The sequence below is a fragment of the Haliotis asinina genome, chromosome 3 (genome assembly GCF_037392515.1).
Source record: "Haliotis asinina isolate JCU_RB_2024 chromosome 3, JCU_Hal_asi_v2, whole genome shotgun sequence".
Lineage (NCBI taxonomy): Eukaryota > Metazoa > Mollusca > Gastropoda > Lepetellida > Haliotidae > Haliotis > Haliotis asinina.
Genome location: NC_090282.1, coordinates 31950979 through 32401422, shown reverse-complemented (window position 1 = coordinate 32401422; position 450444 = coordinate 31950979). Strand labels below are relative to the sequence as shown.

The 450444-nt window shown below is 38.9% G+C and overlaps 13 protein-coding genes and 1 long non-coding RNA gene across 33 annotated transcripts; 7 read left to right on the top strand and 7 right to left on the bottom strand.

Annotated features, from left to right (window-relative positions):
- Nucleotides 1-7315: 7315 nt before the first annotated feature.
- On the top strand, nt 7316-109271 carry LOC137277832 (uncharacterized). Its single transcript, XM_067809795.1, has 4 exons — nt 7316-7870; nt 55537-55651; nt 95524-95674; nt 104202-109271. Exons 1-4 carry the CDS (start codon nt 7765-7767, stop codon nt 104349-104351), a joined length of 522 nt encoding a protein of 173 aa, XP_067665896.1. The 5' UTR covers nt 7316-7764; the 3' UTR covers nt 104352-109271.
- A 9976-nt stretch (nt 109272-119247) lies between these two features.
- On the bottom strand, nt 119248-257448 carry LOC137277821 (potassium voltage-gated channel protein Shaw-like). Of its 11 annotated transcripts, XM_067809776.1 has the most exons (10): nt 257104-257448; nt 220464-220641; nt 190733-190801; nt 149550-150546; nt 137253-138177; nt 133067-133105; nt 129781-129822; nt 125627-125779; nt 124371-124394; nt 119248-122902 (listed from the first exon to the last, which is right to left on the bottom strand). In XM_067809776.1, exons 4-9 carry the CDS (start codon nt 150057-150059, stop codon nt 124375-124377), a joined length of 1689 nt encoding a protein of 562 aa, XP_067665877.1. In that variant the 5' UTR covers nt 150060-150546; nt 190733-190801; nt 220464-220641; nt 257104-257448; the 3' UTR covers nt 119248-122902; nt 124371-124374. The 11 variants fall into 11 exon arrangements, 10 of the variants coding, with proteins under 10 accessions (XP_067665877.1, XP_067665876.1, XP_067665872.1 ...); XM_067809775.1 differs by lacking the exons at nt 124371-124394; nt 129781-129822; nt 133067-133105 and having other exon boundaries at nt 257104-257328; XR_010956631.1 differs by lacking the exons at nt 124371-124394; nt 129781-129822; nt 190733-190801; nt 220464-220641; nt 257104-257448 and adding an exon at nt 127544-127701 and having other exon boundaries at nt 149538-150147.
- A 30926-nt stretch (nt 257449-288374) lies between these two features.
- Nucleotides 288375-291602, bottom strand: LOC137276738 (RBPJ-interacting and tubulin-associated protein 1-like). The gene is made up of 2 exons (XM_067808374.1): nt 291559-291602; nt 288375-290732 (listed from the first exon to the last, which is right to left on the bottom strand). The coding sequence occupies exon 2, from the start codon at nt 290687-290689 to the stop codon at nt 290063-290065; it is 627 nt and encodes a 208-aa protein (XP_067664475.1). The 5' UTR covers nt 290690-290732; nt 291559-291602; the 3' UTR covers nt 288375-290062.
- Nucleotides 291603-292073: 471 nt separating this feature from the next.
- Nucleotides 292074-308874, top strand: LOC137277820 (mucin-17-like). Of its 3 annotated transcripts, XM_067809766.1 has the most exons (6): nt 292095-292163; nt 293205-293240; nt 295283-295384; nt 297169-301682; nt 302046-302206; nt 302643-308874. In XM_067809766.1, the coding sequence occupies exons 2-6, from the start codon at nt 293238-293240 to the stop codon at nt 307739-307741; spliced, it is 9879 nt and encodes a 3292-aa protein (XP_067665867.1). In that variant the 5' UTR covers nt 292095-292163; nt 293205-293237; the 3' UTR covers nt 307742-308874. The 3 variants fall into 3 exon arrangements, with proteins under 3 accessions (XP_067665868.1, XP_067665867.1, XP_067665866.1); XM_067809767.1 differs by lacking the exon at nt 293205-293240 and having other exon boundaries at nt 292074-292163; XM_067809765.1 differs by lacking the exon at nt 292095-292163 and having other exon boundaries at nt 293130-293240.
- Nucleotides 308875-310384: 1510 nt separating this feature from the next.
- On the bottom strand, nt 310385-329462 carry LOC137277819 (X-ray repair cross-complementing protein 5-like). Its single transcript, XM_067809763.1, has 21 exons — nt 329416-329462; nt 327967-328080; nt 327095-327278; nt 326173-326221; nt 325714-325839; nt 324888-325052; nt 323655-323769; nt 322618-322753; nt 320790-320899; nt 320543-320605; nt 320136-320273; nt 319667-319775; nt 319406-319466; nt 318761-318839; nt 317962-318158; nt 317553-317646; nt 317273-317345; nt 317009-317121; nt 316489-316585; nt 315279-315412; nt 310385-312968 (listed from the first exon to the last, which is right to left on the bottom strand). Exons 1-21 carry the CDS (start codon nt 329428-329430, stop codon nt 312951-312953), a joined length of 2190 nt encoding a protein of 729 aa, XP_067665864.1. The 5' UTR covers nt 329431-329462; the 3' UTR covers nt 310385-312950.
- Nucleotides 329463-334063: 4601 nt separating this feature from the next.
- Nucleotides 334064-360292, bottom strand: LOC137277817 (serrate RNA effector molecule homolog). Of its 8 annotated transcripts, none has more exons than XM_067809756.1 (23): nt 360197-360292; nt 359711-359837; nt 358926-359090; nt 358353-358574; nt 356928-357101; nt 354833-355002; nt 354169-354286; nt 353646-353742; nt 349499-349594; nt 348036-348255; nt 346935-347089; nt 346613-346753; nt 345697-345888; nt 342040-342127; nt 341345-341418; nt 340367-340520; nt 339780-339888; nt 338678-338831; nt 338241-338427; nt 337776-337854; nt 336572-336625; nt 336058-336108; nt 334064-334792 (listed from the first exon to the last, which is right to left on the bottom strand). In XM_067809756.1, exons 2-23 carry the CDS (start codon nt 359827-359829, stop codon nt 334726-334728), a joined length of 2886 nt encoding a protein of 961 aa, XP_067665857.1. In that variant the 5' UTR covers nt 359830-359837; nt 360197-360292; the 3' UTR covers nt 334064-334725. The 8 variants fall into 8 exon arrangements, with proteins under 8 accessions (XP_067665857.1, XP_067665860.1, XP_067665862.1 ...); XM_067809759.1 differs by having other exon boundaries at nt 349499-349582; XM_067809758.1 differs by having other exon boundaries at nt 334527-334792; nt 338678-338821; nt 339770-339888; nt 349499-349582.
- A 1847-nt stretch (nt 360293-362139) lies between these two features.
- On the top strand, nt 362140-379706 carry LOC137276737 (U5 small nuclear ribonucleoprotein 40 kDa protein-like). Its single transcript, XM_067808373.1, has 9 exons — nt 362140-362614; nt 363037-363166; nt 363503-363596; nt 368565-368730; nt 374428-374550; nt 376061-376181; nt 376875-376957; nt 378455-378620; nt 378891-379706. Exons 1-9 carry the CDS (start codon nt 362498-362500, stop codon nt 378938-378940), a joined length of 1050 nt encoding a protein of 349 aa, XP_067664474.1. The 5' UTR covers nt 362140-362497; the 3' UTR covers nt 378941-379706.
- Nucleotides 379707-380243: 537 nt separating this feature from the next.
- On the bottom strand, nt 380244-387658 carry LOC137277816 (tetratricopeptide repeat protein 32-like). The gene is made up of 3 exons (XM_067809754.1): nt 387450-387658; nt 384651-384808; nt 380244-383757 (listed from the first exon to the last, which is right to left on the bottom strand). The coding sequence occupies exons 1-3, from the start codon at nt 387593-387595 to the stop codon at nt 383627-383629; spliced, it is 435 nt and encodes a 144-aa protein (XP_067665855.1). The 5' UTR covers nt 387596-387658; the 3' UTR covers nt 380244-383626.
- An 8279-nt stretch (nt 387659-395937) lies between these two features.
- Nucleotides 395938-399852, top strand: LOC137277831 (F-box only protein 43-like). The gene is made up of 5 exons (XM_067809794.1): nt 395938-396227; nt 397124-397803; nt 398074-398188; nt 398345-398473; nt 398674-399852. Exons 2-5 carry the CDS (start codon nt 397124-397126, stop codon nt 398908-398910), a joined length of 1161 nt encoding a protein of 386 aa, XP_067665895.1. The 5' UTR covers nt 395938-396227; the 3' UTR covers nt 398911-399852.
- Nucleotides 399853-402552: 2700 nt separating this feature from the next.
- LOC137276736 (tRNA-splicing endonuclease subunit Sen34-like) lies at nt 402553-406695 on the bottom strand. The gene is made up of 6 exons (XM_067808372.1): nt 406519-406695; nt 406100-406237; nt 405596-405693; nt 404177-404393; nt 403443-403604; nt 402553-403103 (listed from the first exon to the last, which is right to left on the bottom strand). The coding sequence occupies exons 1-6, from the start codon at nt 406577-406579 to the stop codon at nt 402916-402918; spliced, it is 864 nt and encodes a 287-aa protein (XP_067664473.1). The 5' UTR covers nt 406580-406695; the 3' UTR covers nt 402553-402915.
- A 1575-nt stretch (nt 406696-408270) lies between these two features.
- Nucleotides 408271-424346, top strand: LOC137277815 (zygotic DNA replication licensing factor mcm3-like). Its single transcript, XM_067809753.1, has 21 exons — nt 408271-408469; nt 408858-408970; nt 409471-409593; nt 409950-410035; nt 411085-411215; nt 413486-413560; nt 413888-413971; nt 414303-414491; nt 414851-414981; nt 415384-415440; nt 417026-417123; nt 417706-417914; nt 418751-418840; nt 419204-419288; nt 420509-420638; nt 421248-421401; nt 421758-421898; nt 422162-422268; nt 422440-422537; nt 422782-422890; nt 423399-424346. Exons 1-21 carry the CDS (start codon nt 408398-408400, stop codon nt 423598-423600), a joined length of 2484 nt encoding a protein of 827 aa, XP_067665854.1. The 5' UTR covers nt 408271-408397; the 3' UTR covers nt 423601-424346.
- A 1046-nt stretch (nt 424347-425392) lies between these two features.
- LOC137276734 (uncharacterized) lies at nt 425393-431748 on the top strand. Its single transcript, XM_067808371.1, has 4 exons — nt 425393-425532; nt 428790-428925; nt 429864-430103; nt 430372-431748. The coding sequence occupies exons 1-4, from the start codon at nt 425503-425505 to the stop codon at nt 430521-430523; spliced, it is 558 nt and encodes a 185-aa protein (XP_067664472.1). The 5' UTR covers nt 425393-425502; the 3' UTR covers nt 430524-431748.
- Nucleotides 431749-432773: 1025 nt separating this feature from the next.
- LOC137276735 (uncharacterized) lies at nt 432774-435218 on the bottom strand. The gene is made up of 2 exons (XR_010956581.1): nt 435078-435218; nt 432774-433110 (listed from the first exon to the last, which is right to left on the bottom strand). It is a non-coding gene; the product is annotated as an uncharacterized lncRNA (long non-coding RNA).
- A 3164-nt stretch (nt 435219-438382) lies between these two features.
- On the top strand, nt 438383-443803 carry LOC137278148 (uncharacterized). The gene is made up of 3 exons (XM_067810318.1): nt 438383-438976; nt 439270-439462; nt 443265-443803. The coding sequence occupies exons 1-3, from the start codon at nt 438383-438385 to the stop codon at nt 443801-443803; spliced, it is 1326 nt and encodes a 441-aa protein (XP_067666419.1).
- The last annotated feature ends 6641 nt before the right edge of the window (nt 443804-450444 follow it).

Genomic DNA, 450444 nt, shown 5'->3' with positions numbered 1-450444 from the left:
CCAAACTCACCCTCGGATTGGTCAATCAAAGGGTTCAGATCATCACTCTGAACGTGCTGTCGAACTGAAGTGGACCATATGTTTCAATCCATATTCAGTTAGCCCGATAACAAGTGCATTTAGTTTGGGTATTCTTTCGTTGTTTAATGTCATACACCAATGTCCCAGCTATATGACGGCGGTCTGTAAATAATCGAGCCTTGGCCAGACAATACAATGGTCAACAGTATGAGTATCAATCTAGGCAACTGGGTTACAATGTCATCTATCAGAGAACCTGACCACCTGATCCCGTTAGTCACCTCTTACGACAAACACTGCTGAAGACCAATTCTAAGCCGGTTCTCCATGGGTTTATTACACACACATGTAACATTTATTGGGTTTTTTTTTACGATTACATTCCCCACTGCAGTGGAATCGCTAGCTAGCTGTGAATGTTCAACTCTTCATGTACATGGTCGAATAGATTTGAAACCCATCCCACCAACCAACTACTGATGGAAAGTGCTAGTGCTGTATTGATTATCGTTACTGTGATTCAGTCCTTTCCGTTAGGTTGTAAGCTGTAAACAGTCAGGGAAGGAAAGGAACATTAGGTTGTGGAAACACGTTGCATGCTGACAGGACATGCTGTCCGATGTATAATGAAAGCGCCTAGTTTCTCATGCACCCTATAGATTAATTTTGAAGGCTTGTAAATCACGTTCTAAAAAATATCTATATCTGGGTTTCCGTGTGAAAATATCTATAACGTCACTGTAACCTTGGTTACTCAGTCACAAATGCCAGGCTTGCATGCTATGAAACTGCTAGAAATAATCTTTGTTAATTATATCATGTAGAGTTTGTTTTTGTCCAGTCACGAATTCGATCTTATCGAAAAGAACTTTGGTCGACAGTCCTGGGACACAAAATACCATGTTGAGGTGACCATGGATGCTAACCTGAGATAAGAATCTATACTGGACACAATACGTTAGGGACATTGGTATTTTTGTAACCGATAATTTCTCAGCATGTCAATGAATAAATATGTCATTATTCATAATTTCAAAGTTTACAAATATCCCTAAATATCTTTTACCAGTATATGTGTATTTTGAAAAGCTGACAAATGAAAAGTTGGAAAGTTAAGTACTGGAAAGTTGACTATTGGAAAGTTAAGTACTGGAAAGTTGACAATTGAAAAGTTGACTATGATTGTAGTAAAGTTGTCTTGGAATATTGACTATTGGAAAGTGGACTATAGAAATGTTAAGTACTGGAAAGTTGACTATTGGAAGGTTAAGTACTGGACAGTTGACTACTGGAAGGTTAATTACTGGAAAGTTGATTATTGGAAAGTTAAGTACTGGACAGTTGACTACTGGAAAGTTAAGTACTGGACAGTTGACTACTGGAAGGTTAAGTACTGGACAGTTGACTATTGGAAGGTTAAGTACTAGAAAGTTGACTATTGGAAGGTTAAGTACTGGACAGTTGACTATTGGAAAGTTAAGTACTGGAAAGTTGACAATTGAAAAGTTGACTATGATTGTAGTAAAGTTGTCTTGGAATATTGACTATTGGAAAGTGGACTATAGAAATGTTAAGTACTGGAAAGTTGACTATTGGAAGGTTAAGTACTGGACAGTTGACTACTGGAAGGTTAATTACTGGAAAGTTGATTATTGGAAAGTTAAGTACTGGACAGTTGACTACTGGAAAGTTAAGTACTGGACAGTTGACTACTGGAAGGTTAAGTACTGGACAGTTGACTATTGGAAGGTTAAGTACTAGAAAGTTGACTATTGGAAGGTTAAGTACTGGACAGTTGACTATTGGAAAGTTAAGTACTGGACAGTTGACTACGGGAAGGTTAAGTACTGGACAGTTGACTATTGGAAGGTTAAGTACTGGACAGTTGACTATTGGAAAGTTAAGTACTGGACAGTTGACTATTGGAAGGTTAAGTACTGGACAGTTGACTACTGGAAGGTTAAGTACTGGACAGTTGACTACTGGAAGGTTAAGTACTGGAAAGTTGACTGTAGGAAGGTGAAATGGACGAGGAGGTTTAATCTTAGTCCAGATCGGCAAATCGTTGAAATGTAATTGCTATTTGTCTCTTAAGAATGATACCAGATAATCGATATGCCTGAACCTGAAAATAAACTTCTTGTTTATCAGATTTCCTTGTTTTAACTTTGTAACTCCGAGCTGAAGCTCTGACTAAAGCTCTGACTAACATGCATAAAGAAACAGATCAAGAAACAAGGAGGGCTACTCAAATTGTGCCCATAGGAATCTCAGCTTCCTGCCTGCATATATAAACTGATGATCAAGATGACATCTGAAGAATAAGATCAGAGGCATCGTTTGGTCTGAGCTCCTTCCACGGTCTGTGCGTCTTAATACTTCATTCTTTGACATGTTCACGAGTCAGTGATTAAACCATATATTGCCCTTGATGTTAACACGTTTTAGAGTTGCCATGGAAACGGGATCTTCCAGACGATAAACTGGCCTATTTTGAAAAACGTTTGTTCGAGACCAATCTGTATCATAGAGAGGTCAGCTTGACATTGATCGGCCTGCGTTATGTACAATGCCATAGTCTTTGCTGACAGTGCAAAATCATATATACCGTATTTATTCCATTAATTCGGGCTAGCCGTTGAACTGGTCTCTGTTAGAATCCTATAGTCTATTCCTTGGAAAGTCACTGCTACCTTGACGGTCCTCAGATTATTCTTTGGTCATCCAAGGTCATTGTAAGAGACGGTCATTATCACCAATATCTTCCAGTGTTGGAGAGGGCGGCTTATGGATTCTGGTGAGCAGTTCTCGAAACGTTCGAAGCCATTCTTCTTGAGTCCATTCTTATCACATAGGCTATGATGAAAGTTTAGAACTCTTAGGGCTATGAACGTTTCGAGAAGAAGAGCCCAGATGTCTATATTTTGACAGAGAACCCCGATTTCTGTATTCTGACAGAGAGTAAGACCCGGCGTCCGTTAGAGACCGGTCTGTATTAAACACCTCTCTAACAGAAGAAATACTGTCGATATTCAGAACAATGTATAATGTGCCTTTATGCCAAAATCTGCCTTGTGTGTGTGTCTATCATTACCCAAAACATAAATGGCTGAGTCAAATACATGGTATTATTTAAGTTAAATGCATATTCGAGTTATAAGAGGATGTTAAGTGTATGAAAGCATGTTGAAGATCTCAAGAGCATATTAAATTATAGCACTGGATTTTTACAGCCAAAGTGTATAAAGAGCATGCTGGGGTTACCACATTATGGTAGAGGCATTTGAAGGGGTTGACGGTGATGTAAACCTCAAGGTTATACAGCTAAGAGTACATTGAATCTATAAAATTATGTATACCATTTAGAAACAATTAGTCTGCCTCATAGACAATGAACCACACTAATACAAGATACTTGTTATGGATGTGCAACTTCTTTCTTATTTACACATGACGTTCCTGGGCTAATACTTGCCCCTTCATCAGGTGAGTGACACTTTCCTATGATCACAGGATGATGTCTCTCGGGGCTAATCTGTGTTGTCTGCTGTGTGTTGTTACAGTATGTTCGTGACGAAGTGATGGTAGGCTTGTGACATGATGTATGGGTATGACGCTGTGTACCTGGGTGAGTGAGTGTGTGTGTGTTTATACACTGAGGTGAAATGTTAGGTTGCATAAAAGAAATAAATGTTTCTCGGGGACGTTTTTTTCAAAAGTCTAGTGGGCGGTTGAACTTTATTTTCTAATTTTGTTCAGAAATACAGCTTGGGAAGTTTAGCACGTGTTAATGAGTTGCAGGTGTAGTCACATCCGTTCTTACAGACACTCATTCTTATAGTGGACAAATGGATGATCGGGACGCAGCAAAGTCAAGATTATGTTTTTAAATGGCAATAAAAAATTGTTACGCGCACTAAAAAAAGTGACACGCAGATGACATTTCACGTTTTTTATTTAGCCTTAGACTTGCGAAAGTCTCTAAAGCAAAACATAGTAATGAAAGATAATTTCTAAAAAATATAAATGAAAAAACACATTGTTCCTCAAAAAGACTGGCGCCCTTGAAACTGTTCCCTCGCGTGAGCTTGGTTCTTGAAAGGATCGAAATTGCTATATAATCATGGCATTAGAAATCAGTACAGCCTTTGAGCAAGGCTAGTCGAATGTATTCCGTAAGCATGTGATAGATTCGTGAGATGTGTGCGATAATGTAACTAGTGTGTGTTACATTTTTAACATTGGTATATATATATATATATATATATATATATGTGTGTGTGTGTGTGTGTGTGTGTGTGTGTATGCATGCATGCATGTGTGTGTATATATATATGTGTATATATATATATACACACACACACACACATACACACATATATATATTTATATATATATATATATATGTATGTATGTATGTATGTATGTATGTATGTATGTATGTATGTATGTATGTATGTATGTATGTATGTATATATATATATATATATATATATATATATATATATATATATATATATATATATATATATATATATATATATGTATAACGAATGTGAGTTACCGTGTTTTTATTTTGTATCCAGGAAACAAGTATATTTAGTTGAAATGCGTGTAAAGGACGGTGGTAATAACGAACTAAAACCCGGGGTTCCAAAGTCTCCACAACGTTAGTACCTGTTGTAGCTATATGGTTTCTGATAGCCTAAAAAACACCGTAGTGCTACGAACGCTCAGTGAATCCGGTCCTGGTGGCTCTGGCCCCGTAGAGTCAGTCATAACTGTGTATAGATATGTTGTTCACCACAGTCTGGATCGATGCTCATGCTGCCGATCACTGGATTGCCTGGTCCAGACTCGATTACTACTCATCAAAAGTTTAGACTCGCTAGTGTAAATCATCCACTTACGTCAGTCAGGTGTTCTATACTAGATTTCCAGTTATGTGGCAGCGGTCTGTCAATACTGGAGTCTGGACCAGAAAATCTTTTTACTATAGGCATAAACATTGATGTACGCAAATTGGATTCGATGGCATGTGCCAACCAATTCGGCGAGTCTGCCCATCCGATCCCGCTTGTCGGATCTTCACGGGTCCATTCGGTCTGAAGAACACCTCGGTATTTAGTGGTCCGTTTGAAGGTTGTCATGAGGTAAACGGATGGTTTTAAAATGATCTTGTCTTCTATGTTAGATGTAAGGACGATTGGGCTGTCGAAATATGATTTACTTGCTGTTAGGACATTTGGCCAAAAACATCTCGTGCGATAAACGCACGAGTCAAGCAGAGTATGGTCATATTTAGTTCACAAATCCAAATACATTTATTTTGTTTTGCTATGTTTTGCCTTTGAATATTACAATGCAAACATTTGGAAAATAGAGGTCGAGTGTTCTTTAAAGACATTCCACATACATCCTGTTATTTTACAGTTTGTTGAATTAATAAACACGTATAGAATCACGTTGTTGGCAGATCAAGACAAGAAATGTATAAATCCCCAGTCCCTAATACAGCAACATAAGTAATGCTTTTGATAGGTTAATCTCGCTGTTAACGTGTATGTAGTGACGTTTCCGTGCATTGATTGTCACACAGCAAAACGTTGATGTAAGAGCAGATACGCACGTCATGCATTCGAGGTTTGTTTGTTGTTAAAAGTCGCACTCAGCAATGCCCTTGCAATATGGCCTGTAAATAACATTTTGGACCAAAAAGTCCAGTGATCAATAGCATGACCACTGATCGATGAAACTGGAATACGACATGTGTCAACCAAGTCAGTGGGCCTGACAACCCAATCCCATTAGTCGCCTCTTACGACACGCATGGGTTCCTGCAGACAAATTCTATTCCGGATCTTCACGGGTCAGCATTTATGTAAACATTTACTAAAGTATTGCAACATACAATCCTTAAAAGCCAAACGTATCGCTTGCATATACGAAACTGTACTTCAGCACTGTATTTTTACTTTGACTTCATCTTCACAAGGGGCGGTGGGGTAGCCCAGTGGTTAAAGCGTCCGCTCGTCACGCTGAAGGCCCGGTTCGATTCTCCATATGGACACAATGTGTGAAGCCAATTTCTGGTGTCCCCTGTCGTGATGTTTCTGGAGTATTTCTGAAAGCGGCGTAAAACAATACTTACCTACACGACATGATGCCGCACTAAAATGATCCAGCAATATCACTCTGACGGAAGAGCTCAATGACAATTTTCCGCTTTTAGTTGATTAAACCAATATTATGACCGTTTCATTCGTTGAAGTCCTCATATTTCGATGTTTGGGCTACAGAGTTAAGGAGGTGCATTTTTACCAGAGCGTATCGTTGTTGGTAATTCACTGAAGCGGCCATAAACTACTCCGATCAATAGCCCCGCGTGGTCCATCAGTTCACGCGGAATATGTCTCCGTGGTACGTCCAGGTATTGACTTGCAGCTTTTCAGTTGATAATCGTTTAAAAAGACGAACACAACACCAGAGCATGAATAATTGCTATTTAACGACAAAATGTCATTTCCATATGGAAATATACTTTGTTGATACTTAACCATTTCACGTGCTTTCTTTTTTGCATGATTAATGAACCATTTGTATTTCATATGTCACAGATCACGTTTACGACATCTCACAGACTGAAACATTGACAGTTTAAGTGCACCTAGTAAAATATACTGATATGTCGGGTGATTGAATGTCTAGGAGTGTTACGTGGTCAACCTAATAACCCCTGATTTGTTTACGCTGAGCATATTGTAAAGGCAGATAGTTCATAGAATTTTTACAAATCCTCCAGATATTATTTTTACCAGCGAAGATCCGGGTTAGAATTGATCTTCAATAATACATACTTGTAAGATCGGATGGTCAGGCTTTCTGACTCGGTTAACACAACTGCGTAGATCGATGGTCATGCTGTCGACCATTGGATTGTCTGGTCCAGATTCGATCATTTACAGACCGCTGCCATATATAAAACATATCAAAAGTTTAGACTCACTAGTGTAAATGTAGTCACTTACTTCAGTCAGCTGTTCTCAACACAATTACATTTTGCAAAATATACCACAGTATTTATAAAAGCACTGATTACACATGAACTGGTACACTATAAAACACATTCGTAACGCTGAAAGGATTATTGTCGTCAGTTCAATGAATGATGAAACTCGGCGAAATGTGAGCAAAACATTACACCCAAACGCAGCTGTTCATATGCACGATATTTGCACATGCTATTCAGCAATTTGATGCATGATCCTCATGCAATTAATCTGCATAAGGTTTGCTGTTTGTTCCCTCATGCTAGTGGAGAAAGTCATCTTCGGTGTAACAACATACGTACTAGTATACATTACAAAGAGTGAACGTTGTGTATGCCGTGTTGGATTCAGAAGACCTCGGCATGTTCTGAAGTCCAACAATGACTGTTGTCTAGGCTTACTCTGCGATATTCGCGGCAGGCTGTCTCGGAACAGTTTATCACCAAACCGATTAATCTTCGAAACAAACGACACTCAGTCGAGGCCCGCCTGCTATTCTGAAATACGCTATATCACATCGTAAACTCCGTCTCCATCTGACCAATGGGAGAGGGTTGTGTTAAATATAACTCACCTCATTGGATAGTCGGAAAGGTGAAAGGTCAAGGCTTGATTCTCAGTTCACGAGTTTTAGTGAACAACATTGTCAATGTGGAGCTTTCAAACTTAGTCGGGGTACTTTCCAAGAAGAACCATGTATAATGCCGCGCACTGTACGGTTATAGGATTACTTGTGTTTGGACTCTCGCTGATGGTTATGGGCGAAGATGTATCCAAACCAAAGCCAAAGCGCTACAACGGTAAGTCGGTAGAATCTCACTGAATGAGTGAGACGAGGCATGCGATCTTTGTTGTGGGAAGAGGTGTGTGAACGCAGCCAGTCCTCTATAGGCTATTGCAGTGTCATATATTTCTTGGAATGTAGGGATAGTCTGTACTGTTATCCGACCAGTGCGGTTTTTTGTGGGGGAGAAAGAGTTCCTTCCGTCCCCCAATATTCTTTCTTCCTCAGATTAACAGAGCTAACCCTAAGTGATTCAACCCTATTTATTGTACTTGATTTTTTTTACTTTTAGTTGTTTTTGTGAGTCCTTTAGTAATTGTTGTGTTAGGTTTTGTTAATAAGTCTAGTACATATCAATTAATGAATATTATTTGGGACTAGGGGAACAGTAGGAACTCTTACCCTTATGTCTACACAGTATAGTCGTCGACTTGATCTAATCAGGGCCGTCAGTCGGTTTTGTTTACATACAGCTGTATTCTGTACGTGACGTCAGACTAGATCGTGAGTATACTTGTACACGCGACGATGTGAAGATGTATTTCGTTACGCTCATAAGGACAGGTCAATTGCTTTGTATTTCGAAAGCACAGCAATTCAAAAACAGGCGACGTGCGTTCTTCCTCAACACGGCATCTCAGAGACACATCTGTACAGTAATGCACGTACTGTATTGCTCACCAATTAAAGAACTGCACCTGTCTTCAACAATAACTGTGTCAAGAATTGTATAGTTTCTTACACTGGAACTAAGTGTGGGGATGATACACAGGGGAAATATAAATCTCACAATTTTCTTGGGAACGTCCTCGGACCACTGTTGAGATGTGCAGGTTAAAGGGAATAATACAAAGCATGCTTACAGACTTTTATGCCCTGCAGAGATGATCGTTCAGTGGAGTCACTTGAAAAGAATGGACCAAATGTGAATATAGCATCCCAATCTCAAGGGATTACAATTTTGTTCTTTGTGCCAAACTCTTCACAAGAAATATACAGGTCACATAATAAACATAATGATAACATTCTCAAGTGCAATACACAAGCAACACATTATCATTATCTAATGGGTATGTCCATATATTCTGTAAGGACCCTTGGAAGAAGTGATTTGGTGTCCAATGCACCCTCAGTTTTGTAGTGCAAGGTAAAACCTTTTTCTTTTTTAGCATAGGTCTTCATCTGAATTTGAAAGATTTCTTGAACAGCATGTGTAAGTGATGCACATAAAAGGAGACTCTTGTAATATGAGGAGCATGTAATGCAGAATTGGAATAACTAAAACATCGTATTACTAATGTAACAAAGGTTGACATCCATAAAATTTTCCCATGTATTAGCTATTCAAAACATTCTCATTGCATGTGTTCTGTCCCAATGCAATTGATAATGTCAGTTCATTTTGAAAGTGATTATTGTACAAAATTAGTATGTGTCTTAGTTTGAAACACCATGCATTTTCAAATTTGAAAACAAATTGAATGATGAAAAATATTTTAGCAATATATACAAACAGTCCTCTCAAATCATTTAGTCTGTGAACATGTCTTATAAACATCATGTTCCAGTATACTTTTATTCTGTCATTTGTCAATACATGTATGTTCATGCAGCCGTTCAGTATATGTCGCTAAAGGGTATAAATTAACCAAAAATGTCACTAGCCAAAACTGTGATGACGTAACAATACCCTACAAAATCTGAAAGGATGCCTTTTCAGTGACATCATGTTCCATTGCAAAGAATTCGTACGTGTATGTCATGCCACTATTCACCTCTTTAACTCTGTACAGATAATAGTACAAGAAGTTGACTATCCATAGAACTTGGTTTTCCTTCATCTTTACAACTTCTAAAATGCTTCTCAAAGAAGTTAGATGAAAGTACAACCACTATGTACATTTGCAAAGAGGGAGTGTAGAGAGGTGTATGTGTAAAGACGGAATTTACTAACAGAGTTTAACCTCAACATATTATCAATACATTGTTTCAGCACAGATAGACTATGGGGTTAGTTTATTTCTTAATTATTGCCTTGGCGGTTATATGGTCCATTTGCCCCCCAAATTTCCATTTTTCAGCCCTGGGCAGCTTTCTGGAAAATACTGGTACCATTAATTGAGCAACTATCTGTCTCCTGACAACAGAATTACTGTTGTTTTCATAGTAACCGAAGCATGTAAAACAATGGCCAGACATTGAACAATCTTGAGGAACAGTGATGATAACCAAGGGCTGTGGAGTCTAGTCAGTATGTAGTACCTGTTGTGTATTCGTGGATCTATCCAAGCTTCCTAACTGGTTGATACGATGAAAACACATGGAAGTCAGTTGAGATTTCCATGTTTGAATTACAAAATTCCCAGTTTTTATTATTTATGTAATGGCTTTGCACTGGTGACATGTAATAATTTCATTGTTAATGGGGTCAGTGAAGAGCAAGGACCTTGTAGGTTTAGCTTCCTTCTCAGAATTTATTGTTTAAACACCTGAATTTTGGAAAATATGAAAACAAATCCCAATTTGGAAAAATTATAACTTTGTCTCTGGTCTTCCCCCTAGGGGCACTTGACTTGGAATTTAAGATAAATCCATGATAAATATTGCTTTTATACTTGAGTGGATAAATTCTCAAATATTTCTTCACATGACTGTAGTCTTTTTGACTAAATATTATAATTTCAGGAACAAAGAAACTACAGCATTTAATCTAGTTTGCCCCATGTTGCTTTAATTTGTTAATCCTGTGTAGTCTGTATCGCTGATGCTATCTTATTAAAAGAGTGTTTGTAGGAGAGTGTGATGCCATTGATTGTCGTGAGGTGTAAAATGTTCGCACGATGATATTACATCTTTTTTCTTCCTTTGTTTGAAGGTGTTATTGATAACCTGCTGCATAGTATTAACATACAAATGTTCCAGAGCTTGAGCTGAACTTCAACTGTGACAATGAAAATACTGATTAATTTTTTTAAAGAAGATTAGACAGCTGGTAACAATTTCATTTTACCTTCAGGTTTTAGTTTAATTAAAGCTTGCTGTTAGCCACGCATCGTACAACACCACATGACACGACAACAATTTGTGAAGTTGCCTTTGTAATTTGATACACGCAGCTAATGTTGTGATGTGTAGAATATATTGTATATCATTTATATGTAGACTTATTTATTGTGTGTTAATTAATGTTTCACATTCAAAGCCCTATTGATCAAGTGATATCTTATATAGTGTCTGAAATTAAAGTTTATTTAGGTGTCTACAGTGTAAGAGATGAATTATTCACGTCACCATGGTAACAACACAGTATACTTTTATTCTGTCATTTGTCAATACATGTATGTTCATGCAGCCGTTCAGTATATGTCGCTAAAGGGTATAAATTAACCAAAAATGTCACTAGCCAAAACTGTGATGACGTAACAATACCCTACAAAATCTGAAAGGATGCCTTTTCAGTGACAAAACTAGTCCTTGGGTAATGGGTTAGAGATGATTTCCATTCTTGCACCATCTGCACCCAATAATCAATATTGCATTATTGTATTTTAAACAGCCGCGATTTTCTCTGATGTATGATTTGCACCTGAACATTTCTTATTGAACTGACTTCTGAATGTGTCATGCGGCAATTTTTGCACGATTGCTTCATATATACCTGATGTCAACTGTGTGAAACGTCATTTTGATCCCGATATTGCACAGCTGTTAGTTTTCTTCATGTCAATACATATGCAAGCTGTATTGTAATGCCGAGAGATTCAACAGGTTGATATATTCTATGTAAGTTTGGTTTGGGTTGGTTGGTTGGTTTTTTAATGCTGCACTCAGCAATATTCTGGCTTTGTGATGGGTGTTCCTAAATAATGGAGTCTGGACCAAACAATCCAGTGATCAACAGGGCATGATGTTACCAACTAATATTTTAGATGATTTAAACTTCACTTATATCTAGCTTTTGATAAATATTCTTATTAGTTTAGTTTTTGTTCTTTGCTTTATGTTGAAAATACCTTTGTAGTTACAGCTTTCTGAACATCATGTCAAACAGTGTGTTATTAGCTGTAATATTGCCCAAAGGCTATAAATCCGAAACACTCACTCTGTTGTGTAGCATATATACTGATGATAAGTCACCAGAATAAAATGCCATTTTCATGTTTAAAATTAATCCCGAGCTCTTTGAAGTTTGGTCTTATGGTGTTTTAACCCAGAGACCCTGTCAATCTTAAATATTCAACGATAGGGTTATTGCAGGGAAGTGCTGACCTCCAGACAAGTATTTAAAACCCTACAACTGTGATATGGCTGTAGATACTTGCATGTAGCACTCTAAATAGGAAAGACCACGTGATTCTCTCTGATGATCTCAGTTCATCTGACATGCCATACTTTGTATACCCTGAACCAATTTTCTTTACATTATTTTTCAAGAATCTAAGAATGCAGCACTTACAGAGAGATTTGGGTGAATTTTTCAGTCCATTGTCGTAAGGTACAATGTTATGTATTAATTGGGAGAATAGTTTACAATGTTGTACATTAATTGGAAGGATAGTTTACACTGTAATACATCAAGTGGAAGAATACAATATAATACATTATTTGGAAGAAGGATAGTTTACAGTGTGATACATTTTTTAGAAGAATGGTTTATAATGTAATAAATAGGAAGCTAGTATTGCAATAAAAATGATAGAACTTATAATGAATACTTTTCATTCTTATTTTATTTTATACGTTTTTATGCATAGAAAGTGTCCAAGTAAGTGATTACATGACTGATGACAATGCTTAGCTGTACTTGTTGAGGAACATTGATTAAATTTTCTGTATTATCAGATTAAAGTTACTGTATGGAAAAAGTTGTGTGAACAAAATACTGTAAAACTTTATAAGCTAAGGCTAGAAATTATACATGACTGTTTCTGTTGATTTTCAGGGTGAGGGTGTTGTCTATTGGTTAAAGCTCCAGCTGATTAGGCTCAAGACCTAAGTTAGATTCCCCACATGAGTACACTGTGTGAAACCAGTTTTGGAGTCTGATTTGTCGTTGTGACATTGCTGGAATATTGCTGAAAGTGGTGTAAAACCCAACTCTCACCAACTCCCTCTGTGATAATGTTTCATGTTTCACGTAGCTGAGGTATTGCAACTTGCTTAAGTACTTGAACATACCAAAGGGTTATAACTTTCCCGAGGAGTACTGTAACTTGCCAAATTATTGTAAATCGCCAAAGTATTGTAAGTATTGTGAATGTTGACACTAATCCCTGAGTATTAAGACCCTGCTATTGTACACTACAAATATTCTGAGGGAGGACCTGCAGAACAGACTACATAATATACTCATGATAAATGCTCTTCAATATGTGAACATACATCATGATAATACCTGCTGAAACAGTGATCAAGTTAATGTCTCCGACTAAATGTCTACATATCCAAAACAAGTAACTCATTAAACCTAGCACTTTTTTTTCAGAACCATCTTGTTTATCAGAAATGCAGATCTGGTTCTATGCTTAATTAACTTGTTATTGATTTGTTTGAAAGTAGTGGAGATTTATATGATTTGCCACATCATATAATTGTTCACATCAAAGGATCTGCTCAGCATATGGATGGATTATGGGAGCATGTTGCTGCCATGATTAATGGAAGCATTATTACAACTGTAAATAGGTATTGATTTATTTTACAGACAAGAACCTGTATTGGTTTGATATACAAAACTGTTCTCTCAAAGAGAGTTATCACTGTCTGATAACATCACTCCATACAGATCAATATTGTCAATGTTTGATATATGCATTATTATCTCTTATAGAAGAGATTTTGTTTATGCATTGAATATGAAAGTCTTGGGGTCCTATTAAGGAATAATTCTCGGCAGTATGTTATAAAATCTAAATGATATTGATGCTGTTGAAATCTTATGCTTTTGGAGGAAAATGTGCTTGAAATATGCTTTGTTATTCTCTGGATGATTGTTTAGAAAATTAATATAGACTGACTTTGTATTTCAAGAAATTTGTTACTTTACTCTCCGATTTGTTTTTTTTCTCCTGTATTTGTTATTTTAAGTCACATTCAGCAGTACTCAGCTATGTGAAGTCAGCATGTGTGTGGACCAGACAAACAAGTGACTGATGTCACGAACAACAATACTGAAAGTCTTGTAATGGACCAGTGCAGATCCCTATTAGAATTGATTATCAGCAACCCATGCTTGCCGAAAGCATGATCACTGATTTGATAGACATATGTCATCATATGCCAATTGTGTAGGTCAGTGCTTCTGCTGGTGATCAGTAGAATGTCTGGTCCAGATTTGATTGTTTACAGACAATTGCCATATAGTAGGAATATATCTGAGAGCAGCGTAAAACTCCTCTGTCACTCTTCTGATGGACCCCAGAAATTGCTCGTTTCAGTCTGAGCATCATATTCATGACAATCTTTATAGGCTTAAATTGGAATTCCTTTTTCAAATTGTTTCACAGGTCTGGTGACAGGCGATAGCTCTATGAAAAAGAATGTATCCCTGCTGAAGACAGGCCAACAGATAAGGATCTAAATGTGACATTCTCCCCACAACTAGCTATAGGTCTGTCAGATGTTGGACAGAGTGGGTTTTTGAAGTCATTGAAACAGTCCGTAGTGATAAACAATTTTGAGACAATTTCTAAAATCTGACAGTGTGAAAATACCCTCAGTGTAAAATGATAAGAACATTAGGCCTCAAAGACAACCATTTGAGTGTTCAAAATTAAGATTGGACTAGTACCCTTGACATTTGTTCCCACATTTTGACTATGTGGTCCCCTAATCTGTATCACAGTTCCTGAGCCATACTATTTTCCATTCTGCTTGGCCCTTTCTTCATTGTAAAGGCCCTTAATGAATGAAGTCTAGTTTTTTGTCAGGATATGATTTACAGTATCACACATCTCACTGGGGCTCCTTTTCAGTGTTAATAACATTGTCTCTCCCTAAATCGTCTCAGTTACCATTAGAGCTAAGGCAAGGCCCTGCTGACTTCCATGTATAAATAGGGCCACGTTTTACACTTATTCTGTTGTAATTTGTAAAGCTTATAGAAGTCACCTCAGTGATGGAGAGTCAGAGAGTTTTAAGTTTTATTCCGCTTTTAGCGATATTACAGTAACATCATAGTGGAGGACACCAGAAATGGATTTTACACGTTGTACCCTTTTGGAAATCGAACCCAGGTTGATGAGCAAATGCTTTAACAGCTAGAATACCCCACAGCCTTAAGAATTTCCAGGACAGCAATATTTCCTCTCGTAATTACCTGTAACGACTCTCTGGCATCTGCAGAAAAGGTGAAGTCGAGGTTATGTTTACAGAATTTATCTTGTGTTTATTGATTAGCGTGTGATGTATGTTCTGTTGGTCATTGATTGATTGATTTGTATGACAAACATATACATTGTATCTTTTGTTAAGTGATAGGGGAAATGAACAGTTGCATCAATAAGCCAGTTGAAAGACATTTAATTGTTTTTATCTTGCCTGAATGACTACGGAGTAGATGGTCATTTACCAAAGTATTGATTCTTTTCAGTTTTTAAAACTAGAGAAATATTAAGTACAATGAAAATATATTTTGTAAGATAAGAAAAGATTATAAGAGATTTGTTTGTGAAATTTGTGATTAGTGGTAGAGATGTGATAAATAAATCAGAAAAACTTGTTATCATAATTTGATAAATATGCGAATAAGGTTCTCCAGACAGTACTACTTGTCTAAGCACCAGTGTGCAGTCTGACACAGTGGTAACTGAACATTATATCACTGCCACAGACTAATTTGCATATCATGTGACTGGCCTGTCTTGATTGTAAACAAACATGCATATTTTCAATTCAAAAGACACAGACCTAATGCAAGGTTTTTGGTGTGCTCGTAATACATTGTTCAGAGAAACTATGCTGTGTGTTGACAGTATGTGACAATATATGTTTATGCATCAAAGTTACTGTATCACTTATACATGGTTATAGTCTCAGGAGGACTTTGTTGACAGCACTTGGAGCTACATAATTAATGAGGAGACAGGATAGCTATGCAGATCGAAATACTATTAAAGGTTTGAGGATGTTTTGTAAGTGAACCATTGTTTCAGATGTTTAATTAGATGTGTAGACATCAGAAATCAACCTGTTGAAAAATGTAATACACAATTTTGAATTGACGGTGAAAGATGTGACAAATCGTCACTTTATGACTGCCTGTGACAGAGGTACTATGCATGTTGCATGACACTCAGTGTAGGAAAATGATAGATGTGACTTGCTATGCACCATCATATAATGTTTCCAAAATGATTAGATAGTGATTTCCCAGAGCTGCTTGCGTATCTAAACAAACATGGCTGCCGTCTCAATTGGCAGCATATACGTGTAATGTAGTAGGGTAGTATTCAGAATTTATATTCCTGTCTGAAATTCAAAACCTATTGTCATGAATTGCAATATGTCTTTGATTATTTTAAGAATGACATATGATACTTATCCTAGTGTGTTTCTGTACTGAAAATATCATTATGATGAATAAATACATGGGTTACTTTTTCTATAGGCTCACAAAATGGAGCGTGTATTTCTAAAGTATGACATATTGTATGAGAGCTGTCTTGCATAAAAATCTCATTTTTGTAATTTCAATTCAATTTTACACGGGGCAATCAAATCTTATTCTAGTCATCACTAAAAATGTGAAACTTTGGATTTTCTGGAACTAATCTGGATCTATGAATATAAACACTTTTGTTACAGTAGCATGTGATTGATGTAAGAATGGTTCTTCGTCACCAGCAATTTCAGTCACGTTTCCTTTTTTGGTTATTCCAGTGTGGTTAAGACATAATGCACACTCAACACAGACTTTTACTGGCAACATGGCCATTTACTGCCTCATGTGTCCGTAATTTAGTAATCTTTTAGTCAGAGCACAATTTCATTATCTGTGGTGGATACAGCTGGCACCATCAACATTACATCCTCAATGTATTATTTTTAGTCTCCATTATTTATTTTGAACTGACTTAATGGAAGTGAAATTGCTTTGAATATTTTGTTACATTAGAGCAGAAGATTGATTTGCCATGAATCAATCTGAATGTTTTATACCTGATGACAGGTGGTTGGAGGGATGACGTTATGAAATATCCTCAGGTCTTTTTGTTCAGTGCTGCTCTCAGCAATATTCAAGGAATATGATGGTGGGCTGTACAGAACCCTTTCTGGACCAGTTTCAACTGAGGCAGCTGGGATATGAGGCCAGTCATCCACATACAGTTATCAAGGGGATGTGACCCCTTTATGTAGTTTCGATTCGATTCTTTCAACAAGAATTAGTTGTTGCAGATCTCTACCATCCTGCTTCTCATAGGGTCACCTATTTATTGGTCAACCTAAATTAAATATGGCGGAGGTTTGTAAACCAACAATCCAGTGATCAACAGCATGAGCATCGATCCATGCAAATGGGATGCAATCATGTTTCAACCAAATCAGCAAGCCTGACCACTAAAGATCAATTCTAACCCAGATCTTTACAGGTCCTAGCCAACTAAATAGAGAAATGTTGCTTCATTTAGACCCTTTATACCTGAACTTTCTGGCATGTACTGGGATGTGTCAGGGAGTTTGACTGTATTTCTGTTCAAAACAAGGAAATACATGTCTTGTTCTAACTGTAGTATTGATCCAGGACAAGACCGACAAATAGTGACCATCTAAAGGAGTATGTGAATAAATGATATTATTTTCCAAAGATCAGTGGCAACCAACACTTTAAAAATGCCACAGGGCCACCAGTAGTTTTGGTATCTCTCCTGTCATTTTTGTGATGGCCATTTTGATGTCCATTGTCTGATGTAAATGTATTATGACATATTTACACTATGGCTGAATTACTGAGTTAGTTCTTTAGTGACCGTTTCAATCTAGTCAGATAATACTCCTTGAATCTGTTTGTTGTTAACAAACTACATATGATGTTCCTGCAGAGCAAGCAGACGTTTATTAATTTTGCAGCATCTCCATTGACAGGCTGTATTGTTATGTGTTACACAGCTGGCTGTTGAATGGCGGTCTCTGTAAATATGAATTCGCCATGCTAAATGAAACTGAGAGATACATACCTCAAGGTTTGAGTTATAAAATAGTGATATGACAAGTTATTAGAATCGACTTTCAGTTTGTGTGAGTCCACTGGTGCATGAACAGTTAGAGAGCAATGACCAATTATTTTATGAACATTCTCATACATTCATACCGTTTCACACTCTATAAATACTTACACATACAGTGAAAATCGCATAAAGTGAAAGTGCTTGAGGTTTCTTTCCCCGATAAATTCACAATGAAGTCTCACAGGATATATTCTGAGAGGCCTGTAATGTGGTAATAGAACAGTTTACCTAAATTGCTGGAATTCACCTTGTTCCAGCTTTGATGGTTTGTAAGAAGACTGGAGAATGAATGTTGTATAAGTTTCCGAAATACCAACTTAAGAGGATCAAGGCCAAGATAAACACCAGCCATCATCTGCCTTGGCCATCATGTTGTAAATGGCTGTTGTTACGTTACAGGTAGGTAGAAACAAAACGGTCCAAAATAGATACTGAACATGTTAATACCATTTGAAGATGTAACCAAGAGCTGTCAAGGTGGTTTTCTTAGAATGTAACTGAATGTGGCTACTCAGGATTATTGACATGAGTCTTTTTGTCCCACTTCCTCAGGTATAGATATTCTCAATTCATGGTCAGTTACACAGGACATGTCGCATCATGAACTGTGATATCTGTCTGCAAACACATATGAGTCTATTTAAGTCGGAATTTGTGTTTTGGGCAGTATTTTCTGTAGAGCTTACTACATGGATCATGCTGAACTTATTAGACAAGAGTACATTTGACGAAACCCAGGATTCAGACCAGTGGCTAAAATGGTACACTCTGATATTGTTTTTTGAAGTTACTTGAGACACAACTGTTTACCATCTGGGTGAGGACAGTTTGTATGAATGATTGTATTGTGGCCTTGACCTTATCTTGCAGCAGGTGCCCCAATTAGAGTTATCTGGTTTTATCAGTACCTGGTGTCTATACAATTGTGGAAATGTGACTTCCTAACTGAAAACCCTGACCATATTTGATAAAGGGATTTCTATGCCCCTGTAATATGATCATCATTATCATCAGAGACAGATCTGGTTTTCCAGTCTCAAAGTCCTTGTCTGATAGGGTGTAAAAGGTCAAACAGAGGTGTAGATTATTTTAATGGGTCACAAAAAATCCCCAGTGATGATCAGATGAATGTGTAAAGGGTAAACGTGCCTCATGCTGCTGGTAGCACCTGACACTACCACTAAGTAAGATTCCCTCATAAGCAATGTATCATTTTCATCAACAGTAACTTTCATGCACTATTATCATCATCAGCTATAGAAGCATTATCATGGATGTTATCACTATCAAGGTGTTGGAACACCTATGAAATCATTGACGATTAGTTGCTAGTTAAGTTCCAACCAAAAATCAGCTACTACTTATCTTTGTTGGTTGTCTTTGTGTTCAGGGGTAAAGAAGAATAAAAGAACTTTTCTACATGTTGAGGGTCAATTGACAAAATATCATCCCTTCTTATTGCCCATTACGTTCATAATCTTGCTGTCATTGTGCTTCTTTTTATTTTTATGTTTTTGACCTTTAAGTTCATATGAGAATTAAAATGAAAATGCAGCTGTTAATAGTGCCTGTAAATTCAGCCTTGAATTTGTGAAATGAAAGATTAATATATGCTTTTTTTCCATGAATACATTGAAATATAACTGATGCTGTTACCATGGTATCATCTTCTTGGCCATGTAAATGAATAATACTAGTTTCTGTAGTTTATTCAAGTTTATGTTTTTGCTATTGTTTGTTAGAGTGAAATATATGTTGATTTTACCTTCACAAATAAGTCATCAACTCCAGATTTGAGAAAGGTCAGTGTAATCATTTAATTGTCTATCTGTCATTTTTTAAGTTCAAAGAGAATTTGACAAGCTTTGTTTTAAGGTTAAGTGTTCCTTTGGGATAAAGTCTTTGAATGTACAGTGTAACAGTTAGGTTTTCAAATTCACTCTGAGGTGAACATATGAACCACAAGTACAGGGTATGGAATGAATACTAGTATCTGTTACAATATGGAGACAGATGTTGATGTATTATTCATTGTATTCAGTGAAACAACAAGAAAATGTGACTGTGACATGGTTTGGCTATGTTGATTTGTCATGATGTTGTCACAGCCTACTGTTTATATAGTCTACAGAATGATGGAGACACGTGTTCAAGTCCCCAAATGGGTGCAATATGTGAAACCCATTTCTGGTGTCCACTGCCATGATATCTCTGGAATATTGCTAAAAACTAAACTTACTCTCTATAGCCTGCAGTTTGGTTGACATGACTGTCACCATGAAAGGGCCGTTGCATAGGAATACAAATTAATCTGCTGGTTGGATTGTGGTATTTTTTCCATTTTATAAATCCCACTTTTATAACTAACAGGTGAACTGAGGTGTAAAAACTCCAACACTCATTGTGAATATTTGATTCTAATGATAATGAATAATGAATCATAGAACAAATATCTCAGTGAAAATTAGCTGGTAGGCAAGCAAAAATAACCTCACTGCTGTGCAGCTTTAATATGATAGTATATTAGTTATGTACAGAGATGTTGAAACTTAGTTAAAGTAGTATTTGCAAACATTCCACTTGTTTCAGAATTGCTTTCCAATGTTAGACAGGTTTGTTACGAATGGTTAATTTAAGTGTCACTCAAAGAATATTGTGTAGATAAAGAGACATTATATACCAATTCAGGATATTGAAGAATATGGTCACACTCCATGCTGTGGGTTATAAGTGAGGGAGGAAGGGAGCCTAGTTTTATCTTGCTGTCTGCAATATTCCAGCAATATCAAGGAACGGATTCCTGAAATGGAGACACTGTTAGCATGTGGGGAATCAAACCTGCATCTTCAGTGTGATGAGTGAACACTTTATGTCAACCACTAGGCCACCCCACTGTTCCGAGTGATAAATAAAAGTGACCGTAAACAAAAGCCCACAATGGATGTCTAAAACAGGGGAGGCAACTCCTGCCCCAGTTCATTATACGTGTGTCAGATGTATATAACTTACCACACCTTTAATGATTGTTACCAGTTCTCTTGCCTACATTGTGAGAGCATCTAGAATAACAATTAATCTGACTGTTTCTAAAGCCAGTTCTACTGTCATCATGCAACTTTTAGAAGAACTCAGCTCCATTGTAACAAATAAATCATGATCCAAGCTACCACAGACCTTACTAGCAAGCGTATGGACTGACAATTCCACCATATCACAAATCATATTTGCATTGCATCCACAGGGGCCGGTGTCATCTGGCTTTGTAAATGGCTTCGATCAGAGTGAAAGCTAGTGGTTAACGTTGTTCTGAGCCATTGGTTGTGTATGCAGTGAATGGGTTTAGAGTTGGAAAACAGTGCAGCTTGTTTTTGTCATTCCTTATTTCGGGTAGAATTCTTTTAACATCTAATGTAGTATCCTTGCCACATTATGTGCAAATTAAAATGCACCAAATGCATACCCTGATGCAATCTCAAGCTCTGCCATATTACCATAGTGAATGGATGAGTGTACACCCAATTTTCATTCTCTTAGGAGCATACAGACCGAACTGCCTGTAAGATGCTGAAATGTTAAAAATCAAGTTACCATCACACTGCAGATAAAATATAATGTGCAGCTCGTTTTAGTTAGTAGAGTACGCTAAATAGTTTTTAGTCTTTCTTTGAAATATCAACGATGTTTAAGCGTGGAGGTGAAAAATAGATGGATTAACAATAGTCGAAAGTTCAGCCAACATGTTAATCTTTTCTTCCAGTCCACTGGATACTTTTGATGTAATGTCTGACAATTAACCAGGTTATATAGTGCTCTTAGACAGGATCAAGGATCCTGGATCCCATACCATGCAGAAATAATAGCTGCTTTGAACAGTGACTCATAGGCATATTTGGTGTGGCCCCATTGTCAGTACAGACTTAGCAGTTGTAATTGGTGATCTGTACAGAACTGAGATATTGTCTTTGTGTAATAGTTAACTAATCATAATCATTATAATGATAAGCTGCCAGCCAGTCTTTGAACTACTCTTTGTATTTCAGTGGAAATTGCTTCAAATTATCACTGACTGTTTTAGTCTTAGAAGTGCTGTTGTACTGTTGAAGATCAGTCAATAGCTGGGACTTGGTGGAACAAGGAGGGTATATGATATGGCATTAAGAGTTAATCATCTGAGTGAGTTAGTCATGGTATATATCAAGTAAGCTTTGTCTCATCTCAGCTGAGTATGTATGGTATTGGAACAAAAGCCTGGCAACATTGCAGGGACAGAGATACACAAGTTTCAGTGTAACTATTGGCAATGTGTGCTATCTAGAAGAATACTTTTGATCCATCTGTAAACTTGGTTTAGATCAATTCAAAGAAGGTACGTTGGAAAACCTGCTCTCTTTTTCAGTAGGGCTGACAATAAACAGTGATATTTTGTGTATTATGTACTAGCCATTAAGACAGTTCATGTTCAAAATCCTGTGTTAGTTGTGTTAATGTACATTTGTCATTAGCCTAATGTACCGACTGTGTCTACATTATGTTTGAAAAAGTTCATAGAAAAGTGTGCCATCAGATACTGGGGAAACATGGTTGGCCTGTAAATGTAAAGTGCCACAGTCTACTTTGCAGAGTCCACATGGGTACAGTGTGTAAAGCCCATTTCTGGTGTCCCCCGCTGTAATATTTCTGGAAGATAGCTAAAATCAAGTAAAACTAAACACTCACTCACTCTCTCTCACTCCTTTGCATAAGGAACCTGTGAATCCTGGTTTGTCATGATTATGTTTCCATGTTTGTCAGCATTGTACCATTGCTCTTGAAATTTATCAAATAATTTGAACCCTGTGTCATTTTCCTCCAACTTTAACGTGGCACGTCATTGTTCATCTGGGATTCTGTTTAAAATTGGGGTAAACCCACTTGCTCTTAATTTTGTCTAGGTCAATATCTGATGATCATATCTTTACAATGTCAAGCCCTGTGTTGGCTACAGGTATTTGTGTAAGGCCTGGGGGCCATTGTACAAAGCAGCCTTAAGTCTATGTTGTGGTATGGCAGTTATGATCACCATAGTGCTAAGATCACCAGCACAGTTGTCCCAATAAAGCTTGGCTTGACCCACAAGGCATGTCCTGATATGGCGAAAGCACTCTAATGTCCTGATCAGATACATTTAGAAAAACTGGGTCATATGTTTTTCAAAATACCGGACTGAAGGAATTACTGAGACAGCAGAACCACTCAAAGCTCCATTATAGACTTGAACTTGCAGACGGCAGAACAAACTCAAGGAAAATGAAAAGCATCCAGCAAGCTGTTGGTTGTCTTTTCCTTTCATGACTCCGCTAATTACATATTTTAAGGGTCTCTAGATTCAAATATTGTGATAGGACAGACCTCATGGAAGTCAGTACTCTGTTTGGAATGTGGTGTTCTTTGGATAGCACAGCAATGTTTTGGATGTTTAGCCTTGTGCCTTCAGAAGACAACAACAATAGTGTATTGATTCGCACAGGGCTGTGTTTGAATGCTTAACATGCAGAAGATGGTGGCAAAATTATCTGCTGTCTATGGAATGTCGTAAATGCTGCTTCAGTTTCAGCATCCTTTCAGGATTTTACTATCTTCAGATCCCAAGAGTTTCACTTATAGTATTAAATTGTCTGGCAACTCTTGAAGGCGGTTACTTGAGTGCCTATGTTACACCAGGACATCCAAGATAGTACCAGAGTGTAGGGGCTACAGAGACAGAGGGGTAACAGTCATTGAGACTACAGCATACAGGGGCTGCAAAGTCCGAGTCAATATGCTTATGTTAGGTTACTACATTGTCCAGTGATGGCAAGAAGCCTTTGAGTGCTGAAATTCAGAGCCAGTTCATATTGTTTCAGTTTTACTTTAAATGGAACTGAAGAACACTTGCTTGGGTGGAGGAAAATATAAATATACATAGATATGTTAGTAGCTCAGTTTTTTTCATTCTTTTATTTGCCATGCTTGCCCTTGTCCTAATCATCCTTTTAAGCGGGACTGTCTACGAGTATGGAACTACCCAATGGTACTTTACTGATAAATGGTTCGCTGGCAGAATTACATTCCATTTTTGCTAGAACATGTTCTCACAACCTGATTCACATAGGCTTCATGCTGACAAGCATAGAGGCATACAATTCTGCTCAATGGGGTATGCACTGAATATTGTGATGGTAATATCAACAATATGGGGTCAAAAATCCCCTGAATCACCAATCATCCCTGTCTCCTTAATAGGTGAAGGCACCCTTGCACCACCCTACTTGTTATTCCCTAAACCGATGCCACGATGACTGACAATGCTTCACATGCAAGCAGATTTAACAATGCAGCCCAACCCTCCATCTTGGCCTCAGTAAACTCTATTCAAACGTGTTTTTTAGGGGAATGGTTCAGAATAATGACATGCCACACACATTTGTATGACATTTCTCCTTCACGTTCATCTATATTAAGCTACAGTTTATGGCTGACTTGTTCCAGTAACACTGGAATGCCTATAGATCAATGAGCATTTGTTACACTGGGCAGTATCTTCAACTGACATTGATTATGGCACCTGATATATTGCAGTTTACTAACCACAACAGTGTGACAAATTTTCAGGTGGTGTACAGAATTGATCCAGGCATTAACCAGGCTGAGTATTATGTTATTTTCTAAAAAGACACCTTGTTGTCAGGTTTCCAGTGACCTTTCCTGTGGAAATATTCAGTTGTCATTCATGGGACCATTTTTGTCTGAAAAATAATGGTCTAAAATTTAGACATTTCTGAGATTTGTATATGTTTTGTGATCTGTCATACAAGATGTGTTGATGAGTGAAGAGTATTCAGACTCTGACATTTTTATTGCTTGTCAAGTGCCAGGTGAGATATATTTCCAAGTTACTGATTAGTGTTCAAGGTTGAAGGCCTAAATCAGAGTGCCATTTAATGGAACCCTTTTTAGTTGTAGTTGATAAACTCATTTTTAGAACAGTCAGCATCATACAATGATCTTACTGAGCTTTTGCATGTGCTTGTATTCAGTATTGCAGTTTGGGCAGGATATGCTGAACGTACATCTGGTATAATCACTTTCAGTAGTGAATGAACTAAGATACATTGTCACTCAAAATTATTTCTTTGAAGAAAGTATGTTGCATTGTTAAGAAGCATTCTAGTGTATAGCTTTACTAACTTTATTGAAAAAAACCCATGAAAATATGATATTCACTAGACACATGGATGACCATTTTTGTTTTGTAAAGCAATGTGTGGATGAAGGTATGTGCGGAATGTTTTGTTTACTGTGTTCATGCACTTCCTGTTGGTCCAATTCCTGAGTGGATCCTGCTATCTATCAAACAGATGCGTGGAGCATCAAAACACTTCATCTTACCATGTGTATGCTGAAGCAGGTTAGAGTGTCTTTGAGCATCTCTGCATGCAGCCGCAGAGAGAGGGCGTTATGGTTCCTGGTCTTCAGATGTTAATACTTTTTGCAGATATCATGTTTGTTTGGCATCATGTAGAATGGTTCTTGTCATTTGTTGATGGGCTTCATTGGTGTATTATTTGTTGTTGAAATCATTACCTCAGACAGCATGGTTGCAGAATTATGGTCTGTAAACACTATGTAACCATTTGTTATCTTCTTTTCATATGTTTACCTTGATTTACTTATCAGACAGGTGTTTTAGTAAACATACATTTATGTTGGTTTCCAACGATGTTACCTGCAAAAGATATATTTCTCTTGTGAAATACAGGCTGTAAATCAGGTGACTTTGATTTGGCCTTTTCACAGCCAATTTTCTTTTCATAAACATGCATTATTAAGGTAATAATTATTCTGTATGTTACTTCATAATCATTATTACATTATCTGTGTGGGGTTGAATATGAATGATTCTATAAAGGACCCTATGAGCGGTGTCTCCTGGAGATTTGCCTGACCTTAGAATGGGATGATTGAATAGCTGCTGAAATGCTTAGACTAGAATTGAATATAGGCTGCAAAAAAACTGAGAATAGGTTGATTATAGACTGCTTTAAAGCTGAGAAAAGGATGAATATAGGCTGCTGAAACTCAGAGAATAGTGTGAATATATGCTGTTTAAAGCTAACAATAGTATGAATATAGACTGAAAGAGCTGGGAAGGGGATCAGTTTGGAGCTTTGTTATTGTTTTCGTCTGTAAATCTCTTTATTAAAATATATACCTGTCCATGAACATGTTCCTGTCCACTATCTCAACACAACCCTGGTTTTCGATGTCATTTATTTCACCCAGGCTTGAAGTGTGCTTACACTAATGGCCATGTCTCTATGGTAGTACTATGACCTCACCAGCACTCCATGTGACCTCAACGGACACCTCCTGATGCCTAACATCACCTTCTGATGATGGAGGCCTGTTGCTCCTAATGGATGATGACAGAAATAGAGTAGCGTCATTCTTGTCCTAGTAAGGAGATTGTCAACAACACATTCCCTTTGACCGTGACATGGGGCTGGAATGCTACAGATTGAACATTGAATATTTACACATTTATTCAGAAAAATAGATCAGGTAATACTTCATTGACTATTTTTGTTTTTTTCAAGATCGTTTTATTATTGCTCTTAACTCTAAAACCTATGGATGAAATTTTGAATGTTTTTTCACAGACATGGTATGAAGATATTTCAGAACCATGTGTCATTAAGACAAAAACGAAAAGTTGATTTGTTTTGAAAAATTTCATGTCTTTGCTGTCAATGTAACCCTATCAGACTGCTGTGTAATTTGTTGATAGAACATCTACCTGGAGGTCAGTGGTTCTGTCCCAGTGTGTATCCTAACTAAAGATGTGAAAAGGCAGTACTTGTTGTTGCCCTGGCTGAGCCACGTTCTTTAAACTTAATGATGCAAGGAGAGTTTGCTGTGCAGTCAGTGTCCTGTGTTATTGTATGTCCCTGGGTTAGCACTGTACAATTGGCATGACTCTGTGTAATACAGTGCCATTAACCTGTGCATGCAGGTCACTATTTAAGTGCACTTATCCTAAATGTGGCATTAATCTCTGTTTCCCCTCATGTCCTACATGCACATATATTACTGGTTTGGAGTAGGTCATCGGTAACAACTGCTTATTGTAAGAAGTGACCAACTTGGTTAACATGTGATCATATCTCATTTCTATAGATTGATGCTCATACTGTTGATCACTGGATGGTGTGGTTTGGGTGGTATTATTTATAAAGTCATATAGTTGATTGCGGTGTTTAACAACAAACTCACAGCCTTTCTGACCTGACATTATTGCGTGGGCAAATAAGCAATGTTGCGTTATGCAAGCACATAAATGTAAGTGGAAACAAAGAGATTATATTAATCAAACCTAGAACCTTGACTTTAGCACTGCATTACCCCACAGTCTCTTTAAATCTAAGCTTGTGAATAAGACCAGACATAATGGAGTGAAATCTGATGTTGGCTTGAGCTTGTCTGAGATTTTTTGTGCTACTGATGAGTCAGTGAGAAATCCTCACAGTGTCCTTTGTGTTGTCAAAGTTAAGGGTTGCTATAGAAACAGTAACTTCCAGACAGTAGAATATCCTGTGAAGGACCCCAGATTTGAAATGTTCAGAAGAATGAAATTTATCTCTGTGTTATCCTTGTTATTGAGTGGTTGGTTTGACAGTGGTCATCCTGTGTTGTGATCATGGCACAATAATCTTTATTAATGTAGGATAATCAACTAGCCAGAATAATGTGTAATTTTGTCATTTTATTTTGTGATTGCAGGTTAATATGGGACAGTACAGTCTGAGCCACAGACAGGTCATATACTGGAGGTGTACAATACTCCATCATTTAAAGTCCCATGTGAGATATCATGGAGCCCCATTGGTCAAATATTCTTGGAATATGATGTGGGTACATAGTGATGGAGTGTGATCACTCTTTATGCAGACACCTGTAATTATGGAGCAGCACAGAGGCCCTGAATGGCTTGTCCTCTGATGCTCCTTGAGCGACTCAGCTTGTCGTAAGAGGCGACTAACGGGATAGGGTGGTCAGGCTCGCTGACTTGGTTGACACATGTCATCGGTTCCCAATTGCGCAGATCGATGCTCATGTTGCTGATCACTGGATTGTCTGGTCCAGACTCGATTATTTACAGACCGCCGCCATATAGCTGGAATATTGCTGAGTGCGGCGTAAAACTAAACTCACTCACTCACTCACTCACTGATGCTCCTTGACAGCATTAAAGCATTTCAATTTCACATAAAGGATCTCAAGCATTTCAACACAGCTATACACATTCAGTATTGACATCTGTGAGATTGCCCTTATTCAGTTTTGTCTTTTCTGTATAAGAGCAAAATTTGTGTACACATCACAGCCTTTCAAATATTTAGGTCACAAGCATCAGTTTTAGAAATTTCATGTAAGAGTGCTGGAACATGATAGACAGTGCCATGTAGTAAGTGATCAACTGTAACTGTATCCATGGTAATTACATAAGACATTAGACTGTCCAAATTGGATGTTAGTGGTGGTCCAAGGCAAGGATTAATTGTGGCCTGTTCTTTTGATGCTGGTTGTGCACCGTCCCCTTTTCGTGTGGTATATGTATAACTTCTTCCAGTGTTCCTTTCCTGCATCCATCAACTTGCTTTGTGGGTGTCTGCAATAGCAGGTAAATGGCAACATGTGAGATTTTCATGCATAGTAAAGAAAGGGACATGTGCCTGTCTTGATCAATTGTTCTTTCTCTCGAGTAAACTAGCTCTGTGTTTCCAGTACACAAAGGCCCATTAATATTTCATTTGGCAAAATGGTACAATTTCTGTAGGTGCGAAGTCGTATTTACTTTAATCTTTCGGAGGTAACTGGGCTTATTGTCAGGAACTACAAAAGGACATACTCTGGACAGACAGATTTGACTTTCTGTTACTCTGGAATATCTGCAGTGTTTAGAGTGAAAATTAGATTTGTTATATAACAATATATAATAACAATCATCCAGTGGATCATTCTATCCCATTTTGTAGATGGATGCTCATGTTGTTGGTCACTGGATTTTCTGGTCCAGACTTGATTATTTACAGATCGCTGCCATATTGCTGGAATATTGAGGGATGTGGCTTAAAACTAAATTCACTCACTCATCCAGTGGTGATGACATCATCATACACAATAGCACAATCTTCGTTAGACAGTTTGTGATGCAAGGATGGCATCTGTCAGTGTGCCACAGCTTATATTCTCTGGCTATGATTGCTAGGATCATCGAAATCAGTTTTAGCCAATATGTTGAATTTACTGTTATCAACCAGGCCAAGATCCACATTGCTACTTGACTAAACTGATATTAGAGTGTATGTGCTTGCACAACTTAAGTGACATTTGTGGTGATGCATTGGATACAGCTGCTTATTTACTGTTGTCTTGTGACAGCAGTTAGTCATTGCATCTGTAAGACTGTAATTTGGTATATGTGCAACTCTGTTTAGTCTCCAGCTAATAGGTCATCCTTATTGTTATTCTCTTTTTTCTGAGAATCTTTTTTGCATGAGTGTATGCTTGAAGCAAAGATAAGCAATACCGGTCAGCATTAAGATTCCTTTACTGAATGCTGCTGAACAAGTTGAAGATTTTGTTCTTCTTTCAATACGCCTGGGCATGATAATCTTCATGGGTGAAATGTGCAGGTTGATTTAGGGTCTTGCAGCTCTGAATGGCAGGAAAAACAGAGTCTCTCTCTAAAACCCTGAAGAATAATTAAATGGGAGCCCAAATAAAGTCGAGCATGATTGGGCAAGTGTATATTGCCTTAGTCTGTCGTACAGACCCTGAAGTATAAATATCCAAGAAAGCCCACACAAGTCTAGAAAATGTGGCAAGTTTAGATTTCCATAGCATCAGGCTGAAATGAAGAAAGTCTCAGGGCTCCATTTCATTATATTATTATTTTTTCACTATGAACGTTTTTTCAATAAAATATGTTCATTTCAGAGACTAGCTGTTAGTCTAATATTGCCTCAGCTCCTGATGTTAAGAATTGTTATACCTTTTTTAAATAAAGGGGATCGTGGCATCAGACAATCACATGCTTTTTTTTTAGACAGATGTAATGTGATGGGACCTAGGGTACACAAACATGGCTGAACTTATTTTATGGACACATCTCATGTGAACAACACCAGCACCTGCCCAAGGAAGACAACTCTAATCTCTTCATGCCAGACTCTTGTGGTTGTTTGTTTGTTTTTAGGAAGTCAGCAAACCACAAGACCTAATCCTGTTACTCGCCTCCTGCAACAATCATGAGTTGCTGAAGACCAGTTCTAACCAGAGGCCCATTTCACAAAACTCTCGTAAGCCTAAGCTCTCGTACGTTTTCTCTTAACCATTGTGCCTCCTATACTTGAACACAGGAGCTACGGATGCTATGAGAAAAGTTACGAAATCTTAGACTTACGAGAGCTTTGTAAAACGGGACCCAGGACCTTTATAGGTTCCAAGATTCTCTTATGTGGCAGACACTAATTGCACACAGTAAATTTGAGTGCATTTTCCATTAATGAAAAAGGACCAGATGTTCAGTGTGATGTGTAATTAAACTGGGTACCCCAAACTAGAGTTTTTAATTAATTTTGTTCTGTCAATCAGAGCGCAAGAAGTAAACATTTCTCCTGTATCTGTACCAATGCTCTGCCATCATGCTAGTTGTCGATAGCCTCAAACAAATGTCTGGTAGTACTAACATGTAGAACTGTAGATTGTCAATAGTTTTCTTGGTGTATGTTGGGTCTTGTCTGTCACGTGATCAGTGTAGTTGCAGATCACATGTTTGCTTAGAACTTTCCATCATCGGGAGAGTAGATAGATCAGTGCTGTGTTGATTGAAGAAAGTGCAAGCGTTAATTAATCTAACATCTCTTTGTATAGTATTTCAGTCACATCATGGCTCCTCAGCATGATGCCGGAGGATGGAGGAAGTGAGCAGGACAAATGTTTGAAGTTCATCATTTTGGTAAAACTTGTAACTAACGTACAGGGAAGAGAAGGATACAGAGAATACTAAACTATGTCCTGTGTAATGCCATTTTTATGAAACAATTGAATGGTTTGGTATCTTAACAAACGAAAGCGAGTTACATACTGATATCATTTACGCGTTTCTTAAATATGGTGTTACATGGGACATAGTTTAGTTTTTGAATTTATTACTCAACCAACATTAGCAAAGTAATATCGAGCTAAGTACTTCTTTCCTAAGAATTCAGTGAGTGTGGTGACACTCAGATTTCTGCAATGTGTAATAACTTTGTAAAATTATTAACAGTGATATCTTAGACGGGTTAGTAATAAAATGGGTTTAGTACCTCAAACTCAAAACCAATGAACAAAATAGAATTGCTACACCCAACTCTACACAGAGAATTGAGGTGCTTTATGGCCCCTCTTTAAAGATAGGCTGTTTGACCTCATTTATGGCACTATGTTATTGGGAAGCAGTGTAATGACATGAGTGAGTCAGTGATCATGATTTAGGTAGGTAAGGTACAGATAAATGACGTATAATGGATTGAGAACCACAAGCTTAAACCTGTGACATTGATCATCAAGTTTTTAGACTCAACTCTACACAGGTACTTCATGGCCTCTCTTAAAGAAAGGGTGTGACTTCATTTTGAAAAGAGCAATTACAAGTAATGAACCAAATAGTATAGAAATAATCTGCTACCATTTGTTCAACTTTTAAAAATCTAGTTGATCTTGAGATTGTCCTAGGCCATTGTTATACACATTTGTATTATTATTTGATTTTATACAATGAAATGTTTGCGTAATAAATATCTATCTATCTATCTTAACTATGATAGTGGGACACAGTGGGATGATTAGACAGACACTTAATGTCTGAATATGAATAATTTTCATGCAAACAAACAATTCCCTTTAAATTGAAAAGGAACCCCTGTGAGTGGAGGATTACTGAGCAAATGTTGACTTGCTTCATTCAGGATGTGGTTCAAGGACTGGGACAGATTATGTCATGACCTGACCATTCATTTAAACGCTTTTGAACAAAGTATTTTACAGGGGACCCCAGTATCCTCTACAGATTATAGCTTAGTCTTGGAATATATATAATATTGATCTGAGCAAACAATTTATTTTGAATTGAAAAGGAGCCCCTTTGAGAAAGGTGATTCAGAACTCTATATTTGCTTCATGTAGGGCTTCAGCATTGCAGAAAGGGCAAGGCAGAAAGGAAAATACTGTGGTTGAGGACTGTGAGATAGACTGTACCCACAATGGGTGAATCGTTTCATGCTATCCGTATGTAGATAATGACTGTCAATACAACAGTGACCCACATTTTCTAAGATCCAGTAAATACACACAGCTGTCCAGTCAGTCAATAATTCTGATAACATTTTTTAGAACAACTGCACAGATGTTTTAATGTGTACATGTGGTCTTGAGTGATGGGGAAAATGAGCAAGACATAACCTGGATGTTTGCTGGTCTAGACTGGCCTTGTAATGGATGCCAGGTCTCTTTATATTGCTTGTCTGAGACAGGTCTCAGTTTCAGTAATCTTGCTCTTTGAATGGACAAGTTATAGATAAGGAGACATTAATGATTTAACACTGTTATCAATGTAACAACTTGGAGAGCTTGGGGTCAAATATCTAGACGTTATTGATAAATATGTGACATATCATTAGGTATATGTAGATCCATTATCTTTGTCACTTTGTGTCCTCAGGAAGTTAAATGAGTGGGGTTTCTTTAAAAAATGTTGCTGAAGTCATTGCTGGTGTTCCCATGCTTTAAATGTTCTACAAGTGGCATAAAATGAATCTCAGTCACAGTAACTTTGTTTTGTTACTTTGTAAAATTATGGAGGGATGTGTTTGAGGGCCTAGATTTTTCAAGCTTTCTTAGTGCTAAGATAGTCATTAGTGCTATGCATTAACATTTATCTAGGCCCTGGTGTTTAAAGGCAATATTAAAATGCACTCAAGCTGTTATACATGACACTGACACACATGATGGACATGTCATTATTTCAGTACTCGATGATACAATGTATATTTTTTTCCTTAGAAAGAATCTTTAGATCTAGATGTCATACATTTGAATTTGAAAGGTTGCTAGTGTTCTATGGATGATTTGGCAGGATGATTTGCTCCTTAAAGGTTCTTTTTTCACTTTATGCATGCCCAAACAGTGATTGGGGTGGAATACATGCTGATCACTGTTTGAGGTCTCATTCTTGTTGTCATGGCATTTGCAGGCATATGATGGTGTTCTGTGTCATAGAGTGGTGTTTCGATGTGTCAGAACTTGTAGTGTCAAGGAGCATATATTTCCGTGGTCTAACAGAATGACCCAAAGGTCCAAGACACAGTAGTGTGCTGTGCAGAGTTGTGTCTCTTTGGCACACCAGCATGCTGTGTCCATGGCTCCAAGTAATTTTTTACCCTGATAATGTTTCTAGCTTTGTCAGCATCACACTCATGATTGTGCTCAAAGTGGCAAAAGGGTGGTGGGGAGCTTGGTGGTTGAAGTGTTCGTTTGTCATGCGAAACATGTGGCATCAATTCCCCACATGGGTTCAATGTGTGAAGCCCATTTCTGATGCTCCCTGCCCATGCTATTACTGGAATATTGCATAAAGCATACTCTCACTCACTCACACACTCACAAATGGCAACAGAACAAACTCCATGTTAACTGACTCAGTGTGAAGGTCAGGATCACCCGGTCATGTATCTGAAGTTGGAGATGTGCTAATGTTATGATTATACAATATTTTTACACAATGTGGTTAACACTTCGCCATGCACCACTTAAAGTGAGCTACCATTAAGCTGATGTTACAGAAATCCTGTTCAGTTTTACTTCCACAAAGTTTTTTCTGTCTACTTCAAACTTGCTCATGTAGTGCCTTGGTTCCCCTGAATATTTGTCCCTTTTTTTTCAATGGCAGCATGTAAGATTTGCATTTTTCAAACAGTTTCAATTCTGGTAATGACAGGAATGCAAAAAGCCCCAAAATATATGTTCATGAAATAACAGGCTTGTCAGTGTATTTTTAAAGTCATCGTGGTTTGTTTCTCTTTCGTGTTACATAGGCCAGGCAGCAACTTGACAACATCAGATATAAAAATAACACTTGAAATGTAATTACTTTTACCATTGTTTTCAAACCATGTGAAACAAGGGTCAAGGTTTGCTGTGGATCAATAGAATTAATTATCCATATTGTTGATGTTGTTGTTGTTGTTGTTCCAGTTTCTCACAAGCAGCATCTGTTTCACATGTAACTGTTGTTTCATGTAGTGAAAACTGTCTCTGTTGAGAATGTACAGCATGAATCATCCAGATGAGCAATTAAATGTATTGGTATGTGGATTTCATGCCACTAATTACTGCGTGACCTTGGATGGATTATACTTCCATGTCAGGCCAGTCATAAACACCCATGACCACAGCCTGAGTGAGACACAATCATCGACTCATGGATAGCATGCTATGTAGAGTCCACTGTCCTTGCCACAGCTGTGCTTGACTCTAGCTTCATGTTGGCCCATGTCCAGACTGCCTGAGGAATTCACTAATAGACACATTGCAGACAGATACAGATAAGCTTCCTTATTTCAAAATGCCTCCAAGTCCAACATCTGAATGAAAATTTTTAATGAAATTTACAGTTGTTAAATGATATTGATAACATATTGTTAAAAGGGCCCTGAGTTTTTCTTCATATTCAAAAGCTGTAGTAATTCCCAGCTGCCCTGGAATAATATTTGTTTCTATAACTGTATGATATGAATTTAATATATCTATATCAGTAGATATATATTACTGAGTGAAAGAGCTGCATTCACTGGTTTTGCTTGTATTGATACTCTTATTTTTGGTAGGTATCTGTTTGAAGTTTAGATGAACAGTTTGGTAAAATATGTTTCTCATTTCTTATGACCAGTCTGACTAAAAATTGCAGTGTCCATCATCGTTTAGTTCCTTTTAAGCTCTGTTGAAATATTTCGTTTTCTACTCAAATTTTAGTTTTAGAACAGACATGTTTGAGAATTGCAACCAAATATTAGTTGCATGAGTGTACTTTTCCAGGATCTCGTAATCCCAGCTCTTAAGACTTCAGACATAATCATTTGAGAATTTTGACATAATCTGATATCCATCCATCCATCCATCCATCCATCCTTTTTATGACACAAAATCATATAAGGGGAGAGAGACAGACAGGAACCCATATGTTTCATGCCTGGAGGTAACAGGTGTTTCAACACAGTTTCATCCCAGTAAGACATGAGCCATCTCTGGCCACCACATCAACCTACCTGACGCTCCCTCAGCTTCCCTTCTGTTTACACTTCTTATTGTATTTCCTATGACCTTGACCCTTGAGGTGTGAATGGCCAGTGATTGCAATCAATGCCTAGAAGATCGCTAAGAATAAGAGCTCCAGAGATGAGAGCTGTCATCAGTGCTATTGAACATTGAGTAGGATGAGTAATGATGACTTTGATCAGTTCCAGAAGACATATATTGTTGAACTTAAGCCTTCAGTGTCATGTATGCCTGGGTAATTTACATGCAGATTTCCTGTTATTCTAAGCTGTAGGCTAGCCCACTGGTTAAAGCGTCCGCTCGTTAGGCTAAGACCTGTTTTTTTCCCCCCATATGGTTACAATGTGCAACCAGTTTTTGGTGTTCCCACTGTGATATCGCCAGAGTGTTGCTAAAAGTGGCATAAAACCATACTCACTCACTCATTCTTGTGTTATCCACAGTATGTTTATGTACTAGTGCAGGTTGAGCTACGTTTAAGTCATCATCGGCAGGAGTGCAGGTTGGCAGTATACTAGTAAACCTATACACCTGGGCAGGACATATCTTCCCTTTACACAACTTCTTGTTGTCATTACTGATTTGACCTTTGAAGATCGGAGTTAAAATTGGTCCTCAGCAACATATGCTCTTCTTATGAGGCGACTAATGGGATCTGTGGACAGACTTGCTGACTTGGTTGACATATCATCATCATATCCCAATTGCGTAGATCGATGCTCATGCTATTGGTCACTGGATTGTCTGGTCCTGTTTACAGGCAGCTGCCATATAGCTGGAATATTTCAGATTGTGGGAATAAACAACATGCAACCATTACTGATTTTTACTGATGCTTTTGGTTAGTTCTCACCGCTGTTGTGCCTCATATTTCATGTGATTTGGAAGATGGTTGGGACTGGTTTTCTCTGGAACTTACATTGTATTTTAACGGAAACAGGTCTCCGAGTGCTTGTGATTTTGCAGATGTGCAATGTTAAAGCTGATGTTAAAACTGTGCCTGCTTGCTGCTCTTTTGTAATTGTGATAGACTAGCACCTAGACTCTGAAATGAATATATTTTACAGAAAAAAACATTTCCTAAATTATAATCATAAAATACAATACAAAGAAGCTGAAAGACTTTCTTATTTTCAGAAGCTGTGCAAATCTAGATTTGCCACATAATTTAGACTTGCATGTGCTTTCTTGGATATATGTATTTCAGGGTCTGTATTACAGTCTATAATTCTATCTGTGTGCAGTTTATTATGTTTAGGAACTGCATATCTCAGGGTGACATACCATAATATAGCTGAAACACATCATCAAAGCCCCAAAGTCACTTATACACTTCAAAATGCTTGCTTTGACTCATATGTGGAGTGAGTGAGTGATTTATGCTTGTACTTGATGTTCAACATGTTGGTGAAATCCATGATCATTACTGTAACCATTATCATAGCATTTTAGCATGGCCAAAAGGATATAAATCTGCATTGTAAAGGAAAGGATATAAATGCCAGAAGTACCATTAAGGAAACCCTGGCATACAACAATCTTGGATTACAAAATCTAAATTGATTAGATACACAACACAACTTTCAGCAAAGCAAGAAAAACAATTTTCAAATTTGGACATAATGATAAAGGTACCGATGATTAATTTCTATTTTCAGAATGACTAATAATGATCGATTGTTAGCCTGTATAATAGTAGTAGCTTCTCATGCAATAAGTAATCACGATGTGTTCTATTACAGTCAGTGAAATAATGTATCATTATCTACAGGATGTGATGTATCCTAGCTAGGGTCGTCATGACATTTCATGCAAGACATTGATTACATGACATCATACCTGATAGAATTAATGCCCCAAACATTTCAGGAGCTTCTGTTGCACCTGAGTTACGACTAGGTGAATCATTTATAAGGGCCTGCTGACATTCTACTCATTTCTCCCAGATAGGCAGCTGTTGTTTTTAAACAAATGCAGAATAATGCTCAAAGGCATGATTTCTGTGTTAATGAAAGAAAATTAGTTTGAATCTTACGCATGTTTTGATGGTTAATGATTTCAATAATGAATAATCAGTCATATTGTGTATATTTCTGAAAAACAGTCATGCATTATCAGAGTGGTTTACAGATTTCATTTATAAGAGTTTTATGGAGTGGTTGGTGTTCATGACAAAGTTTATATGTGAGGTTGTGTTGGAAGCAGGTTTGATAGGTGAAGTTGTTTTGAAGGTTGGTTGTTGAGGTTGAAGGCTGGTATGTGAGGTTTTGCTGAAGATTGTTAAGTGAGGTTGTGATGAACATTGGTATATGAGGTGTCGAAGATTGGTAGATGAGGTTGTGTTGAAGATTGGTAGATGAGGTTGTGTTGAAGATTGGTAGATGAGGTTGTGTTGAAGATTGGTAGGTAAAGTTGTGCTGAAAATTTTTATGGAGGTTGTGTTGATAGAAGGACAGTAGCACACTTCATAAGCAAATTCACTGAGTTTGACCACCAGACAATTCATAAAACAAGCAAGGGATGATGACGATGATGATGAATGAGGGGTGACTATTCCTTGTTTATTGATATCATGTGCTTAGATTCTCTGAGTGCTGCTGTGATATTTTGCAAAATGGCTCCATGTCATGTGTTATTAGTCTATCTTTGTAAGAGTGCTTACAGACTCAATAACACATTTACGAGATGAACACGCTGCTAGGGCTGTCTGCTTGATGTCCTGATCGCCACCCACTTCATCAAAGGTAGAGTACTTCCGTGTTGCAGTCTCATCTGAGATTTCAACAACATCTCATTGCTATCACACACCTAGGTAAAGGAGGAAAGAGACATGCATCCCTTTTATGTTCTCAATTATTGATATTATTGAATATTTCTCTAAGCGTTTTATCGTAGTAATAATCATGCACGAGAAACACTGTTTTCATAAACAAAATTGTTTTGTTGTTTTTGTTTGAACTTGCCTTGTAAAGAATTTGTTTGTCCAATCAGGACAAAAAATGAATTCCTCTGTGGACTGTTAATGGTAATGTGAAATGTTCTATTTTATGTGTGCATTTAGTCAGAAATATCGCACATATGGAAAGGATTTTGATAACTCTATTGTTTGTTGTATGAATGATACATACATTGACCACAGTGGACTTAGCCTGTCTCATGGTCTTAGACCCAGTACTCTAATGTCAGTATCTCATCTCTCCCGACCTCCCTTTTTCGTTGGGTCACATGTTGGGTAGACTAGTGGTTAAAGTATTCGCTGGTTGGTTTGATTCCCACATGGGTACAATGTGTGCAGCCAATTTTTTGTGTCCTGTGATATTGCTGGAATTTTGTCGGAAAAATGGCTTAAAACAATACTCACTCCTTTTCACATTTCTGTCACAATTATATATTTTCAGAGTCTAAGTCTCTGTCTATTGCCAGCTCAGTGTGTTTCAAGACTGTTCCAACCATATTTCTTTTGGCCTTTATTCTCAATTATTGGCCCAAGTACACTCCGAGGTTGATATTATGAGCTATTAATTCTGTTCATGCTGTGTGACAGTAGTAAAAAGTTTTTAGAATCTGTGTCATGCTGCAGTATGTAGCAATCATCCTTACATTGATGCAAATCAATCCTGTTGTCTGTCCTATATATCTGTAATGAAATTAGAAGATCTGTTGCATGACAGGAAAACCTGCAACTGTAAGGGTTTGGTTGTATCTAAGCATGACTGAAGAGGCTGAAGGGATGGAGACTGACTGGAGATTGAAGGAACCTGGTTATGAACTTAAACCCAGACACAGAAAAAGTTGACTGTAAGATCTTGAAAAGTGATATTTGAATTAGATAACTGTGCTGGAGATTAGAAAAACATGACTGTTTTTAAATTTTAATGTAGAAGTGTTTTACTTGTTGATCTGGGCCCAATATATTGAATTTGAATGAGATACAACATGAGGCTTCAGTATTTGAACAATTCAAGTTCTTTCTCCTTACTGAAAACGTGGTTTGTTGCCATTCAACCTTTAAAATATTAAACTTTGATGTAAGATAATGAGTTTGGCCTGAAAACGTGGTTTGTTACCATTGAACCTTTAAAATATTAAACTTTGATGTTAGATGATGAGTTTGGCCTGAAAACATAGTTTGTTGCCATTCAACCTTTAAAAAATTAAACTTTGATGTAAGATAATGAGTCTGGCCTCATTGATCAAACACAAATGTTTTGTAATGGGTTGTCAGTCTTAATTGAGAAAACGCTAATAGAGGCCAAAGTAATGCTGATGTATATGTTTGAACAACATTTTTCATATTATTTTTCTTCCATCACACACATTGCTGGTATTTAAATGTGTATCATGAGAAATGTGTAAAATCCAAATTTGGAAGCCAGCATGAACACTAGCACCCACAAAGGTTCGCCAGACTCACACAGCTACAAGGTTCTTACTGCACTATCATAACACCACTCATTGAAGTGTTCAGGTATAACGTCAGAATCAAATGCAGAAAGACAGTCAGTTAGTCCTTGAAGTATTCTCCCTGAGTTGTTATCTATCATTTATTTTGTTCAAAATGTTTTGTGACATGTAGTTTGAATATTGTAGCAGCTGCTACTCGTGTTTTCCGATAATTTATGTAAACATATCTAAACATGTTTATCCTTCAGCTTAATGTATTAATCTGTTGTTGTGGGTGTTCTTGTTGTTTAATATTTCAATATTTTCTGACTGTTGTAACATTATGGCAGCCTGCAAATATTCAGACATGACAATCCAGTGATCATTATTGAAATGATCCATGTTGTACAGTAAACAAAATCACCTTGTATTTACCAACCTGTCCTCATGGTCACCTCTAACCCTGGTTGCTTGGGAATGTTTTCTAGCTCAGAAACATCAGGGTGTTCATCTGTAAAGCCTCTGTATTCAATAAGTGTTCGTGTGTTCCCCTCATGTAATCATAAAATGCCTGCAGAAAGATCACTGCATTCAGTTTCATTTCCATCTTACAACTGATCAGTATTTCATAAAGCTGAAGTTCCTATAATAAAAAGGTTTCAGGCATATGATCACAGGCATCGCAGAACTGCTGTAGGACACTGATAAAGATAGATAGATAGATAGATAGATAGATAGATAGATAGATAGATAGATAGATAGATAGATAGCGCACATATCCATGCACTAGTGCATGCTCAAGGCGCTGGTATTTTTTTCCTCCATCACTGGATGTCAATCTCAACAGCACATCGTATTTCAGTCTCAACTCCCTGGGGAGTATACAACTGTTGCTGCCACTAGGCGCACACCGAGTTTATCGTGGCTCTCTCATCCTAATGAGGTACCCAACTGACAGCTAAGTGGACTGGGACACATAGTCACAACACTTTGTCCAAGTTTACTGCACGTTACTGTACCTGCAAATATATGTATGCACATGTTCATGTGGCCACCATCTGGTCATACACCAACAGATTCGTGGGTTCTTTTAAGTGCACAGGGTTGTGTACTGTACACTAGGGGTTGTGACAACACTGAAAGAGTCTGCACACAAAGTTGACTCCAAGGTTTTTACACCCGGTCATAGGTGGGCTCGATCCCGAAACCTCAACCTTGCTGGATCACTAGCCTGGCGCCTTAGCCAGCTCGCCCACCATGAAATGCAAAGTTATGGTGCATTTATTATTTGTCACATAATGCAGTGCATATTGAGACCTTTGAAAGAATACCCATTGTCGGTATGCAGTAGTCACACATGACTGGAGTTGGTATAAAGGGCCACTCTAGGGGGGTAGAATACTTTTTTTTTGAGGATCCATATTATCCTTGTTGTACAACTGTTAGCAGGTTTACTTTGGTTATTCAATCAAGCGTTACATGTTGGTGACTATAACAGATTAATGTCATGGTCTTCAATGTGGAAAGGTTCCTTGGTTGTTCCAATGTGTAGTTTTGTACCGTAACAGTGGAGCATCTACATGCTACATTAAAGACATTATGTACGTGAAGTAAGTATTCCACAGCATAAAACAGCAACTGGTAGGTCAACCATGAGACTAACACTTAGCCTCTGGATATATATAAGTTTGATAGAAACTAATAATTCCTTTGAAAATTAAAGGAGCCCCAGAGAGATGGGAGATTTAGAACCAGAGGATATCTAGACTTGCTTCAATAATATTAAAGGTTTTTGCATTGCAGACAGGGCTGGGTGGAGGGGAAAATAATGTGGTACAGGAAGTTCAGGAGTAAGGAAACTGCCCATCTTGGTATTATGCAGTCTAGTGCTGTCTGATTGCTTCCATCATATTTCCTGTAACCAAATACATGTGCCAAGGAACCGAAAGCAGCATGAAGAATAATTGTAGAAGACAGAAACGTATCAATGCCATGATTATTTTAGTCTAGACAGTTGCCTGTCCTTGAAAGTGTGATTAAAATTCATTACACACCAATTTGCCCACCCAGATAAGATGATATGTAAGACTTGGAGTGATTTATTATCCTGTATTCCACTGTATATCAGATGCTGCTGTTGTCATGGTACATCTCACTGATATAGATTACTTCATTGCCAAGTGAATGAGTCTAGTTTTACGCTGCTTATGGCAATATTCCAGCAATTATACTCATGGCAGGTTACACCAGAAATGGGCTTCACTCCTTGTACCCATGTGGGGGTCATTATCCAGAATGATATTAGATGTTGTAATGAAAATGTCAAAGAATGGTTCAGAAATCTAAGTTCAGGGAACAAAGATTTTGATGCTACCACAGATATAGAAAGATATAGCCTGACTCACAGATATATAGAAAGGAATAACGTTGATTGATGAGTGACAATGTGTTGAATATGACTTTTAATCCTCACTTTAGAAGCTGCTAGCTTCAAGTAGCCTTGAGTGACTGCAAGAGATTTGTGGAAAAAGACTCTTTCCCTTGCAGTTCTACAAAAATAAGTAAGCATTTGATTATTGATGTGCGATCACTCACCACTATCTGCTGTCGTACCAAGCGACTATAGTATACTTGATGAAGCAGATATAGAGCAGATATAACAAAGGACTGACCTTATTTTTTCCTTCTTCCAGGAAATTAATGACCTTGAAGCTGACTCCTGCACTGACAGAGGCTTCATTTAGATGTTAATTGTGTATCTACAACAGTCTAGAGTTTCCAACACGCACCTTTCCCTCCTTCTTATGTGGCTTTGACTTCGTTATTTTAAAATGATATCCTTAAGATTGATATGTAAATGTAAAAAATAAACATTTTTTTCTTTGTCAAGGTTTTTGTATCCTTGTGTAGTTTATTGAAGTGACAGATTGTACTTTACAATGATGAAACTGAAAGTAAGCTGCTTGATGCTTTTTCATAACTATTTCAATTGGGTAGATCATAGGCCAGGCCTACTAAACTGGTAAAAGACAATGCTTCTAATTGTTTTGCGGCAGATACTTTTTTGTAAGGAGATGAAACATTAGGACTGGATGGTTGTAAGTCAGTATGCTGTTTCAAAGACGGGATGCATGTTATTTAATTGGTTAGCAGTAGCTATATAAAACTGGCATTGGTGAGGACTAGTATGTGTGCATGCAGCTGTATTTGTGCAGTAAACTTTATTGTCATGTTGAACCACTTTACTTTTCACCTGGATGAGGCTGTCTATATATTTTTGTGTTTTCCATCTCCCAAGATCTCAAAAAGCATTAGACACTGGAATATTGGAGTGGGTGAGTTTAGTTCGATGCCGCATTCAGCAATATTCCAGCTGTGTGGCAGGGGTCTGTGAATAATTGAGTCTGGATCAGACAGTCCAATGATCAACAGCATGAGCATTGATCTTCACAACTTTGATATGATGACAGTTGTCAAGCAAGTCAGCAATCCTGACCACTCAACGCTGTTAGTTGCTTCTTATGAAAAGCATGGGTTATGGAAAATCAATTTTAACCTAGATCTTCACATGTCCTGGGTTATTGAAAAGAAATATGTACATTCAAGTCATATTAAGCCAACAGTCGGCTTTATCCAACACTTTTGTTGGTAACAAATTGAATAAACATAATTTAGTCTCATTTATTTAGTCCGACATTCTCGTTGATCAGACAGTTTGTGCAACAGATGATGTCTAATTAAGGAGACTTGATTGTATAGAGTGTATTCTATGAAATTTTAGAATTTAGTCACTAAATTAGTTTGTGATGTAGATTGCATTGCTTTATGTTGGAAACGTTTTTTTTTTTTAAAATGTGTCCAAACACGATCTCTGCATTCTGTCCCTTGGTCACTAGGACTGTCACAGTTCAACAAAGGTCAAGGTTGGATAAGGATCACTTTGAGTTTGCATCACTGTGGGGTTTTCTCCCACATCAGGCTGACAGGCCATGATATCACTGAAATACATTTCAAACCTCACTCACTCATGCATAAGGTCATTTTTCCTTCCGTAACTAAGGGAGACAACTCAGTGCTGCATACATTGTCTCATGCATGTAGTCTTCAGATTCCTGAATCCTCTGCAATCTTAAGATTCCATCAGTGATTAGGACCTGTCTAGAAGTAACAACGTCAGCCTCAAAGTAAAGTGTTACATCAGATTGCCTTTTCTGAAATGTCTGCAATATTTCTTATCACAGTCAAGAAGACTCAAAACAATAAAAATCAGCAGTGATAATCATTTCTTTCATTGCCAGCAGATCAGCAATGGTCCACATTGTACAAAGTAATCCTTTTACTACTCATGCCATTCTCAATACTGTAGGTCAATAAAAATATGATTTAATGACATCCAACTTATATTTTGACAGCGTTCATGGTAATTGTAAGAAACCGTGAAAGTGTGACCTTTTTCATGAAACTGTATACATGAAACAAGAGCAGTATAACTGGTTTTGAAGTCTCCGGACACCCTTAACTAAATCAATAAGTGTCACTTCTGTCATAAACATGACTCTTCATCTTCTCGTAATGGAAATGAGTGCAGCTGAGAATGTGATGGGAATGGATGGGAGCTAGTTTCAGTGTATGGTAGGGCTGGCTATAATGATCGATAGTAGGAAATATCAACAATAGGAAAAATTATTAAGGATTTTCAGTGTGAAAATCTTGTTCTTGCTAAAATCATATCATATGTTGGTGATAGAAAAAAGGTTTTATTTTCTCTCACAATATACAAATTTCAGACTTTATTCACGGTCTACTTCTAAATTTTACTCAGGATGCTGTTATATTAATAATCTATGCAAAAGCATGTAAACACTCACCAGTGATGTGAAATTTCTTTCAGTAAGTTTTGGCATTTTGCTCAAAGTATCGTCTTCAGTATTTATCAATAATCAACTGATATTTGCTGCCGATTATTCATCCCGATGATCTATATCATTTGGTTCATCTTTATGAGGGCTGTTTATGTGGTGATTACCAATCATCTGTGTAATAGCATCATACTTAAAAAACTTCCTACGGCATGGCATACTTTCCAGGAAGACAGCTTCATTCTCAGAATCTGAACCAACACTCTGTGCCTAGTTTCAAACTGCAAACCTTTGGAAGGAAATCCTTGGCCTGTTCAGCCTCTCTACTCTGGAACTCTCTTCCAGCACTATTAAATCGGCAGCTGATTTTAATTTGTTTAAATGATTGCTTAAGACTCATCTGTTTCCACTACAGTTTTACAAGCTACCAGTCATGTGAATGTATACTATCCACCCGCTTTGTTAGCGCTTTGAGCATGGACCCTGTGCATGGGTGGAGGGCCTGGTTGTGGTACCACTTTCAGGTGTTTCATTGCCTGTTGTTGTAGGCGCATGACAAATAATGCTAGTAATCGGACACCATTGATTCAGTCTCTCTTATGGCTGGTGTGGCATGAAGAAATAACACACTTAAAGGGGGTTCAGTTGTTTTTCACATCAGGAGTAATTATTTGTTACAGGGAAGGGGACTGGTCCAAAAAATACATGCAGGGCTGGTGAGGAATCGGCTAAATGTGATAGTCAAAACACCAATCTCTTCCTGCCTTGCTGCCCCCACACTTCCGTTTAAAAAGTACCAGTTACGTAAAAAATACCAGTTACGTAAAAAATACCTGTTCCGTACTAATGACTTGACGTAAACATCTAAAATGGGAAATTGTAAAATGTTGACTTTTTACTCGAGGAAGTAATTCTTTTCATCTGGATTCCATATGTGTGACACTTACTTAGCACTGGGTAGTATATTATTACTTGTTTACAGAAACTACAGAAAACAGTTTTCCCCGTGGTCTGATGTACTGGTACCAGACGAGGAGTGCTTTAGCATATGGAAGATTAATGTAGATCCTGATCCTGTGAAAGATGATTTGTACTGTGCTTGTGGCTATACGAATTATATAAAGACCTAAGTCAGTTAGGGCTTTTCTCCCATGTCAAACTGACTTGGAGATTGTCCACAGCTTATATTTAAGCTCTAAGTCCAGCACCACTAATCTTACAGGATTAGCCTCATTGCATATCATAATACTCATGACATGGATAATTCTCATGACATAACACTGATTTGTTTATTCCGAATTTGCTTATTTATGGGTTATGATGATGCAGCTGGGATACTGTAGAGTGGCATTAAACCACAAACACTGATGCCCATTCTCTGTCACTATCAGCTGCATACTATATAACTATACTCTGTATTGCATGCTTGGTTGACATCTGCTGAAAAGGACTGAATGGCTGAAATATGATAGAAGCTGATGTGTAAATTTCTGTTCATACCGATCATTGTCTGTGCTGTACAACCCAGTAGTCAATCTTCCACTAATAGTCAATGGTAGGCAGTTCATCCACTAAAAATAGGGCCTGCTCCCCAGGCTTGAGACCAGTGTAAATACACCTTCAAACAGGAACCCAGAGTTGATGGATCTCTCCACCCTCAATTACCTTGGTGTGACGTCATCACTAATGATTTCTTTTTGCTGTTTTTAGTGGCGGTATTGATGTATGAACACTTAGCCTTCTCAGGAAGTATCATGTAAACAAATCTGCCTTTTTACTCATGTATAATGGAGGTATGAAGTAGCCCACACAACTATAGTCTGTTCTAGAGATATGGTAGCTTGTTTACTTCGGTTAAGTGCTCGGTAGTCGTGTGTGCTCATAAACCGTGTCCTTCAGCTGAATGGCTGACATAAATGGATCTGTTTATTTGGTAGTGAATAATGGTGGAATTATGTTTCTTGACTGTTGTTGATTTGTGTTTTCTGATACACTATTGTTTTATGTATTTAGTAGCTGTTTTTGAATCTTATGGAGTTCTTACTCATAAAAGCTATGTTGTCTGAAGACAGTCAGAGGAAAACAAACCCATTTATATGATGCTTTTGTTTTTTCATTTTAATTGGGACCAATTAGAATTGGTTTGTCATAGTTAAAGCTGAAAGAAGGAGTTTTCTATTCTTTTCGGTTCACTGTAGTACCTGTTTAATTAATGCATGTTGTAACTGACAACAATTATTTCTATTACATGTTCAATAATGAAAATCAGCTGAGAAGGTCTTGCAAGTGAGATTGAAGGGACACTCCTGTTTCTTGATGCGTAGGCCCTGAAAATATCACATTTTGACTGTAGCAAGTAAACCCATTTAAACTGAAAGTAGACCCAGTAAGTTCGGAGATTGAGGAACCTGAGGAATTCTGGACTTGCTTTATTTATTGCTTTAATAATATAGAGAGGGCTAGACTCTAGGGAAAATAATGTAGTGCAGGAACTGTGAGACAGGATAACACAGAGTTCGAGGTTTACAATACTCCGCCAAATCTAGATTTCTTAAAGCTAGATTCTCTGGGTCACATTCTACAAAGTGAACTTAGCACTGGCTGTTGTAACCATTTGTTAATGTATATCAGGGATTGTTATCATATTACGAAGATCGCCTGAAGGGACAGGCTATCAGACAATTTATTGAAGCAAAATCTTTAAAAAAAATACATTCAGAGACTTAATTGTAAGACAAAGCTTATCACAGATCAAACTGGCAGCCACAGCTCTTCAGTCTTGTGAAATACTGTTTTCCCTCCCATCAAGAACTGACTGAAATGTTGTACATCTGTCTCACAGTTGATAGACTGAAACATTTCCCCTTCTGCATTCTGCAATATTTATGAAATGAAGTAACCAGGTAAACCTACGTTCCTCAGGTTTAGAATATCTCATCTCAGTTTAGAAGGAACTGTTTGTCTCTATTCAAATTATATACATTCTGAGACTAAATGTTATTCTCCAGGTCTAGATTTCCTACAGATCTGAAACATCAGGCTCAGATGCTTCCTTCTGACTGGGGATGCTTTCAAGTTGAATGTGTCTGTTTGTTGTATCATTAAATGCTTTCAGAGACCACTGTAAATGTATTGGTGACCCCTAGCACTACACCCTGAAAACTGTCCGACTGCATGATGACAGGTATTATGCAAACTCGTGCCACTATGCCTGTTTATTTATGAAACACAGCCCAGGAATGCAGTACCTGGGCACTGTACATGTCAGCTGTCAGTCAAACAGTGTGATTGATGTAACAGGCTCCAGTTAATGACATCTACTGGTGGTGTATATCGAGCTTACAACATAGTCAATGAGCTTGGTGTGTGAATGCTGGTGATAGTGTGGTGTTGAAGGATGTGCTTGGGATACCAGATATAGTTGCAGACCGTGTAGTATTGATTCGCTTAGTCTGGCTAATACAGCAAATGTACAAATGAAAATACAGTGCAATCATGATACTGAGTAAGTTTAGTTCTGTGCTGTAGCCAAACAAATTTTGTTCACTCATTAATGGTACTTTATCTTAGATTATTCTTTAGGCCATTCTTTATTTCTTGTTGTACGGATCTGCCTGCTGTATTTTTTCAAGAATAAGAAAAAATATATAAATTCATTTTCCCCAATCAAAAAGTAAAGTCCTAATGTTTTCATTGTAAAAATGTAAACTCACAAGAAAACTCATTTCATAAATTGGCAAAAGTAAAATACTTTGAGTATTTAGAAGGAATATTACTTTGATTGGAAATTATATTTTTATTTTTTTCCCCACCTGCCTTCAGTTTTCAGAGGACAAAACTCCATAAAACGAAAAATAAAGTTGGTCTAGCCTTAGGCAAATCAGCAGTATGGAGTCCTCTTGTAGTGAGTAAGTGAACTATAGTTTATGCTGCTTTCAGCAATATTCCATCAATATAGGACATCAGAAATAGACTTCACACATTGTACTCGTGTGGGGAATGGAACCTGTGTCTTAGTCGTGATGCAAGAACTCTTGAACCACTAGGCTGCCCAGCCATCCCGCCAGGATAATAAATGTTTGAGGTTAGAAATTGAAATGCACTGCACAAAGCAGGCCCAAATTCTGCATTGTTGCTTGGATATGCTGCACTAGTTCTTCACTGACCAAAGTGTGTCATCATATCCCAACTGTGTAGATTAATGTTCTTGTTATTTATCACTGGATTTTCTGGTCCAGACTTAATAATTTACAGACAGCCACTGTATGGCTGGACTATTGCTGAGAGCAGCTTTACAAGCCAACCAACCAATGACCCAGGCAGTGCAATGTACCACGGAGGCCTGGAGTAGGCAAACAGACACGACAACCACCATATGTTTACTATAGAAATACCCAGGTATGAGTGGTTAGGATTTGTTTCTTAGCATTTTCATCAATACCATAGCAAAGTATATGTCATGGAAACAATAACCATTGTTTAATCTTTAGTGAAGAAAAATATTATTCAAGCAGTTTTGAGACATGATCACTAGTGAACCCTACAATATACTCGGGTAACCAATCTTGTCTAAATGTTACAGTCTAAATACTAAAGTTTATCTTTTCTTCCATCGCTAAAGCATGTGGGAAATATTGCGGTATGATTCATCCAAGGTTCCTTTTCTTAAAATATTCCTGTGTCTTGTATAACCACTGTTTTGTAAGGACATGTTGAGACAGTCATCATGTATTATGACTGAGGGTTTCATCTTGCTTTTCTACTTGAGGAAAGAACAATGCTTGAGATCAAAGAACAACATGCACACCTGAGAGTATACCAACATCCTTTTAGTGTCTCTGACCATTGGCTGATGAAGCTTTAAGCTGAATGTGGTAGATAGACTGATAATGTACAGGTGGGTTTCTTACTAAGGTGTGTTAATCACGCAGTATGTGTGATAGTTTATGATTTATCACTGCCAGTTCTGAAGTGATCATAAGACTTGCCAAGTTTGGGTTATATAACTTCAGGCCTACCATACAAACGGTGAACAAATCATCAAAACTGAAATCATATACTCCAAAACAGAACACAAATCGCCAAAATAGGAAAATAAGCTGCCCAAACAGCCACAGTATCCTCTAAAAAATTAAACAAATGCTCTGTAACAAAATGTAATTGTTTGGAATTGAAACAAAACTTGCGTATCAGCTACAAGAAGAACGGTTGCCAAAGCTTACAAAAAGGCAATCATAGCTTCTAAAAATGGCAGTCATTATGAGCATCCCAAAACGGCATAAATGTCATCAAAAAAGGCAGCTGGGGGTGACGAACAGTCTCTGTTCAATAATGTTTTTCATCACCATAAGTCTAATCTTATAAATTTGATATCAGGATGTAGCGCATCAACCCCAAAATGTATTAAGCTTCAAACCTCAGTATAGTGTCCATATTTCTCAGGGTCAGGCTTGGGATACTGCACAGTTTGGTCACTCGTTTGACTTTAATATTAGGATTTGTTCTGAAAATTTCAACATTTGAGTGAGTCAATATATGATTGTATGATGGTAACTCACTCATTCTCCAATTGGAAAACATTATGTGATATAGGTGGAGGGTGAGGTGCATGTGTGGACATGTGATCTAAGGCATAATTGTACAGAGTGAAGATGTGAAGATATCCCTTTGGACAAAAAAGAAACTTGTAATAGCAGTTCAAGTCCCAGTTTACCACATTAGGTGTTACCAAAATTGCACACATATGAGACTTGCATCACTGGATCGCATCCTTCTGCACTAAGCTGACATGATCTCTGACGAAGTGTGGTAAGCCCAGTTCTCTCGTGAAATGTGCCCTAAACACCTTGTATCAGTATCCACATGTACAGATAAGTTGTGTATCTAAGGAAATTATATATGCATATATCTATGTGAAAACTCCATTCCTATTTAAGTTTGTTGCATACAAGTATGCTTGAATTTTTGTAAATATTCAATAAATTTGATCTTATATGCACAAATAGATAAAATAACAGGTATATTGAGAGGTTCTGTTTCAAAGCATGAACGTGGCAACAGTCTTCATATTTGATGGTTTCTGGTTTCTCATGTTTGGAGGAGATTTCTGCTGAATAATTAGTAGACTAACACTTACGCCCTGAATATGTATAATATTGATAGTAAGAAAAAACCCATTCAAATTGAAAATGAGCTCCAGAAAGCATCTGAAAACATCTGAACCTGTGGAAATCTTGACTTGCTTCATCTGAGGCTTTAGTATTTGAAGGAAGACTGGGTACCAGGGGAAATAATGTTCAGGGATTGTGACAGACTAAATAGTTAGTAATACAATGTATATCAGTAGTACTGGGCAGTGTGAAAGAGTTAACAGCTCTGTTGACAGATGGACCATCAGATGAAGTTAATATGCCGAATGAGTTCTGAATGAGCTTTCTCCTATTTGAGTAAAATCTATATTTTCTTTTGCATTTCAGGCTGAATTTTTATATCATGTAAGTGTAACAGCATCTGTTATCAGGAATTCAGGTTTTGCACTTTTACAAAGAAACTGAAAAACATTCTGAGCAATGCAGAAATTCTTCGTGTGCAGCGAGGTTGAAAAGTTCATGTTGGATTGATTTTTGCATAATTCATTGCGTAAGGATTCGATCGTTACAGTGGTGGCTCAGTGCTGTGGTTGTGGAGGGAATGTAATCTTTGTTGTCATGGAAACCAATATTTGCAAGGTTGATCGGTAATGTTAGGGAAGTGAAACAGATTGGTGACTTTCTGTACTGAAGAGCTTTCAGCTTCTGTGCACACAGTTGTGATCAGTGCATCTTCAGGTGGACTCCTTGGTCAGTTTGGCTTGACAAGATTAGTTATTTGTTACAAAAGGTCCAGTGTAGTGTGTCATGTTTGCATGTGTGGATGTTGTGAAAGAATTTTTATGCTCAGAGTAAGTGTTATATAGAAATGATCAGTCATATTACTGGTAAACTGTGAAATATGATAGAAAGTAATAAATGGGATTAGGTTAGGGTATGGTGAGGCGTGCATTTTTGGTATGCACATGTTTATGTGTCTCAGTTATGCAGTTTGAGGCTCATGATGTTGATCACCTGATTGTCTGGTTCAGACTCTATTATTTACAGAGAGCCAACCTGAAATATTACTCAGTGCAACGTTCAACAACAAACAACTGTGTACATGTCTACATGTTTAGTGTTTGTGCCAGTTCTGAAAGCAGAGTCAGTGAAATAAAATGTAGTATGATTCTGACTAAATTGTGCCATGCTTGGTACAAAAGGTGACAATGCTTGTCATAAGAGGTGACTATGCTTGTCATAAGAGGCAACTTACAGGATTGGATGGTCAGACTTGCTGATTTGGTTGACACATCATGGGTTCCCAAATGCGCAGATTGTTGCTCATGCTGTTGATCATTGGATTGTCTGGTCCTGACTTGATTGTTTACAGATTGCCGCCATATGGCTGGACTATTGGCTGAGTGTGTCATAAACTCAGAGCAAGTGGATAATTAGTCAGGACAAGTTACTCTCTTGAAGTTACTTGCCCTGTGGCAAGTGGCTCTTAAACAAAATTTTGAACCTCTGCTTATAATGTCAGCCCAGTTGTACAGGAGAAATTTCTACCAGAAATGCTGCAGATGATCATGGAGATATAAATAAATATGTCAAAAACTTATGACAGACTGACAGATTTAATTTAATTTAATTTGATTAAAGTGTTTCAGTGTCACATTATACACAACAAAAATGGCATTTACATAAATAACTATTACATAATTGGATAAAATAATATATATATATGTAAGGCACTAGTGCTTAATTAGATGCTGTGATGTGGTGGAGATGGTGTTCAAATCAGGTGTCAGACTTCAACCCAAACAGCAAGGTATCTCCACAGCTTGATGTGTCTGTACCAGGCATTTTGGTGCATGCTGAAAAAACACAGCTGATTGTCTGTGAGATTGGCAGTGTTACGCAAAGAAGGTTGATAATGCTGTAGACAGTTCTGGTACATGTTAGTGCCATCAAGTACACATGTAGTAGAGAAATTCAACGACCTGATGTAACAGGTCTTCTGATAGAGATGTACCATTGGTGTGCGTTTGTAATATGGTGTATGCCATGCAGGAGGCAATGTGCACAGTGAACTGCAATAGCAATTGAGAAAGCGTTCATGCTAATTAGTGTGTTAGTATTTTGTGTCTTTTCTTTCCATGAATTGGGTTTAATGTTGCCAGAAACACTGTTGATCTTTACTCGCTTTATTGTTTCCAGTATGTGTGGGTTATGGGTGGCTGCCACATTTTGCTGTGCAGAGTTGTGTCCCTTGTCCCTTATTGTGAGTTCAACTCCTGGTCCATCCAAAGTAAAACTTTCATTCTCTCAGCTCAATACCTGTTTGTTTCATCAGAGTGGTAAAGGGACTGTACATCTTCCCACACAAAGCTCACATGCCTTGTTTTTCTGTAGTATCACAGTACCTTATATAATTTTGGTAGTTTTGTCAGTATCATACATGTCCTTGTGGGGTTAAAGGGGCACTGATGCGGAGCTATTTCCGTGGACTGGTGTAAACATTTGTTACTGTTTTTCTCCCGTGAGTACCCGGATGATATCACAGAATTCGTGACTGGTTCGTGACCTCTGCTGCGCATTCCGTAAGCGCAATTGATAGTTTAATTATAGACAGATCAACTTAGGTGAAGTCATTTTTACTTCATAACAAATGTATGATGAAAACAAACGAAACACTTTGAAGGTTAATCATCTGCCAGTGGTAGAAATGGTAAAAAACTAATAGGACGGAAAAATAACGAAGCCAATGTACGTCTCTATATTTTGTCTCATAACCCTAATTAGTTTATTGTCATATTTGTATGATTCTGAAAATTAATAAAAGAACACACGATCTGCTTATACTCATAGTAAATGTCTAACATAACAGCAACATTTATACATTGTGTAGATTGCCAATGTGGATCCTATTTCACACACATACGCGATCTAGTGTGTGTTTTCTGTCATACAGATTCTGCTGAATGCTACAACAAATAAATTAAAACAAAATGCAAATAATGAATGTAAAACAGACTAATTTTATAGCAACAATGTCAGGCTACTACCTTGTTCAGGAATGTATCCATCAATATCCACGTAAAAGAATTCGTATTCCATTCATCTGCAGCTGGTAAATAATCCTGCTCTATGTCGTGTGTCTTACAACTGTCTAGTTTGCGAAAAACACATCGTTTCACGTCTTTCGTTGGTGAAAACCAGATAAACCTCTCATTGGTCTCCCAAGATAGCACACCTGGCAAACTAATTGTATGATGTCCACTATTCTAAGTAATTTAGTTAACCAATAATGAGCAATCAATCAATCAACGCAAGGGTGGTTAATTCTTTGAAGGGAGGATGTTGTTTTTGCACTCACTCTTTACGACAGGGTGTAGTCATCTTCACACACTGCCTTTTGACAAATCCGCTAGAAGATAAAAGTAATTAATCAATCAGTGTGTTATCGGTTAATCCTTTGATCGATGTTTGTTTTTGTAACTCAGCTGATAAACCCTCTTGCATCACTTACATGCACATATTACATAACATACAATACATTTGCCATTACAGACCTTAATTTATAATGTTGAGTATTTACTCCAGACAGGAGAAATGCCAAATGGGAACCTTTGTTGAGTAACCAAAGTGGTGTTACTACTAATTATACCTGTTATAAATTCATTAATTGACCATCCAGAGAATGATGACAAATAACACGTGTAGGTTTACACCATCAAACGCGAGTTACAGCAAGGAAGATGTAATCTCTGTGTTGCATGCAGCCTGAAAACACTTATGGGCCGAAACTGTTTTGAGGATACCAACGGAATTTCGTTACATGAGGAATACACACAGGCATTTGCTGTGTACTTGGGTAAATAGGTGAAATAAGGGTTTGTTTACGTAAGAAAATTTTCAGATTTCTCTACCAAAGGCAAAGTCATCGTTTTTTGTTTACGAATTCAAATAAATCAACTGTGTGTTTTTATTATCATAAATAATAAACCATTGTAGTTACCATAGCTACGAAAATTTACGTATATTTGCTATCACAGCTGAACCAACTCTCAAAACTACCTATATATATAAAGCTTTGCAATCTTCCGTACTGAAACAAATGGCTTGCTACGTGCCTGTAGACATCATATTTTCATGTAACATGATTAAATATCGAGGTTAAAAACACAGAAATAGGATCAAATTGGATCAGAAACTATACCATCCAAGCATCCGAAAAGAACTACACTGCTGGGATATTTGGTTACGATCAGACTAGGGACACCATGGATATTTTTAAACAAATGGCATATGATGGGCATCCGGCCTCCTGACTGTTTAGGTGAAGAAATTCTGCTAATATGGACAGGAGCCCAGTTCCTTTGTCCGTCACGGTCGAAGGAGCGGGCGCTGACCAATTTGCGGTTTGGTTTCGTAATTCGACCGTTGGCGAGAAACATTATTCGCTCCGCATCAGTGCCCCTTTAAACACTTTATCCCCTTTAACTGTGTGGCAGTTCCATTTTAAAACAGCTCCATAGCTCTTCATTCTGGTAGTGAGAGGTATCACGCACACACTTATACATGATATCATTAAGAAAAGTGGTGTTACTTCAAAAGAACTCATAGCAGAACTGTCACAAGCCACTAGAGTAACCTTGACAACCACTATACTCAGGAGCACATGTGTATCAATTAAATGCCTCTATCCACTATGTACATGTCTGATAAACCTTTTTGTCCTTGCAGACAAGTCCTTTCCCAGGCACAGCTTAGTTCTGGATCGCAATGTGACGTGTGAAGACATTCCTGAGGAGAAAGTTGGCAAGTTTATCTCCCACACATGGACATGCCACAACATAAGGTCAGACATCTTAATACACCTCCTTGTTTGCTTTAAGAAGCCACCAAAATGGGGATCTGATGGTTAATTGAGGGTATTTGAATGATTTTATGCCACTGGCCTTCATTTTTATTCACTTTTCCTCCTAGTAGACTTTGTTGCTAAACATTCACTTATTGTGTTCAACAGTCAAAGAAAACTACTTCTATGTATGTCATCAATCTGTGCTGTATGAAATTGATTTGATTGGTCCATTGTTTTGACACTAGCAGGAACAATCAGCTGGTAATTATTGGAATATATACAGGTCTGGATATCAGTCAACAGTTTGTTTTAACATGTAGTAAAGGGTCAAAAGTAAAACCAACTTTTCATATATACTAAAGTTAAGGACCACCCCAATATTTAGTATTATAGTACTTGATAGTTCATAGTATTATGATACATATGATTCTTAAATATAGAATTTTCTGGTGTCCTTAACCTTTTTGTTGATTGTATATTTGTGGTTGTATATTGTGTAAGGAAAGTGACAACACTCTTGACAACTGGTCCGACTACTTAAGGTCTATGTTGTGTGCTGATTGCTCTCTGTTTGATTGGCATTTGAGATGTTGATGAACTTTAACAAAGGCACACTAGTTCATGGATAACAACTTCTTTATCATACATTATAAAGAAATTGATATACGCATTTCGTGTGAAGATGGGGATATAGTATTAGGCTCATACCTACAAATAGCAGTATTTTAAGAACCATTCTCTAGATTCTTTTCATATTTGGTACATAGGTTCATCATAGTAAAAGACCGGTCTCAGTCAGGTTTTGTGACCTTTACCTTCATTTCAAAGTCACAAAGGGACTTTGGCCTTTTACCCTTTTTTGTGAGATATCTCAAGAACCATTCCCAGAATTTTCTTCATATTCATCTCCAAGCTTATTCTAAAGAGTTAGGCACAGGGCCCACTTGATTTTGGTGACCTTGACGTAATTTTCACGGTCATGGCGACACTTTGAAGATTTCAGCATGTTAAGGTGCACGTTAAGCTTGTCAGCAAGATACCTCAAGAACCGTTCTCTGGATTTTCTTCACATTAGACGTCAAGCTTCATCTAGGGAAGAATTTGGTGACCTTCACTTAATGTTCAAGGTCTTGGAGACACTTTGATGATTTCAGCATGTTCACCTGCATTTTAAGCTTGTCAGCATGATATATCAAGAACTGGTCACTAGATTTTCTTACTCATCACCAAGCTTCATCTTGGGAAGGTGCATTAAACTACTACCTTCTTTTTCAGGACTTTGTAAGTTTGATGTGATAATTAGTGGCAGGGGATTATGTCACCTTAGTGACAATGCTTGGGATGACTGTTCTGTTGTCAGTGTGAAAATCTTTTAAGTAGTCTTAAACCGAAGAGGTGCATGCTGTAAAAAATCCCATCACCCAACACCCGGGACAAGTCAGTTTTCATTTCGGGCAGTCAAATAATGGTATCTTACTTATCCATGGACTCATAATGAAGAAATTAAACTTAGCAATCATAATAAAGTAGAGCTAGTAGAGTGTAAAACTATCACTCTTCGATAAATAGCCCAGTAAAACATTAACATCACGCATTGTGTCATAAAATCAGGGCAATTGGAAGATTAGTCAAGACAAGTTACTTTCTTTAAGTCACTTGCCCTGTGGCATTAGTGGCTTTTCAAAATATTTCTGAACCCCTGAGGTGGTGGGGTAGCCTTGTGGTTAATGGGTTCACTTGTCATGCCAAATTCTCAAGTTCGATTGCCCACATGGCCACAATCTGTGAAGCACTGGTGTCCCGTGATATTGCTGGAATATTGCTAAAAGCAGCGTAAAACCTGAATTGCTGACTCATTTAAACCCAGCACACTGTTTGTTGGAAAGGCAGGGTTTCTGTTAATTTGAATACCCACAGGATGAACACCCTGGGACAATGATATGCCATAAATAATAAGGGTTGGGTATAGCGAAAATATTTGTATTGTGATATATTGGGATATGTGTTGGCATATTACAGTGTGTATTTCATGATATTGTGGAAGTGTAATGTTGATCACATGTTTTTAGGTAATGAAATTACTGTTTCCTTTCTTTTGAAACAATGTCACTGGCTACTTTAAGGCTCAGAAGCATTTCCACAAGATATCAGTTGAAAATGAAGACATTGATTTGGAACTGGAAAAAAAGTGTCTACAGCGGCTTTTGGCTTGTCTATCCTTACAACAAGTGCGGTACTAACCTATGTTTTTTGTTTATAGGGTGCCATTTGAACATTCTCAAAAATATCAATGAATAATAATATAAAGAAAACAAAAATGTTAATTGTATTTTTTACTACTCCACAAATATTACTGATCACATTTAATAAATTATCAATTGCATTGGTTGAACCAGTTCATAAAAATTGTTCTGCAGTATGTCATATTGTGAAGTTCGAAGTGCAATATGGTGGTTAACCGGTATTTTCGCTCAGTTACCAGGAAAAGCAGAGTCAGTTTGACTCAAGCCCCTGCAATGGATATCCAGCTTTATCATCTTCCCATTTTCTTTAACCCACTGATGAAAAAACCATATTGGAACCTGATGGCACAGATAAAAAATTAAGAAAGTGTAAAAGTGAAAGTGAAAATGTAAATCCTGAAAAGTAAGACATCATTCGATAAATGCCTATTATATGCTTCACCATGTTCTCAATCTGGAGTAGAGCTGGAATTATGGTCCAGTGGTGTCATTCAATAATTTGAAAAAGGATTGATGCATATAAATCTATAATTCCACATCATGCCTGTCAGAGACCAGAAATAGCCATCTAATAGGGAGTCTGTGAGCAGCCTGTTCCAGCAAACATCATGACCTACTGCTGGAAACGGCGGCCATACTCTTTTTGCCCTCAAGAACAATGACGCAGTCTCAGAACCACATCACCTCCAACACTTACTTTTGCTGCCTGCTCATCATTTGGATCAGGCAGGATTTAATTGGATCAGATGGTGTTGTAGGTTAAGATATTCCTGGAAAGGCTTGTCCACTTGTTCCAACAGTACATATGATTGCATTGCCATTTTTCTGGTAGGTTCCTGTTGACTTTGCTGATTCCTATTGTTACTGCTGACAAGAGATGGGTGTGTGATAGTCTGTCGTACAGATGCTGAAGTATATATATCCAAGAAAGCCCATGTAAGTCTAGATTTCCATAGCTTCTGAAAATGAAGAAAGTCTTGGGACTCCATTTTATTATATTATTATTTTTCACTGTGAACATTTTTTCAGTAAAATATGTTCATTTCAGAGACTAGCTGCTAGTCTAGGTGTGTGCGGAAAGGGTAATTGCAGTGCTAATGTCTATGAATAATGCTATGTGACAGTTTCCAGATTGGCAAGATCGCATTTCAAATAAGGAAAGCTTAAAGTGTTTCATGGTGTTATTATAACATATTGCCCAGTGATCAATTTGATAGCAAGTTTATCTCATGGGGAATGGACAAAACTATATAGTTTCAGTACTGTTAGTTGTAATTTAGAAGGATGTTTGACCTGAATCCACAAATAATACCATTCATGTCACAATGTTGGGGAAATAGTTTGTTTTACAGTTTTTCCACTGAAGATAAATGACCAAGTTACATATTCTTGAAAAGTAAATTGAAGTGTTTTAGTTTCAAGCTAAGGCCAGACCAATTTTATTTCTTGTTTAACAGAGGGAGGAGAGAAAAAATGATCACAGTAATATTCCTACCAAATGCTGAAAATGTTTCACTTTGGGCAATTCACAGAGTGTACATGGGACAAGAAAGTTTTTGTAAGTTTACATTTTTTGCCAATAAGAACATTAGGATTTTAGTTTTTTGAGCAGGCAAAAATTTTTTTCTTATTATAGAAAAAATGACCAAAGGATCTGTAAAGCAAAAAATATAACTGGTCTGGCCTAAAGTCAGTATTCCCATAAAATAAGTCTAATTTGTTATTTTCCCAGTTTTTAATAAGTAAATGTTTTCTTCACAGTGGTGATAAACTGAATGTAAGGGTGATGAGAAGAGCAGTGAATTAGAAATGACTGAATTACTTCAGCTGAAGAACAATAAATGAAGGATGAATTCTGAGACATAAAGTCAGCTCAGAAAAATGACAGTGAAATTCTAATATTGATTGATGAGTAGTTGAACACTTGGTGCCCAAGAAAGTTTTATGTAATTTTATTCCACCTTCACACAACACACATGGCTGATTTGCAGGGTAATGACTATCATTTTAAGGAACAGTGTGGTTAAATGCCATTTTGAACATTATTAAGGTTATACAATGCATGTCAGTTTACTTATACTGAACAGCAAAAGAAACAACTCAAACATGTTTTTAAATAGACAACATAAACATGAACACTTTTGCGAGATTTCATTTTTTGGAACTTGGGTTTCTTTTGCTGTTGAGTATAGGTTTGAAGCCTGAGGGGATGCAGTTCACTGATGTTCACTTCTTTGTTAATGCGAAGACCTAGGTTCAATTCCCTCCATGGGTACAATGTGTGAAGCCCATTTCTGGCATTCCCTCAGCATGATATTGCTAGAATAATGCTTAATTATTGTAAAACCTCACTCACTCACTCACTCACTCACTCACTCACTCACTCACTCACTCACTCACTCACTCACTGTGCCCCAAAACAACTGTTCATAGTGAATTGTGGTGCCCAAAATGACTGAATGCTTCATTGAACAAATCAAGATAGCTTGATTCAAGCAGGGGAAACAGTGAGAACTCTCACCATTCAGATCACATCTCACTAAAACAGTCTCACACCAAAACAGTATAACTTGTGAAATGTGTCATAGCCCTATGCCAATCAGCCCCTTATATTATATTCAGTTTCTGGGACTTATTAGGTTCATTGAAAGAAGCTTATGTGACATGTTTGAGTTATAGATGGCCTCATTTCACCAGCTGACAGAAAATATGAGATATTCATCATGACCATGCTTCATAATGTTATTTGTGTTTGCCCTGATGGATGTGTGTACTTTATACAAACCCATGAAACATTCTTAAGATTACCAGTAGTTATCGTAACAAGGGTAACTATAAATGCAATGATATTCTTACATTTATACTGAGGCATATGTGTGTGTTTATATTCAGTCCTGCTGGCCCATTCCTTCAGGGCAGCAGACATTTTGTATTAGCATTATTACATAAATAAGCCAGAGGGTCAGTTTGATTAACTTTCCGATACTCGATAAATTTCTTTGATATTGGAGAGCTGACAGTGACTATTTATCATTTCTGTTCTTATTTGGTGCAGCTTTCATCTGACAGACTGACAGAGTCATTCAGGATGTTTATGTTGTTGGCTGGTTGTTTCTTATACCACATTTATTAGGGTTTGTTTACTTTATGATAAAGTTGGGACCAAGAAATCTGAGTGACCATATCTTGTGAAACTGATAAGAAGGTGTTAGGACTGAAAGGCGTCATAACAAATTCCATGAAATATAGTTACCCGATAATTTCTTTGCTAAATATTTGTGTGTTTCAAAAATCTCAAACATAAAATGATAATTTAGGAAGTGTTTCTGGATGGCTGAAATGAAGCTCTAAGACGTTTTTAATATTGGGGCTTCAGCTTTTTCAGTACCATTACATATCTGCATTTTCTAAATGTGTATATTGTTACGAGTGTGTATTTTCTGTATATTTTGTGATTAATTAGCCAATAATTATTATTGGGTCACAACCCTTAGTGTTTTGAATAGTAATTGACTTGTGACTGGGTATAACTAGCTCTCTTTGCCAAATAATACAAAATTTGAATGTTTTTGTTCTGTTTTGTTGGTTCACGGGGGATTTCTTACATCGTTTGTCACAGCAACTTCTTAGCCGTAACAATGTGTTAATAATTATCTCTGTATGAGGGATTGATTAGCTAAGACCACATATTATCCCTAAGTAGAAAAATGAATGCTACAAACTCTACCTAATTTTGTAGTCTCATTTGTTCCCAATTTTCTAATCTGTCTGAAGATGTGAGGTCAGTGAGTGCAACAGTGTGTAGATTGTTTCTATGGAAAAGCACATCAAACACAACAGTTACCTTACTTCTTAAAGTTAGTGCTTATTATTGTGTTGTGTATAGGATGCTGCAAAAATGGAACTGTCGGAATCATTGTTCGAGTTTAGTGTCAATTCGGTAGGTTGGTTTATCCAGTGTCATGTAGTTACATTCAACATGAAGAGTGTGTCATGACCACAAGCCTAAGGCAGGCATGCATCTTGTTACATTCAGTAAGAACACTGGTAGATCCAGTTTGAACTTCATTATAGTACTTTGGTTTGGATCAGTTTTAGTTTGTTTGGAAACATTGTTATTTTTGGCTGGATAGATATAAAAATAGGACATTTTGGTTTGAGAAATAGGAGCATCTGGAGTTTGAGTACAGTGGATTGTGAAAGCATTTTCCGAGCATTGTGATTTGCTGAATTTGACAGACCAAGGTCACATTTCAAATAGTATGTGTTTGCTCCTTACCTCCAGGCATGGAGAGTTTTTAAGATGTTTAAAGAATGAACAGAGCTCCTACTGCTTTTATCCCAACTAGTGTTTCTCGTTTTCTCATGAGTTGGTTGGGTTTTATACCACTTTTAACAATATTCCAGCAAGTGAAACAAGTTTCACACATTGTTAAATGATTGTTAAATACTGTCCTGCATTTTGATCTCTTTTACCTGTTTAGAGTGTTACAAATGCTCCCTGATTTCTCAGGTGATCAGTTGATGCCTTTGCATCTGTTTGTTATGAGTGCCACTGTTGGTTCATAGTTCATAATGTGCTCACATTGGTACAGAATGTAGATGTCACTAATTCATCATGAGGATGAGGATCATTAAACACGGACTTTGTCTTCAGTGGAGACTTTTCCTGGAAATGGAATACCTCTGTTAGTTATATTGTTAAGTTATAAATTAACCCAGTGTTTGAACTCTTTTCACTTTTGTATGTTTGATGAATTTCCTTTTTTGGTTACAAACATTTTGTCCTTCGTATGCACACTGTTGGTGCATAATGAGGAAGGAAAGTGGTGTATGTACAGTGATGCAGGACATGAAGTATTCGCAAAATTATATGATCTGGATAAACTGGAACTTTCGGCTATTTGTGAAAAATTTGAAGAGGGATTCTGACTGTCAAAGATTTTGAAACAGTTTAGATGATGCCGATCAGCGCGATGATGATCATGGGAAAACTAGGACAACCTCACATTTTCCTGCTCAAGCTTTGGCATTTCTAGCAGTTCAGGAATGCCTGAAAGGCAAGCAGAATTCTCGATCAGCTTCACAGACCAATTTGTAACAAGCACCGTCATGTATATAATTGACATTTTGTATGGATGAGTGTGTTTGCATTTGGAGGCAATAGGACATAGGTCTGCTAATGCTTCTTCGTCAGGAGTGTAGGATTTGAAGTGTCACTGGGATCTCTTGAGGCACTTTTCCGGTGGCAGATATTAAAATACAAATAGCCATGAGATGTTTGTCTTTAATTTGATTTTCTTTTTCTGTGGCTACTATAGCTTTTATGTATGGAGGATTCTTGTCATGTTGAATAATTAGCTTAACAATGGGTCTGTGTGAAATCTCTAAAATTTATGTGGGTAGAGAAGTTGTTTGTATATCATTTCTCATAGAAAACCTAAATATGTAGGTAAAGTATGAAACAGAGACGTAATTTTATGTACTGACAATTATGATTATGTAACTTTTATGATTTGACAATGTTATTTCCTAAGGCCATAATGTTTAAATGAGAAGTTGATAGTTTATATCCGTCAATAATTTAACAATCATTTCTGCCGAGGCATGATAATTAAAATAGTTACACTTCCCCTTTACGATACATGTTTGTATGTGAAGCTTCTGTAGGCCTCACTGTGACCATGCATACTGTATAATCAATGACAAACAGACACATTACATCTAATGCCTTGGGTGGAACACTGGTCGTCATTAGGTGTGTTAACCCTTCAGGTGCTATGTTGCTGTAGTTTCCCATAGACCACAAGACCAAATGATTACCACGGTGACAACCAGTAATGCTTTTGATGTTTTGACTTGAAACTTTTGCAATCTAGTCCTAGACTGTTTTTGTAAGTGATTTAGTGCGATTAACAGTATGAGATCATATCGGGTTCATACAGATGGGAACTGAAGTTAAAATGTACAACTTTAGTGGAGACAATCATGTTAGTTCGCCATTGACAAATGTGTGGAGTTAGTGCTCTTTTGTTTGTTATGTTGGTTCATTTTACTTTTCAGTGAGACTTACATTAATCTATACAGTAATTTGTGCCATTTGAAACAAAGGAAATGTGTTTTCATCATGGCCTTAGCTGAAAGCGGTTTTAGGATAATCCTCTTTGTTGTGAACTAGTAGTCAGTTGCCAGTCAATCAGCGTTGCTTCCATACTTGTGATGGAGGATGCAGATCAGGATTGGTCTAATGCAGGGGACTAACTGACATGCTATAATCAATACTTAAGCCTCATAATTGCAGCACAGACATGTTTGCTTTCCTTCAGCTGTAAATTACCAGTTATTAACCCTTCTACTTTCATATAGATGTTACAGTTCTCTCTGCAGTGTTGTGGCCTTCAGCTTTGGTGAATAATTTGTTGTTTGTTGGTAGTATACCCATTATTAATTGTTTTAGAGCGTTCTACGTAGCCTAGTGGTTAAGGTGTTCACTTACCACACAGAAACCCAGGTTCAATTCCCCACATGGGCACATTGTGTAAAGCACAATTCTGGTGTCCCCCGCCATAATATTGCTGGAATATTGCTGGAAGCAGTGTAAAACCGACCATGCTCACTCACTCACTCACTCAGAGAGTGTCAATCAATGATTTAGCAGGTCACTGCTAGGAGAAAGCGAACAATGTGAGTGAATATATTCATTGCTGACTTCATGCAAAAAGGAAGTTTGCCCAGAGGATAAGCTGTATGATCAATATTCATTGTTACTAAGTATGAAAATTTGATCTTGCAATAGGACTTTATCTGGATGTCAAAAAAGTATATTTGGACGAGGGAGAAATTTGGACAAGTTTTGGAGGGATTAATGGTTTTAACTTTTTCTAATTCGTCTGAAAAATTAGATAGATAAAAATTAACTTTTAATTATTTAACATGTTTTCATAAATTCTTAGCTTAATAGATACAAAAAATATGTGAAAGATAATGATTTAAACACCAGTTGTGTGTGTCGAGGCATCTCTGTCAAGAGATAGTGTTCAGGTTGTCTCTCAGTGACGACGTTGGCAGACATCATCTAGCACTGCCTGTTAAATTGCCAGAGGATGAGGGTGAAAAATGGGGGCATTAGAGTTTAAAGAAAAGCAAAGAAAGAATCTGTTTCATGTACAGTACAGAATGAGCTGTTTTTGTCCTTACTTCCATTAGTTCAACACAGTTAGCTCAAGGAAACTGAAATTCTAACAGAAAAACAAAAAACACTTTCATCAAGAGACACATATTTGTCGCAAATCTTATTATTTCAGTTTTGTCTGTTTTTAATTCTCAGAATTCAAGATAATTATTGGATACTGGAGCCCCTGCAAAAACTTGCAATAATTATACAACCCAGGACAAAAATATGTTACTCCTTTTTACATTATGCCAATCATGTCAGAAGAGTCGATGAGTCAATTACGTGGTCACTGTTTTTGGTTGCACAAGTGACAGTCTGTGGAGATTCTGATGTCATTGGCATCAATATGAATGACGTGGAATTCAGCTACATGTTTCAGAAAACTCTTGCAGGATGATTGATTAAGGGTTTTGTCAGTAGTTCAGTTTAATCTAAGACAATATTCTTTATCGGGTCTATCCCTAGAGGCACTGGTTCAGGGAATTCCATTGAATCATGTCTCCATTACTAGGTTGTTGTAGCATAAATGATACATTGCGTTAGCACTGTGAGTCACAAATGCATCTCATACAAAATGTAACATTTTACTGTGCTGTTTTACCTTGATGTGTTTACAATGATGTGTGTTTTATCCACTGTGACATGAAACCAAGACAGAACCAAGACAGACATGGAAACTACTGGGTTAGCTCATGTCAATGTTGCACTGGTAAATGTAATGTACCATTATTATGTCGATGTAGGTAGACAGAGTCCAGTTGTTGATTGGAATAAACATTTGAGTAGTTTTGCAGTCTCACTTTATGTCATTGAAACACAGCGACCACTGACAAGTTCCATATACCTGCCTCAAGCTGCTTCACTCAGTTGGGCTCACCTTATTTCATAGACTAATGCTTAGTCCCTGAATATATAATTTTGACTGTAACAAAAAGCCTATTTAAATTGAAAGGAAGCCCAAGGAAGACCAGATTCCTGAACCTGAGGAAATCTATGCTTGCTTCATTTAAGGCTTTAGCATTGCAGAGAGGGCTCGGCAGTACTGAAAAATAATGTGGTTCAAGGACTGGGAGACAGACTACTTATATGACTGCTTGCTTTGCAGAGAGGGCTCGGCAGTAGGGGAAATAATGTGGTTCAGGGACTGGGAGACAGACTACTTATATGACTGCTTGCTTTGCAGAGAGGGCTCGGCAGTAGGGGAAATAATGTGGTTCAGGGACTGGGAGACAGACTACTTATATGACTGCTTGCTTTGTAGAGAAGGCTAGACAGTAGGGGAAATAATGTGGTTCTGCTGGGACTGGGAGACAGACTACCTATATGACTGCTTGCTTTGCAGAGAGGGCTCGGCAGTAGGGGAAATAATGTGGTTCAGGGACTGGGAGACAGACTACTTATATGACTGCTTGCTTTGCAGAGAGGGCTAGGCAGTAGGGGAAATAATGTGGTTCAGGGACTGGGAGACAGACTACTTATATGACTGCTTGCTTTGTAGAGAAGGCTAGACAGTAGGGGAAATAATGTGGTTCAGGGACTGGGAGACAGACTACTTATATGACTGCTTGCATTGTAGAGAAGGCTAGGCAGTAGGGGAAATAATGTGGTTCAGGGACTGGGAGACAGACTACTTATATGACTGCTTGCATTGCAGAGAGGGCTAGGCAGTAGGGGAAATAATGTGGTTCTGCTGGGACTGGGAGACAGACTACCTATATGACTGCTTGCATTGCAGAGAGGGCTAGGCAGTAGGGGAAATAATGTGGTTCTGCTGGGACTGGGAGACAGACTACTTATATGACTGCTTGCTTTGCAGAGAGGGCTCGGCAGTAGGGGAAATAATGTGGTTCAGGGACTGGGAGACAGACTACTTATATGACTGCTTGCTTTGCAGAGAGGGCTAGGCAGTAGGGGAAATAATGTGGTTCAGGGACTGGGAGACAGACTACTTATATGACTGCTTGCTTTGCAGAGAGGGCTAGGCAGTAGGGGAAATAATGTGGTTCAGGGACTGGGAGACAGACTACTTATATGACTGCTTGCTTTGCAGAGAGGGCTAGGCAGTAGGGGAAATAATGTGGTTCAGGGACTGGGAGACAGACTACTTATATGACTGCTTGCCCATGGTTTACTGTGTTTGTGTTCAGAGTATGAAAGGGTATCACTGATCCAGCCCACATTACACGCCCTATCCTTCCCAGGATCAGCTGTTAGTTTCAACTACATAGTCAAGATTTGTCAGTATTTTTTTCATTAATTTGTCAGAACTATATGCTCGTTCATTGGGCACATCTTAAATGGATGTGATTGGACAGCATCACTTTGTCATGTATGCTTCATATGATGTCGTAAGGATTTTGTGTTGAATATGCACTCAACTTATCAGATGTTGAAACGAACAGGGATGAGTGGCTTTTTGTTTCTTTGGAAGTAATTCAGTCTTATCACAGAAAGTGAGACTGATAAATCTGGGGTGGACATCCCAAGGTAATATAGATCTGATTTTCCACTTCAGTGAAACCCTTGAGAATGGCCATGGTTTAGCAAACCTAGTAACATTAGCTTGTTGTATCTGTGATTCATGGTAGAAGCCTTTGCTTTATACAGTCAGGACCTGGATCTAATGACACTTGTATAAATATGCAGTCTTCATTGTTTGTCTTCATGGGAGCCGTGAAGATCCAGGTTAGAATTGATCTCCATCAGCCCATGCTTGTCATAAGAGGTGACTAACAGGATGAGGTGGTCAGACTTGCTGACTTTGTTGATAATGTCATCGGTTCCCAATTGTGTAGATCAATACCCGTGTTGTTGATCACTGGACTGTCTGGTCCAGACTCAATTATTTACAGACCACCACCATATGGTAGGAATATTGCTGAGTGCAGTGTAAAACTAAACTCACTCACTCACCATGTGACCCATACTATTGCCTGAAATCTGCTGGCATGTTAAAATGAACTTAGGCAGAGAGGAAATTTCTGAGAAGTCTGAGAAATGGACTCTATTGATTTTCTGGGTATAATGAGATTAGGTTGTGATTATTGAGCTGGTAAGAGATCTGGGGCTCCTTTCACAAAGCACTAAGGTGATCGTATGTCACTAAGCCTTAGTGCAATGTTAAAGAATGTGAGTTACGGTTAACCTTAGTAAAGACTGCTTGGTGAAAGGAGTCACTGTTGGCTCTAGTATGATACTGTCACATGAAGTTCTTGTGAATTTCAATACATACCACCTATTTGTTCAATGAAAGATTATTTTTTCAGTGGTGTTTTTGAAACAAATATTTTGTAAAAATGAAAGATGTTTTTCATTTTCATTATGTTTGTCTTTTTCTTAATGTCTGACTAAATGGAACTAGATCTAAGCTGAAACATCCAGAGACTATAATAGATCTTTGAAAATGTGAAAAGCAAAATCACCCATCATGGTAGGGTTTCAGCCAAATTTAGTTCATCAAGTTTGCCAATCAAACTTAATCAAGTAAGCTAAGATAATCAGGTTTGCTTTGATTGTAAGAAACAGCTAGAAACAAATTTGATAACATAATTTAGAAAAATTACTCAAGTAATGTGGTACTGTTGGGGTCAGTGGCTCTCCTTGATCAACAGCATGTCCAGTTGATGTGTCATCCAGCTGAATTCATCGATCAGGATCTATGAGTGGACCTGAAAGAGTGGACCTGAAAGAGTGGACCTCAGTAGGTTCATTTCCTAGAGAAGCAGTGTAAGTGAGTAACTGAATGAACCATCTTGTAAACAACCCCTGCAGATCATCTATGTTATGCTTGTGGACTGTTTGAGAGAGACTGAGACCAATGGCCTAGCATCAGCATGCAGTGTATGTTACAGCCTTTGAAATCCTTGCAGGTCAGCTAGCCTGAGACTACTACATTAGGGCTATAGTACTTGGGATTTGTTTCTTTTTTGCTTTAACTTTGAACTAAACGATCAAGAATGTGTTGTGTTATTATTTTTATAGGATATTTTTGAAGTGCACATATTGATGAAACTAGTACATGCTCAAGGTGCTGTTATTTTTTTGTTTGAACAGGGACTTGTGAAATGTGTTTTTTAAATTTGAAAAAAATGCTCAACATTTAAAGATTTAGATACAGAAGTTCAACATTTCCCCAAGTCTATATTGGAGGCCAAGAAGATTGTAATGTAGATGTTGTTCTTTAGAACCTGCTACCTGATTAAAAACATTCACCAATTTCTGGCCGGAACCTTAAAGGTCTTAAGCATTTAAATCATGGAACGGTGGAGTCATTATACAGTTGTGTTGATCTCATGACTTGACCTTGAAAGTGGTTGCCAATAGGATAAAGCTCCTTGACAGAGGCATCAGTAATCCTCAATAGGCTTGTAAACTACATCCTCTGGCTGTGAACTGTACGTTGTTGGACATAGGCCAAGAACAATGTGTTTGGATGTGGCAAGTGTGTCTGAATATTTATCCTGATAAAATAGTATTGAATTTCATTATGTGTAGATAGGATGTACTTGAAGTAGATATTTTACCTTGTAGATCCACACTTTCTGTAACACAGCAGTTCATCTGTTCATAATCAGTGAGTCAGGTTTTACACCGCTTTGAGCAATATTCCAGCAATATCATGGTGGGTCACCAGAAATGGGTTTTACACATTGTACCCATCTGGGGAATCGAACTCAAGTCTTCACCCTGATGAGCGAATACTTTAACCACCAGACTACCCCACTTAGTGGATAGAGCATTTGCCCTGGAGGGTGTAATGATGTTGGAAAAAGACATTAACAGGTGGTATGTGTTGTTATGCTGCTTGGTGATTTGATGGTGTGTTGAGAGTCAGTATACTGGATTATCCAACTGTGGTATCTCGATGGTCCACCATTTAAACCCAATATCAAATGCAACTCATGCAGGCAGGCAGACAGGCTCAAACATACTCAATCATCTCTACTCAAGTGAAATAATTATGATTGTAAACCAAAAGTCACAGTGTTCTGTAATCTGATTGGTCGAATGTTTCATTTGAAACCTCTGGCTGACGCCGTCGGTTTCAAATGCATTCCCGTGCTTCAAATACTCAAAAACACCCGGAAATTGGCCAACACATGATGTTTATCTCCTAAATGTTATGCAAAACCCCATGTGATCTTGTTTCACCTCCCAGAGTTAAAAACATACAGTTCCTTCTGAAAATCTTAAGATTAGTCTGTCATGGAAAGATAAGGTTAAATAGCCTAAACCACAATAATGCTTCAACCACTAAGGCAACCCCACTGCCCCTGTTCATGATCAGTTCAGGCAAGTCTGTAAGTGAGACATAGTGTAACATTTTTGACTTGCAATCCTGAAGTAGATCCTAAATGCTTTCTCATAATAACAGATGTAACAAAATTGATTTATTTTAATGTTATTTGGAATGCCATGTGGTTTTCCAAAGAAGATGGCCTAAAGTTTCTATTTATAATGTTTTTGTTACTTTATAAAGGACCTTTTTTAAAGTCAATGTCAGTCAAGCTTGGGTGGCTGCTAAGGTTGTCTAATGCAGATTATGTACATAGCTCAATCACCAAGCAGTGGTCGGACAGCCATTGCAGCTAATATCTTCAGTGACTATCGAAAAAAATATCAAAACCCCATCTCAGTATCAGCAACCATGGCACCAGCTGCTCCACAACAGCATTTGGAACCATTACAATATGTTGATAACACTAAACTTAAGCTACAAAGTGTCAGTGATTAACCTCTTTCTTTAAGCCTATCTTCCTGTTTTCATTACAGGAGTGTACTCAAGGAAGGTTAGTCTTGGGATCAACTGAAACTCAATATTGGAGATTGTAAAAGTGATTAGATTAAAGTACACTTTGTCTGCAAACCTTGGTCTGGCGGGAGATTGAATGTTCCTGATTCTGCCATTTCCAGGCCAGACGGAAGTATTTGCCATTAGTGAATAGACATCGTGCATCTCCTGATTCACAGGTTTAAAGGTGTTGTCTCTCTTGGGGAGACTTTCTGTTTTTCATGCTGTATTTGGCCTTTGTGTTTGGAACTTGCTCTTAGACTTGTTCACCCATGTGTTTTGTTTGTGTTTTATTTTCTCGGTTTTGGCTCTGCCAACTTTTCTGTAAGTGCCAGACTTGGGATGCTGTGCTGATGCTTGAACACATAAATATATTTTACATTTGGATTTTTGTATCACTGCTTTGTTCACAGTATGTCTGGAAAATATTTGAAAAGATATTCTGCCAGCAATATTTAAGTGTGTGTCTTTGGTGCCATTTGCCTCTCAGACATCACTGACTCAGATCTGTGTCCAGATGAGCTACCATGCGGTTACACTACCTTTTAACCTTTTATCATGTGAAGTAATAAGGTCTTTTGTGATGAAAATAACCTGGAATCAAGAAACGTATGCATCTCCACTCATCTGCTTTGATGACCAAGATGATAGCAATCAGTGTGTTGTTTCACGTAATTTCACGTAACTGCATCAACTCTGCATGGACAGATCTCTTAATGTCTGAAACACATGGAATTATTGAAGTCATGGAGACGTCAATCATTTGCTCCCTGCTGAATGAGCATGTAAGAAAGTTTCCAAAGGTTTATTGATGATGAAGGATCAAGAACAGAAGAGGCATGACAAGTACACGAGTTAGTTGTAACGGCTGGAGATGCAATGTTTCATTAGCTACTCTGCAGGAGGACTCGGAGCCATCAGGTAGTCTTGCGGTTAAAGCGGTTAAAGCGTGTCCTCTCATGATTTTTATTTCTGGTGGTCCCACTGTGATATAGCTGGAAGACTGCTAAAAACTCACTTCAGGAGGACTATTGCTGAATTGCGTAAAGAACAATTTGCAGTAAAGGTCAATTGAGAAGTGAACAAATATTCGTTAATGTTTGTGTCAGAATTTTAATTTAAGATATTGCTTCTTATGACTACATTTCAAAGACCAGATGTTGTTTAAATCCTGATTCACTCCCATAAGGGGTGGTGGGTAGCCTAGTGGTGAGAGCATTTGATCATCATGCTTAAGACGTAGGTTCGAATCCCTAAATGGCAACAATGTGTGAAGTCCACTTCTGGTGTCTCATGAGCTTTGATATTGCTTGAGTATTTCTAACAGCAATGTAAAAACATGCCAACTCAGTCCCATGACAGGTTCATCAACATCATGGTCATGCTCAATGGTTTTATTTCTGGGAACACCAAATTGGTTTCAATATCTGTTCTCCCCAGTCATGTTTTCAGGTGTCTGTTGGCTATACATATGGCTTTATCAAAAGGACTGAGACCTTTGCTTAGGGCTCTCTCCAAGCATTAGGTTGGCGTGTGATATCATTGGGATACTTTTCAAGGTAGCATTATACTCAACCCCCTCCCTCCCATCACATTTTTGTTATGTGTTTAGTGTTGATGCTTTAGATTTCCTAAAAGTCTAGAGAATAACCGATAAAAATGAATGTTTGTATCTATTTACCAACAGAAACTGTGACTTTACCACATAGAGCATCTTTCTTGGTGGAAATGTGACCGGAAGGTTCTCTCCTGAATTTGATCCTAAATTAGCCCAGACTAGCCCGAAAACCCCCATGGGGCAATCATTATCCACACTAATTTAAAGTTTCTTGTGCTTCAAGGAAATGGGTTTTCTATGAAAAAGAGAGAGTACTACCATGCAATGATACCAAAAAATTGAATCAGGATGTGTTCTGGAATCCATGTCAGAGGTTTGCTTTCCAGAGAGGGAAGTAATTGATAAGTTCAAGAACATGGTAGGATCACTACTTCTCTTCCTCAGAAACCTCGGATCAAAGATGCTGACGTACATGGTAAGAATCACAATTGTCGATGGCTAATGGATACAAAACAAAACACATCTTGTGAAGACCAGGAAGTAAAATAAGGTGCATGGCAGTGTCAATGTTGTTTGTGAAACACACTTGAGTCTAATATGAATCTTTTCCTTTGTCTCTGGTGTGAATAAAACTATCCATGTTTAATATTCTGGAAGTATGAGTGAGAGAATTATGTTTAAAGTCACTTTGAATGTGAGTGAGTGTAGTTTTACACTGCACTCAGGAGAATTCCAGCTCTATGATGGCGGTCTGTAAATAAACAGACAATCCAGTGGTCAACAACGTGAGCATCAGCCCCAGCAATTGTGATGACATGTCAATCAAGTCAGTGAGTCTGATCACCCGATCCCATTAGTCACCTCTTACAACAACCATGTGTTGCTGAAGACAACTCTGATATGGATCTTCATGCATAAACACCACTAAATTAAACAGAATTCCAGTAGTAACAATCCAGTGGTCAACAACGTGAGCATCAGCCCCAGCAATTGTGATGACATGTCAATCAAGTCAGTGAGTCTGATCACCCGATCCCATTAGTCACCTCTTACAACAACCATGTGTTGCTGAAGACAACTCTGATATGGATCTTCATGCATAAACACCACTAAATTAAACAGAATTCCAGTAGTAACGTGGCATGTGAGATTCATATGGGCACAAAGCCTGAAGAGATGTTAGTCTGGAACATTTGTTACCATAGTGAAACCAAGGAGCGGATTGTTTTGGTGAAAAATATAACTGTTACCCTGGAAACTGTTTTCCTCATATTGCCATTGCAAGATAATAAATGGCTTCATATTTGTCATGTTACTGAAAGAAAATTGATTTAACTTTCAGTGAGATCTGTTGTCATTGCCAGCTCATCTACTAAATCAAACTGTGTAAAACCAGAAGCTACTGATCATCTTAAGAAGAAACACTGAAATGGTTATGTTCATCTTTGCAGTCGGGAACAAATGTCACTTGATCTTTTAGAATATATGTCCAGAAAAAACAGCTGTTTATGTGTTGAAGCCTATAGTGTAATGATTGAAGAGTTGAATTATGCTAAATAAAAATGCTGTGATGCCTTATGATTTGAAACATAAACACGAACACAGTCTTAGCAGTATACGTTGTTTGTCCACTGTCTATCAATCGATCTTGCATGAACATTAAATTTTATTACCAAGAGATTCCCTGTTGAATGTCACAAGATCATTAACTCTTGGAGCTGTATACATTTGAAATTTGGATAATTATTTGTAAAAGTATCTTGTCCTGAAGAACAAAATGTTGCTTGATATTTGAACTCTATAGAACTTCAATAGTGATATTACAAAAAAACTTGGATTTGTTATTTCTTTCCTGAGAAAGGTTACCAGATTGGAGTTACCCGGACAAAAGGTTACTTGATTAATGTTGTGTGCAGCTAAAGCAATGGTGCAGTAGAGAATGGTTGATCTCAATGTCAATCCCTTGATAAGTATAGCATCAACAGAGCCCAAGAAACGGAGCAGTTGTAGTTTGTCAGTGTCGTTCACTTCCCAAGGGTACAACATGGTGGAGATGCATTGTGATTGATGATAACTTTTACACTGAAGAATTTTCTCACCATCCCATGGCATTTGACCCTGAAGACTCCCACTTCTGTGAAGTGTCACTGTTGTACCATATCTTCTCTCCAGTCTTTGTATTGGCATGGAAAATAGTCTATATGAGAGAAAAACACTTATATCAGCGTGGACATAAGTCTCATATAGTTTTTTATACATTTTTATATTGACTTTTGTAAAATATCATTTGAAGCCAACCATGTTTTATAAATATTTTGTCAGCGCAGGATGGTGGAATATATTTTGTTTGTGGATATCAGTTGGGGATGTGCCCGACTCTTTGCCTAGCACTTGGAGACATTGCAAGGTGATTGTGAAAAACATCATAAACTATGAATCTGACTCTAAGGGGGGCGGGTTCGAATCCCGGTTTGGACTCAACCCAAAAAGTAGAAGAATTTGTACATTACAAAGCAAGTGTAATCCCAAATATGACATATGTGACATCACAGACTGTGATCAGAGAAATATTCAGGGAGGTGGGGTAGCATTTGCTAGTCACACTGAAGACCAGGATTTGAATCTCCACTTGGGCACAATGTCTGAAGCTCACTATTGGGGTCCCTCAATGTGATATTATTGGAATATTGCCAAGAGTGGCACAAAAAAAACTCACTCAGAGAAACAGCTATTGGAAAAACAATAAATGATAATGCGAAGTGCCCCTCGCCTGATACCATCACCGAATAGAAGCGACAATAAACCCTGTCCACAGTGATGAGAAAGGGATAGTCGTTTGTAGAATTGTGGCTATATTATGAGGATGTATTTGTTTCAGAAGTATTGCAGTTATATTTTTGTCTGGAAACAAATTGAGTCAGGAACAGAATATCCAGTGATTCTTACCATGACGGAGCATGGGTTTTTAAGTCACTGGGAAAATGAAAACCTGGAATAAGTCAATACGGTTTTGTCTCTGTGTTATAAAGTTCTCATGAGGTGATTAAATTTACAGGAAGAGAGTTTAATCTAGTCTTATTTTTCTCATCTAAGTTTGAATAACTGGAAACCGCCAGAATTCATTCCTCTGCCATGTACAAGCTGAGACAGCATGGTCAGTATGTACTATAGATGTTCAGCAGTAGCAGATAGTGACAAATAAACATGTTGTTATTCTGCAAACAGCTGACATTGTGTCAGTTTATTCAATCATTGAGCTCTGACATACGTCAGCAATTTCCAAATTAAATTATGTGCAGCTGACCTTTTATGTTTACTCACATAAACTGACAAGAAATGTTGCAATTCTTGGACATTCTGACAGCTGTCAGAGTCAATTTAGTTCTTTGACATTATTCCTTGGAGATTCTTTGAGTATTTTAACATTAACGAAATTAATGAGGGTAAAATATATTCATCATGGAGTACTTATTGTGGCATCTCAGATATTTTTATTGGTGGTAAAATGATAAGCCAGATGGCATAAAACTGTTTGGGTGATATTGGATTCATGTCTGAATGAGGAATCAAGGCGTTGAAGATCCATGGTCAGTGTTATGCACATAGAAAAGGTGTTAGGTGGCAGTCCTCTCTGAAGTTCACTGTGTTCTAGAAATGTTTGTGTGAAACATTAATTTTATTTATTTAATTATTTTCTTTTTAAAAATGGGGTGGTGGAGGAGCCTAGCGGTTAAAGCTTTCACTTGTCATGCTCAGAACCCAGGTTTGATTCCCCACATTCCCCAATGTTCAAAACCCATTTCTAATGTCCCTTGCTATGATGTTGCTCCAGTATTGCTAAAAGTGGCATAAAACTAAACTCACTCACTTTAACTGTTTAAGATTATTTAGATACCAATTGTGGAATACATTTCTGAATGAGTCAGTTGCCAAAATTATGTTGCGATTCCCGGTGCAGATTTATGCTCTATGTTCCTGTGTTTGTTTTCATGAACAATTGACATGCTCTTGCATGTATGGCATAATATGACAAATCATATTTCTTATGTTAATGGAAAAGGTTTTTCAGTGGAAAATTAACAATTCATAATACATTCATTTTGATAAGATTTGCTTTTTTAACAAAGCACTTCAGTTTTAACAAATGTCATCAAAATACAATTGATAATAATATGCTAACATGTAATTGATGCTGCCTGATACATTGTTAACTTGGTCCATTGTCACACAAATTCAATCATACATACAGAATGAAGAAAGTCTTTAATTAAATACATTTTCCTTGTTGACCATATTGTATATAAAGAACCACAGACACTGCTCAGAACTGAGAGTAATCTGTGTTATTTTTTATCAAAACACAGTGAAAAATGGTATTTTGGAATGGGAAGTTTACAAGATTTTCTTTTCTAAAATGTATCCAGACAGCCGTATTTCAGCTCTGTCTTGATTCTTTTCCATGAAACAGTTGTAAATGGTTCAAGAACTCAGCTGTTGTGAAGATTTCCCCTGAGAAACTGTGGACTATCTGCAATCAAATCACATGATATTGTACTAATGCCCAAACCTTGCTTGATTTCTATGGGGAACTCTTGTCTGGTTTAATATGTAGGTGCCCAGTTATGTTCAAGCTGAATTTGTGTCAGAAGATTTTCTAAAATGAGTTATAGAGCAAGAATGACAATTTTACTGATGGGTTGTAAGCTAGCTGTATGTGTGCTTTACAGGTAGGTTTTTGTGTAAGGATTCTGAAGAAATTTGGTGTCACTAAGATTCTCTTTGGTGTCAGGGATCAATCAAGTTGTGGTGCTGTTTTGCAGAGTTTTTTTTCTAATTACATATTCATGTTTCATGTAGACTCATGCTGCATTGTGTTGTCTTGTAAGAAAACTGCAAGACTGAGCTAAACTGACAGAGATTCAATTGCACTTCTGGCTCAAACAGCAATAAACGTTCATTTGCCATTTTAGTATCTTTGACATTTCTTCTTGTTCACTATAATTCTACATGAGCTGAATTAGTGTTCGTAATGTAAACTTTTGTTTTCATAATGAACATAAGGCTTTACAGATAGCTTGAGAAAACAACCATGTGCTTATATGAACCACTCAAAATAGCCTGGTTTAATATAAAATGCCACTTATCTTTTTGTGAATGCTATAAATCTTCATGGGAACAAGTGCAATAAGAATTTGTAAGCCTTTCAGCAGTTTATATGTAGCTTGACAGATGAGGCAGTAATGTGCATGATGACCACCTTGTACCTTACAGGTGACTGGATTTGGTTGGTCACTACTCAGGAGAGAATTGACGATGGAGGGCAAAATGATCCATTGACCTGAATATTGGTGTTGGTCAATCTTTGAAGCAAGATCGTAGCACTAAGCACATTTTATATATCCATTAATTATTCTGAGCTGTTTTAAGCACATTCATTACAGATGTAAAATTGAAATTGTATAATTGTTTGAATTGCGGTAAAAAAAAAATAGAATTTATTATGGCTTATAAAAATAAAAACGCAATTTTGAATAATGTGTATTTAAGAAAAAGCACTTTGATAAATGTGATTTCTGTAGCGGCATTTCTTTTGTTTAGAGCATTGATGGTCACGTGTATTTGTGGAGTTACGCACCTTTGACAGGCTTGAGTGAGTGAGTGTTATTTATTGATCAATAGTAACATTTTGGTGATTTTCACTAATTTACATTACATATTTAGTCTTGAGAACATTGAAACATGAAAAATTGCCCTTGGACTAAAGGGCATCCATTACTCTGGTGGAAATATCAGTGAAAAATGTTGAAGAATGCAAACAAAAACTTGGAAAATGAATCCGTTTCAGATGTTTAGTATTGGTTGCCGTGTCAGAAGACAATCTTCAGGTTGTGTTCATCCAGGAGCTTATGGGCCTCAATGTCTGAAGGAGATACACTCCTACAGATTTTGAAAGAGCTTATGTTTATTACATTGTCTAAGGTACTCAGGTACTCTGATATAGTGCTCATTTGGATTTCTAGGGCCCCCAAGTTCAGGTTTGTTGCTGTCTACTAAAGCTGAATTAATTTCCTGGATTTTCACAGAAATCAATTGCCTCATGGCTATGCAACTTTGAGTCTATGTGAGAATGTTAAAAAATGTCTTCATTTCAATTTAGGATCAATAGGGAAGAGGTAGTCATTTCAAGTTGCGCATTTCCTATTTTCATCAGATGTGAATAATCTCCATCGACTGACGTCCTGTCAAGTAGCACTAATTGTGAATTCTGTACCAGATGAATATCATTCAATTCAGATCTGTGTGCTTACAAATACCACACAAAGGCCTGAGGATATCCGATTACTGAGATCACATAAGTGTGACTGTACTGAGTGTTGCCAATGAAAAGGCCTGAAGTGGTGATGTAGTCTGTTGTACAGACCCTGAAGTGTATATATATCCAAGAAAGCCCTCGAAAGTCTAGAAAAGTGTGGCAAGTCTAGATTTCCATAGCTTCAGAAAATGAAGAAAGTCTCAGGGCTCCATTTCATTATATTATTTTTTTCAGTAAAATAAGTTCATTTCAGAGACTAGCTGTTAGTCTAGTGGTGATGTAAATGTGCTTAATCTGATTATAAAACCTTCAGAAGTCTGAAAGTCAGATGCCAGCTGCAGCTTCACAATATACATGTGATATGAAAGTGACTTTCCTATGGGTAGTATTGACGTATAATCTTTTCCATCTTTGAAAACTGAACAATAACAGTTTCGGAGATGTTGCATCTAGGAATTTGTCGCAATAATTTTCAAGGTTTAATGCTGAGTGAAAGTCAAAACCAGTTTGCTCTAAGATGAAGAAAGGTGTTTTCTCTCTGGTTAATGGCCACTTTCTTCATAAGATCATGCCAATTTTAGTTCTTGTTTTACAGAGTTTTGTCCTCAGAAAATCCAAAGGCAGGAGGGGGTTCATAAAAATCATCAGTCAAAACAGAAACCAACATGAGTTTCCATGTTAACTCTTTTTGGTTTGTATATTTCAACTGGGAACAGGTTTAGTGAGTTTTGGTTTCACTTCTATCACATTAACATTGGGATTGTATTTTTTGAGAAGGGAAAATTAATTTTTTTTTCTAATTCTTGGAAAAATATGACTGTTGGATCCGTTGAGCATGAAATAAAATTGATCTGGCCTTATCAAGTGTAAATTTGCTTCAGGTCACACTGACATGACCAGTAAATTGACATCATGTCTGTGTGTCATATAGAAGTAGTGAGGACTAAGATCTGATTACAATGAGATGAGGAACAGATCGGTTGGTTTTTAAGTACGCCCCTTTGTTAGTGTTGCTACCTAACGAGTATTTGGTTGATGCAGCGCATGATTGAGCCAGCTGATCAATCCATTTGCCCGGCTAGAATACAGTTATGTATAGTCAGTCATCATATGGCTGCAGTATTCATAGAACCACAATGCTCTTTCACTCTATCACCACAAAAATTTCCAAACAGATAACTTGATGGAGCTATTTTACGAAGACAGATAATCCAATGTTATAGGTTACATCAGCTGTAGACATCATGTATAAAAGAACAATGGCTGCATAAACGTGTAACACCCTGAGTTAGCAGCAAGATAAATTCATTGCCGCAGTCTATGTTACCCCATAAAAGAACAGAAGAAAATGAAAATAGCTGTTGGACTGAGATGAAGTTATGTGTATGGTAAAACATGCCAGAGGGTTTTTGTGAAATTTAAAATTTGCAACCTATGGGATAAATAAGAGAGGCGAGAGCCCTCGGTGTTTATCCAGAGGGTTAGGGGTTTAAATCTCATAAAAACTGAGGTGTTAATGTTTTATCAAGCTTACAAATTGACTCATGATATTCTTTAGATATAATTTTAGTGTTTGGTATTTACTGTTGAACTCGACCCATGAAGGTCCCGGGGTAGAATAGGCCTTCAGCAACCCATGCTTGCCATAAAAGGCGACTCAGTTTGTCGTAAGAGGCGACTAGCGGGATCGGGTGGTCAGGCTTGCTGACTTGGTTGACGCATGTCATCGGTTCCCAATTGCGCAGATCGATGCTCATGTTGTTGATCACTGGATTGTCTGGTCCAGACTCGATTATTTACAGACCGCCGCCATATAGCTGGAATATTGCTGAGTGCGGCGTAAAACTAAACTCACTCACTCACTACTGTTGAACTCAACTAGGATGCAACTGGCAGCTGACACCTTGCCTTACGCTTGTTTTGTGAGGACACATGATTCATGTTGACAAAGAATCTCAGCAATTCTGCTTAGAATTATTTATTTTATTTAAAAGGGAAGTGTACACGGAAAAATCTCTTTTTTTCTTATGTGAACAACATGTATTTTTTAGTCACTTAATATTAATGTTATATGAATGTATAACCCGCTGAAATGTTATGCCATTATGAGGCCTCTGTTTGCTGAGCTAAATGAGGAATTCAAGGATTCATGTATGGAAGATGATTTTGAATTATAGCTGTGATGTAATGGGCAAAATATAACAGACATACATGTGACATGATTTTGTAAACATGCCGTGTAGTTAACTTAATGTTCTCAGCGATTCTCAGTTCATATACAATGAGTATGAGTATTAAGAACGATCACTGGTGATCTGGCCAAACAAAAGTACCGCTGTTTGTTGGTTTTTTTAGTGTGTGTTTTTTTTTTAAAATCAGTTCTCGCTGTGAAGTTTAACATTTCTATTAAAAGATACTTAAAATTACAAAAGATGCAGTGAATGGGGATTTAGTGTCATAACCGGCTGGGTTTATGAGCCATGTAATTTTCACTAAATTTGCCCTGCAGTGATCTGATATCTGATGATATCATAGGAAAACAAATTTCAAACAGAATTTAAAACTGAATTGTATCTTCGGAATGTATTTGGACATGATTTCGACATCAAAGTGAAGTTTGAAGAGGACAGACATATATTGTATGATCTATGTAGGAATGTACAAAACATAGAATGCCTTCACATTCACTGATGGCCAGCTAGATGTAGTGCATATATGTTTGAGTTTCAGTGAAAGAGGCCTTCAGCAACCCATGCTTGCCATAAAAAGGTGGCTATGCTTGTCGTAAGAGGCGACTAACGGGATGGGGTGGTCAGACTAGCTGACTTGGTTGACACATGTCATCGGTTCCCAATTGCACAGATCGATGCTCATGTTGTTGATCACTGGATTGTCTAGTCCAGACTCGATTATTTACAGACCGTCGCCATATAGCTGGAATATTGCTAAGTGCGACGTAAAACTAAACTCACTCACTCACTTCAGTGAAAGAAGTTACTGTTGGTTGGAAAGATGACCGATTCAGGTTGAATGTTGTACCATTTGGATACGTGGTAACACTTTTTGCATAATGTAACAGAGTGGAACTGACCACATACCCAGCTGATGACCATTCAGCAGTAGCCTTGACATTGAGACACAAAGACAACACCTATACCTGCACTACTTGAAATGGGTCTAATAAAATGTTAGGTCATTCATTTATTATTCGGACACCAATGACATCATTTCCAAGGGGCGAAAGACATGGTGTGTTCACTGTGGACATAAAACTCTCAGTTCATGTAGAAACTTATACTGACTTTAACACCAAAAATACATTTATTAGTAACTTCTGATATCTGTTTTTATTTTGGCTCTAAAACTACTTGATAAACATTTCTTATGGTGAAAAAGTGGAAGACAAAAAAGTTAATTTTCATGTAAACTTGCCCTTTAATGATTTATTTTCCCCCTCAGAAATATATTATCTAGATAATGAGAATCAATCAGATCTGGCATGCAGGTGAGAGAAATAGTACCTGTCTGTTGTCTCAACAAATATGGGGTTGTCGTTAAACCACTCATCGTGAAGGGTTTGACCAGGGTTTGATTCGCCACTTGGGTACAGTGTGTGAACGCACTCACCCTCCCCACGCACTTACTCACTCATTATCTCACTTAATCACTCAGCAAAAGTCTGTGACACATGGTAGGATGAAACATATATATATATATATATTTATATATATGTTGCCTACAGACAATATCCAATCAGTGCCCTCAGAAAATGTCCAATCAATGACAACACAGTATGTCCTATTATTCAAGGATACATCTTCATTCACTATTTCAGTCATATGCTTTATGTTGTAGGAGTTTATTAATCCTTGTTGACTTCAAAGGTGATCAGGCATGAATTAGAAACATAGGTTTATGGCTGTTGCTGCCATCAGTGGATTATCATTCACCAGTAGCTTCAGGGATTCTTGGTACACATCACACAGGGTTTGTAAGAGCTTCTATTTCAAGGTTATCCACTCCGAGGAAAGAAGCTTATACTTGTCCATTCAGGTACTGCTTGCGTGGTAAGTGCAGCGTGGATCTATTGTTAGAGTGCTATTTTAAATAAGCTGGTTTTCCTTTTCGTGGTCAGATGCTTAGAACAAGGCACAACATCTGTCATTATATCGGGCGGAATGGAATGTCTTAATCTTATTTGAAGATGTTGTTTTCGAATGTGAACTAAATATAAATACATATGATTTGGAATTAAAATGGGAGCAGAAAGGCTTTTCTGGGAAGAAGGTTTATTTGTAGTTAATTGTCGGTGGCTTATCTTGAATGTGTAAGACTTTCTTGGTGACAGAATATTAAAGGCATACTATCATGCCACACTTCTCTAAAAATCAGTATTGCATTTCTCTCATTAGTACTATCAGCCCGAAGCAAGGGTACCTTAAATGTTATTCTGAAAAGAATTAGTTAGAATTGAAATGAAATTAAATGAAATTAAAAAATTCGAATGAATCTAATGCAATGTTGCATTAAATTGACTCTTATGACCTCTACTGTCCAAACGTTATTTCAGGCACCCCCCATAGAGTTATGTCCTTTGGAATTCTCTTTACGAATATCCTATAATGCAACTTGTGATTGAGGTCAGTTCAGCAAACACCAGCAACAACACATGTGACAGTTTTTGATGCATGGAGCAATTGTTTGCATTCAGTACATGGCAAGTGTTGTCTGTTTGAAAGCTTTTTACCTCGAGCTTTCAGTCATCAATTTCAGGAAAAATTGTACATGGTAAAAGTCTTTTACTATATCAACAGGAAGATAAAGTGAGTGCATATGCCCCAATATATATAATCAAGCATAATATTGTCACAAAAACATGAAATGCCTTTAAGGTATATTTTTGACAAGGTGTAGGTGCTTGATAGATGTACAAGCCTTTAAATGTTTACAGTTCCTCTTGAATATGTTTGGTAAATTCCTTTACATCTTCTGTGTGTCTTTAAAATGTAGTCAGTAATTAAATCACATTATTCCTGCATTTAAATCATCCACAGGAGTCGTAAGTATGGTTTATGGTGTAGCCTAGACTATCTAATCAAATTGACCTTAATCCACTACTTACGTCTTTGTCAATTGAGTTGTAGCCATTGTCTGACAGTCCCGCCAAGTGGCTCTGGGCAAGTGACTGAGATCTGTAGGATGAGCCAGTAGAGCTAGACCAGCACTAGGCAGAGATTCTTCTTCACTGTTTCATCTGATACTTTCTTAGTGCCATGAGGACTTCACTTAGATGCATTAAGTGTTTCGAAATACTAATATCTTTTGAATTCTTGGTTAAATTTGTAGATTTTGAAATTGTTATCCCTCCGGCATGTAATGCGGGGGGATATAGTCGATGCCTCATCCGTCCGCCTGTCTGTCTGACTGACCATAAGGTTCCTATTATCTGTCAGCACAACTGAAACTTGGCAGATATTTGAGGCAGACCACAAAGTGGTGCCTTTTGCTATTTACAATGTTTGGCATTTTTCATGGAAACATTTCTGACTTAGTCTGAAAATTGAGGGATAGGCTTCATTTCCAGAACTCGAAAACCATTTCATATCTTTCAACAGATCTTGGCAGTTATTTGAGACAGATCTTGAAGTAGTACATTTTGCTGTTTACAGATATATGACATTTATATTTTCTATGGCTTCCATGGAACCGATTCAAACATAATCTAAGAAAACATCGCGTAACTGTCAGATGATTTGTCCTTTCAAATATGTGGGGGCCGGGGGGATATGTCATCTTCTGATGACTCTTGATTGATTTTCTGATTTAAAACAAGGAATGTATTAAAGTAGTGTATTTTCAAAGAAAAGTATGGTGATGTAGAATATGGTCTGAAAAACTTAATCATGAAATTTTGAAATTTTTTAAAATTTCTTTTTCAATCTGTTGAGATATTATGTTTTCGAAGAAAAATATGCCAGTTACAGTTAACTTAGGAAAAAATTGAATTTTTTTTTCATTTTGAAAGCCCCGAAGATGAGCAGGAAGAAGCTGATATTACATATACATTCCCGTTACCTTGTACATTATAGATATTGTAGTGCCTACTGGTTTTAAGAAGCTTCCAGCAATATCACGGTGGGGGACACCAGAAAATGGGCTTCAAACACTGTACCCATGTTAGGGAATCGAACATCGGGTCTTCGGTGTGACGAGCAAACGCTTTTACCACTAGGCTCATAATCCCACTGCCTGCCCATGTTCATAAATAGCTTTTGTTCAGAGAAGGATGACTACACGTGAGGAGTGTTCACCAATGATCATGATGTCAATCAAAGACTGCTGAGATAGAGCTGGAACAATGCTGCTGAGTACAACACTGCCAAGTGTGGTACAAAATCCAAAACAAAGTGTGGTTATAAGCTTATAAAGAGTTAGATGTGGTTTGAATTACATATTTGTGCTTGTTGTGTTTCTAATAGTCTGACTGGACTATATGTCTGATAATACTAATGTTCCATTCTATGTAATGCTGCTGGAAAATTGCGTTAAGTGGCATAAAATGCCACTCATTTATTCACTCACTGACTATGTATAAAGTTTACAATACTTTCCCTGTATCAGGTGCTGTAGCATAGATAGCACTACTGCAATAACTGAAATGGAGCCTCTGCTGGCCCTTATTAAAGTTATGGTGCTTACTGATGAACAGGTCATCAAAGCATGAGTAGTGTCTGCCACCTACAGGGCTCTGACAGGTAACTGATGTACCTACTGCAGGAACAAGTCAGACATTAAGTAATCTGTACTCGTTCAGGATGGACTCTCATGAAGGGGTTAGGGTTTGTTTTGATGTTCTGTATTAACTAGAATGTTAGGCGCTAGGAGATTATTATGTACTTACACATTTATCCTATTTTTTTTATGGATGAACAATCTCACTTGCCTAAGGTGAGACCACATGTATCACGTGCTTTGTTGTGGGGCAGGACTGAAAATCCTAGAAACTCTCAGGAGTCAAGCTACCAAACAGGGTCACCCGACCCTGGATTGTCCAAGGTTGATGTTGCTGAGCTTCAACTGATTCAACAAATGATTCTTGCTGTGTAATATTTAGCCATGGGTGTTAGGTTAGTGGACAAGATGATTCATGGGTGGTCAGGCTCAGAGACTTGGTTGATACCTTCTCCCTGTACTCCAGGGAATGTGGTTTGTAATATCTGTCTGGATTCTCAGATCCTGACCCACCAATTTACAGGCCACTATTTTATAGCCTGAATCTTTCTGAGTATGGATCAACACAACATCCAGACACAGGCATGGTCGGATATATTCCTGTAATGGTTTGCCCATTTTGTGAGAGTCCAGACATGGACCAATAGAGAGAAGATTGATGGGGATGCAATGAGTGAATGGTGTTAGTCGTAGTTCTGCAGATGGTTGCAGGCAGAGATTGAAACAGTCTTTTATGGCTCTATACATGGAGGGATCATGTTTGGACTGACCGAGAATACAGCAGGCGCTTGATCCTCTTAACAGGTCCAGCAGCTCTTGCATGTTTCACTACACTGTTGTTAGAGGCTTCAGATGCAGTTATGTTTGGCTCAAGGTTGCGCCAAGCCCAGGGATTTAGTCAAAGATTATTTTGTATTTAAGAAATATTGTACATAACTCAAGTGATAAACATGGGGCTTATTCAGAACTAACAGCTGTGTCATTAATTCATGAAAATAACATGGGGATTCTCTGGTTGAGTAGGTCCCTATAATCTATGTTCATCTTAAAGGTTGACTTGATGGATGGGAAGTCATCAATCTGGTCCCAACCCAATTAACCCTGCAGCGAGTGGAGTTGCCAACGCCACTGAGAGGCATGAGATTCGTCTAGTAAACAGTACTCTTATCAAAATACATTTGATGATTGGCACCTGCTATGCTTGATCTCTGTATGAATAATTTCTGAAAACTCTTGTAAAGCTGTATTGTAAACCAATATCAACAAAACAGAAAAGTGTATACGTATGTATACGAATAAATGTGTAGGAGAAGTGAAATTACTGTCATTGAAAAGTCATATGACAGCTTACTTCAGTGTTGAAACAACCTGCTCAGTGGATAGTGAGTGAGTTTCACTTGTAGCAATATTTCAGCAATATCATGGTTGGGAACACCAGTAATGGGCTTCACACACTGTACCCATGTGAGGAATTGAACCCAGGCCATCCTCATGATGAGCAAACGCTTTAACCACCAGGCTACCCCACCTCCCCGCTCAGTGGATAGAGCATTTGCACCACATAGAGCGGAATGTTGGTGGTTCCAGCTCCTGTAAATGTGAAACCAAAAGACAGATGGATTTTAGTTTTACGCCACACACAGAATTACTCCAGCTCAGAGAACCAACAGCATGAGCATCCATCTGTGCAGTTGGGAACTCAGCCTTACATGTGTCAACCATGTCAGTGAGTCTAACCACCCCATCCCATTAGTCACCTCTTACAACAAGCATGGTGGCTTTTTGTGGCAAACATGGGTTTCTGAAGGCCTATTCTACCCTGGATCTTCATGGGTCTGAAACCAAAAGGTGTTAACAGATGGTACGTGTTGGCATTCTGATTGGCTTTGTGAGATTAGACAAATGCTGATCTGTTCAGTCAGCATATTGGAATATTCAACAGTAGTATGGTATGTAAGTGACCCAGCATTAAAAAAAACAGCCCAAATGCAACTAGTACATACAAACATACTTACACGTCTCTACTCAAGTGAAATTATCATCAGGAATTTACCTTGAGTCCCTAGGACTCATACTCATAAGTTTCAAGGGTCCTGGACAACAAAATGGGGGTCTCAGACACTTAAAGATTAAATATTATTATTAATACAGTTATTGTATTGTGTTTACCATAGTAATATTGCAAATTCTACCAATACCCACTTTGTAGCAAACTCAGTGATAACTTATTGTTCCTTGACTGGAATTTTTACAAAAAGTATTTAGACTTTTTCTGTGTCCCTGTGGATGTGCTAATAAACGTTGTTGCATCCATTGTCAATTTTTACATGTATAGGAAGCAGGAATTCATGTCCAGTAAATCCCTGTATCGTGAATGTTATATAACATCCCATATGATCTCATTCAAACTCACAGATTTTACATTTCCATCTAAAAATCTTAAGATTAACTTTTATCTTTCCAGTGACTTGACTAACTAGTCCAGGTTGATATGGTAGAAATCAGGTAGCCACACATGCATTATCAGCTGAAGGTAAAATTGCCTGACTACATCTCATACAGATGTTGTTCGGAAAACTGAACAAAAAATGGAAATATAACATCCATATACTCATCGTTTTTGACACCCAGAAAAATAAATCTTTCGAAGGTATACTTGTATTGGCAGTAAGTACAGTTATCTAGGCAATCATGAACTTGACACATAATGAATGACCTATCTATTGTATATATTTCTGTAAACGTCTGGTTTTAGGCATCTTGTTCCAGACTAGATCTGTTTCTATCAATTCCCTCCTGTTGTCGAGGTAGGATAAATCGTCTCACTTACTTTGTCTGGGGCTTAATCAAAGGACTTGCTGAAACAAGTCCAAGTTATGCGTCTGGATTATTTCTGACACATCACAATCTTATGTGATTGATTATATGAACACCTTTCTCACTTCTGAGACCTGTTTATGGATCACTGGAACAATTTCATCTAACCATCATCCCTGATGTACAGTGTCTGATTGTCCACTCAGTTTGGGATATAATAATCTTGTGACAAGTTTTGAGTAAAAACAAGTTTTCATCTCATGCAGATCATAAAAGAGGTTAATAGATCCTGTAGAGATATTTAAAGGGCCCAACATACATTTTAAGCATGATGGATCATATGAATAGAGTTACTTCCCTTCAGTGCGCCATGATCCAATGGCCTCATGCTGATTATTGATTGATCCTTGGTTTGTCAGCAATATACCTGTGACTGTTGGTTTGGTGAATGTCCAGGACCAATTAATTCCTCAAGGTCTGGCTAGTAAATGTCAACTTTCTTAAACAATTCAGCTTGATTTCTCAACAGCCCAGTATCCAAATTAGTATTATGTCCAAAAAGAAGAAAATGCCACACAGAACACATGTGTCTTAATGCCATGCCACTTTGAAATGATAGAATATTGACAACATTTACAGTAGAATGTAGACTTATCCACAGTTGTTGATAGATTAGAAATCACAGTAAAATCTTATGTTTGGCTTCAGTTCATACACTGGTATTGATCACTTTAGAATAAAATGCATTTATGGTACAATTCACACCATAGTTGAACCAAAGACAAAGGCCTATTTCAGAACTTTCAACTTCCATCAGATTTTTTACAGTTTATCTTCATTCACCATATATGTTCAAGGAATCGATACACTTTTCTAATAAGGCCAGAGCAATTTTATTTCTTGTTTTATGAATCTACCTGCGGTATTTTTCCATGAATAAGAACAAAAATAAAAATTAATTTTCCGCATTCTAAAAGTAAAATACTTATGTTTTTACTTACTAAAAATGTAAACACAAGAAAATACTTTTTAGGTTGTTTTTTTTACCCATATTAACTTCATAAATTGCCAAAAGTAAAATACTTTGAGTATTTAGAAGGAATATTACTTCGATTGGAAAAATTATTTCTATTTTTGTCCTGCCTGCCTTAAGGTTTTCACAGGACAAAAATCTGTAAAACAGGAAATAAAGCTGGTCTGGCCTAATGTGAAATAATGTGTGTATGTATATGGCACTAACTTACTAACACAAGGTGTATGCTCAAAGTGCAAACATTATAATCCTGGTGACCCGTGAAGGTCCTGGGGTAGAATAGGCCTTCAGCAACCCATGCTTGCCATAAAAGGCAACTATGCTTGTCATAAGAGGCGACTAACGGGATCGGGTGGTCAAGTTCGCTGACTTGGTTTACACATGTCATCCATTCCCAATTGCTCAGCGTTAATTATTTACAGACCGCTGCCATTATAGCTGGAATATTGCTGAGTGCGGCATAAAACTAAACTCACTCACTCACACACTTATAATCCTGGTCAACTAATCAGCGTGCAACTGGTCTGAGAGGCACAAGAAGGTTACCGGGTACCCAGTCACTGCAAGCTGAACAGAGCTGTATTATGAAGTCACTTACCTGAGGTGTGACCACATGTGTCACGTGTGCTTCTTTGTGGGGCAGGACCAATGTCCTGGAAACTCACGGGAGCCAACCTGTCAAACATGGTTTAACCAACCTATGGACTTCCTGTGACCAAAGCTGGACTGCAACTGATTTGTGACCTGTGCCCATTGCACATGATCACTCATACCAGGCATGGACACCCAGTGCACTGAAACTACTGTGCATCTCTACAGCTGTTCAGCAACAAGTTCATCTGATCCTGACATTAGATCACCATGTCTGTCACATACAGTCAGCCTTCATATTAGCCTTGAAATTATCATCACGACCACACTCATTGTGGAATAGCAGACAAGTCATGGAAATTGCTTTTTTATCAATCGGTATTGTTCACTTGTTGGTACCCAAACATCTAATGTGATTCAAACATACAAAATCTTTTTTTGGGCAATGAAGCAGACTTTTAAATAAGTAACTCTCACTTCTCACCTTCCTGTGGAATTATAAGTAAATATAAGTTATGATTAGTCTATGCTGGATCATTTGCAATATTTTATGTCCAGTGATAACTGTAACTTTATATTTTATATTTGTACCATAAAATTTACTTCAGAATCTTTACCAACATTTTCTCTGCTGGATTTTGTGTAAGTTTATGTCCAGTGACAACTCCTTTGAGTGTCATGTTTAGATGTTAGTGAATCAGACAACTTCTTTATTTGGATGCCACATTGTATCGTTGTTAGCTTGACAAGATAAGAACAAGATGCAAGAATATTTTACAGTGATAACTTTTTTCATGACAGTTTGTGGAATTACTTCATTCAATTAATTTTCACTTCTTACTTTATATTTTTAACATAAAATTTTTCTCAGAATTTTGAACATTTCTGCTGCTGGGTTATAGCTATTTTCCTACAGAATATATCCATGTCTGATTAACAGAAATTCCCAACAACTAAAGGATGTTGATGGTTGTTACATATGAGCTGCCAGATAACAACAATAGAGAAGGTACAGGTCTGGGGATTTGTTCCAGAATGGGTCTTGAGGGAATACGGTTCACTATGATTAGTTGTGCTGTACTAAATGCAAAACTATCCACTCACTGCTACTCGTCTCAAGGGGCCAGCTGAACACAACTAAAGCAATCAGACATTGTGGCATTTTCATCGTGGCCATTTGTGCAGTCTAAACTACTGTCCTTTAGTATGTGACTGGTCCCTCAGGGGCAGCGAAACTATTATGGTAAATGTCTTTCGTAGACTTCCATGTGTACCAACAATAATCTCTAATATCCGTGAGGAAGTAGAAAACTTACTTCTCAGACAGATCTCACAGCTTATAATTTCATTAAAAGCATTCACTTCTAATCCACTGTCCTTAAATCCCAGCTCCAGCAGATGCACAATGCTCATCCCATTCTCTGCTCAAGACTGAAATTACAGAACATGAGTATTATAAATGTTTATACTAGCTATTAGTCTGTCGTACAGACTCTGAAGTATGTATATCCAAGAAAGCCCCCGCAAGTCGAGAAAATGTGGCAAGTCTAGATTTCCATAGCTTCAGGCTGAAATGAAGAAAGTCTCAGGACTCCATTTCATTATATTATTATTTTTTCACTATGAACGTTTTTTCAGTAAAATATGTTCATTTCAGAGACTGTTAGTCTAGCTAGCTATATATTAGTCCAGTATAATTACAGCATCAGCTCTTTGTAAAAAAAAGGGAAATGTTTCTAGGGCATCGATGTGTCACTTCTTATTGTGCGCATACCAAATTTTTATTGCCATTTATAAAAAATAATTTTTTACTTTTCTGTGTCCTGATCATCCATTTGTCCACTATAAGAATCTCAGTGTCCTTAAGAATGAGTGACTGAATCTAAAACTCATCATCATATGCTTGTAAACTTTCCAAGCTGTATTTCTGAGAAAAAAAATAAAATATGTATCTCCCTCATCATTGTTTTCTCAAACAAAAATTATAGATATTCCTACCACCCTCTTCACCTTAAATGTGCCCAAGAAACATTTAAATTTTTTTATGCAGCCTAATATATACCAGTATCATAACCAGTGTTGCTGGTACACAATTTGCTGGTTGTGAAAAGAATGAAGGACACAATATGTCAGTGAGCCTAACAGTAACAATAATCTGAGACAGTGTTATTTCCGGCCTGACATTGATGTCATTCTGACATAAGACAGACGTGTCTTCCTCTTTATAGCCATGGTAGATATTGTGCACTAATGGAATCACAATTTGTCAACGTAAGCTGTGGATCTCAATATCTTGGGTATTGCACATCTATGCATCTATGTTGAATTAGGTCAAAAGATGAGGTGAAGATGAAATCTGAATTGTTTGACCATTTTAAGAAATCAGATAAGGCAGGATTTTTATAGTATTTTAAAAGTTCAAAGATATCATGTCTTTATTATAAATATGGAACAGCTGTTTATTCGTCAGTTTCAAGAATTGCATAACCTCATTCGCTGTCAGATTAGTATTACATCCTTGAAACTATAAGTGATGAGAAATATTATAGATAATAAAAAAGTCCTGATTATGTGTACAAATGTAAATCTGTGTCTTGTGAGATTTTCTATTATAGAAAGATAGTCTTCCTTGTAGTTCATTGGGCCTCTGGAAGAAAGTAAGAAGTAAGACTTGCAGATGCCAAGGAAGAGAGATAGCAATACCAGACATCTCCTTCTTGGCAGCGTGCAAGACTACTACTTCAGCTCTATCTAAAGTCTAATTCATATCATAAATGTTTAGCTGCCAGGTTTGATGTCTGACCAATGACATATGTCATCAATCATATGCTTAAGACAACATTAAGAATGTCTACTACAGGAAATGAAGTTCTCTAGGGCATCAGGAACGACCTCAAATAGTCTTCTCTGAGGTGGATACTTCATCAGTTTGACAGCAGGTGCCTGTTAGATTGGGTCTGATCAACATTTTATTTCCATTTAAGCCAGGGCATACATTATGGACTTTGAATTATTTGTATTTAACTGCCTTTGGCAAGGTTTTGATTATATAGCATGGTTTAGTTGTGCCTGAATGGTACACTGAGAATACCTTATGGCAGTGTTAATCATATGAAGCCACACATAACTTGACATTAACTTGGAAAATGATGACATTTGAGTACTTGATTAGGGTTATTACAATCTCATTAAGAAGGAATAGATAGATTTTTTATATGAAAGTTTGCTTGTTGTGCCTGATATGTCACTTGGTTGAAATGATGTTCTTTTGTCTACTGAAAATCACTTTTTGGAACAGTTATTCTTTGAAAGTCACACAAACATTTTTTGGGGTTGCCTTTGGCATGCTTGAAAAAATGACTGTTGTATATTACTTATTGGTGCATAAAAGTATATTTGTCTGACCTATATTCCCAGCCCCCCCCCCCCCCCACATGAGTCCAGGTGATTTACAAACTACTTTCATACAGATGGAAAACTGTTGAATGCAGAACTCAAACCAACCAAGCCCTCATCATGATTAGCAACAGTTTAAAGACAATGTGTCTGATGTTATGACTGACCTTAATAAATTAATGTCATATCATAATTTTAACTGTGTAGTATTTAGTGTTGGAGAATATTTGAGGCAAAGCGTACTTGTTTTCAACAGAATCTGTTCTACGTTTTCATGTGTTCCCATGGCAACCTATGGTACCCTTTAAGAACCTTATTTGAATCTTCCTGTAGGACAAGACAGCACAAAGTAATTCTTGATTCCATGACAGTGTGCATTAAGATGGTAGATTGTTGGAAAGATTGTTCAACACTAGGGCACTATAACTAGGGTGAGGCAGGTATTCCTACTGTTCGGTTATTCAGGTGCTTTAGGTAAAAAGCTCTTTGATCACAGAGAGCAATATTTTGCAGGAGCTGCTGATGAATGGGTAATTTGGTTTATCCTGTTTCATCAAGTGGCGGACTAATGCCTAGTCAAGCAATTTGCGAAAGGTCAGCTGTCTTGGAGGCTTGTTTGTATCAAACTATGTTAGGAAAAATTATTCTTCAGAATAAAGGGGAGTCCACAGACATTAACACATTTCTGATCCAGCCATTCCTGTGTCTTTCAGTTATACCACTGCAGTCATGGTTTATTTGTCAACTTTCCAAGAGTTTACATGATTGTTAGTGGGTGACACATTGAACAAGGGAGGGAAATTCAATAGCCCAGCATGGTCAAGTCAGAATTGAATTTATGTTCTGTCATAGGGATCAGTAGACTGAGTTTGCTCCTGGAGCAGTCAAACCATTAGTGTTGCTGCTGCCATCCAGGAACCAGGTTACTTTCAATGGACAGCTTTGTAGGCAGAGTGAACAGATTGACATTTAGTTCTATTTTTTCATAATCAAATAGGTTGGGTAGACTGGAAACTCCTAGAGTGTTTGATCTTCATACTGAACAAGTACTGAAGGTCTGGTTATTTGTCCAGTGGGTGCACTATGAGTAGTCAGTTCTGATGATCTCTACACTTGATATTGTAGGACTAGTTCTTTAAGCAGTATATAACAATTGATTCACTCACTATCATTCAAAGTGTGTAACTAATTCAGTAATTTCAAACTGAGTTTGACAATTTGAAACAGCTGAATTGTTAACTCAGCTGTATTTTTATGATATGAAAGCCCAAACAACTTAATTATTGTATTCACCAAACTCAAGTTGTCTACTACGTGTGAGTTTGATTTCCGTTCTGAGAAATGCGTTTTCTCAAATTGAGTAAAAACTCAAACTTAAGTCAAAACTCAGACTTATGTTTGTTTTGAGAAATCGGGGCCAGATCTGAGTAGCTGTTGTAGCTCCCTTGGTGAGTACATTAGGAAACAGATTTAGTAATACTGGTCCTGTGGCTGTCATGTAACTGTTTACTTAAAACATATTTTGTGGCAGATGTGATTAGGCAACTCGCTACTTTGTAACACCTGGCAAAAGGTATCAGAGATTTTGGAGTACAATTAGACACAAGTAAAATATGTTTGGCATACACAGTGACTTCTTGAATAGTGTGGTCAGGTTTGGTGATATGCTTGGCCTCATCTCAAGGGTTTGTCCATATCTTGGGCCTTAGTTGTGTGACTGGATTACTACTGTGGTACAGACCCGTGGAGGTCCCGGGGTGGATTAGGTCTTCAGCCCATGCTTGCCATAAAAGGCGACTATGCTTGTCGTAAGAGGTGACTAATGGGATCTGGTGGTCAGGCTTGCTGACTTGGTTGACGTATGTATTTGGTTCCCAATTGAGCAGATCGATGCTCATGTTGTTGATCACTGGATTGTCTGGTCCAGACTTGATTATTTACAGAGTGCAGTGTAAAATTCACTCACTCTTGCGTCAGGACTTTCACTGAAGCATCAAAAACTTCATCACCTTTGGATGTCATTGATGTTGTGATACAGCTTGAATTAAACCTCCAATGATTCCATGTGTCCAGCAGACCCCCCAATTAAACTGTTTTGGTGAAGAAGTCACAAGACCAACATGTCTGCGATTGCTGTTGATATCCATAATGATTCCTTAAAGACTCTACAACCTCATGTTGCTGTATCGTTTCATTTGTTACTTTCCTTGTTTGGTTTCAGGGTGGACGGACACAGACTGGCGTATGGCTACTTTCCAGGCATTGGTATTGACATCAAGTGTAACGAAACAGGAGGAAAACATGAATTTGCACAACTCTGTCGTGAGCTGCTGAGAAAAGTTGCCACCGATAGACCCCTTCATGCATTATATGTAAGTAAATCTTGGACACATTTTCCTTTATGAGTTAGGAGAAAACGTGTTGGTCAATTTTCAGATGTCATGGAGTATGTGAAGCACGAAAATTCATTTGGAACCGATGATGGCATTGACATCAAGTAAATGTGGTTGTCGTAGTAGCAGACATATTGTACTGTTAAGAAACAGGCAAAAAGTCATGTGTTTTGTTGGTTGTGAAATATTTGGTGTGATCCAATATAGTCGTTCTCTTTATATTGAAAAAATTAGTAAAGGATGTTCAAAAGAAATCCTTTCATAAACTTTCGTTTGATTATCAGATGATGCCATCTTAGCCAAGCCAGAGTATTGTTACCATTACAATTATTGATCCAAATGAAGATACTCGGGATAAATCCAAATGTTGATCAAATAAACAGAACTCAACCCCAAATCTGACAGACTTTGATCATTATGTGGTGCCAGAAACACAACTAGAAGGAACTGTGAAAAAAAGTACCTGCAAATTGTCGTAATTGTAAGAGACAAATTGCCCTGGGCATGCTGATTATGAAACACATTGTTTGATATATTTGTCCATTATAATTGAAAGCAAGACCTTTTTCCAAAAGTATAAATTTCAAAAACGTTCTTGTTAACACTTGCCCAAATATGTAATTTTATGGTCTTAAGAAAGTCACTTCTTTTCAAAGTACAAAATAGATGCCTCCAAAGTTAAGTTGTAAACACATGTCTGAAAGTAACCATAGCAACTGTATAAAATGTCACGTTCCAGTTTGTAATACAATTACCAGTAAGTGAATGTGAGATTTTACCTGATAATTATTCTTGCAGATCGTGTTTCAGACAGTTTGTCCAAACAAGTCTGGTAGTTCTGTGCGTCACAACTGTAGTCCGGTATTCAATTAGCTTGGCAAATGGCAGACTAATAACACTCGGAAACTGAATAATAGATCTATTCATGAGTGCAGATCTTGATGATCTAACATTACAATATTATTTACCTACAATTCACTGAACAGGGAGTGAATGGAACAGGTTTAGGTCACCTAGTCTGAATGTCAAAATAATGTCATTGTTAAGCCGGGGCGGATGGGTAGCCCAGTGGCTAAGGTGTTTGCGTCATTCTGAATACCTGGGTTCTATTCCCCACATGGATACAATGAGTGAAGCCCATTTTTGGTGTCCGTCACTGTGGTATTGCTGGAGTATCGATGAAAGCAGCATAAACCAAACTCTCACTCATTCTCATTATTAAATCCTGAAGTCAGTGATTTTTGCCATTTTCAATGGGTGGGTGAGAGATACAAGGTATTGCTATTCAACACACACAGGGGTAGTTGGGGAGACTAGTGGTTACAGCTAAAGATCTGGGTTCATTTCCCACATGGGCACAATGTGTGAAAACCATTGCTCTTGTCCCCAGTTAATATTCTAAACATGGCCCCCCCAAACTGACTGAACTGATTGGAGTATGGTAGACCAAGAACAGCAACTTCTTCAGAGAACAGCTGGGTAGGTTAGTGGTTCAAGTGATTATTTCCTGTGCTGAAAATCTGGGTTTGATTGCACAGTGCTGCAGTAAGTGATATCACCAATTTTGGTACTGCTAAAGTGTATTTCTTCTGTCACAAGGTATGTGTTTCCTTTGTGAGGAATTAACATCAAGAATCTAATGTGTTACCATGTTAACCATTGTTAGAATGTTACAGCTTGTGTGTATGGTAATGATGATTGCATTATATGACCATCATCTACTGCTGGTTGTAAAATGTATGCCACATGGTGTTATTCAAAACAGCAGCGCTGTTGAATATTACAGCAAATGTTTTAATCAATAGGCTATCAGTACAGCATGAAAATTATATTGGAGTCGTATCAGTTTCCTCACATCCATATTTACAAATAGCAGTGAAAACAACTGTGGGGGTTGTATCATGTGGGTGTGACTGGGAGCAGGATAGGTAAGTGGGTGTGGCTGAGACAACACGGGTGTCAGATGTGGTTTGGGGTAGGGGAGGAGTGGGTTGATATGGTGGGGTTGGAGGGTCTGGTTGATATGAGGGTAGACAATAGTGTCAGGTGTGTGAGGCAAGGGATGTAGGAATGGGTCGATACGGTGGGGTGGGAGTGTTTGGTTGATATGAGGGTAGGCAGGGAGGGAGGTATGAGTGGGTTGATGTGGTTGGATAAGGTGTGTGGTTGATATGAAGATGTTTTGTGTGGATGAGGGATGTTAGTTGGCAGGTGATGAGTGAGTGAGTGAGTTTAGTTTTACGCCGCACTCAGCAATATTACAGCTATGTGGCGGCGGTCTGTAAATAATCGAGTCTGGACCAGACAATCCAGTGATCAACAACATGAGCATCGATCTGTGCAATTGGGAACCGATGACATGCGTCAACCAAGTCAGCGAGCCTGACCACCCGATCCCGTTAGTCGCCTCTTACGACAAGCTGAGTCGCCTTTTATGGCATGGCAGGTGATGACATACACAAACATTATCATTGTTCAGATGGTACATCAGCTTGCTTTGACTGCTTGGCTATTATTCTACCTCAGTCATTCATTTGACATAAAAACTGAGGTTTTGGATTTGCTCATTAGAGAGAAAACGACCCTAAAGGCATAAATACCAGTCTAGTTGGCATAAGTTCTTGTTTGTACCAATTACTATGGTGTTAAGAAAGCTGTGGTTTCATTGATTCAGGAAGGCTAGGTGGGATGTTTTCATCCTCCATGGCATATCAGAGTCTCTGTGTGGGAAATGTCCACTGGTCTGAGCAAATCAATATCCAATCTGTTTGGGCAGAAATCAGAACAAACAGTCGTAGATTTGACCGCCTGGGCGTTAGTTAGCCTGCTGGTGTTTGGTGTGTAGAGATCAAGAATGAAATATTGGTTGAGTATATTGTACTTGGGTCAGCTCTTGGCTTCTACTGACCAGTGAGGAATCAAGGAGTTAGGTTTTGTTGGTTGGTGCATTGTTTATTCAAATCGAACTAGTTAAGATCACAATTGAAATTTGACTTCCGCAACCCATGGGGCAATTAACGAGATCAGATGCTTGCTAGGGTGGTTGACACATGTCACCATATCCCAGTTGCGTACATTGGCGCACATGATATTGATCATTGGAATGTGTGGTCCAGACTTTATTTACAGAGCAGTGAGTGAGTTCAGTTTTACACCGCCTTCAGCTATATTCCAACTATAGTCAAGTGAAATTTATTGTATTCAAGGCCTCTGGCCCATATACAAGGAATTACGTACATATACATATTTATAATATATAATGCAGTGACAGTTATGAAGTTACATGGATAACACATTATTTCTCGTGACAACAGCGTGTTTCACAAACAAAGAAAGGTTACGGATGACAGTTTCATTTCTGGAAGTGAGAATGGAAACAAAGGATAATGTTGGGTGTTTTGATAGATAATTACTTGGTATATATTTTCTTTTAAGATTATCATAATATGGACATACAAATATAAAATGGATTTCATCTTCAATAGCCGAAATGCAAAGTGGGCAAATTCTCAAATTTCTTTCAATGGACAATCTTCTTCCTATATTAATGCTTAAATCTAATAGACCTAAGTCTGAGCTGAACAAATGTACGTCTGATATTTCTTGATGTCAAAACAGACAAATGTATTTCTGGTTGTATAAGGCTTTTGAAAGATTGATATAGATCATACCTTGAACTATTTTCTAAAGTCGAACGCCATTCTTGATGAAACATATTAATTGAGTGCTCTCGGAAATGTTTAAGAAAAAGAGTTGCATTACCTACTGTATGATTTAACCATACAAATCCAAAGCCATGAGAAAATAAAAGATTTCTAATATGTGACGCCCAAGTTGTCTTACCCATATTATCGAGGTGAACAAGCATATTATAAGCTATTTTAGGTATTCGCTGTTCGTGCATTTCCAAAATCTTAAGCCAATACTTTAAACATCTGATTTGTGAATTTATATAAATTGGGTATCTCCCACATTCCCCATAAACCATACAATTCGGTGTTGCTTGTCCAACATTTAGAAATCTTTTACAAGCTAAGAGATGAATCTTCTCAAGACAATCTTGACGCTGAAAACCCCACACTTCTGACCCATAAAGCATAATCGGTTGAATTTGCGAATTGAACAGTTTGAAAAATATCTTCGGAGTGAAGATACCTATCTTCTGAAAAACGGACATAATATTTATGAAAGCCTTTTTTGCGCGTGATTGCAAATCAAGGACACTTTTTCTAAAATTCATCGTGTGCGAAAACATAAGACCAAGGTAAGTATAATGGTTAGCGATAGTCAGTAATTTACCATTGAGAAACCATTTCTCCTTTGAAGCGACGGGACCGCCTCTTCTGAAGATTATTATATTGGTTTTCTCGAAATTAACCTAGAGCTTCCAATTGTTTGTGTAACATTCTAAGATATTGAGTTGATTTTGTAAGCCAGTAATTGTATCGGACACCAAGATCACATCATCAGCAAATAGGAGGATGAAAATTTCGAGCATATCAGGGAACATTTGAACACCGTGTTTACCAGAGAGTGTGATATCATAATACAGTTCACTTATAAAGAAAGAAAACAACATTGGACTTAGAATACAGCCTTGTCGTAACCCAATGGGGCAGTCAAAAAAGTCTGTTACATCATCACCACAACGTACACATGATTTTATGTTTGAATACATCGACTTTAAAATGTTATACATTTTTCCTTGTAAACCAGCTTTTTGTAAGCAATACCACAGTTTGGGACGATCTACAGAGTCAAAAGCTTTCTTGAAATCAACAAAAGCAACATATAATTTGCGTTTACTTCGTGAGAGACATTTTTGTATTATAGCATATAATGTGAAAATATGATCTGCAGTTAAATATTCTTTTCTAAAACCAGCTTGGCATTCAGGAATCAAGTTTCTCATACTTGACCAATTTGAAATTCTGTTGTTTAATATGGCTGTAAATATCTTGCCTAAAATACTCATTAACGATAACCCGGATAACTATAGAGGTATGTCTAAAGTTCCCTTTTTGTGTAACGGAACAATAATTGAGCGAGACCACTTGAAATACACCTCTGTCGAATATCAGATTGAAACATTTCTGTAGGAAGGGCATTAACTCAACCTGAGAGTATTTTATCATTTCTATCACAACGTTGTCAGGTCCAGCTGCCTTACCACACTTTAAATGATTAATCGCGTTTTTAATTTCATCATCAGAAATTTGTGTTTCTAAAATCAATTTATCGATACTTTCATATTCCATTTCAAGGTTGATATCACGAACGTCATCATCAAAAGCAAAAGTATCATTCTGAAAAATACAATCATTTGAAAATATTCTTTTAAAATGAATCAACCACTCAGATTTAGAAATATTTATTTTGAGATTACTTCGATTTTTAAAGGAACGGATTTGTTTCCAAAATTTAGCGGGATTATGCACACACTCATTAAGTCTTCTTAGATTTTGGTTGCGCAGCTTATTTTTATGCACTCTACATGAAGTCTTGTATTTATTTCTCATTTTGCAAAAATAACGTCTGTTGCTCTCAGTACGTCTATCCCGAAAACTTCTCAGTGCTTTGCGAGCATCTCTTTTAGCAGCTTTACAATCATTATTTAAAGTTAGCTGACTGCTCTCTTTGTTGAAATTAAATGTTTTCTTCATACATACTGCTGATTCTAGTACAACGTGAACAAAATCATCTAAGGCACCGTTCAGATCAAAATCAAGTTTTGACAAGAGATGTTCGTAACATGAAGTAATATTGTTCTGTAAATTATCCGAATATATCTTACTAAAAGACTCGTTCCAGATATATCTTTCTGTGGAACATACATCTTGGCAACCGTCACAAATACTTATCATATCTGGTAATTGACAGGTCAATTCTAACGGTGAATGGTCAGAGTCCACCCTTTCACCAACATTTAACATATGTATATATGGAAAAAAAGTCAGGTGAGCACACAAAATAATCATTAACACTGGATCCATGCTGGCCATTGTAAGTATATTCGCCTTGTTCATCTCCGTACACTCTACCATTCACTATGAACAGTTTGAAGGCATAACACAGGTCTAACAACACTCTACCAAAACCGTTAACAACATTGTCATGGGAATTATGATCTTCAATAGGGTAGTCATCATCATCCATATCATGGAGTACATTATTCACATTATCGTCATTTGACAAGATCGGATTATTTTCTTTACCTGTATGTGCGTTGAAGTCGCCACAGATAAGGGTATGACACTCAATCATGCTATGAAGATTATCTAGAAGATATTGTTCTAATTGTTCAATATTACAAGTATAAGATCTATGTTTGTAGTAAGTTGATCCTGTCGGAGGGATGTATGTACATATCAGGTTGACATCTTTATCTAGAGAAAGCAGTTCCTTAGCAAGTCTGAAACATAAAAAGTTATCGAGATCAGTTGTTATTAATTTGCATACGTTTCTAAGACCATGGTGGATGCAAATACAAACACCGCCGGAACGTCTGCCATAGTCTGATAGTTTGACTGCAGGGTTATAAAATACATCATAACCTTCAAGCCAGTTATAATTCATGCTTTCCACAAATGTTTCAAATAAACATATTATGGTGAAATTGCGCAGGTATTTCAAGAAATCGATATCATCAACCTTATCTCTCAGGCCATTTATATTCCAACTCAAATACTGAGTTTCCCAGTGACAGTTCGTGAGTGGCGAGCGCGTTCACTACCGGTGTCAGCCGAAGAGTGGCCCTGTGGTAAAAGTTCCGGGCCTCGGCTGGGCTCCTATGCAGTCGTGTTGTTTGACGGCGCTTCCCTGGCTTGCGTCAGTCTAGGCTGGGGGTGTAACGATGTATGGACATTAACATTAGGGTTCGTTACAAGTTTTCCGTTCTTGAAGTAGCCAAACTTGCCTGTTTCCTTAAGGGCTTGCAGCTGCTGACGTTGGCGTGTGGTTAGATCACTGGATATACCATATCCATATTCCTTTAAAACAGGCCTGGCTTTCAGTGCTCAGACCTTATCGTCAGACACTTGCATTTTGACAATGATGGGGCGTGGTTTGGCTGAGTCTGGACGCTTACGTCCAAGGCGGTGGGCACGGATAACGTCGGATGGTTGCCAAGTTTTTTACGAGAAGAATAGAGAGAGAATAGTTTCCTTACATGTCATTGACTTCTCTCCTTCTGCTTCCGGAACGCCGTGGATAAGAACGTTATCACGACGACTGAAGGATTCCAGCTTGTCCAACTCATCATTTACCATTGCCAGACGTTCATCAATAGCGTCAACTCTCTCCATGACGGCGTCAACATCATCGTGTATGATATCACAATTTTGATTTGTTCTGTCAATATCTGACTTAATCTTAGTCACAGATTCTTCTAGTTGGTCACATCTAGAACCGAATGTTCTCACTTCAGTTTTCAAGGCACTAATTTGAGCAGACAAATCCGATTTGACCTCGCGAATTTCAGCTAAAATAGCATCTCTCACTTGTTCAAGAGAAACAGGGCCTGGGTTGGTTTCAATATCATTTGCACACATTAGAATGTGAGTAACAACACCCACGGGCGGCATGTTACCACCGAGAAAACACATCCCACGTGCAAATGGAGCACATTGCATGTACATAGACAAAACTGGGTCACCAGTGACGTCACATGTTTGACACATGTAGGTGTTCTCTTTGGGCAAAAAACTTTGTATTTTCTATCCAATCGATCACGGCGTATGATGAGATCAGATGTATAGACATGAGAAATGTACATATAAGTAACCTGAAGTGGACATCTGAGCCTGACACGATCGGCGAGTACTCACTCTCTTTGTGTAGCGTCACTTGCCGTGTCCCTTTAGGCTGAGAAAAACTGCCGATCCTCGCTCGGTAAATATCAATCGACACCATTTTGTCCTCCCAGTTCGTTCCCTGTATCGCCAAGAACTTGCACAACCAAAGATAGCACAGACAACCGCTCTATTACTCCGCTCTATTACTCCTCAGCGATCTGGTCGCCCAGCTCCTGTCTGCACCGTCTGACCGCCATCTTGGGACCTCCATCTGGCAGTGGTCTGTAAATAATCGAGTCTGGACCAGACAGTCCAGTGATCAACAACATGAGCATCAATCAGCACAATTGGGAACTGATGACTAGTGTCAACCAGGTCAGCGAGCCTGACCACCTGATCCCGATAGTCACCTCTTACGACAAGCATTGTCACCTTTTATGGCAAGCATGGGTTGCTGAAAGCCTATTCTACCCTTGACCACTGCCACATAGCTGGAATATTGCATTAAACAAACCAACCTAAAGCATAAACTGCAGCAACCATGGCAGGATGTGGTCATAATGGTTTAACCTGGATTGGTGAAGCCCTAACTAATCAGGAAACACAAGGTACAGTTCTGCATCAACTCTCACATCAACAGGTTGTGATGAAATAATACCAAAGGTGGAGACAAAACAAACTCCCTCAATTGTCCATGTTTTTTTCTGTTTCAGATCCCCGAAGTATCATGTGACTACAACAGCGAGACACGTGTGTTGTTGAATCGGACGGGGGAGCAGACATACACATGGGCGGATCTTCAGCCAGGGAATGGCTGGGTGGGCACGATACAGTGCATGGTCGTACTTCCAGGGAAGTCATGAATGCAAACACTGCTTCCAAGATATGCAAGCCCAACCTGTGCCTAAAGAATGTGTGATTGTCCTCAACTTAAGGGGTGTATGCCCGTGTCAGTTGTTGCAACTGACGTGGATCATATTGTGGTCCAGGCAAGTTGTGTGTGATGTAATTGACTGATATGTGATGTAAAGAATGCATATGTGATCTGATTGGGTCATGCATGATTTATTTGTGTCATATATGATCTTAGTCATAAACTGAGTCAAAATTATCTAATTGGATCACATATGATCTAATTGCGTTATACATGATCAAAACTGGTCATATATGAACCAAATGAGATGATATAGCTGAATCATATCAACCGTGATATCCGAGTCATACATGCTCTTATAGAATCAGGATCATATCTGATCTCATTGGGTCATATTTGATATAAATGAGCCATGATCTCAGAGGGAGTAATGTACGTGTGTTCCCACTGAGTCCTGTATGAATGAAACATGTGAGCAAGGTGCATTATCCAACTGAAAAGTGTTTTGTATCAATCAAGCAGGTCAAGTGTCAGCCACACAAATTATGTGTCAAAATAGTGTTTATGAATGAAGAAATCAAATAAATAGTTTCATGCATTGTTCATTCAAGCACGTTGAGTGTCCATCATAACAGGGCTGGCAAGGGTAACCCAGATACTCAGGATGGGTGGGTAATGAGTTGGACCTGGATACCAGTCACAATACCCAGACCTGTTATGATCATGTGACTAATAAATTAAACAATGTAACATGTTATTCTTTCATGATTAAAAGACTGTTCAAAGACATTAGAGTTGGTTAATATATGAAAAACTTGAAATTTTAGCCTCCAAGCTAAAGAATATATTGCTATTTCTTTGAATTTGAAGTCAGGAATTAACATATTGGGTATCTGGATTGGTTTGGGTAATAGGGTGTGGGGTACCTCGATGGAAAATTTGGACCCACCCCAGCCTACATGATAAGTTATATCTTAACAAAATATTTACTGCTGGGGACTAGCAGTTGTGTAGTATTAAGTTGGAACTGTAGACGTACTTGTTTGTTGTTGAGATGCATCCCAGCGGTAAAGCTGCTACGGACTTGACCTGTAAACAGTTAAGTCTTGACCAGACAATCCAGCACCCTTGATAATCACGTTTCAGTAACTCTCCACTGTACTCTGGATGCATCTAAAGCTTGGCCTGATCATTTATTGCCTCCTTTGCTGGGCTTTTTATCCAGTCAGGTGTCAAAGTTGTGCATACCAATCACAGCTCACTTTCACTTCTCAATTTTTGTCTAACCGATTAACTTGGCAAAGCAACTGATACAGAGGTACTCAGAAAGAGATAAAAGGAGTTCTTGCATATATTTTTTTTAAACTTTCTAACCTGTCAATTTGTATGACATCCCTCAAAATCTGAGGCACACTGAACAAACCTACGTGGCTGCGACCCCTATTACCTGCAAAAGGCAGCAAAACAATTATCAGGACAAGCCATAAATGTATACCGGGTATAGTGGAGAGTTATCAGAATGTATACCCTGGAGGTTATCAAGGATGACAATCCAGGGACTCTATTGTTCATTTCCAGAGTGACTGTTCTTGGATTAAGCAGTGACTGGGATTACAGTTTGCTGACAACCTTTAACACATAGATGTTAACTGTGACATAGTCATTTCAGTCATATTAAACTATGTACAGCATTGTTGATAGAGTAAAATGTTTGTTTTGTACAAGTGTACAGATTTGTTTGCAAATGCAAGTAAAACTTCATTAGTGTTTGCTTCACTATTCACTGTATCAAGTGCCGTGCATAGGGTCTACTTTCTAAAGCAGTCGCTCAGTATTATATATGAACATCCCACATCCTACTAAGAGCAAACATTAGCAAAATTGACAACACCATCACTGATATTCAAACCATTTGCACTTATGACCCAAGATCAGTGTCTTTGTGAAACACTTGCATGTACCATGAGGCATATGCTTGATAACTCAAAATCTGTACGTGTTAGAGTTGTAATGAGCTGATGTTGCATACCAACTGTCATCAACACCCTGATATCCAGATTGTCTCTATGTTTTTGTGTGAATTTGTATTTGAAATCCAGATTGTTAGGACTAGGAAATGTTGTTTTCGTGACGTTCAAGCCATTACTTAGATGTTGTACTGTCCCATCTAGACATGAGGGTGTTGGGGAGGATGAAGGATGAGGGGCCCAGTTGTCGTAGGCATTGCAGTTTGATATGCAGAGTTCCTTGATACCTTCATCACTTTTGACTTTCCTGGCATTACAGTAATGCCGACATGTTGTGATTTAACTGGAATGAGTTTCAAAGCAGCTTCAAATCCAACTCACTCACCCTGACACATTATATGGTAAAGATATGGTATGAAGCATTCACCACCATAAAGAAAATTAACTTTCAGATGTTTACAATCAAACTGAATACCTACAGGTTGAGGACATGTGTTTTATATTATAAATTGTCTGATTGTATCCATGAATTAAAATTTGGTGTCAGTACATATATTGATAATATCTATACTGTGGTTGCAAGCATGTTAACAATTTATTTTGGACTTCCATATCAGTTCAGTTGTAAAATAGTTGTTATTAAAAATGTTTCTACAATGTGGTAGAAAACAGTATGTGACCGTTTTATTTGGGGGCTCAGCAATAAGCCACCAAGAGTAGTCTCCCTTCAACATGGCTTCTCTTTAAACAATGTTTTGCCACGACATGGTATTGTCCAATAAGAAAAATGTGACAATTACAATGGAGCAAGGGAGAAATATATGTTTCTTAGGAAATACTGTTTATGATGTAACTTGTCATTTGAGTAAACTGAAGGACTGAACTAGGTTTATCTGCATGAGCGGTTTGTCAAAGGGCTAATCCACCACCTCTAAGAACACTTCAGATTATTTCATCAGAATTGTTCATGTGTATATTCAGTAAAATGTAGGGCCTTCATGTACCATTGATATCATAGTTCCCATATGCTTGAATATGTCAGGTTTCAGAATGCATCATATATATATTTTGGATAATATATAAACAGTGGTGTAGTGTATTCTTCATTCAAAGTGTTAATGTGTGTCTGTTATTGACAGTTGAGGTAATTGTGTGAATGTTGAACATGAGTGTTTGAGTGGCGGAGGGGAACATCCATTTGATTTCTGTAGGAATGGAATACTGTAGTTTATCAGTAAAATATTCCAATAGTGAATAATTTGTTAGCAGTGGTGGAAAATTAGTAGTTTATTAGTTAAAAATCATTTGTATGTTGTTATTATTGAGCGTCAGTAGATCATTTGGTGCTCAAGTAAATATATAAATAGTTTGTTGGAGAATAGTAGATTTGTTCTAAATCAATCCCTTAGTACTAATTATATGAAGGCTTGCTTGAGAAAACTTTGATTTACTTATGATGATAACAGTTCACTTTCGTTTTCAGATTTAATTAAGATTAATCTGAACATTAACATTTTGTATAACTTAATTTAACCTTTTAGAAGAATTTCTTGTTTTGTCTTTAGTTGTGTTTAAGCTTATGTTATGGAACTTGTAAATGTAAGATTTCCACTTTCAAATACCAAAGATGGCTATTTCATTTTGCAGATGTATTCAGTCACAAGTCAGTCTGTTTGCTGGTGCCACATCAAATGTAATATCAGTAAATATAGTCGCTGTAATATTGGGTCTGGGTTTTTTTAACTGGACTAATATCAATGCCGGTATGTGGTCTGTAAGATCACATTTTTTAACATAGTAGTGTCTCTAATGAATGAAAGCCAACACATTTTAACATGAGGAAGGATCACAGAACAGGGATGAACAACCTCTGTGTTAAAGTGAGAGTGAAATTTTGGTGTAGGATCTAACAGTTACACTTATCACTTGTTTGATAATTGATCCAGCTTTTTAATGCCTGTCAAAGAAGTGACAGTTTAACATGGCCATTTTCAGGGGAAAAATGACAGGGTTTGTTTTGTTGGAATGAGGTTTTCTATACTTAGTTTAATATTACTCACTGTGTATAAGAACATTTGTGAAATATACTTCATCTTACTGTTGGTGAAACATATTTTGTGAAACATTGTGATATAATTTCTATTTCAGGGGATTTTGTCAATTGGTCTTGGAAGCCAATGATAGGCTCTCAGCATTGATGTACTAGATAGTTCTTGTCACATTGTTTGACATGTTATTAATGCCATGATTCATTGAATCAATACCAATGTTGTTAATGCCATGATTCATTGAACACCTGATGTGGACTTCACAGATCAAGATATACAAACTCGGGTTTCAGGACACATGGACAAAAATTGAAAGAAAATTTAAATTACATCTCAGTTGAAACAATGTGGCCTGTCTGGAATGAAAGCACTGAATATGCACACTGGGAAATAAATGAACATCAGGCATTCATTCAAGGATCTCAACATTTTTCATAATTATTATCAACTCTTGTTCTTCCAGGAATTGTTTTCTATTATTGGAACATATGTTGTATTAGTTAAGAACCAGTGTTTTCATTAAAATGGGATTGTCAATGACCATTGTTATGGGATGTTATAATCATTCTTTTGTCAGTCAGAATGGTTATGTTGAATCAGAAAAATATTTCAAAATCAGGAGAAATTCATGAATAGAAGATCAACTAGATGAAACGGATCTTCCTTTGTGTGTTCCAAAGGCAGCTGAAAATGCACAGGTGGTAAATACACAATGATTTAGTTTTTAACTGATTTGACAAAGTCATTTTATCAGTGGGAAGTGGGTAATTCATTCCCATATTTTCAACATCTGAAGCACTGTGTTTTGCTGTACATAAAATACAATGTTTATGAAACATGATGCACGTGAAATGCACTGTAAATATAATCAAAATAAATTGTACATAAATTTAATACCTTATTTGACTCCTGTTCTTTCTTTGATGTCTTTATGCTGAACAAAATACGTTGGTGATCGAGAATGACTATATTTACGGCAAGACAGCCAATGATCTGGTGCAAGTTTTAGATGTTGCGTACATCTGAGTGAATTCTTAGTGCCTGGTCTGCTTACATCCATTTGGGGCTGGTAACATTTTTGAGTTACCAGACCTGCTCTCTGGCTGGACGTTTGGCTTATTTCATATTGTGATCATGTATAATTTCAGGATATTATGATGAAATGATGTAATGTCTATCTGGGCGTTTGGCTTATGTCATACACTGATCATGTATATATTCAGGATATTATCATGTAATGATGTAATGTCTAGCTGGGCTTTTGGCTTATGTCATAATACACTGTGATCATCTACATATCCATCATGTTATAATGAAATAATTTGCTCAATCCTCAGAAAAAATTGTATATCTTATCTTCTACACAAAATGCCTGGATGACTGATAGTGTGGCAAAACCAGCATGGTTTTCAAACTGACAGACCCAGAAGCAGGTTAATTCAAACCTCATGACATTCAGCACCTGGCTCACCTAAGGTACGCAGCCGAGATGCTACCCAAAGGTGCCTAACTATGGGGTCATCTTTCCTCAATACCTTTTACTATGTAGTTCGAATGGTCGTGTAGACCTCATATTCCAGAAGAGAGAGTGAGTGAGTGAGTCTTGTTTTATGTCACTCTGGACAATGGACATTAACAAAATGTTAACTGACACTGTCACACTGCCCTCACAAAAGTATAAAACTCTCACAAAGCCTTCTAAAACACCTGTCCAGTTTTGTCAAATAATACGATCAACAAGAAAGAAAGAAGTTATGGAACTATGACCCTCAAGCATCAATGGCGAATCAGATCACATCGGCAATATGTCATTTTTCACGCACCTGAAATACACCCTAACATTCTTTTTTAGATTATGAAACTATCACTATTACTTGTAAACACATTTCCACTGATAGTATATTCCCCTCATATGAATTAAAGGTGTATGTGGATGATGTTTTTGAGGAAGTAACTAGGAATACTCAAACAACGGCGTATAGTATTTCAATGGCGAAATGTCATTTTTCACACACCTCAATTACACCCTAACAATTTTTTAAGTCATAAAACTGTACTGTCACTATCACTTGCAAATACCTTTCAACTAAAGGTATGTTCTCCTTCTAAAACTTAAACGAATGTGTGAAAGAAGTTTTTATCGGTACAGTTTTAGTCTATCTTCGCGGTGAATCGAGAACAGAAGCCAGTGAGCTATAACTTACCGACTTGAAACTTTACTACAAATCTACTGTCCTAATACGGACACTAAAACCAATTATTTCACTTAAACTGAAGGTGACATAATAGTTAACCTATCTTCTACATGTTGGATTTCAGTTGTTACAATACTCAGCGAACTTACTCAGCCGTTGAAAAAAACCCGGGCTCAATCTTAAATACTACGCTGCCACCATATTGGCTACACTGGTTACGTAACGACCCGAGACATACGTTCAGCGGCTTTTCGAGGAGTTTCTTCTCCCCCTCTATATAGAGTCCCTTCCAATACTAACCGGGAACTTCACCTTCCGACCTTCTTGAGTCTATTTCAGAACATAAGTCTAATGCTGCTGATAGCAATATTCAGTTAACACCACGGGGCATCAGACACAGTCATCATTGTAACCAATCTTGCACAAAGGTGTAGTTTACATGAGCGGCTGTTAAACTGAAGAATAAAATGGAGGCAACCCGATTTTATGTGCCATGCTAAGATACCCTATTCCAGTTGTCAGCAGGTGTTCAAACCTTTCCGCCCATGTCATCTATCTACACAAAGGACGTCTCTTGTTCTTACAGCGACGTAAGCATTTAGTAACTTGAAATGAGACATAAGGAGACAGACCATCTTACCGTTCCACAAAGAGATCCTTGGGCAATGACAGACGCAAGCCAATATAAGCATGACTCACCTTAGTTCTGCAAACAACTTTGTGAATATGACACTACTTGAACAGGTTCACGCATGATGGTAATATTAAAACATTCTGTCATGGGAACATATATTCAGAGTCTCCCTATTAGTTAAAATGGGTTTGTTTGTTACTATCAATTACATATGTTCAGAGACTAATCCTTAGTCCAGGTTTTTCCTTCCATAGTCGGGGCGGTAGGGTAATGTGTGAAGCTAATTTCCGGTGTCCTCCCGCCGTGATATTGCTGGGATATTGCTGGGATATTGCTGAAAGTGTCATAAAACTAAACTCACACACTTCTTCACATGCAACCTACACCCTATGATACAACCGAAACACCGTTTGAAATATACGTCTGTGGAGGGAATTAAATAACACGACAAAACAGTGTCTAGATAGACCGCATGACGGCGCCTCGCCACAAACAGAAGTTCAGAGTAGAGAGTGAATTTAGCTTTACGGCGATTTAGCAATATTCCAGCCATATCATATCACGTCCGGGCCACCATGAATGGACATCACGCATGCGTGACGAGCGAACGCTTTAACCATTTGGCTACCCAACCATCCCCGATCACACTGAACAAGTGTATCCCGCTCGTGCATTAATACATGGATGACGACCCCGCCTCATTGACGAAAGCAAACGTTGACAATGGATTTGGAAATGGAATTCCATGCAAATGGAAGGATAAGCCACAGTTTCTTTCAGGGTTGTTGAGGGGTATAGAAGACACAAAGCAAGAGCCTACAAGAACACATGGCCTGAAGCCAGTAGACACGAGTCAAACCATAGAAACCTGCTGGTTTGATGAAGTAAGAGGTGCAAGTCTGGTGCGGGAGCAGATGTAACCAGTTTGGCAGGACGTGCCGTGACAGGCCTTATGGATGTTGGTTCTGAACAGGCACGTACACGTACGCACACGTGCGCGCACACACATGCGTGTGCATTAAATTCGCCACACAATCCAATTATTTTGTTAGGCTTCAGTTCACCCTACACCACTTCTAATGTTTTGTTAAAATACTCTGCTGTCAAAAGGTAACGTCATGACGTAGTCACATTCGTAACTACTCGGGTCATTACGGAAAGAGGCGAGTAGTTACGAATGGACGTAGTCAGTGTGCATCGTGATGGCTGCATTCGTAGATTGCTACTGCACATTTTCAAGAAACAGCTCGTGATACACGATGACGTTTGCGAGCGACTATTATAACGCAATGCTGATCAACAACAGGAGCATTGTTCTAGGCAACTGGAATACAATGACACGAGTGAACCTAGTCGATTAACTCGTAGTAAATTTGTGTCTAAATCAGCTAGTCCACGAAGAAAACCAACAATACATAGAAAATAACGTGTGTAAAAAAACAGACATGTGTATTAACAATGTTTATTCATACTAAAACACCGACCAGCAGATATATGGATAACTTAAAAGACTTTGCTGATGTTCACGTTGACATTCGCACAAATGTGGCCAGATTCTGAGATTTTATGAATACTTCGTCTTGCGCAGTGCCAGTTGAGTGTGAAATGGGCACTTGAGCTAAGCAGCTACACCACGGAGATGTGTATCCGCTTGCACGTGTATGTAGGTCGCATGAGTTAACATCACCCATTTCTTCACACCGTCGCCGCAAGCGGGTCAGGTATAGGGTTTGAACACGCCCTACATGATCCAGGGGATCGAGTATGGTGCTGAATGTACCCTTATCGATCAAGGGGGTCAGGTATGTGGTTTGAATATACCCAAAACGATCCCTGGGGAATCAGGCATGGTGCTGAATATACCCTTAACGATCCACGGGGTCAGTTATGGGTTTTGAATATACTCTAAACAGTCCCCGGGGTCAAGTATGGTGTTGAACACATGTATACCCAAAACGATCTAGAGGGTCAGGTATGATGCCGAATATACCTTAAACGTCCCAGCTGATCAGGTATGGTGCTGAATGTACCCTTATCGATCAAGGGGGTCAAGTTTGGGGTTTGAATATACCCTTAACTATCCAGGGGATCAAGTATGGTGCTTAATATACCCTTAACGGTCCACGGGGGCAGGTAGGGTGTTGAATACACCCTTCTCGACCAACGCGGTCAGGCATGGGGTTTGAATATGCCTGAATCGATCCAGGGGGTCAGGTATAGTGCTGAATATAACCTACAAGTTCCACTGGTGAGGTTTGGAGTTCAACATACCATTAACATGCCGTAGGTCGTGTCTGTCGGTGAATATACTATTAACAATGATTCGTGCATGGGGTTGAATATACCTTTCACAGGCTAGGAGAGTGTCGTCATATGCTGATAAACGCTTATACTACGGCATTTTACTGCCTGCACGTTCAGTGAGTATATATACCGTTCAAACTTGAAATTATACATGTGTTAAGGGACATTAGGCAAATTATTGACATGGAAATCAGTCATGTTTTCGCGATGTCATGGACACGAGAGTTTTATGGATGACAAATTCTTCATGATGAAGGGTAACTACGTTTCAACGGATGGTCTTACTCCTTCCCCGGATCATCCAGTCGAAGCGGACGTAAAATCTCCAAGGAGGCGCAAAACGGAGTGGAGATTTTTTGTCTGCATCTTTTCAAGAAATCGCAATAGTTGCCTTGAAAGGGTTATACATTAACGTCATTGAGTGTTTTATCACTGAGGGTTATCTCTTTTTTATTTATTTTTTAGTTTCAAGACTTTCTACAGGCATGCATTACAGGACCATACAAGCAGGCGGGTAAACAGTGTATGTAGTGCGATTCATCCGCGTTACATAACATGTAAAACATGCACACTGAATTAGAGATTAATATACACCCTAACAAGTGTAACGTTGGACAGAAATAAAACAAAACAAAAACATTTGTTCAGTACCATTTGATAAATGGAGAAATTTGGTAGCATCACAATGCTTAATGATTCCCTTTTTAATAAAATTTATAACAGGCAAATGGTTTCCAGAAGCACATTTGAATATATTTTGTTTGACTAGAAGAATGATTACATTTATAGGCTTATCTTCACCTTTAATAAAATTGGTAAATTTTATGTTTGTGTGCATATGACCTTACTGCTGCTTTGATTCCTTCACAAGTTTCATTTGGTACATTTTGTGAAAACTTTCAAATGTTAATAACCTACCTTCCTCATGTAATGTATCATTAATAAAAACTACACCTTTAGTCTTCCAGTTTATATACATTGTAGGTTTGTCATCAATAGTTATGTGGGAGTTGCCCCAGATAGAAAACCAACTTAAAAGTCAAACTGACAACAGTTTTGATTCATATGTTGCAAAAAAGACTTCCCATACAGTAAAAATATTTCTCCAAAATGTGTTGGATAAATTAGGAATACATATTTCTTTAATTTGCTTTGAGTTACAGACCAGATGGAATACGGTTTAGGTATTTTGCGCAGAATAATGTAGTCCCATTTATTATTTCAAGTAATAAGTCTATTTATCCATTTAAGTTTTTGAGCATAAATTATGGTTTGTACATCTGGTACCCTGATCCCACCATATTCTGGGTTTAAAGTGGTTATGTTTAGTTTTTGGTAGTTTTTTGGTAGACGCCATGTGTATCTTTTGCATTCGAATTTACCTTCTCGCCAGGGATCATTGAGATTAAAGGTATTATTTTCATGCTTATAATTGTAAGTGCCTAATCGTTGGTTTATCACCAGATTCCAGTCACCACAAAGGTATATTTTATCGCTGTCAAAGACATTATCAATTTTTGTGATATTATCGAATTCCGGCGCATCGTTTTATATTATATCGTTTGTCCCGTATATATCAAATACTGCATATGTAATTTCATCTATTAAACTTTTTAAGGCCACATAGTTACCACCCTCATCCAGTTTTGAGATCAATACTCTCAAGCTGAAATTATTATTAAAAAGAATAGAAGTTCCTCGCGCATTGGAGGTGTATCGGTTGTTTTATTAGGTTGAGTTGCTAAGACATAAAGTGCACATCTTGTAAACATGCAGTATTTATTACATTGCCTTTCTTCTCTTTCAGAAAGTTAAATGCCTTTTTCCTTTTGCACCTATTACCTAAACCTCTGCAGTTAAATGATAATACTTTTAGCTTTTCCACTTCACAGTATCAGATCTACTAGTTATCCTTGTGACGTACATGGCAATTTGTCTGATAATTGCTAAATGTAGAAAGCAATGAAAATCATTTAAAATCTAGCACTATTACCTGTAGTTTGTTGTTGGATAGGTGGAGTAGTTGGAGGGATATGCCTGATTTTTACACGAGAATGATGTCGCTCCGATCGCGGTTGCCTGTCATTTATGTCTTTGTTCAAATAAAAGTAGAAACATAATCAAGTGAAATCATTTTAAATATCTCTACTGGGTCATCCCATCCTCTTCAACAGACATACAACCTTTATCGAGATTGCCGGGTTCTCGGCCCTCAGAAATTCAAGAACATTCAATCAGATAACAGTACAAATGGTGAAGAAAAGCTAACAAATAGACAGCAACATGGTTCAGATAAAGTTATCTTACATAAACCTTACTGACATAGGGTCTATTGGCTAGTTTACTGTGGACACGTAAGAGAGTTTCACATACGTATCACACAATTTTCACACTTTTAGTAACTGACAAACATTGATACTCACTTATGTCATCAGTCCATATGAATATGTGGATCATTTCTGAGTGGGTAGTGTAGTAAGCACACAAGCACGCCTACATATCCTCATTCGTAAGTAACAGATCATCACGCTCCACAAACCACGTGTAGTTCAGGGCACGAGCTTCTCGCGCGCGATGTGCACGTGTAAACTGGGTGGAAGTAGTGCGACTGTTTCACGGAGTGTAGCAAACAGATCGCAAATATTAGTAATTCAGTTTTACACATTAACACACGCACATAATTTCCGATTTATGGAGAAAACTTATGTTCAAACTAAATAGTACCTTCCAATTATAACAGGAATTCAATTTACAGAAATTCTCATAAGAGTCACATTTGCACCTTTGTTTACTTTTGTGGTAAGGAGTTACGAGTGTTCAGGTGCGTTTGGTCCATGTTGAATGCGTTGTTTTGGGGTCTTTTGTCTCCAAGATGATCTCCGTCCCGACCACTCTAATCCGTGTCTAAGATGCTCCTTCTCAAGGATCTCAGGTGCCTGTCAACTTAGAATGGCCCGGCGTTTTTTCAACATACCTGGCAGATCGATTTGGAAACGTTTTCCGGGATCCTCTTAGTAGTTTTCGGGCGTTGAACACATCCTCCCTGTCCGGCATGTATGGGAATGGGGCGACGATGTTCTTATGTGTGTCAGGTTGGTGTTCACGTTGATATTCGGAATAAGGCAATCTGAGTGCAACTTTGAACTCCGTCTGATTTACTCTCGATTCCTCAAAGTTAAGATCCTTTGAGAAAAAAGCCACGAGGCACTTGTTTAGTGTCTTCTTTTAGGGTTTCTGGGATCCCATCAAACAAAAAGGTTGCTTTTTCGGTCATGAATGTCCTTCAAAATGACCTGTTTCTCAAGGCAGTGGTAGGCGTCTTGACTCTCGGTCAGTTCTTGACGAAGTTCGTCACTGTGCACATGTACATCATGTTCAACCAAGCTCACTTTTAAATTAATGTCCGAAATGTCTGCCCTTACCACCTGAATGGAATACTGTAGCTCAATCTTTGTTACACTGATTAGCCCAGCTAATCAGTTTTCTGAACGACCTCTTCAAAAGATGTCTGCGACCTTGTGCCCGGCATGGTTGAAGTAGTGACGACACGTGTTTTGTTGTTTTTTTTTTACAAAAAGGCGATATGAAATATATGGAATATTTGATTTTGACTCTTTATGCTGTTCTCTTAGAACATTATTTCACAGTATTTGCTAAGTCACGTAGTCTAGTCTGGCTAAAAATCCATGGATTGGAGCGAGCGGTGTCTATCGTCTTGTCATGCGCAACTGGGTTTCCTCTTAACCCTCTTTCAGTTGTGCCATGGGACAGATGTGGTAGCAGTGTGTGTAAGAATCTGTGTCTGTCTGTTTGGTCAATGTATTTATGACTGGTTGGATGTCTGAAACAAACATTTTAGCCTTACTAATTTCTTAAATCAAGAAGCAATGGTGGCTTGCTGTTTGAAATATTAGTAGAAGACACTAACTTAATTGAAAGTTGAGTACAAAATGAGCTATCCCTCATGTCGTTCTGTCTTGTCGTCACTATACTGTCCTTAAGATATATCTATTCACGTCTGTCTCAGTCTGTTTCCCGCAGAACTAAATTATAAAACAAATGAGTCGTTTTAACTGGTGTCTATTATTTCCAATTCAGGTAGGTGAACAGAGAAAGTGTTGAATTTGTGTTAAAACTGCTATAAAGATATCAGATCGCCATGAAGTGTAAGTTATTCTTCATGACCAGATTGTCGTCTTTTTAGTTTCGCCAATCCACGAATTCCGATTTATATGCCAGCTACTTGTCTAAATGCCTCATGCTCATCCTTCACATATATGCCAACTACTTGTCTAAATGCCTCATGCTCATCCTTCACATATATGCCAGTCACTTGCCTCAATGTCTCATGCTCATCCTTCACACGGACGCCAATCACTTGTCTCAATGTCTCATGCTCATCCTTCACACAGACGCCAGTCACTTGCCTCAATGTCTCATGCCCATCCTTCACACAGATGCCAGTCACTTGCCTCAATGTCTCATGCCCATCCTTCACACAGACGCCAGTCACTTGCCTCAATGTCTCATGCCAATCCTTCACACAGATGCCAGTCACTTGCCTCAATGTCTCATGCCCATCCTTCACATGTATGCCAGCTACTTGTCTTAATGTCTCATGCTCATCCTTCACATATATGCCAGTCACTTGCCTCAATGTCTCATGCCCATCCTTCACATGTATGCCAGCTACTTGTCTTAATGTCTCATCCACAAATTCCACACAGATATCAGCTACTTGCCTAAATGTTCTATCCTGCCAACTGTTCACATCCATATCAACTACTTGCTAAAATGTCTTATTCTCATCGTCGTTATCCTCTGCAGGAGATAAGATGCGTGTTATATCAAAAAGACAGCATGAGTATGCACGTCGGGAGATAATTTACTGATAGAGAAATATGATGCTATGGTAGAGATGGCTTGTTACCAACCTTTCAAACCTCTTATTGTTCGTATCTTTACGCTATAGAATTGAGTAAAACGACGAATGTACTTATCATAGGCACTTTAAGTAAAATCAAAAGTTAATATAAGTGCTGGATGGTTCGAGTAAATGTCGTCCACAGTCAACTTACTGACCCCGTTTCGTAAATGTTTGACATGTCACTCATTCCAATCTTTTGATCAGAGAAGGGATCCTCACTTATAAGGCTATTATTATTTAAGGTCTTGTCATTGAGAATTGCAAACCTTTCATGTGGTCACACTTGGATAACATATGGCTGCGAGAGAATAGGGTTTATTAGCACATCTCTTTTCCCTCTCTTTATGATATGACATTTTCGGACAACGTACAGCAAGGAATGAAATCCACTCGGTAGCCATTTGACAGGTTCATCTTCTGTTTTGGCATACGTCGTGAATTTATATGTGTGCTTAATGCAGGGATCGGTTTAAAACTTATTGCGTGTGTTGTGTAGCTTAATGATACGTGTTTTCTTTAAGCTTCAAAGATCGAAAACTGACATGATCGACCTCAACCAGCTCGCTTACAACAACGAACCTGGTGTTCAGAGGACTTTCATGAAACAGATTCTCCTGAGCAGATTTTCAGTTTCATTAAGCTCAATCGTGATACAGCTTTCAGTGAGCGAGTGCAACGCTTCACGGCATTTCCTGCCGCAAAAAGTTTTGTTGTAGATATAGTCATTTGAAAGAAACAGTTTGTGACAAAGTAATGGTTGTGTTGTATTCGTCGTATCTCTGACTCCCTTAAAAAGAACAAAATCCCCAATTATACTCAATCGATTTTTTATTTTCCACAATGTCGAAACATGTAGTTTTCGATGAGCTAAAATTAGAAGGTGCAAATTCTGGTAACATTTTCAAATATGTTCTGCTCAAATCTTTATATACTCAACTCATTAAACAGAATATGTACAGGAAACGGAAGTGCGGCCATTGTCATTTCTCAGCAAGACTTCCCATCAATCGCGGCGACAATTCAACGTGAGTATGCACACTGACCCCTTTAAAGAATGCATCCCCAGCATGAATTATGCCCAGGTCTGTTGGAAAGAATTTACCATTCTTTTTTATCCAACAAATTACATGGAATGATAAGAATTTTACTCCGTATATCCAAATAGTGGAGAAACCATTATGCGCATGCTTTGTTACGCATGAAAAGCATGCAACACGGGGTGACGCCCCTCCTTTAAATTTTGAACACATGTACGTCCCTGAATCGCTGAGAAATGACTGGCCAAGCCCAAAACGAGGCAATCTAAACTCGTTGTATAAACGCCAGCATAATCTCTCGAGAGATTTGGCGCATGCGCAGAATATCAAGGCCTATATGTCTTTCAATACTATTATTACTGACATGGTAAAGGAATAGTGCTGAGGCAACGAGCCAGTGGAAACACTGACACACCAAAGTGAACAGGGAAATAGGACTAAAATTACGGAAACTGAGTTCGGCTCTCCTCGGAAATTTTCTGTTCTCTTCGCAACATTTCGTGACATCGGTAAGCAATGTCAGTAGTTCAATCCACTTTTACAGATACATTAAACATTTTAATGGATTTACTTTCAATAATTCACATTTTGTCTGATGCGACTATTATGTAACTAAGCTTGAGCCTCTTTTCCATAATACTTTCTCAGTTTCCATATTTCCGGAGAAATATTAATCATATCTATGTTTCCATACTTTAACATGGTATAACATGTATATATCATTCTCCATAGATAACCTGTATGATATAACTCTATAACGCACGCTAGGCATACCTCACATGCCAATCACGTCTGCGAGATTCTGTGCACGATCACTCAATGAATAATGATTAGGAATTGAAAACCAAAGTCACGTGTCTTCCTTATTCTAAGACAAAATGGCGGTGCTTCCGAGGCATTAGATATACAGAAATGCCTTAAATCTAACTGCCCGAGCAATCGGATCAAATCTACTTATCCCACTGTAACAAAACATTGTTACACCGGTTAATCGTTCAGTTGGTTACCACCTAATCATGGTTAACACAGACTAACGTCTTTAAACGGTGTAGACAGAACCAATGCCCTACGAGTTCCAGAACAGTATTTGAACAATGAGTATCACAATGTATTCAATAATTAATAAGTGAACAACATTTCGGTATGCAACATTTAAGGAGTGTTTCTTTCTACACCGCTTTGTACAACTTCAACAAATGATATATCCTTTAACCCTTACCGCACTACCCTGAATGAGTTTGTTAGCAGTGAGTATGCTGACACATACCTGGTTAATGATTAAACATTTTCACGTGAACTCGTGGGTGTGTCCATGCGGTCCCATCTCTATCGTTGGTGATGGTACACTCAGCCATATTGTCACACTGTGACAATGTCACTCTAATATCCAGAATGATGATAGACATCTATCTTGGTCACATGTTCAGATCATGTGGATGACAACGTGACCATATCACGTGACATTATCACGTATATTGTCAATAATGTACTAGAACCTTCCAACGAAGGTGTCAGTTTATCTAAAGCAGGTGCCAAATAGGCGAGCAGCCCCGCCCATTCTGAGCAACAACGCCTCTTGCGAGTCCTGGAAATACGCTCACTCGCTGCCAATGAACATTCATCGACAGCTTCAGATTTGTAGCCATGTTACTACTCAGCAACGTCACTTCTAGGAGCGTCAATCCTATCCAAGTTTACAATGAAATCACAACCGCAGTGTCAAACATATGTCGGATTTCTTCGTGCGTTTGATTGACAGCGCCAATCACAAATGCTACTTGTCACAAACTTCCCAATATCGATGTTATCGACCAGATGTTTAATACTACTTCCTCTGGCGCTGTTAATGTATCGATGTAATGGCTCATAATTATGTTTGATACGGTGAATACGTCATGAGTTGCCATGGTGATATGGGGATTCCCCGTGACGTCTTTGTCCAGGATTTGACCTCGGACATGTGCTGACAAACACGTGCATATATATAAAAATGGAGAAAGGCGTAAGAGGTACTGATTTTGGCAAATAAAGTGAAAACTTTATACTCCTTTAAATTTTGAAATTGAAACACAGAAATTACACGAAATCCAACAAAGAGCGTGAATATTTGGCGCTGAGCCACAACGGCAAACCACCGAGTAATATAATGGAATTTGTTTATGTCTGCTTCTCTATTACTTCTTTGCGCTACAACTCAGTAATACCAGGCCATACAGGGAAGGAACGCCACATAGGTGTAAAAATATATCTTGAATGACACTCATTTCTCTACACACAGGACCATGGGCTGAGCATGCGCGGTGTTAGCTGGTTCTACACGTGACTGGAAGCTGCGACAGATGGCCAAGCGACAGGGACAGATAGCGACAACACGGACCAATAGATAAAAATGGCATACATTGTTTGGTCACTTACAACCGGAGTCACATGTTTTCCTTCAGAACTGTGACTTCACTCAAACTGTACCTTGAACACTTTTGAAGACGCCATGTGAGAACGGTGCCCGACTCTCGCAATCAAAGTTGTCATGCATGGTTCACATTTCAGAAAATTACATCTCCCAAGAATTTCAAAAATATCAAAGCTTGATCATAGCACTCTTTGATACTAACTTTGTGGTCGTTTCCAGAAAAGAAAAATACACACATGGACTTAGCAACAAGCAACACAGCATGACACAAGACGTCAACTTGGATTAGCAGTACTTGCTGCTGACGCCATTCACACAAAGCGGAAGTTTGAAGGAACTCTCCTTGATGTGTAGCGACACATCAAACATCGCCATCCTTCCCTGGTTGAGCACTATCACAACCAGCCACAACATGTCACAAGTGCCCCTGGTGCCTCCATGTCTAGTACGATTAAAGCAGACGTGGAAGTTGAATCTTGAAAATAGCAATGCATTTGTATGACATCCAAAGAGTGACATCATCATTGACTGAGCTCAGCATACGCTGTGTGCGTTGTGATAGTAGCAAATGTTTGCACGACGCCGCCATCTTTGTAATATCGTGAAAAATGTAACTGCGGGTGCAAAATCCAAAACATTTAAAAGAAATCAAGGGACTTGACGTTGCTATGGTAACTTGAGTCCCACATAAACATCGGCAACATAAGTCATTTATTACCCACGTGGAGATTAGGCAATAAGATTTCGGCCAATCTAAATATATATCTTGCGTTGATGCAGTTTTCCTTCCAGACAGAATGTTGAAATAATGAAGTGTGAGTAATTGTTGATGGTAGCTATGTATTGACTGCAACGAGATTGTTTGTAGTTGGGGCTGATGGGGAAGTTGTTGTTGGGGAGGACGACCCCAGTGCTCGTTGTTCTTGGTTGGACGTCGGTGTTGTGCTTCCGTTCCCAGACGGAAGTGACGTCACTACCGGTTCTATCACAGCGCCATCTGACGTTGGAATGGGTAATCCTACAGAAAAGATCACAGTTACATGAAGAACAGATTTTGTTTAAAAGAGTAATGAGTAATTACATTACAAGATATAATGTTAGATCATAATTAAAATCTTGACAGTTCAAAACGGATTTCCAAACTCAAGACAATATTTAAAAGCAGTAAATCCGGAATACCACATTGATAAAAATAATATACAGTGCATCCCAGTGAGTTACCAAAGGCAAACAGCACACCTTTGTATTGACGGCTCCGTAGGCTTAGCTTAAATTATACGAAAATGTGCTTTATGTCCACATAACGGACACAAAACACGGTGATAACATACCTAAAGCACACATCGAAAACTGCTCTATCATGGAATAAGCAGAAAACAGAATAGACCAGTGCGACATAAAATTGACAAACTATGTTCTTATGAAGATTTCCGCTTTTATGTTGGTTTAAGTTGTTAAAAGCACAAAGCGACAGCAAGCATTATCTAGGCAAAGAAATAAGTCAAGAGACACTGTAGCTCACCTAAATGTTGCTGAATTATTTGGAAACAAAAATGGTCATGCAAAGGTCCTAAATCAAAATATAGAAAACAGTTAACGTTTTAAACACAACATAATCACTGTTTGCCAGTAACATATGCAGACATCAATATCACCTTCGTGATATATATCAACATTAAATTAAACAGCAAAGTCAGGATACAGCGCCATGAAAACCAATATATTTAGCATAACACACTGATAAAAGTTGGCCCTAATGTTATTCCAACACGCTGTGATCTGGACTGGACTCTTTGACATGTTACTATAGGCGGCTGCAGAAAGCAAATGGTTGCAGCGCATGGGGGCAGCATTGCTATATTTGTTTTAGCAAAGTATCCATTAAATCCACAACCGAAACACACAACAAATTCAACATATTGTGAATAAATGACTTCATACAAATATAAAATATTGAAGCAAAACGTAAAGATAGGTAACACATGTAACAATAATTCATGACCAAATAGTAAAAGAAGAAATTTCGAAAAGAGGGTAATTTAATGCCATGAAAGAATGCCTACATGGGCAAAGTCAAATATGGATGAAAACGAAAGTAGACTACGCATACCACCGCATATCAGCTGTTCCTTACATTTCCACGCTGTATTGTGTTACATATTCTGAAATGACTGTATAATGAATTCAAACAATATCATTGGTACAATGTTTTCCGTTTTCATCGAGATCCGATCGATGAATCCGTTTCTGGAGGTTTCGGTGGAGAGCTCGAAACCATAAACTCAGCAAGAGGAGGGACGGACAACTGACAGAGTCGTGACATAAGCTCACTTGAACCACTGGTTCAAATGAACGAGAAATGGTCTTTCAGTTTGACTGTGAAAAACCTATGCAACCAAATTCTATGTGATCGTGACAGTGATAGTGATACACAAAGGCCGCCACCAAAGTTCCTTCACCGTGTTATTATCGATAAATATGTTTACCTCATTACAAAATTAACAAGGGAACTGAAACGCAATAAGTGCTTCAGTAAGATAAGGAGGCCGTGTCCAACATTACGATATAAGAATGTAAATAAAGTCATGTAAAGTTTGTAAAAAATGAATTTCACATAAATATCCTGATATCCACTAGCATATAATTACACACATCAACGCACACCGGTCTAAGTAAACTTAGTCTCAGTGTATTTTGTTACACTCTACCACTGAGTCTAACAAAACCTAGCAGAAAGTCGCGTCAGGTAACCTTTGAGCGACCAATGACCGTCCAATCAAACGTGAGATGGTTAAATAGATTTAACCAATCAGACAACGGCTACTATTTAGGGATCGGCGGGACATTCAAAATATTCCGGTCACTGACACAGATCTCCCCACAAACTAAAATCCGCATATAACACAGTTATTTGACCTGCAGTATATATGCTTTGGGGTTTCTGTCGACATGGTACCATTAGCTAATATTTCCACAAGATAACATCCTTTAATACTGCCAAAACACTATTTTCAGCGACTGTTTACTCACCGTTGTTATGGTTGTACGTACGCCGTGTGCATCACCCGATAGCGAGCGTAAGCTACATAACATTCGGAATCATTCGGGTACGAACCTTTTCGAGATAAAAAGTTCAAAAGGTATGTGCGAATGTGCACTTTCGCTATTTGGTAAGTTGTGTTCTGGTTGGTCAATTCCAAAGGTTACCTGACGCGACCTCGCATAAGGTTTTGTTAGACTCAGTAGTGGAGTGTAACGAAAAGTACTAAGGATAAGTTTACTGGGACTGCAACGCACACATATTTTACTGAGTGAGGTAAATGAAGTGGGTTTTTTTTATTTTACGGCATTGTTTCAACCATGTCGCGACTCTAACTCTAAACAGAAAATATATTACTTCTATCGGTGAGTAAAAGGATCATCGGATAGCCAGTATGATTCAGTCCAAAACGATTTTGTTCATACTGCTTACATCTGACAGTGGGAATGGGTACATAGTTTTAGGTTGAAACACTGCTCAACCAATATCAAGGCAAATGGCACCTTGTAACCATCCGGGAACCGAACCATGGTTTCGGTATCACAGCTTCGCAGAGAAAGTAAAACTGAAATATTTACTAGTAACTGATGTAGAGAAACATGTTTGAATTTGTTACAACGACACAGTGAAGTGGGAACAAACATAACACTAACCTGTGTAACTTTCCCATCCAAAAGTGTAAAGGAGCATACTAAAAGGTACCTTTTTCTAAAATTTTGTCTTGCTCCCCACACTGCAGTTGCGCTGCTGGTGCAGGTGCTGAAGGTGGTGCTGGCCCTGCTGTGGAGTTCATGGCTAGCTGAGCATTGGGTGTGACAAGGAGACTGGAGAGAGCAGTTGGTCCCCCTTGCGCGTCTGAAAACAGTTAGCAGGAGAAGGTTACAACGTTTCAAAGAATATGACACATAGTGACGGTTTATGTGCCACCGTCCTGTGTTAAATCATATGTATGTAAATGTGCTCAAGGATACAATTCTTTATGCAAGCGCACAATGTCTTGGAGTACACTGCGGATGAATACAATTACAATCACTGACAGGAGGTCATTAAGTTCAGTTGTATTGACTCTTCTACGGTATAACGAAACTATGTCAAAACAAACACTTTAATAATAATACACGTATTCTGTGATTGTGGAAATATACTAAGATAAGAAAATCTACACGTGGGAATATTGAAACATTCTCTGGACATAGAGGTTCACCTTTTCACTTACAAATCAATCTTCGCTTTTACCTTAATTATGACCATTCGGGCGAAATGAACTATACGCCTGAAACGTGGATCAAAACATTACACACGTTACTAGTATGAAAACAATTCTATGAGGTTTCCGTTGATATAATGAATGAAACATCATATCCCTATGTATCGCCATTGAAGAACCATCTCTTGTTTGTTTCCTTTCAAGCAAATAAACAAAGGTGCATTCTTTAGTATATTTCATCGGTGAACCCCTATATCGAGAGCATATCTAATAACTTAAAGGGCAAAATTCATATGGTGTTCATGAACAATTACAAAATGAATCATCAAGGGTGATATAATTTATTCAAATGGTGCTACTTGTGAGGAGATTCTTTAGAAGCGTTTTCATCTTCATAAACACGTTGATAAATAGTTGATAATACAGCGATTTGGTTGCTTTCATGAGTTTCAATTTTGACAGAGATGTCAAAATCAAACGTGTCGACAAAAATGCAGTTTAGGTAATATTAAATCATACAATACGTATTCGGACGAAATCTGGGTTGGTGAAGGATAGTCATATTTTATGCCACTATTTCAAGCTGTAAAATATGAAGATCATGTTCAACCCAGTCAGCTAATTCAAGATGGAATAGTGAAAATGTATCATACAAAAATTCCACCAGAGAACATTTCTTAGTTTTCTAAGATGTGGAAAATTTTAATGGTTATGAAAATGATGGTTTTACATGCGAGGAAATGAATGAAAGTTTCCTTAACAGGTAAAGAGGTTTTCAGTTTGAAAACACGAATGTTTTGAATGTAAATATAAACGACAATATACATAAGGTAACAGTATCTGGGAGCTTAATTTATCATCAGTTTGTTTCGTCTCTGTATGGAAAATTTATCACATGTGTAATATATAAGAGATTGAGACAGTAAGCCCGGTCGCAAAGTATTCTTCAAATAGATTTTATCATCCTATACCCAAATTCTATTTTGGCGATGCATGCTCATAACACCGCATCTGCACCATAGTCTTTATTTGTTGAGCAACTTATCATGTGAAATCTGTCGAAATCTTCAAACAGAAAAGAAATGAACACAAAGCAACTGAAGACAAACACCTGCAAAACCACGGCAAATCAACAAGAAAAACAAGGGCAAAAATAAAGAGTCATGCGAGGATAAAAAGAACTACCACCGGTAGGGATTAGGCATCGTGCAAGCTCTGCTAAAAACAAGTCGTAAACAGACACCATCGAAGGTTTTCCACTGACAATAACCAATCACTATCATCCTGACTGACCACGTGACAAGGTCTAGAACAAGGGAGGTAATTTGCAACTGAATACATTGAAAAAGAATGGCTAAAGTTGAGAGTAAAGACAGTTGTATATAGTTACCAGAAGTTTTGATTTCAGTTACTTTGAGGGGTGAACCGGGATTGGAGCTTATTTCTACCATCCGTGGAGGTGACCTTTCAACGGTACTTTGCGATCGTGAACGGGCGCTCGTGTCCTGCCCTCCACTACTTTCAGTATGGTTTAGCATCAGCATTGGGATTGCCTCCTCCCCATTTCGGCCTTGTAGATAGTACAAAACAAGTAAGATTAGCTATTGCCAGCTACCACTAGATGACGTCACAAATAAGGAAGCTCCAATTAAATCACAGATTTATGCATATCAAAAGCTAGAATCTAGTAGTGAATTTGTTAGGCATAAGAAGCGACACTGAAGGCTAGTTTGGTTTGTATTCGTAAGGGTAAGTTTTGTTGAGGTTCGAGGACTGTGGATCCTCACAGTAACTGTTATGTAGAATTCAACAGAATCTTCCAGCCTCTAAGTATAAAGGGAAAATCGTGCTACCCAGCATACTGCTGATAGATATTTTCCATGTACTATCCTCTGTACAACTACATAATCTTTTTCAAAACAGTCCCGGCGGCCTGCATTTATAGGTTGTGAATGTCGTTGCATCCTTTCAGTGTATGTGTCACACACGTCTTGATGCATCATTTCTATTTGAAATAGAAGTAACGAACTGTGCAGTTGGACAAAGATTAACAAAACTTACATGCTGTTGTTAGTAAACAAAACATAGCAAACGGAATAATGGTATCGTTATTCTTTCATAGAAAACTCATATGCACTGCCAGCAATTCCCACACAGGACACAGAGATTTTTCATTCTTGTAGAAACAAAACCCGGATACAGTTTATTTGAAGATGCTGCTTTAACACGTGTTGCTTAACAACAGAAATAAACGACATTGGCTGAAATAAGTCCTGGTAGATTTTACAACCAATACAATATGTGGATATATGCGGAAAAAACATAAAGAAATTAAAACGCCATGGTAACATTCTTTCATAGGTTCAAGAACAATGAAAAACATAGATAAATTTCATATATTTTAGGCAAAGATAAATTTCATATATTTTAGGCAACACACTAGTAAGTCGATATAGCATATCACAAGGAAAGAAAATAAGTATACTTGTGCGCTGAAATGAAAGAGTTTTAGTCTAAAACTGAACATCAGATGAGCATTATACTAATGAAACGAAAGGGATGACGAGTGTGTTGTTACCACACTTAAATCATGCAGGATTGATGGCCTCATGCAGTCACATGCAGTAATCATAATATATATATATATATATATATATATGAGGAATAAAAGCGTATGATGCAGTCAACATGGCATTTAAGGAAGCATGGATCACCAGAGAACCGTGAGTAGAGGGGGAGTTTCAATTTAGTACGCATCGGCTGTCTTTAAAGAAATACCTCCAAAACCTTGTCCACAAAGAAACCACATGGAATTCATACGTCTGGATATGTCATCATTGGGATTACAATCAAAGTGGTTTTAAAATAAATTAGCTGTGATATTTCGATACAACTAAACTATCCTGAATGGGGTGGGGGGCGGCGGCTGACTGATCACGTGACGTTCTATTCCTTCACACGCTAGGTAACTCAACAACATAATTGACATATGGTGTATTACTGTCAAAATGCATTATGCAAGTAGAACATTTCAAGTTTCCCTTTCATATGGATGCAGATGTGGACAGGTATTCAAACTGGTGATGTGAATGGTGTTGACGATAGATGACGGTTGCAGTGACAGAGTAGATGGTTGTCTGATAGGATTTGTTTGTTCGTATCCTTTCCTACCGTGTGCATAGTTTCCGTTTGACAAAACCATAACATATCACATTTTCGTACTGTGAAACCATACCACGGGTTACACATGAAACGCGCCCGATATGATGATCATATTGAATGGTATGAACATGGATGACAAAGCATGTGTGGTTTCCCCTCACAGTAAATACCATCTAAACATAAGATCAAGTGCTTTGTTGGCACTAGGCAAAAAAGAAACGGTTGTTAAAACAGTTGAATAATTCAAGCCTGGGTTTGCTATCATAAAAAATACCATTCTGTGAAAATGGAAAATAATTCAGGGTGCTTCAATGAAATAAGAAGGAACTCTGTTAAAGACCGACATATTAGGAAATGAAGCTGAAACTAATTCAAATGGATTCTTGCAGTCAGAATGTGTGAGGATAAAATATATGATGTTTCGGCATAAGTGATAAGTCACACGTGATGGGAATGAGAGCGAATTGGGATGTGTGTTGTTTATTACCAATATTATTATAGAACGGACGATTGGCACCCATTCCGACGGCTGAAATATAAGGTTGAGTTAGCACCTGTTTACACAAACACAATAATCAGGTTATACAGTCATACATTCATTGCCAACACTTCCCTCAACATGCTTGAAACAAATACATTTCCAGCCATGTATATACAACTGTCATTATGCTAATCACTGGATTGTCTGGTCCAGATTTGATTATTTATGGATCGCCGCCACATGGTGAAATATTTCTGAGTGTGGCGTTAAACAACAAACCAACGAATTCTATAACTGGTTGCCGATACTGTGAGATTCCGCATGCGAAGCTTACACCAAGCACCGACAGTGTTCCAAGGAATGATCAAGTATTTAATGTATCATTGATACTTATGGATACTTGGGCTGATAGGTAGTCGATATGTTTGTGACTTTAGGGGAAGTGTTGACATCAACAAGACAAGAATTATATGCATAAACAACACACTTTAAATAGACACACCATGATTTAACAGATAGACACGCTTAAGCTGTTTATGACGTGCATTGCTTATAGTACTCCACACAATGAATTAGTCAAACAGCTTTATATCGGTTTACTTGTATCCAGATTTAACTATTAAGGGTATTCAGTGCAGTCTGGGAGATAATCTAGTCATGAACATCTTAATGGAAAGTGAACAAAATGCAATATGTTCACTAACTGTTGGTAGCATTAATATTAGTTACAAGATGAACCACACTTGAACGATATGTGTACATCAATACGCCTATTTCTTGCAATGTATGCAGCCGTCAGTCGCGCGTTTGTGCGGCAAATGTTTTAACGTCATAAATGGGTTACACTACACGCATAACAAACCTTTCACTAAAACAAGAGCATTTCAGTAAAACTGTGTTTAACCACACGTGCCGTTGTATAATGAAATATACATTCACAACATTTATATTTTAATATTATTTGGAAAATGAAATCCGAAAATAGAACTATGAGCATTGATTATCAGTAATGTGAATTAACTTTGACCTGTGCATCAACGGTGCGTTCAGTGTAATTTAATCTTCAACTGCTTGAAGAAATACTGGAAATACTTCTGTTATAAAAGTGACGATGAATCACAATATGCGGTTTCACATAAAAAAGACTCCATTACCAAAAAGTATCAGTATTAAAATATATTAAAAGCATAAACAGGTGAAATACATTTCCATGTTTTCGTAGTTTTCCTAAATAATGGTATATATGGCGGATGCAGATTGTAACCGTCAAAATGTGTGAGTTGTATTTCACACAATTTACTCATTTTCAGAGGTTATTTTTGGCGTTACACAGTTTACAAAGAGATGACTATAACAGGCCCTCCCAAACATTGCTGTTTGTTTCAGTGAAACCTGAATGGAATCTGTATCGCCGACACTTATTATTGACCGATGTTGTGGTTTTATATTGTGTTTTAACTGTTGAATATTCCCGAAAAATAAGTGTAATTGTTCACAAACCTCTGAAAATGAACGGTAATTGTGTGCTGCTGTTAAAGACATGCAATGTTGTGATGTGCCCCCAAACCATTGCAGATGTTTTAAGTATGGATGGTCGTTAAAATTTAAATACTTTAAGAAACGTAATATTTTATCTTCAACATAGAAGTGTTAGAACTCTATGAATAAATTAATTGAATTTATCGAAAGATAAATTCTACAGACATACAAATACAATGTTACATCTGCAACGGTCGAATGAACGATCGGGAATCCAGCAAAGAAAATAAATTTGCCAAAACTAAATTGATACTCTACCACCCATAAGAAGGCCCACATTGTAGGCACCTGGTAGGAAACATAAGGTTATATATATAAACATATAGGTTATGGGAATTCATATATTCAAATGCGTGTTTTCTCTTCTGCAGTGCATGGTCTTTCATACATCATGACTATTCATAAAATAAAATGGACAAAATCATAGTAGTTTAAAGTTTCAATTATTGTGCATGAAACATATATGATATGAGCAACTATTTGACATGCTCATTTCTGAGCCTCGCAGTCACGCAGTGTATATTTGGACACCTGTATGGCAATTCTGTTGCGAGGACTCTTTCCTCTGAGGCAGAGTCCGTTTTCAAAATATGACAAGGGAAGTGATTTTTATATACATTAACTCAGAGCTACTGTAAACTATTCTGGGTATGACTAGTCGCAGCAGCACATTCATGGGATATGTGAACAGGGCACTGCAGTCACTTCGCTCTTTGTGTCCACGTACACAACTTTTAGTTCTGCAAAGGGACAGGTAACCCTATTTACTGAAAACAAACGATTCAAGCGGTTAAACCTCACGCTGCATATTGTATTGGTTGGTTACAACTTCTAAAGTCTATGTATTTTGTGCACAACTGCCATTGTTTTGTCTGTATAAACCTGCAGTGTATACATACTGTCCTGGGTCTACATCTATATGCAAATCCACATCTCCATGGAAACAGAGAGCTCTGTATGGAGTCAATGTTGTTATGATTATGGCTACACAATCACCTTTCTAATTCTCTTGTTTATTGTCAAGAACAAAATCTGTTTTAATAGTCGTTTAAATCTGTTGGGTTTTCAGATTTCTCTCGTCACCTGCCGATTTATGTTTAGCAAGATGGCCGCTGGATATGTTTGACCAAACACGGATAACTATTGCATCGTGTTTAGGGGTATCCTTTGGCGACAAACTCGAACACGAATAAAACAACCAAACTAAACTTGTTGGATTTCATAACCTGAGTGCCACGCATCTCGTGGACACCTGGCTAAGACGTCTGTCAGCACATTACGGCGACAGAAGCGCGCGGACAGCCTGACATGCACACAGAGGAGTCACACCAGCATGCACCCATAGTTCCGGCATGCGCAAACACATGCGCAGCAAGACATGCCCACACCAGTCGCTTATAGCAAGAGGAATATTTCCACATGCGCATATGCATTATCTACCTAGAATTTGTTACGAAGAAAGCACTTCGAACTCAAAAATGCTTGTCGTAACCGACTACAGGAGATATGCCACTGACTATAACAAAACTAAGTGAAAAAACGCAAGTCGCAATTCTGAGTTTCATAAAATGACTCCCGGTCGACCCACTCACACATAGCACATTCATGTAAAGTTGTTCAGTTCATGCGAATAAATGTTTCAAAATGACACTTCAGTGTCGTCTATCCCATGTGTTCGACAGGGAGCCACGTGAAACAAAACGAACCCTGAAACCGGAAGCGTGCATACAAACCGGATGACGTTATGACTTACTACGGAAGGGCATCAGCTCCTGTAAAGCGCCCCCGTGGGCTAGAGAAGAGAAGGAGTAATCTAAATGTCTATGCGGGTGGACAATAATACAGGGTATTAGGTAAAGTAGCTCGAAATACCAGGTCTGGTCAGGTAGGGCACTTCCATGTAAGTCAGTTATACATCAAATCGAATTTTAGTAATGATCAATTTCTCCGTCCGAGACCATATACCGATACTTGGCGCTGTTTTATCATTGCAGAAATTAACATTTGTGATAGCATTAACCGCTAGGAAGGTAAGGGTTCATACTGCAGCACAGCCTATTTCGAATCCAACCTTTATAAAGTTAAAACATTGTATTACTGAGGGACCTCACATCGTCGAAGCAGTCTTTAAATTCTTTGCAATTACAAGTCGAATACAGATTATAACAACTCAACATACAATTGCATATATGAAACTATTTGTATTTCAAAACAATTCCGGTGAATTTCACGAAACTATCGCTGCGCCGTAAGTTCAAAACAACCTTACAACATGTTAATATTATCACATGATGGTATTTTTCTAGTTTCAGTGTGAAGGAATTTAGATCATGAACAACCTACACATCCACATCCAGTCTGACCTTTGACCCTCTGCTACTTAACCCAACACCCTGCGCACCAGGTTCACGACAGAAGCTGCTGATCACGTGACAATTCAATGAAAAAAATAATCAGATCACACAATAAATACCACCTGCAATGTCTAGATAGGGAATAAGACACATAAACATTCATGTGGAAAGTTGTATCTGAAAAGCTAGTGGGGAATTGAAATACAAAGTTCGAATAAAAGTTACAAAAAGGGATTACAGTGACATTCAAACGGTGAATGAAAAATGTAAATTTATTAACAGCAGCTGATGAAGAAGAAGACTTATTGGGCGGCCATTGTTAAACTGTTCTACCTAATTACTCTTTAACAGTAGCATAAATAGCACGGCACACACCTGAAAATGAAATATTAAGTACAAATAAACACTCAGGTTCACGTAGCGGACACGGGTAGACGTGTGGTAATTCCAGTCCAAACTAAAGAGTGGGGTCCGGCACGGAGACCCACTCAAAGTGTACGTACATCCCAGGTTGATCTAGAAAGCTATACATATATTCAATACATGGGCATATCCACTGGTCTGGCGACAGTAAAGGCAAGCTCTACCTACAAGCACTAAATTGCATTAAAGCAAATGCAAGTATATCTAAATACAGTTTTAAGTGTTGTAAAAATACAAAGTATGTCACAAAATGTGGTTAACAAACTGAGAAGCGGGGTAATAACTGTAGGTGGAAGCTTCCCCACAAGAAACGCTGGGAAAGGTAAGAGTAAATACACGTTCATAAAACTGAACAGGATGTAACCTATGTCCTTAGGGTCCTCTTCAAGAGAGAGACACGTGAAACATGTGTATCTCGGCTTCACATAACACGAGCCAGCTTCAACACCCAAGGCATATTTTTGGCACTATAAGCCCTGGCTTTGTTTCTCTACAATGTAGAGTATTAGAGCGACGGTAAGCGTGACGGTAAGCATTGAAGGTAAGAGCTAATGTTATTCTTCTAAAAACGAAAACCAAGTGCCAAATTTACGCACTCGCCTATCAGTGGTCACTGGATTGTCTGATCCAGAGTCATTTATTTACAAACGGCCACCATATAGCTAAAATACTGCTGAGTGCGGCGTCAAACAACAAACCAACCCACCAAACCTGTCAGTATTTTAATTCAGCATTTACACATTACATGGGAAAATGTTCACTGCTGTATTCTGTTCGAACTCACTGCGTCGTCATTTGTCTACGGTAGGTTATTATTCTCTATAACATCGGACATGCTGACGAATCAGCAGAGCTCAGCAACACGTGGTGTGCCACGTGGATTAATCAGTCGCCGCTACGTCCTTTGTTCTGCTTCCACGAGTAAGTGAGTGAGTTTACGTTTACGCCGCACTCAGCCATATTCCAGCTATATGGCGGCGGTCTGTAGATAATCGAGTCTGGACCAGACAATCCAGTGATCATGAGCATCACAGCATGAACATAGATCTGCGCAACTGGGAACCGATGACATGTGTCAAGCCAGCGAGCCTGACCACTCGATCCTGTTAGTGACTCTTGCGACAGGCATAGCCACCTTTTGTGGCCAGCATGGTTTCCTGAAGGCCTATTCTACCCCGGACCGTCACGGGTCTTCCAGGGGCTGAGGTAATAACTTTGTACCTGCACCGACAGAACGATTGCTTAACAGAGGGCCCTGATACATTAATTCCAATTCTTTCTATTTGTGAAATTCGCTTGCTGTCCATTTACATACTATTGATATTAGAATTAAACCCAGAATGATACTGATTCTGAAAGAAATCGCTTTATCTGAACACATCGGAATCCTTCACTAGGTGTTTAAAGTTTCTTAATATAATTTTTATACTTGTATCTTATTCTGATATGTACTTCCTTTTTACACTTCTGGAAGGTCCGTGCAAAATGTGAAAATGTCCAGTCCTTACATGTATACATCTTGATCTAGCGTAATGAAATTACCTGTAATATATCACAGCTGTGTTAAAAGTTCTCTCTACATGAGACGTGATTTCAGAGAGCACTTTTCTTGTTGCCCCTATCGAGGAGGCATCATTGCAGGCAATATCACGCCTGCTAAAATTGTGCACAAACAAGAGTTATCTCCCTTACACCGTGCATCAGAAACGGATATTTCTTTTCGCGCAATGATAGCGTTGTAGAATTTGACTACAGTTCATTTAACGTATCTAAAACACATTATTTGTTTGTGATTTATAAAACTGATATTTCACTACAATATACATTTCAAAGTGTACTATACTGAACATTTAACGATGTGTATGGTTAGATTTGGTTCGCTCACAAGCAACAAGAAGAGTACTCAACCGCGGTTTAAGGGAACGAAATGAAAAAAAACAGACGTTACCTTAGCTTCTGATGCATCAGCTGGTGAGTAAACGAACAGACAGATGCCCGTACCTCAAATGTCCATATCGACTGATGTCTACCGAACCACATTACCAATAAATCGCCAGATTTCACGTCTATTAAATATTCTCTTCGGCGAATATTGATATTTCCTCTCATAAACTTTGTAGCAAAACGTACATATCTGACATCAGTTCTGGCGCTGTCAATTTGCCAAGTCGGGCGGAAGTTTAAACCAAAACAAGTCCCGCAGAAACTGAATATGGCTTTTCCGGTCAGTTTAGACGCTTTAACCATATGAATGGACACTAATGACGATGATTGCAGACCAAGAGAATTTAAAACATTTATAACTCGAGTACCGCGACACCTTACATTATGACATATTAGAAATATAGTCAGGAATAAAGTGGCGTAAGTGAGCTAAATTATAACGCCTCAACAAATATGACGTCATTACAAATATTCTTGTATTACGTCAACAATGCCGGTTGCGGTATTGTTAAGGTGTGAAACATCCCCGTGATTCCCAATGATGAAAAATGCCTATGTTATAATGATGTTTAATGCTTTATACATTAGTATATATTCATCTTGTTAAAAACCTTATATTCATAAAGTGAAATGCGGTTTGGGAGTTCTTTCAGGGCGCCATCTGGAGGAAGTTGCTGTGGGTCAAGATGACGACAGAATCATATATGCATACCCCCTTACAGGACATAAATACATGTATTTTTCTGTCACGTCTGAATAGCATTGTATCACCACGTAGGCAAGACTACGGCGGGAAGCTTAGGTTTCGCTGCGACTGTAAGTGTAGAAGATGGAAAACATGTGCAAGACAAGTTTATGCACGTGAGGCATATGTTACACGTGCAGTGTGACGTATATAACAGAAGTTATATAAACAACAGTTCATGAGCAGCGTATTAGAAGAGAGACCATGCAAAATACTGATGGTTGGGTACTTCTAACACGGACGCAGTGTGAAAAACTTGATCTACGACTGGTTCTAATGAACGGTAGTGTGATGGGCAGTCCGAATACATGATGGGGTAGTGCGAGCGACTATTCTGGGAAACTATTGGAAGGGCATGATTGGACTTGAATCACCACTGGACCACCTTTACATCAACACGAAATATACCACAGGGAAACTTTAAGATCACAATAAAGATTAAACGACACCAACTATCAAATAATGTCATTTACCTATTCTGCCCATCTTCGCCTCTAATGCCCCAGGATGGTTGTGTTTGATGGCGTTCATCCTACGTGTGCCCCCTGGTCCGGGGCCTCCAGCACCCCCGGGCGCCCCTGGGGCTTTTGGTCCCTTCGGGCGGGGTGCCTCCACTGGTAGAACCCGTCTCCTCTTCTTGGGTAGTTTAGATCTGGCTTGAGTATGCGAGTAAAACAGAGCGAAGTTACTGACGATAACAGGTACTGGAAGGGCTATCGTAAGCACACCAGCCAATGCGCATAAGGCTCCAACAAACATCCCGACATAGGTTTTAGGGACCATGTCCCCGTATCCCACTGTTGTCATGGTGACTATGGCCCACCACAAGCCCACAGGGATGCTCTGGAAGTCATTTTCCGGGTTATACTGTATACGCTCAGCATAGTAGATGAGCGCTGCAAAGATGACGATACCGAGCACGAGGAAGAATATGAGGAGGATTAACTCCTTTGCACTGGCTTTGAAGGTATGAATGAGAATCTTCAGTCCCGCGGAATGCCGCGTTAGCTTACAAAGTCTCATGATACGGATAATGCTAAAAAACTCCAGCATGTCGCTTTCTTGTTGTAGTTTTGTGAGCAAGAAATCTAAATAGAAAGATAACGTGGCTACAATGTCAATTATATTCACGGGTGCTTTCAAAAAATCAAATTTATTAGGTGCTACGATGAAGCGAATAATGATTTCGAAGGTGAACCAAGCATTGCTCGCACATTCAATGTAGAAAAAAGCGTCGTGAGGTTCGGTCTCTGTTTTCTCTAGTCGCCATGTTTTATTCCCGTCAGCCATTGTGGAAGAGGTATTGCGCAATACCGGAACTCTCATCTCGGGATGCGTTTTGAGGCAGAAGGACAATATAGAGATTACTATGAAGAAGACAGATATAACCGCAATTATCTGAAAGTAAAAAAAATAACATTAACGTTAGTTATGTCTTTCGCATTTGAGGGTGTCAAACAACCAAATATATAACATCAAAATGTAGCAAGCACTAGCCAATACTGACATGTATAGACAAATGTCACAAACCTCAGTCAAGTGGAATAAAACAACGCTTTCATGCCAGGAAAACGGCATTTAATCCGTGGACCTCAGTTGTGACACTTGCCTGCTACAGTACATCATAAGGCATAAAGCATACCCATGTACTGCATTTCACCACAGTGTTTGAGCAAACAACAATAAAACAAAACAACATGCACAAATTTCACGTTTTCGAGTATCACTATGGAGTTTAAACTTATAATTAAAATCATACAATTGAATATAAAATAGAAACCACCAAGAGTTGATGGTTGTCAATTGCCCACCGTCAGTTGTCTGTTGCAATGTTACAGCACCCATTTAAAGCAAGTAACAGGCAAGATTTTTCAACCATTTTAAAAATTCATTTATCGGGTCTATACTTCACAAAGGCAAACTCACATTTGCTGTTCATATTCACTAAGCTGATGTTATTTAAGAATACAGAAGCAACGTAAGGCAATAGGTAATAGGGCATATAATTGGCCAAGATGGGCAAAATAATTGTATTTTCGCGAACACCCGGTGTCACGACTGACTTTCAGTGAACCATGCATGTAGTTCTCAACGTCCTCCTGACATTAGCACACTACCCGGGGTTAGAATTGGTCTCAAGTAACTCATGCCTGTCGTAAAAACGACTTAAAGACCGGGTGGTCAGATTCGGTGACTTGGTTGTCACATGCCGTCATATCCCAGTTGCCTAGATAGATGCTCATGCTGTTAATCGCTGGATTGTCTGGTCCACACTTGGCTGTTTACAGACCACCTGTAGGAGTACTGCTTAGTGCGGCGTAAAACAACAGACCAAACCAACCAAATCTTTAGCACCATCTGAAGTCAGATAATCGCGACTGATTCTTCTCTGGAGTTACACATTCATAATATAGTGGAAGCTGTTTAATCCGGCACTCATTGGGACTGAAAAAATATTCCGTTTTAGACAAAGTGCCAGACTGTAGAGCGGATGAAAATGTACAAGCCACGGAGGGATAGATTTTATGTCAGTGTTGACAACCTGCTGGATTAGACAGATGCCGGTTACGACAGCTTCCACTGTATAATCATTTATAATCTCGTACGACGCACCACACAGGTATTGTATGCATAAATCATGGGGCGAATGAGTCTTCTTTAATCAGCTTCAAATATTTCAGTATGATCAAGACGAGGTCAAAAGAAATAGGCTTCCCAAATTGTCCCCCTTTTCAGAATCAAACCAGGACCTTGATGAGCGAAGAGTCTAACTCAACTATCTGCGTAGAAAGGAGATACAATGGTCTATTGAAGCAATAGTTGTGAACGTGCAACCATGTTGTTGTGATTAACAGCACGCTGACGTGTAATCGAGTTCGCTGGATAGTTCATGGACTTCCATTATCAGCTGACATATGATAGACTGTTGTGTAATACAATTATTGATTTACCTGTATTTTGAAAAAACAACATTTGTTGTTACGAATATAACATTTATTGTAACCGTTACCTTTGGGAGTAATTTCATCTTAGATACATGTGCCTGTAACACAATTTCATGGGAAAGAATTATCAATGAATTCAATATCCAAGATTTGATCCTATTTCATCTTTTCATTGACTATTGGAATATTATAAAATCGATGTTTGTTAGATTAACGTGCAAAAAGTCTCTGACATATGTAATTTTAACGGGAATTTATTACTCTATTTAATTGGAAAGGGATCCCAAGTAACATTGGAAAACCTCAGGAGATTCTTAACTTGCTTCATTTTCGGCTCTTTGACGGATGGACAGTCTGTGCGGAATAGAATATCATATGGTTCATGAGGCAGACTACGTGTTAGCATGTAAGTTTCAGTTAAAACGCTTTATGTGAAAAACGACGACTCCACTGTTACGATTCTTACGCGACTTTCATAAGTTATTTTAACATTTTATTGGTTTGGTCTAGGTTCCATGTATCATGACGATCCCTGTTCAAACAAACGGCAGTCCCATCCACAACCATGCTCAAAGAAGCAGCAAGGGCTTTAGTAGGAGATAAGTGGGAGAGTTTGGCTCTGCGTCACTATTACCAATATAACATGAAAGCAGAGAACACCAGTAATGGTCTCTCTCACTGTAACCTTATCGAACCCAGCCTTTCGTTATGACGAGCGAACGCTTCAACCACTAGGCTACCCCACCGCCCCGGATGGCAAGAAACTACATGCGAGTGAGCGAGTCGATGTTTAGTGACATGTAATAAATATCACAACTAGGGATACTGGATATAGACGTCACATAAATTGCACACATGTGGAATTGAACCTTCGGTACGAACGGTTTAACCTGGTCAATCCCACCGCACTTCTAGCACTGAACAAAGTGACACCGGTAGCAATTAAAGGTTGTTTGTACGTAAGACAGTCTACATATCATCACTATGCATCCACTTGTACACTGTTCTCAATGTAGATTGTCTTTCGTTAACAGGAACGCATTGTGCAGCCAAGTTAGAACGTTTACCATATACAGTGGAAGCTGTCTAAACCGGCACTCATCGGGACTGAAGAAATAATTCACTTTAGACAACATGCCGGATTGTAGAGCTGAAGATAAATGTACAAGCCACGGACGGGACTGAGATTTTACGCCGGTGATGAGAAATTGCCGGATTTGACAGATGCCGGTTCTGACAGCTTCCACTGTACGTCATATTATTGGTATGCCTTTAATGCATTTAGTATTTACACAATTCACAGTGAACCTGATGAATTCATCCACACGCCTTTCACTGTGTACATTATGTAAAGATCTCTATGGTGGTATTAGGTACGTAATGTAAGTCAGGGAGTAGTTTAGACGTTTATCTCTAAACAGCTGATAGTGTATTTATGCAATGTAAGTAGTTCTGTGTACTGTTTACATTTTTCCTTGTTCACCCATGATAATGCTGTTCACAGTGTAAGTTAAAGTTTCACCTGCATACTTTTCACGGAGTACAGTTCACAGTCATCGTTATGTTATTATCTGTTTGTTGTCCACATTTCGCATTAAGCATTTAGCTGTACACTGTCAACAGTTTTCGTAAGGTACTCATCTGTATGTTGTTCAGTTATGAATGCATCTTTAAAACGTTCGCATAATACGCTGTGCATTCATCTGCATAACGTTTATTTGTGTTATACATTCATCAGCATACTGACCATGGAGTTCATTATAAATCCTTAATATGTATATCGTTTACGCCAGATGTTACACATTCATCTGTATAATGTTTTGTATATCTGTTTTGCACTCAACTGTTTGCCGTTATTATACGTTCATTTGTGTATTGTTTACAGTGTTCGTTATGCAGTCGTCTGTATAACGTTTACCGTTGTTATACGTTCATCTGTATATTGTTTACAGTGTTCGTTATGCAGTCGTCTGTATAACGTTTACCGTTGTTATACGTTCTTCTGTATATTGTTTACAGTGTTCGTTATGCAGTCGTCTGTATAACGTTCACCGTTGTTATACGTTCATCTGTATATTGTTTACAGTGTTCGTTATGCAGTCGTCTGTATAACGTTTACCGTTGTTATACGTTCATCTGTATATTGTTTACAGTGTTCGTTATGCAGTCGTCTGTATAACGTTCACCGCTGTTATACGTTCATTTGTGTATTGTTTACAGTGTTCGTTATGCAGTCGTATGTATAACGTTCACCGTTGTTATACGTTCATCTGTATATTGTTTACAGTGTTCGTTATGCAGTCGTCTGTATAACGTTCACCGTTATTATACGTTCATTTGTGTATTGTTCACAGTGTTCGTTATGCAGTCGTATGTATAACGTTCACCGTTGTTATACGTTCATTTGTGTATTGCCCACATTCATTTTGAATCGCTCTCCGTATTGTTCACAATGTTTGTTAATCATTCATCAGTATATTTTCGCACTAAACTATATGCATGCGTCTGTGCATTGTTTACAGTGTTCTTTATGATTTCATCTGTATATTGTACTGTTTTAGTACGGTATTCTTCTGTAAAATGTCCAAACTGTACACTATGCAGTCATTCGTATATTTTTCACAATGTTTCTTATGCTTGTTACATTTGACGCTAAATAAACGTTACCAGTTCATGCTATCCATGGTGTACATCAGGCATTCATTTCTCTACTATTGTTATGCATACATGCTATACATACTATACCCGCTTACATTAAGCATTCACGTTTATGCATTCACAGAGCGTATAATGCATTTATGCGCATTAAGTTCATTGTGTACGTCCCTGTGTGTTACGGTCACAGCGAACGCAATGCATTCACTCTGATCAAAACGTGGGATTAATTGTCAAAACCTGTATTGCACCTTTCGACAGAACCGTTCCTAGTTATTTCTAAAGTGTATTAACCCAAAGTGATAAATTTAATTTATTCACTTCATCCACAGAACATTAATAAGCTCAGTACACAAAGTAGTTTCGATTTTACCGTATCCGTAACTGCCCACAGTTATGGACAATTCAGTTTCAGCAGAACTGACTGGTGAAAACGAACGACGGAACCCAGCTATGTCCATACTGACGGTAGTGTCGTGAGCATCAGCGTTGGACGTTCATATTGACAAGATTCAATTCTATAAGCAACCCTGTTCACATCACGACTGAGCTTGTGGGTCGATGGGAGGTCTGGAGATTCTCTCGCTCCGAGGCCCAGTTGCCAGATAACGTAGCTTCATTTCAAAAGGAGAAGCTCTTCGCACAAAATCAATACCTAGTTATAGCCAGTTTCAATAATTCTTTGATTTTTTTCCTCAGAACCAACGTTTCAAAGAGGTTGTGATTTTAGTTGACTGGCTTGGTTGTCAGTGCAGTTTTGAGTGAGTGATAGTCATTCTGTTGATGAAAGACCTCTGTTGCTTCTCTTTTGTTTCACCGGGATACGTAATGATGTAAAATTATGTTTTGGTTTCTTGAGAAAATTCAATCATAAAGGAATTAGACGTGTTCTTTGTTGCTGAATGACACAAAATTATCATGCCGCGTCGTGAAGGAATTGGGTTTTTTTCAACGTTTTATTAATCTCCTGGTCTCTTGGATTCATTCCTGGATGTTAGAGTGGATTTTATCATACCCCGTCAAGCATGAATCAATAACGTAGTTTTTCACCCTTACATTTTCAACTTGTCGATTGGCCCGCAGAGAGTACAGAGTGGTTTCCACATGAAAAAAGCACGCAAAAATGCAGCTGATTAAGTTGATTAAAAGTTTAGCTGTAAAACAACTACATCTATTTAGCGCAAGTGATACACGCAAATTAAAAAAAAACATTCTTGGAAATTGTTGCAACACGAGATACATAGCAATATTAATAATAAAAATGTGGATACTTATAGTGCGCAATAGTCCATATATCAAGTATGCTCAATGAGCTACACATCATTACCCTTACGGCATTGTACCTTGAAGGCTGCTACTAAGGGCTAAGCGCAACCGTATTGGTCCGTGCGTCCGCATTTTCAGGCACCCATTTTAAACAGATGGGTGAACTGAGTGCAATGAGGACAAAGTGCCTTGGCCAGGGACACAACTAAGTATGAAACACAGTTAAGAAATTTTAGTGTCTCCAACGGGATTCGAACCCAGCCTTTGGTGTGAGAGGCCAGCGTGCTAACCACTACACAATTGTGCTCCACTGAAAATTAAAGGAGACCGTCCCCGCGGCCTTTAGCGTGAAGTGACATCGGTCAGTGACATACATTCGGACATTGAAATATGCTCTGAACCGCCATATTGTAAACGGAAGATACTAGTACATATCAATTTTCAAACCACGTCCCGCACGATTGCCACGTTGGCAAGTCAACTTTGTAAAGTTCCCTCACCTGAACCTTACGCTTTCGCGAACATCCGGTGTTTTTCCCGATATTCATCGATTAAGTCACTTGCTTTACCGCTGTTTTGTCATTTATATATAATAGGTTTCGTCGGAAAATATGCACTGTTTATTCTCTGGCGTTGCTGTTATATATTCATTGATCCATGTCGAGTGAGTGAGTGGTGTTTTCGCCGACGGGATGTCACAGAAATTATTGGTTGATGATGTGAACAAAGAGTCTCTTACAAGGTATGACGCACACAATCAACCAATCATACACAAAACCCATACTAAAGCATGAATGCACATCCGGTCATTTCTCCCTTTGTATATGTTTTGACATTGCTATTGTCGTTGATATCACATTTGAAGACCGCCGTATCGTGATGTCTTTCTGAATTCTGCATTTATTTAGGTAATCCTCAGTTAGTTGGAGAGGAACGCTGTGATCTGTCACATCGGTATTTGCGAAACAAATTATGACTTTAATTGTCATTTAGACGACAGTATATCTCAGTGGCCGCGAAACAATGAATTTGTTCCGTTAAAAGAAAAACGCAAACATACACAATCTAAACAAACGGCAGCTGACAATTGTATTGCGTTCCAGAAGACAGTATATCTCAGTGGCCGCGAAACAATGTATTTGTTCTGTTAAAAGAAAAACGCAAACATACACGATCCAAACAAACAGCAGCTGACAACTGTATTGCGTTCTAGAAGACCTCAAAGATGTTAGCCGCTTTACTCATGATTATGAGAGGTGGTGTTTTCAACAACCTAACACTGATGCATTAAAACTGTCAAGAGATACAACCATCCTGCTGTCTTTCACGAATTCCTAGTTATTCGCGTCCTTTACCAGTCGTAAAATATGGAAATAGACTTTAGCTGAAACAATTCCATTAGGATCTAGTACTATCCATCAAGTGGGATGATTGATTTTTTAAATCATTTGATCCGTGTGTGAAGACTCTGCCTAACCCGTCAAGAAACCGAGCAAGCAAAGGACAAAATTCAGAAACAGACCATATCCATTTGGCATATCGATCCGAACACACTGCCGCATTCCCCATCACTTTGATGAAGATGCGCGTTGGGGACTGAGAACGTTGACGACCACGTCCATCCACGTCATCGTTCACTAAGCAACACGGTGCCTACGTCATTGAATCTGCTCATGACATCATTGCGAGGAATAAATCGTCATAATGCCTAGATGATGCAGCCAAACAGACGTGATGGTGGCCAGCTTCTTCTCTGGCTTGCAGGCTGCGTTCCCGCCTTCTCCGTTTTCCGCCATGGAGATCAATAACCTTCTAGTTGCAGACCTGGCCTGATGTCGTTGTTGCTGCCTCTCAAATGGAGTAACCTTGTTTCCTAAACGTCCCCATATCCTTCCGCGGCCCCCAAACTAGGCACTGATCCCTGAGCTCTTGCCTTGTAGTGCACGTTAATGTTTTCCAATATTTACGGTAATGACATTTAACCTCATCTTGGAATAATATCCAACAACAACTGAAGTATTTGCTAAATCGTCTTTGTTGATTTCACAGTGAAGCCTGTATTACACTTCATCTTGTAATTGTATAGCTTGAAGTGGGTGCAAGTGACAACTGACGATAAACATGAGTACATAGATTCTGGTGGTAGAAGCATGTTTGGTTACATCATATCAATCAGTAGTCAACAAACAAATATATACTTAATGACCATCCTCTAAAAATTGAAAACATCTTAAAATTACGTTGTGAAAAACATTATCTACAGAGATGTATCAGAGGAATTGAGAATTAATCAGCATCTATTGATGTTATCATTACCAGTTAAATATGACACCACGAACAACAGCAGCGCAGCACAACACACAACATAAAGATTCACAACACTCGCATGTTGACGATGTAAAGGAAATCAACAGTTGTATTCGGGGTGTGTTTTGAAAGCTGAGAGATCTTTTCTCTTAATCCGAACACGTGTGGATCATTCGTGTTATGAGCATGTTCTTGGCGTGTTAGTGGTATGGGTGATAGTGACTGTATGCTATGTGAAACAGGGACATTTAATAATGGCATTGCATAACAAAACGAAAACGTGTAGGTGCCTGCATACGTGTGGACAATGCTCAAGGTGGCTTACAATAATGCAATAATGTCCTTGCACAGTGAAAGCATACACCCCAAGCTGCGTAAGCAGAACTACTTCGACGAGGCGGATGCAGATGCAGTGATTTGTTTGTATTCATACACGGTTTAAGAATCATTCCGATCTCATATATCTCATACATATCTTCTAAAGGCGCGTAATGCATTGCACACATTATTAATATGAACTAGAACATATCAGTACTCTTGTAACAATTTCCATATTTTAAGTGGTAGTGTTTTACGTAAAAGTGTTTAGGCACACAAAACCTGATTTGCGACTATATTAGTTGTTGTAAAGGACACACGACTTATTAGTTCGCCGAGGCCTGTGTTATCGACATACCTATAATATCAGACACGTTCTGGTTCCGAACACCCAAAGTTACAGCTGATTAAGCAGTTGAATGCCTTATGGTTAAGCCAGATTGAATTCCAAACTTTGCTACGGCGGGTTTTATTGTAGAGTAAGTAATGATTCGACATGATTTCATTGTGAATATTTAATGATTGGACAAATAAATATTGTAACCCCACTAGTTCGAAAAGGTCAAATGTTGGAACGCAAACCGAAAGAACAATTACGAAGTCTGAACACTAACCGACTGCACAAGAGTACGTGCTGGAGACCCTCAGATTCATTAATTACACAACGAGAAACCCATTTGAGAAAACCACAAGATCCAATGTTGTACACCAAGAAATTCAACAAACCAATTACTGTACACCAATTTGACAAAGGTCTTTGCTTAACGCTGAGGTCCAAGGAAAATAGCTGCTGAATTGATGTAAGATGAGATTCGACAAGATTAGATGCTGAACACAAAGCGATTCAACCAGATGATTCGACAGAGGTCTTTGCTGAGCAGTCAGAGATCTAAAGAAATTAATTGTTGAACTGATGTAAACTCAAGGCTGGATAAGATTATTTGCTGACCAAGGCCTACTACTGGAATGTCACAACAGTGTTTTTAACATTACAAGGCAACATCTTACTCGTTTCAAGTTTCTAGAAAGTTGTCGTTTCAATAAACTTTGCAAACTGAGTTTTAGTATGGAATAAATGTTTTGTGTCTTCACTGTGTACTTTTAGGAAGGAAGGTTTTCACTGGGCAGAGCCAGATTTTGTTATCGTACTTCCGAAAAATAATAAATAACTCAAGTAGACATAAGTGACTGATGCAGTTTGTAACATGTTAACCAAATAAATCTTGGATGAATGTACTGACGTTGTATCTTCATCCCACCAATTCACCTCATCAAAGGACACAAGGTGAACAACGATTTGCACGCCTAGTCCATATACACAGCGTCTAGGTGTAAACTATAACGAGGTATTGATGGCATTACACTCGCAAACTGAAAACTAAATACACGATTTGAACGCACACTGATAATACAGTGACATAAATAAGTACCTCTGTGTAGTTTCCATTCAACCCGCAGAAGACCCTACTGAGGAATGATTTAATAATTTCCCTTTAATAGCTCCCATCAGACAGTCTCAACGTTCAAACTCCCGGCACAGTTCACGCCATGCTTACAAATACCTACCTAACCGGAAAGATAAGCTGTGCTAGCGTGACAAAAAAAATTACAATATTTTTATGTAGGTTCATGTGGTAATTTCAGTAATAAACTTTGAAAATCTAGGATCAACATTGGTACTGCCTCAGTAATAAAGAGATATCTTTGTATAAATATCCCGCCTTCCCGATTAACACGCCATGACCGATATCACAGAACACTCCTGCCTACACAGCTATTAAGATGTACATGTGGTATCCTAATGCATGCAGATGATATCTGATGTCTCTTTAATTTAGCAGACATAATTTCAACTTGAAACTGAAATCACCATATCTATCCTTCAAAATCTTCTGACTTGACGATTTAAATTACAAAATCTGTTGACGTAATGACGACGTCAATGCATTGTTCGGTGACGTGCTCTTTAAAAGATGCTAAACTAGTACTCCCCAGAGTTTAAACACCTCTGTAATCCACTGTTTTAAATTATCAAGGCTTATAGGCTTACTATCATGTAATTGTAGATGAGCATATCTGATATTTCAGTAACACACATATCAGATGAAGCATACTTATCCTTGGCTTTCGTACAAGACCACAGTCATTCATAACCACAGTTTGGAATTGGTTTAAAACACCCCTACACAATGACAAGCAACGTATCACTTATGAAATACATAAACACTAACTTGACCGAAGTGCCTTATCAATCCACACCAACATACTCTTCAGAATAATCTCAATACCAATAGACCTAAATCAAGTTCTAGTTAAACAATGGTTCATACTCAACTTAACCTGAAGACAAAAAGAAACGTACCCAGTGGCTGTAAACATATACCCTTTAACCAAATGTTAAAAATTCCAATACACAGGTGAAGTGTTCATGCAGTGGCTGTTAATATGGCATAGCGCATAGCTGTTAATATTAATGGAAATTGCCACCTTTAGAATACCTCCGTTTGTCATCATCGATGGGACCGCCATTCATTTTCCATTAGGAAGCAAGCATCTTCGGCTACTCGGATAACATTTGATATTGCCGTGGCTAACACGCTGGGGTGTACCGGAGCGAGAAAAAGTGTGAGTTTGTTGTATATATATTGCTACATTGTGTAACTGAGTTCTAGCAGTCTAAGTTAAGAGAACAAAGAGATAGAGTCGATCACGATATAGATGTCCTCCCTTTAGCTTGACCTCCGCCGATAGATGGCTCTACGATCACAGTGAACAATAGGACAAACAACAGATCGAGCTGGACCTCTGTTGAAGGACTTCTTTCGTCCTCCGCGCAGAGAGTACAAATTTGTTATTTCTTTGTTTTTGAAAAATAAATATATGAAATCACATTACATAATATCGATGGATGTCGAAAGACCTACTTACGAATTACAAACTGGACTATATTTTAGGTATTGGGAAAAATAACTGATCGAGTAGCCGTTTTGTTGAAAAGAAACGCTCCAAAATTGGGATATGAAAAGGATTAGGGTTTTTTTTATTTAAAAAACGCGACTACTCAAACAGTTACTAGATGTCTGAAATATTTTTTTCTAATTGTACGTAATTGTAGAATTGCATTAGAATGATTTGAAAGTAACCCTCTCTTTTGTCTTCCCATGGTTCAGTGTATTGAGGCCTAGCCAAGGGGAGGTTGTCAATGTTGACATGACTAACACAACAAGGACTCTACACACTGAAAGGTGGCAATTTAAGTCAAAACACCTGGTGACTTGCCTTTGCGGCTGTAGACGAGTACGGTTCATCGAACAATGCCCAGATTTTTGGTTTAATCCGCTGCCAGCAGTTCAGCTCGCCCTGTTTGTACTCTTCCTCAAGTCCAAACCTCTTCATGATGTCCTCTTCTGTTGGTTTGTCTGTGTCCAGATCCAACCGATCTAAGATGGCGAGCACATCTTGTGTGTCCCTGTGCTGTGTGTACGTCATCCAGCAACAGGGTTCCACCTGGTTGGCATCGAGGGACCAAAACTCCAACTCCTCTTCAAACAACGGACCGCACACATCGGTCGGGTAATGGAGTTTGCCACTACGGTAGTAGTTGAGGATTTGAGCAAAGACCCCGGGATGGCGATCAAAAAAGTACTCATTGAGTACCGGATCATAGTTGGCCAAGGCCTCCGTCAAACGGGACAATCGAGTGGCCGGGATTTTCTTCAAGGTGGCTTTATACGTTTCATGACGTATGCCTCCTACATTGAGGATAACCCTGTTATCTGCATCAGTCATTGTGTTCCCTCGTCAATACACAGAGGGTCAACCGAATGCCCCCCCTTGTTGGTACACAAAGCAATATAAATGGTTGTTGTTGTATCCTCCTGCAATAGATCCTCTGTATGAATCACACAAACAGTCGGAACGAAGGAGAACTAAACCTTGATCCACAGTGAACACACCATCCGAGTCTGCGAATCACTACTATCCAGAACGAGACTCTACTAATATTTCTCTACCTCCGGAAGTGGAGAGCTTCTATCCACCTCTCCTTCCGGTGTAATGTCGCCTAGGAAACTACTACCACGTAAGGTCGCTCTGTGATGACATTAACCCTACGAGTGTGATGACAGTCAGTGTCCGGCTAGGTGGATTAACCCCTTATGTAACATGTGCATCCGCCGCTCTACCGCCACTGCTTTTATGCCTCATGGTGCGCGACGGCCTTCACCTTCTGATCAGCTGGTAGCGACGTTGAGGCATTCTCTCATAAGCTGGGGACCTGCAACATACATTGTACATGTATTCACGTGTTAACAGTTTATTTATTCTATATTAATTACATGTAATCAGGATTTATCAAGAAATTTCTGACCAAGTGTCAAGATCTCTTTAAAGGTATACCAACAGACACAACATACTATACTACATGTACATATATATACAAAATGGAGGCAGATATGCCAACACACCTTCGATAGGACGTCAGTGCGGAACTACAGTTGAAATTTTTATGAATGGACCAAGACTTACCAGAAATGGTCTAATAACAATTAGTTATTTTTGTAGACGCGACAGAAAAAGCTATCATGTCGATCTGATACTGTATATCATTATAGTACTGTAAAACTGCTAACCATTGTGTTCATACAAACACATATGAAACACCTGTTCGGTATCACAAGATTTTTGTACAGTGTATCGATTTCCCCGCACACCACAACTAGTATTCGTATTCGTTTAAGCTGCATACAACACTGTTTGGGATTAAAACACATTGACCTAAACATACATGTACATGCATCTATGGCAGTTTATACCTGTGTAGCGTTTATCGGAGGGACAAACACTCCGACCACACCCATTGCAATTACCGTTTTGTCAATAAGGAAGAGCATAAGGTAGTATCCTTAATATTGACAGGCAACAGTACATTATCAGGCATAGAGGGCTTGCGAGAAATGTGCAAGGTGTCATCATAATGAGCTGAACAAGACGAAACTTTGGACAGTATTTCAGCCAAGTCACTGACGCACTCAGTTTATATGAAACTGCGACGTAGAATGTGGAAATCTGCCGTTGTTGGAATATATGGCCGTGTATATATCAGAGCAAGTTTCAACCATACAATCCGGTGACAGTCATATGCCTGTTGGGTGCCTTGCATTCCATAATGCAGCTGATATAAGTCAAGAAGAAACCATTTTCTTTGTCCAGTCATATTCTCTGTGTTGTACCACACAATGCTATATCTGATAGAATGTAATGGATAATTGTGTCATTAAACTATATTTGTCGCATACAATTTTGAACGCTCCATTAGTTTCATCAAACCACTGCACAATTCCCTTTAATAATCCTTTGTCTTTGTTATTAAACCATGCTCCTCAAACTTTTGGCTTTTCAATTACTTTGCATAGTCAATGATGTTTATCATCCTCTTCAACTCACTGTATATTTTAAGTCAACAAAACAGAATGTTTCATGGATAATTGGTGTGTCTGTACATCAATACATAGCAATGTGCGCCCTCATTGTGGACGTGAACATTGAGAACGTATATCAGAGTACTTTCTGTTAACAGAATCTGGCCTGTGTGCTCGTGAACCGGTGAATGTAATGAATACGTGTGTTCTTTGTAAGAATGGGTTCGGATGACATCACGCCCTAATGCTCACTTAACTGCAAGTACAATTCTTTAGAAATATGAGACAACTCCCTATAAAACGTATTGAAACTATGACACTTATTACTTCATCATAAAACCTGGAAAGTTTTTCGAGAAACGACACAAAATCCAACAAGGTTGCACGTGCAAACCAAATTTCTGTAGTGTGCACATGACAACATTTGCACATAATTATGAATTCAGTCATGTGTGGTGAATACAATATCTAACCAATATAGGGCAATCCTAACCACGAACCACTGGAGTGACCACTGCTGAAATACATAAAGTAAACCGATACCACAAATTAGAAATGGCTGAAAATATTTTTGAGATCGAAAATAGAACGGCTGTCCGCTCTGTTCTGTTCTGAAATAGGTCGGACTTAAAAGTGTATTACAGTACGGTGACTGTCAACTAGGAAGCGGCAGGTCCGGTTCCTGGTGTCAGATCTGCAAGACAATAATGCCAAGTCGGTTAGCATTGTTTAACCAGCACTGGAAAATCGATAACTTCTCACAGCAGATGGTAGAGAAAATCCAAGATGGCGACCATGGATGGCAAACAGAGTACGGAAGCATCTCTGCGTTGAGCTGAGTCGAGTAAATCAATGCAAAACATGAAAAGCAACACTTTGTGGATCGTTGCCAGTATCCCATAAACTACGCGTATCGCACAGCGAGAGTGGTGGCACATTATACAATTAAAACAATCGATTTCTCACAAACCTGATTTGACATGAAGCGGTGAACACGTTGTGGAATAGATTTCATGTTTATCTCCCGTCAGATGGAGAATTATAAGATGTTCTTAGTTCAAGACGGAATACAATTGATGTTGACTCTGATGACAAATGCAGTATGATACAAAACAACCAATACCATGGACGTTAACAATAATATAGTCGCAAAGATACAATTGGGAGACTTTCTAAGATCTTTTGCCTTTTCCAGTACTATATCTTCGTTCAAATCATATTGAAAGTGGGGTCTTCACTCAAAGCATAAACCATTGGTCCTCACAGGGCATTGAGTAAAATGACTATGCTTGTGTCCTTATTACAACGGTCATAACAAGAGGCTATTTCTGGCCACAGTTCACCGAATGACCATCGGTCACTAATTACAACTAGAATTAATACTCCAGCGTATAAAATGATGACAAGGTGAATTATCCCAGGCATGGATACCGTTGAAGTGGACAGTGGTTATTATCGGTGGTCAAAGGAAGTAAATCATGTCTTCCAGACCTTTGTCAGTGGGGCTTGATGAAGTTTTGGGGATCTTCATCTACAGCCATTGTTCTGATTGTTTGCATGAGACCTCCAGTATTCGAATAGTTCAGGTAAGGCTAGTTTTCCTGTACCATGCGTTGCTTCCAAACCCCTTCTGCGTTTCTTTCATATACGTTGGACTGTATATACTTTGACTGTATATACCGTGGAGTAACAAATTTCTTGCAGCAGACAGTCGGATCCACCCTGTTGCTGTAGTCATCAACACTGTTGCTTTCATACGTCTCACCCTTGCATTCATATACCTCAGTGATTCTTTCATACACTAAGGCGATGCTTTCATAAACCAACCTGCCTTCAAACATCAAAACACTGCTTTCATACCTAGCACCGATTTATTCATATATTACGACGACTTTCATACATCTCGCTGCTTCTAAACTGCAGGTTTATTCTTCATACACTGGGGTGATGCGTTCATCATCCATATGGCAGCTTTCGTGCCTCTCACGGGTGCATTCATGCAATCTATAGCTACTTACATTCGCCCACTGTCTGTGTTTCTACACCATTCACGGCTCCTCAGTTCCACTCCTACTTTCATACAACACAGTGGTGCTTCCATATACAACAAAGTGGTGCTTTCATACCCTGCACCTTTGGAGTCACACAAACAAACTGTCACTTCCGCAGCCTTCCGCATCACACCATCTCCGTCAGTGCGTTGATCACAGAACATAGATCCGACTATCACTTCGTCACACGTTTGAAATCAAAACAAAAAATTCCGTCGGCTCTGGGATAGAGGAGTGGTCAAGTACACATGAAATGCCATACTGGTAATCAGGAAACCTAACCCTACCACACCACTACAAGGTGGATACAAAGGGCGTTCAACCCGAACTCCCTCGCAGCAGCCATTACAAACAGGAATCTTTTTCTCAAATAGTTAGACTGTTTAAACAAATCAACACATTATACAACATGGTCCTCCATAACGGATGGCTTTTCGACATGTTCCAACACGTCGTCTCTTATTCTAAGTCTGATTCCAAACATATGCAGCCCACGATGTCTCCTAATTGCTGAAGTGGTAGATTTTTATCTCGCATCTAGGTTCAGACGGAAGGTGCAAATTATCCTAACACGCAGTAAAGAACAAGCGTATGTTGTTTATTCGATATGACACAGAAGTCATACAAACCATTAGCATAATTTGAAGGCTCGGGGAACGTGCAAGTGAATTTATGCTTCGAAGAAAATTACTACAGCGAGTGCTTGACGTGTGTAAATACAAGAACTGTCTTCGAGAGTGAGATGTGCTGCGGAGTTAATGATGAGGGAGTAGGGAAGGAGAAGTGTATTAGCATTCAGCGATCTGGCCGATAGGATGGAGGTCACTGGTGTACTGTAGATCGAGGAAGATGCACCTGGTTGTTGTGCTATGGTTACAAGGTTTTATATACTGAAGACGTTCGCCCACAGCTCAACTGTATATCTGTATTATACAATATATATATATATAGTGTTCCTTAGCGCTTACCGACTTCATATTCTTCTGCTGTAAGAAAACACATATGACGATTCAACACTATATCTCCTTCAGAAGTATTTTGGCTTGAACAAATGGAAAATGGATTGTCCGTCCAGACTTCTGCAGTTCTTGGTCGGTTTTATCTGGATAAATAATCGGCTTTCATCAAAATAATATTGTAAGCATTTTGGATTTTTATTGAACCTGAAAAATATTCTCCAAAGAACATTTGTTATCTATATATAACTAAACTACTGTGAATTCGAATCTATATTACTGTGAATTTGAATCTAAATTACTGTGAATTTGAATCTAAATGAAGTTTGTGATATTCTTCTTTCTGTAGATACAACGAAAGACAGATCAAGATGATATTAACTCCGAACGAACAGCAAAAAGTTTAGCTCTTACATATTCTTACCAAGCCATTTAAGTTATCTCTAAAAATATATGTTTTCGAATTCATTAAAAGGGTGATGTACATGAATGCTCAAAGTATAGACCTGTAGCACTTAAGAGTTGCCTAGCCAATCGTTTTGAAAAGTGTATTTTTAGACATGTGTTCATTTTTTGCATGAAAATGCCGGATGACTCAACATCATATAAACTCACATACCTATATAACTTTATTACTTGTGCATTAGACGAAGGCAAAGAAGGGTTCTTTTTGCGATGTAAAAGCAAATCTTTTGATAGGGTATGGAATGAAAGTATCATCCGTAAAGTAAGGCTTTTGGTATCCAGGGTGATCTTCCAAAATGATTCAAAAGCTACTTAGGAAACAGAGTTCAAAATGTTGTTATTAATGGTTATAGGTCAAAGTCAAAATATGTACATGCTGGGGTCCCCACCGCCCCGATTGCGTTATGGAAAGGTTTTGCAACAGCTGTGAGGTCTGAACCGGTTACGGTGCCAATAACTTGGTGTCTACACGAGCTAACTAATCACAAAAGCATCAAAGGCCCCTTTACTAAGAAACGGGAGTACCACCATTTAGATCGTACATGAATATATACAAGATATACAAGGCATTGTCCTCCATTGTCAATTATGGGTTATACATATTCAAATAATATCAGAGCCATTGCCTCTCGAAGAATGTGGTGGCTTCGTAATGGAGACCAACATGGCACGGCAGCACCCACGCTGCATCAAATATAGAACTGTTATCCTACCATACTAAGCTTCATGTGTTACTGTGGCAAGCCACATTAGTAATACATCTGACTGCGGCATAAACATGTCGGGCTTAGCAATATGTCAACACTAAACAGGCTACGAACAATCGTTGTCGGTCGGGAGGACTTCTGTCAATAAGTGTGTGAGGTTTCGACCAAATCGCGTCTAGGCCGAGACGACAACGAGACTTGGTAGATCAATCGGATTTGATTCGCCGGAGCTAGATTGTGGTTAGATTATTCATGTATGCGGAACATAACGTATGCATTCACAGTTTTTGCTGGACCTCAGGTCAATCATACTTTAAACTCAGTAAACGCTGATGTTTTAAGGTCGACGTTAACAAAGGAACATGGATGTTTCATTGAGTGGGGATGTGGGTGGGATAGTGGGAAAGCTGTGGTTAGGAATGGACTTTCCGTTGAGGGGTATTTCAAAAGAAGCATACTTCTTCACAACGGCGATGACTGAAAGAACAGGCACCATGCAAACGTGTTGTACATGCTGTCAGTTCGGATGAAAGTAGTCTCATTAATGTAACATGCTGAATATATAACGGAACATGCCGTGCTACTGAGAACCACAAGAGAAAATATTGCATCACTCTCTTTAGGTCATCAATTACCTATCTAGTTTCCAAATTTCTAATCGAGTTGTCATTAAATGTGGACGTAAAACCATTTGTAATTGGTATGTCGTCACTAAGGACGTAAGCAGGCACGTGACGCAATTTGACTTGCCGATCACCTAGGAAACAGCAGTATCATGCAAATAGGTTTTCTCGTTGTTGTATCATATTCAGTGATGAGTAGATTAACGATAAACGCCATCGGTCGTTCCCAGTAATGAGTTTGTTGGCATGATCGAGTTGGATGTTGTAGGAATAATTAGGTGTTCATCATCTCATTATTTCCAAAAGATAGGTTGCAAGGAGAAATGCAGATATTCGGTGACAAACGTCTAGGTGAATAGATGGCACGGATGTCACTTTACTTACAAAAACAGTGATATGGCTTTGCTCACAATGGCAAGGTTTAGGCTTATTTTACAGTTGCAAAGATTTCACTAGGCTAAATAACGAGGATCTAACGTCAGTCACAATGGAAGGTCTAAAGGTGGCTTGCAATGACAAGGATTACACCTTATACATAAACTTACAACGGCAAGGCTTACACATAGCTGACGATATCACTTGGCTTACAATAGTAGTGATTCTTTTTGGCTTACACTGACAAGGATTTCACCTTGCTAACGAATAAAAATACATGTATGCTTCCCTTTTCTTTCTAGAACGATTCGTACTGATATGTGATGGTAATTGTCAGCTCTAGAAATAATGCTCCCAATCCAAATGTGATACTGGTACTGTCAGTTATACACCTATGTGATGACAATGGTCCGTGCACAAAATAATGCCCGTATGTCATGACAACGGTCGTTATCCCCAATAATGCCCTCTGTGACGACAATGGTCTGTGCACCCATTAATGCCCCTATGTCATGACAACAGTCGTTACCCACAATAATGACCCCTGTGAAGACAACGGTACGTACCCACAATAATGCCCCTATTTCATGACAACGGTCGTTATTCTCAATAATGCCCTCTGTACGCTCAGATCATACAATCATTGATTCATTCACTTTTTTAAACAAACCCCTACAAACAACTATAACAACCCACTAAAACACACGTCTACAACCAAAGCCGATATAGCAACATGTTGAAGTACTGTTGGTGTAATGAACGTGGAGGTCAATGCGCTATGGACACCAGCTGTTACTCTACCGATTACATTTCAGCATCTTTTCATACTCATTTTCCAATGTATGACTGGGCTTCGACATTTTATCACCTTCACTTTGATATACGATAGGAGAGGATCGACATGAATTGTCCGAACTGCAATCAATTCAGCGTTAAGGCATGCCACATTCACAGTGAATTTGAAGCTGTGACAACCGTACTATAATGACCAGAGCGTGACATGTTGATTCTGCATTCACGCCAAGTAGCAATGAATATTTCAAGCTAACAAAACAGAAAATGTGATGTCGGCAGTTGATTAGTTTAATGCTTATAACCGATTTGATACGACAGTATGATTTACAAGGCACAATTGTGCTGTACACAAGACCAGTATGGTGACAACATTTGGATGGCACGTAGAAAGGTATTATGTGGGAAAGGCATTGCTACATATGCAAGGACTGCAATAAGAAAGTATGATGTGAAGGGGATGATGACACATGAAATATCCACAAGATTGTTGTGGAGGGCATCACTACATATACCACGTCCAAAAGAGGTTATGTTGTGAAGGGCATTATCACAGATACCACGTTCAAATGAGGCTAAGTTGTGAAGGGCTATATCACATATACCACGTCCAAAAGAGGTAATGTTGTGAAGGGCTTTATCTCATATACCACGTCCAAAAGAGGTTATGTTGTGAAGGGCATTATTACAGATACCACGTTCAAATGAGGTTATGTTGTGAAGGGCATTATCACATATACCACGTCCAAATGAGGTAATGCTGTGAAGGGCATTATCACAGATACCACGTCCAAAAGAAGTTATGTTGTGAAGGGCATCACTACATATACCACGTCCACAAGAGATTATGTCGTGAAGGGCATTATCACATGTACCATGTCCACAAGAGGTTATGTTGTAAAGGGCATTATCATATATACCGCGTACATTAAATGTTATGTTGTGAAGGACATTACCACATATGCCACTTCCAAAGGAGGTTATGTTGTGAATGGCATCATTGCATACACCACGTCCACAAGAGGTTACTGTGTTGTGCACAACAGTGTGTTATGTTCAGAAGAGCAGGACCGCACACACAATAAGAGGTTACCATTATACATCAGAGGTTGCTACGTTGAAAAGAACAATACTTTATACACAAACAATTACTGTACTGTGAAGAACATGGCATTATACACCAGAGGTAACTAAGTTGTGAAGAACGTGACTTTATACACAAAAAGGTAACTAAGTTGTGAAGAACATGGCTATTGAAAACAAAAGGTTATTATGTTGTGAAGAACATTACTGCAGACTAGAGGTTACGGTGTTGTAAACAACGTCTTTATACACTAGCGGTTACTATGTTGTGAAGAACATGCCTTTATACACAACAAACGGTTATTGTTTGTGAAGAACATGACATTATACACCAGAAGTTACAATGTAGTAAAGAACATGACTTGATACACAATATGTTATTTTGTTCTAAACAGCATGGCTTGATGCACAAAAGGTTACGATGTTAGAAGAACATGACTTTATATACAAGAGGTTACTATATTGTGGAGGACATGACTTTATATACAAGAGGTTACTATACTGTGGAGGACATGACTTTATATACAAGAGGTTACTATACTGTGGAGGACATGACTTTATATACAAGAGGTTACTATATTGTGGAGGACATGACTTCGACGTTACTTACAATCATATAACCAAAAAAGATCAATATACGAGAATTCAAATAACGATGAGGCAATGGTAGCAGGGGGCTTACACAAAATAAACTTCAGAAACTATTGTTCTTCTTTTATAATAACAATAACGAAATTCATATGATCGGATAACATGTAAACAGTGCGACGACACCAGCAATACAATAAGCATCCAAATGTATGTGTTGAAGGAACAAGTAAACGCATCACTCGGAATTCACTCAAGCAAAGCTTACACACACAAAAAAAATACATACTGAAGCTGTCTTGTTAGTGCAGGAAACTCCATGGGCGGAAGGCAACACTAAACGAACAACCATTTGTCAACGCCGATGGTTTCAAATGATGAATGGTGACAGGCATTGCAGGGAAGGGTTCAGAACGAGGCTGTAATGGCCATAACGCCACCTAGCCTGAAGTCAAATACCAAAACATAATTGGTGACGAAAGGGAAGTACCATTAAGAAGAACACAGGTGTGTGTGATGATCATGACTAGAACAACGGATATGCCAGAGACAAATTCTAGCTAAACAAACACGACCACGTGTCTTGGATTTCAACACGCTGTTGTATCTTCATAAGTGGAGGGCTTCAGATTGCTACCACGGATTGAGCAGAAAAGTATGGCAAGCTGCCAGGGACATATGCCCCAACTTATCGCAGATCAATGTAACCCTTCAGAGCTTCGCCCGCTTCTCGGCCATCGTGCCGAGTCAAGAGAAATAATCCTAATCAATATACTTGGAGTGGGTAAATTAATGGAGGGGTGATCGCTGGAATGATATATCTTTTCAGGGTTTGACCACACACACAGGGCAGTGAGTGAGTGCTATTTGAACGTGTAACAAATACTTCAATAGTAAAAATAGAATTCTGTACAAAATCGAAAAACGAGTAACTTGAAAGGTGTTTTGTGTTTCCAGGTTACATAACATTTTTGAAAGATTTTAGTCGTGGTTTATTCTTGAAGATTTTAGGGTGACAAGTTTTACTAATTGATACTGTTTCTTGTCAAAATAGTTTACTAAACCGCTCGAGTGTCTGACAGCGATACTCACTCTACACTCATGTGTATGTTATCAGTATGTATGGCAGCATCACCAGCGCCAGTACACTCACAGTTCGGGGTTTGGGATTAAACACAAATAAATCCGCGCATTACGCGAATCTCCGAGAACAAGCTTGGCATGAAAATACTCTTACCATAAATACGTTGTCATTTACGACACCACTGTGAAAATACCAACAGAATATGTGAAGTAGGTGTTTGTATACTTAGCACATGGTGCTGTATACATTAAAATGAGATAATGACTACTGCAAAAATACCCGGAGAACGGGGAACTGGATGAGGAATACACAATGTGTGTAGTTTACAGGTTAATGACAAACGTGCGTTTTGCTGATAATGCGTTCCAGATTTGTCGGATTTATTTATCACAGATTCATAGCGAAAGAGCAAGAATATCATAAAGGGGAATTTCTATATTGATATGACACATGCATGTATTCACGTGAGTTTGTAGTGTAACGACAAGGTCAAAACTATTCCAACTATGCTGATGGTTGATTGGTTGGTTGAAGGGTTTAACGCCGCATTCAGCGCTGTTCCAGCCATATGGTGCCGGTCTGTTAATAATCCAGTCTGGATTAGACAGTCCGTGAGCAACAGCATGAACATCGATTTACGCAACTGGGATACGATGATATGTGTCAACCAAGTCTGCCTACCTGACCACCCGGTCCCATTAGTCGCTTTTTGCAACAACCATGGGCTACTGAAGATCAATTCTAGCAATGTAGGTAACTGCATCCTGAAATCAATCGAATCTGAACCAGACACACTCGTGTTTCATAATATCAACAATCTGCTAATACACCGTGAATACTCCGATCCATTTTAAACACATTACAAGCACAGGCTACTGAACGTACTGAAGATCAATCTAACCAAAGATTTACATTGGTTTATTAAAATCTGATGGATAATTAAATTCAATTCTTTGTAAAATACCATCTGTTACGATACTGATTGAAAGAATAAAAGGGCACAAACACTTGTACGCCAGGAGCATTACCACTTATATTCAGAACTTCAACGCAATAGAGCATGACATCTCCACTTTTGACGATAAAGTAAGTGAGTATGCTTTTACGCCGCTTTGGGTAGTGTTCCATCAACATCACGGCGGGGGACACCAGAAATGAGCTTCGCACAATGTGTCCATGTGGGGAATCGAACCCGGATCGTCGGCGTGACGAGCGAACGCCTTAGCCACTAGAATACACCACGGAAGGTTTGATGTTGAAGGCAAACCGTTAGTGACATGTATATGAACCGATCACCATCATTAAACAGGAGGTAATCCCGAAAAGAATACGCACGTCCTGCTCAACCGGTCTAGGCGACAATGCTTGTCGTAAGAGACGACAAGCGGGATCGGGTGGTCAGACTCGCTAACTTGGTTGACACATGTCATCGGTTCCTAATTGCGCAGATCGATGCTCATGTTGTTGGTCACTGGATTGTCTGGTCTAGACTCGATTACTTACAGACCGCCTCCATATAGCTGGAATATCGCTGAGTGCGGCGTGAAACTAAAATCACTCACTAATTTAACCCGTCTTGTTTAACTTGAAGCACCCTTCATTCACATATTTCCGTAAGAAAGGTCTGTTTGTTCGTGAACACTGAACCCTGCATTAGTCATGCCTTAGGAGTTATGGTATGTTACTATTTCCTATAAACAAAATAAATCACGCAGGTAGGTAAGGGTCTGAATATAGACGCGATGTCATATCTGTAGAACCTCAAGTGTAATACAAAATGATCAGACTGGTGATATATCAAAACTGAATACACCTGAATTAAGATTTGCGGTGTTCTGAACGAAACGACTGCAGGATTCCGGCTTCTCAACCCCTTCCGAGGGGCATGAAATTCAACCATTCCTATTTCCCAAACATTATTCCAGAAATAACGCCCCAAAACAACAGACCAGGCAATAACACCCCATAGCCTCTTTTCTCATTAAGAGGCCGTTGAAGTCGTCTTTGAAGTCGACAATAAACAAAAGCTGGAAGCTCTAGTGGCCAACGCTGTAAGGACTTACATCTATCGGGGGAACATACATACGAAACCAAAGAGGAGCTTGAGCGGTGTAATCACTGCCTACGTCATTCCAGAACATTAAGTCAAAATATGTGATCTTGCACAGCAGTAACCACAGCAAGAAATCTTCTACCGCGGTCAACGATACGAGTTCGACAACAATTTTCGTGCCCGAACTCTCAGGACTCTATGTGTGTATAACCGCTTACGTGTAACAGCATCATCCAAAACACCATTGAAAAATGTAAGATGGTTCTTAAATAGAGCCCTTTAAGTAATTAACACACGACGGTGAAGGGACTTTGTTAACAGGCCAGCATAAGCCTGTCTCCATCATGGGCGGCTAATGGCCGATTTATATCATCCGTGCATGATCAGCTTGGCTGAAATTTCATAACCTTGGATGTTTTTTATTCAAACCTTCGTTTGTTGACGATGACTTACCCGATATAAAATACTGTAATTCTGTTTTGATCCTTCTTTATCAAATGTGTGTGTGTGTGTGTGTGTGTGTGTGTGTGTGTGTGTGCGCGCGCGTGTGTGTGTGCTTACACAGAATATTACCTGTAGACAGTGTATGGTGTTAATTTTGCCATGCTTCATATTCAGCTTATGCAGGAACCAACAGCTGTTCAAATCAATTCCATCAGCATCTACTTAACTTTCTCATGAATGACAATTCCACTGTGGATAAAACCTGTAATGTAAAATTAATAATTCATCTTTGTAATAACTCAACACAAACATTTTGGAAGGTCATGCTATTGGATCGTTGCCAAAATAAAACAATATCTGACGAAGGGCCAAGTGTGCCTCACCAGTTCATGTTGCCGACTTGGCAAGATTTCATGTGAAACCAATAAAAACTGATTGCATATCCTGTCCGAAAGTTTATTCAAAAACATCAAATATGAGATTAACGTTCCTATACAATGATCATGAATTCGTACTTACATTGCGTTTGACTGATACTCTGCCTTTTAAACCCAATAGAATCTATAGAACACTACATTGTTCTATTTTATAACGTACTACATAGGGCATAGTATTCCTGAAATGCAAAAGCATTTACAGCATACAAGTTTTAATACTGTGTTATCCGTTATTTGTATATCCATACTATATTATATTCATTTACACTGGATACGGCCGACTAAATACATGTTCTTTCTATATATGTGTGTGTGTGTGTGCGCGCGCGCACGCACGCACACACACACACATATGGGTTAATGTGTTAATGTGTTATTGAAGTCTTTACTGGAGATCAATCAAAGGTTATAATGTATATGAAAATATGAAAATGTTGCGTAAATATAACCATTCCGCATAGCTGAAAATAATCAAAGAAAAATGTAGAACAGAAATGCTTATACAGGCTTACGTTGATTGCTATTGGCGTAACCGGCAATGACCTGAGAAGAGAGGAATTCAGATTAAATTGGAACAATTCTATTTTTATACATCCCTCTCGACACATCTGGAACACTGGTCTGTCTAAATCTATCGTTATTATGAAAGCGAATCTTGAGTGGAATGTTTACGCCAGGAATTTATACAGCCGCAGGCTTAAAACGTGTCAATCCAAAATAATCAAACGCTTTCTTCCAGGAATACTGCAAGAGTTTCCTACCAGGAATGGGGGCTTCCGTGTTTGGTTTCGGGATCTCATGACTCAGGGTGCTCGCGGAACATATCAATTTAAAATGTCTTTACAGCTTTTGATGCTCTCCCTCGAGGGAATTGGTCCCAGTGGAACTGCTTTCAACTTGTATCGTAAATATTTCACCAGTGGTTCCAAGCCGTAAACAACTGCACAGTTAGCTGATTAACACTTGCAGGACAGGGATTCCATACAAAGAAACATTTCTAAACATAGCCATCTGATACACTCTCTAATTATCTATACTGCAAATTTCTGAAGGCTCCCTCCCTGGCGTGTTACATGAGATTGTGATTGTGTAAGTGAAAAGAGTTTTAACGCCATGGGTGGTAATAATATCGATATTACACGGCGATTTACTGACTGTATTCGAGGGTTGGAAAAAACAGTTAAAACCACAGTTCAGGTGTAGTGGAATCTCAAATTAACTTCCAGATTCTCAAGTTGTTGCTGTTGTTTAACGTTGATGGAACTTCATATCATCTTCCATTTGATCAAATTGTTGTTGCTGTTGTTTAACGCTACAACTGTAGATAAAAGAATCTGGACCAGACAACCCGGTGATTGGCACCTATCTACGCAATAGGGATACGATGATATGAAACAACCAAATCATCGAGCCAGGCAAGCCGTTTAGTCGCCCGTGTTGCTAAAGACGAATTCTAAGCCAGATCCTCGCGTGTCCATGTGATCAAGACGATGTTAATCTGTCGTACCTCTAGTATAATGTAAGTCAACACTGTCAATGATAGAGACAGCTAGTTTCGATTACTCCACAAAACAGATTCCACTTTGTGAAAAATGGTGAAATATTGGCGATGGAAATTTTATGAAGGGATTACTAAATATCAGTGATAACACCAGGTGTTCATGTAAGGTCAGTCTTTGAACAGAACCAAGTCAGAGGTTTGAAATGATATGACCAAACTGTCTCCCAAAATTATTTCAGAAACCTAAAATCACCACTTTCCTGCTACACGATTGCAAACAAACACGAGTCCCGGATTATAAAATGATAAGTAACTCATGATCTTCTTCTAACGTTTCCTCGAAACTTGCAAATATCGGCAAAACATCAAATTTACAGCACCTTAAATCTTGTGCCATTATCACTGGGCTGAAACGTCCTCACAAATAAAATGAAAGAGTCGTCTCATGCTTTGACTGATCTGCCACGACTGGTTCCAGTACAAGGACAGGAGTTGTCGATAAATTACTTCCACGGCTTTGGCGATGCGGAACGTTGTGTTTGTGGCATTTACATTCCACATAGAAATAACGCAATTACTGAACACAAATCTGTTGTAAACATTTACCTGATGTCTTGTCATAAGAGTTCCAAATAAAACTAAGAATGTATGTTATGGAAGAAGCTGTTTCAGGATGGGTTTCTTAATGGAATACAGATATTGTACCTACAGTTAACGTCATGCTACAAACGGCTGAAAGAATCACCAAAGTCCACCGCTTCTTGGCTGCTAATTAAACAATCCTCGTTCTTGTATCGTGAATGGTTGTATGTCCCCCAAGTAGTTGAGATTGAAAATACGATGTGCCGTTGAGATTGACATCAATGATCAAGGGAAATACAAAGCGCTTTGAGTATGCATGTAGATGGTATGACTATGGTGCTATATAAATGCCCATGTAATAAAAATAATTTTATCACTACACCCCCGTCAGAGAATTTTACGAGAGTCTTCCTTTCACTTCGGCATAAGCTCAAAAATTAATATAACCCGTTGTGATAAGGTAACGTCAAAGTAACGTTACGCCCATCTCACTCACCCCTTCTGTTGCACCGTGATGAAGACTCCAGCGCTCAGACAGAGGCCGTGTTGAATGGGCCCCGGCAGCCACCATCCGTGACTGAGTTCTTGTAATGTATCTTTATGGCGATGCTATCTCGGTAGGTTGAAGCGCTACAGCCTAAAATTACGCGAAGATCTACATCACTGTTATCTACCGACGTTCTTTTTGACGGGGGTCGTAACTTCATTGTTCTTTTAAGATAGCAACGTCTACCAGACAGGTTTATTGCCCAACAGCATTTCCAACCCTGCATATATCAGATATATCCAGTGTAGCTCAGTTTGAATGACTTGCAAACATTTGATCTAGGTAAATACGATGAAGTTGATATGGAACGGCTGTATCAAAGCATAACCAGCCTTAAATATCCCTGAAGCTTATTTACACTGGGCGTGGACAATCGCTGTGAGAATTGTAGGAATGGGTCATTGAAAATCATTGAAAATTGAAAATGTAAGGACCTTAAGCAAAGGTGCTCGCGTCATGACTTCATTGTGGTGGTCGTATAATGACGTCACTGTGGTGTTAGTATTATGACGTCACTGAGGTGTTCGTCATGGCGTCATTGTGGTGTTCGCATCACGACGTCACTGTGGGGTTCGTGTCACGTCTCTGTGGTGTTCCCGTCATGACACTGTGGGTATTGGGTGGAAACTGTAGTCGATCCGGATGCTAGATACCAGTGAGTGGCACATTTCGGGACCTTCTCCAGGTTTTAGGCTGCCCTTGCTTACAGAGGAGTTTTACGGAGAAATGTTTACGGAGCCATCATCGAGCATCACAGAATCCCGTGGAACATATCGGAGACATAATAAATGTATTAAACCACATCTTCACATGATCTCCACCGTGAAGAACACACGTGAGGTTTCCTTCCATCACAGTATCACTGTGTGCAACAAACCACATCTTCACATGATCTCCACCGTGAAGAACACACGTGAGGTTTCCTTCCATCACAGTATCACTGTGTGCAACAACCGATATTTTCAAGTTGTCTATGACAAAAACATCACCTTGAATGAATAAAGATGTCTACATTCTAAACGTGATTCACACAGATTACAAATATCTTGTTCTGTTTGAGTAAACCGCAACTTTGTATATTTCCATAAATATTGATGTGTGTCTTAACTGTGTATAAACTATCCATGCAGTAATATTCTTTGTAAGGTTAAGACATCCTGGTGCAGGGAGGGAATCTAAACACTGACTTGTTATTGCCAATAAACAAGTAATTTCATACCGCAGTTCAGGTACGTGGTTATGCCTTCCCGAGATCAGTTGTCAAACTGAATGCCGAGGGTTTAAGTAACCGAAACTCTCACCTTCACAAAAGTTCATCCTAATCACTGTGCTAGTGTTATGGCGCAAGAAATGAATCAAGTAAAATTTATCTCAGATAAAACGTTGAGATTGCATTGTTCACAATTTTGGTTTCCGAGAAGATGACATTGGTTTCCAACAATGAAATAGTTCTGCAAAGTAAATTAGAATATATGAACTCGATGCCATTAACAAAGAAAACATATATTTCGGTTTGATTGTACGATTATGGGTCATTAGGTTTTTTATATTTCTGGGGACATGATCCTTCAAGAAAGTTAAGACATTCTACAGGTCACTGTTAATTAACTTATGGCCTACTTCGTGAGTAATATCTCACGATGTAAATTCTCTGATACCGTGAAATGGCTTCATGAACGACAGGTGTGTTAGGATACGCAGATACTTGAACTGGCATTTCTCGCCTAGGTTTTATGACTTCTTTTCTCTTGCAACTTAATTCAAGACCCGATTAACGGATGTTTATCGAATGAACTGACTCCTTGCTGGAAGAATAATTTATGACTATGATACACAAGCTATAGATACACATGTACCTTGATACAAAGAACACATCTAACAGAGACAGAGAAGTGAGTAAAAAGACCCAGCTACAGAAACATTCATATAGAATTGTGCAAGATCAAACACATTCAGCTATGTCCTCATTTGCATGTTAAACGAAATAGGCTATGTGTATGATATATGGCAGACGTGCGTGCTTTTTAAGCAAACAGTGCTTTGCTATTGATTAATGCTTGCTACAAGGAATGACACAGGAAGTGTGCCTTCTAAATCACCGGCAGTAAACACTTCCTGGGGAAATAAAAACCCTCATATCACATTGGCCACGTTGCAAAGTCGACCGCGTGTGGGATTCAGCTATGACTGTTAGGCTGGGGATAAAAAGAGAGGTAATCTGGTTTGGAAAGTGGTTGACCTCAGTGACGGACGCTACTACGTAGAGTTATTGATGCTAAATTTGTGAATAGATATGGAGCAGCCGGTATGAAAGGGTCCATTATGACATATACTTAAACACAAAAGTCCTTCGATTTATGTTCTTAATGAAAACAATCGTAGCGCGTCACTGGGGCATTCCTGGGTAATGCATCGTAAATGTCGGTATAGCTGAAACTTTATGTAATATATCATCTTTATATATGTAACAAAATCACCCAGTAATAAGGGGGATGGTGGAGTAGCCTAGTGGTAAAAGCGTTTGCTCGTCACGCCGAAGACCCGGGTTCAGTTCCCCACATGTGTACATGGTGTGAAGCCCAGTTCTACTGTTTACCACGATATTGCTAGAACATAATATTGCTGAAAGCCGCGTGAAACTCACTAGATTCCTCCAATAAGAAAGAATCAATGAGATTATTTAGCAGCAAGCGAGTAAATTAGTTATTTTAGCATATATTTTGTTGAAGTTGTTCGTTGAAATGTAGAGGGAATTTTTCCTTACGTAGGAAAATTTGAACGCAAAGCAAATACCGTCAACACGTAAAGTCACACCATATCTCGAGTAAATATAAATAACACCTCTGTCAATGATACGCCCTCCTACCATGGTATATCATGTGGTATCTCCTACAGATCCTTCGATACCCCCAAGCCGCAATGCACCTACATCGGTTCTTCCCTCAAAAACCACAACAAAGCATTCCCCTCAATTTTGATATCACAGGAATTTTTCCTGCCATTTTTTCTGGGCTAGTTCATTCCACATTGCTCAGTTGGCGGCCATATTGGATTCTCTGAGTGAGACCCCCTACAATGTGATCCAACGTTCAGGATAACGGGTAAATGTTTATTCAGTATCTTTTTTGTGTACAAACTACCTTTTTTGTGTACAAACTACCTATTTTGAACAATCTCTGGTACCTTCAGTTACGATCACTGCGTGTGGTTCTTTAAATTACGTCGTTGGCCGTGAGGGGAGATGTTTGTTCATGTGACCACAAAACGATGCGGAAAGAAAGATAGCTACAAGTGTTTATAGAGGAGAAGATTTGTACATAATTCAAAACTCACCTGACCTTAACCAAAGACGTATCCGTTTAACGTATATGACGAAAGATAAAGACAACAACGGATAAATGAAACAACTCCACAAGTACCAACGAACTGAATTCATTTACACATCACATTTGCTTATCAATATAACTCGCAGGCGCGTAGCAAACCAGATTTTTCGGGTAAACCGGATAGGTTGTTATGTTTTATATCTAGATAACATAGACGTCTTGTCAAACCTTTTACCAACAATTATGTGTAAGCCCGGACTTTTTGATAATGGTATATTTAACTAGTATATTAGCCATTGAACATATCTGGATGCAAACTAACTCATAGACTAACAACTGGTCTCTGAAATGAACATATTTTACAGAAAAAAGTTCACAGGAAAAAAAATAAGATAATATAATGAAATGGAGCCCTGAGACTTTCTTCATTAGATTTGTCACATATTTTAGACTTGCATGGACTTTCTTGGATATATTTGCCTCAGGGTCTGTACGACAGACTAACTCACTGCCCAAACCCCAGTGAGCCGCTTCAAAAGGCCAATATCAACTGACCAACATTGTCAATATCAACAAGTCTAAACTGTGATCCACAGCAAATGGAGTTTTCAGCATTCCCACAACCTAAATGTATTTTCGATCTTTTCACGATTCTCCTTCCCCGACTAGCCCCAAATCGCTCCTAGCTGAAGAGAATGACTGTATTCTAACCCTTGAAACAAATCAGATTGTAAATGTGTCAACCATTCTATAGGAGCCAGGGTTTACACACTGCCTTCTGTGAAACATCTCGTTCCTATGCTTCAGCTGTTTGCTAACTTCTCCAGGTTAAAGCGGATAATGCCTGTAGTCGTGTCTATTGCATACAACAAGTTCCGTGATTGTGTTCCATCACACTGCCTTGAGGTGTTTGCCTAGCTGAAACTGAAGCCACGACCAGGCAGCCCCAATATCTTCGCTGATACAGCGCATGGCCATGCTAAGCTTAGAGAATCCATTTCTCTGATTCAAGTGAAAATTAGATTTATGACACAGAAATCAATCGAATCCCAATTCGGCCGATTCTCCTCTGGAGGGGACACACAAGAACTCGTGTGTTGATCGAATCAGCGATGGTCTCGTGCTGACCTTTCCGGTGTGACCTCCAAGATCGCGTCATCGATCAGCTGATTGTGACGTCACACAGGCAAACAACTCTATATTCAGTTGCCAAACGCAAAGTCATTCCAATCTTCATCATGTAACGTTCACTGCATAAATCAACCTTAATTGTATCCATAACTATGAATACTAACGCTTAAGCTTGATAAATACATGTAAGGGACATAAAAATGGCTGACCTGCTTAATGCAAAAAACTAACAGTTCGCACTAACAAGATGTATTTGTCAAGGCATTTCTGAAGCACAGAAATAAAAGGAATAAAAAATGAATATCCAACAAATACCACGAACCACGCGCTTAAAGCAGCAGAGCCATAATCTAACAGACTTGTGACTGTGGACTAGTAAATTGGACATTGTTTCCAAGTCTCGCTGCTTGACCTTTCTTTAACACTCTCGCGAGATCAAGAAATCCCTTCTCTAAGTGGATGGCTCTCAAGGCGGGAGGCAAGACTTATTACATGGCGCCAAAGCCCACAAAGTACCGCATGTTCCACAACGGAGAAGTAACACAAGTAAGGAAATCTTTAATCACAAGCCCAACACGCAATCACAAAGGGTACGAGACTGATTTGTGTGTCTGTAGTTCACCAAGACACTCAAATATCAGGAATTACTTCTCACTGTTGGAATCGCGGTTATTAATGAAGAGCTGCATCGAGTGTCCACGTGACGCTCTGCTTCTCGAAAACCCTCATTATCATAGCGAGCGTGGAGATGCATTTAGGATGTGGCGTTGTGGGCCCGTGTCAGGCAATTTGACATTTCACGTTTATCATTCACAAAACTTGTAGCAACTCAAAAAAAAAAAAAAAAAAAAACAGGAATGAGACAAACTAATGATTTGCCATTGTGTATGTCACTGGTCTTCCTGCAGTTGAAAATCTGTCCTTCGCAATGATCAACCTTTGTACCACAATCGATGTCATGGCCGTTCGTGACAGTAATGCGCTATTTTTCCCAACGAAAGTGCGTTGCTACATCTAAAAAATATCCCGGGCAAACTTCTGTGATTTACTCATTTGTTCTAACGCGTGAACATATTTATTAACAGGACACAATCAAATCAAATTAATGTACCAATTCCTAAACGTATCATATTTGCACATAATTATGTTGTCCTGAATTCAGAGACTCGAAACCATTCATATTTTCCCAGGACGATAGGGTAGCCTAGTGGTAAAAACATTCGCTCTTCACGCCCAAGCCCCGGGTACGATGGCCCACATGGGAACATTGTGTGAAGCCATTTGTGTTATAATGATATTGATAACATATTGCTAAAAGCGGCATAGAACCGATTCATTTGTTCATATTTACCCAACCAACGTTTCTCCTTCAACAATGCACCTTTTCATGCTACAGACGTGATCTTGTGTTAGAACAGGTATCTGTATATCGATGATGTAAATTTTGGAGGCCTAAAACGAACTTGACAAACCACTAGTAATTGGCTTTATCATGGAACCAGCAGCTAGCAGTGTTCGTCGGCTGTTCATCTTCATGTTGACAAAGCATTTACCTCGCTCTACACGACCATAAAGATCCTCTCAGTGGCCATAGTTTATTTATGATCTCTGATGGAGATGCTTATATCAAAGACAGCCTATGTGCGAAATAAGTAATCCCGTGTAGGAGGTTTGTCAGACCATCAGCAATAAACTAAAATTAAACATTACTTTTTTTCGGAGGGCAAAACTCGCTGCAAGACAACAAAGAACAAGTGTTCTTCTGGAAAGTGGGTCATCAATGACGTCACGTTCCAGGAGGGTACTTGAGAAACGTCACGCATCTTGATAGAATTTGCTGAATAACTAAGTCTACATTATACGTAAAACCTTGCTATCTTTGACCAAGCCCGGTCTTTCGGGAATTGAGAAGAAAGTTGGGTTTGCTATACTACATGGAAGAGGGAAGGGGTGCCATACGGGAGGAGATGTTCACCATACACACTGTCTGCTGAACACTGTGTGGTCGTCTGGTGTTTGTCTACTGTCGGTCTGGTATTGCAGTACAAATGGCTTGATTCAAACAGTGTAACGTGAATACTCTCGAACACGAAGCAGACACTACAAAGGTGTGCTCATAACACCTGGATACTTCAATTAGTCTTTAAAGTCCTTAAACGATTGAAGCATTATTGTTCCGAAGTTCAGTTTCATCCTTTCGTTCAACAGGTAACATTCAGCTCAACAGTCATATACAGTTATAGCATACCATTCCGAAAAAAGTAAGGAATATTGGATTTACAAGATTGATAAAATGCAAATAATGAAGTCAAGTTGGAAACAGATGATGAAGTGAAATTGAGAAGAAATGTGACAATTTATTCTATACCTTTGGAAATAATATATATGTATGGATATATATCACTTTTCTCATATGTATTGGCATTGACTAGTGGTATGCTCGCCAAATGGAATGCTAATACTTTTTGTAATGGTATATTTGATAAAAACAGTCAAACCACCACGTACGCCCCTGTGTATCTTATCGTATGTTAAACTGTGAAAAATGACAAGTGTTATTTCATACCATGCGCCTTGTATATAACCGAGACAAAGATCACTAAACCGGATAATGAGGCAAATACGCAGAATACCTCCGGCACAACTGTATCCTCAAGGGTAGATTGTACATATGATATCAACTTTTAGAAACGAACCCAGGTCTCCGAAGTAGATACAAGCCACCACTTAACCTCCTGGCTACATCACATTATAAACTTCAACAAAAGATAATTGGGGTAAAAAGGTTGGACTGCATCCCACGTATTTAGATCTCGGGTAAGGTCCTCAATAATTTGCACCCTCGCCCACGCATGAGACCAGTTCCATCACAGCGATCTAATGCAACTATAATTTAGGATGCACCTTCAAATTACCACCTGCAGTAAACGTTACCAATGATAAAGACCCGTAACACATGAATACATGCATGTTCTCTATCTATCGACAGTGATAGGGGGTGCCATGCATAGATAAACCACATGATATAACAGACGTAGGTGAAATACCTGGTGTATATCCAGAACACGCAATGATGATCATGTGTTCCACATTAACCATGAGAACTTACAATGATGAAAACATTACAGGAATTCCAACACCAGTATCTCACTTGTTGATGTATTAATGAAGTATATCCCTCGTTTATCTAACGAGTAAAGGTTTACATGAAATTACTACCAGTCAAAACATAGTAAACATCAAACGAAAACGCTTCCGGTGGTTTCCCCGAGTGGCTCTAAACGTCAGTTTTACATAAACAGTTAAAGTGCTTACACATCGCTGATTCTTCGTGTGTCTAAAGGCATGGAATGTCTAGTTTCCTCTCATGTAATTCAAACATTGTTCCAGATTTTAATCTTTTCCACTTACGCTTAAACACGGTCTCTATTATTAATGAAACTTCTGCTTTGTGTGTTACTTTTCATTTACAGATGCTATCCCATGGCTGCTCAGATATAGCCTGTTCTAAGCAGCGTAGATGGTATCGGATAGCATGACAAAATTCTCATGGTCTGACCAGCCAAGGCCCTACGTCTTTCGTTTTTACATCAGGCACAGCTGAAATTGTTAATGTTTTCTTTAATATTCGGCAATATATCCCCTCTAAGCATTTAACTCGTTCTAATTCACCATTCCCTTTGTGAAAGGCGTTGCACTCACAAATAGTCCAGCTATATGGACTAGCGACCTGTAAATAATCGAGGCTTGACCAGACAACCCAGTGATCAACAGCATCAGTATCGATCTACGCTATTTGGATACGATGAAAGCGAACCTTACCACCCGATCCCAATGGTCGCCTTCTACAGCCAGCAAGCACTGGTTGCTGAAGACCAATTCAAATCCTGGTCTTAACGGGTGTGTACACGAGTAAACGAAAACACGCGAATACATGGTACAACTGAAAATAGCGAACTGAATTGTACACTTGGAAATGTCCTATACATACCTACGATAAAATATATTTAGACGTCTATGATGGGATTATGAATGTTAGCTACAGGTGCTGGAAAATAGGACCTCGGTCAGCCTCCACGTGTGGCGGGAGATGCAGAAAGTCCGTCAGCTTTCCATGAAGTCACTGATGCTACAACTGAAACTGCAAACTAAAGGTAAGATGAAAGCTGACTGACGCTGCATGTTGAGTGAGAAAAGTGCGAGAGGTTTAACTCCACTTTAACAATATTCCAACAAAATGGGCTTGACACTCTGTACCCATGAGGGAAGTCGTGAACGCTGCTTGGGCAGGTGTACCTATGCCATGAAATACAAATTCGGGTATTTTAAAAAGAGACAAAAACAAAAATGGACGAGGCTCTATCTCCTGGTAACTGTCTCACGCGTTTCCTAAAACGGTGTAATTATGTTATTGCCATGACATTGACAGCACCGGCAAATATCAATCTTCCCTACCACAGATGTCTACTTACAATTACTTACCCGAAGACGACTGCTGACCTATTTCAGAAAATAATCATCTCTGAACGCACAAGTATGCAAATGAAACCAAACAAATCAGCGGTGTATTAGTTTACATGTCCTAAACATGCTTGGGTTCATTTTATTGGATGTAAATAGCCAATCCTCCTATTGATTGAAATTGTCAGAAGCATATTGTCTGTGCACTCCACCTAGCGCTAAAACAGCCAATGAAACGTAGTGTATCAATCGGGAAACGCCGCTCAGCTTTCAGACAAGTTAGAGTAAGACCTGGTCCTCTAGACGTAGTGTTCACCTCAGAATCACGTCAGTGTCGGAAAAGTGCAGTGTGGCCGTACTACTTGACTCGTATGTCTGCCCAGAGGTGTCCCGCCCATTACTTAGCAATCCATCTGCACATTCCAACACTCCTTACACGCCGGTTCCACAAAGCCATGATTCTTGTTCCAGAAGACCCGACCAAACAGTTATGCTAGACAAAACAGCGTCAAAGTCAAGCTCCACATCAAAGCCGGGTGCTCAGTGGGACAAAGGTACTGACCTGACATGGTGTCAATAATGCACGAAATGCGCCATTTATTCGATTTTCAATTGCTGATTAGTCACTGCAGCTGTGGCAATACACGACCTCACTGTAGCCTATAGTTCCACACTTGCCAAGCCTTTCAACCATTAGCATCGAGGAACAGACACACTAACTGCGCCCAAGCAATTATTTACTGGAGTATATAATTCTTATCTGAAATATTTGTCTATATGCGGGTCTGAGAATGTTTATGTCCTGAGTGCCTATTATCAAGAGATTGTGTAGACTTTAATACGTCCACGGTGCAATGAGTTTATCCTTTGAAATCCAGTACAAAAAGCCGATTAAGAAGACAACTAGGTAAACCAACAAGTTTGAAAATAATTAAACTTGAAAAATTAGCATTTCCAGTATTCTTGAAACCTGTCTGAATTTACCTGGATTCTGTATCTGCCACAAAATGTCACACAAAGGTATACACATACATCATGATGGTGAAGGTATTTTATCTATCTTCAGACGCGCTGGAAACAGATCAGAAATCATGATTCTCTGCACAACAAAATATGTAACATAATAATACCTCACTTTTCTCACTCACAATAGGGAAGCCGACAGTTCCTTAAAGAAAAAAAGATAGCTCACAAATAAAGACCTTTTCGCACGTTTGCTTGGTAAAGTTTCATCAGATACAGGGATTGCATACCACTCATTTCGTTATCGAGAGGTTTATTCCTTTGAAACTCGACTACAAATCGGGGCAGCGAGTGCTTGTCATTAACTGAGCGCAATACTCCAGACATCATCTATAATGGATGCCCACCACCAGCTGTGACGTACAAGTTGGCTTGGATGTTACATAACACACCAGTATGTACTCCAACCTCCGCCAATCAATACAACACAACTTGCTGGCACGCATTCTCCGTCAGGGCTAATCATTCTGGAAGAATGGCCCGGGTCGAGGATGCCGATAAATTGTCATCCCGCTTTTCACATACGCATGGCCCATGTCATGCATAATAATCTAAATTGGTAACTATCGCCTCCAGCGGCAGCACCACTGCTGCAGCTATTCTCGTCAGTTCATATACATTTGTATACGTTTAGTTCCAATAATTTGGAATTGAGGTCGTATGAAGCAGTTTCTGTGTCTGAACTCATCAGGTGGTGGTCGCCGCTTTTATCATACGCTGCCCATAATCTAGACTCCTCAACATTCCCTAGGTCTCACCTGGAGTAGGTAGGCAAATCAATGCCCAAGACTAAAGATGCAATCTATACGCTCGAGCTAAAGCTAAACGATCGTAGCAAACAGCTATTACCTACCAGAATTGTAGAGAACAAAAAATACTGCAAAGCTCATTATTACCACAAATAAATATGATTTAAAACTTCAGATAAGGTATTGATGGCATGCCGTAAGCAACAGTCATTGACTTCGGGTTGGGTTGTTGTTCAACGTGACACAATATTCCATATGGCGGCAGCCTGTAAATAATCGAATCTGGACCAGACAATCCAGTCATCCACAGCGTGAGCACCGATCTACGAAACTGGGATACGATACGGAGCCTGACCACCCGATCCCGTGATCGCCTCTTGCGACAAACATGGGCAACAATTCTAACCCGGTCCTTCACGGGTAGTGATTACGGCGAACCTACTTTAAACAGTCGAAACTCTTTTCTCAAATCAGTCAGAAATGGTTCTTGACGACTGAGAAATATATTTACCAAATCACAATTTCGTATGTTAGTAACTTCTGAAGCGCATAGGCAGTCGATTGACACAATGATTGACATAAAAAAAACTGAGGAAGCGTAGACGAAACTGTTTTTGGGCAACCGATGCATCATAACATATTTTGGTAGAACGGATCACAAATAAGTGGCGTGTGACGGCAACGGGTGACGTGTGACGGAAGCGGGTGACGTTGACAACAGCATTCGGCAGCAGCAGTGATGTGTGACAAGGACATGTCCCAGCAGCTGCAGTCATCCCTGGCGGAATCCACTTTTATATTCTTCATGAATAAAACATTCAAAGTTGACAATATATGCACAACCGCACACGTGCGTATGTCTGGTACACGAACGTAAGCATGGATATGCATGGTTGGTCACCTTTGCATGGTTCGATTAAAAACATGACACAAATATGCAAAACATACCAGTTACATCGTCAAACTACGGGTTACAAACTGACGTAGTGACAGGTATATATAAAGTGAGACCTGGGCCTAGATTTTCGAGGATCTCTCATCTCTCAGATAGTGCCATACATTAACATTAACTTACGACTATCTTAGCGCTAAGAGACCTTCGCAAATACAGGTCCTGGTTGATTCGGACAGTACCGTTCCAAGCATAATCTTCCCGACTGGCAGTGTTTCCGAATATATGTTTCCGGTTTTCCGACTCTAGGCCAAATAGAAATGGTCCTTGCAAGTAAAGTAGTAATGGAAGAGGGGACCCTTTCTGACGATGCATAAACTTTTACATAATTATTGTTTCGAATACGTTTCTACGTTGTCTAACGCAGCAGTGAGCAGTTGCCAGCTACAGGTATGTAGCAGCAGCTTCCTGTACACGGTCTGGGGCGGCGGGGTAGCCTAGTAGATAAAGCGTCTGCTCGCTGCACCGAAGATCCGGATTTGATAACCCACATGGGTACAATGTGTGAAACCCGTTTCTGGTGTCCACCCGCCGTGATATTGGGAGATATGGCTAAAGGGGCGTAAAACAAAACTCATTCACTGCAACAACGATCAACGCCTTGGTACGGTGATACGTTTTCGGCGATATCACCCCGTCTGACTGTCGGATCCATTTGCTGCCCTTCTCCAGCTGCCTGGGACATACTGTAATCCCGAATCCCCAAGACCACCTTAGTGCCTAAATGCCCAGGTAGTAAGTAAATGCCCAGGTATAAATGCTACACTTTCATTATCTGGACGTAAAATACTAGCATAATGCATGCATGCAGATGGCTCTCACATATATAAATAAACGTAACATAATTCGAGTCCACAGTCCATTATAATTAGAATTCAAACAACTCATACGTAATTCATACCGTTTCAGTGCATTTACAATCGACACACACACAACTTATCATGCGAAGGTAATTAATACCTGACAACCGTGAAATATCTGATATTCATAATGGTATGTATCCTCGTGTTTTTATTCAACCTTGAAATATGCATATACATCATAAGCTTGCATTTACCGCTTGAAACAGCTAAATATATGTTGAAAAGTATATTGCCATTACCAGTTACGTATAAATCTAACATCATAAACCTCCAAAGCCACAAAACCTCCCAAAGATCATAAACTATCTGGATCACCGTGTGTACTTTGACAGAGCTACTGGAGATGAAGGTGGGTACTTCAATCAAAAGGCCGTCTACAGCCAAAGGTCCTTAAAAGCTGGTACTTTCCTTCATTAAGGATATAAAAATTGACCTGGTCTGGTCCGACTCCGGACGCTGTGCTTCATTCATTTGAACTGTATCAAGTATCTCAGTGGCCAGCACTATAAAACCGACATTCAGTCAGGTTAAGTACAGGTGTACGGAAATGTATACAAGAATTAATCTTGAAAGCGATCATCAACCCATTTTGACCTTGGGAATCTGACCCGTGAAAATCCGGGGTAAAATAGGCCTATGCAACCCATGCTTGCCATAAAAGGCGACTATGCTTGTCGTAAGAGGCGACTAACGGGATCGGGGGGTCAGGTTCGCTGACTTGGCTGACACATGGCATCGGTTCCTAGTTGCGCAGATCGATGCTTATGCTGTTGATCACTGGATTTTATGGTCCAGACTCGATTATTTAGTGACCGCAGCAATAAAGCTGGAATATTGCTGAGTGCGGCGTAACACTAAACTCACTCATTAACCTTAAGCAATCTCTGCAAAAAGTCCACTGTACGATTGTGATTATATGACAAGGTAACACTTAAGGATCTCAGTTAACTGGACTCCCAAGGCGTGTCGTAAGGCACCACTGAACTTGGAATTTGGTCCGGTGACTTAATGCTATCATCAGCCATATGCCACGGCATGCCGGGTCCTCTTGTAACTGGAGCGGGTGTGACAACAATGAAACAAATGATTACAACACTTTGATACTTATAATAATTCAATCCAGCTGTAATGTAAAATAAGATTCTACTACATGGTAGTGTCAGTACTAACCAGTGAATATCCGATCTAAAATTGGTCCTTAGTAACCCATGCTTGTCGTAAGATCCGCCTAACGGCATAGAGTGGTCATCTTCGCTGACTTGGATGATGCATGTCAAGGTATACCAGTCGTATAGGTCTATCCTTATGGCGTCACTGAATTGTCTGGTCCGGATTAGATTATTTACAGACCTCTGTCAATATAAAGCAGGAATATTGCAGACTGCGACGATAAACAAACAACACCGATGCACGTAATCTTATTTCAAGAACGTAGATCAAAGCTCTGTCAATCGTCAGATTGTCTGATGCAAACTCGATTCTTTACAGACAACCGTCATGCTAGAATGAAATACCTCCCACTTAACCTCACTTTAAAAAACACTTACTATATGTTATGTAATTGCTAAAAAGCATATGCAAATATCGTGCTTGTGAACAGCTGGGTTTGGGTGTAAGGGGTTTTTTTAAGCCTTTTTTGCCAATTTTCACTGATTATCATCATTGGCAGTACTCATGGCATCAATGTTTTAAACGTAACGAATTTGTTTTACAATACATCAGTTCCCGTGTAAACAGACCCTTTAATCAGAATGGAATATTTTGCTAAATCTAGTTTAAAACTGTTGAATGAAGTAAGGGATCACATTTACACTAGTAAGTCTAAACTTCTGATGTGCAGTATGCATCCAGTGCCACGTTAAGCAGAAAACATCTGTTCCATACATAATATTATCATTGTTAGATGTTATAACTTTTTATTTAATAATTCCTATAGCTTATGATCCGTACATTCAGCGCTCTTTTGTTTCCAGAACCAACGGGCCACAAATATTGGTTCCACCTTTCATAAAGGTATGTGTATACACACTTTTCAACAGACATGCTCCACATAGAAAGCAATATGTTGAAGTGGTTTGCCATTTCTTATAAAGACATTTGCTCTAAACATCTACAGCTTTCTACAGCTGAAGACATCGAAACTCGTTTCCCTCAAACAGTTGGCGTTTAGGTCTCATGACCTAATACTTGGAAGGAAAGTAATTGTGCGTGGTACAATGTTTACAATCCTTCAAAGAAACACGACCTCAACTCTTATTACCAGTATTCCTTTGTAATAGATTCCAAAATTATCATAGTTCCTACTTGTAATGCCCTTCCAGGTGCGTTCCATCCCCATCCGTGAGTCTTTAAGTGCATGCTGAGTCGTCTGCTTATACAGACCAGGCAGCGCGTGGCCCGTGCTCTTCGTGCAATCTTCACACGTGCTGCACGAGTAGACGACCTACCGCAAGGTAATGTTTAAAGACTCTGGAAAGCGTGCGCACTCTCTTGGGTGGAGACGTTGTGGTTCCAACCCTTTGAGATCATGTACCTTGGTGTGAAGGTTGCAAAGTATATGGTCCGTGTAATAACACATAGAAATACTCGTAATAACGAAGGTTCGTCTCTCTCCTGTTACTCCCTATGCGATACAAGATGACGGGCTCATCTCCAGACATCATTACTGAATCACTACGTACCCTGCATACCTTCTGTATCGTATATATACAAAGGTAGAGACCAATTTGAAATAGCTGTTATTTCGGGATGTCTTATTTACAAACGTTCCCTCCTCTGCCGTTACATCTGTTGTCATATGTTTAAACATCGCCACTGAAATCCATTGTCCTACGGAAACACGACGTGTGGGGTTGGTCATTAATCGGACCTAATGGGTGTAATTGTTATCGTTACAATTATACGGTCTATGTAATCGACACATTATTACTAATCACAATCTGGAATTAAGGGTCAAGTTCCCGATTACAGTCGTTCCCATTAACAGAATAAACGTATCTGAGTCAATAATAATCAACCCTATGTACAAAAGAGGGTTTTTTTCTGTACCAGTGTAGAAGTAATAAATGAAAACAATGCTCGCGTTACGTTCGTGTTTCGAATTTAGAACAAGACACGCATGGTTATGCACACAACGTCGATACCATATGTTGACTGTAGTCTTTGATACAAAATACCCCAACGTTTACGGTGCCCATTCTACGGTTACCAGATGGCAATGGTGCAAAGCAGCAATTATCTGTAAACAGTGTAAATCCGTTACAATCTCAAAATATGCCCAGCTACGTCCTTCCGTGACTGACGAGACAAAACTACCTATACCATATTAGATAGGGATGTAAACACATATCCACAGATGTTCGGATCGAATTCCCGGAAACACAACACCATATTGAAAAACAGTTAACAATGACACCGAGCACGATTTATCTGCCCTTGCTTGTCGACTTCTTTCACAGGTGGCGCAGCTCATTGAACGGGGCGCAGGGTTGAGGATTTGCAACTTGAGGAGTAGAGGTGCTGCGGACTTAAATACTCTCAAACGCGGAACATTGGATGTAAAAACATAGGCACACTTGTTTTCTTTGAAAACTGTGAAATCAGCTTCCTGAAACAAGAGGCCTCGCCATTTTGGTCGTAAATTTATGTTCGTGTGTCTCGTGACGAGCAACAACAGTATGAAGTACACTAGATGAAGTGTTTTCGTTGAAACATTGGCATCAGTAGAACAAATGTTCTTGTATATGTTACAAGGACACATCGTCTGCTTGCTACATGTGTTCGTCAAAACGAAAGCATAAAGAAGGCTCATTAAATCATCCTAATACACAGACATTGCAACGTGCAAAGTTTAGGCCTACTTAAAACGTTAGCTCTTCCCAATCACTAGTCGGTTAGAGTTCCCCAAATTGGTGCAGTGGTCGCAACATTGTGCAAACCCCAGTCACTCACTCATATCACTCAATCTACACCACAGGACGTCTCCGAGTCAATGTTATGATGTAGGTACTCCATTGAATTTATTGAACGGTTACGCAACCTTGAATTAACCACAACGTGTTGCATGACATACATCATATCTCTCATGAATGACACAATTTTTCTCAAAGAATGTCTGAATATAACAAAAACAGAATTACGTTTTACTTACGTGACCATATCTTCAATTCAAGAGTACGTACCACGCACCTTTTGTGTGGAAACCTACAGGTACCCTTACACTTTCAGAAGTGCCCACATGGTATAAACGTGCTGATATACGAATGTAATCAGTGATGTCAAAACTACACATGCAATGAGCTACAAACCACCTGTTCTACCCATCCCCCGAATGAATCAATGGAGGCATTACACACAAGCACTCACACCCTTCAAAATTCCTCGCCGGACATTCCCTAATTAGCTAAGTCACTAAGGTAATTAGATTTCCAAGGCTATTGCCCAAAGACGCCTGACTCGTAATGAACCCATTGCTGTGTGAGTAAGTTTGAACTTGGAGTTTCCTTTGGAGATATATTGCGTTATCCATCATTGTAATTATATTTGAAAACGTTTCCATAACATTTCCAAGAAGGCAAGCACATCTGGACACGGCTGCGGACATCTTTCTCTTTGGTAATGTATGGCTCTAAAGGAAGTTCACATTTACTAGAGTATTTATTTGGTTTTTACAAAATAGAATTGATTATTAAAAATCAAACTCTACCAAAACCATTTAATAAAATAAAGCATTTTTCTTAATTTTCACAAATAAAACAATTATTAAATAATTCTTATTGAAACACTTCCCGGGGATTAGGCCCTGTGTGGGATAAACTTCCTCCAAGGAACTACATATCTGCCTCGGATGTATATTCAGCACGTAGAAGGAGATGCTGACATTTCAGTGATCATCGTTTGAGATGGGTAACGTACTCTCAGAAACCGCTAATGAGCTGATCATGCACATATGTATATTATGCTGCAGCAAGAGTCAACACATAAAAAGACATAATATTTTGGAAGCCTTTGGCTAGAGTTATGCTGACGCCATCTTCATTATTTGAGAAAATATTATTGCAAGGTTTTATTACAAACGTAGTAATATAGAAATCGTTGTAGGATAAAAACATACACATTGGACTCCCTTTAACTTTTCAACTTGGAAAGCATGCTAGAACTCCAGAAAACACCATTGCTCCCGCTGTAATATGCACTCGGAGATATGGATAAACGAGTTTTGAACCCTGTAAATGGTGTATAAATCATACTAATTAAGCTGAAAATGGTTTTAAAAGACTAAAGAACACGTAATCTGTGGGTTCTGTATAACGGAAGAAACAGAGGCTGGATAAGACATCAGCAAGTGCTTGCCTGACCCTGCAAGTCATCGCGGAACATGCGTGATGTGTTGAAATATCTTTTTATTACCCCCGAATGATGGGAATGCTTCAACAGTTTGTTTATCACAACAATTTACAGTTAATCGGTTTTTAATCGACAGAGGTGAGAATAACGTTCGGAATGACATCTTCCTATGCCATTTATAAGTCCGAGGTTGCAACCAAGGCTGTTCATTCGGCAGTTTCTAAACTCTTTCTCAAGCTGGAGGCAAGATATTAATGAAAGCCAAGATGTAAACCTTATAAACATATGTCACTTTAAAGATTTGATGATGAAGCGAATGTAGCACACATCCGGTAACAGTGACTACAAGTCTTGGAATGAACGGTGTGCCAGTGAGATGTTGGAGGAGGGCCTAACGTAAGGACGGGGCGTAGACGTTATCCACGTTTTGAAGCTCATGGGAACAGGTATGATGCAGACATACCTTGAACCCTGATGGGGCGGAAGTGGGATCACCCCGCGATCTCAGGGGCCTGGTACAGCGAAAAAGAAGCAAGGGACATGCTGCACCATGGCACTCCGGGCATTAAATACTCTCATCATAGTATTTTCATTACTATCTCCAATGCTAAAGCCTAAAATGAAACAAGACTAGAGTTCCTCAGATTCCTCATTTCACTGTATCCACTTTCAGTTTAATGGAATCAATTGTTACTATCAAAATTATATGTAACAAATCGTTAGTCTATACGAGCATCAGCATGTCCTTGTGTTATTCCAACCTTCATGTGATGTCAGGTGCAACTATCTTTTCCATACTATGATCGACAGCAATCTTGAGTACTCCATACATTAAACCATGGCTCGGTTCTGTCAGTCCTGTCACAAGCACATCTCCTGATGGTTACGAAATCGTTTTCAATCATGCAAGGTAACCTTGTGATGCTTTACAGTTGTTCTCATTTGAAAAGATAGGAAGACATCTCAGAAGGCAGGGAGGGGAGATGTAGGTGATGCTGTTTCATGTGTCTATGTGTAAATCATATATCAGGTAACTCACAAGGTAATGACGTTAAACGTCTGTGATGACACATGAACATCTATTGATTTGCGTGAGTGAATAAAACTTTATAATGGCCGTGACACAACATAAAATGAGTGTCCACATATTGCGACACCTGACGTTGTTGGTTCTGTCACTCAGCAGATAGCCTTTACTATACCTGACCCTGACATGGTACACAAATGTTCATCCCATTTTACAATGGTCATCGTTATCCAGTCTCATCTATCTCGCATCACGATCTGATAAACATGCAGATGAAAATCTCTAGCAGGGGGTACTCATTATAAGCTAATCCGATGACATCAATGATGTGTACGGTTTGAAGGACACTTCAACAACAAACTGTTTAAGTAGATCCACTTGATGTCAACCGTTGTCTTAAACATAAATATCAAATATAACGTGGTTGTGATTCTACGTTGCAATGTGATATATCCCGACAAGGCGATTGCTGTTTCGAATTGCATGACTTGCAACTGATGGCGACGTCGGAGTTTTCAAGATGTCTTCTCCCGGTGGCGGCTATGAGGATAACCTCACGTAATAAACTGCAGATGTGGGATGCCAACTTCAACGTTCACTTAACTGATAAATATACACGAGGGAGATCGGGATCACTAGTCGATCGGGAAAAATTGCACCCAGTTACATGTAACCTTCAACATCAGTTATGAGATATGAGATGATTTTGATGCATGTTATACAACAGATCATGCTCAAACCTAAACGCACAATTGCAGTTCTTCTGTTTGGAAAATTCACCTCTATCAGTACCCCACAATCACATACACAATGAATGAAAAAGTCATGCCTTCGGGGTGTTCATACTGACATATACAGTGGAAGCCGTCAAAACCAGCATCTGTCCCATCCGGCAAGTTGTCAACACCGGCACAAAATCTGTCCCATCCATGACTTGTACATTCATAATCAGCTCTACAATCCGGCGCATTGTCTAAACTGGATTATTTACTCAGTCCCAATGAGTGCCGGTTTAGACAGCTTCAACTGTATACACAAAGACCTTAATTAAGCACCTCCTGTATTTGTGTATGATGGGTTTTCAACACGTACATAAACTTCTCGTGGCAACTTCTATGGACGTTTTTTCTGACCCGTTTTATCCCTTGACTCATAAAATACAACAAAGTGATTGGAATCCACATTGATTGTATGATGATAACTGCTAATTTATTAGTGAATGTGAACATTCGGAATATTATTTTGCGTGTCCTCCGTGATTCAAGGTCAATACCGAGTGTAACCTCCATGTGACCGTATGGCAGCCAGCACTCTCCTCCTCATACACCCTGTCAGCCTCCTGATCCTATTATGGGCTGTCTATACCATTCCTTGTGTAAATCAGCTTCCAACAGAACCAGGTTCTGTACAGGAGGATGCCTTTGTTGCACACGACGACCAATCACCCAGATAAGCTCCAAAGGATTGAGATCGGGGCTCTTTCAGTCGTGAGAAGTCAAGGGGTGCTTAGCTAAGTTACTTTCATATATCATACGGAAGACTGTATTCGAAATTGAATGTACAGATTCAATAAAATGTAAATTTATGAATCAGAACTAAGAATTATCTTCAACGTAACAGGCGGCTGTAAAGCGGTTGGTGGTTACTGTACAACTGACTTGTACATTGAAAAAACACAAGGCCATTACACACGAGTCTAGGGAAAATATCTGGGTTGGCGTGAGTCAGTGGGTCCGAAATATACATACTTTACCTCCCCCCCCCACCCCACCCCACCCCCCCCAAAAAAAAACAAAAAACCAAAAAACCAAAACAAAACAAAACAAAACAAAAACAGTTCATAATAAAAAATAAAACCAAAAGGACCCCTAAGACTTTTCCATCTTTAGACTGTTAAAATATCTAGGACTTGCCACATATTCTCTACTTGGTGGGCTTCCCTGGATATATTTGTTTCAGGGTCAGTTTACGTCGGGATTAGTTTTCATGAAAGCTGCATGTATCTGCTTAAGCCCAAAATGAAGCCAGGCTAGATTTTAGTAGGCTCAGGAATCTCCCATTTCCCTCAGTTTAAATGTGTTTATTTGTTATTATCAATATTACATTTATTCAGAGACTAAGTGTTGACCTATCAGGTTCTATCCTGTAATTACATCTCTATAGGCTCAACAATAAATACGTCTGCTTCGTTTTTTTTAAAAAAAACCAAACAAACATGATCATCACGTTCAGTTACACCAATCCTACACGTACTCTGTACTCTGACAAGCTAACTCCCCTTCTCATATCTCTGTGTAATAAACAAACGTCAAACGAGGGAATCCGATTGCTTTATCTTCACAGATGTGGTGATCCATTTCAAACAGATTGTTACAAGAACTTCAAAAAGCCAAATTTGTTTCAGAGTCTTGCTCATGTCAGAAGTTGTTGTGGGATCCGGAAGCGGAAGTCGTATTCCCAAAGCGCTCAGAATGCTGGGAATTAGAACGACGGTGATATGCATTGTCCGTGTGTGAACTTTCCGCACTTCATCACACCGCTCCCCGTTTGCACCTGGTCACGTGAATCCCCTTTCATGACGTCATTAGCGTGATTGATCTAAAACCTTTACAAATGTCAAGATGATCGGAGGCAGATCTTCATTAGCCAATCCTACACATCCAACGAACATCTTATTATTTTTTAGAGTGATGTCTTAAGTGCTGACATATGATCGCTGAATCATAAAACCATTTGCTGTTATGTGAGGGACCGGTTATTTAATTATGTACGGGAGGGGTTGACTTGGGTTTTCCAGGTAATCACATTTTATCCCCGACTGCTTACTATTCGATGAACGACGTTGTGCTGAATTATTCATCAATACTGCAAGGTTTTGTTGAACTTCGCTCGCGTCTCTCCCGTCTTATCAAAAATACTACTAAATTTCAATTGTAGAAAACACTGATTTCAAAATGATTGGCCGTATGGGTCAAAACTAATTATTGCCGAGTCTGCAAATTGTCGTCTTTTCAGAGACCGACGATTTAGTTATCCGTAAATATGTGTCGTGTTCGCATAACAAACAAACGGTCAAATAGCATAACAAGCATGTGAGTCCAACGAACCTGTCCATTCCAAATTATCTGGTTCAATATACTGTTGTCGTCTGTTGAACCACGTGCTCCACGAGCTTAGACACGACGCAGACGATTTCTCTTCACCTGAAGCACTGTGGGAGATCTTACCTACTTGCAGCGCTTAGAAGACAGGGGTATCACTGTGAGAGACACAAGAGGGCGCTACATTTAGCAACATCTCAAGGCGTTCTTGGCGTACCTCTGTTTGAATAACTAAGGGGGTGGATGAAAGGACTTGGACCAGGCACATTGTGCACTCAACGTTCTGCTACAAACCGGTAACAAAACTATTTTAATGTATGATACAAAGATGAATTGGTAATCTTGATGCTTTTAGATAACCTGTGTGCCACTGCTCTGTAGTATGTATTCATCAGATTCTACCGTGCGATCTGGCTGATGGATTTAAATAATTACATTTCAGTCACAGAGGTAACTGCTGAAAGCAGAGTCCTTTGAAAGTGCTCGCGGTATCACGTGCATGTTGTGATGTTTCACTGTCAAATATTATGTTCACCGCATTGAACTGTCAAGGATGTGTTGTTCACTAGATCACACAGACTTGGAGGGGAACAGGGGTATGTCTAATCCTGCACCTATGGCGCTCCCTCACCACACCAAACACCCAGGTTCGATTCCACAAAACAAAACAATGTGTAAAGCCAATGCTTGGTGTGTCCTGCCAAGGGAGCATGGTTAAAACCTTACTCACTCATTGTAATCAACATCAACAGTTTACAACTCTAAACGCTGCCGTTACTAACACCCAGCATGATTCATCGCATCTCCAACCTTGCGTCCACCTTAGGCTTAGCTCCAACCAACGCCTCGCTGCTAATGCCCGTCACTCGACTCCTACATAAATCACACAAGCCATCTACTACTACCTAAGCTTGATTTACTGTTTTCTACATACCAGGGTAACGAGACTGGTCAAGGCTCTAACAACTAGCTTCCTGTACTTCAGTGTTAAATGGTATATGCAGGGAGGGGGATATCACATTCCCTAATACTAATGTCAAAAATGTGGCTACATCACCTGTTAAAAGTTCATCGACATGTATACAAGTGTAAAAACTCGCCAGAAATCCAAGTCCTGCTGTTCAGGTTCAATTGCATTCCCATACGAAACTAAATTGGAAAACATATGTCGAATTCAATAACATATTTATTGTCTTTAATGTTTGTTTATGCTATTGTTAGTCATAAATCCAGTGAACAGGCACTTAATTTTATTTTCATGGCATGGTGCCAGTTACGGTTGCCCTGAAAGTTTCTCACACTGAATGCCACATTTCATATTAGACACTCTATCTTACTGCTGTTCTCTCACATTATCCTTAACACTATGTTTTTATCGTTGAGTCAAAGTATGGGTGCCAGCTTGCCAAATCCTGAATTGAATTTCATATCGGTCCTTGACCCTTTGTAAGCCGAATCGGATGTGTAGAGTCTACGGTTGTCTCAAGCTCAAGCACAATCTTACACTGATAAGTCAAACGTATAATATTGAACCTACCGTGTGCATCACTGATGTCAAAATACAATCACCTGTACACAATGTCGTCTTTCTCTCTTGTGTGCATCACTGATGTCAAAATACAATCACCTGTACACAATGTCGTCTTTCTCTCCCGTAATTTCTTATTTCGTATATTACTTTGGGCATTTCACCTACATTCCAAGTCCGGATGTCCGGAAGAATACCGTGGGCCGGGGCTTCCACGAATGCGAGTAGTATGCGTCAGAGAGTCATGAACCATCCATGGTACACCTCTCCCACAGGTAGCGCCCTCTAGTCATGAGACACAAAGGCAGTGACAGTATCTGTCTGTTCCGTGCATCTGTCTTACAACGTTGCACTAACAGAATTCAACACAAAAGCGGCATTCTCCATTACTGTCTAGCCCATGCATAAATCATAACACTGCACTCTGATTTAAACCTGTACACTTTATCAATATATGTTATTTATAGAACCGCATTGCTAAATGGCTGCTCGGCTCTGCTAGTTACAATTGTTGAGACTGTCTGCAACGGTGTTGTTACCGTGCAGGACGTGGCTGCGAGTGACGCAACGGAGCATGGTGCGCATGAGGTGCTCGAGTTGAGCTACCCTCCTGGTAGTCCCCACTGCCCTTTGCTATTTCTGAAGTAGCAATTATCAAGGGCTGTTTTCTAATCCCGTTCCAGAAGCCTACAACGCTGAATCAATACACGGGCACCGGGTGAACGGACAAGACTAAGATCCATAATGGTTTTCAATTCATAATGTCCTAGTTGGACAAAGATTGAGATGGTGACACGGCGTAATTATTAATTTATCAACAATTACTCTAGGAATATCTCCCAGGACATATTACATACAATCATGGTTACCCACGTTTAATCTGTAGCTACTGGACATAACGAATCCCACAGGGCTTTCAGATCACTTCGCTAAATAAGAAAATAGCTGTTTATGTAAAGTACATTTCCATCCCTTTGAGATTAAGGTCCATAGAAGCCAGTTTCAGTTCACCCCCAGTTTACGCTCTACAACCGTGATCGTCACACTTAAGGAAGGCAATGGTAAAATACCGGTTCCTTTCAGTTAATGTGGTTCAGCAGGATTTAAAACTGCAGTTATTCACTCTGTCCATAGTTATAAAAGGAATCATCACAACTGTCCAATATCAGTTTCAAAAGACGTGCTTAGGAACATTCTGAAAAGAAAATGGCGACAAAGAGGACTGTAAAGTCGTCTGCTTTACTTACCAGTTCATTAGTAGCAGACGACGGTTGAAGCAGCAAAGGACCAGCTACTGAGCCCATACATGTGGTATCCTGCAACAACAGAAGCTCATGATTAGCATGCTTTAGTGTGATATTTTTTATAATCTTATGTATGTAAGGTTGATTAAATGTAATCAGGCATTTATACTGACTAACATAACATGTCGTATCCTGCAAAAGTCTATCCTCTTTAAAGAAAATACCAAAATATGAAACGAGAAACGCATGGGGTAACAGGAATATAACCCAGACTGCTCTCAAAATATCAGTAGACAGTGCCTCGGAATGTATAATCATAACCACCATTATTCATATTCAGTATCACATACAAACTTGTGTATGGCATTGCCTGAGTATCCTCACAAAACAGCATGTATTCGGCAGATGGACGTTATGCTTTATAAACGAGAATGCATTTGAAAAACAACCGCCTCAAGTGAAATAACACCGATATCGTCACTAATGACATCAGCTGACATAAATATTGTGCATATGCTACTTCCCTACAACTGACAGTAATCTAAAGCAACACAAGTGTGTCTGTGTGAGCAAGTCGTATACCCAGCCCCACCAGGAAGAGAAGTTCTTGTATAAACGAAATGATGTTTTACATCTGTCACTGCCTCTTCCAAATATCCAAGCCGATAGAGTTATACGTTTCAAGCCAGCCACCTTTTTGGATATCAGTTAGGAGAAATCGGCCCAGGATAATACTGACAAGGATAGCGCCTGGTGCTTATGCTGTATGTGCAGCAAAGAGAACGCTACCCTTCGGGCTACTCATAGGTGGTTTTGTCCGTACCTGTGTACAATGTATAACACCTTCATTTCCCTCCACTGCTTGTCTTAGTCATTTGAGGTCAAGGCTACCTCTAATTTCTGTTAAACATCCATACAAAGTCGCTTGATGCCTACATTTAAAAGAGGCGTGAAAACAATGACTACAAAGAATTCTTCAGATGATTTCGGGTTCACCTTGTAATACATTCAAAATGAATGGCATGTACATAAACAGGAACACGAAGGTAAACGGCGTGGCGTTGTTCATGGGGAATATTTTTGAACTCCAAATCAATACACAAATACTACTGGGCGATCAGATCATGTTTGCCAATTTTCTAATGGCTCGCAGAGAGCCGGTGACATAACATAATCAATGCAGCACCACTGTTAAATATGAGATACATCCACACAAGAGTGAACGTGATTACCTTTGCATGTATGTGCATGCTTAAAAGCTGCCCCTTCAAAAGTTGGGGCTGATATGGCTTGAGATTCATTTGGCAGCTGGGACTCAACCGCCAATACAACAGCCAAGCCGTTTCAGTAAATTACGCGACTTTTTGCTGAAGTAATTTGCAATAAATGGTAAATTGATTATCAGATCATCGTAGATATCATTTGAAGCCCCCTCTATGTAAATAGCTACTGCTAGACAAGGCAATTGTTTTTAATCAGAATCTAAAGCGAGTGGTCCTGTTGTAGGGCCCTGTGTTGAGGGTAATTAACTAGAATGGGAAATGCATATTCATGAAGGCATTAAGAAGATGGTATCGTCCTACCTCTTGCTGTAAGGAAGATTCAGCTCGCAATGAGATCCCACTGAACCATATGATTACTGTCCCAGAATGCATTTTGCGGTTCCTTAATTGAGACACAGGTCACACGGAATAGGCCTAAGGGTCAACAGAGCGCCTAAATAGGTAATACTGGTGTAATTGTACCTCCTTGTGAATTTTTTCAATCAGCAAATTAATTCTGGTTTCTACATATTGCAAGTGAAATATAGGTTATCGACATGCTTGGGAAAGCAGTAGTGCTCAGCAAGAACTTATATATGCCAGTGCTAGTCTGTCTCAGAGTTTTTGAACCACATCAGTTTCCCTACTGCCTTGCCGTCCCAGCTATGCTTGTGCCTTAAATCAAGATCTCCCAACTCAATGGGGCTCCTTCTTAGTTTAAATGGATTTATTAGTTACAATATGTATTATGAATATCCTAAGCGTTAGTCTGAGGTCAGAGCGAATGGTAGGCCAAGACGTATGTCGAGGATGACATGTCGTCAGTACACATGCCATTTTGAACACTGACATACATCACAGATACTGTAAGGCTTTGGGAACGTCTAAGATTCTTTAGGTCGGACATTCCCCAGTGAGATTCTTTAATTAGGACATTTTCCGGGTTCTTTTCTATTACATACAGAAAGTCAAACCAAATTTACAAATTGAATTTAACTGTTAAATTACTAAATTACTAAGCCAGAGAACACAGCTTCCAGAAATGGCCTATGGCTCTGTTTCCCTAGCGGCCTGGACGTCCAAAAACATGAGGAGTAAACGCGTCTCTGTGAACGCTCATACATCACATGTCCTGTGTTCCTATTAGCGTCAAGGTTAAAACTGCAATACTTCAAATACAGAAACCCATCCGGGCGTTTCCATATTATATATATCGACAAGTGTCATTGAAAAATTAACACTTTGAGGATAGACGTTAGAGTTTCTAGTCATTTTCCAAAATGCATTCGTTCAACTTTTTTTCAAAATCTATTAAGCACAGCAAACGTTCTTCAGCTTTGAGATTTGTGACGTCATGGGAACGGATATGGAAAGCGATATCTTAAAGGCGAAACTTTTTGTAGAAGACATTTGGTGGTAGGCATGGCGTCTATATTTTTACCAATGTTAATGTTTATTCCTTTTACGGTTGCGTAGAAAGGCTATTTTAAAGCAGGCACAATTACCGAGCGCTCGTATCACACCGTTACTATTTCTGTCAGTCTTGTGAAGGAAATACATGGTAATAGCTGATTCGAGAGCAATAGTTGTATGTATGTTCCAATGTTGATAAACCACGGTACCAGACAAATACGAGCAATCTCTCTCTCTCTCTCTCTCTCTCTCTCTCTCTCTCTCTCTCTCTCTCTCTCTCTCTCTCTCTCTCTCTCTCTCTCTCTCTCACTCACTCACTCACTCACACACACACACAGAGGCGATCACATTCAGATACACGTACGGGCGTCTCTGAATAAGCTGTGTAATACTGAACGCGACACTAACACATTTCACAATATCTCGCCTGAAAACAAATTAAACCTGAAACATTAGCATGTCAACGCTAATATATGATGACAACTGTGAATGTACATCCACTGCTTCAGTGTAGACGATCATGTAACATCTAAACATGAAGGGGCGGCGGGATAGCCTAGTAGTTAAGGCTTTCGCTCGTAACGCCGAAGACCCTGGGTACATTCCCCAAATGGGCATAATGTGTGGAGCCCATTACTGGTGTCCCCCGCCGTGACGTTGCTGGAATATTGCTATAAGCGTCTTAAAACTAAACTCACTCACTACATATGAAGGCAGTTGCAGGATCCTGGGCAGTGCGCTGAAAAACCAACATTATCCCACAACGTCTTTTATTCAATGTGGCATAGACGACAACTACTCAAATAAACATGTCTAGTTAGTACACGTAATGAGTGAGTGAGTTTGGTTTTATGCCGCTTTTAGCAATATTCCAGTGATATCACGGCGCGGGACACCAGAAAATGGGCCTCACACATTATACCTATGTGGGGAATCGAACCTGGGTCATCGGCGTGACGAGCGAACGTTTTAACCACTAGGCTACTCCACTAGTACACTTTATGATCCCACAATATCACAACTACACCTGAAATTATACTGAAGTACAACTCACGCTAAAATCAAACCCTACATCACATGATCTCAAGACTTCCGGTCAAGGCTACGATACAGTGGTCATCAAGAATTTATGCCGACCGATGCATGCTCTTCTCGAGGGAGGGAGAATCCACCCGCAGCCACTAATTACTTCTCCATATTAGCCGGGGGAGTCTCCTTGTTCTGACCCTTGTGGAATATTCGCTCCTACATAATGACTGAAGACAGAGCGTACGTTTGTGTATGGGAGTTTAATTGTAATGATGAACCTCGTTCAAAATGAATAATGAATCGAACTCTACCACAGGACGTGATCTAAATAGATTCATGTCGTCGGTGATATCAGAATATCATCTTCCTTCACTGCAAGTGGTTTACCACATGGAAATGATATCGTCTGTCTCTGAACCACATTATGTTCCCTACTGCCTAGCCCTCCCTGCAATGCTGAAGCCTTAAAATGAAGCAGGTCTAGATTTCCTCAGATTCAGGATCAGGTTCTATGGTCTCGCTGGGGCTCCTTTTCAATTTATATGGGTTAGTCTGTTACTACCAAAATTATATGTATACGTGTTCGGAAAGATGCCACTGAGATGACTGGAGACCAGATCCACGAAGCAGTTTAAGGGCTACCCTTATTAATTGCAAGGTGTTACAGTTAAATTTCTCGCATTTATCCTATACAAGTTAGTGAACGGCACCTGGACAAGGTTAGTTGAGCAAGTGCTGAAAATGACGACATTCTCGGCTACCTTTCTATTATACATTAAAAGACAATTTTACAAACTGCACCTTAAATATGTTTTATAGCAGAAGAATTTCAGGGACATTTTGAATCCTGTCACATTATATATTCTTATTGTTTAGATAATTTTCTGATGACGTGCTGCTCTCGATAATTTTGAAGTTGGCAGTTGCATATATCATTCACTTTCCAACACGACATTGTGTCGAATGTGCAAAAAGGGGGATCGGATGAATACCATTTCCTTTATGTACATATCGTTTTAACCATATCAAGGGAAATATACGAACAAAAATAGGTGCTTGTTTATCTAAATGCCACTGAAAAAATATGCAGAATGGGTAAAACTGCCAAGCAATCACAGCTACATATTGCTTTAGATATTTGTTCCGATTGTGTGCTGTTTCTCACATGTATCTCATCCTGATTGCAATAACAAACAATTGCTCACTGATTAAATTACAAGATGGCGCAGAAACGTCACGTGACCTTCGCTATAAGCTGTGGATGCACGGAACTGTAATAAAGCGAACCACGGAGTCAATTTACTTAATAGATATTTCTCTGAACCTGTGTGTAAATCAACAGATCTGTTAGCCTTCGATTTTCCTTAATTTCATTATATGCCTTGTTCCTCCGAACTCTCTCTGTGGTGGCGCAAGGCAGATCTACGTAATATGGTAAACGACACTTTAGAGCCCAACAAGACCGTAACCTTAGTTGAAATTCAATTTTGAAAAAGAACTATTACACAAAGATGTTATATGTTCTCAGTATATTCGCTAATTAGTAAATCTAAAGAAAACAGCACCCCTTTCCTAATACATGTCTATCCGCTGTTAAAACGATTCCCTCTTTTCGAAGGAACATTTGTTCAGGTGTTTTGTACGTGTTTGGATGAAGCAATCGTTTCTGTTGTTTGAAGGTATTCTATCTTGAAAGCCACAAAGATAAAGCACCTATATTTAACACATTTTATCATCCTTTCATATCATGCATACTTTATTTAGACACAGACACAATCTTGACATAGTTCCTGCAAACACATTTATAATGGTCTCGTGTTGGACGTTTCTATCACCTTCTTGAGCACAGGGAATGGTTTCAGCACACCCTTTGTCCTCTGTTTCAGCCATCTTTCTCGACACAGTAAACATGAAGAATAATCCTGAATGGCCGCCTTTACCAAATTTTCATACCATTTCATATGGAATAGTTTAACAGTGAACAAAAAATCAGATCCCATGGTAGGATTCTGTGAGAAGATCCAATGGCACTGCGTGTGCTACAGCTGGATCCTGCAGTATAGACTGTTCTGGTTAGGACCACTGGAGGGCGGTTCCTTAGGTGTTATAAGAAAATGTATCAGCAGTGCATACGATATATAAGTATATCCATAGTCAGGGTCTCTTAAACCGGTAGATACGAGTATGTCACATATCCAACAGGAGCTTCAAGATTGAAACCTCTTCGAAGATATGTCATCTAATATAGACATTTTACCTGTGGTAATTCAGTTAATTTTTCTGACTAATAAACCCCAATGGTTGAAATCCTAAATAAGAATGGATGGTTCAGAAACAGATATTTCTGGGCTGCCAAGAGATTAAGGACTGAACTCTTGCGGGCATGGCACTGTTGCCCAGTAATCCCCTACTGGAACATGTATCTCACCACAGAGGAACCAGTCCGTGATAGAAGCTAGATAGGTGGCACAGTTTATCCAAGCACGGGTAAGATGAGTCGGCACCCTGACATCCTTGTCACTCGCTTCCCGCACTGAATGATGCCAGCTAAATCAAGAAGACGTTATCAAGGTAAAATCGAAGGGGGGCACGTGCGCGTTATTTCAGATATAATCGGGGCAGGAGTTTCGTGTTGTTTGTATCAATTTGTATCTAACAATCCCGTTGAGGAACTAAGTTATCTGGTTTCCCTGCCACCTGGTTAGTTCTTATAAGTGTTGTGGCTATTAGTGTATCAGAGTTCCTGTCAACGACTGTGATGAATACACGTGGTAGGCGCCACGTGACTTTCAGCGCCAGGACATCTCGTCAAGCAATAATGATGATTATTTGTCAAAAGGTATATCATAACCAAGAAGCCTGTATAGATATTTGCGATTGAAATGAAACTGTTCTTTTTGCCTTTACGTTTCGGTAAAGCTGGCGGGTGCCCCTTTGATAGTATTAAACCAATCGTAATCAGATGTTCGAGCTCATTCTCTGGATTGTGGTCAAGGGACGTACAACTGTGCACATCGGATTTAACATGACTGTTCTACAAAACATGAATCAAACCTGTTTACCGTCATGTGCGTGTGTAAACTTGAGACATATTTCACGGTCCTGTCTCCTGAAGAATGTGATAACCCTGTTTGAAGCCGAGATCACGTGACTGTTGATCAGGTCATTTTAGACAATCGTGGCACCTTGGAGCACTTCGAACGCTTCCTCCCTGTCATCGAATATACACTGTATTATATCGCCATTCGGTTCAGTTCATTTTGATTAATAACCTTTACTTCTTTTACACTTTATTACTTTGTTGAAAACAACGAGTACGGTTATGGTGTTGAGAATCCAATAATCCTAAACTGGTTTCCCAAACAATTATTTGTACTCTCTCGCGACTGATGTAACGGTCCACGTCAGATCTAGGAAGACTAGTTGACCGGTATTACATAGGTCAGCGACCTCTCATAACGATCAAAACATGACTCAACCGAACTCATCCAAAGTAAAACCACAAATGTTGTTAGCAAAACTTGAGAGGAAACATGAAAATGACCCAATGTATTTTGACAGCATACTAACACTAACAGCGGACTGGATGACCCTGTAAGGAGATTCCATACATTAATAATGAACAAACTCTACAACTGCGCCCGTGGTCAACTCTTGACAGTCTAATTTACTGGAGGCTTTGATTGATTCCTGGAGGCATCGGAATACAACGCAAACAACGGCAATGGTAGGAGTATAGACATTGGCGGCTAGTAATCTCCTTTACAAAGACAAACATCGAACCCGACTACGTTTATGTGCTCATGTAAAATTGAGACATATTTCACGGTCCTGTTATGATTTGAACCCGCGTTATTTTGCTCGCCAGCAAACAGGTCAAACAAACACGACCCCTTGTGCTGAATGACCCAGTCTTTTCAATCAGTTCAAAAGCGATCATGGTAATTTGGAAGGATTATAAAATGACGAGGAATCGAAATTGGAAAGTCTTGTGAAGAATGTGATACCCTTGTCTGAAGCACAGTTCGGTACGATTGTTGATCAGGTCAGTTTAGACAATTGTGGCACCCTGGAGCTTTTCGAACGCTTTCCCCCCGTCAGTTTGATTAATACCCTTGACTCCAGCCAAGCTTATTCAAGACCGGTTGAAAAGACATGATTACATTTATGAGCAAGAAAATAACTGATGAGTGCTAAGAGAAACTGTGCTGGTGACGCTACAGCCGAAACAAAGCATCTGACAGGTCCAGGGTGTTTAACGTGGAGAACAGAGATAAAATACCCTTGACAGTCGAAGATGGTGTCAGTCCGTCCTCGTACCTTTTACAGGTTATATGGGCGTCTGGTTAATACTTATCCCATTCTCAAAACTTCAACACGTCTTCCTGTCTCGATATATTAATATTCACGTTTTGCTCGTGCACATATTACCTATTCAAACCGACATATTTGACATAAACCTGGCACAAATAAGCCACCTTCCAAGTAAACTCTAAAGCCAGGCGAAAAGCAACATACATTACGAAAGGTCAACCAGTGTCATACCCTGGGGTATATCTGTCCGTTGTTTGTGAGGATGACGTGATCATACGTTAAAATGCTTAGTGTTGTCAAACTTGGCATTTTTATGAAGGGTTACTTTAACTGTTTACCTTAAAGTACGAAATATCCAAAATATTCCAGATATGTTGTGGTGGGCGATGGTGAAATATGTTTATTGCATGCAATAAAATGACTTTAACAGCCAGGGGTGGAACACGACATTCTAAGTTTGGGTTCCATTTATTAGGCGGATCTTTTCTCACTGAACGATGATCATCAACAACAAGCAGTTAAACCGCCGACAGTGGATAGAATGTGTGATACCATTTCAGCTCACAACGGGCGCTGTGGAATTCTTAATGACTTTGCGGCTTATTCAAATTGACATAATTAGCATGGCTACTGTAACACCTGTTTAAGCTGATACACAAGGATTCAATTGAAATGGGGGTTAAAAGTGAACTATTTTTAATCGACCTCAGTGCGTGGTGCAGGACTATGTTCCGACTCGATGAAGGCTACTTTCTACTGTGAGTGACTCTTTAAACCTTGAAGATCAAAGACAACGATCAGAAAGTGAACTGGTCCTTTAGATGGGCAAAGGCACTAAAAGAGAATACCAACCAAGTGGATTTGAATCAAGTCAACTCGGACACATTGCACTCGCTGACTTTGACCATCCAGCAATATCGAGATAGCACGCCGTTAGAAATCCGTTGAAAACGTGATGGTCAGAGTCGGTGTATCAGAAGGAGACGTGGGTCACGCCCCTTGGGGTTGCGTGAAAACATATCTTATCGTGTTCCCATTATAACTGCCTTATTTGTATCCAATACGCTTCAGAGTGATCTTGTTTTTGATGCTTCACTTGTCTCGGGTCTTACCAACCACTTCTGTCGGATAAAATGCATTTAATTTTTCCAACATTGCCGATCTGAAGTACTGGTAATTTCACACACGAGTTGACTTAATACAAATGTAACTGCTAACATGGATTTCCAACTGGGGCCGTGGCACTATACAAAGAATATAAAATCAGGAACAAGCAAAAAACGCCCGAAATCAGTAACAGATAGTGATATATTCTCCATAATTTGGTTACGTTGAGTGCGACGTCAGGCGTACCTTCTTCTTACTGCAGGGCCAGTGCAACTGCAAACTATAGAGTAATTTCCTTTCGAGTTCACTGTTGATGACGAAATACAGCTTTAAAACGAGACTACTTTTGCGAAACGAAATGTGTATTGTTAGCATAACTGGTTGTGACCTACATTTGCCCCCGTATGCACAAAGACATATTTCCTTGGTGTATAGTTGGTGCATGCAAGTATGAATGATCGCATCTGTCATATCACATGTCATAACCTTTTGTATCATAACAAATAAACGACATGTACATATGTTTTTAGGATTATCTTCGTTTTTCGACAGGGAAATATACTATTTCAGCTTGGAAAGACAGCATAATTACAGTTATTATTTGTTTGGGATCTCTACATAAGCACAAGAGATTCACATTCTTCGAATCTTCATCACTTACCGATTTTTCCAAATATTGCTTGTTTTGACCTTTAGAAGCATCATAGAGATAACAATCACTAAGCGGCTGTGCCACCATTCAGAGGAACCAGTCAATTAAAACTACAGGTAATACTTGGGGTTTGGTATCAGCGCCCCCTACCGGTGACTCATGCAACAAATAGGCACAGGAATAAACTGCTTACACATCTTGTTAATTAGCTAGACCTGAAACTAATCAAGCGACTGATTGTGTGCAAAGGAACGTCGCTATCGGTAACACTTTTAAGCAACCTTAGGCCATGCATGAAATGAAAACGAGGCCAGAACTAAATTACTTATGCCTGCTCAGGGTAAGTAAAATGTAAAAGCAACAACCTGGCTGTTGTGGATCTTTAAAGAAATTATGATTTTTAACTTTGTTCTCCCCCTCATAATCATAAGCAATGAAAGTGAAGTAAGGACATATACGGACTGGTGCTTGAATTCAGTTGAAATCTCAACACACCCATTTCGCCAGATGGGAATAATATCCTTACTGCTATCCAATGCAATACATGTATCAATATTTCATATTACACAGCAACATTCGGGCATCAGCTATACCTCCCGCGTCGATAGTGCATATGCACGTGCAATATGACGGTTAAAACAGATTCGAAAGGCATGATTTAATTATCACAGGTTAATTACCACCTCAAAGGTTCATCAACTAAATCTAGTATTGATAGATACTAGATGTTTCTGCAAAAAAAGCAACACAAATCTGGTATGCATTATGAAACTGGCTTAAAGAATGCATGGTTTCAAAGCTGTAAATATATAGATTCATGTACATGCTGTTTGTAACGGGAATATACCTTGAACCATGCGTCTGAACTGAATCTGCTGGGATCATGATATAATATCATTGGCATGGGTTGACAGCAGATGTACTGTCAAGGTGCCTGCTAATAGTTCGGGGTTCCGTTGAACGATACGTCTTTGTTAACTTACGGGAGTTACGGTCACCTTAGTGCTAAGATCACTTTGTACAACGGAACACTGAGGTACACCTTTTGTGAATTCTCATCGACATATGTGACACAAAACATAGACCTTGAGTGCCTAAAACTGGTTTCCCCACAGTGTAACAATAATTGTTAAATACATCCTTATTGACTTGCCGGAATCGTACAATGGTAAAGGAAATGGGTAAAATGTTTTAAATAGCTTTCAGCAATATTCCAGCAATAACTCGGCGGGGAACATCAGAAATGAGCTTCCAATATTGTACATCCAATCGAACCCGGGTCTTCACTGCCACGTGCGGACGCTTTAACCATTAGGCTACCCCGCCGTTACATAAGTGTAATGGGCTCATGCTTCAAGATGATGGGTCATGGATACACGGTACAAGGTGAAGGGTCATGAGTTCATTTTGTCCGAGGTGAAGGACTATATGGTTCGTGAGTCCCCGGTACAAGAACATAGGTCAAGGAGTTCTACATACAAGATGATGGATCAAAGACGGCACAAGAACATCTGTCAAGACCCTGGGTAACAACAAACAATTTGTTTGAATGTTAAAATACTGTCCTAACATATCACTAATGCTCATTCGCCATGGTACAAATGCATGAAGTGTATTGTGCAAATAGCGGATTTTGTTAGGCACGTCTTCCAGGCGTGGAGGAAAACAGTACTGTGTAAATCAGACGTCTGCAATATGCAGAAATCCCAGGAAGAAGAGGGAAACTAGGAACTTAGAAAAGACTACTAAATATCGAATATTGTCAGAGGTGGAATGAAACATCCATAGTACTGTGTACGACGGCAATATGAAGAAATCCCAGGAAGATTCTAGAAAGCAGGAGCCTGGGAAGGGCTACTAAATGTCGACAGAGAGACGGATTGAAACACCCACTGAATTAAGTACTTAGTACTTATTCTTTGTAACGTACAATGGACCTATGACCTACACTGCATGATGAATAAGTAATTGTCATTAAGTACTTATCACAGTAGTTGTCAATAGTTAATAGTTGTCTTGTGTCATAATTATGTCAAGCAATTAACAGTTTGGTGGTGCCGAGCTATGTACAGAAGTAGAATACGAATTAATGTAGAATCTAAATCTCACCCTTAGTGAACAGATGTATCAATGTATGAGTCAGTGAGTGAGTGGTATTTTTAACAGTATTTTAGTCAACGCGGTATATACTATATGTACCAGTACAGCCCAAAGAGCACAGATCTTTGACAATAACCTGTTAGGTGACATCCACTGGCATGGATTCGAATCCGACAAAGATGAATCATGGTGAAGTATTTAGGGACGAATACCAGCACAGAACGCCTCACTGCCTTGGACAGCTGGCCCACCAATACCATCGACACCAACAGCATATATTAATAGATTTTGGTGATGAGGGACCCGACCCGTGGTTTTGGTGATGACTGACCCGACCCGTGCTTTTGGTGATGAGGGAATCGACCCGTGCTTTTGGTGATGAGGGAACCGACCCGTGCGTTTGGACAAGCGAACAACCCGCTGGCACAAAGGGACATAGTTCTATTTCATACTATGGAGGATTACGAGTGCAGTCAGTTTGCCAACATCTAGCATCCTTAACCTTTGAAAGGGACTTAAATTTCATGATTTTGTTGACTCATGTGCTGGAAATGAGATTCAGACAGATTCTTTGTAGTGTTCCATGCTATTCTGAGAAGGTATTTTACAGACGTGTATTATCAGTCGACGTACAAGAAAATAAATAAACTCATGTTTAATTTTTTCTTTCTTTCTTTGCCTTTATTGGAGGTGTGCACGGTGATCTAGAAACAAAAGATGCACTAATACTTCAAAGGTATCGATGGATTATCTATCAGCTGCCTATCTTTAAAGGTCACATGCAACCAAAAAATCAAACATAAATAAAACACATTTATCACTTATTCATGACATATAATATACATTGCTGCTTTAAAAAAAACAAATAAACACAATTATAAGCGTACAATCGCGATTCAAAAGTGCAATATTTTGTACTTGGGCTTACTTCCCCCGAAACGAAGCCCTCGGGAGACCGAACCCAGTCATAGCGGGTGGATGTGCACTCAAGTGTAACGACGGCTTCCGATTGGCTGTTTCATTTGCTGATATGCCGAGGGTTCATTGTGTGTACAGAAAGATGATCTGTTTGATGGGCATTTTAGAAGTATAGCCAGTCACAAGAAAGTAAGATTCTTTATGGATAACAACTTCTTTTTGCGTACTTGATGCGTCGTTTCAATATGGATTCATATACTGTTGTCAAACAAAATCATGTACACTAAATGAAGTCGTTATCCATGAAGAATGTATATAGAGATGCTGGGTTTGGAAAATCTCTGTTCTCTGAATTTGCGCTCGATCCAATCAAGAATCATGTCAGTAAAGATGGTAAACTACTGGGTGGCTGGAATCTGTCATTCGTCCAAGTACAAAGCAGGACTTGAAAGTGACAAGGCTTTGCACCAATTTCCGTCAGATCCAGTCATCCGAAAAAAAAAATGAATGTAGTATGTTTGCAACCCACAGACATAAAACATGTCATATGTATCACACGTGCCTAATTACATAATGTGGCAGACACGGGACTCGGGTGCACGAGTCATGAATCAACATATTTTCTTTATGTCGTATAGTCTGATAGGTGTTAAGTTCAAATTGCACGTGGTCAGTGATTGAAGCTGTGTATTGCATGTTGTCTTTAGCAGACAGGCAGGTGTGAATAAACCAGACACTGAGCTTTCTCTGTGACAGAGACTGCTTACTACAATCAACAATTTTTTTACGTAACAAGTAGATTATTTACTTGTTTGTGTACACAACCAAGACTAGACTACTGCTCACGACCTCAGACGCTGGGCATGCATATTGTTTCAAGCTCCGCGAACCTATTCACTGCGTATGCGTTATGGACGCAGCGCAGCGCAGCTGTTGAAACCAGTTTTCCCCCCAGCGCTGGGGGGAATTTAGTGAACCGTTTGAACTCCGATTTCGCGGGCTTTTTTTCATCGCGTTTTTTTCAACTTTATAGGTTGAATTGGCATTTTTTATGATTTGTTTCGGTAAGTGCACACCGAAAGGTACCAGAATCTGCAAAGTTGTGTTTTACGTTGCATGTGACCTTTAAGTCTAGACAAGGTCAATGCAATAATATTGCTAAACAAAATAGTCTTTTCAAACAACATATGCAATACAGAAATACAATTCAAACAAAATCAATAAATGACCCTTCCTATACCGTACAAAGTCAAATATACTAGGGTTTACAGACAAATGCCACAACACTTAGCCTTGTGTTAATATGATCTCACACATAATAAACATAATCCGCTGTACTCGATGTAGATTTGAATGCACATTGCACACCGCGAGTGGAGAATTAGAGCAAATCCTTCCTAAAATGCCGTTATAATTCATGTTAAGATGATCCTATCAATTAACCTCATAACAGGCTTGCGGTGACTAGCACAGCCAGGATGCTCATAACTGAGTGATTTCTGCGAGTATATACATCCCTTCGTGAATATATACACCAACCACAGCCATACTGACTGCTGGAGGGAACGAAATCTCGTTGCCCACGTAAGGGAGCCGAGACTTGACTCTGACTTGAAATCTCTATCCAACAAAATACCATTGCGTATAGGTATATCGTTTGAATGCCAAATGTGAAAGTATAGATTCAGAAATAGTTGTAATATATGCTGTATTTCCTTTGTTGATGTAGCTGTAAAGCGTCCAGTGGTGAGTAGACACCCAGCTGGTGGCCTGTTAATAGGGCTGTATATATTCAATTCGGCGATGTCATTGTTAGTCATACATATTGCAATTTCCTTGACAACATACCGTAATCTCACCAGCATGCTGAAGAGAGGACAGGCAATAAATCGATAGTCATATTCCTTAGCGTCATCATATGTAAATACTGCTTCCCAGATGGTGTGTTTGTATCAGTGCATGGCTCAGAACCGCACCAATTCCATCATAGAAATTACACGTGTCCCAACACCCAATTTGTGAAAATATTTCTTTAAAACAACTAAATTGTATTTTTTAATAAAATTCCCTTTCCACCCTTTTTACACACAATCAAGGAAACTAGACCTTGTTATCCCATATCCATATATCTGTTAGTATCTTATTCGTGGACGGGATTCAGGTCAACATGCTTATTCCCCCGAGGCTTTCAGAGGCCGAATAGATTCCCAGTACTCAATCAGTAGCTCCCTGTTGGTCTATCGAATCAGAGGTTAACTCCATAAAGTGTCTCAAAACAGGGGTTCAGCAGAAAAACATATTACTCGTAGTCAGTGATGTTTGTTATTCTACAGCACCAGTGGGCCAAAGTACCCAATGATAGACGCTATCCAATAACGACAGAGGTCCCTGATCTGACACCCACACACCCCTTCCCCTGTCTATTTACTAATGCTGCCTGCTGTGATGCTGCACATGTAACGATCAACTTTTGTACGGGACCTGTGGTTTGGAGTTAACATACCGTGTTGTAAAAGACATGATGGAAGTAACTGAGAATTATAGTTTATGCATATGGATCTCTTTTGTAAAACTGTAATATGAACAACTAGTGGCGAATGTCAGTCAATAGAATCACAACATGGGCTTAAAAAACAACTCATAGTTTACAGATTCTTTATGTTGTTTCCCGGTTTGGTTCAGTGGAGGCCATATACGAAACTGTGCAAACCGTGGGGGGTTTGCGGAACGTAAACATTTAATCTTCCTAAATGCTGGGTAATAATAGAGAATGCAGAAAACACATCCAAAGGGGCTAGTTACTAAACCGTTCTGTTAGCGGAACACTTAATGGGTTCTTTTTCAAGCAGGAATTATTATAAAGCAACAGCTTGTTTATGTACAAGAAAATACGAAACTGCGGGGATGAAATCCAACTTGCAACAAGTAGGCATTCTGCCACCGTCTGGCACGCCTTGGCAGACGTGATATTTCGCCGAGCAGACGACTTCCGTTGAAAGACGTCTGGTAGATTCCCGCCACTTGGTGTCGCTGGATATACTTCAACACAGCAGTTGATCTGAGAAAACGCGGGAAAACACAGGGGAATGGTGCTCGAGATTAAAACACGAGCTAATGAGATCTTTTGATGCACACCTTCATTGAAAGGATCCACCAAGGTCTCTGTACGAGCATGGCGGCGCTGATTAGTTATAGAGAAGATCAACGGGGGAACCCCGAGAGAGAGATAGGTTATTTCGGGCCTTATCTGATTTAGGCTTAATTGTAGGAGGTTAAAATACCAGTAAAACCAACATGGAGATGCTTGAACGTGATCAGCTGGATACTATTTCCAGAACATTGAACAATTGTAAAACATGGCCATGATGGTTACAACCTGTTTACATTATATTCCTGGGTGCAACAGGAGAGCGTTCGTTGAAGCGAGTAAGTATTGTGTTGTTTTACATGCCACTCAATTATGTTCCTGCAATACTAGAGCAGCATGGGATATATCGAATTTGGACCAGGCAATCCAGTCGTTGGCTGAATGGACGACAATGGGCGCATTGTGGAACAGCGTTGGACACGATGACACTCAGTCTAGATGACAGGGTGTAATACATGGTCCTTCTTCAGTTATAGTAGGCGGCCAGGGCAAACTTTGCATACTCCCTGATGCTGTCAGTATGAGCGTAACCTGAATTTATCATTGTCCATTTAAAAGGGAACTGCTTTTACATTTAGTAAGGAAACCTTTTTAAGTACAACACATAAAATATGTCACTATCAATTTCACTGACTTAATATTTGTGAACTGTGTTCGTGCAAACAAATATCAGGTGAAAACACGAAACCATATTAACGATGGGGTAGTTTTTGGTGGTCACGCCGATGCCCTGGGTTCAATTTCCAGGCTAGTTTCTGGTGTTTCTTGCAGTGATATCGCTGGACGATTACTGAAAACAAAACTCACAAACTGAACTTCTACAGATCAACGAAAAAGGTGGCTGATTTCCAAATATAACATTACCTATAACAAAGTCTGTTACCATCGAATGACCTTTCTGGTCGTTTAATGACATCGGTAATCGGTCATACTATAAACTACTGGTTAAGGCGCTTGACTGATAAGGCACATTGATGTTGTTTGTGCCTTCAAACAACATTCACTCAGAACGGAGCATGCATCGCAAAATAGAGAAAACATATTTCCATGCACAATCAGGTAGTGCTCATATTCCCTGATTGTACACCGCAGTTGTTACATGTATGGCTTGTCTATTGATTCCGGTTGTTGTTGAAGTAAGATCAAGAACAACGACAGAATGGTTATTGTGTCCAGCTGTTGCATGACTTAATGAATGAAGTTCCATTAAAATGGAGATCTGTCTATGCGTCAGTGATGCCCTAGACACAGACCTACACACGGTAATATACATGCGGCATACACGCAATGACAGAAAACAATGTTCAGCTACTGCGAATGGCAGTCGCTTGAAGCTACGAATCCCTTATACGCAAACGTCCAAAAACATGTTTTAGTATGATCTTAGAATAGTTCGAGGAGACTTTGTACTCTGGTCCGTGAATATGTGCATACAATAAACCTTCCTCTTCGACCTTCTGTGTACAATTCAGTACGAACCTGTAGTTATAAAGGAAGTCATCGAAGGATACCCAAAGGCTGGAAGATAATACGTAACACGTGACATAAACAGTCACAAGAGTCCTTTCTGCACAATACAGTTTACCGTTAAGCCCATCCATTAACTTGTGTTGAAAAACTACAAAATCTACAATGACAAGAGCATAAGCAAGGGTTTGGACAGGACTCGGCGAACTAGGGTACTAAATTGTCCGCGATATTCCTGAACGTGCACTTGAACAATCCTGGTAAACACAGCTGCACAATCATCATCTTCCTTAAGAATGTTCTTAAGAATGATTCGGAGTTTTATGTTTTAACTACCAGTAAAGTCTGACAGTTTTTAAAAGCTGAGCCTCCAACATGCATCCATATGACATGGATCAGTTTCTCGTCTTTAAACAAGATTTGGACTGTGGACCCGGATCTCAGTTCTACTTGCGAGTATACCACTCTTTTCTTTCAGTGGAGTGGTAGTAATTTCTGTGATTGAAACCACCCTAGCCATATCCCTTCTTGATAAAGAGCTCCACACACATCTATACCGAGTCCTATCATCGCCTATCTTATCTCGCCACAATCCTACAGCGCTGGGGACATGCAAAGCTAATTTCCTCCTCCTATGCTTGCTCTCTGTGCCTGTTATCACTTAGTATAGTCTGCCTGTGTCAAGACCCGGATGTTAAGGTTAATCACAGAATTAAGGTCCTCCTGTGTTTTTCTACAGACTGGTTCTCTTAAACTGATGCCACTTGAAGAGAAAAAGTCATGAATTTGAAGATACACGGTGCATGTTGTATCAAAGTAATCGCCAGGTCATAACATGAAAAATTCCACAATCTTGCAAAAGCCTTTCTTACGCAAGTTAAAACATTAACGGGGTCCCTACCCAACAAGATATCTAAGGGGAGATAACTGTTACTTCACAGAACCGAACTGGACAATCTTTGACATTTGGGAGACATGTCCATATCAAGGTAATGAGCGTATTTATATGCACTGCTGTATCGTGTTACGTTTGGGAAGGAATATACAAATACATCGTCAGTAAACGGCGTTATCATCACACCAATCTCTCAAAACGCCAATTACCTACTTATCACTTGTCAAATATCGCTCCACATCCGTTTCTGTATATTTATTCTATACTGAATGTATGTGTTATTGTTTATCAGCCCCGAATGAGGTTACATTATTTCCAAACGCTACCAATAAAGGCTCACTGAATAACAATTAGGCTTTTATTATGCTAAACAAATTTAAATTATCGAGCAATTCTAACTGAAACACTTTCTCCAAATGTCATCGTCTATGGCATGAAAACAATATTAAGATAATTTTCATCAAACCATCGCTTGAAATTCCTAATCCTAGAACATCAGAGTACAAGTATCCAAATCGCACAACAAAATCTATCTTTCCGTACAAAACCCACCAAGTGGTTGACGGAAAAGATTAAACAAAATGTAAAAGGTGAATTTATAAATCTATGTGTTCCTCAAGCCGACGAGTTCATTTGCATCTCTAATAGGGCGAGTGAGTGTGTAAGGTTTTATGCCACTTTTAGCAATATTCCAGCAGCATCAAGACTGGGGGATACCAGAAATGGACTTCACACGTTGTACCCATGTGGGGAATCAAACCCGTGTCAAATATTCAAAGGAGGCATAACCTTCGTGACTATCAATTTGATTTATCTGATAACATTGATAACATCACCCAAACACAACAACCCCTCAGTGGCAACATGCTACATGCGTGGTATGAATGTGCTGCAGATTTTACACATGCAGTCTGATCGGATACCAATAATCATTTCTCTGATACAACAAGCGGGTCCTAAACTTCACTTTTGTGAACGATAATGCCTATCCATGGATGACAATGCCCGTGAAAGAGTTGCTTATGATGTTGTTTAGATCGACAACATCACACATATGGACTGGCCTGTGCAAGGTCATGTGATTTCAATCCCAGAGAACATGCTTGGCACATTGGGAGTCGTGGGTACGGTCTCCGTGTTCACCCCAAGACTGTGGATAAACCTGAGCAGGCGCTGCAGAGCTAATGGCAGAACATTCCACGCTCATTTGGTCAGTGTGAAGACGTGTAGAAGCTTGTATTCATGCTCATTGTGTCATATGCGTCACTGTCCAGACTGACTTGAAGTTTGATGTTAACATTTTGCTCCATCACTGCTGCACATTCTGCACGACTGTTTCACGAGTACGTGCTTTTGATGACTTTTAAGTCTAATATTGCATTATGTGTACACGTTTCACATTTGTATTGCATCATTCTATGATTTTGCAGTTTCAATAATTAAGAATGTAATGACACTGAAAATTTGTGTTGCTGAACTTTTTGTGATGAGTATGTGTGTATGTGTGTGTGTGTGTGAGAGAGAGAGAGAGAGAGAGAGAGAGAGAGAGAGGGAGGGAGGGAGAGAGAGACGAGATTCAATCCAGTAACCCTGATTTCGTAGTGTTTACCTTATGTTAATTATTGAATATTCATTCTCCGGTAACCATATATATGTACTTTACTATACGGTTTTCGCTTACTTGGGCATAAACGTAAAGGTCAAACCAAGATAATCCCATAAAAGCAAGGGTTTTTTTTAGAAAATCAAAAATCGTACGAAAAAAATCCATATCTAGTGTTTGCTGTGGTGAGGCTGATACAACGCCTAAAGTGGCTTAAAACGTTCCTTATAGTGCTATTAAACGTTGACCTTGCGTATTTCAACAAACAACCCACCGAATTTTATGTATCATAAAATAGTATTACTTGATTTTCATATCAGCCCCCTTCATTGCATCTGAAACACAGTAACGTCAAATGTATAAGAGGTTATCTCCCCGCTTGGGATAATGATACGCTGAAGGTCAAGGAGGAAGAAGGCTGGGAGAAGGTCTGGTGTTGGCAGCATGAGGGTGGTATGGTCTGTTAATCACTGTACTATCTGCCTCCTGGCTGTACTACCTCCCTTAACAATTAAATCTCTCATTTTCTTATCTTTTAACCCCTGTTTGACGCGCCCCTACATTCTTATCCTACCTGTGTTACTCTCGCGTTACTTCACCTTCTACACGTGCTAGGCTAACGGTGCCGATAGGTCTCTGTGGGCCTGACTGCACTGTGTGTTGCTTTGTGTCATGTTGGAGGAAAAACAAAGACTTACTGAGCTGTTGTTCTCAGAAAACTCACTTAATATCTAACTGAAATGAAATAAAAATAACACTAACCTTGTTTGCTTGAACGAATGGATAAGTTTGGTACTCCTATGACACAGTATCAAATGCATCTATACACATCTATCAACATGTGATTGACCTTCAGTGGGCGTGCACGCGGGGTAGTGTGAACGCCACTGCCTATATACGCACGCGTGTGTGTGAGTTTGGAGAGTGAGTGAGTTCACCTTTATGGCGCACTCATTCCAGCTATTTGTCGGCGGTCTGGAAATAATCGAGTCTGGACCAGACAATCCACTGATCAACCGCATGAGCATCGGTCCATGCAACAGGGATACAATGACATGTGTCCACCATGTCTGAGAGTCTGATCACCCGATCCCGTCAGTTGCCTCTTACGAGAACCTTGGGTTACTGAAAATCAATTATAACCCGCATCGTCTCGGATGTGCATGAGTGTGGAGTTAAACGCCATTATTAACAGTGCTTCCATAAGAGCACATTTGTCGGTATTAATGGGAAAGGAGAGTCCAAAGTAAATCTAAATTTACTGGGATTAGAACCAACGTTCATGGGCCGCAGCTCTGTTCATCGTATTGCCATGTGTCAGATGACTTGTAACCTGCACCCCATGAGCAGAAATATGGGGCGGTGGGGTATGCTAGTATGCCTAATATCCGAATTCGGTTCTGCACATGGCTTCCAAGTCCAAGGCTGTGATGTTGCTCGAGTATGGCTAAAAGCATAAGTATACACACTCAATCAATGTCAGGGTCTCTCAAAAGGTCAAGTAACCATTAAATATAGGATTCCATAGAACACATAAAAAAAGCGAAAAAAAGGATCAATAAATTACAACAATGAAATGCAATGAAAAGGAGACGTCATTTCCAGAAACGGTGGTAACCTACAGATATTCCAGGCTTTCCCGGGTCCATTTGTTTCGGGGTGGTATGTCAGACTATCTAAAAACTGTTCAGTTAAAAACACAAAAGACTTGATATCAAGTTTCTTACACCCTGTTTGAGTCCATAAAAAATATGGTCGTCTTTTCTACCTGTCACCCATATTTCACTGAGTGAGTTTAGGTTTATGCCGCTGTTAGCAACATTCCAGCCACATCATGGCGGGTGACACCAAAAATAGGCTTCACGCGTTGTACGCGTGTGGGGAATCGAACCCGGGTCTTTTCTGCGTGACGAGCAAACGCTATAACCACTAGGCTACCCCATCGCCCTCATGTTCCAGAGAATACCATTCATTGTAAGTGTATCCGCAGTTCCACTCCGTCTGGGCGAAATACCCACAGTAATATCGTTACGTTACAGCTTACAACATACGTACATCCCAATCCAGTACCGCCAGTGGGGGACGTTACTGTGTTAAGACCCATTAACGCAAATACGTAACTGATTAACTGGCTGTGAGAACCAAATCAATGACGGATCTTTGTAATTATCACAGTAATTGAACAAGGTCTACGACACGTGCAAATTTCTTGGCGTGACTTTCAGTGGGGAGTCTTAATACAAATTAACCTCGAACAGATGATCCGACCTTTTCAAACTGAGCAGACTGTGCATTTATCGTTGATATCAAATTGCTCGTGTATCTCTGTACGTACAAGCACATGTGGCTTATCGTTTAGATTTGGAATATTGTCAAATGCATGTGTGTATATGATTGCAAAGAATGTTCTTTATAACTCACTAAATACACAGACATATAAACCTTCTTGCACACATTTTCAAAAGGTAACAAGACAGCCTTAAGAACGGACACCGAAGAAAAAACAAAGTGTGAATGAGTGTTTTGTATTGGCCTGTGAAAGCAATGTTTATCAAGTGAAGAAATACCAAATCAGTTTGGATAGATTTCGAAATAGAGAACGCATCTGACTATATATCATTTAGCAACAGAACCTCCACAAAAATGTAGGTATGAATAGTGAGACGAGAATGTCGAGACAGATATGTTATATATAATACCAATGATACCAACAGTGGATAGCAAGATAGGGAATGTTGCCTTTTAGGTATCAGTAAGAACGACGGTGGTATTATATCGATGTAGCAACAATCCAGCAATAAAATATGGGGAATCGAAACCAGAACATAAGGCGAATGCTTTGGCCAAGATGCTACTTTCATGAGCCATGTTTTGAATAAAATTGTAAGGTCAAGATAAAGACGTCCCCCATATGTGTATCAAACTATGTCCAAGTGTTTGATATGTTGTATGTTATGTTAAGAGATTGTAAAGAGATGTCCACTACACATATATCACCATCTAACAACCATTTCTGGTGTAATGTTTAGCCGCCATCAAACAAGTAGTATACTTTCTTTTGAACGTTAGTTTAGTTTCTAAAACTAAGATGAATGTATTTATGTATACTATTATGCAAGAGTACATTCATTTAATAATGTCATGCTACTTTATTGCAGCATCATTATTCGTGTTTTATTTTCTCATGGAACAAATATATGGACAATTAGCAACACGATTTTAGCTCAAAATGACTTTAAAAATAGCCGAAGGGAGGGAAAGGTGGATAAACGGAAACATTGAAAAGGAAGTCTTATCGGCGTTCAACGTCTACTTGCTGCGTTTAGATTAAAGTGCAGTTACTCTCAACAGGCAGATTTAGTGGAAATGGTAAAAAACAGCGGGGTTGTATGGCACGGGGCAGAACTCGACATAGACCAAATGATGTATGTCAGAATAAACACATGTATCCCCCTATGACGTCAGCAGGGAAGCGAACTACAATTCTGCCATTATACAGTTCACAGTTTGGTGGCAGTCGCTGGATTCGGGAGACTGGTAGGTTACCGCCCCTGGTGAAGATAAGCGTTCTGTCACTGGGCATGCGCACGTCACACACGAAACGCAATTAAAAGACTATTTAGACTAATGTCATCTGCAGATACTTATCGGGTTTGGTGTTTAGACACGGAGCAAGCACAACGTGGAGATACATAGATATGGTAGGAATATACTTGAAAATGTGGAAAGAGAATGTATGACTAAACCCTAGTTTAACTCTATGACGACTGTGAATTACCTAGCCTGGGCTACACTACCCAGTGATCGATATCATGAGTATTCATCTGCGGAATTGGTATTTGATGACATGCCTCACCCAGACGGACCAAACGATACTCTTAGTCGCCTCTTACATCAAAGATGGTTAAGCATGCGATACGCAACATAGACTATCGCTTAATCTCTGAATATATATTATTTTAATAGTAACATATAAACTCATTTAAGATGGAAAGGGGCCCGGTGAGATGGGAAATTCCGAACCTGAGGAAATCTAGACTTGTTTCTTTTATAAGTTAAGCATTGCAGGAAGGGCAACGGCCATCAATCCATCCATGTGTCTGTCTGTCCGGAAGGTTTTATGCTGTATATTGTTTATGAGATATTATGTCTCAGTTCAACACGTCATATTCAGTATAGTGCATCACTGACGTTCCTGTCATAGTACTCGATGTAGAAATATTCATGCAACTACCCCGGGCCTGTGAAGCCTCGCCGTAGTTTTCACAAAAAGCTAGGTATCACGAGGCTGGCGTCTTTCATGTAAACCACACTAAAGCATCTATGTATCTGCCATTACCCCAACATACCATTCATTCCGACAAATGGCGTCACCATCATAATAATTAGTCAAGAAATCATCACGACCTACCTCAATAGCATTTTTCTCAAGAGATGTGCACGACACTGAATATATACCATCATTTGTTTCATTTATCATTATCAAAACATAAAATGTAGATATATATGTAGCTGCCAAGAAGCAGTTAAGTTACATGGCAGATAATAGCCTAGCGTTGTCAAAATGTACGTTCGGTCTTTGCGAAGCATTTCTCATTGTAGTTTAATCATCCCAGACGAACACTAAGCAACATTTTGATGTATTAATCACACAAAACCATTCCCAGTCGGTTTTTCACTATCTGGGCTGCCAGAAAGGTGATTTATGCCCGAATCGCGCATTTCTGCCATCATCTCCCCGCCTGTGTGTAGTTATCGTGAAGGGGTCACACATATCTCATAGTACTGGGTGACGTAACACGACTTCTTTGAAGTGCCGGAGATGACCAGATAAAGACTCCGAGATTGTCGGCCTATCAGAGGGCACGCGTGGGGTCCGGCAGAATACGATCTTGAGTCAATTTGCACCATGTCGAGGTAGTTCATTCACACAAATTTTATACTAATTTGAAAAATACGGCAGATATCAGATATGTTGCTGTAACATGGTTTTACCCAATCGTACTGGAGCCGATTTTATTTAACAGATTGTGTTGGAAGATTAAAATCGTTTAAAAGATTCATATTTTATACGAAAAAGGGACATTGAATAAGTGTTTGTTGTACACGATTCTGAAGCAAAGGAGTTAATTGTGAGCCGTGTTGGCAGTCTTCGCTCATGTATATTGACCGTCTTTAACTTTAATGTCTAGTTAGTGCTTAGCAGTTCATTACATCAATGTATTTCTTGATTTAAAATGGTTTCGTGACAACAGATTTGTAATCTTCAGATATGCACGGTGTTTCTTCTGTCCATACCGATGAGATTATGTTATGTACTTCGGTTTAGATGAAATTGTATCTTCGTGGTTACATCTATTTGAACCGACATTTATACGTGTTCCCTAAATAGCATTTTCAGTTCCAATACAGTCAACAAATCGCCTCTCTTGCAGCCATTCACTGCGGGATGATCTATTTGGCCATGTGACGCGTATTTCCGGTGGCTAGGACTATATCGGATGACCAATCACGCACATTGGGCATGTGTACTTCCGCAGTGCAAACCGGCTTAGTCCGTGTCCTGACTGGTTGAACCATAACAAAGGCTTTGCCAGGCAGACACGACCAGACCAGGGTTGCGGGAAATAAATCTAATGATAACCAAATATCGCCACCTTTCGACTTAGGCTTTGTGGCTTAACCATGAAGCCTTGATTTGATGCAATCTGTCGCTATTCATTTGCTGTAATCCTTCGTCGATGTCTGGGTGAAAACTGTTGGGTTAATACTCTCTGCGTAAACACGTCTCCCGGGAGGCGAAGGTTTATTGCTTGGTGCTGTTCCGTTAGAGAAATATAATGCGTTCTTGAGTGTTCCGAACACCACGTGCTAAAATCACAGGGTACCTCTTTGTATCATTAGCAACTGTTAAAAAGTATTCTCTCATCCCGAGTTCGAATCTCAAAACGGGTACACTGTGAAAATACTTTCTGGTACCCCTACTTCGCCATTTACCCAGGTCATAAAACGAGCATATTCACTCTTAGTCTCGCTCCAAGTCTGCACTGAATACCAAACCCCTGGATGCATATTCATTCTATTTTCATACAGCAGGGTCTAGATACGCGGGCATTAAGGACGACAATCCGTTATCGAAATTTACTTATGCCAGTATTTTAAAATCTTTTTCTGTAAATTTTCATTTAAACTATAAATTATTACATTAGAGACTTGCGCAAGTCTACCTTTCACCCGACAGTTGTAATGGCGGAATTTCAGTGGTACTGATTTCGGACAAAATAAGACTCATATATTTCTGTGAGAAAGCAAGGAGCGTAGTACTGATCATGTTAGATACAGCATTAGCTTGTGATCCTTACAGGTTCTGTCTCACTGCCCACCAACACGTGCAGGACGCATGCACACGTCAGTGTAGCACGTTTGAGAATCTATGATGAAAAGGAGAAACTGCTTTGTGTTGCAGTGAACGTTTTTTTTAACGTTTTTATGTTGATGAACAGGACGGGGGTGGGGAGGTTGGGGTGTGTGGGTGGAAATGGGTGGGGGTGGAATTTGAGGGGTGAAAACGACCCTTTTTCGCCCGCTGAAAATTTTATTACATCCGTAACAGTGAACCTTACTAATTAATATATCAATGGCATTTGTAACGAGATGTATTTCTCAACAAAGAGGGACACTCTCGAAGCGCTACTATCTGGTTGTTATTAACCGAGATAACCCAAGCTGCTTGCGAAGCGCTGCAAGGTTAATAGTCACACGACTTATCCAATCGGGTACCCACCTTCTGCTGGTTGGACAGTGTCAAGGTTGAACAAAGTCCTTCTTTATTCAATACACTTGCGTTTGGCCTTTGAGCGTAGTGGAAGCCGCGGTGGTTGAGCCTGTTATGCGGCTCATTTTGTGTGTTTTTTCGATTACATGCCTGACTCTGAGGGTGGGGGCTCGAATCCTGGATGGGACTCAATAACAGTACTAGAATCGGTGCTTCACTGAGAAAGTGTAATCCCAAATATAACATATGCTGCATACATATTGTTTTTATGTTGAGATCAAGAAGTAGTTGTAGTACTAGTAGCATACAGTTATGCACTGGGATAAAGTGTAAAACATTCGATGGCCCTTATCTACACTGTGCGTCTCCAATCCTTACCAGTAGGTGGTGCAGGGCACGTGACCGCTGCCAGGTGGCTGACGTATTACGTAATAACTGTAACAAAACGGTGTGTTGAATCTTTGGAACTGATCAATACTAAATTAATTAAGGGATTAGTGCGTTATCAATGGGTTATCCAATGTTGGTGTCAATTCAAGATGGAGTGCAGCCCAGCTGCTGTGATACAGAGAGAGAATTCCGCTTTGACAATAATGAATGCCAAAGAGAGAATGTCGAAAAGCAAACAGCTTAAAATAAACCCCAAATACATTTCCAGCATCAGAAATGGTAGACAGATTTGCCTATCGATTTGTGTATGACAGGATAAGACGAAGCTTGGATATTGAATGATATCTGTTTAGGATAATTTGATAGCCACTATAGCGAGCGATCATTGATGAAATTATAGTAGAGTGCATTGGTAAACAGCTAGCAGCACCGCAATTATTCCTAGTGTTTATCATGGTAATCTATGGGAGCTGAGTGTCGCAAACAGTTCGCTAATTGGATACTGTTCCAAGAGGTATTGATTAAAAAGCGTTATAACGGGGGAAGAACAAAGGATATTCACGTTCACATGATGTGTAATAGCGAATGAGTGGTATGTACAACGAGGAAATCGTGTAAGGTACTCCTACTTGATATTCCCTGATTATAGAAACATAGCACGGGTTAACATGCGCTATAATGAGGGAGGCAGTGATGATTGATACTAAAATCATATTACTGGCATACCGAAGTCAGAATGGGGTGTACATTTCCAGCTCTGATATGAAATGACCTTATGAAGAAATCAGAACCAAACGAGCTGATGCAGAAAATGATCTGATATATGGCGTTGAAAGTTTCACGGCGTGACGCTGAAAGACCAGTTCGCAAATGCGAAAACATGACATTTTATGGCCAAAATTATATATGTGTAGCTGACTGGTAACCCGACAAAACCCATCGCCGTGATGTGTATAATTTCATAAGCTTTATATCGATGGATGGCGGTGTACACAGAATTGTGATTCTTATGATGTACAATTCATTTTTATCAGCAGACTTGCGATCGACACCTGACCCATATTTTCATCGATATTTGAGCGTGTCAGATTACACAACCAAGCCAATACTGATTAAAAAGTCGGAATATTTAGTTTCACATATGCGTCCTAAAGCTGTCAAATATCAATATTTCATTCACATTGTTGACGAAAAATGTGTTTCACTTTTATGTTCCTTCTTTAACGTAACTGTAAATATGGACGATCCCATTAGTGAATACGATATGTCTGGAGACATGAGGAAAACTACATATTCATAAACTGCCATGACTAAAGGCGTTACTAGGTGATGCTGCCTCGAGGAACCCGGCTTCTGTTGTGTTAGTATTTCACGCCAGCCGCCTTGTATTGTGAGTTTCAGCTGTGTGATCTACACCTGCATGTACGCAAGGACATATAAATGGATGACTGAGCCGTAACGTCGCCTAGTGAGACCGGACCTCCACAATCAGTAATTGAAGCGGAATAAACATGTTCGGTACATCGAAACCAACCAACCACCCCTTCCCCTGATCCGCCATTCCCACCCAATCCCCGGTATATGTCTCCTATATTTACATCCAGTCCAGTTGCATGGTAAAATGTCATGTTAAAAGAGTCGTGTTGTATTCACCCGCGTGTGTGTGTGTGTGTGTGTGTGTGTGTGTGTGTGTGTGTGTGTGTGTGTGTGTGTGTCTTCTGAAAGTTTACTAAATGAATAGTGAAAACGGGTGTTAGAGTGTGCACTTTCTCGAACTGTATCCAGTTCTTTCCACATGAATGCGTATTCTATTAGTTATTCTTCGGGCGTTTGGTATCGTGTATCCAGTGTACATATTTCATATCACAATATAATGTGTAGGTTACACTGTACGTTAATATTGACAATTTCCTTCGAATTCACGTCCATGCTGAATGATCAGAGATACAACTAGTAACGCTTGCTTGGAGCAATATTTAAGAAAACAACATGACAACTATATCAAGAAAAACAATTCATAACCCTGACTGGCAAAATAAACAAACCCACGCTTGGGGTCGTATTGATATGACAATATGTTTTATTACTCTTCGGTAGATTAAATATTCCTATATAATTACTCGACATATGGTAAAACGTTCAGATTATGTTGGTTTTCTATCTATATGCAAATCTGGCCGATTCTACTACGCTGAACTCTCACACTTATCATGGATCGAGGTAAAGAAGACAGGCATCACAGTGAGAAGAGTAATATATCAACCTTGGCGTACATACAAAAACATAGCTGTTCCTGGCGTATAAGACTGTATCCCCTCCCCCACAAAGGAACCAGCGCGCGTCTATGCTGAATCAAATATATACATTATTTATTCCAATATTATTGACAAATGACAGACACGGCAATATCAAATGTGCCGTAACAGACACCTTGTGGGGCTGGTATGCGGAAACTGCGAACCCATGCAACAAGTTTCACTCATAATATACTCAAACTGGAATATTTACAGGATTAACAACAAAATTTACAGTGGTTCCAACCAAAAATAGTTCCCGAAGACAGGCAGTGCACTCTCGCAAGAAACGTTTGTAAGGTGGGAGGCTCGCACTTCAATGGTTGTTAAATGGACAAATCTGTGAAATATGTTTAACGGTACTTACCAGGTTTGTAGACAATGACAGTAGCAAAGCGTAGCCGGTGTATTGGATCCCTACTGTCTCTATCCGTCGGTATTCAATCCTTCCAATGGCGTGTTAACCTTCCCCAAGCCAACAAACCTGCCACCCTCATGCTGCCATCACCGGTATTGATCGCCGCTCTTACTGGGGCCGTCCATTTCTGAAAGAGGGGACACAGGTTGTAAAGTGGTGGAAGACATCTCTCGACCGGCTCGTGGTCTGCGATACCTAATTGCCACAAGAAGCCCCGGGCTGGCAACGCCACAGATACCAGCGCTGTGGAATTGGAAAATTTAATCAAATCTCCAGTTCTCCTCCGCTCACCCACTGTTGTTGAGAGCCTTGGATAGCCCGCTCGTGTAGATTTAATTAATTGGCTCGGGCAGAGATGTGTTTTCTAAGGGCTGAGAAGTATAACTCTGATATCTTGATTCCTGGGGAGTTTGGATTATACACTGTTTTACGTACAGGTGTTAGATGTAGCAGTGTTTACATATGGATATTTTTTAAAATCGTGATTCAGTGATGTAACCATATGAAGTGCTAACGGTAGATCGGGGCTCTGTGTCTCGGTTCTGGCATCAACCAACATCTAATGTAAACAGCATACAAAATGGCACCTCAAAACATTAATACTGAAAAGAAACTATGGACCACAGGTTGAAAAATACGGTCGACTAAAGATTAATGTAAACATTCAACATAATGGCTCCTCGGATCATATTACGTTGAAAAAACCCATATATACACCTGGAAATTAATCAAGCAACACCCCAATTTTTTCTATTGGAGCAACTTTGAAGTGTTCTGACAATCAAAATATGCCGGGTTGATATAGTTTGACACTTTTTTATTCAACAGACGATCTCTGACAAACAACTTAAAGGGAAAAAGTATCAAGACTTTGCTTTATTGCAACGAAATCCAAATTCTTAAAACTGTCTTAAATTCATGAAAAAATGGACACAATTTACTATTCATCCACAGACGTTGTTGTCAGGTGTATTAACACAAATGTCACATGGAAAGAAAGAACAGTCATCTGAGAGTCTGCACACCGACTTTCATCAATATCTAGTGTGTCCTCCCTGCGCACGCACCACCGATTCCAGACGCCTCCTCATTCCTTGGATGAGTCTCCGGATCTGATTCTGGGGGATCCTGTTCCACTCCTCATGCAGGGCAGCCGTCAATTCGTTGAGATTATGGACTGGTGGGTCTCTCTGCCTCACACGACGGCCAATAAAGTCCCACAAATGTTCAATGGGGTTGAGGTCAGGGCTCATGGCAGGCCATGGAATTCTGTCAATTGCATTTTGCCGCAAAAAATCATTTACAGCATGCGCCCTGTGAGGTCTAGCATTGTCGTCCATAAATATGGGTCTCGTTGCCAGAGGATGGTTCTCAAAATGAGGTACCACAGCCCTGTCAAGAACCTCCTGTTGGTAACGAACACCGTTAAGGTTGCCACGGATGGTAATGATATCCAACTTGCAGTTCATGGAAATGCACCCCCATACCATAACGGAACCTCCCCCAAAGGCCACAGTCTCCTGGATGTTCCGTGGAGCCATTGCTGTGTTCCTCTGCCTCCAGACCCGAGTACGACCGTCCACCATGTGCAGCAAGAACCGGCTCTCATCTGAGAAATGGACCTTCCTCCAAGAGGCAATGTTCCAGTGCAAACGGTCATTACACCAGGCCAGTCGGGCTGCCTTATGGGCTGGAGACAGTCTGGGTCGCTTGATTGGCCTCCTTGCCCGGTATCCTGCAGCTTTCAGACGATTCCGAACAGTCCTGTTCGAGATGGGTCTCCCTGGAAGCCACTCCTGTCTCAACCGAGAGCTCGAGTCGAAGGACCTGCGCCGTACAAGTCTCAGTAAAGCTCTGTCCTCCCGGACTGTGGTCTTCCTGGGTCTTCCTGGTCTAGGCAGGTCTTTAACTTCATTAGTGGCCCGGTATTTTTTCAAAAGTTTTGAAATTATGGAATGATGTCGTCCGATTTGAGTCCCGATTTGTCTTAGAGACATACCAGCATTCCTCATGCCGATTATTTGCCAACGAGTGGCCTCTGATAATTTCCTACGTGCCATGACATTGAAATGAATGAAAAACCGAATGCAATCGACAACCTGCGCTTGTAAACACCCCAGGGAAAAAGTGCATTTTTCGAAAGTTGAGGTTAAAGCAATGCACGTGCGCTGTGCAAGCTTCACGCGCGTCATATCAACCCATGAAAAGCTCATGCTGTATGTCAATACATCAAAATTGAATAATCAATCATCAAAATTACTTCGTTAAACTTTGTTAAGTTTTTATGTGTCTTTGAATTTGGTGTTGCTTAATTAATTTCCATATGTATAGAATAGATTCAAAAATACAATTAGAGATAGGTAAAAGAACAGTTTGGCATTTAAAATCTCTATATCTACACTATCTGCCTGCATGAATGGCATTAATTAAATAACATTGGTGGTGTCATTGGGGGATTTGGAAGTAGGGGTTGTGGGTTAGGGTGGCGTGGGGCTGGGGGTGTTGGCGTCTGGTGGGAGCTCAAAGGTCAAAGCACAGAATTTAGACAACGATCGAGATATTCAGATAATCAGACAAGGCCTAATTGAACATCCCTGCTACTGAGTATCTCATTTCACAAACACTCTGTGAACGTATACTTAAGAACGCCATTAACGATAAGAACCATGCAAACTTTCAGCATAATAGACGTCTGGCATCAAAGAAAATAGTTAGAGTATTGAAAACGGACGATAAATAATATAACATTGGATAAGAAAAGTTAAAACCTTTTACTTCCTTATGTACATGGTATTAGTCTGCACTTAAGATCCCATAAATGGATTCGAGTTTATCAGGTTTACCGAAACCTTGTGTCCACAAATATGTCCCATCTGCCTACCTCGAGATGACCGTGCATAGCAGTGTTCTCCAGTACGTACATTATGCCTCTAACAGTACTCTTCATGTGTACCTGCGTTAATAATGTTATTTCCCAGTCCACTTATCATACCAATGTCTGGTTGAGAGTTACATGAAAGATGTGAAAACCAGCCTTCTTCAATCTAATAATTACGACTGTCAGCGCCATGATCTATGCTGGGCGACAAAATTGTAGTAACTACATACCAAACAACTAGTCATGTTGCCAAATGGGACCTTTAGTGCGTACATACTGCTCGCTACGCGACTAATGAACACTTAAACTCTTGACGTCCCGTTTTTTCGTATGTGTGTTATTTCTAATTTTTCACAAACTCGTAAACGGTACTGAAGACGCACACAACTCAGAAGAGTGAGTGAGTGTATGGTTCTAGGTCACTTTTAGCAATATTCCACCAATATCACAGCTGGGGACACGCATAGCGAGAAGATAAAAACAACTTCCACAATGGCCGGCCACATAAACCATTTGGGGTGGGGGTGGGGGGGGTTGTTTGTTGGTGTAAGTAATCGAGTCTGTACCAAAAATCCAGTGATTGAGTATCAGTCTAAGGCACAGAATTACGATTCCCCGCATCAGTCTAGTCAGCAAGCCTGTCTACCTAATTTCGTTAGTCACCTCTTATTACATTCGAGTGGGTTTTTTTCCTAGATTAGGAGCGGTGAAAAAGCCCAGTGGTTAAAGTGTCCGCTCATTATGACGCAGACTGGGGTTTGATTCCCCAAATTTGTGCAATGTCTGAAGCCCACTTCTGGCGTCCCCTGTCGTTGTATTGCTGGAATATTGCTAAAGACGGCGTAAAACTGAACTCACTCACTCATTTTAAAGACTAATTCTAACCCGGTTCCTGAATGTGTCATGAAAATATACTGAGGGAAAGAAATAAGGGATCACATGAAAACACGCGTGTTCCTTTATTTCCTTTTCCGGTTCCAAGCTATGAGATACACAGGCTTTGATGTGATCCCTGATTTTTTTTTTGACCGCGGTATATATAGAATAAATGTTTATACTGTTTTAGTCACATCTGCTGCAGTTACACTTTATGCTCATCAACGCGCACAACACATTCGCTATACATTGTCCTTGAATGAATATGATCATCGGAAAAGTAATATCAATTTTTCATGCTTGAATTAAAATTAATAGAATATTAAAGTGATTGTTCCATCTTATACGACCAATTAAAACTTGAATATCATATGGGTACATTAATCTTCGGAGGCGCTATTGTGTTCATTATCTTCCCATCAGAAGTGTGTGCAACATTAATTTATTCAGCAAAAAATCTAAACCATCAGTTCTCTTTGTAATAACTAAGAGCCCGGTTTCCAGAAACCACTGTCTGCTCAATGACTGATTCATATTCCAAAATTAATTCATATTGAATAACTGTTTTACATTAAGTCGATTTTTTTCTACAAAGCGACTTCCAGTTTGGGAAACTGTGAATCGGTCGGTGTTGACTCGGCTGAAGCATTCTACATGCGAGATAAACTCCCGTGCTTGCCCCGACTCAAAGATAATTGAATCAAAACCCATTCTCTGAGAGGGTGTTAGTGTGAAATGTCAAGGAGAGAATCAAATTCAATCTTAAGGGCTCAGGTCCCAAATCCCATGAAATAAGCCAGAGAGAGCATTTGTGTCCCTCACATGTAAAATAAATGCTATTTGAGCATTCTGTGTCTATTTCATGTACGTGGTGATATTGACAATAAATTCATTTCACCATTAAAATTCTTTACATTGTAGAGAGTGTTAATGTATATCGCAAAATAGTATATATAAAGACATTAAAATGTTTTCAAATATTAACGCCTATCAGATAATGACGAGGCATGGTAGCACAGATGCATCTGTCACAATAGCACATGAAACTGAGTGTTAAACCGAGTATGTGGTATATGTATGCAGAAACAAGCGTATTTATTGATTTTTGAAAGATAGGATGCGTAAGATTCGTAAACAGTCTGTATCATGTGGGATATTTTGTACAATTGTAACTGTTCAATTATTATTACAACTTTACAAAATAATAACCGTTTGGGGGGCACGCTCATGGGAGTGCTGATTTCCTGCAGGGACAGTTCACTTGAGTAAGGCGTTTTCAGTTAAAAATCAAAGAACATGACCGGCTGAGAGATGTAGTTTCTTTTTCTGTTGAGTGCAGCTGCATGTTTTACATACCATCGGGAATGGTGGCACAGACTCTCTATAAAACTAATTTATGTATCATGGATAGATAGAGTGAGTGAATGAGTTTACTTTTACGCAGCTTATAGCAATATTACAGTACTATCGCGACAGGGGGACACCAGAAATGAGCTTCACACATTGTACCCATGTGGGACAACGAACACGCGTCTTCATAGATAGATAGATAGATAGATAGATAGATAGATAGATAGATAGATAGATAGATAGATAGATAGATAGATAGATAGATAGATAGATAGATAGATAGATAGATAGATAGATACGTAACAACAAAAACCAACTATTTTCAGTGTTACCCAGATCTACACCCACCATACATACAAACGTTACATTACACACATTTTGCTATGTGCATCTGATGAGAGCCACCGAGTACTCACTCTCTCCTCGCGTTTTCACAACACAACGGGGTTTCAAAACTGAGTTCTGTGTGTTTTGAGCCTATGGCCAGATGCTGTGTGAAACAAACATTGTTTCAACACGTAGTTGACTTTGTCAGTATGTACGTCTGGAATTGTTTTCTTTACGTGAAGAGATTCAAGGAATCGCTAAGTGATTTAAATCGTTTCTTTTTTAACTGTCGGAGGTTCACTGTTTGAAATTCAGTTTGTGTGAATCGTATATATCAAGAGGCACCCAAGGCAAATAATGGCGCGAAAACTTAGGGGAGTGATCCCACATGTATAATTACATTTTCTACATTAGCGATAGTTGGACCGAGTCCAAAATGGAGATGGTTTCCGTCATATCGAAGTCCCATCAAATCTCGTACATTCTCATCAAATCCCTTACATTTAATCACAGACCCAATCACACAAATCCTAGCTTGACCTAGCAGTAGAGATCAAATGTAGCAAAAGAAGGAATGGGAATTAAACGAACCAATATGTTTATTGCTACAAATGATGGATTATCAAAAATGACAGCCTCCTCTGAAAACAGGTGATTGTCACGGATTGAGACTTGTGCATCGTTAATATTGCCATAGCGCATTTACTATGGCATACGTCCTTGACATTTGAGTCGAGTGAATTTACTCAAGTTGAAATAAAGCCGTATACTATGGTAATTATACTGTCATAGTTAGACTTTCTGGAATATAAATGGTTGCTGAGAAGAGCATGTAGCTGTCTCTCTAATGAATATCACTGGGATCTACCGCAAGACACGTCCATGTAATTGTGATTATGTAACATGTAACAGATATTGAGAATGTATCGTTATGGCACAATCCGTCAGTTAAATCAATTTTTAAGTCACAAAATTTTATACATGTGCGTCTTCAAGAACCACGAAGTGTATTTTCTTGTGAGATATGATTCAATACACAATCGTGATTGGTGGTAAGTCGCAAGGGGGCAATTGTTTTGAATTCTTGACAGAGAAACCAGCAGTTAGTCTTAAAATACTGAGAAATGTAAGATTCTTGAATGGAGCCCCCAGAAATCAATCAATCAGTCAGTCAGTCAGTCAACCAACCAACCAACCAACCAACCAACCAACCAACCAACCAGCCAGCCAGCCAGCCAGCCAGCCAACCAACCAATCAACCAATCAACCAATCAATCAATCAATCAATCAATCAATCAATCCAGTTCAACCAATCAATCCAGTTCAACCAATCAATCCAGTTCAACCAATCCAGTTCAACCAGTCGATCAATCAATCACATTATGAACACACCTGGACAAGCATGCCAGTAAATTGATGTGAACACTTCGTGCTACATTCACTAAGATACGTGAATTGTTTGGTAATGAGTAACTTAAGTTCAACGCCAAGAAAGGTAAACCTTGGTGTATTATTGGGAAAGGTAAACCTTGGGTAATACCGAAAAAGGTAAACCTTGGTGTAATACCGAGAAAGGTAAACCTTGGTGTATTATTGGGAAAGGTAAACCTTGGTGTAATACCCAGAAAGGTAAACCTTGGTGTATTATTGGGAAAGGTAAACCTTGGTGTAATACCCAGAAAGGTAAACCTTGGTGTATTATTGGAAAGGTAAACCTTGGTGTAATACCCAGAAAGGTAAACCTTGGTGTATTATTGGGAAAGGTAAACCTTGGTGTAATACCCAGAAAGGTAAACCTTGGTGTATTATTGGGAAAGGTAAACCTTGGTGTAATACCCAGAAAGGTAAACCTTGGTGTAATACCCAGAAAGGTAAACCTTGGTGTAATACCGAGAAAGGTAAGCCTTGGCGTAATATTGGAAAGGTAAACCTTGGTGTAATATTGGAGAGGTAAATTTTGATGTATTATTGGGAGAGGTAAACCTTGGTGTAATATTGGGACAGGTAAACCACTCGAAACAGACTGACAACCAATCAACTAACCAACCAACCAAAACCGCTTTTCGCGATACCCATCTTAGGCCTATAGCACGATAAAGGTTTGTGTTTTATAATTCTATATGCATTGCATCATATTTGAATCATACGATGAGGTAAATGCATGGTGTATCAGTTGTGGTAGACGCACTTGGCAACAAGAACTGACTAACTGCAACGAGCAGTGCAAGCTGGGCTCCGTCTATTCAAAATAATATAACCACTGCTTCATTGCTCCAGAACAGACCATTAATGCAAATGGAATGGACACGTCTCCAATCGCCTTCTCCAGACCCCATCACAAATTCTGGCCGACCAATTAATGCTTTGAAACATCAATCATCGTATCGTGATGATTGCTATACATAATACATAACAGGCTCTATAAACATGATCGGCCCGGTTGGCTGTTAACAATGTTGTGTTTGGAGCCTTCTGGTTCTTTTTTGCCAAAACCTAGATTGGAGATATTCCATAAGGTCTTGACCCCTGACAACGAGATATATATAGAAGTTATGTTCCTGTATTAATCCAACGAGATATTGCTATTAATCAATAGCGGAAATTATGGCGTACTACCGTGGAAGACTAGCAATGGAGAAGTGGAGATCCGGATATTGGTTACTTGGTAGTGTTAGAGATCCCATTCACAAGGATGGTTGGTCAGATATAAATAGACACAAATTCTGACGTCAAGGGTAGATAGGGTGAAGGTGAAGGGACACGCTAGATTAGAATCACCACATCCAATTGATGGACTCTAAAATCTATAAACATAAAGAGATCATGTTTTTTTCAAATCAATACTGCTGAAAGAGTGCATCTTAGACTAACATCTAGTTTCCGATAAGAACATATTTGATAGCAAAAGGGTTCCTAAAATAGATTCATGAAATGATTACAAGGATTCCAGATATTGTCTTCAGTTTCAACTGTGGTAATCTAGTCTTGCCACACATTCTACAACTGTATGGACTCTATTGGGTATATTTGTATCAGGGTCTCTGTATGACAGACTAAGTGCGTCGGTAGAGTGCTAATTTCAACCAATCAACCAACTACTGTTCGTTTGACATAATATAGATATGTAGATACCGCTTATTTGCATCATGAGCATGTGTCAGTTCGGTATAATAGAGTTCAACAGTTCGGCAACATAAAGACACATTTGGCATCGTGGGGTACAACAGCTCGGTACCGTATGGATACAAATGTTTGGCATAACTATAGTACCACAGTTTGGCATCATAATGATACAACAGTTTGGCAACATAAAAATACAAAGGTTTGGCATCACTGGGATGCAACAGTAATGATACAACAGTTCGCAACATAAGGATACAAAGGTTACAACAGTTGGCATCATGGGGTCCTAACAGTTCGGCTATATTAGGATACAACAGCTAGACAACATAAGGATACAACAGTTTGACAACGAAAGGATACAAAGGTTTGGTATCACTGGCTAGGTTACTACAGTTTGGCACCATAAGGATACAGTTTGGCAACATAAGGATACAAAGGTTTGGCAGGTAGGGTACAACAGTTGGCATCATGGGGTCCTAACAGTTCGGCACCATAAGGATACAACAGTTGGGCACCATAGGGACACAACAGTTTGGCATTACCAGTGTACAACGGTTGAGCAAGACAAGCTTACAACAGTTTGGCATCGTAAGGATGCAATAACTTGGCTTATGAGAATACAACTGTTTGGCAACATAAGGATGCAACAGTTTGTCATTATAAGAATATAACGTTTTAGCAGCTGTGGATGCTTTCCAGTTGATATACATGCAGACTGCAGTCAAACAGACTGTATTTGCAAGATTGTACTGCAGTAAATGCATGATGTAAGGAGTCATGCTAATGAATATATTATTGACACGTTATACCACAAGCATTTGAACAATTGAATAAATTGTTTTACAGTGTTTTAAAAAGAAAATAACTACGAATAGTGCGGTCTCTATGGTGCGGAATCTGTAGAACTTCACTGATATGTCGAGAATAGTTAAAAGACATCGAGCAATTAATAAAATGACTTTCTGTATTGTGAGTAATGTAAACCGACAGAATAGTTTTTTAAAAATTATATTTGCCAAATGCACTTCATTAATATTACCATTCAGAATACATGTTACGGTAAACAAGTACTATTACAAATATATTGTGATGCAATATTTATTGTGTTGAAGATCAGTTCTACCAGCTGATGTTTTACATTTAGTACATGCAGACTGTAATCAATCACAGGTATTGTACTGCAGTAGGTATATGACTCATGCAGCCTCATTCATAATAAACCATTGTCATTCAGTACCACATTCATTTGAACAGTTGAATAACCGCAGTGTTGTGTAATACAACAGCACAAGGCAGTGTGTGTTCCACAGACTTTCCGAGATGTAACTATCTGTCGAAATTAGCTTAGTCTATAAAAACAGTGTAACACAAATATGACTTTCTGCAATATAACCGCCTGCATGGCGGAAGTGACGTTGAAGTATACGTGCTTTGGGTCGTGTATGTATTGGAATCAAAGGAAACACAAATATCACAGTACGTAGGAGAATGTTCAACATGCGTCCTCAGATACATCTACACAATCTTACACAATCTGGAAAACTTAAACCGCTGGATCTATAATCATTCACACGAAGATGAAGAAACATCCGTACGTGGCAAAACGCGCGTGGGACTTCGTGCGTAAATAAACCTAGCTCAGAGCAAATAGATAAGTTTAGAGGACCAGAGGCAATAATTGTACAGGCAACACTGCTCTTTGTACTGAAATGCGACCTAGTCTCGTTCTGACATGGCAGGCAATGAGTTCATGTACGATGCGGTGAGTAGGGCGCTATAATGACAACAACGGGTTCAACTCTGTAGAGAATTTAACCATATCAGTACAACTTATATGACACACCCATTGCAATTTGGGTAGTGTAGTACCAAATGATTTTAAATCTGAAACACATATATAAAAGAATTCTGTAATTTGAAGGAATATTTCTTGTAAGTGCATGCTCTTGCAATCTTAATTCAACGTGAATGTAGAGTGAAGCAAGGGCAAGATACACTCCCATAACATATGGTGCGGCACATCTACATATACTGCACATGATCCGCAATTACCGCATTTAAAATCAGTACTTTGATTGTTAATTTTAAAGTGGCATCATAAAAAGTGTTATGCTGATATTTACTCCAGATCGAAATATATGTGACACAAGCAGCAAATTATCAATCATCGTTACAAAGGGCGTTTCAGTGATCATTGATTACTGAGATAAAGGCATGGAATAAGAAGCAATATCAATACTAGAATACGTTAGTATTTTTTTCGCTTAATATTCTTTCCATCCTTCAAGCTTACAATTCTTATAGGAACAGACAAGTGTAAGAAGGCCAGCGGGAAGCTGAGTTCAGTGTGCTGGCCGCCTTAATGATTTTCAATACAGAATAAGATCAATAATCTCTTCTCCCTGCTCCTCAATTAGAGGCTCCCCAGGGAGTTCACGACTCCATAGCCTCGTTATCCTCTACCCAGACAATATTGTGTGACATCACTAGACTCAGCGCCAGAGGGCAGTGCTACCTGTGACGTCATCACTAACTATGTTCTCCGCCACTGAACTCGCGGCCATCGTAGATGGTTTCGCAGTGAATAAATCTCCATAGCCAAGAATGACCGAAAAGTATAACATACGCTAATTGTACATTCCTTGGACAGACAAGGGAGGGTTTACTCGATGATAATTAGTTTCCTGGTACGGACCCTTCCCTCCAGTTTACTGTGGAAAGATTATGACAGAGGAAAATAGAATTGTTTGTATGGCCATAACGATCCACGAGATGTAACGGTAATGATGTTACAGTAAGACCACAATCTGATAACAGGGGACTGGAGATGATGCAATATCCGGTTGCTTTGAAGTCTTAATGAAGGATGTATGACTGGGACCCAGTCTACAGACACCATTACCATCGCAATGAATGGTTGCGCTGAGCTGTAAAGGAACCAGATTACTATATGTTTGCGATCAAGACTATTACATACTGGACGAGTGTTTGTATACAGTACGCTTATTGGCAATGTAAATATGTTACTCATTCCAAAAGATGTGCCTAAACTGGTTACGACCGTGTCTTTTACTATGCGCAAATCTTCAGTTTTCTGATTACATAATGTATCCAATCAGTGCAGTCTAAGTCATCTGAGGGGAGATTTTCTCGGATAATACTGGAATGGGTTACAGCGACATCTATATATGCAGAGACAATTGGATTATTGCGTTACAGTCAATAATTACAGTTCATGTGGCCTATGGCTATACTCAGAAGTGTGTTAGCCTAGAGGCTACAACGTTTGACCGTCATGTGTGCAGGTCCTGGTTTGATGCCCGCAGATGAACAATACGTCAGGCCCATTTTGTGTTCCCTTGCTGTAATTGTGCTGGAATACTGCTAAAAGCGGCGTAAAGCCATACTCACACAAACTGAAAGTAAAACATCATCCTGTAGCAAAACATTTAAGTGCTGATTTTATAGCAGAAATGGCGCTACCTCATAGTTTCAGTTTTGATCGTGGTACAAACGAATTGGCTTAGCTGCAAAAGTATCACTATTTACACAGACGACGGAGATAGACGCGGGTGTCATTCCCACAGCAAGTCAAACATAGCGGTTGATTACATGTATATACCCTGCCCTTCTTATTGGATTGGCGTCAGTTGTATGTCCCTAATTTGCATCATTTTACAGCATTAGCCCACTTCGTTGTAATGACCTCACGCCATTTCTCGCAGCTGACTCTGGGCCAATATTTCACTGGCCATTCTGAATGTGCGTTTCAAACAAGTAACACTGTAAGTCATTACACAAAATTATTGAAAATTTGTACAACCACCATTGTACAGTTTAAGACACAGAAGTAACTCCAATCTGTTGACTCTAAAAGTAGAATGGAGCTCACAGAAGCTGATTCCAGTGACTTATCCATTTTTTCATTGTTCATGATTTATCCAATACGTGTTTGTTGTAATGGCCTAACACAATATTTTTCCAAGATATAATGAGGCAAAAAAAATACAGTTACTTTGTGCCAAAGAATTACAATTTACCATGGTTCATTTCTGCCACCCGACTAACAGGTTATAGCGTAATACCTTAATGACAGAAGGGAGCCTTTATACTCTGGGCGCTGCGATGGGTGATTTTGTACTGGGACTGCAAACAACAGAAATATACCCAAGGGATAGTAAGGGTGGTTCTTATATCTCAAGCATTACCCTTCATAGCAACGCAACATTCAGCGCGAGATGTTTTAGTTCTGCGCGTTGAGAGACTACAGAGTCCGCTCCTGGTGAGGCCTCTTCTTCGGTTTATATTCGATGTTAAGGATATCTGCTTTTTGACGCAAAAATAGATACTGTTTACAGGTTATGTGATAAGGGTGTCAGTTCGGTGTTAAAATGGCATCAGGAAGAGAATGTTTGTGGATTGTTTAATATGTATAACATAAGAAGCATCTGCTAGATTTCCGAGTAGAGGGTAGCAGTTGTGGGGATGGGGATGTTGAAATGAACACTTGAAATATGCTCCAAATACAACCACTTATTTGTTCACGATGGTGAAAAATATGAATGTTTTGTTTAGTGGAATATAGCCAATGGCAAAAAAATCCAATTCAGTTGCATTACAATACATGGTTCCGTGTTTCTGTGATCTGTGTGGTCGATTGCGTTCTTAGCCATGTTCCACCTGTGTTAAGACCTCGTCTAAAAGCGGCTCCACAGAACCTACCCATCGGGGAAATTAAAACCGGTCTTCACCGCTACAAGCGAACACATAAACCACTCTGCCCATACTCCCATTCGGTATATACTGCTATTTGAACACGTAAGGACTTTCCAGAGAAACGAGGGAATGAAAGTCGCATTGCCGGTTAACACGTACTGATAAAACCCGTTTCAGAACTCCAGAGATTAAACACGAAATATTTGTCACGTTCATCATCACCTCACGATAATAACGTCGGGTTATATATCTTGACGACTATTAATATCCGGCAATTGTTTATGACACGTGTGAGGCAAAAATATCCTTCTCTTGATAAAATGATTTCTAAGATGGCGACAGGTTATCGTCTGCTGTGCCACAGGAGCCAACTGGTTTTACAGTTGGGGTCACAGTTATATTTATAGATTACAGACACAGTAATTGTGTTTAACAAGCGCGCCATCTGCCGCCAATCACTACAATTACAAAAGCCCTATTCTCTCAACACTAAATCCATTTATTGCTAACGTTATATATTGACAAGCACTTTGCGGGGGGCAAGATGGCGGCGTTATCTGTGTCACAACCTATTAACTAGAAAAAGTGGCAAAGAAATGGTGATCAGGCATATTGAGTATGGAACTGGACTCCTGCTGTGCCCTGACAAAGTGAATAAATATAACTCCCTGACTTCAAGCATCGTCTACTTTACTTTAGGAAACAGCTTCCAGCTCAGGATGTTTCGAAATCATCAGATGGCAGAAACGAAACATTTATTTTTCAAGAAAAGAACTTTCAAAGACACTAAATTTAAGCATCTGATGTGGTTGGGATTATATCGTTGTCATACCAACCTTTAGAATGTGAACTCCCGTAAAAACGGTTACCCGTCGTATAACCCGAAAACCTGTTGTTACGAAGTCTTTATTTCGGTGGCATGTGATGTAAATGATCGAGGAAAAGAATGATTAAAAGTCGGCTGTGTCGAGTGCTCGAAATTCAGTGTGGTCAGAACAAGCTGTTTTGATCATCTGACGAAACAGATCATGCTGGGCGCCGCAGACAAAACAGGGAATTCAACACTACAGGAGCAGCATCCTCCTTAGTTTTCGAGCAACCGAATCATGGATGTATGTTTCGAACTTTGTTGGGGTGTTTGGCTGGATTTCCATCATATAATGCTTGTTCAGTAGATTCCTGTGATTTCATAATGATGCTGAGTTGAAGCGTATTTTTCCTAACAGTATTAACGTTAGCGTTGTTTAGAAGCATTAATAAACTTTTCGTAAATCAGTCACATTGTCATGGAATTCATAGCGGCGTTTCATCCCTAGTTGACTTTTTAACTGACGTTTTAACTTTTTTGTTTTAACTGACCTAAAACGAAAATATGTACATGTATGTAAACAAATACCGTAAACACACAATGCAAAGAGATTCAATTTCCATCTGTTTGAAATTAGTTGTTTTATTTATTTATTATTTTTTTGTAGTTTTACTTTTTTATTTCAGTCTAACAAAAGCTTTAAAAAGGTATCCTCGTGCGAAATGAATTTATTGCAGACTACTTTGAACACGAAACGACTATATGATTAATAATTACATAATTAAAGTTCATACCAACGTAAGTAAATATTTTATGACACCTCTGTACGGCACCCCGCAACAGCCTTTTGGTGTCCACTCTGGTGTCGTTTTCGATGCCACAGCGACACTTTCGACAACGGCGTTCTATAATGTTCAGGAAGGTGTTTGTAATAAGACGGGGATCGTCTCAAAATAGTTTTCCGTTATCATTGTATTCATCAGGTTTTATTCAAATTGGTGAATCACTATAGTGTGCTTTTTCACGTTCATTCAAATTTCAATTCTAAGTTGTAACATTATCATGGAATATATTGTTTCTGATGAATATGGAGAAACACGGTTAAGCTTTTGAGACGATACCTCATTCCCTTGTTCTTATCTCTGCAAATAGTTCCGTGGACCAGGGAGAATGTGTGCTCTGAACTAAAAGCAAATAACCAAAACGTATTTATAAACAATTATTACTAACCACATGTTATCGTCAAACACTTGTCGTTAGTGGCCAACTGAAGTAAACCACTTTTTCCTAATAAACGCGCGTTACTGATAACAGGCTTGACTTTGGCTACTGAAGTGCTTGGCGCTCAGCAGTAAAACGTGATTTTATTTCTAATTTCAGGAAAGCATTAATTTAAGTCCAACATAAAGCACGGATGTGGGCGACACTAGAGTGCCTGTTCAGATGACCATTTTCAGGTAAACACAAAGCCTGATAGTAAAACGAAATCCCGTGCTGACGCGAACAGTAAAGAAATGAGCATGTCTCTAAAGGTGGAATACTGCCTATTCGATGAGCAGTTTGGCCTGGTATATCAACGTTACAAAAGGTGGAAGCGTTGCTCTATCACGTCGGTCTGTCAATAAACGAGTTTCCAACAAACCAGCCACCTGTCGTGGTGTGAAGGACACAGTTAGTATGAACATATGTTATAGTATGGATTACACTTTATTAGTTAAGTGCATTTCTAGTACTTTGTGTTGACATTGTGTAGTCACAATCGGTATTGTCTCAAAATGAAACCATCTCATGTTCCTTTAATTCACCAGCGGCAGTTATTGTGGTAGTAGCTCTAGTAATAGTAGGGGTAGGTAGCTGTGGTAGTGACTCTTGTAGTAGTAGTAGTAGTAGTAGTAGTAGTAGTAGTCGTCGTCGTCGTCGTCGTGGTGGTGGTGGTAGTAGTAGTAGTAGTAGTAGTAGTAGTAGTGGTAGTAGTAGTGGTAGTCGTGGTGGTGGTGGTGGTGGTGGTAGTGGTGGTAGTAGTAGATAGCAATGTTATCTGTAGGGCTAGTTGTAGCGGTAGAAGCAAATAGCAGATGTGGCAGCTCTAGTTCCAGTAGTCGTAGTAACAGTAGTAGTCTTATAGTAATAGTACTAGAACTAAACGAGTCGTAGTAACAGTAGTAGTCTTGTAGTAATAGTACTAGAACTAGAGGAGTCGCAGTAACAGTAGTAGTCTTAAAGTAATGGTACTAGAACTAGAGGAGTCGTAGTAACAGTAGTAGTCTTATAGTAATAGTACTAGAACTAGAGGAGTCGTAGTAACAGTAGTAGTCTTATAGTAATAGTACTAGAACTAGAGGAGTCGTAGTAACAGTAGTAGTCTTATAGTAATAGTACTAGAACTAGAGGAGTCGTAGTAACAGTAGTAGTCTTGTAGTAATAGTACTAGAACTAGAGGAGTCGTAGTAACAGTAGTAGTCTTATAGTAATAGTACTAGAACTAGAGGAGTCGTAGTAACAGTAGTAGTCTTATAGTAATAGTACTAGAACTAGAGGAGTCGTAGTAACAGTAGTAGTCTTGTAGTAATAGTACTAGAACTAGAGGAGTCGTAGTAACAGTAGTAGTCTTATAGTAATAGTACTAGAACTAGAGGAGTCGTAGTAACAGTAGTAGTCTTATAGTAATAGTACTAGAACTAGACGAGTCGTAGTAACAGTAGTAGTCTTGTAGTAATAGTACTAGAACTAGAGGAGTCGTAGTAACAGTAGTAGTCTTATAGTAATAGTACTAGAACTAGAGGAGTCGTAGTAACAGTAGTAGTCTTATAGTAATAGTACTAGAACTAGAGGAGTCGTAGTAACAGTAGTAGTCTTATAGTAATAGTACTAGAACTAGAGGAGTCGTAGTAACAGTAGTAGTCTTATAGTAATAGTACTAGAACTAGAGGAGTCGTAATAACAGTAGTAGTCTTATAGTAATGGTACTAGAACTAGAGGAGTCGTAGTAACAGTAGTAGTCTTGTAGTAATAGTACTAGAACTAGAGGAGTCGTAGTAACAGTAGTAGTCTTATAGTAATGGTACTAGAACTAGAGGAGTCGTAGTAACAGTAGTAGTCTTATAGTAACAGTACTAGAACTAGAGGAGTCGTAGTAACAGTAGTAGTCTTATAGTAATAGTACTAGAACTAGACGAGTCGTAGTAACAGTAGTAGTCTTGTAGTAGTCTTATAGTAATAGTACTAGAACTAGAGGAGTCGTAGTAACAGTAGTAGTCTTATAGTAATGGTACTAGAACTAGAGGAGTCGTAGTAACAGTAGTAGTCTTATAGTAATAGTACTAGAACTAGAGGAGTCGTAGTAACAGTAGTAGTCTTATAGTAATAGTACTAGAACTAGAGGAGTCGTAGTAACAGTAGTAGTCTTATAGTAATAGTACTAGAACTAGAGGAGTCGTAGTAACAGTAGTAGTCTTGTAGTAGTCTTATAGTAATAGTACTAGAACTAGAGGAGTCGTAGTAACAGTAGTAGTCTTATAGTAATAGTACTAGAACTAGAGGAGTCGTAGTAACAGTAGTAGTCTTATAGTAATAGTACTAGAACTAGAGGAGTCGTAGTAACAGTAGTAGTCTTATAGTAATAGTACTAGAACTAGAGGAGTCGTAGTAACAGTAGTAGTCTTATAGTAATAGTACTAGAACTAGACGAGTCGTAGTAACAGTAGTAGTCTTATAGTAATAGTACTAGAACTAGAGGAGTCGTAGTAACAGTAGTAGTCTTATAGTAATGGCACTAGAACTAGAGGAGTCGTAGTAACAGTAGTAGTCTTATAGTAATGGTACTAGAACTAGAGGAGTCGTAGTAACAGTAGTAGTCTTATAGTAATAGTACTAGAACTAGAGGAGTCGTAGTAACAGTAGTAGTCTTGTAGTAGTCTTATAGTAATAGTACTAGAACTAGAGGAGTCGTAGTAACAGTAGTAGTCTTATAGTAATAGTACTAGAACTAGAGGAGTCGTAGTAACAGTAGTAGTCTTATAGTAATAGTACTAGAACTAGACGAGTCGTAGTAACAGTAGTAGTCTTATAGTAATAGTACTAGAACTAGAGGAGTCGTAGTAACAGTAGTAGTCTTATAGTAATAGTACTAGAACTAGAGGAGTCGTAGTAACAGTAGTAGTCTTATAGTAATAGTACTAGAACTAGAGGAGTCGTAGTAACAGTAGTAGTCTTATAGTAATAGTACTAGAACTAGACGAGTCGTAGTAACAGTAGTAGTCTTATAGTAATGGTACTAGAACTAGAGGAGTCGTAGTAACAGTAGTAGTCTTATAGTAATGGTGCTAGAACTAGAGGAGTCGTAGTAACAGTAGTAGTCTTATAGTAATGGTGCTAGAACTAGAGGAGTCGTAGTAACAGTAGTAGTCTTATAGTAATAGTACTAGAACTAGAGGAGTCGTAGTAACAGTAGTAGTCTTATAGTAATAGTTCTAGAACTAGAGGAGTCGTAGTAACAGTAGTAGTCTTATAGTAATAGTACTAGAACTAGAGGAGTCGTAGTAACAGTAGTAGTCTTATAGTAATAGTACTAGAACTAGAGGAGTCGTAGTAACAGTAGTAGTCTTATAGTAATGGTACTAGAACTAGAGGAGTCGTAGTAACAGTAGTAGTCTTATAGTAATAGTACTAGAACTAGAGGAGTCGTAGTAACAGTAGTAGTCTTATAGTAATAGTACTAGAACTAGAGGAGTCGTAGTAACAGTAGTAGTCTTATAGTAATAGTACTAGAACTAGAGGAGTCGTAGTAACAGTAGTAGTCTTATAGTAATAGTACTAGAACTAGACGAGTCGTAGTAACAGTAGTAGTCTTGTAGTAGTCTTATAGTAATAGTACTAGAACTAGAGGAGTCGCAGTAACAGTAGTAGTCTTATAGTAATAGTACTAGAACTAGAGGAGTCGTAGTAACAGTAGTAGTCTTATAGTAATAGTACTAGAACTAGAGGAGTCGTAGTAACAGTAGTAGTCTTATAGTAATAGTACTAGAACTAGACGAGTCGTAGTAACAGTAGTAGTCTTATAGTAATAGTACTAGAACTAGAGGAGTCGTAGTAACAGTAGTAGTCTTATAGTAATGGTACTAGAACTAGAGGAGTCGTAGTAACAGTAGTAGTCTTATAGTAATGGTACTAGAACTAGAGGAGTCGTAGTAACAGTAGTAGTCTTATAGTAATAGTACTAGAACTAGAGGAGTCGTAGTAACAGTAGTAGTCTTATAGTAATAGTACTAGAACTAGAGGAGTCGTAGTAACAGTAGTAGTCTTATAGTAATAGTACTAGAACTAGAGGAGTCGTAGTAACAGTAGTAGTCTTATAGTAATGGTACTAGAACTAGAGGAGTCGTAGTAACAGTAGTAGTCTTATAGTAATGGTACTAGAACTAGAGGAGTCGTAGTAACAGTAGTAGTCTTATAGTAATGGTACTAGAACTAGAGGAGTCGTAGTAACAGTAGTAGTCTTATAGTAATAGTACTAGAACTAGAGGAGTCGTAGTAACAGTAGTAGTCTTATAGTAATGGTACTAGAACTAGAGGAGTCGTAGTAACAGTAGTAGTCTTATAGTAATGGTGCTAGAACTAGAGGAGTCGTAGTAACAGTAGTAGTCTTATAGTAATGGTGCTAGAACTAGAGGAGTCGTAGTAACAGTAGTAGTCTTATAGTAATGGTACTAGAACTAGAGGAGTCGTAGTAACAGTAGTAGTCTTATAGTAATGGTACTAGAACTAGAGGAGTCGTAGTAACAGTAGTAGTCTTATAGTAATGGTACTAGAACTAGAGGAGTCGTAGTAACAGTAGTAGTCTTATAGTAATAGTACTAGAACTAGAGGAGTCGTAGTAACAGTAGTAGTCTTATAGTAATGGTACTAGAACTAGAGGAGTCGTAGTAACAGTAGTAGTCTTATAGTAATGGTGCTAGAACTAGAGGAGTCGTAGTAACAGTAGTAGTCTTATAGTAATAGTACTAGAACTAGAGGAGTCGTAGTAACAGTAGTAGTCTTATAGTAATAGTACTAGAACTAGAGGAGTCGTAGTAACAGTAGTAGTCTTATAGTAATAGTACTAGAACTAGAGGAGTCGTAGTAACAGTAGTAGTCTTATAGTAATAGTACTAGAACTAGAGGAGTCGTAGTAACAGTAGTAGTCTTATAGTAATGGTACTAGAACTAGAGGAGTCGTAGTCACAGTAGTAGTCTTATAGTAATAGTACTAGAACTAGAGGAGTCGTAGTAACAGTAGTAGTCTTATAGTAATAGTACTAGAACTAGAGGAGTCGTAGTAACAGTAGTAGTCTTATAGTAATATTACTAGAACTAGACGAGTCGTAGTAACAGTAGTAGTCTTGTAGTAGTCTTATAGTAATAGTACTAGAACTAGAGGAGTCGCAGTAACAGTAGTAGTCTTATAGTAATAGTACTAGAACTAGAGGAGTCGTAGTAACAGTAGTAGTCTTATAGTAATAGTACTAGAACTAGAGGAGTCGTAGTAACAGTAGTAGTCTTATAGTAATAGTACTAGAACTAGAGGAGTCGTAGTAACAGTAGTAGTCTTATAGTAATAGTACTAGAACTAGACGAGTCGTAGTAACAGTAGTAGTCTTATAGTAATAGTACTAGAACTAGAGGAGTCGTAGTAACAGTAGTAGTCTTATAGTAATAGTACTAGAACTAGAGGAGTCGTAGTAACAGTAGTAGTCTTATAGTAATAGTACTAGAACTAGAGGAGTCGTAGTAACAGTAGTAGTCTTATAGTAATGGTACTAGAACTAGAGGAGTCGTAGTAACAGTAGTAGTCTTATAGTAATGGTACTAGAACTAGAGGAGTCGTAGTAACAGTAGTAGTCTTATAGTAATAGTACTAGAACTAGAGGAGTCGTAGTAACAGTAGTAGTCTTATAGTAATAGTACTAGAACTAGAGGAGTCGTAGTAACAGTTGTCGTCTTATAGTAGTCTTATAGTAATAGTACTAGAACTAGACGAGTCGTAGTAACAGTAGTAGTCTCATAGTAATAGTACTAGAACTAGAGGAGTCGTAGTAACAGTAGTAGTCTTATAGTAATAGTACTAGAACTAGAGGAGTCGTAGTAACAGTAGTAGTCTTATAGTAATAGTACTAGAACTAGAGGAGTCGTAGTAACAGTAGTAGTCTTATAGTAGTCTTATAGTAATAGTACTAGAACTAGAGGAGTCGTAGTAACAGTAGTAGTCTTATAGTAATAGTACTAGAACTAGAGGAGTCGTAGTAACAGTAGTAGTCTTATAGTAGTCTTATAGTAATAGTACTAGAACTAGACGAGTCGTAGTAACAGTAGTAGTCTTATAGTAATAGTACTAGAACTAGAGGAGTCGTAGTAACAGTAGTAGTCTTATAGTAGTCTTATAGTAATAGTACTAGAACTAGACGAGTCGTAGTAACAGTAGTAGTCTTATAGTAATAGTACTAGAACTAGAGGAGTCGTAGTAACAGTAGTAGTCTTATAGTAATAGTACTAGAACTAGAGGAGTCGTAGTAACAGTAGTAGTCTTATAGTAATAGTACTAGAACTAGAGGAGTCGTAGTAACAGTTGTCGTCTTATAGTAGTCTTATAGTAATAGTACTAGAACTAGACGAGTCGTAGTAACAGTAGTAGTCTTATAGTAATAGTACTAGAACTAGAGGAGTCGTAGTAACAGTAGTAGTCTTATAGTAATAGTACTAGAACTAGAGGAGTCGTAGTAACAGTAGTAGTCTTATAGTAATAGTACTAGAACTAGAGGAGTCGTAGTAACAGTAGTAGTCTTATAGTAGTCTTATAGTAATAGTACTAGAACTAGAGGAGTCGTAGTAACAGTAGTAGTCTTATAGTAATAGTACTAGAACTAGAGGAGTCGTAGTAACAGTAGTAGTCTTATAGTAGTCTTATAGTAATAGTACTAGAACTAGACGAGTCGTAGTAACAGTAGTAGTCTTATAGTAATAGTACTAGAACTAGAGGAGTTGTAGTAACAGTAGTAGTCTTATAGTAATAGTACTAGAACTAGAGGAGTCGTAGTAACAGTAGTAGTCTTATAGTAATAGTACTAGAACTAGACGAGTCGTAGTAACAGTAGTAGTCTTGTAGTAGTCTTATAGTAATAGTACTAGAACTAGAGGAGTCGTAGTAACAGTAGTAGTCTTATAGTAATAGTACTAGAACTAGAGGAGTCGTAGTAACAGTAGTAGTCTTATAGTAATAGTACTAGAACTAGAGGAGTCGTAGTAACAGTAGTAGTCTTATAGTAATAGTACTAGAACTAGAGGAGTCGTAGTAACAGTAGTAGTCTTATAGTAATAGTACTAGAACTAGACGAGTCGTAGTAACAGTAGTAGTCTTATAGTAATAGTACTAGAACTAGAGGAGTCGTAGTAACAGTAGTAGTCTTATAGTAATGGCACTAGAACTAGAGGAGTCGTAGTAACAGTAGTAGTCTTATAGTAATGGTACTAGAACTAGAGGAGTCGTAGTAACAGTAGTAGTCTTATAGTAATAGTACTAGAACTAGAGGAGTCGTAGTAACAGTAGTAGTCTTGTAGTAGTCTTATAGTAATAGTACTAGAACTAGAGGAGTCGTAGTAACAGTAGTAGTCTTATAGTAATAGTACTAGAACTAGAGGAGTCGTAGTAACAGTAGTAGTCTTATAGTAATAGTACTAGAACTAGACGAGTCGTAGTAACAGTAGTAGTCTTATAGTAATAGTACTAGAACTAGAGGAGTCGTAGTAACAGTAGTAGTCTTATAGTAATAGTACTAGAACTAGAGGAGTCGTAGTAACAGTAGTAGTCTTATAGTAATAGTACTAGAACTAGAGGAGTCGTAGTAACAGTAGTAGTCTTATAGTAATAGTACTAGAACTAGACGAGTCGTAGTAACAGTAGTAGTCTTATAGTAATGGTACTAGAACTAGAGGAGTCGTAGTAACAGTAGTAGTCTTATAGTAATGGTGCTAGAACTAGAGGAGTCGTAGTAACAGTAGTAGTCTTATAGTAATGGTGCTAGAACTAGAGGAGTCGTAGTAACAGTAGTAGTCTTATAGTAATAGTACTAGAACTAGAGGAGTCGTAGTAACAGTAGTAGTCTTATAGTAATAGTTCTAGAACTAGAGGAGTCGTAGTAACAGTAGTAGTCTTATAGTAATAGTACTAGAACTAGAGGAGTCGTAGTAACAGTAGTAGTCTTATAGTAATAGTACTAGAACTAGAGGAGTCGTAGTAACAGTAGTAGTCTTATAGTAATGGTACTAGAACTAGAGGAGTCGTAGTAACAGTAGTAGTCTTATAGTAATAGTACTAGAACTAGAGGAGTCGTAGTAACAGTAGTAGTCTTATAGTAATAGTACTAGAACTAGAGGAGTCGTAGTAACAGTAGTAGTCTTATAGTAATAGTACTAGAACTAGAGGAGTCGTAGTAACAGTAGTAGTCTTATAGTAATAGTACTAGAACTAGACGAGTCGTAGTAACAGTAGTAGTCTTGTAGTAGTCTTATAGTAATAGTACTAGAACTAGAGGAGTCGCAGTAACAGTAGTAGTCTTATAGTAATAGTACTAGAACTAGAGGAGTCGTAGTAACAGTAGTAGTCTTATAGTAATAGTACTAGAACTAGAGGAGTCGTAGTAACAGTAGTAGTCTTATAGTAATAGTACTAGAACTAGAGGAGTCGTAGTAACAGTAGTAGTCTTATAGTAATAGTACTAGAACTAGAGGAGTCGTAGTAACAGTAGTAGTCTTATAGTAATGGTACTAGAACTAGAGGAGTCGTAGTAACAGTAGTAGTCTTATAGTAATGGTACTAGAACTAGAGGAGTCGTAGTAACAGTAGTAGTCTTATAGTAATAGTACTAGAACTAGAGGAGTCGTAGTAACAGTAGTAGTCTTATAGTAATAGTACTAGAACTAGAGGAGTCGTAGTAACAGTAGTAGTCTTATAGTAATGGTACTAGAACTAGAGGAGTCGTAGTAACAGTAGTAGTCTTATAGTAATGGTACTAGAACTAGAGGAGTCGTAGTAACAGTAGTAGTCTTATAGTAATAGTACTAGAACTAGAGGAGTCGTAGTAACAGTAGTAGTCTTATAGTAATAGTACTAGAACTAGAGGAGTCGTAGTAACAGTAGTAGTCTTATAGTAATGGTACTAGAACTAGAGGAGTCGTAGTAACAGTAGTAGTCTTATAGTAATGGTGCTAGAACTAGAGGAGTCGTAGTAACAGTAGTAGTCTTATAGTAATGGTGCTAGAACTAGAGGAGTCGTAGTAACAGTAGTAGTCTTATAGTAATGGTACTAGAACTAGAGGAGTCGTAGTAACAGTAGTAGTCTTATAGTAATAGTACTAGAACTAGAGGAGTCGTAGTAACAGTAGTAGTCTTATAGTAATGGTACTAGAACTAGAGGAGTCGTAGTAACAGTAGTAGTCTTATAGTAATGGTACTAGAACTAGAGGAGTCGTAGTAACAGTAGTAGTCTTATAGTAATAGTACTAGAACTAGAGGAGTCGTAGTAACAGTAGTAGTCTTATAGTAATAGTACTAGAACTAGAGGAGTCGTAGTAACAGTAGTAGTCTTATAGTAATAGTACTAGAACTAGAGGAGTCGTAGTAACAGTAGTAGTCTTATAGTAATGGTACTAGAACTAGAGGAGTCGTAGTAACAGTAGTAGTCTTATAGTAATGGTACTAGAACTAGAGGAGTCGTAGTAACAGTAGTAGTCTTATAGTAATAGTACTAGAACTAGAGGAGTCGTAGTAACAGTAGTAGTCTTATAGTAATAGTACTAGAACTAGAGGAGTCGTAGTAACAGTTGTCGTCTTATAGTAGTCTTATAGTAATAGTACTAGAACTAGACGAGTCGTAGTAACAGTAGTAGTCTTATAGTAATAGTACTAGAACTAGAGGAGTCGTAGTAACAGTAGTAGTCTTATAGTAATAGTACTAGAACTAGAGGAGTCGTAGTAACAGTAGTAGTCTTATAGTAATAGTACTAGAACTAGAGGAGTCGTAGTAACAGTAGTAGTCTTATAGTAGTCTTATAGTAATAGTACTAGAACTAGAGGAGTCGTAGTAACAGTAGTAGTCTTATAGTAATAGTACTAGAACTAGAGGAGTCGTAGTAACAGTAGTAGTCTTATAGTAGTCTTATAGTAATAGTACTAGAACTAGACGAGTCGTAGTAACAGTAGTAGTCTTATAGTAATAGTACTAGAACTAGAGGAGTCGTAGTAACAGTAGTAGTCTTATAGTAATAGTACTAGAACTAGAGGAGTCGTAGTAACAGTAGTAGTCTTGTAGTAGTCTTATAGTAATAGTACTAGAACTAGAGGAGTCGTAGTAACAGTAGTAGTCTTATAGTAATAGTACTAGAACTAGAGGAGTCGTAGTAACAGTAGTAGTCTTATAGTAGTCTTTTAGTAATAGTACTAGAACTAGACGAGTCGTAGTAACAGTAGTAGTCTTATAGTAATAGTACTAGAACTAGAGGAGTCGTAGTAACAGTAGTAGTCTTATAGTAATAGTACTAGAACTAGAGGAGTCGTAGTAACAGTAGTAGTCTTATAGTAATAGTACTAGAACTAGAGGAGTCGTAGTAACAGTAGTAGTCTTATAGTAATAGTACTAGAACTAGACGAGTCGTAGTAACAGTAGTAGTCTTATAGTAATGGTACTAGAACTAGAGGAGTCGTAGTAGTTCGTAAAAGTTGCATTAGCTTTAGTAGATGTAGTAGTAGATGTAGTCGTAGTGGGAGTCACTGGGTGGGTTGAGTATATCGGGGGACACCAGAATGTCAGCAGTAGTAGTAGTAGTAGTAGTAGTAGTAGTAGTAGTAGTAGTAGTAGTAGTAGTAGTAGTCGTCGTTGTCGTCGTCGTCGTCGTCGTCGTCGTCGTCGTCGTCGTGGTGGTGGTGGTGGTGGTAGTAGTAGTAGTAGTAGTAGTGGTGGTAGTGGTGGTGGTAGTAGTAGTAGTAGTAGTAGTGGTGGTGGTGGTAGTAGTAGGAGGAGGAGGAGGAGGAGGTGGGGGAGGAGGGAGAGTAGATGTAGTTGCATCAGTGGTTATCAAGAGTAGCAGCAGTAGATCCTATTGTAGTTGTCAGTAGTACTAAGGCAACATACTGAAATATGTTAAAGAATTATACATGACTCTTTTACCTGAACGTTGGACGCACAGTACATACAGCAAGAAATAACGGATGACAAGTCTGGCTGTATTCCTGTCAGCAGTTAGGATGATGACAGTCAGCATTGGGGAGCAGTCCAGAGACCCCATAAAGCGTTCGTAACATTACGCCATTCGTAAGTCCACCGTAAAGTGTAGCGGGTACGATAGATGGATAGATCGATGGGTCGGGACCCAGGACATGAGAACAATCGAGCAGCTGCAGTACTAACCCTGTACTTCATCATCAGCTCAGTACATAGTCCGCCAGCATATCTACCTTTTCACACCTGGTATCAATTAGCTATTGAATATCAGTTGAATTTATTAGGGATGTTTCTAACATGCATTTCTGCATTGCCGAGGCTGTCTCCAGTAGAATAGCTGCTGCATCGGTGGCTACAATGACATATCAGTTTGTTGCTGAATGAATCAAGCTTCACTCGGCAATATTACAGATTGTTGCTTAGTAAATCTAATTTGACACGGATAACTGTAATATTATATACACTGGCTGAGTAATCAAGTTTGACACTGGGGTCACCTACGTCACACTGATGAATGATTGACGTTTATACCCCATTCAGCAATACTACAATGGTTGTTAAGCGACTAGAGCCAGGAGTGAATATTGGAAAAGTAAAAATCATGGCAAGTAACACCTGGTCCATTCATATACTTCACACATCTATTTCGTCCCTTACCCCAAAAGGAAGGTGTTTCTCGGGATGGACAAGGGTGGACATTCTTTGCACATATGTTCCATATATCCTGGGGTAGGTTACCCAATTTCGAGGCTTGTGTGAACATTGTAAGATAACTAGTCATTACATCTTACTTTTGTCACATCATACATGTGAACGTGCTTGGTCTGAGCCAAGTTAAGGCAACATAACACAGTACCACAATGAACTTATGACCGACACATGCACCTTGTGCGTGATAAGGGAACGCAACCTGAACTAGGCCACCCGGAACATCTGATGATAACAAATGTACAATGTGGTCCTTAAACGAGCAAGACATTTCTTACTCTTGTGTCCACCCGCCTCTCGTCTTCAACTAAATCATCTGAAAGAAGGATGTACTTAACAGAATTAAACCGTAGAGATAAATCGATTCGAAAAAATGTCAACTTTAAACCACTATGTCCAGAATAATAAGCTTGCTCCTTCAACACTTATCTGCACGGACGTCATCAAGGACAAGCATTAAATCAAACTGCTTTCATAGGTCCGCTAGGAGCCGATGTTGACTTTGTATAAACCCTGCAATAAAAGCCACATATTCAGGCTTCTTCCAATCCGCTTGTGGCTCCAGGTTCTAACTATTGCTGGTTCGATCGATTTCGGTGAGCTGTAGCCGCAGTGCTGCGGGTCGAGTTGAGCACTTTAATGTGTCGTTTTTTATTTCAGGATCAATCAACCCGCCCAAAATGTCACCCTCTCCCGCTCAATATGTGAAAAATACCCAATAATCTGTTAGAAGGAGGTGGTATGGTCTTTCGCAATTAAAACAGACCACCAACAAAACTATTTTGTTTTTTTTTGAAAGCTTTCCTCGTTTCGTTATTTATTTATGAGGCTGAAGTCTTCCCTGTAGCTATGTTCGTATGTAAGACGATACCTCGGATGTTCCTGTAATGTTATCTGAATTTGCAATTAAATTACAACCCAAGACATACCACTGTAAAACCTTGTACCGCAATCTGGTTTGAAAGTCGAAAGAATCTGGTTTAGAGACCAGATTTTGTGACTAGTATTTTCATCATTCTTCTTAAAACCTCAACCTAAAAAACTCGAAGACTGAGAACTGTTTCTATCCACCGCACCGATAAACATTTTAGGTGGGTATGACTCAAATATTCTCGTTTTGACTCACCTTCAATTATTCAGGGAATAATACGCCTTATATACGAGAGTGAGTCAAAGAGAGACTATAAACTGGTCAAATGGAATAAATACATGGATTCATTTGCCACTACAGCGTCGTTTCGGATGCATCCATCTCTAACATGGCATATATTTTCTTTCGCCCAAAGCTGTTGTTTGATTGGATGGCTATATTAATCGCCATCTTGACTTAAAAGACTCTAAACGATAATATGGCGGCGAATGGGTACAAGGTATTTAATAGAAAGAATTTGAATTCAAATTGATTTTTTGACGAGATCTGCTAAGGGTACACAAGTCACTCATCTGATATTCGGGACAAATGATCTCGGCTAAAGACAAGGGAGCAGGTCGAGCGTTCGATACATTCTTTGATTGCAGAAACAAACCCCTACATCCATAGAAAGCTACTGAATACATGTAAATACAGAAAATAACCCTGATGCAGATTTCAAAGGCAAAGGGGAACAAAATACAGGTGAAGACGTCACTCATGTAGCTTTTGAAAATTAAACATTGTTCTTCAGGTGAAACACATTCAACCGTTGCTTCTTTTTGCACACACACACACACACACACACACACACACACACACACACACACACACACACACACACACACACACACACTCACACACACACACACACACACTCACATACCAGTCTCTCATTATGGAATTTTGTCCCAAATCCAAGTTGGGAGATGGTCCCCTGAAATTTCAAGTGAAACCTACAGGAATGGGATTATCCATACTCAATGGAAATGTTGGATCCAAAACAAAGGCACATGCTCCTGACACACGCAAGGGCGGCAACTCTGCACAACAAGCTGCGGTACCTTAAACGATTGGAAATTCCTAGACTCCCACAGTGCTGTTGCTCATGATCTCCTCGAAATCATACAATCGACTACGCTGTTGACAGACATTTCTCGTGAATATGGAGGAGTTCTGTTGAGCAGGAACGGGATAGGGGTTTATACTTCTGAACCTTAAATGCCTGGATTTGAACTCATATAACCCTACGGAGAATAATCATATCGATAAATATATAGCTAGATATAATCGAAAGAAAGTGTGTGACTGAGTGGAGTTTACGTCCCTTTTAGAAATATTCCAGCGACATCGAGGTGGGGCACGCCAGAAATGGGTTTCACATATTGTGCCCATGAAGAACCCGTGTCTTCAGCGTGACCACCGAACGCTTTAACCACAAGGCTACCCAGATGCAAAGACTATTTAAAATTCGCAACATATGACAGCACAGCAAACGTAATTAGTGAAGAAAATCTGTACTGGCAAACTGACGTTGACCTAGTTAAGGAAAATCGGAATATCGATCATGTGGAATGTACATACATGCCTTAATGAGTGAAATATCACATCGGTGCAACAACGTTACGTCGGCTGTCGTCAAATTCAATAGATCACGAGAAGGATAATTTGGAGAACACTCTCACAACCATGGCCCTGCTAGCTGTAACACCAAACCCCATCGAGCATATGTACTTCGGCTTGCACTGCTGTAGGCTTTGAGTTTAACAATGGTTGTCATTGTAGGGTGGCTTCTAATCAAATCCTGACCCCGAAGCCCACTAATATACCTACAATACGCAGTGTTTGGTTCAGAATAAACATTATAACACATCTGCACTGATTGTGTGTGCCGTCAAGCCCCGGGTTTAAAGTGATGAGGCTCAATGAAATAACCATCCGCCTCAGGGGATATAGTTCCAGTTCGTCCGAGCAGCGTTCGACATCTCTCTTCCTGTTCTCTGGTCTGGAGCTCATCCATCAGCTTTCTCTTCCGCGTCAGGTGAAACAGCTTGTACGATAGGCACGACCACCTCGCCATGACAACATAGGAACTACTTTTGTGGATTTCCACTCTCTGGGACAATGATGAATATTCTTCAAGAAATACATATCCTGCTGCCAGTAGAGATTGCAAGAGTAACTACTTATTCATGGGGTATAAAATATCTGAGACATATTACATTCTAATTTCATTTCAATACTTTTTGGATTTGCATTTGTATCCTAACTAGACAATTCCATGAATATGATCAGAGCATTTACAAAATATCTAATAAAAAGGTGTAAAATTATTCAAGTATTCCATTCATATACTCTTGTAAGTATCTTGAATATATTAGTTACGTTATAACACATGTCTCTTAGCTCAAACGTTTAAATTACAGAATGATGTGAATATAATATAAACAAAATGAATGTATGTGCATCGCGATCGTTTAATTTGACCTTGTGGAGAATATAAATACATTGTTGACGCAATAAACATTGGTACCCTGACCTCATTTCCAATAGAATAGCCAGACTGATCTGTACAAATCCCATTTTTGCCTACGGAAATATATATCCTTTCCTTGCCATGAAATGAAATAGCAGTACCTATTTATACAGACGCAAACGACAGATTTTAAATATTTAATGCTAAACAATTGGCTATCTCGTGAAACCTGCTATCACAGAAGACGAAGTATGAACTAATCCCCAATTCCAATAATGGCTCCAGCGTGTTGACTGAAGGATAGTCGTAGAAGAGTAACACTTACGCGACTTGTAACATGCGTGTGGGGAATAGCTTCTGGTTTCAGCCGAGTGGGCGGAGAGAAGTTCTAATGAAATCGAAGGTATTATTTTGCTATATGAAAACAATATTTCTGTTCAGCACAATGCCATCTAACATACGATGTGTCTGGGTGTCGACAACTTGGGCCTAAACCCCGCTGTTGAATCAATATCTAAGGAGTCTATGGTTGAAAAACAGATGATGAAAGGTTTACGGGCGAACTTTGTGTGGTTTATAATACCCAATCAGGACGCTCATTTCTGAAAGTCAGTCAGCAGTTAATTTCTAAAAACATGTATTGTTAAAGGGTATGTTCTATATTCGATAATGTCTTTCTAATAGATAGACAGAAACGTTTTTCAAACTTAACAAATATGCCTGGGACTGCATGGTGTGCTAAACCAGACTGCCGTTGCTGATGATTTGTGTTACACCTATACCTATCTAAAACAGACACGTAGCATAACAACAGATTACTATTCTCTGACACTGACGACCGACATTAGAATTTCCATATATCATAGTAACGATAAAGGATATGCTTTGCATTTAAGAGTGTCTTGTAGATGATCAACAGACGAATTCCAACGATCACTTACAACCTTGGTTCAGTAGACGCTACATTTGACTCAACAAACTGATGATGAGTGGACACAATTTATAGAGCTCCAGAGGCACCTTCAGTAATCAAATGTTTGAAATGTTTGAGCATTCTATTCTGGTGAGTAATATAATAGTACTATAAATTAGAGTTTGAATGGTCGATGGTCAACTTAAATACCATTTTAATGCGAACTATTGTTCTTTGAAATTGGATCATCCGATAGACACGAGAGAGAGGGAGAGAGAGGGGGGGAGAGAGGGTTTTCACAACTGATGTTTAGTGTAATGCTTAAACTACCGGTACTACTATAAGCTATGGAGATACAGACCCGGTTTAAACGTCCGACACACAATCGTATGATATAGTTATATCACGTCTCTGCATATGGCCAGCATAAGGTTACACGAAATATACCCTGAAATATACACATGACAATACCTACATTATGCTCCATACAGCAAATCCCTCAACATCAACCCCGACATAATAAGACCATACTAGACATAGGGCAGCAGGCGTGGTAATTCGAATAATGTCATAAAATCTCATTGAACTTCGTTCTAAATATGTCATAAAATGCAATAAGGATGTGAAACAAATATGTAAGACTTGTGGAGTTTTACAACGGGACCAGCTCCTGGCAGCGGAGGACAATTCTGACATTGTTCTGGCATAGCCCAGCTTCCATGGCATTTAGAGTAGAGTCATTGTTGGCCGCCATCACCTTCCCACAGATCCTGAATAATGTAGCACACTGTAAAACTATACAACACAGAGTAGCGGAATCGATCCGTAAAACAAATTGAAAATAGCACATAGATTCAGCAGTGACGGACTGATCCGGTAGACGTGAGAAGAATCACTCAATACGCTATCACAATTGGAATATTACCAATCATATTTATGAGGGCATGTCTAAACATTGATCCATTAGGAAACTGATTTCATTCTAGTTTCGGGGTAAATGATCATTCTCATGTTAAACGCTTCCATCAACTCCATATGGTTGTTCTGGTTAGAAGAAGTCATTTTCTTAACGTTACAACAAATCCGTCACCTGTGCTTAAAGAAGTAGGCATCACGTTTTTCACCCCAAACAACCCGATTTCAAATGCTCCTCACATTTACTGCATTTGCCAAAGCTTTGTTTAGGTATTAAACAAATAACTACTGATGTTGTAGCCATGATATGTACTTCATGTGACCTGTCAATAATGAAAGCTCGGCTGCAACTATGCTACCATACCACAATCAATCAGATCAGGATCACGACCGTTTGTAGAAGACAATGTTGCCGCATGAATGCATGAAGAAGTTATTCTAATACAGAAACATGAATGATATATGCAGTTAGTACTATATGCTAACATGCGTAAATATATGCAGTTATCACTATATAATAATATGAGTAATATATGCAGTTACCATTATACAGTAACCTGAGTGGAATAAGCAGTTATCAAAATACAGTAGCACGGGTAATATAGGCAGTAGCACGAGCATTAAAAGCCACAGGCATCAGTGCAACATATTCCATACACACCGTTGTTGCCTTAATGTGGAAGCAGTTATACAGGGCCATAAGTATCGGTGCAACACATTCCGTGAGTTTTGTTGTTGCTATTATAAGTCATATACAGAGTCATAAAAACAAAGCAACATTTTTCATATTTGCTGTTGCCTGAATGACCATAGTTTAAGCTTGAGAAGCATGTTGTATAAACACTGCTGCAACAGAAATTCCTAAAACGTTTGTAGCAGAATTTGGCTGTGGACAATTATTTTCATATTCTGTTGACGTTGCTGGACACAAACTGTCATATATCCATAAAAATTATAATCCGAGCATCTATTTTGTTTGTTTTTTTAAGTCCAATATTTAGTGCACTGAGGTCTTGTTGTCATGGAAACCATTACTCGCATGCAGTACCAATGTAATAATAAACGTGAGTGAGTGATCTGTGAGAGCACGCATGAGCGATCATCACCAATGGATTAAGCGTTGCATGAACCGCTACTGTCAGTAAGGCATGGTATCATAAGCAGCAACGTAGAATATAAGCAAAAATACAGCATGGCAGTTTGTGTTAGAGTCACGTGTCGTCATGATCAATAATGCAGCATGGTAAATCGCATCAATATGACATGTTATCAAGAAAAATAATACAGCATGTCAGTTTGTGTCAGAATGAAATGTTATCATGAGCAATAATGTAGCATGGCTGTTTGAATCGGTCTGAAATGTTATCATAAACTATAATACAATATGGTAGCTTGCGTCATAATACAACATAGTATTTAGAGTGGGTATAAAATGTTATCATGAGCAATAAGGCAACCTGTCAATGTAATCTATACAATACGCTATTGCGGGAAATAATACAATGAGTCAGCAAGTTTTTGTCAGCACGAAATGTTATCATGAGTGATATTACAATATGGCAGTTTGTGTTCCTGTGACAAGATATCATGAGCAATAATGCAGCATGTCAGTTTGCATCAATATGACACGTTGTCATGAGTAATAATACAACATGGCAGTTTGCGTCAGTATGACATGCTGCCATGAGCAATAACGTAGCATGAGAGTTTGTGTTAGAGTGACATGTTATCATGAGCAATAATACAACAAAGTATTTTTCATCATGGTCTATTTTCATTAGCAATGATGCAGCATTTCCGACGGTATCAGTTTGTTACCAAAAGCAGTAATGCAGCATGGGTGTCTGGTCAAGCATATAGTTTGTGTCTGAACCAGACAAAGGTATGACAATCACAATGTTTGATAGCATTGGTAACGATTTCTACACGTTGGCTAACAATCAGCATGGTCATCCATCGCAACTAGCATATAGATCAGAATGCTTGACTCAGGCAAATGTGTACATGGTCATCAGATGTCTTGTGTGGTCACTCAGTCCGAATGGTTGGCCTAGCGAGACTAGCGAGACAGTGGTTCACATGACAGACATCGCAATGTGTTCGTATAATAAGGATTTATAGCCTTTAGAAACCTTATAAAAAGTTGTGACATCGCAGCCATGTAGATCACGCTTTTGCTACTCTCGCATAAACTCCAATTCCGAATATCAGAAACCTGTCCCTATCCCACATTCACGAGTACACATTCAGTGACATCATCAACTCGATAAAGCTGTTAATCTTCTCGAAGGCAATGCCCGATTCACGAATACCAGTTACATTCATACACAATCCCAAAACCTGATTATCTGAATTTTGTCCTTAAATCTCACATACTACCTATAACAGAAGCTGTACAGTAAACACACGCATGGAGTTTGCCATTAATCATTTACCCCTAGGACAGCCAGCTTGCACTGCACGACCAGCTCGCACCACACGAAACGGGTCGCTGCTTTGAAATTTTCCACCTGTGTGCACTAGAAGTATATCTTTCTAATCGAAATTGTCTACAAAACGTCACCAAAAGCGCGACCAGCACAACAGTGTTGAATTACAAACGGCATATAAAATCAATACTTCTCTTGCCATTACAAGCATATGTGGCATCTAATATCACAGATATAATAAGGTTTTAAAGCAGTGCCTGACAAAATATTTATGACAACGTTGTAACATGAACGCCCATTTTAGAATACAAAATACTGGTGCATTGTGCCTGATGCCTTCGACACCCCGAGATCCTTGATGTGTAAGCCAAGATCCTCGAATGTTTTCACAATCCAGAAATCCTGCCAAACCCTGCTTAAACCTTGTCTCTCGCCGTGTATACTTTCACATGCATCACACTACCATATGTTATTAATGATGAAGCAACGTAATTAACCATACAAAATATGCTCCATTTGAAAATACCGTACGAATGACGTATCTTTGGCATGTAAGCGCCCAGGGCATCGATGTTGTAACCGGCTTGGTGTTTACAACAAAATGTCGTCTGCTGTAATCTGCCTCGAGATCAACAACAGATTTCCACCTACATTCATGTCTAACAGAACACGGCGTGTAGCTGATTTCAGACCAATAATATGGAAGGGAACACCTGCTATTTCGTTTATATCCTCGCACATGACATCATCATTTGTGCATTTGGGTTTATCGAATCGGAACCAGTAACACTGCTACACAGTATAATAGGAAGTCTGAAACACCACGTTGTAAACGGAATTATTCAATGAAAAATAATCACATTACCTTGCTGAATATCGTTATCCGGTAAATGCGTAACCTGTCGTCTGCATCTATTGCCTCCTGTTTGTGTCGTCTGCCAACATGGAGGCCATGTTTTGACAGCTACTGGGAAAACGAACCTGATCTAAATTCCTTTAGTCCCACATCAGCAGTTGAAATCAATAGAAGGGTCTCGCGTCCTCATACACTGAATCGACTGCTGAAACTGCACAATCGCCATCAATCTGACCCGGTACAGTCACGGCGCGACAGACAGATGGACACACAAGTTAAGCACATCCATGCTTCGCCATCGACAAGAGAAGATGTCCGTAGCCAAATTGACACAAATTCTGCTTCCATTCCTTCACAAGTTCAAGGATGTTCGGAAGGACCACACGAAAGAGTTTAATTTATGCACCATCTATGGAACATGTTACTACCAATACTGGGAAACCTTTGCTTCACAAGGTCACTCGATACAAGACCAATATTTATGCATCAATAAAAACATTTAGCCCCGATCTGCAGCATCCCCTTACTAGAAAAGAAGCGGTCTACGTCTGAAATATAAATTTTAATTTATGCACGCATAGAGTGTTTAGACATAGGGAAAGTGTAGAATGGGCTACTGTGATGCTGACGTTTGGAGCGTTGGTGCAGGGCCTGTATGCCCCAGGGTTGTCATTGGGACCCCGGGTAGAGGTAGATGGCTTGGCGAAGATGCGGAATAGCTTATATAAGTCTACTTTGAATGAATATATTATGGTAATGGTAGAAGATGACAGGTGAGGAAGTCGGAGCTGAAGGCTAAAGGGAATCAGCATCGCCATACAGACTGGCTAATACAATTTTGCCCTAATAAGTCCGTCTTTTAGTCTCTTCTAGGGGATGAGATGACGATCACCTCATAATGAGGAATCAATGCCCTGATCTGACGGCGAATAGCATGGTGTTGGGGGAGGTGAAAGAGGAGGTGGTCGCCAGCTTCAGTCCCCGATATGGAGGCAGCAGACGATTTGGGGGAAGATGGCGGAACTCGGAAGACTGAGAGTCAGGAATAAACCTTACCTGTGGGTATAAGAATTGTAAGGGAATCCAGTGTTCCTCCACTCTGGCCTTCTCTCGTCCTCTGGTTCCTTACAACACGGTGTCGCCCGGGCTGGTCACGTGATCAATTATGGCGGTGACGTCGTGCCACTCATTAAGTCGGTATTGTAGTCCAGTAGGGAAGCTTGAGGCGTTCTCCACAGATCCCGGAACCAAACCTGCACCACGGACTGAGATAGACGCCCTGGACTGGAATCAGTCGAGCGGAACGTTCCTCATCGATCGCTTCATAGAGACAGGATGAGGCCAGACTTGTTCAGTGGCCACCATTGGCTAATCTGTCCCCTTGCCTGTTTCGCCATTATACAGTGCCAGGGAAAGGTGCTACTGCGCATGCTGGTGCCATAGGAAGCCATGCAGGCTGTCCATACTTGGGTGTTTGTGCGACACGTTCAGGTGATTAGGAATATCGATTGGTGACAATTCCTCACACAGAACGTAGTGCTTGGGGGACAGCGCAGAGTCTAACAACCGGAGCTGTGGATCTTCACACTTAAAGTAGGAGTTCGAATCCTATTAGAGAAACGTGTTTTGAAGATTGCCTATGTTGTCTTATACGTTTAGACGGGTGTCTAATGAATCGCTTCTCAAATTCTTCTTTGTGTCAGATGAACTAGGCTTTTCTTGCGTATATGGGACACAGATTCCTAAAAGTATCAGGAATACAGTTTCATCACCAGGTGTAAACGATGATGTTGGAAGGGGTTCGTGAGTGAGTATGCTGTTACGCCGCTTTAAACAATGTTTCAGCAATAATACGGCGGAAAATGACACCATAAATTACGTCCATATGGGGAATAGAATCAGGACCTTCGTCCTGACGAGTGAGCACCTTACACACTTGGCAACCCCATCGCTTCTAATTTTTCGAATTGGATTGGAGTGTACGTCTAATGTTGACGTGCTGAAATGATGCTGAAGTGCGATGCGGGCAGAGATGATATTAGCATAATGCATAACGAGACCAGGCGCGATGCCTTGTCAACATTGGTCAAGACTGGTTAACGGGAACACTCCTGTCATATTGGACGTTATTTTTTAAAAAAGAAAAAAAAATAACACAAAAAAACACAAACAAACAAACAAATCAGAAAGTATTGTGCTTAAAGTTTGCACATACATAATTGGACAAATACAGCCCTTAAAACCACAACAGCCTTCTCTTCAATCTACTTAGCTGTGTGATTTAATGTTCTAATACAGGTGTAAGACCTCCCTCCCCTCCCCCCCCCCCCCAACTCCTTTACACCCTCCCTTACTCACTCACTCACTCACTTCGCATATGACAGTTATAGGATCCTCATTGATAATATGCCCTGATAGTGTTTCAGTAGCCCTATGTATATAGGACAATTTCTTATCCCATGATGATGAAAGAATTATGTTTAATGTGACTATATTTGGATAATGGACGAGTCGGGTTTAACGTAGTTGTGAAAAGTATTTCAGTATGTAAGCGTTCGTGAAGGAAAGCCCAAAGTGATCCTGATTTCAGACGTTTATCGCATAGATGGAAAAAAATGAGCAAGGGTATGGTGCTGACAACCAAAGGAACACATACGGATTCGAACCCACAACTATAGGCTATCCAGACGTGTCCAAGGGACGTAACTCTACATCTCAGATGACCGGGTCACCCGTGCCCCCGAGACCTCGACGATGAAGACATCTAATCACAGTGCAGTGATCGTTACTGTCGTGTCCTGAACAGAAGAGAAAATTACTGAGGTTTCTATCAATGCCGTGATCGCGTCTGACCCCTGCATCCTGTTCACAGTGAGGAACATCTTTTCCAGTTGAAGCCCTACTTGCAAGGAATGGTACACGAGTGATCAAACAATATCGATTTATCGCAAGTATCCATGGCCGAATGGCAAACCACTGATGATAAATAAAAACATATGATGAGAACCGTACCCGAACACGGCTTACACTGAATGAGTGTGGTTTTACACCGGTTTGAGTAGTATTCCAGCAACGGAGGGGGGCGCCAGAGTTTCACACATTGTACCCATGTGGGGAATAGAACCCGGGTCTTCAGCGTGACAAGCTGACACTATAACCACTAAGCCATCCCACATACAAAAGGTCCCTTTATACAACCACACATACAAGAAATATATCAGCATTCAATAACTATTTCTTGTTTGTTTCCGCCCTTGCTAACACCAAACAGGGATGTTTACTTATTTTTGCCAAATCGAAGCTTGTTTGCTAATCATCAACGAACTACAAACCCTTTCAATATGCAATAAACAACATCAGCTGAAGACACAATCGGTTGTTTCGTTCCGTCCATACGTTTAGGAATCACTGTCAAAGAGAGATGATACCAGATGTTCGCGAAAAGGTACGCAACCGTCATAACAAATGAAAGGGCAAGTCAGCTGTTTGTCTGAAAAATAGGGGAACGTATGGTACAAGTCATAATAGGGAATTGCATCGGACGTTTTGGCACAGATGCGTCAAACTTGAAAATATCCTCTACATGTCTTTTTGCAGTCTTTGTTGTGGCCTTGAACGGTGCAACCCTGATCAAACAACTTCTGAAGAAGAATAGCCTAGCGGTCTTTGACCTTGTTTTCGTAAAAACTAGATTTCCTCATGCAGTTTGTAGTTTGCACACAGTTTGCAAAAGGAGTCCAGAGATGAGAACCTGAACCTGGGTTAATCGACACTTGATTGGGTTGTAGGGAAAATGATGTGGTTGAGGGACTGTGAGACAGGCTATTGGACGTGTTGACGATACACGTGTTATTGTAGTACTTGGTTCTGAACTGTCGTCACAAGAGAAGGAATACATATTTGTTCGAGGGCGATGTGTTTTCAACGGGAACTATTTAGCCCTGTTTGAACCTGGAGTTTCTGCTACTGTTCAGCCCAGTAACATTTTCATAAGCTTTGCAATGCTTTTAGGTCAAGTTGGTAAAAAGTCCTAACTGGCAAAAGGTACTGCGGGATCATTTAACTGACGGATGTGACTGTTGAATAAAGAAATCTCGATCTTTTAAGTTAAAAACTGAAGATGCACTTACAACTGCCAAATGCCAAAATGCGCATTCCACTTTCTAATTGTATTCCTGGTGACGGGAGTATTTGAATTGTGATACCTTGAAAAATACACATACAAAAAACATACAAAAAACAATTAATATCTAAACGCTAACTGAAATGAAATGCAACAAGAATCCATTTGGTTAATGTGAAACGTTGGAAGAAGATATCGACGAAACGTGACGGAAGCACAATTTCACGGACTGACGACCATTTGTAGAAGATTCTGTTTTTGCTTCGGCAAACTGACCGAATCAAGAAAGTTAAGTTTGAGAGAACCCTTCAAACGGGGATGAGGGGAGCGGAGTGAGCTCTGTGTGTGTGAGAGGGAGGGGGGTTCTGGCAATTTGATCCTGTCCAAAAGAATGATACAGAACTATATTTTGTTTGTTTATTGCATGTTCATTATCATTTGATACAGTCTTCTTTCAGATAACGCAGCACCTGCACAGAGATCGGTTAACATTCGATCATAGTCTGACTGACAGGTTACTGTCAGGCGTATGGTGGTTTTCATCTAGTTCTGGAGACGGAAGTTGCTGTATTCCCACGAGGCGGAACTGCATCTGTGCAGTTTGCTATGTTGAACGTTTGTTTTCTGGAAAACTAATCGGTTCTTATCTCACTCAGACTCTGGAACAGGACGGACAATGGGTGCCAGAAATGTTTCTCATTTGGTAGTTATTGGTGATTGCTAATGTTGTTTGCGCTCTGAAGGTCGGACCGCGCCCATGTTTTGTAGTGGTTGGAGCGTCCGTCCGGAGAGTTGATTCGATCCCCGGCCATGCAATGCCAACAGACGTTAAAGATCACATATACTCTAGGGGGTACAAATACATAATTAAATGATTTATAACATCATTTTAAATTAAAACCCATCATTAGAACTACTCATTTTGACATTTAAGTTCCTTAAATCGATCTTTTTGACAACAGTGCACAATTCTCTCAGGCGAACGAAATTTCAACCAATCAGAAGGGCGCGCCTCCGTGACGTAATATGGGGTATGCCCATGCATCTGGACTGCTGTAGTCAAGTACGTTTCCGGGGATAGATGATCTTGTTTCTAGGTTTGTCTAAAACTGCAATCGTGATAATTGTTCTGACAAAATGAAAGCTTTATGTATTTACAATCTACTGCCACTTAATTTTGTCACCGGATTTGCATATTTTCCGAGATACAACTTGTTTTCATAGACCATTCTATCAAAATTGCTTGTTGTCTTAATGGTTGCAATTCGTTCTGTTATAAGCTGTGTTATGCAAACTCTTTTTGGTCATGATTCAAAAACATATTGAACTACGAGTAGTAAGTAGTTTTGATCTTTTAACTTGACGAAACCAAACCGTAATCTAACTGATTCTCAAAGTTTAGACCGTGACGCCACAATTGTGAAAAATGGCCACGCCCTGTCTCAAACATCCGCCAGTCCGAGAATAGATGCTGTTTAGCATTGTTTTTGCATTTCATTGCTTACAACATGTAACAGTTTCACTCTTGGAAGCGAGGTGGGCCCTTCAATATTATTGTTACTTACCTCGATCGCCTCCGAGGAAGAAATCCTTATACTATACTATACTATACTATACTATACTATACTATACTATACTATACTATACTATACTATACTATACTATACTATACTATACTATACTATACTACTAGACATTTGTATTGTGCTGATATCCAGTTAGCCAGTTCAACTGCTCAAAGGCGCTTTGTTTTCCCTCGATCATTGGATGTCCATCACAACGGCACATTGTATTTTCAATCTGAACTCCCTGGGACACCGAGTTAATGTGGCTTCCCCTCCTTCCCAGGTACCCATTCACAGCTGGGTGGACTGGGACACATAGTTTACTGCACGTTGCTGTACCCGCAACTAGGTGTATGCACGTGTTCATGTGGCCACCATCTGGTCATCTACCAACGGATTCGTGAGTTCTTTTAACACAGGGGGTGTGACAACACTGAAAGAGTCTGCACACAAAGCTGACTCCAAGGTTTTTACACCCGGTCACAGGTGGGCTCGATCCCGGCACCCCCAAGCTCGCTGGGTTATAAGCCTGGCGCCTTAGCTCGCCCACCGCGCCCCCAGACAACTGGCCCACTGCGACCCCCAGACAGCTCGCCCACCGCAATGTTACAAGTTGTGTCAAGACAAAATCCTTTTGGTAATCAATCATGTACTAGTAAGCACTTTTGATATTTTTAACTCTATGAAAACAAATCTATCTTGAAAGCGAGGTAGGTATCCATCCACACGATTTAAGATGTACAGGCTTCTACAACGCTTGCTTCGCACTCACAAACCACATATTTAGCACTAACTGTGAGGGGTCCCGTGGAAATCTGTGCATGGTGACACCATCATTCTTGAAGAATTTGACGGCAGGCTTTGTTGACGTCGAGAAATGAATAAATTGACGAACTTGTTACCTACCTGAAAAGCCTTCCTCACATGACGTCACTGCGGTTACCTGCAGGGCTCTGGCGACAGAGTTACGTAACCTGTCAGTGGTTTCGTTGGCGGGCCAGAGCGAAGGAGGCGACTTTTTGGAAACTTTTAATCGCTTGGTATCAATTAACCACGCGGGTTTTTTAAGAAAAAAAATGGTGTTCCTCTTAAGACTAACCACAAGTCTTTCACTTAATAGCTCAGTATTAGTTACCCACGTTTTTTTTAAAAAAAATGCTGTTCCGCTTAAGACTAACCACAAGTCTTTCGTATGTAACGGTTAAAAGAGTACCAAAAAATGTGAGTTTATTCGTTCTTTAAAGCATGGTGCTTGCTGGTCCCTGCCTGGCTCTCGACGTTAACGGGTGCAACAAGGACTGGCCGGCTCGGAGTATCTTGTGTCTGAGTTGGATATTCATGCTTCACTGCGGCATGAAATCTCTGTGAGCTAGGACTAGAAAACCAGCTTAAATCTGGGCTAGTACAAACAGCCACACATACACACTCATGCAAGTCGCCATATGAGCGAAATGTTCTTAAGTACGACGTTAAACCTCATTTCACCTCATGGCTGAAGGTCGACGTTATCTAAACACTGACGGCCTTTTCCTTGGAACTATGGTAATTTCCTTTGGTAAGTATCTTTTGGTAAGAATCACTCTTGTGCGTATTTTATGAGGCATTTACTTTGAAACTGGGTATAGTTGACATATCCTTTGATAAATAACAATAGCATTTGCGTGTATCATATGAGGCCTTTTCTCATATCCTTTGATAAACAAAACTACCCTTGTGCGGGTGTCGTGCTGATCCTATATGCTAGTGTCTGATCTTTCCTTGGCTAAAACTATTCTTGTTGGTGTGTCATACTGAAAAGAATAAACTGTTTCATTTCAACCCATCACGATGTATGTGCTAAACAACACAGTGAATTTCCATCTGAATCAAAACTACTCGAGTAAACCTATCCTTGAGTGTGCCATGTGTCTTCCTTTAAAACGAACACCTGCTGTATCGAATAGCCAGTGCCGTTAAATGGATAGATATTCTGTGCCCAAAGGACCTGCCCAGAGGATAGCACATTGCACTGTTCTGTTTAATGATCAATCAGACTCAACAGAATGTCTGACTAAATCAATTCTTTGCCACATGGTTCCTTGACACTCCAGCTGAAAAGTCTGACCTTTAATGTTAAACAGATGCCATATCCATTGATCATGACAACAGGTGTCGCACGCTCAATTGACGGTAACCGGTGCCAAGTATTTTCGTGTAGTACATTCTTTATTGTCATACAAATGATTTGCCAATGTCCGCTAGAAACGATCATTCAAAATAGATATAGATCATGCACACATGACAGAGAAATAAAAGTTTTGGTTTTATAAATATTTAATTATGTTGTTTAATGATACACCCCTGAAGCAAACAGCAATGTGTACTGTAATGCTGTAATTAGCCATGAGGCGTATCGCCGTTGGGGGTTGTGCTGTAAGTTCATCGCCCTTGTGAAACATGCTAACCGTATTAATCTTAACTCTTCAAAATAAAAAATAAATAAAAAAAATAAATATGAAAGTATAAAAAAGCAAAAAAAGGAAAGAAAGAAAGAAAGAGGAAACGAACGGGACAAATATAAGGAGATGTATGAAACGTATTTAACTGTATGGTCGGTGCAGTGATAAAGGAAATTCGACACACGGATGACTGAACGTATTGTTGTCATTATCAACATTAATTCAGTTTACTTGTAGCATATGTGAGGACAAAAGGGTACGGTAAAGGCACCAAGGTGATCGTAAGTCACTAATATAACCTAAATTCAATGTTAAAGAATGGCAAGTAAGGCTAACCTTAGTAACGACTGAACGGTTCTTGAAAGGAGACCCACTCCTTGCAGCCGTCACTTCTCGACACCACCTTGGAACGAGTTGCTCAAGTCGTCGGAGTTGCGTTAGGGCAGTTCCTTGCTATTCCTCCTACAACGCATTGGCAATATCTGCAAGTGTTAGGAGAAGAAGCAGACGTCTACGGACGCATCAATCATGTTCGTCCATACATGCTCGATCGGGTTCAGAACAAGCGATTTGGAAGGACATTGACGTTTGCACTGGCGAGAGACAGGCACGTGTCACACGAGCTGTGTGGGGTCGAGCGTTGTCATGTTGAAACAGCATGTGGAATTAGATGAGGGCGCATGATTTGGTGAATTTAGCGATTGGCTGTAAGATTGTGACTGGCTTTGATCAACCTGTCTCGGACATGGCTCCCCACACCATGACGCAACTGTCACACAAAATTCCCCCAACTATCGGCGAAAACGTTCGTGTCAACGTCAACAGACATGTTGTCTCCTATCCCGTTGCCGCAGGAGGATACGCGATTCATCGCTCAACCAGATGCTCGATGCCTATACCCAGTTGCACCATGGGGCACAACGTTCTTGGTGTAGTCGTGTCACAGATACAGGGCAGGACTGGTCACTCTTGGTCTCCCACTTATGGGACGATCTTGGGTCGAAGTGAAGCGGGTATATGGATGCCATGATCGAGATACGGTGTTCTGGTGGATGTGGAAGTGGCTTGCTACCTCAGAGTGGTGCTCCCCTGATACTAAACGTGTAATGGCGATATTTCGATCTTGACTGTTGTATCTTCGTTTACGTCGTAAATGTAATGAATTATTGAATTTAGTTTGGTCTCTGATAGTCAGGTTTGCTGCCCGTGTGTCCGACACATGCCACGTGCACTGCTCGGAAAATTCTGCCAAATTATCAAAATATGGTCAGACTTACACACACACGCACGCACGCACGCACGCACGCACGCACACAGAGGTATGCACTCATGCACACCCATACATATCAATATGAGACCGGAATACGTCCTGAGCCACTTGCATTAATTTCTAGTTGCTTGTTGAACAACTGACAAAAATACCGAGCGTTTAACAATTACTGCGGTCTGGGGTTATTTTGGTTTCTTATAACTGATCTCGTCAACGTGATATACAGTGACAAATATGCAGTCTTTAAAATTTAGAATGATGGATAGGTAGCAAGTGTTTGCTGAAAACTGAAAGACTTGCTACAAGAGTGTTGAACTGAGCAGACCAAATATAGATGGCGATAAAAAAATAAATGATTAATTACGTTTTAATTACTGCAACTTTGTACCAATACAATAACAGAACCCAAACAATCTACTATTGTTCCTTTAAAAATAAACGATGCCCGGAATAACCAAACATTGTCAAACTAATGTCATTCAGTTACAGGCCTACAGGCCTTCCTACCACGATAAAATGACACGATAGAATGACTGAGTGAGTGAGTGAATGAATGAATGAATGAGTGTGTTTAGTTTCATTGACGTACTCATCAATATTCCATCTATATGACGGCGGTCTGTAAATAATCGAGTCTCGACCAGACAATCCAGTGATCAACATCATGAGCATCAATCTACGCAATACGATGACATGTGTCAACCTTGTCAGCGAGTCTGACCACCTGATCCCGTTAGTCGCACCTTACGACAAGCACAGGTTACTGAAGATCAATTCGAAGCCGGATCTTCACGGGGTGACGCGACAGAACTGGAATAGAACTGTGAAATGACGTAAAACCAAGATAACTCACTCACCCTTCTGTAACCACGGCTTCGTAATGAGGAAGTGAGAGAATTTGGAAGATGTCACTGCCATTAAGATAAACGGGATTTCCCTTTACTGAAACTGTCATTTCTGTGAACATAATGATATGGAATATATCAGAAGTCCGGTCAAACTACACCTGTGTGTCTTTGAGTTGGTTAAAGCCGTATTGTGTTCAGTCTCACACCTGTGACAATATAGACACCTCGGTATGTTAACAGGAAAAATTGATCCTGTTTAACAAATGTTGGGGAAGAAAAGTGGGAGGTGGGTATGAATATGGATAGTTGACAGTCAGGGGTAGAGGGTGGGTATGAATATGGATAGCTGACAGTCAGGGGTAGAGGGTGGGTATGAGTATGGATAGTTGACAGTCAGGGGTAGAGGGTGGGTATGAGTATGGATAGTTGACAGTCAGGGGTAGAGGGTGGGTATGAATATGGATAGTTGACAGTCAGGGGTAGAGGGTGGGTATGAGTATGGATAGTTGACAGTCAGGGGTAGAGGGTGGGTATGAGTATGGATAGTTGACAGTCAGGGGTAGAGGGTGGGTATGAATATGGATAGTTGACAGTCAGGGGTAGAGGGTGGGTATGAATATGCCTAGTTGACAATGAGGAGGGCTGATGGAACCCACGATCATGGGACAACTCGGGGAAACAACGCTTCATTTAAATTAAACCACAAGTGATATATTTACTTTAGAATACGTGAAAATAACTATGACGTACACCCCTTCAGGATTCCACGTCATACCACAAGAGGAATTGACAAAAAGACTGAATAAAAACCGGTGTGGCAAAAACGGCATTTATACATGCAAACATAACAGAGATGTGGCCCTTTCCCTGTTTGACTCTTAGAAAAGGTGTTCATGCTTGTCGTAAGAGGCAACTAACGGTATCGGGTGGTCAGGCTCGCTGATAGGGTTGACGCATGTCACCATACCCCAAATGTAAAAATGGATGCTCTTACTCTCAATCACTGGACTGTGTGGTTCAGACTCGATTATTTACATACTGACGCCATATAGGTTCACAATAGGTAGCTGCGGCATGAAACAACAAACCCACCAACTCTGCGTGTTTGGTGAATGTGTTGGAGGGACACATTTGACAAAAAGGATAGCAGTATGGAAGGTCGAAATTCGATGTTGAACCGAATTCTAGACGCCATTCTCAATGATAGTTCGGTAGAGATTACGTTGAGGGACTGTTAATGGTTGACATTCGGGATGGTGTTGACTGTCGTTTTGAAAAAGAAAGCTATACATAGCTGTATCGAACAGTCATGTCGAAATCTGGCTCCACTATCGACACACCGCGATAAATGGCCAACGACCTTAACCGCAAACTCTTTTGACTTTTCAGACTCCATGCACATGTAACCTGGTCCGATCGTACTGCAATTTAGTTGTCTCAGGATCAAGCCTATGTATGTTGAGATAGCTGTTTTACACAAGAATTGGCACCGTAGCTCATTTGCTCTGACAGATTCCATGTATTTCTGCAGATCAACCCGCTCGTATTCTTGTTCTCGTGTTTTCTTAACACTTGCCAGCATTGCAGATACGCGGAGCCAGCAATGAGCCCTGTGTGCATCACGGATGAAAGGGCCTCAACCATGACGTGCATGAGTGCGGAAATGCGTCTAATCAAGATCTCGACCGATAAACGCGAACAGATGAGCGCGAGACTTAGTAATTCAAGCAGCGCTTTGCGCGTCATTAAAGGTGCACAAGGCTAAGTGAGTGAGTGAGATGAAGAGCCATGTGGGTTAAAGTCGCTTTGCACAGTGTATGAATTGTATCAAAACACTAGTAACGCAGGTCTTTTACATTTGGTAGTTTCATGAATCCCGCTAAAAAGAATTGTCATTTCTGCAGGAAAACTGCTTCCGGGTTTTGAAACTCCGAGCATCAGATCCTGGGACTCGATCCGCAAAACGCTCGTACGAGTAGCACTACAAAATTCTTAAGCTTATGACTAACTATAGAGTTACGGCAGGTCGTAAATGTTACGACAGCTTTGTGGTTATGACTAACTATAGAGTTACGGCAGGTCGTAAATGTTACGAGGGCTTTGTGGTTATGACTAACTATAGAGTTACGGCAGGTCGTACATGTTACGAGGGCTTTGTGGTTATGACTAACTATAGAGTTACGGCAGGTCGTAAATGTTACGAGGGCTTTGTGGTTATGACTAACTATAGAGTTACGGCAGGTCGTACATGTTACGAGGGCTTTGTGGTTATGACTAACTACAGAGTTACGGCAGGTCGTAAATGCTACGACAGCTTTGTGGTTATGACTAACTATAGAGTTACGGCAGGTCGTAAATGTTACGACAGCTTTGTGGATCGGGACTCGTCTAAGGAATAGCAAGGCGAATTTGGACCAATGTTCCACTCAAAATGGCACCGACATGTACAGGGAGAACGACACTAGAAATAGATCACATACGGTTCCCCATCAATAATGGGACACTCGTCTCCGTTGTGTAGGAACAATTATTAACCCAGTCTTCCGGTGACGTTGATTGTTCTCATGATTATGAGTCTTGTCTTGGAATTGTGGGACTTCACAGACAGTAAGAGCTGTCCATGCCCACCCGGAAATTGGCAGGCAGTGTCTGCCATTATTTTGCTGTCGTGATTTCACCTATTTACATGGAGAATGATTAAAGCACATTCTTTTTCCCTTTGATTTCGAACAAATCTAACTTTAGAATATGGGGAGTTCATGGTCATAATCGTTACAGGTTTTATATACATGTACATCAAAAGATATTTCTTTAATTTTAATAGGTGTCATCTGACCGGTAGAGATGAATCGATAGCTGCTTTTCAGTGTGAAAATGGTAACATATTTACATACCAGCACACTTTTATGTCATGATTTGTAGTCTATCAACGTAGACATTGGCAGAGTCTGATGCAGTCCACATTCCGAAATGTTTAACAAAACAAAGGCTGTACCAGTTGGTAGTGATTTGTTCAACACTTCCTGGGTTTCTTTGAGAGGCATTTTAGAAGTTGTAAAGATGAAGAAAAAGTAACATTGCTTGGTGACAATGTTAGCATCTACACTGAAACGCCGCATTCATTGCAATAAAGAAGTTGAATATCCATAGAATTTGGTTTTCATTCACTGTCTGAGTTGTTGATATTCCACATAAACCTGTCCTGGTAATTGACTGTAAAATGTCATTTTGCACCGTTCCTGCCTTTCGGAATGCCGAGAAACCTAACAAGACACGGTACTTAGGACATTTACTCTGAACTCGACACAAGAGTGTGCTGGTATGAAATAAAAATGATGGGTTAGCTCGGGTCAACTCCCTACGCAAGATGACACAAGAAGTAAAGTAAACAATATTGTAAATGTCATAAAGTGACATCGGATATAAACCTGAATCTTAAGATTCTGATTAAAAGGGCTGAACCATGCAGGGAAATGGGGGCAGGCATGGGTTGTTGAAGCGAGGAAATGGTGCATGCTTTTCATCAACTTTCGGTCTGTCATTGACAGCGCTTACGTATAGTCATGAGATGCAGTGGAGCCCTACATGTCCAGACTGGTTACCTGCAGGGGTACAAATGTGGCATTGGCGACGAAGTCTTCCTGAGATATATCCGGTGAAACGACCTTCAGCGTCGGTGTATTTTTACCTGCGCACATGGAGTGGTAATAATTGTCAAAGTCAGAGGATTACATTCCCATGTACAAAATAACTGTATGAAGACGTTTGAAGTGTGCACTTATTGCACTAAACATGTCACCAGTAGCAGAGGGATTGCGAGGATGCATGAATTGTCACCTATTTAACCTATTTAATGACAATACTACCAATACGCAGATCACAAACCATAAAAAATATAAGTCATATGACCTCAAAACCTCACATGAATAAAAGAAAAACAATATCGAATCGTCATAAAACCTTTGACGACAACCGCGTGCGAGTCACGCAAACACACCTCGTCCGTACTACCCGAGGAAGACAGAGAGATCGAAACAGTCGTCATGGCAACGCATATAATCGATAAGATATCAAGTATATGAGAGTGCGGCAGGTTGGCGCGAGACTCGTCCTCTCATAGTCGCACAACGCACCACAGTGAATGATAAACATCCCCATTGTTTGTTTGCAACCACGGACAATACGTTACGCGCGCTACCGATGTTGTTGCACGTGCTCTCCCTTTGAGTGATCGTGAAATTCGTGTTTAGGCTCAGCGTACGCATGTGCAGGGGAACTATATGGAAACTGGATCGATTGAATCGTCGGGAAACGTGTTCGAAACAAGGGGTGGGGGTTGATCCCGAGTGACAGACGTTCTTAGGCATACTTTTAACCTCATGTAGATAATGACTCAGAAGACGCCCATGCTGTAGTATAAGGCCTTGCAATAGAAACCATGCATAGACCATATTACCTCAGAAATGGATTTTCTCTTTCTGTATACAGGGTTCTTTTATTCGAAATAGTTCTTCATTGTGTGTTTGTACAATTGGGAGCGATACTGTCAATGTATCGTTGATGTCAATTATAATTCATTAGCGTTATGGTTACATTGCGACTGGTTTCTTTCTCAGAATAGACGTTGTTATGTTTGTCGCAGATTAAAGTTTGTGTTATTTGCTCTTGTTTATTTTATTTTATTTATTTATTTATTTATTTATTTATTTATTTATTTATTTATTTTACATGTATTTTACATGCTTTGTTTTGTTTTCGTTTTGTTCTTTATGATTTGTTTTGGGGGTTTCTTCTGTGTGCGTTCGTGTGTCTCTGAGAGAGAACATGTTCTGTTTGATATTGTTATGATTTAAACATTCAAGTATTTTCAAAACAGCATAGTCGATATGACCCATTAGTGCATAAGGAACTAAAGCCGGATGCGCAACTCCACAACTATGCTTGCCCGAAACTAACAACTGGCTTAAATGTTTAGGAATATTATGCACTATAAATAACTGCAAATAGTTGGTCATTGAAATGTAAGATGCAAATAGATAAACAATAACATACTCTTCAACACCTAGACTATGGTGCAAAAAGAGTTGCCTCCCCTCCATATGTCCAATGGCTTCAGTTTTCAATGAAATCGTGGTTTAGAATGTCGATATCAGTCATGTCATGTCGATATGAGTAATCGTGTCATAAAAATCAACATGGTCCTATATGAAAGTTATTATGTTCTAGTTGAGAAAACAAATGGACGTGATAGTTTTCATGGTAGGCTTTAGCAAACTTACATTATATACTCATGGAAGCGAATAAGGAACACCTGAAAGTACATGAGTTCCTATATTCATCGCCAGGCTTCATCGCATGCTTTGTATTGCAATGTGAGTCAAAGTCTGGATATAAATAAATGTTTGTGCTTTTGTGTCTTCTCTTATTTATTTGAATGAGTATATCCCAGGGATCCTCTTGGCTCTTTATATACAAGGTAGTCATTGAGTGAATGCTGCTTTGTGCCGTAGTCGCTGTTTTCAGATTATGTCATAGCGGCCTATAAATATTAGTCTAGGCCAGACAAAGCAAAATCGCTATGGTATTGCTGGCCTAAAGCGGCTGAAAACCTGACCTGTTCACAGAGTTTCAACTTCAGTCGTTCTTGCTGTATGTTGCTGCTGGTAGCAGTATTTCATCCTGATCACTTTTTCATTCCCAATACGAGTTCGGGCTCGTGTTTATATAGGTGCAGCCCTGATCGAGCTAATCTACCTGCCGGCTGCTACTGAATTGAGTCTATCGGCACAGGTGGAAGAAGGAACGGTTTTCAACGTCTTGTAATAATAAACACACAAATAGGTTGTTTCTTCACTAGACTCTGTTTATTTACCGGACACGTTTTGTTTGTTTTGTCAGCACTTACGTATCAATATCTCGACAAGGGTCTCCAATCTGCCCTGCCATCATTCACAAACTGTTTGAAGTACATAATAATGTTTTGCCTGGAGACGAGCAATTTTACAGGTGATGGAGAAAATGGATTCGGGTGACGTCTGCCATGGTGCTTGCAGACTAAATACTGAATGAACATAAAGATTTGATTTTGAGCCTATGGATTCTCTTTCTCCTAAGACTAAAGTGTACTTTGCATCCACTCTGACCGTGACTGAAAGGGGTCTAGATTCAGTAAGGAACTCGTGGTGTGGCATGTGTAGTAAGGTCAGTTGATCACAGAACTGGTTGTTGGACCAGATGTCTATCGGCGAAAATATAGGAAAGATGTAAAAGAGCGCGCGCAGATAGACATGTTTATAGAGCATTGGTATCAGAGGGGAATGATAGGACGAAGTACAGGGAGCAGCTGATGTTGGTGGTTTAATGGTAGCAGTAGGAGAGTAATATTGGTGGGAGTAGCAGCAGCATCAGCAGTAAATAGTTTAGTAGTAGTAGTTGTTGTAACAATGGAGAAGAAGTAGCAGAATTAATGGTTGTACTGGCAGTAGTGAAAGTGTTCTAGTTATATGTAAGAGTAGTAGTAGTAGTAGTAGTAGTAGTAGTAGTGGTAGTAGTAGTAGTAGTAGTAGTAGTAGTTTTACGCCGCACTTGGCAATATTCCAGCTATGTGGCGGCGGTTTGTAAATAATCGAGTCTGGACCAGACAATCCAGTGATCAACAACATGAGCATCGATCTGCGCAATTGGGAACCGATGACATGTCCCAACCAAGTCAGTGCGTCTGACCACCCGATCCCGTTAGTCGCCTCTTACGACAAGCATAGTCGCCTTTTATGGCAAGCATGGGTTGGTGAAGGCCTATTCTACCCCGGGACCTTCACGGGTCTAGTAGTAGTAGTAGTAGTAGTAGTAGTAGTAGTAGTAGTAGTAGTAGTAGTAGTAGTAGTAGTAGTAGTAGTATCAGCAACAGTAGAAGAATTAGCAGCAGCAGTAGTTGTAGTCACGAGTTGTGCCTTAGGCCAGATCATTTGTAGCAACTGGTATGGGATTCTGGAATAAGATGATTCACACAACTAAAACAGGAATTGTTATTCACGTTGTCCATATATAAGTCCCACGTTAAAGGCCGGTAAGTGTGAGTCCCGCGCCAGGCTGACGAAACACTTGACCAAAACAAGAACAGTAACTCGCGCGTACTTTAGAGCGTACCTCCCTTTCAACGTTTTCCTTAATGGCCATCCACTAACTTTCCAAGGAGACTGTGGACTTTCTTAGTTCGTCCAGAGACGAGGCCAGTCCCACATTATTGGCAGTAAATCATCCCGGAATTTCTGTAATACCTTTACTGATATTGCAAGAGTCTCAAATAGTCTGCGAGTTGTAACCCACTAATTAGCTGAGTGCTCGTGTTTCCAAATATAGCTTAATGACATCTGCTATAGAAGGAATACTTGTAAATGGCGGGATAACTGCCCATTAAACCATTTTCATTATTGTCAAGTATAATGTGTATATACACCAGTTGCTATAGCAACGGATTATTTCCAGACAAGTTCTGTTTGGTTATGTAAGTATCGATATATACCAACTGATATGTGAAGGAGGGGCTACCGTACACATCTTACCGATGCGAAATGTTCAGAGGTCGGTCGTCTAGGTGATTATAAGATGAGTGTTGGTTGTGGTTCTTATCTTGTCAATTTCTTGTAACTTTGAGAAGACATAAAAATAAGAAAGATGGGCAAATGATACATCGGTGAGCAAGTGAGTTTAGTTTTACGCCGCTTTCAGCAATATTCCATCAAGGTCACGGCGGGGGACACCAGAAATATTCTTCACACACTGTATCCACGTAGGGAATCGAACACGGGTCTTCGGCGTAACGAGTGAACGTTTGGACTACTAGGAAACTCCACCGCCCAATGATACCTCAATTTAATCACTAAAATATGTAGTTAGTCGATAAAAAAAAAGTCTGAGTAAGCTGTTTTACGCCGCTTTAAAAAATATAATTGCGATATCTCAGCAAGGACATCATATCATAAACGTTGGGAATCGAACCCGGGACGAGAAAAAACGCGTTAACCGTTGGTCTATCGCTCCACACAAATACGCATAGGTTGAATGGTTTTAATTGTGGCTGACGTATTATCATAGAAAACATGCCGCACGAGATCGCAACGGTATCTGTTCTTGTCAGTATTGTTCTTGTCAGTCGTGCACCTAAAATAAAGACACTTGTCCCTGTCTTTAATTCAGTGTCAGCTCTGTTAATCTATAATCCGAGTAATTATTTCCGAGTTGATGTTCTTATTTTACAATAAAAAGAACCCCTGACAGATATTAACTAGAGACTTTCAGATGTGATTCCAGAGTCAAGAGGTTTTGTGATTTAACGTTTAACAAAACATCTGCCTTCTACTGCGTGCCAGTAGGTTGTCACGCAGGTGACGAGGCTGGAATCTCCTTAGTGACATGTGCTGAGATTCCCTCTTCACGTGGTTCCAGGATGTTTGCAATATTAGTGCTATGTGTTTTTGCTCTGTCTATTACAGACCGTGTTGATAGAATAGGTGTTCTCTCTACTACAAACCATGTTAACAGTATAGATGTCCTGTATACGCAGACCATGTTAACAGTATGTGTGTCTTCTCTACTGCAGACCGTGTTGATAGAATGGGTGTTCTCTTTACTGCAGACCATTTTAATAATATCGATGTATGAAACTATGTTGTAAGTTATAAGTGTCAAGTATATTTTCCCTATTTAATTCGTGCCATGTAACAAGTGTGTTGCAGATCATATTACACAGGCCGTATGTCACATCTGCCTAAGGCCATACTACTCGTGCCATGTGTCAAGTCTGTTACAGACCACATTCCTCATGCCATGTGTCGTGTTTCGTTATAGACCATATTCCTCACACATGTTTCTTCTGTTATAAACAATAATAGTCGTAGTATGTGTCAATTGTGTTATAGATCATATTCCTCATGTCATGTGTCAACTCTGTTATAGACCAAATTCCTGATGCCATGTGTCAAATCTGTTATACACAATGCTTCTCATGCCATGTGTCAGTTCTGTTATAGACAATGCTACTCGTGCCACGTGTCAGGTGTGTTAAAAACAATGCAATACAACTCAGACCATGTGTCAGTTCTGATATAGACCATAATACTCAAGTCATGTGTCAACTCTGTTATTGACTATATCACTCGTGCCAAGACTCATTTCTGTTATAGACCATATTATTTGTACCATGTGTCAAGTCTATTATAGAGTATATTACTCGTGTCATGTGTCATTTCTGTTACATAATATATTACTCGTGCCATGTGGCATTTCTGTTATAGACTATATTACTCGTTCCATGTGTCAGTTCTGTTATAGACTACATTACTCGTGCTATGTGTCAGTTCTGTTATAGATTGTATTACTTGTGCCATGTGTCAGTTCTGTTATAGACTACATTACTCGTGCTATGTGTCAGTTCTGTTATAGACTATATTACTCGTGCTATGTGTCAGTTCTGTTATAGACTATATTACTCGTGCCATGAGTCAATTCTGTTAAATCCCTATTAACATTGCACTGTATCTAACTGCATATGGCTGTGCATGGACTTGCGCATTTCTTTAAAGTACAAGTTGATAACGCACTGGGCTCCTGTCCGTTTATCTAGGTTTGTCTGTTCGAAGGTCAGAATTACTATGCATCCAGGGACTACATTCAGTACTACATTTGAGTAAACCAGACTGTACCATGACTCTGCTAGATTGACAAACTTCAGTCAAGCAGGGACAGTATAGAATACACATTTTAATCAGGCCCTCCTTTGTGTTTGACTAATTCAAGCGCAATGGTTTTACAGTATTACTTTCGGATCAGCATGAACTAGAGCATCAACAGTTCGTCAATGTAGGGACGAATATCATATTTACCTCCTCTGTCAAGACTGGGGCTAGAAATATCGGTAGTACCCAAGCTGAATTGACTCAGTAAAGAGATTACAGATGCTTAGAAGCGAATCTTTGGGGCATTTTCTTCAGCACGTATTTGCAAGGTCATTTGTACCGAGAGGTATTGGTACAAATTTCTGTAATTAGTACAAAATGTTTATTAGTCCTTTACGAATCCAGTTTGTTGAAAACAGCGTGTTCGACATTCACGGGAGCGGGTTATCGGAAATGCAATCACTGGGATTCTCCCGTACGCACTGAATCAGGCCAAATCAAATAAGAGAAAGGCGGGGAGATGCGTGTACTCTCTCATCTGATCGCAATGAATTGATCTCACATAAATCATACACACATTTAAATTGCATCTGTCATCTCACGCATGCGCAGTCACTATCGATTGTTATCAAGAAACGCTTAATATCAATATGTTCTGACTAGGAAAACTCACTTATCACTCACTGGCAGATCTTGGAAACTTACCTATCGACATGTTTAGCTTGTGGACATCCATGGATGCAATCTAAAGACGCTAAGTAAGGAATACGATTGTGATCAGATTAAGTGTTCATTACTGTTATTTGAGCATAGTGTTGACGTAAAGATTCAGAAAGTAATTAATTTGAGATAAAAGGTGGAGCCAAAGTGATTAATGGTTTGTAGTTGCGTTTGTGTTGACTCAGAATGTTCCGTTACTTCTGGTGGTTCCTTCTCTCATTAACTTGGTCCGATGTAGTTCTGGGTTACGTTCAGTGAATGGACACCCACATTGAATGTGGTCATTTTGTGTTAACTGGTTCCACTGTTAGCCTTAGTGCACAGAGGGTGGCCGAAATATTTAAACCAGAGGTTACAGACGTATTCCTAGTTTCATAGCGGCAATGTAAATAAACATAGACATGTGTCTAAACCTTGACAGTTTGTTTGGGGCAATAAAACTTGTATAAACTCTGTTGTTGGTAATTTTGGCGGAAGAAATTTAATTCGCAAACATGCACGCATCCAGCTTGCTCACTTCATTCCAAAATGCTGTTTCATGTCGTCCAGTCGAAAACGGTCCTACTACACGTTTTGCGTGGTGGTGAGGTAGCCTAGTGGTTCAAACGTTCCCTCATCAAGCCTTTGTCCCAGGTTCGATTCTCCATATCCTTACAATGTGTGAAGCCCGTTTCTGGTGTTCCCTGTCGTGATATTGCTGAAATATTACTTAAAAAGCAGCGTAAAACCATACTCACTCACTACATGTTTTGATGGACTAAATCAAAGCTGTCCTTTGCGCATTTGTCCTTTGTGAATGAGTAACGTTTAACGCCGCTTTTAAGGAAGGGAAACTATGGCACATTAGGGAGGGTGGCCTTTTATGACCTTCCAAATTGGTCCTTGTGAATGTACCCTTGAATGTGATACTTGACTGATATTTTTGTGATTTTCATAATCGCTTGTATTATTTTCGGTCTATTGCAGAACGAAAGACCCTTTTCTCTCCGCGAATGCCTGCAACATTGCTGAAGTGGTATTAATCACTATTCACTCTCTCACTTCTTGTTAAGTTTCTTATGGTTTCTCTTTGTTTTTGTTTTATTAGTTTCCTGATTTCTTCATGTTACTGATATGTTTAGGTTTCCCCGTTAATTTCCCCGTGGGCCTCCTTATCAGTGTTTTTTTTTTTATTTTCGGCTGCCGGTGGGGTAGTCTCGTGCTTGAAAATGTTTGCAAAAGGGCAGACTTCATTCAGTGCAAAGATTACGTATGAAATCAGTTCCTGGTGTCCCCACTGTGCTATTTCCTGGGCACTCTGACACGCGGCTTAAAACAATACTATATCTTACTTATTGTTTCCATGTGGTTTCCGAATTGGATTCATTCCTCTTAATGGTTTCCTTGTTTCGTTTATGTATTGATTTCTTCAATAGTTTCAATGTGGTTGTCATAATTGGTCTGCTCAGAGGATTTTTTTATCGGATTCCTCGCGGTCTGCTTTACTCGAATTACTGGTTCGACGTCAACGTTTTATCATATTTCTTCTCCTTCGTGAAAAGATCCTTACACCATTCTCCAACTTGGTTGGTGCATTGCTCCATACGAGAGGAAATAAACAGTATTCATCCCTGGGTAGTCAATTACTCAACATAAAAGCAAGTTTACTCGAGTATTTTACAAATCCCCAATATCAGAGACATATATCAGGAACAAATAAATAGTTAGTTCCTATTTACAACTTGGATCTTCTGATTTATTGACTGATTGGGCTAATCTACGTCCCTATCGATTGTTATTCCAACACACCAACGCGCCCCCGTCAAAGACTCTATCATTCTTGCTATGCATAGCACAACATATGAATGGAAAACGTTATTTGTTGTGAAATGAGGTTGAAATCATCGGCCGTCGTCCACGAAAAAAGGCCCATCACGCCCATCATTACATGTTATTTAGATGACTAGAGACTTAGCTTGATTGTTGTCATTGTATTAGCGTGATGATTGCTAGACAAACAAACTATCATTGTCATGTTGGCGAGGACACCTGATGGAGTGTGATGACGAGTGAGAGTGAATGAGTGAGTTTTGACTTTACGTCGCTTTCATCAATATTCCAACAACATCATGTAGGGGAACACTAGAAATGGGCTTCAGACATTGTACCCATTTCGTGCATCGAACCCGGAACTTAAGTGTGACGAGCGAACGCTTGAACCACTAGGCTATGGTGGGATGACAAGCTTATGTATACGGTCTATGTGTTGTGTGGCGACCTGCACAGAATGTGTGTCTGTTTGTCTGTGTCCGTCTGTTAGTTTGTGTCTGCGTGTATCTGTTTGTCTTTGTGTGTCTGTTAGAATGTGTGTGTGCGAGTGTCTGTCTGTGTCTGCGTGTAATACCATCTGTGTGTGCATGTATCTGTTTGTGTGTGTCTATGTCTGTGCATGTGCATGTGTGTGTCTTTGTGTGTGTATGTTTGTCTGTGTGTGTCCTTGTCAGTGTATGTGTGCGTGTCCGTTTCTATGCGCGTGCCTGTTTGCGTCTCCGTGTGTGCTTGTCTGTATCCGTGTGTGTCTGTGTGTGTGCGTGTCAGTCGTTTGTCCTTCTTCACTCTAACACCATCCACACCACATCACTAATCATACTGACCACTCACTAACCTCTCATCTTCCACTCCCCTTTGTCATACTAACACCTCCCACACCACATAACTAATCATACTGATCACTTACTAACCTCTAATCTTCCACTCCCCTTTGTCATACTAACACCTCCAACACCACATCACTAATCATACTGCTCATTCACTAACTTCTCTTCCACTGTTGTTATCTTGATCATAACACTGATCGAGTAATGTTGAACGTAGCCAGAGGACTAGTGCGTTCATGAATGACTAACTAACAGCTCGCCCAAGTGAAACGTCAGCGGCAGGTACGATCGACCAGGACACGCACTAACCTTGTTCGTGTCGAGTGGAGGTGTGGCTTGTTTGAACACTGTTCGAGTAAATGCTCGACATAGGTTGGCGACTAGTGCGCGCACGAAGGACGCATTAACAGCATGTTCCAGTAAATGTGTGGCGAAGGTCAGCGCCAATAATCTTATTCGAGTGGAGGCGTGTCTAGTTTGAACACTCAAGACACAATAATAATCTTGTTCGAGTACAGACGCTGTGTAGTTCAACAGCTTGTGTTATGACTAAGAATGAGGAATGCGTGCACTTGTAAATGATAATCTTCGCTTAAAGTTTGAGTTTGTGTGACTGCACCCAGTAGATCTGTGTAAAGATGCCCAGTGAACGGTCTGACAAGACACAAGCGAGTTTTTTCTTCCCCAGAAAATCTGTTTACAAGCATCTTTGGCTACATCCCTTGAGTTTTTTTGTCAACTTCTTATCATCCAAATTTGGCGAAAGTCTATATACAAGTACTCACTGGCCGTCTTGCCAACACCGGCATATCGTTTACATTAAGTATGGGCGTTGTTTGAGAAAAAGTTGAAGATTGTATTGCCACTTAAAAACAACAATTTCTTATGAGACTATTTCAAGAAACGTAAATGGTTGCAGAGCAAGGTGGCGAGCAATAAGTTGATAAAAACGCGTGTGTGCACTTGGTTTGTTAGATAAAGGATTCAGAAGCACGCGTATTTTCTGAACCAGTACACCCATTACAAAGAGGCGCTTGACTTTAACAGCAGGATTGCATGGACTGTAAAATCCTAACACATGGGCTTATTATAAAGTATGGTTACTCTGTATACAAGGGAGTTATAATATGTGACTGTGTGTGGTTGCAATCTGTCACCATGTGTGGATACAATGTGTGACCATGTGTCGTTACAATGTGTGGCAATGTGTGGTTACAACCTGTGACAATGTGTGGTTACAATATGTTACCTATTTCATTACAATGTGTGAATATGGGTGATTACAATCTGTGGCCTGTTTGGTTACAATGTGTGACCATGTTTGGTTACAATGCGTGGCCACGTTTAGTTATAATCTGTCACCATGTGTGGTTGCAATATGTGATTTAATGGTTACAATGTATGACCATGGGTGGTTACAATCTGTGACCTATTTAGCTACGATGTGTGACCACGTGTGGTTATGTGTGACCATGTGTGGTTACAATGTGCAATTTTGAGTGGCTACGATATGTTACCATTTGTGATTATGATGTGTGACTATGTGCAGTTATACGATATGTGACGGTGGTTGGTACAATGTGCGGTAAAAATGTGTGGTTACAATGTGTGACCATGACTTGTTACAATGGGTGACCATGGATGCTTACAGTCGGTGACCTATGTGGCTACAATGTGTGACAATGTGGTTAAAATGTGTGGTTACAATGTATGACCATGTGTGATTAACACGGTTGACCATATGTTCTACAATATAGGAGGCTGCAATATGTGATCAAGTTTGGTTACAATCTGTGATCGTGGGTTGTTACAATGTGTGACTATACGTGGTTAAAATTAGTCATTATGTATGGTTAAGATCTGTGACCATGTTTGGTTACAATGTACAACTTTATACAATGTTCACCATATGTGGTTACAATAACTATCCATAAGTGGTTAAAATGTGAGACCATGAATTAAAAATCACGTTCCGAAACGAAAGGGTTTTGAGATTTTGTGGTCATTGATCCAGGTCGACGGGTTGGATGAATGTTTTGCGGCTAGAGAAAATGACTTTGTACATAGATATTATCTTTCAATAAAAATCATATAGCAAATTCAACGTGATGCCTCCAACATTCTATAAGTCAACTTCCCATTCTATGTCGAGTGGTCCACCAGCTCCAGTCTTGGGTGTTAATGTTTCACAACTTCTGAGGTACAGTTGGGCATACACGATTTCAAAAAGCATCAAATGACTCTTGCTCCGAAGTTTGATCGGTGTTACAACAGCCAAGGCATTATGAAAGCTTTCACCTGCTTTAGTAAATGATCAGTATGATTAGTGATGTGGTGTGGATGATGTTAGTATGACAATGGGAGTGGAAGATGAGAGGTTAGTGAGTGATCAGTATGATTAGTTATGTGGTGTTGGAGGTGTTAGTATGACGAGGTGAGTGGAGGATGAGAGGTTAGCAAGTGATCAGTATGATTAGTGATGTGGTGTGGATGATGTTAGTATGACAATGGGAGTGGAAGATGAGAGGTTAGTGAGTGATCAGTATGATTAGTGATGTGGTGTGGATGGTGTTAGTATGACGAGGTGAGTGGACAATGAGAGGTTAGTGAGTGATTAGTAGTATTAGTTATGTGGTGTAGATGGTGTTAGTATGACGAAAGGAGTGGAAGATGAGATGAGGGGTTTGTTTTGACTTTACCATATGTTCCCGTTTTCAGGTGTACAAGTGATCAGTTTTTCTATTTATGACAGGTGCCACCACCAGGATGTGCTCACCCTTCAAATAACACCTGATACCATCACTGTTCGATAGCGATTCGTAAACATATGGTCATGACATAGTCGACAACAGACTCAGCTTTTATCAGGTATTTCTTACCACGTGGAAATGGTTTAATCTCTTCAATGTCTCAGCGACTTTAAATAACTGTTGAGGTAGAGATGACATTGTCGACGAGTTTGGATTGGTAGTTGTTGAGGTAGAGATGACATTGTCAACGAGTTTGGATTGGTAGTTGTTGAGGTAGAGATGACATTGTCAACGAGTTTGGATTGGTAGTTGTTGAGGTAGAGATGATGTTGTCGACGAGTTTGGATTGGTAGTTGCTGAGGTGGAGATGACATTGTCAACGAGTTTGGATTGGTAGTTGTTGAGGCAGAGATGACATTGTCAACGAGTTTGGATTGGTAGTTGTTGAGGTGGAGATGACATTGTCAACGAGTTTGGATTGGTAGTTGTTGAGGTAGAGATGACATTGTCAACAAGTTTGGATTGGTAGTTGTTGAGGTAGAGATGATGTTGTCGACGAGTTTGGATTGGTACTTGCTGAGGTGGAGATGACATTGTCAACGAGTTTGGATTGGTAGTTGTTGAGGCAGAGATGACATTGTCGACGAGTTTGGATTGGTAGTTGTTGAGGTAGAGATGACATTGTCAACGAGTTTGGATTGGTAGTTGTTGAGGCAGAGATGACATTGTCAACGAGTTTGGATTGGTAGTTGTTGAGGTAGAGATGATGTTGTCGACGAGTTTGGATTGGTAGTTGCTGAGGTGGAGATGACATTGTCAACGAGTTTGGATTGGTAGTTGTTGAGGTAGAGATGATGTTGTCGACGAGTTTGGATTGGTAGTTGCTGAGGTGGAGATGACATTGTCAACGAGTTTGGATTGGTAGTTGTTGAGGCAGAGATGACATTGTCAACGAGTTTGGATTGGTAGTTGCTGAGGTGGAGATGACATTGTCAACGAGTTTGGATTGGTAGTTGTTGAGGTAGAGATGACATTGTCAACAAGTTTGGATTGGTAGTTGTTGAGGTAGAGATGATGTTGTCGACGAGTTTGGATTGGTAGTTGCTGAGGTGGAGATGACATTGTCAACGAGTTTGGATTGGTAGTTGTTGAGGCAGAGATGACATTGTCGACGAGTTTGGATTGGTAGTTGTTGAGGTAGAGATGACATTGTCAACGAGTTTGGATTGGTAGCTGTTGAGGTAGCGATGACATTGTCAACGAGTTTGGATTGGTAGTTGTTGAGGTGGAGATGATGTTGTCGACGAGTTTGGATTGGTAGTTGCTGAGGTAGAGATGACATTGTCAACAAGTTTGGATTGGTAGTTGTTGAGGTAGAGATGATGTTGTCGACGAGTTTGGATTGGTAGTTGCTGAGGTGGAGATGACATTGTCGACGAGTTTGGATTGGTAGTTGTTGAGGCAGAGATGACATTGTCAACGAGTTTGGATTGGTAGTTGTTGAGGTGGAGATGACATTGTCAACGAGTTTGGATTGGTAGTTGTTGAGGTAGAGATGACATTGTCAACAAGTTTGGATTGGTAGTTGTTGAGGTAGAGATGATGTTGTCGACGAGTTTGGATTGGTAGTTGCTGAGGTGGAGATGACATTGTCAACGAGTTTGGATTGGTAGTTGTTGAGGCAGAGATGACATTGTCAACGAGTTTGGATTGGTAGTTGTTGAGGTGGAGATGACATTGTCAACGAGTTTGGATTGGTAGTTGTTGAGGTAGAGATGACATTGTCGACGAGTTTGGATTGGTAGTTGTTGAGGTAGAGATGACATTGTCAACGAGTTTGGATTGGTAGTTGTTGAGGTAGAGATGACATTGTCAACGAGTTTGGATTGGTAGTTGTTGAGGTAGAGATGATGTTGTCGACGAGTTTGGATTGGTAGTTGCTGAGGTGGAGATGACATTGTCAACGAGTTTGGATTGGTAGTTGTTGAGGTAGGGATGATGTTGTCGACGAGTTTGGATTGGTAGTTCCTGAGGTGGAGATGACATTGTCAACGAGTTTGGATTGGTAGTTGTTGAGGCAGAGATGACATTGTCAACGAGTTTGGATTGGTAGTTGTTGAGGTGGAGATGACATTGTCAACGAGTTTGGATTGGTAGTTGTTGAGGTAGAGATGACATTGTCAACAAGTTTGGATTGGTAGTTGTTGAGGTAGAGATGATGTTGTCGACGAGTTTGGATTGGTATTTGCTGAGGTGGAGATGACATTGTCAACGAGTTTGGATTGGTAGTTGTTGAGGCAGAGATGACATTGTCGACGAGTTTGGATTGGTAGTTGTTGAGGTAGAGATGACATTGTCAACGAGTTTGGATTGGTAGTTGTTGAGGTAGAGATGACATTGTCAACGAGTTTGGATTGGTAGTTGTTGAGGTAGAGATGATGTTGTCGACGAGTTTGGATTGGTAGTTGCTGAGGTGGAGATGACATTGTCAACGAGTTTGGATTGGTAGTTGTTGAGGTAGAGATGACATTGTCGACGAGTTTGGATTGGTAGTTGTTGAGGCAGAGATGACATTGTCAACGAGTTTGGATTGGTAGTTGTTGAGGTAGAGATGACATTGTCAACGAGTTTGGATTGGTAGCTGTTTTGTCAGAGATGACATTGTCGACGAGTTTGGATTGGTAGTTGTTGGGGTAGAGATGACATTGTCGACGAGTTTGGATGGGTAGTTGTTGAGATGGAGCCGATAATTGCCTGACATTGTAGAGGTAGAGATGACACTGACGGAGAGTTTTGATACGCAATTGTTGAGTAAGAGATAAGACTGACGACTTGTTTGCATGGGTAATTAATGAGGTAGAGGTAACATTGACGACGAAGTTGATTAGGTGATTGTTGAGGTAGAAATGACATTGTCGACACGTTTGGTGAGGTAATTGTTGAGTTAAAGATGACATTCCCGTCGCGTTTGCTCAGGTAATTGTTGAGGCAGAGATGACTGTCGACGAATTTAGTTAGGTAATTGTTGAGACAGAGATGATGTTGCCCCCACCACATGATATGGCCTGTAAAAGATTGATGCTACAATCTTAGAGTATTACAGGCCCGTTCGTGAGCACACGACATCATATACTAATTGAGAAAAGTGTCAAACCAAATCAGAACTGGGGAGGCTGCGAAATACTGCTTCTTGGGTTCTTTTGATATTCTCCGACTGGACAAGGAAGACTTGCAGGCAGTACATCGACCATCAAAGGGGACTTTGGCCATCCACCTATGACATCAACGTGCAATAGCTGTGGTCTTTTCTATTCCAGCTATATATATAGTGGCGGTCTGTAAATAATCAAGTCTTGTCAACAAGACAATCTAGTGATCAACAGCATGAACATCGGTCTAGGAAATGGGTAGACGTTGAAATGTTTCAACCAAATCAGCGCGGCTGACCACCCGATCCCAGGAGTCGCCTCTTACGAAAAGCATGGGTTATACTGGGGATCAATTTTAACTCGAATTTTCAAGGGCCGGTATAACGGTATACGTAGATAAGGTGTAATAGACCTACACCGAAATGCCACTGTGGCATAATGAAGTAAAACGAATGGGCTCTTATCTTTAATTATTTTGCATTTTATTTATTACATTTTATCTTTTCAGATATTATAGATGCACAAGCACACACGCCTTAAACCCTGTTGTATTAGTCAAGTCCTAGTATTAGTTAAATCCCATTGTGTTAGTCAGAAGCTCCATGGGAACACATTAAATCATATCGGGGATAGGACAAAGCCACATGTTTGTTCGTGTGAAGTACATTAAGCGCAACATGGAGAGATTCTTTATAAAGAGCCCATTGTACTTATAGACAGCACGTCCATCACACTGCTAGAAGTATGAGAAAATAGATTTACTATGCTTTCAGCAAATGTCATGTTATACGGCGAGGCAACACATCATTTTCTATCTACGTCGAACACGCCTCTCCAGCGTGACGAGTGAACGATTTAAGCACTAGGCAATACATCGCCCCAAAACGTTGCCATAGCGTAGGAGTGTGCCTTTAATATATAGACGCCGTGTTCAATGGGAGTTTAGTTTTACGCCACTTTTAGTAATATTCCTGCAGTATCACGGTGGGGGACACTAGAAATGAGCTTCACACGTTGTAGTTATGTGGGGAATCGAATCCGAGGATTCGGCGTGACGAGTGAACGCTTTAACTACTAGGTTTTCCCACCGCTCCTTCCATGTGATAACAGGATGCCTCTTACAGGACAAGAATCTTTATGGTTGTTTAACTGTTATACCTGCAGGGGCGTTTGTAGAATGAGACATCTTTTTTAATTGAGTAACGCGTCATCAAGATGTTTTGCTACACTTGCGTTTTACGAAACACGTGACATCTGCTCGTGAAAGAACACATGGCTGGAGAACACATGGCAGTATTTGCCGAGTACTTAAAGATACTGTCCCACGAAACAAAAGTTCGATTTGCCTCTATAGTGGGTCGGTTGTGCAGTCAGTTTTCTATCTGATACTTTGTCCATGGATTTTGAGAACAGACGTCAACTGTCAATCAAAGCCCACAAATGGTTACATCAATACATGTACCTGACACTTCAGACCTGTGGTTTTCGCGTCTGCCTGTTGCCTTGTGTATTGTACACCTCACTGGAATGGTGAATGAGGTGTTAGCTGTCCCAACCGAATTATCGCATGGCTAACACTCCTCTATCGTGAAAACACAGTCAGACGGCAGATAACGCTATGGGAGATATCTATGACGTTCGGTCATTAAGTAGACAACTGTGATAAGTGACTGCCATCTTTAAATTTAATTTTAGATGAACATTATTTGTGTGTGACATGTAACAGTATAGAATATACTTTATCAAGCACAGATATTAATTTAGATATGAATATATTAATTCCATAATTAGGGTAAATCCACCCAGGGACCGTTGATCCCATAGCCACATCTAGATGGAACCATTTTTAATTCTTATTCATAAATGTGTCTCGGTACTAAAACCTACATGAAACGAATGTAATCCAGAGACAGTGCAAGGGAGATAATTGTCTTACAACGTGCGCCAAACTATGCCAGCCAGGTCAGACCCAGTAAAAACCTGTAATGAGTTCGACATATATTTATTCATATAACATGCGCATTTATCATTTCAGTCCTGAGACGGTAAGACAGATTGTGTCCGCAATCCCGCGGCAGTTGGATGAGATGGGGTGGGGCTGGTTTTGGAATCATTCTTTCAGCCACCAGTTAGCCTGGTCCTATGAGACTATAACAACAAGTACTCACGAATAAACTGCAATGTAACTAACATGCATAAACCCTCGTTTTACACCAACTCTCTCGAATAAAAAGTCGCGCAAGTTGGTATTCGAGTACTTTCGGTAGGTAGTCGTATTCGCCAGTTCTGTATAGTGACCATCCCTCGCAATCGTTACTACAGCAGGAGTTAACTCCCTTGTCTAAGTGTCACCCACTTGTTTAAATGTTCGTTACAAATTCATGTGCTTGTGTGTGATAAGGTGACTTTACGTAACATGTATTGATATCTGCGCAATATAATCCGAAATGTAAAACAAATCACAAAGTAGAATAATCTCAAGTCTCACCAGGGTGGAAATGAAGGATACGAAAAAAACTTGTCGGAGAAAGCATCCCACATTATGTTATGTACATGGGTGTTTCATAGGCGCCTGATTCTATATATAAGATCATATATCTATATATCTAATATATACTGTATATATAGGTCATACTTCATACTTATAAACATATCGGGGGTCTGTGGGGTGACTGTAAACTGTGTACTGCAAGTACACAGTACTAATTAGTACATACAGAACCGTTTTCACAAAACCGTTTGTTTCCATACATACTGTCATCTTAAATTACCATACTTTATTCAGAACCTGTCCTTTGTAAAACTAAACTCACCAACATGTATGTACAATCACGTAATATCGTGTGAAGCACTGAGGAACGAAGGTGCAGATACGGCTTCTGTGGGACACACTTTTGTACGTGCGTGGTGAGTTTGTGTGCGTATGCATTTAAAACAATTTTAACGCTTCATGAATGAAAACGCAAATAATTACCGTTAGCTAGGAAAATAGGTCTCCAAATGATTCTGGTACGTTGTTTAACTGTAACATGTGGGGTGGCAATGATAGCAAACCCTGGAGGAGAGCGTTCCTTAAACACAGTCTCCCAACGTGGTTGTCAAACTGTAGTCGGAACTAGAATATTAAGGCCCACAGAAAGAACAAAGTCGATCGTCTGTTATACCATATTTAGTAATCAACCTTTTACTTGTGTATTCTATACACAAACAATACAGAACAAACAACTGGAAAAGGAAATGACTTAACTTTGCATTTCGAAAGACATGACAATAAAACAACTGTTATTTGCCTTTAATAAATATGATTATAATCATTTCGGTCCATGGCAGTGAAATGATCTACCTTTTCACACGTAAAAATAGCATCTTGATAAATACGTGAATGCGTAATACTATACATTAAAGTACATGAATACATTCATTAAAGAAACAGAAATATTTCCGTAACGTTTATAAAATTGTTACATAACCTTAAGATATGGCAAAGATTTTACGCTCGCAACAAACAATCGGTCACATTAAACACGTTTTGCTAGTGGTAAACTATAATTCCCAGCACCATCTTTCATTTATAATACTGTTTAATACACTAGGTTTTTTATCCGCCAATAGAAAATCACTTTATCTTGAAAATTTAAACTATTCAGCAGAATTTTCCAAGTGATTTGACGAGTCTTCAAAAGAGATGAATACTGAAGAAATCTTACGCTCAGCAAATTCTACAATATCTGAAATATTCAACCCATCTGAAAAATTAAAATTAAAGTCTGGTGATCGTAACAAGCGATCAAATGGATCTGGTAGCGAATCTAGCTTAGCCGATGGCATGTCAACATATACACTGATGACATGAATCACTGGATCGTCTGATCGGACTGCACTTACTGAATACGTCATTTTCGTTGGAATATTGCTGAGTGCGGCATCATATGCATACTGTTAGACAATATCAACATCATTTCGGAACTATTTTCAAAGACTTTATGCAAACTGTCAACCTACCATTACAAAACGAGTTCACCACTGAGTGAACGGGTATGGTATTACGAGTGCTTTTGGCAATATTCCAGCAATATCACTGCGTGGAGATATCACAGGCACACCACCCACGTGGGAATCGAATCCTGGGTCTAGAATTTCGAAGCTCTCTTAGCGCTAAGATACTCATAAGTTAATGTTAATGCATGGCATTTACGACCATCTTAACAGTAAGAGAGCTTCGAAAATCTTGGTTCTGGCCTTTACGCAACGAATATTAATTAAAGCTTTAAAATTAGACTCGTGAGTGAGTAGAGTTTTACGCCGCTTTTAGCAATATTCCAGCAATATGACGACGGGGGACACCAGAAATGGGCGTCACGCAAGTAGTGTGCTGCTGTGGAGAATCGAACCTGGGTCTTCAGCGTGACGAGCGAACGCTTTAACCACTAGACTACCCCCACCGTCTCCATTTAGACTAAGAATTTAGACTGTGGGTGAAGACTACGTCTTCAGGTTCTACTACCCTCCACTTTCCCTTACACTCAAAATGGGTGAAGACTATGTAAGATGATACATGCATGATAACACTGAGAATGAAATATGGGTGAAGACTGTGTCTTCTAGTTCCCCTCCAGGTTCCCCTTAAAAACAACATGTCCAGAGCATTCACCAGTCCTGCGTATACTACCAGCCCTGTGTATACAAGGTCCACCTTAAAGACGGATTCTATTGGATATCCCTTTGCAGATCCTGTAATAACTTAGTGACCAGACGGTAGGTACTCTCAAGGTGCGATTTCTAGCCCGTCTTCTTTTCATTTTAAGACGTTTCCAAGGACACTGAAATAGTCCTACATAACGTTCATGGCTTCCAGATCGGCCTGGGGTTACTAAGTCCATTACCGCTCCGTGTGCACTGAGCTGTTTTTGGTCGAACCCTCACTCTGTAACGCGTCTTTTTGGCTGCCTCCATGTTTTCGAGATCGTCGTACACAGAAGGATCCGGAACCCAGAAGTAAGGCCGCACCTTTGCCTTCTTTTCTCCCCAAGGAGCGTCAAAACTGGGCTCCTCTAGACGAGGACCAAATAGCGTTTCGTCAACGAAACTAGGCGTGTGTCTCCACAGTTTGTGCTTGCTCTGCGATGAAATGGAATTTTTATTTTGGGTTTTAATACCGCAGTGATTTGATACTAAATTACCGTCTATGCTCACTGACGGTTGCGGTGCCCACAAGAGTGGTCTCCCTTTAGGTTTCATCAGTTGTTCCTCCGGGGTCTTCTTTTTATATGACCAGGGAGGTTGGAAATTGATTTCTTCTGACAGTCGACCAGGGTTATGTGATTTGAACAAGGTTTCATCCACACTGGATTTGATTCCTACTGTATGGTACCCGTATTGACCACGGACGCTTGGAGCCGTGCGCGGCCGGAAGTCCTTTACGGATGGTGGCCTTGTACCAGTTAGAACGAGACCTTTGTTTGACATCATGAGGATGCTGACGTCACGTAGGTGTAAAGATGGGGTTAAGTTGCTGAAATCAAACCATTTATAAATAAATTCAATAAACTTAAAATTGGTATACTGTAGCACTGTAACATCTCCACAGAGAGAGAGAGACAGACAGACAGACAGAGAGAGACAGAGAGATAGAGCGAGAGAGACAGAGAGAGAGAATTTGTGGAGTAAAATGAAATCGGAAGTTTGCCATAGCAAATGTGCAATTGTAGCTTTGTAAGAATACTATATGTTGGTTTGATTAATTAAAGGCAAAAACATACCATTTATTGTCATTCTAAAGTAAATTTTCAAATGTTGGTTTGCTTGTGACAAAATGTTGTAAATAAGTCCCCTGAAGGATTAGCAGTCATACAGCGATATACACAGCAAAATGTTGCGAAGACTAATATTCTTCATCTAAACACAAAACACAACATTACTTCCTATTCATTCGAGTGGCCCCTTGTGCGAACAAGGACAAAATGTTAGGGAAAGCTCTTTGATCGTGACAATTAATTTATCGTTGTTTGGTTTCACCGCAAGGAACGGGCATTTGTCATAATTATTGTTTATTGACCGAAATGTGGAAAAAGAACCACATGTATTAACTATGGTTATTGTTGAAAGTTAGTATGTCAAAGGACAGCTGCAAATGATGTGCGAATAAGCCACTGACGACAGTTATCAAAGAATCAGTGACTCGATACCACTGCACACGAAAATGTCGAAATTGATGATTGAACTCAACGCAGATGAGAAGCTGTTCACAAACCTGTTGTGGCATAAGGATTTGTTATATCTGAACAAAATACAGAACAGAAGTTGGTATCAGTCACAACGTAAAGTAAAAAGAATCTTACCTTAATTTATCAAAACATGGCTACGTCCAGGTATGTGTAAAACTGGGTCGTGCTGACACGGCTGCGGTTTGTTTACATGTATCGTGTCATTAGCAACGCGCATACACTAGCGGTGTTAAGCGCTCAGTGGTAATTATGAGGCTTCTGTGCATGAGAAACAAGCTACGTTCGCTTATGAAGAGTTTAACGTGTATACTAAACTGTCCTCTTTTTGTTTTTATTTTAATTACGAAATGCTTCGGACAAGTCCGCCGCGCAGATGTGATTGGTGCTATTTTGTGAACTGGGCGCTGTCTATGCCAACCTCCTATTTCTGGGAAGCTGAGAGCATGCGCATAAATTACAGAATGTGCAGTGATCGAAGTAGAATCATGCTCCAATTCCACTTTTATTTGTTGCATACATTTTTTGTCATATTTTAAGGGCATGCTTTAATTTATAATAAAAATGTAGAAACTTAAATAATGTTTGAAAAGGTACACAAAACAATTTACCCACAATGCATAATCAGGTGCGTGCTATTCAAGATGGCGTCGGCTTTTCTAATTGTTATTTCGAAGACGAAATAAAAGCTAAAATCTCATGATGAGAAGTGACGTTATAGGGTATGAAAACTATTCTTTTGATTATTATGAATCATGAACACACATTTCACAGCAAATCAGTCGTAATAACATTAATTATTTGACTCAAATGTACGTTTCCGGGCACATGGTGTGCTTTGTTGTCCCCATTCTCGCGAGAAGACAAATTAAACGATCAGTAAACGCACCTAAAACGTATTTGCAACACTCCTACAACATAATGACAAGTATGTTCCACGTATCAGCACGTGCGGCAAGATGGGATGTTGTAAACGATGCGGTGTGGTTTTATTCGTATGTATTTCAATGTGTTTTAGACCAACATGACTAAAAATGTGAGTTTTCAGTTGGGAATGGATTGTCATTGGAAGATAAACACGTTACATTGTTGTTATAGTATACATATTGATATATGTACTTTGTATTCTGTAACATGTATTTATGTTTGTTTCATTTAACCACTGGTTAAGTGAGAATATATCAACATAATCTACTCACCCAGTTGATTTCTTGGAGATTCAGGAGTGTTTGGGCATGTTGCCAAACCATAGTCTGTACATTTTGACAGTAGTCAGAAGCCTGTGTCTCATAGGTAAAAAGTATGTTGTATGTGTGTTGTCTGAATAGGTATCATGTATATTTGAAAAGAGCTCCACCAAAATGAAAGACATGTAAGGTTGGGTTGATTCAAAAGAGTTTGGCACATACTGTTATCTGTTTCAAAGGTACAAAATAACGCTCAACCAATTTTGAAATGGATCAAAAGGTACAATTACTTCAGATGTTTTAGCACATGTCACCTGTTTGAAATGCACTAATTACTCTCTCATGCAAATCACTAATATGAAGGAGTGAAAGTAGCATGCAGGTTGCTACAAGGCCATTATGAAAGAGAGAAAATTGTTATGTTTAATGAAACAAGAAATCTTTCCAGGTGTTTTATCTACACTGACAGTGTCTGAATATGTTAAATGTCTCATAACATTCATGACTGCTATTAATCTTTTGTGGGATTTGCACCCTACCCACAAAAGGTCCACAATAATCTTGACTATTTTGCAGGCGATATCAACTTTACAATGGACTTGGGTGAAAATGGTGAGCAGATAAAGAAAATAAATAATAATTTATTGGAGGTCCGTCCATTCGTCCATCCGTCTGTTTGTCCTGCTATTCCATTCCACACTGGCATCTGAGGGTAAGGGCTTTCAAGCCTTGTGTCCGTCTGGCTTGTCATAGCCTTACAAAGAAGAGAGCTTTTTTCATGGCATTGCCAAAGGCTACCATGCTGTGTAACTTCGGTGTTGTCACTTTCATGCAAATGATAATCATGTGACTTCAGCTTGTGAAGGTTGATGTTCAATGACATTTTCTTGATTGGGCTATTGAATAACTTCTTTTGTTATCAGCAAATATTTGGGATTCGATCATGGGATTCATTCATTACTTACATACGCAATCAGCATGTGAAGTGTCAGTACCAAATTTCAACCTGCCAGGATGAATGATGTGGACAACATTTCAAATTGGCCCATTTACGTGAAGGGAATGTAGCTACTGCTATATAAAAATAAAAATACTGTACTCAAAGTGATTGCAACATATTCTGTTGATACTTGTGGACTCATCGATGAAGATGGTTGTATTTAGTCACTGCTGGGAACGTTGATAAATTGCATGTATATTCTTTTCATATATAATCCCCAATGAGCACGCAGGTTGAGCAGTAGCGATGATTCTGTGTGAGCTAGTTACCTTCAGTAAGTATTCCTCAAACAGTCAGATGGTCATGGCATTTGACTTCATATAGTATGGCCTCAGTTCTCAGAACTGTGGCCACAGTGTTGAAAGCTTGGGCACTATGATTGATCTGTCATTGTCATTCATGGGTCCAAAAGCTTTTTTAATTTAGCCTTTTAGGCTAAAGACATGTTAGTATTAGGTTCTAGTCAAATATTTGCATGACCATGAATCTGTAACCCTGTTCAGTACAATATGCAGATACCTGCATTGGTTCTGTTACATCAATGATTTTTTATAGCAGTACTACAATAGACACTATCCCAGCTTTTACATTATTACAAAATTAGCATGACAGTGGATATTAATAAAGTATTTATCTGCACATATACATTTTATTTGTTGTACCATACTTCTTTTGGCATATCATCTTTTTGAAAGAAAGTACCAGTCTTTTCGGGGAAAACGTCCATTTGTTTCAGTAATAAATAGGTGTAGCAACATGCTTGTTCAACAATATGTACAAGAGAAACACATTATGTCATTGAACATTTGCCTGTATGCCTTACAGTTAGTTACAGTTTGTTTTCTGATTTTCCTGTACCATAAAACAATTTCGATTGCAGTTCAGATAATTTTTATTAATGTAATCCTTGCATGTAAGTTGTGTGTTTTAAACACAAAAAGTCATTCCCAAAATGCCTGAAAGGACTTAAATCTCATCAAAAGCATCGCTAGCCAGCAATCAATGTTGGTCAGAGAAGGCATTGAATTGGACATGGTAGTCACACTAGGTGACCTGGGTGATTGAATGGCATCAGACCGTCAGGGCATGGGATCTTTGCTTATAATATCAATCACTGAATGTCTTGTCCAGATATGACTAATTCCAAACTGTCATGATATGACTGGAATATAGCTGAGTGTGGCATTAAACAACAGCTAAAACACCTAAATATAGTCAACATTATCGTTTTGTTGCAACCTCTGATTTGTCAGATGTTTGCATCAAATGGGATTCATGGATAAAACTAGATCCCAGTTGTGTCTGATGGCTAAGGTGTTATCATGTTTAAGGAAAACTTGTAAAATGGGGATCTTGACCGCAACTGGCAGAGTATGTAATGTCAGATGTCTATCTGAAAAACAAGATTTGCTTTGCAGCTGCAGTATGTTATAGGATTTTCATTGACAAAATATGCTATGGCTGAAATATTGCTATCATGCATTATCATTAAAGCTAAACAACAAAGCCAACAATTAATGGTTTGTATGAGTAGGTGTGATTATGTTCCATTTGTCATAAAAGTGCCTTAGGTTTATACCTAGTTATAGCTTTATTCTAAAGTTCTTTGCAAATATGTGTGCAATGTACTTATTAATTCTTTTGATTTTTGCAGATGCCTTCGGGCACCAAAAAGTTTTGCCAAATATGTCACAGTCGGCTTAAACTCTACCAGATCAACTTCAACGAAGCTATCCAGCTGTGTGAGAACAAGACTGTAAGTGTAACAAGTCACATGTGGATGAAAGAAATATTTAACATCAGATGTGCTTATTCTTTTCAACAAGTTTATTAGCCCTTATCCCTGATGTGTTAAGGATAGGAACGGTACCGACTAACCTATGAATATTAGTGCAGTCAAGACCCTTTAGTATGACCTCCGTTTATCTGACAATCGGTTTTATCCGACGCATTTTTTTGCAAACACATTGTATAGGCATAATTTAGTCTTTAATCCGACGATCCCACATTCCAACTCAGACAGCCCCATTTAACAACCAGCTGTTGTAATCACTTAGTAGTCCCGTTAATCCAACATTGCAATTAGCAATGTGTGTGATCAGTTTCCCATGAATACATTGCTATGTGTCACTCAAGATGTGGATTACGAACACAAATTCTACCATGTGATGAATATTGTATAATTTCCATAAAACAGGAAGTCAGGTCTATTCTTAGATTGCGGCGGGAGCAGCTGTTTTGTCGTTTTTATGTTAAAGGTCACATGCAACCCAAAAATCAAACATAATTCACTTGTTCATGATATATAAAATGCATTGGTGATTGTGAAAAATTGCAAATCAAAAGTCCAATATTTTATACTTGGGTTTACCTCCCTCGACTTGAAGCAGCCACGATTCCCAACCCAGTTGGAGCTGGTGGGTGTTCACTCAAGTGTAACTAAGCCTTTTCATTGGCCACTAGTTCATTTGCCGATACGCTTAGCCAGCTCATTGTTTATGGCTAATGAGCTGGATAGGTTTTAAGTTCAAGTTGCATGTGGTCATTGATTGAAGTTGTGAATTGCATATTGTCATTAGCAGACAGCCAGGCTGACATACAGGTTTCAGTAAACCAGACATTGACTTTTCTCTCTGACAAAGTTTGCTTATCACAATCAACATGTTCTTTTTCATGTAACAAGTTGATCATTTACTTGTTTGTGTCCACGACCAAGATTAGACTACTGCGCACAAATTCATACTCTAGGCAGGCATATGGTTTCAAGCTCCGCAAACCTATTCACTGCGTATGTGTTAAGAGTGAAGCACAGCACAGCTGTTGAAACCACTTACTCCCCCAGCACTGGAGGAAAATTAGTGAAATTAGTCAATCGTTTGAACTCTGATTTTGTGGGCTTTTTTTATCGCAGTTTTTTTTTTTTCAGCTTTATAGGTTGAATTGGCATTTTTGATGGTTTGTTTCAGTAAGTGCATACTGAAAGGTATCGGAATCTGCAAAGTTATGTTTTACGTTGCATGTGACCTTTATGACCCATGTTTAAATGCACGGATTGATGAAGGTTTTGTAAATGTTTTATGAAAATGGGAATTGGTTTTGAAAACAATGAATACTCATTAGGAATATTAACACATGATCGAAACAAGCATTTTGATTGGCTGATGACTTGACTGTCAGCAAAATGCCTCCTTCCGCACATTTGTTTGCTTCAAGCTGAGACTGGTTCCTGTTATCTCAGGTTTCTTGTAATTCCACTTTGATTGGTTCCTTTAAATGTGTGGTGCACATTCCTGATAATCCTGTTGGTGATGGTTTTAATTTTATGGCCCTGATTTAGTAGTGTAAATATGTGCTGCTGTGATGTATAATCTTGGAACAACATTCAGTTGTAAGAAGAATGTAAATCTTGCTTAATAAATCAAGCTTCATTGACAGTGTTATGATATGATAGAACATGAAACAACAGAAAATGTGGGTTAAAATCTCTATTACTACACCACAGACACCAGTATGTTTCAATTACTGTTTTTTCTGTTGCAGTGTTGCTTTCCCCTGGAGTCCTCTACAGGAAGTATCAGTATACAGCCCCGAGATTTTTTCCATGTTCCAGTTCTGAAGCGGAAGTCTTCTTCAACCAGGAGCGTAAAATCATCCTTCTCTACACCTTTTGGAACTCCAACTGTTCTCTCTCCTACTTTCTCCCTGCCAGCCAGTGGACCGTGGACATTGCCAGAATTTGAAATAGGGAGTGTTGAGTTCCCTTTCACTGACTCAACACATGGAAGCAGCGTCATCCCTCTGAAAGCAGCAGCTTCCTGTTTAGGTGGGAACACAGAAGAACTTGACCTTGAGGGGTTGCTGAATAGTGGTGCTTTTGATGAACCTGTGAAATTTGATAACAGTTCATGCATTGTGAAAGACTTTAAAGAACCCCTTCCATTAAAAACTCAAAATCCTCCTGCTGTAGCTGTGAACAATGGACTTAAATCAAACTGTGGTAATTTCACTGATAAATATGTCTCTAGATCTTCAAAGTGTGTATCCAGAAATCCATTTGATGAACTCCTAGTCGATTTTGATGAAAATACCACTGTGTTCCCTTTTGACACTGAATTGACTGTTGGTTTGGCTACAGATGCCTCCAATGGATTTGGTTTGCAGGAGTTAACAAATGGTTTTCGCTTCCATCAGGAAAATGTTCATATAGAAGATAAGCAACTGAATTGTGTCAAGGACAACACATTTAATAATTTCCATGAATCTGAGAATTCACTGGATGCTGAAGTGAGAAGCATATTTGAATCAAGTAAATTGATATTTGAGAAAAACAATCTGTGGAGTTGTTTCTCAAAAGACAAAATGATGGCTCCTATAAAAGATGACAATACAGGTGTGAATGAGACAAAGCAGGAGTCAGGAGGAGACACTACTAATGAGGATGTGGTCCAGGAAGGTTCCTGTAATACTCCAGGTGAAAATGCTACCTGTGAATCTGGAATCCCGACTGGCAATACTGGTGCTTTAGAGAACACATGTGAGTCAGGGAAGGAGGAGTTCACTCCAGACTGTGTTCATAATGGTGAGAACAATCTAGAAAGGACCATTGAGAGCCAGAATCCAGTTGAGGATGTAGGTGAGATTGTGGAACCTGGTACAGCCCAGTGTGTGGACAGTCAGGGTGAAGTCCCGTTAGTGAACACTATTGGTGAGGACACTCAGCCAGTGTCTGTGTCAGGGGTCCAAGTAACAGACCAACCACCAGCAGAGCTTATGGAATATCAAGAGCAAGAAGACATTCCCGAGAATATACATAATGACAATTTAGAACAGGAGTTTGTTCTGACAGCAAACCAAGGTGAACAGCATTCTGCTGTAGCCCAGGAACTGACAAGCCAAGAGGCTCTGATGCATGTGGGTAATTCCGAAGAAAACCGGGGTACAGATGAGTTTGTCATGTCAAGTGTTCAACAAATGGAGACAGTCCAAATCGTACCTGAAGCTTTTTCTGTACAGATGGACACAGTTATCCAAGATGATGAAGGTGGTGATTCTGTGACAGATTTTCATGGAGAAACAGAAATAGTTGCTGCTGCTATGGATGATGGTAACAGTGCAGATGCCACAGCAGAAAGTATTCAGGTTGCTGGTGAAGTATTTAGTGACAACTCCCATGGTGCTTCAGAGGTCAAGGAGGACTCAACAGATGGCCATCTACAGGATGAATCAACTGAGTCTCAAACAGTTGTTGCAGAAACAGCTGACACTAGTGTTAAGGAGACAAATATGGATCACTTTGAAATGCAAGTTGTTCCTGAAACAGAAGATGCCATAGTTTCAGAGGAACCATGCCACACAGATAATAATTCTGATGTTCTGTGTGAGCAGGTGGAGCTTTCATCTACAGTGATCAGTGAACCGGGTGGAGTAGATACAGCTGAGGAGGAAGTTACTGAATCAGCTCTAGGGGATCAAGATACAGTAATGGCTACTGCTAACACCACCAACATGGAGTTTGAAACGGCAGTAACAGAGGTGCCAAATCATTTTGAAGAGGTAGATCCCGGACAAGATGATTGTGTCAGTGCACCTGCTGATGATGTTCAGAGGAGTATTGACTCTGCACAAATTGCCACAGCTGTAGTCTCTGTAGCAGGTACTGTTGAATGTGAGGGTGAAGTAACATCAGCCACACATACAGTTGTCAGTAATGTTGATGTGTGTGATGGAAGTCAGATTGTGGATGCTGGACAATTGATGGGCATGACTCAGAATGAGACTGATTTGGTTGCAGGTGAAACTGTTGTTGGTACAGAGCAAAATACATTGATGCAAACATGTGAGACATTTATACCAGCTGGTGAAAATTTGGAATCTGAAAGAGACATTGAAGGTACTACAAACTCCAGTATACCAACTGTTGGAGTTCAGACTATAGAGATACCACGTGAACAAACCATAGTAGCTTGTGAAGAAGAGGTGGCTGTTAATCACACTGTCATTGAGTCAAGCAGCACAGAAACTATCCAGGAACATTGTGCAGATATTCAGGATGGAGCAGGTGTTGTTTCACCCTCATCAGTCACAGTGACTCAAGGTATGAGTATCATTACTGGCAGCGTGGAAGAATCTGGTGTTACTGGGATAGCTCCTCAGACATTTGAATATTCAACAATTGGTCAGATTTCAGAAACTATTGTTGATGCTCAGCCCTTTCAAACAATAGAAAATGTGCCTATCTTAGAACATGAGGTGTCTGAGGCTTCCAGATCACTGATAGCTACAGAAATGTTGACTGCAGGTGAGATGCAGCAGCCTATTGAAAGCTTTATGGAAGAAACTGTGGAGTGCGTTCCAGTTCCAGAATCTGCTGAGGTGATGTCTGAAACGGCTCCTCTCTTGGAACATGATCAGATGACACAGGTTGTTGTGAACAGTGGTGGCATGGAAGTTGCTCACCATCAAGATTTACAGCTGGAAGAATTTGTTGTTCCTGTGTCAGAACTTACAGGTTCTGCTGGTGGAGTGGTTGAGAATCAGGTGGTGAGTGTTCCACTTGAGCTTGTATCATCAGAGATACAAAGTACTGACTCAGAGATTCCCATTTCTTATACAGAGACATTGATGGGTGTGGACCATACTGTTGTCACTCAGAGTGAAGCATTATACACTCAGGAGGGCTCTGAGGAAATCATGGATGTTCATCAAGTCGGACTCCCTAGTCAAAGTCAAGGCATGTCTGAAGACATGATACTGATGAACAAACAACATTTAGTGGAAACAAGTGTCCATACTGTTCAGCCAAACACTATTGTAAATATGCCAGTTTCCAACCAAAGTGGTATTTTTACACTGGCATCTCAGACAATGCCAAATGTTATTTCTTGTCCTGTAGTATCGACATCTGTTGAAGAACAGCTATCTTCCCATCAGAGCAGTGTTTCTCAAGTGACGTCAGCAGAAGCTCAGACCTCACAGACAATTCCGATCTTAGTCAGTGAATCCTCTTTAACATCACTGCCTTGCTCAACTTCTCTGTGTCCTGAAGGACAAGACTCTGTCTCAACAGCATCTGCCATTATTACACAGCAGGACAACACTACCCAGGGAGTTGTCAGTCAGTCAGTAATTCCAACTTTAAATGTGCTGAAATATTTATCTAATGTTACATCGGCTGCACCAAATTTGCCAGGTGGACCTGGTGAAACTGCTGAGGAAGATCCTGGACCAGTAACTCTCCTAGATAAGCAGTGTTTGAACTTATTCATTCAGTGGCAGAACAAGGATGCCATGTGTTGGCTTGATGTGGTAATGATAGTACTTTGTAACAGTGTGACTATCCAGAAACTTTTCACAGATGAGAAGTCAGCAGAGTCCGTAAAGGACAGCGTATTGACAACTCTGCTAAAGGCTTACTATCAAGCTCAAACTCTCATGCAAAAACTCACTGCTAAGGAACAGGAAGATCAAAAGGAATGTTTGGCAAAAGAACCACAAGCAGAAACAGGCAAGGCTGATACTGCCCAGCCGGATGAAACCACCAGCTCTACATTTGTTCAGAATGGAGAGAGCCTCAAACCTGACAATACAGTTGAACCTAACACTGAAGCACCTGCTGCCAAGAACACATCCCCTGGTGCTCAGTCAACAGGTGAAGGTCAAACTCAATCCGAAACAACTACCCGAGTAAGCCGAATCTCAATAAAGACTTTGACTGACTATTCCAAAGCCATGGATATACTGGACAACATAAGGGAAAAAATCTGGGATGTTCTGCAGCCAAGATTGCAGTGTGAAAGAGGCAAGAATGACAGTCCCCTTTTTGCCTTGCCTCTGCTTGTGAGAGAACCAGCAGTGCTGAAGGAAAAGTTCAAGATCAAGTTCAAGTACACCTTCACCTGTGATCAGTGCTCCTATCACCAAGATGATGACCATTCCAAAATACTGCCCTCGTTCCCGCAGGTGCCTGCAGATTTCAACATGAAGGAACCATGCTTTGTGAGAAACTGCTTCCAGTGCAATGCCCCTGGGAAAAGGATGAAAATGACATTCAAGAGGTAAGTTCTGTTTCATGTAAGAAGATTAGCTTATACTTTCAGACAGCTGTGAATGTTGAGGAAGTGTAGGTGGTAATCCTTGAGAAGTTGTCTTTTGATTACTTATTTCATTGGTCATCATATTTTAAGCATATTGAAACAGTGAACTGTGATATGCTCTTCTAAGGTTATACTGAACAAGATAATTTTAGTTCTGTAACCAGTTATCATGTCCATTTATGTTTATTGCATCAGTCACCTATCTATTTTGATCACATATGCAGATAACATATATCATAACATGTTGAACCCAGCTTAAACCCAGTTTAAGTTTGTACACATCCACTTCATACTATTAAGGAAGTTAATAATTGTGTGTTCAAGCATCCCAGAAATACTGTTGCTGCACTTCAAAGAAGGGCTGCCTCACAATGGCTTTGACCAGTTGGGCTTTGTGTTTGGAACCGATGTTTACACAGTGACTGCTGTTATACAGTACAAGAACAATCCTGATCACTTTGTGGCCTGGATCAGGAATGGAACAGGTAAGACGCATAAAAAGTAAAATACAGTTATCATAGAATAAGATCAATAACATACATCTCACTTTCCATTTTTGTAAGAGCATGTTAAGTACCCTGTTGGCATGAGTGTCAACATGGTAAATGTGTTTTAAGATAGAAATATACATGTATTACAAATGATCTGTGAATAATCAATAGTTTTTTTCTAAAATTTCTTGAGAGAATGTTGCTATGAACAATGATGACAGCAGCAGTCTTATCTTTCCCAGGGCGGTGGGGTAGCCTAGTGGTTAAAGCGTTCGCTCATCACGCCGGAGACCCGGGTTCGATTCCCCACATGGGTACAATGTGTGAAGCCCATTTTCTGGTGTCCCCCGCCGTGATATTGCTGGAATATTGCTAAAAAGCGGCGTAAAACTAAAACTCACTCACTCACACACTTCCCTACATGTTGCAGGCAACCAGTGGATGGAGTGCGATGACCTCAAGTCCACACTGTGCCAGTATACCACAGAGTTGCCAGCTATTCCACCCAATCAAGTCCACATCATTATGTGGGAGAAGAATGTTCCCTCTCATAATGCTGCCAGAGATCTGGTAGAGACCCCAGTGGCCAGTGTTCTGCAGTCATGTCTTCGTATCATACAGCCAGATTTTCTGTCATCAAGTAACGTGGTGTTGTCAGCAAAAGAACTGTTAGCGCGTGGTTTGAAACGCAAGGCTGAGGTTGCAAGCCAAAATACTGTCAAGTATATCCTGTCCCAAAGCACGGGACGTAGCCTGCCAGGAATTCTGACTCTTCCCGCTGGTTCCAGTTCAGGAGGTGTGCAGACAATGAAGATAGTGTCCCTCCCACCTACTAGTTTAGCACCAGGAGTTAATACCAGTGTGACTGGACTAAAGGCTGTTGCTACAACACCTTCACAGATTCTGACTAGTGGTCAGATTTTACAAGCAGCTGGAACTTCAGTAAAACCAATAATCTTGCAAAGTAAAACCAGACCAACCATTCTTTCCAGCACATCGTCAGCATCTAATACACCAGGGGTATACCAAATTCTGCAGAAGAGTCAGCTGACATCTTCCCCTAATTCCAGTCAGACTTCACTTCCAACAATGATGAAGTTAGTGCAGAGTGGAAATAAACTTGTGTGCCTTCCAGCTGAGAAACGTTCTGACATTCAAGGAACGACAGTTGTGAGTGAAAAACAGTTGGCCTCTGGTTCAATCATTGTAGGGAACCAGCGATTAATTCTGCCTCAGTCTCAGAATTTAACAGGAAAACAACCATCTCCACTCACTGCCAGTACCAGCACTCAGCCCAACTTACAATATATTCAGCTAGATAAGTCCCAGTCACTTGTACCAAGTTCAGCAAGTGGTGGCAGCATACATGGAACCACTGCCCAGACTGGCAAGCTGCCAGTCATCTCGGCATTGAAGAACGCACAAGGCACTACTACTCTTCTTGCTCAACAGGTCGGTGGTATGGCCAAAACCTATACTGTAGGAGCAGATGGTATCCTTCAAGAGGTGGACAAGGATGCTGTTGGTAGGGAATCCTCTCCGGTCAAGAAACAAAGAGTGACTGTTCTTCAAGGATCTCTACCATCCACTCCAAGCACATCCACACCTAAAATCATAGTTAAGAAGAAGACTGAAAGTGGGGAAATAGTGGAAAGTATAGTAACTGATCTGGACCAGCAACAAAGTAGTGACTTCATGAAAGCAATAGAAGCATTGAAGAGTGGTGACACACAAGCTGGGACTCTCATCCAGCAACTTATAAAGAGCAAGATGTCCAGTCAACCACAATCTTTTAGTCCAGTGATATCTGATGAAAGCCAGTCTTCAACAGACGCTGGAACAATGAAGATAATCAATGTTAAACCAGCAACACAAGCAATAGGGCCACAGACTGTGCAGATTCCTGGAGGTAATATTATCAAGAAGTTTGTTCAGGTTGGCGATAATACCATTCAGGCGAAGAGTCCAGAAATGTTGCCTGTCATAGAGAGAGGCAGAGGAAGAGGACGTGGAAGAGGGAGAGGAGCCAGGAAACAGAAAGATCCTCCCAGACCTGGACCAGCCATAAATAATCAGACCTCTGTTGAGTCACCAATAGACCTCACATCATTACAAAGCAGTCCAGAGGCAATTAGAGCTGTCTCATCAGAACCGCAACATATTGTCATTGCATCACCAGGACAGACTGTTCATTCAGGAATAAAATTAATAGGCAGCCCAACCTCCCAAGGAAATATATCTGCTTCTAAAGTGATCAAACTCTTGTCAGGGTCATCAAAAGAAAGTCAACTTTTTGGACAATTAGCGGTGAACCCAGCTACAGTTAGCGCTGCTTCTTTGGTTTCACAAAGACCGATTCTGCCTCAAGGACAAACAGTAACCACTTATGCAGGCACGTCATTGATATCTGGACAAAAAGTAATACCTCAGTCAGTTGTCACATCCATGGGCTCAGTGGCTTCTTTGATATCTGGTCAGAAACTGATTCCCCAAGTGTCAACATTGAGTACAGTCTCTGGGTCAGTTTTAGTGTCTGGACAACAGGTTATACCTCAGGTACAGACAGTGACATCACCTGCTCCTGTTGCTTCGCTGGTGTCTGGCCAGAAAGTATTATCCAAGTTACAGGCAGTGACAGGTACTGCTGGAAAGAAGGTCACAACACTCTTAGCAAGTCATGTTGGCCAAGAGGCTCTTTTGAAAACAAGCATTGCAAATCCTGAACACAAAGTAACTCCAGTGAAGAAGGGCGTACAAGACAAAAGGAAACCTGTGCTGTCTCCAGAAAAGCCAAGTCCAGTGAAATTTTACTTTCCTTCTAGCAAACCTGTAGCTTCAAGCCAGTCACCTGTAGGTACCATATCACAAGCATCTCAGTCTATTGCCTCCAGTGGAGTCCCTCAGTCTGTGTCTCAAAGTTCAACAGGGGCAATGCTTACACCACACAAAACTATATCAGTTGTTCCGAATACCCCTTCTTTACAGCCAGTTACGTCATTAATAAATCAGCATTCACAACAGCGAACTCAGATCTCCAAATGCAGTCTGTCTTCTTCAACATCTCCTCCAGCAGGAACATCCAGCGTGTCCCCAAGATCAAATATAGACGCAGGTTTGTCCCCTGGAGGGTTTTCATCAGGTGCAGATGTTGAGCTGCTCTCAGACTCTGATGGATCCTCATCTCCCACTAAAACTCCTACTCGTGGTCCTGTTATCTCGGTGCGGGGAGCGCAAGGTGATGCTGCATTACTTGCCAAAGCTATTCAAGATTTAATGAAACAAGGCGTGACTATTCAACAAATACAAACTCCAGGGTTTCTTTCAAAGCTGCTAACCACAATGAAATCTACAGCTCACTCCACTTCAGCTCCTGCTCCAGAGGGGACTACTGCAAAGAGTCTTATTCAAACATCACATATAACAAAGAAACCAGTTCCAACTGTTGGTAAGTCTCAGAAACCAAAGGCAGTTGTGAAGTCCCCATCACATACAGTAACAAACAAAACTGCAGATTCTCACGATGTGTTGCCACAACTTGCCATGGGTAACATGCCTGTCACACAGTTAGGAAGTGTGGGTGACGGTGTTGTAACAAGTCCAGGTTCAGCTTCAGTTGAAGTTCAGTCACCACCTAAGCCATTATCCCTTTCTGAAGAATCGTCAAGTGATTCTGATTTAACTACTGCCAAGTCAGCTGTCATTGTGAAACCCGGACAATCATATCTAGCTGCAGTGAAACCATTCTTGAAACTGAAACCAACTGAACCTGTCAGCCAGTCTGTGTTTGATGGATACAAACTAAAATCAGCGACAGTAACTAGTACACAGTCAAAATCCGTGAGTGGTTTTACCACCATAGACCTGCAAAAAGATCAAGTGCAAGGCAAGGATAGCAGTGCAGACACAAAGTCCATCCCTGTTGTAACTCCAGTCCCTGTAGTTGCCTCCTCAGCTGCCAGTCAAAATATTTCAACATCTACCACCAGTCAGGACTCTTTGAAGGCAGCAGAACCTTCACAGTCACTACAGACAGTCTCATCTCCTCTTGAATTTAATACAGGTAAAGCAGTGAAAACAGCAGCCAAATCCAGCAAAGTCATCAAGACTATTACCCCAATAAAAATGCAACCCATGGCACCTTCTGAAATAAAGGCAGCTGTAAAAAGGTCCATAGTCAAAACTGATGCTTCGCCAGCAAAGGTTACGAAAGGACCTTCAGAGTTAATGGTAGTTGAAATGCCTTCACCTGGTAAGAGCAAGAAGTCTAATCCTCTGGATCTGATTGCTGATGCTGCAATATCAAGGCTTCCTGTTCCAAGGGATTCTGATACTGAAACACTCCCTGAGATTTCTATGCCACCAAAAGGACGAGGCAGAGGCCGTGGTAGGCGACCCAAAAGTGTTGGACATAATGAGAGTGTTGAGACAAGCTTGGATCTCGATCCAAAAACACTAGAACAAGAAACTAGCAAGAAGGTTCAAGAAGTTTCAGGACCAATAAAAAAGGCAGCAGTTCATAAAAGGAGCTTCATGGATGCTTTTGACCTTCCTGTTGTGACCGATGTATTGGCAGATGCAGTTCCAATTTCTTCTGTGTCCACAGCTGTGCTAGGACCCACCCTGGACACTGTTGTGGATGATGTACAGTCTACTGCAGAAACACCTCCAGCAAACAATGGGAAGCCCATAGGAAAACACAATCCAGGTTCAGTTGACATTGTTGCACTTCCTGAAACACCAAGAACTAGAGGTCGGCCACGCAGTCAAGCAACAGTGCCATATGACACAGTAAGACCGAAGCCACCTGCAGGAAGAGGTAGATCTCCACAGCTGACACCTCCTGCAGTAAAAGTTCCAAGACTGTTGTCACCTGATACCTCTACTGCAACAGAGGCTCCTAGTCAGATCCCACCAAGACCATCATCGGAGGAAGCAGTAAAATTGGAATCTCCAGAAACTAAGCCTAGAAGACGTTCACGGAAACAGTCTGCAGAAACTCCTGATAAAACTCCTGCTGAATCTCCCATAGAATCTAAAACTGTTGGCAAGAATGTTACAAGACAGTCATCTGATGCCAGCACAGAAGTGGTTCAAACACCCAAAGAGGGTCGGGGGAGAGGGAGACATCCTAAGGTTGTGCACACTAATACACCCCAAGCTAAAGGTGGAGCTCGGAAACAGTCTCTGTCGCCATCTGCCAGAGCTGACAAAACAGTTGTAAAACCAGCAGCTGAAGGTGGTCACACAAAGATATCTGAAAATAACTCAAAGTTGAAACCCACTGATGCCAAGCCCACCTCAGAGATACTTGTAGTTTCAGAGGTTAAGTATATTGGCAAGTACAAGATCCTTCCAATTGAGAGACCCAATACAAGGCGGTTTAAAAATCCTGTGAAGACTGAAGAATCTCCATCAAGCCGGACAGAGAAGGAAGATAACATTACACCTGCAAAGAATGATTCCAAAAAGCCTATAAAACGACGAGGTCGACCACCAAGCAATCCAGCAAAGAGAGCTAAGAAAGAATAGAAATAAGGTCAGTCTGTCCACAGTGAAATAATAGCCGATTTCACTAAAGAGGTATGAAAAAATACACCAAAAGTCTGAAATGATTGGGGATGTTTTGTTTTTTTTCAAGTGCTACAGCGACATTTGCACTGAAACAGATGTTTTCAAATCTTGTGGGCAGTATTCCTTCAGAGTGTACATTATGAAGCAATAAAGAGGATAATGGAACTGGTGCAGTTATACATGCTGCAAATAGTGTCATTGGTGACATCCCATTATCTATATCATCTGGTACTGTACATATGTATGTGAAACATGGAAGTTGTATCTTGTATTACATGTCATTCATCATCTAGTATGTCATCTGTACCCCCACTGCGCACGGCATAGCAACTGGAGCATCTGGCGTTGATATTATAATAAATGTCAGTGACTCCAGTTGAAATCACAGTTATGTGAATGTATTGAGACATTATGGTTATTATTTATACTTTAATTCAAGATGCTGAATTGAGAAGTCCTCAGCCAGTCCTGAAGCTGTGAAATATGGGTTATTGCATGGACAATTCAGCGCATACTGATCATAATATGAAGTTTAGTAATTGCAGTTTATTGTTTTGTGTTAGCATCTCATCATTCCGGGAATTGTATCAGATGGCTTTAAATACATCTTGTAGTACGATGTTGCAAAGAACCAGGTTAAAGATTATGTGTTCTTAATGTTCTTAAATATAGCACATCCTGATCATTGATAATTTTAGTGATGTGTAGTTATATTTGTCGTTTTGTTTCGTATTTTCCTTTAGTACATGTTAATGTGTATAATCAGTTACAAGCTGACTCACTGTATTGTGCTGCATATGGTGCTTCACATCATTTTCAAGCAATTCTTTGGACACTGTAAAGATAGTCTGTGGATGTTTTACATATTGAAACATTGTACATCAAGTGTAAATACACACCTTCAGTCATAGCTCATGCTCTTTATCTGCCTGAAAATACACTAAATGCATGAGCAAGCTGTGTACAGTAGTTAAGTTGGTATGCTCCGTGGGAAGAGATTTTGTAAATACAACTTAACAGTGGCATTATGAATTTATATTTTTGTTCTGTTAAATGTTTAAAATGTTTATAAACATGATTTAAGAAAGAAACTTTGTGTTTGATGTAATTTTGTTATGATCATAGCAAGACCAGAGAAGCCAACCCAAAGGTGTTGCAAGTAGTAGTTTCGAGGATCAGAATTAGGAGTTTGACCATGACATTAGAAGTCAACTTAAAACCATGATGGGTTCTGAGGAAGCTAATATGACACTGATCAAGAGGGAAGTTTTAATTTCATATTCCTCTAACAGCAGATTTCCAAATTGTTACTTGTAGTGATTCCAGTTCAAATATGTCATTAAATTTGATGAATGGATGTGAAGTTAAGTCTGAAAATGTATTTAATTTCAAAAGTATGTTTTGGTCTCAATATCAGCATTTTAATGAGTTTCACCAAAATTTCATAGAATTTCTAGTGTGATCGTATTGGCATAGTCTGAGGCTATAATTCATAATGACAATGATAAGACCGTGATGGCATCTCTGCAGGGCATGCATATGACTGTTTGAACCGAGTGTGACTCGTTTCCTATGTGGCATTACTTGGCGCATATTACTTGGGGCATAGATGTCTTTTGGAATCACAAATGGCAGGGATGGATTGCGTCCCTTAGATGCTCTAAATCCCATTGTTATTTCTAGGTTAGTCACATTTGTGCTGACAGGTCTGCAAAAGTGGAAAATGTCTTGAACCTGCATTGCTTCAAGCTGATACTGTGATCATGATGTATAATGATCATAATTATGAGTTTGTAAGTTAGTCTTTATCCCAGCCTTATCATGGTAGTGCATGTCAGTAATGGGCTGTGTACATTTGACACATTTGGGGAACTATCCTTTTGCAAAAGTGAACAAACTTCATGCTTGACAACTTCTTTTGTTTCATGGCTGCAAAGTGTCAATACAGTACAGGAAGGAATGCCTGGCAAAAGTACAAGAATTTGTATCAAAATGTTGCACTCATGAAGTAAAAGAAGTTGTTATGCATGAAGTTTGTACAGTGGTGTACTTCCCACCTTCTAAAATGCCACTCAAATCTTTTTTTTCATCCAAAATACAGAGCTAGTGCCACCATATTTCTCTGAAATGCATTGTAGCTATATGGTTATTTCACATCACACCATACACATCTACCTGATAGGACAGTGTTAAATGACTGTTAGAAATGGTGTTGGGGTGTCTTAAGTCTACTGGGTGTTGATCATCGCTTTGGCAGTACTCATAGTTGTATCAGTTTAACCACAAAGATGGATTACTTTTTGTCCGTGAATGAGAAACGGCTGTCAAACTTGTCTTGCTGAACTAGAAACCACCTGGACCCTTGTCAGCACAAACTTTGTGCATTTTTCCTGGGATATCAATATATATGTGAAGAGGTCCCATATGAAACTAGGATCACGTGATTTATGGCCTTGTGCCAAGATGTTGTGACAGTAATGATTGTAGCTGATGCTACATTCTCCTGGTTTGCCTTGACCAGGCCAAATTCAGGACTGCTGTTGATGACAACATATGTTAATCACTCAATACCATGGTAATACACAAATTAAGAGCATTACATAGCAAAAAAAAGTCATTTATTTTCATAGCAAACAGACACATATTGCTCTTTTCAGATGTCTGTATAGTGGTCAGTGTTTCTGAGTGAAATTTCCTACCCGTCAATAATTTTGACAAAACAAATACGTTAACAAACAATGTTTCTTTGTCAATGATACTGAGAAAACCCCATGAAATATTGTTGGATATGTATATGATGTAAAATTGAGTGGACTATGATTTCAGGACTTAGTTCCACAAACAAATCTTGTTTGCAAGGTGAAAATGTGAGTTTGCTGCAGAAGGCCCTTCTCAGTAGCTAGATGAGGATCATGTCCAGGACCGGTGTCCATGAAACTTGTTCATTTTTAATATCAAACTGGATGCAATATTTATAACATCAATGCCCCTAAATAAACGTTCTTACAACAAAACACATCCACTTTCTTTTACCGGTATAAATATTCCCTTTCTTATTTGAAGGAAAGATTTCTGCCAATAAACACTGCTTCAAGTTTTGCCTGGAACCCTAACCCTGTCTTTTCATAAATAATATTTGGGAACCTCAGGCAAGGATTTTTATAAAGTTCCAGGCATGGCATACAGCTTGAAGTTCTAAAAAATGGTGTTATGAATTAATCTGAAATAAACATAACATTTTGTTTCTGGGGCCTATCACTTGCTTGATGACATCAGAATCTTGGTCATAACATTTCACAGAAAAGTACTTTTCCTTGTAATCATCTTTTGGCTTCAGTTTGCATTTGATGTTGACTGCTCCTGTTTATAAATGAACCTCTGTATATACTTACATCCTACACAAACCTACAGACCTGGCAGTTTTCGGAAGTTGGCAGTGACGGCACTACACCATTAAAAAAACCAAAAGGGATATTCCATTTTGCATGCATACCACAGGCCAATGCCAGTGCATATTTGAAAAAGTAATCAAAAAAATTCATAAAGATGAAACATTTCCAATGGAACTGAATATATTGTCACATTTTCTCTTAATTACTCTTCACAATGTTTCCTCCTTGGCTTCATCAATTGCATTTTATCAATCTTGTAAGTCCAATATCCCCTACATATTTTAATGATGTACAATCAACATTAGTGTGTTCTTCGGAACACATTTGGCCATGCTAGTGAAGAAAACTATTACTGAAGCACACACCTCGAGCATAAATCCCTTAAATATACTAACCAAATAAGAGGACAACCACAGTTAAATGAACATTTAATTTGTAATTGTCTGTTTGGCTATGAAATACCCTCTGGTAAAAACTGACCTGAAATGGAGGTATTTCTTTAAGGCTATTATAAGTTATCACATCGTGTCTCAGGAAATACAGGGTTTTATCAGTCATGAGTAAGGAGCGGAGGCTTGGGGAATACAACCTTACTCGGGACTGATAAAACCCTGTATTTCCGAGACACGATGTGAACACATTTATCTAGCTGAATGTTTTCACTAAATCAAAACAAAACAACACGCATTGAATTGACTTGCTGCCATGTTGACACCAACCGATCGCTTGACCTCAGTGCACCGTACGTTACTAAAGGCTTGTCAATGCACGCTTTTCTCACTTAGCGTCGTCACCAAGACGTAGTGGGGTGATATTACTTTCGCAGCGGGAGTATACGACTTTAATACTCCCGCTGGCGGATCGTGATGAATGTACATGGTATTTTATCAGAGTCATGTGGACCAATCAAAAATTCGATTCTTACATGAGGCTATATAATCCTATTTAACAAACTGTCACATGACTTAAACTCAACCATTCATAGTTGTATTGTCTGATGTCCTCACTGGAATGCTGGATGAATTGCTTGAATTGCCCAAATAGTTGACATGTGCAATGTAAGTTAAACATGCACTGTGTGGATTCTTTTTTTCAACTGGACAGTCTAAACTTACTGATCTTGAAAATATCGTACATTGACAGTATGATGAATAAAGACCAGCTGTTATGTCAAAACTAAAACCAAAATCTATTGGTATCTCTTGTTACCATCTCCTGGATCGTCTAACATCATTTCTTATTTGATGCTTTTGTCAAGATCATTCAGACCTTTATGTAATTATGTAATCAGAATAATGAAACAAAAGCTAACATATCCATAACAAAGCATGGCCATTTATGTGAAAACTGTGATGCTTTAAATGCTTCACTCACACTTATTGAGAATTTAGAATTTGCCACTCTAAAAAGCTGATCTGAAATGGCTCTCTTGCAAATATGAAGTGTGACCATGTGACCACAGATTCTTCAACAACACAATTCCTATTGGCTACAAGAAAAAATGATACAAGATGAATGCTTTTCACAGGTAGTAGGTTGCCTGGAAGCAACAGATTCACTAAAATTATTATCAGTGATTAGTGAGAATGATTATTTACATTCACATGACTGATAGAGCAACTTGAGAAGTGTTCATAACCAGGAGCTGAGCTATATGAACAGAATCTCATCCTGTGTTGACAATCTTTGAGCTGCCTGTTGAATCGAAGCCCAGGTATTTGCCTTCAGCAAAGTCAGTTGTAACCCTGGTAGTATTGGGTTTTGTCTTGCTGAATCTACTCCAACTGATCCATCTGAAATAAGATAAAACATGATTACACTGACGTTGAACAAATTAGCCTGCACTAGAAGCATTTCAAATATCATCTCCTCTAACAGGATCATGCCGCCATTTAGCTGGAATATCACGCAGTGTGGCGTAAATCTAAACTCAGACCGGGAGCTGAGAATGAAACTATGGTGCGATTGATCAAATGACCCAGGCTTAGATTTTCGAAGCTTACTTAGCACAAAGATAGTCATAAGTGCCATACATTAACATTAACTTACGACTTTCTTAGCGCTAAGAGAGCTTCAAAAACCTAGACCCAGGGTAATAGTGAGTGAGTGATAATGGTTGCATAGAGCTTTTAGCAATATTCCAGCAATATCATGGTAGGGGGAACAATCGAAATCAGCATTGCACACTGTGTCCATGTGGGAAATCAAATAGCAATGCTTAAACCACTTAGGCTACCCCACAACTCTGAACAGATTAATATAACAATGTATGTAATATTCTAAATAATGTGTTCTATTAGATACCCCTGCTGGGTTTTCCATTTGAGTAACATCCTCCTCCCATAGTGAACGGTTTAATTACCTGGTTTGGAACAGTTTGTTCATAATGGAAACCACAACAGAAACTTACAAATAACATGCTTGTAAGATGTTCCAGTGGATGATTACATTCAAAGACAGATCAGTAACACTACATCATACATGAAAACTGGGGCAGCATTCATACAGCTTTTAAGTATTTTCTTATGAGTTTATAATTCTTAAATCGACCAAGAATTCTTCATTTCTAAACAACATTCTTGTAAGAAACCTCATGAGGACTACTGACTAGCTAAGAAAATTCTTAGTTATCCAGTATGGCAGCTGAGGGAAAAAGACCTTCACACTAGGAAGAATGTTATTTCTAAGTTCTAAAAACATTTTCAGCTAAGATTTTTTCTTAGTTTGGGTTAAGGGAGAAACTAAGAATTTTTCTTAAACTTAAGAATTCTTAAAGGTCACATGCAACCAAAAAATCAAACATAATTAAAACACATTTATCACTTATTCATGACATATAATATACATTGCTGCTTTTAAAAAAACAAATAAACACAATTATGTACTTGGGCTTACTTCCCCCGGGAGACCGAACCCAGCCATAGCGGGTGGATATGCACTCAAGTGAAACAACGGCTTCCGATTGGCTGTTTCATTTGCTGATATGCTAGGTTTCATTGTGTGTACAGAAAGATGATCTGTTTGATGGGCATTTTAGAAGTATAGCCACTCACCAGAAAGTAAAATTCTTTATGGATAACAACTTCTTTTAGAGTACTTGATCCGTCGTTTCAGTATGGATTCATATACTGTTGTCAAACAAAATCATATACACTAAAAGAAGTTGTTATCCATGAAGAATGTATATAGAGATGTTGGGTTTGGAAAATACATATTCTCTGAATTTGCGCTCGATCCAATAAAAAAAAATCATGTCAGTAGAGATAGTAAACTACTGCGCGGCTGGAATCTGTCATTCGTCCAAGTACAAAGCAGGACTTGAAACTGACAAGAGTTTGCTCCAGTTTCCGTCAGATCCAGTCATCCGAAAAAAATGGATGTAGTTTGTTTGCAACCCACAGACATAAAAACATGTCATGTGTATCACACGTGCCTAATTACATAATGTGGCAGACACGGGACTCAGGTGCACGAGTCATAAATCAGCTTATTTTCTTTATGTCGTATAGTCTGATAGGTGTTAAGTTCAAATCGCACGTGGTCAATGATTGAAGCTGTGTATTGCATGTTGTCTTTAGCAGACAGGCAGGCAGACATATAGGTGTGAATAAACCAGACACTGAGCTTTCTCTGTGACAGAGACTGCTCACCACAATCAACATGTTTTTTTTACGTAATGAGCAGATTATTTACTTGTTTGTGTACACAACCAAGATTAGACTACTGCTCACGACCTCAGTATGGATACTGTGTCAAGCTCCGCGAATCTATTCACTGCGCATGCGTTTTGGGCGCAGCGCAGCACAGCTGTTGAAACCAGTTTTCCCCCCAGCGCTGGGGGGAATTTAGTGAAACGTTTGAACTCTGATTTCGCGAGGTTTTTTTCATCGCGTTTTTTTTCAACTTTATAGATTGAATTGGCATTTTTTATGATTTGTTTCGGTAATTGCATACCAAAAGGTACCAGAATCTGCAAAGTTGTGTTTTACGTTGCATGTGACCTTTAAGGAAACAAGTGAAAAATTCTTAGAAGCTCTATGAATACACCCCCTACCCCACCCCCTGCAGATCTCTACAATGCAGTCTTGTATGATGCCACTCACCAGGTCGTCGGTTGTTTCTGCATCAGCTGCCGTTGCGGGCTCCTCCTTCACTTCCTCCTCAACAAACTTGTCTGCTGCCTCCTTGGACACTCCACCATCTTCACACTCCATCTTGGTGATCAGTGCTTGCTTATCTACACCCAAATACAGACAGACATTTAACACTGCTGCCAGTACTTTAAACCTTGCCTACTGATCTTAAGGGTATACTGTCTTCTTCAGCTGACAAATATATTCAATCCTTATGGTGACAGATAACAAAACAATCCACGTAAAGACTAATCATATGTATTTAAAGTAAAGTAAACATATATATACCAAAGCTTCTATTTGTAGTTATATCCTTTGGTCATAGAGGTCTTAAAATAAAATTTCATTTGAACTGGAAATTTGGAATTTAAAAGAAATCCACATGAAGTTAATGCTGAGAATAGATAGATATGAATGTTGCATATGCACTACACAACAGTGTGGAGTTCAGCGATTTCCTTCAGTATGTTCAGAATTCTCTGTTGCAGCTTGGAAAGGATTTTTCTCTTCAATGATCCTTCAAATACATACATGCGTCAGTCAGCAAAATTTACGCTGGTCCTTTGGTCCCTTGCTAGTAAAAATTCATCAGGAACACTAAATGCTAAGTTTGCAGTGTTCCTGGTGGCCACTGAATTTTGTATTGGTTGCTATGTAAATATATGAATGTTATATTTCCCTCTGGTCTAAACAGGAATTTGGAAAGTTTTGTTTCCCTTGATGCACACACGCACGCACCCATGCACACTAATATTAGTACAGTGCTAATATCCAACTCAAATGCTCAAAGGTGCTTTGTTTTTCCCTCAATCATTGGATGTCAATCTCAACAGTGCATTTTCAATCTCAACTCCCTGGGGATCATACAACTTGTCCAACCATTTGGTGCACCAACTTCATACGACTTTCTGATCCTTATGAGGATCTGTGGTATGATGATACTATCCCTATTTGACATTTTTAAAGAATGAGGGCATATCTGCCTGAAAGGATCTGTCATATGAAGATACTATTCCTGTTTAACATTATTCTAAGAGACTGTGAGTTCCCACAAATATAGCTGTGTGGTTCTCCATACCCTTGACATTGCAATCACACAGCATATTGATGTTCAACAGTACATGTACAACAATCAGCGCGGTAGTGTTCATCTGGGCAATGTCACTCCCTGCTGTTATACCTTGAACAATTTGATCCCAGAAATCTCTTTTCCCTGTCGCAATTAGTGTGTCCTTATATTTGGTCATGAAATCATTGTACACCTTTGGTTCTTGTTTCTGAAACAACAACGTTTGTTAGTTTGGTCATACAAATGGATGACTAGATATTTGCAGTGAAAAGCAATTTCTGATAACATGTATTGAATCCATGCTAATATATCTGTATCCTAACTTGTATAATGATACTTCCTATTTTCAAAAATGGATTCCTTTATCTCATTAACTTGATATATTTCAACAGAAACCTATTTCATGGTGTGGTGATTTGTGGTTACATATTAACAGGATGATGATATTGGTAAAGACTGATAAAACTCAAGTCTAAATAACTTAGTCTCAGTGTTATTTGTTATCCTCCTGCATGGGAGGCATGGGCATGGATTCACATTACAGTTTATTCTGTTGGGACTCAAACCAGGGTTGTTAGCAGGATGAGGCAAGACTTCAACCAGTGAGTTACACCTCTGTCCATGGACTCACCTTAATGCATTCCTGTCTGAGTGCCTTCAGACACTCCATGGCCTTGCCATAGAACTGGGTCCCAAAAGAGTCAGACACTATCTGTTCCACTCTCTTCTGCATTTGTTTGCAAGCTGAACCAGAAAGAAAAACATTGCAATGTGTTTACTAGCACAGATTCCCTCAACTTGCCCCAGCAACAAAAACAGAATTCTTTGTGTTGGAAAAAGCCGGGATTCCAGTAGTGCTAATCATTCAAAGTTTGCAAGTACAGGAGCTGCTCACCTTCTTCAAACAAGTCCTCATCCTTATTGCTGATGAGGGCCTGGAAGTCAGCTGTCGGAGTCACTGTCCCAACCTGGTATATGATAAACATACAGTCTCAGAAAAACTCAGGTCTGAACCCTAGTACCAGAAACTCTTTAGCTACAATAAAACTTTCGGTTTGCATTTGACTTTTTCCTGTTGGTCTCAAACAAGACAATATATTTGGACATTGTCTCAGAATGGTGCATTAAGTCACTGTTGACTCCTTAACTCTGTATAAGTTTTGACCTTAACCTACCTGAGTGACCTTTGCCCTTGTAATATCCTGCATCCCTCCTTCAAGGTTGTCGTCCAGTTTTTGTCGCTTTGGTGCAGGTCCTGCTTCCGCCTCACTACAACATCAACAGGTATTGACATGAACACATCCTTCTGTTCTTCTGAGGTTTCAGCAATTTCAGCAATGATCAAGTTATATGATGTCAGTTTATACTGGGTGAACACTCTGATGCAATTTAAGTGATGAAGATCTCCATTTTTTATCACAATTGAGTGCTCACAAACCTAGAGTTATAACTGGGGTGAAGTGAGATGCTACCTCACAATAAGAGGCTCCTGGCATGCCCAAGGGACAAAACTCTGCACACTGGTACGATGACAGGGCAACCCATGCCATTGTTTGAGAAGGACAAATAACGGAATCAACTTACTTGTCCTTAAACATTGCTTCTCCAGTTTGTTCATCTTTCTTCTTAGAAACCATTTCTAGCTTAAATACATTTTTCATTTTCTCCAAAGGTTCTTCACATTTTGTAACAACTTCTTGTGGTGGTTTGAGATAGCTTGCAATGATGGGGGATAACTCTGGCAATCCCTCGTCTATGTTTTCAGCTCGGTGTTGTAGGCACTGCATTAAATAAGAATGTTATATCATTCTTTATATAACACTTTTTAGGATGAGAATTTATTGCTTAATGTGTTTTTCCAAAGATAACCAAAGATAAGAGCATAAGTTAATGCTAAATGAATTGAGAAACAACAATATGAAGTTTAATGTCATAAATGATATTCAGCACCACTTGATGATTACATGATGATTACACATTTTTTTCATCACTTCTCTGAATTTAAAAAGTAATTTTTTTTCCCATTTTGAGGACCCGAACAAATCCAGGTCACATTGTGATCCTCCAAATTGACCAAAAAATATTACATCTCTCTACCATAGAAAAATGTCTACTACCCTTCATATTGCAATGACATGAACAAATCTAAGTTTCAATATTTTGGTGAGCGACTATACCTCTGATGAGACCACACAAATCAGATCATAACTACTTTTTGCCTGTTAACAAATCTTAACTCTACATTGATACCTATATATTGGGTATATAGTAAAATGTCATTTTTTCACTATCATTTCAAGACAGACATAAAATAAAGAAATCAGTAAAAAATTAGGGTCTGGAACAGGCATTTTAGACATGCATGACTTTACTGCCACCTCACCTGGTATAATCGCTGAAAGTAGGGATTGAAGGTCAGTTTTGGCTTCAGAAACTCAGACTTTTCTTCATCGTCATCATCCCTACAACCAAAATATGCAAGGCATTGTCATGGTACAGGTGCACCGAGTGCTACCATCCACACAACTGAGATAGCCCAGATGGTCATCCAGGCTTTTAAACCAAGTGTCTTTTGCCGACAAACCTGGGAAATCACTTTGTCTTTCAGTGGGAAATCACTTTGTTTTTCAGTGGGATTCTTGTCAAAATTCTTATAATAATATTCAAAACTTGATTGTTTTATTGTAATTATTGTCATAAATACTGGGAAATTGGAAATTTCATATTTCAAGTTAGACATTTTTATTGACATGTGCTGCAGCCTTGGGGTCAAACATCAGCCCCTGGTACAGGAACACATCCAGAGGAGGTGAGAGCTGTAGCTGTTTATTAATGCCATTTGTATATTTTTATTATTTTTGCTAGCATGTATCCAAGTGAGTATGATTTTAAGTTGCTTTTAGAAATATTCAAGCAACATCACAGCTGGGGACAAAAGAAATGTCCCCATGTTGGGAATCAACCCTGGGTCTTCATCATGATGAGCAAACACTTTAACCACTAGGCTACCCCTGTATGTGATACTTACGCAGCTGCCTGGCTGAGGTCCATGGCTGTGATGAGGTCATCCACTGCATTGAGTTGCTCAGCTGTGGACACAATGCTTGCATATGACGCTGACATTTAAATCAAATGAAAAAGACGACTGGACCACCTCAAAGTAACCTAACTGGCCATGATGTGAACAATTTTACAACAAAGTTGACTCTCAGTCAGATAAGTTAAACATCAACTCAGAAATAAGCATCACACTATTCTGTTATGTGGGTGAATGCTTGTCTTCCAATACCTGTGGGTTTGTATTTCTTGTTCGTTTCAACATCATCCGTGACTGGCAGTGATCCAAAGGTGAACTGACGAAGATCCTCGGCAAAAGGGATTTCTGCCCAGTACAAACACTGCAAAGAAGATACAAAGCTTATTTTAGAAAGCATTCTTTCATAAATCACAGCCATACTCAAACTTAGATTCAAGCCAATCTGGAATAATATGGTAATACGCTTGGGAAGCTATACTGATTCAGTAGTTCCAGCAATATCACGTTAGGGGACACTAGAAACAAGCTTCACTCATTGTACCCATGTGGGGAATCAAACCCACGTCAAATAAATTTCAAAATTTAAAATATCACAAAAACATGCTCAGTAGACAAACAGAGTATGACATAAGCTCACACATTTTAGGTGCACCAAATATGCTATCCTTAAGTTCTATCTAATAAAATTTGTCCCATCCCTGTCTCTCTAGTAAATACCTGCCTCATAATTGGCCTTGATTGAAGGCCAGAGAACTCCTAGTTTAGGTCCAGAAGCACTGGAGTAGACCCTACGAGCGATAACCACCATGTTTGTCTCATAGAGTGCGTTGATGATAGCAGAGAGGGCAACTCCAGCAGCCTGTTGGAGAAGAATCCATTATAAACAGGTGATACATGTAGAGGTGATAAGCCTCAGAATAGACTCTACATTCTTGTCCATAAGCTCATCAACAAAGTGCCATGCATGTTTGTAGAGGTGTTTAACTTCACGTCTGTCATCAGCTGATTTGTAATTTCAAGTATGCAATTTGAGAACACAGCACAGAGCACAACACTGACCAAAAGCACTCAAATAGATGTTTCTTGTGTGATGCATGATGGGAAACAAGGATATAACCCTGTACCTACCTCATCTCCTTTCTCAGCAAAAACAACATTTGTCCCATCTCCCAGGAAATGATGACGCTTTACCTGAAAATGTACAGTGGTAAACATGATGATTATATGGTGAGCCATTACCTTACATATGAAAATATCCTCATACTTTCTTCAAAGTGAATGACATGCTGTTTAAATATTTGTATCATATTTACAACAGAACATGTTTTCATACTTTCAATAGTTGAAAGTTTGACACTATTCAAAACATACTTACATTTTCACTTTTCGTAAAGCCAAGAACCTTCAGACATTTCTCTGCTTTGTATTTCATGTTTTCTTTGTCATCTTCAGACATTGGCACTAATGTGTTACCATAGCGATAACCTGCAACATTTGAAGATATTTAATGATTCAGGAACAGGTTTCTTCAACTATTTCTGCAGTTTATTTTAAAATAATTGTTTAGCAGTGTATACCCAGTACTAATTCTGCACAAATTTCTATTAGTTAAGAAAATATTCCTACTGGCTAGAGTAAGAGCAATAATGGATTTCAATCAACGGATTTCTTTCACTGAGGTTTCACACTTCTAACATGTTTTTTTCACTTTCTTGAAGTCGCTCTCCACCTCCCTACATACCCTGTACAATGTCCTCTCTCTCTCCCTCCCCACATACAATGTACAATGTCCTCTCTCTCCATCTCACCCTTACGTACATTGTACAATGTCCTCCCTCTCCATCTCACCCCTACATACCCTGTACAATGTCCTCTCTCTCCATCTCACCCCTACATACAATGTACAATGCCCTCTCTCTCCATCTCACCCCTACATAAAATGTACAATGTCCTCTCTCTCCATCTCACCCCTACATACAATGTACAATGTCCTCTCTCTCCATCTCACCCCTACATACCCTGTAGAATGTCCCCTCTCTCCCCCTCCCTACATACCCTGTACAATGTCCTCTCTCTCCATCTCATCCCTACATACCCTGTACAATGCCCTCTCTCTCCATCTCACCCCTACATACCTTGTACAATGCCCTCTCTCTCCCCCTCCCTACATACAATGTACAATGCCCTCTCTCTCCATCTCACCCCTACATACAATGTACAATGTCCTCCCTCTCCATCTCACCCCTACATACCCTGTACAATGTCCTCTCTCAACACCTCACCCCTACATACCCTGTACAATGCCCTTTCTCTCCATCTCACCCCTACATACCTTGTACATGTCCTCTCTCTCCATCACACCCCTACACACCCTGTACAATGTCCTCTCTCTCCATCTCACCCCTACAATCCCTGTACAATGTCCTCTCTCCCCATCTCACTCCTACATACCCTGTACAATGTCCTCTCTCAACACCTCACCCCTACATACCCTGTACAATGCCCTTTCTCTCCATCTCACCCCTACATACCTTGTACATGTCCTCTCTCTCCATCTCACCCCTACAATCCCTGTACAATGTCCTCTCTCCCCATCTCACCCCTACATACCCTGTACAATGTCCTCTCTCTCCATCTCACCCCTACATACCTTGTACATGTCCTCTCTCTCCATCACACCCCGACATACCCTGTACAATGCCCTCTCTCTCCATCTCACCCCTACATAAAATGTACAATGTCCTCTCTCTCCATCTCACCCCTACATACAATGTAAAATGTCCTCTCTCTCCATCTCACCCCTACATACCCTGTAGAATGTCCCCTCTCTCCCCCTCCCTACATACCCTGTACAATGTTCTCTCTCTCCATCTCATCCCTACATACCCTGTGCAATGCCCTCTCTCTCCATCTCACCCCTACATACAATGTACAATGCCCTCTCTCTCCCCTTCCCTACATACAATGTACAATGCCCTCTCTCTCCATCTCACCCCTACATACAATGTACAATGCCCTCTCTCTCCATTTCACCCCTACATAAAATGTACAATGCCCTCTCTCTCCACCTCACCCCTACATACAATGTACAATGTCCTCTCTCTCCACCTCACTCCTACATACCCTTTACAATGTCCTCTCTTTCCATCCCGCTCCTACACACCCTGTACAATGTCCTCTCTCTCCATCCCACCCCTACATACCCTGTACAATGTCCTCTCTCTCCACCTCAGTCTCCTCTTCGTCATTCATGTGCTGTGTACGCAAGTTGCCCACAGTTTGGTCAGGATCCTTTGCATACACCTTTTTCCAGCTCTGCTTCAACTTGAAGTCTTTTATCTGTTTTATTTAATCCACACATTAACATGGATGACAGTTGCTTTCATTGAAAGATAAATTCGAACAAACCTGTAGAGGGTGCTCATTATTTGAATATACAATAAGCATTTTAATGTCCATTTAAAATAACTACAACATGAGTTTGGTGAACATCCTTGGCACAGAGGAGATGCCAAAGGGGAGTACACAAAACTGGTATCACTTTCCGTTGAAGGAGGACCAAGGGAACTTCTTGAATTCAGGGTGCATAGGAACATGGGGGTATGCATCCTTGAGATCGATTGATATAAGCCAATCCCCTGTCTCAACGGACAAGGTCACTGAACAAAGTGTCTCCATCCTGACTACCTCAATTAACGTGTTCAGCCCTCTGAGATTCAGAATGGATCTGAACCCTGCATCCCTCTTGGTCACTAAGAAGTAAGTGGAATAAGACCCCTCTCCTTGCTGGCCTTCCAGAACCACCTTTACTGGCCTTGTCCAGTAACGAATGGACTTCGGCATGGAGTATCGCCGTCTTCTCTCTGGAGGTCGGGAGGGGCGTACACCAAACCCCTGAGAAGGCTCAACCACCAAATCCATCTAGTCACTCCATGAAATCAGCATTATTTTAACCACAATCCCCTACAGTGTGTCATTTCTTCCATGATACAATCATTAAACCAGAGCCGCACAAATATTTATGGTAAAAATATTTTTGCTAAAATTAAGAACGTAGAAAATCCAAAATCAGAATCAGAGTTTGTGTCCATACATTTGGTGAATTCTCCAGCTGGCTTGTAATACCTGGCATTAGTAAGCATTGATCCTTGATGTCCATTAAATGTTTGGTAAGATGGCTTTGACAGAGAACAATGGATTGAATAAAGGTCACTGGTAGAATAGAAAAGAAAATGCTTACTTTTCCATAAAAGTTTATTGGTATCCGGAGATCAGGACCAATATCCATTGTACATTTCCATGCTGTTGGGCGGACCTGACGAGCTGTGAAATAACTAAGGGCAGGCAATGCCTCGCTACAAAGATAAACAGCACATTATGAATGTGATATATGTTGTTTTTATACTAACATATGACAAACTTTACACATTTGAAATATGCATCCATGTATTTTAACATCCCTAAGCATTAACACAGTAGCCAGTATTAAAAAAAGTAACATAAGGCATCTCTAAAACAAATGCCCACTTTTCCCAAATACAAACAGTGCTACTTCTCTTTGCTGTGGACGTTTGAATTGCAATCACATTGAGCTACACACAAGAAGTAAATCTTCTATACTGAATACTTCAAATGTTGAGTGTAGTGTTGTGAATTGGTTGAAATCTCACACAAGTGATGACTGTTTAATTACCAACAAAACTATTTTTAAAAAAATTGGTTAGTATCATATTTCAGGTTCTCCTGTCCATGTTGTTATTTCACATGCGATGTAACCTTCAACTTTAAAATGATGATTAATATATCACAATTGTAAGCTTCCTAGAGCTGTTATAGTGTCTAATTCAGGACATCCATCATCCAAATACTTCTAAAAAACAAAAACTATGAAGCCAAACCACATGAGACTTTTTGTTATTATTTAATTTACATTCTTCATCTTTATCACTACTCAGTGCACAAAGCCTTGTCAGCTACCCTGTTCCTCATTGTCACTTCCACTAATTACTGAATATGACATTTATGGCATTTATTGGTCATCCCCCCGTGTCTGTGACTGTCATCACATCAACTGTAGAAGGAAGTGCTATTATTTCTCTATCTGTCCATTGTTGAGTCTTTGCCTGTCCATTGTTGTCAAAACCTGTACATATGGCTATGCCTTTGTCAACGTATGCTTCAGATTCATTATGAGCTAATTCCCCAGACGCACCACACGAACGCATTGAAACAGCCCCAGAAATGTTCAGTCATGACTTTTCAATAGTGAAGTGAATTTTCTAAGAATTAAACACCTTTTCAGGCCCTGATAACTTCAAAGATATGTTCCATTGTCAAATGTTTCAAACACTAGAACAGTCATTTGTGTCAGATTATGAGAAAATGTGATAGGCTGCTTGGTTGTTTGGTCACTGTGAGACAGCTTGGATTATATTAATCGGAACACCACTAGTTGGGTGTAGGGTCAACATACCTAAAAGAATAGCATTCCCCTTCAACTTGGTCCAGAATATGTTTAATCATAGCCTCCCCAGCTCGCTGTTGAGGAGTCTTCTCCTTGCGGTGACCGTTGACCGACGCACCCCCTGCATCACCTCCCCCTCCTTCCTCATCCTCATCATCGTCAATGTTGGGTCCACTGGAATAGGATAATTTGGATGACATTCTATTACTATGTATCTAAGTTACAATCAAATGTTGGTGATTTTTGTGGGTGTTTTATTTTCTGTTAAATGATTACACTTCTGCTTCCCTGCTGCTAAAGACATGATGCAGTAGGTACTGCCTTGTACAAATAAGAAAAGGTATACAGACAACTCAAGAATGTTGTTAATAGGTTTTCTAAAGCAATTGCTCCCTGTGCTATTATTATATACAGTTACACGGATATTAGAGGTATAGATACTAAAGACTCATATGTATTTCTTTAAACTGGACAATGGCATCCATCACATCTACACCCACTTAGTTTCTTTGCAAATGTTAGTATTCACTACTCTCTAATCATCAAAGTGAACAGGTCTGGAATCAACACATACGATCAATTCAAAAACCAAAACTGAAACTTGGTTGCTTGGCTGTTTAATGCACAGCTGAGCAATATTCCAGCTATATGGCGGTGGTCTGTAAATACTCATGTCTGGACCAGACAATCCAGTGATCCAAAATCATGAGCATCAATCTACGCTAATGGGATATGAGTCAACTAAGTCATCAAGCTTGACAACCCGATCCCATAGCCTCTTACGACAACCATGGGCTACTGAAAGTCTTCACAGATCAAAGTTGAAAGTACTTACATGACATCAATATTTGTCCCAGAGTTGTGAAGAGCACCAATGATAGTGTCAAGCTGATCATCTCCAAACTCACCCCCCAGGTCTGACAGCAGGATGATACGCTTCGACGCAAACCCTCTCTTACCCCTGAAACATCATACAAAACATCAATAATAAATGGGTCACTCCACACACAAATGCCTACTGTAGTCACACACTGAATACGTACAGCCGTGGGTCAGTAAGTATAGATTCATCTCACTTTTAGCAATATTCCAGCAATATCACAATGGGTAACACCAGAAATGGGCTTCACACAGAATACATCTACAAATACCTCATGTAGGTCTATGTGAACTTCACAGGGTCATCACTGTGAATGATCCTATCAAGAAGTTTCAACACAAGAAGTTCAAATTGGTTTGTATACAGTATTGTTGTAATTTACTGAAGTAGACAGGACATGGTAATTGTACTCACTGTATTCCCTGGACAAGATGATCCATGGCAACAACAACTGCATCCAGGACTGTAGTTGCTAAGGAACATGATTCTAAATGACATAACTCTCTTTTCAGGTTCTGTATGACAGACTAAGACTAGTGGAATATCTAGTTTTGTTCACTTAAATTCAAGGGCTCACAATTAGGGCTGCATGGGAAGGGAAAATTCCATGGTGCAGTCACTGCGAAATAACACAACATAATCACTAACATAATCCATACATTTATTTATCCATCAACAATTTGAAATATTTGAAAGATTTAAGTTGCAACAACAGACTAAAAATATCTTCTTTTCCATAATCATCCACAAACCAAACACATTACCATTAACCAGCACTCAGTTATTTCATTTAAGAGGAGCACATGGGTGATGTGTCGGTATAAGTGATGCAACATGCTTTGCAGAGTTGCATCCCTTTGGCAAGCCTGAATTCGATGACTGAGGATTTGCAACCCTGATGAAGTTGAACACCTTATCCATCTCATCACAGTGGTATACCCAAGACCTACATCACTTCTAGCTGTTCTCTCATATTCGCCTGACATGCTAGAAATAAAATTGGGAAACTGTTCAGAGGGCATTATTCTGGGTGAGTGAGTGAGATTACATTTACGCCACACTTGGCAATATTCTAGCTACATGGCGGTCATCTGGACCAGAAAAACCAGTGATCAACAGCATGAGCATGAATCTGCGCAATAGGGAATATGACATGTGTCTACCAAGTCATCAAGCCAGACCACCTGATCCTGTTAGTCGTCTCTTACGACAAGCATAGTCGCCTTTTGTGGCAAGCATGAGTTGCTGAAGACCTATACTACCCCAGATCTTCACAGGTCTGAAGTTCCATACTCTGTCATTCATTTAAAAAATTGCTTGACTGTACAGGGGATACAGTCAGCTGCCGTGTCTGAAGGCTGAATCTCATCCTTCACCTGCTGGAGCAGGTCAAAGTCTGCAACCCCAAGAGGTCTTGCGATGGTGATGTTTTGGTAGCTGTCTCCATCAGCCAGAGGGTTGTCTGTGCCATCAGTACCAAACAGAATCAGAGATACCTCATCTTTAGACTCAGAGAACATCTGAAATAAAACATATGACTTGTTTCTTTGACTCCACCCCTGTCAACATATAAACCATAATAGTAAATTTCCAACTGTTGGCAAGACAAAGAAAATGTTTCACTAATTGATTTTGACCAGCAGTGTCCCAGTTCAATAAAAATTAAGGGTTGTTATATTGATACTGGCTGGTCTTTTTGAACTGGTATTCGTTCAAACACACAATGTTGTGTGAACACTGTAAGGCTGCAACGATTTGGTTCGATTCATTGAAAATCTAATCTGACACCTTAGCTTTATTTTTTGATAACCTTTCTCACCATCATGTTTCGATATTTAATACCTATTTAAATTATTTCCACACAGTCTGAACCTAATTTTGACTCAAACTCAGGCAGTTTCAAGCACTGAAATAAAGCTTCGACCGCTGAAATAAAAGCAAAACATGATTGGTTGACGCTCGGGGCTAATTACTCAAATGGAATTGTTGTTAACAGAAATCACCAAGGTAACGATGAACTTCATGCCAAAGAAACTGAATCTGAGAATTATATGAAATATGATGTTTTTTCTCGTATGAAGAATCAAATAAAAAATTATTAAATCCAATATCGAAAATCGATCAAGGTCGATCAAGTGTTACAGCCCTCGCACACTGGGAATGTATCTGATCATTCAGATTAATATGTAGTATTCTTAAGTCAAATACCTTCCTCTGGAGAATCATAGTGATGGCATCAATAGCTGTCTGTAGCGAGGACACCTCACCTGGCGGTGCCTGGTTCATGGAGGGACCCACATCCAGCACAATAGCTATGGCTTCCTGAAAGTTGTATATGTACATGTTACTTCAACACATGAAATAACTGAGTACATCAGTGTATCAGACTGCACCACTTGTTGCATCTCAGATCAACAGAATGACACAAAAATATAAATATGCTAGTATTTTCTCTTGTCTTGCAAATCTGCACATCTCAGAGTCAAGTGGCAGTTTCCAGAATTCAGATATTTGCAACAATAAGGTAATGTAATTGTGAGTTTTTGTCTGAATCCTCATAGTTACCATAACCTAATTATCGCCTTTTATCATATGCCTCCTGAATTTCCTGGTTGAATTGTCCCTTGGGACACTGTGATCTGAACATCAAATCTGACATGGGGTTAACACTAGTGTCCGTAGATCCCACTATGATGAAAAGAGAATGGTAAAACCATAACACAGACTCCTGTTCCTGTTATTCTGTTGCAATTGCACCTGGTAGGCAGAACTACATTCTGTGACTGACTCAGAGTTGCCTCCCTTTTCAAACAATGCCAGATGAAAAGATGTAATAAAACGTCTGATAGTTTTGTGTCATATAACAGTTACTGGCTGATCAAACAATTTAGCAGCCTTAGACAAGTCATATTTACCAAGGTAAAATATTTTCAAACATATGAGCAAAAAACTGCTTCAAATACAAGCAAATGTCTATTAAGATATTGTATCTCATAGCTGTATTTCCCTTCCCATGCATTGGTTTGTAATCAGCCAAGACAAAGCTGCAAACAAAGATTGGTGTGATAACTAAACACGTTCACCATCCAATCAACAGTACTTTAAGAAATAGATAGAGTAAACATGTTTTTATACATTGCTTCACATATGTACATGCTGCCTCATCGATCCATAGGGTTAGTTTTTGGGGTCTAGGTTTTCCCCGATGCTTTGCCCTTGGATATATTTGTGTTAAAAATGTTTCCGCGCGGATTCTGTTACTATCAAAGATTTATCCTTCACACTGCAGATGTATTCACTGGGTAATCCGGCAGTTAACGGATGTTTGTTCACGCAGAGCAAGTTACCAAGGAAAACATTAACACAACACACAGTAAAGGTCCTTTGTGGTTTTGTTTTGGTTAAAATACGCAGCGACTAATCAACGAGCTAATAAAAGAACTTGCATCGTCATACAACGAAATTAAAAGAACGTGAATTGCATATTGAAACAAGACGAAAGCAAGCTAATGTTGATGCCAGTGGCAATGACGTCTAGATCTATTACAAAAATAAATATAAATGTCACAGAATTGGTCAAAGTGATTGTCATATGCAGCTATGATGTATGTTGCACTACATCGGCATGTTTAAGTTCATTATACTACAGTGTAGCACCTTGTTTGCCGCCATCTCTAAACACGATCAAGGGGAGATAATTGTGTTGTATCAGCATTTGTAAGGTTTTCGCCTGTCATGTCACAATCCCACGTTCGAATTTCGCAATTTCTCTCAAGAACTGTTTCTCAGAAAGAATTACATTTATTCAATGCTAACTTGTTTAGGAATGTTAAGCATCAGTGAAATTCAAGTTTCACGATGTGGTGCCTAGTTTGTGCGGTGTCGCACCAGACATTCCTGCAGATTCGTGTGCATGAATTCTTCATCGAATGGCCAGTTTTAACATGTTACACTGACTATAGTTAATATGACAGAACTTTGACGATGTGAAATGAGTATAACTTTATGTTACGTGAGAAAACCTTCAAAGATTGTTTATATTGCTTTCCTTTGTTTTCTCGTAAATCAACACGGGCTTTTGTTTATTTGTTTGTTTGTTGTGTTGGTTTGTTTTCCTCGTAATAATAAAAGATTAATTCATATCACAGATTAAAGAATACTTTCAGAATAGAAAAAGTCTCACAACTGCAAAGCACATATCTGGATTCAGTAGAAACTCATGAGCAAGGGAAGTTAAAGGTGGGCTACTAAAAATCCCAGACGTGTACGTAAGGTCGCGATGCCTTTCTAGTAGTAAAAAGATAATTCAGCACCAGCTAGATAATCTAACAGGGACAGCATAATCAGGGGCGTGGCTTCATTATTAACACACGATTCTTGGTAAAAGGGTAGTCATGTCCTAAATACTATCTAAGTGTAAAGCTTAATTTGCAACCTATCGGGCTTACACGGAAAAAAATGGCTTGCTATGCTCCCGATAATATTCCTTAAGCACCTGTCTTATGATTTGTGTACTACACCAGTATGTAATATTTTCCAGTGTGTTTCAACGTGCACTGTGCTTTATAACACTGGTCGCCGAGGAGGAATTGCGCAATGTGAGGAGACTATAAGAAATAGTGTATGGCTAATTGTCATTAGAATATACCCCTAGGCCAAATGTAGAGATATCATGAAAATCAGGTAATATGTTTCACCCAGCCTTATCACCCATACTGCATATCTTGACCATGTTGAAAACCAGTGCTTGTCACCACACATTAGACAATGTGATCAATTCTCAAGCAGTTTGTTTATGAACATGTGGACACTGTTTCAACAGTGGACTGAACCCAGTTAGTTTTTAGTAACCCAAAACCTCCTGTAGCTAGTTCCACATCAACAAGAATTTATGGAGGGTGAGAGGTGTCATACTAATTACTGAATAACACGTTTACTGCTGCTGAGAGATCCTAAAAGATAAGGATTTTTCTAGCATTTGGCCTAGGACTATACAGTAATTTAGGTACGTCACACCTGTAAAGCTAATGTTGGTAAAAAGCCGCACATATGTACCACTGTTATGAAGTCTTTGAGGTCAGTTACGTTATGAAGCTGAGCACTTTATGACGTAGGCAATGCTAGGTGTAAGTAACTTCGACCCATGAAGGTCCCGGGGTAGAATAGGCCTTTAGCAACCCATGCTTGCCATAAAAAGCGACTATGCTTGTCGTAAGAGGCGACTAAGGGGATCGGGTGGTCAGGCTCACTGACTTGGTTGACACGTCATTGCTTCCCAAATGCGCAGATCGATGCTTATGTTGTTGGTCACTGGATTGTCTGGTCCAGACTCGATTATTTACAGACCGCAGCCATATAGCTGGAATATTGCTGAGTGCGGCGTAAAACTAAACTCACTCACTATAAGTAACTTCAGTTTTTAAAATAGTTATTGTAATAGTTGAATGATGCATCATCCGTTTTATCATGAAATCTGCTCATATGTCACTGCGGCCTTATTTTTATTTGAACATAAAGCTTTGTTTTAAAAAGATTTGCATTTATTAATGAAAAGTACGACGAAAAGACAAAAATATCACCAGAGAATATAGTCTGTTTCAAAAATCAATAAAATAAACTGGGATCCCAGATTCATATCCATGACATGCTGACACCCTGGGTTTATTCAAAGCATAAACTGATGCCAAAATCTCTAACCATCCCCGGCCTTCTTCAGTTTGTGCTCCTGAGCGTCCTGAACGCCTCGAGTGACATGCTGACACTCTGGGTTCATACACAGCATAAACTGATGCCAAAATCTCTAACCATCCCCGGCCTTTTTCAGTTTGTGCTAAACTCCTGAGCGTCCTGAACTCCTCGAGTGACATGCTGACACTCTGGGTTCATTCACAGCATAAACTGATGCCAAAATCTCTAACCATCCCCGGCCTTTTTCAGTTTGTGCTAAACTCCTGAGCGTCCTGAACGCCTCGAGTGACATGCTGACACTCTGGGTTCATACACAGCATAAACTGATGCCAAAATCTCTAACCATCCCCGGCCTTCTTCAGTTTGTGCTAAACTCCTGAGCGTCCTGAACTCCTCGAGTGACATGCTGACACTCTGGGTTCATACACAGCATAAACTGATGCCAAAATCTCTAACCATCCCCGGCCTTTTTCAGTTTGTGCTAAACTCCTGAGCGTCCTGAACTCCTCGAGTGACATGCTGACACTCTGGGTTCATACACAGCATAAACTGATGCCAAAATCTCTAACCATCCCCGGCCTTTTTCAGTTTGTGCTAAACTCCTGAGCGTCCTGAACTCCTCGAGTGACATGCTGACACTCTGGGTTCATTCACAGCATAAACTGATGTCAAAATCTCTAACCATCCCCGGCCTTTTTCAGTTTGTGCTAAACTCCTGAGCGTCCTGAACTCCTCGAGTGACATGCTGACACTCTGGGTTCATTCACAGCATAAACTGATGCCAAAATCTCTAACCATCCCCAGGCTTTTTCAGTTTGTGCTAAACTCCTGAGCGTCCTGAACGCCTCGAGTGACATGCTGACACTCTGGGTTCATACACAGCATAAACTGATGCCAAAATCTCTAACCATCCCCGGCCTTTTTCAGTTTGTGCTAAACTCCTGAGCGTCCTGAACTCCTCGAGTGACATGCTGACACTCTGGGTTCATTCACAGCATAAACTGATGCCAAAATCTCTAACCATCCCCGGCCTTTTTCAGTTTGTGCTTAACTCCTGAGCGTCCTGAACTTCTCGAGAGGGGAAGGGTGGTGGGGAAGTCTAGTGGTTCAATCGTTCGCTCATCCCGCCGAAGACCTTCTTTCGATTCCCCACCTGGGTAAAATACCCTGAAGCCTTTTCTCATGTTCCCCGTCGTGATGTTACCAGAACATTGCTAACAGCAACGTGAAGTTATACTCGCTCACTCCACGAAAAGAGCGAACACTTTGGCTCCTGTGTGCCAGTGAACAATGTCATGTTCTTTCATGATGGTTAATCTGCACCAACGGGTAGGGTTGTAATAAATACACATCTCTCAACTCAAGCAGTTTAAGTCACTTGCAGTAGACGATCTCGGTGAAACAAAGAGCTTCTCACAACTGTCAGTTTTGTACATGTTCTGGCGGGTTTCATCGATTTTGTACATGACAAGTAGGGGGTGGGGGGATGTTACTTAACTTGTACATTTAATGTTAGGGAGGGTCATTCACACTGTACATGCAACTCCACAAAAATCATCATCAACCCCACCCCAGCCATGAATTCTGAACGGTACCCCATAAGGATGACCATTTTTCATAAACATCCAAATACAATTCTTGTTATCAATTATACAACGCTGCAAAGAGAACAGGGCTTCAACAACAATACAAGATACGATGGTGGACATTCACCAGCTCCTGTAATATGACTGGTATTTCCCAAACACTGTGCAACAACCAAATCAATAATCCTCTTATTTCATTTGACAAACAACTGGCTTTCCAAGGTTTGCACTAAAGCACAACCAACAGAAAAAAAAAACTGTTATGACCAATACCAGCAGGTACTCATTTTCTGCTGGGTGATTTTTAACAAATTCACATGCTGAAGGCGTGACCACATAGGTTCTTCGTTGTTAGTCAGGTCAGAAGTCCTAGTAACTCGCAGAAAACTGCTAAATACTGTCATACATCCACACTGACACTCTGTGACGAATGTTGCTAAATTCACTGATTTGTGAACTGCACTCTATGCACAAGACCACACACCACCACATACCACACCAATCACCTGACTGTCTGATCCAAATGCGGCCACGTACAGATAAGCATCATATAGATGGAACAGTATGGGTGATAAGGCTGGGTCAAATATATTACCTGATTTTCATGATATCTCTACATTTGCCCTAGGAGTATATTCCAGGTACAGTGTTAAGGAATTACTAACTAGACAGTTAATGTAACAGTTTTTCTCTATTGCTTGTGCTTAAGCAAAACCCTTGGAAAGCCAGTTGTTGGTTGTGCAGAGGCAGCTTGAGTTAACCAGGGTAGTAATGACTTGATCATGTGTGTACTTCCAGCATGTCCCTGCAGTGTGCAGTTCAATACTTTATAAATGGCTAGTCTTTAGTATTGACATCATAAGCATTGCTCCATAGTGATTGGGTACTGTGATATGCAATGAACCAGTCACTAAGCCTTACCATTCCATCAAAGTACTTGTCCCTCTTACATGCATAAGGAACCAGTGTCCTTACCCCGAATCCACAATGTATAATCCAAAAGTCTTTTCTCAATAACACAACAATGTTCGTTTGTATAAAATCCATTTATTACAATATGGCTACTACAAACATAAATGCATTGATGTATCATGACTGTGTAATCAGGATAACAGAAAGGATAAACAACTGTTAAAAATATTAAAACCTATGACAAGATGACCGGTGGTAGGTATTTACAGCAATGGTATGTTTATTATCATGGTATTAATCTAAATGGGACATTACCATTTTAATATGAGATGTTGCATCACCAGGGGTGTAACAATAGCTTCAGCTGCAGTGAAGTGTCAGTCATAGCTTCAAAAGCATTACAGCACTGAGAAAGCTTTTGTAAAGCACATTAGTTACACCATGTTTTGTACTATTTTCACTTAGTGAAAGGTTGACAGTTTTTAAACTAATGGTAGTTAGATAAACAAGAGCCTCTCACAAACACTGTTTTTGAACAGTAGACTCCTTACTGATTCAAAAAACCAAGTTGATTCTTAAATATTTCATGACATAGACTTACGAATATTATTTTTGATTCATGCATTTGCCAACATTGATAAAATTACTGCATCTCGACATGTGTGTCCTGGCCTAACAATGAAACATTAGTGTATCTGTTTGTGAAGTATACCATGTTAATTTCATGTTGTGTTCCATGGCAAAGATAATAGTGTATCTCATGGCATTTAATACGGTGAATTTACAAGTCCATCTCTTCGGGTGCATCAAGATCTCGGTATTCAATGATGGAGCGAGGATCCGATCGCCTGGAACAAAACATTACAAAAATATAACTATGCACTAACACAGCATAAATGTCAATAACTTTCATTCAGTACAGCACTATACTTGTAAATTAACAGATACATTAAGAAGTATTTTGTGTCTCTGAATTTTGTACATCCCTTCAACTATGTGAAAATGTTCTCACGGGTGTTTTTTATATAATATTTTCCCCCACATTTTAAAATATAGTTGCAAGAAAAAATATCACCTATCCAATCAATTCCTAATCTTCATCATGTTATACACTATGTTCACTTGCAATCACCTAATTATATAATGATTGAACCATAAGACACCATTGAGGTATGACAGCTAATGACAAAACCAGAAAGACATCTTTTTCAATATGGTAGATACAGACCAATTCAAGTGAAGACAGACAGGCTGTTTGCTCTGCGTGTCAGTATTAGTTCTTTAATGTTGCATTCTGCAATATTTCAGCAATAGGATGATGCACAAAGTCACAAAGAAGGATTAGATGATCCATTCAATGGACTGGTAATGGCCAGCATATGCTGATGGGACATTCTATCCAGGAATCAATACAGTCCAGCTCAGGTATCTGTGTTTTGATTATCATGTTTTTAGGTCAACGGCAGACTTTCAATATGGCTAAAAAAGGCATGTAATATCTTATCAAACTATCAGAAACGATCTAACCATTGTTGTACTGGCCAGGTACATAAATTTAAAGAAGACTCACTGAGGTAAATTAAATTCTGCATGGTTATTTTATGAGCATATAAACATATGCCTTGTTCTAAATCAACAAACTAATCGATGTCCTTTCAGCGTGTACATAAACATATTGTAACCTTGAATACTGAAAAGTGTCCAAAATACTGAAGGATCTTATCAAAGCTTGAATCGCTGACAAATCAAATTACCCCACAGTACTGATGGAGCCTGTGTTTCCCTATGGCTAATGGAGACATTTTGTCAGTCTAAATATATGGTCACTGACAGATAAAGCATTTGTCCAATCTAAACTTCTTAGGTAAAGAAAATGCATATGTAGAATTTTTCTAACACTGTCAAAAGTCTGAAAAAAGAAAATTCAATCAGTGGTTCCTGAAAACCATTATATGAAAAGAAGGTTAAGAAACAAAACCTTAATTTCATGAAAATGCAGTCTCAATCATTTTCATGCTTTTAACAATATTTTCTCTCCATTTTGTCTTGTTTGAATTGTTTTTGAATGTCAAGTCCTCAAAACACACTGATCAGAAACAGAGTATCGCCAAACCTGTATCTTGGCAATCGAGAAGAGCTGAGAAAATCTTCTCTATCTTTGTTTCTGCAAGGTCAAGGACTTGTGTCAAACTTAAACACAGTGGAAATCTGTCCATATGCAATTTAATTTTTCTTTTTCTTTTCACAATCTATATATATGCTTGCTACATATTTATAGAATACCTATTGTGGCTAAACCTCACTTCCAACTATTTGACCAGAACTATAACTATCCATGTTTCTTAAGTAAAACCTAGGAACGTAAGTCCAAATTTCACCCACAGGGTCTGTTTAACATAATTCAAGACAGCTAATATGAAATTAAAGATATCACGCATATATTCTAAATGTCATCATCATCAGTTTCAACATTAATTTCTACACATCAGGTTGGCAAAGTCTGTCTGACTTTCTGGTACATTTACAAAAAGGCCACACTCATCCACTCCCAAAATTAGCCTGTACATGTTCTTGTGAAAAGTAACATGTTCTGCCAAAGTACAATGAAATTGAAGTCATCGCCAAACCTGAATCTTGGCGATCTAGAGGAGCCGAAACTGTCATCTCTTTGACCTCCAGCTCTGCAAGGCCAAACATCTTATGTCAAAACCAATTTGAAGATTTACACATTCAACGTGACAGCGACCTAACTGATACAGTATTTCACCCATCAAAAGGACTCCGAAAGTTGCCAACACAATTGCAAAATTTTGTTAAACAACGATAAAAAAAAAGTAACTGAAACAAATCAGTTCATGCAGCACCTTACACCTAGTCATCCATCTTAAACTTACAAACCACACTACAAACACTTTTCATCCTACAAAACTACCCATCCTACAAGACACACCTACCCATCCTGCAACATCCAGCTACCCATCCTACACCACATAGCTACCTACCCTGCAACACGAAACTACCCATCCTACGACATAGCTACTCATTCTACAATACACAGCAACCCATCCTTCAAAATATACCTACAAACCTACAATACACAGCTACCCATCCTCCAACACATAGCTACTCATCCTACAACTCACAACTATCCATCATAAACACCTACCTATCCTACAATTCACAGCTACCCATCCTACAATTCACAGCTACCCAACCTGCAACACACAGCTACCCATCCTACAGCACCAACTCCACTACTCATAAATTACACCAACCATCCAGCAATAGATGCCCAATGTTACAAGTCAATGTTAACACAATCCAACTGCCATTTGATATGTACGTAATCTGGGAAGGGGGACTATCTTCCAAGACTTTATAAAAGGTTGATGTCCATTTGTCCACATGGTGTCAATTTAATCTACACAGATTAACGTAAGAAAGTTCATGCTGTTTACACCTTAACCAATTACATAATTAGATGAAATAGGGTTGCTTGTCCTAAAACACATACCTTTTCAAGGTAATTATAGTTTATAATGTATTTGATAGGACGTACACAATTCAAACAATCATCATGCAAACGATGTATGCACAATCAGCTACGAAGTATAATTAACTTGTTATAATGCAGCATAATTGCATAACTTCATGGAAATTCCCAAACATATCTGCAAGCGTGAACGCCAGATGCAACACAAAAATTAACCAGAAATCAATGTATAATTAGAATGGAATTGAAAATCATTTTAAGTCAAGTCGATTATGCCTTGCAAAGCAAATGCTCATTCAAGGCCTTTTTAAAACAAAGCCTAAAATTCAACTCCTCACCTATATCTGTAGGGTCGACGGTAGTCGCCCCTGTACATATCTCTCTGCTGGAAGTTGTGTGTAAACTGGGGACCATTGCCTGGAATAAACCAACCATGTCATGAAAACTACAGTCATCCAGTTCAAAATATACACTGATACACTACACATACAAGAGTGTATCTTCAGAATTGAAACAAAAAATGACACCAACAAACTCTTTCACCAGTATCAACAATTTACTTAGGATGGTAAAGGTGTGGTAAAATAAGGGCAAATTGAAAAGTGTTTTTACTTTTCTTACAAAGCAATTACAAGTAATGACAAATCAACTACTGTAATAGGCAAAAATCAAGGGATCCTTACTCTCTGTTTATAGAAACAGACACCCCCAACTGGGATATGTTTAATTTCGATCCAGAAATTTAACCAACTACAAATTAGCTTCATATATTACTGACTGTAATAATCTGCTAATACACCTACCATACATCATAGGAGGTCCTTGCTGGTTATAACCTCCTCCCATCATGCCTTGCTGTGGGGGACCCTGGAAAGTGTTCACTTGCCCAGAGCCACCACCACTACCACGGCCGTCATTTTGTTTGTTGCCTGGGTGCTCCGGTAATGCTGGACGTTTTGGATCGTGGAGATAATTGTTGAAAAATGATACCTGCACAAAGAAAAGCATGCATGCTACACTATTTCCACATCTTGAAACTAACAAATTAAGCAGTTTCAAAGTGTGAAACATTTAAGCAGACCAATCCACGACGTTTTAAGTCCAGTTATGGTAATAGCCTAGAGATATGTATGGTGTTTTGAGTGAGTGAGTGAGTGAGTCCATTTTTACTTTTTTGTGGGCATATATTCGGTAACCTTCCTGTAATAACATGGTTCAGACATGCCAATTTTGTTCATACCTCTTTTCTCACTTCTTCTACTTTCTCTCCATGTTTGTTGAAGACATGTTTGCGGACAAACTCTGGTCCCTTGAATTTCTTGCCACTGAGAGGACACAGCCATTTATCCTTGGCCAACTCCTGTGTGTTAGCCTGGACGAACTTCTCAACCTCAGTGCCAAGTTAAGGAAGGTAACCACACTTCATGGTATCATTTCAGAGAAAAGTTTGCAGCATCAAGCATAACAAGAACTGATCATAATTAGGCGCAGATGATGCACTTCTACCAAAACATTGCATAAGCCCATTTCACTTCATTTCATTGCTCATCATGAAGCAGCCAACAAACTCTCTTAGTGCTATGACAGTCGTACTGTTATGAGAGTGTATTTATATTTTCTTTAAATTGTATTATTAATTAATAATTATTATGGGTCACATTCCATATCATAAATGTTCAGTGGTATTAGTATTTTGTCGGCAGGCCTTGAAGGTAGTTCTCTATAGTTACCTCCCTTTGCAAAAGGTAAACACCAGGCTGACTGAGAGAATTATACATTGATGGCAATGGTCATATGTGCTCGAACTTTCAGGAAATGATAGTTGGATAGTTGCCGTGTTGTCGGACACTATCTGGAGTAATATCAAACTGCTTGACTACATAACTGCTGCCTGACCGCTCGCTGTGTTACATTCTGCATAACTGCTTCTCACTCTCACATCAAGACTTCGATGAGTTGACATTATATTTGTGACCCATTACTTTAGTATTGACTCAACTGTATTGTACATGAAACCTCTCTAGTGAATCTTTTGTATCTTGCCTTTGTTTTTGCTGAATGCAAAATACTGAAAATCTTAGACTTTTCAGTGTCATATTTTGCTGGTTCTGACGGGATTTCTTTTGTCATGGCAAATATTTAACTGTAACAGCTTGTTAACGTTATTGCATGGCACTTACAACTATCGTAGGGCTAAGAGAGCTTAGAAAATCTAGGCCCTGGTTTCCATTTGAAAATAAAACTATGACTGTCATAAAAAATGTATCTGATTTACAAAATGCCAACTTCTAAGGCAGTCAAGACAAATGTGGTATATCATAATCACTGGAACATAAGGATATGCCTCAGGGTCTTTCTTCCCCAGTTTGGTGGCGTCCTCATTGCTGATCTTCTCAGCACTTTCTGTGAACTGTTTAGTCTTGTTCTCAAAGTTGGCAATCCAGTCATTCACTGTCAACACAAAAATATATTATACATTAGAACACTATAAACATCAACCAAAAAGACAATAAAACCTTAATCTTGATGAAAAGTAAAACTTTTCAGCTTAATGTGGGAACAAAGCTGAAGAAATGCAGGTCTCAGGCACAATGGTGAAACCAACAAGCATGGGAACTGCTCCAACAAACCCAGAAACACAACATAGCAAAACCAACTTCCTTGCACTATTAGACTGCTGGTCAGTCCAAAGGATGCAACTGCACAGCTAACTGTGGTACCTTAGACAAAAGAGCCAATTGTTTCCCCAATTAGACCATGGAGAGTTGCAGAAATATTTGGGTCACAAATATTTTGAGCCATTTAAACAACTTTTCATTGAAACTCCTAACTCTATCATGAAAAGCGGTTCACGAGAATTATATTGCAATATTTGTAAAACAATTTGTAAAGAAAGTACCCCTTTCCCTCTCCCTATAAGTCCACTTACAGTCACTTTGAGTGATCTTTGAACCTGGCGGCATGCCTCGACAATGCATGATCCCACACCGGTGGGGCATCTCATCCTCATTAGGATATTCATTTGCACTATAGTAATCAATTGAGTGGACAATGCGCAGGTAGAATATGAGTTTGTCCAAAACCTGAAAACACAAAGTAACATGTTGTCAATGTACTATTTCTCATGTCTTAAAAAAATCTGAGTATCAACTGCGGGATCACTGCTCAAGAACACAATACCACCTTGTTACTAAAGGTGTGATGATACAGAAAATTTATGATATGATACGTATCACAATATCTTGGAATGATACAATATGATGCGATACACATCATGATATGCAATCTTCAGTAATTTTCTTAAACACATATATTTGATATCAAGTAACACGTAAATATTGACGTAACTGTCTAGTGACAATTAACAAGTTTGTGATCAACGATATGAAAGAAGCATCAATATATCTATTGTCTGACAAAGTATCATGATTATCGATACTACGATATATCGTCACAGCTCTAAATGTTACACATGAAAATGATTAATGAGCAACAACATTTACTTTTCCTGAACAATATTCCAGATGTATTATGGCAGCCTGTACAATACAACTCAGTGACCAGCATCATAAGCCTCTTACAAGAAGCATAGTTGTCTCTTATCATAAGCATGAGTTGTAATCTTGATCATCTTAGTGTAAGGAAAATAGGCAGCATCTATTTTGATAAAACAAAACACCTTTAACTTCACATATCTTCAGAAAATTAAAAGCAACTACTAAACAAAAGCTACAGAAAGAAGGCTGAATAAGAATGTGAAATATGTAATATGAAGGAATATGATGGTCTTTAACTGTCTATCATCAGTATTCATGCCTTACAGAGGTGAGGGACACTTGAACAATCATTAATGACCATTCTTGATTGTCACCATGCAGCATTTCTGATAAACAACTTCATACTCTACCTTCATCAAACTCTCATCTCTCTCTATTGACACTTCGGGATTGGCATCTTTCTCTTTATCCTCAAGACTTTCACCTAGAAAATACATGACACTGTTACACCCATCACTTGACCAGCTGTGTTGAAAGGAATCATATCCTTTGCACATGGCTTAAGACATGCTAATAAAACTGAAAAAATTGCAAAGGAACTTTATTCCTTTGTGTATTATTTAGCAACATCTTCAATGGATTGTTTCTGAAGGAAATGTGACAAGTTCAAGTAAATGGCTGCTGGATCATAGATTAAGTCCATATGCACTTTTGTTGTGTACTGTGGTTTGAAAAAAAAGCACTTGGCCATTATGAAATACATAGTATCTGACAGCAACATGCTGTTTTAAGATACCTAAATGTTGTCATTCAGGAATATATCACAGCTAGAACACCTCACAAGCCTAACACCTATCATTGGTATAAAGTAAATCAGTGTTGTTTATTGCTGCTGTCAGCAAAATTCCAGCCAACCTAGTCAAATGGTAAATATCATAAGCAATCTTCACACGACCTTACAATGCTATGTTTTCAACAAAACCACCTAATCTGACCACCTAATTCACTTCACCCACCTACTAATACAAGCTCAGGTTACAATTATTCACAAAACCCCACTGGGTTTATTGATCATTAGTGTACAGTATTTACAGTAGGACACTACCTAGTAGTTCCTCCTCCTCAAAGCTGCCCTCATCTACTAGGTAGTCTGTGATATTCTTCAACACTGGGTTCTTTGACATCTTGAAGATCTGAAATATCAGCATCTGCCATAAATATACCGACCAGCAAATGAAAGTTTTTAAATAGAATACATAAACATGAACACTTATTTTTATGAGGCAAAAGGCAAAAAAATATGGATAACAACTTGTTGTTTATTGTTATGTCTCAACCTTTCTGAGCTACTCCCCTCTTCCCTTGTGTAAACAATATGCCTATTGTCTATTCATCTAACCCTTTGGGGGTATCTTGTTTGTACCTTCTTTACCTGACAAAGGGACATGGAATAGCCCAGAAACATTGTGATATATGCTGGGGTTACCCGTTTTCTCTCAGATGTGTTGGAAAATGAAGCAAAAGTTGAATTGGTCTGATACTTTGGAGTGACGTCACCAATTTTCATTCACCTCATTGGTTCGCTATTTATGATGTGCACTACAAACAGCAGGGGAATATCCTGCCATGAAGTGAAATTAATAATCTTGAACTGAGGCGGCAGACAAACTATCCATAGGAAATTTGACATGTTTAAAACTGTTTTAATACATAGTGTACTTAGCAAAAGTTTAGGTCTTAGTGATCTCTGTTAAAATATCATACATTTCGCAAATTGTTTCGATAACTCAACTTTTGCAGATTGATCCTCAACATTTTGTTGCTTGAGCGGCAGCGGTACAATGCTTGTTTGCTTGACAATCCAGGAGTCGTCACAGGTAATAAATTTACACAAACCTGTAGATGTTTCCAATTCTTTGAAGAGAATCGACCTAAGCTTACACAGATACATTTTCTGCGGCTGAAAGTGTCATATGACAGTTGTATCAATGTTTTAATAAACTATTGTTTACAATAAATAAAAAGTCTTTCTTATCCATTATACGGCCCCTCACAACATGGAGCCACCTCTCTGCCCCAATTAAAACAGTGTCAACTGTCCAGAGGACAAGACTCAGTCGGTCAGGGTGGAAGGACACTGCCCACTCTCCAAATAGCAGCGGAGCATATCTTTTCAATAGGAAGTGCCGATGCAAAGCCTTTGAAATGGCCACTGCCCTGACAGAGTGAACCTTTAACCCCTCAGATGGGGGCTTGCCCTTAGCCTGATATGCAGCACAAATGACCAAAACAAGTCAGCAGATTAGGGTCTGTTTACTAGCTTGTGTTTGTTTGATATTGACATCCAACAAGTGAGTGCTTGATGCAGAGGTCGCTGATGTGGAAGGCTGGGTGAGAATACGAAGTTTGATAGGAGTTGTCACTTGGAAAGCTGTATCGATTTTCAGGCAGTAAGTATCCAAGAAGAGAATACTGACACGATCTGGATGGAAGACAGATAGCACCGGATCTGCTAACATAGCATGTAAATTGCCAAACCTTCACTCAGATGTTACTGTCACCAGAAACACGGCCTTCCATGTTAACAGCTGAAAGGAAATAGCTGATAGACATTAGAAAGGAGGACCGGACTGTGAACTGAACAGGATTGACAAATCTCAAGGTGGGCTGGTACATCTGACAGCAAGTTGAACCCAATCCACACCAACTAAGAAGCGCTGCACAAGAGGGTGCTGCCCCAGAAGAGCATGATTGATATGGGTGTAAAAAGTAGAAATAGCAGTAGAGTAACCACGAATGTTTGAAGCCGCCAAACCTTCTTACAGACAAACTTGCAGTAACTCCAATACTTGGATTAAATACACAAAAAAGGAATTTGCAATCCCCCTATCTGAACACCATTGCCACCTATCTTCATATTGAACGTTTGTCAAATACTGCCTTGAAGCCAAAATTGTGGCTGCAGCTGGTGTAGGAATTCCGCATGCCTGGTGGCTAGACCTGACAGGCCAAACCACCCACTGAATTTTTGGATTGGGTTGTGGTACATCGTTGTGAGTGAGAATGTCCAGTCATAAGGGGAACAGAACAGGGGACTGAGCCAGAATCCTGATAATTACCAGAAACCAGAAGCACAAGTAGTTGGTTGGGTGGACAGATGGGAGAGGACCCGTGAAATAAGACGTAGTGGAGGGAACACCCACAGAACCTTGCCTGTCAAGTCCATCAGGAAGGCATTGGAGGCCAACGCCCTCTGGTCTGGTATTTGAGAGCAGAACATGGGTATCTGATTTGTCCTGCCAGACACAAACAGATCCACCTGGAATGAGCCGTACAACTGGGAGATAACTCCAAATATCTGCAGATAGAGCATCCACTCATGCAGGGGCAAGGATCTGGCACGATCTTCGAAACAAGGAACTACTTGGAATACAACCTTGTCTTCTCCTCGCCTGGTGGTATGCGCTCTATTGTGAACTTGTTCACCAAAGCTGGTAAACTCTGGTGGGCCTCACTTCCACTGCAGTACATGGCAGACATGAATGTTGGTCATCACCGTAGAGTTCATGTTGTCATCTCCCACTCCAGTAGGAATAGGGAGAGACGACCACCCACTGTGATATGTGGTAAGAGGGCGTAAGTAGTCCCCTTCAGGTGAACTGGCCGAGACTGCATTGCCGGAACAGCTGGTATGTCTAATGGGAGGTCGGCGGTCTGCCCCGACTCCGCCTTGACTGCGAAAAGGCCGTTGGGAGCTTGATGAAGATACTCCCTACTCTTACCCTTGGTGGGAGTAACCCACAGCAGCCTCCTGTACGTGGCACATTAAACTTCCCACCTTGGAATAGCAATATGTGCGTAAACCACGGGAATGCTAGGGGAATTAAATACAAAAGTCACATACCCGTAAATGCAAAATAACCTACTGCAAAGCCAACAATACGTTCTCCTATAACGAATAAAAACCATACATACAGCAGTTCTCAGACATCCTTCACAAACGAAGTTAATCAGCTGGGAACTCAAGATGCACTTGTGAGTGACAGGAGAAGGAATGATGATACGGGATGGGAAGCTTACCTGGCTCGCTGTGCATGTGTAGCAGATAGGCGAATCCACGTGGTGAGGGGCCGTATAATAAATAAAAAAGGCTTATTTATTGTACAATATTTTATTAAAACATTGATATAACAATCACATGACATTTTCTGCAGCAGAAAATGCACATATGTACTCCAAGGACGATCTCTATCAAAACGAATCTCATATATTTCGGTATTCAAAATGACTGAGCAAAAATAGAGCTTGGGCAAACAAGAGTAACAGTACGATCCTATAAACAAGAAGTTGTCACCCATAGCTTTTGCCTTTTACTTCATTACCAACCTCTAAATGCCTCTCACAAACCCTACTTTAGTGAGATTTCATTTTCATTGTGTTTCTTTTGCTGTTCAGTCCAGTAGCTTTTCGATCAGCATGCTAGCATATTCATTCACTGAACAAGCATGAGCCGTGTTTGAACAGTAGTCATAAACAAGTCACATCATTTGTAACTTTTTCTTTCGGGAATGAGTTGTAATTAACAACACTTGAAAAGTTCTCCAAGTCAAAATATCTGTCATATCTGTGAGGAAACCTCGAGAAGGCACAACTTCTAGAAACGTAAAACCTGGGGAAGAGGTATGATCACTTGTATGATGATGACAATGAATATGAAAGTAAATAGTGGATTAAAACCAGTAATCAACACTGATTATATTACCCCCTTTTCTTCATCTTTCTTCTCCTCCTCGTCCTCCCAGAGTCGCCACTTGTCATCTAGATTCTGGATAATTTTGGCTGCTATCTTGATGTCATGTTTCACCACCTGTTTGTGTGCAGTCAGTCCTGTCACTGGACGAACACGTTGCTTCAACTCGCGGTTCAAGGTGGCTCCCAGTTCACAGTCACGTAACTGTAATCATTATCCATGAGATCAGATTTGCATAAACAAAGGTGATGGATGTTCAAAATAATAATAGCTATCAAATCAATGTTTGTTCAAACATGCTTGGATTAAGAATGTATCACAACTTCACTCCATCAAAAAGTCCTGAAGCTTTCCCCGATTACAGTTTAACAACTTTAAGCCTAAAATATCAACAAATTTTCTGATTTGTTTAAACTTCTTACAGTTTTGAACATAGATTTTCTCTATATCCCAGGAGGCATTTTTGTTGCCGATATTTCCATGGTATGTTCATGGTAATATGTGAGTGTGTTGGGTCTTCATTACATAAAATGCTGAAGGAAAGTGATGCAGGTCAAACTTTAACCATCTCAGTGAATTCCAGGTACATGGTTCTGACAAACAAAGAGACATTACAATGGCAAACCAGCAAACCAATGATAATAGGCTGCATGCATGACAAAGGGACACAACCCTGCACAGCAAACTTCAGTGGTTTAGATGACTGCACCAGTTGTGCTCCTCCAGTGATAGGGGAAATGTGACTTCCTTCCTAAACGATTGTTTAGCAACTACTCAGTAAGTGTATTTATTTAGATAGGGTCAAAAGAATGTCTTACAGGACACTTACATGTTAAACACACAAAATGTTAATGTTTCAAAGATGGCATTACCATAAACATAGCTGTCATATTCACAAACAGAGTACAAAACTTCTATCTGGACTTACTCTGATGTTATTGAGATTCCAACATATCTCCTTGATGTTGACATTCTTCTTAAAGGTGACCCAGCCCCTACGGAAGAAGCGACGCTCAGGTTGCGGATCTTGTAGGGCCACTCTGACAAAGCCAGGGTATCTCTTACACACCTGTGAAAGAGGTCACAACTCACTTGAATAACCACAATGAACATAACAGTTAGTTTTTTCTGTTCTTGAATGAACCAGGAGTTTGCAGTATTTACATAAACCTCATTAAGCAAATGCAAACATTCATTGCAAGATTACTTGGCAGAAGAACCATTTATGTATGCAACATAATGTTACTTACAGCTTCGACCTCCTGCTTAGTGATGGTAGGTGCCAGGTTTCGGAGGAAGACTGACACAGTTTTGTGAAGAGGTTTCGGTCGAGGGTCCTCCTCCTCCATCTTGTTGCTGTCAACGTCTCGACATTCCTTGGTATCATCATCCTTGATTTCACCATCTTCAGAAAGAATTCGTGTTTCTATATGGGATGCTTGGTTAACCTAACAGTTAAAGTGCCTGTTTGTCATACTGAAAGACCACAGTTTGATTCCCCACATGGGTACAATGTGTGAGGCCCATTTCTGGTGTCCCCTGCTGTGAAATTACAGGAATACAGCTAATAGCAACATAAAACCATAGTCACTCATTGTTTATACAGCAGTTTGAGCTAACATCTTTGGAAGCAGTAGGAGGAAATGGTTTTAAGCTGCTTTTAGCAAATATTCCATTAATATCACAGAAAATACCAGAAAACAGAAAAGGGCTCCATGCAATGTGCCTAGGTTGGGAATCGGACCTGAGCTATACAGTCATACTCTAACGTTATTCCACCCAGAACACCTTCAAAATCCATTTATAAAACTGGAACAAACTCTGCTCTTAAAGCCATATTCAACAAAGTTTAGTCTTGCAACTGATTTGGTATTCCCACTATCAATTTAAGTCTTAAAACATTCAATCTTACATGGTTTTACACTAAAAATGAGAATCATTTGAAAAGATTATTATCTCAAGAGTCACCTTCTTAATAATATCGATCCACACACATGCACAAACAACTACCTTATCTTCTTGAGAGGAATTCCACAAGAGAGACTATTTACAAAAGGACATGAGTAAATAGTGCTTAATGCTGCTCCTAGCAATAATCCAGGGACTAGATATTCAAAGCTCTTTTATCAATAAGATAGTTGTAAGTGCCATACATTAATGTTAACTTAGGACCATCTTAGCAGTAAGAGGGCTTCGACAATCTAGGCCCTGAACTAAAACATCAAAGACATGAAGAAAACATTCTACTAAAATTGGAATCAGATTCAGTTCTGTGTGTGTAGAACGCCTTCAACTATCAGCCAAGCAGAATGAGCACCTGCCCTACCTATACAGCAACATCCCACACTCACCATCTTCCTTGACCTTCTTAACTTGTTTCTCCTCATCCAGACTGTAGATGTCTGTTTCCCCAGCAGGGAGGGGCTCCCCATCATTATCAACTCCCGGGGGAAGAGGCTCATTGTCATCTGATTCTGATTCTGATGAGCTTACTGATCCACTTGAGGAACCGCTCTCATAATTATAATCACTCTTGTCTCTATGGTGCTTCTTACTGGCTTTCTTTAGTTCCTGAAAAGATAATGTAGTTTGCATTATTATATTAACAATGTCTGTTACTTTTCACTGAATGAGTTGAGTGAGTGAGTTTAGTTTTTACATTGCACTCAGCAATATTCCAGCTATATGGTAGCAGTATGCAAATAATCGAGTCTGGACCAGACAATCCACTGATCCACTGGGAACTGATCACATGTGTCAACCAAGTCAGCGAGCCTGACCACCTGATCCCGTCAGTCGCCTCTTATGACAAACAGTCACAAGCATGGGTTCCTGAAGACCTATTCTAACCTGAATCTTCAAAGGTTAAAGTAGGAACATGGCGTTCACTGAATAAGACACTGAGTTTGGGATAAACCCATAGACTAGAGTATGTTACAATGAAACATAACTGGGTTGAGTCAGGATTAGAGGCCTTGATAAAAGGTTTCAGCAAGCTCAAAGGACATGCTAGCCTTATAACCACTAAACTTCCACCATTAACTACATTCATATTTCCAGGAAACATTATGTTTATTTTTACTGATGGCTAAAATGTTTCAATTTTACAGCGACACAGTAATGTACGCAATGTTTACATTCCCACAATGCAATCATGGAATGTTGCTTGACTAGTCAGCTTCATCTGGATGTACTGATCTAACTTATGTTGATAGTAGAAGCATGACGTTCATATTGCCCCTCCCCCTGCCTCATGGTTTACATTAATAACAGATGTAATTAAAACGATTTAGAGAAGATATTTAATGTAAACATTCACCAAACTGTTTAACATTTTTCTTTTATCGGTTAGCCCTATGTGAGGATTCTTAATTTAGGTCACCAACACTGTTGGTTGTTTTCTGCCTTACATATTTCAAAATTTATCCTGAGATAGTATTAGAGCCAGATGTATTTCTTAATTATATTAATGTTAAGATCTAATTATTAGCTGCTAATTCGCCATAACATAAAGTTGATAGAATGTTTTGTGAATTTTGAATATGAGACATCTGTGCTGCTCTCTACTATGTACATTAAAAAGCACAAGACCCATACTGATAACAGTTTCTTTCACTCAGTGTTAAGTCAGCTTCAAAATAGTTAAATGAAACCAAACAAACAGAAAAAAAAAAAAACTGGTCAGTGCATCTGGGATTGGCTGGCCCAATAAAACACCTCTAAACCCACCCCATGTAGATAACTTGCTGGAACAACTACCGACTAACAATGTTCCCTACAATTAAAAGTTTTCAGTTTGGGGAGTTAAATGTACCTTATCTTGTTTCTCCTTCTCTTTCAGCTGCTGGAACTCTTTCGCTTTCTTCTGTAACTCCCGTTGTTCAGCTGTTATGGTCATCTGCAATGGTTTCTGAAAAGCAATTATGCCTAAAAGACTGTCAGCTCCCAAGGCCCTGTCGACTTTTCCCAAGTAGTCCACCTTTTATGAATAATGTTCTATGCTGCAGTCACCAACATTACGGCTACATCACAATGTGGATAGTCCATATGAATTAACAAGTCCATACAAGAGTTCTTTGTCTCAAAAGATCTTAAGAGTTATAGATGCTAATGATTAGCTGATACACAGTAAATCGCAAAGAACATGCTCTTTTTTTAACAAACTTTCTGATTGTTCAACCATACTCATACTACAAAACCCTTGGATACAATGAATTTCCATAACAAAATAGTTAAGGTCAGAGAAGAAAAATGTCTACAAACAGTTTCAAACAGACATTATCAGCATTGAGTGAGTGAGTATGGTTGTAAGCAATATTCCAGCAACATCATGGCAATGGACACCAGAAATGGGTTTTACACATTGTACCCATGTGGGGAATCGAATCTGGGACTTTGGTGTGATGAGCGAATGCTTTAACCACTTGGCTACCCCACTACCCCATCAGCATTGAGCCCTGTATCATGAAATCATCATGAAAAATGCAAAAAAATATAAAAGTTTCATATACTAGTCACATAAAGAAACTGTGCACACCAAATATATCAATATAAGCACACAATGTCACTAGACATAAATACAGGTGAACACAGCAAGTATTAGAGACAATCAAACGCTCATACATGTGCCAAGAGCTGTGACTTCATTGATGGTTGCCTATGGACTTGCACTGTGTTACTGTAAATGCAGTCCGTGCAGCTGCACACAACATGTGAAACTCAGAAATTGCTGCTGTCACTGTCGAAAGCTTGATCTTTGGTCATTCAAACGTTCACAAATTCACATGGTAAGTAATGATGCCAAAACAGGGCAGATGTATTCGATTGTGTCATCTCCGACATAGGTGCCAAACGGCAGTGACCCCTGTCCTAACCCATTCCAGGACCGCGCAGTATCCATTCCAAAACTGTCAGGAATCATCACTTATGTCGGTTTTGGATTCGACCACAGCGCCCTGCTATACAAACCATTCTGATGTCATTGAGATAAGTGCACACGGTGGTCATACCCTTTGTGGCTTGATGTCATCGTTACAGATACTGTTCATTTTCTTTTGACAATCTATTGTGGTCCAATAGCTCACCTTATAAAGTGCCAACATAATTTCGTCTTTGCTTGTTGCATTCTAATTGTGAATGCATTTTGTGTGCACAGGTTCCTTATGTGGCTGGTATACATAAAACTATTTTGATATACAATGAGGCAACAGAAAAAGTCACATGACAAACTGAAAGAAAAGCTGACCCAATAAAACAATGACATAGCTAGATTTTGTTGTTGACTATTTAAAATCACCACTATCTCAGACTTATGATAGCAGCCTGTTAAGAATAAAGTCTTTCTAGAGATATAGCATCAGAATCAATCTATGCATTTTGGATACAAGCATCAACCACACCTTCAAGTCTGACGACACAATACTAGTCACTTCACATGACAAGCACGGTTTGCTGAAAATGGTACAAACCACAATCTTCAGAGGTAAAAAAAAATTATGCACTGCATTAATGATTGAATTTCAAGTGCATTTCCTTGACGCAGTCTGTGGTGAAGGGTTTAACATTATGTTGAAGGCTATTTCACTCATGCAATGCTGTGCATGAACCCATGCAAATAGTTGCACCAGCCCACTACAACACACAAGTTAACATGAATCCCTAAAGAGGTTCTTAAGCAGATATAGCAGTTGGTATTCAAGTCTACAACAAGGTATTATGGATATAAATTTCTTCTTCATTTTATACACATTTCTCTGCTTTTCCTTGACCCTTCGTCAGATGTATGACATCCATAATAGTTTGTCATATACAGTCACATCTCGATGACTAGAATGTCAGTGTCTCGAACTCAAAGTACCTACATTCACTTGTATAATTAAAACATAATTGTCATCATTTGATTTCCTGTTACACAAATTCATCTCATAAATACACATGATGATTCGCGAAGGAGATTTGGTCCCATAAAATTGAAACAAAGAGCAATCTTGTAAACATAAGCCAAAGTCAGTCAATGAGAAGTGAATTGGTAAAGCTAACTGATCCGCCATTGACAACTGAGTTCAAAAGGCAGATCAGTGGTTTTACAAAAAAGGAAGAACTAGCACGACATAGAGTTAACTCAGTTAAATCAGTTGCTTTATATAGCAGCTTCCATATTATTTATGATCTGTATATCATGGCGCAGTTACAATGTTCCCAGCAATCTGGTCAAGGACCCAGTCTAAATCCTGGGTGATAACCAGATCAGAAATATCAACTCCCAAATGTAAGTGAATTCTAAAAGTGCACACTACTGAGAAGAATTTTGCAGCAATCACTGCTGTGGATGAAGGTACCAAATCCAAGAGTGAAACTGCAAGAGTGAGAAATTCTGCCTGACACTCTTTGTACTTGGTTGAAAATGGCCGATAACATTAAAGAATCCATGTTAGAGTCAGGTGCAAAACATGGTAGGTTAAAGGGGGCTAAGTTTCCTGAATTTGAGGAAGCACTGCTGTAATGGTTCAATTAATGATCCATGTCTGTGCCGAAAAGCAGAAGAACTAGCAAAGCAGTTATGTATAACAGATTTTGTTGCACGTACTGGATGGCTGGATCACTTTAAAGAGAGAAAAGACTCTTTTCAAAGCTGTTTGTGGAGAATCAAAATTTGTAGACAATGATTCTCAAGCTATGCATAACTGGCCAAAATCCTTAAAACAAGTTTTACAGAAGTTTGAACCAGGTTGCATTTACAATTCTGATGAGACAGGAATATTCTACTGACTTTTGCCTAACAAAACTCTTGAGTTCAGAGGTGTCAAATGTCACAATCAAAGAAATGTCTAACTGTCCTTGTCTGTGCTAATCAGACTGGAACTAATAAGGTGCCCCTCCTAGTTGTAGGGAAATCTGCTAAGCCACGTTGTTTTAAGAACATCAAATCTCTGCCGACTACATACTGTCACAACAAGTCTGCCTGGATGATGTCTGGTTTATTTGTGGATTGGGTAAACTCATTCAATAAACAAATGACTAGGCGGAAGAAGACTGCACTCATTAAAGACAGCTGCCCTGCTCACCTGAAAGTCAAGGGTTTCAGAAACACTACTCGTGTTCCTTCCACCAAACACAACTTCACAAACATAGTCTATGGACAAAGATGTCATTAAGTTCAACTACTGTCTACAGGAATGCAGCTATTGACTGTTGCATAGCAACCATCAACGATAGTTACAACATGCTTGGCAAAAAATAAAGCCAGTGACAATCTCTAACTTCTACTGCCCTGGATTCATTAGGACAGGGGCTGCATCTTCTGACACCCATGCATATGAATCTGACAATGAAGATAACATCCCCCTAGCCAGATTAATTCCAGGTGATGTGACTTTGGCTGACTATGTGAGTGTCGATGACAACAATGAAACATGCCCCTTCATCTGATGCTGACATCATCAAGTCATTAATGGGTCCCAGTACCTGTCACAATGACAACTCATGTAATGATGAAAACAACACACACTCTGCCTTCAAATGACCACCATCAGTATCAGAGACTTTAAAGTTTTTTGAGGGACTGGAGGAATTTCTTGAGTTGGTTGAAAGAAGTACATGTGTTTCGTATTTCATAGTGCTAAAATTGAAATATGTTCATATATATATATACTATTTGTTTTCATTATCTATGTCACTGATTGTATTGCTACATTGTGCTATATTATGAGATAATGTGCTGAATAAATGAATTGTTCAATATTCGATCACCTTTTTTTCTACCCTCGTAGACATACTGTACCTATGTCTTAAATACATCAATAAGTCAAATTTATTACTGAAAATTCAACTCATAGAGATGTGACTGTACATGAATATATATTTGTGACACAGCGTCTTTTGCATGCTGGTGATGGTCAAACGTTCTCCTGAAACATGAAACACAAAATACAACCATCCACTTCCCATGTTACTCTACTCACCTCTTTCCCAGGCTCTACTGATGACTCCTCCTTCTTCACTTCTTCCTCAATCTTCTCCGGAGGTGGCGCCTTCTTTTTCTTTTCCTCTTCAGGACTACTACAATTCCAAACATGTTTCATGTAGATGCATATCCACAAAAGCAGTCACTATGCCTCACGACATAAATATAAGTAATGAATTCCACTTGGACACCCAGCCAGTTTTTCCTCATAGGTTACACCATACATTATCATATATAATCCAATGTCACACTGCTTAATTTGTTTTTGAATTTGTTTAGTCTTGCATTTCTGTGACAAATGCACCCTTTTCAAGTTCTAAAAGAAACATACACCCAGTATTATCTCCCCTTCTCATGCATATGCAACACATTCATAATATTACAATTGTGATCTCCTGGAGAAAGATTGGTTTCTGTAAACACCAAAATCATAATAATCTAAAGGACAACAAAAGTTGTCTTCATAGTTTAGTCACTTTTCTTCCTTTAGATTAAAGAAAAGTATCAGGTGACAGAGTTACCTTTTCTCTGGAGGATGTGACTCAGAGCTATTTCTGCTGCGAGGAACCTCATCCTCTTTCTCTGGTTGGTCAAGAATGGTCAAGTCAAAATCAGATCCTCCCTCCATCTTGATGACAGCTGATAACAAAGAGTCACATTTCACATAATTCTTCTCAATTTCTCAAGGAAAAGAACAGACTGTCATATCAAACATAACATTCAGTTACCAACAAAGGTAATATGAACTCTTGTAAATCTTAATTGATCCACATTTTGACTCAGGTCACAAAAAAGACAAAGACCGTAAAGGTTATCATTGTTTTGCTCTACCCAAGCCATATGCAATGACAGCCATTTGTGATCCAGCTTCTTTCATACCAATACAGTTAAAGAGAAAAATCAAAATGTAGTCCAAATTCCAGAATAAATCTGTGCCTTCTCAACAAAGCAGGCATATGTTAAAACATTAACTTCACATACTATGAAACACTGCAAGAATTCACATCAAAATGCCATTCAAAGTAATAATCCAGAAGTTTTAATCCATTAAGTTCTATGTATTTTTTTCAGCAAACCAACTTCTAGAATGGCAATCAAAAGGTCTCTTTGTGTCAGTGTCTGTGTCAATTTCCATGTCAGAATATAATGCTTCAATGTAAGTATGATCCATTATAAATAGCTCACCTGCATCTAGCACTTTGATGATGTCTTCTGTGTTATCAATGTCAAGCATGACGCCTTCTAAACGGTCTTGCTGCATTAGATCAGTGAAAACCTTCAACCTTTTTAACAAAGCCATTCTCACTTCCTCTTGACGCTTTTCACATTCTTCTGGATGGTATTTCAGTTTAAACCTTTCAAGTAAAACAAATAAAAAATTAGATTATGTACACAAGAACAGCACTTTTACATTTCTGATGTTTGAAAAATTCCTACTATTACATAACAGATCATGAAATATTTTTTCTAAAATTGGAAAGACATTACTTAGCAACACAATGAAATTTGTACTATCAAAAATATTCTTTAAAAATGACATGAAAGCAATCAATTAAATTTGAAAATAACATCTGCAGAGATCCCAACCCCCAAGTGTTGCAAATAGAAGCTTCAACGTTCAAAATTAGTAGCTTGACCATAAAATTAGTGGTCTACTAAATAAACAAAATCATGATGGATTCTGAGAAAAAATGAATGATATTATGGTCATGTGGTTAAATTATTTCCGCAGGCACTAAATGCATCAAATCGCAAAGGTATTGAAATCAGCTTCGCTAAAATTATATTGGTTACTTGCAATTATCCTTGTTCAAATGTCATTAAATATGATGAATGGAAGGTACATGAAGTCCGTAAATCTACTTCTTGGTTGAAAATATATGTTATTGTCTATACATCCGAATTCTAACGCATTTTATTCAAATTTCATAGGATTTCTAGTGGAATCGTGTTGGTGTAGTTTGAAGTTAAAATTCATAGCGACTACGATAAAATCGTAGAGGTTGGCATCTCTGCATCTGGTTCTATGCTTGCCTGGTGATTTTTTTGCATTTATTTATTTGTTCAGTAACTGAAGAACCATTTTTTTTGTCTTAAATAACACAAAGCTACACTACTAATATTTCAATATTTTCAAAACATATTGAATTGAAAAGCATATCATTGTTAAAGAACTACTGTGTTTTTAGAAAACCGATTCTCATTCCATATAGATGCAAAACAACACTAAAGAACATAATCTGAAAAAGAATATTAACTAAAATATATTGCACTACGCCTTTACAGATGAACAATCTCAAAATGTTTGTATTTCATAGAGCACATTTTTATACTGGCATAACATGGTTTAAGCAAAAATGTAAATGTCGGTGATTCACCTGCAACAGAATTCATCGTATTTACCAAAATTTACCTGCTTGCAACGTGGACACAACCATACACTGGTGATTCCCGGGAATGTAATATTTCGGTCACAATATTTCCGATGACATATTTTCACGAACCTTACACTATGCCTAACACTTTCATCAACTAAAGACTGCATTGTGCGCAGTACCCTAAGCTAAATCCATGCTCCGGTGAAAGGGTTCTTGTGATTGGCTATCTCATTTTCATAGCAGGCCAGTGATTGGTCATTGCATTATTCACCATAGCAACCCAGCTCCTTAATAAGGGGTGAAAAAGTAAGTTAATATAATAAGTAAAGGGAATCAGGTAACATATATATGGGTTTAACTGAATTCTCGAACATGGACAATACAAGCAACCCAAATTTTGAATGTACATGAAATAGGAGATAGTGATCATGCACTCATTTACAAAAATAAACCTGATCCCCTTTACAAACAACAAAACAAAAAGAGATTCTTAAAAATCAAACAATCTTCGAAGTGATGTTTCAAAGAGATTACACAATATGTTCACAGTATTACCGTTCGCTTTGATATGCATCAATGTTCATTACAAAATACAACATCAAGAGATTTAAACTGTTATGAAGAACAAAAATATGGTAACATAATCCGTGTTTGTGGCTTGGTGTCATATCCCTGGATCGTTACCATAATTTTTATATCCTTCATAACAGATTAAACGAACAATTTTGAAAAAATATATAAATTCATCTGACATCGTTACTCAAAAGAATTTTTTTAATGACCTCAAAATTCATCTTGCACATTCAAAGAATCAATCTCATTATTCATATAATAGATAAAGCAATGCAAGGAGTCATATTTTGTTACAGTCAAAGGCTGACCACAGATCCAGAACTACATACCATTCCTCTTCTTTGTGGGCAAGAAAGAACTCATTAATCTGAATTTTCTTGAACTCCTGTTTGTATTCATTATATTTCTTGATCGCATCTTGGTCATTAATGTTATCATCTTGCTGAGTGAGGTACTGCTTGAATGTCATCATCGAAGGCTGGGTCGGGTAGTCCACATCCATTCTGCAAAACAGCAAAACATCAACAATTTTATTTGCTTGTTTAAAGATCACATATACTCAATAGGGTACAAATACCTTTATCATTACTGGCATCGTTATAAATGAAATGCCATCATAAAAACTACTCATTTTCACATTCAATTACCTCAAACTGATTTTCTGACAACAGTCTACAAATTCTCTCCCACAAACAACATTTCAACAAATCAGAGTGATGCACCTCTATGACGTAATGTGGGGCACTGTAGAATTCATGTAAATTTCTGGGGGTAAATTATCTTGTTTACAGGTTTGTCTAAACCTGCAGTCAGTAATGGCAACTAACGGGCCCATGAGGTCAGTGTAGATTCAAGTGTATTATGATTGTCACTGGGCTGTCCTGTCCAGAGTCGATTATTTACAGACCGTTGCCATATAGCTGGAATACTGTTGTGTGCAGCGTTAGACTACCATGAACCAAACAACCTTTACAGTTCTTTCAAAAAAATGGTGAATATCATAGTAGGTTCCCTTGGACACACTTCATACTTTTTCTATGGGTCCATTCTATACATATGCCCAGTCTAAGTATACTCAGTTATGGTACTATTTGCAATACTCCTCTACTGAGTCTAACAAAGCCTAGCAGGAGGTCGCGTCAGGCAACCTTTGAGCGACCCGTGACCGTCCAATCAAGCATGAGATGGCCGAACAGATTTAACCAATCAGACAACAGCTATATGACAACAGCTACTGTTTAGAGTTTGGCTGAACTTACTAAATTCCCCAGTCACTGACACAGATCCCTCAACAAAAGAAAATTTGCTAAAACGCAGATATTTAACCTGCATTATTTACGCTTAGGGCTTTCTGATGACATGGTTACCATTAACCGATACTTGGGTAAGCTGATATCCTTCAATATTGACAAAATGCTATTTTTAGAGATGGTTTACTCACTGTTGACAGTGTCGCAACGTGTTCCATGTACGTCACCCAGAAGTCATTGTACAGAAAATAGCATCCAAAATGCTAAAAACCTTTTCGAGGAAAAAGTTCAAAAGGTTTATGCATATGTCACTTTTACGATTTGGTAAGCTGTGTTCTGATTGGTCAATCTCAAAGGTTACCTGATGCGACCTCCTTCTAGACTCAGTAGAGGAGTGTAACAAATAATACTGAGACAAAGTTTACTTAGATTGGAGGTCTGCCAAAACTGGGCACACATTTCTGCATTGACTCTAATAACAGTCTACTTGTCCTTTTCACTGACCTTCCCTGGTTGGGCACATTTCCGAAGCCTCCCTGCTGCTGTGGTGGACCTTGAATGTTTGTCATGTCCGGCCCAGGTCCCCAGTTACCTTCATGGTGTGGGTGGCCTCCTCCAGCATGCATTGGCCCTGCTCCATAAGGCATGTCATAGTGGCTTCCATAGCCTCCACCCCCACCTCCTCCTCCGCCACCTCCCCCACCACCACCTCCGCCTCCTCCATCCCTGGCAATGTAGACATGAATCATAAACATGAAGGGGAAAACATTTCAGATTTCACATATTTATAGATGATAAGACGTTTACATAATAACTGATGTCTGGAGACTGATGATCTCATACAAAGTCCAAAGATTTCTGGCAGCATTAAAACATATGCTCCTTGAATCCATGTGGTCCTATCAAATTTGAACCTGTTAACTCCATAATCTGCACATATTAACATCAGAATAGGATCAAACCCAGGACTTTCATTCTGAATTTCATACAATGTAAGGACTGGCAACAATAACATTCTAAAATATTCTAAAGTGATCAGACTATTCGCCAAATTTACTTATAAACAAGTATATTTACCAGTCTCTCCGCATACGCTTAGCATGGGGAGGGCTCATGTCATGACGAGTTGGGCTGAACCTTTCTCTTCGACGAGGCTCATAATCTCGCCCATATGGATCACGTCTGTTGTCACGATTACTTCTGCTGCTCCATGCATCCCTTGACCGGCCACCAGAACCTCGTCTGTGTCGGGATTAATAATTATGTTATGATTGTAGAACCAATCAAATCTTGATCAGTCAAAATGTTAACACTTAGAAGATAAAGGTAACATGAAACAGTACAAGTATAAGGCATAAATACTATTTCCTTTCACCTGTATGGTTTATTTATTTAATTTAATTTTAAATTTGATCAAAAGTGAAACCTGTGTGTGTTATTTGCATAAAGACTTTTTCACTATTTTCAAGTGGGTCGGTCTGTAAATAATCCAGCCTGGACCAAACAATCCTGTGACTTACAACATGAGCATCAGTCTGCGTAATTGGAAACTGATGACATGAGTCAACCAAGTCAGCGAGCCTGACCACTCAATCCTGTTAGTTACCTCTTACAACAAGCCTATTCGCCTTTTATGGCAAGCATGGGTTGCTGAGGGCCTATTCTACCCCGGGAACTTCACGGGTCCCCTTTTAAACAAGCCCAACAATCAAAATACATGGTCATATTCCAGCTGGGGCATAAAATCCTGATGGACCACTGGTTCCTGAAACTATTCTATGAACTCCAAACTGATTAAGTCAGAACAATGTAAGTATGTGTTCGTTGAACAAACGCGAGGTCATAATGATCATGAGTCCGACCTGTCATGGTCCCAGTTCTCTCTTCTTCTGTCATCTCGACGATCATAATCATTTCTCTCACGTCGAAATTTGTCTCTTCCTTTCCTCCTTGTATCGTACTCATCCTCACTGTCACCCATCTTATACCCTAGGAGTAGAAACGTCTCATTTAAAAGGCGATTCAATTTCAAGCTAATTATAAATGTGCATTTCTGAGTCGAAGGCAAACGTTCATGCATAACAGAGACCACTGGATAAAATTCAGTTATTCTTCTTTTAAAACACTGTCATTTAATGCGCCATCAATGTATTTTCACGCGAATGGGCAGGAGGAAATGGGATCGATCAAGAACAAAAGTATTTCTGCGAGAACAGAAGGGGAAGGGACTTCAGTGTCTGACCTGTGAATCAGATTTTATGCACAGTGGCAAACAACGTGCCTATTTACGTTAACATTGTTGTCTGTCGATAACTGGTGATTTAATCGTATTGATGTGTACAATTTACCGGACAGTGTTTAGAAATGATATGATTAAAACTGGCCCCGAGTTCACGAAAAATATTTCATATCCGCCAGGATGACGCCAAACCTTTCCGTAAGAGGGCGCTCCGATCTATAGTCTGTTTCAGGCTGAATTGGAAATAACTGGGAATTATCTCGTTTCTGTTCGACATGATCGATATATGGGCTGTAGACTAACGTATCTGAAATTATATAATTTAAATAGCAACAAATAAACACACATAACTGAAAAGGAGACTCAGTGAGATGGGAGACTCAGAAACTGATAAAATCTAGACTCGCTTTGTTTAGTGCTTAAAATAGCATCGCAAGGAGTGCTCTTTTCTATTTAGGGAAAATGATATTACAGGGAATGTGAGACTAAATATAGGCTTGTGGATTCTTTCAAACTAATGCAATGCACAACTTATTTCTACAGATGTGTGCAACCGAATGTTCGGAACAGCTTTAAAACTTTTCAAAATATATTACCAGTCTCAAAAGATAGAACCTTGCCATTCCCTCTGACTCTCACACAAATTCCCATTTCATTGTAACATTGTGTAGTACTATACTACAAAAAAGTAATACTTTGTGTCTTTGGGTAGGTGATCGGAAAACAAGTCACAAGAGCTGTTCATTATTTGTTTAATGTGTAATTATGGTCATAAATTGCAGGATCAATCATACAACGTACACATACAAAAACACTGGGATAAATATGTAAGTGTGGCGTAAATGACTCTAAATGATAAATCGATGGAACGACGCTGATTATATGTATGCTGGTTTAATTTATTTGTACACTTATACATTACTGAACGTCGTCCGTGAAATATTTGCATCTAGGATAGCAAACAAGTGTTTATATTAATTATCCCTTCACGTTTCTGCACTTGATAAAACAAGTATTATTATGTATATGTTTCAGTCCGATGTTGGTTTTGTATAGTAGGCCTTCTGTCTTTTCAGTTACTGCAGGCGTATCTTTGAAAACACAATGACATTTGGAATGCGATCCTATGTAACAGACATGTTATATTCGGGATAACAGTTTCTCAGTCAAGCGCAGATCCTAGTACTTTGTCAGGTTAAGTCTTATTCCACTTAAACCAGATCGGGGTCAGGCACCTAGCTAATCGCCAGCACCTGACCCGCTCAGTCATCGCCTCAGAGAAAGTGTAATGCCAACTGTACAAATAAATATGCTACATTTGACCACTTCTAAATGACACTGTGCATTCATAGCTTTCGACCAGTGTACTCTGAAGGGTACACAAAGTTCGTGATCTAAACACCCAGTTGCCCGACAAAACAAAACACTAAAATCTACTTACCTAATATATATGTTTTTATTTCACAAAACACTAAGTCTACTGATCATACTTACCTAATATATGTTTTTATTTCACAAAACACTAATATATTTTTTATTTTTATTTCACAAAACACTAAAGTCTACTTACCTCATATATATGTTTCTATTTCACAAAGCAATAAAGTCTACTTACCTAATATATATGTTTTTATTTCACAAAACACTAAAGTCTACTGATCATACTTACCTAATATATGTTTTTATTTCACAAAACACTAATATATTTTTTATTTTTATTTCACAAAACACTAAAGTCTACTGATTGTACTTACCTAATATATGTTTTTATTTCACAAAACACTAATCAGTAATATATATATATTTTTTATTTCACAAAACACTAAAGTCTACTGATTATACTTACCTAGTATATATTTGTATTTCACAAAACACTAATCACTAATATATTTTTTATTTTTATTTCACAAAACACTAAAGTCATCATATCAATGTTCATCCAATGTTCACAAAACACTCAAGTCATCATATCAATGTTCATCCTTTTCAAATTTTATATGATATTTATATGATTTTATATTTCGCCATATGTAACATTTGTATCCGTTTTCGCCAAGGGGAGGTTCCGTTGTGTCCACATGGTGGCGTTTTCGCCAGGTGCCGTTTTGCTTTGGTGCACCACTTTGTCCCTGTCTTTTATACCTTGATGCATGACTATATGCAAACATTAAATGCAGATTTCATCTAAACGGCCGACAACTCTGTAACACATGTTTATAGCTGCTTCCGATTCACTCAAATGCTCGAGACAGTTTTCAATAGCGGTACTCAAATACTCAAAATTCCACACATCAAACTATGAAATAGTCTATAACTCTGCAGGTTCCCGGAAGTGAGATGCGCATGTTCTAACGTTCAAACTTCCGGTTTGGAAAGAAGCGTGAGACTGTTTCAAAAGTAAATAGTAAACATGGATCACAAGCGAAAGGCAATGGACGGAGCAGTGGTACCTGTGAAAAGAGCACGCGGAAATGAAGTTGTGTTAGCAGACGGCGAAACGAATGGTGCTTTACTACAAAGTCAGAGTGTAAGTTGATCGTGTCAACCGGTTACACTCGTGCTTTAGCGGATTGTCTCCCTTCTCCTGTTAATTTTATATTGTTTATTATTGTTGACTTAATTGGGTATGAAATGGAGCACATTTGATAGAGAAAAAGGATATATTAGCTGTTTTTCTTACAAGTCTTATATTGCAGTCTGTGCTGTTGTAACACTAACATGGTGTCAGTGTTTCTTTGGGGACATTGTGACTTGAATTTCAGTATTCAAGTGTTACACTATAACAGGCTTAAAGAAGTGTGAAAAGCAATTTTTGCAACCTTCAGAAAAGTGATAAAATAGTGGTTGGAAACTGCACATTAAAATATATTCCCATGTTTCTTCTGTATTTTTGTGGTACAAACATATTTCATGATGTTAATGTTATTTTTGTCTTGTTGCATTCGACAGGGTCCACCTCGGACATCTAGTCTTGATGGGCCAATCATGCTGCTTACAGGCCATGAGGGAGAAATATTTACTGCCAAATTCTCTCCAGATGGTCAGATAATTGCTTCATCTGGATTTGACCGTCTCATATGTGAGTAATCTCAGAACATTATTAAAAGGCACCCCATCAAAATGTTCTGCAAAGGAATAGTATTAATTAAGATGAAATATTAAGATGAGCAGTACATTTATGTGGATGCATTTGTCTATCAATTTAACCTTGCATAAGTAACCATGTGGAAGCTCTTTATGGAAATTAAGTACTCTGAAAAGACATTCCATGTTAGCTGTGACATCAGATGACAAACTATATCTTCTCTAGCAGACGTTTTTCTGTCCCAGTGACTTTATATATTAGTTCAAAATGAATATTGAGAACTGTATTATGTATCTATGCGCCTCCATTCTGTTTTGTTTTTTTTTTCAGATTTTTGGACAGTATATGGGGAATGTGAAAACTTTGCAGTATTGAAAGGGCATACAGGAGCTGTAATGGATTTAGAATTCTCCACAGATGGAGGGTAATATTTAGACTGGAATTGTTTGCCTCTAAGTTTGCAAGTTTCGTTTTCTTAGGGTTGGTCAAGATATATACATCACTTCTCACAGTCTTCAACAGTGTTCATTCTAACCCTAAGAAAAAGTGGGCCCATTGCAAACCTGTCCTCAGTTATATGGACCATTTAGAAGCTAGTGTGGGTCATGTCAAATTGCTTTGACTTGTTAGACATACAATACTTAGTAGTTGCTCATTTGAGGTCACTTACATATACGATATTTGACATTCAATACAGGTACAGTCAACAATTTGAACGAGAGAAATGAAACCAGGATTTGTTCAGCATTTATTTAACAGTTTTGATTAATTCAAAATGAATTTTAAAAGCAACACTGCAACACTAAAACAAACAGTTTTCTCAATAGTTTTTAAACACCACAAGTTGAAGGAAACATTACAGGAAGGTTGAGGACAATATATATGTCTGACTGTTGAGGAAACTATTAAGTGTAACAAATGTTCAGTGTTCAGTTGATTTTGAGAATTAAGAACAGACATTACCAGACTTAAAGGAATTGATTGTCATTTTTAATTTTTAAAGGTCACATATACTCTAATAGGGTACAAACGCAAAATCACTTGCTGACATCCTTATAAATGAAACCCCATCATTAAAAATGCTCCTGTCGATCTGTAATTACCTTAAATCGACCTTTTTGTCAACAGTGCAAAATTCTCAGCTGCAAACGAAATTTCAACCAATCAGAGCGTCGCGTCTCCGTGACGTAATAGTGGGTATAGAAATGAGGGTCTGTGCAGTATTCATCTACATTTCAGGGGTTTAACTATTTCGTTTACAGATTTGTACAAACCTGAAATCGCGAAAGCTGTTGAGAAAAATGAAAGCTATATGTTCTCACAATCTACTATGATTTAGTTTTGTCTCCTGCTTTGCCTGGTCTTCTAGTTACAACCCTTGTTTTCATCGACGATTCTGTCAAAATCACTTGGTGTCGCTAGGTTGTAATCCGTGTTAGGTGGTATAAACCTACACGTTATTTGTCATCATTCACTTGATGCTCAGTTTATGAATTTATAACAGGTATAATTAGTGGTAACGCCACTTAGATTATCCGACAAAGGTCCCCATTTGGCATTTCTTTTGTCTGGATCGACCAAAGGATTAACCGATAACACGCTGATTGATTAATTAGTTTTATGCGGATTTAAATGGGGATTTGTCAAAAGGTAGTGTTTATGTATGTACATTTGCTAATCTATACTGAATACACTCTGTCGTGTCTGTGTCCATGTAAAACAATGCCCTTCTATCAAAGGATTAACCACCAATACATTGATTGATTGCTCATTATTGGCTAGCTAAATAACTTTTTAAAAAGAATGAGGCACATTATGCAATTAGTTGCCAGGTGTGCTATCTTGAGTAACCAATGAAACTATACAGCAATGTGAAAAACCTGAAACGATACATCACATTTTCGTATATTAGTTATTCGTATTCGTTAAAAGACACATCACTTGGGAAATCTGCAGATGAATTATATATCACTTGTTTTTGTGGATATAGATGGATACATTCCCCGAAGAAGGTAGTAGCCTGACATTGCTCCTATAACTTTAATTTTAATATTTGCATTTTTGTTTTTAATACGTTGTTGTAGCTTTCAACAGAATCATTGTTTTCGTCGTTAAGTGTTATGATGCAGACGACATACGCTAGGGCGTGCGTGCAAATTATGATTCATATAGGAAAACTATGAAATGTCTACATATTACATTCCTGTTATACATTCGCAGATCGCTTCTTTTTATTAAGTTTCAAAATGCATACAAGTATGATTATAAAGTAATTAGGATTTTGAGACCAAATATAAAGACGTTTATTGACAAGTGTCTACATACTGTTGAGTGAACGTTACAAACCAAGTAAATTTAGCAAGTGAAGAAATTTATCGCGCAGTATTTTCACTTCAACCCCGACCTCGCTTAGGTTATATTACAGGTTGTGTCATGCAAGTCCTTTTGGTAATGATTCAAATACATATTTATGTAGTTTTGATTTTCTAACTTGATGAGAACAAACCCTACATAATCTCATTAATTCAAATGGATTTGACTTCACGATTTTCAAAAATGGCGGCGCCCTGTCTGAGGATGAATGCTATTGAAGTTTGTTTTCACCGACTTACAATAGGAAAATTACTTTCTACTGGTAGTAAAATATGTATTTTCTTGATGGACATTAGGGTTTTACATGACATTGCTTATAACATACCAATTTCACTCTTGGAATCGGTCAATATAAGGGGTCAATATAATATTACTTACGATAATGTTGTCACTTCGACCACAACCTCGTTTCCGAGGAAGAAAGCGTTATATCCATGCAAAATCCTTTTGGTCAGCAATGTGTAGTAAGCAGTCTTGATTTTATAAACTCGATGAAACTTGAACTCCATTTTCTATCTTGGAAGCGTGGTAGAGGACGAACCATCCGATTTGGTATATACCACAGGCTTCCACAAAGCTCACTTCGCACACACTAACAACCAATTTAAGCACAAACTACGGAGTCTGGTGGAAATGTGTGCATAGTGACACCATCACCCGACCCCATGGAACAACTGACGACAACACAACAATTCGGCATGTCTATGGTGACGTCGAGAAATCAGCAAAATGACAAGCTTCCTACACATTTTCTATACATTTAACTGGAAACCGTTCCTTCTATGACGTCACTGTAGGGCTCTGGCGACAGAGTTACGTAACCTGTCTGCGGTTTCGTTTGCGGGTGAGAGAGAAGCAGACGGCTTTTTAGCAACTTTTGAGTGGTTGGTATTAATTAACCACACATTCTTTTTTTAAAAAATGGTGTTTCGTTTATGACTAACCAAAAGTCTCTCATATGCAGTGATAAAAAGAGTACCAAAAAATTGAGTTTAGTGGTCCTTGAAGGATTGACGTAAATTCCCTGCTTCTACTGATGATATGTGATCTTTAGATTTTGTATGTTTTTGTGCATTCTGGTCTGATAATTGTCTGTGCCATTCCCTGTAAACTCATTATTTTTCTGATGGGTAATACACATTGTATATCGCATACAATTTGCCTCTTTATCAAATGATACACATGGGTAAAGAGTAAAGGTGCAACCACATATTTTTTAAAAACACATGGACACATCATCCTGGCATTTCTTCTCTGACTCATCCTCTTTTTGGGTGTCATTGTCACGATTGTGCTCTCTGTATTGTCATCATGACAAGCTGTTTTCTTTTTCGCAACAACAGAGATTTTGACAGCGAGTGAAACTCCATGGCAACAAAAGTACAAAAGTGCTACATGCTACATGATTTGATCTGTGAAAGAAACTGACTAATCAGACACTGTTTTACAAAGTGCGTCAGATTTTTCACAATACTGATTTGTAGGCTTCACACTGTCGTTTGAAACAGCTCACAATTGTAGAGTTTTTGGGACTCAAATTAGTCAAAACAATACCAGCTTGCTTGAGTGAGAGAGGGAAGTGTATTTTGTTGCAGTCAAACTAAGTCTGCGTTTTGAGTTTTGCTTGAGTTGATGCTTGAAAACAAACATAGTGCTTTTCAGATTTATGTTTAATGTCTTGAGTGTGCCAACATGGCCTGCCAGTATTTTTAAAGTGCTTCATATAAACTTTCAGTGTGCGAATGGCACAAGGGCGTGGCTTGGAATGAACACTGCTTCAATCTTGTGGATAATTTGGTTTAGGGGTAGCCTAGTGGTTAAAGCATTTGTGCATCACGCTGAAGTTCAATTTCCAACATGGGTACTCTGTTTAAAGCCCATTTCTGGTATCCTCAACAGTGATGTTGCTGAAATATTGCCAGAAGTGGTGTAAAACTAAATTTTTCCTTATCCTGACTAATGTTTTTTTGCTCATCACATGAGTCAGGATAAGTATAAAATATCATTAATTCTCATAAACATTACATCCTCAATCACTTGATTTGATCTAACTTTTAAAAAGATACAGATTGAGCAACAGTTGGGGTTAATATGTTTACTCTTCAAAAGTAGGGGAATTGTACTTTCAGTGTACAATAGTCGAAGTTGGGAGATATATGGGACTGAATCGATGTTTATACAGTAATAATGGATGTTTTGAGAATGCATCACCACATGGATTTCATTCAAACCAAAGCTGTTAGTTCAGGTATCCCCCTTGTTAAGTGACTGGAGTATGACATGAAAATTTCAGGTTTACAATTTTCAGTCTTTAGTGTGTGATTTGACCCGGAAAACCCTGACCATACACAGATGCAAGACAAATTATTAAAACATCAAGATTCATAATGACTGCACGTGTAGGAGGCGCCTACATTGTGCATGTGCTTCCCATGCATTTTGTTTGCATGTGGTGATAATGTGTAATGATGCTGCATACACAAGATGAATGTGATTATAATGTTCCTCAATTTTTTCGCTTTCTACCAGACTTTGAAGTTCAGGTTTTTTGAAGAGTATAGTATGACCTGCACATATGTGCATACAATGTCAAGAACAATCAGTGTTTTTGTCGACTTAGGTTTTGATATGAACAAATGAAACAGGTCTGTGCCACAGATTTATCTGGATTCCAAAAGTTGTGGTAGTGGTAGATAAACCTGTGGAGAAAAATCATTTACATGTTTAAGTATTAATCCAGTTAAGCCTTAACCTCTTTACTGGTCCTTTGTGAAAAAAGTGCATGTCATTTTCACAAAGCAACAAAGCGAAGGATAAATATTATCTGAAAGAATTTTAGTCCAGTTTTGGATTTTTTAATGGAATTCACTGTGGACTTGCGATCAAATAATAGGCACTTTAAACACCTATATCAGTCCCTGCTTATGCAAATCTTTCTTCATTGTAATTCAGATTGTGTGGCAGATGTTGCCCCAGTATTTTACTTTATTAATAGATTTACTCCTTCATGTTCTTCCAGAATGCTGTTCACTGTATCAACAGACAAGACAGGTGCAGTGTGGGATGTTGATTCAGGAACACGAATACGCAAGTTGAAAGGTCACCAGACATTTGTAAACTCATGTAATCCTGCAAGAAGGGGTCCACAGCTGGTGTGTACAGGAAGTGATGATGGAACAGTCAAAGTAAGCTTGTGTGGAGTGTATTAACATTTGCCGTATCATGCATTGAAACTTACAGAACCAATGATGTGGGTCCTACGTGACCCATATATGTTATATAGGCTTCTAAGGGTTATTCGTCTACCGAAAAACGACAGTATTATTTAAGATCAGTTTCAGCATATTTATTTACGATCAGTTCCAGCAGCTTTATTTAAGATCAGTTTCAACAACGTTGTGAGTAGCATTGCTATTATTTCCTACTCAATGAACAACTTGGAAACAAGCTTGGATTTATTGAACATATGTCATATTTGGGATTTCACTTTCTTAGTAAAGTACAAATTCCAGTACTTTTTCGGTTGAGTCCCATCCGGGATTCGAACCCGCACCCTCAGAGTCAGGCACCTAATCGCCAGCACACAAAGTCAGCCGCCTAGCCCGCTCAGCCACCGCGACTTCCACTCCACGGTGCAAGCGTTTAACTTTGGGCTTAACAGTGTAGCTAATAATAGTACTAAGGTGAATATTGTACCCCAAGGAATTACAGTTATTTAGATGGAAATCTTCTAAGAAATGGCCTCTATCGGTCTCCGACAGACTCCTAAAACCGTCTTTGTTTCTCAGTCAGTGAACATGAAAATGTAATGAATGGGTTACATTACTTGCATGCCTGTTGTTTAAAACACATGTGCAATTAGTCTGTCTGACAGTCCCTGAACCACTTATTTTCCCTACTTCCAAGCCCTCCCTGCAGTGCTAAAACCATTAAATTAAATTCACAAATTTTAAAATTGCAATAGAAACAGGAAGGTACACTAATACTGAGAGACACCTGAGGCAGTGTAGCCACTGTAAAGAGAATGATATAAATACGATTGAGGATGAATATCATATTTTTCTGGAATGTGCCCAATATGCAGATATTAGAAACAAATACCCTACTGATGCTTTGAAGAAACCATACAACCATATGTTAATATTAATATTTTAAAAGATTCAAACACAAGTATTCTTTATAAAGTTGGAAATTTTCTTTATCACACAAACCAACGTGTTGTTCTACTGACGTGTCTGCACACCTATGGTAACACCACTTTACCAAGAAAACAAACATTAAACAGTTTAAGACGGTTTACATTCATATTAAATATCTTCTCTTTAGTATTCTAAATAAATCTTTCATTGTTGCATACCTTTTGGGACAATATGAACGTCACATTTCAACTGCCAACGATACATATTCAGCCTACCGTAAGGATAGTGTCCCTTGTCATGGTCATTAGTCCCAGAGCACTGATTCTGATCTGGCCAATATAGTCAAAGCAGGCTATTGTAACATTGGCGTGGAAACTTATATTCCAAATCCACTCCGTTATTACAAATGCCAAAAATTTGGACATGGATCACAGTCATGCACAAACTCCAAGACATGCTACCGATGTAGTGAACAGGGTAATGATGCGAATGAGTGTACTAAACATCCTAAATGTGTGAATTGTAATGGAGAACATTTGACTTCCTCTAAACAGTGTCCTGCATTCCAAACAGAGCACAAAATCATTAAATTGAAGCAAGAAAAGAATATCTCATTCCTTTGTATGTAGACACCTGATCTATCTATCCATCTATCTATCCATCGAGTACTCCTCATATATAGCATTCCACCAAGCAGATAATTTGCATTCTAATTCAAATCCTCAATTTGAACGTCTCAAATCCTCAACATCTATGGCAAACCTCCACTACTACTTCCTGAGGTACAGATAGATCGTCAGCACGCAGGATCAACGAGCAGCATCTACTAGACCTTCAACTGCGTCGTCTACTATGCTGCAACTTTCAGCGAGTCTACTATCTACGCAGACATCTACAACATCTACACTCAACACATCAGATGCTTCTGCAAGCCAACCGCTGCTGCACTCATCACCCAGAAGAATGATCAACAATTCATTTCAGAACATCTAGTCTCGACGTCTATGGGATTGAATTTACTATGCCGACAAGGTCTACTATCACTGTCGTCATGGGGAGACAGCTTTACTGAACCCATGTATAGAGCTCCCTCGTCACAGTATTCGATGGCAGAATTGAGGCCATTGCTAAATCTGTTACTCAGGACTCCAGGGAAGTAATGATGATAAAGTCAATCGACACTTTGACTACTGTCAAGCAGTTACTTCTCAAATCTTTGAAGGGCGTTTAGAAGTGAAATACATAAGAATGAAGATTTTTATGGATATCAACTTCTTTATATGAGAACACAACGTTTCGGCGTTAATGCTTACTCCTTCATCAGGTGATTGAGAATGGGGTACAGAGCTACATTTATATGTGCAGATAAAACAGTAACAAAGTAACAAGTGGAATGAATTAACGAAAGCTGGAAGCCAGTATAAACAAGCACTGATAGGAAGCCGACAGTTATGATAACAATGATGGAAGCCAGTGGTAATACATTACAGATGATAGGATATGTTTACATAACACAGATAAGGACGATGTACATGATTGGGGATCAGGATGGAAGCCAATGGTGATACATTACGCATTAACTCCGAAACGTTGTGTTCTTATATAAAGAAGTTGATATCCATAAAAATCTTCATTCTCAGTTACTTCTCAGTGTTACTTCAACATGTCAAAGTTCTCCGGGGTTCAGAGAGCGAGAAACAAGAAGTACAACGCTCAAGACCTCAAGGGCTCTTTTCATTGCTCAAACAGAGGAGACAGGTGCTCCCACGGAACAGGACACCCTGCCAGGAGCACTAAAGGAGGAAAGTGCTGAAGATCAGGTTCGGAATTACTGGAGCCTTCCATGCCCAGCCGTTCCTGTACAACCTTCATGAGTGGGTGGACATTTGCAGCGCTACTAGAGAAATTGGGGACTTCTCAACTCTAAGGAAAACACCAAGGAAAGTTCCACAAGGATTATCTAATGAAGCCAGAATGGTTCATAATGATCCATCTACCACACAAAGTGCTGGAAGTTGTGGTGGCTGAGTGGGCTAGGCAGCTGACTTTGCGTGCTGGTGATTAGGTGCCTGGCTATGAGGGTATTGGTTCGAAACCCGGATGGGACCCAGACAAAAAGAGTACTAGAGTTTGTACTTTACTAAAAAAAAGTGTAATCCCAAATATGACATATGTTACAATGTCTACTCGGTCTGCTCACTTCAGCACAGGATTTGACCAGATGAGGACATCAGCAACTACACCCATTACAACGGTTCCTGATTCAGCACCTCAACAAGTTGGATTGGATTGCTCTGCCAGACACCTTGAGACCATATCTACTGTGGTGGACTCACCAATCTAATGTCTGTGCAGGGACCTATTTACTAGAGCTGGCCTGCAACAACCATCTCTATGCAGAAGCGTCCCTACAAGGTTGGGATACTCACCTAAACAACAAGGTGGCGGCGGGAATCTGAATGAGCAATGAACGCATTCAGCATGTCAACCACCTGGAGATGAAAGCTGTAATCTATGCAGTATGGCATTGGTTGACAGCATTTAGAAAGTAACTACTCATGGGTTATTTAGTCAACTGCACAGTAGCGTCCTACATACACAAGCAAGGATCAACACAATCTCACAATCTACAGCTGACCTTTCAACTCTTTGACATCACTGACAACTTGAACCTCCACATACAGGCTTGTCACATCCCATTTGCACACATCATGGCCGATGCGCTGTCATGCTCTCTACAACCATCTCTGACAGAATGGATGCTAGTATTGCTACATAGAGAGGCGTTTCAACTCATCAGTCAGACATTCAGTCCTATTTGCCACATGTTTAACAAACCAACATACTTGTCTCTAGTATCGGATGCGTTAGCATGGGCTGAGATTGGATTTTATCGCCAAAATTCAAGTGCCTTGACAACTAGCCAGATAATTCCACATCTAGGCATTATCTTCAGCCACATGATTCACAGGATTTTTTATGTTCAGCCAGAGCGTGGAAAATATATCTCCAACTACTAAGCCAAGGAGACAACGTTTCAAGTGCCTATTCATCCCACTATCTACTGAGACACCTATGGAAGTATCCCGCTACATTATCTCAGTATGGACGAGAGCCGTTATACCGAGGGCTTACAAAGCTAGCAGGACATGAACCTCCTCGAGCCTCCAGTCCACATGAAGGGACAGCCTTGACGTCAACACTCGATCTGAACGGAAACTGCTCGTTATCAACTATTATGGAGGGCTACTTTTGGAAATCGAATACAGTGTTTGCCAATCACTACCTACGTGACCACAGAGGCCATCATTAGCTTTCACCAATTTGTTTGCACAACAACTAATGGTTCCACAAAAGTGCTGAGTTTCACTCACCCGTTTATCATGTGACTTGTTGAGACACTCTACGGAGTGCTTCATGAAGACAAGTTTGACTGGATGTGATCCCCCCATCACAGAGATGAATAATGGAAGAACAGGACCGAACTATTGCCGTTATGTGATGTACTTATATGGCAGTGAACAGAATCCAGCATTTCCTTACCCACCACCGTCTCCATCGGTTTCTGTAGGCATAAGAAGAATGAGTCAGGATAAGGAGATTAGGAGAGAGTGGCAAGCAAGGCAGATCATGTGAACATGTTAATGGGAAAGGGAGGTTCCCGATGGGTGAGTGTATTGTACATCTGCTTCAAATAGAAGGGAACTTCAAGGGATTTCAAGTGTTCCAGTGTCTTCATATAGAGGGAGGAGATAAAGACAATAAGCATGAGTCAGGATAGGTATAAAATATCAATTTTATTCAGAAAATTACATTTACTCATAACAGTCACTACTGGCACTTTGAACAAAGACGAAATTCCAGCCGGGTTGGGCAAGGGTGGAAAGTGGACTTCTATAGTCAGGTTATTCTCTTACATCAGGGAGATGTGTATCCTACCACTGCAAGTGTTGTTGTGATTTATGAATGAGATTGCATCCATCCTGGTGCTAAACAATAAAGGAATGAAACAACAACTCCATGTTCTCTGCTCATGGTTGGTATGGGTGAGTGAGTTTACGCCGCACTCAGCTATATTCCAGCTATATGGTGGCGGTCTGTAAATAATCAAGTCTGGACCAGACAATCCAGTGATCAACAACATGAGCATCGATCTGTGCAATTGGGAACCGATGATGTGTCAATCAAGTCAGCGAGTCTGATCATCCGATCCCATTAGTCGCCTCTTACGACAAGAATAGTCACTTTTATGGCAAGCATGGGTTGCCGAAAGCCTATTCTACCCTGGGACCTTCATGGATCTGGTTGGTATGGGACGGTTGGATAGCTCAGTGGTTAATGTGTTCTGTCATCACACAAGAAAACCTGGATTCAATTCCCCACTTTGGGTTCAAAGCATGAACCCCATATCAGGTGTCCCCAGCCATAATATTGCTGGAATATTGCTAAAAGCAGTGTAAAACTAAAACTCCCTCACTTGTACTTGGTGTAATGTGTCTGTGATGGGTATTCACCATGATAAACTGTGGCATGGCATCTCACAGGGTAAGCACTAAACCTGCACATGTTTAGTCTTGTGCAAGACCACAAAGCACCCCTACCTTGTGGAAAGGCATTGTGAGAAGGCATTCACTAGATGATTCTTATTCTGCTTACTGAAAGTACTGATAGAATGTCTCTTTAAACTGCAGGCTTCAGATGGCTAATGCGAGCAGTATGTGCAATGCTTTTGTTTCGTTTCAGTTGTGGGATGCCAGAAAGAAGGGTGTGATACAGACATTCCAGAACACATACCAAGTAACAGCCGTCAGTTTCAACGACACAGCAGAACAGATCTTCTCTGGTGGGATTGACAATGACATCAAGGTGAGATAGTGTGGTCACATGGTTGTTTACACTGACACTTGATTGTGTAACTGACACATGTGATTGTTTATGCTCACACATGTGATTGTTTATACTGACTCACTTGTGTATAATTACACACATGATTATGATTGTGTATATTGACACACCAATTTTTATACAGACAGACATGATTGTTTATAGTTAGAAATGATTATTAATACTGACACATGCAGCATTCAAAAGAATTGCATCGGGCGGGGAGTTTCAATTATCAGCAGGCCCTTGTGGCCTTCAGTAAATCATCTGTCTGGAATTTATTTTTTTTATTTTTCCTTCCATGTTCGTGAATCATCCACGATCCATCATGTCACAAAAACTTAGTTTCACTTACATTAGTTCTTTGCGCATGTGAATGTTAACACCAGTCTATAGCAAATAAAAATGTCTCCCTGTGCTATGGACATGCTGATTAATTTTGTAGAAACTGTTAAAGTGTACAACGTCAATTTCATTTTAATTGGTTTGCCTTTAACAAAATGATCCTGCAAATTTCATTCAGGGCCTGTAGATTTCAAAGCTTGCAGGTGGTAACAGGTCCTGATGGCCAACAGGCAAATTAAAGTATCGCAAACACTGAACACATGATTGCTTATGCTGATATATGTGATTGTTTATACTAACATATGATTGTGTACACTGACCCATTAACTGCTGATGCTGACACACATGATTCCTTATGCTGACATGATTGTTTATGCTGACAAACATGATTGTTTATGCTAACACATATGATTGTGTACACTGACTCACTAATTGTTTATACTGATACGCATGATTCGGTATACTAACACAGATGATTGTTTTTACCATCACAGGAGTTGTTTATATTGATGCACATGATTGTTTATACTGACACACATGATTGTTCATACTGACATAGATGGTTGTTCATATCAACACACGGTTGTTTATACTGAAACACAAGATTGTCTATACAGTTATACATCTTTGCGTGGATACACATCATTATTTTTACTGATACTTTAGGGTGAGTATCCTGCATTCAGTACATGCCATAAGGGATGACTAATATGATTTGGAGATCATTCTCTCTAACATGATTGATACATAGCTTTCCACCCCCACCACCATTTTCACCATGTTGCTTGTGTTGACACAAATTAACAGATTATGGTGAAGCAGTTACTAGTATATTGTGTTTTTAATGAAATGTGATGGCAAAGATTTTTTTTAGTTTTTTACTGTCAAGAGTGCCTGTGTTTATTTTTTGCAACATTTACCCTGTCACATACTTGGCTTATTGGCATAATTCTCAAAAGTGTATTGCTTTAAAATCCATCAAATCAAAATCTGTCATTTATGTCAGTTGTTATACAGGGATAGTCATACTGTGTTACAAATTCTGATTTAGTTCTGTGTTTAGACTTGCTAACAGTGTCTCATTTTGGATTTTCAAGAAATAATTGTTGTCAAGGTGTTTGAGACATTGTTTTGCTTGTTTTCCCAGGTTTGGGACTTGAGAAAGAATGATGTCCTATATCGAATGCGAGGCCACTCTGACACAGTGACAGGGATTGAAGTCAGCCCAGATGGGTCCTATCTCCTCTCCAATGCCATGGATAATACATGTAAGGCCATAGGAGCATCAAAGGAACATGTATAGGACAGTACAGTATTGTTATACTCTCTGAATGGGCATTACAAAGCCGAATATATCCTCAGTATACCATGCTTGTTGTAGTAGTCAACCAATGATGTAATGGTTTACCAGAAGTCACCCGTGAAGGTTCCGGGGTAGAATAGGCTTTCAGCAACCCATGCTTGCCATAATAGGCAACTATGCTTGTCGTAAGAGGCGACTAACGGGATCTGGTGGTCAGACTCGCTGACTTGACACGTCATTGGTTCCCAATTGCGCAGATCAGTGCTTATGTTGTTGATCACTGGTTTGTCTGATCCAGACTCGATTGTTTACAGACCGCTGCCATATAGCTGAAATATTGCTGAGTGCAGCGTAAAACTAAACTCACTCACTCACTCACCAGAAATCTGTGTCACTATACGCTGATGGCAAGGGAGTTCATAATGATAAATACTGGTTTGCCTGGACAGGAGAAAGGACAATTACTCTTGCTCAGATTAGAGCAAGGTTCCATTTACATGCTTTCTTGCTGCCCAGAAGAAACCTCTGTTACTTTAAGTATGTGGAGGGATGGTCATACTTTCAAGCACTGGATTGTATAGCAAAGGCCTCATGTCTCACACTGTGGTCAAGTTTCATTTATTGTGTTTATATGTTTAACTTCAATGTTCTATTTCAGTGAGAGTGTGGGATATCCGACCCTTTGCACCCCAAGAACGATGTGTTAAGATATTTCAAGGTCATCAACATACATTTGAGAAGGTACAGTTATGTAGGAGTCTGTAGTGTTTTACTGTAGTACCTGCTTTAATTCTTTACTTCGAGTAGCCATGTAGTCTTATCCTGACTCATGCTTATTATGCTTGTCTCCTTCTATGCGAGTGACAGTGGAACACTTGGTTCCCATTGAAGAGGATTAAAAGTACACTCGCCCATGAGTTGCCTCCCTTGCATACCATCCCACCGAAACAGTCACATGACCAACCATTATGTTTCTAATTTTGTCAACAAGATACAAATGTGCACCAGAATGTTCAGTCTAAGTAAACTTAGTCTCAGTGTATTTCGTTACACTCCACCACTGAGTCTAACAAAACCTAGTAGAAGGTCGAGTCAGGGAACCTTTGGACGACCAATGACCATCCAATCACACGCGAGACGGTTAATTAGATTTAACCAATCAGACAACGGCTACTGTTTAGGGATCAGAGGGACTTTCAAAATATTCAGGTCACCGACACAGATCTCTCCACATACAAATCAGCATGTAACACAGTTATTTGACCTGCGGTATATACGCTTTGGGGTTTGTGTTGACATGGTTACCATTAGCTAATATTTCCGCAAGATGACATCCTTGAATATTGCCAAAAAACCATTTTCAGCGACTGTTTACTCACCGTTGTCATGGTTGTACGTACGCCATGTGCATCACCTGGAAGCGAGTGTAAGCTAAATAGCATTCAGAATCGTTCAGGTATGAAACTTTTCGAGATAAAAAGTTCAAAAGGTATGTGCAAAAGTGCACTTTCGCAATTTGGTAAGCTGTGTTCTGATTGGTCAATCTCAAAGGGTGCCTGATGCGACCTCCCATAAGGTTTTGTTACACTCAGTGGTGGAGTGTAACGAAAAGTACTGAGACTTTTTTTAAGTTAGACTGCCAGAATGTTAAACGTCTGAGACCAGATCACTTTCTACTTTCACTAAGCTAATATGCTATGATATAACTTGGGTATTGCTGGCATAAACCCACATCATAAAGAATAGGCATTATGATGTCAAGCTGATCTTAGGATGAGGTAAAAAGAAAGCATAAACTAAATTTTCCCTTGCAGTTTCAGTTGTTCACATATTTAGTTCTTATAGACATCCAAGATGCAATGATATTTATCCCATACCATCATTTAGTTTTATGATTAAATCTGACCTATTCCATTGAAAAATAATTAAAAAATAAACCATTGCATGTGAAACAGAATTTGACCTAATCAACTGCCTTAGCCTGCTTTTCATTGTTTCTTTGGGGTAGGCTAGAGGTTAAAGCATCATCTCGTCATGCTTAAGGCCTGGATTCAAATGTGTGATGCCCATTTCTGGTGTGCATGATATTTCTGGAATATTGCTAAAAGCGACATAAACCCGTACCCAGTCATTTGGTCTTTTCATGTGAACTCCCATATCTAAGCTGAACAGTTAATACCAGAACGTTGGTTTGTGAGTGTATTTAATACTAAAGTATTCATGTTCTTTAAATTTCAGAATCTGTTGCACTGTTCATGGTCGGCAGATGGCAGCAAGGTGACAGCAGGTTCTGGTGACCGCTTTGTCTATGTGTGGGATACGACGTCACGAAGGATCTTATACAAACTTCCTGGTCACGCAGGCTCCATCAATGAAGTGGACTTCCACCCTCATGAACCAATAGGTAATTCCAAAGTTCTGAAAGAACTTATGTGCTTGAAAGTTTCATGTAAAACATAAGACTTCCTTAAGAAACAGGTTGTTCAGATATGTGACTAAAAATAGTTTGAGTTTATTATTTTTCTTTGGTGATGTGTATACAGTCTTGTCTCTATGTCAGGTTAACCAGAAAATATAAGTGCTTTTATATGTTTTCAATGTATTTTATACACACAATGCCTGTGGTATAAGCATGTATGTTGTGGAGGTTTGAGGACTGTTCGTTTCTTTCCAGTGCTCTCCTGTTCCAGTGATAAGAAGATGTTCCTCGGAGAAATAGAGTGACCATGTCTCTACAGCAGACGTGTATACACTCCGTAACAAAAGTGAAATATGACATGCACACAGTGTATGTCTGAGTACGCACTGGATGCAGCATGGGCACCATATATTTTGTCTGTGAGACAGCCTAATGAACAGTACAGTGTCACACTGACGGTTGCCCTGTTCCATGCTGCAGACCAGGTACCTCTCTCATGTCTCAAGAATGAATTTGAGGTTGCATTTACCATTTTGTAAATAAAGTCATTTCATTGTATGATCAAATTTACAACAGACATTGGTGATGAATGTTTATAGTGGAATAAACTAAGTAAGGAGATGTCAGTCGTTTCATACTTGACATCGATGCTTCATTAAGACAGGCAGTGGGGTAGTCTTGGGGTTAAATCATCACATTGAAGACATTAAAATTGAAGCAGGCACTTCTCTTTAAGTCATACTAATAAATCAAGATCTAGGTTAGTTACTGTCAGTATGGTATGTATAGGGATGTGTATCAGCAATCAAAATTATATTGTAGTATACTGCGATATAGGTACCTGTATTGCGGTATGTATTGCAATATTTTGTGACCTCAAGTGTTTGACAGTTAGTTGCACAAATTGTGCATGTCAGTCCTATTTTCTACATCATAATTATGTCCCTAAACATTTTTGTTATGGTTCTGATAACAGCAATGTCAACAGAATTTTGTCGTTGAATAACCAAGGAAAATATTTGTTGTGAAGATCTATGTAGATTTTAATAAAGCCATAAAGATTATGACAAACACTTCATATATGTCCCTTAACCAATATACTGGTTCTCAGAAAAATATTGCAATATGTTACATTTAAAATGCATATTGCGATATACTGGTATAACGGTAATACTGTGGAGCCCTAGTTATGCATGCATGGATGATGCAATATACAAACTTAAGTCTGGCCCTTACAATTCTGTCATTGATACAGTGAGCATCGATCCTTTTCAAAGCGTTTACAATGACATGCCATCATGTGATTTAGTGACCTTTTACATTCAGCATAGGTTCAACACAACACAAACTTCACCACACAAAAAAAATTATTATTGCCATTGCATAACGCCCTTCTTGTTTCATTAAGACAACATCCATCTTTTGGATGCCAAATGGCTGCTGGAATGCTTTGTCTCAGGTCTTCATGCATTCCCACACAAAGTCCCCATGACGATTCATGAGCAGCAGGTCTACATCCACCACTGGTTTGCCAGTCCAAAATCTGGTTATAGACAGGTCAACATAATGCCCTCAACAGGTTGTTTACAAGCAACAAATACTTCAGCACAAAGTTTGGCAATGTTTATTCAATACTGACTTCATAAAACATGAATCACTATTCATTCGTACAAACAGCTTTTGAGCAAATAGTACAATGTAAAAAACATAACACACAAAGTCCCACAAAGATACAATATACACATTAAATCTCCAGTCAACAGCATATAAATGTGTAATCTACAGATATCAATCCCATAGAAGAAGAGTATGATACCGCTATGAAGTGCTTTCGGAAGAATTGATAAGAACATGATCTTTTAAGCATGAAATAAGTTCAACAAAAGCTAGCAAGATATGTCCAGCCATACCTACATAGACCAGGAAAATGATTTTCGATTTTTACCTAATTGTATGTACTGTCTGAAGAAAATGAAAACACTGCAATAACAGTTTGGGGGTGGGGGTGGGGGGTCTGAATATTCCTTGCTCATGTAATGTTCTCCATAATATCACATTTTAGTCCTAGCTCCTGAGACAGTTGTATTACTATATCTTTCTTGTCATCAATATCTATAATGAAAAATAGCACTCAGCTTTTGAGTTTTAGTGGATAGATTTAAAAGCGTAAGCTCCAGTTCTTAATTCTTCAGTTTAAAAGAAACCTCTACTAAAACAATATCATAACACTGAAAAAGGCTGTCCAATTGAATTACCTTGACCTATGAAACTGGACAAAGAGGGAAACAATGTACAATTTAGAATTTTGACTGTAGTTTGACATTTCATAGAAGAAAATATTACATGTATTACATGAAAGAAGCTATCTGGAAACAAATCTCAACAAGTATTGCATTTTCAAAATACTGAAAACATCTTACTACAATTTAATAGCACTGAAGAAGCACCATATCTTGCACATGTATCGTATCCCAATCCCCTCCCATTCCCTCTCTACAAATAGAATTCTGTGGGTATGCTTCATCGCAGCATTTCATTCAGTGAAAACATCTAATATGAAATTAACATAAGATGACTACTTTTATCTGTTAATTCAGTTTTACAGAAATCAATTAAAAATGAATAACTTTGATATTTTCACAAGTTTACAAATTCAAATGCACAATGCAAAGCTGGTTTACGAATGCCAAGTACATGTATCTAACAATCACACTATTATCAGTCCATATTGGTACAACATCTTACAGGATGCAAGTCACTAATACCAGATTCTTACAGGTTTTTAAGAACCATACACACTGATATGGAATAGTACAAGACCTCATCGGTCTAACCCCTCTGGAATACCAGTGATGACAGGTCTCCATATACACTCATAGGGAACAGTACAATACCTCATCAGTCTCAATACACACTGATATGGAATAGTACAAGACATCACTGATCTACCCCTTCTAGACACACCAGTGACAAGAAGTCTCCATACACACTAGCATCAGGCCCCCCTATGTAATTGAAGGAATTATGGCAAATTTCAAGTAATTGCATCTCAAATGTAAACTAACGCAGCCCACTCGCGAAACAATAGCAGCGATATCGGTAGTTTAGAGGTAATAATGTAAACACAACATCAAAAGTCATGCCCCTGGAGGTTGTTTACGTATGTACATCGGAAGCCTCCAGAGGCATGATTTATGACGCTCTTCTGCAGTGACGATCTTTTCCTAAAACAATAATCTATAGCTCCGACAACACCTCATACCTAAACTCATTCAACATGTGTGGTCAAAGATGGATTATTATGAAAATGAAAACAGTAGAAACCAAAAACAAAACTCACCGAGACGGGTGCTCCTTCCAGTGACGCCATGTTTTGATGTGTGAGTTTCAATACCTGGCTGACGAATCATGGAATGGAGCTGAGAAATCTCCGAAGATGGTCGAGCGTGTTTCAAATATTACCAACATTGCTTCTGATAGGGGCGTTGTGTTTATGTTATTACTGCTAAACTACTGATATTGCTGCTATGTTTCACAAGTGGGATGCGTTTGTTTACATTTGAGATGCAATTCCTTCAAATTTGCTGTAATTCCTTCAATTACTTAAGGGGGCCTGTGACACTGAACAGTACAAGACCTCATCTATTTGTAGCCACCATGATGAAGTGTACTGGGTGTATTCATCCATGTGATCTGGTCAGATATGTACCTGTTCCATATTCTAGGATGTGAGAATAAGATCTGGTTGGTCAGCGCACTTCACTCATCTAATCATTACAAAAATGTGTAGTAAGAGAGTAAATTAATAATTTATTACCATAGTGTCTGCTATTTTAAAATTCTAGCAATTTTAAACTTGGGAATCACTTATCAGTGCCAACAACCACCATGAAAAGACTTGTCAACATGCACCGAAACAACAGTGCAATCTATTTGCTATATGCACATTCAGAGTTTGGCTGAATTCTACTCAAGGAAAGTGAGTGAGTGAGTTGGGTTTTAACACCACTGTAGTCCTGATATATCATTGCATGTCAGCGAAACCCACGACCAGAGACTTTGAGCTGACACATCTAGGAACTGAACTGGGGTGAACCAGGATTCGAACCCATGATCATATTTCTGGTATGCCAAATGGACATAAATCCAAACAGCAAATTGTAGCACTTCAGATGCCTGGTGTATCCATACCCACTACCAATCAGGATAGAAACAACAATGAAGTGGTACTGGTATCACAGGATTTAGCTTACCTTGCAGAGATTGATTGAATGCTGCTCTGAAATGTGGCAGAAATACTCATGAAAGTCCCTAAATAAGTATGGTGTCCAGCAGGACCTGAGATCCAACCTACACCAAGTGATCCAAGGGTTGCAACATCATATGAATTGCTGGGTGACTTAGTCATCCTTGCCTCTTCCTCCTTATGCTTTTTGATGTTTAACATTATCACGCTGACTTCCTTGATGTGCTATCAACTATAATTACCACAAATCCAAAGTGTGTTTCTTAGACAACTGAGCTGAACTAGGTTGTAACAAGCAGTGTTCACATTACAATCTACCACAGAACAACTCAACATCATTTTCATGTTCAGCATGAGCTGTAAATGGAAAACAACACCAGAGAACAGGTACTTGCTTGTACCTTGTTTGTTTGCCTTTCAAAATGTTTTTATACCTACAATAAAGCTGTTGGCAGCCATCTTTAGCATACAGCCAAGACAAACAGATCAAGTTCTAGCCTATTCTTTAAAAAATCCAAAAGGTAATTTCTGAGGACTTGAACGTTTTTCCCCTGTAACAGTTCTCTAACAATTAACCACATCTCTGAGAGACAGAAACTGTCCAGTTGTTTGTTTTCCACAACTTCTGTAAACTTAACACAATGTTGATCAATTGAAAATGACTTCTTGGCACTTTCAGCAATCAAGAAGTTATCTCCCTTCAGTCTGACCAGTTATCTCCCTCTAGCTGCATGTTAAGTCACCATCAGGTGTGGATGTTTGTCTTTCTCTTGTTGAGATCTTCCATAGACTGTTTTAGACAGATCTGTGCTGACTCAAACTCTGGATCAATGGACAGGGCTTGCTTCATGTCACTGATTGCTTCATCAAACCTCCCTACAACAAAACGCATGGAAGGATGAAGAGAGAATTACTCATCATTGTTACTTAGTCTATCAGGGACTGTATATAATCAATGAGTTATGCACATATGTGTGTGTGTCTGTGTGTGTGTGCGAGTATGTGTGTGAATGTGTGAGTGAGTGAGTGAGTTTAATTTTATGCTGCACTCAACTATAATCCAGTTATGCAGAGGAGGTCTGTAAATAATTGAGTCTAGACCAGACAATCCAGTGATCAACAACAACAGCATTGATCTACGCAGTTGGGATATGATGACGTGTCAGCCAAGTCAGTGAGCCTGACCACTTGAACCCATTAGTCGCCTCTGAAGATCAAATCTAACCCGGATCTTCACAGGTTTCGTTATCAAACAATGGATCATATTTCCTGCATCAAGCAACCATGTCCACATTTGGAAACACATTTGATTTGTAAATATTATTGAAAATGACCGTGCTTCATTCGTGTCCAATGTGATTGGTCTAAATAGGACATATCGTCCCCATGAAAACTTTTCAAGAACTTGTTATAGTGAGGTTCAATTCTCCCCCTGGGTACAAAGGCTAAAGTCAATTTCTTGTCTCCCCATCCTGATAATGCTTACAAATTGCCAAAAGTGTCATAAAACCAAACTCAATTACTCATTATAGTGATGTGAGAAGTGTTATTCAACAGTCACCAGTAGCAATGACAAAATGTTTTCCTTTTTTGTGGATGCACATATGAAATAAACACATTTAATATTATTCTTCATTAGCTCACACCTCTGGACACTTTGAAAGAGTTTCACACAAACAACCCAGGTCTTCAGCTTGGCAAACCCAGCTTTAACCCATCTATTCCGGCATCCCTTTAAAACTATATGCTTGTTTAAGACAATGTCCTACCAAGTCGATAGTGTATAAGCCCACGGTTGTAGAAGGTGAAGGCCATATGCTGGTCACAGCCTAGTCCCCTTGTGTAGTCATTAATTGCTTCATCAAAATCCACTTTCTGGTACAGGATAAATCCACGATTATTGTAAGCAAGTCCTAGCTTTTTCTGACTGAAAAGATAAATACATGTACATGAATTCAGAATTCAATCACACACAGAAAATCTAAATTTTACTTTGGACACAATATATAGAAAAATCAATGATTCAGACAATAATCATTTGGAATCAAAAGTGAACACATTGATATGTGGAGTAAATTTGGGTCAGTTAGCAAGATCAAACTTACAGTATAATGGCTTCTACTCTTTTGCATACCATGAAAAGAAACAGCATATCAAAGCTTGTCAATACCAAATACCTGTGATGCATTTTGTATAACTGGATTCCGTATTATGTAGACATGTGTTCCTATTACAGCTTGTTAAGCTTGACCTGAGTTACTCTACATAAGCATGACCGGCGAGATCAAATGGTACAAACGGCAGGTTGAGTTGACTTCATTAAATAGGGGAGCGTAGAATGTGCTAATGTTGTGTTCAAACAAAACATGCACACATGGATTCATTAGAGAACTTGTCCCGGAAAACATCACTTCTGAAGCATTGCATTTAAAAAAGTCTGTTCATTTCATGTTTTAGTTTTATTTGTTCATACAGTCATATGTAACAGACATCAATTACTTTCACAATCCGATTCACTCTCGCTATCACTCTCTACACTCAATTTCTGCTGCTCGCTGCCTAAAAGCCCAAAACAGAAACATTAAACCACCTGAATCTTCTTTTTAAAAGAAATTTAAGACGTTGCTGATGATTTCACAACACTGAAATGTCAAATGGCAACCTTGTTTTAGCTGTTCGGACATGGTGGCTAAATCAACTGACAAAGGTGCACCCCTTCACAATAATAGACCCAACTAGTTGTGACACGGTCACTTAATGCATTAGTATTCATTTGATTGGGTCAAGCTGAAAAATCTGTTGACAAATCATTACATGGCATCAAAATGGCTGATGAGTGTAACCAGTTTATTTACTTAATCACTTGCAATATACAAGCATGATTTTTTTCTAGACCTATAAGTCTGCAGAAATATCAATACAAAATTATGAATTTCACAATGCATAATATTACATTTGTAACTAATATAGTACATAAATGTGACTGATATTTCACTGAAAATATCGGGAAAGGAATTAATATTTAGCTAAATAAATGCATAGAATGCAATTTCAAACTACATGCAACATGAAAAGAATTTCAGTATTGTACAAACTAGTACTATTTTCCTAATCCATATGTTATTTGCATATAATATATGGAATCCTGAATAAATCACTGCAGGCATCATACTTCACTGACATATTGATGATACAGCTCTACATTATGTAAATGAAGATAGCAGTCTAAGTAAACTTAGACACAGTATTATTCATTATTCATGCTATACTGAGTCTGACAAACCCTGGTAGAAGGTTGCGTCTGCTTGTTATAAAATATGTGCAAAACATACCAGATATGGGAACATTTGGTGGGCAATTTGAACTATGTGTTTCTGTTCATTTTGACAATAACTGTGTACTTATTACTGAATTATATTCAAATCCTGGGAATTCGAAATAGCGAAAAAGGTGTACATCACACTGATTTATCACATCGAAAAAATTTAAGAGAACCTTCAATTAGAAAATACTATCTTACAATACACAGTTATCATATAGATGTGTTGTCTGTCTACGTTTAAATCAGGACATGACCTCAGATGTGTAATTACAATAATATCCTCCCTCTTTCTTAAAGGCACACTATCACACCACACTTTTCCAAAAATCAATAGTGCATTACTCGCATTAGCACTAAATATCAGCCCCAGCTTAGCTGCTATATAATTTATTCCAAAAGATATTACACATTACGATTAAGAACTGATATTAAAATGTTTGAATGAATTAATGCAACACTGCATTAAATTGACTCTTGTGCTCCCTACCGACCAAACTTTCTTACAAGCGAACCCCATAGTTATGTCCCTTGGAGCTCTTTACATGTATCCTGTGACGAAACTGATTGAGACCTGTTTGGCAAACACCAGCATCACTGCATGCAACAGTTTTTGATATACACAGCAATCATTTACAGTCCATATATGTCAAAAGCTGTCAGTTCCAAAGCTTTTCACCTCGAAGTTTCAATTATCGATCTTAGGCAAGTTGTAAGGGATGATAAGTCTTTTATAGTACAGTAAAAAGCTAAAGTGAGGGCATGGGCCCAAATATTTTATAGACCAAAATATTGCTGACAAGCGTCACATTGTGCCTTTAAGGATAAAGTTCACTATAAACTGAAAATGTTGTTTATATTTCGATCTGTACTACCATATGTAATATGTATCCATTTACTTGACATACGTGTAACTGATTTCATGTAATAGTCACGCACATTCCTTATCCAAACAATCTATGCTAACAAATAATGAATGTCAATCGTTTCATGTAACATTTTAAAATCCTTCCTTCCCTGTGGATACAAGACACGTAAATTTACAAAAAATAAACACTTCCCCCGCAAATACGCCTGCTGTTGGCTACAGTTGTTTGTAACAAGAGATATATTTAGTCGTTCATTTGGGAAGATTTGTACCTCAACAAATAATTATTATCAAAGATCTGACATGTTGAATTGCATGCTTGTTGCAAATGGCATTCATATTTTCATTCCTCAATCTCCTACTCCTAGTCTGAGGACTTACAGTGCGCTCCTTTCATTTTGGTCATTGAGGTTTTTCAACCTTATCGATGCATCTTCAATAAACTGTGTGTAAAATTGTAATGCCTCATCCCTCTTTCCCAATCTTTCCAGTTTCTCCGCTTCGTCAAACAACTCTTCCGTTCTCATTTCCCTGAAATGTACGAGACTGAAAGACAATCGCCTCTTGCAGGAACTAAGGGAGGTCACTCTCATCTTCAATGGAGTTGATTGAGATTTGTGGTTGCGGGCCCGCCGTCTTTTGAGATCGCGGAAAACTGGGGGTTTTCTGTCTGCATTTTATTGCTCTTTGTGGTTTCTGTTTTGTCTTTGATTTATCCATGAATATATATCTAAACAGCATTTTTTTTCATGAACCACATCAAATCATACAACACGTCATAATTTGAAAGATTCGTTATACATCCCCTTTATGTCGAAAGACGGACAGAATAGCACGTACACCATCTCAGATTTTGACGTCGTTGAAGATGATTGATAAATTGAATAAATATAAGTAAGTTCATCAACAATATAACATCAATATACCGTCCAGCATGTCAGATATTGATCTTCACTCCCTAAATTAATCACTTACGTACACCTCATCGTCATTAAACCTTCACTAATATTTTATCAGCTCACTTAATCCTTTTGGTACTTGATTCAGAGGGATATCGTTCGATTTGTGCCCCTTGCACCTACTGTTGGAGATTATTTGAGGACATTATTGTAAATGTCATATATCAGATAATTCCCATTACAATTAACAATTGAGATTCAGTGTCAAGATGCTTTGGCTAAGCGCTTAGCATCCCCCTGAACAAACAGAGGCTGGGTATGGCCTCCCACTGTGCTGGCATTTGGCTTTGAATTCACACGCCTTGTGTCATAAAATTACACCTGCTCACTGCATTATACTTTGAGAAACAATTAACCAAATTTAAAACATTCAAAGTTTTCCTTGTGGCACTTACATCATTACTGTGAATGGAGTACAAGGCATATCCACGATCTAGTAAGTATTTGAAAGTAATTAACAGAACCAGTAAGGAATATTGAAGAGTAAGTACACGTAATTACAATATAATGTACTAAAAGATAATTTTACAAACGATTCACGCATTGTCTTTTTTCACGCTGAAAACTGGATGCCATATCTGTCAATATGTAGTTTTTGGTCACATCGATCAATATTTAATTACAGGTCTTTACCTAACTGGTCAGACGGGATCCAAGGTTTCTTTACCGTTACTTCCGACCACCGCTCTTTGGGATTATGATTATAAACGTATATTTTCCTAACCTTTGAACTTTCTAATCTATATCTTCCCTTAAGTAATAATCCGGATTAATGTTAGCTTAAGGGGTTTCCACCCTTGGAGAGACAGCTTGTTTTTACAAGAGATCACTGTCTGATAAAGGGATACCACACGGGAACGTATCAAAGACACTGTCTCCCGTTTCATTTGTACATTGTAAACGAACTCCGAAACAAATAACCCACGTCCGACCCAAAGAAAGTGGAATGGATATACAAATTCTATACTATTCTAAAACTGTGTAATAGGTCAACAAAATTCAAACATCTCTCAACGATGCTCCCCCTACACGGCTTCGATCAATCAAATGAGCTTTTGACATGGCCCCCATTGGTCAAAAGAAACCGAATGTAAGAAGGGTATCGAGACTCCCGGCGTGGGTAGAAGACAGGTGTTGACAGGTTGTGTTGTAGATCACACCTGTCTCTGCTCTTTACCCATACAAAATGATTCAACTGTATACTACATTATCTGTTTACTATACCTAACCTGATGTAAACGTTACACACACGAATCTAATAGTTCCCTGTATCATTCCATGTGAAAATGTGCATTGTTACAACTGAGATCATACTAGTAAAAATGCATTTACTTCAAACCTAAAACGCATCGCCTTGTTTAAAAGTAAATGTTTCAGACAAAATATTTTGACATGAGGCTCCTGGCTCGGCGCCTCGATCATCTATGCACAAAGATCGCCTGGCTGTAAGGCTGGCGACATATCACAGCCACCTGAGAAGGAACCAGTCTTTATCATACAGTGCCCGATAGTGTAAGTGGTGGGTGTTGCAGGGTGTTGTAATACATAAGTTACTCGCCTAATTCGCATGCATGAGGACCGAAAAGATAATGTGAAGTATAGAAACATCACATTTGCCTGGCCAAGTCACTGAGTGAACAAATGCTAATTTAAATCTGCATGTCAAAGCAGTATGTAGGTGATGTTAAAATATAGGATTTTGCACCGGAGTGATTGACTTGGGTGTAATACTGATGTTAACAGTATTCCAGTTACATCTTCACGTGCAAGGATTTAGGACTCAGCTCTTGACCACTTTGGTGAAACAAAACACATCATCAAGGCGAACCAGGATTCAAACCCATAACAGTACGTTTCTAGCATACCCCATGGTAATCAACACACCTGACTGGTAATTTATGTCAATGTGTATACATCATAAAATGGTGTGGTTGATAGCATGAGCAACATACCAATCTGGTACAATGAAATGCGCAGTCTTGTGACATATTAAGCCAGCCACAAGACTGTTTTTCAACAACAACAACTGTCAAATAATCCACAAAGGTACATTAGCTCAATTGATGATGTTGACGCAAGGAGCCACCCACCCCCGTCAGCTATGTCCAAAGAACATTACAACTATGGTTTGTGAAAATGACTCAGCTTTTCCACCCCTCAACTCACCTAAACAAACTTAGGTGTTGCAATAATTTTGACAAGAAATAACATACAAAACAGCAACATATGAAAATGATTTATTTACATTTTGATGACAGAAATGAATATTTTGTAAGAAATACACTGAAAAATGACATGATGAATATTAATGTTTTTCAAGAGCATGTGAAAGTAGTACATCATCTTGCAGCTGAAATCCAGACCCACTGACAATGATTAAATCCAAATCTTCATTCACTTTTCTTTATAAAGAAAATCAGACCAAAATATAATATGCCTAAAAGAAGCAATTCAAACAAAACCATGTTAAAAAAGGCATGGAAAGCTGGTGCTGATGGTATTTCCAGTTTTCTTTCAGTAACATGTTTGTGATGTGTCTTAAGTCATTCACTGCTTCTTGGGAGATTAACAGTGATTGCTATTTTTATATGTTGTCACTTCTGTATCTGCATTTCAAACACATTGCACCATAATTGTCTCTCATATATATTCTTAATGAACCATGATTATTTCCTTGATGATTTATAGAAATTTATTACTTGTACGTAAAAAATATCATATGCCTACAGTAAACATTAGACATTATTCACAAGTATATTTTCTTAAAATGACAGATTTAGAAGAATAACCATCTTACGGCAAATAACAAAAACATGCAAATATCAGCACCCAATCACCCATCAGCATCAAGTAAAGAGTGACCATAACAACATATGATGGAGGCAACCCTAGGGTAAAGATGACTTGTACAGGATCACCAAGATGATAAATGATTGAAGGAGATTCTGCAGTCTTCACCTAGCATCAAATACAATCACTGAGAAATGGTTAAGGAAGTAAAACATTCATGACTTTTCAGATGGATTTACAGAGATTTCAAAAGTATTGCACTTAAATCACATGCTGTTAGATCAGTTAAATGTTGGAGATTCTAACGTGAACCACGATGTAGTGTTTATTATCAGTTAAGGTGAAACAAAATGTTGCTGATTATTCAGTTTGCGATAAGAGTAAGAAAGCTTACAGTAATGACTAGCTGTGAGTTAGCACCTGTTAACACCATTCTCAAACATTCTACACTGAAAACACTTAATGTTTACTGCACCAAAATAAAAAATTGAATATGCCATTTTTATCTGTGACATCTTACATAAACTAGCAAAACTATATTAATGTAACATAATCATAATTTATTGCAGGTAAATATACTTTTTTACTTGATTAGTAGTGATGTTTCATAGAATTGTTCACTCTAAAATCTACATGCATTAACAATTCAACTTAATTTACTGAAGGAGTTAGTGAATTAAGCATATTTATGTCCAATGAAAGGACTTGGATTAGTAAACAAGCATAAGCTTACATGAATACCACTCTGGGATACAGTAGAGGGAAGAGTAAACATGTCATGATGAATGTACAATGCAAACGATATATAAATGTGGCAAAATTAAGAAAAAAAATGCCATTGATTGTTAAACAGTATATGTTACATAAACAACTTATTTCGGATCAAAGGAGTGAGTGAATGTTTTTATTTCAAACCAATACCAGGGGGGTCTGAAAAGAGTTGTGTCTGGACCAGACAAGCCGGTGACTGGAACCTGAAGCCACAATCAACGCCATTAGAACAATATGACATTCACTTAGCCAAAGAACCTCACCACCGTATCTCATGGAGACAACTGTTTTGACAAGAATCACTTACTGATAGAGTGCTATCGAGACCAAAAAATTCAAAGAATTTCTCAGGTTAAATAACACTGTTAGGAAAAAGGATACTTCTTTTTGTTCTCTTCTTGTACATTATTCTGTAACCACACTCACGACATCGGATTGGATCACGTGCACGGATCTCATTTTCTTGGTGACATTCTGAAACAAAGAATTCAATAGCTTACTTCTCATGATTAAATATTTGCAATCACAAAAAAAGATATTACAAATCCAGAAACCCTGTATTAAGACCATTTGAAAAATTATCACAACATAGATTTGCCAGACAAAAACAAAAGTCAGATTGATCAATAAGTTAAAATATGAACAAATACAGATTATCTGCAAATTGACGGGTGACACAATTTCTACACACATCACAAAAAAGGCAGGATTATCACAATCCCTGAAATTTCAAAATACCATTAAGCATTCAAGGAAAGCATCAAATCTCACACAAACAGTTAAAAACCTCATTTCATAGCAAGAATATTAGATCCATGTAACTTGCTTCTAACAGAAATTTCATATTCGGGAATCAGACATCAGTAGTCACTGAACCTTGATGAACAGCACACAAACCATCTTCATCGCATCCTCTTTGTCACAATATCATACACACTGCTCTATAACTATTAATATAAACATATTTACTTGAAATGCTCATCATGTGTTACTGATCTAATGCCACCATCTGTGTCGCCCAGAGCTATACCGAACTAAACTATACTAAACAGCAAAAGAAACACAAGTATCCAAAACACAAAATCTAAAAGTAAGCATTCATATTTATGAAATGTTCATGATCAAGTGATGTAACAATCCCCAAAAAGATGAAGTCATGCAATTTGGCATCCACATAAACCAATTAAACAAACACACCTACAGTGTGGCAAAACCATAATTTTAGCACCTGCATCGATGGTTACAGATGGAAAGCATGCATTTCACCCTGAGGTATCCCTTAGTGAGAAAAAGCGTTCAGTGTTGACACTGACTAGTTACATGTCATTTGCACTCTAATCAAACAATCTGCATCCTCACATTATTGTCAGCTGGTGATAGTCATGTGTAACAAATTCCTATGCAGTATTTATTAGGGTAAAACAAACTTAACTGTGGTAATGAACACAAATATATTCTTGTCTGTACACAAACACATACAACAGACTTACAGATTCAGAACCTGTCATAATAATAATCATTAATACTGTTATATCTTTATTTGAATACCTTACATTGTACATGCATAGGCAAGTTTTGCACTGTTTTGACTACAAAATCTAAAAGCTGGAACTGTATGTTTACCTACTGCCATTGCAGCACTTCTCATATTGTACTGTGAATTTTGTCTATGCTGTACTTACTTATAACACTTGATTCATCTATGAACACATGGGTCTATATGTCTATTATTTTCATTTATTTGTACCTATCACAATCTTGAAATTGTTATGTTGATGGGGAGGTATTTACAAAATGCTTGTTTACCAACCGAGTTTTGGGAAATAAATATGTTTAAATTATTTGAATACATTACTTAAAGCATATGCATGTAAGAGATGTACACCTATTTCATTCTGAAGTTTGATTTTAGATAGGTTATGTACATGAGCTCTATACATACAATGGGCACTATGTTTCCAGAATGACAAGTGCCAGTTGAAACTTGTGTGTTTCCATTATGTAATATGTTTAATTGTATATAGGGAGAAGGTGGCAATGAACAGTGTTCTTGTGCCCAATGCCTTTGTATTTTAAGACACTAAAATATATTCGATATAAAACAACCGGAAACATTTCCCATTAAAATAAACACCTACGGCAGATAAAATCACATGCATATATCAATCCTTAGTGACAATCTTACTGTATCTACTATTCCATATTGACTGAGAAATATAACAAAATACACTCACTACTGTCTACAATATATAAATAATAAAACCTTGTAAGGTCAATAACAGAAGTACAATACAAGATCAGTGTCTGATAATGATCACCACCAGACATTTCCTGCGAAATAAAATGTACTGCCCCAATAAAAAGTACTGCATCTTGTTAAATTGCAGTTATGCAGGCTTAACACCTTGCTAGTAGCAAAGGGCAATAAATGCCATCCCACTAATAATGTGCTTTGTAATTTCCTGTGTTCAGTTCAACTATGAATGTCATCTGTATTTATTGTTTAAGGAGGCAATAAACTGGATGGGATTTAGTTTGTCTATGTTATTCCAAACAAAATATTGTTCTTTTTCTCTTAAATTTATAAGCAGTTAGAAGAAAAACACTATATAATAAAAGCTATGTCTTCAATAACATTGCACTCATTTCCATCTGCCACCACACATGAACTGCTATTGAGGATCTCCCATCTCTTGGGATTTCTGATAACATCGAATAGCAGTTTAAACAGAAATGATTGAGATGATTTATTGCCTTTATAATACATAAAAGATCCAATACTGGTTCCAAAAGGAGACCAAAACAGTTTGACATCTCTTCATATACCCAGCTGGTCAAGTTACGTCTTTCTCGTGGCTAAAAACACAAGAAAAGATCCAATCATTCAATACAAACTACTTTCTGTTTACATGGCATGTATGAGTAGAATAGATAATACACCCAAGAGGCAAGTGTCTAGTAGATAACAATAGTAAACCAACCGAACATCATTTGAGAAATGTTGCATCAATATTACATTATTTCCTGGTTCCACTATACATATTTATACTGAAAGCACTTTTTAATAGTGTTGCAAAGCAATTTGATAAAACTGTATTTTATTAGTGTTCAAGTCAGGAAATGTGTATAAAATGGAAATCTGACTAGAGTTAATGTTTCTTAACCTCAGTGGTAGGCAACATATTTTTCACTTCTTTGAGGTCCAAGCAGAGTCATGAGAAGGATTATAATTTGGCCGTTAAGATTAAACCCTAGAACAAACACCCTTTATAAAGAGCACTGTTCATCCTTTCACAGATAGTCAGCCACTCAGGGTCAGAATCCTTACAAAACAGATTCTTCGAGGTGATGTAATAGCCTCCAACCAGAAGCTGGCAAAATCACTGAAATGAGACATCCCAATTCCCCTTTGAAAACAATAGCCCCCGTATAGATTAGTTACAACTGTAAAACAATAAAAGTGTGCTTGTCATAATTAGAATTACTCTTAGAATTAGCTCAACAACATGTGTTGACAATGAAGGGTATAAATTAGAAATGTGTCACATGTTTCTTAATTCTGGTCCTGGTACTGGAGCTAGATAGTCCAAGCAAGCGAACAAGGTAACACCTACAATTGCTAACTAGGCCTTCATACAGTCGTACCAAATCATAAGAAAAATGTTTAGATAATATCCCCCTTGACAACCTTGACTCCCTCAGTGATTGTCTACAGATATTCATTATATCATATGATTTTATTATCTTGTAATATTATGGACATCTACAGTGGAATTTACCTCCACAAATGTACACCATTGTTTGTTGCTTAGTTGTACCACCTGGAGTCTCCTTTCCGGACTGCTCCATTATATGACCTTTTCTGAAATGGTACAGTGAGTAACTTGTAAGATATCACAACAAAGCGTTCTGGAGACAAAACACGATGGTCAACTTTCAGCTGATCAATGTCACAATTTGCAAAACATTTTGCATAGTCATTACAGAGTATTCATCTATAGCTAAAACAAACATAAGAACACATACATCCTAGAACCCACAAATATTCGCCAGTACTTTAAAGATAATATCGAACAATTCAATATTATATCACATCACCGTTATTCATTTCTTTCCATTCAATATCAAATGAGCGAAATACGGACAATTTCTTTAGTAACTAAACCTAAATGAATCGAAAGTATGCTATACAGTGACATGGTAATAATAACATAACTTTCGCATGGACAACAATTTACTCCTTTATGTTGAATTACTTTTACATTTCCAAAAACTAAAGCTTCAAAAATGTGTTTTATATTCTCCTACTTCGTAATTCACGTGCTCTTGTTTACACCGGAAAGACGAACGCACCTGGAGGTCTCGTCAAGTCACGTTATACGTTGTGTATCTCGCGAGATAAACAACTGCGAATTCAAGCGATTTGATTGGTCAGTCTTTCTTTGGCGAACGATTTGAACCTCTCCAAACTATGAATGCGCTTCATGGTGTACGCTGCAAAAATATTTCTCCGGGATCAATACACGAGCTATGATATTTATTTTCAGCGGCCCTTATCAAATGTTGTTGACCACTTGAACTCATTGTTTACGAATTTTACAAACACTACTTTCTACAAAGAGATATTTCTCTCGATACGGTGAGTACATCGGGGAACCCTTCCCGCTTGTGTTGAACAGGAACGGGTAGTTTGGTTTCATGTCAAAATATTAGGTACATGGTCTATATTATTTTGATTGTGGAGTGTAAAACTATACGTAAATGAACTATAAACAAACTGTTATGCCAGATCGCATAAAATATTCAGATCGTGGTGTTCATTTGGCCAAGTATTTCATGGCGGTCAGAAGGCGCGCCCCATTATGGACAATGTGGGGTGGGCGGGGGTCACAAAATTCTCATGCGTCATCATTCAAGATATTTTCCTTTGCTAGTGTAGTTACAAGCATTGGCATCGTTAGTTTTAGGATGTGCGATATTGGCAAATGTGATATTAAAAATTCGTACAAGATTAAGTCTGGTTCAAAACAGCGTATTTCGTCACGACCAACACCTAGTAAACTTGCCAAGACGCACATCATTTATTGATAACAGTTAAGCCCCGTACTTCAGTCAGCCGAAATCACATTAGAGTGTCCAATACAGTGTAACCACAGAGAAATTCAGCTCATCAGTACACAAAGAAGAAAATGCAAAATGATGTAATGTGAAACACATGGCCCCAGAACCTGCAGGTGTCCCACCTGTTAGTGAGTAATCAGTCACCCTAAGTGTGGTGAGAGATTAATGCTTAGTGTGTTTAAAAAGCTTAAACCTGATGTATTTGAAATTATTATTATCACATGGTATTACCAGATCAGCAACTGTTTCACAATTCAAAAATTGTGACCTGTATACTTATTCACATTTTGGTTTATCACTGTGTATATATGTGAATTTTTCTAATGGCATCAGGAGTATATATTTAATTAAAAGAAATTAGTATCTTGTGATGTTGATAACTGTGTTCTAACAACCCTTTTCAATATCCTTCAGATGGCAGGTACAGGGTACCAGAGATCTCGTAAGGTGTCGATGCCTGCGCTTCACATCGGCAAAATGGACTTTTCAAATGACTTTTCTGAAGTAATCAGGAGTCGCTCAATTAGCACAAGTACTCCAATGGCTTCCAAAACACTCTCCCCATTGAGTTTGTATTCCCCTGGAAATGACAGTGGCTATCCTGATTCCCTTGTGGAAGATACTATGACATCAACAGACCTTTTAAATGACACAGCTTTCCTTGAAACCGCACCCATGGTGTCAACAGACTGTGAGTTGCCTGAAGATGTCTATCCATTACAATACTCAAAATGTGACGACATGAGTGACACTGACTGTGCCTCTTCAGCCACGTTTGAACATGATTGGGTAATTCCTGAAGAGGAAGAAGTTTTTGAGAGGCAGCATAAGCGTCTCTCTGACTTTCCAAGATACAGTTTGGAATTTGAATCTGGTGATCTTGACTCCAGTTTTGGTGCATCAGGTTTAGCTGATAAGTTGGATTCTTTTGGCATTCATGATGTCATCCAACACTTCTCCCCTAAAGAACCATCCCGTCTTATTGGGAGGAAAGTGGGACTGGAGAAAGTCGACATTTTGAACGAAATGCATGCAAGGAGTATTGAAGGAGTGTCTCTTGTACTGTCATACTTGGAACCCAAAGAGTTGTGCAGGTACGCTACAAGAATAAGATAACAGCAAATGCAGTCAACAGCACATTTTTTCAATATTGTATCTTTCTTCACCAGTCACTGTCAAGTTCCATTTTTCAAGTTTTGTTGATTTTTGCAAATTTTTTGTGCTGATAAATTATGAAAATTAAAAATTTATAAATGTTATGATGCAATGTACTTCAATGCAGTTCATTGTTTGGATTTTGTCAAACATTTTTCTTATGTTAAAAGTGTTTATTTCATATGTATTAACTGTCACATCATTTGCAGGGTTAGAGCAGTATCTCGGCAATGGAAGACTATTTGTGACACAGATTACAGAGCTAGTGCTAGATGTCACAAGTACATTAAATCCCTCAAGTCGAGAGCAGCCTCTGTTGGAAAGGTAGGTTTCACCACAATCTTAACATGTTCTCCCTGGAACTGGTGTGACCTGTCACTGAAAGTAGGGTATTTGTGTAACTGCAACGTCATATGCAAGTTAACCATATTATTATGATATTGTATTCAATTCTAAACAGTTCTATATTTTATGTTGCAGGAGAACCTTGGAAAGACAAAGAACGGACATCGACATTTAACACCAGGTGGAATACTGACATCAGTTCAACACACACCACGCTCACCTAAGAAAATGCCAGTTGTCAACCTGTTTACTCAGCATTCTCAGGTATGTAACACAACATCATGCAAGACAACTTAGACAGGAAATTTGAAATGTAAGGAAGAGAAAAGAAACAAGGTCAGTGGGAGGAGTTATGGTAGTTAATTTGTATTCAGAATGCTTTGTTATAATAATCATTTTCTACCATGTCATTTGAAATAACTGTGTGTTATATGAAACTAAAAGTGCCGAACTTATGATTTCAGGTTGTTTCTTCTCTGAAAAGTGACGACACATTAAGACATTGTCCAAGGTGTAATTCTGCAGCCAAGACCCATTGCGATCGCGGTGTGTGTACAAGTGACAAGTGTAAATTTGATTTCTGTGTAAAGTGTTTCTGTGAGCATCATGGATCTCGCAACTGCGTGCCTGTGGCACTCAAGAAATCTAAAATTGACTCAATAGGCTCGAAAAAAAGCAAAAGAAATCTTCGAAGGTTATAGCAGTGAATCCTGTTGAATGGAGAACTTCACCCTATAGCAGCTTTGCTGGACAAAGCTAATCCATCCATACAGTTACTGCAGCTTGAGCTGACCATCAACAGACCGACGAAAGTGCAATAACGTTAATGTGTTCATAATGACAAGGTGCTGGCATCAACAATTCACCACATTATTCCCGTTGAAGTGTCGATGCAAACAACTAGTGACAATCACAATATTTCAAGATGTGAATTTCAGTTTGGATACTATACAGATTCTCTTCACTGAACAGTTGATCTCAATGATGCATATCACATCACAAGACATTCCTCCATGGAACATTTTTTGCTGTCAAGCATATCAATCACTTGCAGATCACTCAGATGTGTTCATTAGAAAATGACCACTACATCAATCCTATATTAATTTATGGAATCAAATCAATCAGTATTGAAATCCATCCTAAAACTAGCTTGTACTGCCATACCACAAGTATTTATTTTCTTTGCCAAAAGAGTCTTTCAAAACCAAAGAATTTTAGTGTGAGAATGAGTATGAATGCATCTTTGTTCACTCTTGTAAATAGGTTTCATGATTGTGAGCAAGACACGTGCATGATATCCTGCATTATTTGAGACATTATTTTATTTGTTTGTAAATGTGAAATTTACAACAATTGAACATGTTGACAGGATCAATTGACATTAAATTTTTAATGAAAATCTGACTATTTTGATTAAAGTAGTTTATTTTAATATGGAAATGGACAAAATGAAGGGATATTTTTATGGAGTATGAATGAATCTTGTGAATGTTTTATTTCTTCTACTAGAACTTAGCATGTAAAACCATCTTGGCAGATGTAAAACATTTTTACATGTTAAGTTCATGAAGAAGCTATTCATTGTCATTGTTGGTGAATGCTAAGTGTTGAAAACAAATAAACTGTTACAAAGCAAAATACATGGTTTTGTCATAATTTTATCTGCATTAAGGAGGGGAAAGAAGCAGTGGAGAAAGCCAAAAAAAGTAAAATGTTGGTCTAATCTTTAATGTAACTACATCTTCATAACATTTAGTAAGTGCTTTAAGCGAGTCTAAACTTCATAGGTAGTACCGATATACATTTAGTGGTATGATCCATCTGGACTTTCACAATTTTTGGCCAAGTTGTTGTCTATTCTTGTGTGTTAATCTTGCCAACAAGAGTTTTGGTTAACTGTCACTTAGTTATCTCCTGATGAAAGTACTATCTGGTTCTGGCAAAGTCAGTTATCTTGGCTGACATCCTGTTGACACGTCGGAACCCTTATTTTGATTCTGAATGCTAGATTTGCATGAATGTTTCTAGGTTTGACAGCACCATATCTATGTCACTGAGTCCCCACCACAGTGGAAATTTCTTTACAATAGGTTTTCTTCCTGTGTCACGCCATCTTTGGTATCTCCAGGGTATATGTTCCCCTAAGTCTCCACTATACCCTGGATGTCTGTATGGCTAAGCCTGATAAAATTATTACCTCCCTTTGCTGGCTATTTATCAAGTACATATGCTGGGAAGTTGAGCAAACCAAATCACAACTCCATTTTGCATTTTAAATTATCTAACTGATTAAACTTGGCAACACAAACCATGCACAGGTTCTCTGAAAGAAGCAGAAGGAGTTCTTGCATATATTTTTAAAAATTTTCAGACCAATCAATGTGCCTATATCATTTCCCCAAAATGCATCAAGGGTATAGTGGAGATTCATCAGAATGGATACCCTGGAGATATCGAGGTTTGTGTCAAGCTGACAAAACTGAAACATAACACGTTACATTTGGGACTATACTTTCTCTGAGTATGGAACCTCATCCAGGATTTGAACCGACACTCTCTGATATGAGACAAATGTTATGGATGTCAAATTCTTTAACCTATATACAACTTTTCCCAGCCCCTTGTACAGGTGAAAGGGGTTTCTGAACATTTTCCAGTATGAATCTTATTGAAGTTTGGGTTTGCTCATGAACTGTGCAGATATCACAGATAATTAAATTGGATCCATTATGCTGACATTGCAACACAGAAAAGGAAAGCCCAGAAACATGTATAGAATAAAGAAGTTGACATCCATGAGGTTTGTAGGTCTGGCACCTAACCGTCATCACACAGTCAGCCATCTATCCCACTCAGTCACAGCAGCTTTCACAAAAAATGAAAATCGGACAACTGGTAGTCCAGAACATAGACTTGGGATGAATTGGCACAGTGCCCATGTTTGAATGCTATGAATGCACAATGCCATTTAGAAAGCGGTTAAATGTAATACACAGTATTTGGGATTACAATTTCTAAACGGGACCCAACCTAACAAACGTACTAAAATCTGTACTTTACTAAGAAAGTGTAATACCCAATAAAATGTGTTATTTTGATCACTTTCTAAATGGCAGTGTGTATTCAAATCTGAAAAATGTGAAATGCTGTTCAAAGTGAGAAAAGAGGCTATACATGAGGTCATAAATACATAAATATAAGCCTTTCGGTCAACAGGTAAAGGCTGACTACCATTCCTTGTTGAATAGAATAACAAGCCTGATATTCTCCCACACAGAAGTAACACAACTTTGAAACAAATACTTTATCAGAAGAGAAAACCTCAGAAAATCAATTGCTTTAAGTAGTGACTACATACATTTTCACTCCTTTCTCCCATCTAAGGAATCTCAAGACAGTGTCTACAGAACATGGTTCCCAGTTCATGTTTTAGGTGACCAAAATAGAGTGATGAGTTGAATTCGTCCCTTGCCATCACAAAGTGGAAATTGTTACGTATTAAACACTTACATTTTAGCAAACTTTCTGACCCCACCAGATCAAACGACATAAGACCAAATTACATATATCTGGGTAAAATGGAAGCTCAAATGTAGCTTATAAAGACAAGTCTCCATCTCTTTCATTTTGAGTCATTTGTAAATATTGTTAACCATACAATGTGTTGTCAAACCTTTAACACAGTAGTAGCAAAGAAATATTTGTATATATTCTATAATGCATCAGTGAAGTGGTATGACATTTGAGACTCCTGGGTTAACACCAGTATGATGTGGAATGTACTGTCTAAGTAGGCCTAGTAGTAACAGCATCAGTAGCATTATGCTTTGTAGAAAGATTCTTAAAAATGTCCAAATTGTTTCCATACAAAATCGAAATTAAGCATTGAAAAATATACTTACTGTGATTGCACATATATTTGTGAAGAGGGTGGGAAACAAGCCCCAGTGTGTCTGCCTCTTTTGGATCATGTCTAGTTCAGCTGTGGTGTGGTTCAGAGAGATGTAACACTAAATGGATACCAAGTACAATACAATGGTGTAGAATTACAAGCTGCTGGACATTAACTCACTTGGCAGTGTTCATGACACAAACATTGCAAAACTCTTTTTCCATGCCAACCAAATGTGATTTGCATTTGCCATTTAGCATATTACATGTAGCTTGAATAGTTTCCTTTAAATAACATTCACGTTCCAGTATTCAGTGGAAAGAAAGGCCAAAGTGATGGATGACAATGACCTTTACTACTTTGTGAACCCCTGATCCTTATTAGTGACACAGCTGGAGCATTTAAAAACACTCAGCCACATTCAGTGACGCATAACCAAACTCAATGGAAAGAATATACAGTATTTTATTCACCACAAAAGATAATTATCCATAATATGTGCACAATTCATGAGCAAACCCAGACTTCAGTAAGGTTCATAATGACATCAAAGTTTTCAAGTAGCTGCAACATTGCCTATGTGGCCACCTGAACTACCTGGTTCACTATAACCAAATAAGTACATTTGCTAAATAATTCACCTTCTTATTTCCCCAGACATATGAAAATAACAAAGACTGATAATATTGAATCCAGTATACAAACATACTGTATAATGTGTTCTGATAGGGTCACTCAAAGATTCACAAGTTCAGGAAATCAACAACTTTTCACTGAACACGTCCTCACTCCACTGACTAGAAACCAGCAATCAGCTGATACCAGTCCACTGTAGTGATGTACACACAACTTTACCCTCACTGTCTACAGAGCAAAGAAGAACAGTCTTCTTGACGTTAGATCCCAGTCGACCCATGGATATGATATCCAAAGCAGTCAGCTTCTCTTTGTGGGGTTTGCAGATTGCAATGTAGAATGAATGGAAGCGTGATGGGTCACCTGGAAGGTAATATATGAAGAGCTTTATTGCTAAATATTTAGATGTTTTGAAACATGCTAAATATCTTATTTTCCAGTTCTTGTTAATCAAATGTGGAATAAATGAGGGATAAGGCCTTTTTTCAATAATGGATTTCACAATATATAGTGGTGATTGAAATGAAGAAATTAAGATTATATAAACTGAATGAAAACATGGTGGTTATGAAGTCACGACACGTAATAGAGTTGTTTCTTTTTTAATTCCCCTGTTTACAATTTACAAAGAACAATTTAGTCTTTGATAACAATAATTCAAAATAGACACACTTTTCAAACTTGATTAAGCAAATTGCTCACCTGGGTAGACTAGGAAGTCTCCCCCAAACTTCCCTCCCCCTGTCATATAGTAGCCTCTGTCCCACAGGTATGAGAACACCTGACACCGGAGGCGTTCATGCTCTGACTGAGGGTACTTCCACTCATTTGTCACTGGCTGAAGTTCATCTTGCCATGGACTTTCTACGCAATACACATAAACATACATTCAAAGGAATGAAACAACACTTTAACATGTAAAGTCTGTTAGCTATAACAGCTATGTCATGACCAGCTTTTGAATAATGTAGTCAGGTCTTCTCAAACCAGTGACACTCAACATGCAGTCAGCATTTTGCCTGACCTAAAAATGTTGGCTCATAACAAGCAAAAGTGAAATTGGTACATTGGTCTCCACAACATTCACTGAACAGAGATAGGAGTATTATCTCTCTGAGTGACATCCAGTGGACCAGCATGTTGTTTAAAACCACAAGCTGGAATAAAATAGTTAAAGTAAGAGGTCAAACAGTCTGTCCAAAAGTCAAGAAGTAGGAAAAAAGAGAGAGTGGAAGCACTGTGTTTCTTGCATATAATCATTACACCATATATCCTTGCTGTGATATTGATGAAATATTGCTAAAATTGGTATAAAACTCTTCTAACTTACATTGCAAACTTAAGCTTGACAAACATATTATTTCGCCTGCAAACAAGTTCACAAAGACAAGTATAAAACTTTTTGCTGAGAAGAATTTGTATGAATTTGTAATTACCAGTGAAAATCTGAACCATGGAATTGTCCTCAGCAATGGCTGGAATTGGGATTTGCTCCACATCAAACTCTTCCTCTGTTTCTTCATCCTCTGCTATTTCTTCCCCTGCTTTTCTCTTCTCTTCTAATACCTTCTGCTTCTTTGCTTTCTTTCCTTCTCTTATTTTACTCATGTGGCGATATATTTCCCGTTTTCGATCTTGTCTAAAGGATTCAATCTGCACAAAAGAAAAATGGTACACATAATGGAAAGTCTAAAGGAGCCATCGAAAGTACATCTTTGAACACTGACTGTCACACTAACGCAAAACATAATCACTTAACCACAACCATTCTCGATCAGCAAAAAGCACCAGTGAACCACTTACCTATTGTGCATAACAAAGTCACTAAGAAATGTCAAACAATTTATTTGTAATGTTCTATGAAACAAATCCTACCCTCATATAAATCTAACACAAATTTGATGAGTAAACAAAAAGAAAAATAAATAAACCTAAGAATCACTGAATAACAAAAACCAACTTGTTTGATAGCTATTCAAAGCAATATAGAACCGTTTACAAGTCATAGCATGTGAACGATACTTGGCAAACACAGTTTATTTTAGCATCCCCTTCAAAACATGCTCCTGTTCCAGTAAGATATTAATCGGCTAAGACAAGCATAACTTTGACATACCACCCATCAAAAGTTTAGACTCACTATTGTAAATGTAGCCACTTTGTTTCAGTCAACTGTTCTATACTAGATTTTGCAATATTCAATAATGTTTAAAGATATTGCTTATGCATGAACTGATGTATTGTAAAACAATTCATTCCATAATTTTATGCATGATCCTCGTGCATTTCATCTGCAGTTTGCAGTTGGTTCTCCCAGCTCAGTGGAGTAATTCATCTTTGGTGTAACCATTTATATGCATAACATATAGTGAATGCTTCAAATGAGTATAAACTTTTGATGTTTAGCATAGTTTTATCACTTTGCGGAATGAGGCCTTCGACTTTGTACTAATCTTGAAAAATAAAATTTGTCAACTAGGTGCACAGTTAGAGAAGGTATATTCTCAGTACAGTAAAAGAAACCCCACAAGAATGATAGTTTTTTGGAGAAAGTGTAAACACAGACCCTTTTTGTGCTGGACATTTTCTATTCTTGTGACATGGGTCATGTAATCTCATGCAGAGAATTCACTGCGACCGCTTTGAGGCAGTCTATGGAAGCATACATTTTGCCAATAACTGTTGCATAGTTAACATGGGAAAAATTACAGTCACGACTTCACTTAAAGTAGTGCTCTGTTACATGAACTTAGGAACTGTATGTTATAAAATACTCTAGCCATGACATAATTGGAGGCAGATGCTTCAAATACTGGTTCAATACTGAACAAAATAGAACAGCTAAAGATGACCACCTGTCCCACATAGTTTTCTTTTCTCATATTTCTGAATGTTTCAGCTTTCTTCTCATCTGGTTCTGGGAGACTTCCACCATCAACTAACTCTACTATACCTGCAATGGAAGAATGCATGGTTGTAGGACAGTACACAACAGTAATAGACAGCTGGCTACAACATGAATGTGAAGGTGAACAAAGTTGAATGTCACTCTGAACAGTTTATCACAATGCATCAGCTTGAGGTGAGGTGAAAGGCTGCAATACTCCACAGAATAAAACTTTGATTAAACCGATGTGCAAAGGTATGGTTCTGAACAACTAAGAATCATAAACAGGGCAAGTATTCTAGCACTGATAACAGTGCCAATAACAGACACAAGTTACCACAGGTTATTGGTGAGCATATAGAAACCAATCTAATATCAACCAGTACCCATAATCAATACAGAACAGTTATGTGATGTTAATTATTATGCTATAAACGATTTCTTGTTCTAGAGATACATGGATCTTTACAACCTTTGCTGATTAGCAGTTGGGTTTCTTCTGGCATCAACTGCACAGGTAGTCCCAGGTGGACATTCTGACGAGGGGCACGAGGAAGACATCCAACCAATGTTCCTACAATGCGGTAATCTTCACGCAGAATGCGGACATCTGAAGATAGAATATGCCAAACACTCTTAACACCTGCCTTATTTTTCATATTTATTAATTAGGAGATAAGTATACAGAGGGTGAGGTATAACTGTTGTTACACATTTCGTTGTGTTCACAGTCAGCAATCATGAACTTGCAAAATGAATGAATTAGTGCTTTCAGTTGGGGAAAATTCATTTTTGACCATCGTCTGCTATAAAGTATATAAGGGGAGATAATTACCCGCAATGTCAACCAATAGAGAGATCAATGTAAATACACAGTATCAAATTCGTTACCTTCTGCATTCCAGACATGCGCCTTGCCGTGTGTCAGAGAAACTTTCACCTTATTAGTCATTTTCTTTTCCTTTGAGCCGATGGCAAATCAACAGCGTTAGTTGGTCAACGTGACGAAACTCCGTCGAAAACATTATAAATGGGCGCCGCCATGACACTTAGTGTACTGATGTTCTCATAAATATTTAAATAGCACAAAATTGTTAAAAGAATGTGTACCATTGAAACAACATAAATTTTCAATATTTGTAATTTAATAAATGCTTTTTATTGCATTTATTATTCATAACGATAATTACAGCCGGATATATTTCAAGAGGACCTCAATTCTTGGCTGGGCTTCGTCTCTTTTGTCACAATTTACGCAAACTGATACTCGCAAAGGGATCTGGAACCCAGTTTACTTCTCAATGTGACGTCGAACTCCAACGATCATGACTTACTGACAACTATATGTTATAAAAGAACTCTGTGTGTGTGTGTTTCTGTGTGTCTGTGTCTGTGTGTGTGTGTGAGAGAGAGAGAGAGAGAGAGAGAGAGAGAGAGAGAGAGAGAAAGAGAGAGAGAGAGGAGGGAGTGAGTGAAATAAACTACATAATTACATAATCGTTCCCCAGTCAAGTCAGGCGTTTGTTCCGTTTGATGGTCATTGATTTGGATGTACTTTAAATTGGTAGAAACAGCTGATTTACGTTTTATTTTTACATGTGTGGTTCAGTGCAGCGCTCGGTCATGACTTGATATCATTGATATCATCAAGCATTGGCACTTTTGTGGGAATTCGACAACATCAAAGAGAAGAGTGGACAAACGTTATATATGAAGCAGTTTAACCCTCCAACTCAGTGTTGGCTCAAGAGGGGGTTTTGGAGTGTTTTGACTCATCAAATTCAGTGAGGACCCCCTCTATTTTACACCTGCCTAGCAATTTAACATTGGATGGGGTCCAGAAACATTATTTTCATCAATTTGGACCCACTCAAAATTTCACCCAAATCTAACACTGCTCCAAGTACTTCCATTTAACAGCGACGGTGTATTTACTATCGGTATGTGGTCTGGGACTGAGATATTTTGTATGAACTTCCTAGGCGTTTAGCGAACAATTTTATACGCCATAAACAAAATAAATTGATTTATGACTCATGCACTCGAGTCCAGTCTCTGTCACATGACTGGATTTGACGGAAACTGGTGCAAACTCTTGTCAGTTTCAAGTCCTGCTTTGTACTTGGACGAATGACAGATTCCAGCCACGCAGTAGTTCACCATCTCTACAGAGATGATTTTTTATTTGATCGAACTCAAATTCAGAGAATGTGTATTTACAAAACCCAACATCTCTATGTAACACAACCATACATGTGTATGTTTATTATGTTTAAGACAATATATATTGTTGTAGGTTTTCGTACAACACATTCTTATATTCTATAAAGACAAAATATCTTATCGCAATGAAACAATGGTAATTTGAAAAGGTTACTATATAGCAACTGTACATATTATACTGGTAGGGAGAAAAGAACCCGAATTTCACCATTACATGCTGTTAAATTTCTTTGAGAGAGGTTATTTGTAATTTAATTTTAAAAAGATATACAAATACGGAAACCTTATTACATGCTTACTGAGAAACAGGTTATACTCCTATGCTTGACAGACCAGCTAAGTTACAGCTTATAAGGTTACATATACATAATGCCCCTGGTTCTTGAAGGTTTGCGTACAGCAATTAGTTGCTACGAAAATAAAATGTTGACATTATCACGTGACCAAAACCCCGCGAAATTTTCGCATGGTGTCATTTGGCGGGAGTTAGCTTTGTTGGGTTATAAGTGCTGGATTGTTTAGTGACAGTGAAACATTGTGATCAGCTATGGCCACTTCGGACCTCGATCAACGCATCAGAGATATCCAGAGGGAATACCTGGATTTTCTAGACGATGATGTGAGTTATTTGTTAAATGTGGATGCATAAATTCCAGGGAAATGTAGTTTTCTGTCGAACTTAGGCTGTCTCCTGGACAAATACCATCGACTTTCTCCGCAGTGTCTGGGCTTTTTCACTTGCTGGAATCACTGAAAATAACGTCACAAATAAAGGTTCCTTTGATTGCTTGGTGTACTCAGTTGATTTGTTCGAGTGATGTCATACTAATTTTATGTGTACATGTAACGTTTATATTATCCATAGTTATCCATGGACCATCCCACGAGTCCCAGGCAAGTTTGAGGACAACTAGGGAAATTACTTTCACAGGAAATATGCTTCATGGTTTCATTTGATACAGTGCATGCCTAACAAGTAAAACATACCCGTTTGTGTACAATTTCAGCAAGATCAGGGCATCTATCAACAGAAAGTCAGGGATATGATCACCAACAGTGAGGTCAGGTTGACTGTCAATGTCAACGACCTGAGAAAGAAAAATCCGAAGAGGGCCACAGCGTACGTAATATGAATTTAAATTTCTGTTGAGATTCATATTAGGGTTTTTAATTTTTCATGGAGAAAATATTTATAAGTAATGAAGGTGTAAGGGTATATTAAATATTATGCGTTTATTCCATCAGACTGACTTTGTTGATAGTGTGTTATTAGAATAAAAGCTCTTGATGTCAATCACTTGATCGACAGGTCCAGACTAGATTATTTACAGATAATTCTACATCTTGAAAGTTGTTGAGTGATCAGTAAGACACAAATGTGTCAAAACCTTTCTCACATGTAAAATGATAAGCGTTACTTGAAGACCATTTGTGTATATTGGTCCATATATATGCATATGAAGAAAAACAAGATGTTGAAAATTCGTAAAATAAGAATGGTTGCTGGAGGTCTAAAGTGTTAAGTATGCCTTGATAACAAGCTACCTTGACAATCAGGTACATTTTCCCCATAGTCTGTATTTAGTGATTGTTAGAAGTCTGTGCTTTTTCTTTCTGCAGTTTGTTGGAGAATTCTTTTGAGGAGATGATTGCTTTCCAGAATGCTCTGAAGGAACTTGTTGCTTCAGCAGATCCAGTTTACAGCAAACAGCATGAAGCTTTCTTCATTGGGCTGGAAGGGAGGTAAGGATACAGGGACTAATGTCAACCAAACCTGTGGTTAAATATTTGTCCCTTTTTCACCTACAATTTGATGAAGTTGTAACTGAACATGGAATATGGTAAATCTTGATTTTTCGAATATCCTAAATCTGAATTCCAGTAACTGTATCGTGTCTGATACACTTTCGGCTGTGTAAGTGATATATCACAGCTTTATCTGTTTTGACTATTTTTACTCCCTCTTTTTCATTATTTTCAAAGAGTTATAAAAAGAGATGTGTGTGAGCTGTTAGGTCACTGACATAAAGAAAATGTAGTGTTCCTCCTAAAGGATTCATTTTGAAGGGAGGAATTTTTCAGATTTTTATTTCTTCCAGTTTTGGTGCAAAACATGTAACTCCACGATCACTGACATCTCGTTTCCTGGGCAACATGGTGTGTGTGGAGGGTATTGTCACAAAGTGTGAGTATTTGTTTTTCAGTCACTGAAAATTTTTATGCATGATAGTTATTTTAGTCTATGTAAGTGTTGATGGGGGTATTCATTGTGTGACCTCTAATGTTAATATAGCTTGCTGCAAATCAACCTTCCTTTAGTTTGACTATCCCAATTATGCTTCATTAAAAACTTTAAAATGTGTCTCAGACCTATTTTTTTCAAAAGTGACGAGGGGGGGAAGGACTTATTTGGATTTTTTATAAGAAAACAGTTATCATTGAGGAACACATTTTTTCTTTCTTTCTCAGAAATACAGCTTTGAAAGTTTAGCAAGTGTTAATGAGTTGGAGATTCAGTCATCCTCATTCTTACACTCACTCCTTTCGTGGTGAAATGGATGATCAGGAGGCGTCCAGGTCAAAACGTTTTTCTTAATAGCAATAAAAAAATTAAATAAAACTGATGCGCTAATGCCTGAGAAACGTTTCACTTTTGTTATTTAGCCTCAGGATCTGATTTGGAACTGTTCTTCAGGAACCCATGCTTATTGTAAGAGACAACTCTCAGATCTGGCGCTCTGGCTTGATTTATGGATCTCATAGTAGCCCATTTGTATGGATCGTGTGTTCTTGGCACTTGACTATGTAGTTCAAACAGATTACGTATGGACTACCGTCGCACAGCTGCACTACTGCTCAATGCAAAGTGTTGTAGCTTACATGCAACTCAAAACACAGCTTTGCAGATTATGATACCTTTCAGACTTACAATGAAAAGTTACCAGAAATGCAAATTCCAACTTTTAAAGTTGAAAAATAACGTGATGAAAACAATGTTGTGAAATTTGAATTCAAAGCATTCATTAAGAAAAGAAAATCCAGCTGGGATGAGAAGTGGTTTCACAGCTGTACTGCGCACGTAGTGTATGGTAGCTTCACACAAAGCATAAATAAATCGTTTGACATTTGATTTTCCATCACAGTAGTGGCGCTCTTCTTTTTTCCCTATGGTCATCTTGTGCTCTATATAGAGGATGTTTATTGATGATAGGAATTATTGTCATTATTCCACAGGTTCTCTGATCCGGCCTAAAGTTGTGCGGAGTGTTCACTACTGTCCTGCAACAAAGAAGACAATGGAGAGGAAGTATACTGACATGACGTCTCTTGAGGCATACCCAAGCACAGCTGCCTACCCCACAAAGGTTAGGACATAAACTTAATTGTCTCCCATACATAACACTATTCTCGAGAACCTGGTCTTGGTTTCCCAGATCACATCCACAGAAAATTGTCCATATATTAACATTGCAGCATGTTAGCAAGTTATGCTGACCTGTTGCTGGTTAAACTGACAGGACTCCTTCCTGACTACTTATGACAGCATTTCAAATGGACCAGGTGTTGGACTTGACCAGTCCATACTGTTGCTGCAAATTGACATGCATTAGACTCAGTGGCGGAGTGTGACACTGAGGCTAAGTTCACTTAGACTGCACATAATTATGAAGTAAGATAGTTATGAAATATGTGTGAGGAGATTGGAATCTAGTTGTTAACAAACAACCGGACAATTGCAACTATAAACACATTAATAATCCAAAGGCAAGGGATGAAGTTTTTTAAGTGACTTTTAAATTTAGTCTGAAAGATCCTTGGTGTGAACACAACTATCATACTAGAAGCTTCACTGTGCAGCAACCAACAAGCAAGACTAGATTTCCTCTTGATTTCACATGACTACTATCTGTGGCTAACAACTGCGATATTCTACCAAGTATGAATGCTAACTACTCACTATTCTCCCTGTCAATGACTTTCTACTTTAGCTAGGGGAAAGGTTTTCTGGAAATTTAACAATTCACACCTTCGAGAAAAGAAATTCTTAGCGATAGTAAAAGATATGATTAAATCAACACTAAACCAATATTATAAAGACAATGAACCAAGTAAATATTCTACTGATGATCAACTATTCTCTAAAACATTACTCCTCATGATAAGAGGTAAAATAATTTGCTGCTACTACACTAAAATGCAAGTTGTAAATGAAGAAGAAAAGAACTTGGAAATTAGGCCAGATGAGCTACAAAGGAAACTAGACCGTAATGAGGATGGTGACAGAAGGAAACTCTACTTAATACAGTAAATCTTGAAAATAATAGATAGAGGAAACTGCCAACCATTAAATAAGATTGAATGCTTTATAAGATTTAAAGGAGTTCGGGTCGAAAGGGATTAAACTTTGAAATATAGCATATCTTCTGTCACAGTTTGCAGATCATACAACACTTGCGTTAGGTCAGAGAAATGCCTTTATGCAATTTTGAGTACTTTAGAACTATTGACTGGATTTTCAGGATTGAAAGTTAACGTAGATAAAAGTAAACTAATTTGGATAGGTTCCAAAAAGAGATCAAGATACAAGATGTGCAAAAAAATGGAATTTTGATTCATTGCAAACAGACTTAACGCTCTTGGGAATACAGTTCGATGTTGATCTTCATAATATGGCTGAAAAAAACAGCAACAGAGGTAAATGAAGACTTGTTCAGCTTGAACTGTAACAGTACCAACACAGTACGGAAGAAATACTGTTCTTAAATCCTTTGTTACCTAAGCTTAACCATCTATACTCGTATCTACTAAACCAAAAAAATGTGTCATTGAAAGACTTTGAGAAAACTGTTTTATTTTCATATGGAAAAACAAACATGATAAGAATAAAAGAGATGTAATGATGCTAAACCCAGGACATGAGATAAGAACTCCACATATTAAAACAAGAGTCATTAGATGACATCCCCCCTGGGCCCCACATACCTACATATGTATTTGAAAGGACAAATCATCAGACAGTTTCTTGATGTTTTCTTAGAGTAAGTTTGAATCGTTTCCATGGAAACCAGGAAAAATATTAAAAATGCCAAAACATTGTAAATAGCAAAAGGCACCACTTTGTGGTCTGCTTCAAACATGCCAAGTTTTGCTTTAAGATATTGAATAGTTTTAGAGTTATGCTCCAGAAACGAAGCCCATCCCTCCATTTTGAGACTAAGTCAGAATCGTTTCTATGGAAACTGGGATAATAACAAATCACAAAAATTTCTAAATAGCAAAAGGCACCACTTTAGGGTCACCCTAACATATCTGCCAAATTTTGCAGAAAGAGATTTAGAAGTTTTTGAGTTGTGCTCTGGAAACGAAGCCCACCCCTCCATTTTGAGACTAAAGTCGGAAGCGTTTCCATGGAAACCCAGAAAATCACAAAAACCTGGATATGGCAAAAGGCACCACGTTGGGGTCTGCCACATATATCTACTAAGTTTTGCTGACAGATATGAGGAACTTTTTGAGATGTGGGCAGATATATGAGACAGATCTTGAAGTGGTGCCCTTTGCTGTTTACAGATATATGGCATTTATATTTTTCATGACTTCCATGGTAATTTACCAAAATATTCTTTATTTTCAGGATGAAGATGGCAACTTGTTGGAGACAGAGTTTGGTCTGTCGGTGTACAAGGATCACCAGACATTTGGCATCCAGGTAATGGCACAGTGGAGGAATGAAGCAACAAGCATGTAACACTTGACTGTTTAGGGTTGGGAAATTATTTTAGTAAAATTGAAGTAAGCCTCCATTAATTGTTACAATATGTAAAATATTAAAGCAGTCACCTTTACATCAATAGATTTAAGGAAAATAACCAAAAGATGTTTATGTTTGTTTATTTCAAACTTCTGTTATACCATTGATATTCAGTGCCTGATGGTCCTGTTAGATTTCATGGCTGCTCTAAGTTTGCCTAGGAAAACGTAGGATGCTCTGGTTAAACAAGGTGTAAATACCGTGGCTTGTTGTGGACTTTCGCAGGAAATGCCAGAGAAGGCTCCTCCAGGCCAGCTGCCAAGATCTGTGGAGATTGTTGCAGACAATGATCTGGTGGACAAATGCAAGGTAGGCCTTTCATCAGGAATAGTCACCTTAACACAGGGATACTCTGGTCGCAAAATTGGTTGCCTTGTTCCTTAAAAATTATGCCTACATCTCTGTAACATTGCAAAATGTGATTTTGATACTCCTTCCAATTCTCAGTAAATCTGTAAATCGTTAAATTAAGCTGATATTTAGTCAGATCTGATTTTATTATTTATATTTAGTTTATATGTGCAAAGTTTATTTTGGTCTTTGACTTCTTTTTGGGGGAAAGTTTGGATCTATAGAACTCTGCACTCTGTAAGTGCTGTTCCTTGTGTGCTAACACCCTCGAGTAACTGCTCTGTTACAGCCTGGAGACCGAGTCCAGGTTGTTGGTACATTCAGGTGTCTGCCAGGAAAAAAGAATGGCTACACCACTGGCACATTCCGCACAATCCTCATCGGTAATAACGTACAGCTGCTGAGTAAGGAAGTGTCTCCGATGTTCTCAGCTGACGATGTTGCCAAAATAAAGAAGTTTGGGAAAGCCAAGAACATGGTAAGCTCCCCTGAATGAAATACTGAAGCACCAGAATGGGTACTGTATCCAATGTTTTCAGACTAGTGGATTTAAATTTTACTCACCTCTAGCAGAATATAGGCTGTATCTAGGTCCTCACATTACCAGTAATCAGAACTGAAATGTTTGACAATGGTCATATCATGGAATTTGTTGAAAGACATGATCTTGATGCAACTGTAGCTTGACTAAGGGATGAATGAGTTTCCATAGGAATACACTCTGTATTGTGAATTTGAGTGGCAAAGAACAGTCTTTCCCATTTCCTCTGGTAGTAAGAATTCATTCTCAACATTAAGTGTTATCAGCATGTGTGACATTTCGTTGTTTGACAACAGGATGTCTTTGAGGCACTCAGCAAGTCTGTGGCTCCTTCTATCTGTGGCCATCCATACATCAAGAAGGCTGTCCTCTGTATGCTGCTTGGAGGAAATGAGAAGGTTCTAGCTAATGGCACTCGGCTCAGGGGGTAAGTAGATATCTCGCCTAAGAACTTTATTTGAATCTGTGCTTGCAGTTTTCTGCGCAGTGCTTTATTATTGTCATCTTCAGAGAGGACTTGTGTGCCAGACAAATGGCCCAGGGATAGAAATAACCCATTGCCCAATGTCCCAGTCAAGTGTTTATTCTGTCTGGCAAGCAAATGTGTATATCATACTGTACTGGTGTCGGGTTGACTCTAATTTATTTCATGGTGCTTATGTTAAAAAAATAAACAATTTTAAAGGTCCTTCTTTCCCCTCATTTCTGTCCTGGTTAATCATAAACATTTTGTGCTGGTTATTCTTCGGCAGAGTAAGTGTCTGAATCCCTCCATGAGGTGGAATCTGTCAAAACGTTTCCTTGAATGTCAATGTTTGATCACTTTCAGAGACATCAACGTGTTGCTGATAGGTGATCCGTCAGTAGCCAAGTCACAGATGCTGAGGTGAGGTCACTGGTTATCCTCCTTTTCTAGCATTGGCCCTTCCTGCTTGCATGTGCGTGGAGATGTTTCCACTAGAAATTCTACGAAATTTGAATGAATTTTATTATAAATCGGACACAGACAAAAACGTCTATTTTAGGAGGTTGACACATAGACTCCCGCCATGAGTATGCTCATATCTATTCTGGACGAATTTGCAGCTGTGAGTTATCTCATTGCTGTGTCAATGGTATTTCAAGAAGTAGTTGTCTCCCTTCAGTATCCAAGAATGCCACCATGTGAAACTTCATCGTGATAGGCAGTCAACATGAATAAGTTTATAAGTTTTTGCAAAAAAAAAAAAAAAAGACAAAAAATGCAATGCTGATAATTGGGAAATTTGCTGTTAGAGGTATGTAAAATTGATTATTCACTCTTACTTAGGGTCATATTGTCTTTCTCAGAATCCATCATGATATGTAAGTGTTTAGTTGACTACTTCAGTGGTCACACTATTAATTTCCATCTTTGAAACTTCTGTGACAATTTTGGGTTGTCGTCTCTGTATGTCATCGATATGATGGATGTCGTTTCTAATTACATCATACCAAGAACATTGTGTTACTCGCAGATCGTTGAAGTTGGTTACTGTATCTTGAGTAGCTTTTTAGAAGATACAGTGCACAAGCTTATCTGGTTGTCAGTTCTATTGAGTGTGTGTGCCTGTGTAAGATAGAACATTTGTACATGTTCCGCGTTGTATGTTTTCCTTTATTTACAACTGACTACAATATCTTGCCCAAAGCAGGAATATCCAATAGCACTTGACTGGATGTGATTAATATTACTCACAGCAGAACTATATATATTGTACAGTGACTCCATTGAATTGTCATGTCTTCACTGAGTAATGAAAGAGTGGCATGTTAAGAATGACTTGTGTTTATGGATAGAAAACTATGTGATAGGATTACATTTTGCAAGGCAAATTTGAACTTTGTTTGCCAAAAAAAACTTTGCCTATTGACCTTTTATTAAAGTCAAGGATGTTCCACTTGCAAATATTACACAACCTTGATAGCCAAACCATGGATAATGAACAATTTCACTCCAAAAGTTAAAAGCAGTTGTGTATTGCTATTTATCTTGTACCTTGGGTGTAGTTCAGTGATAGGAAATGTTACATTGGGAGATGGTCATTACCTAGAAAGGTAACATTGGGAGATGGTCATTACCTAGAAAGGTAACATTGGGAGATGGTCATTACCTAGAAAGGTAACATTGGGAGATGGTCATTACCTAGAAAGGTAACATTGGGAGATGGTCATTACCTAGAAAGGTAACATTGGGAGATGGTCATTACCTAGAAAGGTAACATTGGGAGATGGTCTTTACCTAGAAAGGTAACATTGGGAGATGGTCATTACCTAGAAAGGTAACATTGGGAGATGGTCATTACCTAGAAAGGTAACATTGGGAGATGGTCATTACCTAGAAAGGTAACATTGGGAGATGGTCTTTACCTAGAAAGGTAACATTGGGAGATGGTCATTACCTAGAAAGTAGCAAGTTTGTTGAGATATTCATTGATGTCTGTCTGTTTCAGGTATGTGCTAAACACCGCTCCTAGAGCTATTCCAACCACAGGCCGAGGGTCATCTGGAGTAGGTCTCACTGCAGCGGTTACATCAGACCAAGAAACAGGTAGGGAACCTTGGAACATTTATTTACTTATATCAGTCCAAATAATGGTACCCGTGAAGGTCCTGGTTAGACTAAATATTCAGTAACCCATGCTTTTTGTAAGAGGTGACAAACGGGATCAGGTTGTCAGGCTTGCAGTTTTGGTTGAATAGTGTCATTAGTTTCCAGTATCTTAGATTGATGCTCATTCTGTTAATAGCTGGATTGTCTGGTCCAGATTCAATTATTTACAGACCACTGCCATAAGGCTGGAATATCGCTGAATGCGGCATAAAATTAAACTCACTGAAAGTCATGTTACTGTTTATACAGACCAACACAGATGTTTTCTTGGAACATAAGGCTTTAGTAAGGTACACATGTTGTAAGGGGTGACTAAATACTTGTTCATTGCATATCATCGTATCTGAGTGGGTGCTCATGATATTGACTACTAGATTGCCAGGCTCAGATTGCATTTACATACTTTTAGTACAGTGCTATGTTGCTTTTGTCAAGTCAACCATTCAGGTTTAATGTTGAAATATTTTGACAGATAAATCCCAGATTTAAAAAAAAATATATAATATTGTGTGTTTTCAGGAGAGAGACGTCTTGAAGCTGGTGCTATGGTGCTTGCTGATCGTGGCATTGTTTGTATTGACGAGTTCGACAAGATGTCTGACATTGACAGAACAGCAATACATGAGGTGATGGAACAGGGCCGTGTGACAATCTCAAAGGCTGGAATTCATGCCAAGCTGAATGCAAGGTGCAGTGTGTTGGCTGCTGCAAATCCTGTCTATGGAAGGGTGAGAGAAATTTTCGTTTGTATAATGCATTGTTTGCCCTAATGCAGAAACCTGTGTGATCACAGTCACAAATTACTGTCAAGCCTCTTTAACCTTACTATGTTTATCCAACTCTTTTGTTGGCAGCAAAATCAATAAACGTAACATAGTCTCATTTATTCAGTCTGGCATCCTTGTTAATCCGACATTTTGCTGTGCAGTGGATGATGTCAGATTAATGGGACTTGACTGTAACGTAAACAGTGCATTTAGAAGTTTGCGTCATCTTTGATGCAGTGCAACTTGTCCCAAAGTTCAGATAATCTTAACTTGTAATAGTTTACATAGACAGTTTAGTTTTTGGCAGTTCACTGCTCAGGACTGACTAAGGACCTGACATTCCCTGTGTTGTTTTTTTGCCATTATTATTGATTAACTTTCCAAACTGATGCTTACTCTCAAAAACATGACCACGAACCCCACTCATCACACCAGGGAGTCATGATGGCTACTAAATTCATATGCCTAGTTCAAGCCATGCATTATGGATTTAATTGATTCGTATGCAATATTTCTGTTTAATGTACATCACGTGGACACAGCAATTGGGTGCATTCCAGGAAATGTGTAGTGGATTTTATTTCCTTCAGTTCTGTTTGTGTGTCCACACCATACATTTGTATGATTTCTACAACATAGTAAATCTGTTAAACCTGCATCAGTTTGACTGCTTCCCACACTATATAGCAATCCGTGATATGACTGGAATATACTGATGCCCAGTTTAACCCAGTTCACGTTACGCCTAGATTTTATTGGCAGTACAAAATCATAATGATTTTTCATCTTTTATTTAGTACGACCAGTACAAGACTCCTATGGAGAATATTGGCCTGCAGGATTCTCTTTTGTCTCGATTTGATCTTCTCTTCATTGTCCTTGACAAGGTGAGTACAAAGATTGTGGGTTGAATTTTGTAAGTCTTATTTACCTTGTTATCTTTTGTACCTTCTTTGAAATCTGAAATATTCTGTATTTTACTTTGGAATGTGATGGTATTCATGTCTAAGGAGTCGTATTTTCAACATTTCCTTACAAGAATCTAAAATATTTGAATAATGGTCTTTGTCTGGGCTTCTGTTCAAAACGAAACAGAACATATTTTTAGTAATGTCAAATATTTATGTTGTTTTATTATGTCTAGATATGGAAATATTTCTAGACATATGTCTATGTAAACAAATTGTTGATGTAGATCAAGTAATTCTGAATGTTTGCAGGAAGACATAACATATTTGCAAAACTTTCAGATGGACCCTGACAGTGATCGCAATATATCAGACCATGTTTTGAGAATGCACAGGTACCGAGCTGGCAATGAGCAGGATGGAGATGGTAAGCTCGCACTGGATTCCATTATTTAATGTACCATCAAGATGCCTTTTTATCTACTGTATCCGTAAAGGTCACATGCAACCAAAACATCAAACACAATCAAAACACAATTATCACTTATTCATGACATATAATATTCATTGCTGCTTGTAAAAAAACAAAACAAACAAAATATTAAGCATACAATTGCGATTCAAAAGTGCAATATTTTGTACTTGGTCTCACTTCCCTCGAAACGAAGCCCTTGGGAGACCAAGCCCAGTCGTAGTGAGTGGCTGTGCACTCAAGTGTAACGGCAGCTTCCGATTGGACGATTCATTTGCTGATACGCTGAGGGCTGATTGTGTGTACTTAAAGGTGATCTGTTTGATGGGCATCTCAGAGATAGTGAACTACTGCGTGGTTGGAAACTACCACTCATTCAAGTACTAAGCAGGACTTGAAGCTGACAAAAGTTTGCACCAGTTTCTGTCAGATCCCAGTCATACAAGAAAATGGATGTACATGTAGTTTGTTCGCAACATGTGTACAAGTATCACACCTGCCTAATTACATGATGTGGCAGAGACAGGACTCAGGTGTATGAGTCATAAATAAATTTATTTGGTTTATGGCATATTGCCTGATAGGTATTAGTTCAAAATGCATGTGGTCAATGATTGAAGCTGTGTATTGCATGTTGTCATTAACAGACAGGCAGGCAGACATATAGGTGTCAATAAACCAGACATTGACCTTTCTTTGTGACAGAGGCTGCTTACCACAATCAACCAGTTAATTTATGTAATGAGTAGATTATTTACTTGTTTGTGAACACAACCAAGATTAGACTACTGCTCACGACCTCATACTCCGGACATGCATAGTGTTTCAAGCTCTGTGAACCTATTCACTGTGCATGCGTTATTAGCGCAGCGCAGCACAGCTGTTGAAACCACTTTTTTTAGTGAATCGTTTGAACTCCGATTTTGCGGGGTTTTTTTTTTCATTGCGTTTTTATTTTTCAATTTTATAGGTTGAATTGGCATTTTTCATGATTTGTTTTTGTAAGTGCATACCGAAAGGTATCAGAATCTGCAAAGTTGTGTTTTACGTTGCATGTGACCTTAAAAGAAACTATCCTTACTAAATTAAATATTCACAAAAACCTCCCTTTTTAGTGTTCATTGATAGTTTGATTCAAACCAGTCCAACTCTGATTAGTAAAATTTATTTTCCAGTTTTGCCTATGGGAAGCTCAGTGGACATGTTGGCAACACAAGACCCGGATGCTGATCGGGATCAGTCAGAGGAGACGCCCATGTATGAGAAATATGATGTCTTGCTGCATGGCAATTCCAGGAGCAAGAAGTATGTACTGTTTGATGTTTGTGTTGTCTTTGTCTCCAGTGGGATATACATATTGGCTTGATAGGAGAAAGATGTTCTCTTTTAAAGCTTGAATAGGTATGCAGCAAATTTTGAGCATCTACATGTTAATGGCATCGTAGGTTTTTGATCAACTATTGTGTAGATCTCATGCTGAAGTAAATAACACAAATATTATGATTGTCAGTAGCAGCTGATTTTGTCTCCTATTTCCTAGTTTTGCAGTGTCTGATTCAGCTCTTTCCTATTTGACATCAGAAATTTGAGGACTGCATCTAAGAAAATATTTTGTAATTGGTTACGTTTCCACGGAAACAATTTTGACCTTGTCTCAAACAAGTCTATTCTTCATTTCCATATTTCCATTCTGTAATTCTCAAAATAATTCATATTATCACACAAAATTTTACATGTGTAATTTAACTCCTGCTCAAGTATTTTCTCAGTTAATTTTCTCCTCATATATATCTTCAGAAACAGTTTGTGCTGGTAACTCTCACACCACACCCACACCACCACCACCACCACCACCACCACCACACTGTATATGAGTTTGTGTTATGTTTTGTGATGGACTAAATCTTCTTTCAGGGACAAGATACTGAGTATGGAATTCATGAGGAAGTACATCCATGTAGCCAAAGCCTTGAAGCCCAGTCTGACACGGGAGGCTTCCGACTACATCGCCGAGGAGTATGCAAAGCTGAGAAGTCAAGACAACCTCCAGCAGAGCAATGTAGCACGGGTAGGTGGGGAAAATCTGTGAAACCAGTGGTTGATATAATGATCAACATTGCAAATTGTAAGATGACATGGAATTAAGACGGCAAGCATAAAGACCTGGTTCATTTACCTTACAGCAAGCAAAGGTAACTGTGGTCCCATTCACACCGTGATTCTCCATAAGGAATGCATATTTTTACAATGGTTGTCAACAAAGTGAATTTCTCAACACTTTCCTAGCTGAGAACTTAGTTTTCTGTCTACAGCTGTTCTGCATTCTTTTATATGTGACATGTGATTTGTACTGCTTGATGCTCACTATTAATTACAAAGGTGGAATATTGCTGATTTGAAATAATTATGTTTTTGTCTTTATAGACTCAGCCAGTGACTGCACGAGCACTGGAAACCATGATCCGTATCTCCACAGCCCATGCCAAGTCCAGACTGTCCAAGACAGTCGAACTCCAGGATGCGCAGGCTGCTGTTGAACTCATACAGTTTGCCTATTTCAAGAAGGTATCAGATGCTTGATTTAATCACCACTGAAAAAGGAAGTTTATCACTTTCAATGGCGCTTCTTGCACTTTCGGCAGAACCTACAACTGAACTCTGTTTATTTCATGATAAACTTGTCCAAGTTGAGATTTTATGATTATGACTTGAAAGAAATTCTAAACAGTGGCAAACCTAAAACAGATGTTGATGCTAGCATGGAGCATGATATAATACGAGTAGATTCGCTTGAATTTGGTTTTAAGAAATTGCTTGATCTGTGGCAGGTTTTGGAGAAGGAAAAAAGTCGTAGAAGAAAGCATGATGATGAAGAAGAAACTGAGGAAAGTAGCCAAGAGGAAGGAGAGGAAGAAGAAAAACCCAAGAAGAAGAAGTAAGAACAATACTTTAACAGATTTGTTAAAAAAAAATGCGATCTTTTCAGATGGTCAGTTACATGAAGTAGGGAAGATTTCAGTTGGTTAGTTTTTATTGAGAATAGGACATTTCGAAAAGTTACCCTGTTGTGTGAAATGGTAACTAAAACCATCACACTGTTTTGCAGGCGCAAGGAAGTGAGAGAACGTCGTCCCTCAAAGAAGGAGGGAGAAGATGGCTATGATCCATATGATTTCTCTGGGGATGAGGACAGTCAGACAGAGGGTAAGTATTCTGGGCATGTGCACATAGTGGCCTATTGCTTGTATGTCAGCCCTGCTCCTGTGCTAGAGTAAACATTACTGATAAACATGGTGCTTGCGTGACTTTCTGTTGAGAAATTAAGGATCTTCCAAGATGCACACTTGCTGAAAACATGTTGAGACTTTAATGTCCTTTCCTGTGACTGATGTGCTAAGGCAAATAGTGTTTGGAATAGGTTGTATAAAAACGTTGTTACTGTTTTCAGATGAAGCAACAGAGGGCACTGAGAAAAAGAAGAGGCGGTTACCACGGAGATCAGAATCTGCCATGGATGCTGATGAGTCCTCACAGACCGATAAACTGTCCGATGACAGGTGAGTAACTCTGCCCTCTCACAAGGAACTCTGTTGTATATATGCCACAAGTGGTGACTAAAAGGCACCTGGGATCAGGTGGTCAGGCTCACTTGCTTGGTTGACACGTCATGGGTTCCCAGTTGCGCAGATTGATGCTCGTGCGGTTGATTACTGGATTGTCTGGTCCAGACTGCCTCCATATGGCTGGAATATTTCCGAGTGATGCATAAAATAAACTCACTCACTTATGTGATAAAAGGATATCTGCAAAAAGAACAGTAGGTAGGTTTAAGTATTACAGATATGTTTTCTTGGTCAGCGACTCGAAGGCAATCTGAAAAACTGATGAAAAGATTTTTTATCAGGTTTGTTCACAACGATTCTGATCTGTCCCCTCCATACGATTTACGTCTGGCCATCTGCGTGTGTAGATTTCTATGTTACATGTGTTAGGTGACATATTTGCCCACCATTGCCCAGGGTATTCTGTTATCAGACTGGTAATCCATTTATTTCCTTTCTGCAGACTGAAGGCCTTCAGGAGCTCCTTGTTCAACCTGTTCAAGGCTGAACATGCTCAATCAGTGGAACTGGACAAGATCCGGGCGTTCGTGAACAAGCAACAAGTTGGCTCAGAGTTCACACAAGAAGAAATCATGCAGGCCATTGACCAGATGATGGACATGAACCAGATCATGTTGTCTGACAATGTCGTCTTCCTTATATAAGAAGAATCTGTCCCATGGCAGAACCCAGATCATTTTGTCCTTGGTGGAATTTTCCAGCATTGCAGGGAAAATTGAACCTTGTCTTTATGTTTATGTGACTGTTAAACACATTGAACCAAACGTGAAGGTTGCTGTAAAGTCTGACATTGGATGGGATGCAGTTAGATGATTTGAACTATGAAATGTCAGTAGTTGATGCAGTAGTCGTGCTTCATGGCTCCGACCTTGAAGATACCCCCCAAATACAGTGCTGATTGTATGATAGACTTCTTTGTTGAGGGTTCGGGGAAACACTTTCACTGTTGTTTTGTTTTCAATATGTGAACATCTAGCAATATTCCTGAAGCATTGGAGAATCGTTGATCTTGATTGTTTTTCTAATGAAACAAAACTTCAAGATGTTTCGTGAAGTATTGACCAGGTATAGAAATGTTTTTGTGAGAATCTGTTCTTAAATTCAAGAAAATTCTATCAACTGGAAAAGTGTTATAGGGTATGCCTGCTGTAACGTTTAGCAGCCCTTGCATACTTTCCTCATACTTTCTGGAGAACCCATCGGATTCAACAGGATGGAAACACTAAAAAGAAGAGGATTGCACCTGTGGTTAGTTCAGGAAGTTGTACATACATCTGTAAATGTTGTAGATATTCTATGGTAAGTTTACCCACACAGATTCATCTTGGGAGCAACACACTAACGTATGTGGAATATTTCGTATGCTTTTGTAAATAAAATTTGAACTGTATTATTTTTTTTGTTGTTCTTTATGATCGGCCTCTTGAAAATGAATGAAACCAAAATCGTTTTTAGTGGGGAAAAAAGAGGTGTGATTTTGAGGGATCATTGGATTCCGTGCCAAATCTGGACAGTGAGCTTGTCTGTTTAATATACCATGCAATAGTCACGTCTCCACAAATTAAAACATGGGTTTATGGTGTTTGCATGTAGGTGTTTTCTTTTGGAAATTCAACTATATGGTATGTTTACAATGGAAATATGTGTTCTTGAAAAGGATAGTGTTTGACAGCTACAAATGACTTCACCACTCTGTGTTCAAACATTGGATCTTTAAAATACGTGGGCGTTAGAAATCTTGCAAAGTTGTGTAAACAAACTTTTGGTGAAGGTTGAGAAAAAATAATTCCACAGCTTTCCAATTTAAATATTCCCTACTTTTGGGATCTGTTTTGAAATGTAAATACTAAGACCACATTCAATTTTCTTGGGTGCATACATTACCCTAGTTGCTTCAGCTGGCGACAGTATCAACACTACATGTACACAAGGCAGTGTTCATATTGATTGATTGTAGTTTGTTTCCCTAATTCATGACTTGTGGAAATGTGTATTTTGACAGAGCTGGGAAGGCTGTGGTAGTTGCCCAAATTAGTACGAAAGTAGTTTCAGTTTACATACTACACAAGGCAATGAAAAACTATGGCAAAGACAATATTGCAAGTAAACAAGTTGAACTCTCAAGACGCGGCGTCAGTTATCAGTCTATGAAAACACGTTATGCTGCTGATCACTGGATTGTCTGGCGCCATTAATTACAGACCGCCACCGTGTAGCTGGAATATTGATAAACGTAACTCATTACATAACGAAGAGTAAGCCTCTTTAGTGCCCGTCCTCGGAATGGCTGGAAAGATGCTATTGCAGCGATCTCCTCGAACACGAATACATTCACTGGAGCTGCCATTCGATTGGGTTACACTTGTATGGGCCAATACATGCGAACTGAGGTTCGAGAGCGTGTGAATTGTAGGAAACCACGTGACTCCCATTCGAAAACGAAACTAAGTCACGACTTTCAATACCAGGAACGATTCTGGACTGACAAACACGAGTCGCAGTCTCCGGTACAGATTCCGTATCTTCACGAGAGAAACAGCGTGTTCATGATGGAGAAGAGAATGCTAGTAGCTAAAGTGAGCAGGTCTTCTTGGGTTGTGCGCCTACTCATTCATATGATCAATTGCTACATTCACTTTCAATACCGTACAAAGCGGAGCGCATATGACGAAGATGGTTATAGCGTCCTAAACGAAAGTTATTCACCACCGTGTGTATATTGGTATCATTACATTAAAAAACCTGAACGATATCAGGGAAAGCATCATACGAATTAAAGGGGCACTGATGCGGAGCAATTTCCGTGGACTGGTGTAAACTTTTGTTATTGTTTTTCTCCCGTGAGTACCCGGATGATATCCCAGAATTCGTGACTGGTTCGTGACCTCTGCTGCGCAGTCCGTGGGCGCAACTGATAGTTTAATTATAGACAGATCAACTGAGGTGAAGTCATTTTTTTACTTTTTTCCAAATGTATTATGAAAACAAATGAAACACTTTGAAGGTTAATCATCTGCCCGTGGCAGAAATGGTAAAAAACTATTAGGACGGAAAACGTCTCTATATTTTGTCTCATAACCTTAGTTAGTTTATTGTCATACTTGTATGATTCTGAAAATTAATAAAAGAACGCACGATCTGCTTATACTCATAGTAAATTTCTAACATAACAGCAACATTTATACATTGTATAGAATGCCAATGTGGATCCTATTTCACACACATACGCGATCTAGTGTGTTTTTTCTGTCATACAGATTCTGCTGAATGCTACAACAAATAAATTAAAACAAAATGCAAAAAATGAATGTAAAACAGACTAATTTTATAGCAACGATGTCAGGCTACTACCTTGTTCAGGAATGTATCCATCAATATCCACGTAAAAGAAATCGTATTCCATTCATCTGCAGCTGGTAAGTAATCCTGTTCTGTGTCGCGTGTCTTACAACTGTCTCATTTGCGAAAAAGTAAACACATCGTTTCACGTCTTTCGTTGGTGAAAACCAGATAAACCTCTGATTGGTCTCCCAATATAGCACACCTGGCAACTAATTGTATGATGTCCACTATTCTAAGTAATTTCGTTAACCAATAATGAGCAATCAATCAATCAACGCAAGGGTGGTTAATTCTTTGAAGGGAGGATGTTGTTTTTGCACTTACACTTTACGACAGGGTGTAGTCATCTACACACACTGCCTTTTGACAAATCCGCTAGAAGATAAAAGTAATTAATCAATCGGTGAGTTATCGGTTAATCCTTTGATCGATGTTTGTTTTTGTAACTTAGTTGATAAACCCTCTTGCATCACTTACATGCACATATTACATAACATACAATACATTTGCCATTACAGACCTTAATTTATAATGTTGAGTATTTACTCCAGACAGGAGAAATGCCAAATGGGAACCTTTGTTGAGTAACCGAAGTTGTGTTACTACTAATTATACCTGTTATAAATTCATTAATTGACCATCCAGAGAATGATGACAAATAACACGTGTAGGTTTACACCATCAAACGCGAGTTACAGCAAGGAAGATGTAATCCCAGTGTCGCATGCAGCCTGAAAACACTATTGGGCCGAAACTGTTTTGAGGATACCAACGGAATTTCGTTACATAAGGAATACACACGGGCATTTGCTGTGTACTTGGGTAAATAGGTGAAATAAGGGTTTTTTACGTAAGATTTCTCTACCAAAGGCATATCAACTGTGTGTTTTTATTATCATAAATAATAAACCATTGTAGCTACCATAGCTACCAAAATGTTCGTAAGATATTTGCTATCACAGCTGAACCAGCACTCAGAATTACCTAAATATAAAGCTTTGCAATCTTCCGTACTGAAACAAATGGCTACGTGCCTGTAGACATCATATTTTCATGTAACATGATTAAATATCAGGTTAAAAACACTGAAATAGGATCAAATTGGATCAGTAACTATACCATCCAAGCATCCGAAAAGAACTACACTGCTGGGATATTTGGTTACGATCAGACAAGGAATACCATGGATATTTTTAAACAAATGGCATATGATGGGCATCCGGCCTCCCGACTGTTTAGGTGAAGAAATTCTGCTAATATGGACAGGAGCCCAGTTCCTTTGTCCGCCACGGTCGAAGGAGCGGGCGCTGACCAATTTGCGGTTTGATTTCGTAATTAGACCGTTGGCGAGAAACATTATTCGCTCCGCATCAGTGCCCCTTTAACGATATCGTGTTTCGATTTGACTTGGCTTCTCCTCGTTATGTATTTTTCAGTGTTGCAGATATGGAGGTTTTCTACTGACATGATCATCAACATGTTCATACGTGTTAACTCGCCTCCAGTGAATGTGGTTGGATCTTTGTTGAGTGTGGATGTCAATATATATCAATACTGAATGAAACAGTTCAAAAAGCGTCAGTTTCTTCTTTTATAAGTTATCCGTTGTGCATGCGCTCTTCGCTGCTAACAGTTGACTTAGATAACCCGATATAATGGACTATCCTTTGCGTGGGTACAAATGTTCTTTTTCTCTAATTTATGTTTGATGTTTTAGCAAGCGCTTTTTCGGCACATAACTTTCATGTATTGGTTATTTGGTCTGTCAAAGTAAATAAGACAACCGATGTCAACTTTAAGCCACAAAAGGTAGGTCACGGTGACCTACTTTCAAATATCTAGCATATGATATATGTATATAAATATGGTTTAAGAGGACTTGAAGACACTACATGGAGTGTATGCTACGACCATTTTTTCTTTAGGTGTAAATTCAAAGTTCATAGGTTTAAAGGTGTTTTGTTAATGCGGTGAAATTGTTTTTTGTTTGTTTGTTTGTTTTTGAGAACTCAACAAGTGCTATTTGAAGTCGGATGTAACATTGTAGTCAATGGCCATAAGATAAGGCCTTGACGTGTTTAGGTTTCGGTGACCTCTAGTGAATACCCAGGTCACCGAGAGGGCCATTTCTAAGTTCGTTCTCCTTTCTTGTGTACTTAACAAACCCTCTTTGTTTTTGTGGCAAGCAACATTAGCTGGAAAAATCACGCATATGACTGGATGTAATGAAGGCCCAGTCATCAAAAGACAGATTTCGTTGTGCACGGTTGCCCCCCATAGGAGAGCAAGGAACCCAATTACAAAAGTAGTCATCAGACCTATATCCCTGTGGGGTTTCCTTCCACACTAGACTGACAGACCGTAATATAGTTTGAATAATATTTCATCCATTTGAATCCACCATGAATAAAACCATTTTACTTCACCCCTCTGCGTCATACATTAGTACATGTCATTATCAATATATCAACCTAGTCTGATCTTGGCACAGAATCTGCCAGACTGTGCAGAGGACACGCTCATCAACTTCCTGGAGGTCATTTGTGACAATGGAGTGGAAACGATCGACTACTTTGATGACAGAATCAGTAGCATTGCCCTTGTTACAATGGAAGACGATATAGCAGGTACATTGAAAACACTTTCTCAATTTTAAAGGTGTGTGTTTTTCATGACTTTCCCTATAAACGTGTATATATTTTCGCCTGTCCCACCTATTATAATGTTCATATTTCCCGTAAACATTCCTATAATCTTTTAAAATTTTCCTCGACCCTCCTTATAAATTTGTATACGTATTCGATGTCGCTCATTATAAACTTGTTCATGTTTACCGTCATACCCCCTCCCCTACCCCCGCGGAAACCTGTTTATATTTTCCTTGACCCTTCAATAAACCTGTCTATATACTGCATGACCACCCTGTAAACTTGTCTATATATTCCTTGACCCTCCTGTAAGCCTGCCTGTAAATTCCATGATTCTCATATACACATGTTTTTTTCTTGTCCCTCCATCATTTGGCTTGTTGGTTTTCTGCGAACCTCCCTATGAGCTTATACATGTTTTCTCGAGATCAGAAAAAGGGTCTGTAAGTCTATCTATGTTTTCAATGACCCTCATTACAAAATGGTATGTGTTTTCCCGTGTCTTCCCCGTAAACATTACAAAATTGTCTATGTTTCCGGTGTCTTCCCTTAAAATATCTCCATGTTTCCTCGTACCCTCCCCATACAATTGTATGTTTTCCAATACCCTTCCTATAAAGTTACTGTCTGTGTTTCCCCGTACCCTCCCTATACAATTGCATGTTTTCCAGTACCCGTCCTATAAAGTTATAGTCTGTTTTCCATGCCCTCCCATTAACATGTCTGTTTTCCCTGAACCTCCTTATAAGCTTGTATGTTTCCTCCACCACAGATATGCTCTCTTGTGCTTCCCACCCTCCTTTCATGACGTATCGTTGTTTATATCTTTAATCGTTTACTTATATTCATTTGTTATAGTTTACGTTTCGATTGACTATGTTGTTATAAACATTACATCTGATCTCCAATATCGCCAGATGTAAGCAGGTGTCACGACAAGGCTTCTAGGCGTAAGTTGAACGGTCATCAGATAGACCTTGTCGAGGTCGCAGCTCCGGTTGGCTTGGTTGTGAAGGACCTGCCAGGGCACGTTACGGAGGAGGAACTCCGGTCGTATTTTGAGAGCAGCCAGTCGGAGGGAAGACAGGACGTGGTTGAACAGTGCAAGGTCTATACAGCATGTCATGCAGCGACAGTACTGATTAATGACAGTGATGGTAAGAATATTTTTTGTCAAGTCTTTGTTCTAACACCACAGATCTCATAAATACAAATGATTGATATCTCCTATTTATAGTAGCCAGGAGTTTACGATTTAGGAAATTGGTTCCATAGCATATATTAACATTTCCAGTCGCTAGAAAGGAGTAGTCCTTTGCAGAAGTAAGCTCTGTAATAGGCACTCCTCTCGTCCAAAACAGCCACCAGAAAACACGCCTTTGTTTACCAACAAATATTAACATATATGTAACAATTGTAATCTAGTGTTACAGAGCATCCTCAGTAAGGAAGACAATAACACTGAAGGGAAAGTACTCCAAGCAACAATCATGCCCTTTTATCAAGAATTCCACAATGAGGTGCTGGGATTGTTTGAAGGTCTTCCAAAACAACAAAGGGAGATAACCCACGACTGAGCATTATGCGCATTCCGTTCAGTTTCACATAACATCTCTCGACTGGTTCTGAAAAGGGTCCATTTTAAAACTATTTTCTATGTACGTGTGTTAAATGCGGTATTTATCATTCTCTTCCCACAGCGGTTACTTCTGTCATATCTTCCTACGTAACTAGTTATTAGGAAGATATGACAAGAGTAACCTCTGTGGGAAGAGAATGGGCATTTATATGATTGTTGTATTTACTTTGCCCTGATATTTTTTGCATACTGCGGTACTTGGTTTGTTTTCCATATCGATATGGGACAACTTCCTTTATGGTCCAGAAAAAACCCTAAAGTTGTTATGTCCTTTATGACCATTTTAGAGGACTATAATGAATCTCTCCCCCTACTCTTCACTGTTATATGCATACGCATCTTCATATATGAAAATGCATTCGTAAAGCGTACCAAGGTATTTTTTAAATATGGCAGTACGTAAAAGAACAAAATGAACAACTTTGTGTGTCCCACATATTTTGTGTGCCAGTTACAGAAATGGTAGAGAATGTTTATGTGAAACTTGGTGTGCATATCAACATCTTTTATAAAGACCGGTTGATACGTACGTAGTTTGTATCCGTTTATAGACTAGTGTTTTGGTTCTTTGTTTGTTAGTATATTACGATAACCGTTGAGTCTGTCAACGTGAAACGTATCGCTTATGTAATGCTGTTATTGTACTGATGGGTTTTGTGCTTCTTGATAATGATGTAAATTTAATTCTTTCGTGTTTCGGTAATTAGCCTAAGTTGATGCTGACTTTCAGAATATAATAGTTGCATTTCTCCATGTAACTCAGCGCATATATGAACTATATATGCCTATTTGTTTATCTGATTTTTACATTCAGCTTTCATTACATATTTTGATTACATATGTCATGCCATTTCAATGCAAAACTGTAATAAAATCTATTGCTCTCATGTGTTTCTGATTAACAATGTTCTACTGTGAACATTATCGCTGAACCTACCGTATCAGTTGTTTGTGCTCCAGCACGTTCGGGAATACTTCAAAAGGAATCCCTTTGAAACGTACAGTGTGCCTGATACATTACTGAAATGTTTTATGTCTGTCAAATGTGCTCGACACAGACTTAGGACTGAATAAAAATTGAAATGTTTCTCAGGCATCGGCGCGTCACTTGTATTTGTGCGCGGAACAGTTTATTGCCATTTACAATAAATTAATTTTGACTTTGCCGAGTCCCGATCATTCATTTGTCCACTATAAGAATGAGTGTCTGTAAAAACGACTGTGACTGAATCAACAACTCATTAACACGTGCAAAACTTCCCAAGCTGTACTTCCGAGGGAGAAAAAAAATGTGTTCATCCCTCGTCACTATATTTTCTATCAAACAATGTTTTTAAATAGCCCTACTGCCCTCGTCACTTTTGAAAAAATATGCCCGAGAAACATATACTTTTTATGCAGCCTAATCGATATAGGGGAATGTGTATTCAATTTTAAGTAGTGGTATTAGGTGATTCAGTATGTAGTATGACCTGCACAAAATACTAATTCGGAACAATAGTGATGACATTACAAGAATTACTCATCTGCTTCTATACTTAATATCTGCCTTCCTTGATAACGGTTTTAGGTAGTACATCGAAACATCGATAAAATAAAAACAAGCATCGTTCAATTTGCATTTTATCATGCCGAGTATTAGTATTATAATTATTTCGTAGTACTAAATCATTACATAGTAGTAGCAGCAGCAGTTGATAGCTTCAACGATTCCATGTGATGCCGTTTTTGTCCACAGAACATGTTTCTGTTTAATGATAATTGGTTTGTTTACTTTATCAGCTCAGTTGTTGTTATAACATACTGTAACAGTTAACATAATAGTGTGTGAGAGTAAGTTTGTTTTGTTATGCTGCATCAGCGGAAGGGCGCCGCCACGTAAAACGTATCAGTTGTCAACTGGGCATTATTATGGTGACAACACTTGTCACTCAATTTTACCGTTTGAACTTATTCTCTCAGCTAATTCTGAAATTTGGGAGAAAAGGGGACTTCACGGATAGGTTAAAAAAAAGTGTCAAAACCGCAATTTACCTTTTTATGACAAAGGCTATGTTCATTCGTGACAAAAAATACCCCCCCCCCAAAAAAAAAAAAAAAAAGAAAAAAAAGAAAAAAAAGTTAAAGCAGCAGAGGACAGCCATATTATGATTTCGACTAACGGATCATGCAATAAATAAAGCGTCTGTAAACAGGGTAAAAATATTTATTTCCAACATCACCACCGCCAGTCTCAAAATGCACAGTTCACTTGGGAGCCACACTGATATACTGTGTGCGCAGTACTGGAATGACAAGTACTAGCTGTGAAGGAGGCGCGAACCTGGACACCACGGACACCCTGGTACCCCCCACAGTTGTGATGACACACCCACTCCTTCACCTTCCGGTCACACTGTGTCCCACACGTCATCATGGCCGACCTGCGACAGCTGCACGTGGGGAAGCCTCGACACCGCTGTATGGAGCCAAAGTCGCTCCTTATGTCGGCGTAGTTCAGGTTGTTGACTGCCTTGCAGAAACAACTGCATGGAAGAAAACACGATACACTTTAAACCTTTGTTTATCAGGTCGATAATGTCGATATCTAATGTGATATCAGAGTTCCCGAGGCCAGTTTCGTGGGAGGAATGAATTTTCTCCTAACGGAAAAAATATTTAAAAAACAAACAAAAACAAACAGACAAATCAAACATTACACGTTTACAAGTAGTAACGACCGTATTTATGACTTTAACCAGGCCAGTATAGTACTTTTGTTTCGTCGACACTCAACGTATCTTTATGAATAATGAATGAGTTTACTTTACCCTGCTTGAAACAATACCACGGCTTGTCTGCTTGAGTTTGGCTGATGGAGGTGTTTGATGTTTACTACAGACCCGTGCCAGTTATATCCGGACACTTAACGTAATTCCCATCGACTTACATGTTAATTTAGTGTAGCATAAATAATTTTCATGGATTAATATACGTATGATCCAAGTCAAATTTTGCACATTTGTGAGGAATCATCTTACTTACAATCGAATAAATTTCTGTTTAATTTTCCGTTGCGTATTTATCGAATGACAGCAAGTAGACTAACATATGTACAGCGCCGAGATGTACTTTATAATGGCGGCCTATGGGATTGTTCATTGTGGAACCATACGTAAGTGATAAATGTGATGTCATTAGTTAAATAGTGGTCGGAAATTGAAATTATGTGCACAGAGTAAAGATTTCATACTTGCCTGCCAAATATTACAAAGATCCATCCTAAATTTATTTCATGAAAATTATTTATGCTGCACTGAAATAACATGTAAGTCTACGGAAATTACGTCAAGCGTCCGAATATAACTGGCACGGGTGTGTACACAACCTGCGAGTGTAGGTGTCTGAGTAGGGGAGTTACTTCCCTTCCTTTGCCTACGGTACACACCCCAGCACTTTTCAGTTGCTCGCTCTCACATGGAGCGATACGGTTGGCACAGGAAAATAAATTTTTCACGAGACTGAATAAAACGTCCTAAATGCAGTAAATGCTGTTTGGTATGACATTAACTTTGTAAGTCTACTGAAGTATTTCGGCATCACACTGAAGTACTTTGACATCACATGTGACTTGGCATGAAACATAGCTACTACAATCGTGGGCAATTGTAACACTGCGTTGCAATTGCTTCCATGTAATTTTCAAATCATTTTGAAGGTTAAATATTAACAGAGATTCTATTAAAGTGGAACATCTTCAATTTCAATACATATTTATAGTGATATTCATAAAGAAATTGTATTTGGAATAACACTTGAAAACAGAATAAGTATCGATTCCGAAACTGACACTTGCTGTCATTGCATTTGATACATAATAACTTTGATAGTGACATGATTGTGAACCCTAAGTGACACTATGGCCACTATGTCCATGTAATTAGCACTGACTAACTATGTGATAGGTCAGCTAGTATCGAATTACAACATGTTACGTAACGTGTTACAATCGACCCCGGTCTCACCTACTGTTCAAGACACAGCCAAACGCTTTTGTAGGCGACACCACCCTCTCTCACATCCATAATTGTTTATCAACCGGTTGAATTATACAGTATAATTCACGTGGTTGTTCAACTCGCATGTTATACAGTGCAGACAGACAATGCACTGGTATACCCCGGATATATCGCTATGCTGGTTATAATGCCACTGCCAACCCATTTCAGATTAAATATTGCAGTTCCCTGGTTACAATGTCATTTGTAGTGCCAAAGGGTCTACTTGGCAAATCAACAGTTAGAACAGTTCAATGATTAGTGTCCGTACCATAGGTGAGTTAGGCTTTTTACGCTGATCAACAGTTAATCGGAGGGCTTTTCATGTACCATTTTGGCATCGATCAACTTGCATGAAAAGAAAATGGATTGACGATTAAGAATGCGTCATGGGATTAGTCTGACCAGATCGGTGATCAAAGTTAATTGTTTCAAGATTTAATGGACGAACTTACTTCCGATAGTCTGCTAACTGTATACCGCCTCCTCTCTTGAACAGCCAAGCCGAGCAGACGACACTGCAGCACACAACAAGGAGCAGTCTGAACATAAAAGTGTTTGCCATGGCCACGAAATAGCTTGAGGCTGTGAACACAACCCTATATGCTCCTGTATATAATGCATTTTCAAGAAAAGAATCTCAATATGGAATTAGTTTTAAGCCAATCAGAATATCAGTGTCATATTACAACCAGGATGTTTTCGAAGCCTCATCTCATATTCCATGATGGAGAAACTTCCGCTTTGACATTCAAGAAAAATTAACGACTGGTGAAATATTTCACATACAAATCACGTACCTTTCACTCACACACGCAAACATATAATACCGAAGAAAAGTACTCACCAACCACATAACGTTATACAGTATAATTCATTATACCCATAAGCAAGTGACTAAGCTGAAGTATCTGAGTGAGTGAATGATTGAGTATGTTCTTACTCCACTTTTAGCAAAGTTTCAGCAACACCAGAAATGGACTTCACACGTTGTACCCATTTGGGGAATTGAACCTGAGCCTTCAGTTTGACGAGCGAACGCTTAAACCACTAGGCTACTCCGGGGCAATGAAGGCATCTGAATGAGAAGGGAGCCACCACTGATCTTCCTTCCAGTCCTCCCTATTGGAGCCAATAACCGACTGGCAAACGGCTGGATTGTTTCAGATGTCATTCACACTGTAACATTAAAGATAATTAATCCAACTATAACTGTATCGTGCAGTATTGCTTAAAACTTATATTTGTAAAGTTGCTTATTGCCAGTTCGTGTTGTGACAAAATGATGCTGAGCCATAAAAACTAAGAATGCTCAACAGAATTTTCTTCTTGTTTCGCATTTGCAAAAAACAGACTGGTAAGTGCTGTCCAATATTTAACTCACAGGTTTGCTCTGAGACATTCATATGTATTCATACCGTACTGTCTATGATAATGTGTGCCTTATACGTATTTACTGATATGTCCAATGTGTATGTCTTGTAAGCCTTATTTGTATTACCGGTGTCGCCAAGGTATGTTGTGATTTCATTACACTGAATGAAGGCTGAATTCAACGGGGAACATCTGATTAGCCGAAAACTGATTCCTTGAAGTGATTTGTTTGTGGAAAATACACAAAGTGCACATAGGAGCTTTTACTGTCGTCTGCTGTTCAAGAGACATGGCGGGATCCAGAAGTATAGGGTTTCGCTTTCCAGGAACACAGGAGGGTTCAAAATGTGTAAGACGATACGGCACTAAGCCTTGACTTTCGCTTGCTTGGAGGGGATGCATTTAGAAATACATGTGTTTATACTGCGCAGTTATTGTTTCTCTTTGTTTATTTACAAGTGTTTTCACAGACTGACATTCCCGACCTCATGATATGTGCTACCGTCTGGGAGTGGACTTCCTTGTTTGTCAGGACGTTTGTGCCTCAGTTCAGTTTCCTAAAAAAACTGCCGTCCACAGTTCGTGGGAATGAGGGCTCCAAAGAGAATTTCCAAATACACACACATCAACTGTAGATGTCCTGTGATAGTAAGACGTTTATTATATAAGCATGTGTGTTGATGTATAAGTTTAGAAAGTATGAATTCCGTCTTGCAGCAAATTATCTGTGGCCAGAGTACGCTTTCAGATGGGAGGGACGGCAAACCATAACTGCTCCAACATCTACCGTTTGTAGAACTGGTCGGAAAGAGTTTACTATAACGAGAGTCCCGCATTTTTAATAGCAGTTAAGTATTTTCAAGCTTGAAACAATAAGACGATGCCAATCTGCATGATTTGACGAACCATGTCCATAACGTTCTCATCATTTTGAGAAAACACACACGAATCCCATACACGAGGGTAAATGGAAATATCGTTACGTGTAAGACAAAATAAATGTTACTAATGTAAATTGTTATATTCTTCACAGTGAACATAAATTGTTAGTACATTTTAAATCAAAGGGTCACTTAGTCAGCTGGTCTCCTGGCCTCACATCAGATGTACAGACGACGATATCAAATGCTCACTCTAGTTTTTACCATTTCTTTAAAGTACATGGCTTTATCAGCCTCCACCTGAACATCTAGGGTTAACAATGGGCGATCTTTTTGAATTTATCTTTCCTTCAGTAATCCGCTAGTTGCGCTGATCCGGACCGTCCAACCTTGAACTGATAACGCATGTCGTATGCGCGATGTGAGCTGTTCGTGCTACTAATTGAAAGAGCTTGTAATTTACACCGTCCATGAGGATACGCATACAGCGCATGTATTTAATCATGGCGTCTCATTTTGCTGTCGTCCATACTGTACGTTACCGACGATCGTTTCTACTGACTTTCTACTTAAAATACGTTCGCTATCACTCATAGTTTAAAAAGTGGTGATCAAATGGACCAGCAGGTTAGACTAGGTTACTCGGTGTACTGCATGTCTTAGTACCCCAAGTGAAGCACTGGATTGCCTGGTGTAGAGTCACGATACAGTAAACGTAGTTACACTCCACCACAGAGTCTAACAAACCCTAGTGGAAGGTCGTGTCAGGTACCCTTTGAGCGACATGTGACCGTCCAATCAATGGTGAGACGGTTAAATATATTTAACCAATCAGACAACGGATATTACTTACGAATCGGAGGGGCTTGCAAAATATTCAGGTCACTAACACAGATCTCTCCACAAACAAAAATCCGCAAAATACAGATATTTGACCTGCAGTATTTACCACTGGCTAATATTTCCGTAAGATGACATCCTTGAATATTGCCCCAAACACTATTTTCAGCAACTGTTTAATCACCTTTGTCATGGTTGTAACATGCGCCGTGTGCATCACCCGGAAGCAATCTTGTGTTAAATAGCATTCGGGTACGAACGTTTTCGAAATAAAACATTCTAAAGGTATGTGCGAATCCCTCTTTCGCGATTTGGTAAGCTGTGTTCTGACTGGTCGATCTCAAAGGTTACCTGACGCGACCTCCCATAGGGTTTTGTTAGACTCAGAAGTGGAGTGTAACGAAAAGTGCTTTGGCTACATTTACTTAGATTGAGTCACGATATCGTGTGGGATATTGCTCAATGCAGCATTAAATAAAGGAATCTACAAACAAAAACGTATGTATTCGTCTTTGATACAAACAATGCCTTGAGCAATAAGGGAGATAACTCTACTTACATTTTGACCTTGACATTGATCGTGTCTCCACTGACAACAACAATGGCGGGATGTGTCGACGTCTTTTTCGTTTTATGATCTTTACGGGAGAACAAACACCACACACATGCCTCAACAATACGTTAAAGTGATCTTCAAAGTTTGTTTGCGAACTCGGCTCGATAGAGAGCAGCCAGCAATTGTCGGTTCTATTCCAGAGCTAGGAAACTGGCAAATTACAAACGAACCAGGCCTTTACCAGCGCGCGAGGTGTTTGCCTATTGTGGAAGGCTCTGGCAGAGACGGCGAAAAACAAGTTTGGGAGGCAGTCCTGAGAGTACCCACCGACACACAGTTTCGCTGGTCGTGGCTGCTTCTGGGTCACGACGGGGAAACAGAGCGGCGCGAAACAATAAATGAAAGACTACTTTTCATCGAAAGGTGTAGTGTTATTGTGCATTCAGAATGGAATGTAGAAAGTGAGGTCATCATTTTCAATACTTGTAAAGTAGACGTATATACAAACTACGTCACTCCTCCCGGGAAAGTTCTAGGTATTATTGGCTCTACACCGACCCTGGGATGCTGGGAGCCTGGAAGCTGTGTACTGATGGACAGTTGCTACCCTAGAGGTTCAGGGAAATGGAAAGGGTCTTTCGTCGCCGATAATGAAACTGAAATAGAGTGGAAGCTTGTGGTTATAGACAAAGAAAGAAAGGAGGTATTGTATAGGGATGTTGCTGCAATATAAATAAAAACCTTTGAAACAAGAAGGATAAGGCACTTTCTAGGGAGACACGCCCGTGGATGATTCTTCGGTAATATGATTTTCGAATAGAAGGGTTATCCATTTCAACAAAATCCAGTCTAGATTCCAGTTCATCAAGGCAGTTGTACCCATATTCAGACAATATAGTAAAATAATGACGTTTCTACTGACAGTCCGGTTGATATGAAAGGTGCGGATATAGCGAAAACTAAAATATCGATTATGATTATGTTATCTTGTTGAAGGTAATCCGCTGGGAAGAGAGAACGAACAGGTCTTTGAACGTGTCTGGTCAGTGGGTCAAGCTTGAAGTCGCATGGTCAGGCGGGGAAAGCATCCGCGATATCATCTCACGAGACTTTGATCGAAACTACAACACCATCAAGATACTGGATGATCTGATGAAAAAAACACCAGAAGAACAGGTTAAACAAGGAAGTGAGTAAACATGTAAAGACAGCGGTTTTGTTTACCAATCCTTTGTTCTAGTATGGTTGCACAAATGCATTTTTGTATGAAATATCTTACTGTGGATTCTTGTTATGAGTTTTATTATGGAAACTAGGAACTAGATGGAACTTGTCCATAGCTGATGGTTTATATAACTTTTCCAATGTAGGAAAAACAGGAACCCCTTATGGCAAGCCGTTTTCACTTTTATAAAGATATAAAAAATATCCTGAATTGAATTGAAGTTATCTTGAATTGAATTGGAGATATCTCGAATTGAGATAATTATAGATATCTCCAATAAAATTCATGATATCGCAAATTGAATTAAGGATATGTTGAATCATATTAATATCTTAAAAAGAATTATGATATCTTGCATTGAATAAGAGATATCTGAAATGAATTAATGATATCTCAAATAGAGAAAATGTATTAAGGGATTACTAATATCTCAAATGTTTTCAAGATATCTTGAATCGAATTGAAGATATCTTGAATTGAATTAGAGATATCATGAACTGAATTATAGACATCTTGAAATGAATTAAAGGCATGTTTTAAAGATATCTGCAAAACAATTACGATCATAGTGTACATAATTGTATTAGAAATTAATTCAAGATATCTGGAATTCAATTCAACATATCTGGAATTCTAGATATCTTGAAATAATTGGTACATATCCACAAATGTATTACAGATATCTTCAATTCAATTAGAGATATCTTCAATTCAATTATAGATATCTTCAGTAGTTGCTATTAGTGATATCTAACATTGTTTTACAGATATTTTGAATTGATTTGAAGATATCTTGAAATGAATTAGAGATATCTTGAATTGTAACGATTTCAAGATATCTTCAAGTACTTCCGGCTACATATCCGTAAATACTTCCGGTTCGGAATATGACGCGTGACCATGCATGTACAGTTCGTACATGCCGAGAAGCGGTCCTGTACTGTCAAGACATGATCCTGCATCGGGCCGATTACCCCTCGTATTTTCTCGAGACGTTCTAGAAATATTTCCCGTGGGGTTTTGACTACAAACTTGATGTCGATGTACTCCCAATAATTTCCCTGTATATACATTTAATGGTCATATTTTATAACCATGAATTTAGATAACAATAGGCGGGTAAATCGTTCAATTCTTGTATCAGCGGTAACGAGCTGGCTTGTTGACATGTTGTGAGACTGCACCAAGTTTCTATAGTTCGTTTCTGTTGGCGTTTGCATTTGCGGCACGAGCTGGCTTGTTGACATGTTGTGAGACTGCACCAAGTTTCTATAGTTCGTTTCTGTTGGCGTTTGCATTTGCGGCACCTAGTGCCAACAAAACCATTTCCCATGTATTCGCCAAAGTTAGATTTCAAAATCCAAGCAAACTTAAATTCATGATAAGCACTTCATTAGTATCTGTTATTACAGTCATAAAGTACATTTCTCTGGACAAAATTGTTTATATTATTATGGACTATCATATTTGAACACGTTTATATGAATATGCATTATTGGATCATGTACATCACAAGTACAAGTATGACCAACCAAACACTCTCTAACAGACTACAATTGCATAAATCATTTATTGGCATCGTTACTAATGAAACACGTCATTAAAACTACTCATTTCGACATTTAAATGCCCTAAATCGATCTTTTTCACAATTCTCTCTCGCGATTCCACCAATCAGGTGGGCGACCTCCGTGACTTAATGTGATTTAAGTTGGGCACTGTACACAGAATCCATGTACATTACCGAGGGTAGTTTATCTTGTTTACTGGTTTGTGTAAACCCGGCCTCCCATCCCCACCATCCACCAGTTTGCCCAGATACTGTCGTCTAAACCTGCTTTGTATAGCTTCCGAGTTCCAACTTGTTTTCATAGACGATTCTTTCAAAATCGCTTGTCAGAATAGCTTTTTATAAAGCGTTATGTTACAAGCCATGTCCTGCAAAATCCTTTGGTCATGATTCAGAACACATCTAACTACAAGTAGCAAGTAGTTTTGATTTTCTAACTTGATGAAAATAAACCATAACAAATTAACTCTCAGACTCAATTTAACCCATGACGCCTCGAATTTTTTTAAAACATCCGCAAGTCTGATAATAAATGCCATTAAGGTGTATTTCCACCTAGTTACAAAGTCTGAGGTACATTAATTTCTACTGGTAGTAAAATATGTACTTGATTAATGTACTATAAGATTCTGTATGACATTGATTATACGATAACAATCTCACTCTTGGAAGCGAGGTGAATGTCAATACAATTCTACATACAATATTATTGTCACTGGGACCACAACCTCGCGCCCGAGGAAGTACTTTGTGTCAAAGTCCTTTTGATCATTAATCATTTACTACAGCTAGTAAGGACGTTTATTTTGTTATCGTGATCAAAACAAATCTTAAATACCTTTTTGTATCTTGGAAGCAAGGGAGGGTCCAGCTATCGGATTTTATACCAAAGACTTCTGCAACGCTCGCTTCACAAACAACCCATTAAGCAGGAAGTGTGGTTCCAATTGAAATGAATGCATGGTGACACCGACCCCTGAGTTGAGGGCAAAGCAATGATTGCACGTTTTTTGTTGACGTCCAGAAATCAGCAAAATTACGGACTTTTTACACACTTTATATACACGTGTACAGTACAATTAACCGAAAACCCTTCCTTACATGACGTCACAGCGGTTCACTGCAAGCTCAGGCGACAGATGTACGTAACCTGTTTGTGGTTTCGTTAGCGGACTGGAGGGAAGCAGACTACTGAAGATAACTATAATTGAATTAAAGATATCTCTAATTCACTTGAAGATATCTGTAATATATTTGTGGATATTACCTGAAATTTCAAGATATGTAGAATAGAATTCCAGATATGTTGAACTAAATTCCAGATATCTTGAATTAATGTCTAATACGATTATGTGTACTGTGATCGTAATTGTTTTGCAGATATCTTTAAAACATTTAGAGATATCACGAAGTATGCTCTTGATATCTCTACAACATAATGAGATATCAGTAATTCTATTTTGGATATGTAAAATTAATTAAAAATATCTTCAATTATTTACAGATATCTTTAAATAATTAGTGATATCTTTAAATACAATGCAGATATCTTTAAAACAATTGAAGATAACTGTAATTCCTTAATAAGTGTGAAAACGGCCTGCCATAACCACTCACAGATTGTCAGTGTAAATGAGGACCTGTAACTTCATGAACAACAATTGACTACTGCATTTAAAGATTCAGGGTTTGGACTTCCCAGGTTGATTGTTGCCTAATACATGACTGTTCCAGATATACGACTGGTGAGATAGTTCTAAGTCTGTACAAGGCCAGAATTACATTTTGACAACATAGTGTTGCATCACTGAAAACACAAAATGCCTTGTAATGAAGACTTTGTATATCCATAGAACATTCTCCCTCCTTTATCATATCAGCTTCTAAATGCTCATCAACGAAGGGGTATCAGGGTGATCTACATAATCGGTCTAATCTAGACGGGACTGACATAAGCACTGAAGTTTGCAATCAGAGATGATGCCATGTATCACGTGTGTCACCAGAAATGGTCTTTGTACCTTGTACCCATGTAAAAAAGTGAACCTGGGTCCTCCCTGGGTGAGGAGTGAACCCTTTACCAAATAGGCTACCTCAACATCTATGATAATAAGGTATAATATATTCTCATAAGCAGTCAATTGTCTCCAGTTACCTAGTTTACTGACTAACCATGAAATGTACTTATCCCAACAGATTTCCCGGAGAAACCATCTTCCTCCAGGGATCCCTCACCACACTCAAGTTCTGGCCAAATGAACCACATCGTCATGGAGAAAGGGGAAACCAAGAATGGCAAGACAACGAAATTCCATACCAGGAAACCCACATCCTCTAAAAAGAGTGCAGGTGGTGATTCTAGCCAAAGGGAAGGAATCTTGAAACAGGAGCGGCATTCTCCCTCAGTATCAGCCCAAGCGCCCTGCACCCTAAGGGATGTGTTAGCATCGACTCGAGGCATGCCTGTGAAAGGGGAATATGGGAAGCAATGTCTCGGGTGTAATGGATGTAGAGAAAGTAGTTCTGGCACATGTAATGGAGTGTTAAAGTCCCATAGGAATGAATACTGTCTTCACAGAAGAGGATCGGACGGGTGCCAGGTGTCAAGGTTTTTCCGCTTTCGCCAAAGAGCCCAGGCATTGAGACTGATAGGTTATCACCAAAGGTTCACCCTTTTATCTGCATTCTTAATCCTCATCAAGATCTTGTATGACTTTTATGTTCGTCCGCGTTAGATTTCCACCTGTGGCTATTCAGGAAATATGAAACAGGTTAATCGTTGTCAAAGAATGCGTGTGTTAGAATGTAAATAATAAATTTATTGAAACGTCATATTTTGTTTTCTCAGTGTGACATTTGCTTTCGAACAGTTGCTTGGTTAATGATACTGCTACCTTGATGATTCTACCTTATTGATGTTTTGGCACTTTAGCTTACCATTACACCTGTACCTCTCCTCAAAATGGTAAAGCTATTGTTCACTAAATCGTCAGGTAAACATGTCACTTGAACGTTGGATTTTACCCAAAGTTTGAAAATTTACTTGACTGAAAACTGTCAAACTGAATGTTGGGAGATAATCACCGATATGATACGTGTAACATCGCCTGTAATTTACCTTTTCTTTGGCACAGGCGGTTTAATACACAATATTACACGTTAGATTGGTTGAAAGCTTTTTAGCACTGGTTCTGCAAAGATCGGAAAACATATATATTGGTTATGTATCTCATATCCAGTGACCTGGAACAGGAGATATTTTCACGAATCATTATATTATGTATACTCAATTGTAAAATTGTTTTTCACAATTAAGCCCAAATTATAACGACAATATGCTATAGACGTTTCACATGTGGCTTTTGAACGCAAACATGAAATGGCGATAATAGTTAACTACATTTGAGTTGATTTATTTAATGTAACACCTGTCGACGTATTATTTCACGCTTTTTAAATCAATGAACACTCAATCAGCTGAAAAAGCGCATTAAATTATCAAATTTACAAAACATGCATGGCACCAAACGTGGGTCTGGACGATACATTCCCGTGATAATCAGCGTCAGCATGGAGCTGGGGATGCAATGACATGCGTCTGATCACCCGATTCCGTTAGTCTTGTATTAAGGCTAACATGTATATGATCGCATATGGATCAGGCAGACAGGTGTAAATATGTTACCCCCGTACTTTCTGGCCTACCATCCCAAGCTATTCACCTCTCGCTGCCAGAGTCTGCATGTTGATTCCCTTGCCATCCTCATCGGACGTGGCATACGCGCACCACCTCGCACATTCTCAACGTAAAATCTCGTTCACGTTGTAAGAATGAGTTTGAGTTAAATCGTCGATTCCAAGTACGTTCCTATAGCAACACGCATCAATACATAATTAAATACCAATGTCAAGTTTTGACTCAAGGGTCAATAACAATACCAACCAGCCATATAAAATGACATTCGGAGTTAATGGAAGGGAAATCGAATCTGTCGAAACGTGATGTGATAAAAGCGTAAATGTTACCAAGAGGCCAAGGCACACAACAGGTTGTGAAGTCAGCTGTAACCAACACCTTTTCTAACACATTGTGAACTTCTTATGATGGATCGAAGGGTGTGAATCAAATTAATACATAATCACGTGTATGTGTCTCTCATTAGTGCGGTTTGGGAGCAATGCATTCATCCCCGTTAATTAACCTACACGAAATTTGGGACAACTGTACTTCATAATATATTTCTTTCGCCAGTATTGATTTTTTAATCATGTTTGCTGTTAGTAATGAGATAAATCACATAACACGACGACAAGTTCCAGATCGGTATACGGTCCATAAGTCCGACACATGGTCACAGAAAGATGTCTGTGTAAAACACATCTCGTATATCTTTACAAAAAGCATGCATTAACAGGTAATGTGTTTATAGGGAAATACGACGAGTGCAGTACCCCAAGGCATATAAAGTACCTTAATGGTGTTTGTCTCCAGATACAGAATATATTATTCATACATTATGATGATGGAAACACCCGAAGGTCATGTCATGCTGTTGGTCTGACAACTATTCAGAAGGATACAGAGCATTCTAAGCCGTCGACGCACAGGTAAGAAGGTGTGTTTGTGTACTCTGACAGTTTGATTTTGTTGAACAATGTAGCGTTCCTCGCAATTGTAAGTATTAATATGAATGTTTGGTATACAAAAGTGTTGTATTTGGCTAAAATTGATACACTTATTTTAAGTTGTCCAAAGATAGGAAACTAGACATGGGAGTCTGTCCTATAATTGTATTTGGTGCAATTAATAAAGTAATTACAAACAGGTAGAACAATCGTTTTGGTGTAAGAAGTATGAGAAAGTATTTGAATATGAAACAACTTTTCGAGAAGAAAATTATATTGAAGTGACAGCGGAAGGGGAAAAGAAACTATGCCTGTCAGTTGATTTTATCATGTTTCATTTTCACTTGATATGTGGTAATTTGTAGATTTAACATAAAACTTTTGAAAATGAAAAGGTTCGAAAAGATTTACACGTGTACAAATTACTTATTACAAACTGTTGCAAGAATGAGTTAAACAGACATTATTAGATATCAAACTTTAGTTAATCTCTGATTACATTAAACTATATTTTCATTTGCCTCTCAGTTGACATCATACTACACATTGTTGTAATATCTCTTTTCTCTTATAATATATAGCCTTGCCCAATTCGCAAAGAAGTTCTTTCGTTCATGAATGTTATTTGAGTGTCGTTTTCAGCCAATCTCTTACAGCGAGATGTTTATATTGAAGAATTGTCGTATAGTATCTTGGCTAATCGAAACTATTGGTAAGGGATTCTAGGGAAAATATGGAGAGATAGGTAAAAAGGGCCCAGTTAGATAGATGGTTAGATTGGTCGCAATGGGCTTGTGAGTACACCCTATTGGCATAATTCCTCTTGCCCCCAATCTCTTACGCGCCGTTGTTTCAAGTCACTAGTTAGTACCCCTAGCCATGTTGTGTTAGTTGTACTCACTCTCCAGTAACTAGAATTTAGGTTTTGGTTGTGAATAAGTGAGTGGTGGAGTCACCATATTAGCATAAGATGGCACTCACTGTCCAGATCACTTTGCCAAAAGTCATTATCTACATGCAGAAGTACTGATGAAGTACTAGAGACATTTGTCGTAGACATTGCAGGGAACAATTGGCTACATGGATATGATGTTTTCTACTGTCCAGCAGTTAAGTTATCGAACTACGGACGTTTATCAGGTGGCATTTGTCGTGTGTACGTCAAACACTGGGTAGTTTCTGCGATGGTATACGATCAGATAGAGACAATATAATTGGTCTCTCCATATGTAAAGACTTATGTAAAATTGACAAAAATGTAAATTTGTTATGTACCTATATCCCTCCACCGGGTTCACCATACTATAACCATGCAGCCACCAAGTGTAATATTGTGAAAATAGAACAATGTTTGGTAGATAATAATGATATGTTTTCAAACTCATATAATTTAATTTGTGGTGATATGAACGCGAGAACAGGTGAGAGAAATAACCCTGAAAAACTTTACATCGTAAATGGACGTGTCTATGGTGACACAAATGGGGAATTTACTTATTGCAGCCACCATGGCTGCAGTGTAAATGGTTATTTTTTAAGCTCACCTGATTTCTTTCAGTTCATCGATATGTTCAGTATCGGCGATCGATCTGATTCTGATCACTTCCCACTAGAATTGATGTGTAAATTTCCAAATATGGGTAATAGGTGTAACAATGAGTCAATCGAGGATCCAACAGCATCAGAGAAATTAATATGGAACCATTCTTACTCTAATATGTTTCTTGATAATCTGAGATATAGGATTGCGGAAAACAAAGAAATACTCCTAAACGAAATTGATAATGATATTGAAAATGCAATCAGTCACTTTGTGGTCATCGTGTTAGACTCTGCTGGCTGCATGAAAAAGCCAAGCCGACATAGTTTACAAACCGTTAGTCAAGAACCAGTAAATCTAGAATGTAGACAAGCGAAACGGGAAACACGTGGGACACTTAGGAGACTTCGATCACAAAACACTGTGGCAAACAGAAAAACATATTGTAAACAAAGAAATCATTATAAACTTTGTTGTAGAAAATATAAATCTATCTCATGTAGGAAATTAGTAGACAGGTTACATAGAAGCATTAATAGTCAATCTAGTTTTTGGAAACAAATAAGATTTTTACAGAACAAACCAAAACAGAAGAATTATATAACGACAACAGAATGGCTTTACCACTTTAAAAATGTTTTTTTGCAAATAACAATGACAATCGTTTCAGATCAGTTCACAGATATTGACACAATTTATTCTAAATTCTAAAATAACTGAACATGAAATTACATCATCTATAAACAAGTTAAAAAGCGGAAAATCTGCCGGCCCCGATCAAGTGCTGATAGAGATGTTTAAATGTTCCAATTTGATATAATGCCATTTCTCTATAAATGTTTCAACAAACTCTTTGTTAATCAAATATTTCCAAGGAGTTGGTCATGTTCAGAAACAGTCCCTTTACATAAAAAAGGCGATCAGAGAGACCCTGACAACTATAGGGGGATCTCATTAATCAGTGCCCTTGGGAAAGTTTTTACTGCTGTTCTAAATAATAGACTTACTAACTGGGCCAATATGAGAGATAAGATACCGGAAGTTCAAGCTGGTTTTTGAAAAAAATATTCAACCATAGATCACATTTTTACGTTATATGCAGTAGTCCAAAAATGTTTATCACGTCGTAAACACAAATTATATGCTGCTTTTATTGATTTTAAAAAAGCCTTTGATACAGTCGATCGTCATAAATTATGTTGTTGTTTGAAAAGGGCTGGGCTACAAGGGAAAATGTTTAATGTATTAAAGTCAATGTATTCAAATATTAAATCATGTGTACGTTGTGACTTTGACATTACTGACCTTTTCGATTGCCCGTCCGGCTTACGTCGGGGGTGCATATTGAGTCCTCTTCTATTTTCGTTTTTTACTAGCGAATTATATCATGAAATTTCAAGCAACGGTAAACATGGTGTACAGATGTATCCGGACATCCTAGAAATCCTTATGCTCCTTTTTGCTGATGATGTTATTTAACTTTCTGATACAGTTATTGGCCTACAAAATCAGTTGAATGTATTAGATAAATACACTAAAGAATGGAATTTATCTGTAAATTTAGATAAGACGGAAATTATTATTTTCAGAAAGGGAGGCCCTTAGACTTTTAAAGAGAGATGGTACTTAAATGGACAACGAATTAATGTAATTAATGGTTATAGATATCTTGGTATAATGTTTAATTCAACACTAAGTATGGACAAATGCGTTTCTGACTTGGCACTGCGAGGGAAACGAGCTTTACTTAATATGATGTCGATTTCGCATAAACTTGGAGTTATTACACCTGATATATTTTTCAAATTATTTGACACCCAAAATACAGCCAATTTTATTGTAAGGATCCGAAGTGTGGGGTTACCAAAGATTTGAATGCATAGAAAGAATCCACCTACTGGCATGTAAAAGTTTCTTTGTGTTGGATTAGAAACTCCAAATAACATTATATATGGAGAATGTGGAAGATACCCACTTTATATAAATTCGCAAATAAAATGTCTAAGATACTGGTTTAATATCATTCACATGCCAGAACATCGGCTTCCGAAAATAGCCTATAACATGCTTATTCATCTAGATAGCATCGGTAAGGTTACATGGGTTTCGCATATAAGGACACTACTATTTTCGCATGGTTATGGGTTTGTTTGGCTTAATCAATCTGTTGGTCATTATCTACATGCAGAAGTACGAGGGTTGGCTGAAACGTTCTCAGCCTGAGTGGTTTTTCCCCACCAGGTAGAGACAGGTGTTGCCACCAATGAGGACAATCATTTAGTGAATCATAGACACAAGAACTACAAACGTACTAATAGTTTTATCTCAACTACAGCTCTTTTGGTAAACCTACCCTCTGAAATCATCAGAAATGGACAAAACTGAATACAGGGCAGTCATCAAGTACTTGCAAAAGAAAGGGATGTCCCCAACACAGATACATGCTGACATGGTCTCCACTCTAAGGGATGATGCTCCTTCATTTTCCACAGTAAAGAAGTGGGCTGCAGAATTTAAGCGTGGCAGACAAAGCCTTGATGATGACCCACGCTCAGGAAGGCCTTCAACAGCAACCACTCCAGAAAACATCACGCGAGTGCTCGATATGTTGATGGATGATCGACGATTGACTACTCGACATATTGCTAGTGTAGTGGGCATCTCTCATGAGAGGGTTGAGCATATTACCACCAACGAATGGAATGGAATGGAACCAACCAAGGAATGACTAAAGTTTCTGCAAGATGGGTGCCAAAGCTCTTGACAGCAGAACAGAAACGTGTCAGGTTCCAGACGTCCCTTGACAATTTGCGTCGTTTTGAAGCAGATCCCGATGATTTTGTGGCACGATTTGTAACCATAGATGAGACCTGGATACATCACTTTCAACCAGAAACAAAACTACAGTCAAAACAGTGGAAGCATCCTGATTCACCAGCTCCGAAGAAAGCCAAGTCTGTTCCTTCAGCTGGAAAGGTGATGGCATCAGTCTTTTGGGATTCCAGGGGTATTCTGCTCATTGATTATCTTGAAAAAGGTCAAACTATCAACGGCAGATACTATGCTGATCTACTGAACCAGTTGCGAGAAGCAATCAAAGCCAAACGACGAGGGATGATCGCTAAAGGTGTCCTCTTCCACCAAGACAATGCGCCTCGGTGGTGGCCATGTCAACAATCCGCGATTGTGGCTTTGAACTCATTGACCATC

Coding starts and splice junctions, on each gene's coding strand:
- LOC137277816 (XM_067809754.1), bottom strand. CDS start 387,595: ATGAGAACGGAAGAGTTGTTTGACGAAGCGGAGAAACTGGAAAGATTG. Junction 384,809..387,449: donor CAAAATGAAAGGAGCGCACT/GTAAGTCCTCAG, acceptor TTATCTTTTCAG/TCAGAAAAAGCTAGGACTTG. Junction 383,758..384,650: donor GCTTATACACTATCGACTTG/GTAGGACATTGT, acceptor GTTTTGTTGTAG/GGAGGTTTGATGAAGCAATC.
- LOC137278148 (XM_067810318.1), top strand. CDS start 438,383: ATGCCTCAACAATACGTTAAAGTGATCTTCAAAGTTTGTTTGCGAACT. Junction 438,977..439,269: donor TAGACAAAGAAAGAAAGGAG/GTATTGTATAGG, acceptor ATCTTGTTGAAG/GTAATCCGCTGGGAAGAGAG. Junction 439,463..443,264: donor AGAACAGGTTAAACAAGGAA/GTGAGTAAACAT, acceptor TTATCCCAACAG/ATTTCCCGGAGAAACCATCT.
- LOC137277815 (XM_067809753.1), top strand. CDS start 408,398: ATGGCCACTTCGGACCTCGATCAACGCATCAGAGATATCCAGAGGGAA. Junction 411,216..413,485: donor CAGCTGCCTACCCCACAAAG/GTTAGGACATAA, acceptor CTTTATTTTCAG/GATGAAGATGGCAACTTGTT. Junction 417,915..418,750: donor CAAATCCTGTCTATGGAAGG/GTGAGAGAAATT, acceptor TCTTTTATTTAG/TACGACCAGTACAAGACTCC.
- LOC137276734 (XM_067808371.1), top strand. CDS start 425,503: ATGATGGAGAAGAGAATGCTAGTAGCTAAA. Junction 428,926..429,863: donor AATGGAAGACGATATAGCAG/GTACATTGAAAA, acceptor CAATATCGCCAG/ATGTAAGCAGGTGTCACGAC. Junction 430,104..430,371: donor ACTGATTAATGACAGTGATG/GTAAGAATATTT, acceptor ATTGTAATCTAG/TGTTACAGAGCATCCTCAGT.
- LOC137276736 (XM_067808372.1), bottom strand. CDS start 406,579: ATGACTAATAAGGTGAAAGTTTCTCTGACACACGGCAAGGCGCATGTC. Junction 403,605..404,176: donor CATGGTTCAGATTTTCACTG/GTAATTACAAAT, acceptor TGTATTGCGTAG/AAAGTCCATGGCAAGATGAA. Junction 403,104..403,442: donor AGACTTCCTAGTCTACCCAG/GTGAGCAATTTG, acceptor ATTACCTTCCAG/GTGACCCATCACGCTTCCAT.
- LOC137277831 (XM_067809794.1), top strand. CDS start 397,124: ATGGCAGGTACAGGGTACCAGAGATCTCGTAAGGTGTCGATGCCTGCG. Junction 397,804..398,073: donor GAACCCAAAGAGTTGTGCAG/GTACGCTACAAG, acceptor CATCATTTGCAG/GGTTAGAGCAGTATCTCGGC. Junction 398,189..398,344: donor GAGCAGCCTCTGTTGGAAAG/GTAGGTTTCACC, acceptor TTTATGTTGCAG/GAGAACCTTGGAAAGACAAA.
- LOC137277820 (XM_067809765.1), top strand. CDS start 293,130: ATGACTGCTATTAATCTTTTGTGGGATTTGCACCCTACCCACAAAAGG. Junction 293,241..295,282: donor AATGGACTTGGGTGAAAATG/GTGAGCAGATAA, acceptor TGATTTTTGCAG/ATGCCTTCGGGCACCAAAAA. Junction 301,683..302,045: donor ATGAAAATGACATTCAAGAG/GTAAGTTCTGTT, acceptor TGTGTGTTCAAG/CATCCCAGAAATACTGTTGC.
- LOC137277832 (XM_067809795.1), top strand. CDS start 7,765: ATGTATAATGCCGCGCACTGTACGGTTATAGGATTACTTGTGTTTGGA. Junction 55,652..95,523: donor TGGACATGCCACAACATAAG/GTCAGACATCTT, acceptor GTTTGGTTTCAG/GGTGGACGGACACAGACTGG. Junction 95,675..104,201: donor GACCCCTTCATGCATTATAT/GTAAGTAAATCT, acceptor TTTCTGTTTCAG/ATCCCCGAAGTATCATGTGA.
- LOC137276737 (XM_067808373.1), top strand. CDS start 362,498: ATGGATCACAAGCGAAAGGCAATGGACGGAGCAGTGGTACCTGTGAAA. Junction 363,167..363,502: donor TGGATTTGACCGTCTCATAT/GTGAGTAATCTC, acceptor TTTTTTTTTCAG/ATTTTTGGACAGTATATGGG. Junction 368,731..374,427: donor GTGATGATGGAACAGTCAAA/GTAAGCTTGTGT, acceptor GTTTCGTTTCAG/TTGTGGGATGCCAGAAAGAA.
- LOC137277819 (XM_067809763.1), bottom strand. Junction 325,053..325,713: donor GGGACAAATATTGATGTCAT/GTAAGTACTTTC, acceptor ATCCTATTCCAG/TGGACCCAACATTGACGATG. Junction 315,413..316,488: donor CTGGGATCAAATTGTTCAAG/GTATAACAGCAG, acceptor ATTTGGGTGTAG/ATAAGCAAGCACTGATCACC.
- LOC137277821 (XM_067809768.1), bottom strand. CDS start 150,059: ATGACTGATGCAGATAACAGGGTTATCCTCAATGTAGGAGGCATACGT. Junction 138,178..149,537: donor CCGCAAAGGCAAGTCACCAG/GTGTTTTGACTT, acceptor TTTTACTTTCAG/ATAATTGCGGTTATATCTGT. Junction 122,903..125,626: donor AGACAAAATTTTAGAAAAAG/GTACCTTTTAGT, acceptor TCTTTTCTGTAG/GATTACCCATTCCAACGTCA.
- LOC137277817 (XM_067809756.1), bottom strand. CDS start 359,829: ATGGGTGACAGTGAGGATGAGTACGATACAAGGAGGAAAGGAAGAGAC. Junction 342,128..345,696: donor AGAAAGATGAAGAAAAGGGG/GTAATATAATCA, acceptor CTGATATTTCAG/ATCTTCAAGATGTCAAAGAA. Junction 338,428..338,677: donor TAGAAGAAGTGAGAAAAGAG/GTATGAACAAAA, acceptor TTCTTTGTGCAG/GTATCATTTTTCAACAATTA.
- LOC137276738 (XM_067808374.1), bottom strand. CDS start 290,689: ATGATGTCAAACAAAGGTCTCGTTCTAACTGGTACAAGGCCACCATCC.